A 497,272-nucleotide genomic window follows, 5' to 3' on the forward strand; every position below is an offset into this window, starting at 1 on the left:
TGTGCTATTGTTGAAATACTTAAATATGCCTAAATATGCTTCACATGTTTAAATATGCTTCATTAGGCAGGATTCTTACCTTTTTTATAAACAAATCCACATGTTTTATACAACAAATCCACATGTGTTTTCAGATGCAGTAGTTAATTCTACAAGAGAATAAGGTACATGCAAGGAAGATTAGGACTCACTCCGTGGTTTTATTTAGCCATGCATTGTTTTACAAATACTTCATTGTCAAAAATATATTAATGTGTCTCAGCAAGGTACAGTACATGAAACAAATAATAGTCTGACATTTAAAACTGAGTTTGGGTTTGCTTTATATTCATACTTTATACCGTTTCATAGATAGAATTTTGGTTTCTTTATGTGCAAACCATTCCTAATTCAAAATGGAGATTGAGCCAATAGGGTTAGCAGTATGTTTTCTCTCACATTAGTTTTATTTATTTCTCATGCATTTCTAATATTACCTTTGCTTTTTTCAAATTAAACCAAATAACAACCTGATTACGTATATTGTATGTAGGCTTATGGGTAAAGCCCAGCAACTTCAGTTATTTGTTTAATTTTGTAACTTCCCATAACCCAATTATTTCTTGATCTTGACTTCTAAAGCCAGAGCTTTCCAAATTGTGTGTTGCAAAACGTTAGTGTGTTGGCTGCAGTGTGTAGGTGTGTCCGCACAAATGCTCCCAGTGCTTCTGCTGGGGCTGGAAAGGGGTTAGTTTAACCTTAGGTTTGCTAGGAAAACTGGATCACTGTTTCTCGAAATGATGCATGTCTAAGAAGTGTATCACCAACATGAAAAATTTGGGAAGTTCTGTATAAAGCAATGATCAAAATCAGGTGGTTTTGTATTGATTCCAAGAGAATGCTTAAGGCTGCAATTATAACTTATTTACTTGGGAGTAATCCCCATTTAACTCAGTAGGACTTCCTTCTAGGTATATACATTTATGCTTGCATTTTAGCTCTAATAGTGGGGTGGGGGAGGATACTATGTGCACTGAGGGAAGTTAATTGTGTGGCTTGTACATTTTAAGTCATGCACAGATTATACATTTGATCACCATAGTCAACATCACAGGATATAAATTGTGGGTGACCTTTCAAGTAGGTATGGATCATTTTTTAGTACCATGCATTTTGTTACAAGGCTGCAATCTTTAGTCCATTCCCTTCAGAGTAATACTGCTGTTTTAAATTTAGAACTAATGAGGAATGAAATGAGGATACATATAATCTATCGTGTGTGTGTGTGTGTGTGTGAGAGAGAGAGAGAGAGAGAGAGAGAGAGAGAGAGAGGACTCCAGTATTAAACCACAAGAATTATTTTATCCCTAAAATATTATGTTCTGTATAAGTTAATGGCTCCTCAACCAAAAGATAGAGGCCTTTTCCCAAACTTCTTATTAAATCAAGTAGAGCAGGAGTACCGCAGGATTGGCACAATCTCCTCGTTTAGTCCTGTCGTGCAAAACTTTGGGATTTGTCTTTGTGGCGTGGGGGTGGGGACGTACAACGTGACTGCTGCAATGACAGATTCCCTTCAGTTTCGCCAGCAACAGGGGATCACTAGAGGCCTCTAAGCTAATGAGCTCCATGCAGAGAACGCCAACCACATGGGTCTCTACTCTCTAATCCACCTTCTTCGCCTTTATGATCTATGTTTACATGTGCGGAGGGATCCTTCACAGCTGACAGCCACCTCAGTGCCGGTACTTCTTTTTTTAAAGAGCCTCTCTATTCTCTGGGATAGGCTAGGGCTTGGGGGGACGTCAGAGGGGGAGGGAGGCCGAGCTGTTTCATTGTCTGCGCCTGGCTCTGTGCAGTGGGGAAGCCTTCCCTTTCCAGTGCAAAGCAGTGCGTGGGGCAAGGGGGGGGGACCGCACTGTAACGCTGCTATCCCCGTCGCTTCCTAGCTCTCATACAAGACGTGGAGGCCCCTTGGTTCAGAGGGGACTGTAGGCAGATCACTGGAGTCCCCAGGACAATGGGAATTGATGGTTGGATGGGAGGAAGGGGGCGGGGGGGCATTGCTCGGCGCAACTATCGTACAATCCTACCACGGGTTTACTTAGAAGTAGGCCCCACTGAGCTCAATAGCATTTATTCTCCAGCGTAAGGCTGCAGCCTTAACGTCTAGGCTATTTTGATAAACGGTGCCACGCTTCAGGGGGAGGGGCAGTGATCCACCGGGGAGCTGGCAGTTGTTAACAGTGCTCCGCCCACTGATCTGTTCTCCCTGCTGGGGCTCCCCCCCCCAAAAAAATGTAGCTTTGTCGCTGCTCCTCTCCCCACACCGGGCCACAACCTTTCCCCTCCCAGCCCCATACCTTCTCCATGAAATGAACAGACACCATCACCCCCGCCCCCCGTTTTATAATCCTTCCTTCCCCAGCAGAACCCCTTCGCTTCCAGCAAAGACCGGGCTCCCTTCCAAGGGGGTGGGGTGGGGGAGATATTGGAACTGTTCCAAAAGTTGTGCACAAAAGAGGTTCCTCCTCTTCTCGCCCCCCCATCCCCAAATGGAGCCACTGACAAAGGTTGCTGAAGGGGTCCGCTCCAGTGTGTCCTCAGAGGTGGGGGGCGGCGGCGGTGGATGTACTTAAGAGAAAACAGATCAAGCCATCTTCTCAATAGTACCCCAACACACACACCCCAAATCTGGAGACGCCCATTGTAATCTCTTCCCAGCCTGAACTCCTTAGTAGTTCTGCCTCCCTCCTTTAGTATTGCACAAAGCTCGCTACCTACTCCACACCTACCCCTGTATCACTTCCAGCAGTCCTGCAGCAGCTGTCCCAACCCTCCGGATGAGTATCGCCCCCCCCCCTTGTGTAGTCTTCCATGCTACTCAAATCCTGCCTCCGCACCCCCAATTTCATTACTGGGAGAGGGTGAGGAAGTTGGGGTTCGGGCCGGGTGATCCTGGGTGTGAGCAGCTCTAAAGGCGTGCAGGTTAGCAAACACACACCTCCTCGGGACCCTACTCCGGGCCACTGCCCCCGTCGAGGCCGCTGAACAGGACAAAGGGAAGGGGCAAGCCCCCTCTGGTATCAGCTTCTCCAAGGGAGGCGCAACCCACCCCGGACGCAGCCAGGCCCCCTCCCCACCCCCTCCGCATCTGGCAGGGGTCTGCCTTATGGAGGCCGGCGAGGGGAGTCGAAGGAAGCGCCTCCATTGGTGAAGAAACACATAGAGCATTATTACCAAAGGGAGGGAGGGCGTGTTGGGCTGGCGGGGGGGGGGGGGGACATGAGGCTCCCCTCGGGGGTCGATCCAGCAAAGAGGGATGGTGGAGCCAAAGAGCCGATCGACAAGGCAGCCACCCCACCGCACCCCACGGAGGTGGCTCCCCATTGAGGAACTCTCTAGGACCCAGGGGAGCAGCGGGAGCTGCACGTAGCACACGTGTATTCGCTCCCGCATTTCTGGGCCAGCCTGCTCCTCCTCCTCCCCACCCCCCCGCCGTCCAACCTTGCAGCCATCACTCCTCTTTCTCCGCGGTCCTGACACCGCCCCCTCTATTATCCCGACTTCTCCATTGCCCCGCGCCCTTCTCTAAGTATGCGCTAGGCAACTTCTCCAGCATAGCAACAGCTTAAGGGGAGTCTTCGCCGTCGAGCCACATGGGATCAGGTCTTTTAACTTACAGCGCCACCCTGAATTTCGAGGGGACGTCGTTTCCACACTGCGGGGGCGGGTTTGCCAGCTCTTAAGCGTGGCCTTTTAGCCACGCGGGTCATCTTCACGAGGAAGTTACTGAGTTACGGAAAGCAAGGCGTTGCCCCACCTCCCAGTACACTCTGTGGGTGAAGTTCAGCACAGCTGTAATCTAAGTTGCTGTGTCTACAGAATCAGGGAGTGTTTTTTTTTATGATGGATAAATAAAAAAATTAGCAAAAAGGGCATGTGTGTATTAAAAGCTACAGTGGAGCACAATCCTTTGTATGTTCACTCAAAAGTAAGGGCCATTATGCCCGAAAATAAGGCCCAGGTAACAGCATAATCCTAACCACAGAAGCTCAGAAGCGAATGCTAATGATTTCAGTGTGGCTTATTTCCAAGTGAGAATGCACAAAATTAAACAGATGTAAAGAAAGCTTTCAACAAATGCATTATGCTAAGAAGGCTTTTGTATGAACATGATAAAGGTCAAATATATGTGCCTGCATTAAAAACAAATAAACCCACAGCCTTAAAATCCTATTCCTCCTCTGTAGACCTTATACTGATATCCAATGCTCAGCACTTCTGTATACAATATTTAATGCTACTTGATATTTGGCATTCAATATTTATTAGTTAAGATATTTTAGGCCGTCTTTTAGGACTAGGATCCTGACAAAGTAACTTCCATTAGACAAATACAGAATCATATTTAATAAAAATACAAAACCACCATAGAACATCTAAAAACAATAGGAAAGCCGCAGAAAAAGCAGCAGAAATAATCCATAACTGTAAAAGAGCAACAGCAAAATAGTGACAAATAGCAAGGTCAATTCAGCACATGCTAGTCACACTTCCTGAAAGACCCTCTTTTACTCAATTGTTTGTAGCCCTGTCTTCTTTGGCAATTGGCCACTCTTGAAAGGGGTAAGGTGGGATTCAGGAACCAATCAAGAAACATTGTCTGCATTGCCAGTAAAAAAAAAGCATGCACCCCACAGTCTATTTTTTTTTATATAAAATATTTATTAAAGTTTTTAAATACAAATGCAAAAATAATAAACAATATAACATATATCATAACATAGTTTCATAGCTTCTTTGGACTCCCTCACGTCTCCCGCTCCCACTTACATCAGTATAGATTTTTACCAGCAATTTATCATCTTGTTTGCGTTCTTATGTCCCGCTCTTTTAAATATAATATAATAAATCTCCAAAAGGTTTATATTTTCCTCAATCTCACTTATCATCCTAATTCCATCTAATTTAGTGGTGCTCAATTATTTATGATCTAGCATCCTTCTTAACATTCAACCAAATTACAATATTTTTGTAAATAAATCTTAAATTTCTTACAGTCTTCTTCAACCTTCTCCTCTCCCAGGTCTCGGATTCTGCCGGTCATCTCAGCCAGTTCCATATAGTCTATCAGTTGCATCTGCCATTCTTCCAGTGTGGGTAGATCTTGAGTTTTCCAATGCTTAGCGATGAGTATCCTTGCTGCCGTTGTTGCATAGAGCATGCACCCCACAGTCTAAAGCACTCACATTTTGAAATAAAATTTCAAAATCAAAGTGGATTTTAAAAATTTCAACAGCCATTGACATCTTGAGAAATTCTGTTTTAGCTCTCTTGCAAACATCTTCCCAGCTGACTCCAAGGCGTGAATTATTCCAAGGCAATCTCCTCCTGCAATAAAAAACAGCAAACAGAAATGGCCAACATATTATCGATAATCCAATTTCCCCACTGACTGGTTCCCTGCAACTCATATATAGTGGACCAGACATGGCCTTCAAATTCTAGCCAGACTTCTTCACTCTGTTCTGTATGCTTAGACCAGGATGGGGAACATAAGTAAAAGGGGCAGAGCGATGGATGCAACTCTTAGCTTTACACAAAAGGCTAAATGCCAACCACTAAAAAAATCAATGGTTTCTCTACATACATCTCTCCACCTGCCGCATTTTGCTGCCTGAGGCAACACAGAAAAATGCCACCTCCTGTCAAGGTCACGCTTACTGAGGTTAAGTGGCAGTGTCTTCTGGTGAGATCTTGTGAGGTGGTAGGCAAGGAGTTTGCAGTGATGCCACCCACAGGATTCCGTCGCCCGAGGCGGCTGCTTCAGTCTACCTCATGCGCAGGCCAGTCTTGCCATCTACGCATGCAAGAGGCATTATCACAGCTCAAGGACACATTCCATCCAAGTTAAAGCACGCAAAAAGGGCCAAAAGGAAGGCCAGTGAATGTCTGGCATTATTTTATTTCATTTCTGTCCCACCTTTCTTCCATTACAGAAATTGCAGCAACGTAATGGGATTCGCAGGCAGTCTCCTATCCAGGCCAGAGTTAGATCTCACCAGACTGAGATATGCAAAAGATTCCCAAAGAGGCTGTGCCATATGCCTTCAGACCAAATCCTGGAAGGATGCTGGGTATTCAGAGTAAAATGGTGTAATTATTTTATATAGATATAGATATTGGTTCCCCCAAGCCTACATGCCTACTCATAATCTCACACTCATGTGTGAATGGTGCTATTTTGTCTACTACATAAGATCCATCCTAGGAGGATGAATTTATGCTTAGAAGTAGGGTGCATGGAATCTGAAACCAAAACGAAAATAATCCAATCTTGATTTCTTTGCAGATTTCGGATTAGCAACGGCCAAGCAACAAGAATCCACAGGAAACCATTTGTAGTGTTTATAGTAAAATGACGATTTCTGGCAAACTAACCAACTCATCGTATAAACTCCTCATATACCAGATCTGTTCTTATTCACATGTTCCACTAGATGGCAACATATAAAACAGGATGCATTTGCCTCTAATTGTCAAACGTTAGGACACAAAAAGTTTGCTTCGTAATACAGGCCAGCGCAAAGCAAGCTGAGTGAGAAATGGGATGGGATGTTAGGCAGTGAGAGTTTGCTCTCTCTCTCACACGCACACAAACACAGCAGCCTCAGATTGGGGAAAAAAGAATATTAAATGGCAATAAGAAACAAACATCTATGAATCAAACAAGCCACACATACAGAGGACATCCTCTTTCACATGCTTTTATCAGCACTTGGATTTGTGGAGGGAGTTTTTATCTGCAGCCAGATATGTATCTACCCTGGCAGGACACAAGATTCACTTTAAAGCTCCTGCCATCTGCAACAAGCTATGCAAACACATCTATATTTCTGTTCTGATATTGCTCTTGTAACAGCTCAAATAATCTTCCCCTTAAAGTGGCCTCTGCTTAAGAGAGGGATAGGTTATCTCTTAGGAAAGTTTTTGAATGTCTGGAACTTGTTTTCTGGCTATGTGATTCAAGGAATTTATTTCCCTTTCTCATTCTATGATTCCCATAATGCTTGTTCTGCTTTGGCAGAAAGGTGTATGTGTGGCAAATTAATAACCTTAACATCTTAAATGCTGCACTATAAATATTAGTTTTTTAATAAGTATTGCATTTCTATTTATTTATATTTTTGGCAAGGGGGTTGCTAGTTATTGTATAGAAAACAGACATGACATACACAATGTAGGTTTGCCAATTAACCAGAAAAGAGCAGCCAGGGTTGCATGTGTACTTTCAACAGCAGCCTGATCTGTTAAAACCAGCAGGTGAAAGTTTTACATGGGCCCAGCCAGCACAGTTGATGGGAGCTGTGGTTCAAAATATCTGGAATACACCAACTTGGAGAAGGCTCTGAGATAGCAATTAATTCCAGTAACCGGGTATCTCCCTTCTGCAAACCCCTATGCTGCGTACATAGAAAAAGAGGCCAGATCTCACATAGTATTCCACAAACATTCTTCAATACAGAAAGATTGAGATGTACCTTTTCACAACTAAGAAAACACGCGTTTTGTGGCTACTTAAAATTGTGACTGCATGTATGGTGCTTTACATGGGAGAAGTCTTTTGTTTGTAGCCAGTTAAATTACCAAGTAACTGCACCATGTCTCTACACATCATAAGAGACTGTTTGCATTGACTTTGTCATGGCAAGTAGCTGATTTATCCAGCAACCATCAGAAAATAAAATACTTGTTAAGCATAGCAGCCTTCATGCAGGAATTTCAACCAACTACAAAGTAGCTGATTGTTTGTATGAATGGAACCCAGTTATCTGAGACCAAACATCAAAAGTATTCTCTCTGTCCACTTGGGGGCTTAAATAAATTTGCAAGTAAGGGCATTTAATTGCCACAATGCACATGGAATTTTAGAAAACTCATTCTGCCAAATAGCCTCCTGGGAACAAATGAATTTAGAAATGAAAAGCATCTGTTTCTGATCAGGCCAGACCAGTTTTGCTAGGCACACAACCTACCTACACATGCCTTTTCCCACATAGCACTGAGTCATCAGCTGTGGCATAAGTTTCCCTTGCGCTTTCACCATCTATCATACGGAATGGCAATTAAGAGCTTTCATTTCAGACTTTGCACCTCAACAGGACCTCAGCTTTTAACTTCTAAAAGGATTGGATGAGTTTTATCTAGAAGCATAATCTGTAATTGTTGCACAGTGCACTGATACCTCCCTGGCACCTTCAAAGTCTGCAAACCCCAAACATAGATAGCATCCAAAGACTTCACAACCAACCAAGGAGCCATGAGCCATGGCAAGACATACTATTGAGACTGGTGTTAACCACTGGTGGAGGAACAGGGGTGGGGGGGAGCACACCGCCCCCGGTGGCACGATCCCAGTGGGGTACCATCATAGCTGCCCCCCACCCATGCTGGATGCCCTGCAGGCAGCACGCCACACCACCAGGACGCATGACACGCCCCTGCAGGTAGTGTTCTATGCCCCCGGGGATGCACACCAGCCATGCCCCTGCCTGCTCTCCTCCCCCTTCTCTGGAGCTTGAAGCTCCACCACTGGTGTTAACACCCATATTAACCTCTGGCAGAAACCATTGCTCTGGCACAATCACAGCTGAGCTGGCAGTTGGTCCCCTAATAGCTGATTGTGGATCACAAGGCGGCTTGTGGTCAGAGTTTGTCTGTTTGCATTGCTTTCTGAGGAGGTTGATCGCACTGCGCCAATTCAACAGTTTCTACAGGCAGCACTTTAGGCATGCTGTCTTCAGTTTAAGGCAGCTGAAATTATTTTTTGGCCACTCATTTCTCTCCTCCTCTTTTTTCTTTAAGGCTGCTGCAGCTTCAGATGTGCATTAATGAAATATGTATGCTGCATAATTCAATGCATACACGCACATGAAGATGAGAGGATTTCTCATTCCCCTCTGTAAACTGATGTAGTCCCACTGAATGAGGATCAAGAGCCAAAACTGGCTTCTGGCCTTGTACTAGAGCAGCCTTTCTCAACCTGTGGGTCCCCAGATGTTGTTGAACTACAACTCCCATCACCCCTAGCTAGCAAGGCCAGAGCCCAGGTATCATGGGAGTTGTAGTCCAACAACATATGAGGTCCCACAGGTTGAGAACCACTGTACTAGAGCTTAACTGGGTGCTGGATCCCCTCCCAATGTATTAAAAGGTCTGGATGCATTAGGAGGTAGACAGCAAGTGCAGAGATGCAAAAAGAGAGCCAGTGTGAAGTAATGGCTAAAGTGTTTTACTTAGGCAAGGGTGACCCAGCTTCACATTTCTTCTCAGTCACAGAGCTCACGTGGTGCCCTTGGGCCAGTCACACTGGCTAATGGACTCCAGAGGGTTATTGTTGTGGGGAGCAATGTGGAAATATCATCTTCTTCTTGTTTGGCGATCACTCATAGCCAAGTAAGATTGTCTTCCATAAACACGGTTTTAACTGTGAGTCCATCAGTGACTGTGGAGGCCAGTTCTGGATCCCTGCACTCCTTGGAGTAAGAGGATAAAAAAAAGGAGGCTCACAGGTTTAACAACCCTGCTTTAGTCATTTGTATGGCAAGAAGGATTAAGTTTGCAGTTTACTTTCCTTCCCCCTTCTAGTTCAAATTCAGTTTCTTTGTTAAGCTCTGACGACCGATGTTTAATATGCTGGTCTGGGATTCCAGACCTTCAAAGGAACCTAGTTGCAGCCATCTATCACCACGGCACGAAACTCTATTGAATTAATGTGGGTGACAAAAAACCAGACCACATGGGTCATGGAACAAGAAGCAACAGCGGCAAAAAAAGACTTGTCGGGAAATGATCAACACAGGAAGGAAGTCCTATCATGCTTTTGGCAGCACTCTGTAAACAGTTATAAAAACCAACACAAAACAGTGTCCAAAAGGGCCTCCAGTGTGAGTATTTGTGTGTTTTTAAAAGTATCAATGTTTCTAAAACAACAGTCATTACTTTTTGGAAGTAATAATTGGGCTTCAGGTTTGCTTCAGCTTTAGCCAGATTTTGAAGCTGTAAGGATCACCACTATACACCTTTCCCTGGGAGGAACCCCACACGGTGGCACATACTTCTGTGTAGACATGCCGAAATCTACACTGTTACTACATACTACTATTAGTATGTGGATGATACCCAGCACTATGCCTCTTTCAAATTGGAACCAGTGAAGGCAGTGAAGGTCCTGTGTGAGTGTCTGGAGTGGTTGGAGGATGGATGGCGGCTAACAGATTGAGGTTGAATCCTGACAAGACAGAAGTACTATTTTGGGGGGACAGGAGGCAGGCGGGTGTGGAGGACTCCCTGTTCCTGAATGGGGCAACTGTGCCCCTGAAGGACCAGGTGCGCAGCCTGGGAGTCATTTTGGACTCACAGCTCTCCATGGAGGCACAGGTCAATTATGTGTCCAGGGCAGCTGTCTACCAGCTCCATCTGGTATGCAGGTAGAGACCCTACCTGCCCGCAGACTGTCTCACCAGAGTGGTGCATGCTCTAGTTATCTCCCGCTTGGACTACTGCAACACGCTCTACGTGGGGCTACCTTTGAAGGTGACCCGGAATCTACAGCTAATCCAGAATGCAGCAGCCAGACTGGTGACTATGAGCGGCCACTGAGACCACATGACTCCGGTCTTGAAGGACCTATATTGGCTCCCAGTTCATTTCCGAGCACAATTCATAGTGTTGGTGTTGACCTTTAAAGCCCTAAATGGCCTCGGCCCAGTATACCTGAAGGAGCATCTCCACCCCCATCGTTCTGCCCGGACACTGATATCCAGTGCTGAGGGCCTTTTGGTAGTTCCCTCACTGTGAGAAGCCAAGTTACAGGGAACCAGGCAGAGGGCTTTCTTGGTAGTGGTGCCTGCACTGTGGAATGCCCTCTCATCAGGTGTCAAAGAGATAAACAACTATCTGGCGTTTAGAAGACATCTGAAGGCAGCCCTGTTTAGGGAGGTTTTTAATGACTGGTGTTTTAGTGTGTTTTTAATCTTTGTTGGAAGCCGCCCAGAGTGGCTGGGGAAGCTCAATCAGATGGGCGGGGTACAATTATTATTATTACAAACATAGGCCCTAGGACAGGGTGAGCAGCTTGCAACATGTGGCCTAGTTTCAAAGAGTTTGGATTTGATATCCCGCTTTATCACTACCCTATGGAGTCTCAAAGCGGCTAACAATCTCCTTTCCCTTCCTCCCCCGCAACAAACACTCTGTGAGGTGAGTGAGGCTGAGAGACTTCAGAGAAGTGTGACTGGCCCAAGGTCACCCAGCAGCTGCATGTGGAGGAGCGGAGACGCGAACCCGGTTCACCAGATTACGAGTCCACCACTCTTAACCACTATACCACACTGGCCTCAAATAGGGCTGGAGTGGTGGTGGTGAGCAGGGGCCAAGGCAAGGGTGTCAGAGTATGCCAATGGGCAGCAGTCTGGAGAATATAAAAAGCCAGGAACAAGAGTCCAGTGTCAGATGACTTACTAGGATCCAAAAGTGATCAAGTGGCTGAGCTGGAAAACAAAGTAAGGAATGCTGAAGAAAAATCAGGATCAGAGATCAAACCACAAGACAGCAGGACTCTGCTAGAGCAGCATGGTGAGAAATGCAGGACATGCTAGAGCTCTGGTAGGCCTTGTTCAAGAAGGAACATAAAAGCGGCCTTACTGTGGCCAACTTGATGCCTATAGGTCACAAGCAGGGCTTCCCATGAGCTAATCCAACTGGAAAAAGAAGTCATTTGGCTCCTCTTAGGTTGGAAAGAGTCTAATGGGAAGCCTGGGCTGAGAGAACCAGGTCAGAACTAGAAGATTCTTCTCAAAGAGGCTCATGCAGCTCACCACATAGGGCAGTGGCCAGCAGTTATTGAGAGAAGGGGTTGGCTGGCTTCCCTTTCGCTCTGACCCCACCTTTTTTTTTTGCTTAGGACCCACCTACTCAGTGTTGGATTTCTATTCCTTTCACCGTGCAAATAGTGTGTAGCATTGGCTCATCACATGTCTGTGTTATGCATTCCAGCACCAATTGTTGGAATCAGCGGAACGGATGTTTACTGTACTCTGTTTCCGTTTGTTTTTGCTTTCACTTCTGACTTCTCTCTGAGGAAGACGAGCGAGAGAGAGGAGACATGTTTTTCTTTTGTTCTGCATAATGCTTAATACAGTAGCTTTTAGTGCTCACAACTCCAGCCTAGCTGTCTGCGTTTATCTCTGCTGGACTCTGAATATGTGCTCAGTGTCTCCAGGACTTGAGTTGTTATAAATCGTCAGGGAAGGCTGTAGAAACTTCCTAGAGCTGAATGCTGAACGCTGAAGGGAGAGTCAGGCTGGAAACGTTCCTGTCGTATGCCTGGGGGCCATCCTAGCCCCCAGCTGACCCAACACTGAGTCCCAGCATGCTTTACTTTACAGTGGTACCTTGGGTTAAGAATTTAATTCGTTCTGGAGGTCTGTACTTAACCTGAAACTGTTCTTAACCTGAGGTACCACTTTAGCTAATGGGGCTGCACGATTTCTTCTCTTATCCTGAAGCAAAGTTCTTAACCCGAGGTACTATTTCTGGGTTAGCAGAGTCTGTAACCTGAAGCGTCTGTAACCTGAGGTACCACTGTATTGACAAGTGTATTGCCATATAAAGTAATTGAGGGATATCATGCCTCTTTGATCTGCAAGATTTAAGAACAAGATCCTGCAGTATATGCCAATTTAATCTAGGCAGACTGTTTTCCCAAAGTATTTCCTATGAAGGCATCAATGCTCCCTGTGACAGAGAAGTATCTCTCCCCATAAAATAAGCTAAAGGAAAAATAAAGATGCCTACAAAATTACTACAATCATGAACTCCCCATAGCTTTCTGCAAAACGTCTGTTACTGGTGGTCAAGGCCAAACATACAAGGCTAAACATACATCAAACCCATTCTGTTCCATGCCTCCACTGAAGCTTGGGCAAATAAGAGCATGACCTATTTTCGGGAGTCTTAAGCTTTTTTCTTTTTGTGCCAGGAACAGCATGTGACTGGAAAGTGACATATTAAAAAAGGCCTTGCCTGCTTTAGGCAATGACAGAAAATGATAAACAGGGAACTCAGACTGTACCCACACCATCACATCATAGCTCTGTGAAATGTGGAAATATAAATACACACCAATAGCGTGATGTGTTTACAAAAGTAGATCTGATCAGAAATTTAGTTTTCTCCTCCCACAACCCCCATTAACAAATAGTTTTTAAAATATTCCATATTTTTTAACATCAGGAATTGGTTAGCAATAGTAACAAATACCAAATTTATTAGATTTCTGGCACATTGCCAAACAGTAACCAGTGGCAGAACTCCACAATTTAAGTGATCTAGTAACTATATATGATTTTAAGGCCTACCTCCTGCCTCCTCAGACATTTTATATAACTAAGTAGAATTTGAGCAGCTGTGTGCCACAAACAGACAGACCTTCAATACTATCAGATTACTTTAGATTGCCACCTGTAGCTAAGCAAAACTCTTTACAAATAGGTAGGCTGCTAAAATATGCCATCTTCATACAATATGAACAGGCATCAACTGGTTCACATAATTAGGGGAGCAGCTCTGCAGTTGATACAGTATATCCAAATTTTCATTTCAACCAGCAATTCCATCTTACCTGGGTTCCTCTGCAGCTTCTCTTCCACTTTTCTCATCTTCTACACCTTCTTTCATCCTATTGCATGTGGTATCTTGTTCTAGAGGTGTCTTTTCCCTCCAGTGGGTGGGCAGGTTGTGAGGGGCTAGCCATTTACTATTTTGTTTCTACTTTTAATTAGACGAATTGCAATATTTAAAAGTTTTGGTTATTGAGCATTTGGAAATTCCGAATAAGCATGTCTAGTACTGGAGTATTTCATTAGCTACAAGTAGAATTTATACACACTACTCACAACAATGATTAACATTTTCAAGCACGTTTGAAAACAGCTTGGCTTTTTGTTTGTTAACAACTACTTGCTAGTGCAGGAGCAAGCAAATTGACCACTGAAGTTTGTTAGTGGCTAAGCCACCAACGTAACCCAACTTCTTCCCAAAGATCTATCTCCTCTCCCTAAAATCTGCCTGCTTCAAGTGTTTAGGGCATGCAGCAATGAGACAAGTACTCCATGTTAGTAAATAGCAAGATGGTTTTATTTCTTTGCATCCAGCTGGATGCTTTAATGCTTACATCATCATCATCAACTGGCAAGATACCTCAGTTATAAAAGTGTTTATTCCAAGCGCTCTGGCATGGAATGCCAGGTGTTCTGTTTACATTTGAGATTTGCTCCCCATTTACTTTATTACAAAGTAGCAAATGGTAACAGCCATACAACAGACATGCGTGCAAGTCTAATACTCCTCGCCTTCATCGTCACCATCCAAAGAGTCTGTGCCCACTTCTTCATAATCCTTCTCAAGTGCAGCCAGGTCTTCTCGGGCCTCCGAAAACTCCCCTTCCTCCATTCCTTCTCCAACATACCAATGGACAAAAGCACGCTTGGCATACATCAAGTCGAATTTGTGGTCCAGGCGGGCCCAGGCCTCCGCAATGGCTGTGGTGTTGCTGAGCATACAGACTGCACGCTGGACTTTGGCCAAGTCACCACCAGGAACAACCGTTGGAGGCTGGTAATTAATACCCACCTAGAAAACAACCAATAGAAATGCAGACAATGTAAAGTTTCCTATATCACAATACTATCTAATTTGTGTGTATTTGCAAGTCAGAAAGGAGCTGCATCTGTACACAAGCCAGCAAGCTCAAGGTCAAGATCACCCTGCATTAAGAACACTGGGAGTGTAGAACTTCACATTTAAATGTAAGAAATGTCTAGCTATATCCATTTCCCGGGGGTATCCTGATACGTTCCCCACAAAGTAGAATTTGTGTTATGGGGAACCTTTTACCCATTTGCAAAGTGCAGTATGTTGCGCTGTTATTCTTTTTCACAGCTAGCATAGTGGGCAGCTCTTATAACTGACACATGGTTGGGACTTTCAGATACCTATTAGAGCAAAGTGGGGGGGGGGTCCTCTTTTTCCAAAGGCTGCATGTTCTTTCTTGCACCCTTTTCTCCTGACCCAGTGGGAAGGACTGACAAATAGCTCTCGGCAGAAGTCAGAACAGAGAGATTTTCTACCACCTTCCATTTTAGCTTTCCTTTGTTTCCTGCCCACTTCTCTCATGTGGCATCTCTCACGAGGGATGCAGGTTTCCAACTCCTACTTTAGAAGCTGAAACATCATTAGTCATCAACATAATTCTCTTTTCTCTACAGGCCCACGTCATTTTATAATTTTGTTAGGAGCTAGTGCTCCCATTTTAAACTGCCTTCACAAACAGTACATTAATCTACCATGACTAACGTTAGATGGCATTTTTATATTGAAAAGTCCTGATTGTAAATGTTCGAATCAGCTTTAGTTAGTTCATATAAATGGCAAGCTGAGTATTGACTGAGTATTTCCAACCTCCTTCATGTAGGTTCTGCAAAAGCATGAAATGGTAGATGCCCTTCCACCAAGGTTGTGATCAACCATCCAGTTCAGGGGGTGGCTGCATGCCTTTAGGTCATCTTACAACTGAAATACAGTTAATTAAGCCTGCCTACACCATGTGTAAAATTATATACTTGAGATGTGCTTATTCAACCACCTATAAATCTTGACATGAAACAAGACCATTTTGAATGCAATCGTCAGTGCTTACCTTAAAACCAGTAGGACACCAGTCAACAAATTGAATGGTACGCTTCGTTTTGATAGCGGCAATAGCAACATTGACATCCTTGGGGACAACATCTCCACGATACAGCATGCAACAAGCCATGTACTTGCCATGACGGGGATCACATTTCACCATCTGGTTGGATGGCTCAAAGCAGGCATTGGTGATCTCAGAGACAGAGAGCTGCTCATGGTAGGCCTTCTCTGCTGAGATAATGGGGGAATAGGTTACCAGAGGGAAGTGGATCCTGGGGTAAGGCACCAGGTTTGTCTGGAACTCTGTCAGATCCACATTTAAGGCACCATCAAATCTGAGAGAGGCGGTGATTGAGGAAACAATCTGACCAATGAGGCGGTTGAGGTTAGTGTAGGTTGGGCGTTCGATGTCCAGATTCCTACGACAAATGTCATAGATTGCTTCGTTATCAACCATGAAGGCACAGTCAGAATGTTCGAGGGTGGTGTGGGTTGTCAGGATGGAGTTATACGGCTCGACAACAGCAGTTGAAACTTGGGGAGCTGGGTATATGGCAAATTCCAATTTTGATTTCTTTCCATAGTCGACTGAGAGGCGTTCCATCAGCAGAGAAGTGAATCCCGACCCAGTGCCACCTCCAAAGCTGTGGAAGATCAGGAATCCTTGCAAGCCAGTACACTGGTCAGCCTGGGGAGGGGGGAAAGGACATTATAGCAGGCTAGTAATCCTAACATTTGAGAATGGGTTTTGCCCATTCACTTTTATACCTTCTTGTGTACTATTCTGCCCAGCAACAAAAAGTTTATTTATCGTTCAACTCAACCACTAAGCAAGTAAGAAAAAAGCAGAGACCAAATGTAGAACTCATCAGCAGGAACTGTGAGCAGTTCCCACACCAACCAAACAGATCTGCCAGTCGGAGGTAGATATTTCTTATTACATAGAGGTCACAAGAAAATTCTGCAAGTTCATTGACTGAGCAGGCCATATGTAGTTTTATTTATTTAGTGTATTTCAGTCACCCAATAACTTACATTCTTTGGGCAATCACAGCCGAAAAATATTTTTTAAACTCACAAAATACACACCCACACACACACCCACACACCCGCTTCAGTTCTCTAACCCAATACCATTTTATACATAAAAATTGAGAAAGCGAAAATCTATACCAGACCAACAAAGATTGCAATCTAAATATTTTAGAGTAAGAAATCCATAGCCCCCAGAATTCTCTTGCTGTATTTAGCTATAGCCTCATTCCTCTGACTCAATTCTAAAACCATGAGAGATGAGACCAAATCCATAACAAATGGCAGAAACCAATGTAAAACATTGCATTAGTCCTTACATGGACCTCCTAGACAAAGAGGTTGTACAGTGGCTAGGGAAGGAAGAGGGTATGTTTGCTCAAAACATAGGCAAACTAAGGCCCAGGGACCGGATATGGCCCAATCGCCTTCTATATCTGGCCTGCTGATTTAGTGTGTTTTTACATGAATAGAATGTGTCCTTTTATTTAAAATATATCTCTGGGTTATTTCTGGGGCCTGCCTGGTGTTTTTACATGAGTAGAATGTGTACTTTTGTTTAAAATGCACCTCTGGGTTATTGGTGGGGCATAGGAATTTGTTCATGTCCCCCCCCCCAAATATAGTCCGCCCCCCATAAGGTCTGAGGGAAAGTGGACCGGCCACCTGCTGAAAAAGTTTGCTGACCCCTGGTAACCACACCAGACATGTCACTTCAGGACTGCCACATGGTTCTAACCAGAGTAAAAAATACATGAAGCAACAGTCCGTGTTCTAGTAACATCAAAAGTTAAATACCCCCCCCAAGAAATTAAATGGAGGTACAAAAGAGGTCGAGGATATTTACATTTTGACAGGCACAGATTGACAAGTGAACACTGAACATTCAGAATTAATTTTTAAACAGGGCAAAATGTTTCAATGCAAGTTTGACTGTGCAAAAGCAACAGAACTTACCAGTTTCCTGACGCGCTCCAGTACGAGATCAATTATTTCTTTGCCTACAGTGTAGTGACCTCTTGCATAATTATTAGCAGCATCTTCCTTGCCAGAAATCAGCTGTTCTGGGTGAAAGAGCTGTTTATATGTCCCAGTCCGCACTTCGTCTGAAAACAAAACCACAAGTTATTGCACAATATAAGTGAAACAAATAAAATTTACAATTTTGCTTGTGCTTGAAGCACCCTAAGTAGTTTTGCAGGTTTATAGAACTTGAAGAGAACTTTTTTTTCTACTGACAGGCACTGCTAGTGATTGCCTAGAACAGGTTTTGTTAGTACAAGAACAACTGATTTTTAAACAGTATAGTATAAAAGTATAAACAGCTGGCAACAGTATCCAGTATGTGGGTTAAAATGTTTTTCCAGCTACAATTTCCACAGGGTAGCCATGCTAGTCTGTTGCAGCAGAGTGCAACAAAGAGTCTTGAAACACCTTAAAGCAGGCATGGCCAAAATTGGCCCTCCAGATGTTTTGGGAATACAATTCCCATCATCCCTGACCACTGGTCCTGTTAGCTAAGGATGATGGGAGTTGTAGTCCTAAAACATCTGGGGAGCCAAGATTGGCTATGTCTGCCTTAAAGATTAGTAAGTATGTTAAGTGTTTTACCCGTTAGTTACACTCAGAGTAAATCCACTGAAATAAATGGGCATGACATAGTCCAGTAATGTAAATTGGTCTACTCTGAGTAATAATTACTTGGATATAACCTTTCACCACAAGAATTATCCTGTCCCCCCATCTGTAAACACTTTCTTGTAAAAACTGAGGCAAAAGTCCTGCAATCCAGTATTTCACATACCAAGCATTACAGATATTCATAAGTGACATCTTAACCCAGGCTTCACTTCCATCCAAGTCACAGCAAAGTACTACCTAATTTCTCAAGGATTACTGTATCTAAACTTAAATAATGATAAATATGTTAACCACATGTTTAGAAATACTATGCCTTGCTCTGGCTATGTCTACAGTTAAGGTCATGCAATGTGTTTTATACAGAATCTAAATTACAACAGGGAAAAACTGAATCCTCACGTTCCAGACTTTTCATTATACAACTGTCCCACATTCCATCTCACATCCATTCCAACCACACAGGCTGTATTTACTTTACCTATCACTGCTGGCTCCAAATCCACAAACACAGCACGAGGGACATGTTTTCCTGCACCAGTTTCACTGAAGAAGGTGTTGAATGAGTCATCTCCACCACCAATTGTTTTGTCACTTGGCATGGTGCCATTAGGCTGGATCCCATGCTCCAAGCAGTAGAGCTCCCAGCATCCATTGCCGATTTGCACACCAGCTTGGCCAACGTGAATTGAGATGCACTCACGCTGTGGAGGGAGACAGACAGAAAAGGTTAATGCCCAGTTTCCTCCTCCTCTGTTCTTTACTGAAACGCAAACTGCCACCAAACCCATTAAAAGGGGAATATACACTGAAAGAGAAGCTGCCAAGCACAATTCAATTTACAGTTACCAATGTCCTGTGGGATAAAAAAGGAGGATTCAATAGTCTCTGTGTCCCATAATTGCCAACCCTAGCCACTACTGAAATAGTACTGATAGCAGATGGCCCACCATTGATTGCATATACAATATATGAATTACTCAGTTGAAAACAAATAAGCCCATCTAATTTAGGTTGAAAACTCAGCTTGCCAATAACCACCTCTCTAGCTGACGCGGGTGGCGCTGTGGGTTAAACCACAGAGCCTAGGACTTGCCGATCAGAAGGTTGGCGGTTTGAATCCCCACAACGGGGTGAGCTCCCGTTGCTCGGTCCCTGCTCCTGCCAACCTAGCAGTTCAAAAGCACGTCAAAGTGCAAGTAGATAAATAGGTACCGCTCTGGCGGGAAGGTAAACGGCGTTTCCGTGCACTGCTCTGGTTTGCCAGAAGCGGCTTAGTCATGCTGGCCACATGACCCAGAAGCTGTACACCGGCTCCCTCGGCCAATAAAGTGAGATGAGCACCGCAACCCCAGAGTTGGTCACGACTGGACCTAATGGACTGGACCCTTTACCTTTAGCTGCTGTACAACTCAGTCGGTAAATCATGAGATTCTTAATCTCAGGGTTGTGGGTTCAAACAATGGCGTAGCGTGGGTTGTCAGCACCCGGGGCAAGGCAAGTAATTTGCGCCCCCTAACCCCCAGATGTTGCGCCCGGCCCCCCACTGCACTCCCCACGCAATGCCACTGGGTTCAAGCCCCACGTTGGGCAAAAGATTCCTACATTGCAGGGGGTTGGACTAGGTGAGCCTCATGTTTTCTTCCAACTGTACAATTAATTTTGAATTTATATACCGTTCTATACCCAGAGGTCTCAGGGTGGTTCACAGAAAAGATCACAATGTATATAAAATAAAAATAATAACCCAGTAACACTCCCCACCCCAAAGAGCCACATTTTAAAAGGGTATAGGATGTCTACTGCTCAAATTATTTCCCAGTTACTATCTTGCCCAAGGAGGAAGTAGAAAAGGTCCTTGGCCATCTAGAATCCCTGGCAGCTCTGCTTTTCTAGAACCAATCAAGAGAAAAATATTAGAAACACAAGATGCTTGAGCTTTGTAATTAGATTCTCATATACATTTCTATAATGCACTGTGTACAGCATTAAAAATTATTTATTATGAGTCACCCAGGGAGTCTTGACTAAAGAACAGTATACAAATATGCCAAGTAAAGCACAGATTAGTCCATTTAAAGAAAAAATTAGTCTTTTCCCAAGGGAGTTGTCATCAGTTTGGATTGTGATGTTCATGTGCAAATATCAAGCCAGATGGTGATATGTTGCCATACAGAAATTATGTTTCAATTGGGCTAACACAAGTCCTAAATCTACCCTAGTTAAGGTTTTCCCCATTCCAGTTACTGTTTTTTTCAAGGTCCTCCCCCCAATGTAATTTAAATATTCATCTCTCATACTACTTGTTGACTGATGCTTTTTCTTGGTTTATTGATTTTTAATGCAAAAAAGAAGTTAAGCTTGTCCCCAAAGTATTCTTTATCTAGAAATAATGATGAAGCTAACTCAATCAGCAAGCAAGCTATTAATTAGCTGTCCTAATTTGTTAACTTTACTCTCTTGTGTCTCAAAGCTCAGGTGATGCTCTCTTGTAAGACCTATTTTGAGATATCCCTCCAGTTCTTACATTTAGATATTTCTCTCATCAATTATCCATACTAGGTAATTTTCTTCTACCACAGGATAATGATCTAAATTATACAGCTCACAACGGTATTTCAGTTTTAGCTTAAGCAGCAGTTAATAACTTAATTGTATATATATTTAATGTTAGTAAGTGCCTTAAATCTCATTCTGCTCTTTCCCCATAAAAACTTGTCTCCCCTTTCAGAAGGTCTCTTTCTTTCCACCTTCCACATTGCTGACACCTTATTAGTGGTTTCTGGATAAATAGCCAAGGATATAGTGCATGAGGTTTAATGCCCCCACCATCTTTCAAGCTGAGTATTTGCTTAGTGTGAAAAGTGCCACAGGATTCTCACTTCATTTCTGCAGCAAGCTGGGAGGCACAGAACAGGAACATCCAGTCCTTGGCTTGCCAACACTGAGAATACAGCCTCATAGCTGATTCATGTTCCTGCTATCTGCCTTTCATCTCTTAAGCAGTGCACTTCATAGGACACCCATCGAGAGTGGTGGCGGCTTACTGGGCAATCCAGCAATATTGTCAGGATTTGCAGCTACAACAAAAAATCTGGAGATTTAGTTCTTAGACATCTGTGCACATTCAAGGGTTGTACCCAACTTAAGTTTTTATGTGAGTGGAACTAACATTGGTTTACAACCCCAAGTTTTTACTGCACACCCCCAAAGCCAGGGACAACTGTCGATGGAACGCAGGCACACCTCAGCTAAGGCAGAATGAAAAATATGAAGCACAGACAGAAAGATGCTCTAATCAAAGTAAGGGAAATAGGTCCACAGCTAGCTGGCAGTGGCTGTAGCTATAGTGGAAACCTGCAAACATTAGTTCAGTCGAAATATCATACACGGGAGTTAAATCCTATCAAAACTGCAACCCTGAGTGTGTGTGCTCGTGTATGAAGCTTACTGGCTTCATAATGGAATAAACTCTGCAGATAAAATCTTCAGTTGTTGATTAGAGTTTCCTTTGCCTAAGGAATCATGAGGAGGAATGATCAATAATTTCTGCTACCTGTTACAGTGCTCCCTGCTATTTCATGTCTGCAGGGGGGGGGAAATCACATCCCTTCTTGCAGTTATTTAACTGGCATAATCGGAATTGTTTGCAAGTCACTCTTGAGGCAAGACATTTGTAATATAAAATTCAACTAAGGCCATAATTTTGATGGACAGAGTACAGCACTTTAGCCAGATGTTAAGAAATGCCCTCTAAGACAGAATTCAGGTCTCTGTAGTCATTTCAAGATTTCGTGTCTATCACCATCACAGCAATGTTTATCTTGCCTTTTGGGGTTTTTTGGTGTGTGTTCACAAAGTTGTACTTTGAGAACTCACTAGAAAAAAAGGATGGAATGTAACAGGAAACCCCTGGGGCCAATTTTGAAAGAATGAAGTGTATATTTGTGCATGTGTGTACGTGTACACACACACACACACACACACACACACACAGCACAGTCAGTTTGACAGGACAGAGCAATTCACATTAAGGGATAACACAAAATAGCAATGTGAACTTTGGGCTAAAAATCGAAGAGACAGGCTTAAAAACAACCCTAAAACCCCAGGATGTTGAAATACCAGGGAAGGGAAGGACTGAGAGAGGCAGCCATCTTCTTTAAAAACTTCCCACCATTTTGCAGCAATGCTGCTTTATAAACTTGTAAAAAGGGGAGTGCAGTGAGTGGCCAACACAGCATCAAACTAGTTCTGATACCCAATAAAGCTTCCAGCATTCTTTAAAAAACCACAAAAAAACCACTACCTGGTCAAAAATAACCAATTAAGTCTTGAAGGACTTAAAACGGAGGCAAGCAGGACAGAGGGTGGTGGATCAAAAACTCTCGCCCCTGCTGCCCCTCCTTCCCATTCCAGACAAAGGAAGGGGGCTCGGAGATGTCAGCTCGAAGTCTCCCAGACAAATGAGTCATGCCCAAGCCATTTTAAGTCTCAGCTTCCTTTTTTTGTGTCCTTTGATTTGATTTGAGGGCATGTAGGCATCTCTTGCATATCCCCAAATGCATGTCTAGGCCCAGAGACGATTAAGACTGAGAATCTCAGCAGCAGAGGTTTCAAGAGGAGCTGGCAGAAAGGACAAGCGGGGCAACTCGAGGTTGAGGCAAAACGAGACAGTGAATCGGGGAAAGAGTCCAAGTGCAGCAGCAGCAGCAGCTGTTGGCTGGTCTCCCACGCGAGGACTTTGGACACTGACCTTTTGCAAAAACCCGAAGCTCACCCCCCCCCCCGCAACTCTGCCTACACCAGCTGGGCGCGCGACTCGGGCGGGGAACCAGGAAACGAAGAAGGGCCCGATCCTGCTTTACTAGCTTCACAGAGGCCACCCTGAGGGAAACCTGTGGGCCTTCGGCGATCGAGGGGACCCCCACCCGCTCTGAACAGTCCTGCATCTCTGTTGTAGCTGCTTTCTATAGACGGCATGGGCTGCGGTCTACTCAGAAGTAAGTCCCGCTGCATTAAACAGGGCTTGCTCCTATGTAAGCGGGGATAGGATCGTTGTCTTAGCAAAGACTTTCCGCTGTTAAATGCGCATTACGCACACATCTACAACCCTCTTTCCCGCCCCGAAGGACACGGAGAAGCCCTTCGACGTCCCCACTCGCCCCAACGTCGCTAGCGCGGCACAGAAAACGGAAAGGAAGATGTTGGAAAGCCCGACGGCATGGCATTACGTAAGGCAAAAAACCACATAACGCGCGCCTTTATTAATAGGCAGATAGGGGGAGAGGCAGGAACCGGAGGGAAGAAAAAACCAAGCAACCCTCACCATGTCTCCGACAGGCTACGAGGAGTCTGTGAGGTTGTCGGTGCTCTGGCTTCAGCAGACGCGCTACGGGTCTGATCAGCACCACGAAACAGCTGCTCTGAGGACCGGGCATCCCTTATATAAGGGGCTCCAAAGGAGCGCTTCTCTACTCGCAGCCGATTGGACAGCGCCAGAGTCCCCCTTGCCCCGCCCCACGCGCCCCATTGAATAGGGAGCCAAAGGGAGACGCCCCCGGCCCGCCGCCATTGGGCAGCGGATATGAATTTGCCCATTCGCGGACAGCCATAGGATAATTCGTAAGGAGGCAAAACTGGGAGACGAGTTCCCGCCAAACCAGAAATGATCGGGATAGGAGCGAATCCCCCAAGCTCTCTCTCTCTCTCGTGCTATTTCCACCACAGGCAGAACCTGCTTCTGTGTCAGGTTCATATACCTGGGCTTGACTGCGGCCTTGCGGGGTCCAGCACAAGGCGTTGCTTCCCTGATTTTGGAAAATTTCCATGTGCGTCGTCCCCCGGAGGCTGGGGGTTGGTCAGTTGTTTCTGGACGTGTCCCTTGAGCAGGCAAACCTTCCGCCCACCTTGTGCCGAACCGCTTGCCGGAGAACCTGTGCTCCTCTTTTGGCTGCGCTTTTCTGCACAACTTGGCGAAGAATGAAAGCCGGCGGGAGGTGGGTTGGACGTGAATCCGACGGGTGCCAAGAGATGCACTGATCGATTCATTCCCGACACACTTCGAACCATCGATGCTATTGGGAAACAAATCCACTTTAAATTAGGTTGAACCCAGCGCTCTATATGGTTGTGATGAACTTCTCCAAGAGTTGCCAGGTTTGGGTCCCTTTTGGGAGGAGGTTACTAGAGGCTCACTGGCACTTTGTAACATTTGCATTTGGGGACAAATTTGCCGGCTGCCCAGTTTAAACACTCCAGCAGGCACACAAAGGCCGCTGCTCTCGTGTGAGGTCTCCAAGAATGAGAGCAGGGTGGGTGGCTTAACTCTATATCAGCGATCATTAGGAAAGAGATAAAAAACTGCCCTTGATGGAAATCTATGGTAGAGCCATACTGCATATAGTTCCCATTGCTGTATTTCAAAAAGAAGTTTGCAGAGTTGAAGGAAGGGATAACCAATATGATCAGGGAACTGGAGTAAATACCCTAACACAATTTTGAGCTTTTTTTTAGGTTGGGAGAAAAGAAGAGTAAGGTGTGTGTGTGTTGGGGGTGTATATGATAAAAGTGTATAAATGGATGCACAGTGTAGAGAAAGTGGATAGAGGGAAATCTCTCCCCACCCCTGCCAGCCCCATACTAGAAGCTTGAATTGTGGAAGATTCGGGACAGAGAAGAGGGGCTACTTTTTCCGCACAATACTAAACCATGGAATTTAGCTACCACAACTATGGTGATGGCAACCAGCTTAGAGAACTTTAAAAAAGAATTGGACAACTCAACAAGAGAATAAAGCTGCCATTGGCTACTAGTCATGGTGGCTGTGTAGCATTTCTCCCTCTAGAATCTGAGGCTTCCTGCTTTTCAGTGTCATTCACTGGGGAGCCCAAGCAGAAGATAAAGATTGTGCTTTTGCCCTGCTTGTGGGTTTCCTCTGGGCATCTGTGGGAAACAAGATGCTGAACTAGAAGATATTTACTCTGATTTAGCTGGGCTCTTGCATGAAATATCAGGCAGAGCTCCCACTCTGTTAATAATTGTGTAGGGAATTCAGCAGGTTGGGCTTGTCATGCAAGTTACACATGCCAAAATTCTCTCTCCTACATAACTATTAAAGGTGTTGGAGTCTTGTCCACTCTTTCATCTAGTAAGACAGGTGTGGGGAACCTTCAGCCTCCCAGATGTTCCTAAGCTACGATTTCCATGAGCCCCAGCTAGCACAGCAAAAGCCCAGGGATGATGGAAATTGTAGTTCAGTGGCATCTCGAGGGTCAAAGGTTCCCTACACTTGTAGCAGGGAGGCAGGTGTAGCATCCTAAAATATTGCTAAAGCCAAAGCTGAGTTCTCTGTATATTTCTCTGTTTTTCTCAAACTGCAGTGTATGTTTACACATGGATTAACACATCCTTAGCTAGCACCTTCTCTGATAGTTGTCCAAATCAACAATCAGTTGGCTAATTATTTATTAGTTCCCATGCCAACACATTACCAGCACTCTTGTCAAGTCTACTTATTGCCTCAGGGCAACACAGACAGCTGACAGAAATCTGATAGAAAACAGATACAATATAACTGATGTTGTGCCAATATGTTACATACTGTGAATTGTCATTCCAAACACACTTACTAACTAGTAAGTCCCATTGAGTTTGGGGGTACATACCTGTCAAAGTAAACATGTATAGGATTATGCTGATAGTTCACTAATCATAGATAAACTATTATTTCCAGGAATGATAATAAGAGAATGGATTTTTTGGTAGTAGCTCCCTGTTACCATTTAGTAAAATCCTGTGATATGTAAATATTAGTTAGGGTAGTTATGTTTTATTATTTACTTTGGATAAATTGAGGTTCATTGGCAGCAGCAGGAGAGGTCTGGGTAGATCAAGGGCTCTTGGGAATTGAGTGTCTCATGAAATAGCTGCCAGCTTCTGGAGATTTACAGCCCCTTATCTCGAGGCTGGTACCCAAGTTTCTAGGACACCCACCTATTCCTAACTAGTAACATATTGCAGCTGGGCCTGTTCTAGGTTTTTACCTCCTGACTAATTCTGGAATGGGCATGTCTGTATTAGCACAGGGCCACCCATCCCATCCACCCAGGTCTCAGTTAAATATACCAAATCTGCCCCTTCATCCACAATCAAATCATGGATACTTGATGTTTTTTTCTGGACAGACCTGGCATTTAGCAACAATACCACCAGTTTCTGCACCATGGTTATGGAGGAGCCATAATCACTGTAAATGATAACAGCAGTATTTAAATATCATTTTTCAATTATATTTAGCACTCCACATACATGATCTCAAAAATCCTCCTTACAATAACCATCTTTAGGGAGATCAGAATTATTATCCCTTATACTGCAGAAGGGATTTGTACAAGAGGCTAAGATAATAATAGATTGTTCTAGATAGCCTAATGAGGTCGCAGCAGAATTTGAATGCAAGACTTCCGAAGACTCTGTTCTTGATTGTTTTTGTGTGTGTGTGAGCAAGCCTCTTTCTCGTTTAAAGCAGCACAGCAAATGTAACCTGGTTTGTCCTTGGCCTTTTCCCAGTAGGAGACTCTTACTATAGAGAATTTAATTATTGCTTCATGGTTTCTGGAAGGAAGGAACCTGACCAGGAATTAACATGGTATGTGTGTGTGCAAGGGGAACGTGGGTTGGTATTGGCAAGAGAAACACAGGAGGAGTATTTACAGCTCTGGGAGTTGCCTGCCTGCTGTAATTGCTGTATGTGACTTACTTATTAACCAGTCAGACAGGCCAGGCAAGAGAGACCAGGGATTATTTTGCATTCTTGAGTGTGTTAGGTAAGGCTGAGGGATTTTTAAACACCCACATAATACATTTCAGTGGTTTTTCCCCTTTGGTTTCAGAGCCATTGGGTGAACAAATAAATCTAATTTTTTGATGGCATCTGGCTACTTTTTTGGCTGTAGATTTTATTTATGAGTCTGCTTGAATCTGTGCATGGTGTTTTAGAAAAATTGGGGTTGGCTTTTGCAACCCAAATTCCAAATGGACTTAGAGCTCTCTAAGTCTATGATTGGTCAGAGAAGAACGGATGGCGGCAAAATCCAGTGAAAGAAGGAATATATTTATTTTTCTGTTGCAACAGAGTCCTCCCCTCAACCCTTTGCAAGGAGATCAGCAACCAAGAACAAAGGTGTGCAAGACCCTTTAAAGACTTTTGAAATTGCCCAACCCCTTAACCAAAGACCACCCCAAAAGCACCATACATACATCACAGAAGGAGGCTGTCCCTAGCAGAAATTTGAGTACATGACTTCTCTCCTGTCTGTCAATACACCCTATAATGTTTTACTGATTGCATTACCTGGACAGCCTGACCATGCTTTTGAGATGGCAAATACTTTAGTTCTTGAATCTAGGTAACAAGCATACCCTATTCATACACAAAATATGCCCTCAAGAGAGGATTTCAAGGATTTGTAAGTGAAAGAACTGTTGGGAAAGATTTCCCCAATACATTTCCTTCTACAGAGGAAATATTTGGTATCATTAGGAAAGCCAAGATGGCTTTTTGGGATTGTTCTGTCTGCTAAAATAAAGTGTAATTTTTCTCAGGGAATATTTTGTGTGTCTGCTATCTATGTGCACCCTAAACGTTAATAGCAATGGTAACTGGTTTTACGCGCAAGTTTGCCACCACATGTGTGAATAACTGATGTGCCTGTTTTGAACTACATGAGCTCCCAATACATGGGTTTGTGTAGTTTGTGTAGAAGATGCAACTGGGAGTAAATATTGGCCAATGAAATACATTTGAATATGTCTTGCTGCAGAATTTCCCAGTCTGGTGCCCTCTGTGTGTTTTAGACGATAACTCCCATCAGCTTCAGCTAGCATAACTGTTTAATTTCTCTTTAGACTTTTGCTATTGCAGACTGGGAGGTTTGAGTTATCTTGATGCTAGACCTGGCTCTCTTCTCACATTCTTGATCAGCCTCTGGTACAGTGGAACCTCGGTTTTCGAATGTAATCTGTTCCAGAAGTCCATTCAACTTCTGAAATGTTTGAAAACTGAGGATCAAAGGGCTGGCAGCAAAAACCATTGAAAAAAATGGAGAAATGTGCCTCAGAAGACATTTGACGACATTTGACTTCTGAGGTGTGTTTGAAAATGGAAGCATTCACTTCTGGGTTTTCGGCATTCAGCAGCCAAGACGTTCGAAAACTGAGGTTTGACTATACTCTGCAATGTGAACTTTACACTTACATTGGGCTATATCCAGCTCAAACTTGAGAAATATCCCATGACAAAAACAGGGCCCCAGGGCACTCTTGGCTGTTTGCAGGACAGTCTTCCTCAATTTAATCATTGCAAGAGTTGATATAATAAACGTGTGATTTATGAGGTGTAAAACAGCAATGCTGGATTGTTATGGGTTTTCTATTAGATCACTATGAGTGGGTTTTCTGCGCATGTGAGTTGCCTTGAAGAAATACCTGACTAGCCTCTTAGATTTGACAAGACAATTGATAGCTATATTAAGATGGTGTGTATCTGTGTTAACTAAGATAGCCCAAGAAAACTAAGTGAGCCTTGGGAAATTTTCTTCCTTTTAGTCAAGGGAAGCATGACAAGGTGTCTCTCTGTGAGAAGAACAGTTGACTGCAGTTTTGAGTGAGACCAGAGTTTTCAGAAAAGCCCAGAGACACAGAACTGCTTAGCTTTTGGACTTTGTGAGCTGGCAGTGTTTTGGAGTGCTAGTTTTCCCCCCCTGGCTGGAGTCCTGAAGTAAGAGCATTGAACTTTGGCTCTCATGTGGAGTGTTTAAGCTATGATTCCATGTGGACATTTCCTCTCTGCATATAAAATATTTATATATCACTATCAAACACCTAATTTTATCTTGTCAGCTGAAAATCAAAGAGTATAGACAGCTTCTCTTTAATTTAAATTTTAATGCATGATTTTATGAGATTTCCACTATATTTAAAAATGAGACTTGCAACCGTACCATATTATTTTGCATACCAAAGACTGCAGAACTTTATTTCTTGTTTAACCTGTTAGGAAGGAATCGGGCCTACGTAATTGCATCATAATATTTCTTAATCCATTCCTTACCAAATGTCTTTTTAGTCTTTCATCCAGTACAAAAACTCCATCAAATGTATTTCAGAAAACCTGCTCTTTTAAATATGTCTTAATCCCTACAACAATGTTAACCATAATTAGGAATGAATTGCAACATTTAGGGTTCAACATACATCACATGACTGCTTTGTTGCAGAAGGAAAGCACAGTTGTTACGTGGATCCACACATTTCAAGCACATTCAATGCAAATTTAAAACACGTTTGCACCTGAAGTTTGCACATTCCCTAATTAATTGGCAATATAATACACTTGAGTGAATATGTGACAAAAATTTTTTTAATAGATTTTTATTAAAATTTTAAAGGTTACATGAGTAATAAAAAAAATAATAACAGCAAAAAACACCCACTTAAACCAAAATAGAAAGCAAAACAATACATAAAAACAAATCCCATCAAAGAAAAAAGGTAAAAAAAGGAAAACAGACAAAAGACAAAAAAGAAAAAAAGGAAAGAATGCATACAATTGAATACGTGATAAAATAGCTTAGCTGTCTGCATGGGCTCTCTGAGTGAAATTGCTGCTCTTTCAGAAGAACATGAGAAAAGCCTGCTGGTTCTGGCTAATGGCACATCCAGGCCAGTGTCTCTGTTCGCACAGTGGCCATCAGGTAGCAAACCTGAACGCAATATCTAAGCCCTGGTTAGGTAAACTAAGGCCTGGGGGTTGGATCTGGCCCAATCGCTTTCTAAATCCGGCCCACGGACGGTCTGGGAATCAGCCTGTTTTTACATTAGTAGAACTTATGCTTTTATTTAAAATGCATCTCTGGTTATTTGTGGAGCATAGGAATTTGTTCATTTCCCCCCTCCAAAATATAGTCCAGCCCCCCACAAGGTCTGAGGGACAGTGGACCGGCCCACAGCTGAAAAAGTTTGCTCACCCCTGGTAACCACACTAAACCTGTCACTTCAGGACTGCCACATGGTTCAGTAACTGGAATTCAGAGGCATACTGCTTCCAACAGTGAAGGTGGCAAGTAGATGTTGTTTGCCTTATCCCGCACGAATTTGCCTAATCCATTTTTTAAGCCATCCAAGCTGGCGGCCATCACTACTTCTTGTGGGAGCGAATTCTATAGTTTAACTATTATCCACACTTAGTTTTTGCCCTTCTCTTTCCAGGCACAGGCCCATGCTTAAAAGCTCAGTGTCCAAGTTGGATTGTCCCCCTACCCCGGAGCTTTCCCCACAGAAATCTGCCCTTTAGTGCTTAATCAGAGCAGACGTCAATTTAGGTTTTCTGTGGATTTTCGCTTGCTCCGATTGAGCTTTAAAGAGTGGGTTTTCACGGGGAAAGATCTAGAGTGGGAAAAGGGTGCTTAGGCACAGAGCTTTAAGGCGCAGTCTGTGCCTCGAAAGCATGGAGGAAAGTTAAGTGTGGATAAATGCTATGTGTGTGTGAAGAAGTACTTTCGTTTGGCTATCCCGAATCTTCCAACATTATGGGATGTCTCCAGGTTCTAATATTACAAGAGGAGGGAGTAAAGCTTTTCTCTCTCCATTCTCTCCAGGCAATGCATAATTATATACTTCCTTCTGCAAGATAGTGATATCTTGCAAAGGGCCTCTTTCTGTTCAACCAGATGTTCTGAGTTTGCAAGAAGAATGATGAGGTGAAATTCTCTGGCGTATATCATAGTGGAGATATGCCTGGGTCTAATTTTTACATATGATTTGCATTTATTGTGCCAAAATGGTGTCTAGTTTCATCAGTGGGTTTTAGGAATCTATGACAGATACAGATATCACTGGTCTGGGAAAATTAATGAGCAGACGCCTAGAATTGATTTCATTGGGACTGAGAGAAGATGGCAGCTGCCAGCAGCGAAAAGACTTTTGGATTGATTTGGCAGAAACACCAGTGTGTGAGGAGATGCTGCAACGGACAGAGGGGAATCACACACATAAAATTCACACAGAAACACATCATTTTACTTCAACTCGCTTGTGGAAACAACTCAGAGGCCATGAAAGAAGGAAAACAACAGGAAGATTTAAAGGAACTATTAGAAATTACTATTAAAAGCAGTAGAGATATGAGATGATCAGAGCCCTGCCAAACTTGAAGCATGGGAAGTCCCAATAAAAAAATTATAATTTGGCAGAATATTTGGATTATTTGATATGTATACGTATAATTTGGAATATTTAATGTGATTTGATTGGATTGTTAAAATGGAAAACTTAATAAAAATGATTTTTAAAAAAAGATAACTGGGGAACACAGGCCTGCAAGCATTCCAATTGGAGAATATACTTTACCAAAGGTGCCATGGATTTTGAAGAAGCATGAGCTCAGGGCAAAAAGGAGAAAGGAGCCAAGAATAAGGCACTTTTGGCAAACCCTCAGCGGAAACCTATGTCCCCACTGTGGAAGGACATGTGGATCCAGAATTGGCCTCCACAGTCACTTACACACTCACTGTTAAGACTGTTTTATTGGAAAACAATCTTATTCGGCTACAAGTGATTGCCAAAGAAAAATGGGCTTTTAAATGTGCTTGTAGGAGGGTTTTTTTATGTTGTCTTTAATTTTTATGTTATAATGTTATGTATTTTGCATTTTCATTTTGTATTTTTATGTTGTGCAGTGGACAGTGTACTTTTTTCTTATCTGATAGCATGATTTAAGTATCCCTTCTAAATTTAATCGTACCAGAAGTTCCCCACATATACCTATTGCTTAACAACTCTTTCTTCTTCTTCTTCTTCTTCTTCTTCTTCTTCTTCTTCTTCTTCTTCTTCTTCTTCTTCTTCTTCTTCAAATTCAGTATTGTAATAGGTGGCTGTCAAAGGAGACAGCCCAGGAGTTAACATGTTCTTGGATTTCTGCCAGTTCACAAATAGAGCGCTAGTACACAAATAGATCTCTGTCTCTAGGGGTAGAATTTAATAGTTAATAAAAGTTTTTGATTGCAATACCATAATGCATGCTTTAAATTTGCTCTTATGCCTTGCTGCTCCAAGGTCAATAAGGAACTTTCTCATGGTATTTGGCGTTAACATGCAACTTGGAAGCTTAACTGAAACACTGTTGAAGAAGCACACTTTACACTGAGACTCTTGAGTTTTGAATATAAGAAAGCTAGGCTTTTTAAAGGAAACACATTCTTGATAGGAAAGATCCTAGTTCTCACTCAGTTGGAGATACATAGAGCTATGTTTGCTCACCGATGTCTGCTGGAGAGACTCATGAAGATGTCTCATCTCCCAGGATGAGCACAAAGAAAAGGAAGTAGGAAATGAGGCCAGGGGCTCTGAGAGTATCAGTATAATACTGAATAAATAGATCAGCAAAAGGAAGACTGGAGGTTCCTCCCTATTTACCCTTCCCATGCCAGTCTACAAAGCAAGATGAGTTGCATCCCAATGCCTCTCTCAGACAAAACTTTTAAATGGGCTAGCATGGCTACTTTATAATTCCACTTTAAGCCGGGGTCAGTGGGGCTTCGTTTTAGGCACTTAGGACTGTAGCCTGTCATAAATGGATGTATATGCAATGGTTCATGAGCATATAAAAAGTATTGATTAAAAATATGATAAACATTGTTTTAAAGGAAAGCTGCTTGATATTTGATATTCCTTTTTGTTGTTGTTGTTAAAGAAGAAGTCCCCAGTCTAGCAAATGTTAGTCATGAGTTAAGTTCCACTGAAAACAAGGGAAGCTTGGTTGATTGGGAGTAAAACTCCAATTCTAAACATGCTTCCCACTGAACTCAAAGTACCATTGTGCTAGTAGGAGTCCTGGCACTGGCTCCAGCCAGCAGACCTACTTAGTTGAATCTGGCCCACTGCAATGTTCTTCAAATCTAGTTCCCTTATAATAACTCTCCGCCTGCCAAATTTTCCTTTTGTACTCACTGCCTAAAGAGCCAGTACTTCATCCTCTTCTTCAGCCTGTCCTGGCAGAATGAGCCAAGTCATGATCTGAAAGGAGAAACAGGAATCATTCCATAATGAAGGAAAGAAAAAATTTCCTGGCGCTCCACACATCGTATCTCGTGAAGGAATGTTCTCCTGCTAGCACTAAACAGTAGCTAGGGGCCTTTTGTTCCATCGCAGGATGGTGCTGCCTGAAGCAGCCTCCCCTGACAGGTGCCTGCACTGAAAACTGTTGATGTGGCCCCCCTTTCCTCACTGTTCTTAGAGGCAGCTCTCTTGGCTGGGGGACAAACACACTATGGTACACCAGTCCAGTTCAGTTCAAACAGGAGCGGCCAAACAGCTTCCTCTCAAAGGCCACATTCCTTTGAGGGTAGTCTGTCTGGGGCCACATGTTGACTATGGGTAGGGCTGAACAAGCAGCTGGTGGGAGGCCACCCTGTTCTCTCTATCCCACTGTTGCATGTCCAGCAGGCTGCTGTAAGAGGGGCACATCACTCTTGTCAGAGGCCTGAACCAATTTGCTTGCAGAAATTAAGCCAGATGGGTGGGGTATAAATAATAAATAAATAATAATGATGATAATAATAATAATTATTATTATATTGCCAATACTGTGGTACCTCGAGTTACAAACGCCTCAGGTTACATACGCTTCAGGTTACAGACTCTGCTAACCCAGAAATAGTACCTCGGGTTAAGAACTTTGCTTCAGGATGAGAACAGAAATCAGGCGGCGCAGCGGGAGGCCCCATTAGCTAAAGTAGTGCTTCAGGTTAAGAACAAACCTCTGGAACGAATTAAGTACTTAACCTGAGGTAGCACTGTAATCCATTTATCCTCCAAATGCCTACTGAAAGAGGTGCATCTTAACCAGGTGCCTAAAACTATAAAGAGGTGGGGCCAGGTGTACCTTTTTAGGAAAAGTGATCCACTTGCAAGGCACCACCGTAGAAAAGGCCCTTCCCTGGCCACTCTACGTGGGGCTACCTTTGAAAGTGACCCAGAAACTACAACTAATCCAGAACGCGGCAGCTAGACTGGTGACTGGGAGCGGCCGCCGAGACCATATAACACCGGTCTTGAAAGACCTACATTGGCTCCCAGTACGTTTCCGAGCACAATTCAAAGTGTTGGTGCTGACCTTTAAAGCCCTAAACGGCCTCGGTCCAGTATATCTGAAGGAGCGTCTCCTCCCCCATCATTCTGCCCGGACACTGAGGTCCAGCTCCGAGGGCCTTCTGGCGGTTCCCTCACTGCGAGAGGCCAAGTTACAGGGAACCAGGCAGAGGGCCTTCTCGGTAGTGGCGCCCGCCCTGTGGAACGCCCTCCCATCAGATGTCAAAGCGATAAACACCTACCTGACATTCAGAAGACATCTGAAGGCAGCCCTGTTCAGGGAAGTTTTTAATATGTGACATTTTAGAGTATCTTTCATCTTTGTTGGAAGCTGCCCAGAGTGGCTGGGGAAACCCAGCCAGATGGGCGGGGTACAAATAATAAATTATCACAGTCTTGCTTAGGGACCACCAAGAGGGTGTCACCTGCTGATCTTAAAACACAGGTAGGTTGAGTTGAAAGGAGGCATTCCTGCAGCTATTTGGGTCCCATGCCATTTCGGCCTTCAAACATCAAAGTAAGCACCTTGATTCTGGCCCAGAAAACAACTGGCAACCAGTGTAGTTTTTTCAAGATAGGAGTAATGTGCTTACGGCCTGCTGTTCCAATTAATATTATTACTGCAACATTTTTCATTAGTTGTGATTTCGAGACAGTTTTCAAAGACAGCCCCATGCACAGCAAATCAGGTTGTAGCTTATCAGATCGTGAATAACTACGGCCAAGGTATTCCTATCCAGAAATGGCTATGTTGGTACATAAGCTGAAGCTGGACATAGGCTTTCTTAGCCACGGCCACATTGGCCCTGAGTGACAAAAGACGATTCCAGGAGTCCCCAAAATACACACACTTCAAAAGAAGTGCACCCTATCAAGAACAGCTAATTCTGCCACCTCCTGGACACCCATAGCACTTTTGCCTTGTTTGGAGTCAGCTTCAATTTATTTATACAGTGGTACCTCGGGTTACATACGCTTCAGGTTACACACTCCGCTAACCCAGAAATAGTGCTTCAGGTTAAGAACTTTGCTTCAGGATAAGTACAGAAATCGGGCTCTGGCGGCACAGCAGCAGCAGGAGGCCCCATTAGCTAAAGTGGTGCTTCAGGTTAAGAACAGTTTCAGGTTAAGACCGGACCTCCGGAACAAATTAAGTACTTAACCCGAGGTACCAATGTATTACATTTCTATCCCATCTTTCCTCCAAGGAAATCAAGGCAGCAGATATATTGGGTCTCCATTTTATCCTCACAACCACCCTGTGAGGTAGGTTAGGCTGAGAGACAGTGAACTGGTCCAAGGCTACCCAGTGAACTTCATGGCTGATTGGGGATTTGAGCCCATCTCCCAGGTCCCAATCCAACACTGTAGCTACTACACTACACTGAGGATGAATTATTGGGCCAGATCTAGCTCACTACCACCACCAGGCCCTGACTGAGCAATTGCAGTGCCTTGCATGGTACAAGTGGAAAAGATAACACTGTGTGTGATATCAGCATACTGATGACTTGGTGTTCCAATCCTGATGGCTCCTTTCAGTGGCTTCGTACAAACAGCATGGACAATTAAGAGTAAACCGTGCGTGACTCCACAAGAAAGCTAGCTCTGGCCCAAGCAGAAGTCACCCAGGGCTATTGTCTGAAGCTGCCACAGAATATGAATGGAAGCCCTGCAAAGGAGTGCTTCCTACCTCCCACAGATGGCCCAGAAGGATAACATGGCCAATGGTATCAAAAGCCTTGAGAGGTCAAGGAGAATCAGCCACTTAAGGAAATGTAGTAAAGAGGTATGAAGGAAGCTGCTGCACTGGAAATAACCACTGCTTTAACAATGACACATTCACTTATTTGCAAGACAAGTGCTGGATCCCAGAAGCAAAAAAATGCACACTACAGCCCTGGAGCAGTGGTGCCACCATGAGGTGTACATTTGAAATGGAAATGTCATCATGCCCTCTCCGTTTTACTTTCCAGGTCATTTCAGATGCTTGCCAAGAAGGGCAATGGCTTCTTCTCTGGTGTCCCAGAGGACAGGACAAGATCTAATGGGTTTAAACGATAGGAGGACAGACTTTAACTAAATTAGGAGAAATGTTTTGATGGTTAAGAGCATGTCAACAATAGAACTAATTCCTTAGAGGGCTAGAGGTCTTCAGGAGAGGTTGGGGATGCTCTAAAGCTGGGTTTTCTCAACTAAGCAGGGTGTTGGCACTAGAAATCTACTCACTAGACAGGGGTAGCCCAAAATCCAGATGTTGCTCCCAACTGCCACCAGCCCCTGCCAATATGGTCAGCAGTCAGGGATTATGGGAGTTGTAGTCCAGAAATAGCTAGAAAACAGCACATTGGCTATTGCTGGTCTAGGATATTTTTGCCTAACAAAAGCATTGGACATTTCTCTTCATGAAGTCCTTTAGCAATGTTTTGTAGTTCTAATTTACAAACAGTTCCTTTGATCTATCACAGAATCATAGCATTGGAAGGGATCACAAGGGTCATCTAGTCCTACTCCTACCCCATGCAATGCAGGAATCCCAACTAAAGCATCCATGACAGGTGGCCACCCAATCTCTGCTTAAAAACCTCCAAGGAGGGAGAGTCCATACCCTCTTGAGGGACCTTGCACTGTCAAACAGCTCTTACTCTCAGAAAGTTCCTCCTGATGTTTAGTTGGAAACTCATTTCTTGTAACTTGAATCCATTGGTTCAGGTCCTAGCTTTGGGAGAAGGAAACAAGCGTGCTCCGTCCTCCATGTGACAGCCCTTTAGATATTTAAAGATGGAAATCATCTCTCCTCTCAGTCTCCTCTTCTCCAGGTTAAACAGTCTCAACTCCCTCAACCCTTCCTATGAAGGGTGTTTCTACATGTGCTACTTTGTTTTTATCCTTCACTGTTATGGAACATAATTCTCATTTCCACAAAAGTAGTGAGATTTACATTTAATATATATTATCAGATAATTGTTTTGTTTTAACATCAGAATTCTGTTTCTATAGAACTAGTGGGTCATTTTTGGCAAGGAAAATGGATAAAAATCGAAAAGGACTATGCGGAGAAGTGGAAGCATTCTTTCTTTGTCAAGATTTGCTGTGTTTTTAATTAACTAAGATTCATTAGGTTCATTATCTCTGCAAACATTTTATAGAAAGATCACAACATACAAATTAAAAAGCTTGGTTTACATTTAATTAAATACAAATATTTGTAAAGGATTAGAAGGTTAGCTCATCCAAGAACATTCTTTTCTTGTACTTTTCTTCTGCACTCTCAAAAGCTTCGTCTTATTTTCCCACATTTAAAAAGTCCCGCAACCAAGACTTGGCTTTCAATAACAGTTATAAGATAGAAATTATAAAATGTCAATTATAAAATGTTAATTGACAGAGATATAGCAGTCAAGTCTGTAAACATTAAAGTCAAAAGTATGCACCCTTTGGTCCAAAATACAGCAGAAAACCATAAATCTGGATATGATACTGCCCAAAAGCAAAAAAAAGGCTAGAAGAATTCTTCCAGTTGCATTAATATGCTCACTATACAGGGGATAGATGGTTCAGTGTATCTCAATATTTTTCTTTCACTCAATAATTAAATAAAGCGAGGTCTTTGCTTCAAATTACACCAATGTAATCTGCGAGATTTTAGACAAGAACAGGACTCAGGGCAAGAATTAAACGGGGAAGAAGGGGTTCAAGGGAGTTGTAAGTCACTTGACAAGCAATATAAGCAGACACTTCTTTCAATGCAACATGTTAGGGCACCATTCTTGAGCCGTTTTCAAGGCTGCATGTTGGCATTACAAAGTAGACATTAGTCTGCTAGAGAGAAGAGTAGCTATAACATGTCTGAACCAGCCGACAGGAAGATCATTGATCTTTTGGTCACCAGCCAGCACATCATTCATGGGACACACGGTCCAAGGCCACGTAAAAACTCTTTTTGTCATCCAAGCAGTGCCAGCCAATAGGACCGATTTCACAGTCTGCACAGATCAGGAACTTTATATTTCCAACATCCTTGGTGAAGCCAACATTTTCAAAAGAGAACATGTCATCAACCAGCCAGTGGTCCTGTAGGACATCCCCATCCAAGTCACTGTTACCCACCAGGGCGGTCTTCTTCTTCATAGCAGGGAGGAAAAGCTGTCAAGCAACAAAACAAGCAAGTCAGCTGCTTTTATCGTGAAAGTAGTGACATGGCTGGCATGATATGCTGGTACTTACTATGGGATAGTTAGAGCTCTCTACAGTTTCCCAAGCACACAACTCCCTGTCTCTTCACTGTTACTTTGAATATGCATCAAGAGTGGCTAACTTGTGGCCCTCCAGATGTTGTTGGACTACAGCTCCCATCACCCCTGACTATTGACCATGCTGGCTGGGGCTGATGGGAATCGGAGTCCAGTAACACTAGTTAGCCTCCCCTAGCATACACAAGGTGACTAGCTGCAAACAGGGGCGTACCTAGGGGCTGGGCAGATTGGCCCCTGCCAAGGGTGCAGGCCCGGGAGGGTGCAAAAATTGTGCCTCTCCACACCAATAGATCTCTTTGCCAAGGGTGCAAGGGAAAACAGGGGCGAGACAGCTCACTGCGAAGGGTGCAAGGGAGCCTGGGTACGCCTCTGGCTGCAAAGTTGGCTCTCCATCTAGATTTTGGATTCAGGGCTTCATTTTAGGCAAGACTTATCTCCATAACTGTAAAGCATGTGTTAATAATAAGTATGCCTCTTAGGATCTGCATGTGTTAATAATAAGTATGCCTCTTAGGATCTGCAGGGTGTCTTCCCAGTCTTCCCATTCTGCAGCCAGACAAGTCGCCAAGCGTCTTTCCTTTCATAGCCATTATTTTCACTTATACCTCGGACTTTAACAAGCTCAACATTGCAGATATCAACCCCCCCCCTCACCGCAATATATCCCATTTTTAACTCGCAACCTCCCTGCAATGTAGCATTAGGTGAGTCTGAGAGAATGACTGGCCCCAAATAACGGAGGGATCTTCAGGGCGAGGCAGAGATTTCTACCTCTGGCTCTTCTTAAGCAAAGCACCACCGGAGGAACGGGAGATTTCCGGGGAAGCTTCTCCGAAAACCCCGCCCTGGCCTTGGCAAGCCGGTCTCGCGGCGCCCCAGCAAGCCCTTCTCCCGCCCGCCCGCCCGCTGCCTACCTCTCGGCGGGTGAAGGTGGCGGTGCCAGGCAGAAGCACGCGGGAGCTGCAGCGCTGGCACAGGACGGCCTTGCGGTTCCGGCCCCGCGCGCACACCAGCTCCTCCGGCCCCGCCGCACCCGCCGACTCCATCTCCGAACCGGGCGCCGCCATAGCCACGCAGGCGCACGAGGCCGAGGGCGGGGCGACACCAGCGGGGACGAGAGAGGCGCCCCGCTTTGTTCCCCTCGGCCGGCTCCGCAAGGCGCGCGCGCGCAAATTACGCGGCGGCTCTGGAACGGGAAAGCGGAGAGGAGACCGAGCGAGTGGCGCAGTCCAGCGCTCCTCAATTGCTAAAGCTCTTTGCTTCTTTTTGCAATCCTGCAGTTGCACCAGTTCGGTTGTTTTTTTTAGTACTAATATAATATCGAACGGAAATAGTAAAAGCAGACGCCGGTTGAATTCATCAGCTACGAACCCAGTGGGGGAAAAAAGATGAGCAAGTGGCTCTGCGCCCTTGTTCACAGTACCGGCAGTTTGCAAGATGTCACGAACACGTCTGCGTGGATGGAAGGCAGCTTCCCGTTATTCTAGGAAAGGTGGTAGCGCGCACATCCCACTTTCGTTTTGGGAAGAACGCCCTGCTAGTGCTGATTCTTATTTGTTCGTTTGCCAACTGGGGAATTATTAGAGGCTGGCATAGATGCCGTACTGTGTGTGTGTGTGTGTGTGTTTAGGTGGGTGGGATTAGAGGGGTAGATGGAAGTAACCGAAAGGAAAGAGTCGTCCCAAAATAAAACGTGACTCCATTCACACATGCGGCCATTGCGCCTTCCAAACAACTCATTGTGCTCATGGGTTCTCTGTTCAGAATACTACTCAGTTTTCTCTCCTGTAATGTATTTCACTGAGTTCGATTAAAATACAGTACTAAAGAGGAAGAAGAATATGATGGCTTCTTGTGTAAGGAGATTGATACCTGGCTAAAGCTCCCTCCCTCTGTTTTATGGTAAGATATTACAGAGAAAAGTGGAAGGGCTGAAAAGAGTAGGAAAAGACACAGAATTATTTCTTGGCAACTTCTTTACCAAATGATGAGATGCATTATTCATTTCATTCAGAGACTGCCTCAATAGATGACAGCTCCCTCCCTGAAAGGAGCAATGGGGTCATACTATAATGTAAGCAAGAGTGGAAAGGGAGATCTGAAGCTATGCAAGATTAAGAAAGCAGCAAATGCAGTTTGCGCATCCAAGTAAAAATAATCTTCAGTTAGTTAAGAGTGTGGTGCTGATAACGCCAAGGCTGCAGGTTCAATCCCCATATGGGACAGCTGCATATTCCTGCATTGCAGGGGGTTGGACTAGATGATCCTCAAGGTCCCTTCCAACTCTACAATTCTATTACTCTATAAACATTTTCTTAATTCCCATCACTTTACTTTCTCTTTAAGAAATAAGCTGTAAAAAAAGATGGACTTAAGAGAAAAGTGGGCAAATGCAGACTCCACCAATGCCCAGTTGACACCTCTTCAAAAGAAGCCTACATAAAAGGCACACTTCAACAAATACTTTAGATTTTTTTAAATGGTTTAAATAATAAATGTTACTGCAATAATAAAGTCAACCTACTTGGAGAAACCAAATGTTCACATGTACCAGAGATACTTTTATTAAAAAATACGTAAGAAATGAATCACAAACACTGATGTGATAGGACAGGACTTATAAACTCAGTGTTATTCGAAAGTGCATCATTCTCCCATGCTACCATATCCCCAAAGCAAGGAGTCAATATCACCCAGCAAATAAATACATTCACCCCTTGGCTCCCAATAGAGCTGTGTGACACAGGAAGAGGCTCAGTGGGTCATGAGAGAGAGAGAGAGAGAGAGAGCTCCAGGATCATGCTGAAAGTTTAGGGCACATCCATGAGGGGTTGGAGGCGCATTATCCACAGGCTCAGGTGTCCATTTCAGCAATGTGGTGTGAATTCACATATCTAGTACAAGCTGCATAACACACCAGAGGGGTATTAAAATAGGCAAGGTGAATCATAAATATGCCCTTGAAAGGGATGCCTTGAGCAAATGTTCCAGTTCATGTGAAATGCCTTGTTGTAACTGGGTCTGGAGAGAAATGACACCAGGTAAACCTACAATGCACTGTAAACATTAGTGTGCTCTTAACGAAATATAACATATCATGCTCCTACTTTGATGCTAAAGCAGAAGCACAATAAAAGCTGAGTGTAAGACAACCTGTGCTGACAATGCTCATGCAGAAGGCCTGCACAGGGTATCAGGCTTAAGACCAGTCTGGGGTTGAGAAGAGATGTTCAGTGATTTGTGGAGATCGAAGGGACATTCGCAATGCAGCCTAAGTGGCCTGGGCAGATGCACCCTTTCCAGAGCACATTAAACGCTTTCCCGCCAATATGTCAAGATTTGCTACTTCACTGCTCCACTAACACTAAAAAAAACTTGGCTTAGATAGCAGATGTAAACAGGTTTTTGTTCACAAGTACTAGAACACACACCCTCCCTTCAGGTAAAATTGGTAAAAACACGAAATTCAGTATTTTCTTCCTGTCCGCTTGCCTTTCTTCCCAGCAGATAAGACTGAATATTCCAGCAGGGTATAGTCTCCGCTGCCCCCTTTCCCGTTATGGTGGAAGGCCAGATTGCTTATACCAACACACAGAGTCTTTATCAGTTGCATGCATCAGCCCCTGGCTCTTCTCCCCAGCACCATGGGCAAGTCTGTGCAGAACTTAAAAAGCGTCCAAAAACAAACACAGTATGCCCACACAATGCTCACTAACAGTATGTCTGCACTGCAGCATATTTGGTACATGGAAACATTCAGGCACAAATCGTTGGTGCCATGCTCAAACTTCCTTGTATGTGCCAATGTTCTAGAGATGCAGAAGGCCAGAAAGCACAGACATCTTTACTGCTTTAGGCAACTCACTTTCACAGGGTTATCATTACATGAGGATGTGATTTCTCTGTTTTCAGTTCAAAGTGCCTTGTGTGTGGATTGTTTTTTAAATGGAATCAGTAGCTTTGAAGATGAGCCTGGAGGTCTGCAGCGCAGGCCAGGTAGCAATGGTCACTGCATCCACAGCTACAAGAGCATTAGCTGCAAGTGAGCCAGTACTTTCTCCCATAGTCTCTTTGTTCCACAGAAGTGCTCTCGCAAGGCCTTCCCCCTAAGGTCACTTCTCACGCAGCACACAAACGCCAGCATCACACCGTTGGGTTCCCAGTGATGTCACCACTTCCCAGCTGTCAATGATAGGGTCATAGCACTCAATACTGCTCAGAAGCGAGTTCCCATCGTACCTACACGTGAGAGAAGATTACTGATGAGAACATGTTGAAGTCTGGAACTCTTAAAAAGGAGATGATGACTTGATAATAGTTTGGAGCGGTGGCCCACCCATCCCTATTAAGTTATACAATGACAGAACTCTTGTATTTTGTGAGAGGTCAGGTCAGTGCAAGGAAACACCATCTTTGATCATGTTACAGATAGGTAGCCGTGTTTGTCTGCCATAGTCAAAACAAAAAAAAAATTCCTTCCAGTAGCACCTTAAAGACCAACTAAGTTAGTTCTTGGTATGAGCTTTCGTGTGCATGCAAACCGTTACCACAAACCCACCCTATGGACCAATCCACAGCTTACAATTTCACAGAAGGAAGACTCACGACTGGTATGCCAGTAGCTCATCTATTTCGGCATCCTGTTCTCACAGATACCTATAGGGAGGCTGCAAGCAAGGCCTTAGCCAACAGCATTCACCCCGCCTGCATTTTTTATCTTGATCATGTGCCTCAGTGCGCAAAAACAAACGCTGTATCAGTTGGGCCTTTTGCCTTGATACTGGGCATCTAATACACTTATATAAAAGTATAGATAGACTGCCCCAGCTATGCTAGGGCTTAAAGGTATTTCTGAGTGAAGCTTGGCCCCCTTACCCTGCTATGGCATAAAGTCGTCCCCTCAGGACTGTTGCTCCCACATAACAGCGGGGGGTTGTCATGCTGGTCACTGTGGTCCATGAGTCTGTGCGAATGTTATACGCCTCCACAGAGGAGAGATGTGCTGTTCCATCAAACCCTCCAACCACATAGATATGATCATTCAGCAAGGCTACTCCGGCTCCTGGGAAAGAAAAACCATGGAATGTAGCACCAAATCCCACAATAAGGCATATCTGGATGGATATAAGGCATATCTGGATGCCTTCTGAAAATGAAGAAGCCCCTTGGTGGGTGAAGTTATCATAATGCCTGCCTCTTTTAATAGTCACAGTCTCCCACTGCAAAGGTGACAGGGGGAAAGTAATCTTCCCAGAACTGTAATGTTTGCACAGGATGTCAAAGTTCCTTAAAGATATCCAAGAAAAGTATACATTTATATACATTTAAAGACAGCATGCAAACTGTCTTCACTGTATAAAGAAGTGAGAGCAAACAGATGTTTTATATTGTGAAGGCTATTCAGATAGTATGAATTGTATCTAACAGTCCTCACAAAACAGGCTTGTGCAGTGTAATAGGACATCTTCTCTAACCCTAATCCTAACCACCACTACCCCCCCAAAAAAAAATTTGCTCCAGGAAGCTGGGCGACTGTCTGGAGCAGATGTTGGGAGCATGCAGGGAGAGGAGAAGTGGAAGCCACACTGCATGAGCAGAACTCCATGCACTGTTTGATACAACCCTGTGGTAGTTGGAGAGCTGCTGGGAAGAGAGGGCTGGTTCCTGGTGTCCTTGGCAAATTCCAGATTCATTATTTGGAAGCTTCAGGAGCTCTACTCTGTAGGAGTGCAGTTGCAGGGAGAAGCAAGAACAAAATTCTCACTCTAATCAGATGGTCCCTATTAAACCAGACAGCTGGTATACTGCCAACAGCTCCCCACCTTGATCAGGACTCTCACCTGAGCGCTTTGTGGCCATTGGAGTGACATTTGTCCAGTGCCCAGTGTGGGGATCATATCGCTCCACAGAATTTAAGATGTTCAGACCATCATAGCCACCTGAAAACAGAGGAACCCATTAAATTACTTGTATTACTTTTACGAGGGGCTATTGCCCCTGCTCGCTTCACTTCACTCACCAAGCCAACCTCTGCACAAAAAACACCCACATCTCCTTAAGAGCTCACCAAAAGCCTTGGTTGCCACCACTTCTCCTTTGCCTCTTCTGATGTCAAGAGGTGCAAAGGAAGAGTGCAGGGAGGATCATGAAAGGCTTAGACTTTCTTGTGCTGTTGCCAAACGTTTTAGAATGAAGAGTCAGACTGGCAGGAGGAGGACTGCAGGAAGAGGAAGGCAGCAGCAAGCCAGCCTAGGGATTGGCGGTGGCAACTGCAGCAGTGGATTATCAGGCCAGCTGTCCACTGCTTCTACCAACTTTCCTTGTTCCCACATTCCTCCTGTCAGACTGACTCCTAACTGGCCAGCTGGCAGCAGTAGAAGCAGCAGCAGATCCCCAAGCTGTCTGGTGAAGTAAGGTGGCCAGTAGTGGCAGTGGCTGGCTTGGGCATCTGGATCCTGGAGGCAGAGGCTTCAGGGTTGGTAGACTGAGAAGCCTGTGGAGCTGAGGGCTGCTGCATCTACTGTGCTGAACAACTCAAGCACCTACTAAGGATTTCTTTGGGATGGTTTCTTAAATATTAAGTCACCTCTTAAAAACCGAAAGATACAGGACCGATGCAATGCAACAATTTCTGAGCTCTGTCCTGCAAAATTCATTGCCTTTGCTCTGTTTCTACGTTTATATATGGAGCCTACTGCTTTCAGATATTGGAATTCTGAATTTAAAGGCTTTCCACGGAAGAAACCTTTCATACTTGATGGGCATTCCAGGGCAAAACAGAACTTACAAATGCTGTGAAATTTGCAAGATCACTTCCTAATTACAGCTTCTTGCATAGTCTTTTCACCAGACTGCAGCTGAGGCACTACCATATAAAAATTTGTAAATACACGGAGGTTACCTACCAAGACAATAGATAACATTATTAGCAACCACCAGTCCTGCTCCTTCTCGAGCTGTCTGCATATCTCCCAACATACTCCACTGATCAATGTTGGGATCATATCTTTCCATACTGGTGTGGCGCCGACTTCCATCAAAACCTCCAGAAACATAGATCATGTCTGTAACACAACAGTTAATTGAATTAAAGAAATCACAGTATTTGAAATCAGTATTTTACAAATATGCACTTACGTTGGTTGAATAAATGAATTAATTTCCCCGCAAAATGAATGTTCTTAAGATTGTTTCCAGCAATGATTATCAGTAGTGGAATTAGAATACATTTACCAATACATACCTCCTAGGGTTGTAGCCCCTGCTAGGCCCCGACGAACGTTCATGGGAGCCACAGAGTACCAGATACTGTCTTCATCAGATGTATAATCCAAGCATTCCACAGAACTGAGGCGAGAACGGCCATCATAACCACCTATTACATATATCCGATCATGCAAGGAAACTGTGGCAACATAGCGTCTTTTACGGCTGATACTCTATGCGTAAAGAAAAAAATGGAAGCAATTTTTTTGGGTATCTTTAGGTATGATGGGCACCTGCAATTTCCTAGTGATGCCATACAGAGATAGTGCGATCAATACAGACAATGCTGCACTAATGTGTCAGGGCTTATCATTTCTATATATTCTGTTTATCTACAACAATATGTTCAATATATTCAATTTCACACGCTCACATCTTCAGTACGCAGCACACTTTTGAGGTTCTCTGCATGAGACGAGAAGAGCCTCAATGGAATGCAGTATCAAAAGGTTTTGACATACAGAAAGCAAATAGCTCACCAGGGGATTCAGAAAACATTAATTTAAATTTCAGGTGGCTCTGTGAGTCATCATCCAGAACCTCCCCAATTCTTCATCTCAAACTACTTTACACAAGAGGCCTTTTTAACATTTATGTACATACAATGCTCTCGTAGGTTCAAATAGTTTCACATGCCTTTTCTGGACAATCCTTATAATAGCCCTATGAAGGCAAAAAAGGGCAGTATTTTATTAAAAGCCTATGTCACTCTTCCTCCCAAAAGAGTTGATGGTGGAAATTATTAGGGGAGTGTTGGTGGGAATGGAAGAGTGTGGCTTGCGCAAGATTACCCAGTAAATTCAAGGAAGAGATGAGATTTGAACTGGGGACTTCTGACTCGCAGTTCGTTCTTGGTAATTATTATCCTAGCATGTGTGCAAGACTATGTTGCCACCCACCTGCTTGTTGTGAAGTCACCATCCAGCTCCTGGTCAGAGACACATGTATTATTGCCCACAGATGATGCTGTACAGCAGAGCTGGCTAGCCCTTTTTTCAGCCAGATGTTAGCCAGCTCCATGCTACTGAGACACACATGTGAGATACACACATTGCAGAGAGTTAAACACCTCTCAGCCCAGTGCTGCAAGGGATGGTTAGATTTTGCCAATGTGTGGTGAACTACCTGCATTGGTTTGGCAGGCCGAATCCAGCCCACAATTTCACAACAGCGGGACTACAGGGTTTATCCATTTTCCTACGTGAAGAAGATGCCTGCATTATAAACATCTTTGTGAAGCCCTCCCTGCAGCAACTCTTCCAACCACAAGGTTTTAAAGAAGCATTTTCAATTGCAAACGTATGTCCACCCCACAGAGGAAAAGCAATCTGAGAGGAAAAACAGAGGGCAGGGAGATGGTAAAGCACTCCCAGCCGCTGCTTCCCTGTTTTAAATTCCCTCATCTCTTTTTTTAAAAAAGGTGTTGAGGCACTGTTACATGCATCAGCTAGTAAGTGCAGTTAGCCCCTTAGTAAGCTTAATCAGACTGGTCAAACATGTGTTATTAAAGTATATACCTGGTATTTTACTGTTGCAAAAAAAATGTGATAAAGCAAACAATTACATACTGGTAGGAAACTCCACTCCTGTGTCTTCGGATCATATTTCTCCACCACATCAATAGGTGACTGCTGACTTCCAAAGCCCCCAATTACTAAGAGAACCTCATTGGCACCTGAATAAAAACGGACCACTTTAAGGTTAATATCCTAGAGTATATACTTTTTATTTCCATTATTGGTGTACTGATCCTCACTTTAACTCTAAGTAGTGGGTCAAGAATAGTAGAACTGAGTGACACACTAGTTCAGCCTTGAAAATAAAAGCACAAGTGCTACTAGCCTTTGTTTTATTTTTTGATAACTTGCTAAGTGGCCTGCATTTTCATGCCAGCTGTGGAGAACAGAAGTCCATCACCCGTGGTCAGCATGGAAATGCACGCTACTAAAAACACTGCAGACTGGTGAAAGGATAGGGTGTTTCATTCTCCCACTGCATTTCTGTGATGGTTGTGGAGGAAGAGACTTTCCTTCCTCTGTTGCTAGACTGGAAACCAAGTGGGCTGGCTGAGGAGGATGGAGAAATCAGTCTCTCAGTCAGGCCTTTAACGCATCTACATAGAATTCCTATGGCTGCTAGGTAAGTTGTTAAATATAAGGCTACATACTCTTAAGCCACTCTTGACAGATTGCCTAACCTTTTTAAACTTTCCAGCAAGAGACACCTGACTATTTTATTAAGCAACTGATTTCATTGCACTTTGTAGTCTTAGTAGTCCCCCCCTCCACTTGCCACCCTTGAATTATGCCTAAATCTATACTGCTTCCATTTTAAACACAGGACATAATTTGCAAATCATGAAGCTTAAGCATTTTTTTTAAAAAAATATTTCAATAGCATCTAAGCAAACCTATCTACGAGTTGCTGTATTTCACTGCATTTTGCTTTTTCTTACATAATTGTGAGGAATAGTTAATCCTGTTTTAACAACAGCCTTAAGATTTCTATTTTGCCCATCAATCTACTAAAGGCTAGATAAATGTGACAATAAGAATCTAGTTTTGGTTTAACGCCAAACTGAACTGTATTAATATCCTATGTCTGTGAATCCAAGCCAATAACCCTTGCTCTTTTCTTTTCAACACCACCACTGCAGATGACTCATGCTTAGCTTGTGCCATATAATCTTCATCTCTCTCTCTTGACAACCTTACAGCCCATTTTGCAGCTGTGCACTTGGGCTTTGTTTCCCAACCATATTTGCCCTTGGCAAGTCCATTCTATTAATTTCCAGTTAATTGCTCCAATCCAGAAGATAATAGTGAAGCTTCAAGGATGTTTGTCATACCACATGAGAAGCCTTTTTGCTCACTTTCCAGAACATCCTGAACATTTTGTCAAATATGCTTTGACTTTCTCTCAGCATCATCAGTTTGTCATTAACAAATTTATGTTGAATTTTCAGCTTTATACAGAATCTAAGAATAGTAAGTATCTGTATGCCTGTCATAGGCAAAGGCTTGAGTATCTGAAAATTACCACTGAGCTGTAATATCATCTAATAACTTACTTCCATTTTCTTCTAACAAGCCTTCATTACACAATGCTTCAGTTGAGAGTAATATTAAATACCACACTGCAGCAGAAGTATTTTTATATGCTTGCTTATCATATAGAGAGATTCTCTTTTGCTTGGAACACATGTTAAGAATTATATTTATCATTTATACCAGGTTTGAAAGATGCAATTTATATGGCTGTCTAGGCATGCAATAGCTTCTAGGCATGCATGCAAGCAAGCTAGTATTAACCAATTTCATTCTCTTTTAAGTCACATATGCTATGTGGGCAAGTATGGACAGACAGGCTAGCAAAATTTTATGAGGCTAGACAGTTTGTAGAAGTATTTGCAAGGCAGTTAACATCCATCTATACCACACACAGAGACACACTAATCCAAGTAATTAAAAGACCTAGCTGACAATTATTTGCTTTCTGAGCATTGTTTATGTTTGTGCAGGACCTGAGGTATGTAAATGAATATGTTGGCTAACTACAGGTAGCTTTCAGCAATTTTACTTCCCCAAAGGTGTGTTTGGGGCAACAGCTGCTATTCCAGTGCTTTTTTCTGGGGATACGCAAGGATAAACATACCCCTAAACATTTTGTGAATCTTTGTACTTGTGTCCATTTACTGTGTTTATTTTCCCCAATTTGAACTATAAAATGGTGATTTTCTTAAGTCAAAATGAGAGTACCCCTAAACATTTTTTTTTAGAAAAAAAGCACTGGTTATTCTTATAAAGCAGTTATTTAGACAAAGCTGTGAAGATGCTTCTTTTGTATCATACAGCTGCTATCTGGGTCCTTGTACCCACATGTTTATTAGGTCTGTGCAAACGAGCAGCATCCCCCACATCCTTCCCTATATCTCCGGGGGATGGTCTGAAGGCACAGCTTTATTTACTTTTAAAAATCATATCCTGCCCTTCCTCCCAAAAGGTCCTGGGCGGCAAACATTTCCATAATAAAAACATTATTAAACATAAAATAACACATATTTAAAATATTTCAAGAATGGTTAAAACATCTAAAAGCAATAAAAGCATAACAAATTAAGAACAGATTACATATCAAAATTATATGTCTGGGTAGGCTCACTGAAACAAAAGTTTTCAACAGGCATCTAAAGGATTACAGTGACAGTACCTGTGTAATGTCAACAGGCAGGGAGTTCCAAAGTTCAGGTACACTAGAGAACAGACTCCTTATAAACTTGAAGCATTGCTTCATTCTGAGCCTGCCAATTGGCAGAAGACATTAAACCATACTCTTTCCCAGCTATTTTGATATGCACTTATCTGATGCTTACCCAAACGTGCTCTGGTTCTGGGACCTTGCATCTGACTCCGAAGTTCAGGTCTTAGATGAAACTTCTTCGCTTCATCTACAAGGTCTCTGCATTGCAAACTACATCGAATAAAAGGCTGCAGAAGACATACAGGCATTATTTTCACTTTATCCAATTCTTTATACACTTTTACAACTCTTCAAAATACCCTATAGCTAGTAGAAGAATGGAAATACTTGCACATTATGACCCACTGCAAAAAAACCCTAATATTTAATGAAATGAATCTAAAATTAGTCCAGTTACATTAATTCAAGTACTGTAATATAAAAGATATGGAAAAATCAAGCTGGTGGAGCATGCAACAGAAATCTTTATTCAAATACAGTTTCCAGAATTAAAACTTAAAGCACTGGTTCCAGAAGACCTTTGCATTAACTTAATTGTTTTGAATGTAAAATTATATACTAAGGATACTGATTTGTGAATTTGATTTTGGCCCATTCTCTCATCCTTTAGCAAAGCCCTGTGCCTTATCCCACACCACTCAGGAAGGTCCCCTTTTTGAGGCAATGCAAAGGACTGCCTGGGGTAGGGTAGCAGGTAGCCTTCTGTGAGCTTCCTTCTATTGTCCTAATTTTCAAGGATACAGCACAGAAATTCCTTCCTCAGTTATTGGAGGGAAGAACCCATTGGCCAAAATTGCAAAAATATTGTTTACCTACTTGCTAATACTAAAAAGAAGGCCACTCTGAAAGCAGCCTAACTTTTCTATGGCAGCTGCAAATATTTGTCAAAGGAACCTTGACTTGTGTAGTAGATTGCAAATTAGCTGTATTACATTTATTAAAACTGATGTTATTTTGTTATATTAAGTCATCTGAATAGCTAAGGCATGTGGCTAAATAACTGAAAATTATGGGGTTTTTTTTCTTACATGGATGGGGAAATTAAAAATACACAACTAATGCAGAGTTTTCCCCTTTTTCTGCACAAAGGCTACACCAGAATTGGATTGTCTTTCTCATTTCTATATTTAGGCATCACAAAACTCATGGCTACCTCCAGTATTAATACATGTTACTGAAGGAAGGCGGGGAAATGGGGAGCAGTTAGGCTGGGTCATTCATTTCACTGCTGAGAGGAATGTTCAGCTGACTTGCTTTAGATAATTTTTCAAGTTCTTACACAGTAAAGTAGATGGGTTTGGGGTTAGGGTTTCTCTTAAGGAGGAATTGTAGGGGTACTAATCTTTGTTTTCATATTCTAACATGTATATATGCAAAGGATCAGCAAGAACACATTACAAAGGTACTATTATAAGTGAGGTTTTCCTAAATACAGCAGTTGTTCTGCAGGACTTATTCCATGAGCTGCTTAATAGGGCAACTGGCCCTACCTCAGTGTCTATGACATCGGTAATGTAGCGTGGGGTGAGTAGTGGCATGCGCACATACTGCAGAAGCTCTGGCAGGGATGCTTCCCGTTCCTTCTTTGAATGCTTTACCCAATTGATAACAGCCTCAAAGACAGGCTCTTCAGAATCCACCTATAAGAAAAGGCATGGAATTAATCAGTCTTTTGAAAAATAGATGGCTACGACACGGGAGGAGGAATTGCTTTAAGGGCGGTGCAGCATAGATTGTACTTCTGGTGTGGGGAAGCTGCATTTGCACAGAAAATTATGGTGGTTGGAAAGGAAGATCCACCTTGCAAAGCAAGCACAGGCAGCTCTCTAGAGGGGGAAATGTGTAACTTTGTCGTGTAACTGTGACAAGCATATAATGTGCAATGTCAATGATGTGATATGCATCCTTTTATTTGTATGCCGCCTTTCCATAGCTAAAACCATGCTCAAGGTGGCTTACAGCATGAAACAAATTACATAGTTACAAATATAACCATAGCAGTCAAAAACAATAAACACATCAAAAAGTACACAACCAAATTGAACAATTTCCACATAAATCACAGCAAGATTTAAAAATAAGGGTAAAAATAATAATCAGTTAACAGCAACAAACACCCCTGCAACCCTCCCTAAACAGTACCCTAACCCAAGACCAGCACACATTCCTCACCATGACCATGCAATTTTTTTTCTTTTAAAAAGCATTTTCTCTGAAGAAAGTGCAGTCACTTTTATTTTTATTCTTTATTAAATTTCTATACTAAACCTCTGTCTGAGGATCTCATGGCAGTTTACAACATAAAAACACAAAAATCCATATCAAAGTAAAAAAACAATAACACACAAACACCCAACTCAACTTTGGGTTTGCTCTTTTAAGGGTTTTGTTCATAAAGCAAATATCTCCCATAATGTTAACCTAGACAAACATATATTTAACAAGATAGGGTTAGCATGAGTGTAGTGCAAAGAGAGCTCTTTCCCACTGATAAAAGGGTGATCATATTTACAAGCACAAATGTGCTTAAGATCTGGTTGGTGCCTTACAAAATGCTTCAAAATCTTTCAAAGTAACTAACAAGACTGCACTTCTCACTTTAACATTCTTCAACAGCTTCCACAAATTTTAAATCATTCATTTACTGCCAATGATTTTGTAGCACAAAATTAAGTATTGATTTATAACTCTTTAAGAGGATGGACCAACTGTTTAAAAAAACCCCACACCCTGTGCCTCAAAAGCCCTGTTTGAACATTCATAATCTTGTTTTAACACACACACATGGTGGGAAAAGGGGCACAAGGGCATGAGCTCTGGTCACTCCCATGTTCCTCTGAGAGTTCAAGGGCTACTGTTTGCAACAGGAAACCTCCGGTACTTGTGGAAACACCCCCCACATTGTGTCACAGGGAGCATTCCTGGAGAAGCAAGTAAGGGCTCCTCTTGAGTGCAGAGCTCTTCTCTAGGTCTTCCAGGGACTTTCCTTGTAAATCTGTATTGATTATTCCAGACTTCCATCTTGTACATCCTCCTACACCCTGCCCCCTTTCTGCCATGAATTCTGAATTTTAGCCTTCCATCCATTCTAACCCCTTTTTGTTCACATTCTCTTTTGCCATTGCTTCTTTAAACAGATCTTGGTAACTGTAAAGGCTACCAACTTGCTTTTATATTGAAATGAAAACTAGGATTCTCAGAATTCTAGTAAGATCTTACAAGTGCTCATGGATTGTAAATTGCTAACCTCCAAAGTATGAATTCCATCGGTCAGCTCCACAGTTTTTTACTAGTTAATTCCTAGGTTGTGTTTGGTTCCTGTATCAAATACTAGAACTTAATAGCATTGCTTTGGACAACAAGAAGGAATATTTTACCTGAATCTCATCACATTTTATTAGCTTTTCCACTTCTTCTTGATTTAGGAGAATAAATTCTTCATGTTGAACTACATCTGGGAAGTGCTTCTGGCTAAAAACTTCAGCTGCCTGCATTAAGTCAACACAATTGTGTGTTTCAGCAAAATCTCGAATCCCCAAACAGTTGGAAGGATCCAGCTGGCTTTCCAGGAACTCACAGCAAGCCTGCTTCACTCCTGTGAGAAATGACATGATTTGCACTTCAGAGGGCTAAGTCACTGTTCTGAAAAGTGTTTAAGAGGGGGGAAAACTGTGCTTAACAAATCCATCCATTTTCCTAACAAACACCAAATCTGGTAAATAAAAAGCCATCTTTTTATCTTAACCAGCCTGTCATTTTCCTTGGTAGTTAATATTGAGGCTCTTTTTGGTGGTAATAAATTCTAAAAATGGTGTGACATCAGTAAAATACATTCTTAATTAACTATTGTATTTTATTCGTATTACAAAAACAGTATCTACCCTTTCACAAAGACATAAATATCTTACTACCCAGAAAACGCTCCCAAACTACAGTGGTACCTTGGGTTAAGTATTTAATTCGTTCCAGAGGTCCGTTCTTAACCTGAAGCACCACTTTAGCTAATGGGGCCTTCTGCTGCCACCATGCCGCCGTCGTGCAATTTCTGTTCTCATCCTGAGGAAACATTCTAAACCCGAGGTACTATTTCTGGGTTAGCGGAGTCTGTAAGCTGAAGCGTATGTAACCCGAGGTACCACTGTACTAATCAACAGCAGTTTTACAATTTTATATTTTCATTTGTTCTCACGATTGCATTTCCGCCAGAACTCAGATAACTGAATGTTCAGTATCTTAGTATATAATAAAATTGTAAGGATGTCATCAAGCTAAAGTCTGTGTGGCCAATGCGCAGCCATGCAAAATGTGACATAAAAGGGAGGGGGGTTTGGCCAGGCTTAAAAGGAGGGTGGTTGGTAAGGAGCAGTGGGGCTGGTGAGAAGTGCTAGCAGGGATGCAGTTCCTAGTATGCATATACTTTCAAGTTTAACAATCTTAAAATGGGGAGACTCTCTCACTAAAGAGTCCCTGTATGAAAATTTGCAAAAGTATATACCTTTTACTATGGTGTATTCTGGGTTTTAATGATTTTATATGTAGTGCTGGTAGTATAATTTTCTGTACATTGCCTCTGAATGCATTATGATTGTCAGTTTATAAATTTCAGTTTCTATATAAAAAGTGTGGCACTAGAGAACAGTTCCTATTTGCTGTCCAATTACAAAATCAATGCATGAGGCATGAAACCACAGAAATACCACATCCCCACCAACATCACCTGATGAAGAATGTTTTACTGTGCTTGAATAAGAACAAGCAGAGAAGTTTGTGATCATTTTATTCATTATGGCAAAATTTCTACTTTTAAAAAGGAACCCTCCTTGACTTTTATATTGTTCTTGGCTTTCCTTATTAATCAAGCTACACTTCTGGTGAATCCTTGGAAAACCTTCTGCCCACTGAGAGCATGGTTCAAAATATTTCTTCAGACCCCAGCCCACTAAAGTATCACCCACTGGTATCTGCAATGTGGCATTTTCAATCATATTACCCGAGTGGTTGACACACTCAATTGAATAGGTTCACTCAAGCTACAATGCTTTTGTTTATGTGGGCTTTTAGACAAGGTTAGGCTCACGTTGTATTAGAAGCTGCTGGTTTTATATTTGTTTATTAGTCTAAATATATTTGTTTTCTTATTGTGTTCACCACTTTGTAAATCTCTTAAAAAATGGGCAATACAGATCAAGGATTCTCAGAAGCTCTTTGCTCCTGATCTACACTGTATGTTTTTGTCATTACCTTTCAGCTGAAGCAAACAGGCTGCTGGAAGCAACTCCTGAACATTCTCCACTGTCACATGAACGGTCTCTGTGTACACGAAGTCCAGCAATATTTCCATAGTTGATGCTGTTAGCCCTTGAATATCCACATAGGGTTTATCCTTCTCTGAAAGCTGCGAATTATAAACAAGGGAAGTACTTTTTTATTCTCTGGGTTTTATAGGGTTCCAAAACATAACCTGGAAAACTACAGTGTGGGCAATGGGGAAGAGATATAAAGCATTAATAATCTCACATGAATATTTCAGCAAATGGAACATATAACAAATACCCTACAAACATTTTGGTGCAAGGATAATACTTTGAAAAGTTCTAGTTACAGGTAGGTAGCTGTGTTGGTCTGCTGTAGTCGAAACAAAATAAATAAATAAAAATTCCTTCCAGTAGCACCTTGGAGACCAACTAAGCTTGTTATTGGTACAAGCTTTCGTGTGCATGTATCTGAAGAAGTGTGCATGGACACGAAAGCTCGTACCAATAACAAACTTAGCTGGTCTCCAAAGTGCTACTGGAAGGAATTTTTATTTATTTATTTTGTTTCGACTTTGAAAAGTGTTATTTTAAATATCAGAGAAACAAAAACTTTAATAACATGCCTTAAATATATTCTGTCAAGGGGCAGGCAAATTAATTCACCAAAAGTAATTAACATGCACCTCTATATATAAATTACAGCAATGTCCTCATTACACTGAGTTCAGGGTTGAGAGGAGAACATAGTAATGCCTTTCTATCCTACAAAAATTCTGCATGGCTTGTTTACCCATTATGTACTTACATGGGTCACTTGCAACCAAATTAAAAAAGAACCACCAACATTTGTAAAGCTTCCTTCTTGGTAGACCAGAAGACAAAACACATTTGCCAGCCAGCTTAGTAACAATTTAATAGTGTGGATTTGCAACAGAGATAACATTTTTTTAAGCCTAGATATCCAAGAAAGCTAAATTGTATATAAAGTTGAAACATTAGGAAGCCTACAATTTAACTTTTCTTAACAACACTGTCACCATATGATTCTTGTGGCAGTGCTGGAGAGGGCCAATTCTGTGGTGGCCCCCAGGCTGTGGAATGCCCCCATCCAAGGGGCAAATGGCCTTGTCTTAGTATGATTTTTGATGGCAGGTGTCTAGATCTTTAGGGGTACAGGATAAGACCTGATGTTCCCTACTGCAGTGCTGTTGTTGACCTTGATTCCAATTTAAGATGGATTTAATTGCTAAGTAAGTGAAAAGCATTACATAGCTTTGTGCATAATGTGCATTAGGGCTGCTTGGTGAAGAGCAAGCTATAAATGCATACAGAATTGCAACCTTAATGACATTTTTGCACTTCTAAGTTGTATTACAAGCTACTTTCTTATTTGCATGAATAAAAACAAAAATGTGTGTACTCTGCATCTTGCCTACCTCACTGGTGAACATAGCACAGAAGTAGTCACTGCAAGCAGCTAACACAATACGATGGGCTGGAAAGTCTTTCTGCTCCACACGAAGGGTCACATCACAAAGTGTGTTACTTTTTCGTAGAGAGTTCATTGCATTGAGAATGGACTTGGCATGAGAATTAGTCATTATATCTTTAGGAGCCATAGTGAATTACTCCAGTCAACAATAGCGTTGAGAAGGTAGGTTCAGAGTTTGAGTAACCTGTTAAAAGAAGAGTCTGCTTCACTAATGGCATCAAGCTTGAAAGAGGTGGAGAATGAGGATCTTGGTTTCTGCCGGATCTTCTATCCCATGAGCCTGTCATCTACCTTGATTCACTTCTAATTGTGCTACTCAACTACATTCAGATGACCACCATCCCTACTTAACAGAAGCATAGGCATATCATAAAACATAGAAATTCTATGTTTTAATACAGTAAATTCTCAGTACACATTTATTTACACTGAGATGTGTGCTAGGCAAACTGTAGAACAACAAAGCATTTCAGAACTACAGACTAATAAAGACAAAGACAAGATTAAGTGCAAGGACAATGGTGGAGCACCACCTGTCCAGGAAAGCACAACAGTGTGGCCAAAGTTAAACCATATATTGCCACCTATTTAACTTTCCCCCATGTCAATTACTTCAATTTTATTTGGAAATTAAAAAAGAGCCAAATATATGAATATTTCCTAATGTAGATCAATAGAACAAGGCTTCTACAATGAAAGCATCTGCCTTTGTTTTATAAAGTGTATAGATGTATGTTAATAAACCTTCAAGAACTTACTATAGCAGATACTCAAAAATCATTATCTGCTGTAGTAATTACTTAGAAGCAAGTACCACTGAATCTGATGGAACTCACTCCAAAACAAGGGTGCACAACTCAGAATATAGTAGCCTAATCTTTCTTGTTTCAAAGGATGTTAAGGCTATACCTCCTAGCCACCCCTAGCTTATCAGTATAATGACAGGTAACTTACTGTGCACACAAGTTTTACTTGGTGTTTAGTTGCAGCAACTGAAGTAATGGTTCAAAGACATATGCATTTGCAAATAATGTGAGCAGAGAACATCCATTTCAGAGCTAATTCTGCTCCCTACCACAAACAGTTGTTAACTGAAGAGATTTATTGACCATTCCAGTGGCATTCCAGTGTGGGAATAATATTCTCTTGGAGTTGAATTCTCCAACGAACCTACAGAACTTCCCTCATAACATTGCAATTCTTGGGCATTCCTAAATGAGATACATAGACCTCAGCTCAAGCAATGGGTCCCATTACCTAGCACTAAATTGGGGAATCTCAGCCCAGAGGCCAAATGCAGTTCCCCAGGGCTCTCTCAGTTGGACCTTCAGGTGCCTCCCCATGCCACACCTGCCAATTCCCCTGCTTCACATCCAAGTATTTATCCTAGTCGGAACTCACCCCTGACCTCTGATCATGCCTCACGCTTTTCCGGGTGGCGGTTAGAGAGCCGTGTGAGTGTGTGTATAAACCATAGCTGTCAAATTTTCCCTCTTCTTGCAAGGAATCCTATTTGGAATAAGGGAATTTCCCTTTAAAAAAGGTAAAAGTTGAGAGCTACAGTATAAACTAGCCTACAAAGTACAAAGGCAAAATTTAAATTTGCTACTTTGCCCACTTTGGCCCCACCCACCACAGGCATGCGGCTCCCAGAAGGTTGCCCAGAAGGCAATAAATATGGCCCTCCGACTGAAAGGGGCTCCCACTCCTGACCTACCACAACCACCAGTGCTTAGGATAAGGTTTAGGTACCCAATTTGGTACTATTCCCGGTGCGGTCGCCAAAACCCACAGCAGGGCAAGACCTCTATTTTGAAATACTGGTACCTATAGATTTGGCTATTCAGCAGCAGCGGCTGGGAAGGGAGCTGTGGCTCAGCGAAAAGGGAAGCTTCCCCAGGGCTTCATGGACCTCTTCCCCTGGAAGCCCTCGGAGGAAGCGGGGGCTCAGGAGCTCCGCTCAGCAGCACATGGAAGGGGGCGGGCCGCGCAGCATTTCTGCCCTCGGGGCCTCCTCCCCCGTCCAAACTCACCGCCGCACCCTCCCCGTGAGGGGAGAGATTCCCGGCTCGGCTCCTCAGGCCCACACGTCTCCTTCCTCCTTCGCATCTGGCGCGCCTCGATGACGTCACTATGGTGGACGCCAAGCCGCAGGCTTCGGGAACCATCTTTTAAATAGGAAGAAGCGCGGCGGCGGATGGATTCGGCTCCGCCTCGGTTGCTAGGCAACAGAGATTCACAACGAAGCTGCGCGATGTCAGCTCCCGCCCGCTGGATAACTCCGCCCGAACGCTGCAAAAGAAAAAGAAAGAAAAAAGGCTGTTCTTTTCTTGCCGTCGTTGGTCTGCCATACGTCCTGAATTTCCCGGACATAACCAGTAATCGTCGAGCGGAGTTTTGGAAAAGCGGTTAACATGTCCGGTAAATCCACGGGCATATGGCAGCCCAAATAAGAAGTGTTTTGGGGTTTTTTTTGCGATTTTCCTAAAAATAGGTAAAAAACTTCATTTTGGGGGAGAATTTGCAAAAAAAAGCAGCCTCAATTTCCGGGCTGGTCAGATTGCATGCAGAGGCATGGAAAAAGCCACGACTTTTGTTGTTGTTTAGTCGTGTCCGACTCTTCGTGACCCCATGGACCAGAGCACGCCAGGCACTTCTGTCTTCCACTGCCTCCCGCAGTTTGGTCAAACAATATTACTGTTATTGTTGTTGTTTTAAATAAATGAATCTTTCAGGTGTTGCAGGGGAAACTATTAATCTAGCCCAGTATGATACACTCTCACCGTGGAGAGAAGGTAATGGGGAGTGCAGTTACCATGTTGGTGAACCACTAAGGGCCTAACCTGCATACTAAGTGTGCATTTAAAAACAATATTCTCAGACCACTTTAAAAACAACAAACCGTGTGGATCCCACTTAGGATTCGGATAATGGAGATTTCACCCTTTCCTCCAAATGCTGTTTTCCTGCTGCCCCATGCCTTTCCCCAGTGACTGCTTTTTTTTGGTGTTTTGGTTTTCTTTTCTTTTTTCTTTTTGGCAAAGCACCTTTGGGTGTTAGCAACAACTGGGGGACCTTTTAGTGGGAGAACAGTAAGTGAAGGGAAGTGGAGGCTCACTCCTTGGCTGTGCGGCATGGTTCTGATCTGGATCAGGGCTTCACGTGACTCATTTTTCTAGACATGTACTTTGATCCTACACCACATATTGCTGGATGGACGTTCATGACTGATTTTTCCTTGCAGGATCAGATACATGACATCCGAAACTAGAGACAAAGTTCCTGAGTGGAGATGTGCTTATTACCACCCCCATTGTACTTATTTTGCTCTCTATACATTGGAGGGGCAACTTATGTAATGGGGAGCCTGCTGTATTCATTGGGTTATTGGGGTTCTAAATCATACAGCAGTATAATAGCCTCCCCAATGCAGAAGTTACCCGTCAAACACATGGAGGGTAACATGGGGAGTTGTCTTATACTGAGTCAGACCATTGGTCCATTTAGCTCAGCACTACACTGACTGACAACAGCTGACAGGGGCTTCAGACAGTACTACCTGGACCTGTGACCTTATGCATGCAAATGAGATGCTAATTTGATGGAGGGAGGGAGCTAATCAGCATGTTCTGTTCTGTCACATCTTCCTAATTGGGAAGCCAAATGATTTTTGTTTGTCTTTAGTCACTCTGTTATATATTAAAATTCAAAAGCAAACACAGAACAAAATTATCACAGAAAACAGGTATGAAATTTGAAAAAGAGACAAAAAGCAGGCCAGAGACATCAGTAACACATTCCAGACTTTTTATATAATAGAAATGATAACAAGTCACACAGTCCTAATTGTACTGTTTTACTACTTTGGTGTGGGCTCCTCTGGAAGAAAAAGCAGGATAGAAATTAATTAATTAAACAAACAAACACCCACCCCCCCACACCCACTCTCCCACCCCCATGGACCCACACTGATAGTGCCACAATATTGTTGTTTTTGCGGCAACATGCTACTATTCTGGAAATTACCAACTTGGGAATCCCTTTTTCTTCCAGAAGATGGCAGACGTTCCTAATTGTTTCACATTTAGCTGTACAAATTTAGCAAAACACTTTCTTGGTTGATTGGGAGAGGGAGAGACATTGTAGACAAGAAAGAGAGAGAGAGAGAGAGAGAGAGAGAGAGAAAGAAAGAAAGAAAGAAAGAAAGAAAGAAAAGAAAGAAAGTTTAATAACATTTGTGCTATTCCAGCCATTCAGTAAGATTAGTAACTCCTTAATGGATCACTGCCTTGTCGTGGCGAAGGGGTTTGAATAACTCAGAGAAGCTATGAGCTATGCTGTGCAGGGCCAACCAAGATGGACAGGTCATAGTGGAGAGTTTTGACTAAACGTGATCCACCTGGAGTGGGAACTGGTAAGTATCCCTGCCAAGAAAATTCCATGGACAAAGACAACAGGCATATAAAAGTTGTGATGCTAGAAGATGAGCCCCTTAGGTTGAAAGGCACCCAACATGCTAGTGAGGAGGAGCGGAGGACAAGTACAAGTGGATTCAGAGCTGATGATATGGCTGGCTACCAACATGAGTTTGACCAAACTGCGGGAGGCAGTGGAAGACAGGAGGGCCTGCGGCACTTATTTCCTTCTCTTGTGTGGGTCTAAGAAAACTTTTACGAGCTCTTACAGAGTATTGCGAAGCTGAACACCTAAAAATAAATTACACTAAATAAAAAATTATGGTGTTCTCCAAGAGAAAACTCCGACATAAATGGAAAATTAATAACCAACCTATTGAGCAAGTAACATCCTTTAGATATCTTGGAATAATCTTTGATGAGAAGGGATCCTGGTGCCATCAGATTAAGAATTCCATTGCAAATGCGCAAAGATCTTCCAGAGCTATCATAAGATTCTTCTATAGAAAAGGAGGTCAATATGTTCCTGCTGCCTCCCAGGTCTTTGTCGCAAAAATACTTCCACAACTGATGTATGGCACCCAGATATTTAATTGTCAAAAACTCAAGTCCCTGGAATCTGTACAAACTAAATTTTACCGCTCCCTACTAGGGTTACCTACCTGTGTTTCCAACACAGCCATTAGGCTGGAGGTAGGTCAACTCCCTATCAATGCCAGGATATGGATCCTGAAGATTCACTTCTGGCTAAAACTCATATTTTTCCCAGTGGGAGTGGCTCCATTGACTCTATTAGACCCGTTCCAGTCTAAATGGAGATTGCTGCTCTATGAAAAATTGAAGGGCCTGGGGCTTTCCCCACAAGAACTTATAGCCTCAGGTTTTGAAAAGGCTAAAAGGATGGTGAGCCAGCGAATAGGAGATGTAGAGCTTCAGGACCATATGAGCAAGATAGATAAATACCCAGCCATCCAAGATTATGGAAAAGGGTTCAATCTAACACCATATTTGCTGGATTTACAAATCGCAAAATACAGGCGGGCGTTTACCCTTACCAGATTTGATGTACTGCCATCTGCCTTACTAAAGGGCAGATACGTGGGCAAACCCTATGCTGAACGAGTCTGCCCATGTGGTCTGAAAGAGGTGGAAACGGCTTCACATGTGTTGCTACACTGCGACCTCTATGGGGATATCAGGTCACTGTTTATTTCCCCTATCGTTCAGAAATTTCCAGGTCGATCTGAATCTCAGCGGCTGAAAATCCTACTAGGAGATAAAAACCCAGAAGTAACACTAAAAGTGGCCAAATTTTCTGTGGCTGCGATCAAGCGGAGGGCATTAGCTGTAAAAAAGTAAAAGACTTGACCCCTGGACAAGCCCCCTCATTTTTTAAGTCTATACATACATTGTAGTGCGTGTGTGTGTGTGTGTGTGTGTGTGTGCGCATATGTGTATTGCTTTTATGTATAATTTTACAATTTTTAATTGACACCATTACTCCCCTTGTAAACTATCGTTGTTGTTTTTTCTGGTCTATGACCGTAATAAATTAATTCATTCATTCATTCAGGAGGGCCTGGTGTGCTCTGGTCCATGGCATTACAAAGAGTCGGAAATGACTAAACAACAACAAGATTAGTAATATAAATACACTATAACTAATTCTAGACTGTACCTGGAAGAAAAGCTTTGGTCCTATTCAGAGCGTTACCTTTTCTAAGACAGGATCAGTAGTGGGACATCTGTTTTTTAACTTGTTCACAAACCATCTAGGATTGGGGGTGTCTCACACATTTTGCTTGCCTAGGAAATGCCATCAGCTTTCGATGAAGAGCCAGAAAATCTGGGCATAAGAGGCTGTTAGTTACTGCAGCAGTCGCTGCTCACAAATTGATAGTTGATACTGCCTATGAAACTGAATAAACAAGTAAACTGAAAGAGAACATAATTTTGTGGCATACAATCATGGCAATGCTTACTTTCTGGAAATAAAAAAACCCCCTCACAGGTGCTAGGTTCAAGCCTAGTTGGGAATGCACATATGCACAAGTCTGTAATGTCAGATTACACTAGCTAACAGTGCTTATTCATTGAAGAAGGGGGGAGAACACATTTTGCATGTGTGCTAAGTCCCCTTCTTCTTGTCTGACTGTTGGCTTGCTCTGCATGCCCTGTTGTTCAGTTTCCAGGACGGAGAACTAGTTCCGTTTAAGCTCCCGAATTCTGGCTCATGACACCTCAGGCATGATCCATCCTTGGGTGGCCAAGGATTTCTGTTAAAAATAAAAACAAAAACTTTTATGATGCTCTCCTATTGTCTCATGTGGCACTTCACTGCATTTCCCAGAGAAGTGCTTTGGGGTGCATGCATGAAATAAAAAGCTGCTATAACCGACGTGAGATATGCGAGGCGATTTGCAGGAGGGACCGGGTCCTCCACGTGACCTCGCCCCCCAGCAGGCCTCGAGGAGAGGCGAGCACTTCTGCGCATTGGACCGGTTCCTTCCCTCGTTGCCGGCATTCTGGAGAGGGCGGAGCCAATCAGGGAGCGTCGAGGCGGGGGGCGGAGCAGAAAGGCGCGGAGGGCGCAAGGGACCACGTGGATGGCGGTGCAGCCTTGGGGGAAGTGGGACTGGCGGGCCGGGAGGGGAGAGGGAGCAGCTCGCGGGTGCGAGGATCAGGAGGAGCCTGGGCAATACCTTTCTGCATCCCTACGCTTAACTCCTCGACAGCTGGCTGGATGTCATGGCCTTCCCGCCCCCCAATCCCGCGCTGCTATCACGGCAACATCGTGGCGGGAAGGAGCAAGGAGAGATTCGCATCCGTGTCAAACCCATAGGAGCCTACTCCTAGGGGCCGAGGTCCCTCCAAATAAAACTTTGGGACGCCTCCCCCCCCCCCAAGTTGATGGGCATCAGTGGCGTAGCGTGGGTTGTCAGCACCCGGGGCAAGGCAAGTAATTTGCACCCCCTAACCCGTGGATTTGCGCCCCCTAACCCTAACCCCCAGCTGTTACGCCCGGTGCGGCCGGCCCCCCCTGCACCCCCCACGCTACGCCACTGATGGGCATTGCCATTCAAATAGTGTGCACGTGCCGTATCATGTGATCGATTCTGTGGGGCGGGGCTTACCTGTCCTCCCCCTATATTATTATATTTTATATTATATTATATTATATTATATTATTTATATATATTATACATTATACACGCACACACATTTTTTCTTTATTTTCCATGTAATAATATACGTTCACATCATTACACCCCACCCCACTTTAGCTCCCTGGCTCTATAGAGGCTGTCAACTTCCTTCCTTCCCGCCTCATGGCTTTCAAAATTAACCTTTATATCATTGCATTTTGTACCTTTTCCAATTCTAATTGCACACATTACAAAATAACTCAAAATTCATCTGCCACTCTTCTTTCGTTGCTACTTCTTGTTGTCTCCATTTTTGGGCTAAGAAGAATTCTTGCTGCAGTTGTTGGATACATAAACAGTCTTTTATCTTCTCTTGATATCTCTTCACCCACTAAACCCAATAAAAAGGCTTCTGGTTTTTAAACAAAACTATTTTTAAACATTTTCTTTAACTCATTATATATAATTTCCCAGAAAGCATTTACCTCCTTACAAGTCCACCACATGTGGAAAAAGATACCTTCCTTTTCTTTACATTTCCAGCACTCATTAGTTCTTGTCCTATACATTTTGGCAAGTTGAGCTGGTGTTAAATACCATCTATACATCATTTTCATAACATTTTCTCTAAGTGCGCTGCATGCAGTAAAATTAATACCTTCCTTCCATAACCTTTCCCATGATTCTAATTGCATATTATATCCAAAATCTTTAGCCCAGGCATAAGCAACCTTCGGCCCTCTAGATGTTTTGAACTACAATTCCCATCATCCCTGACCACTGGTCCTGTTACCTGGGGATCATGGGAGTTGCAGGCCAAAACATCTGGAGGGCCGAAGGTTGCCTATGCCTGCTTTAGCCCAATGTATCATCACAACTTCTCCCCAATATTTTATTCAAGTTGGCACCCCTGGGCCCAAACCGCTTTCAGCTCCATCATGTGGCGCAGCAGGACGTAACCAGCAGAAAGGGTGGTGTAAATCAAATGCCTCCAGAATGGAATAGGGGCTAAATTGTGCCAGTGCAATTTATGCTGGTATAATTGGCGCAGAATTCCTACAGTTAGGATTGCTCTCTTGCAAGATGACTCCTGTAGGAGTCTGCTGTGAAATACTGGGTGCCACAGCTGGGAAGGTGAGCCCTTGTTTATGGGCTCACCTTCAAGTTTTGCACTAGTTCCACATCAGTGTGTGTTCCTGCCTCTTGCACATTTTATGGGCCAGGAAAGCTTCTGGTCTTACTATGAGGTTAAGAAACAAAGGAGCTTCCTAGCTTCTCAACCTTCCTATGGTTTACATTGCCACTCCGTTTCTCAACATGTACAAACCAAGCCTGGGGGCGGGTGCATGAGAAGATGCTTGGCTCAAAGTATATCCATCTCAACAATGTTTTTGCACTGTTTTTACTTGCTTTTTGAATCGGGTTACAATGTGGATTATTTTAATAGCAATTAGAGATATACATGGTGTTACTTTGGTTGAAACAATTTTGTATATAATTCTGGAGTGGGGTGTGGGTGGTGTTTCTGGTGATTTGCCTGAACATCAATGCTTTTTTAATTCCCTACAGCTCTAACGGGACGTGGGTGGCGCTGTGGGTTAAACCACAGAGCCTAGGACTTGCCGATCAGAAGGTCAGCAGTTCAAATCCCCGCGACGGGGTGAGCTCCCATTACTTGGTCCCTGCTCCTGCCAACCTAGCAGTTCGAAAGCACATCAATGTACAAGTAGATAAATAGGCACCGCTCCGGTGGGAAGGTATCGTAAATGGCATTTCTGTGCGCTGCTCTGGTTTCCCAGAAGCGGCTTAGTCATGCTGGCCACATGACCTGGAAGCTGTCTGCGGACAAACGCCGGCTCCCTCGGCCAATAAAGTGAGATGAGTGCCGCAACCCCAGAGTCGGCCACGACTGGACCTAATGGTCAGGGGTCCTTTACTGCTCTAACAGTACCTTGCTAGCAAAATCCCACCCCGCTAAAATCATTGGAGTACAACCAAAACTCACCAATTCATTCTGTCTAAACCTCCAAAAGGACACCAATTTATGCTCCACCCTTAACCCAAATTCATTCCATTAACTTTCCAGGTCAAGAATTACCGTAAATTCTTGACTTCTATTCTCCCCCTCCCCAATCAATTTAATACATTTAACTTCCTCTTCCCTCTAAAAGTTATTTAATAAATCGCTTCTTCCAAAATTCATTTCCTTGCCTTCAAGCTTATTTGACAGCAGTCCAACTGCCCCTCCCTACCCAACACCATTTGTTCTGCATTACAAAGACTACAAATCACAACACACAATTTGCTCACCAGTGCTTATTGTTAAGTGCTAAAGTGGTGCTGCTGGCTGCAACTGCTTGTCCCCACTCTGATGTATTCAGCAGAACTCTGGACAGATTGCTGAAGGTCCACACTTTGGCTGCTGACAGCATCGCAGGCAGCTACTGAGTAGTGCTGTGTTTATTTTTATCTTATCTTGTGTGTGCGCATGCAAAAGAATAGAAACAGTACCAAAAAGCAGCAACAACAGATGTAGATGGTGCAAAGAAAATATTTGGACTGTTTCATTTATTGAACGCAGTAAGTATCACTGTTAATAGTGCTGCCAGAAATTAAGGCAAAGCATTCTTTACAACATGGAACTATAAAGAGCTAAAAGGGAGCCATTTTGGGGGTGTATTTAGAAAATTACAGAGATGAAAATTAGCCATATTTGTTCTTGGGAAAACCTGGGAAAATCCCCCCCAACCAGCACCACTGAATTTGCCACCAATAAATGTTGGGGGTCCTATGGGCCAGCAAAATTATCTTGGCAGGCCACATACTGCCCATGAACTAGCCATTTCTGCTTTAAGGGCTAGCTATATATTTTCAAATAAAAGTTGAAATTCTCATTTTACCCAGAATAAGTATCTGGGCTTTTGTAATATGATCAAGGAACTGTAGAATTCATTGTTTTGGATGATTTTGCCCACAGGCTTAGTATGTGAATGAGAATAGGTTTGGTGGAAGCTTGGTAAGGTTGTTTCACCTGGATGACTTCAGAAGCTCCTTCTGCAACAAAGGACCTTGCCCTCTGATAACTGAGCTGAATACATTTCTTTCAGGCCATGGAAAGGAACCATAGAGGGGAGGGTTTTGGTTGTTCTCAAGTCTGATGCTCCAAGTATGTACCTGGGGACCTAGGTGTATGTGTGCCACACAGGTGACTCTTAAGCATGGAGAGATGCTATTGAGTGGCAGAGGAGAAAGTGGAACTGCTCAAAACCTACTTTGCCTCTGCCTTTGCTTTGCCCAAAAAGAAAACAGTGCCCAACAAGCTGGTGATGATAGAATAAATTATTCATAAAGGGAGCTGCAGCCCAAGAGGTGATAAGAGAACACCTAGCTACTTTAAATGAATACATATCTCCAGGGCCTGATGAACTGCTCCCAGGGATACTAAAGGAACTTGCAGATGCAATTTTATAGGCTCCCTATATTCTTTGAGAATTCTTTGGGGTTCCTGTGGGCTGAAGGCAGGCAAACGTCTCCATCTTCCAAAAGAAGAAGAAGAAGAAGAAGAAGAAGAAGAAGAAGAAGAAGAAGAAGAAGGGGGGAGATGCCCAAGCAACTACCAACTGGTTAACTTGACGTTCATACCAGGAAAGGTCCTAGAACAGTGAATTAAACAGTCTGCAAGCACTTAGAAAATGATGCGTGGATACAATTTCGGCGCACGTTAAAACTCTCCCTTGTTCAACACAGCCTTTGCCCGCCGTTGATGCTGGCAGCTGTGGAAATGTTCAGCATGTTGACTGGACTCGACCGTAATTGTGTTAGTTTTCTATGGTGTTTGATGGTGCTATTGCACGTCGCCAACTAACGCACGACGCGCAAAAATCGCAGTAGGTATACTATAAATTCTGCAGTGGGGGGGGGGGCATCCTTCCCGCCCTCCACAGCTCTCTTCTCTCGCATACCTAGCAAAACGTGGAGCTCTAAGAGCCCTCCAGTTTCCAACCTCTCGCCATCGATTTCCAGCCTTTCGCTGCCGTGTAAACTAGTCCTTCTTTCCCTCCCCGATCTCGCCCCGCGCCACCAGCGGCGCCAAGGAGACGCACCGAGGGGAAGCACCGCGGAGCAGCCTCCGCGTCTGGCTCCCCGAGGCCCATCGTCGTGCTCGCCAGTGGGGTGGGGTAAGGATCTCCGCCCTTCCCGGGAGAAGAGGAGGAGGAGGAGGCGTCGCCTCCCGCCCTCCCCCCGGATCCGGTTTCTCGGCTCCCGCCCTCTCCCGCAGCGTCGCCCTGGGGCGCGCCGAGCTGGTCTGAGCCGTCGGGAGCTGCCGCGATGGGAGCCTGGGGCCTGGCGGCGATGGTGCTCTGCAGTCTGGCTGCTGCAAGCTTCGGTGAGGCGGTGGAGGCGAGAGAAGCGAGGGGAAGGGAAGGCAAGGCAAGGCAAGGCAAGGCAAGGGGGGCCTGGGCGAGGTGGGGAGGGGGGCAGGAGGATGGGCCGCCCCAGGGCTACACGCTGCCCCGCCCGAGGTGCCTTTCTCCTCCTCCCGCCCCAGGAGAACAACAGGGGCGCTGGGGGGCGCGCCTGCTTCGGGCCCGACCTGTGGAGCCGAAGCCTTGCCTTGTCCTGGCGCCCGCTGGAAATATGGGTCACGGGTCTGGGCGCGCCTCTGCTGGGAGGAGGAAAAGCTTGCGGGGGGGGGGACCTGTTTCTTCCCCGGAATTCGAACCCGGGGCAAGTTGTTCCCCAGATTGTTTTTTTCAACCTGAGAAGCCACGCCTCTGAGCATGTGCAAAATGCCTATATCGCGACTGGGTTAAAGAAGTCCGCCAGCGCCTACAGTGGCCAGCCATATGTTTATAGCAGGACATGAGTGCATTGTGATAACCTTTTCCCCAGGGCTTTGAGTCTCCAGCAAGTGAGTTTCAGAGGCTTATTGCCTCTGACAATGGAGGCACTAGATAGTCATCATTAGTAGCCATTGACAGCCCTATCCACTACTATCTATTGTTCCTCTGTTCCCCCAGCTCTCAGCCCCCAGCTCTCATTAGTTGGGAGGAAGCCTAGAGGCCAGTGGATCCCCACATGGTGGCTCTGTCTGTGCGCCCTTTGCTGCTGCTTGCTTGTGAATTGGGGGCTGCCCCCACCCCATATATTTCTCAAGGTTTTCTGCCTTGGGAGTTACGTCTTAGACTGAAGCTAACCAGAGGTGTGTATGGATTATTCATGGTGTGGCGAGAAAGTGGATCTAGAGAATTTCCTAACCCCTCTCTGAGTATAGGAAGCTGGGTGGTGGGAGATTCAGGACAGAGAGGAAGCGCTTTTTGAAAGCGCAGGTAGTTAAAACTGGAATTGGTTACACACAACCTTTCTCAACCTGTGGGTCGCCAGATGTTGTTGAACTACAACTCCCATCACCCCTAGCTAGCAAGGCCAGAGCTCAGGGATGATGGGAGTTGTAGTCCAATAATATCTGGGGACCCACAGGTTGAGAACCACTGGTACAGGTAGCTGTGGTGATGGCCACCAATCTGGACAGCTTTAAAAGGGGTACTAGAGGAACAATAGATAGTAGTGGATAGATGGCTACTAATGATGACTATCTATTGCCTTCATTGTCAGAGGCAATAAGCCTCTGAAACTCACTTGCTGGAGAATTAGAGCTCTGGGGAAAGGGCTATCACAATGCACTCATGTCCTGCTTGTGGACTTCCTATAAGCATATGGTTGGCCCCTGTAGGGGCAAAATTCTGGATTTGATGGGCCTTTGGTCTGATCCAGCACTGCTCTTCTTATGTTCCTATATGTGATGTGATGTTTGCCTCTGTAGAATTTCTCTGGATTTATTCCTATGGAGGCAGACACCCTACGGAGCGTATCACGCCCAAACTGGTCCTTGACCATATGGATTGCCTAGAAACAAACCCAACAGGAATCTACTAAGTCTTCTTAGAGTTTTGGCTTAAAACGATGTATTCCCTCAATTAGTAATTTTCATTATTATTATTTTTAAACTGAGGATCTTAAACCACTTTTAGATATATTAAGAAGCTACGTTATACCAAGCTAGAACATTGGTCCATCTTGCCCAGTATCATCCACAATGTGGATTTCCAGGACTTCAGACATTCCCAGCCCTACCTGGAGATGTCTGGGATTGAACCACACTGTCAGCATGCACAGCAAATGCTCTACCACTGAATTGCAATCCTTATTTTTTTGTATTAAGTGGTATATAATCTTCCCAAGTAAATAAGTAGAATTCATGGACTGGTTTTAGGAGCCAGAAAAGAGTCAAATAAAAACTTGCCGTACTAAACATTGAAAATTTCTGAGTGTGCTCCATTGAAGTGAATGGGAGCCATGCAAGAACGTGAGTATTCATCTCAGTGGACTTTGTGCAGGGAAAAACTTTCAATCTAATTTGCACTTTGTAGGTATTGTATTCTGTTGCTGCATCTTGGGCACCTCTTGGAAGCCACTGAAAATGCACATACTGTACCAATGTCTACCTGCTGAACCCTTTTTCCATTTCCTGCCACGTCCCCATTGAGTTCTTTGTGGGTAATTTTTGTCTGTGGCTAAGGAAGGATGTTGAACCTGTAATTAGAGGGGACCAAGAGAATTAAATGTCTTATTCAGTGTGAGTTTCAAAAATAACTATGTCTTTCTTTTTTTAGAAATGTGGATTTGTGCATTGACTTGAGTGCATGCTGTAACTTATCCCTGGCAGCTGAACATGCTGCTGTCTGACTCTCTCAATAATTCCTTTCTATTTCCCCCAAAAGCAGGGTTATCTGACTATACTATAGAAAGGGCCAGAGTGTAATTGCTAGTGCTCTTTTAATTGACTATTCAGATTGTTGCTTTGCAGTTTGAGGTTTGCAGAGCTGATTCAAATACTCAGGGGAAAATTTCTGACACAGGAAACAGCCGTATACTGAGTCAGACCACTGGTTCATCTGGCTCAGTATTGTCTACACTGACTGGCAGCAACTCTCCTAGTTTCAGACTTGGGGGGGGGGGGTGTCTCTCAGCTCTACTTGGAGATGCCAGGGATTGAACTTGGAGCCTTCTGCTTGAAAATCAGACTCTGAACTGCTGAGTTATGGCCCTTCCCAGTGCTACTTACTTACCTTCTACTTCAGAAGGTAGAATTGGGGGACCACATATTTTAATACACTCCTACACTGAAAGCTTATGAAAAGCCAACATGTTAGATGTTATGGAAGAACTGGGAGTGAAACATACGAAGCGTACTTTTGTACGCTTGAAACGCTGAGCATTTTCACATTAGGCACCTCTGTGACAATATGAAGCTGCCTTATTCAGAGCATTGAGCTATCTACCCCAACCACGGGTGCCAGCTTTAATAAAATATTGTGGGGGCCCAGGTAAGGTAAAGGTAAAAGGACCCCTGATCGTTAGGTCCAGTCGCGGACGACTCTGGGGTTGCGGTGCTCATCTCGCTTTATTGGCCGCGGGAGCCGGCGTACAGCTTCCGGGTCATGTGGCCAGCAGGACTAAGCCGCTTCTGGCGAACCAGAGCAGCGCACGGAAACGCCGTTTACCTTCCCGCCGGAGCGGTATCTATTTATCTACTTGCACTTTGACGTGCTTTCGAATTGTTAGGTTGGTAGGAGCAGGGACTGAGTAATGGGAGCTCACCCCGTCGCAGGGATTCGAACCGCCGACCTTCTGATCGGCAAGTCCTAGGCTCTTGATCACATGATGCCATGCAGACACACCATTTGAATGGGATTGCCCATCAACTTTGCAGAGACCTGGCCCCCTAAAATATTTTATTGTGGGAGCCGAAGCCCCCACAACCCCTAGGAATTTGCTCCTATGACCCCAATACTGTCTATTCTGACTGGCTGCAGCTCTCCGCTGTATTAAGGCAGAAGTATTTCTGCTTAACTGGAGGTGCCGGGGGTTGATGAGGCTTTCTATGTACCAGTTGTGTGCTCTGTCACTGAACTAAGGCCCCTCCAATAATTTGCTTGTAGTTGCTTTTCCTTAAATCTAAAGCAAATGGAAAGCCTGTATCGGCAGGAATACACTTGTTTCTTTTACACATTTTATCCTATGGTAACAACTATTGCTATATGGAACAAGTAGTACTGAGAGCCTCAAATATATTTCTGCATGTTTTATGAAAACAGTATCTGTATGGAATCTATAAACTCTGTCTCTCTTGTAGGGTGCCATATTCAAAATTGTGCTGATAACTACGATGGGCCTGTGATTAACAAAGTAAATGCCAGCAATGATATTTACAAGAGAGAGATACAGAATTGATTTCTCAATCCTGAAAAATGGTCTCTCCTCAGAGTGTTGTCCCAGACTGCTGTCTCAGATTAATTTAATATAGATTACTTATCCCTTAACATACCCATTAGAGTTATTACTGGTACTTGTTTGTTACATTTATATCCCAACTCTCCTCTAGGGAATTGAGGGTGCCATACATGGTTCTTCCCCTCCTCATTCCGACTTCACAACAACTCTGGCCCAAGGTCCCCCAGTGAGTCTCATGAATGGAGATTTGAACCCTGATCTCCCGGGTCCCAGTCCAAACCACTGAGTCTCTTGGGCTTGCCAATCGGATGATCAGCGGTTTGAATCCGTGCGACGGGGTGAGCTCCTGTTGCTCTGTCCCAGCTTCGACCAACCTAGCATTTGGAAGGCACACCAGTGCAAGTAGATAAATAGGTACCTCTGTGGCAGAAAGGTAAACGATTTTTCTGTGTGCTCTGGTTTCCGTCACTATGTTCCATTGCGCCAGTAGCGGTTTAGTCACCCTGGCCACATGACCTGGAAAGCTGTCTGTGGACAAACGCTGGCTCCCTTGGTCTGAAGCGAGATGAGCACTGCACCCCACAGTTGCCTTTGACTGGACTCAACCATCCAGGGGTCCTTTACCTTTTTTTTTTTTACCGTCCAACCACCAAACTGACTTACTAGTAAGTCACAATTTTATTGCTGATTTCAGATACTGATTTCTACCCAGCTTCTTTATGTAAATAAACAGTTCCATAACAGTTCCTAGAGACAGAAGAAAGCTTATTTTTCTTGCATCCCAATGTTTATTAGTCCTATTTTCCTACTGAGGAGCAGAAAAACCCTTTATTCTTGAAGCTACAGTGCTTACTGGGCAGAAAAACCTCTCCAGTGTTTTGGCAGATGGAGTGTTAGGGGCTCTCTCTGTAACAGTCTGTTGTGTTTGGTCTGTGGCAGTAGTTTTGTTCAGTAGAGGAGTAATCTAAGATCTATGGCAAGTCAGATGACTCTGCCTTAGATCTAGATATAGGGTGGAATTCAATGGAGGCATTGCATGCATGGAATGAGCTCTGCTCATGCAGTGGGATTTCCCTCCTTTCCTATCCCCTCTGCCCCTTATATCTTCACTGGAAGGTGGGGGGGGGGAATCCCAGAACAGATTTTGGGTGGGGGGTGTAGGGGGAAATGTCCCACTGTGTAAGTAAACCTTGTTTCCTTTATTAGTGCTACATTGAAATGAGTTCCATCCAGTCTCTGCCCCACACTGGAGATTTAAAAGGTTTTCAAAGCAGTTTTCAATTTGCGACAATTAAAAACACATACAGAAGTTATGCTGCTATTCCCAACACAAAATACAGCTGCAAAGAGATGGGCTTTTTAATAAAAAAAAATAAAGGAAAGGTTCTGGCAAGAGCAAGTCAGGGTGGTAGGAGAAAATGTGAGCCACAAATCTAAGTTACTGAGGCTCAAACTACGCATAATGGTGGCAGACCAATCAGTTTAAAACCAGGGGCTCTCCTCATTGCACAAAAAGGAGGGGGTGAAAATCTAATTTATAGAGCAAAAAGAGTGTGCAGGTGGGGGTGTAGGCCAGACAGGAAGGAGAGCCTATGATCCTCCAGTTCTTGTTGGACTCCAACTCCCATCAACTCCAACCATATCTGGCTGTCAGGAATGATGGGAATTGTAGTCCAGCAACATCTGGAGGGTTGGTCGCTGGATCAGTGATAGCCTCTTCCTTTAAAAATCAAATCAGCCATGGAAGGCTGTGATCAAGAGTAGAAGAGTCTCTTTAACTATGGCCATTTTACTGTTCAAAATTACTCTCTTGACTGCTTTTTCATCTGTGATACCTATATTTCTTTCCTTTCTTGGGTAGAAAAGCAGCTTGGGCAGCAGGGGCTTAAAGGTAAAGGGACCCCTGACCATTAGGTCCACTCGTGACCGACTCTGGGGTTGCGGTGCTCATCTCGCTTTATTGGCTGAGGGAGCCGGTGTACAGCTTCCGGGTCATGTGGCCAGCATGACTAAGCCGCTTCGGGAGAACCAGAGCAGTGCACGGAAATGCCATTTACCTTCCCGCCAGAGCGGTACCTATTTATCTACTTGCACTTTGACGTGCTTTCGAACTGCTAGGTTGGCAGGAGCAGGGACCGAGAAACAGGAGCTCACCCCGTCGTGGGGATTTGAACCGCCGACCTTCTGATCGGCAAGTCCTAGCCTCTGCGGTTTAACCCACAGTGCCACCCGCGTCCCTTACAGTGGTTTACTTACTGATAAAAAGGCCAGAGGAGGAAGCAGCCCCCCCAGAGGAGAAACACATCACTCCTATCACCAGCACACAAAAGCAGGAGCCTTAAGTGTGCTCAGTGTAATCTTTCATTAGAACTGTATTTTTTCTAAAGCAAACATTCTTCTTCTGTTCACTATCCCACAGATTTCAAAAGTAGCTGTTCCATCTTTTGCTTGCTAAATAACTATTTGAAATACTGCATAGAAGTTATAGATTTGAGATTCCCCTCTGTCAGATACATTTAAAAGCTGGTTAAAGAACTCAGCCTCTAGAATTATATGTACAATGCAGTGCCACTTGTGTGGGTTTCCTGTTTAATAACAAAAATTACTTTTATTAAAATATTTTCTTGGATAACAAAAGTACATACTGTACAGCATATCTGTTTGCAATTCATAGAGTCCTTTCTACAGATTGGTTGTCTGGGTTTTCTGTTTTGTTTTGTTTTGATAACGGTTTATTTCCCCCCTCATTATCTGTAGCAACACCCAAAAAATAATAGAATTGAAAGAGAAGGAAGAATCAGGACAAAAACTTGGAATTCTTGAAAAACAGATGCTTTGTGTTGTCCAAAACTATCTGGAAGATAAGAGACTGCTAGTCATTAAATGATGCCTATGTTCTTGCAGCTGAGCTGCTCCTTCTCACCTTCTTAGAGGATCAAGGATGTATTCACTTGCTGTTGGAGTAGGCTATCTCAAGGAGCAACTGCTTCAACTCAGCTGCCTCTGCAAATGGAACAGACCGGTGGAAGAAATTCATGCTGAGAAAGTTATTCGCTGGGCAAGAGAAAGTCACTTGCTGTTGGTGTGTGCTTGGGGAGGGAGAGAGAGAGTTGGTGGCTTCAGAGCTAAATGCTTTAATTGAGGATAATCAGATGAAGATGTATATCAGACAAATATTAATCAAAGGAAGACAAGATGGTGGAGACAGCAGGGGAAATGGATCTACTTACAGTAACAAGAGTGGATTCTTTTGTAGCTAGTAAATGTGAAAGGCTGAATGAATAATTGCTGTTGGGGGGGGGGAAGCTGGGAGAATGAAGTCTGGGAACCCTTAAAGGGAGGGAAATCAGCAAGGGAGGAAAAATAAAGCATGGGGAGGCATGGAAGAAGGCAGATATCTGTTGGCAGAGCACGAAACTTTTAATCTCAGTGTTGTGGTTCAAGTCCCACATCTGGCAAGAGATCCCTGCATTGCAGGGAGTTGGACTAGATGACCCTTGGGATTCCTCCCAATACTACCAGTTTATGCTTCTAAGGGGGAGCCTGAGCAGAAATATGACATTTGAGATCATGGCTCATGACAGAAGCCTTGTAAGAGGTCAAGTGCTGAATTGCCTTAAGAAGGTTGCCACTGTCATGCGTTTGGTTGAATTTATCCATCCATCCATCTGCCAGTCATATAATGATTGCCAGGGTCTCTTGCTCTTTACCTCAGTACAGTGGTATCTCAGGTTACAAACACTTGGGGTTACAAACTCCACTAACCCGGAAGTAGTACCTTGGGTTGCGAACTTTGCCCCAAGATGAGAACAGAATCGCGGTGCAGCGGCAACGGGAGGCCCCATTAGCAAAAGCGCACCTCAGGTTAAGAATGGTTTCGGGTTAAGAACAGACCTCCGGAATGAATAAAGTTCGTAACCCAAGGTACCATTGTATTAGGTTTAATGTGAGCTTCTTGCATCCAATTGTGCATCTTGGTGGTGCTGTCCATGGTACCATCTGTGGTACCATTTTAATGACCAGGTACAGTATTGTGAGGTATTGCTTCAGAGCCAACATGGGGCAACTTCCATACTGAGATTCCTACTCCCACCCCCACATTCTGTGCACTTGTGATCTGCAAGCTGTAGAAGCAGAATTTTTTAATCAAGTTGATTGGATCTGTCTTATAGTCTTTGGGTGGTTGGTGAAGACCTTTTTATTCTGAAAAACTTCTGAGTGGGTCTGGCTAGATGCTTCTGTTAAATATGTCCATACCTAGACTTATCTTTCTATAGACATTTGTTTCTGTCTTGGATCTGTGTTGCTTATGACCCCAATAATACTAGGAGGGTGGTTTTTCCTTTTTTCCAGTTTTGTATAAGGAAGAGATGTTTTTACTGCACTAAAGGAGTTGATGCCAGAAACGTTAATTATTCAAGCTCTGTTGCAAGAGTGCTTTTTCCATGCTTGGCAATATCTCTGCACAAAATACTAAAGAGTGATTAAACTCAGTAAATCGACTATCTAGCCAAAAACAAGTCTGTTGTACGAGCGTCTCTAAGATCATATTGAAATAGACAGGGAGGTATATGATTCAGATTTCTGGTTGGAAGACACTGAAGAAATTCCTTTCCGATGTCCAAATCTTCCTACAGATGAATATCTTACATGTTAGAAGGCTACGCTTGTATTAGCTTGCTTTTCTACCTTTCCATCCTGTCACCGCAGAGCTATTCCTACTGCATGCCTCAAACCCTATAGAAAAAGTAATATGAGAGTGTTAATGGTGGCTATGCACACCCTTTTCTCTTTTCTGGGCTTCCAGTGCCAGGGGAAAGAGTGATGCTGTGGTCTGCAGAGAGAGAGAAAGGGAGGTGCAGCTGTTCCTCCTACAAAAAAATAAAAAATAAAATAAACTTATATATTGCCTTTCCTGGCTGCTAGTCCTGGCTCAGTAAGTGAGCACAGCAAATATGGACCCTTGATGAGATTTTCTTTCCTGAGACCCAGTATATTTCCATTTCTGTTTTTTGAACCAGGTGGCTATGACCTTTAGGTGTCTGTCAGCCCTGTAGTTCTGTGGTCACATTGCTGTTTTTCAAGTTTCTTAACCCACAAAGCCATGCAACTTCTAGCTAATGTTTCTCAGTCAGTCTGTATTGTGGGTGGGACAGTGGGTCAGAGGAAGGGCCTTTTCAGCAATGGCACCCCAATTGTGAAACACCCTCGAATCTTGCGTGGCATCTAGATCATGATTGCCTATTTTGTTTTATTTCCCCCCAGACATTTTGAGATTATTTAAAGATTTTTGGTATTTTTAATTCTGTTGTTTTCATATATATTTTGCTGCACCTGGTTTTATGTAATTGTTTAATTTTGTAGTGCAGGTTTATTTCTGTTTAATATTTAGGGTTCTGGTTTTTTTAAAATGATTTTAACATTTATTGTTGACTGAGAGGGTAGTGCTAATTGGGTGCCTTAGGGTGAAGGGCGGGTAATAAAATAACAACAATGACAACAACAACAACAGTAATAATAGAAATGCAAAATATGTTCATAAATAATAAACGCAGTTTCCATGGACTGGGGGACACTGAGCACACCCAAGATAAAGGGAAGTCACTGTATTTATTAAAATGTATATATATTTTATTGATTCATTACAAAGAGAAAAGTGCAAACATAACAAAAAGGAAGAAAACAAAGAATAAAAAATGCAAACCATAAAGCATCACAGCCTGGAAAGACAAAAGTACAAAGACAGAAGTCACTGTATGGGAATTGTATTTATTGAGTAATCATCAGATCATTACTTTTGAGATTTGCCTTAATCTTGTATTTACTGCCAGAGATTACAAACACATTTCTAGATTCTGTGGCATGGTGAGAATACACCTTCTCTGCAAGGGAATTGCTTGCACGGTGGGGAGGGGCTGCTTTTAGAATTGCAGGTGTTGAAGGGACTAACATTTGTCAAAAAATAGAGTGCTGTCTTAGTAGTTGGTGTTTTGGACTAGGGCTGGTTCAGATCTCCACATCAATGTGTGATGTTGTAACTTAACCTGTCTCACAAGATTGTTGTGAGAATATAGTGGTGGTGGTAAGAATCATGCCCATCATTTGGAGCTACTTGGCGAAAGGACAAAATATAAGTAAATAAAATAGCTTGTGTACGACAGATGGTTATGACAGTTCCTTCAGAAGTTCAGCATAGTTAGAAAACAAAATGTATTAAAATAACTTATTGTTTAAGTTCAGGTCATTATGATGGCATTGAAATAAGCTTGAACTGAATGGATTTGCCAATTTGCCCCATCATTGCCCCAAAGTACTAGATAGTTTCCTCACTGCTAAAATACAAGCAGACCCTGTATGCTCTATGCACCTAGTGCATCGATACAGCTTCCTAAAAGATTTGAGAGCTTATGACAGTTGCTATGGCCCAAAGGTCACAGGCAGAATGACAGGCGGGTGGGATTCCTGAGTAAGGAGCTGGACCTGGCTGGATAAGGCAGGTTTCATGAATCAAAGCCACGCTGTGTGTATAGAGCAGGGCATGCACCATTTCCATCCATTCCAAGGCGGCTGATCATGTTCCATATGTGGAGATTACATTTGGAAGAGAAGGGGGCTTGGAGCGTGAGTATGAACTTCCAAAACATGATACTCTAGGTGGCAATATAAAACCACGGCAGCTGCCCAGTCTACATGTCTCAAAGAGCGGAGGAGTTTCAGTTTCCTGTTCCCCTGCTGCCCTGACTCACGGCCAGGTCTGATGTAATATGATCTATGTGTGCCTGATTTTTCTCGCCTGCGACAGGCTTTATATATGCATGCTCATCTACATTTCCAAGAAGGAAGGACATCCATGTGACTTCAGCACCTGCCCCCTCGTCTATTTATTTTAAAAGCAGAATGGCTACATGTGCACCATGTTGTCTGGACAACAGGAAAAGTAGTTTTGTCCTACATTTTGTTCAACTGCAGATAAGGAGTGACAATGAGTTAATACAGCCCATGAAAAGAATAAAAGAAGAGCCTGCTGGATCAGGCCAAAGCCCCATCTGGTCTACAGCACTCTTCCCCCCCCACACACTTGCAATGTTCAGCAACTGGTATGCCAAAGCACACTCCTTCTGATATCCATAATGGCTAGCGAGCATTGCCATAGGCTTGTCTGCATGAATTTGTCTTATCTCCTTTTAAAACCATCCAAACTGGTGGCCATCACAACACCTTTCAACAGTGTGCCGTTTAACTATGTGCTGTGTCTGTCCTTCCAACATTTGGCTTTACTGGATAGTCCCAGTAATCTGTTACTTCTCTTGCTCAGGACATAGGGAATTGGAGGCTGTCTGGTTAATTGTTTCTGCTTCCGAGGGAAAAGGAGAAGGGAATTGAAGTAGGACTTGAAAAAGTGAAGAGGGCGAAAGTGTGCCAAAAGCTTCTTACATATCCCCATTGGGAGATGTTTACTCTAGAACAGACATGTCCAACTCCCAAGAGACTGATCCTACTCCCAGTATAAAAAAACTGGCAGTGATCTATCAAAGGTGGCAACTAAATGGGGGGAGATTTGCCAAGGGTTGTTTAGCTTTTTTGGGGGGGGGGGAGGTCAGAGTTGTTTCTCAGTGATCACTTTCTATTGTCCCGCAATCTACCTGGAGCACCCCGGTGATCTACAGTGTGGAATAAAGACTATCCCTGCTCTAGAACAACAAACATGTTACCTGGAGGCCAGGAGCTCATTGCATTGAGCACCCACAACATCTGTCCAGCAGGCAGACAGTCATACTTCTGACATTCTCAATAGGCCTAACATCCTTGCTTCATCTCTGATATTATGGTTTGTTATGCTAATTTGTTTTGGAGAATAGCAGGTTGGAGAGAATAGCCTGCCCTGGTATCCTTGCCCAGCTTCCCACCTCACCTGTCACTTTGAAGCTTTGCCACTTGGCCCAAGTTTCTTCATCAGATGGGGCTCCCCTCCAGTGTGGAATAAAGACTATTACCTTTACCTGGTTTACAAAGGAGAGGAGTTCATGTGAGGTTTAGTGCATTTATTGCAAAGGACACTACTAGCATTAGGACTCTTGATCACTTGTTAGGTGATACAGTGTTGCTTTGATTGGATTGGAAACTGGATGAAGATTAAGCATTAGCTATTTTAGGAGTCCCAGCCAATGTATAGAGGGTGTCAATACTGCCTTGTCTATTTAAATAGAGGGCTTCAGTGGAAACTTTCAAGTGCATTTTATCTTGGCCTGCTATATCTTTACTAGCTCCCTTCAGTGGAAATGGAAGTTTTTGGTTAAAGTACCCTTGATGGTAGCTATTATGTTGCACACCATTTCTATTTATGGGAATTCTTTAGCCACAGAGAATTTGAAAGTGTTGCTGTCTCACTTAGTGTGACCCGGCTGTTCTTACTTTGGTAGGGAATTTACTGTGAAATCGTCACTTTTTTTTAAATGAAGGCATCTGCACAGTGAACAAAACACCCTTATCTCATGTTTTGTCTGTTTAGCTTCTGGTTTGTTTGTTTTCCTCCCAGCAGTCCTAAAATCCAACTTTTAAAAGCTCTATAGAATAGGTGCATAATTTCCCCATGTGTAGATGACCTGCTGGGTGACTATTTTGGCCAGTTATGGCCTGCATAGATTGTCCTAGTCATTTTCTTCTCTGTCAGGAATAAACACTATCACATTAACCCCTCCATTTCTATGGTGGAGAGGCAATCATGATTGGCAGTGCAGTGAAAGGGGAGTATTTAACCCTTCCCTCACACATAATGGCCCCAAGGAAAATGGCCCCACTCCAACATTTGGGCTGTGGAAAAGCGGAGTGTCCCCTTGGCTGAAGAGTGTTAGAAGTTTGGAAACAGATTTGCTGTTCTACTTCGAGCATCAGCGTTTTGGTTGCTGCTAAATTGTCCACCTCTGAAAGCAATCACAGAGAAAGAACAGAGAATTGTGATATGGAATTGTGATACGAATTTTCCATTTGTATGCATTCATGCAGGAAATTTATACTGCATTTAGAGGAAGATGTGCAGTATATCCTGATATCCTGATCCTTGTAAAAGTGGATCTTGAGAAGGGAATAGCTAGATTACAAAGACTTCATCTTGTATTATTGGATTGCATTCTAGTGCGTTCCTTAGGCTGTATTCCAGTGGTGAAAGAAAATTGGTTTTATTTTTGGTATGAATGCTAGCAGTGATAAAGTTGTGCTGTTATATGGCATCACTGCCATTTATTTTAAGCATGTGGGTAGGGAAGCAGACAGGTTGCAGTTGACAAGTGGTGAGGGAAATGTACTCTGCACATGCTCAGAGGCAGGTAAAGACTAACAAATGACTTATTCAACCTCCCCACAGTCTCAGCTGATGAGGACTGCAAGTGGTACATGGACCGAAATGGCTCATGGCATCCTGGCTTCGACTGCCACTTTCCCTCCTTCTGCTGTGGTGACTGCTATCAGCGTTACTGCTGCATTGACCTCAGGAAACTCCTCACTGAACGGCAACAAAAGCACTGCATAGCATTTGGGTAAGAACAGACAAGATGTGTGCCAAGAAAGGGAGGGGCTGGGAGAAAAAGAGAGAGAGGAAGAAAGGATCAAGGTTGTGCTTCAATACTTGAAAAGGCTAAACCAGATGGAGCTGAGGAGGAAAGAAGTGAGCAGACTTCTTATTATCCCCCACTCATGCAGCCATGGAGGGGTTGCAAATTTGTTCAGATCATAATAGTGGCTGTGGGGGGGGGGCAAGGGAATAATTTCCTCTGAGTGGTTTTGATAATCAAAATTCCAGCTGTGCAGCTAGCTGGGAATGGCTTTCACCATGGAGATGGCCCCTGAGGGATGTTGGAAAATTCTGACAAAACAGAAATGGGAGTGGGATTTGCCAATGTTCATTTATTTGCCCCATGTCCAAAATAGACATCCATCCAGTGAACATGATTGTTATTTGCTGCTGCTGCTTCCCATCCTCAAATGATAAGCAATTAATTACATCCCTCCCCCTATTTGCATTGTATCTCTTTGCATTGAAATGATAGGGGTGGAGTAATGCAGTGGCAAGGTAATGGCATAATTTACTTAATTAATTACATAAATGATGTAAGTTACGTAAATTTGCTACAATGGACAGCGAGATGTATAACATTGTTTTTGGCAGAAGGTGAGATGCAGCAGAATGGAAACAGTGCTGCATGCTGGGAATACAGGGCAGAACGAAAAACACTGCCTTTTCACATCCCTACTGCAGACACGTGCATGTATACATACACACACCTCACTGATTTGAGCATAAAGTACAGAGCTCATACCTCAGTTAGAAATCATGGATATTATAGGTAAGATCAATCCCTAGTGAAGGTGAACCTCATGGGATCTCCTACACCAGGGTTGGAAAACCTCAAGCCCAAGGGCTGAATGTGGCCCTCCAGGCCTCTCTGTCTGGCCCTCCGGTCTGCTCCATGTCCTCCTTAAGTACTTCTGCCTGGCTGGAACATATCCTTGAATTCTGACATTACCTCTGGATTGCCTGGCTAGAAGATGAGCTGTGTGAGCAACTTCTGACATTTGTGCGGCTGGAGTGCAGCCTACTATACAAAAGTTGCTCCACCCATTTTTAGCCTCTGACCCCATCTACTTTTTGTCTCTGCCCCTGTCCATCAATGGCATGTGCCCTGCTCCCTCCAAAGGGTGCCCAGGAAGGATTGCAACCGTTTGACTATAAAATGTTCTCCACTCCTGCCATAGTTTCTATAGTCTCTCTACACACATATATTAAAATTTTCTGCCCCAAAGGTTGTTGGATCCAGTAGGGTTCTACTCTGCCCTCATCAGCTTCCAGTTAGCTTATCAAGGCTTCCTGTTGATGCCCTGGTGAGTTAACTATTTATTCCATTTAACCCACAATCAGGGTAGCTAAAAACTAGAAGAAGCATTTGACTACACATTTAATGCAGGCTAATACATGAAACTGTTATTCTTAATCATGTAATTATAGGTATGGGGTAGAGAGAGAGCGCTTTTTTTTTTTTTACGTACAGCTAAAAGTAATCTGTCACTTAGCTCATCTATATTGGCAACACAATTTCCTCCTGTTATTATTAAGAAAAACTCCATTTATTTCTACCTCAATCAAGTCTACTTCTGGAATCTCCGGTGTCTGGTTTGGTATCAGATGCTATTGAATGCACAGCTCATTTATCACCTCTGTCTGTATCCTATAGCCCCAAAACCATTGCTGGCATCGCTTCAGCTGTGATTCTCTTTGTGGCTATTGTTGCCACAATTGTCTGCTGCTTCCTGTGCTCCTGCTGCTACTTGTACCAGCGACGGCATCACCTTCAGACACCCTATCAAGGTAGGAGAAGTCCTGGTGATGTGGGCCATGACCTTCTTTCTCACAAGTAGCTCAGGATTAGAGATGATATGAATCTCCACAATCTGCAAATTCTTATGCAGATACTGTTTATATGCTTTTGTGGAAGTGTTCTGGTAAGCTGCAGGTCTGATAATATCAATGTTTTATGCTTTTTTCTTCTTCTTAAGGATGTTCAAGGTCATGCAAAGCAAAAACAAATCAAATTTTCTTTGGTTTTAAACCTGTTCTGGATAACAAGATGGAGCATATAACACGCAGAGAGGGCTTCAGCTGGGGATCAGCCCATTTTCTATAAAATGCATTCATATTTTCAGTGGGACTTCTACAGTTCAGATGTGCTTTCCAATGGGGAATTTTTCCTGTGGCATTTGACTAGCTACTGTGGAAGACAGAGAGTGTTAGAGTAAATGGAACTTTGGTCAGATCCAGCAAGGCAGGCCTTACAGAACATTTGGCTTAGGCCTTCATGTTCTCTGTCTTGGAGATGTTATAATCTATCTATAGCATACTGTGTTTGTTGTCCAGTTAAATATTCTATGTAGCCTCTTCTGCAAGGATATTCATCAAGACAACTGACCTGCAAGAGTAGACCTACACATTAGTAGATTGGGGTACTTAGCTGTGCTTTTATTTGCATGTGTGGACTGTGAAAGCATGTTTGTTGTTTAGTCATTTATTTGTGTCTGACTCTTCGTGCCCCATGGACCAGAGCACGCCAGGCACTCCTGTCTTCCACTGCCTCCCGCAGTTTGGTCAAACTCATGTTGGTAGCTTCGAGAACACTGTCCAACCATCTTGTCCTCTGTCGTCCCCTTCTCCTTGTGCCCTCAATCTTTCCCAACATCAGGGTCTTTCCCTGAAAAGCTTATGTGAAAGCATAAACAACAGCAAATGAAGCTATGGGGATTAAATGGAAAGCTTTGGTCCCCCAAAATAAATAATTCCAAAATGTGTGTAAAATGATGAGCATCCTACATTCATGTTTACACCGATATGGTCTGAGCCAGCAAGTGACTGACCAGAAAACTCAATGAAAACGTTGGCTCAGTATGCCACTTTAATAGTAGTAATAGTAGTAGTAGTAAATTTCATGTTAGGAAGGCTTAGGAAAGGGTTAGAAAACAAGCCTGCTGATATTGTAATGCCTTAATACAAATCCATGGTGAGACCACACTAAGAATATTGTGCACAGTTCTGATCTGTGCACTTAAGAAACAATACAGTACTGCTCAAAAAGTTGCAGAACCTGACTCCCAAAAGACCAGAGGCTAGAACATCTCCCCTAAGAGGTACAATGTCGGGGGCTGTTTAGTTTAGGGGGGCGGAAAGCAAGTTAGGGGAGGCATGGAGGTGAATCTGTGGCTCTTCACATGTTGGATTCCAAACTCCTATTGACACCAATCAGCATGCCAAATGTGAAGGGTTGAAGGGAACTGCAGTCCAGCCACATCTAGAGCATCACAGGTTTTCCTTGCCTGACTTGTAGACTCATCAGCCCAGCATATGCTCACAGAATCTGTTTCCTTTGTCCCAGGTCAAGAGATCCCACTTTCTGGCTACCCTGCCCAGCCTCCAGGGCCTTACCCTATGGATCCCAAAGCTGGGCCAGCACCATATCATCCTGGCTATACACCAGTTGTTTCCTATCCTCCCACAGCACCAGCTGCACAGTATCCTCTTTACCCACCTGGGCCACCATACTACAACCCTGCAGGTAAGAAAGTAGGGGGGGGGGGGAATTAGACTTGAAGACAAGTGAGCCTTAGTTAAAGCTTTGTCTTATCCTCTCCTTCTGTATAGAGAACCTTCCTTAGGAATTGAAGTGTTGCATTTCATTCAGCCACCAAATGGGGAAAGAAGGGGGCTGGTGTTGGGAACCTTCAGGTTTTGTTAGACATAAACTCCCATCTCCCCCAGCTACCATGGACAATACTCAGGGATCACGGGAATTGTGGTCCAGAAACTTCTGCAGATTTCTGAGATTAGCCGCCCTGTTCTAGACCAACATCTCCAGAACAGAGGTTACTACCGGGAAGTGGAAGATGGTCCAACAGGGCAAATGGTGAACTCTTCTACCAACATTGGCCAGCCTCTGCCTGCCTTCTTAATTTACATTCATTCCAGGGGGTGGCACTGTCTCCTCCCAGGTATCAGGGTTGCTATTGACTCCTACATCTGTAGGGTAGGCTGCATTTCAGCCATTGCTAACTCAGCAGGGAGGAGGATGGAGAGGTGGGAAACTCAAATTAGTTGGCTCTGCAGTCATACCTTGGTTTTCAAACAGCTTAGTTCTCGAAAGTTTTGGCTCCCAAATGCCGTAAACCCGCAAGTGAATCCAAATGTCCGATGGGGCTTCCGCAGCTTCTGATTGGCTGCAAGAGCTTTCTGCAGCCAATCAGAGGCCACGCTTTGGATTCCGAACGTTTTGGAAGTCAAACGGACTTCTGAAACGGATTCCGTTCAACTTCCAAGGTACGGCTGTCCTTGGCTCTGGCTCCATGTGTTGTTGGCCTCTCTGCCTTCTGTCTTACCAGTCCCAATGGGCGCACTAGCCATCACTGCTACCTGGGTGGTTTAACGATAAATTCCTCTTCAGAGAGAGCTCTGGGAATTGTAGCTCTGGAGGCAGAATCTGGGTCTTCTCATAACTCTCAGCACACTTCAGCTCCCAGTATTCTTTAGGGGAAGCCATGACTTTTTAAAATGGTATCATAGTGCTTTAAATCTGTGGTGTGAATGTGGCCCGAGAGCTTCTTCTGGTTATTCATGAGATGTGGGGGATAACACCTCCCTTATCCTTGTGCACTGTGCAGTATGCAACTGCTGAGGGATGACTTTCACATCCACCCCTCCCTATGAGGCTAGTCTCACTATAACCTTCAGTGCTTCTGGCCACATCCTGATTGCCCCTCTCTTTCTGCTGCAGCTCCCCCACCCTACATCCCACCACAGCCGTCACAGCCCAGCACCTGAGGAGGACCTTGCAGAGACTATCCAAAGGAGCCCTTTCTCTCTGGGTCTGCCATTTCTACAGAACCTGTATTGGGTTTCCCGCTGCACTGAAACTCCAGCCCAAGCTTCAGCAATTGCCAGTGTCCCTACTAGTTACCTTTTGCTCTGCATGGTAGGAGGCATCATGACTCTCTACATCTTTGCCTGCGCACCCGCCACCCCCAATTCTTGCAATTCCTGCCTGTGTCACTGTGGGGAAGCTGATAGTCCCCCTTGCTTTCCACCTGGGCTCAGGAAAGAGCATGTGTTAAGACCGCCACAAATGCCATATGTGTCACTTGACTGTTCCATCGACTGTGCAGCTGAGCCTCTTCGATGGGAAAGGAAGAGGTGTCTCAAGGTGGCAACGAAGAGCAAAGTGCAATGGTCTGTATCTCACAGAAGGACTTCGGTCCACCCTGTTCCCTGACAAAGCACAAGAATCCATTGCGCCTGCTGTTCATGGCCCCAGGTTGAAGTTTTGTCGCTTAAGGAAGTCCTGAAACTTAGGAAAAGTGGGGTGGGAGGATACGCAAATACCCCAGGAGCCTGATATCACATGTGGCTGTTATGCGCCATTAAATTTACTCACCCAGTATCCCTTCTTTTTTTACAAAAACAGCTAAGCTGGGTACTTATCCAGCATCCCTTACCCAAACCCTTTCCACTTCAGCTTTGTCTGTGGCCTTTGAGGGGTGGGTGGAGCTTAGAGCATCTACTTTAAATGAGGTTCTTTGCAGCGTTGCCATTATTTCACATTTCCCCCAGGAAGTTATTGTTGCTCCCTGCAGCTTTGCCCGTATTCTGGCTGCATGGCTCTTTGTCTTGGCTGAGCAGCTCACCAATCTGCTCCTGCAGGCTTAAACCAGCCCTTCCTCTCAAACGATAGCAACCTTCGGTCTGTGGAGATGAGGATGCAGGGTGATGTCCCTCTCTGGATGCATTGACGCCAACCTTTGGAGCAGATAGCGTTGGAAACTGACTCTTACATTTTAATTCTCTGGAGTAGAATCATGGCACAGGGAGCAAGGCAAGAGTGTGGAACAAAGGCACAATATACCAGTCGGGGTACAAAAGCGGTCATTGTGTGCAAAAAGGGAAATGTTGATGTCACAGCAGTGAAGCAGTTCCCCTTGAGCTCATGGCTCTTAGGAACGGATGAGGCCAATGGGCCCATTGTCAAGAGGGAAAATGCACCATGCATGTGACCTTTACTGCAAGACCAGAGCACAACTTTACATGGTTTGTTGCTGTCTTATGGAGCTGGGCTGCCGAGAACGTTGTCTGGGAGTACATCTCAGCTCAGACCTCTGTCTCTAGGGTGGAGAATCTCGCACATATTTATTTGAAGTATGGGGCAGTATAGAAATAGCTTAAATAAATAACCTGTGCTCCCCCCACTGCTGGACTCCCATCAACACCAGCTAACATGGCTAATAGGCAGGGATGATGGAAGCAGTAGTCTAGCAACATCTAGAACAGCCTGCCCCCACCTTGGGTCCCCAAACGTTGCTGGACTACAACTCCCATCAGCCAAAGCCAATGGTCAGGGATGATGGGAATTGTAGTCCAACCAGCTGGGAATCCAAAGTTGGAAAAGGATGATCTGGAGGACCCCAGGTTCCCCACCCCTATCCTAGGTCAAGCCTTGTTCCCACTGTGTGGGGGGCATGGCCCTGCTATTTTCCGGGAGCTCATGTTATAGTCAGAATGACAAGTGTTGGCATCACAAAATGTTGGCTAAAATGTGGATTAAACTTGTAAATACTGATAAAGCAACTGTTTTACGTGTGTGTTCTTCCTCTCTGTGAGGCATACAGGATGGTACATAAACCTGAAGCTGGTTCTGGGAGAATAACAACACTTAAGAGCGCTTTTCTCACTTTTGGAAGGATTAAGAGCTTGATATGGGGAAAATACGAGTATGTTGGAGAAAGGGAGGAAAGTGAGTCGGTGTGGTTCTGTACTGAGGTGTGCACCCACAGGCCACTCAGAGTATTAATGTTTACAAACAGCTGCAAAGGTAAGCTTCTCCCACTTCTAAAGTGTAAATTCTCAAGCAAGCTGGGGGGGGGAAATATAGGCCAAAGTAGCCCAGCCAGTATAAAATAGCTAACTAAAGCCTGGTTGCCATTGGTAACACAGGCTTGAATTTGGAACAGTGCTCTTGGTGTACAAAAATATCCCTACAGTGTTTCCCTGAACTGCAGCCCCATGTTTTAATTACAGCGCAGTTTGAGAAACCTGTAGACCTTTGGATGTTACTGGACTGCCACTCATCCGTCTCCCCAGTTGGGCTGATGGGCGTTGACAGCCCAACAATAGGTGAAGGCACTCATGTTCCCCATCACAGAGGTACAGATTTGCTCTCCTCCTTGACCCTCAGAGCTTTCTCTTTCTCTCCCCCTGAAGCATTCCTTCCCAAATGGGCACACATTTCCCCCATGTAACTGACTTCATTTGCAAGGACAACCACTTAACGGACGTTTTAATTTTGGATCAAATTTTGTCATGAGAAATCTTTCTTCTGCCTCTGAATCTAACTGGATCTCTGTATTCCTGCCACTGCCACTTCAACCTGAGGCTGTAAGCTTAAAAGTACTGTATGTATGCTAGAGCATTGCCATCTAGATCACCAATCAATACTTCTGTTGTAGTGGGCACTGTTCTTGTCCCCCAGGGCAACCATAAGTGGACTCCACAAGTTTTAGCTCTTGATGATTTTCAGCAGGGCAAACCAAGCCCCTTCTGCTGATAACTGTGATCGGCAGAGGGAAAAAAAGAGCAGTGTGGAGGGGCAGTTGGAGCAATAAGACCAAGTAAGTAAAATGGAGGTAGAAAAATCAGGGTTGTTCACCCCTTAGAAAAAGGACTCTGGATTTTCAGTGGAGACAGAAGCAGGGTGACGCAGTGCACAAACTACTGTTTAGCTAGATGGTCCACCATTAGCACAGACATGCCCTGCTTGGTACCATATTTTTTGCTCTATAAGACTCACTTTTTTCCCTCCTAAAAAGTAAGGGGAAATGTGTGTGCGTCTTATGGAGCAAATGCAGGCTGCGCAGCTATCACAGAAGCCAGAACAGCAAGAGTGATTGCTGCTTTCACTGCGCAGTTCTGGCTGTTACTGTTCTGGCTTCTGAGATTCAGAATATTTTTTTTCTTGTTTTCCTCCTCCAAAAACTAGGTGTGTCTTGTGGTCTGGTGCGTCTTATAGAGCGAAAAATACGGTAACTGATTCTTAAGCAGAGATATCAATTTCACTGTTTTATTGAGCTGGGAATGGAAGGAGAACCCAAAGGAAAACCTGTCCTGAAAACAAACAAACCTGTAACTCCACAATAGCTGAATAAATTCTTCCCCATATTAGTCACTTCTGGAGTAGCTGGCACCTTTCCGCGAAAGGGCATTTGCATCCAGATTGCTCAGGATCTTCTGCCGGTGGACCCCTCATTGCTTGGGTACCACCTGCTGGCGGAGGTAGAGGTCCCGGATCTCAGACAGACTGCTGCAGACGCCACTCAGGGCTTCAGCAATGCTGTGCAAGATGGAGGCAGTCTCCCTGTGGCTCTCAGTATATTCCTGCCGGAAGGCACGCACCTCCTGTGCCAGCTGCTCATTTGACTGGACAATCTGCCTCTCTGCTAGGCTCAGGCGGCTGCTTTCTGACAGCCCTTCCTCAATCGGCACAGTCTCAGGAGCAACCACATCTCCTATGTTGCAGTCGCTTAGGTGCCCAGGTGGTGGTGACTCATGGTCAAATGTGATGCTTGCATAATCCGAACCCAGGGCCTCTGAGAGCTCAGTCTGTGAGGAATTTGAGGGGCTTCTCCTCCAGCCCTCACAAGGATCATTGGGGGCATGGGCAGAGCTCCTGAGCAGCTGCGTCTCAGCCCCCTGGCTCCCACGCTGGTGGATGGCCTTAGTGGGAAGGAAGTGGGATGGCTCTGACTTCACATCTACTGGTTCTTCTTTCACTGGCTCCTCCTTCACACCTGCCCAGAGCAGAGAGGACAGATCAGGTTAACTCAAAGTAGCAGCCAGCTAGAACCACGAGCCCTTTCAGGGCTTTCCTGACATCCGAACATGCAGTTAAAAAGAGAGTGAAGAAGAGGAGTTTGGATTTGATATCCCGCTTTATCACTACCCGAAGAAGTCTCAAAGCGGCTAACATTCTCCTTTCCCTTCCTCCCCCACAACAAACACTCTGTGAGGTGAGTGGGGCTGAGAGACTTCAGAGAAGTGTGACTGGCCCAAGGTCACCCAGCAGCTGCATGTGGAGGAGCGGAGGCGGGAACCCGGTTCCCCAGATTACGAGACTACCGCTCTTAACCACTACACCACACTGGTGTAGAGAGAGAAAGCCAACTTCAAGTTGTCCCAAGAATCTATATCAAAGGCTCTATCATCATACAGAAATGTTTTGGTACAGGGAGACAAGAAAGTGGAAAAGAAAAATATGCACTGCAAGATGGAGTATAAGAAGCTGCCTTGTACCACGTTAGACCACTGGTCCTTGTAATAGGGTTTTTTTTCCAGGCAGTCAAAGGTAGCTTGAAAGAGGGATTTCTAATTGTATGCATGCCCTTGGGCCATTTTTACCTCTGGGAAAAAACCACGAGCTTTCCACTATGTCAACAACCTGTAAAAACAGTTTGACAAAAATATGTGTACATAGCCATAGGAAGAAATGCTTTCCCTCTCAATCTAAAAGGCTCTTGTCTTGCTGTATCTGACTTCCCTCATCTGTTGTTGCTGTGAAGAAATACCTCTCCGCATTATCAGGATACCACTCTCTACTACATTGTATCATCAATGCAACTTCTTCCTATCTTGTCATGTGATATGCATGGCAATGCCAGCACTTCAAAGACCAATCCATGCTGTTAAAAATAGTGATTTTGATAAAAATGAACCTAGCCTGAAGGCCAAGAGGGCAAAAGAACAGGAAATACATCAAGGCAGAGGCAGTGGCGGCACAAATGAACAGAAAGCTGAGAGAGCAGGCTATGAAAGCAAATGCTGGCCATATTCGCACCATACATTTAAAGTGCTACGGTGCCACTTTAGTCACACCAAAGAATTCTGAGAAGTGTAGTTTGTTAAGGGTGCTGCAATTGGCAGGGTGGCTAAACAATCAAGTCCTCTTCCCAGAGTATTATTGGAATTATAATTTTGTGAGGGGAATAGACATCTCTTAACAAATCTCAACATCCCTTAACAAATGACGTTTCCCAGGATTCTCTGGGGGAAGCCATGACTGCTTATAGTGGGATGATACCGCTTTAAATCAGGGTGCGGATGTGGCCTCTGTTTGGAAAAATAATTGCCTTCACCCAACATCACAATAATATAAAGTGCAATGAGACTTCCAGAGTTCACACTCCAGCAGTAAGAGAACTTTATATATTTTTATACCGGTATATATAAACTATGGGACGCAGGTGGCGCTGTGGGTTAAAGCCTCAGCTCCTAGGACTTGCCGATCGAAAGGTCGGCGGTTCGAATCCCTGCGGCAGGGTGCGCTCCCGCTGCTCGGTCCCAGCGCCTGCCAACCTAGCAGTTCAAAAGCACCTCCGGGTGCAAGTAGATAAATAGGGACCGCTTACCAGCGGGAAGGTAAACGGCGTTTCCGTGTGCGGCTCTGGCTCGCCAGAGCAGTGATGTCACGCTGGCCACGTGACCCGGAAGTGTCTCCGGACAGCGCTGGCCCCTGGCCTCTTAAGTGAGATGGGCGCACAACCCCAGAGTCTGTCAAGACTGGCCCGTACGGGCAGGGGTACCTTTACCTTTACCTTATATATAAACTAGTGGCAAATGTGATAACAATTGGCTAGTTAATTACAGTTCTGTTTCCCCCCATGCCTCCAGTTTGGTAGGCTTTGTGTAAGCAGAGGTATTTAAATGTGTTATTCCCAGTGCAGCTTAGCCCTTTGATAGGGCTTTGATTTCACACGCCTCCCCACAGTGTCTGCAAGCAGCAATAACAAATTTATGTTGGGTGTGCAATAATGGAACTACTAAAGAGATTTTGGATTGATTTTTATTGGACAAATGGATACATGGGAGAATATATTTGCTTTTCTAATTTCAGCAACTGTAAACCTATTATCAAAATACTTCTCACCGCTAAGTGGATGCTCGTGTTTCTTAGCTATACCAAAATCTTGTTTTGCTGGTCCAACAAATACACCCCAGGTGACTTTTTACATCAGTGGTCAGGTGCCTGTATGCCCAATTCCTACCAGCCTCAGCCAGCAATGTCATTGGTGAGGGATGATGGGAACTGTAATTCAATGTGTGGAGGCCTGCAAGCTCCCCATCCCTGTTTTAAACCTGTCCAGGGACAATTCCACACCATACAGAGGTACCTCGGGTTACATACGCTTCAGGTTACATACGCTTCAGGTTACAGACTCTGCTAACCCAGAAATAGTACCTCGGGTTAAGAACTTTGCTACAGGATGAGAACAGAAATCGTGCTCCAGCGGCACGTCAGCAGCAGGAAGCCCCATTAGCTAAAGTGGTGCTTCAGGTTAAGAACAGTTTCAGGTTAAGAACGGACCTCCAGAATGAATTAAGTACTTAACCCGAGGTACCACTGTACATTTAAAGCACATGGCTCCTGCCCCCCAAAACTCCTGGGAATTGTAGTTTTTCCCCTCCCAGAGTTAAAATTCACAGTGCCCTTAAACTACAGCTCCTAGCATTCTTTGAGGGAAGTCATGTGCTTTAAATGTGCATTGGATACATGTGCCTTATGGGCATGCCGTGAGTATGCTAGCCCAAACGGAGTTAAGTGCTGCTAGAGCGATGACTTAACTTCCATGAGGCTCCTACATGGGTGGCGCCAGAGAGGGGCAGGGGGGGCAATCACCCTCCAAACAAGCCCCACTCCCATTGCTGGACTCCTGTCATCAATATATGCTGTTGATTTTCTTTCAGTGATGTGGGTTACAACTTGCCCATCTAGAAATATACTTTGCCCCTTCTGTGCCTCCTACCCAGAAACGTTTTTTTCTGGTGCCACCGCTGGGTGGATGAAAAGGGTCACTGGTCAGTTCAGAGGTGGGGAAGCTTTGTGGGCCAACCTTCCAGGAGCCACATGCCAGTGATGGGTGGGCCAATGGCTGTGATTTCTAGTTTGAGAGGAAAGCTACATTCTAGAGATGAAACCCAGAGGTTTCTACACACAGACACAGAATCCTCAGAACTCTGTTGAGCGTACTGGGAATGTGAGGTTTGTGGGTGGGAAACTATCATTCCCAGGATTCTTTTGGGGGGAAACCATGTGCTTTAAAAGCACACCGCATGCACTATTAAGTGCACAGGTCATATCACACACTCATACATCTATTCACGCAAGCAAAAGGTATTCGTCACTCCCAAAGGACACACATTCCAAAAAGCCATATGAGAAGGCGTGACAGGGTCTGCGAGGGGCGTGGCCTACGGAGGGGGCGGTGCTAAACCAGAGCATCCCGAGGGCCAAATGGCATCCAGCGGGCCAAATGGAGAGGCCTCATTGGGTCCCTGCGCCTGAGGGTTCCCCCACCTTTGGCTGTGGGCGGAGAACACTCACCCTGAAGAGCCACAACCTCCATAGCGGCAGGTGACGGCGGCGCATCCGAGGGGCGCACGCTGGGCGAGGCCCACTCGGGGCCGAGCTCCGGTGAGCTGTGGGGCTCGCTGCTGCTGCTGCCGTCGCTGCCGGGGAGGTGGGCGAGGCGGGGTCGCCCCCCGGCCAGGGCCTGGCGCTGCAGGAGGCGGTGCCGGGCGATCTTGTCGTTGGCGCGGCGCCGCAGTCCCCGCCAGCGGTTCTTGACCTCGCCGATGTCGCGCTGGTTGCGCCCGGTCGCGTTGATCTTGTGGGTGATGCGCCACCAGATCTTCTGCTTCTCGTAGGCGTTGACGGCGGCGGCGCCGAAGAGCAGCTGCTCGTAGCAGAGCACCTCGCTCATCAGCACGTCGATCTCCTGCAGCGTGAAGTTGGGCTTGCGCTTCAGCAGCCCGCGGCGCCCGGCCATCGCGCGGCCTCCGCCCGGCGGCGCGCACGCCCCAGGCACATCGCTCTCCGCCGCCGGCGGGACAAACGCGCGGGCGGCGGTGGCGCGGAAAGAGAGCGAGAGCACAAGGGCCTTTTGTCTGCTGCTGGCTGCGCCGGGCCAGCTCGCCTCTCGCCCCCTGGCGGAGGCACTTGGCGCAGAGAAAGGAGATGGGCGGCGTGGGAATCGGTGTGCGCGTGTTTGTGCGCGCGTGTGCCTTTAAAGGAGCTGGACCCCGACTCTGTCCCCCTTCACGGCTAAATCTGATCCATGTGGAATCCCCGCTCTCCCACCCGGCAGAAGTTCTCCCGCATGGCGTGCAGAAGTTCAACAGGTGATGCTTTTCACGGAGAGGCAGTGATGTGGAAGGCGCTACCTGTTGTAATTCCTCCTGCACGTCATATTTGTAGCAAAAGGCCCAGAATCCCATCATAAAGACTAATCAATATATTGTGACATAAACTTTTGTTGACTAGGGAACTCCGATTGTCTGGTGCGTGGAGATGAACTTCCTTCCGCTTTAGCTTACCTGGTGTCCTGCAGTCGCCACTGTTTTGGGCTTCAGTTTCCATCAGCTCTAGCCAGGAGCAGGTTGGTTAAGGATTTCCTTCGTCGTACATTACGTGCATTAGGGCTATCACTTGGTTCAATAAATTCCCATCATTTGCACAGTTAAACATGTGCTTAATAGGACTTTAAAGTCCTTAATTGTGTCTTAATTGAATCCCAAAATATTAAAAACAAAATACCTCAGCCCAAAATATTAAAAAACCCAAAACCACAGCCCTTCAACCAATAGCAATGTGCCTTTCCTTGAGCATGTGAGGCAAGAATCCCACCACTTGAGGGCAGGGCTGCATCACCCAAGCGGAAAGCGAAGTCCCAGACTATTTCTCCATCCTTCCAGTGCATGCTGATTGGTGAAATCAAAGTGTAGGGGTTGATGATAGTTATTCAAGATTAACTAACACTGGAGTAAGACAGTGTCCAGCCTTGATTAAAATCCATTGCTCTGCCCCTGCCACTTGTGTTTTCCCCCTAAGTGTTGTGTTATCACAACTTGTGATAATGGTTACTGCTACTGGTGCTCTAATGAAAGTGGGATCTAAGGACCCTGATCTTTCTACTGATCCTTTCACCAGGAGGGGAATGTTTTCTTGATCAATCGTCCCACTTCCAAGCTATATTTTGCATCCCAGGGAGCTTGCAGATATCCACCCAGAAAAGGGGCAGAAGAGATTGTCACTGATCAAACCAAAGAACAGGATCTCTTTTCCAAATTAAATTATCAAAACATTCAGTTCTGTTCTGGGTCTGAATAGAGATCGTGGTTTTCTGCCTCACTTAAAGTATTAAATTACCCAGCAATGGTAAGATGATAGTCCATCCCCAATCATTTCTGCTGGGGTCATTTGCATACATTTGTGATCTAACTGAATTGTCAGTACTTTTAAAATTCAGTTGCCATTTAACTCCTACCTAACCCTTGTCCTTGTGTATATATACCCAACAACTGAGGACCACTTGCCCTGCATCTGATGATGTGGGCTGCAGTTCACGAAAGCTTATGCTGTTATAACATTTTTTGTTTTTAAGGTACCTTTGTTGTTTCTGCTGCAACAAACCAACATGGCGAATCCTCTGGAAATCCCTCTAGTAATCCCTGGGACAGCATAATTCAGTGCCATAAATAACAAAGGGTGCTAAAGTCCCCTTGTATACTTTCCAGCATTAGGTGGAGAAATCCATAGTGTTTACTGAGGAAAGGCAGGCCATCCATTTTTCATTTTCAGTGGAAAGCAGAAGTTCCACAGCTCTGAGTGGCCAAGGGGAAGTGATGGTGCTATGACCCCAAACAGCCTCATTTTATGCATTGCAGTGCAGAGAGAGACCACCAAGAGTAGGGAATTGTCCTCATCTCAAGGTATCTTAAAGTATGATGATGATGATGCCATTTTTAATATTAGAGGGAAGGGAAGAGCACAGAAATTCCTCTTTAAGTGACAATAGTTGCTCTGTTCAGGGACCGCGCCACTCAAGCAATTAGCATTTATGGTTTCCCATAGCCCCGAGACATTGTTATCTGGCTCTGAGTCACTGCTGGAATGGCTCCCTTGTAGATGCTCATGTAAAACTGTTTTAAGCGTAAACATCTTCATTTATTAAGTTCCCAAGTTCTGTGCAGATTGCAGACACAAATGCTATGGCACAAGTTACCGTATTTGGTTTGCACAGACCGAAAAGTCCGCCCCACAAATAATCAGTTAGCCAGCCCTCTTTTCCTCCACTACCTTTCTCAACATTAGCCACAATTTTTCATGGTTGTTTTGTATGCAAAACAGTGTAAACTCACTGATATCATAGAAATATAAGCAATTCCATTTACGAAACTGTATGAAAAAATGAAGTCTGGGTCTGCAAATAGGAACACCCCATATAAGTGTTTAAGCCTGGCTTACTTGCAAATTCCTCATGCCACTGAGCGCTCAGTCTTCCAATTTTATGTTTATTGAAATACCTCAGAATATGGCTAGTGGTGTGCACTGAATCTGTTTCTAATATTGTGGCATTTTCTCCAACTTCACCTCATTGGCTGGGACAATACCAGACAACATTTTGGTCTTGGATATCACTGTAGCAGTGTGGGAGAAACAGGGGAGAATTTGTGTGACACAATGAAATTCAGACCCATACTGAGGATTTGCGGGGGGGGGGGGGAGGGAATTGCTTTCTAGGTGGGTGGGAAATGAAGTCTTTGTGACTTCATCAGCCGGTCGTTTTAGGCAGGTCATGCAACCCAATAGCATGAAAGTAAATCTCCTCCTTTGCTTTCACATCCCTTGCCCTTCTTTTCTATTTTCATCTGCCACCTGTGGGACTGTTTGCAATGTGGCACTGACTTACAGAAGTCAAGGGGCATCTGTGATAGGATAGCAGAGCCTGCCGGGTGCTCTTATGACCGAGGACAGCTGTGTGCTGATGGCAAAGAACTTGGTGGCAATGACAGGAGAACCACAGGTGGAAGAAGCACCAGATGAGGGAGGACCGCAGTGCTGCTGTGAGTGTAGCTTGGTAATGAAGGAAGAGGTCCTTGTGAACTAAGCCTTGTTTTCTCTCCTCTTCTTGGCCGCTCTGGGCAGTTGGAAGGCTTCCCACTATTAGGAAGAGCAAAGGAATGAAGTTTTGCTTGGGCTAGTCTATGCAAAATGCCCAAATATAGACATTTCTCTGGACTCTTGAGGAGCAGTTCAGCTGCCTTTGGAGTCAGCCAGACCCTCGTCAGCCATGACTGACTTCTGCACAGAGCTGGCAGGCAACCCTCTGAATTGGCAGCAACAGGAGGGAGAAGCTCCTCTCTGGCCCCGTGCCCAACACACTCAGGCTGCAGGGTGGGCTTCTTGTGTTTGTACACAAAGAGAAACGTCCCATCCCAGCTGTGGATTTCTGCAAGTTCCTGACATGCTCGGGTGAGTTTTCAAAAAGAACAGAGAAAAGGAATTCGCCACTTATTTTATCACCTGTTTTGAGCCTGACCCGAAATGAAAATTCTGGACTCTGTGATCAGACCAACTACAACTGCAAGAAAACCATTGCTTCTTAACCTCAGTTGCCCACGTGTCAAGTGGGTATCAGTAACAAATGAGTTCATGGGGTATTTGAAACATGATTCTTATGCCAGATGCCAGTTGACACACCTACAAGGCTGTCCAAATCTGCACGAACTTGCATAAGTCTAAAGGTATTCACTGCCCACAGCCTCAGAATTTTCCACTACTTGCCATCAGCAGCATTTTGTGAGCTTTATTAATGAAAGTGTGGGTGATTTTGTACATATTTCAAATAAGATTTACATTCATGAGTTGGAACTGAAAACTGCAGCAGCTTCTGCACCCGAGATCACCTGCTCAAGCGATTTGTCTCTTGTTATTTCTCTCTCCTTCTCCAACATTTGTCCAAAATGTGCTACAGATCTAAATCCAATACTACTTTCTTTTTCAGTAAGCAAGCAGAGATTCCCTCTCCAAAGACTGATTTAAAAAAACTAAAACCCACAAAGAACAGTTCTCTTTCAAGTGCTACATAAACCCCCTTCTGTATTTTACCCTCACTTATTAGGACCCCTCTAACTGCAGAGTTTGCATGCTCAGCTGGATAAGAGAAGAGGCAGGGAAAGCCTTTTTGAGTTGCGAGGATCTCCATAGACACATTAACAGGAGTTCCACTTGTCCTTCATGGAAGGATGAACACATGTGCAGCTTGGGGGAGAGAGCGTTCTATACTACCTGTCCCTGGGTGAGAAATCTTGCTGGTTTCTCTCCTACCGCAGAGGAACCATGAATGAGTTTCCTGATCTGGAAACTGATTTAAACAGACCGGTAAGCGAATCACTTCCCAGTCACTTGCACCTGCATCACTTGGCACCATCTCAGTGCAGACAAGCTCTGGCAGTTTGTGTGAGAAATAAAACTCTGCTCCTTAGAGAGTACATCTATTAAGATATATATCCATCTGTCTATATATTAAACTCTTACAGCCACACAAATGCATAGATAATCTTTCTTTATGTACAGGCTGAGCCACAAACTAGTTAAGCTGCAGGGAACTGAACTGGGCAACATCCTTGTAGCTGAACATACAATACAGCTACAGCTGCTCTATTATCCATCACTCACTCCATGCAGGAGTAAGGAAGAAAGATGATGGCATTGGTTACTCTTCTTCTTGCAGGCCCCCTCTATACATTCTCTTTGTGGCACATTTGCTACTTCAAAAGTGCTTCCATGTGGTTGACCCAAATGCCTATCAGCAGCATATGGATGTTCCTGCACACTACACAGGGAGTCTGAATTATGTACATGGGCACCTCCCTTGGCAGTGCCCCTCCACTGGAACTGCTGTTGCTGGCATGGGAAATACTCCTGCAATCCAGGCTATCTGTGGAGATGCAGAACACCAACATGTTACCAGTGCATAATGGGAAGCAACCTCAGGAGAGCATTGGGCAGCCACCATGCTGCAAAGGTAACGTATGAGCTGGGCTCCGCTTGCCTGCAAAGAGAAGAGACACGGAAGCTGAATCTGACACATAGGTTGGTTGGAAGACATAGTATCTTCACAGCCCACATGCCATGGCTTGTTGACCATAGTTCAGGAGACACTGGTCAACAGGCCACAAATGCTACTCCCTTGGGAGTGCCTCTTTCACTTCAAATGAGCAGAGATGTTGAACTATTTTGAAAAGTTCTGAATTGGCACAGAAACCTTCTGGTCCCAAAAACAAGCCTTATGCTGTTTCTGTAGCAAACGAGTGAAGCAGGAGTTCTGTACTCTCCTGCTAGGTTACTGTCATCTTGACCAGGCTTCCTCAACCCCGGCCCTCCAGATGTTTTGAGACTACAATTCCCATCATCCCTGACCACTGGTCCTGCTAGCTAGGGATAATGGGAGTTGTAGGCCAAAAACATATGGAGGGCCGAGACTGAGGAAGCCTGATCTTGACTATCAAGTCCGAAGTGCCAGAAATATATGAATGAGTGTGCCCTGAGCACTGGAGATTCTGAATGAAGGTTTCCCAGTGCAAGCTTTCAAGCTCCCCCCGCCCCATTCTGTTGTACACATAACAGCCACTGCTTGCGTTTGCCATCACCTCCATTACATGGCCAACCATAATGTGCACCTTCCCTCCCACCAGGCCTCTTAAGATTAGGCATCACAATAGTAGTTTGGAAGATGCTGCTTATGTCAGAGGTTCAAGCACCATGTAGCTCCCCCCTTCCCCCACCACGGCAGCACAATCCGTAATCCTTTCAGAGCCATTGTCCACGCGTGTGCTTAAAGGTTTGATTGCAGTAGGGTGAGAAGCCATTTACATACACACACATTCAAAACACAGAACATGCAATGCTTTTCATGCTTCTTCAGGGAACAAAGCCAGCCTTTGCACGATCATCTATCAGAGAAATGGAATCCTTGAGATCACAGAGACATTAGGAAATTAGATTTGGCCCAGTGATTTCTCCTCCAACCTTCTGCTTCATAATATTCCAGGTAGAGTACCATTGGTGCTACCAGTTAGATTTAGCAGCAAATGGCAAGAACATGCTGCTGCTTTTTGTGTGTGTGTGCAAACACACACAATTTTGGAGTCATTTTGTGCTGAAGACTTCTTCTGTGCTGCTACCCCAGTGTGGCTTTACTCTTGTATATATTTCTAGTGGCAAGTGATTGCCGTGCTGTCTTAAGATAAGCAGGGATGCTGCAAATATAGGCTTCTTCAATACTTCCCACTTTTCTTTCAAAACTCGGAAAAGGGGGGAGGGAATTGGACAATTAACCCAGCTACATAACACTCTGAGCATCTGCAGACCTCTCCTCTCACGGGGAAAAAAAGTTTCGTGGTTGAAAAGCTCTAAAAATAAATATTGCTTCTTCCTGCCACAACGTCTCCTTGGCAGCTCATTCAGTCCTTCCATCCAATTCAGTTCAACCCCGTAGAGAACACTGCTCATTTGGGACTAGAGCAAGGCAGCTTCCTGCTCCTGCTGAGTCCTTCTTGTGTAAACAGTCACCTGAGAGACAAACATAGTGATTCAGCCTTGGCAATCTCGTCCTTCCAGGGAAATCTGGATTCTGCTCCCTATTGCAGTATCTTGGGAACCTCCACCTGCCAAGATAAAAGGTGTGCTTGTTAATGCAAGATCTAAGACCAAAGAAAGCTATTGGTGATGCAAATAGCAGCTTGCAGGAAGGGGGAGCAATTTTCATCCAGACCTGCAATCCTAGTAGTGCTCCCCATGTGCACAACATCTGCTGTTTACATTATAAAAATGTGCCTGTTAATTGCATCTATGTGAACCTTGCTTCAAATATGAAGGGCCGTTCATTTTATTTTTCTGTATGTGTTTTTTCCTGCATGGATCTACAAGCATCTACAACATATATTTAAGAACACAGTCTCTGAGGTATATGCCATGGATATGCTCCCAGTATGTTTCTGAGCACAACTGAAAGTGTTGGTGCTGACCTTTAAAGCCCTAAACAGCCTCGGTCCAGTATACCTGAAGGAGAGTCTCCACCCCCATCATTCAGCCTGGACACTGAGGCCCAGCTCCAATGGCCTTCTGGTGGTTCCCTCACTGTGAGAAGCCAGGTTACGGGGAACCAGGCAGAGGGCCTTCTCAGTAGTGGTGCCTACCCTGTGGAACGCCCTCCCATCAGATGTCAAAGAAATAAACAACTATATGACATTTAGAAGACATCTGAAGGCAGCCCTGTTTAGGAAAGTTTTCAATGACTAATGTTTTAATGTATTTTAAACCTTCTGTTGGAAGCCGCCCAGCGTGTCAGATGGGCAGGGTAGATAAATAAATTTGTTGTTGTTGTTGTTGTTGTTGTTGTTGTTGTTGTTGTTATGATTATTATGGATTTGGTTGGTTAGTGGTCTGAGATATTATAAGCTGCTCTTCAGTTAAAACTCCCAGAGCATAACTAAACCAATGCAGTATTTTTTGAAAGTATATACAGTATAACACCAAAGCAGAAAAAAATAGTGTTAACAGGGCATGATATAATAAAACCTTCACAAGGCCTAGGTAAATAATTGATTTACCCATACAAAGAACATGAAACTTGGTTCAAGGTAATATTCACTAGGAAAGCATTCAAAACAAAGGGAGCCACCACCTGATAGTTCATATCCCTGTTTGGTGGGGCACTGTGGGGGGGCACCTCTTATTTTCGGGGATTATCTTAATAACCAGGAAGTCCATGTGAGTGCAGGTGGTCATTTAGGAACCCAGGTTCATGATTAGTTAGGGTTTTAAAGATTAAATATGTCCTGGAAATGTTTTAAGAAGCCTATTGGTGCATGAGCATCACAACATGCATAATACTGGCAAAGTAGATAATGTGGTTCCTCATATTTTAGTTTACATATTTTGTACAATGACTCAGTTCAGGCATCATACCAGATTTGATTTGAACATCCCAAACCATGGTCTGAGCTTCCAAATGTACAGCAAACCATGGTGAAGAAGTATTTGTCTGCTTTCATTTTCCATTCTTTAAGCACCTAAGATCCACAATGACACTCTTATCTCAACTGCACAGCAGTTTCTGAAGACAGAACTACCACGGTAACTATAGCTTATCAATTGAACCTTGTTTGCACAAAGTCTAGTTTGTCAATTCAGTAATTTATGATTCTGTTTCTTTTGTCAATTGCAAACAATGGTGTTCAAACATGGCAAAGCTTCCTTTACCATGGTTTGGCATGTTGTCTGAACTAGGAAGCAATGTATGAAGTGTGTAGTGCATCAATGGTGAAGTATGAAAGTATCTATTTAGCCCTGAGTTCACATACTGGAAAGCTGAGCAGATGCATAGATGTCACAAAACTGTCATATGTGTGTACATATTTTGTGGATTTTACATCAATGCAAGAAACGTTTCATGTATCAAAAAGGGATCATGTTTGTTTCCAGTTCTCACCTCTTCCCCTCTTCCTTCCTTTAAATTACCGGTATTCTATGAAATCAGCTCCCAGTGTGAGTCTGATAATCCAGCTATCATCCTTGCAAGGACCCCAGAGAGGCTCATTTCCTTTTATTTTGTTGCCATTTTGGTACTTTTTAATTTTCCCAGGCCTTTTAAGCTGTCTCATCTTTAAGGTGTGTTTTTTTGTCTCTGTTAGAAGCATTTTTACATAGCCCAACACTTGTGCTTGTTCAATTGTTATTGAGCTTTCAGTGGCTTTATCTTTAATAATAATTATTATTGTTTATACCCCACCCATCTGGCTAGGTTTTGCCAGCTACTCTGGGCAGCTTCCAGAAGAATATCATAAGTTGTGAGCTGCTTTTAGAGCAAGGTGGCCTAGAAATACTATTAATAAATAAATGCACATGTTATTTAACAGTAATGAGCCATTCTGGGCTTGGTACTCATTGGGCAGTTCTCAACAACACTCCATACTTCTTTAGAACGCAAGTGATGGAAAATATGCCTTTTATCAGACACAGGAGATTGGGATGGGCTAGGGGGAGTGTGTGTATGTAGCACTAATCCTAGATAGCTGGCATTATTAAGAGTGTAGCTTCAATGAACCCAGCAAGGACTTCACCCCAGGATGCTTCCCACATTTGCCCTTGACTTACCTTCTTCAGCTGTTTGACATTGGTGGAGCGAATGGCTGCCAGAAGCTGGTCTCTGGAGTTCTTCTCTTGCGGTGGGAGAGCTTTCTCTACCATCTTCCTCTGAGATGCCGGAGAGAGCGACAACCGTAAGTTTTCATTGATCAGGGGAGGAGCCAGGAGAGGAGCCAGAGGAGGAGCCAGAGGAGGTGGAGGTGGTATTTCTGGGGCTCCAGCTTTCTTAGGGGAAACTTTAGGGGACGTTTTGGGGGATGGCTTTGGTGAGGCCTTAGGTGAAGAAGCAGCTGGCAGGCCTCCTGCCTTTGGCACCTCCAATAAGTCCTTCTTCTCCCCTTTTCCCTGAGCCTGCTTCTGCTCCTGCAGGCGCTTCTGCCGCTGCTTGTCCATGTTGCGGCTCAGCAGGTTGGTCACGGTCATCCGGGGCCCTGCCAGCTCAAAGTGGTAGCCCAGCTTCAGGAGGGTGGTGTTTTCCTTCAGCAGAGTGGCTATCTCCATCTCCGTCTTCCCTCCGCAGATATGCCTCTGGTTGTGAAAGCGGAGCTCGGTCAGAGTGTTGTTCTGCAGCAGAGCACGGAAGATGGCCAGGATCCCTTTGCCCGTGATGTGATTGGAATCCAGGTTGATGCTGGTCAGCGTCTTGTTGGCCTTCAGCATGATGGCAATGGCAAAAGCAACATGGTCATCTGCGCGTGTGTTGGCCAGGGCAAAGACCTTGGCGACTGTGTTGAATTCCAAGGCCTCGGCGAAACGCACCAGGATCTCATTGTTGATGCAGTCGGAGTTATTGACATTGATCTCTATCATCTCTGGGTCGTTATTCTTCACTTTCTCCAAGGGCTCATCAAAGATGCTGGTGGCTTCCTCTTCCGTGTCCTGGCTGGAAGAGCCGTCTGCCAGTTTAGAGGGGCTGCTTTCAGGATCCTCTGTTGTCCCTTTCTCTTGCCCTGACATTGAGGTTTTCCCCTCAGAGGTTCCTTTGCTATCTGTTGGGGATTTTGCCTCACTGCCAACCTTTGATCCTTGCTTTAAAGCTGGACTTTTCTCTCCATTTCTCTCCGATTCCTTTTTGTCATCTCTCCGCCTGTCTAAGCCAGACTTTAAAGCGGAACCTTTTTCTCCTGTTTTTTCAGATTCCTTTTTATCGTCTCCCTTTCTGTCTAAGCCTGACTTTAAAGCGGAACCTTTTTCTCCTGTTTTTTCAGATGCCTTTTTATCATCTCCCTTTCTGTCTAAGCCTGACTTTAAAGCGGAACCTTTTTCTCCAGTTTTTTCAGGTTCCTTTTTGTCTTCTCCCTTTCTGTCTAAGCCTGACTTTAAAGCTGAGACCTTTGCTCCTGTTTTTTCAGGTTCTTTTTTCTCCCCCATCTTTTTGTCCTTTTCAGTCCCCCTCTTCAGCTCTGTAGCCTTTTCTTCTTTCCTTTTTTCCTCAACTTCTTTGATCTTGGCTGCCAGGCCCTTTTCTTCCCATCTTCCTTTAATTTCATTGTTGTCCACTGAGATGGCTTTGTATTTGTCTTTGGGCAACTTCTTTGCCTCCTTCTTCTCTTCATTGACTGACCCAGTGTTCTTAGTAGTGTCCAGTTCATCCTTCCCTTTCTGATTAGCTTTCTGGACATTTTCTTCTTTTCCCCCTTCTTTTCCGAGATCAGAAGATTTGTTTCTTTTCAGATCTCTACCATGGGTTTCCTTTCGTTTTTCTTCAACAATTTTCACATCTTTCTTCCTCTCTGCTGCTTTCTCTTCCTAGAGCAGGGGGAGAAATGCAGAAAGAAATGTTTGTTGAGACAATAGAATGCTGACGAAGCAGCAAAAATGCAGTTTGCTCCTGGAGGCTATGTTTGTCATATTTAATAGGAGAAAATGACAGTGGTTAAGGAGAGCCTATCCATTTCCTCCCCAAATCAGCTTTAACTAGAATTGAGAAGAAGAATAACCTTGATGCATTTTAAGATAGGAATGTGTACAATGAAAACTAGAGAGAGATCTTATTAACACTCATTTGACTCTGACGTGGATCCATGATCAGCTCATGCCAAACCCTCCACATAATGAACTTGCCCTTTGGATCTCAATGAGCATTTCTATAAACATCAGGTCTTGCTGTCCCTTATGAGCCAAAATCCTACATCTGAATCTCTTTGGCTTACACGGATTTCATTTCTGGCATGGTCAGGACCCAAACTTTCTAGAATCTGCATATCCAGCTTCAACATGCCCTCTAGCTAAAGGACACCCATAGAAAAGGCAATCTTTTATATGACTTTGGTCTAAGAAATCTGGAAAAACAACAACCCAGCACATAGTTAAAACAAATTTGCCTTAAGACATTATTTACATTATGGCCATAAACAGACTCCCTTTTGAAAAAGCAAGGATCCCTGTATTTAGTTAAGAGATTACGAGACTCATTTGAGTCCAGTATGTAGAGCTGCCCTTCCAGGACTGGAATGCAAACAAGTGGACCAAACCCTCAGACATGGTTTGCTGCTGGGTCAGAAAGGCAACCTATAGCCCCATGCCACCTATAAATGCAACAACAGCCCTTTCTCTTGCTAGCCTTTACAATTATTTTTAAATTTAAAAACAAGAAAGGAAATAGGATAATTCCTTTTTTTAAAAAAATGCCAAAGTGAAAAAGCAGAGAGGGACAAGAGGCAAGAACCTATATTGGTAGCTTTGACAGTAGATTAAACAGTAATTTATTATGTTTTTATATAAGTTGGAAGCCACCCAGAGTGGCTGGGGCAACCCAGTCAGATGGGTGGGGTATAAATTAATACAATTGTTGTTGTCGTCGCTGAAAAGGACGCCCCTATTTTCATCGGAGAAATGCTGGAGGCTATGCAATTCACTTGCAGCCCTACCTCTGACCTACCCTCTTATACCATCCCATGAGTGGACAAAATGTCTCCCTAGTCACCATGCCTTGCAGCGATTGGCACAAACTTACTATGCTCTGACCCTGGCCTTTCTTTAAAAAGAACCAGCCTGTTGCTTGCGCCGATTAATCACAAATGTTTTGACATACTAAAGCGCTTCAAGTTCCTCCTAAACATACTAAAATGAGCATTGCTGCTGCTTGCTGCAATTACTGTTCCGCAGCCCCACTCATATGTTTCCTTAAAAGGAAAAGGAGACTTGGGAACTTCTTGTTTGGAATCTGGGCATTGAGGCACTAATGATCCCCTCCTTGGTCCTCTCCCTGGTGCAGCTAGCCTGCTGGACTGGTGCCCAGGGGTGGCTGTGTGCAAGTGGTATTATTCAGCAGGTACCAACAGAGTAACTTAACTGAGCTGCAGAGCTTGGCAGGTGTTTGGCAAGGGATGTGAAAGGCACACTTGGGTTCGAGGGTTGTTAACAGCCAATACTTACTAAGCGACATCTCTGCTCTTCAGCCTTGCAGAGAGTCAGTAACAACGACTATGTAACTATGAATGCAACCCCTAGCAGCAAATCTAGATTGGTCACAGAGAAGAAAAGATTATTTGCATTAAACATCCAGTGGAAGACAGTACTACGCTAAAACAGTCCTCAATAACCCTCAAGCAATTATCCTTAAATCAAGGCTGTGGACACAGGGCCAGCTTAAAACACAGCTAGGTAGTTCTTTCTCTCAATTCGGATTGATGCTGGTTTGAGGAAGAACATATAAAAATGCAGTATTTTGTAAGGAGTGACAGGATAGATGCAGGATAGTATAGATGCAGGATTGTGGCTAACACCGTGTGTACATTGCTTCCCAAACTAGCAGCTGGAGCATAATAGATGCAGAGTAAAAAAGAAAAGAAAAGAGGTGTGTGTGTGTATGTGTGTGTGTGTGTGTGTGTGTGTGTGTGTGTGTGTACACAGTGCAAGAAAGGGTGTATATCTTTCAAGTTGCAATTGCACTTGCTGTACACACCAGAGAGGGAGGATCTTCACTCAGTGTACATTACCCTATTTGTTTCCGTGTGCCCAAACACCCCCTGCACTCCTATTCATCGTCTGCACAAGTGTCTGAACACAGCTTAAGCCTTTCTTGCATTTTCAAATCAGATTGAAGCTGCAACCCATTAGGAGTATTCCTCGAGAAACTACAACTATATGGATTGTGGCCAAGGTCATGGGTACTTGACTTTAAACACCAGTGGTGGAGCACGCGAGAGCCAGAGTAAATGGTAATGTATACACAGCCTAAGCTGTAGCCTGAAAAGACATGACCTTGGCAAAATTCTGAAGGTCAGGAAACCCAGAATCCCAGGAGCCACCGGCTCGGCCTACATGGGACAGGAAATAACTCCTAGGGGTAACTATGGCAGGCATCAAATCTTGCCAATGATTCCTTTACTCTAAGAAGTGCCTGCGCAGGGATGGTTGGGCAGAGATTTCCTCCCCCCCCAAAAGCATTACTATTTCTGGAATGGGCGTGTGCACATTAAGCATATGTCTGGAAAGCATGAATCTGGTCTCCTTCCTGGTCTTCATTCCTGTCTTAAATTGGGCTTTCCACATTGTTGCTTGGCTTACAGCTGGGATCTGAAGTAGGCACAGGGCAAACATTTGAAACTGAGGAGCTCAAAATGGTTTCCTCAGATACAGGCCACATTTGTGTTGGGTTGCGTGGAACCCTTTGAGCAAGAGGCATGCACCCTCTACCACATCACCTGCCACTTACTACCCAGTGCCACCATAGGTCAGTGCATCTGGCTATTAAGCAGAATGCTGGTGGTTCGAGTCCACCCAGGGATGGCTGTGGGCGGGATTCCTGCATGGCAGGGGGTTGGACTAGATGGCCCTCACAGTCACTTCCACCTCTATGATTCTTCCACTTCTCCAAGCCAAAACACCATTGCAGATGGAACTACGGGATCAATATCGATCGTCATGTGAAAGTTGCTGCAAAAAGTAGCAGCAGGAAACCGCTGATGTGGAGTAAATGGTAATGGGAACATACCTTGACTGACCCGATCCAACCTAGTCATTTATCAGAGGACTATAATCAGAGGATTTATAAGAGCACCCAAGGAAAAAATGTATGCTGTCACATATAAACACACCCCAACAAGCATCTCTGTATTCCACATTAACCCTCTAATTATGTATTTAATAATAATAATATCCATCCCACCCATCTCTGCAATGCAGATGCAAGGCAGGCACCAATTCTAAACAAAGAAGAAAGGCCCCTCTAGACATCTTTTTTTTAAAAAAATCTTTTTTATTAATTTTCCAATAAAAAATCCAGTTAACATATCCAAACATAATCCAATTTAAATAAAAAGACCAAATTATAATCCAAATTATAATTGTTGATTTTTTTGGGGGGGGGCTCCCCATAGTCTGGACCTCTGAAGCATATTTCCAAATCTCAGTCCTGTCTCTCCTCGTTGTTCCCTCTGGACATCTTTTTACTTACAAGGATTTGTGCTCATGATGGGATGGAGGTGGTTATACAGGATCCTGATTTCAATACTGTTTGCATCTGCAAGTTTTGGGGCAGACATACTGCTTCGCTTCCAGTCAGTGCATGTGTACCATAGCTTCTTGCTGAATCCCTGAAACTTTTCATACCACAAATGTTCCAGAGTGAGTTTGTTGTCCCTCTTTGTTGCATTATGGTGCAAGAGTGTCCCTCTCAACTGCAACAATATGGTGACATTGGCAAAGCATCACAGAACAACTAATAAAGCAGAATGATGTGTGGACAGTCCAGAATAAATCTGACACTAATGCACTATGCTTAGGACTGCTCCCAGTTTGAGGTTCTATTCTATTTCCTTTGTTAAATATTTTGTGGTAGTCTCCAGTTGCTATTAAAAATGTGAGGTTCGCCCCCCCCCAAAAAGGACGAGCAAATAAGAATAAGTCTTTTACAAAGGAAAAGATTTGCTTTTAACAGATGTAAGACCAAAACTCAACAGGCATTTTCTCAGCATAGAGATGGAAAACTTCATTTTTTTCTAAAGAAAAGGATTTGTGAGGAATAATTCAGTAAAACAATCTAAATAATCCAAGGAAGTAAGCCAGTCACACACCACATGGCACAGCAGAAAATGAAACACCACTTCACATTGGGAAAAGGGGCATGATACACAGTATCTGAGGATGTTCATTACAGGAGGACTCAAAGGAGGCAAAGTGTATCTAAGTCATGAAAACTAATTCCATAACTCATCTTGGTCTATGTAAAGTGGTACCTCAGGTTAAGTACTTAATTCATTTCGGAGGTCTGTACTTAACCTGAAACTGTTCTTAACCTGAAGCACCACTTTAGCTAATGGGGCCTCCTGCTGCCGCCACACCGCCGGAGCACGATTTCTGTTCTCACCCTGAAGCAAAGTTCTTAACCTGAAGCACTATTTCTGGGTTAGCGGAATCTGTAATCTGAAGTGTATGTAACCTGAAGCGTATGTAACCTGAGGTACCACTATATTTTATATGACTACTCACAATCACAACAGATCTCTCTAATGCTATTTATGAACATTGCTAACAAGAAAGTGAAGCTTATTCTTCTTGTCTGAGAAGAGATGCATTCAGAAACATGACTGCGGATAATGTTGACCACAGAACTAGCTCCGTAACATCCAAAAGCCTATTTCCATGAAGAAACATTTCAATTGTGCAGCATCCAGCTAAACTACCGCATTCAGATCAATGCACTCCCATCATAGATGAGTTGGTGGTGCCAAGCTGCAGAAAGATTATGCAGTTAGCAACAGCTTATGCAGTGCCAACTGCATCTCTCAACTTGAAGGTGTCAACAGTTCCTCAAATGTCAACTGATATTCAATTACCTTTCAATGTGAACCGTTCAGACGGTGTGAAAAAAAAAGAATATGGCTAAATAACATTGTTGCCCCAAAACAAACTTGAGGATGATCAACTTGATGTCTTCATGATTTTGTCAGGTGCAAAATTCGCTTGCTGGTTTTTGTGCTCTCTCTGAATCCAGCTGTTTACCCCTATTCAAATACTGTAACTTGCTCATTCTCTGCCTGAACGACTTTGCAGACAATGGATATTGTGAAAGAGCTAACAGAGCAACTAAACCTGGGGCAGACACCTGTCACTAGGAACATAAGAAGACCCAAGCCAATGGCCCCTCCAGTCCAGCATGCTGCTCTCATAGGGAAACCCTCAGGCAGGAGCCAAGCACAGGGACAATTTCTCCTCTTGTGGTTTCCACCAACTGATATCCTCCAAGCATACTGCCTCCAGCAGTGAAGGCACAACAATGCCACTGCGGCTGGTAGCCATTGATTCAGAAGCATGACTTCTGAAGCCTTACCAGGTTGGCATCTTTATTGGGGTGGCCACTATGACCCCTAGGTCTCATTCCCAGTCAGTCACCACCATGAGTATATATGAGAAATCAAGATTTTTGGCCTCGGCAAGCATTACTTACACTTTCTTCTCCTTCTGCATGACCACGTTTGCAGGCTCTATAAGCAACAACCTATTGGACAAGTAACTGATAAACCCCTTCCAGATTCCTATACGCTACCACTAACCTCAATTGTCCTTTTTCGTTGAGAAGTTTCCTTTTATGGTCCTTCTATCCCCCCCCCCCCAACAAAGCAATTCACAGGCTCCAGCTGACTCATGTGTTTGGACTTTCTGGCTGGACATAGTGTGATTCTGGGAATGGTGAATTGACATTGGCTGCCACACCAGCATCAGCCGCAGATGTCACAGAGGTTAACTCTGTTCCTCATTCTGACCCTGGTCACACACAACAGAATATGCTTTTGGGTACCTCTCTTGGCTTCTTTTCCTGGATTGTAACAAGTATTAGAGAATTACTTAAGTACTTTCGTAAATTCTTATGTTCACTGGTCTCACAGAGAAAGGCTGTTTAGGTCCTGCTTCTAATCAAATATCTTCCTTTTGTTTCTCCATTTTGGGCTATATGCCTGAATAGGAACTCACTGCCTGAGTCTGCTATTAGAGGAAATAATTAGAACAGTGCTTTCCGAACTTTTCATGTCGGTGATGCACATGCATAATTTTGCGACACAGTAATTCAGTTTTACTAGCAAACCGGAGATTAAACTAATCCCTTTCCAGCCTTGGGAGGAGCACGGGGAGCGTTTGTGCGGCACACCTACACACTGCAGCCAACACACTAACATGTCATGTCACACAGTTTGGAAACCTCTGGTGTAGATGCTACACAACCTGTTCACCTCTTAGGTTTCCCTTGGGCCTGATTTTCTTTGCAGATCTGAGAGCTGTTATGGTCCTTTCCTACAGAGACGCTTTGCTAAAATTGGGGAGTGAGAGGGTCATCTCTAGAGAGATGTCCCTAGCACCATCATCATCAGCTTTTAGACACCAGGCAAATACATTCTTGTTTACTGTAGCATTCAGTTCTTAACCGGGATCATATGGTATGTTACTCTAGTCTGGACCAGTCTTTTAATAGGGTATGGCACAATTCACCCTTTATTACAGGATAAGCTCTTTTACTAAATAATTTTATCATGTTCCTCCTTTAGTGGGTTGGCGTAGATTTGTCTTTTTATAACGTTGCTGGGTGAGTTTTATCTTTTTGATGTTTTAAGTTTTGTATTCTGCAGATGTTATGAAATGAAGTAGTAGACCCACTAGAAGTAACAGACCTAATGTGCTTTAATTTTAATGGGTCTGTTCTGAGTTAAACTTCATTGATAACTAGGTAAGGTAAAAGGTAAAGGTAAAGGTAAATGACCCCTGGACGATTAAGTCCAGTCATAGTCAACTGTGGAGTGCGGTGCTCATCTTGCTTCAGGCAGAGGGAGCCGGTGTTTGTCCACAGCAGAAAGGCTTTGAAACATTTTATGTAGTTAGTGATGAATAAACACAATTATAATAGCAATCCTTTCACTACCAATAAGGTTAATTGACGCCTCCTGAGCTGTGTGCATTTGGCTCTTTGAGTATGAAGAAGTCATAGAGATGCTCATTTCTATTTTAGGTTGTTTATAAACAGCTTCTTGGTTACCTATGGTTGTCCTAACCATCAGAGAAAAAGAAGACCTGTTATTATGTAGTCAAAGTAGTTCCAAATATAACTTGCTCTTCTGAGATTCAGTAGAGAACCAAGATCATAAATGCCTGCTACTTTCCCATCCCTGATAAATTCCAAATGAACCTCATGGACCTGGCTTCTGTCTTTTTCTCTCATTCCAGGAAAATGATTGGTATTTCCCATACAAGGTTAAGCAGATGCAAGACCACCCCCGTTCCTCCACTAGCTCAAAGGAGAAGAGTAGGTAAAGCTGTTTGGGAGGAATGGACATTGGGTTAGCAATCTCCAGCACAGCTGGCAGGTTTGTGGGTGTCTGGTCTGATCAAAGGTGCATATTTTAGATAGCAGCAAAGTCGTAAACTCCAGATTAGTCAGCTTACTGTGAAGTATCTCTCAGCCCTTCAATATTTTGCCTTGTTAACCAAACACCATCTGAAAACATCAATATAATATATGGGGTCCCTTCAACTCATATACCTACACAGAAGAAAAGGCTGCAGACTGACATCCAGCGTGGAGGTGGAAACATGAGGCAAACAGAGGAACACAGGAAGCTGGTTTCTACTATGTTAGACCATTGGTCCATCAGCTCTGGACTGTCAACACCGACTGGCAGTGTCTCTTCAGGTTTCAGACAAGGAGTGTCTCTCAGCAGTACATGGAGATGCCAGTGATGGGATGTGGGATCTTCTGTATGAAAAGCAGTTGTTCCACCACTAAACTATGGCCCTTGTGCATGCGTGCACAGAGTTGGGAAAGGGAGCAAGGATGCTGTGATGGGGCAGTTCAAGCAAATGATGGGATTGTGGAGTCCATGCAAGTTGCATGGTCCACCCAGAAGAATAGTGTGTATAAAGCACCACTCAACATGGTACCTTTTTGTGAGGTATTGCTTCCGGCATGTCTGGTTTGATTTTGATTTGCCAACTACGGACTTTAAGAAGCTCCTGTGTGCATTTATCACACAGACTTCGGTGACTTGAAGGTAGAGGCAAAGCATGTGGCTATCCTGAGTTGCAGCAGTGGCTTTATTCTCCACCTAGGGCATCTCTGCTTGCAATGAACTCATCTGCAACAAGCAGAAGGTGCTGCTTCTCCCGGGTGGTATGGTGCTTAGCATGTTGGACTAGGTTGGGGGAGCTGTCAGCTCAAATCCCTTTCCAGCCATGAAACTTGCTGTTGGTTCATCATTATATCTCGGCTTAACCTACCTTCCAGATTTGTTGTGCGCATACAAGCAGGGACAAGAAGGAACAGTATATGCTGCCCTGGGCTCCTTGTAGGTGCACTGCCTTGCAGGGTGTGATAAAAATGTAATAAGCACATTATAAATACCACCCAAAGGCCTGTCAATTGTTGGCATGCAAAACTGAATATGAAAGAACTGCCTTGATGGATCAGATCAAACCTCCACTTAATCTCACACTCTGTCACCAAGAGCACTAGTAAGATGCCTTTGGGGAACTTCTAAGCAGAGCATTTAGACAGAGATTATTGCAGCATAACTGGAGGGTCGCTCCTGGCAAATCAATGAGGAAATATTTGCTTCAGGCAAATGCATTGCCACAAGCGGTGATTTGCATGGGCTAAGAGAAAAGGAAGTAGCCGTGAACTGGGCAGCTCTATGGACCATCCCTCAGCTCTAAGGATGCTTTGAGTCTCAGCCTGAGCACTGTCACCTGCTAAGCAGGCCTTCAACCAAGCCTTCACTCTGGTCTTCTACATCTGTTTCATTATTGTATTAACTCACTTAATCAGCCGTGGAGAACAAACCACTGACACAGGACTAAAAGCTCTATGGTTTGACATATTGCACTTCCATGAGGTAAGAAAAACTGATGGGGAATCTGTGGGTCTCCAGTCAAGAGAAATGGGATGATGATCTCAATGTGTGAGAGATCTTCATGTTATTACAAACTATAGAACAACTATAATGTTACATGTGTTTCAATATATTTCAACTACAGTGGTATCTTGGCACTCGAATGGCTTAGTTCCTGAACAAATCAGCTCCCGAACACCGCAAACCCGGAAGTAAGTGTTCTGGTTTGCGAACGTTTTTCAGAAGCTGACTGTCCGACACGGCTTCCAATTGAGTACAGGAAGCTCCTGGAGCCAATCGGAAGCTGTGCCTTGGTTTTCGAACAGTTTCAGGAGTCGAACAGACTCCTGGAATGGATTAAGTTTGAGAACCAAGGTATTGTATTGTTTTTAACTAGTTTGTTTATACTATAGTACTATGTATTTTATAATGGTGTTTTAAAATGCTGTGAGCCACCTTAAACTCCAATTTGGGAGAAAGGCAAGGTATGAATACAATAAATATATAAACAAACAAACAAACAAACAGCTGGAGGGCCACAGGTTGCCCATCCCTGCTCAAAATACAGTCCAGTGTCTCAGATGATCATGACAGAAGTCACAGCATTAACAAAGACTGATTCACATGTTATTCTTGTATAACCCAGGGGAGATGGGAGGTTCTGCATACCTGGGGTGGAGCGAAGGGTGGGGGGAGATGATAGCAACATGCCAAATAGTGACACAAGAATCTCAGCTGTGACTAGATTGAAGTAGCCCAGAATTAATTTCAGCTTTGAGAAAATTCCAAACTAACAGAACTTAAAAAGTTCCAACCATTCAAAAGGGTTTGGCTGAAACAAAAGAATGCTAAAGTCCCTCCTCTACTTATGGAAGAACCAGAGGAGCACAAGGAAGACTGCATTCGGATGATGATCTTCTCAGCCTGTGAGAGATCTTCATGTCATAAGAAATTTGGTCCCGGTTTCAGCCCCGCTGCTGCTGGGATCTGGGGTTTCAGGAGTGTTAATCCCCCTATTACTAACAAGCCCAAGGAGGAGGAGGAAGGGATTGGACAGGGTATTTTTTCTTTCTCTCCGGGGATGGAAAGAGAAGAGAGTCAGCTAGGCAAGATCTTATTACTGCAACATGATCTGAAGGGGCAGATTTACCAGGCAACTTGACCACCAGCATAAGTTCTTTGTCTTCTACAGTTTAGCTCTGTAGTACATACATCAAATTAAGCACGTTGGTAACTCTTTGAAGATGCCGTTCAATATTTAAAAAATGTGTATTTGCAGCCTTTCTTTAGCTTGGTCCATGAAATCACTATTCCATGGAATCTACTCTTTGCAGAGCTTTGCACTACAATGGAAGTAAATCCAGTGAAACTGGGTATGCTATTTGGAAATGTGCTTTCTTTCAGATACTGTTATTAAATGGATTTTAGAAAGCAAAAACTTGGAAATCCGATTGTGCCATATGCATTCTTTTCTTAATAGGCTGCAGATGTCCTCTGGCAAAGGATATCTTAAGGTGAGGTTCCCAGGCTTTTAAGAGCAATAAAACAAATCCAAATGACCAGTTTATTTAACCTTACCCTTGGACTCACCAATCAAAGAAAAAAGGAACAAAACCATATGATCCAAAGGCACACCATATCATTTCTTAGGAACAAACTTTCTTGGGGGGGGGGCGAGGAGGGAACATTGTTAAAAATAACAACTAATGCTTCACTGACCTCTAGCATTGATAATCTATATGAGGATACTGGGGTCGGGCATCAGGTGTGATCCTGTCCCCATCCTCCATGTGATGATTCAGTACACATTTATATGGGTTTATATTATTGAAGGTACCATTAAGGCACACGTGTGCTGTCCACATGGGGACCTTAGTAGGAGCTGTATCCAACTAAGGCTATGTATGCATTAGTGGCCTAAAATATAATGAAGTTGTTTCCTTTCACTGCGTTTCAAGTTGCATTTGCCCATTGCTGTACACACTGGAGAGGGGGTTTGGACACTTTCTCCCAGTGCACATTATCTGTTTGGTTTCGCTGTACACAAAACACTGAACTCCTATTCACAAAGCTGTCATCTGTGCACACACAATGGCAACCTCAAATGTGCACACCTCAGCTGAACCGAGAAGTGAATGTGGCTTACATTTTCAAATTGGATGGAAGTTTGAGAGAAAATGCACAAACCAGCAGTATTTCTCAAGAAGCTACAGGATACATATGGATGGCAGCTTACATTGTATGCACCTGATGACTCCAAACACCAGAGGTGGGAGTGCCCTTGAGCCAGATTTTTTTTAATGTGTACAGATTGTCCCACTCAGAGTAGATCCAGTGAATTTAATGGAACAAAGTTAGTTGTGTGATGGGTCTGCTTTGAGTAGGGTTGACACTGGATGCAACCCCAGATTTCTCTCTTACTTCAAAAGCTTTACATTTTACACTTACCTGGTTCAGCTTCAGCAAAATTTAGCTGTCATACCTTAAATAACTTGCTGAACAGTTGAAGTTTTGAAAGGAGCCCTTCTTATACTGTATTACCTAACCCCTTGAGCAGCTTATTTTAATCAATATTATTACTATGAACAAAACCTCAATGAAATAATAAGTACAGTGGTACCTCGGGTTAAGTACTTCATTCATTCCGGAGGTCCGTTCTTAACCTGAAACTGTTCTTAACCTGAAGCACCACTTTAGCTAATGGGGCCTCCTGCTGCTGCCTCGCCGCCAGAGCACCATTTCTGTTCTCATCCTGAAGCAAAGTTCTTAACCTGAAGCACAATTTCTGGGTTAGTGGAGTCTGTAACCTGAAGCATATGTAACCTGAAGCGTATGTAACCCGAGGTACCACTGTACTTTTTGTAGGACTACACATGAAACTGATTTCATCAAAGACAAACGATGGAGCAATAAACAGGCAGGGAGGTTGATCACCTGAAGTAACAAAAATCTACTAAACAAAGAGTAGCTACAATTGGCACTTTTTAAATGACTTCCCATGGTGCACAAATATAAAAGCAACACTGGGGTAGCACCAACCATTGACACTACAGCATTGATCCTAGGGGGACATCTCTGTGGTTCAGGAGCTTTGAAAAGGCATGGAGGCAAATTCATGGTAGTCTTGTCAATAGCTATTAGCAACAATAGTTAAATGGAACCTCAGTATTCAGATAGGAAAACACGAGGGGAAGGCTATTGCATTTATGTTCCTAGAAGAATCTAACCTGACCAAGTATGGGAAACCTGTGGCCCTCCAGATGTTGTTGAGACTTCCATAAGGTTCAGCCAGCATGGCCAATGGTCAGGGATGATGGAAGTTAGTTCAGCAACATCTGGAGGGCCACAGGTTTTCCATCCCTGGACTGGTCACTGTGAGAAACAGGATGTTGGATCAGATGGACATTTGATCTGATCTAAAAAGGCTCTTCTTCTGTCCTATGTATGTTTGATTTTTGACCACATCGTGGGCGGGTAGAATAAGAAACCTTTTGAACCCAATCATGAGGGCTGATAGCAACCTCACAATCTTGGCACCAACATAAGTTGATGCTACTAAGGAAGTTCCCTGCACACAAGTGTGTGTGTTTGTGTGTGTGTGTGCATGTACACACACACACACACACACACACACACACACTGACACTGACCAACGGGAAACCAGCTGGCTGTATGTGTGCGATTGTGATCACAAAAATGGCCTGTAGGAAAATTATAGAATTGTAGAGTTGGAAAGGACCTTGAGGATCATCTACTCCAATCCGCTACAATGCAGGGATCTCAACTAAAGCTATCTGATCTCTGCTTTAAAATCTCCAAGGAAGGGGAGTCCACCACCTTCCGAGGGAGTCCCTTCCAGAGTTCTTTCAGGACATCACTAATGCTGTGGCTGTGGTCAAATGTCCACATACATACCCCAATCTGAATGATGAATTTCCCTACAAACAAAGAAACATGAGATTGATAATTTCCATGGAGCTGAACTCTGGAGAATTCAGGGCAGATAAAAGAAAGTACTTCATTACTCAGTGCATAAACTGTGGAACTCACTCCCCACAGGAGGCACTGATGGCCACCAACTTGGATGACTTTAAAAGTACAGTGGTACCTCAGGTTACATACGCTTCAGGTTACATACGCTTCAGGTTACAGACTCTGCTAACCCAGAAATAGTACCTCGGGTTAAGAACTTTGCTACGGGATGAGAACAGAAATCGTGCTCCAGCGGCACGTCAGCAGCAGCAGGAAGCCCCATTAGCTAAAGTGGTGCTTCAGGTTAAGAACAGTTTCAGGTTAAGAATGGACCTCCAGAATGAATTAAGTACTTTACCCAAGGTACCACTGTACATTTAAAACACATGGCTCCTGCCCCCAAGACTCCTGGGAATTGTAGTTTTTCCCCTCCCAGAGTTAAAATTAACAGTGCCCTTAAACTACAGCTCCTAGCATTCTTTGAGGGAACCCAGAAATAGTGCTTCAGGTTAAGAACTTTGTTTCAGGATGAGAACAGAAATTGTGCTCCAGCTGTGCGGCGGCAGCAGGAGGCCCCATTAGCTAAAGTGGTGCTTCAGGTTAAGAACAGTTTCAGGTTAAGAACGGACCTCCGGAATGAATTAAGTACTTAACCCGAGGTAGCACTATAGACTGGACAAGTCGTGGAGGTTAAGGCTATCAGTGATTACTGTGCTCTGCCTTCATGGTCCGAGGCAGTAATGCTTCTGAATACCAGATACTGGAACCCATGGAGGAGTGGGGGAGACTGCTCTTGTGTATGGTTCTGCTCATGGGTTTCCCACAGGTGTCTGGGTGGCCACTGTGGGAATAGTGATGCTGGACTAAATGGGTGATTTGCCTCCTCCAACAGGCTCCTCTTAGTTTCTTACCATCACAAATCTCCTAATGTCATGTGTAGTTTTAAGGAGAGGCAAATGGGACAGAGCTGTCCACCTGCCCTGTTTGCCTGGCAAAGGATGGCACAGCTGCTTTAGCAACTGGGTGGAAGGAAATGTTTGGCTACAATGATGGAAGCTTTAAATAGGATTGAACTGCTTGTGCACTCTTCGCAGCACACAACTTGGCAGTACAGTGTTCATGAAGCTCCTCTGCTAAAGAAACACTCTCTAGGAGAGATGTATTTTCTCCATAGCATTCAAGTCAACCCTGAGCCATAAATAATAATAATAAGGGTTAACAGTGTCTTCAACTGTCTACTTCCTATTATGGAGGGGTTTTTTTTAATCATCCTGCATGCTCTAGTTAAACTCATTTTTTAAGACGATGCCCTTAAACTGGATGCTTACAAAGAATTGTGCTGCATACACAGTGTGCTTAACTTTATCTAGTGGGAAACCAAAGAAATAAAGAGAAATACTGCATAATTATTTGCAGGACTGGAGCTATAAAGGAGGCATGAACTGTGCGTGCATGAAAGAGCCTGTGACTCACCAAAAGACAGCCAATCAGCCCACAGTCCCAGGGGCTCAATGAACTTGTTGCTGCTTCCTGGGACTGAAAACACACAGGGGCTTTATCACACACCTGGCTGACAAGGATGGCTGATGGGCTAGATTGAGTCCGGTGGGTCGCAAGCCATGCAAGGCCCCATCCACAAGCTGGGATGTTTTCCACTTGTCTCATTGGTTTTCATCAGCTTTGCAGTTCAGAATACTTCCTGTTGATCTAGGGCGAGACTGAAAAATGAACTGTCAAGAATGACAGTTCATTGAAATACCACAGTTGTGTTGTTGTTGTTGTTCTGGCTTTCGTTCAGCTCATCCTGGAGCAGAAAAACAGGCATGCATTCCCAGTTACATGCTCCAAGCCCCTAGGCTGGACCAAATAGCCTTGCAGTCTAAATACAAACAAATACAGAGCCTGCACTTTAAAAGCCACATTTTTCTTGGTGCTAGTTTCATACACATTCCATGTTTTAGTTTCCAAACAGAACAGCCAGTGCAAACAAAAACACATTTTATATATTTTGATACTCGAAATCAATTAACTACTGCCAACTTTATTCGCATGCAAGAACACAGGGTCCAAGCTCAGTGGAAGAGGACATCCATTCTTTGCATGCAAAAGCCCAGTCTAGGAGGAATGACTGCTGGATGGAGCGCAGAGAGAAGAAACGCCGTGGTGCATCTGCAGCAGCACAACCGAATGCCTTCTTCTGCCCCAGCTGCAACAAAGCATGTCTTTCCCCCATCAGTCTCTACAGCCACAGCAGGTGCCGCAACCTTCAAACAGTTTGACTTCACCTCCAAAGGCACACTCCTCTATTGTCTTCCGAGACAGATAGATGCCAACCAATGCCTGGGTTCTCCAGGTAGGGCTAGGAAAGACTCCTGCCTGTACAGTCACTGCCAGTCAGTGTTGATGATTTCAAGCTATAATGCCTATCCATCATGGGCACTGAAGAGCTGCGGGGAGGATTGCTCCCTGTTGTCTCAAAACAAATTCAACAGAGACCAAGTGACTGAAAATGTTTTTTTTTTTATATTTAACCCCTCTAAGTTGACTGTTACATTTCATAAGTTTTTCTGTTGTTGCTTTTAAACAGAAAAAAGCACAATGTTTCAACACGGCATTGTGTTCCAAATTACAGACTTTCACAGGACTGCTGATGTTAATGTTCAATTCCCCCCCCCCCATTTCCTCACAAGTAACTGAATTCTTTAGAGCCCCCACAACCACGTGCCTGTGTAGTGAACACTTAGTTCTGCAAAAGTGATCCGTGTGTGTGCAGTGGGGAGAGATCAAGCCACTTTTTTCCAGCTTCATGGCAGACAGAAATAGAACAGGTCCCGCTTCTCTAAGCCTGGAGGGTTCAATTATGGGAATTACTTAACCTGTTGAATTTCTGCCTTGCAATTATTTTTAAAAAACACGGACAAGCCCTGCACAGACTGGTAGCAACCCCTCCAAGACAAAATACTGCAACTTTTAGTTGTGTGAAGTCAACACTACTGTGACTCTGATTTTGTGAAGCAAATCACCACTGATAATAAACACATCTCCTTTCTCCAGCTTTTCTTGCTCAGTGGCCTATGCTCCCCCAAGTCAAATTCCAGCATCAAAGCAGCAGCAGGAGGACGCATCCTATCAGAATATAGAATTGGGCAGCTTGCAAAGGCTATGCACACAATATTATCTAATTTTATAAAATGCATCAACAATAATGAAGGTAGATCATTTATTTTACCCCAGTTTTTATTCCTGCCCTGGCTTCCTGTCTGTTCTCAGATTTCTTCCTCTTGCTGTCAGACTCCTCCATGGCCTTGCTTTCCTTTCTCATTTTGCTGTTTTATCCCATTTATTTACCATTTTAGTGTGTATGAAATTGAGTGTCACTGCAACTGCACTGCGTCCCCCCCCAGCTGTGTTGATGCTGCCATTTGCCAGGACCAGGATGAGGCACAGCAGTGGTAGGGATGGAGGGGTATCAGGCTGGCAGTGGTGAGCACAGATGCATGAGAACCTGCCACCTCCGCCAACTTGGGGCTTGTGTCATCCTCACCACAACATGCTCCACCCCATCAGAGTACCAGAAAGTACCCGTGTGCCATTGCCTCAGTTTCTGCTCTCAGGCACAGCTGGTACAAACATTGAGGCTAGATTGCCAAGGTCAGTATCACAGCCTTTAGTAAGGAAGGTGGCAGGAAGCAAACAGACCTGGAACCCCAGTCAGGCCTGAGACAGAATGGCCTCCTGACCCTTATATGTTCCTGCCGCCTGCTGGGCTGGAGGACACAGAGCAGCAGAGTCCAAATGGCAGAAACAAAGATACTGTATTGTGACAGTGACTTATATTTCATAACTCTTGGGGACATATTTGCGAGAGTGGAAGGCAACAAGATTCCCCTGACACAATCATAAGCATCCTTTTGGCACCAAGTTAAAACGTACCCCTTCTCCCAGCCATTTGATGGATTATTGCTATCTACTGACGGCATGTGTATGTTGCTGAATGTTTTGCTGCTGTTCTATTGGATTTGTTTTGCAGCTTATTGTATGCCTTTCATTGTGACGCATTGTTCTTTCCTCGCTGAGTTTGTTATGCTTTAAAAATTCTGAAGCCACTTGGAGATTCTTTATGTGTGAAGCACTAACTAATACAATGAAATAATATTAATAATAGAGGTAGGTAGCAGTTAGCAGTAAAACACTGACACCTTGATGTTCCCTGCTGGGTTTCTTTGATTATCCCCTTTTGGAAGAGCTAACGCTTAAGAGACGGTTGTATTAATTTTGCTGCATCTTACCATGCTCATTACTACTCTCTAGGAGGGACAGTGCTCAGCTATGGACTCATTGATTTGCTAGTGTCCCTTAAGTGGTTTTCATAACACACAAGTTCTGTTCCTGCCTCTCTCCCCCCCCCCCCCAATTGCACAAATACTCCCTTTCCCAACACTCAGTAAGAGCAACAACTTACATCCATTGATTGTTCCCTCTGAAGAATTTTCTTGCTCTCCTTCTCACAATAATTGAGCATTGCCTCTCGATTGTATTTGCCACTTGGTTGCTTGTCAGTTTGGTCTCTCTGCCGCAACCCCACAGGAATGTTTGCATCTGTATCAGAGGCATCCAGTTCTTTTTCTAGCTCTTCCATCTCCTCAGCAGAGAGCGTAGACAATAAGTTGTCAATATCTGGATCCTCACTGACTTGACTTCGGAATCTTGCTACCCTAGACATTTTGGTAGCTTGCAGATGAAGCACAGTATGTCTATATATTGAAAAGGAAAAGTGCCAAATGAATAGGCCTTCAGGGGAAACAGTCCAGTGAAACCAGGTTCTTCTTTCTCTTACTTTGGAGGTGTTGAGATGTTACATGAAAGCAGCTGTGACTTCCCCACAGCCTTGAGTATAATGGATATGCAGCTGAAGAACAGTTGGCCAATGAGAGTCAAAGCGGTGCGGCCTGGTTCAGATAGGCCAATCAGACATGGCAGGAGGCGGAGCTGGTTGTCTATCAGAGGAGTTTGAAACCTGAGGACATTCCAGGGAATCTTCAAGTGCTGCATGACCAAATTTAGACCTGCACATTTAGCTTTTTAAATGGGAAAGAAAACATATAAAAAAGAAAAAGAAGAAGAAAAAAACCCCACCCCCAAACAAGAGATTAAACAAACGCTGCATGAAAAGTATCAGAACTGTTTGCAGGTCATCCTCTACTTCAACATCACATTTATTCACAAAGTATTGTTGGCACTTAGCATCCTTTTAATTAACAGTCAATTTGGAAGAGAATGTAGGAGATCCAGGACATGCTTGTGGCTTTCATTTTCACTAAATGTTTCCATTTTAAAAAGAATAACACATGCTCTGCTCTTTATAGTATATGAGCATCTGGGTCTTCCTTTGGAATGTTATGCAACACAATGTGCTTCTATGAACCAAACAAACAATTGGGGGAGGGCCATAGTTCAGTAGAAGAGCCTCTGCTTTGCATACAAGCATTTCCTCCTTCAATCTGGCATCTCTAGGTAGGGCTGGGTGGGACCTACCGGTAGGACTAAAATCCTGGAGAGCTGCTGCCTGTCCATGGATGCTAAGCTAGGAGGAATGATGGATTCAGTATAGGGCAGTTTCCTCTGTAGAAAATGACAGCCATTTCTCTGCTATGTATGGTATGGCACACTTTCAAAGCACTGCAAAGCACACACATGCTCCAACCAAGCACACAGATTAGGGCTGTAATATTAGATTACACATTTCTAGCACATTGTCACTATGTGCATGTGAAAATACAAATTAGATCATTCAGTCTTCCTGGTTTAATTCACATTGTCAAACGTATTTTGATATGGTTTTCTGATCTGGTGAGATGAAGAGCAAATTAAATGGTGCATCTCTTCTACCCTGCAGGTTGCCAGGCCTTAAGCTAACCTAAGGTGCCTATGCCTTTAAATCAGGGATAGGGAACTTGTGACCCTCCTGATCTTGTTAAGACTGCAGGTCCCACCCTCTCTGACCTTTGGCCATGCTGGGTAGGGTTGATAGAATTTGGAGTCCAACAACATCTGGATGGCCACAGGTTCCTCATACGCCATTTAAAAGCAAAAGGTCCCCTTCCTGTCCCATTTCCCCAGAGTTTCCTTTGCCTGTCTTCCTGTTTTGCCTGCTGCTGTGGGACAAAACTGGAGTCCTACTTTGCTACTACAGCAAGCAAGAGGAGAGTGTGTACAATGAAGAAGGTGTGACAGTTGCATCTTCTCCTACTGCCTCAGAACACAGAAATGGTTTGGATGATCTGCAGTAGTGGTAAAGGGAGTGGAGCAGTGGCACTTACGGTACCTGACCTCCTGTCACAAGCATCGGTGCAGGATACCAGTAGGAAGAGGGGCAAGACAGCGGCAAGACTGGTGTGGTGCTGACACACCAGTAGAATCAGTCTGGAACCACTGGTGTGTTTCCACTGTACTGACCTTGCACTGCTTGGCCCCTTTCGCTACCAGTAAGCTTCCGTGATGCAGGAGATGGGAGGTTAGGTTAATGCCACTGTCCTCCCCCACCAATCACAACTGCAGATCATCCATCCAATCTGTTTCTGCATTCTGAGGCTCTTGGGACCTGGTAGTTGAATCTGGCTCATTACATTTGTTATTTAGATTTACAAAGGAATTATAAAATCATAGAACTATAGAGCGGGAAGAGACCCCAGGGGTCATCTAGTTCAAGACCCTGCAGTGCAAGAATCACAGATAAATATGGTTATTTTACTCATATTTACACCTGAAGCCTTCAATGGAGCAGGCACACAAAATTACACCGCAAGATTGTCTCTCCTTGCTCCTCTCATAGTTTCAGCAAGCTTGGGTCCAAAGCAGCAGCCAGCTATGGCTCCTGACCTCTTGGTTCAGCCTCTCCCATCCAGTGCTCATGGAGTTCTGCTTACTTCTCCCTTCTGCTTACTTCTCCCTTTTGCTTTTGCAGTTTTCCAGTTTTCTGCAATCTTAGGCATCAAAAGGCTAAGCTCCTGACCAGTGAAAAAGAAATTAACTGTAAATTCTCAGCACTCGCTTTCAGATTGCTGCTCAATATTTTTGGTGTAGGACTTTGTGGTTTGCTTGTGCAGTTTTCTGGTTTTGTGCAAATCGGAGGAATAAAAAAATAAAAATCCTCCAATCAGGAACATACTGGAGATAGTTATGAGCAAAGTCAGAAAAGAAATGAAAGCATTGAGTGGGCACAGAAAGGGGAGTAGCAGAAAGTGACAACTAAACCACCAACTCAAAACACCAAAACAAATAGCCTGCAATCCATAGTAGAACAGTTTAGAGCCTGATTTCCCCCTCCTTATCAGATTATCCCTGTTTTGAGCAATCCTGATTTTTTAGGAGCAAAGCGTCAACACTGGTGCTGGTGTTGTTTGAGGTAATGTCATGTAGGCTACACAAATTAAACGGAAAAGCAAACAGCTGCAAACACTCATTAAATTCCAGTGTGGACGAGCCCTGAAGCAATACAAACTATGAGCCCCATCTGCTGGCGGCTTTTGTTATTTTTTTGTTTTTATTATTGTTATTTTATTTTTTATTCTGAAAAAAGAAGCAAACAGAAACCCACTGGACCCCATCCACAGCTTTTTATGATCATTTGAGGATACCTGGTTTGGATCTAAAAGTATTTTTTTTTTGTTTTGCTTTGTTTTAACATTGCTTTTTCACTCAACTGTTTCGTGAATTGCCACGTAATTACGGTACTCCTGTTTGTGCTTTTCTTCCTTTCCTCCCTCCTCCCTCACCACCTCACTTTCTACACTAACCCGCCCCCATGTATTTGGGCGCCAGATACTCAGGATAACTCTTCCTGCATCTGATGAAATAGGCTGTAATCCAGGAAGGTTTATGTCATAATAAATGCGTTAGTAAAACATCATTTGTTGCTTTTTGAATATTTAAAGCGGCGCACGAAATGAACTCCCCATAAAAAACTGCCGACATTGACTCAGAGTTGTTCTGCCGCAGCATCTCCACCGTCGGAGACTTCTCTGTCTTTTGCTTTGGAAGAGCAAGTGGAAAACTATTTCTAGTTCTGTGGCGGAATTTCAAAAGAGACTCCGTGTTAGCCTCTCGCCCCCACTTTGCCGTCTCTTCAGGAGGCGCTCCTCGTTTGTAAACATAGAGATATAAATGTAGAGTCACGCTCTTTCGCAGACATAATCGGCACTCTTGCTCTCAAATCGAACTAGTGTCCCACTCTGCAAAGTACAGAAAGTTCCTCTCTTGGTGTACCACATACGTGAGCGACACCACACTTGCCAGAATTATGACCGTTCCCGCCCCCCAGCCCGCGTCCTTCACCAAATGTTAATTTGTTGTTGTTTAGCCGTGTCCGACTCTTCGTGACCCCATGGACCAGAGCACGCCAGGCACTCCTGTCTTCCACTGCCTCCTGCAGTTTAGTCAGACTCATGTTGGTAGCTTCAAGAACACTGTCCAACCATCTCATCCTCTGTCGTCCCCTTCTCCTTGTGCCCTCCATCTTTCCCAACATCAGGGTCTTTAACAGGGAGTCTTCTCTTCTCATGAGGTGGCCCAAGTATTGGAGCCTCAGCTTCAGGATCTGTCCTTCCAGTGAGCACTCAGGGCTGATTTCCTTCAGAATGGATAGGTTTGATCTTCTTGCAGTCCATGGGACTCTCAAGAGTCTCCTCCAGCACCATAATTCAAAAACATCAATTCTCCGATGATCAGCCTTCTTTATGGTCCAGCTCTCACTTCCATACATCACTACTGGGAAAACCATAGCTTTTAACTATAGGGACCTTTGATGGCAAAGTGATGTCTCTGCTTTTTAAGATGCTGTCTAGGTACGTATCATTCTACAGTGTGTCGCTCTCTTTCCCCCCTTCTCCTCATTCCTATTGGCTCGGGTCCTGGAAGCCAGCCGACCAATGGCCTTGCTCAGAGGAGTCTCGCGGGGAAGCGGAGGTGCGGGGCCCACGTGACTCGCATGCCGGCAGCCGGCTGAGCGAGCGCGTTAGGTACGGAAGCCGGCAGCCAAGATGGAGGAGTACGCGCGCGAGCCTTGGTGAGGAGCCGCATTTCCGCCTCCCGCTTCTCCCGGGAGGGACGAAGAGCGGGACGGAGGGGCGGCGGGTGTGGTTCTTAGCAGGCAGGGCTGGCAGACCCGCTTAGCCTCCCTTTCTTCGGGACCGGTGGCGGGCAAGTGACCTTGGGGAGCCGCGAGTGGGTCAGCCGCCGCCTGACCGGTTGCAGGGGCCGGGGAAGCCTCTCTTGGCCGGGGCGGCGGGGAGCGCCTTGCTTCTGCCTTGGCCAGCTCCCTGGCGGGTGGATGAAGTACCCGATCCCAAGGGATCCCAGAGACGCGGGATGGGCTGAAGCTCCCTGTGCCCGGGCAAAATGGGCAAGTCTATTTTGTCCTTTGGCGGAACGCAATTGCAGAAAGGAGGGCGTCTTTTTGCTAAACTGGAAGCTCCTCGGAGTGCCCTTTTAATCTCCCATGTGGCAACTCGGGTTTATAACTGGCTATAAGAGAAGGTGCTCTGCAGGTCCATGGGGGCAATACTGGCCAGTTTCTCGTGCGTCCTTCACCCATGTTGCTTCTAATTTGCTGAGGCTTTGTAGGAAATTGCTGGACTGATACCACCAGTGCATTATGTGTATTCTTCAGCAACATGGTGCATGCTCAGGTTACACTTAAAAGCGGGTTGGTTTAAGAGATGCTGAGTGTACACTTTTGCTTTATAAGATATTGTAGGATTATGCAAACAAAAAATATAATACTGCAGAACAGCGCACACCTTGCCAGCACTTTATGGATGAGGTTACTAGATCCACTGTACATGGGTTGGGGTGGGGAGATGGCTTGCATTTGTAAATCATTCATGAGGAGCATGCAGCCTTTGGCCTAGTATTGGAGGGGAGAGTAGGAGAATGGAAGGGGGACAGTTGAAGCGCTTGGAGCAGTGTAAGAAGGGAAACCTCTGCAAGTCATCAGTTCTGACCTGTGTTAATGAATGGGGGACGGGACGGACCATAGTGGACGGAGAATTGGAGAGACACAGGGTGCGCAGACAGACATCACCTTCAAAGACCTTCCCTGGCACCCACAGGTTTCCCCCCTCTTGAAAAAAAAATAGTCCTGAAATTATAGCCAATATAATACATGTGTCTGCTTCGTGGTGTGTTGTGCCCACAGCAGCTTCTCTAGTTTACAGATGAGTCCAAACTGGTTGTTGAGCTCTGAAGTATAGTTTAAAGCTTAAGTGTTCCAGACCCAATAATTTTCTGCAATGGCAAAAAACGGAGGAGAGATTTTGATTATATAGTTAATGGGAAATTGCTGTTATACTTTTACAATGTCATATGTCCTTCCTTCATTTATTTCCATTTATGAATAGCTTCCTATGAAACATAACAAAGCAATTAGCAATAATAACATCAACGTTTAAAACCAGACCTGGCGGGGGGGGGGGGGGCGGCGGGATCTCCACTTAAAAGGATTGTGGAAAAAGAAGAGTCTTCAGTAGGTGCCAAAAAGACAATAGAGACAGCGCCTGCCTGATATGTAATGGGAAAGCATTGTAAATGGTGGGCACTGCCACACGAAATGGCCAATTATGACATTATACAGAACAGATGCCTTGATGAGATGTAATCTGCAGTAGGCCCTTTCCTGCAGAGCGCAGTGATCTCTTGAATATGTAAGAGGTGAGACAGTCTTTTAGGTAGATAATCTTTTTAGGTTTAGTGAATAAGGTTATAAAATAATAAAGTGATTCATTTGTTTGTTTTACTATGATGTGATGTTTGTGAGACTGAGCTCATTAATGTATGTGTTCTTTCATTTAGCCCTTGGAGAATAGTGGACGACTGCGGTGGCGCTTTCACAATGGGAGCCATTGGGGGTGGCATCTTTCAAGCTGTCAAAGGATTCAGAAATTCCCCAGTGGTGAGTTAAAATGATTTATTGTGGGTAAGGCTTATGATGATATTTTTTTAGTGATAGTGAAAATTAATGCACTTATTTTTTTTAAACGGAGACAACTCTATCAAGGTCTATTTCAGGATGTGGCAGAATCAGGCATAGAAGGACCTTCCATGAGAGAGAAAATTAGTTGCTTAGAACCTCTTGAGCTTAGCTCAGAAGATGACACCAATATGCAAATAAAAACAGGGTTGTTTTTTTAAAAAACAACAACAACCAACAACCCTATTTGCTGACAAAACATGCAACTTGCAGCAAACAAAATATGAAGTGTATTGTTTTCAGGCTAAATGCATCCTAAATTCAGTATGTGAAGAGCTTCAACTATTGAAATTGTTCCAATTTCGTTCTTTTATTTGTTGCAGGGTGTAAATTATCGGTTGCGGGGTAGTTTGACGGCTATTAAAACCAGAGCACCACAGTTGGGAGGTAATTGCACTATTTACACAATCTTTTTCTGTTCTGTTTTTAAAGGGATATTAGTAACAGTTCTCACTTCCCTTAGTTTACCTTCAGTACATAATCATTCTGAAATGAATGTGATGATGAAACATTTCTGTTCTAAGAGCACATGCGTATTGATTCATACAACTGGTTTCTTATGGACTATGTTGTTTTCTGCTTTCTATGTTTCCCCTCACTGCTACCTCTTAACATTTCCCTTTTTTAAAACACAACCCATATCCAATACCAGTTTTTAGCTCGGTAAGCCTATCTTGGGCTTTACATAGCTTTCTCTCCAACTTTATGAGGTACTTAATAATATGTACTGTTGCACGGTCTGGAAAAAGTGCAGATGAGACTTGTTCAGGGTTATGCTTCCATTTTTTTTAAATGAAAGAATCTAATGTGCACAGGTAATTGTACATAGAATCTATGGAAATCAGTGGCCCTGACCAAAATATCTACTTGGTGCTTTTCTGAAAATGAGCAGGGTGCCTTTTCTCATGTTTGTTTGCTTTTAAAAATCAACGTCTCGTAACTCATGCATGTCATGCCAAACTGTGGTTTAGTGCAATGTGCAAGCACAGCCAACATCAGGCATTTGCTCCTGTTCTCCTGCCACTGGGCAGGTAGCCAAATAAAACAATGGTCTTGTTTCAACTGATTTTGTTTTGAAGTGCCTGGTTTTTCACATACTAATTGCATTTTATTAATATTTCTAAGCGGATTGAGGACTTGCACAGAATATAGTACTCCAGAGCTTTGAACTGTTGATGAGAAACGACTGGTGGCGGCCAGTAGATTCAGTTGCATAGTGCAGTGAATAGAGTCTGTTAGGAAAGGAGAATCTGGATAGTGAGAGGCTTTATTGTTATTTCGGGATTTTTAGTTAACGTGATAGGAATTATGGGATGCAGGTGGCGCTGTGGTGTAAACCACCGAGCCTTGGGCTTGCCGGTTGGAAGGTTGGCAGTTCAAATCCCCACGACAGGGTGAGCTCCTGTTCGGTCCCAGCTCCTGCCAACCTAGCAGTTCGAAAGCACATCAAAGTGCAAGTAGATAAATAGCTACCACTCCAACGGGAAGGTAAACGGTGTTTCTGTATTCTGCTCTGCTTTCGCCAGAAGCAGCTTAGTCATGCTGGCTATATGTCTATGGACAAACGTCAGCTCCCTCAGCCAGTAAAGCGAGACGAGCACCACAACCCCAGTCAGGGGTCCTTTAACTTTTTAGGAATTATACTTATGAAGACATTTGTGTATTGTCAGCTTCCTGAATAATTATTGACAGATTTTGTCATGAATTTGCCTTTGCTTCTGTTGTGGGCTAGAAGCGGAATATCTACAGTAACCATTGCCTTTGCTGGGAACATGTGAACTAATATCCAGAAACCCAAATAAGGAAACTGCTGTTAAGTACTGTTTTCGCCAGTTCTGAACCCAGGTATCTTTCCCCTTCAAATAGGTAGCTTTGCTGTGTGGGGTGGTCTCTTCTCCATGATTGACTGCAGTATGGTGAAAGCAAGAGGAAAAGAAGATCCTTGGAATTCCATCACTAGTGGTGCCTTAACCGGAGCTATATTAGCTGCAAGAAGTAAGAACACCAGTTTGGAGTCAATGTTTATTGGAAATATTTCATTGAAAATATTTTAATGTCACTTTAAAAAAATGTTAGACAGTCTTATGTGCACATATGCGCTTGACCATTCTTTCCACGGTAAGGGTTGTATTGTTTATAAAAGTAAGAATTTATAATGAACACATGATTGCATCAATATTGCTAAGATAGGAACTTCGACAATTTTAGCATTGAGAGGGGAAAAAACTGAGTTGTAAATTCACTCAAGAATGGAATCATTGAATGCCTTTTATTTGGTAAACAATCCATACTGCTATTTCTTTCCTGTATTAGCTCAATTATTCTCCTAGCAAAGATGCGCACATAACACATAGCTGACATTTCCAATAGTGTTTGTGAAATAATCTGCTGTACCATTATAAAATATTTTTGAAAGCAACCTTTTTCATATTCTACCTCTTTTCAGATGGGCCAGTTGCCATGGTTGGGTCTGCAGCTATGGGAGGAATTCTTCTGGCTTTAATTGAAGGAGCTGGTATTCTATTAACGAGGTTTGCGTCTACACAGTTTCCAAATGGTAAGATGCCTACCACAGCTTGGGATGCAACACAAGATGTTAGTCATGATTCCTTGAGACTTTCCGCTGTTTAGCCATTTGAATTCTGTTTATCTGAGGGAAGGCTATTCTAAACTATATAAAGATCTTTAAACCAAATGGTTTGTTACGGAAATTAAGATGGTATAATATTGAGGAATCTGGGAGACCAGGAGTGTGACAAGATGAGCTTTCTTATGAATTATGGATTAATCCATAAGATTAATATCTTGAGATTTTCACAGAATTGGGAAATGCAAACTGATATAAACCAACTATTAAGAACCATGGTTCTTGAACCATATATGGATTAATTCTCAGTGAGGTGGTTGCCTTTATGTACACCGTTAAACTTTTAATGATTTACACTAAAGCTTGGGTTATCAACAGAAATGGTTCGAAAGAAAAACTTTTCAGGTTTTATCCTAGGCTTTCATGAGGATACAGTGGGATAAGTGGTTGTGCTTACAGTTGATGGGAAGATGCCCACAATGCCATGTGTAGTGCCTATGAAAATCAGTAATGGGATCTGTTTAGCCAAAGCAGCAAAGATGCTTTGGAAAGATATGTATGAATAGCCTAAATTGTCCAAGTATGCAGATTTACCCAGGAGTAGTCCAGTTGATTTCATTGAGTCTTACCTGCTTCATCAGTGAAGCGTTCTCAAAGTAAAGGAAGGATTGAACTCTGATTAATAAGAATACATACAGAGGCTTGAACCAGCAAGACTCTGGAAAGGGTGTGTATAATAATCTCCGGCCCAGGTCATTTTATTCACGAAAGAGCTTTTTACAGAGTGTTCGTAAGAACCAATCAGATTTCTTCTGAGCATTTCAACAAACCCCACGTAGTGACAAAGTTAAACTACAAACACTAATTAAGCATGCACTTTTGGGGTAAATAAAGAACAGAAATACAAAGGAGTGCCATCTGGCAACCCCTGAGGTCAGAAACAAGCAATACACATGATAAGAAGGATGGCCAGGAAGACAGCGATCATTATCACCTTCAGGTGAGATCTGTTTCCTGACCCTAAGATTAACATCATAAGATTAACATATCAGAAAAGCTACATCAAAAGAAGCTGCCCACTATCTTTCACAGCCCAGGAAATGGCCAGAGATGCAGAGGGTTGTGGGATTTGATCAGAAATTCTTGTCAATGAATTAAACCCAGTCAACACAACGCATTCATCGTGGACACAATGGCTTGATGCATATTTTATAATTCCTCATAGTAATCCCACCTGACCCCACACTCTGGATATTTGCACTCCTACAATCAGGACTGTGAATGTTTCCTTGGCAACTTGCAAATGTCCATGTGCATTTAACTTCCCACTGAAATATACAGCTTGTAGCTGAAAGTCCACTATTTCTCCACTAACCACCTGCACTATATCCTCCTGACCGTAATTCCCACCTTCAAGATCCTTACTATAAGCTGATAGGGCATACGTGAGCAACCAGTAAGCTGCATGTACCCCTCCTGCTGTGTGGCCTGCCAGTTCCCCATTGCCACCATTACTGCCATACTTGCTGCTGCTGCAGCCAAGTTCAACATAAAAGGACTTCTGCTTGCTTGCCCTCCCACTCAGAAGTTTTAGGGGTGGTTTTTCTCTGCTTCATTGCTGCACTAAACTCATATTTGATCCTGCTGACCTTGTCTGATCTTCCTTCTTCCTGTTTCCAGCCATAGAGCCTGTGCCGTAGATCCTCTAGATACCTTGTGGGCTCTATGGCCTGGCTTCCTTTCCATCAGCTCCAGTGTTATTTTACAGTGCTGAGGAGCTAATCCATGCCCCTTTTCATACTCAAAATCTCCTATTGCTCAGCACTGGGTATGAAACAGATTAATCTCAGTCTGTGTTTGCAGTTTATGTTTGGTCTACTAGTAGGTACTTAAAGCAATTGTAGAGTAAATTATAAATGCTTGATCTGAAGACATACCCACTGTTAACATGCTGCAGAGCATTGAATACTTAATGTTTGTTTTGTGTTTCAAATGCAGGCCCTCAGTTTACAGAAGACCCATCTCAGTTGCAGCCCTCTCCATTTGGGGACTATAGGCAGTATCAATGATTTTGTGTGTCCTCCTGTTTTGTGCGGTACAACAAATTGTCATCCTTTATGAACGAGCAAAATGCAGCGTTATTTGAAGACTTTTCGTTGGATGTGTGCACCTTGGTTTTCTGTACTTTTCACAATATTTAAAAGATAATTATGAATAGTAGGATTCTATTATTGCAAAGTGGATATGAGGTGCTTGAAAAACTCTCTAATTAAGCCTTGTGGTAAGAGGATCAAGCAATGTATTACAGAAAGAAAGGAATCTGTGGCCTTTACAGTGTAGCATTTATCACACTGGTGCCAATTTTAAGGAAAAGAACAGTCATACTGCAACAGAGCTGCCTAGCCCAAGATCTGATGTCTTCTACAAGAGTGGACTAGTATCAGGGCAAATGAGGCTGCCTGCTTTCAGTTTTATACTAGACAATTGGAATTGGGGACAGAAATGAATGGGGAGTATTTATTGTCTTTCTCTTCCTTACAATCTTTATTGCACAGACAGGTGTGAGAGGTGGTAATTATTTTTCTTAATACAGTGGTCCAACATAAGCACTCAAAGGGATATATTCATAGCAGAACTACTGGAGATAGTTCATAAAAACTCTACCATTTCTTTGCAGAGTACCTAAGGACTTCAGTTTGCTTTCTCCAGAGTTGTCCTGGGCTACAAGACACTCACATTTGAATGGCCATTTTGCATCCTTTACAATTAGATCTTGTATGTAATTCACAGATTAATGTAAGAGTGGAATGTTGATCATTTTATGGTGTAATTTGCACGTTGTAGGGTCTACTTCTCAAACAAGAGAAGTATTCAGAGTAAATCTATTACCCCCAAAACGTATTCAACACTTGCACAGCCTGAATATCTCTTTAACACTTTGAATGGACTTTCCGCATCCAAATATGAATTGACAATATATTACATCCACAGTCTTCTTAACTGGATCAATGATGATTACTTTTGCCTAAATTAAAATCTGTTTGCAGGTGTCTATAAATGTGGAAAATTGAAAAAGCTGAAATACTCCTGCTATTCCAGTCATTCAGCATTGTTCAGTGTTCCTCATTACTGACCATGCTTTTCCATTAAATGTGGTTATTTATAAATGTCATTTGTCTTTGACCTAATTATGTGAATTAAGAACTTGAACGTACAAGGTGAAATGCTTCAGAAGCCAAGTCAATTAGAGGTTTGTTTTGGCTCTCAGCAAGTGCAGAGATACAAATTTGGGGGCTGGGGAGGGAATTGGCATCACCCCCCCCCTTTGTGGCTCCAGCATTGGGAGGAAACCTTGTGTGGGTCTCACTCACCAGCCTGCCCTTTGGCATGGCAAGAGGGGCAAGCAATATTGTCAGACTCTAGTCCCAGATAAGTCTACATGCCTTTCAGCTAAACTAGTCTTTGGAAAGGGAATGGTAAAAACGATAAGAGCGGATTTCTAAAGAGACGACACAGATCAGGCAAGAGCAATCCATATAGGCCGATAAGTAGCCCCAAACCTACAGAATAGCTATGCAATGGATTGCCTGCACCTGAGAAAATCGTGCAGTTGTTCCGTAGTGTTGAAAATGTTGGCTTTTATAAGCTCTGGAGAAAACTGAACAGGGAAAACAAGGGAGAGGGATGTCTTTGAGCACAATGTCATGCTAACGCCTCATAGAAGTGAGTGAACAAAGTGTGGCTAATCCACAGAAAATGGCTGACATGGAAGCAGGTGGCACGAGTTTGGCCTAGAGCACTAAGGGCCAATATGATGTCCTCAATACATTATTGGACTATACCTCCCAATTACAACTTCCCTAAGTGAGAGTAAGTTCCTGAAGGAACACTGGATACTTACAGCATGTTGGAATATTTGGTTTATTCACAAAAACATAGACGTAGTAGAACATAGATGGATACAAGCACCACTGCATTCATAGTCCACTGTCCCACATCAGATCCTCAGAGAGAGGCACACTGCACCCCAAAATACTCCTAGGTTCCTGCATTCAAGGGTTGAATCAGATGACCCTTATGGTCCCTTCCAACTCTACAATTTTATGATTCTGTGAAACTGAGTTGTTACTTCACACAGAGAGACCTTCCATTAGCCCAGGGATGGGGCTTTTGCATTCCAGAGTTGATATCTGCTCAACCATCATAGATACAAATAGCAAAGATCACTGGGTGTGGTTCCATCCGTACACAAGAGAGGTAGCAGCAGGTTTTGGGTGTGCAGAAGTACAAACAACTTTGTGTACAGGGAGTTCCAAAATGGTGCCCAAAGACCACAAATGCTGAGTGATGTTTGAGGGGAATGGAAATCTGGAAGGGGGGGATGGCATGGAGCACCCTAGAATAGGGCAGGATTGGCTGGCTGGCATTGAGCAGGAACACTCCATACTTTAACTTTTTGTTTCAGGTCCCATGCATTCTAAAAATCTAGCAGTCATTCTGTGCCATCAACATATATTCTGCCAAAGGAAAGTCTCCTGGTCACCAAGAGTTTTTTTAGATATACGAGACTGAAGTGCCATATGTCCTTTGTGGGAAGGGGTTTCTCAGATTTACAGTACAATGACATAGATTTAAGGTACATTGGCATACTATTCCATGTTGATCAAAACTGGTAGTGGCTTAGTTCAGGACTGCATTTTGAGCACTAGTCGAGCAGATGAATTAAAAGGCAGACAATATAATAAAAGTAAAAAAGTTAAATCTAGTTACCCCACTGAACAATAGAGCCTATCTGGCTAAATAATGGGAAATCTCAAATACAGCAAGGATAACACAGGTGAACAAACATGGCTGTTTAGGGGAAACATCTTTAGAGACAGAATTTTTGCAAAAATGTGCATCAAGTCATTTTGATGAGAAGTAGATACCACTCACTGCTACTGTCTCGTTTCCCTGTCATTTGTAGGGGCGCTGTGCTACATTTTTGACCCTAGTACATTGTATCAGGTGCCAGAATTAGAATCAGAATAATCTTTATTTGCATCAGCCGGTAGCCGTAGCAATAAAGTAAAAGACAATGTACTGAAGATAGAGGTAAAAACTTAACTATACAAAATACATTCTGGAAGTTTACGTTATTAATAAAATAATAGATCTTCTTCTGATTGCCCCTGGTAAAAACTTGGCAGTTTTGCTGTCACCTGATTATCTTGATCTGCTAGGACACAGTAGCAATGGTTGAGCGATGTGGTATGGATAGTAGTAACCTCACTCCTAAAATCTTTATGAAGAGTGCAAGCTAGAAGCACATGAGCTACTGACTCAATACTGCCATCTCCATAAGCGTTTTCCCACTCACTGAGACAAGTGAGGTTACAGGGAACCAGGCAGAGGGCCTTCTTGGTAGTGACATCCACCCTGTGGAACACCCTCCCATCAGATGTCAAAGAGATAAACAAAGATGTCAAAGAGATAAACAACTACATGACTTTCAGAAGACATCTGAAGTTAACATCTGTTTCAGGAAGTTTTTGATGCTTGATGTTTCATTATGTTTTTTAGATTCTATTGGAAGCCACCCAGTGTGGCTGCAGCAACCCAGTCAGATGGGTGGGCTATAAGTAATAAATTATTATTATTATCTTCATAATCATCAGAGTTTGCATTCTTGGTCATAATAAGCTGCTATGGTAATTATAAATCTTTGCCTTCACCAATAATGTAGTATTTTCAACTGCACCCAAAGAGTGATATTCTTTCCTTAAGTTCTCTGTGTCACCAGATTGGCCTAGCTTGTGCCCATCTTCATATTTATGATCCCATTGACATTCCCCTTTTTTAAAAAAAGTGTGTAGCCGCACATAGAAATGTCAACATAACTGGAGGATGAAACAGAGAAACCACCTCACAGGACTTTTCTTGGCTTACTGCCACCCATAGCTACTCACCCTGGGAAGAAAGTGTGCTGTGATTTTGCAATCACATCTGTGCATCAGGGAGGCAAAAGAGTGGAGGAAGGACACTGTCCACCAGTTCTCTAGCTCTAGTACTGCCCATCATGTTGACTGCCACCTGAACATCTAAGTTCCTAAGGCAAAAAAATCTCTGTTCCCTCCTGTGTTCCAAATGCTTCTTTGCGCTTGGAGGCTAATCTCCCCTCTGTTGAATTACAGATTTGGTGTAGGACGTTTAATTACTGGCTTTGGCTAAATTAAAACCCCATCGGTCTATCACCCTTAGTATCACAAGATTGTCATGAGAGCGCTTGAACTAAAATTGTCCTCCAATTCAGGGACCAGCCTTTGTCCAGATGCTTATGCTGCTTATGATCAGCCACTCACTCTGAGTCGTAGTTACTGTAATGCGCACACACTCGGGGGAAGAGGCAGTCCTGCCTTCCAGGCCTTGCTTGTCAAAGCTTCCATGCTCAAAGTGTCCAACTGGGGTGTAGCTAGTACAGCGCAAGCCACCCCGGCCCTTCTGGGTGCCCAACTCCACAGTCCCCGCCCGGAGATAGTCTCCTGGGCGCTGTTTGGAGCCTGTGAGGATCTGGATGCGGAAGATTTGGGTAGCTTGCTTAAAAACAATTGTGAATGAATTCCCAGCAGAGGGGTCCTTGCCCCAGAAGTAGTCTTCCATGTTGCTGTAAGCCTTGCTGGGAAGGTAATTCTCAAACGTCTTAATATCTGTAATCATATCTGCAGGAGGGTTGTCGGGGTGTGTGGAGAGGTCCTCTTCAAAGTCTTCATCTTTCAGCTTGTTTACTGTGCCCTGGAAGGAAGAGTAGTGGCCAATGTGCTGAAAGAGGGACGGCTTGAAACGGATCGCGTCCTTCTGGGTAAGAAGGAGGCGGAAATGCACGAAAAGCCAGTCGCAGGGCATCTCTTGGTAAAAGAGCAGAAGGAACTGAGCGAGACGGGGCAGGTCGCTGGAGTGGTAAAGCTTGCCAATGTAGCCAAGCTTGGAGAACTCCAGGGTAACCCAGGGGGAGCCTTCCCGAGATGCCACAGACTTTCTGATGGCCGTGGAGAAGGACTTGGAACAACGGACGTCATCCTCAATCATGAGAAAGTAGGTGGAGAGGTTGGCTGCAAAGTTCATGAGGTAGGCGTAATCCACATTCTGCTTCGATCTGAATCGCACACGGTCTTCGGCATCGTTGAAATTCCGTTTCAGGCCTTTCAAGGGAGGGTAGTATTCAGAAGGCGCATGGATGACCAGCAGGCGGCCCAGCAAGACTTGCGGAGCAAACCTCTTGGCAATTTTCTCCAGTGCTTGAGAATTCCACTCCTGGTCTGGATCAGCTAAGTGGACCACCACCACCATCTCTCTCAGCTCTTCACGCCTTGATTGTTGAAAGATGGACTGCAGGGTTTCCAGAAGGTAGTTCTCTTGCTTCCGCTTGACAGAACACAGCCCCACAGTCAGAAACTCTGAAATCAGGAGCCAAAGGGGAGACACCTCATGAATGCAAGACAGCAGATTATAACAGGCATATTGTTTCCAATCAATGGGAAAAGCAGTTCCTTGCATCTACACAAATCCGCAAGAACATCGCTAAATCAAAGTGGCTGGCAGTAAATTCAAGACAGACAAATGAAAGTGCTTTTTCACTGAAGTAGGCTTCTTTCAAAGCATGCATTTGTGAATCCAGGATTTTATTCTGGAAAAATCTCTAGCTAATGTCAGACCAACATTTAGCAAAACTGTTGTTTAGAGTTGCAGAATAGAAAAGGCTAAGTACAGTGTTGTTACTGTTTGATGCAGAGTTATTCAAATTCTGCTAAAATGTCATCTCAGGACATTTCTGACCATAATTTTTTGCTGAAGTTGACAAAACGGACTTGGAATATATGAAGAATTCAAGGTCAGCTTAGTATATTAAAAATAAACTTGACCATTAAAGGGTTGCATGTCTGTGGGGATGATTTTTCCCACCCTGTTAGCTTTATGAGTTTGGATTTCAAACTCTGCTCACTCAACATGTGCCTGGATGAGGCCAACAAATGACCATCTTTGTGTATGAAATGATCAGCCCAGATCAAAACCTTTGTGCTCTACATCTTCAACTGGCTTTTATGTAACTCGCCTGGAGATAAATTCTTCTGTTAATTTCAGAATGTTCTGAAATCCTAAATTTCAAATTTAGATAGGTCCTGGCTAACATAGACATGTTTGTTGCACAAGTCCTATTCACTAGTAGCAAGAAAGTTATAGTGTGCACTTTTGACCCATAAGATGGTTGTGTTGTACCAAAGGTGAACGGCTCTGGAAGCTATGCTTACATAATCTTGGCACTCACGATACGCCTACAATTAATTGGTAGTTGCTATGGCTATGAGCTCATATATGTTTACACATGCCTGATTTGATATCCTAATTGGTTTGCTTTGATGGTACCCTTATCAGTGGGAACTGGGATGTTGGGCACAGAGCCCAGAAGAAGAACTACCTATCATGTTTTGAGTATTGGCTATCTGCAACGTGGTCAGGTGGCTGACACAGACTGCCCTGCTGTATAAATACTGTATATATCTTTGCTTGGGTGCGGACAAGCTGTCTCCTTGCTGTAGAGTCCGTCCCACAGAAGGCTTTGAGCCAGGGCAAGGGGAACAGGCAGGCTGCTTTGCTGTAAGCCCATACCTATCTTCAATAAAGCCTCAGAACTCTTGTGGTTAAGACTCTTCTTGGAACTCCTGCTTCTCACGAACCCCCATAGGCTTTTATCCAGCTCGGAGCCTGCGGCTTGGGTTCACAACAACATTGTTGAGTGCCAATGGGATTTTAAAAATCAGAATGTTTTAGGAAACTTACTGTCAGGACTGCCGCTAGGTCCCAGCTCACAGAGGACCAACGCCCAGTGGATATTATATACAAAAGTCTTTATTGAAGTTTAGTTTCCATTTCCAAGCTCTGGGCGCGCAGGCCCACGTCTTAACGCTAGACCGGCTAAGTCCCCTCTGACTCACTGCTCCACCCACACCAGTTTAAGATTCTAGCCCGGCTCCACCTCTTGCGCTGCTCTTTCCTGCGTTGGGTCCTTCTGCCCTCTGGGGTTCCCTCCTTCCTGGACTCCTCTGACGCGGAGCCTCCTGAGTCTTGCCCCTCCCTCCGGCGGGCTTTAGGACCTGGCTCCCTTCCCGGGCTCCCCGCTGTGCCGCGCTCCTGTACATTTGAACTTGGCGCGCGCGCCCAGCCGGTGACTTTCCTTCTGACCGTTTCCCCGCTTCCTGATGTGGGTGTTGCCAAACCTGACTCCTCTCCTCCCTCTGGTGGTGAGGACACTGGTCCCGACTCCTGGGACTCCCCCTCCCCACTGCGCTCTGGTGGAGACGCTGGCCCTGATCTCCAGCTGCTGTTCAGAGACTCCCCGCTGGCCCCTCCCTCTTGAGGTTTCTCCCTTGGAATCTCCCTTGCTCTGGCCACCGGCGCTCCCTTCTGTGAGTCCTCCGATTCGCTAGAGAGGCTTGTGGAATAACTCTGGCCACTGTCACTGCCTGCGCCCCCCTCGTACTCCTCCTCCTCACTCTCCATTTGCTCCCCCTCCTGTGTCTCTCCTTCTGAACCCCTGACATCCATCCCCCCCTCGAAGCCCCCCCTTCCCCCCTCCCCCTCTTCCGGTGCGGGTTCCGGGTGCTCCATTGTTGTAGGGGTGAGTCCAGGATACAGCTCGTCCCCTGAGGCTTGCAACCATCGAGATAAGTCCGGGAAGTCCCCCATGGGCTCGTCGACGACGACCTCCTCCGCTTCCATCTCCTGCGCGGTGTGCTCGAAATCTGCGCTCGACCCCAAATCACCCAAGAGCCCTCCTCCCCCTGTTGTTTGATGCGGGTCCACCTCCCAGGGCCCCTTCGGCATGTCTCTGGGCCAGCCCACTTCGGGTTGGTCCTCCCACCAATAAGATCCCCCCGTGCCAAAACCTGAAAGTGATCCCTCCGGAGAGCTGCCTCCCGGAGCCGAGTCCTCAGCTGACGAGAAACCCCGGAAAGTGCTGGCCGAGAGTGTGGGTGTGAACAAACAATCCTCGAAAAAGCCCGCCGGCATAGGCTTGTGCGGGAAAAGTGTGTGGAATTCTTCCTTGAGCAACTGCTCTTCCACTGCGTAATCCGGCACCCACCTGTTGGCGCTGGCCGGGGTGTCCTCCGTGGCGAGAAGATATTCAATCCCGTCCTCCCCCCACCTTGAGTCTAAAATCTCAGTGGCTTCATTAAGTGGCTCCCCTTTCGGCGACCCCCCTTTCTTGGGCGCTTCTCTGAGCGGGTCTGGCGCCTTCCCCGGTGCTTGAAACCTGTGGGGCTCTCTGTAGGGCGTGAGCACTGATCTATGAAAGACCGGGTGCATTCTGGAACCCTCCGGGAGTGTCAACCGGAAGGCCACTGGGTTGATCTGCGCCTCTACTTGGTAAGGCCCTAGCTGCTTGTGCCCTAGTTTCTTCTTGGCTAACGATCTGGCTGGAACTGCTTGTGCTGCCAACCAGACCCAGTCTCCCACCTGGATGTCCTCCCCAACCCTCCTGTGTCGATCTGCCTGCACTTTGTAAGCCTGTTTTGCCAACTCTAACTGCCTCCTGAGCTGCTCGTGGATCTCCTGCAACTCCGCTGCCACTTCCTCTGCTCCCTGTGGCTCCCCCTCCCGCACTGTGTCCAGACCCGGGAAGGTTCTGGGATGCCTCCCGTAGTTGGCAAAAAATGGGGTCACCCCCGTGGACCCGTGCTTCGTGTTGTTGTAGGCAAACTCGGCCAACGGTAGATAGTCCACCCAGGTCGATGGCTGCTGGTTCGCGTAGCATCTCAGGTACTGCTGCATGATGGCGTTGACCCTTTCCGCCTGCCCGTTAGTTTGCGGGTGTCTCGCCGACGCCAGGCTGACCTTGACGTTCAGGAATCCCATCAGCTTTTGCCAGAAGTTGGAGATGAACTGGCGCCCCCGGTCGGACAAAATAGACCGTGGTAGGCCGTGCACCTTGAACACGTGGTCTATGAACATCTTAGCGGTCTGCTCGGCCGTGGCCACCTTAGCGCACGGAATGAAGTGGGCCATCTTGGTGAACAGGTCCACTACCACGAGCACTGCCGTCTTGCCCCTTGAGCTGGGTAGATCTGTGACAAAGTCCAGGGCTACCCTCTCCCACGGTACGAACGGTGTCTGTAGCGGTTCCAACAGGCCCGCCGGCGGCTGGTGCACAGGCTTAGCCCTTTGGCAGGTGTCGCACCTATTGACATAGTCCGCGACATCCCCCCGCATCTTAGGCCACCAAAAGTCTCTGGCTACTAAGTCCACCGTCTTCTCCTTGCCGAAGTGCCCCGCGCTGGGCGCGTCGTGCAGCTGTTGCAGGACCTTCGCGCGGAGGCTGTCTCCTGGTACGTAGAGGACTCCCTTGCGTAGGAGCAGGCCGTCTCGCACTTGGAATTCGTCGCCCCTCGCCTTGCCACTGCACACCTCCTCCATCTTGGCTCGGGCGAACGAGTCCGTTTGCAGCGCGCGGCGCACCGCGTCCAGGTCCACCGTGGCTGACGCGCATGCCCACGCCTGTGGTGTGAAAATGTGCTTGGCCGCCGCCGGTGCCTCTGCCTCCAGATACTGCGGTTTTCTGGACAGCGCGTCCGCCAAGACGTTGCTGTTTCCTGGGATGTACTCAATTCTGAAGTCGAAATCTGCAAAGAACTCCGCCCAGCGGATGTGTCGCTGGTTCAGGAACCTCGCCGTGCGCCAGTACTCCAAGTTCTTATGGTCTGTGCGGACCTGCACCGTGTGCTTGGCTCCGACGAGGAAGTGCCGCCACGCCTTGAAGGCTGCATGTATGGCCAGCAACTCCCTGTCCCAAATGGTGTAGTTCTGCTCCGCTTTGCTGAGTTTTCTGGAGTAGAAAGCGCACGGCCTCCAGTCCCCCTGGTGGTCTTGCTGCAACAGAACGGCTCCCACGGCCCTGTCTGAGGCGTCCGTCTCCACTCTCATGGGCCTGCTGGGATTTACGTGCAGTAGGTTCTCTTCGGAAGCGAAGAGCTGCTTGAGCTTCTGAAAGGACTGCTCTGCCTGCTCCGTCCAGATGAACCTCTTCTTCTTGGAACTGAGGGTGTCGGTGATGGCCGCTGTCTGCATGGCGAAACCCTTGATGAACTTGCGATAAAAGTTGGCAAAACCGACAAACCTCTGTACTTCCTTCCTATTGCGTGGGCTCTTCCAATCCAGTACTGCACGTACCTTGGCACCGTCCATAGCCAGTCCCTTGTCGGACAGTTTGTAGCCCAAGAAATCCACCTCCGTCTTGTCGAACTGGCACTTCTCCAGCTTGGCGTACAGCCTGTGCTCCCGCAGCCTCTGCAGAACTTCCCTAACATCTCTCTCGTGAGCCTCCGGCAATTCCGAGAAGATTAGGATGTCATCCAGGAAGCAGACGCACTTCTTGTAGAGGAGACCCGCCAAGACATGATGCATGAAGGCTTGAAAGCAGTGGGAACCATTTTTTAATCCAAAAGGCATAACTCTGTATTCATAAGTGCCCAGCGGCGTAAACATGGTTGTTTTCCACTCGTCGCCTTCCCGTACGCGAATGAGATTGTACGCTCCGCGCAGATCCAACTTGGTAAAGATGCGACCCTTCCTCACCGTCGCCAGCAGGTCATCGATCTTGGGCATAGGGAATGCTGAGGGCTTGGTCTTGAGGTTCAAGAAGCGGAAATCAACGACCAGCCTCTTTTGGGGCGTGTCCCGCTTCTTTACAAAGAACACGGGACTGCCTCCTGCCGCCTTGGACTCCCGGATGAATCCCCGCTTCAGGTTGTGATCTATGAACTCCCTGAGCTCTTGCAATTCATCCTCAGACATGGAGTACAGTTTCCCCGTCGGGAGCGTCGCCCCGGGCAGGAGGTCGATCTTGCAGTCGTAGGGTCTGTGGGGTGGCAGCTTATCCGCCTCTTTCTCGCAGAAGACCTCCAAAAACTCCTTGTATTTGTTAGGCACCGCTTGCAACATGCCCAAGTTCAGCTGTGGTCCATCCTCGTGCCCCTCATCTTCCAAGTCCGCCAGGATGCAGTGTTCTGCGCAGTAAGAGGAGCCGAAGGTCAGTTGCCGCTGGTACCAAGCTAATGCCGGGCTGTGCCTATCCAGCCAACTCATTCCCAACACTATGGGCGTGTCTGACAGGCGGGTGACGTTGAAGCTGATGACCTCACGGTGGTTTCCAATGCGCATCACCATTGGCGGCGTCTGCTGTAGCACTTGCCCTCCCAGTAGCTCCCTGCCGTCCACTGTGACGACTTTCAGAGGTACCGCCGCTGGCAGAAGGGCTATGCCATGTTGCTGGAGGAACTGCATGTCTATAAAATCTGCATTGCTCCCCGAGTCGACGGTGATGGGAATTTCCACAAGTAGCCCATTGGGGAGCTGAAGGGATGCGGTGAGCTGCACTACTGGTTTGGGTGGGAGGGGGTCGGTGGGCTGTAAGATCCCTGGGGATTGCTTCACTGACTTGTCTGGCTGGTCCCCAGAGACGCCATCTCCAGCCAGACAGTGGAGTTTTCCTGCTGCGACTCCCTCTGCTGAATTGCGTCTGTTACTGTCGCTGCGGCTGCAGTATGCTTGTGAAACCGCTGGGGACACTCTTTTGCCATATGCTGAGCACTGTCGCAGATGTAGCACTTCCTGGTTCCTCTAGGAGGCTTCATCTTGACTGCTCCCGGAGTCAGGGCTCCGACTGTGGAGTGAGCCTTAGCACCACCTATCTCCATCGGCTCCTCTCCCCCTCCCAGCGGAGGCATGGATCGAGCGCACGCCGCCTCCTTGGGGAAGGGAGGCAGTCCTCTCGCTGGCGTGCGTCCCAAATGCCCTTCCTCCCTGCCCCAAGGGCGTCCTTCCAACCGAACCCCAATGGAGAGTGCCCGTTCCACCACTTCCTTGGTGGTTTGGGGTCTTCCCCCCCTTGCGATCTCATCTTTCACAGCTCCGCTCAACCCCTCCCAGAACAGGTCTCTGACGGCAGGCGATTCTTTCTCCCAGGCTAGTACATTCACCAATCCGAAAAAACGTGAATGATATTGCCTCACAGTGGCTTTACCTTGTCTTAGTCCGTGAATCTCCCTCCTAGCGATATCCACATCAATCTCAGATAAAAAACACGCATCCATCACTTTAATGAAGGCAGCCGCATTTTGGAGGGCTGGATCCTTGTCTCTCCATAGATTGCGCAGCCACGATTTTGCCTCCCCCCGCAAATGCGAAATAATAAATCCCACTTTCTCTCCCTCATTTTTAAAGTCTTTGTCAAGCAGCTGCAATGCATAAATCACATCTGCTCTGAAGTTAGGATACTCCTGCAGGTCCCCATTGAAGTGAGATACCAGGCTCCCTCCTCTGTTTCCCAGCCCAATCCCTTCTGGTCTGGTGGCTGGTAGCCTCTGTGTACTTAGCACTTCTAACCTGGTTCGCAGATCCTGGCAGGCAGCAGCTGCTTCCTGTTCTTTCTTTCTGGAAGCCGCAATTTCTGCAGTCAACTGCGTCACTGCGTTTTGCAAACTCGCTATCCTCTCTTCGGTAGTCATTTCCCTGTTTTTCGTGAGCTCGCGAAGCACCAATCTTCACCCCTCGCTGCTTTCCCGCACTCCACGAGGTTGCAAAATTGGTGAAAATGGTGAGGGGACTTACTGTCAGGACTGCCGCTAGGTCCCAGCTCACAGAGGACCAACGCCCAGTGGATATTATATACAAAAGTCTTTATTGAAGTTTAGTTTCCATTTCCAAGCTCTGGGCGCGCAGGCCCACGTCTTAACGCTAGACCGGCTAAGTCCCCTCTGACTCACTGCTCCACCCACACCAGTTTAAGATTCTAGCCCGGCTCCACCTCTTGCGCTGCTCTTTCCTGCGTTGGGTCCTTCTGCCCTCTGGGGTTCCCTCCTTCCTGGACTCCTCTGACGCGGAGCCTCCTGAGTCTTGCCCCTCCCTCCGGCGGGCTTTAGGACCTGGCTCCCTTCCCGGGCTCCCCGCTGTGCCGCGCTCCTGTACATTTGAACTTGGCGCGCGCGCCCAGCCGGTGACTTTCCTTCTGACCGTTTCCCCGCTTCCTGATGTGGGTGTTGCCAAACCTGACTCCTCTCCTCCCTCTGGTGGTGAGGACACTGGTCCCGACTCCTGGGACTCCCCCTCCCCACTGCGCTCTGGTGGAGACGCTGGCCCTGATCTCCAGCTGCTGTTCAGAGACTCCCCGCTGGCCCCTCCCTCTTGAGGTTTCTCCCTTGGAATCTCCCTTGCTCTGGCCACCGGCGCTCCCTTCTGTGAGTCCTCCGATTCGCTAGAGAGGCTTGTGGAATAACTCTGGCCACTGTCACTGCCTGCGCCCCCCTCGTACTCCTCCTCCTCACTCTCCATTTGCTCCCCCTCCTGTGTCTCTCCTTCTGAACCCCTGACAATGACAATTACAAGTTTTGAAACCAGGTTGCCTGGAAGATCTGGGCAATCTGAGCAAAAGTGAAAAGAATGTGATATATATGCTCCTTCGCTCTCATAAAAAAAAACCCCTGTGAATTTTACCTGTGGTACAGCAGCACGAATGTTTCTGTACCTGTCCCAGCATCAAATCAGAAAACATAGGAAAAATCACCCACAAATGAAGTGACAGCAAAGCACAGGTGAACATAAGGCTGAGAAGATGGCCCAGGCTTGTTCCGCTATCATTTCCATTTTCTGAGAAGGGAGGTGAGGGACCATCATGCGTCTATGCAGGGCATAGGTTGCCTTGAATGTGCGTGCACACAAAGTGGACATGGATAGCTCAGTTGGTTAGACCATGGTGCTGATAACGCCAAGGTTGCAGGTTCGATCCCTGTATGGACCAGCTGCATATTCCTGATTCTGTGCTGTGCTATGCTATGATTCTGCTATGAAGGTGTTGTTGTTTGTGCCCATGCACACCTAACTACTTTTGGTGCATTGCAAGCCCGAGATCCTCCCACACCGAGGCAGTGAGAGAGGATATAGCTGCAGTGCCTCATACCCCTTTCCACTGCCTCTCCCTCCATTTCCTTCCCCACATCTGTGGTACTATAGGAACCCAGTGGCCTCCTGAGTACAGTGGACAAGGAAGGCAAGTGAGCAAAAATATGTTTTTTTGATGGGAAGGAAGAATTTCCATTGTCTGAGCCACTATGCCTCTGAATACCAATTGCTGTGAATTGCAGGTGGGCAAAGTGCTGATACACCCATGTTCAATTTACAGGTTTCCCACAGGTCAGCCACTGTGAGAACAGGATGATGTTCTAGATGGGAACAGGCCTGATCCTGCAGGCTTGCCTTCCGTTCTTATGAGATGCATCAACCACATCCTCACCTGTTGCCTTGGACGTGCAGAAAATGAGCAAATGGACAGAAGGGGCAGTTGCCCCTTTCCTTCTTTCCCTGATAGCAAGCACAATAATTGAGGAAAACTATGCATTTCTGTACAGCTCTATTTCCCCACTGGGTGGCAGTGTAAGGCCAGAAATGGACAGAAAACCCAACTTTTACCCATTCAGATAAAGAAGGAAGCAGCCACAAGGGGCTCTCTTCTGTCTCAGATTTACAACCTTGATGGCAGAAAGTGAGGAGGAATTAAAGAACCTTTTACTGAGGGTGAAAGAGGAGAGCGCAAAATATGATCTGAAGCTCAACATCAAAAAAACGAAGATCATGGCCACTGGTCCCATCACCTCCCGGCAAATAGAAGGAGAAGAAATGGAGGCAGTGAGAGATTTTACTTTCTTGGGTTCCATGATCACTGCAGATGGTGACAGCAGTCACGAAATTAAAAGACGCCCGTGACAAACCTAGACAGCATCTTAAAAAGCAGACACAACACCTTGCTGACAAAGGTCCGTATAGTTAAAGCCATGGTTTTCCCAGTATTGATGTATGGAAGTGAGAGCTGGACCATAAAGAAGGCTGATCATCGGAGAATTGATGTTTTTGAATTATGGTGCTGGAGGAGACTCTTGAGAGTCCCATGGACTGCAAGAAGATCAAACCTCTCCATTCTGAAGGAAATCAGCCCTGTGTGCTCACTGGAGGGACAGATCCTGAAGCTGAGGCTCCAATACTTTGGCCACCTCATGAGAAGAGAAGACTCCCTGGAAAAGACCCGGATGTTGGGAAAGATGGAGGGCACAAGGAGAAGGGGATGACAGAGGACGAGATGGTTGGACAGTGTTCTCAAAGCTACCAACATGAGTCTGACCAAACTGCAGGAGGCAGTGGAAGACAGGAGTGCCTGGCGTGCTCTGGTCCATGGGGTCATGAAGAGTTGGACACGACTAAACAACTAAACAGCAACAAAGGCAAACTAAGGCCCAATCCCTTTCTAAATCTGGCCTGCAGAAGGTCCGGGAATCAGCGTGTTTTTACATGAGTAGAATGTCTACTTTTATTTAAAATGCTTCTCTGGGTTATTTGTGGGGCATAGGAATTGGTTGCATCTTTGGGTTATTTGTGGCGCATAGGAATTCCAAAATATAGTCCGGCCCCCCACAAGGTCTGAGGGACAGTGGACCAGCCCCCTGCTTAAAAAGTTTGCTGACCCCTGCCCTAGAATTAAAGGCAGAAACATGGTTCCACTGCTGAAGTCTGCGCTTAGCAAAAGATGAGACCCTAGTAGTGAGCCCACAAAGGCATCCCACATTCCCAGTTCTCTCTGATCACATCCGCACCATAAATTTAAAGCACTCTCATAGCACTTTAGCTGTCTTGACTTCCTCCAAAGACTCCTGGGAGCTGTAGTCTGTTAAGGGCACTGACCACAAAGGCCTGCAGTTCCCAGGATTCTTTGGGTGAGAGCCATTACTGTTAAAGTGGTACAAGAGTACATAAAATGCATGGTGCCGATGTGACAGATCTGTGCGTGCACAGTCCCACATTCTCTTGCGACAGCCTGAAATGCAAATTTATTCTATGCAAACATGGACTTCTAAAATGGACCCATTGCCTGCTGTGCACCTCTGAAGTTTTGATCTGCCTTTTGGGGGGTGTGCCATACTCACTTTTCTGGGGTGGGGGGATGCCAGCAAGATAGCGATAAGAGATGTTCAGGAAGTTGGTGGCATTCCCTAGCTTTTGGAGGCTACGTTGGTTCCAGTCAGTGTGCAATTGCTGTAGCCCCACATCCTGGGCCCACTGTCGTACTTCCCTCTGTGAAAAAACAGGACAACAACACTTAGAAGAAATTATATGTTCCAGAGCACATCTGTGGGCCAACACAATGGGCTCCACATCTCTAGATACGGGGACAACAAGCAAGGTAGGTTCTTGGCAACTCCCAACGTTACCACCATCACTGCTCAAAATAGGGGGTAGCTGAGTGCCTATCAGTTTGGAAGCAGAAAGGGGATGGACAACAACAACAACAACAACAACAACAACAACAACAACAACAACAACAACTATTTATACCCTGCCCTTCTGGCTGGGCTTCTCCAACCACTCCTGGCGGCTTCCAACAAAATATTAAGCTTCCCTAAACAGGGCTGCCTACGGATATCTTCTAAAAGTCTGATTGTTGTTCTCTTTGACATCTGGTGGGAGGGCGTTCCACAGGACAGGTACCACTACCGAGAAGGCCCTTTGTATGGTTCCCTGTCACTTGGCTTCTCACAGTGAGGGAACCGGCAGAAGGCCCTCGGCACTGGACTTCAGTGTCCAGGTAGAACGATGGGGGTGGAGACGCTCCTTCAGGTATACTGGACTGAGGCCATTTAGGACTTTAAAGGTCAGCACCAACACTTTGATTTGTGCTTGGAAATGTACTGGGAGCCAATGTAGGTGTTTCAAGACTCGAGTTATATGGTCTCAGCAGCCGCACCCAGTCACCAGCCTAGCTGCTGCATTCTGGATTAGTTGTAATTTCCAGGTCACCTTCAAAGGTAGCCCCACATAGAGCACATTGCAGTAGTCCAAGCGAGAGATAACCAGAGCATGCACCACTCTGGTGAGACAGTCCGCGGGCAGATAGGGTCTCAGCCTGCATACCAGATGGAGCTGGTAAACAGCTGCCCTGGACACAGAATTGACCTGCGCCTCCATGGACAGCTGTGAGTCTAAAATGACTCCCAGGCTGCGCACCTGGTCCTTCAGGGGCACAGTTACCCCATTTAGGACCAGGGAGTCCTCCACACCTGCCCGCCTCCTGTCCCCCCAAAACAGTATTTCTATCTTGTCAGGATTCAACCTCAATCTGCTAGCTGCCATGCATCCTCCAACCGCCTCCAGACACTCACACAGGACCTTCACCGCCTTCACTGGTTCTGATTTGAAAGAGAGGTAGAGCTGGGTATCCGCAGATGAAATAAGGTCTTCTTTGCCGTCGTTATCGCCACTTGGTAGGCTCGACACTGAGCTCTAACCCGTGTCCGGTCAGATTCAGAATGAGTTATCAGCCACTGGTGCTCAAGCCGTCTCAGTGATTGTTTCATTGCCCTCAGATTCGTGCAAACCATGGGGCTCTCCAGGCTCCATGCAATCAGAGAGGGCGCTTCGGAGCCAAACAGTCAATAGCCCTGGTTAACTCCACATTCCAGCGGGCCACCAGGGAATCAGCTGAAAGGCCATCAGCATGGGATAAAACATCCCCTACCACTCTTGGGAAACCATTTGGATCCATTAAGTGGCGGGGGCAGACCATCCAAATCGGTCCCACCTCCCTGCAGAGAGGAAGGGTTGCACCAGGAAGTTGCACCAGGAAGTGATCTGACCATGGCACTTCTTTAGTTTCGCTTTTACTTCATGTCAGATCACCAACATCCATAGAGGTGAACACCAGATCTAAGGCATGTCCGTGGCTATGAGTTGGGCCAGACTTATTCAGGGACAGCCCCATGGAGGCCATGCTTTCCACGAAGTCCCTAGCAGCCTCTTGTAAGGTCATGTCAGCGTGGATGTTAAAATCTCCTAGGACAACCAAACTAGGTATCTCCAGGAGAACATGACCTGAAGCAGCTTGGGCAGGGATCCTTGGTGCAGCAGGGAGGTCGGTATACCAAAAGAACTCCTGTACTGCCCCTATTGCCCAGCCTCCAGAACATGCACTCAGAGAACTGGATCTTCCCAATAGGGCACCTGGTGCAAACTAATGACTTCCTAAAATGCACTGCAAACCCCCCCCCCCAAGGCCTGGGTTGCTGTGTGTAAGAGAAACCTGATGGACAAGCAGCAGCTAGGACAGGCCCATCTGCTTCATCCAAGCCTCTGTTACACATGCCAGGTCAAGTCCTCCATCCACGATCAAGTCATGGATCACAATGGTTTTATGGATCATTGACCTGGCATTGCACAGCAGCACCTTCAGATTGTGTGGGTATCCCTTGCTGATTCCAGTAACCGTCCGGTCAAGACCAGACCTGGAGGCAGGGATAGTCCTCAAACAACGACTAAGCCTGCCTCCTCGATAATGACGTGGTCTGATCTTAGCGTAACTCCTCCTCCTACCCGTGATCACTGAGATCGGTTGTCCCAGTGCTCCCTCCCCCCCAGCCCCATGGAACCTGCCCCAGCCATTTTGTTGGCTGGGACCCACTCCCAGGCAGCCCTGACCCCTCCCCTTAAAATCAAATTAAAACCTATACAACAACAACAACAACAACAATAAAAACCAAAAACAGTAAAAGATACAAACACACCAAAATTAAACAAATTCCCACACCCGACTAAACATCCATCCCACCCCCACCCCGAAGCCTCCTTGCGGCCTTATAAACTGTGGTGGTGAGTATGGGGCTTGCCCCCAGGTCCAATGTGGAAAATGGGCTTCATACTCAAGGGACTCCCAAGGTATGCAGAAAAAGTTTGTAGAATCATAGAATTGCAGAGAGAGCCTTAAATGTATGGTGTGTATGAAGCCAGCATAAACTCCTGTTGTTGTTGTCGTTTGTGTGTAAGCATACCTGCTTCCTAGCCACAGCTACAGGAAAACCCCGGGTTTCTTCATTATCTGTAATGAACAGCTGATTATGTGTGTCTATCAATGACATAAATCACCAAGGGAAGTCAACACACATAATAAGATTGGGTTTAATTTTCAGAGGGGTAGGGAAGAAAATGGGTAGCAGAGGGAATGGTTTGTTTGAGCTGCTTGCAGCTGAGAAAGAATGCTGAAGGAGAGGTTGTTGGGTACAAGCCTTCCCTGCAATATGTTGTGGCATGTTTCAGGAGGGAGAAAAGAAGGAAATGACACCTTTTGCCTTTCCTAGTCTTTAGAGCCAGTCACACTCCACCCGCTGCTATTTAGCAATACAATGTGAAGTTTAGGGTTGGCAGCCTCCCCCTCCCCCACTGCCCATCCGCTGCAACCTGAGTCCTCTAGAGCAGTGTTTCCCAACCTTGTGCCTCCAGCTGTTTTTGAACTACAACTCCCATCATCACTGACTAGCAAGACCAGTGGCAAGGGATGATGGGAATTGTAGTCCAAAAACAGCTGGAGGCACAAGGTTGGGAAACACTGCTCTAGAGGACTCTACATAACACAGGTGGATGTAGGAGTTTCTTCTACCTTTCAAAACCTCCCCCTCAAGAGGTCTGAGCAGCCCTGAACAAGAGTACTTTTCTTAGGGAGTGGGGATTTACCACAGTGTATTTTTGTAGGAATCACTTGGAAGGATTAGAATAAGGAATCAGAATCCAAGATATATATGGTGATTTGATGCCTGTCACGTTCAATCCATGTTCCTGCTATCGAGTGAGAGAGTGGCTGCAAGACCAGTTTCTGAGGAAAAGAGGAAGAAGATCCTACATCTGATTTCAGGGTACCATTACAAAGGCTTAACATTTTCAATCCCATCAGTTATTATTAATTGTTTATCCCCAATGAAGCACCTTTTCGCTTTTCTGCCTTAGTAGCTGTGTCCACAGCTATCTTTGACCCCCTCTCCCCAATGAAGGACGTGTCACCAGTTAAATGTAAGAATCTGGATCCCCACCCCCCTGCCAAAAAAGACGGGGGTGGGGGTGGGGAGTCAGGTCCCTATATTCCCTGAAGAAATTTTGCAGAAATGTCTCGACAGAATCCCTGGCTTCTAGCCAAACAGCAGAACAACAGGATGGGAGTAGCAAGGCCTGTTGGGTATCAGTTTCCTTTTTTTCTGCCCAGAACATGTGGTTTATGCTATACTCACCGTCTCGGAATCCTCTTGGGTCCAAGGAGACAGACTTACGAGGAGCAGGAACACAAGCAGGGAAATAGCTGCTGCAAGTGAACGCCTTAAGAAGAACCGCATGGCAACTGGAACCCTGGATATGAGGGCTCCTTCCTAGAGGCTGGCAACTCCACAGGCCCTGGGTCCTCACGCTGTTACCTGGGGGGCGGTAATGAAGATCTGAGTAGAAAGGCTGAGATCTGTATTCTTTTATTTTCTTCTAATAAATAATAATAATAATAATAATAATAATGATGATGATAATAATAATAATAATAATAATAATAAACCTTGTCACACCACCTGTGTGCAGTGAAATTAAACAAGCCCCCCCATACACTCAGTGTTGTTCACGCTCTGTGTGCTTGTCGGAAGTCAATTACACCTCTCCATTCAGCAGCGCAACAGCCCAAACTGTTCTTTAACCTGTTGGTGTGGCTGATTATACTTCTGTATCTCCTGCCCGAAGGTAGGAGATTAAAGACGTGCTGGCCTAAGAATTTTCCTCGCTCTCCTGAGGCAGCGGTCCCCCATGATGTCATCTAGCGAACTCTGAGGACAGCCCATGATGTCATGTGCTGTATTCACCACCCTCCACAGGGAGTTCAAACCAGCATACCACACTGTTATACAGTATGAAAGGACACTTTCTATTGTGGCCCGGTAGAAGGAGATCATCATTTTTTGTTTGACATTGTTCTTTTGCAAGACCCTGAGGAAATGGAGTCTCTGTTGGGCCTTCCTAACCACCTGGGTTGTATTGATTTTCCAAGTGAGGTCTTCACTAAAGTAAACTCCCAGGAATTTAAAGGAAGAGACTCTCTCCACACAGACACCCCTGATATACAACGGGCTAGTTCCTCTCTCTTCCTCCAAAAGTCCAGCACCATCTCCTTTGTCTTGCTGATATTTAGGTGCAAGTTCTTCTCTAGCCACCATGTGGAGACTTTTTGAACCTGCTCCCTATACGCTGATTCATCTCCACCTGTAATTAGACCCATTATGGTGATATCATCTGCAAACTTAATAAATGCAGTGGATGGATCAGATAAAATGCAGAATTTCACATTGCCATATATAGTAACCCTGAAACAACGTAAGTTTAAGGTTCCTTTACCCAACTCTCTTTATAAATATCTACCTGAACTAGTATGTGGCTGACACTGGGAAACCCCCTGTAAAGAAAATAAACAGAAGGGAATGAAAGCAAAATAGGTTAGACCACAAACGAAGTATATGGTAGAATATTTTCATTTATTTTATTTTTTCTATAAATTGATAATCTGCACATTTATAAATATGAAACAAGGCAGAGTACAAAATATCAGGATAATGTCAACAAAATACTAATAAAACAGCCATAAAACATCCAAAAATATCAATTAATTCTGATTGGCCTAATAATCTGCACCTCACCTTTTAAAGTGATGCTAGAGAGGTTTAAGATTGTAACTCTACACCCCCTTTCAAGTCGGGAGGAAGTCCCACTGAATTCAACGACTCTGCTTCAAAGTAAAAAAAGCACAGGACAGGGCTGCACATCTGCCCACAATACTATTCCCTGTGCAGCCAACACTCACACAAGGCAAGCTCTCCTTTCTTTAATAAGATCTCCCAGCCCGAAAGCAAAATCAGTGCTGCTCTTACCCAGCCACTTCCTGCTCAGTGCATTTGGCAATCAGACGTTAGTGTTTCCATTTAGCACCAAAATGAGATGCAAACTAGCATAGCCTAAGCACTACTCAGCCTACCTTTTCACAGACCTTTGTCCCGTCCCAGCAGGGCAGAGTGCACCTCTCTATTTCTTCATCCAGTTGGTTCCTGTCATGGGTGTGGCTGAGCAGGTGGCTGGAAGTGACAGCAGCAAAAGAAGGAACCTGAAAGTCATGCTCCATTGAGAAGTGATGTATTGTGAAGGACCCCAGTCTTCAAAGTCTCCCAGATAGGTTGGCTATAGAGAAAGGCATCATCCTAGCCAAGGGAGGGACAAGTGCTTTCCAGCAAAGCACAGGATTCAGAATGCTCTTCCAAGAGGCGAGTGATGCAACCAGACTTCCACAACCATCCTTTCCACTGGCAGCTGGCAAGGACCCAGGTATTTTCAAGATTCTCTCATCATTTGCTCTCTTCTCCACATCAGGTGGCTCTTTGCCCCAGTCTTAGGCAGATAATACGAGGGGAAATGCCTGCGGAGAAAGCAAATGTTTGTCTCAGAAACATTATACACCTATAGAGCTCTCTCCATATATTATTTATACTACGGAGTCAGCACAGCTAATGCTCTTTCCACTTAGCTTTTATTGCTTAACCACTTCCCGGCAGTTTCAGCAGAGACTATCCATGACAAATCAGTGAACAGATGTGTGGTCAGAAGCCTCCCCATTGGCCCAAGGCAGAGCCAGTCAATAAGGCCTTTGTTGTACACTGAAGAAAGGAAAGCAAATACAGAAAGAATTGGAGGAAGCAACTCTCAAGACACTGAAACCCAGAGCAGGATAAACATCTGCAGCCTGCACTTGTGTATTTAGAAGAACACGATCTTACGCGTACCTACTCAGAAGAAGTAAGCCCCACTGAATTGTGTGAGATTCTGGCCAATCCAGTTTATTGAGCACTCATTCTGATTCATTTGCAGGGATATTAAACAAGCAAGTTGTGGCAAGCAAGTGCTGTCCTACACTTCCTTGTGCATTGCTTCCCTGTTTGCAAAAAGTCTGATTCTGGGTGGGTGGGGAAAGCAGGCTTGTTGTGCAAGAACACCAAATCAACATCAATTGTGCAACGTGAATTTGCAGTTGAATCCCAACAGAAAATAGCAACTGTCTGAAAGTGTCCTTACTCCCAGGTGAGTGGGCATAAAATTCCATCCTCCATAAATATGGATAAAACCAACATTTGGAAGACATAACTGTAGGATAGGAATGGTTTGCCTTGTGGGTGAGTTATTGCAACAGGAATGGAGAGATGGTCCCTTCTGCAACATGCAGCTTGCATGTCACTTAAAGAGCTATCAAAACTCCAAAGGCAATGAGGTAGTGAGATCTGAGCTGAGCGATCAGATCTCTGGGAATTTTGTTAGGTGCGTTGTCCATACCTATTCAGCAGGTATTGAGGAACATGGGTTACAAACTAGGTCTGTGTAAGCATACATTTAAATACATTTTAAATACATTTAAACATACATTTAAAGTGTGCACACACCCAATAATTCTGGGACATGTAGCTTGTTAAGGATGCTGGGACTTGTAACTTTGTGAGGGGTAAGCTACATTTCCTAGGACTCCCAGGGAGGGAGGGTGTGCTTTAAATGTACACAGATAGCTCTCAAGCCATATTTTTGAACCACTGACAGATTCTTTCAGGGAAAAGATGAGAAGACACTGATCACCTGTGCCCCCAATTTCCAGTAGAAAAAAATCCCAAAGTGGAGCAAAGGTTGCAGGATTTGGGACCTTTATATAAAGGGTGAGAAAGAGATGACAGGATATAATATTATAAAGTTATGCGTGACATGAAGAAAGTGGATAAAGAAAAATTCATACGGGCAGAGGCAATCCTTGAGATATGGCAGTCCTGAGCCATTTAAAGCTTCATAGGTCAGTCATGCTGGGCACATGCTACAAATGCCGGCTCCCTCGGCCTGTAAAGCGAGATGAGTGCCGCAACCCCAGAGTCATTCGCGACTGGACTTAACTGTCAGGGGTACCTTTACCTTTACCTTTACTAGGCCAAAATCAGCACTTTGAATTGGGCTGGGAGACTGATTAGCAGCCAGTGCAGTCAGACCAGGATTGTCTTGCCCTAGTGAGCAAGCTGGCCACTGAATTCTGCACCAGGTGAAGTTTTTGAACCATGGGCGTAGGTGGGGGGGGGGAGGAAGCTTCCTTCTAAAATCAAATCAATAAATAAATACTTTACTAACTGACCAGTAGAGTTGCAGATAGCTTGGTTCTGCCCACTCCCCATAAATCCTGGCTACGCCCATGTTCTGAACCAACTTCAGAGGTAGCCCCAAGTAAAACACATTGCAATAATCTAACACAGAGGTTACAAGAGTGTAGACAACAGGCTATCCCTATCCAGATAGGAGCACAGCTGGACCACTAGCTGAAGTTGATGGAAGGCACTCCATGCCAGCAAAGCTACTTGAACCTCAAGTGACAGCAATGGATCCAGTGGCACCTCCATGCTACTCCTTCAGAGGGAAACTTCAAAGTTAGATAACTGTGATGCGTTATATGTAGGGCTGCCTCTAAAGATGGTTCGAAAACTTCAGCTGGTGCAGAATTCAGCAGCCAGGTTGCTCTTTGGAGCAAGACGGTTTGAGCATATTACACTGATCCTGGCCCAACTGTACTGGCTTAGTTTCCAGGCCCAATTCAAATTGCTGGTTTTGACCTATAAAGCCTTAAATGGCTCAGGACCACAATACCTCAAGGACCACCTCTTTCCATATGAACCTACCTGGATCCTGATAATCATCTTCTGAGGCACTCCTTCATGTGCCGTCTCCTCAAGAGGTCCAGAAAGTGGCAACACAAGAACGGGCCTTCTCTTCAGTGACTCCCTGTCTGTGGAATGCTCTCCCCAGAGAAGTTCACCTGGTGCCTTCACTAGACACCTTTTGTCCCCAGGCAATAACGTTCCTTTTTAACCAGGCCTTTGGTTGACCTGATCAACATCCCATACCCTTTTAGATGTGGCTCTTTTTTGGGGGGGAGTATTACAGTGGTACCTCGGGTTAAGTACTTAATTCGTTCCGGAGGTCCGTTCTTAACCTGAAACTGTTCTTAACCTGAAGCACCACTTTAGCCAATGGGGCCTCCTCCTGCTGCCGTGCCGCCGGAGCACGATTTCTGTTCTCATCCTGATGCAAAGTTCTTAACCTGAAGCACTATTTCTGGGTTAGCGGAGTCTGTAACCTGAAGCGTATGTAACCTGAGGTACCACTGTATTGGTTCATTGCTTTTATTTTAATTTTATGTACTGTGATCCTTTTAGGTGAACCTCCCTGAGACCTCTGGGTATAGGGCAGTATATAAATCATGATCATCATCATCATCTGAGCTTCAGTTTGTTGGCTCTCATCCAGTCCATTACTGAGGTAAGACAACAGTCCAGCACATCCAGTAGTCACACTTGCAGATGTAAAGGAGAAGTAGAGCTGTGTGTCACCAGCATATTGCTGACCAGATACTCCAAAACTCTGGATAAGCTCACTCTGTGGTTTCATATTGATGTTAAACAGCATGAGGGATAAAATCAAACCCTGAGGAACCCCACACTGAATGCTCCACAGGGCTGAAAAGCATCCCTCTCTGGAAACCGCTATCTAAGCAGGACCAGAACCACCACAAAGGGAGCTGGCCACTTTTGTAATATTTATATAGCGGCAGATGCGTGGGTGAATAGGACTCAATTCACCTGTCCAGCACTTGTTTACACTTTCTCTTATTTATCCATCTCCCTCTCTCGCCATTTTTGTTCAATCAAGCATCTGTTTCTGCTTCTCCCAGACTCCACTCCTTCCTGAGTGATTAGCCCAGGCTGAGCCACCCACTGACTGACTGCCTGTACTGTCCCCAGGACTCCTGCTACTATCCTCCTCTGTGGAGGCAGCCATGCTCTGCGGGTGCTGGGAGGAAGCCCTTTTGCTCACAGCAGGGTTGAAAAGGTGGGGGAGCACATCCGAAAGCAACGATTTAAAGAGATTGCAGTTGCTACTTTCCTGGCCTGCCCTCAAAACCACAAAAAATATGGGGAAGGAGATCCTTCACCGAGAGACAAATGATAAGCTGGTCTAAAGCAAGAAGAAACTGCCTCTCCCCACACTTGCATTTCCAAAATTAATACTGCGTATATTGTTTTAAAAAACAGCATATATGTGTATATGAAATTTAGCATAGAAATACTAACATTGTGCAAGGAATAAATCATTTTAAAACTCCAAATCACTCCTAGATCCCCTCCTATAAAATTACTTCAATTGGTTGCCTAATTCTCTTCCATGTGGGCAGCTGCCACTCTGATTTATGCAAGCTGGGGGGTTCAGGCTAGGCTAATGGGGGCCAGGGACAGGGTCTGCTGTAAATGAACTTTAGATATATGGTGTGTATTTAAAGCCCCATCCCAGAGAATCCTGGGAACTATAGTACATCACTCACAGAGCTACAATTCCCAGCATCCTTATCTACAATTCCCCTGGATTCTTTGGGGGTACTTTAAATCAATGGTGTGTGTAGACTCTGGACATAATAGGAGGAGACTCTTTAGATGCTAATGTGTTTTGTTTTTCTTAAACGGTCTTCACCCACCCTCCATGGTAATTTGTATTACATCACTTTCTTCAAAGTGTGATGAGCCAGTTTGCTGTGTACAGAACCTTGTTTTGAGGTCCCTCCTACTCATTCTGCGGAGTGAGGCCCCTGGGCCTCTGCCACAAAGCCATGGCACTCCTACTGCCTCTTGCATTATGATCTGACACCTCTCCTGAGCGCCAAAGGCAGCTCTTTTCTCATATACCCTGTGCAATTTCATGGTTATCTGAGGTGCATTTCCAGGGAAGGATCCCTCCCTACCTGCCTCCAGAGATTCCTTTACAAAATGTTTGGGAACAAATACAGTTCTTGTTATCTCACCGGAAAGAAGAAGCGGCAGCATGGAAAGCAAATGTGGGCTGGTTGAGAATGTGAGTCACAACTTCCATTCTTGAAATGAATGAGTGAAAGCGAGGGAATCAGAAATGTCATGAGCGGGTAGTAGGGCCCTGTAGCATAATGAGTAAACTCTATTTATTCTTTCAATCTGCTTACGCCAGGAATCTGTTCTAAAGCAGATTCTGGTTCTGGGTTGAGATTTCTATTCCAGCTGACAAGCATTCTTTGTAACTCCAAGGGCTGCACAATTTCCCACCAGAATTTGTTTTGTTCCCCATTCTCGTGGACTAGTTTTATAGCTCACTAGTGACTTGCAAGTGACTTGCCTATGGCTTCTCAGTCTGCTCATTAGGTGTTAACTATTGATGAACAGCTCCAAGACTCCTGCTCTTATCTTTGTTTAGCCTTAGAGTCACTAGGCAGTCCTTCCAGTAGATGACTGTCGTCTAACAGCCCTACAGAACTGAAGGTTGTCCTCTGTAAAGCAGCACACAAGGCTACCCTAGGGCAAAAAGATTTTGCTTGTTCACAATGGTCTGTGGTACTCTGTGGTCTAAACCACAGAGCCTAGGGCTTGCTGATCAGAAGGTTGGCAGTTTGAATCCCCGTGACAGGGTGAGCTCTCGTTGCTCGCTCCCTGCTCCTGCCAACCTAGCAGTTCGAAAGCACGTCAAAGTGCAAGTAGATAAATAGGAACCGCTCCAGCGGGAAGGTAAACGGTGTTTCCGTGCACTGCTCTGGTTCACCTGAAGCGGCTTAGTCATGCTGGCCACATGACCTGGAAACTGTACGCCGGCTCCCTCGGCCAATAAAGCGAGATGAGCGCAGCAACCCCAGAGTCAGCCACGACTGGACCTAATGGTCAGGGGTCCCTTTACCTTTAATGATGTAACCTTAGAGGTGTGACTATGTAAAACTTGAACTAATAAAAGTTGGGGGCTCCTTTCGTTCAGGGTCTTGCTCATCTCTCTGTTGAATGAGGTCGGACCCTGCTATAGCAGTTTTGCTTGGGTTTTTTTTGCGAATAAAGGTCAGGTGTCTCCACCACTTTGCTTTAAACTTTGCCCTGGTCGTGTCTGTCTTTACTCTCTGACCGCAGGAAATCCTCACATACCTAGCGGGCTCAAAGTGTCCCCTAAGGACCTAGGGCAGTTTATTTTTTGTCTTCTTCACCTTGTAACAGACAACATTCAATTGGGAACCAGAGGTTTGGGTCTGGGTAGTCATTCTAACCTTTTCTATTTATGTATTTACATGTATTTACAAAAATTCTTATATAGTGCCAACTCATAAAATACCAAGGTGGTACACAATAATATATACATTTGCAATAAATCATAATGTTCCATGGAAACAGTACAAAATAATTATTAAAATGACTGGCTCATCAAGAAAGATTAACCAGCTCTAGAGGCCCATTGGCATAAAAAGGCATTCAAGGGGTACCTGAAGGATTCTTGACAAGTCTTTGCAATGTCCAGTTTCTAGCTAAAGCCAGTCAGGCATCTATATGTATTGTTATGAGTTCAGAGATGCCAGACCACTCTTGAACCCCTGGGCCCTGCAAGTGTTAAAATAGGCTAGCTTCCTGAGTTGATGTAATTGCCTGGGTGACGAGCCATTAAGACAACAAAGGAGGGTGGGTTCTGTGCTAGACTGCAAATGGGTGGGACCTCCCTTCCAGCTCTTAGATAGTTAGAAGGACAAAGTCTGGGCTGGAGCAGAGTTTCCCTGTGATGTGACCTAGAAGCAGTGGCTTAGCGTGGGTTGTCAGCACCCGGGGCAAGGCAAGTAATTTGTGCCCCCTAACCCATGGATTTGCGCACCCTAACCCTAACCCCCAGATGTTGCGCCCGGTGCGGCTGGCTCCCCCTGCACCCCCCACGCTACGCCACTGCCTAGAAGAAAAAGCTGCGGGCTGGAAAGGCAGAGAGCAAGCCACAGCTGATTTCTGCTGGAGTCCAAGGCTGTGGCTATGGGAGAAACTACACCCTTTGGGGCTATTGATGCTGTGAACCCCTCCTTCGTAGGTTCAGGTTATATATATGTGTAAATAAACCATATTTCACAAAGACACCCCAGTTTCTGCTGTGCATCCCAAAGGGCAACAACACAGACCTTGAGTCTGGAACCCCTGAAATCTTGCACTACTCAGAGACGGAGGAGGTGTGCAACAGTATGAAGCTTAGGTGGTGGTGAGGAAATCCAAGAAAGTGGTTTTAAAAATTCTATTTCTCTCTTCCTGCAGAGCTTCTGGCACTGTCTGTTTGACATTGCTACAGGATTAGGGTAGGTCTGAGTAACCTCCCAGGTACCTGTTCCAGCTTGGTGGCTCTTGGTTCTACATGGGGTAACCTTGTAGTTCAAAGTTTCCTCAACGCTGCCTATTCATAAATTGACTTTCCTGTGAGTCATGTCAGCAACACCAGCAAGGTCAAGTTATAAATGAGGAGCATGTGGTGGTGAAGAGATCCAATTACCTACGTACATAATCCAAAAGGTGAGCAATATAACAGAAAAACAAACGTCTGAATTAGTTGCCAAGCAACCACAAAAAACTGGCACAGTAAGTATTTTGTGCTCTCCCCCCCTTCGCCCCCCCCAGCTCCTGTCAACCAGCTTGAGGCCATTTGTCAGGAAAGGAAGGGACAAGTTGTCCCCCTCCCCACCCCGCTTTATAGCAGTGTTTAAAAACAGATGTACATTTATGGTAAATATGCACCTTTTGTGCTGGATTCTTCAAAGTGCTGCCCAAATATGCTAGAGACGCGGGTGCTCCTCCTAGGCTCACTAAAACTCATTGGGCTGTGCCCTCAGACCCACCAAAAGTAGCTGTAAAATCTACAAATAGGCAAGGACCTTTATTAGGACCAACCAAAATGCCCCAAATGGTGGCATGTCTTCAAGTTCTCCAGAACACCAAGCAACATCATGCACAAAGCAGGAAATTTGAGGTGGGTTTTTTTTTTGGAAAAGCATTCCTTCCTTACTTCCTATGTCCTCATCTCCACATACCACTATTTCATGACAGTTTGCTTGGTTTTAATAAAGGTACTGCTCAGCTGTGGGTTTTGAAGGGTTCCCCTCATACACGTAGCCAAGTTTCTTTTGAGGGGGGCAGGGCTTTTGTTGAGGGGGGCAGAACTGAAGTGATTGGTCAGTTACTTAAGTATTTCTATTGTTTTACTTGATCGGGGGGGGGGGGGCATCTGCCCTCCTGCCCCCCTTGGCTACATGCCTGGTTCCGCTCCCCCCCACATGGACCAAGACTGCTGCCTTCACTTTTTATGTGCCTTCAGAAACAACTCTGCTCACTAGCTCCACCCCCAAGCCTTCACCAAACTCTGCCTAGGGGAGCTGAGAGGGGTGGCAACCCCCCCTCCCACATTGTGTTCATCCAGCCATCTGATGCAGTTGAAGAAGCCATTATTATGTCCTGTGCTCAGTTATTCAGCCGAATATATCCAACCAGATCAAGTCTATAGCATAGAGTAATGTAACATTTGTTAAAATTGAAAGAAGGCTCAGGATTGTTTGACAAGCCACGGCAAAAATTGCACACGGGTTGCTGTGAATTTGCGTCAGAGACCTGGAAAATCTATTTCTGCAAATATGCATTTGCACCCTCTTATCGGTTATATCACTGAGTGCACCTTCAGTAAACTGAATTAGGTACAAAGCATGGGTGGGGAAGTTTGTTTCAAAGGAGGCAGCTGTCAAGTCAAGCACAGCGGAGGTAAGAAGTGAGGCGATTTTCATCACAAAATCATGAACATAATGTAGAGATTGGCAAGAACAACAGTCAGAACGAGGGACAGCATAAGAGCAAATGATATCAAATGTGCTTGTTTTTTTTAAAAGGCTTGACAATTAAGGAAGTGCAGCACAGTGACAAATCAACACCACATCATGCAAAATCCTGCTTGAGTCCCATGTGCACACTGCGTGCTCATCACCAGCAACATTGACCCAGTTGGGCTTAAACTCTTCTTTTTCACACTGGAGTTTGGAGGTATCAGGATGAATAAAGAATCTACTTCATCATCTTCCTGACAGAATCAGGCATCCTTCATAATTCAGAGCCACAGAATAAATCAGCTTTTTGCAAACCAGCAATGCCTGCCACACCTTTTAAATTATTGTATATATTGTTTAAGAGCTCTGTGCCACCCTTCTGGTGTCTATACACCACTTGGGGCAGTTAACAACTACTTAAAAGCACAACACAATTATATATTTTATATATACTTGTTGGGTTTCTGGACCGTAATAAAGATTGATGATGATGATTTTACACACACACACACACACACACACACACACACACACACACACACACACACACAGCAACAATAAAAATACAGGAAATATGCCTTGAAAAAGTTTAAATGACTGAGAATACACTTAGCAGGAAACAAACAACCCTACGGACATAAAAAATGTATTTCCTAGCCAGAGATCCGGAGACAGGGTCTAAAATTTTTTTGTTCTCTTTGTGTGTGTGTGGCATTTGATCTATGTTGCAAAAAATCAGACTTCTTGTGACAGCTGGTGCTGCTTTGTAACCTGGCAAATACCTTAACTGTTTTAAAAAAACCCCCCAAAAGTGATGTAGTTCCATGTTGAGTCTTATTTCTGTGTTGCATCCCCTTTTGCTGAATCGTTTCCCCGGGGGAAGCTGTGTTAGTCTCCTGGAACCTAGCAGAACACTTCATGACTCTGAGGAATTGGGCTGCAGTTCACAAAATTTATGCCATAGTAGATTTGTTGGTCTTTAATGTGCCACATCAGTCCTTGTTGCTTCTCTTGAATGAAATTGTAACTTACCTGGAAAAGGCTTGTCAGCGTCTTGTTTTGGAATGCCTGCAGGGCTAATCTCTTGCTGTGTACTGTATTAAACTTCCTGACATGAATTATTTTAGACTCACCTCCGCCCCTTCCTTTCGTGATATTACAGGCCTGAGAAGTAGAACTTCCTTTCTTTTACAGTACAGGAGCAAGTGGCTCTGTTCAATGACTGTGGTGTTAGTGTGTTAGTGCCGCAGATCTTTCCGGTCATGCAGCTTTGGTTGAAATAAACTTCCCTTAAACTAGGTGGGTGTTTAAAGTCAAATGTCACTGAGATGACAGTTGTTTGTATTTCCAGTCTTTCTAACTGTACTCAACAAAACAATAGAAAGAAGGGGAATCTTTGCTTTAATTTCTGAAACAGTGCGTATTTAATCTTCACAAACATTCCGGAAATCAAATGTGATCACTATCCCCCACTTGTGTGGTTTTAAAAACCAAAATATAAATCTATTAAAATGCACGCACACACAAAGCCATTATTAGAAAGGCAATTCATACATATCAAGGAGGCTGGCTTACCCTTAAACATTTCCAGCTGGCCATCTGCTGTTGCCTAATGAAACTGCCTTGTCTGCTTCACATGACCCAGTTGCCTGGACAATTGAGAGGAAGCACTTACTTTTATGTGAACAGAGTCACTGTAAAACCAAATTGCAAGGATCAGTTTACAGCACTAGCTCCTGGAAAAACACCACAATGCTTACGCCCTATGATCGTCAGACAAGAATGAAAGGCCAAAGATATTCAGAGACAATTAAGCAGGCTAGGTTGGCAGCCTTGAACTGTCCCAGTCTCAAGTGCTTCTGAAAGCCTGTATGACTCTAAAGGACTTTTTAACAGGGTTTTCTTCCTGCTGGTTGCAAAGAGAAGCTTGCAAATGTCACCTCAGATTATAGACTAAACTCGCCTGGAGCCAGACATACAAATGGATAGATTGGTGAATGTATGAAAAGTCACTTAAGCTGCACAGTCACTTAACATATGCACTCTATATATTACCTGCCTCATTTTTAAAACATGTTCAAATGACCCTGAATACTTAGGAGTATTCCTTCCAGCCCCAGCCACAAAGCAAGATTGAGTAATGGGTTGTGGTTCTATATTGCACAGCTAGCAGAGTGGCTGCTACATACTTAGCTGAAGCAGTCGGAGAACAAAGTCAACCCTAAGTGATTGATTATTGCCCCATTCTTCCATGCAAGCACCATCTCAGATAAGGAATATATTTTAAATGACTGTACTCGAGTGGGAGAGAAGCAGTAATGCAGAGACCCAACTCCACACAGACCTCGTTGCTTTATGGCTACTTGTATTCTCTGAAAAGTGGAGCGATATCTTTAAGAGATCCCAGGAGTAACCAACAGTATACCACAACTTGCATTTGTCGGGACCGCTGTTTCTCAAAATCACCCTGGCATGAATGTGGGTGAATCCCAGGGAAGATCCAGTCCCTTGTGGAGCTGTGGGTGCAGGAGACACGGATTCAAATCTCCACTCAGCCATAAAGCTCACTGGGCAACCTTGGGACAGTCACTGTATCTCAGTCTAACCTACCTCACAGGGTTGTTGTGAGGGGAAAGGGGTGTGAAAACACCTTGCATGCCACATTAGCTCCTTGGAGGAAAGGTGAGAAAGAATAAAGGTAAATAAATAGGTTTTGGGACAGCAGTGCCCTTTGGAGACTCTTCTTCTTCCTTTGGCCCTTAATTAGATTACCAGAGGGGATGGAGTGGGCTAACAATTTTGGGGTCCTTGAGTCCCACAGTTCCCAGGCTCCTCCTCCTCCTCCATGCTTGCCCAACAATATACGGTAAAGTAAAAGACATAGAAAGCCATGTGAGGGAGCGTCTCCATTCAGAGTTGTCACTGAGAAAGGGAATTCCCTCAGTGAGATGAAATTCTATTTTTCATAGTAGGAGCAATGGCGCCATCCTCTGGAGCAGTATTTTGCCAGCGATGCTTGTAAGATTGGAATACAGGACAAGCTGTTGCTGCTGGAGGAAAATGTGCCCCCTCACAGCCGCCACCTCCTCCTCCTCTGCTGTGCACCACCTGCCAACTGCAACAGATACTCAAGGGAGGAAGCAGTGGTGGGTGTGCAGATAAGGGAGCGTGTGCAGAGGAGGAGGGGGCTGACATGTGCAGGAGATGGATATGCCACCTCTCCCAATTATCTGGAGCCTGCAGTCCTGAGGCAACGGCTTCACCCCGCCTCATGGACGGGGCTGGCACTGCTCAAATGCTTCATCACCAGTGCAATGCAGCAGAACCGCATTATTATAATCTTCTGGTTTGCATAGATAACATTTGCTTCCAACTTCTCCAGGTCTCCTCCAAACTGCCAAACTGAACTCACGGAGGCTGTGCAGGCATGCTTCATGCAGGGTCTATCAAAAACTGCAGAAACAAGCAGCGCCTGGTCTGGAGGAGCTCTGCCATGCACCTGGTCTCCCTGCAGCAGTTTCTGCTGCTTACCAGGAGGGGCAAGGTGGAGGGAATGGTGACCAGATACACTGGTGGAGTTCATTTAGTGCTCTAGTCCATGTGCTTGCACAGCACCCCTTCATGCTGGATACTGCTAGTAAAAAATTATTCAGCCTTGGTGAAGGTGCAGACCCATTTCTTAGAATCATAGAGTTGGAAGGAACCCTCGTCCAATCCCATGCAATGCCACACAACTGTCCCTTATGGGGATCGAGTCTGCAACCTTGGCATTACCACCACCACCACATTCTAACCAACTTGATTCTAACACCATGGAGTGATGGATTTCAGCATGGCTGTCTCAAGTCTCTAAAAACCTACATTGGCTCCCAGTACATTTCCGAGCACAATTCAAAGTGTTGGTGCTGACCTTTAAAGCCCTACACAGCCTCGGCCCAGTATACCTGAAGGAGCGTCTCCACCCCAACATTCAGCCCGGACACAGAGGTCCAGCACTGAGGGCCTTTTGGTGGTTCCCTTGCTGTGAGGGAACTAGGCAGAGGGCCTTCTTGGTAGTGGCGCCCGCCCTGTGGAACGCCCTTCCATCAGACGTCAAGGAAATAAACTACTGCATCAGACTTTTAGAAGGCATCTGAAGGCAGCCCTGTTTAGGGAGGTTTTTAATGTTTGATGCTTTAACATGTTTTCATATTCTGTTGGGAGCCACCAGAGTGGCTGGGGAAACCCAGCCAGATGGGTGGGATATAAATTATAAATTATTATGATTAATAATAAAATGTTTATTTGTGATTTATATGCATGCATGCATGAGTGGATCATGCCTGCATTTTGGGACTTACCTTTGAAGCGCTGCTATGAAGGCTGCCACGATGAGCTCCTGAACTTCAATTTTTCCCACTGGGCTACTGGGTGTTGCTGCCAGGAATGTTAAGAAATGCAGTTCCGCAGCCTCCAGGAATTCTCCAGCCTCCAGGGCTGTTTTGGTATGCATCACAGGAGCAGTTTGAGTGAGTGACGGTTTAGAGGCAGCATCATGTTGCAGCCCCAAGCACTCAGTCTGCTCCTTCTCTAGAACTCACAAAGACAATAGACTAACCTGATCCCACAAAAGTAGGGATAAGAGCAGATAAGATGAAAGCTGGAAAGAGACTCTGGAGGAATGCAGCACCCTTGAATCAGGTTACAGCTGACCTTACCCCTATCCATTATTCAAGCTCCCCAGCCTGTCTAGGAGTGCAGTCAGGAGAATAAAATGAATGAGCACAAGGTAAAGAGGAAGAAGACTAGGGAATCCTAGGCATCACATTCTCCACTAATCCAGAGAAAGTCATGACCAGGGGGCACATTCCAGGCTCCTCCATTTACAGGCTTGACCTTCAGGAGTAAGTTATGTTAGGGAATGCAAGATAATTTGGTGCATTTTCTAGATGGCTAAGCAAGTGGTTGTTGGTTATTGTCCACCCCCCACCCCCCGCAACAGGTTGTTTTGGAAAACTCTCTCTCTCTTTTAAATTAAGTTCCTTCCCAACTATATTGCTATATGCCATGAAGCTCCCTAGATGACCTTGGGCCAGTCACTGTCTCTCAGCCTAACCTACCTCACAGGGTTGTTGTGAGGATTAAAGGGGGAGGGGAGAACCATATAGGCCACCTTGGGCTCCTTGCAGGAAGACGTGGTGTATAAATTTAAGTAATAAACAAAATAAAACAAAACAGGTAGTGCTAGGGTTGCCACATTCGGTGCAAATCCAGGCACAAAAGTGTAAAATTGCAAAAAAAGAGAGAGATGTTTTTGAGCTATTTTTAAGGGAAATCGCCAAAAATGACACTGTCAACGTGAGTTGCCATATGTCCGGATTTTCCTGGACATTTTTAGCGATTTCCGCCTGTACACTGCTTCCAACTGCAGTATTCCAGCAATGTCAAGGAAATTCCGGATGTATGCCAACCCTAGGTTGTACCAAATGAAGAGAGAGAGACCTTTCAGGTTTTTGTATACTTGTTAACAACAATGGCCCATCAGAGTAAGCTTTATGCCTAGTCACTGGTCCATCTAGGTAAGTGTTGTTTAAACTGACTGGCAACAGTGCTCTTAATTCAGATTTCCATTTACTACAGAAAAACTGTTAAGCAAAAATAATCTGTGATACATCTGCAGTAGCTTTAGCACATTTGGGGGGGCGGGTTTATGGTTTGTCATGTGTCTGGTGATGTTTCAGTGGGTGGTCCCTCTCACCGCACTCCTGCTGTATTTTTGATACAGCTGTTTTGTGCAAAGCAAAGCAGCTGTTTCAAGCATAAGATATACATACAATGAACATGTCTTCAGGGATGTTGTTGCCAACCCCCCCCCCACCTCTAGATCTCTTGCACCAGGCCCCAGAACTTTTGCTGCCTTTTAAAAACATGTTGTTTATTGATATATATTTTTTAAAATACTTACAGAGCTGCTGGGCATGCTGCAAAGCTCAGTGCCAGTGAGAACTGAGCCACTCACCACTTTAATTTGCAGAGGTCCCAATCCACATACGTACTTGGAGCAGAAAATCCTGTTCATGTCCCATAGTTCAGGATGAGAACCAGCATCTGTCATCCCCTGCCCTCCCTGAAAGCCTAAGTTCGCATCCCTGTTTACAAATTGTGCCAGGTTCTTTGAAGTATCTAGCAACACCCCTTCTTCCTTCCTTTCGCAATGCCAATAACCATCTTTTCCTTCGTGTTTCCCAGCAAGCATATTCTTGGCAACAGAGGAAAGAACGGCAGTCTTACAGGAAATTAAATGAATGGGGAACTGATAATACAAATATATTTCCCTCCCCGCTTCCCTGTATGTTTGTTCAGCATTAATAAAGAATGTGGGTGTTAAATCTCACAGGATCAAGTACAAGGGCAGGGAGGCGGCCATTTAATCCATGATTTCTGCTTCCAGTGTCAGGGCTGTGCTGTTTAGATCTGTATTGTGGCTCTGAAATGATACAGATGTCCAACCCACCACAAGATTGGACAAGCGTTTTACCGTACACAATTTGACACCAAAGCAAAGCAGAACTAAGCAGCAGAATTCTGCTATATTCAGAAAGGTACACATTACTGAGCAAATGTAAGGGTTATTAGTAGTGTGTGGGAGGAAGAAACCGATTTCTCTACAAGAAGCAAAGTCAGCGCTATCGGCTTCCGCTACTTCAGGCAGTGGGCTGTTGCTATTTTAGGCTGGGCTTCAGCTACACAGAATGCACAATTATAGTTGTTATTATTATTCAGCGCTTCTTTTCTGGGGGTACGCAAGGGTATGCAGTACCAGCACTCCCCGCCCCCCTGCAAATGTTAAAAGTGCACTTACTGTAACAATGGTACTGTTGTTGTTATTATTTATTCCATTTACCGTATATGCCGCCATTCATCAAAAGATCTCAGGGCGGTTCACAACTCAAGACCCTTCTCTCTGCCTGAAAGAGAAGGAGGTTGGTGATCAAATGAAGCAGACGGTCTGGTACATGTGGTGTTTGTGTGTGTATGTGCAGAGTCTCTTTAAATAATGGGAGGCAGTGTGAAAATATATGTATCAGTGGATTGGTAATGGCCCAGCAAATTCTTTCAAAATCATGGGAGAAACTCATCCATTTGGGTGCCTTTGGTGCTGTCACTGAAAAGCAGGCATCCAGGTAGGCTGAAGCTGTGAGCCATTGGGACATGGAACCAGTTGCATCTTCCCACTTGCAAGAGCACTGAAGGCAGAGCTCAGGTGGTCGGGACTCAGCTGCAAAATAGATGTATCCGAACATCTCTGTTGGATGGTATGTTGTTCTATGCCTGGAAAACAACAGGTAGGGTTTTTCTTTTTGCTTGCCAGGGATGCACGATGATCTTCAGATACCGGATAAGCTCCCTTCGGAAGGCAGATTGGGTGCAGGTATAGAGATACATATTGGCAGCAGTGTTGGTCATTTCCAGCATGGTCCCTATATCTGCCACAATGTTTATGGTCTTGGAGTAATCTTTCCTTTCTATGTCATAGTAGCAGGTCTTGATGATGATTTGGGTAACAAACCTTATGGTACAGAGATAGGCAAATGTCATTGAAACTGTCACCAGGAGGATAACGGACTTCTTTTTTGGTTTCCCTAAGTGGGTTTTAGGTGGGGTTCTATGCAACACCTCTCGAGAGAGACAGTGCACTTTGTTATGGCGCATTATCTGTCTTAGAATGAGGCTGTTCAAGGTGAAGATGATGGTGTATGGGATAATATAGAGCAGAGAAGTCTGAAACCACACAAGCGCTTCAACGTATGTTCTGGAGAGCTTAGGGTTATACTTGCAGATAGAAAGTCCAGTAGCATTCTCCACCGCCGAATAGTTTGACCAGTAATGGGGGATGGCCACAATGTAGCTGCAGACATGGATCACACCAATAGCATACAGTGTGTTCCTGGCAGAACAGATCCTCATCTTTAGCCTGAAGGTGTTGATAGTGATAAAGCGCTCAATGGTGAAGGAGACCACCAGCCAGACAGAAGTGTTGACTGCACCATAACAGAAAACATCCCGCAGGGTACACCAGGGGTCACTGTACCAGAATGGTCTTTCACTGAAATGTTCTGTGACCATCTCAAGGAGGACGAAAAGAACAAGGACCACTGTGTCTGAGAAGGACATGGCCATGAGGTGGTACCGACTGGAAGGGGCAATACGACAGTTCTTTCGCCACAAGATGAACAATGTCATAATATTTGCTGCAATGAAAAACAAGACCATGTAACCCAAGAACCAGGACCAAATTCCGTACCTGGAAGCCTGTAATCAATAAACCGTATGCCTAATACACGTCAGTGTAGCCCTGACCCCACCCGCTTTGTGCCTTGGCCCTGTATTTTCACAACACTTTTGTCTTCTTGTGTCCCCTCCACTCTGCCGTTCCCTAGACCTGTTTCCTCCGCTAACCCTTATACCTGCTTGTTCTGTTTATTCCTTCAGCTACCCTTCACATCAACTGAGGGACCTCGTCTGTTTAGCAGCCCGTTTACTCTCCACATACCTCCCCAACATCTGTATCCCAAATATACGACATTCTCCTCTCTCATAGATGTTGAGCTACAAACATTCCGTTGCTGTTTCCTTCTCCCTGAGCAATTCAAATATTTGGAAACACTGTCCCATCAGCTCACTCAATTGGCTTCCCCATTGCAATTATTACTGCAGATAAGTCCATCGTACATGTTGGGTAAACTATTGCTCAGCTGGCAACCAAGGATCAGGTTCCAAGAGAAAATAAAGCCAATAGAGCTTCCTCTTTCATGGCACTATGCTAAGGGGTTGTATCCAGCATTTGGCATCCAACCGAGTAAGCTTTTCAACAAGTTCTCCAGTTGTAGAGTCAGAATATAAAAGTGCATTTCTGCCAATGTACTCACACAAGGTATCTAAAATAAAGATACCAAACCACCTTGTGTGAATACATTGACAGAAAGGCACTTTTTATGTTCTGACACTACAACTGTGGAGTAAGTCAACAGAATTTTCTCAGGCCACTGGTGGTCCTTCAGGAGCTAAATTTTACCCTGTTCTATCCCCTGCAAATTGGGAAGAAGAGTTATTTAGATTATCATGCAGCATCCTAAAACATCTATGACTGTTTCTCTCATATTATTTTTAAATGGTTCCAATGCTATCAGTGTAAACACATTTGAAGTAAATTTCAAGACAGTTGCAAGTCATGATATGTCGGCTGAAGATCACCGAGAAATAAGCTCAAAGCAGGCTCAGCTGGAATTCTGATTTGTAAACATCTCTAATGGGTGTCAGAAGATGGAAGAACCGCATGAGAATCACTTACAAACATTATACAGGCTGTCAGAAATCCCAAGGACACAAGAGGGAGAGCAGTTTCTAAAGCACGACCCAGCTTTAAGGACTGTTTTTCTCTTCTCATTCAAAACTGTATTTTTCTTCTCCCCTTTCAGTGAGAAGCCCCCCCCCCCCGCCCGCATCGCTGACTGTTGCTGTACCAGACATTAAATCTTTGTTGCTTCTGTCGTTGCATCCCTTGCTCAGGAAGACAGCCCAATTTTGGAAGACATTTCTAATTGTTGCTTACGTCCAGCATACTTACATGGGATCCCGATTATTGCTAGAAGTGGATAGAACACTTTATTTAGAGTTACCATCCAGTGTTCTGATGGCATTCTGAAATCCAGTTCTCTGACAAATGTCTTGTCTGCTAGTGTTAAAAGACAGTCCAGTATTTCCTTATGACAGGACTGTCCTGTGTTTATCTTCCTAATTGCTATCTGTTTAAATAATCAGTAACTTAATTTAATTTAGCACCTACAAATCTCAGGTTAATTATTGTCAGGTTAGTTATGAAAGGAGAGGATATGCACAGAGACAAGATTATGAGCACAAAATTAAACATGATCAACTAAAGTAGTAGAATAAGGTAATGGATATATCTGTAAATTCTCTAGTGCAGGCAAAAAAAAAGGATGGATGCTGCTCTAGGTTCATGATTGAATTTTAGCCTTATTTTGTTTTAAATTTGTCCCACTTGTCTCTGATTTTACTCTTTAACATGTTTCTTGCTATTGCAACTTTGATTGCCTTTCATATGACAAGAATTTGCTTTTTGTATTTCAGTTTTATGGCTCACGGGGAAGGAAAAATTTAACTCAGAAAATGCCAAATGCCACTTGACACCAACACCTGAAATGTTCTTCTGTTTGGAAAGCCAAACACACTGATCTTTGCAATATAGAAGAACTACGCACCAAGCAGAAAGCCTCCCACTATTAAGGTGATAATCAGATAAAAGGTCCCAGGAGAACTGAAATAGGGGTATCAAATAGAAGAAAAGGAAATGTGAGGAAACCGTGCCGTTGCAAAAACTCATACAAGATCTAATAAATGCAAGAGTTGTAGAAGTCAAAACCACAGTAAAGAGAAGCAGCAAGTGCAAGAATCTCTTGAGCTAGTCACCAGTTTCACCTCAAACCATGTTATGTGTAGTTTGAATTTGATCTTTATAATAATAGAGTTTTAACAGTATTCAAAGTAGGATTATATATAGATGTTATTTCTGTTTACTTGTAAGCCACTCTGGCAGTTTTTCTGGCTGAAGAGTGGGCTATAAATGCTTTGAATGAATAAATAAAATGCCCACCAAGTGTGCTCTGTGTGTGTGTATATAAGGAGAAAAGAGCTGCACCCGAGTGGGAGGGATAGTGCAAATTCAGGTTCCCTTTAAAGCTAGCTCCCACACCACTTTCTTTTCCTTAGCCTGTGATTTTCCCATTGGTTCCTTCACTTGCATACATCTGCTGCTCTTAGCTGTTTCCTATTCAAATAGAACCCACCTTCAATTTGTTAGCAAAGTAACTACTGCATTGTCCAAGCCTGAGATAGTACTTCCAGACAATAGCTATCTCATTTGAATGCCCAGCTTCAATTCTTTATCCTTTACTTTGTGGCTTGTTAATGCAAGTCACAGACCCCTTTCCTTCCTATGCATCACCTGTTTGATACCTAAATGGGTAGGAAGTGAGGGTCAGGTGTAGTGTAATGACCATGAATATGAAAAGGCAGAGTCTCGCTCAAGTAGCATTTAGCAAAGGTGCTAAATAGACAGGGGGGAGACACTATTTGCCAGATGAAAGGTTGCAGATTTCCTACATATTTATTGTCTTATCTTACTTCCTCACATGTTGACAATGGGCTCTTCATCGGCCTGCGCTATTGAATAGCTCAAGAGGAAGAGGCAAGACTTGCAGAGGTTTAATAATTTCTACAATTAATGGGTGGTATTAAATTAAGTAACTGTGCAAGCCCAAGTTCCACCTGGGCAACAGGACTTTCCCTCCCCCTCCCTAACCAAAATATACTTCAAAGTATTAGGGAAAGCCACAGAACATATTTAATTGGTGCACGGGGGGGAGGAGAAGGGGAAAATGTTCTGTGAATACAACCCAATGACATTATGTTAAAACTTGTTTTGCCCAACTGTCTACCCTAACACTACACTTTGGTCACCATGTATCTTCTTTCTATAGCTAAGAAAAATGGAGCCTTATGAGCAAGTTGCTTATAGAATTTTCCAGTATTTTGGCTAGTATATTATCCAAGTCAGAAGTGACTTTGTTATAGACCAATTACTCCAAGAAATCCTAATAAGCTAGCAAGGTAGTAAGCATTCCTCCAATTACTGCAAAATGGAAACTAAACAGTTCCCTGAAGTACAGTACACAGGGAAGTAGTTAAATAGCATGTGCAAGCAGACCGAGCTAAAGAGAACTTTCTACTACAGCCAGTATCTTCTGAAGACACACATTTAAGCAATTCAGCTCTCAGTTCTATTTCACATTTGTTCTACAAAGATAGTCTGTGAACCGTTATGTCCAAGGCATAGAGTGAGTAAGTCCTGCTAAGAGTAATCAAGACTGGTGAGGATATATAACCCTGCAGTCCTTGTAGTTTCCTTACTGAGTACACCAGTCTAAGTATCCTGTAAAGAGATCACCAGAAACTATCACTTTAACTTGGATATACCACTAGTACCTGAACTGTCGTTCTATATAGAAACAATAGGCTTTTCTCATGTAGGTGGTGATAATTTTCACTGGCACCAGACAAGTTTTAGCTGAAGCTTCCCCCACACCACCCACCCCAAGATCATAAAATGCCTTCCGTAAGTGCTCCTGCAACCTTATAATAAAATATTCCTCCCATTGCTGACCAAATACAGAGACTTGGCGTATCAAGTTTAGTCATTTATGGAGATGGTATATAGTATATAGTCTACAAATATAACCAGGATTCTTGAATTTTTTTTCCAGTTCATATGACAAACTACTTGAGAGTTTTCAGGTGTATGAAGAAGGGAACTGTGGGTGCCACCAATCAAAAAGGCGCACACTGTGCACGGGGTCCATTACAACTTGCACTCCATGGTCAAATCTGTGTTTCTTGCCACTCCAAACTGGAGAATCGTGGAACACCATTTTCACTCTGTGATGCCTCATGTCGGTGCTCACATTTATCGTGAACTGCAAATAAGATAAATCAGAAACATCAAGATCTGGACCTGTCAAATATGAACGCTATTTACTATAGGATTTGAATGTGCAAATTTTAAGAATAAGCTTTATCATTTGAGGAAATACTTCTTCACAATATAATAATTTTTCTAGCAAAACTGGTAGAATGATTGCACAGGACATAGTTTTGAAGCTATGGTTGAAAAGTACAGAAGTTCTAACACTTACCAAAGTAACTGTCATGCCCATGACTATAGGAATATATATGAAATCAAGAGTAGTGATCTGCAGCAGACAGCAGTCTTGGTCAGGGTTCATGTGGACATCTTTGTACCGGATGGGTGGTTGAAGATGTTTCAAACACTTATTCTTGAAAGACTTATTCTTGAAAGAAATATGCCCATTAGTTTGCTAGAAATTGATTCCATATCTATAAACTTTCATAACTGCAGACTATTCCTGAAATATTTGATTGCTGCTTTTTATGTCTGCTTTTAAATTGTGGTTTAATATTATAAGTTTATTATTTTACAATATTGTGGGATATAAATAACATCCATGAAATTGCTAAGTTCTTTAGCTTTCATACCTGCCTTTGTAATTTGAAGCTGAATTCCCACAGTGAAGGCTGTCGACCAACTTTTTTAGACCAGAAAAGCAGACACTGATGCAGAAAAGAGAAAGGTTTATTTTTAAAACAACAACAACACTATAGCTTTAAAGCAGTTTGTAAAAACATAGTCAAATTAATACACTTTGCATTGCCCATGAATCAAATTATTTTTTTACTTGCTAAAAGCTTAAAACATGCTTCTGCCCCAAACATTACATGTGAAATCTGTGTCAAACATGACACAAACCAGTCATGCAATATAGCTATTTGCACATAGCACTCACATTGAAACACCTGAAAGTAAAGAAACCAAGAGCAGAAAAGTGACAATAAGATGAACTAGTGGTTTATTATTAGTTGAAGCTTCAGGGCACATAGTTGTGCAGTCAGGTTAGGGGCATATATTCTGTAGAGAAGTTTATAATCACATGGGGTATAATTACACCTACACTTACAGTTATCAAGGTGCAGTTGGTGCAGAATGATTGCTGACAGGGCTAAAGGCTTGTCAGCATCTTAACGCTTAGAGATCTACAGATTGCAGATTTGCTAGCGGGCCAGGTTCAAGGTGTTATTATTGGTATATAAAGCCCTTAGCAACTTTGGACCAGTTTACCTACTAGATCACCTAACCCTACATGCATCCACTTGACTGCTTTGATTGGCAGATCCTTCTGCAGGTGTGACATATTACCTGTTCTGCATTTGTTAGAACTTGATTGTTCAATGTGGCAGAGCCTGCACTTTGGAATTCCCTGCCAATTGAGATCAAGCATATACCTTCACTGTACTCTTCTGGTGCCTGCTAAAAACATTCCTGATTATACATTGGTACCTTGGTTGTCGAAAGTAATCCATTCCGGAAGACTGTTTGACAACCAAGGCGTGAAGAGCAGCCGGCAAAGTCAATGGAGAAATTTGAAAAAAACAACGCAGTGGAAGCCGTTAGACTTACAAAGCATGTTTGAAAATTGAAGCAATTACTTCCGGGTTTTCGGTGTTCAAAACCCGAAATGTTTGGTTTCCGAGACCCTCGAAAACCGGGGTACCACTGTACAAGCCTATCCAGATGCTTAGAAAGTTGAGGTAATTTTAATATGTTATGTATTTTAACTTGTTGAGTTGTATTTTTCTTGACTTTACTGTTTTATCTTTTGTAAACCGCTGAGCTTTTATTATTATTAAACAATCCCCTCCAAAAGAGAGAGGAAAAAGACCCAAGTCCAAAGGCAACAATTGCTGATTCATTCTTCTTATAGACAATAAGAGGGAGACACTCTTCTATTCAAGGGTGATTCTTCCTTTTAGACCTAGGTATTGTATAGATAAGAGCCTACACTAGTAACAGTCTATCTATTGTAAGCAACAAACCTTCATTCTTTATAAAGGAGACATGCACAAGCCAAATTTTAGTTAAGTTCAGTAGCATGCAGCAAGGAGCTTTCATGCAAACTTGCCTCTCCTCATAGCTTGTCAGAAGCATGCTCCCCTATTAATTATCCCACTCCTCTGAGCAGCCTTGGGTATGAGTTACAAGGAGGAAAGTAGTTTAACACATGAATACCTCCTAAGGGGCTGAGGACGTCATCCACATGTCAGCTGCCCTACCCTTCAGATGTGTACCATGTGGCCTGCTGCTCCAAACAGTGGGGATGTCCTTAAGGGCAAACTTCTGCTGACACCACAACGGCTCCAGTGTCCCACAGAAGCTACACTGGGAAAGAGAAAGGGAAATTAAATACAAGATCTGGATTCAGTAACCAAAGGATCCAAGTTCCTCTGCCTTGCATGCTCAATGCGGTCATCTCCCGTAAGAGAGACTCTAAATGAGGAATACCCAAATCAAAGTGTAGAGGCTCTGTGGCTGCACAGTGCGCAAACACACTGCTATATACACAAATGCATAACTTGCATTTCAATAATGCAAAGGTGCAATGAAGTAAGATTGATGGCAAATGCCTACGCTTACAGAATTTAAGCAAAACCATAACAGTTACTGCAACACAGATTTTTGACATTTAATTTCCTTTTATAAAGTTAATTTACAAATACACGGGATGTAGATTGTTAGTATGACTGCACTATTAGCTGTGGACACCAAAGCCGTTGTGATGTGAACATGAAGAATCAAAGATGTCAATCCTTCTTTTCCATTAGATTGGGAACTGGCTAGCTCACAACCTCCTAGGAAAGAAAAAATTGACAAGGGAGTACAAGCTGCTTTGAAACAGATATTAGTTGTGCATACAACTGCCAATGGACAAGGAAAATGTTAATCTTGTATTTTAAGAGTAAACATCTTAATTTCTGCTTTGGCAGGTCAAAGATCAGGCACTCATAGAATAAGATGCCCTTAGAAATCCAGAGCCAAGGCTTTAATAAACAGTAAGTAAACATGCACAAATGTGCTGTTGGCAAAAACAAATCCTGTCCAAAATGTGAGTTGAGAAGTAGGCTCAAACACATGCATTTCATTGCTTCAACAGAAATACAACACCACACCACTTGGATAAGAGCACATTTCTTCAAACTTACTTTTGAATTTTTGAGAGTGCTTGGTGTAGTTTCTGGGATAGCTGGATTCCTGGCTACCTGAGAAACAAAAGGTCTGTACATGTGGTACAAAGACCGAATTACACACGCACGAAGGCAATACAACTTTTCCACTGACTCTGGCTGTAAACGGACCGGAAGGCATGCATTTCTGTTGTAGTGCCTAAAATGCAAACAAAAATTCATGTAAGACAAATACTAAATTTCATGCAAAGACTACTTAAACCAGTGTTTCTCAGACAGAGTAAGATTAATATAGAAAAAAATTGAGAAGGAATACTAGCTGAATGTACCAGGTCATTATGCATTTCCCCATTCTCATTCATCCATTTATCATGTACCATATACTTCTGATAACCAGATTGTTGGAAAATGCCCTGGGGGTGCCCCTGCAACCCCAAACTCCAAGCGTCCTCTGGTATGCGCAGCTCTGGAAAAGGCATTTCTCTTCTTCTCCAGTATACTTCAGCGACATATATCAAATGATATATGCACGCTAATCTTCTAGCTTAACACAGCAAGAAGTGTGAGACACTGTAGAGCTAATCTACGTATTTATTTACACACCACGTACAGACAATGGATTCAGGCGTCCTCTCTCTCCAGTTCCGAGAGAACAGGCAGAAGTAAAAGCAAAAGAACAGTACAATAGCTAACACAGCGGAAGATATAAGACTGTCTAAGCGTTGCTCACCCATATTTTAATACCCTCCCTCACACAGTTAAATACAAGTGCAGTCACATTAACAGCAATTAGTATATTTACAGTTACAGTTACTTTAGCAGAAGCTGAAAAAAATGAGTACTACACAAAACACTGAGCTGGTCAGCATAGTGATATAGCCAATGATGCCTCTTTGCTGTGATGCAGACACTGGTGTGTTTTCCTTGTCCATCGTTCATAAAGCCAATGCAAAGCTTTGTGTCAAAATCCAGTGAGCCATATAATATCTCCCTACTGCTGCACAAGAAAAGAATTCCATTAATTTGACCTCCATGCAGTGTGCCAGTTATATGTAATGCACACGGGAGGACTGCAGACCACATCCTGCACCAAAACTAGCCTACGGTTCCATTCTCCATTCTTCCTGTATGATGAATTACTACTGACAAAAAAACAGTTATAAATTGTCATACCTTCTATAAAGTCTGGTCCAAAAGGCAGCAGTACAAGTGACAATCCAGGCTTTTCTACAGATAAGAGAAAAATTCACAGTATCTTCTGGACGTATGTAGGAAGCCAGTACCAACCAAATATCAATGGGATAGTCTTTGCCTATCACCTCATCAGAATCATCTGAAGGAAAGGGGGGGAAACCGTTACTGACACTCATCCTATCAAGTCTTCAAGGCTAGCAAGACATGGACATTGCTTTGCTAGAACTAGGCTCCAAAGTGAAATTTACAACACCTTGCATCATGGTGTAAAGTTGGCCCTCTCCATTGCCCCTTTTCTTGGTTGATTATTAATGGCTACTTTATTCTGGCAGGCTTTTGTCATATGTGGTTAATAAATGTTTTTAGGCTTGATTTTAATTGTTGATCCAACCTCCTTGGTTGACTGTTTAATATCTCCACACATGCCTCAAGGCAATGTACAGTGTCAAGTATGTTACAATCAAGAACCTGGCAGTTAGTCTTTGCTCCCCAGCTAGTGCTAGGAAGTTATCAGCATAGTTAGCTGCGATATAAAGAGTTGCCCATTCAAACAACTTCATCTTCTAAGATCGTATTTCAGGTAGCCAATAAACTGACTCAAGTTCAACCAGTAAGTTTCATGGCTGGAACTTGTCTACAATGGCTTTTGGCTAAGGTTTTTACCAGCCTCAGAGGTAGTAAAAAGGAAGCTTGCATGCCAAATAAGGATAAGAGAAACTATATAGCTCTCTCTCACACAAAGTAATTAATTTGACAATTGGGAATGACTGATTAAATCAACTCAGCTCTTACCTTTATGCCTCTTGCTTTTCTTTTTTCCAGACAATATTGTATCATTGGTGATATCCTTAGAATCCATTTCATCACAACTATCACAAGATTCTGCCACTGATAACACTTCATCAGTAGGCACATAAGAGGCTTCCAAACCACAAAGTGATTTTGCTAAAACCACAAAGAAAGAACATATTAAGATACAAGAGCTGGCAAATATATGTTGAATGTTATCCTAGTAATCCAACTGTTAGAGGAAAAATAAATAGCCAACTGGTAGTTTCAAAAACAACATGGAGCCTATTTTACCAAGTGTGATTTGCTATCTGGTGGTGAAATTTCCAATTGCTGGAAGTAGTGTGGTAGCACAACATGTTCAGCTTCAAAGTAAATTAGTTTACGGTCCAGATTCCCTAAGGAATGGAAGTTACCGGTTTGGCTCTGATTAAAACTTTACACAGGAGAAGGTCAAGAGCAGGGAAGCTATGATGGGAATTAGGCAAGCCAAAACAGGGAGTCCAGAGGCAGCGGGTCTGAAGGAAGGGTGAACAGCAAGCAACAGACTAAGTAAGAGAAATCTGAACATATGGTAAGAGAGAATGGGGCTTGAGAAAATGTTCAGAGGTGACAGGGAAACTGATACAAGAAGAATCAAAGAAAAGTTTGCTTAGTATACAGAGGACTTTTAGGTAGGCTAGCTCATAACACATTCTGGTTACAGAAAGCAAGCAAGAGAGTAGTGGTCTGAAAAGCAGGAAACTTGAGTCAATGGATGATTGAAAAATGGAGTTGGGGAGGAAGAAATAAGAAGAGCCAAAAAGAAAATGGGACTGGTGCAATGCTATATGTTTGTCCTACACCTAGAGGAGAAGCTGTGTACACACATACATGTTTTTATTTGTACTCCGCCTTCCCATAGTTAAAACCATGCTCAAGGCAGAATACAACAAGAAAATACACAATTACAAACATAATTAAGGTAGTCATAAACAATAACTGAACAGCAGAAAGTACACAACCAAATGAAGCATTTTCCAGATAAATCATAAGATGTAAAATGGGGAAGGGAGATTTGGATTTGGAGCATTGTGGACTCGGGACATGAGCACTACTCAATCTAAACTGCACATAGAAATTCTGTCATTTGCATCTTCAGCTGTTTGTGCATTTAGAGCAGTAACGGGGCCAAAAAGCAGATATGATAAAAGCAAGTAGCTGAATTTTATTTATTGATTTATACTAACCATCTGGTTATTTGACTACAGGGTTCTAATAGTTTGTTAGCCTATAACAGTGTTTTCTACGGTTCTGATAGCGAGCATACCATTTCTTCAGAATGAAAAGATTACAGGGATATGCTCATTCTTCTGTTCTAAAGGCCTACATATACATGCATCAAGGACACATGGAGCCTCCTACACTGCTAAGTCTACAGTGATGAAAACAATTAATATAGTTGCTTAGTGTCTTGTCCTGGTGGGCAATGTGGTGGTCCCAGGTGCCACGATTAGACCATACAATGGGACCTAATTCAATCCTGCAGTGTTTACGATATTTTTTTTTTGGGGGGGGGGGAGGGTAGAGGAAGGCAAGAGGGCACCCGAAAGCGTTGGACACCAAAATACAGACTGCTAATTTTTTAATGCCAACATGCTGTAAGTGGCCTCTGTAACGACTCTCCAGGTCGGGGGAAAAACTCTCCGCGGGCCATTCAAGCCCGAACTCACCTTCCTGCTGCAGCGCGTTGGCCACAGCCTTTTTCACGCGGCCGGATTTCACCACGGAGGGGTCCGAATTCGCATAATCGGCTACGGTCACTACGGGCAAAAAACGAGAGTTTAAGGATCCGGAACAATAATGGCCGACTCCCCCCCCCCCCCCGTCACTAGCACAGGGCCTCAGCGACTCACCGCGCTCCAAGCAGACGTCGCCGGCCCGAGCCTTGAGACGTTTCCGGGCCCCGCGTTTACGCATGGCAAAGTGGACGCGGTTACTGGCCGGTCTCGGGGCGCCATTTCCTCGGCGACAGCCAGGCCGTGGAGCCTCGCTCGTCGGCTCCAGGCAGCTCCTCAGCCATCCCCGCTGCGGTCGGCCCCGTAAACCGACGTTACCGGCAACTCTCGCGACATCCAGAAGCGCCCCGGCGCGCGAGATGGACGCAATCGGCCGACGACGCCGACCCGCCACGTCATCAGCCTGCGAAAGTCGCGGCGGCTAGTTGAGGCGCGCAGGGCAGTGTGGCTTCTCCCCGCTGCACTCGCCTCATTTCTCTCCGACGGGAAAGTGGTTGTGCGCCGCCGATGCGTTTTCATGCGATATCTCATCTTGAAAACAACACCACGGGTTCTTCCTCTTTTTAAGGCTTTCCCACGATCCTGCGCCCCAAGTGCGCCCCTTTCAAAGAGACAGGGTGGCACCGTATAAAGAACTGCGATCAGATTTCCGTTCAGCTTAAGCTTTAAATCACTCTCAGGCGACCCCATTTAACAAAGTTGTTGAGAGGTCTTTTTCAGGATGAAACGCCAATATATTGTGAATTGCCTTCTGGGCGCTTTCCCCATCCAATAACTCCATACCACTCACTGATGAAAGAAATGTTGCAAACTTCGTCGATACCTCTAAGTAGCGACTTTTAAAAGTGATCTGCAGCATGATAGGCGAGATAATGAAATGTACATTTTTTTTTATTCTCCTCTACAGAAAGTTAAACAGAGTTCCTCCAAGGCAGGCATAGGCAAACTTGGCCCTCCAGATGTTTTGGGACTACAACTCCCATCATTCCCAGCTAACAGGACCAGTGGTCAGGGATGATGGGAAGTGTAGTCTCAAAACATCTGGAGGGCTGAGTTTACCTATGCCTGCTCCAAGGTCACCCCCACAGATCAGCAGAGTAGCTTTTACATACAACACCCCTTAAAAACATGGGGCAAACATCCGCCCCCAGCTATGCCCATGCTAGGTAGTAAAATGGGTGATATCCAGACTAACCTACGGGAGGCCGCAACTTAAGTGAGGGTTACACTTTGGGGTTTGTACCAAAGCCCAAACTGCATATAATCAAAGCATATTGGGTGCAATGGTGGGTGGGATTGCTAAAGTTCCTTCCCCCTGAGACACCTGTCCGCCTTATTTTTTGCCATCTGCGTAAAGCTGAATGTGCACAAGTTAAATGCATGTAAGTTGCCAGTGTACTGTACTTCAGTTTATTTCAACCTTCCCCACTCAGGTTCTAATAACTTTTACATTTTTTCTCTCAAACAGTCGCCTCATCTTTTCTCCCAAGTTTCCCCAACTGAATTTGTATTATAATATCAAAGGATCTTACTCTAGCATGAACCTGAAAGCGTTAAATTCTGATATATTGGCCTAGTTCACTTATCAGCTTTTTCTAGATGAGAGGAATCAATACTCATTTCTTCTTTCACACAACACTTACAGTTCCCCCTCTCATCTTCTAAACAGCTATAGCTGCTCCTGCTGATAAAATCATTACTTCCAGCAACTTAGCCAAGAATTACATATTTAGAGAGCAATAGGCTGTGATTTTTTTTTTGTTATGCAGTAACGAAGTAACTTTATTTATATAGACTAAGAAAGCCTATAAAAACGAAACCAACAGAGCAGAATTCTTTATGCAATTTACCACATGGGGGTGTGTGTGACCATAAATATGCTGCAAACAGATAAGGGAGGGGGGAAAGCTTAGTTTTCTCATAAGTGCAGAATGTTGATCTGCAAATATTAGCAAGTGAATTTTTTTAAACATTTTTTTAACATTTAATTGTAGATCAAGCTGCTGTTAAAGGCACAGCTGCAGGAACTAATTAAAATATAGATGTGTTGCCAATCTCAGAAGATCTAACAAAAAGCCCATTTTGGTTCAATCATTGTCTGCAAAATGTGTACACAGTGATATATTCAATGTTAGAGGACTAAAGCCATTCATGTTTAAAATTAATTTCAGATAAATTAAGACTACAATCCTAAACATGCACTTTCTGAGTAAACATGCATAGGATTGTGACAAAGTTTAGCAGTTATCTCACATGGGAAATTTAATTATTCAAATTTAGCTGATGATTTGCTATGTAGAATGCAGCAAGCTAAGTGGTCCAATGTCTTAATGTAATCTACACCAGACGCTAGGAAGCTGCTTTATTTTGTGCTGGTGTACATCCTAAGGCTTAATTAGATTTAGGCTGCCTGTAAGAAACTCCTTTTTAAATTTAAAAATACTGTAATGGTTTTTAGCTCAAAAGGTAGTAAAGGTATTTAGCAACAGTTTAAACAGCTACAGAGAGTATGAGAACTATACCATTAAGGAGGCACTTTGTAGTGAATATAAATACTGTGTTCATCCTCCTAGACTACCTTTATGGTCTGCTACAGTGGATTGCAACCCTAAAGCCGCAGGTATTCATCCCTACTGCTGTTCTTGTGCCACTGAAAAAAGTACAGAAGGCTGGAAAAAAATTGAAGTACTGTACTGAATTCAGTGGGACTTAATCCTCAGCACCTTATGTGTCTGTATTATACACTGCTTTGATGCGCTCAGACCATGATGTCAGATTTTTAAAAACAGGTGTTGGCACTTTCTGTGAGCTTGGACATTATTTTTTTTGCCTAACATTAACTGGTTTCCTCTCCTATTTCACCTTTCTCTGCTCCAGCTTAGCCTTGATGCCAAAGGATATCTCAATATTTCATACTGCATCATGAATTAAATGTTTATTTATGGAAGTTGGCACTGGCTAATAATTCAGAACCTTCCTTCCTCTCCCAAGTACAGCTAGAAGTCATGTCTCCAGCAGAATAGAGAAAACTTGGAAAGAGGCCCATTTCCTAGCAGTAGTACATACTCCAGCCTAATAAGCTCCTTAGCTAGACTCTCCTTTAGATTAGCACACGGAAAATGAGTTTTTCAATCTTTTTACTTGGATCATATATATATATATATATATATATGCAGGACCTTCTCCAAGAAATGAATAGCAATACTGTAGTGTGCAACTTGCACCCCAGTGCTATTTATTGGACTCTCAGCATAGCTGTCCAGTTTCAGATTTGAAAATAAGGGGATCAATAGCCTCACCTGTCCCGGGGACAGTCTACGGGATATCTAACAATCCGGGATAGCAGCGGGAAATGGTGCTGGAATAAGGGAATTTCCCACAAAAAAAGGGAAGGTTGACAGCTATGACTCTCAGATAAGCGTCCATATAATCCCATTACTGTGTGCTTTTAGGTAGCTCCCACAGTTTCCAATGGACAGTATTACTCATTTTAGTACATCCCCGCATAGGACTAAACTGGGACGGCATGATCTTATGCGCATTTACTCAATAACCAAGCCCCTTAAACCTGTGTTCCCTCACTTAGCTTGTGGTGAAGCCCCACTGAGCTCAACAGAACATCAAACACGAACAGAATCGGGCTGTTAAATGCAAGCAGGTGGGTGTGCACTGCTATGTCCCGCTGAGCATGAGCATCAGCACCCACTTCCAAGGAGCAAGGACCATTCTGACTCCAAGCCAGCCAGCCACCCACTCAAATGCTCTGATCCTCAGTATGCTTGGAGGAAATCCATCCCTCTGACATCAACGCGACTCCTTTTGCCAGGCAGCCTCGTTTAAGATTGTCGTTTAGCAAATGACAAGGGACGTAAGAAAAACTCCGTACCGCCAGCGCCGCTTTCTCCTTTTCCGCATGCGGAGAGGCGGGGCCAGAAGGAGCGGTCCTGAGAGCGGGGGGGGGGGTAAGCGAGGGGGCGGGGCCTCGTCCTATTGAAACGGCGCTGGGAAATAATAGTGGAATAAAAGGGGGCGTGGCCTCTCCGGCAAGAGGCCGGCACGGGGGCGTGGCCTCCGGCGAGCAGAGAAGGGTGAGGCGGCATGGGGGGCGGGGCCTTCCGCGAGCAGGGACGCTGCCGTGGTAGCGGCTGCGGTGCGCGAAAGCCTCCTTTCCGAAGCCGGTGAGTGGCGGTTGCTCCTGAGGGGAACGAGATGATGAGGGGGGAGGGGGGGGAGAAAGAGAGCGCGGGGTGCTGCCTTCAGCTTGGTTACCTCAGCGCGCCTGAGGGCGACTTGCCCGGATGGAAGCTGGAGCAGGCGAAGCGAGGGAGCCGTTGTCTGGCTGAGGGGGCTTTTGCCGTGGTCGGGAATGCAAGGCGGCGGGGCGGTGGAGAAACGTGGCTGCCCAGTACCATCTTCGCCTCGCCGTTCTGAGGCGCTGCGGCTCGGCCGGGGTGGAGGCGGCTCGGGCGGGCGAAGCAAGCGTGACCACCCGCTCTTTCTCTCCAGGCCTCTGCCTGCCCGTCCTTGCCGCAGCATGTCAGTCAGAGAGCCCCCCTCGCCTGTTTCGCTCCGCCGCCGCCGCTGCTGCGGGGGGCGAATGAGGCCGCGAGCAGGTGCCCAGCGTGGCGGGCGGAGGCGCATCCATCGACGCCACCGTCCCTTTGGCTTCTCGGGCTCGCGTCATACCAGGGATGCTGGGAGTCGGGCAGGGTGGGAATGCGAAGCGAGGGTCTTTCTCAGCCCCTCCAAACCTTGGGGGGGGGGGGAGTCTTCTGAGCTTAGCAGATATCGCCTGCCTCTCTTCTTCTGAAGCTACTTCGCTTCCACAGCATTGGAGGTAAAGGTGATGGGCGTAGACGGCGGTCACTCAGGGACCGCGACGCTTCAAGTGCTGGGAAAGAATACCGTGCTCGTGTAGCCAAGCCTGGCCTTGCCAGTTCGCCACAGTCCAGTGTATTGATACTGATGATGCCCACAGGGTGAGAAGGGGGACGTGTGGGCCTAGTGCCATGTTTGCTGTGGCTTGTGGCTCTCATTGTGGAAAAGTAAAAAAGAATAAAAAGCTCCTGCTGGTTTATTTTCATTTTAAAACTTGGCACCTGCTTCTAATAGGAGTATGAATTTTTTTCCCTGTGTCTCTTAGAAGGTGTTCAGTTTCAGCTGCTTTTGTGTGGATCAGGGAGGGGTTATATTCAACACTTGGAAGATTATTATTAGAATCCAATGTATTTAGCTTAGAGATTGATTCGGTTTTGTAATTTGAGGCACAGATAGAGATCTGCAGTTGATATTCACTGTTTTACAAAACTGCGACTTTGCTTTCAGTTGGCGATTAGGATGTCATGTTATTGCATAAATATTATTTGCTTGTTGGGTGGTGTATAATAGGCTATTGTGAAATCCAGCCCATGTCACAGGGCTGTATTCCTTCCTAAAATATGAATGATATGTTTTTTTAAAATATATATGATTCCTATGAAATAGGAGCACTACACCATGGAACATTTGCATACTCTAATTACTTGGATCCCTCTCTTCTCAGCATTGCCATAATTTCCAAAGGTGATATGCGAAATGGCCCCTCCCTCTCCAGTACTTGTCCTGAAAATCTTAAAATGAAGCCTGAAATAAGGAGGAACAGATGGATGTGACAAATGGTTGAAAGAAACACAAGAGGAGAGCATGATAGTACAGAACAAGAGAAACAGCTGTCATAACACACCAGCTGCTGAACCATTCTTGAGCATTCTGTAAGCATCATGGCTGCTTTTTAAACTGTGTGTATGTATACACACACACACACAGAATTAGACAAAATAAGTGATTTCATCTACGCTCAGATGTCACAAATGAATGCCTAAATGAAACTATGCCCCTTGCTTTTTAGTATCAAGTAATAAAGTTCAGTCCTACATAAAATAAAAATGACAAGGTTGCAGCCTCCTACTCTAGCTCTTTAATCTGAAGCTTTTTTTAAGTGCTAGGAGTGTTCTTTCTATCCATGCACCTCATACTTGCAAGCTATGTGGGGTCTATTGGTGATGCCCCTGTTAATCACTGTAGCCTGGTGTGAATGGATGAATAGGGTTGGCATAGGTAGCAGAGACAAATTGATTGTAGCACTACCCAGCAATGCTAACTGCAGTAGCTCTCAAACTTCTGTTTCTGGGCCACGCTTTCAGAATAAAAAATTGTTCATGCCACATTTTATAAGAAATACATGGGAAAATAAAAAGAAACAACTTCTAGCAGTGATTTATCACATAGAACATGACTACTCTATCATATGATCACGGGGCATCCAGAAAGTATAAAACAATGCAGATACTTAAGAATCTTAGAGTTGGAAAGGACCCTGAGGATCCCCTTCAGTAAAGGAACCTTACTCAACATGTGGTCCCCCATTAAGTTTGAAACCATATCAGACTGCTTAGCTTTGCAAATCTGCTAGCAGTTTCATTGCTGCACCACTAAGAACATGAATCATTCCCAAAAAATATTGATTGTCCTTGAATCTTCTCACCACACTTGCCATCCTCTCCTGACATACCAGCATGATGCTTCACACCCTTTGAGAATCAATGGCTTAGTGTCTCACCTATGCTTCTAGCTTTCTGCTGCAGCCAAAGGAGAATACGCTTTCTAGACAAGCTCTTGATCTCCTGAAGTCAAGAAACAAATGGGTTGAGCTGCTTGTAAAACAACTCATCTGTAATATCTACAATAAAGAAAGACTGTCTTTTCTGGCAGCGCATACAGTACTTTTATTCTAAACATGGACTTGGTAAAACCAATGAGGGGAGTGGGCAGTCTAGCAATTGTCACTACACAGAAGGGATATTGTACCTTTCGTCTTCCATAAAGAGCACACAACAAGGAGAAGAACATCCTAGGCTCAGTTTTCAGGGAATGAGCAGCTGCAAGGACCTTATTTCCCACCTCAGTTCCAAAAGACCACCTCAGAAGTCTTATGCTCATAGGGATGGAGGGACGGATAAAACGATTAAAGAACCAAGGACCTCTGAGTAGTTGCATCACCTTAATCTTAGCAAGAACATCAACAGATTAATCTAACTCCCAACTGCCTGTTAAAAGTGTACTCATTGCTTTCCCACTACAGTATCAAACTGATAGCTGTCATAATTCACTCTTCAGCCTTGTGGGTCTGTTGTTTTAGATTGCAAGTCTGTATTCAGTTTGATTTATGGATAGCAACTATTTAATGGAGGCTCTTTAGAAATAATAATTGGAGAAAGAATGAAGTAGAGGTCTTTCTTTGGGCAGAGTTTTGTATATTCTGGGCTCCAAAAATCCAAATATTATATACTTACACTCAGTTATCTAATGTATACTAAGAAAAACAGAATTTAGTTTTGAGTTTTTGTTAAACATGACTTAAAACATGATCCTAAGCATGTTTCTCCATTAGTAAATGCAGGGGAATGTACCTTGCAATATTGCCCTCACAGTGTGTTACACAAGTATTCAGGTTTCTACAGGGTTGCCAAACTTTTTTTGGAAACCCAGCCACCTGAGTTGTGCCATATGGGTCTCCCTTTCTATTCTGGGTGTTAATTTCCTTGCCTTATTCACATTTATAAATAAAAAAATGGATGGTTGTACTCTTTAAGATATTGGGGACTACTAGAACTTGGTTTCTGAAAAATGAGATGGGCATAGTTCGGTGGAAGAGTACATACTGTGTGACATTTCAAGGTGGGATTAGGAAAGGCCTGTGTTTGAAATCCTGAAGGGTTGCTATCTGTGTAGAACATGGGTAGGCAAACTAAGGCCCGGGGGCTGGATCTGACCCAATTGCCTTCTAAATCCAGCCCTCGGACGGTCCGGGAATCAGCATGTTTTTACATGAGTAGAATGTGTCCTTTTATTTAAAATGCATCTCTGGGTTATTTGTGGGACATAGGAATTTGTTCACCCCCCCCCAAAAAAAATAGTTTGGCCCCCCACAAGGTCTGAGGGACAGTGGACCGGCCCCCTGCTGAAAAGGTTTGCTGACCTCTGCTGTAGACAATATTGTACTAAGTGAACCCATGGTTTGATTCACTATAAGGCAGTATCACATGTGTAAAGCTTAGAAAGGCACCATGTTGGCTACCTCTAGCTTAGGCAGAGCAGTATCTAAGCCAGAGGTAGCCAACATAATGCCCTCCAGATGTTACTGGACTCCTGTTCTTTTCTTGCCTGCCGACCACGAGTAAAATAAACAAGTTCATAGTGATTATACAGTGGTACCTCAGTATATGAACAGTTCTGTTAATGAACTATTCGGGCAACAAACTCCGCAAAACCAGAAGTAGGTGTTCTGGTTAATGAACTTTACCCCAGAAGACAAACGGAAACCGAACAGTGGAAGGGCACCGGTGGCAGGAGGGAAAGCACGCCTCGGTTTAAGAACGCTTTGGTTTAAGAACGGACTTCCGGAACGAATTAAGTTTGTTGACTGAGGTACCACTGTACTTTGGATTCTCATATTTATTTTTGTTAAGGTGATTTCAGTTAAAAGATTTAAAGTGATACAGAAAAATAAGGAAAAGTGAGAGGGATTCTAGCCTTATGTCTGCATCCTTGAAATTTAAATTCATTGGGCTGGATCCAGACTAAGTTAGATGAACTATGACAAATATGTCAGGAGTGATTTGTTCCATTGATTTGAATAGCAGATTTTCAGTTCAGTTAGTCTGGGTTCCCCTCATAGTTTTCTTGTCTCAAGACAATTCTCATCTCTTTCTTGAGAAGGTAAGCACTGGAGTATATTGAAATCAAGGCTGAAGATTGTATCTAAAGCAGTTCCAGCAGAGTTCTACTGGTGTAATGATATTTCCAATTCATTTTTTCCCTTTGTGTTCCACCCAAAATATTCTCCAGAGGGTTCCCTTTGGAGCTGATTTTGAGGACACATGTAGTACAAGTTCTGTTCTGTTACTGCAAGTCTCTTATGCTTGCAGAATGAAAGCATTGGATACCACTCTATACAGTGGCGTAGCGTGGGTTGTCAGCACCCGGGGCAAGGCAAGTAATTTGCGCCCCCTAACCCGTGGATTTGCGCCCCCTAACCCTAACCCCCAGATGTTGCGCCCGGTGCGGCCGGCCCCCCCTGCACCCCCCACGCTACGCCACTGACTCTATATTGGCAGATTTCATGGAGGAATTAATCTGGACTGTAATCTGTGTAGCTATCAGCTTGTTGGGCTTCCAAGACTTTAGGATAATTATTTCAAACTAGTTTTTAAAGCAACATATTTACATCAGATTATGAAATAATCACTAAGTCAATCAAAATAGTAACTGGGGTACTAAATCTGAATGTGTAATCAATAGAAGATTGTAGTGAGAGAGCTGCACATAAATCCTTACTTCATGCCTAAGAAATTAAGTCATATTTGTTAAATAATGTTAAATAAATCTAATTCTTGCTGCAGTTCTCCTTTCATAGCAATTCTAAGGTTGGAGAAATATTCAGGGTTTTTCATGTACTGACTTTCTATAATGGCATGTTTAGTCTATTTCTATCTGTTGCATAGGCACAGAAAATGAATGTAGTTTAATTTGCTGCACCATGAAATAGTTCTTTGCAGTATTCAAGAACCTTCTCTGCCTGTTTCCAATGTTAAGCATTCTTATGTTTCTAGGAATGAGACATTGCTTTCACTGAGACATTATGCTAGTGTTGAAATTGCCTGTACTGCAGATTCAGGCCAGTGAATACATGTACACATTTCTAGAGTTGCCTAGCATATTAGGAACCCAAACTTCAGACTAGACTTCATCTTTGTCTTCAGTCTTTACTGTATTAGTGTTTCCCTTTGTACCACATCAGCATTCAAAAATACCAGAGATGGGGAAATTGTGGCCCTCTTTATGTTGTTAGATTCTAACTCTCCATAGCCCAGGAATCAGGACCAATGGTCAGGAATGATGAAAGTCTTAGTCTAACAGGATCTGGATAGTCAGAGGCTTCCCACACCTGATACAGATATTTTAAAATGGGTAATAAAGGAAACTTTCTCCCCCTTTCCACACAGCATTTCAACAAACTTTTCTTTGAATACATGCTCCACTTCTCAACACCATGGAACGTGTTTCCTGGCAGGTTTGCAAGTAGCAGGAGGGTGAGCAAAGATTGTTTTCTGTAGCAAGGCTGCTGCCCTGCAGCAAAACCTCTCCTCTGCATCATACGTGCACACTCCTGCTTGTTTCATGAGTATGGAAATCATTATTTTAGTAGTCTTTTCCACTAAGTCAGTTAAGATGTATGGCCTGTTTGTTTGTATATTGCTATTTTCTCTTAGATATTAGATAATTGTTATTTTGTATATTTACTTCTATAAGTAACTTTAAGCATTGCATGTTGTTGTTGTTATTATTAAATTTATTATCCACCCTTCACCAGCAGGTCTCAGGGTGGGCTACAACAATTTAAAATTCAGTATTAAAAGCAGTTAAAATTAATTACAGTCACAGAAATAGGGTGGGTTTTGAAAACACCATCTCATGTTTCAAAGGCCAGTGTAAAGATTTGCTAAAAGCTGTATAGTGAAGGGACCAGATACATCTCAATTTAGGGACTGCCGCAGAGAATGCATTCTTCTGGGCCACCTTGTTTCCAAATATCTGGGGTTTGGTAACTACCAAGTGGGCCCTCTCTTCTGATCTTGAATTGGGCTTTGAAATGAACTGCCAGCCAGTGCAGCTGTTTTTGAACAAGGGTTATACGAGTTCTAAAGGTAACCCCAGCCAGTAATCTGGTCGCTGCAATTTGAATCAGTTGAAGTTTCAAAGCTGTTTTCAAGGGCAGCCCCATGTAGCCCCATTGCAATAATCCAGTCTGGAAATGACCTGAGCATGGAGTACCATGACCCAAGGGCTCGTCTGGACTGCCTTTTATGCTACCTTTCTAGGTACAGGGACAAGCTTTAAAGCCCATGTCCAGGCAGTTTTTGGTTTTAGTTTTTTGTCTCAGTGCTTTCCCCAGGAAAACCATGTTTTACCATTGAATCAGAACAAACAACATTTTTTTAAATCTCATAGTTGCAGTGTAGACTAGTGGAATTTAATACAAATTAAACAAAAAAATTAAAAGATAAATTAGAGTCTCTTGAAATCACCAGTTATTTAGCAAGCATATGAAGCAAAGAGAATTCTTTGTTGATGAATTAGTAGATAAGGGAACTGATAGATATTTCTAAATTTTATACATTGAAAAAAGTTGCTGATGTTACCACCTGCTGATAGTAGTTAAGAGAACTATGTAGTTATGAGATCATTTTTTGAGACAAGGGAACTTCAGAGTAAGTGTGATTTGTATGTTCCATTGAAAACAGTGGGAATTCTAAGAAATGTGTGTAGGATTGACATGTATCAGTTGGTGTTAAAAAATTACTACAAGTTATGCTGTTAGGCAAGACCTGGGGGAAAAGTCTAGGACCCCACTCAGCAAAATGAGAGATGTAGTAGGTCAGTAACACCAGTATGGGCCTGGCATATTCTGAAGTATTTGAAATTATAGAAACTCATCTAAAGAGCAGGCTCTTGTGAGTCTATTTAGTCAAGAGACTAAAATTACCTAACTAAACCATGAATATATGCAATTAATTGTATTATGGCACTCATTGCCACAGAATGTGGTTGAAATGAGGCTCTGGTAAATTGGCAAGAGGGTTGTTCTCTGGCACATAATTGAGTTCTGAATATTTCCTCTTGATAATAAAGTGTGTGCGTTCTCTACTTCGAAAAAAGATCATAATTCTATATCAAGCATAATTCTGTGGCCAGAATTAATTATAGAATTTAATGTCTTTCTGCTTATTTTCAATAACGTATTCTGTTTCCAACATTTATGAGATGAGGAAGGAGCTTGTAGGACACTGAAGCCATCTTGCTGCCCACTGTCTACAGTTTATGGTATTTAACCTTGCAACAACTCTACTTCTAAAGGTAAAGGTAAAGGTACCCCTGCCCGTACGGGCCAGTCTTGCCAGACTCTGGGGTTGTGCGCCCATCTCACTCAAGAGGCCAGGGGCCAGCGCTGTCCGAAGACACTTCCGGGTCACATGGCCAGCGTGACATCGCTGCTCTGGTGAGCCAGAGCCGCACACGGAAACGCCGTTTACCTTCCCGCTAGTAAGCGGTCCCTATTTATCTACTTGCACCCGGAGGTGCTTTCGAACTGCTAGGTTGGCAGGCGCTGGGACCGAGCAGCGGGAGCGCACCCCGCCGCGGGGATTCGAACCGCCGACCTTTCGATCGGCAAGCCCTAGGCGCTGAGGCTTTTACCCACAGCGCCACCCGATGAGGAAGGAGCTTGTAGGACACTGAAGCCATCTTGCTGCCCACTGTCTACAGTTTATGGTATTTAACCTTGCAACAACTCTACTTCTAGCCTACCATTAATATTTTGTAAGGGCTAGGAATGGGCTTTTCTAAAATTTGAACTTGAGAGTCTCAGTATGCTAGATTCTCTGTTTAAATATAATCTTCAAGAGCATATGTGTTATACATCCTGCTCAGGTAAAATTATTTTTCTGTGCTCCTCTATAATGAAATACCAGCATTCAAGTGAGAATTTGGCACCTAGCACAAAGTTAGATGTTTCATAAATAACAGCTGGGGCTGAGGACTCTCATAGTTGGTCATGGTGCTCATCATATATGGCATTACTTATATTCTATATAAAATGCATTGTCTCAAAGCACTCATTTCTGTGTTTCAGTTCCTGTGTCAATCACAATTCTCCATCCAACTGCTTTAATTAGTTCTTCCCCAACTGATTGTATTTGAACTGTCTTGCAGTATTGGGAAGATCTTACTTGTTACCACTGGTTTTGATCCTGGCCTCATTTAAGTGGTTTAAGCAGGAGATTGGCATTGCATTGCAACCCTTATGGTATGATATAGTTATGCTGATTATTTTGTCACCATTTGATTTCCCCAGTGCGTTGTGTTTTCTTTAGTACTGTCTTTTGTGAACACTTCCCACCTTTCAATTTTAATTCTTTCTGGTAAGGGAGTGTTAATGAAGCATTGAGTCACACATGTGCTGCTCTGCAGCTGTATTTATGCTTGATCCCCCCCCCCATTTGAAACTTTTCACTGGTTCTATTTCAGTTTGGAGAGCATAAGTACTGCATCTGCTGATCATTATAGTGACTCTGGCCTGGCTTTGATGAAACAATGCTGTTTGCCATGACACTGAAACACTATTTTCCATACCTGCCTGCCTGGGTCTTAAAATATTCAGCTGAGACTCTTTTCCTATGTATTCACAAACAAGAGAGTATTTCCTGTTGCAATATCCCAGCTTTGGAATACCTTCCCCTAAGAGGTATAACTGGCACCAGTCAAGAATGTTTATACATTCTTTTTGTATACACAGAAAGCCAAGCAGAAATCTGTCTCACCTCTGAATGGATATTAATGTGCAGGGCAAAAGGTTTGTGGGTTGTATGATGAAATATATTGAATTGCACTGCTAGGTGGTATAAAAGGTATAGTTGCAAATTAATTAGAATAAGCATACTTATTCTGGAAACACTTGACTTTTAGAATTGGACATTTGATTTAAATGGATTCACCCATTCATTTACAGTTTGATTTGCCCTAATCCACCAAGCTGTGGGAGGGGGGCATTCTCTAAATTATAATGATAATTCTTTTGATAAGAATTAGTTTTGTATTTCCCAATCCATGGAAATAATATGCTTTTGAGGTGGCTAAAACTGGATTGGTGGAATCGTTTATATAGTTAGATAATCTTTGCACAAAGGTTGAATTGTTGCAGTATCCCCACATGTTTGTAATCTAATACAGTTTGAGGTCTCACACTATGCTTTTGTGAATTGTAGAGCAATGGTATTATGGTAGTGGGAAATACTGTAAGACGAGGATAGTGGGTGGTGACATTACAGTCTTAGTAGGGGCTACGGTTATGTAAGTCCAGGTCCTCAAAGAATGTATGGCAGTAGAGCTGAACAAATAACATTGTACCTAAACGTTGCTGGTTCAGCCATGAAATACTACATTGCAGAAGTATTGCTTTGAAGTCCTAGATATTATCTTTGCTTAATAACAGTTGCTGCCCTCAGTATCACTGAACTTTGAATTAGTTGTTGCTAAAGTGCAAATCTTCATGATCTAATTATGTTTATGAGCAGACAGATAGTCCTGCTCATATTCTTCTTTCCACACTTCCTTTTACCAGTGTTTTGTAGCAGTGGTTTTGAAACTTAAAACACATTATTTATTTAATTTAAAATAATTTATATTTTGCTGTTCCTATCTGGGGAGGTCAGAGCAGCATACTTTAAAAACAGTAAAACAATGTTATAGCCAGTGCCAAAACTCATGGCCATTGTACCTTTTCATTGTAGTTATTTTCCTGAATGTTAGCTCCCTTACCTTGACAGATAACAGTTTCTTCTCTAGCACAATTCATAAATAGCATTGCATTCCTTCTGTTTATTTAAAAACAACAACACCTCACCCCTACTTTGCACTGCCCAAGCTGTTCAACTCTAGGGATTTTTCAGGCAGTTACTTAAAGAAATTACAGCAAAATATTCCATACCCTCAATAGGATTATTTATAAAGTAAAGTGGGGAACAATGCTTGCTTTCTTATGCCATTCATTAATATAAAAAGCAATATCTTTAGAATATATTTCTCTGTAATTATCCACATAAGATCTGCAGCTAAAGTAGTCACTTGCTTATAAAGGCATGTTTTGTAATGGTTTATTATTAGTATCTGGAATTAGCAGTGAGAGCTTTTTCAGCCATGCTTTCCATCCAGTACTCAATTAAAAAATAAAACACATGACTGTGACAATGAGTAGATTCTTTGGCACCAAGACTGACTGGGAGACTAAGTTGTTCTTAAAACCAAGTATTCTGATTTAGCTGGCTGGAATATGAGGGGATAGGGTGTTGTTCAAACTGCTGAAGAGTAAATGTTGGCTGCATCCTTACTTAGCATGCATCTGCAACCATGGACGAAGGAATGTTTAAGTTCTGAAGTGTCTCAGACTTCAGCTAGTGTCAAAAACGTCAGCACTGAAAACTGACAAGCATAAAATCTGTTAGCCAGTAGAGATTGCCTAGAAGGCTAGATCATTTGGACATTGTTCAGCAACCCCAAAGCAGCTTTGGTAGGTAGAGCAAGCATGCATGACGAGGGAGCAAGACTGATGGTAGTAGAGTGCAGTTTCTTTTCTTAACAAGTATCTGACTCTCTTTGGAGTTTTGAAGAATTCATAATAAATTATTTCCATCTGAAAATTAACTTGCTATTTTATTTGAGGGTATGGATGTAAACTCCTAGCAACTCATTTTAGTTTCTCTTACTATTTTACTTATTGTCTGAGGTCTTTCCCCCCCAAAGCCTTGGCTTTTATTTCTATATTGCTGAACTGATCAACAGAGAGCTCCAGTTGTGTAGAGCCCATGCAGTGCGGAGTGGGACTGTACCTGCTATCTCTGACCACTAGGGATATCTGATAGCCACACATTGAAGATAATGTTGGAAAAGGGCCTATGCACATACTCCAAGTATGCACAGGGCTGGTATATATTATGGCTGAATACACACTTTGATTCTGAGGGGTAGTATGTGGATTGGGCCTGTGAGTACTGGATTCTGTACTTTCAGCATTATTACTATTTTGAGTCAGATGGCTGTACATATGAGCTGAGAGGCCAGTGGACATTGTTCTACACTGAGTGGGTTTGACACACTTTTATGACTCTTTTTATTTTTTGTTTTCTGATAGAAACAATTAAAGTCAGTTTTGAATCTAACAGCCACCAGATTTTTGAAATTCATTGTATATATTCAGTAGGGAGAAATATTTTCTCTCTCTGAGTTCCAGCATCATGTTAAGCATTTTGGTGGGCAGATGCCTAGAATTTAGAATATTTCAAGCCCTGCACATGTTCATGTCTTTGCATGCAGTCAAGAGTGTGTGCCGTTAATTGGTGTCTTGGCTAGAAGAGCCAGTTGAGCACTCTTCTTGGTTTTTTGCTTGCTGATTCCAAGACTTGTCTGCATTGAGATAACATGTTCTGTTCTTGCTATGTACATTAGAGAGAAATCTACAGTTCACAAATGCTTAATGCCACATTTGCACTGCTAAGTCTTGGTCTGTCAAATTGCTTGTAGGGTATGGGTATGTTAATTTTTCAAAATTGTGACAGATTCTTCAGTGGCAATTTTGAGATAGAGGGTTCCAAAACAAGTGGTGTTGTATGCCAGTGAGCATCTTATTATTAAATAATAATCAGCTGAACATTGGGGATGTGAAGCTGCATTTTCCCCTTGTGCTTTGACTTAAATTTGCTAAACATTTTACTGATGTCATTATTTGTTTCAGAAACCATAGGGAAAACAAATTTTGAGTTTTTTTGTACAGCAAGAGGTATTCTTTTCATCCAACCATTTACTGGTTTCAGCTAGAGGACCTGGGACACAATGTTAAATGTCTAGGTACCCAACAAGTGACATACTTTATCAGTACTTTTTCTTATCAGCCAACCCTCAAGTCTGCTGCTGCTGTTGTTGAATGCCAAGTTGGCTCTTAATAAGATATCCCTCATCCATGATCCTACTGTGGATGAAGAGCCGATCTGCTCTGTATCACTGAGTCCTGGGTGGGTGAGCAGGGTGGTCTTATCCAGCTTTCCCACCTGTGTACATGGTGCAGCATCAGGGCAGACTTGAGGGTTGAGGAAGGGGAAGTTACTGTGGTCTATAGAAATTCAGTCTCTGCTGGTTTACTGCCAGCATCACTGCCCAGCAGTCGAGCTTACAGAGCTGTTCTCCAAGGTGGTGTTGAGGACTCAGACTGATGGTTTTGGGGGACTTCCATGCAAGGTGGTTGCAGTGACAGCAGAAACCACAACTGAATTTCCTTGTCAGAATCTAAACTTTAGATCTATCACCTGTCATCTTGGTCTGTAAGTTAATGAAAACAAAACAAAATACTGTTCCAAATTATCTTTGTTGAGTCTCATCTAGTGAATAAGAGAGGCAGTTCTGATCTATGATGCTTGCCTTGGAGACTACAACTTCATTTTTTTCTTGGCAAAGGATTCTAAGATTCTAGACTCATGATAAACTGATGTTGATGAGACAGAAGATAATGACACTGACCAAAGCATCTTTGGGGCACAGGTAGATTTTTATGCTGCTAGGCACAATGGTCTTCTGACATGGGATCAAATTCTATATCGCTCTTTCTGCTTTTGATTCTGCTCTGTGATCACAGAGCAAATGTGCCTGTTGTTTTCAGGGAGAGTCATGGAGTATTTCTAAAGTTTATTCAGAATCTCCTCCTTTATTAGTTTGTGTCACAGATTCCTTGCCACCTCTGTTCTTCATCCTCAAATCTTCTCCAACTATCTATCCTTCATATTTGCCCTTCAAGCCATTGCTTACTCCATACTTTTCTCCTTGTCCTTTAGCCTCACTATGTCCCACACAATAAAAAAATTCCTTCCGGTAGCACCTTAGAGACCAACTAAGTTTGTTATTGGTTTGAGCTTTCGTGTGCATGCACACTTCTTCAGATACTGCTCATACCAATAACAAACTTAGTTGGTCTCTAAGGTGCTACTGGAAGGAGATTTTTTTTTTTTTACTACGGCAGACCAACATGGCTACCTACCTGTAACTATGACCCACACAGTACCTCTTTTCCAAATGCAACTTACCCTGTATGTGGCTTTGAAAACTAATCAGTTTGACAACTTTGCGTTCTCTCTGAAAAGCCAGGCTGCAGTTTTCTTCGTTTCCCTTTTTAATTTCCCAAATATTTCACACCATTAGCCAAACTGTTCCAAAGGCTTTAATGCCACAAGTGTAATACAATATACAGTGGTACCTCGGGTTAAGTACTTAATTCATTCTGGAGGTCTGTTCTTAACCTGAAACTGTTCTTAACCTGAAGCACCACTTTAGCTAATGGGGCCTCCTGCTGCTGCCACGCCGCCGCCACGAGATTTCTGTTCTCATCCTGAAGCAAAGTTCTTAACCCGAGGTAGTATATCTGGGTTAGAGGAGTCTGTAACCTGAAGCGTATGTAACCTGAGGTACCACCAGCATGTCTTAATAGAACAGTTCAAGTGTCATGTTCCTGGCTTCATAAACCATAAACTATGGTTTTGAAGCCAGGAACAAGCATTGTTCATGTGGTCTCTTCCCCTTGTTCACTAGTGTTGACTTGGAGATCTTCCTTTGTTTTGGATTACATGCAGAGTGGGGAACTTTGTTTTAAAGAAACAGGATATCTGCTTTAAAACTGGTGCACAGTGGCAGGACTCTCAGTCTTGTTGAAGTTAGAAACTTCATAAACTGCCTTCCATGGATTATGAAGTTAGGAATATTATGTCTGAACCAGCCCATTAGTATGTGTCTTGTTGAGGCATTAAAAGCATGTCAATACATTGTTTGTTCTGTTAAAACTTTAAGTGAGCTGTAACACCCTATTGTTACCAGTCCTCAAGGAAAATTTGTGTGAACAAATATGTTTTGACAGAGAATGCTAATCTGTGTTAGTAACACAGTGTACTTTCCTAATATAGACAGTCCCCCACTGCTGCTGCTTCCCAGCAGCTCTTTTCAGAGTTCTCATTTGCAACCTGTATGGCACCATAGAGAATTCTCCACAGTATTTCTGGTGTGGAGCATCACGGTGCTCCTTTGTATTTGCTTTTTACTCATTAAACATATTTTAACCAGGGTGGCCTTCCACAAATACTGTGGAGCAAGAATTGACTACAGTTTCCCCACCTAGGCTTAGAAGCCACGTTATCTTGCATGAACAACATATGTGTCTCTTTTTCCTCTGCTGGTGAGGAAATATGCATGCCTGAATCCACCATAGTGGCTCTGGAGACCTGCAGATAGTACAGGATTTTTTCCTGCAATACTCTGGGCACAGTTCCATGTGAACAGACCACTGTTGTACATCATCTGTTCCCTCAGTGTGGGTAACAGAAGATCACAATCTGGTCTGTGACTACTGCATCCAGATAATTTTGAATCCAAATTCATTGCCTGCCACAAGAATTCAAACTAAAAATACTGTTAGCAGTGCTATTAAATAATTAAGAGTAATCATGCTGCATTCATACAATGAAATGGTTTCATAGCCCCACATCACAGCCTGATGGCACCTGGTGTAGCTCTGTTTCTAAAGCTAAGTAAATTGAAGCCAAGCTAGTCCTTGGTTGGAGACAAACTTGGAACCCCATGTACCCTGCTCAACTCATGTTGGACATACGCTAATTGCATATGAATAAAAATAAATGTGAAGTACTTGAAGAACTTTCTGTGGAGTCAGCAGCACCTTGTAGCATCTGACTCTTCATACAACTTCCTGTGTGCATGATCACTTGCAAGCAGCTTAAGTGTAGATCTTTTACTTCTCTGTTATGCACACCATTTTAGCAGAACACTAGCAGCTATGTGTTCTGAAATTCAATATAGGACTTCAAATTTTCTGAAGTACCGTAATATTTATTTCTGTGATCTGTAAATGATTTAGAAATGCATAAGGACATTTTTTTTGCCACTCTGAACGTGCTTAATGCACTCAGACTTCTATGGATATTTTCCCTTTTTTATCTTAAATAAGTCTATTTGCTCATTTTATAAAGAAGATACTGGTTGGGCCAGTTACTGGAAAATATATGCCTTGAATTCTGGGGAAATATACTTGTTGCCCTCCAGTGGTTAGTTGAATATTAACACATGTTTGGACATGGGTATGCATACCTGTACCTTCTAAAACTAATATGCTAATCCTGAAGCAAGCATATTTGCCTTTTTTTTTTTAGCTCACTTGCATTTAGCATGGTGTGGCTGCCTTATATGAAGGATTGTGAACTAAATAATTCGTAAAGTTTAAAACAGGTCCAGTCATTCTATTTAGTACTCTCTTGGCACAGCAACCTTTCAGGACATTGCTGAAGATGGCCTTAGAAGCTGAATGCATGTTACTCATTAACTACTCCAATAATTGCTTGATATTGAGAGTGTGAGGTGGAAATTGGCTAATTGGCAGGTTCAGCACTTCTGCTGATTTCTGGAAATCTAATAGTTAACTACATCAGCAGAATCTGACTGGAAACAGAACTGCTACCTGGTGTGTAATTGGAGCTTTTTGAATATAAAAGTGCATGCTACAGTGCTGGGAGTTGACCTTCTATTTTTATTTGTTACAGAAGCACAATCTGTAAGCATGTAGCCAACACTAATATCTTAGAGCATCTCTCTTTCCATGAGTTCTAGAAAAGATAAGCATTATAGTTCCTTGTGTGAGTTATTTCCCAACGAGGGGGTGGCTTGACATGCAAATCTGCTCCACTTCCCAGTGGGGAGGAATTGCGGTGGATTGCGTGACCACCCACTCCCCACCGGGGGCGGGGGACTTTGTCCCCCGTTGCCCGGGGGATCCCGGCCATGTCAGGAATTTTTCCACATGGCAAATTGGCACTGGCCATTTGGTTTTCGCCTACCTCATAGCAATCGTTACAACTTGGTTAGGGTTGCGGTTAGGCATTGTATGACCTTGTGGGGGGGGAGGGGAGGTATGGCCATCACCTGCCCCTCCAAGCTTAAGGGTATTTCGTTAAAGGAATCTGGGGGTGTTGATCTTGTCCGAAGCCCGGGTCAGGGGCTAGAGCCATGACACGACCCCGATGGGAACACCAGGGGGAGCTCGAGTTGGTATGCATCGACAGGGCTCCCTCTTCTGGTGGTTTACCCTTGCCAGACTTCCTGCGCATCGGGCAGGAGTCAGATATAGTCGGGTCCATTCAATGCCTAAGCCAATACCGCTCACAATCTGTAATCAATAAAGTTGCGGGCATGGCTACGGGGTCTTGACACGCAAGGCCTATTGTCCCTTCCATCTTGTTGTTTTATGATAATGGTATATATACTTCAACCTATGATCGTCATCAAGCTTTTGAGTTATTCTTTGGCAAACATTACAATGGGGAATCCTGAGAATGTCACCGCACAGTGGTACCTCGGGTTACATACACTTCAGGTCACATATGCTTCAGGTTACAGACTCCGCTAACCCAGAAATAATACCTCAGGTTAAGAACTTTGCTTCAGGATGAGAACAGAAATCGTGCAGCGGCGGTGCAGCGGCAGCAGCAGGAGGCTCCATTAGCTAAAGTGGTGCTTCAGGTTAAGAACAGTTTCAGGTTAAGAACAGACCTCCAGAACGAATTAACCCAAGGTACCACTGTACTGTTATTTCTCATTGCCCCAGATCCCAAAGTTGATCAGCATGTAAAGCTCAATTTGCCTCTCTTAGTGCTTTTAGCCTTCCCAGCCTTTTCCAAACAATGGAAGGTATCCATTCAAAATTACCGTATGTTGGCTAGGCCAGAGTTCAGCTATGCTAGATTAGTTTTACTTCTTTAGGCATCTCAGTGTAAGCTTTGCTTTTTGGGTGGAAGTCTAAAGATGTGGGAATAATGACTATTTTACACAAACTATTTCCAGGGGTGGGCAACAGTTATCGTTATGAGTAGTTTTCACACCTGTGATGAGAACAAATGTCAGAGGATATTCAACCTCTAGATGCTGTTCCTGAGATGGCAGTATCTAAGAACAGCCTTTTGATTTACAGTTAAGCCCATCTGTGTGAGAAATGCTCTCACAAATGGATTTAAAATAACACAGGACTTAAAAAACTTAAGATGGGAAAAACTCTGTAAGATAATGTCATCTAATGAGCCTTGCAGACATAACATAATGGAGCCTTATAAGTCCAGTAATTTACTTCTTCAAATATTAACAGTAAGGAAGTTTTAAACCCAACATTCAAAAAGTTTATTTATGTTCCTTGGAGTGAAATTTGCATTGTCATTTTAGCAAATAACAGAAAGAGCAGAGAAATGATTCTTATGTCAGTTCTGAAGGATTTCTTTTGAGATAAGTCCACCTGTTCATTTGATAACTGTAACTGTACAAAACCAAATTCTTGAATATAATATTATCTATCTTATTTTAACTAGTTTTAAGCTTTCTTTGCCATTTGTCACCACTGCATTGCTTGCTGACTACTAGGGTTGTTTTGTTCAAATTAATTGAACACGCTACGGAAGCGTGTGGACTCCATCCAACAGCCACAGTCTTCTATTCTTTTTAATTTCCCAAAAATAAATTTTACAGACGTGGTAACTTTTTATTTTCTTATTCACCAGTCATAATTGTATCTCACAACAACCCTGAATGGTAGGTTAGGTTGAGAAATGGTTACTGGCCCAAGGTTGCCCAGTTAGCTTCATGCCTGAGTGGGGATTTGAACCCTGGTCTCCCAGGTCCTAGTCCAGTACCTTGACCACTATACTACATTGGCTTTCAAAATTAGGAAAAGGTTTGCAGCTGATGGTAGAAGACTAGTTAAGGAGGTATATGGGGAGGTGCAGAGGGGGTTCAGAAGGAATGGTTTGGGGGTTGCTGCTCCCCCCAGTATCTACCTCTGATGCAGCTAACTGGTTTACACTACTTACATAGCAACACATGAAGCGGACTTATACTGAGTCACCATTGGTTTGTTTAGCTCAGTATTGGCTATGTTGACTGGTAGAGGCTCTCCGGGATTTCAGACAGGATTCTCTCCTAGCCCTAACAAGAGATGTAGGGGATTGAATCTGGGACCTTCTGCATGCAAAGCATTTGCTCTATTACTGATCCAAAAGGCTTGACACTGCTTTTTGGTGTTAAGACATTGACAGTTGGAACATTTCTGCATTTTTTGTGAATTGTATGTATTACACCTTGAGGAAAACAAATGTTGTTTATGTGCGTATTTATAGAAAACTAGTTTAAACTCAAATATGCAGCTGTGACATTTGTGATCTTCTTTAGTGCAGAATGTTTCTCAATCCAGACCACTGCATATGTTGGTTTTCATCTGTTACAGATGATGCACTTATTAAATAGCCAAACCATGTCTAGATCTGCTTCTGCTCGTGTTTGAGAAAAAATGTTCCTTGAAAGAAAGCACTTTTGTTACAGCAGAAATAAATCTTCTTGTACCTTTAAAAACAGATTTATTGTTACTTCTTAATTGTAGACCAGAGCCCACTTACTCAGAGAAAAAGTGTTACTCTTGGCAGGCAGAGATGAGATAAGGGCTATAGAAAAATAGGACAAAAAAGGCCAGGACACATAACAGATACAGTACATAAGATCCTATGTCTCTTTTGACTTTTAATGTATCTGCTGCACTTACGTAATGTTAAAAATATTAACTCCATTTAGGAATGTAGCAGCTAAATTAGTTTGCGTTGCTAGGAAGCAAACAGTAAAATCTGTTATGTAGGTCTCTGAAGAGAATTAACAATACACAACACAAAAATCAAATAAAAAGGTGGTTCTTTTCATAGTCATAGAATTCGTTTTCCAGATAGGGAAGAAATCCTTTTGCTGCTACAGTTGTTGCTGTTACTAACCTATCCATGTGCTTGGATTTATTTATTAAATTTATATGCTGCCCTTCCTCCCATAGGATCCCAGGGTAGTTGCATGATGCTCAGGACACTGGCAAAGGAAGAGGCTTGCGGGAGGAGTGCACCGCCCCCGGCAGCGCGATCCTGGCGGGGTGCCATAGCCGCTGCTCCCCTGCCCGCACTGGGCGCCACACTCATATGAGCGGTGCGCCACGCCCCTGTGACGTGCACCACGCCCCTACGGGCGGCGCGCCATGCCCCCGGGATGCGCACCAGCTCCGTCCCCGCCTGCTCTCCATCCCCTGGTGCCAGAGCATGAAGCTCTGCTAGCTCAGGAGTGTAAATTCTGGTTTTGAAGTGGACCTTTGATGGCCTAATGCATTAAGAATAAACACTCAAAGCCTCATTTGGCTTTGTTTCACCTTTATGCTTAAGAGCATATTGTGCTACCAAGAACAGAATTAATTGAACAGAGTACTGTACTTCTGTGCTACTCAGGGAGCCAAACATCTGCTAAACCTTAAGGGCCAGAGGTAGGAGAATCTTATGACTCATTCATTCCTCCTTTAGCAGACAAGAATGTGGCAGGTTGTCGGTCTGTGTTAAAGACAACTCAGAAAAACTCAGACTGGAGAGACTTGGGTCCCAAGGAGTTAATGTTCTATAGATTATTCCTGTATTTCCAAACTAGTTTTGGGTTCTGTAGTGGCAGCTCCTGCCTTATCCATGTAAAACTTTCTCTCCATAGTGGCTTTTTGTCAGATCTTGGAACAAACTCTCTATGCCAGGGAGATCAATTACCACGACCTCTAGGAAAGTAGGAATATTATAATCTAATAGATAAGAGTGAGGGTTATCTAAGTGTGTATTGAACCTCTTGGGTAGTTAGGTGCTTATAATATGTTCTATACAGATAAATGTAGAATGAGCCTTCTGGTGCAGGAATTCTTTGGATGTCAAGGGGTAGGCACATGTCTCCTGCTGCCTGTAATACAAAAAAAATATATTCATATGGTGCAGTTTCCTCATGTGAATCTTCTAGTACCTACTGTCCTTCGCCTGGTTGAAAGTTATGATATTGGCAAACGAGGCTTGTGTGTTTTTGTCCTCCGCCCCCAAAAGTAATAATTGTCTATTGATGTTTCCCAAACTTAATTCTTTGTTGATTAAACAAAAATTTCACACGTGTAAATGAAAATAGTCACTGTGCTGAAGGGTCTTCATAACTTACAGGCAGCCAAGTTTAACAGAATAGCAAAAGTAATACCATTGATTTGATATTGTAGTTTAAGCCTTGCTGTCTGTCTTTTGAAAAAATAAAAACATGTTCAGCAGTGATGTGGATTGTAGTACTCATTCCCACAGGGTTTTAGAAGTCAAGACTTTGTGGCTCTGTATTGGTTCCAGGAAATTTCATTATGTGGACTGAGGCGCACATGAATTCCCAAAGCGCATTGTAGCCTCTGGGCAATTTGGTATAAGAGGAGCACCATTCAATCTTTCTCTGTGTTCATAATATTGTGATAACCATAGACATCTTGTTCAGCTGCAGTGTTAATGTCTAAAGGCTTCAGTTTTGCAGTCCTTGAGCAAAATTCTGCATTGATGTCATGCCTCTGCAGTCCTTCTCTTCTAGACATTTGTAGTGCTGCTACCTGGATTATAATAAATTCAAGTTTATGTAACACTGCATGATTAACTTGGTTCATAGATTTGATATAAGCTCCTGAAATTTATATTTATTTTTTAAAATGCAGAATCACATGAACACTGGCAAGGGATGAGAAATCATGTTTCATTATACCTCCAATGCCTCTTAGGTTTTTTTTTTAACCTTTTATTACAAGTACAGTGGTACCTCCAGTTATGAACTTAATTCGTTCTAGAGGTCTGTTCTTAACCCGAAACCGTTCTTAACCTGAGGTGTGCTTTTGCTATTGGGGACTCCCGCTGCCGCCGCGCTGCCAACATGCGACTTCTGCTTGCATCCCGGGGCAAAATTCTCTACCAGGAGACCTACTTCCGGGTTAGCGGAGCTCGTTATTTAAAGCGTTCGTGAGGAGGACGGTATGTAACCCGAGGTTCCACTGTATGGAGAATGTTTCATCCTCCAGATATTGCTGAACTACAACAGTCACCATCCCTGACCATTGGCCATGATTAGTGGGATGGGATGGGATTGCTGATGGGAGATGTAGTCCAGCAACATCTGGAGGGCCAAAGGTTCCTCACACTTGTTTAATTAAGATGATTTGGGGTTCTTTGCAAACATGAGGACACAAAAACATCTTGAAGCAAAAACTTGTTATCATATAGAACAAGGACCCAGAATTTAAAGAAATAGATTTATCCTTGTATTGCAGAACCAGTGCTGCTAATGCTGCTGTTCTTCTACAACTGTACACTGGATTGGCCATTTTTCTAACTGGTTGTTGAATGTTTGGAAAGTACTGTAAAAAGTGCTGCATGAGGGACTTTGACACATGTCAATTATTGTGATGCCAGATGATTGACGTGGGGTTTCCCAGCTATCTGTTGAAGGTGGCCTGCAGGGGTAGGGAGGAGATAAGCATCTGGTCTGCTGGGTCAAAAAAGATCCCCACCCCACCTTTGCACAGTGTCCTAAGACAGCAGGTTCCATCAGGCTCTTCTATTCTTCCCTCTGATGGGTCAGGAAAAGTAATTTGGACTTCATTCCAACTTTCTTCTGTTTGTTTGGCCTAGAGCACCTGTGTGTACCCTATTGCACCTAGCAAGTGGAAGAAATGTTTAGATTCCTGTTGAAATATAATGCAATATACAAGTTAAATAAATAGAGAGAACTTGCCTGATGTATGGGTCATGAAAATCAAATGGAATATGCAGACATGTATCATGGGCCCTCTTTAACAATCAGAAGAAGGGAGGTGTTGGTGTTGTCACACAATGATTGTACCTTGGCCAAGTCTCCAATACCCCAGAGGATAATTTATAAATAATAAATGCTTCCTGACTGAAATATTTTACTCTATTAACTTTCTGGCAATTGGTTATGATTCCTGGATCAAGAATATCTAAAGAAAAAAAATCCTTATGCATGGTCTGATTTGAAAAATCTGGAGCTATCAGTTGATGAAACTGATGATGACGGCAGCCCGACTGTTGTCTCTGAAAATCCCCAAAAGTGAACCTTGAACTCGTGACTGATACTTTAGAATAATATAGGGCAGACATGGCAGCAGACTGGTCAAATACTGTAAAAGCATTTCAGCAAAAAATTAAAGAATTAGCTGTATGGGTTAAGGATACCTCCAAAATTGCCACAGAGGCTAGGGATCTTTGAAGCATAAAAGGCCATTAGAAACCTTATAGAGAAACAGCTAGTTATATAGAGACAAATGGGGTTTTTGGAAGGAATGCTGCTGCAGACAACCTTAGGGTAAGTTTGATGATTAAAATAATGCTATAAATTGCTATACTGATCTGCTTGTATGGCTGAATGGTCTGTTTCCTGAAATGGAGCTGACAGAAAGTGATATTGACAGAGCTCACCAACCCCTTTACCCTAAGCCCAGGGCAGTAGACAGACTGGGAGATGACATTATAAAATTTCAGAGATCCTGTAAAAGACTTGTTTTATTACATATGCTGCAAAAAAGGACAATGCTTTCAATCTCCCAACTTTAGTTGAGTACTGTACTTTTGGTTGACAGAGAATAAAGAGGGGGGTGGCAGAGAGAAAAGGTGACCCTACCTACTTTGGGCTTAAGCCCCACCCACTGACTGTGTTATGTACTGAAGTTCTCACCCTGGGCCAGCAGGGGGATAGTGTAGATAGTTCAGGTCCACATATGCAAATAAGGGATCGAAAGTGACGTTCAGTGATTGGATAGTTACAGAAAATGGTTACTGTTGTGTTCTAGTGGAGCTCTATATAAGCAGGCTGGCTGAACCCTTCAGTTCAGTTCTGTTCTGGCCTGTGAATAAACAAGAGCTGTTTGAAGAATCGCTGTGTCGTCTGATATGTTCACCCACAACTTAACAGTCTGTATGCAACCCCAACAGATTATCCCCCAGGGAATGCAGATCTCAACAGAAAAAAAGGTTGCCTACCCCTGAGCTAGGGGGAGCCAAGGTTCTGGATTTTGAAATATTTAGGATTCCTGCATTCTTCTTAATCACACAAATGGGATCTGTATGTATGTGCCTGTGCAAACTTTCTCCAGAATGTTCCAGTGCTCTAGATAGGGAGCTGTCATTGCTGCTCAGGAGGACAGTTTCAACTCTTTGTGCATTCCTTGTGGCTGGTGCCCATTTCCATGTGTATCGCAACAGGCTGACAGAGGGCAGGGTGTTTGACCCACACAGCTCTGTCTTCCCAACATCTTCCTACCACTCCCCATCCTCCAGCATCCACAGCTTGAAGCGGTAGTCTCACTCTGTCTAATGATAGACCCTGACTGATGGTCCATTCCGCTCACATCCGTAAAGCACTACTGTCCTTGGATATGTGTGCCAGATGAAAGACTGCCTTGACAGTGTTCTTTTATACACTTTTCTCATAGGTACATTCCTTCTTGTGTTTTAGCCCCCAGGCACTCTTACATGAGACTGCAAAGATCCAAGAAGAAAATACATTGCTTACCTGAAATTGGCTCCCTTTGCTTGGCCATAAGTCTAGTCCCACAATCCATTGTCATTTCCTGCTGTACGTGTGTCTTGCTCTTAGAAGGTACTCCTCTTTTTGTGGCAGTTGTGATGAAAGTCAACATGCTGAGAGTCAAAATGCTTTTCCTAAGAGGGTGGGTGGGCAGGAGACCATCTCCTTAGTTAAAGTGCTAGAAGGTTCCATGGATGGCTCTGCACATGTTCTGATCCTGTATGTGTGGTCGCACTAATGACCTTTAACCCCAGTTAAAGGTAAGCAACTTGTTTTTCTTCCTCCAGGGTCTCTGGGTTTTCAGACCTGTGGTGAGACAGATGTTCAGCCCATTTTCCTATTTCCCAACTTCTTTGGTGGCCAAAATTAAGCTCTATAATTGAGGACGTCTCAGTTGAGTAAGCCAGCAGGGAAGCTGTTAACTTGAATATGACTTAATTAGTGTTGGTTTAAGAGACCCCAAGTGGGATTTCTTTTAAATGCATGCCCAGGAGGACTAAAGCTCAGTCAGAGCCAGTCAGAACTCGCTTTGGAGGCAATTTCATAATTGCCTGCCAGTGTATGAGCTTAGCCATGAAATACTAATTGGTTCTCTGACATTGCATCTAAACGGCCTTGCTATTGTGCTGACTACTTTTCTTGTCTGAAATAAGTGGATAGTGAAAGTAACCATTAACAAGCTTTTTAAACTGGTGGGAAAGCAGAAGCTTGTCTCATTAATTAATTCCTGGAGCTTTGAATCTTGAATGATTGGACTGAGCACACACCTTATCTTCTAGTGGAAATAAAAAAGTAAAATCTAGGAAAACGTGTGAACAGAATCTATGTAATGTTCATCCAGGAAGCTCAACACTAACAAATTGTGCATATGTGTAAATGATGCCAACTTGGTTCCTTTTATGAGAGTATTCTTAAATTCTTTTTTGTGGCAAGAAAAAACACTGCTATGGGCAGGTGACTTTGAAACTGGTTTTGAAAGTGGTGGGTAGAGATGAAGATAAATGCATAAGGGACTTTTCACTGGAAGCTACTGAAGGACGACAAAATGCATATAGTATTGCTGGGCATGTACTGAACATGACCTCTGAATGCTAGTTGCTGGGAATCACAAGTGGGTAGAGTGCTGGTGTGCTTAGGCTCTTCTTTGGGGGCCTCACTTGGGCATCTGGTGGCCATGGTAAGAACAGGACATCATTGTAGAAGCCACAGTTTAGCCAGAGTATCCTCCCCTCCTTTAAAGATTGGACCTCTTTAATTGAAGAGGGACATTTTTGTAAAGCTACGTTTGTGGTTGTGACAGAACTGCTACCCATAAGCAGCATTAGAGCTTTGCTCTCCTATAGCATTTTAGCCATGCCACTTTAGCCTTGCCTGGTCAGTGTTCACACCAGGACAGAGGGGTGAGGATGATCAGACAGATGGAATTCCCCTCAGAGAGGTCAGAAATACAGCAATTCTTGACAATTTGCCTGTACACACAAATGCTGAAAGGGTTTACGAGGACAACAGCGCACTTGCAAGCTCCACCCTCAGTGTCCCCATGTGCTTAATCTTCCTTGTGTTCCATGCCTTAAATATCTTGGGACCCAGGATACTTGAAGGAGTGTTTCTCTCCCTTTTGGTCTGCAGAATTGTAACAATCCACTGATGAGGCGCTCCTGGTTGTGTGGCTGCCTATGGAAGCATGGTTTGTAGCCACTAGAAAGAAGGCTTTTTCTGTGACAGTGCCTGTACTATGGAACCGCCTTCTCCCTGAGTTTAGGTGAGCACCTGCATTAATGATGATTGGGCACTTTTAAAAACACATTTCTGCTTGCAGATCTTCACTGGTGCTTGTTTTCTGTATATTATAATTTTAATTCTGCCTTAGTTTTTCAACTGCATTTTCTTCCTGTATTTTAAAGTACTGGCATGTATTTAAATACTGTTGAACACACCACCTTCGAACTTGACATGGGAGGTGGTATAGAACTGTAATGGGAGCAAATTGTGCAAATGGATTGATTTTCATGAATTTCCTTAATTCCTATGCTTTGCTTTGGTTGCAATATTAGGTTTTCAAATTTTTAGTTTACAGTCATATTGTACTAGTGGAGAGAGAAGCAGTATGGACTGGCAAGCACTGTTGAAGCATCTAGTGGAAGGAGGTGTCTCTAAGACAGCTGGGGATATCTCAACTTCTTGCATTGCTTGCCTACATTTTAAAGCAGATTATGAGGGGTTGTATAGGGACTTTCACACATTCCCCCTTTTCCAAACCCTTCCCCAGTTACAGTGGTGCCTCGCAAGACGAAATTAATTCGTTCCGCAAGTTTTTTCTTCTTGCGAGTTTTTCGTCTTGCGAAGCACGGTTTCCCCTAGGAATGCATTGAAAATCAATCAATGGGTTCCTATGGAAACCGCCTTCAGACCAGGTCCGGGGACAGTCTGTCCCCGACCTCTTCTGAAGGCTGGGGGGGGGGGGACACAAGGGCTTTTCTTCCCACCCCCAGCATTTTAAAAAACCCCGGGACAGCGGAGGACTTCTCCGCTGTCCGGGGCGATCTTAAAATGCTGGCGGGCGGCAGCGAAGCCTTCGCTGCCGCCCGCCAGCATTTTAAAAAACCCCGGGACCTCTTCTGAAGGCCGGCGGGGGGCGAAAGTCTTTGCTCCCCCCTGCCTGCCTTCCCGGGAGAGTGGAGAAACGCAGCGTGTTTCTCCGCTATCCCGGACGGCTTTTGAAGGCAGGCGGGGGGGGAGCAAAGACTTTCGCCCCCCGCCGGCCTTCAGAAGAGGTCCAGGACCTCTTCTGAAGGCTGGCGGGGGGCAAAAGTCTTTGTCCCCCCTGCCTGCCTTCCCGGGGGCTTTTAAATTGCCCCGGGACAGCGGAGAAGTCCTCCGCTGTCCCGGGGTTTTTTAAAATGCTGGCGGGCGGGTTTTCCGTCTTGCGTTTTGCGGGTTTTCTGTCTTGCGAGGCATTCGTCTTGCGGGGCACCACTGCATATGCATATGTTCCCATTTGTAGCCACAGGAAAATGTAGTTGGGGTGGATCTGCTGTTTTGCCAAAGAGTTGTCTTTAAAATCTACAATAGAGTGGGATGCCTGCTACAATGAAAAAATCCTGTATATAGGCATGCAGATTGTCTTCTGGAATGCCCATGTAATCCCTTCCTGAAGGTCTCCATCTCTAAAATTTCAATGTGCCTGCTTATTTTTGCCTCTTCATGTTTTGTCACATGCTAACTGCTAGTATCTAGCTGGCAGGGCTTTTCCTTCTAGTCTGAGAAGCCTGCTGGCACACTTAGATAGACATTTATGTTAATTGACAGCATAGAGACACATTTGCCTGTCTTTCAATGCAGCTGGAACATGTCCCTTCTTTACTTCTTTTAGTTCTGGGGCAGGCCTGTAGAGACAGATTCTGTGTCTTTCACTTTCTATGACACCTTTACTATACCTGAAGGTTACACGTGAACCATTTCTGGTGCAATTTCATGTCAGTCTTGGTGGTTGATAAAACAGGCTATGTTTGGCCTTTTCAGCCTATCTGAAAATCAGTGTCCTGGTCTGTCTCGCTAAAATATGGCAGTACTTGTTTAAAAAGTCATGTAATTGGCACGGCATGGTTGATGGGTTAAGTTAGAAATAAAAGATGGAATTCAGTGCTGTGTTATGACAAATGTTCTGTCTGTGTGTGAGAGTATTGTGGAAGATGATCCCTCTCTCCCTAATGTGCTGGTCTCAGGGTTCTCCTTTGCCCCCCTGCCAATTCGGAGGGGGGTGTAGGAGGAGGAGAGTAAGGTAAAACCCCATTGCACAAGCAGAAGTTCTTGTGCAGAATTACCACTGATAGTGCATTAGATGAATGCCACCCAATACATATAGCCTACCTTAGAACAGGAATTTGAGTGAGATATTATCTGCATGTTTTTATAATGACGCTTTTTGAATTTTGAGCTCTTTGTTTGGTTTCTCTGGCTTGCTTTGGCATTTTGTGAGTTCCATGGAAAATAGGTTCATATTTTGAGGCTGAGTAGCTGCTAAATTGTTGCAGTCATTGCAAACCAATGTGTTCTATTGATACAGAAAGAGGCAGCTGGTGGCAAATGCTCTTACTGATGCTGGCTTTTTCATTTTCCAAATAGAATGGGCGGCCGGACTCCTCCTTCTCAAGAACAGTTTTCTTGTCTGTGATCTAGAGGCGAAATCACTCCCCACTGTGACTTGGGTGCTAAGGCAGGGGGCGTGAAATGTTAAAGCTTGCAACTGATGAAGAGCAAGGCATAATTATTTGTCTCATCAAAGCTTTAGTGCGTTATAGCATAGACTTCGGCAGTGCTGCTCAGTGCTGGTGACTCTGAATAAATTAGCACTTGTTGTCATGATCTCAGTAATGCAGAGGAAGAATTGTGTGTTGAGAAAGCAGTGACTGCTTTAGCTGCAGAGCTGCTCCATTTCCACAGTGATACTGATAATTACTCACTGATATATTGGCACTTGCATGACACTGGGAGCTCCTTCTGCTTTGATGTCTGAAAGGTGAATGGTAAATAAGTGCTGGCACCACTTCTCATTTCTGAAATAAGGAAGGCTTGCCCCCATTTAAAGCTGTGCATTTGCTTTGTAGTTTCTGAGCTGCTGCTTGTGGATTCCTATGGTAGAATGTTGAGTTTTGATTAGAACATTGATCTTTCCTTTGGCTGGAGTAGCCAGAAAAGCAGCAGCTTGGACTCTGCAGCATCCTATCATTTATCAGTGGTCCTTGGTAGTTCTGACATTATTTAATCAATAATTCTTTGAAACTGTGTAGTCTTCAGCTTGGAAGCTTGCTTGTAAATGATTTTTTATATTTAACCCTCACTCATTACCAAGTGAGTACTTCCACATTTCATTGGTTCACCCCAATACGGAATACTTTCTCAGGCTTGCAAGTCAAAAGAGACAAAATGTTTAGCTTGACTGCTGAAGCATTGTTTAGACCAGAGACACACACAATGTAAATATTTATTGTAACCCTATAAGAGCCATATTGCCAGTGGTGGATTTTTAGGTATGTGTATAATTAGACCTCCCTATAGCTGATGGCCACCCAAAGTTACAGGTATTTGTAGACTGTACATTGTTAACTGAGACTGTTAACATTTGAAACATAAACCTATGAACCATGAATTGCCATTGTTGAATTCTGCTATTTCAGTTTATTTCATTGCTTCCACTCTTTATTTGTACTACTTCCTGATTAAAGTGCATTGCAGGGGGTTGGACTAGATGACCCTGGGGTACCTTCCAACTCTACAACTTTATGATTCTAAAATTTGTGGAGGCTTGTCAATTAGGACAGGGGTTGCCAACCCAATTCCTTCATTGGCCTTAATTGGTGCCCCAGAACGGGGCACCAGGCTCTGAGCTTTCTTTTTTCTAAATTTAAGTTTCTAGAAAGAAATAATGAAGTATAACGTGCTGTTTTTGTTAAATGAGCCAGACTGGCAGCTCCTGCCTGTCAGTGTTTTTAGCCAATGAGTGAAGTCAGAGTTGGGACTGGGAAGTGCTTTGTTTACCTGTTGTTGAAATATTGCCAGAGAATGCTGTATCTTAATGACTCTACCTTAAATTAGACAACAGTATATGCTGTGCTGTCTGGTGAAACTGTTTCTCCTATTCCTATTTCTATAGCTTGGGAAGTAAGTGGTGGTTGTTTTTATCACTGGAGAGATTTTTTACTTGAGCTGCAATTCAAATCCCCAATCTTTTGCACTTGTGGTGGAGGATGGGGCAGAGGGCTCATTTCACCCAGCCCAAAACACAGCTGGCATAAGTTTCCCTGCCTTCCACCCTGGCTGGCATGAGCAGCAGAACTGTGGATGTGGTGGTGGCTGCACCACACTGCCATGTCCATCAGCCATCTGGCAGGGGCTAGGATTGGTCTTTTTTTAGTCCCTTTTTATCATTTGCAGAAAGCTGATCTTAAAAAACAACACGTGTATCACATTTTACTCTAGTCAGTTGTTTTAAGTGCATATATAAATAAACATTTATAACACCAGTGGTATATACAGTGCTGTATTTTTGGAATTACTTGGCTATGGAACAACTGTTATGATTATTCTCTTTGTTTTCTTTAGGAAATTGTATTTCTACAAGATTGCTTGAAGCATATGGCTTTCTGAAAAAGCAACTGAAAGATATAGTTTCCTTTTTCTTATGTTCTCTGTGTGTGTCACTGAATTATGTTTTAATTGAGCATATGAATGTGAGCTTTGCTGAAGTATTCAAAGTGTGCTGGATATAAAATATGTTTGTTCTGGGTATAAGCTTTCATGTGCATGTTCGAAAGCACGTCAAGTGCAAGTAGATAAATAGGGAAGGTAAACGGCATTTCCGTGCACTGCTCTGGTTCACCAGAAACGGTGTAATCATGCTTGCCACCTGACCTGGAAGCTGTCTGCGGACAAATGCCGGTTCCCTCGGCCTATAGAGTGAGATAATAATAATATTTTATTATTTGTACCCCGCCCATCTGGCTGGGATGAGCATGCAGCCCCAGAGTTGTTCACGACTGGACCTAACGGTCAGGGGTACCTTTACCTAAGGTGCTACTGGACAATTTTTTAATTTGACTGTGTCAGACCAACACAGCTACCTACCTGAATCTGAATGTAAAATAGTTTGAGCTCTTCTTTGCTTCCTCCTTTGGCACAGTACAACTGAGCCCCTCAGCTCTTTCCATTGCTGCTTATGTCATCCTGAGCTGTTACTCATACTTTCAGGAAAAGTGACAGCTCAACTGAGAAGAACCCTCCAGTGTAGAATTATCTTCACATGTGAGCACACACTTTACCATGGGGTTTAGGTAAAAATTGGATCCAGTAACCTGTTTCCTTGTGACTCCTCTATATCAGAGAGATGGGACATAATATGCTAGCTGATTACTTGTTGATTTACACATTTAAAAAACTCAGCTGGCCTTTCTCCCATATAGAAAATTATGGTGCAGGATTATTGGCCAGAGAAGGATCTTCTTCCACTAACTGTCATTTCATTATCTTATACAGAAGAAATTATTTCTAGAGTCTCTCCTGTTTTGCAGGTTAGGGTGGAGAGAATATTCACATTGAAGGTTCTGAAGGTGCTAGCACTTTACACAGTTTCTCCCTCCCTCTGGAACACCCTCTAATTGGATGTCAAGGAGATAAAGAACTATCTGACTTTTAGAAGACATCTGAAGGCAGCCCTGTACAGGGAAGTTTTTAATGTTTGACATTTTATGTTTTTATATGTATTGGAAGCCACCTAGAGTATCTGAAGAAGTGTGCATGCACACGAAAACTGATACCAATAACTAACTTAGTTGGTCTCTAAGTTGCAACTGGAAGGAATTATTTTATTTTATCTTATTTATTTTATTTTGTTTTGACTATGGCAGACCAACACGGCTACCTACCTGTAACCAGCCAGATGGGCAGGGTATAAATAAAGTATTTCTTTCTTTCTTTTATTTATTTATTTATTTATTTATTTATTTATTTATTTATTTATTTATTTCACAAACCCACTAAAATCAATGGTATAATAAAGATCTTACTGAAAACCAGACAATTGTGTAAATGGCTTTAAAAAAGTAAATGGTATGTGTTGGAATTCACCATTATTATTTTTCTAGGCATTTCTCATTTCTGCTGTGGGGAGTGTGGAAAGTCTAAAGGGATCAAAAGTGTGGATCTAAAATGATGTGGATCTATAATTTTAGTCTATGGGTGAGGGCAGTAGAGATGCAGAATGTTAGGAGGTCTGGTGAAAACAAGTAAACAAAAAGGGGAAAAAGAGAAGAAAATTGCCTGCTTTACTTCCTAACCAGGTATCCTGGAGTTAGAGGTTAGAGGTCTGCTCGGTCCTAAACATTCAAGAGTGCAAGCTAGCTCTAGTTTCTATTCCAGGACAAGATGAGAAGTCTTGAGGTTTGCATTCTTGGTCTGCTGCTGTCATAATTATTTATTCTGAATGTGTGATGCAAAGATAGCAAAATGAAATCAGTTTCTGTATTTCAGCCTCTTTCTGGTTATAAATTGTACAGCTCATAGCTGAAATGCATTTCATGTCATTGGCGAAATGGCTTGAATCTGAACCATTATATCCAAGGAAGAGTTAAAACTGAAAATATTCTTGACCAATACTTATAACCCCATTCTTTTTTTGTCACAAACAATGTGCACTGTCTTAATAAGTGAAACAGCCCATCTTCATTATGTCAAATTTCAAACATTTGAATTGTTAAGGTGCCTTGATATTATTTGATTGAAAGGCAACAAATAATACTGTATTTACAGCATCCTTCTTGGTGGAATGGCATATACATGGAGGTCCCAAGAATATTGGGGGTAGTATCCTGACTTGGGAACACCCTCTCCCAAGAGGTATGCCTGGCAGCAGTTTTACTGGCATTTTGGTGCCCGGATAAAGCTCACCTGTTCATCTGGGTATTCATTAGTGGACTGGTGATGACTGCATATTATTTGGGGGGGGGGGTGTTATTGCTATTTTGTAGGCTATTTATGTGTGGCTTTCTGTGAACGGGGAAAGTTATCAAAGTTGCCATTGCGGCCATGTTGGCTACCCTAGCTTTAGTAGTTAAGGCATGGCTCACTCATTCAAGAATGAAACATGGTCAAGGTTTAAGAGGGAGGCAGCATGGTTCATGAAAATGTTCCTGTTATAACTAATGATCAGGAAAGCATACTCTGTGAAATTAAGGGTTGTATCCTTCACAATAACAGTGTTTGTAGAATAACTTCTGCTCACATGGTGGAATTTCCCCTCAATCTCCCCACCCCCACTCTCACCCCCCACAAAAACCTCCCAAACCTACTCTGGTGGTAGTGGAACAGATTCAGGTCCCCTCTTGCCATTGTTTGCCAGGCAGTGGAAACTTTTATTCCAGAAGACTTTTGTTTTGCCAGGCACTAGTTTATTTGCCGAGCCTGTCCCTGGTTTCCTTTATGTGTATTCCTCTTATGTGTATTGTGTGTGTTTGTTAGATTATTGTTTTAAGGATAGTAAATCATCCTGAGTAAAGATTTTGCATTATAATAGTGAGATACAAATCTCTTTGTAAATAAATATTGCTTCCTTTCCTCGTCAATACTTTCTCTCCATCAGCAGAAAAGTATGTCATTGAAGCATACTGACTTCAGTCCCTGGAAGAAATGACACAAAAATGCTGTGTTAGTGATGGTGCTATCTCCAACATTCTGCTATGTCAAATATGAAGACCACAAGAACTTGAGCTGATCAGGGTCTTCATGCAGCTCTAGCATTCAGTAGCATCCTCTTCAGTAAAGCTTGGCATTTGAATCTATATTTACATACTAATAAATTGCAGACTGTTTTTTTCTTTCTGAGAATGCATATTGTCTTCTACTGGTGGCATCTAGTACCCTCTTTCCTGGCAAAGTGGTGCTGAAAAACCTCTTCCCAGAAATGCTTGACATTTATCTTCTTGTAACAGAAGCAGAACTGTTTCAGCTTGAATGACTCTAACAGTGTGATAAATTTTCCCCTTGAGTGTATTTTTCATCAAATTTATGGCTAGATTCTCCTTGCAACTCCTTCCTTTTTGTGTGGATAATAATTCCTTAAAAGATAATTGATTTCTTAGCTTGTTACTGATTTTAGTTTGATGCTAAAACAATTCATTGCACTCGTGTAACAGTGCCTGACGTTGCTAGCGCAGGAATTACTAAATCATAGAATTGGAAAGGACAAAAGTCTGCTTAGTCCACAGGCATGTGTGTGTCTACATATGTGGGTACATGAGCACCTACACACAGCAGAAGCACCACATACCTGAGTCTGTGATTGGGGCATATGGTTGAGTTGTGTTATCTGCACTGGTTACTGATGTGTTTCTGTGCTGGTTATTCTCTTTAAAGCCCCATACAGGTTAGGAAGAAGATATCTAAAAGTCTCCTAACATGAATCTGCCCACTCTCTTATAATCTGGAGGGTCCCTATTGCTAATAGTTATGGCTCATCCAGCAGGAATGTGAAATAATGCTTTCTCAGTTCCTTCCTTTGTAGAGCTGGCTGATAGAGTTTCTATTAAGCCATAAATATGGCATAGAAATGCTTTAAGCAAATTATTATACCTTTATTCCTTCATTTCCCCAGAATGGCAGGGTAAAAATTGTTGTTGTTGTTGTTGTTACTATTATTGTTATTATCTTTGTCCTCCCTGTTTTTGCATATTTCTGGTTCTTTCTCCTTTTAAAAAAAGCTTTACATTTTCTTTTGTTTAAATCAGTTTCATGTCCATTCATTAGCTAGTCCTTGTACCTGCGGTATATTATATATCAAAGCATGATCATCTGCATCTCATTGATTCTTACAAGAACATTTTAATTGATATAGTGTATCTTGACTTTATTATTTTTACCCCTCCACTTTTTTTCTTTTCTGTTTATTTGAATTAAGCTTTGTGGCAGGTCCTTGTATTTTTATTCAGCTTGTATCATACCTACTTACTATAAGTGCTCAATAAATAATAAACATTACTGCTTTTTTATTGTACCTGTTATCTGGTCATGCAGAAAGGCCAATAACTAAGATAGCAAATAGAAATAATGTATACAATATTCTTCTGTGGAAATGTGGTGGAATGATGCTAGTGAACGTGATACTTAACTCCAAGACACAACCTTATAAAAATGGGCTGAGGAAATGAAACCTCAAACAAGATAAAAACAATTGAAATGAGGGGAAGTGGTTCATGGCATCTAGAATCTATACATAGAAATATCATGTCTAAATTAAGGGTGGTAACAAGAAACAGATGGTAAACAAGTTAATTGAAACCTGTGGTGCAGAGCTTGCTGTAAAAACACCCTCTTTTGGATTATCTCATGGAAATAAAAAAGGCAATATACTAATCTAAGTTCTTGAGAGGAAAAAAACTGCAAAGCAGTAGATGGACACTTTTCTAATGCATAAAATGTTCTTTTTCCACAGATTCTAGATCAAGAGCGAAGTACGACAGGTATTTGGCAAAGGCGTAACCTTGCTTGGAGAGTGATCAGTCTGCTCTGATGCCACTCAAGACTTCACAAGCCATTGGCTGACCTGTCCAAGCTGACTTCCTGCTAACGATATCAAGGAAAATGAAATATTTCATGGACTTCCTAATACTTCTGAATCTTTCAAGGCAGCAAATGTGTGTGTATATGTGTGTTGAAAGGGGACATCCTATTTTCTGAATGACAAAGAGCTCTGCCATGGCTGGTGACCATCACTGGAGGGGTCTCAGGAATATATTCCAGAGTTATCTGGAACAACCCTCACAGGATTACCCTTCAGTCCTGGGGTCTTGCTGGTCTTAATTACTTTATGTATTTGATGTTAAAAATGCTCTGATGACCTTTTCAGACGTTGATAGATGTAATGTAAACTTCAGCTGTTTGCAAAGAGAAATGGAGGGTTTACGGACCTTACCATGCAGCCTGCATTTGACAGTTGCCACAACCTGCAGTTGGCTACAGTAACCATGTGACCTTAGCTTACTGTTTATAGAGCCTTAAGAGGCATCCTGAGGAGGAATTCCCTGCCAGTCTTTGATCTTACTGTAACGCGGGGCATTTGCCAAGTATTGCCATGATGTGTGAGGTAATGCCTACCATCAGCGAGAGTGACCCCTTGGGGTCACAGCCGGGCTCTGATTCTGATGCCAACTTTGAACAGCTGATGGTGAATATGCTTGATGAGAGAGACAAGCTGCTAGAGACTCTTCGGGAAACACGTGAGACTCTGTCTGTGACTCAGGGCCGGCTACAGGAGACCGTGCATGAGAGAGACCAGCTGCAGAGGCAACTGAACTCTGCTTTACCTCAGGTAAGATAAATACACGGATTTTGTGGAAACTAAAAGATGGCAACAGCAGGAAAAGTCATGGGCAAAGATACTCGCATGCCAGGACAGCGGGCATGGCTTTCTTAGTCTAATTTGAGAGGATATGGCTAAAGTTGGACATGAATGTAATGCATAGTGCATTGGTTTCTCATCACTGTAGGCACTTGCCAGGGATGGAGTTTTGAAACCTTTTCTAATTTCCTTCTAAATTAACTGCAAAGCTGCTTATAGCAGGTACTATATAATACGGCATTTTCTGCTTTAGCAAGGTGTTGGACTAGGTGATCTTTGAGGCCCCTTCCAGCTCTAATTGCAGCAATCACTTTATCTGTGTTAATACTTTCTTGCTCCCAATATTTCAGTAGCATTGACAACAGTGTCTTTCTGGACTGACTGGCACAACTCTGCAGTGGTTTTGCTCTGACTAGGAGATAGTGTTAGAAGACCACCAGTTAGCTCCTCTGAAATTCATCTTGTTGGATGTAATAAGAGTCCAATCTTGCCTTCTAAGAGATTTAACATCCATATGAAACTTGTGGGTAAGAACATAAGGGAACCAGAGGTGACATATCAGTGATGCCTAACTCTTTTTATCCTTGTCCTCGGATCCAGGTGGGTCTGGATTCACTGAGCTGATGCTTGAAGTTGGTGGTGGGCTAGATGAGATAGAAAAAGCTTAAGTGTAATTAAGATATGATGGGAGCTGATAATGGATGAGCCAGTCAGCCTAGGAGCAGGTGGGTTGCCTCTTCTGGAGGGGGTTGCAGTTCCCTGTGAATGAGTAGGTTTACAATTTGGAAGTGCTCAATACAGCTACTTTTCCAGCTGATCGTTTGCTGGAGAAAAACTAGACATTGTTATACATGCTGTAGTAACTTTATATATACAGTCATAACTTCATATGTCTATCTATCATGATTGCAGGCAGTTCCAAGCAGGATTTGTGGGGCTCAGGAATTATAGGCCTAGGTCACAAATAGCCATAACTGCACCCATGTCTGATTACGATGGAGCTTAATCTCTCCACATGTCCAGGGAGGCTGTTCTGAAAGCTTGTGTAAGGAACATAAAATCTGGTTCTTGGGGAATTGGCCAGCTGCCACATGTAAAATACTACATTTAGCAACTGAATGTTGGTCTTTTTTGTAGCTATTTATTTAAAACTAGAGACTGCCTCAGTGCCCCAGGCTAAATTCCAAGGAAAAGAACTGTTCAGTCATAATTGTTTGCAGTTTCATTTCCAGAGTTCTAATTAATTCTAACACCTTAACTAGTAGTGTGCCAATAACAGATTTCCTCTGATCTTCATAGTCCTTTTAATTCTGGTTCTCATTTCTTCCTAAGTCAGCTTGTATAGCTCAGTTGTTTAGAGCGTTATGCTGATAATGCCAAGGTTGCATGTTCAATCCCTGTTTGGGACAGCTGCATAGTCCTGCATTGCAGGGGGTTCGACTAAATGATCCAACTCTACAATTCTGTGATTCCCTCCTGACTCAGCTTTCATGGAATTTGATGCAGCAGTGTGTTGGATGGGGCATGATATGTATGTACATGTAGTGAAGGTTACTCTGTAACTAATTAAATGAAGTACAGGTAACTTGCATCTTATGCTTATTATACTGTACTTGAGTACAGCTTTATGCTGAACACCATTAAATAATTAAATAAATTTTGTGCATGGGGGTGGGAGGAGGCAGCAATCCGTCAGTCTTTGGGAGAGTGGTTGAGAGAGTAATTGGAGTGTGGAGAGAGAGTGGAGGAGATAGCACAGAGTTTGGGAGGTGGTTGAAGAGAGATTGGTGGAGGCCAGAGAGACTTGTGGAGGAGTTTGGAAAGACATTGGGGGAGGTTGGAGTGTGGAGGAGGTACTTGGAGAGAGTTGCAGACTGCAGAACAGCCCCCAAACACAAGGTATCATTGTCATCAGCTACTGAGCTCCCGTTGCTCGGTCCCTGCTCCTGCCAACCTAGCATTTTGAAAGCACGTCAAAGTGCAAGTAGATAAATAGGTACCGCTCCGGTAGGAAGGTAAATGGCGTTTCCGTGTGCTGCTCTGGTTTGCCAGAAGCGGCTTAGTCATGCTGGCCACATTACCCGGAAGCTGTACGCCAGCTCCCTCGGCCAATAAAGCGAGATGAGCGCCACAACCCCAGAGTCGGCCATGACTGGACCTAATGGTCAGGGGTCCCTTTACCTTTACTGAGAAACTAAAGAAGCAGAGGGTGGCTCCCATGCTGGAAGAGAAAATGGTTGTGCTGGACTGTTTGAAGGATGGCATGCCTGTGTGTGCTGCGGCATGCAAATATGGACAGAACAAGTCCAGCCCCTGTGCCATCAAGGTGCATGAGAAGGAGATTTGTGGCAGCAAGCACATCACTAACTGCAAAGGTGATCAGCCAGGTGTGGGACAAGGCCTTGGTGGAGACAGAAAAGGCACTGAACTTGTGGCTGGAAGACATGAACTGTAAATGTGTTCCTGTGGAGGGCAGCATCTTACTCCAAAAGGCTCTCAGCCTCTATGACCGCTTCAAACCTTCCACCACAGTTGTGGAAAGCCAGCCCAGTTTGGCATAACAGCTTTAAGGTCCACTTCAACCTCATGAATGTCCAAATGACTGGGGAAACTGCAGGTGCAGACAAGAGGCTGCAAAAACATACCACGTGAAACTAAAGATGCTGATGTATGACAAGGTATATCTTCAATGCAAGTCTTCAGTGCAGACAAGATGGGGCTGTTCTGGAAGAAAATGCCTGAGGTGACTCAGATTGCCAAAGCTGAAAAACAAGTCCTTGGCTTGCAAAAGATCCAGTGACTGTGCTGCTCTCTGGCAAAGTGGCTGGACACCTAATAAAGCCATGCTTGCTGTACAGGTCTCCTTCCTGTGGTTTGGCAATCCAACAAAAAGGCCTGGATGACTTTTCCATCATTTCTGGACTGGAAGGAACTGAGAGAGTCTCACCTGGAGTTTAAAGTGATGCTTGTGGATACTGCTTCTGGGTAGCCCAAGGCACTCTGCTTTGCACATAGTTCCCAATACGACTTCCCTCATTGAGCCTCTGGATCATGGTGTGATTCACTGCTTCAAGGTTGCTTACATGAAGCTCACCTTCTCTTGGATGATCAATGTGATGGATGTTGGAAGTCCTTCAATATTGCCCATTGCATCACCTACATCAAACAGACAGTGAATGCAACCAGGGCTGAAACAGTGAAGGCATGCTGACAGAACATGTATTTGCATGATTTTGCAGGATTTCCAAGCATTGCCACTGAGCTTGAGGACATTGTGCCAGGCAAGTGGGTGGTGATAGCTTTGTTGACCATATTTAGGGGAAAAGCTAATTGGAGGCCAACAGGTATTGACTGTTGAAGAGCTTGAGGAACTGGTCAGATCAAGTTCAGAATGTGAGGATGGTGAGTGTGAGACAGCAAGCTGGAACCTGCATAACTTTAATAAACTCATATCTGAAGAAGTATGCATGCACACGAAAGCTCATACCAAGAACAATCTTAGTTGGTCTCTAAGTGCTACTAGACAATTTTCTTATTATTTTTAATATATATTTCTACTGTGTGTGTCAGACCAACACGGCTACCCACCTGAATTTTATAAACTCTTTCAAGTAACAAAGCACACAAATGATCTGATTCCAGAGTTTCATGCATCTATGGAATGCAGCCTCAAGATCATCTATGGCATTACAGACACTATGAGACCATAAAAGGAAATGCTTGACAAACCCAAGAAACAACAGTGGCAGTTGCCAATCACAATGTCCCTGATGAAGAAACCACCAGTAACAACATTAGATGAGCCCACGCAACCCACCTGTGGTTCCAAACCACAGCCAAGCACTTTTTCTCGTCCGCACATAATCCCCCAAAGCATCAATTAGCAAAGAAGAGGAGGAGGGAGACTAAGAGCTGCATTTGTTCCTCATTGGTAAGTGAAGCAATTTTTTTTGAGGTTTCAAGAGGTTGCTCTGGTTTTACACAATTTTGCTTATACACTAAATGACCAGGAGCATAACCCTTGTGCAAGATGCGAGTTACCTGTATTACTACCTTTTACGTGAGGGAGAGCCAAATGTGAAGTTCTAAGCTAGCACATAGCACTGTAGGATATGAAGAACTTACCATCTTTTTGCAGTATGTTTATAAACAGATTGTCAAAAGCAGTGCTACAAACTTCCCAGCATGGACTTTGTGTGTGCCCTTAGCACAAGTACCTAAACTCATGAAAGTTTTAATAAACTTTTTCGACACAATAATTGTATTCTGTGCAAATTCATAATTAGCATTTTTTTCTACAGGTACTCTAACATTAATACTGTGATGCTATAGAGTGTTTATTCTCATGAAAATCCATCCCTGATAACTGAGGGGAAGCTGAACAGGTTTGGTACAGTGTTGTGGCGTGGTAGTACCAGCAGGTGGTGCTGAAATCTAGGGAAGACCCATAGCTGGTGCCCAGGGTAATGTTTTATTTATGCTAGCTTCCACCCCCCACCCCGATTCAGGTGGAATCGGAGGTGTTCATTTACAATGCTGCAGGAACTGCTTAATCATGCCTTTGCCTGTTTCTTTTCTCCCAAACTGTTCCATTCTGTTACGCGTTTTAATAAGTTAGGTACACGCATAATAACATACTATGTGTGTTCTTCGTTTATAAGAGAACTTGGATGCCTCCAGTCACAATTCCAAGTATGAGCATTGTATCTTATCAACATCATTTGTTGCTTCTTTTGTGCATTCTTTTCAAACCCAAACATTTATTCCTTGCTCACACCATTTACAGTTGATTCATATTATATCAAGGGCATTAAATACAGATTTACACTTGGAAGACAGTTTATATAGGGAAAAGATACAGTGTTTATACTTGGAAACTTGACAGAAGGCATTCAAGTTCTCTTGCAAAGGAACAACATACATACATATGACAATATTTGTCATAGGGAAAAATATGTGTAATACAGTTCCAGGGTATGGTTAATGCCTCTGTCTTAAAGATGGCCTCCCTGGATCAAGAGGTCTTAGAAAATTACTGTCCCCTCTCTAGTATTCCTTTCCTGAGCAAGGTGATTGAGATGCTGGTGGCAAGCCAGCTGCAGGTACACCTAAAGGAGGCAGATTATCTAAACCAGGGGTTGGCAACCTAAGGCCCATGGGCCACAAGCGGCCCACGGGGGTTGTTTTACCAGTTCACGAGCTGCCCCCGAACCAAGCCACCTGCTCAACAAGTCCCCGCGCATTGCACTAAACCGGCACAGTGCAGTGCCACAAATCGCGTTGACTCAGACGCTGGAAAATATGTCTGCGCAGATGCTGGAAATTGCGGGCGCGGGCGCTCATGTGCACCCACGATCCGGACCATGGAGGGATGAGCCCAGAGAAAATAGTTTGCTCAATCCAGCTTCACACGGTACTTAAAAGGTAAGAGAAGACAGAAAGCCCTGTCCTTAATACCTTGTTTTATCATAAATCTTGCAGACTTCTAGGCTGCAGAAATACACCAATAATGGAGTATTGTGGTATTGTGCTATTACATCATCTAGCACAGTAATTTTCGATGTTTACTGTAACAGCCTAGGAAAAGGCATACCTTACCCAAGCAAAGATGCTGTGGGTGGAACACATTTTTTATGCTGACAAAGTCCCACTCAGTTTATACTCGATTGAGGGTCCCTGTTGGCAGCTGTTGGTGGCTGTCAGTGGAGGAGGAACAAGCAGCCTGAAAGCAGCCCTTTTGGGCTGCTCCTTCCTCCTCCTCCTCCTCCACCTTTGCCACTGTCGGCAGTGGAGGAGGACTGTATACTGTCAAACAGGTGGAGGTTGTGAAATTCACCTCAGAGAGGCAAATCTTGCACAGAGCAGGTCTCTGGGGCCATGGCCTTTTCATTGCCTACCCCATTAGCTGGTAGTTGAAATCCGGGCACCATAATGGGTGTTTCCCATATATTTATTATTTAAACTTCAGTGCTTAGAAAATTTCAAAGGGGATATATTTGGTCTACTTCCCACGTTACTCCTCCTGGAGCTGAATCTAGAAGTCATTCATACAAAATCAGAAAGTGGAATTTTTTTTGCAAGTATTTGAGTCATACAAAGGTGTACTAAGCTGCTCCTGATTTCTGGGCACACCACTATCTGTCTCTCAATGAGATGTGAGTAAGTATTCTACCCTTCCCACACACATTATAATTTTACTCAAAGGATGCATAAAATCCAAGCCAAAGTTTGACATTGGATTGAATCAAAAGTAATCCATACACCTAGGTTTATTTATGTTTGTTTATTTCACAGCTAGATTGCAATAAAACCTCCAAGTGGTTTACAGTAAGAATTATCAGTAAAGAAAATAGTTAAAAACAACTATTTAAAACATTAAAAAAAAATTAAATTCAATTACGATATATGCTTAAGAGCCAGGTTAAAGTGCATGTCAACATTTTACATATTGGATAGGTTTGCCTAAACAAAATATTTTTAGCAGGCACCAAAAAGAGTGCAGTGAAGGTTCCTTGCCACTAGGAACAGCTGCAGTTTTAAAGCATTACAAAGATTTTGCACAAAGTTAAACATTAAGTGACATGGACTTTTATTGTCTAAAACAAGTGCAGACAATGTGATACCCTCCTGAAGTTGTTCAACTATAATTCCCATCAGTCCCAGTCAGCATGGCCAGTGGTGAGGGTTGATGAGTGTTGTAGTCTATCAACATCTGGAGAGCATTGTGTTTGGCTACTTGTGGTCTTAGCATTCTTACTGAAGAAAATTGGTAGGCATGACACTGTAGCACTTGGCAGCTCCCAGGCAGGAGGATAATAAGCCAATCCTAAATGTAGTTGTCACTGTCTCCTTGTTTCATGCAGATGATTGAATGTGTATGTGTGTGGAGTGGGGATGGTTGAGTTTACCTTCAGTAAAATGCAGACAAGATTATTTGAAAACAGTGCGAGTGGCTGTTATTAATATTGTGTGTCCAAGGCTCTGGGTCTCATGTGCATATCTTTCAGAACAGAAGAGAGCCCAGGGTTGGGATTAACCTTGGCAGCCATGTTCTGAGGTGATTATTTAGCAGGTCAACCATGAACCCCAAACTGAGATGCTAGGCCCTGCAGCATGCTGCAGAGCCTAGCTAAGGGTATGACAGCTCACTTTCTGGCTTGTAGTGAGAAGGGGGAGGACCTGTATTTTTAGAAGGGGGAAAGAAACTCAAATATTTCTTGCATTATAGTACTACCAACCCCAGGGTACTTCACATTCAGCTGAGCAGCGACAGCAGTCTGCAAGAGCTTGGCAAGGGAGGGAGAGCTAAGCACTCAGCCAGACAGGCTGCTTACAAGCCCAGTATGAGCACCTTCTGGCCTTGACACATTTTGGTCTTTCTGCTTCCTCACTGAGCTGAATGACCTTCTGCCCTTGGCAAATTCCCAGTTGGGTCAGCCAGATCCAATAAATTCCAAGCTGGTCAAAAGGTACCCTGGCCCTAAATGGGCTCTGCCGTAGCTGATTTTCAGGCACACGCCCCTTTGTGGCCTCACATGCTCAATGCCCACGTCTTGGATTGAGAGCCACAGCTCTGGTGTCTGCACTCATCCATGTTGAGCAGCTGGGCAGAGAGCATGCCAGGTCAGCCAAGGGAGGGTTACGCCTCTCGGGCTCTGCAGCCGCTTGGATTAAGGGGCTATGCGGATTTACTCTCTGCTCTTGCTTCAATTCCTCTCCCTCCGACGTTCTGTATAGGGAACATGCAAGCAATGCAGAGCAAACTAGGTCATTGCAAAGGGACTTTGTGCATCTGTGAGATCCTCTGGGGGAGGCTGCTGGCTCTCCCAGCTCCCAGCTTCTGCTTGTAGCATTTTTGCCTCCGTTACCAAGTCACACTGCTGCCTCCCCTGGATCTTGAAAAGGGATGTGATTAGCACAGGCAGCAGATGGGGAATTTCCGTGAGCTCCAAATGCCTCCTCTTGACAAGGGCTTCGCTGACACTATTCCAGTACCCAGTTCTCCTCCTCCTCCCAGACAGACAGATTCTGCAAGAAGCAACTTCCTGCTGGTTTGAACCTCAGGCACCAGGGTCTGCAGCAGGACATGGAACTTAGGCTGCTTCTACCCTTCATCTCTGGATTTAGTTGCTATTCTCCCCTCGGCCTGGCAGAGCCATGGATTTACAGATCAAGCTGGCTATGATTCCCCAGCATGAATACAGGGAACAAATCCATAACCATCCATCTGTCCAATGGCATTAATTTCAGCATGTACATGTATCAGGTAAGCAGGATACCCCTTGCAGTGTCTGCCCACTATAGCTTTTCACCTTTTCTTGGTAGATGGAAATACTCCAGGCTCTTAAAGCAAGTGTTGAGGCCTGTCTGAACCTCCACAAGCAGCTGCTTTTCTTCTAGTTCTACTTCTTTCAGGAGTTGTGTTGCCTATAGGCATGAACTTCTGTTCGTATTTGTTTCTGTTAAGAAATGGAGTATCAGTGCCATAGGCTACTCCAAATGTCTTGAGGGGGAGAGGGGAAAAGAGCAGTGTTTTTTCCCTTAAAAATGTTTAGGGGTACTCTCACTTTCCTATTCATATTGAAATACTGCTCCTCAATAAGGTCAAACTTAGATTCACAAAATGTTTAGGGGTATGCGTCCCCCCGTGTCCCCCCAGAAAAGAACCACTGGGAAAGAGTGTTGGGCACAGTTAGCGCTATCAGGTGCTTCCCCTGACAGATAAGACAAAGAATATTTCCTAGAGAGTTGCACGGAGCAGAGATTTTCTACCACGCTGAACCCTCAATGAAAAGTTCATTGAGTACAAACAAAAGAGCAGTTGACCTTTGGGAGCTTCTGATTTATAGTGATCTGTAACATATAGTAACATGCCTGAACAAACAGACCTGCAGGTTTGGAATTTAGAAGTGGGAAATGCCTAAGTATGAACATATAGCCTGTTGCTTTCCCCCTGCTGTTTGAAACTACTTTGTGAGCTGCCCACTGTACATCATGATAAAATGGCTAGACCTTTGCTTTATTTTGAAGGGTCCATGTGAACTAGAGTCATACTTTCAAAGGGCTGAAGTTTTTCCTTCCTGGTGGAAGATAGGTGATTTACCTTTTTGGGAACTAATTGCCATAGCCCCAAAGGCACTTCCCCAAGCCCTCTATGAGGGCTGAAAAAATTCCAGGGAGTCTGTAGTCACCAGACTCCTAGAATTTTGATTGGTAGCACCATGGAACTGGACAAAACACATGGCATGCATGTGGGACTGATACATAAAAATTCACACCTATCAAAAAATGTGTGAAATTTTGTTTTCCACCCTCAAACCTGCCTACTCCTTCCTTTCATTTCTGTCTTTATGTATACATACCTCTCAGGCAGCCTGTGAACAGACAATACATTTTCCTTCAGGAGCACGACCAGTGTTGCTGCTGCAACGTATTTGTATTTATTTTCCTGTGACCATCCTGGGCATCTATTGGATATGCCCAAGAGGAATAATAAAGTTTCTTTACCTGCTCTATATGCTTGACTAGTTTTGGAATTGGGCTGTGATTAGCATCATAGATTGCACCTGACAGTCTCATTTTTATTCTCCCCTGATATCTCTCAGAAAGGTGACTGTTTGCATAATGGTCTACCTTACATCTCGTCATTTTCTAGCCCGACCTAGTGGCTTTCCCCTGACAGTGGGATTGTAGGAAAAACCAATCTTTTAAAAGGGAATTAGACCAATTCATTTACAATAAAGCTACTAGTCATAGCGGCTACAAGCAGCCTGCACAGAGCCAGCAGACGTCTGAATACCAGTTGCTGGGGACTAACCATAGAAAAGAACTATTGCCCTTATGTCCTGCTTGTGGTCTTCCCCTGAGTATCTGGCTGCATAATGTGGGAAGCACAATGCTGGACTAGATAGGCCTTTGGTCTGATCCATCAGGAGATGGGTTCCTTAAGTCCAATACTGATTCATTTGGACATTCTTTTTTCTTCTTTAAAATTCTCTTATGTGCACATTGGACTAATTATTATCTGTGATGCAGTTAATAACACTGATTGTGTCTGTATCTCTTTTGATCCACTATGCCTGGCACAAACAGTTATTCCAGTTAGATGCCAAAAAATGTGACTTACATCCTAAGTAGACTCAATTCATTCCTTGAACTCTGAGGCAAATCAGTAGGGAAAAGAAGAATTGTCCTTGTATCTGAAAAAAATGTTCCGCATGCTCAGTCATTGCTGTGTTTGGCTCTTCCGATATTAAGAAAATCATTTTACATAATTGATATGCTCTTAACATTTAAAATCACAAGTTCTTTTGCTTTTGCTCAAACAGTTGAGGTGTGACAGATATCCCTTAAGGTAGCCTGTGCCATATCCACCTAAGGCTTTAAAATTAAACTTGATACCTTCAGCTACACCGGGAAGCAAACGAGAAGCAAGTATAAGTTTTAAATCTCTGATATAAAATGCGTCCAATAATTCATTGCTTTCGAATACTTGAACAATCGCATTTGGTGTCTTCTGATGTTTCTCAGTAGTCTTAAGTTTTTAAGAGTTCTTAATTGAGCCAAGATTAGGCATCCGTGTTTCACTTTCTAATCCATTTATAGGTGTCCCTGCCTAATCTGGAAAGCTTATGGCTATGCAATTTACCATCCAAGGGTTGAGAGAAAAGGTCTTGTAAGGTCTAATCTAAAATGTCTGTTGGAAAAAGTATAAGCTTATAAGGGATTTCAGTAACTTGAGGATGAAGGACTTGTTAAACTTGTCCACAAGACAACCATCTTCTAACATGGTTCCAGCATAGGACTGAAAGGTAGTATTTAGCTTAACATTAGAATAAATCTCCCAAATCTTCATCTAATTGAATGAAAGCTCATGCCATAATAAACCAGTTAATCTCTGAAAGCTGCAGCCTTTTTGTTTTCTTGCTTCTATGTTAGGCGATTAGAACATCCTGCCTGAGGATATTGTAAATATATTCTTCCTCAATGGGATCATTCCATATCAAGTGATCCAACTTTTAAATCTCATGTCATCTAATTTTCTTAATATTTTGTACACTTGTTGAATGATCAAATCTAAGTTTAAATCTAAAATTTTAATTTTTTATCTCATCCCATTTTTGAGTTATGAGGGTTTGAAATTTCAAAAATTTGACAATTTTGGCCTTCCCAGACTTACACAAAAACCTTAAACGCTCAGCCCAAGATTGAGATATGTCAAGACCTAAAACACCAATCTCTTCAGAACTTCATGGGCCTTAATATATGTCACATGATGAACTTACTCTAAATTTTAAATTTAAGTTACAAAATTTTAAAGTGATTAAAAAAATAATATGATTTTAAAATTCCAAAAAATTGTACAGTATTGATCATTTAATATTTCTAAGAGCTACCTGCAGAATTTCATCTTGGGATCTCAATGGGATTACCTTACAAAAAAATTTTTTTGTATATACATGTCTGCCTTATTGGGTTCTATTTAGGATAAATGGGTCTTCTCAAAGAAAAATATAACAGAATAAACAAGGCCACAACCATAATATTAGTTGCTTCAGGCATTTCATTATAAAGTTATATATAGTCAGGCTTTTCTTTTAAAAATGTGTTCCAAAGCTGAGTGATAGCTTGCTATTGTATGATAGAATTAACACTTTGAAAGAATTATTGTTAGTACTTTATTTCATGAAGCACAACAAAATACATATCAAACAAAATTATGACACGGCTGGAACTGTTTAACTGGTTCTGAGATAACATCCCTTCTATCCAGTTCTTATTTTCAACAAATGAGTACAGAAAAGAAGAAATGTTCCTGAAAGATGCTTTGAAAGAGTGAAAGTAGTCAGGGGAACACAAGGATTTCATTGCTACATCCAGTCCAACAGAAATTGTGACCAATGTGTACTCCTTTAACAATGAGAGTGAGAAGTTTGACAGTGAAGGAGGTACAAAATCTCTGGATATGACTGAGATAACTGGGTATGTGACCTGTGGATACAATAAAACATGTTGCTTAACTTATATGCTGTTGGTGGACTATGAAAGTGAAGAAGCAACTGTGACCTCCTTACACCCGCCAGGGCCAGCATCATCATTTGTTTACCCATCTAGTCAGGATGTACTTAAGTTAGGGTGAGCACAAGTTCCAACAAGCATTGAACCAAGGACTGCAACACTTTGACAAAAAATGAAACAACCAACCAGTGCTCTTGAAAAGCGTTTGGTGTAAAGTATAATGTTTTCAGCCCCATTTAATGTGTAAGAATCCCCCTCTCTAATTTTGTTTGATATGCATTTTGTTGTAGCTCTTATAAATATTAAATAATACATTTACCGGTAACAAAAATTATATTAATTTTTTAATTGCCTTTTAACTTTTTAAATTTTGTAACTTACATTTTATATTTTGAGTACACCATGTGACATATCATATTAAGGTCCTAGTCCAACACTTTTACCATTTCTAGCACATAGCTCATTTTCAGGCATGAAGGCAATCAGTAGCAAGCAACATTCCTATAGGTGGCGGTGCAGTCTCTTGAACCTAAAGATAAATTTAACTGAATTTAAGGAAATGCTTATTTAGCTTAAAAAAACAAAGTTATTAGCCAAAAAGTAAAGTACAAGTCAGATGCTCTACATGCACTAGTGTCTGATCACAGGGTTGATGATTAGGGCAATTTTCGTTTTGGCTACAGGAAATTTGTCATGAACAATTCTTTGACGGTTTAAACATACAAGTTGCACAGGCTCTCTGTTGCCATGCAAGGCCCAGAGAAAGAGTTTGAAGTAAAATTTGTCACTTGCCTTAATCCCTTTGTGTATACATCCTTACCAAATTTGGACTTAAGAAAAAAGGTGTGAAAACATTTTTCTTTCTTTCCCTCTTCTCCCTCCCAGTTCACAAGGAGACTTCACATTCCCAGAAATTAAGATGATACAAGATGGGCTATTGATCAGTTAGGGGACATATTTGTCTATCTGTTAGACTAAATCTTAAAAGCAATCATGCAACATTCCATCACACTTTACTTCTTTACTTAGGGTAAAGAAACAGAAACCAGGATATGGTTATGCAGGAAGGAGTATGGTTTATATACAGTATGTGTGGTGTCACCAGGGAAGAAATGTAAAGCACTGCATTTGAGTAGGGAGGGAAGATTAGAGCACCAACATGTTGCTGGAGAAGAGAAGGGATTCAAGGGAATAGTTGGGGCAGTGTTCAGGGGAGAAAGCCAAGGGTGGTGGTGGGAGTGCCAGAGAGATGCAACAAAAGGGCAGGGGATAAAAAGAATGAGAACCAGGGCGTATTGGATGGGCATAAAGAAGAGAGTCCTGGTAAGAGTTTTAGGTTGTGTTGAGGGCAGGATAGAGCTGAGTTGAAGGGATGGGGAGAATGATGGAGGATGGAGCTAAAATCTCTCCCTTCCCCCCATGACATTTCACAGTCATTTGCTAGCTGGCAAAACACAGGGCATTTTTAATTTAGATCCATAACATCAGAGATCTAGCTGTATCAACAACTATTCTTGGGATGTTTCTGCAGTTGCCGTTATATGCAATCAAGAAAAGAGACTTATCATTTCAAAAAGGATTCTAAAATGTCTCAAAATACCTGCTACTCCTAGATTTGTCAAGACTTGGATTCAAGCTTTTCCTGTGCCATGGATTCCTCAAGATGGTATTGGGAAAACAGTTACAAGAACATGAGATGAGCCTTACAGGATCGGAACAAAAGCCTGCTAGTCCTTTAATGCAGTGTTTCCCAACCTTGTGCCTCCAGATGTTTTTGGCCTACAACTCCCATCATCCCTGACCACTGGTCTTGCTAGCTAGGGATGATGGGAGTTGTAGGCCAAAAACATCTGGAGGCACAAGGTTGGGAAACACTGCTTTAATGCTCTATATGGATTAGGATGCAGGTATTTGAAGTATTACAAGGTGAAGTTTACTAAATGGCATTGAACAGAAGTGTTAGTGGTAAAGAATGTATAGTTCATTGCCATCACCATTGCAAGGTGCCTTCACATAGGTTTGTGGTTGGTCAGATTTGTCATGGGTTTTTCTCCGTTTGTGTTCATGTTGCCTTCCCAACTGACTCATCACTACCAGCTAGTGAGATGACGTGTGTGAGTAACCATGTCTTCAGCATGAGATACTCTAGATTTTAAAGATCCACTACAGGAGCCTTCTTCCCAATGTTCTAGATCAGGCATGTACAACAGGTCGATTGCAACTCTGGGCAATGACAATGGGTAGATCACTGTCAGTTTTTTTATACCGGGAGTAGATCACAGTCTCTTGGGAGTTGGATATGCTTGTTCTAGATAACAATTCATATCATTCCTGACCATTGGCTGCTCTGACTAGAGTTGGAGTCCAACAACACCTGGAGGGCACCAGGTTGGGAAAGGCTGCTTTCACAGAACTTCCAGCCATGTTAGCTAGTAATTCCTCCAGAGTTATTAGAAAATGATCAAAATCCATCAAAACCCAGTGTTTTATTTATCAATGCCTTGATGGGAAACCACTGGAAATGTAATGAAAACTGCTTGGGTCTTTCCAAGAAAGATGATAAAATTATGTATTAAGTTTTAGTGACAGGCCATTCATGGGATGGCTCATGAATTTTGGAAACTGATTGCAGTGCATATAGTCCAGTTCTAGCAGACTATTATATCTTCCTGTTTCTGTTAATGGAGCTTGCTACTATAATTTTTCTCTAAAAGCACTATTATTAATAACTAGCATAACGCCTGTCATGATGATTGGTGTGTGCCTGCAAAGGAATTGTATACTGCATACTTTCTACATGTGTGCCTTGTGGGCAGCAATTCACTTGTATAAGAAATGCACATGAATACCATTGGAGAAGGGGCTGAAAATGTACCCTGCTTCTCAGTGTCGTGCGGTGAATTCTTTTCATAGGGGACAGTTAGGGCCAGAGGCACCAGTATGTGAGGCTGATTCAGGGGGTCAATGTCCTGATGCCCCATGTGTGGGCATCACACCTCCCTCCTTAATCTGGGCAGAAGCTTCCTGGGCTTTGGAAAGGAAGCGCCAGGCCTCTGACAGGATGCTGGAGCCCTGCTGCCTCATTCCCAAAGCTGGGCAGGCTTTGAGAAGGTGGCTGGAGGGCCCTGCACCTCATCCAAGCATCACAACCCACCCCCCAAGCCGGGCAGAAGCTTCCTGGACTTTGGGAAGGAGGCACTAGGCTTTAATAGTCTAATATACCAAGAACATTTAGCCTAGTCCCCCTAGTCCATTGACCACACACCACTGCTGCTTCTACTGACCCAACATTGAGAAGCAAGCCTGCTCCTGTATCTAGCCCAGCACCTTCGTTTATATAGTTTCTTTCTGGATTCTGTTTCTTGGTCACTTTAAAAATATGCTGGAATGTTGTGAATTGGGTTTTCTGCATTTGCAGATGATGAAATCTTAGACTAATTTCTACTCTTGAAAGTCAGGAATATTAAAATTAACATGAAGCTTATTGGATCCTTTCCCATTAACTTGTCTGAATCCTCTTACAGACTGCCATATCTAATATGCATGTATTCAAGCTAGGCCTCTAGTGTCTCAGTGAAAAATCAACATGCACACAGGAATTTTTCTCCTCCTACAACAGTATCTTAATTTGTATGCCGAACTACAAAGCAGTGATAATTCAGGATGACTGCATAAATGCTGTTCCCTTGTTTGCATTCTGAAGCTCAGGAAACATAGCGACAGGCCCAATCGGTTCCCTTCAAGCTATTTCAAATGCTTCATCAAGTGGGTGGGTGGGTGGGCTCCCGGCACAGTTCTTATTTTGGTTGCCTGTTTTGAACTCTGTTTGGTTCAGCCTTGCCCTTTCAGAAGTAATCCCTGCAGCTGTTAGAATTTACCAATTGGAATTTACTTTTGTAAGGCCTCCAGTTTAGAGAAGGGACAATGAGGAAGGGCTGGCTGGCTGGGAAGTGTCTGCTGTTATTTTAATTTCCCTAGCCGCCTTCCTTAACTACCTGCTTTGTTGTGCATATCTTTGTGTTGCCAGGGAGGTTCTACACCCCTAGCACAGACATAATCATAGCAGCTTCTGTAACAAATGAGTCCATATATGTCCCTGTTGTTATAAAAAGCAAAACAGTAGTTATTGAATACTTTTGTGGGAAACATACTTCATGCTCATTTTGAAGATTGCATTGACGGGCACCTTTGACATTGTTCCCTGGCTGGGACAACAATACTTTGACTTACTTCCGTTTTTTTAGATGTGTAGCCTGCCTCATACCAAATGCTCAGGGCAAATCACAGGATTTATTTTTTAAATAGTTCAGATATTGTTACTTGCTAGAATCATTTTTACAAGGCATTGGGTATAGCAGAAAAGGTGAAGAAAATCTATTGAACATTGAACAAGTGATAACCTGTCTCACTGCCCTACTTCATCCTGTCTTAGGGTATTTTGAGGCGGGTTTAGCTTTTCATTGGTTCTAATTAATGCAAGGCTCATTGGTGTGTGACCCACACCAGTTCCTTAGGGATGCTGCGTGGAGTATGTGTGTATCAGAAGTATCAATAATCTATAAAGAAACATTGACTAAGAAGTTATCTGATGCTCAATACATAGATCTTTAGAGGGCCAAGATAAACAAGGAATTCTCCTCTACACAATCACCTTCATGACTGAGATAGTTTGTATTAAAACTATTTTACCCTACCTAAAGATCCCCAAGCTTAGGACTCTTGGAAGCTAAAATTATTTCAGGAATAGTCCATAATGGAAGCAAAAGCTAATCTGAAAGGAAACAGTAAGAAGTGCCTGCAAATTTCTTTGTTGTGTTTAGTTTTATGATGTCTGAGTTCTACTGCTAAAAAAGTAGATGCCCACATTGCATATTTTTAAAGAGGGTATTCTGAATTTTGCTGGATGTGGGAGGAAAAAACAACAAAAAACTGTATATCTGCACTACTGTGATTCACATACGGCAGCAGCTGGCATGTAAGTCTCAAGCTGTTTTCTGTCCAGAAGATACACTTGATTGCTGGCATGTTGCACTGCTTTAACTGATTGTAATGAAATGCTTTACCTGCTGTTTCTGCTTTCCTTAATTGGTACAAAGGGGAGCAGGTGAGAAGTTCTGGTGGAACCAGTACTGCCTTATTAGAATGCATTGGGATGGCAGTTTTGATATTGGCTTTGCAGATACATAAGCTGGCTGGGTGACAGATTAGTCTGAATATCATTTATTATACTGTGGTACCTTGGGTTACAAAGGCTTCGGGTTACAAACACTTCGGGTTACAAAATTCACTAATCTGGAAGTAGTACCTCGGGTTGCAAACTTTGCCCCAGGTTGAGAACCGAAATTGTGCGGCATCAGGAGGCCCCATTAGCGAAAGCGCACCTTGGGTTAAGAACAGTTTTGGGTTAAGAACGGACCTCCGGAACGAATTAAGTTCATAACCCGAGGTACCACTGTATGTCAAAGTACTGTAATTCACTAAACAGAGCCTTTGCTTACCTTTGAAGTGTCACAAAAACCCACCAAAGATCCCAGAATGAAAGGTTGTAACACTTTTCTGTTGTTCCTAATTCTGATTGTTGTTTTGATGACTTTCATTCTCTTTTGTGTGACAGCCCATTTTTGGTAATACAAGGGGATCCTCTTGGGTGCATGTGATGCAGCCATGTTTTTTCATGCAGATACTTCTTTTCTTCATAAAAAAGCTAACTTAAAGCTGCGGAATCTGAGGAAACCTGGCTCCGCATGATTGTAAATGTGATTGCTTTGCAGGAATTTGCAACACTGACTAGGGAACTCAATGCATGCCGAGAGCAGCTGTTGGAAAGGGAAGAGGAAATATCTGAACTGAAAGCAGAGCGTAATAATACAAGGGTGAGTAGAGAAGCCCATTTGGCTGCCTGGTTTGAAAGAAACACCCCCTGCACCTTCAAAGGGAGTGTTTTTTAAAACAATCAAGCTGTATATAAATTTTATGAAACAAACACAAATAGATAAAAAAATCTTGGTTTGACCTAGGCTCAAGGTATGCCAGCATAGTTCAAGTTCTCTTGGCTGTGCCAGAGGTATCCAGTTTGCCCTCTCGATAAGGTTTAATAGGATAGAAGGCTTTTTTATGGAATTTCCCACCCAGTGAATAGAGTTTGATAGGAGACTTATATTCTTGATTGAATGGGGAGGGTTTAGCATAATCTCTGTAAAATCCAATTTAATTTCTATAGAATGTTGCTGTTTTTTTATTCTTATTCCAGTACAGCTTATGTTTATGCCTGCAGAGACCATTCAGTCCTCTGTCACCAACTATCTTTGCCCTACATCTCAACAATCCTGAGCCTCCAGGTGTGCTAAGAAACCTCAGCCTGCAGCATCCCCATTACTAGTGTGCAGATTTAAACTTGCCCCTTCTAGGGAAATAGCTTTGTGCACACTTCCAGAATTTGCCTGTTACTGGACCATTTCTGCATAGCGCCCACCCTTTACTGTTCAGATCCTTTTTCTGGCATGCTCTTTAAGTGCTGCAGAAATCAAGTTTTGTGATAGCCCTAGGTCTGGGATTATAAGGGAAAGGCAAATCCTTGACTGGCAAAAAGCCCTTGCTGATTGCTATACTCGACTATTTTTGCCTGCTGAACCCACATCCATCACCAACATTGCCTGCATCACCAACATTTGGGAACAAATGTGAACATCGCTGATTAGATTCTTGAAGTAGGTAGGTAGCCATGTTGGTCTGACACAGTCGAAATATATTTAAAAATTCTCCAGTAGCACCTTAGAGACCAACTAAGTTTGTTCTTGGAGAAGTGTGCATGCACTCGAAAGCTTATACCAAGAACAAACTTAGTTGGTCTCTAAGGTGCTGCTGGACATATATATATATATTCTTTAATGACATACATCACACTTGTTCCGAATGTACATCATTAGTTAATTTAAAGCAGCTTGCTGCTGATGTTAGCAGGAGATAGCTGTTTTTAAGAGAAATGAAAATGTCTTGAGAATGCATTGCTTCCTATGATGTGTACATACATTTTTTGGTCCAACTTTTGCTTGTGGTACAACAGGCTGTTTTTTTATTGTTATTACAAAAACCTGATTATCTGAGGCAAAAGTGACAAGGGAGTCTCTTTCAAAATGCTTTCAGCTCTGAAAAAAAAAGTCATTTGTGTCATCATAGTTTTGTTTGAGCAATGTGTTTATGAGTGCTTTTTGTTAGAGATTCTGGCAAAGTTATTTCAAGTCATGCTCATGGCAGAAATTGCCTGCTAGTAAAACTTGGCTACTTTTTTTTTTTGGTTACACTCTAATATTAGTTTTTGCTATACTCTGAAGTCAACAAGAGGACAGAAAAAGCCTTTTCTTACCTCACATTGACTTTGAATGAGAAATGTCTAGAGCTGTTCCTTGCCTTGCAGCTTTTGTTAGAGCACCTGGAGTGCCTGGTCTCAAGACACGAACGCTCCCTGAGGATGACTGTGGTGAAGCGGCAAGCTCAGTCTCCATCTGGTGTCTCCAGTGAAGTTGAAGTTCTGAAAGCATTGAAATCTTTGTTTGAACATCATAAAGCATTGGATGAGAAGGTAAGGCTGTTTTGGGAAGTGACAGCATAGCTTCAGCAAAACCAGCTATTTATAACCCACAACCTTTAAGTTCCTGGTCTCTAACGGCCCAAAGTATTGCTTTTGGTCAGTGCTAGCTTGCAGATCTCCCATCAACTTTCTGGTTATGAGTAATTTCCAGCCTGAGCCAATCATTTGCCCTTTGAAGAATGGTCTCAAAAATTACTGCTTTGCATCCTAGAAATATGTTAGCAGGATTGAATCTGTGCCAATGCTCCTTTGAAGGAGTATTCTAGCCTTCCACTCTCCCAACCCCAGTTCAGCAATACACCCAGTGATATTGTTATATGGTGTTAGTGTAGTAGCTCTTCCAAGTCAGGCAGATCTCTGCTGAGATCCTTTTACGCTTATTCTAATTAGCAGGTTAACTCAAGATTCCAGGCTTTAGCCCACTTCATCATACCTAGTGTTTCTTGTTGCTTGCAAATCTAGCTGAGATGCTGTTCTTCTGGAGCCACGTACTGTTCTTTTGTGCCCTTTCACGTGATGAGGGGAGTGTGGTTTAATTGAATTATCTGTGTTCTGAACTAGATGTCCTGATGATTGGGAGCAGGGGTGGTGGTGGTAGGCCACAAACTGCTTGAAGGGCTGTGTATCAACTCGGCCTTTGAAAATATTTTTTTTTCTTTTCAGGTGAGAGAGCGCTTACGGGCAGCACTGGAACGAGTAGCTACACTAGAGGAACAGCTTTCTAGTGCTCACCAACAGGTAAATATTGGGTTTCAGATTGTACTGTGGATTTCACAGAGGTGAAATCAAAGAAACTAAGACTGATTGCAGAAAAAAATGTATCTGCAGCACTATGTGACATGCGATCTTTATAATTTTGTTTCAGTTGTTGGACTTGTGACACAAACTCCTGTATATTTCTCTCATATTTTCTTTAGACAAGAATCCCTTTTTAAATATTCCTCTAAAGCTATTTTATACTGATATAAGGAATTTTGGTAACAACCAAGGTAAACTTGAAGCGATTGTTATGAGAGATTATTAAAATAATTGTGGAAAGCTACCCAGGCTACATGGGGTTTTGTAAATGGAAAAAAACAAAAAATGTACAGGAAGGGGGAGGAAGGACCAGTTGCTAAGAAGCACACATTGCAGCAGCAAACATATGTCGAGAGAATATTGCAAGGGGGGGGGGGGTCAAAAAAATTGCTGTAAGTAATGTGACCAGGTAGCAGAAAGAAAAAAAAATATGTTACAAGATTAAAGGTGAAAGGAAGATACAGGATACACCCCTGCATGTCACAGACCGGATGAGCTCATACCTCATGGCTTCTACTTAAAAAACATAATTGGACACATTAAATGTATTCATGCTTTTACAATATTGTGTGGTTGGGCCCTTACTTTCCAGGCTGGTCTTACACAAAAAGAAGTCAAATTACCTGTTACAGTGGCAGTTACCTCTGCTCCCACACTAAGTTATTGAATCACTTTGCATAGTAAAAATCCTGGCTTTTACAGAACTCTCCTTCATAAACATGTGCAACGACAGCTTCTTAACAGTGACAGCAACAATAGAAGGTGGACAAGAAGCTCTCTGCATGTTCTGCATTCTTATTTTTCACACTTAAGGAAACCTTAAGTACAAGTGTATATTTAAAATGTATTTTGCAGGTAAGTGCTCTTCAGCAAGGCCCCTCCCAGAGGGAAGCACCTGTAGGAGAAGATGATAAAAGGACTGAGGGAAAAGAATCTGGGCAGAAGCTACTTTGGAAGGTGAGAGCCATCCTTCTTGGAAGTGGAGAGTATCTAATGTAATATTGAAGTACTATGGTCATTCAATCAAAGGTACAAAATGGGAACCCTTTGCTTACTGATAAATTTTATCTTCCCTTACCATTTTTAAACTCTGCAATAATAGGCCTGTTGAATAAATGTCCAGTGGCAAGTTACAGCTACCTCAAAATGCCCCCTTTTCAGAAAAGACCAGTGTTACAGTAGCAGTCTAGCATCTCTTGCATACTATTAGAAAGAAGAAAAACTGATAGTTCATTTGGTGAGCTAACGTATTGAAATGTTGCTCAGTGGCCTTTGTTTGGTACTGTGTTTGACTGGGTAGTGCATATTCCTTGGAAACATAGTTCTTTGTTATATGACTTTCACAGAGACTTCCTAATGGCTCTATACATCCGGATGATGAGGCAAGCCGGACTGTGGAACTGCAGGAACTTCTAGAGAAGCAAAACTTTGAGGTAGCGCAAGCTAAAGAACGAATAGCTGCTTTGGCTGCCAGTGTTGCTGAGCTAGAAGAAGATCTAAGTACAGCCAGGAGGGACCTAATCAAATCAGAAGAAATGAGCGGCAAGTACCAGAGGGACCTAAGAGAGGTGAGAGAGTTCTGTTCCAGCAGCATAAACTATGTTATCAAGAGAATCTCTGAAGCAACTTTAAAAGCCATCTTATTTTTTCCAGGTGTAGCAAAAATAAAATAGTCTGAGCATCTGCTTGCAGAAAGTTATTGCTGTTTCTAGCAGTGAGCTTAGTTATTCAGTGTCAAAGTAAAAAAAAAAAATACCTATCATAACTGGAGATTTGTGACCCTGCCTTCTCTCAGTTTGCCCAGATAATTAATTGGGCTTTCAGTGTTCTAGTAGAATACTTTGGGGTGGGGGGAACAGTTTTTCAGGTGAGTACAGTGGTACCTTGGGTTACATACGCTTCAGGTTACATACGCTTCAGGTTACATACGCTTCAGGTTACAGACTCCACTAACCCAGAAATAATACCTCGGGTTAAGAACTTTGCTTCAGGATGAGAACAGAAATTGTGCGGGGGTGGCACGGCAGCAGCAAGAGGCCCCATTAGCTAATGTGGTGCTTCAGGTTAAGAACAGTTTCAGGTTAAGAACGGACCTCTGGAACGAATTAAGTACGTAACCAGAGATACCACTGTACTCTAAAAGTACAATTACCATTTTCCTGCCACTTTCCCTTCCTTGCCAGCTCTCTACTTCATCAAGCCAAAAACCCTGGGGAAGAGAAAGACATGACAGATAGTGGGAGGTTTCTCAACAACACAGGAAAGGCCTTGTGGTTGCAAATGATGCATAGAGCATTATTTCTTGCAATCATGAGGTTTGACTGTGGTGGGAGCCTTTACCACCATTGGCCTTGTCCCTCAAGTTATGGTTGTTTTGAGGGGCAAAGATAGATGAGGCTGTTGGGCAGGACTAGAGAGTGGTGGAGGCAACTGTGAGCCCAACTTTCATTTGGAATCAGCTTAAATGGTTCCAATACAACCTTTCAAAATGGGGCAGCTTATTACTGCAGAGAGAGTTTGCATTTTGAGCTTCAGTGTAGTACCTCAATAGTCATAACAAGCCCTTCTCATGCTGTGGTTCAGGCAGATTTTTCTATCACCATGAGGGCCATACAACCACAAAGTTCGTGACTTTCTTCATGGCTCATCCTACCAGGCTTTGGCACAGAAAGAAGACATGGAGGAGAGGATCACCACCTTGGAGAAGCGCTATTTGGCAGCCCAAAGAGAAGCCACCTCCATTCATGACCTCAATGATAAACTAGAGAATGAGCTGGCCAATAAAGAGTCTCTCCATCGCCAGGTAACAGGCTTTAATGGCATACTGTCTGAAAAGCCAGCTTCCTTCCTCTGAGTCAAGGGCATGTGTGGCTACAGTCATAGGTCCTTTGACACATTCTCTTGAATATATATATATTCTTTAATTTTTAATTTTTAGATGATTTTAACACTAATCAACCTCAAGTAGGTATCAGCATGGTGTACAGTATAAGGCCAAAAAGATCATACAACCAAAAGTGCAACCATGAAATGAAAAACAATAAAATATAGTCAAATACACAAATAAAATGCCTGGGAAACAGAAATGTTTTCACTTGACACCAATAAGTTTGCACCAGTTGTATCTCTGTGTTGAGGGTGCCACACTTGGGGTGCCATGACAGAAAAGGCTTAGCTTGGTTGATACACTTGTGTGTAGAAAGTACTTTAAGAAGATCTTAAGATACAGGCAAGCTATATAGGAAGAAATATTCAAGATACCCAGGTTCCAATCCTTTTAAAGTTTTAAAGATTAAAACCAACACATTTATTTGAGGCAAGAAGCAAATAAGCAGCCCAAGTTGTTCTCTTGGAATTGGTGCAATAGCATCCCCTTAGTCAATGCCCATTAACATTCTGGCAGCCACATTCTGCACTAGTTGAAGCTTTGGTCATCTTTAAGGACAGTCCCCATGTACAACTTGTTACAGTAAGCCTGTGAGTAACTTACTAGAGTATGGACTACTGTAACCAGACTATTCCTGTCCAGGAACGGATGCAGGCTGAAGCTGTGTTTGGTCACCCCCTTTTTCATGACTGCCATTCTGCATTGTTCTACAGTGTGAGGAGAAAGCACGGCATCTCCAGGAGCTTCTCGAACTGGCAGAGCAGAAACTGCAACAGACAATGAGGAAAGCTGAGACGCTGCCTGAGGTGGAAGCTGAGCTGGCCCAAAGGATAGCAGCACTCACCAAGGTAAGTACACAACCAGAAGCTGGCTTCAAAGCCCAGGGTACAGAAAGGGTTTAGTGTTGCTCCAGAACTTAGAACTTTCCTGGGATGGAGGAGAAAGGTGGAAGAAAGAGGAGCTTTTAAATTCATGCTACAAGTATTACTTTTTCCTTTCTGCTCTGTATTGTCTCTTCTGCAGTAGCTGGGTATCATGAGCCACCTCTTCGGATGGTAGCCTCTCCTAAGGAGGGTTTTGTTTGTTTTTAAATGATGCTCTAGCAGGTCATGCTGCATTTTTAATAGGTATGTTTTAGGCACCCAGAATCTGAAGGCAGGGCTTGCTTCTCAAGAATGACCTAAAGTGCATTCTTTTCAACCAAAAAGCCAAGGACTGCAAGCTTAGAACAAGGGCTTGAGGTCCATTTACCATTCCTGAGTCTTTTACCTCAGAGATTGCTACCTATATACAGGCATAAAAAAAATGGGACAGGAATAAATCTCTGTTAAACCAATTGTTCAGCTTTTAAATGAAATAGGCATTGCGAGGAGTGAGGTGGACCAGGAAGTTGCTGTGAAGTTTGTACAGCAAGATTCAGAAGGTCCATATGACACTTCCTCAAGCCTAGCTTCATGCAAGGTTATTTTAGAGTAAGAATCTCCAGTGTATTAATGCGCTAGTGCTTGTGAGAGACTTTCCCAGCATCCCTCAGCTTATGTTTAACACCCTCCCAAAAATCTCATGAGAACAAATCCACTATGGTCACATTCCTATATTTTTGGGTAGTACTGCCTGATTGCTGTGTCGGTATGTTCTTATGTAAGAACAGGTATCTCTTATCCCTGCTCCCTATCCTAATTCCCAGAGCTTGTAAGAATTGCTCATTCCTTTGGGACTGTCTTGTTCTGTGTAGGCAGAAGAAAGGCATGGCAGTATTGAAGAGCGACTGCGGCAGCTGGAGACTCAGTTGGAGGAGAAGAACCAAGAACTAGCAAGGGTAGGTTGACTTCTGTAGAGTATATAGGACTGCTTTTTATAATTTTTAACACCTTATTTACAGCACCACAGTTTAGGTCAGGATCCTGTTGTGGGAGGGAGAAAGATGATTTGGAGTTAGATTCTACATTTGCTTCTAGGATTTCAGTGTCTTATTCACAAGTGTTGCATCACATGGTTGCTGCAAGTCTTTGACCATGCTATTACAGCCTGCTTCTTTAAGGCTGAGTTTTGATGGCATGGTTAAAGTTGTGACACCCAGGCACACAGGAAACTCCTTTATAATTCAGCTCTGCATAGTGGAACAATTGTATCACAGATGGTGGTCAGCACTTCTGAATTCAATCCAAGTTCTGAAATAAAATGGGACTTCTTATAATTTCACTCCTACCAAAATCTATTCATCTTCCTTCCTGATAGCCCTATAATGTATACTAACAAAACATTTATTTTGTTTTGGGTTGCCATTTCACAGACTTTTAATACTAATTTCAGTAGGCAGTTTCACAATAGTAAAATAGTTACAAGGAAAGGTTTTTTTTTTGTCATTATTGTACACAAGAATAAATCTGTACCACTGAATCATATAAAATCACTTCTTAATTTGCAGTGTAAATAATATTCATAGGAATTGGGCTCCCCACTGGTATAAGCTGATGTAGTGGAACCAATAACAGTTTGTAAAGTGGATTCTCAAATCTTCCAATCAATGTGGTGGACATAGTTTGCTTGTGAAAACTTTACTACATTAGGTTGTTAGAAAGAAGGTTATTTTGGAGGAGATTCTTCAATGATTAGGGCTAATTTCAAGGCAAATCTGCTTTGAATTACTTGGTTGATCATGATTCCCCCTCAACTCCCAAACAGGCCCGTCAGAGGGAGAAAATGAATGAGGAACACAACAAGCGGCTGTCTGATACTGTGGATAGACTGCTGAGTGAGTCCAATGAGCGGCTTCAGCTTCATTTGAAAGAACGGATGGCAGCCCTTGAAGAGAAGGTATGTATGTATTAGACACCTCATAAAATTAGCTCTATGGGTGTCATACACAACTGGCTTTTTTGCCATAGTATGTTTAAGATCGAAAAGATAATTTTGCTGACAGTCAGGATTTGACTGGAATGTTGGGGCCATCCTAAAAAGAAACTGAGATCATAGCTATTCTTGATCAATTAATTCCAACTATTGAGTCGGGCCCAAGATTCTTTTTAAAATGAATGTTAGCAAAATACTATTGCTATGGAGTAGAGCAGTGGTTCCCAATAGGTGGTTGCTGTCCCCAAGGGGTCTGCATAACCCATCCAGGTGGTCTGTGACACTACTTATGTGTAACAAAAACTACCATAGAGATAACAAAAATTTCAAAAGTAGGGGGTCCATGGCTTGGCTTAGCTAACTGGACGCCACAAGTAGAGGATCTTAAGAGACTGGTTTTTCAGAGAAGGCCTCCTTCTTTGTTGCCTTGGGCTCTGCTGGTCCCTTTGCATCTTCCTTTGGGCTTAGTGTATTCTAACTAATTCTAAGGGATCGAGGATTGCACTGATGGCTTCTTGAATGCTGCTGCGATAAATGTGGAACAAAATTTTGGCGAGATCAATTCTCAGCTACCTACATCTTCATGTATTGGCACCTAAGTATTTGTAGTGGTATCAAAAAGCCATTGTTCATTGAGGATGGATGGGTGGGAAGATTTTAAAAATGTTTTTGTTACTTTACTGTGCCAAATTATTAGCTCATGTGCATGGTTTTGAAGGGGCAGTCTAGCCTGTACTTTTGAGATAAATACTGCTGTAATGGCAAAGAGTCTATAAATATTTGTTAGTAATTTGGATGGCACAGATATCAATTCACTTCCTACCTCATACCTCAGCTGAACCATCTTAAGTTTCCCTACCACTTTCTTTTTCTTCTGCTAGTGTGTAGCAATTGTAATATCTATACTGTGTGAAGTTGGATCTTCACTGGGCCAACTTCAATGAGAATAAGCTCCATAAGAATCAATCACTCCTTTCTTTCCTAATTATTATCATGTACTTAGAGTGCAATGATGATCAGCTGCATTGCACATGTCAAAAATGTGATAAAAAGAATGTCATAAAGAAAATAATCTTCATTTGGTCTAGTTGTCTGTTGAGCTCTGATTGTGTTAGGCCAGGGGCTGCAAACTTTTTTGTACCCACAGGCACATTTAGAATTTTGAGAGTGTTCTAGGGGCACCAGTCAAAACTTGCCTTCTGTGTGTGCATAATGCAAAATGGATGCCATGAGGAGGGGCACAACAGAGACAGCCACTTTGGACAACCTTATGCTTATCATAGAAAGTCAGCTCTGTAGTATTGGTTTTGATTGTGGAGTTCACACAATATTTATTTTATATACGCACATGCTGATGCTGTTGCTGTCTAATAGTAACAAGGAGCAATTCTCAGTACTAGGAAAATACAGAAGTTAGGAACACCACTCACATTTCACCTTGTTCACTTCGTAGGTACCTGCACATTTTGCCCCATAACTCTTCTGTCCAGGAGGGGTTGATACTTACCTAAAAATGAATAAATAAATAAAAGCTCAGAATGTGGGGCACCTGTCCAGGAGCACCAGCAAAATCATTTCCAGATGCTACGGTGCCTGCAGATGCTGGGTTGATGACCCCTGTGTTAGTCATTCCATCTCAAAGGGTGGTTTGTTCTTTTTAAATGGCTGTTGTGCTGGATATTCAGACATTAGTGACTTTGACAAGCTCTGCTCAAGGTCTATCGAAAGTATTCCTCTCTGCATTTACAATTCATGGACCTGATTAGAACACCCATGCTTTTTGAATGCTAACTTCAATTGTCTCAGTTCTCCTGTAACTAGAGTTGTTTAGCTCTTGGGGTGTGACAGGTTCCAAATTGCACAAAAGGGAGTCAGTGAGGCACAATTGCCTGGCTGAAATCTGCTAGGGAAAGACAGGGACTTCTTCAGTACAGTACATTTTCAGGCTTGGAATGCATTTTTGAAGCCTACCCATTTTTCAGCCCTAGCTTTGCTATGTTGCTAGTATGATAGAGACCTAACCAGGGCTGTCTTTAGCAGATGCGGTTCCGGGGTGCATATATCCGCTTAGTGCCCCCAAATTAACCATGGATAGTGGGGGGGGGGGCGAAGCTGCACATTGCCAGCCATGGGAAGGGTGCGCAACTCTCCTCCATGCTGCTGCGGGAGAGCAATCCCCACAGAGGCTTGGGAGGGAAGCTGCGCGGCTGCCAGCCATATGGTTAGCGGGGCGCAGCTTCCATCCTAAGCCTCTGCAGGGATCGCTCTCCTCCCGTGGAGGCTTGGGAGGCAAGCTGCACGCCCACCAGCCATATGGTTGACAGGGTGCAGCTGGCGGGCGTGCAGGGAAAGGGGAGGCTGCCGGCAAAGCTGCACAGCTCCCCCACTGACTGGGGTGCCCCTGAGAGGCTGGCGCCCTGGTACAACGCACCACTAAGCTGTATGGGAAAGATGGCTCTGGACCTGACTCACACCTCTTCATATTTTTTTAAGGATACACTTATTCTCCCCCCCCCCCCCCCCGCATGGAAAAGGGAACAGAGGAAACTTCCATACAAGCAGTTAGGTGTATGGTCAGGTAACACACAAAGCAACCATTAGGCTGAGCTCATCTCCTCTCTGAATTGCAAAAAGGTCCACCATGTAGGGATCTGCTCTATGGGAGCCAGCTTTTCTTCCTATCAACAAGGATAGCACTCAGTGCCATTTATAGCACATTCTTCCTCTGTAGCTAATGAGCCCAGAATTTAGGGCACCAATGGGTCATTACCTCTTCCATATCTCATCTATACTGGTGCTGAAGAATAATAATAATAGCATTTTGCATGCTCTGCATCCAGGTGTAAGTGATTTTATGTGAGTTTAGGGAGTAATGCTGTGGGCTGAAATCCTAATTGTTTGACCATCTGGGAACCCCTCCTGTTCTACTGGTCTCAAGTTTAGAAACTTGGCATAAAGAACTTTCATTGGCTCAGATTTGTCACTGTCAAATCTAGGTAGCCTTGTAGGTTCCCCAATACCATTTGCCTTTATTAATGCTAATAAAAATATTAAGTGCTTAATTTGTTTGTAAATTGGCACATTGCTGCCTTTGGAAGTGCACAACAATTTTTAGGTTAGACCGGTATTATGTGCAGTATTCCTGTACTGGAGTGTGTGTATTTTTTAAAAGACAGATTTCTGATCTATTATCACATCAGAGGGAATTCAGAATTAAGGTCAAACTGGCCATCAAATTTGGTACATAGATTTGGCATGCAATACTTTGGCATGCAAATTGTTCATGCCATACTCCAGATCTGGCTCATCCCACCCCCAATTTTATTTTTTAAAAAACCTTGCATGCTTTGCCTAGCCACTTGATAAATATTGCATCTAGTTTAGCCTTCAGAGGCAATTTTACTCCAAGGTAGCTCCTATCCATGTCTAAGATTCTTTTTAGCGATTAGCAGTTAATTTTTGGCATCCTCACTAGAGCCTCATGTGAGCTCTTGTGGAGGGATCACTTCTACAATTATCTTTTGGACAATGCAGATGTCTGTTCTGATATATAGCTTGCAATCCCAATACTCAGAGTTATTCAGAAAGCCACTTGAACAACTTTACTTAGAGACCTATATAGTCTCTTTGGTCCCTTGCTAAATGAGCATTCAGCCTGATTGGTTTGTGGTGAGATGAGACAATATTGGTTTCTTAATGAGTGTTCAGTCTGATTTGTTTGTGGGGAGATTAGATGAATTGCATCAAGAAAGTGTTAACCCACACTTTCTGGTGCATTTTTCTGTTATATTCCTTACCTCAAAAAGTTTGATCATTTGGGGAAGTGGATTTGTTTTCCAAGAGCTCCAATTTTAAATCAAATTTGAAGCACCCTTTCTCTCTCTTGTAATTACTCACCTTTGCTTTTTAAGAACACATTATTACAAGAACTGGAAAATACCCAAAAACAAATAGAGGAGCAGCAGCATGACAAGGTAAATGCCACTCTGGGCAACTGTGGAAGGAGTGGCAAATATATTTGTTAAGTGCATTTTTGTTGCCTTGAAATTGCATGATCAGAAACTGTCAAATGGTTGTATCATGATAACTATAAATAGTTTTATAGATAACCATAAATAGTTTTTTGCTTCCCTGCTGGATCCTCTTTTAGAAGAGAAGCTGATCAAACACAATTCATTTCCAGTGAGCAGGATGTCCTCATAGAGGACTGAAGTGGTTCTGTTCTGCCCACAAAAACTGCATTTTGGGCAGAATATTAGTAGGGATAGGATCTTAGCTAAAAGGTAGTAAAGTAAACAGCAAATAACTCACTTTGGAGTCCTGTCTAGTGTCATCTCAACATTTTAACTGGACACCTTTCCAATCCCATTGCCCTCGCCAAAGTTCTTATGTAGGCTTTGCTGGCAGGGCGCATTAATTGACTCCCACCCTTTGTATGGATGTAGCAGGACTACTTCACTCCCCTACCTTTAATATGTGGACAAAAATTGCACTATATTGCATGATATTCTTGTTTATGGTATTGAGGCTTTCATCCAATGATTTTTAGGATAAGCCTTGGCTTTTTGGTCACTTCTGTTTACAGCTATAGATTTCTCACTCTTTTCTAGCATGACCAAATACATTCTCTGAGCAACAACAGGAATACAATTAGTGTCCAAGTAGCATTCACTTGCTGCATGTAACAGCCAACAACCAATAAGTGCCTGCTTTTCCCACACCCTTTTGCCTGCCTCTTTGTCCCCTTATTCTCCCTTGCTTTCCCTTCAGCATGATAATCTACAATTGCTGCATGACTTTTGACTTCACAGATGGTATGAAATGTGTGTGTTACCATAGTTGTACTGGCTATAGAGAAACTATTTCTTATTTTGTTGTGAACAGAGAAGGCTGTCAGATGAAATTGACAAATTGAGATTAGAAATTGACCAGTTAAAGACAAGAAGTGGATCTTTTCTTGACAGTGTACATACAAGGTGAGAATATTATTTATTTTTCATGGCAAATACCTCTGTGACAATTTGTTGTTGTTGTTGTTGTTATCATCATCATCATCCTAATCATTTATTAAATTTGTATACCTCCCTTCATCTGAAGATCCCAGTCCAGTTCATAACAGAAAAAGACAAAGTACAAAATAAAACAAACACAAACCAATGACCCCACATACTGATGGGAGGGGGGTTGTCTCTCTGAACCAATGCCTCAGCTTGTGTTGCTGTATCTGCAGACTTTTCATTGATGTTTCTCACATCCCAGAGTTCTTCACATTGAGGCAGAATGTGCAATCAGGTGGGCTGCATTTATTGAAACTTGTAAAAATGTTTTGGCAAAATTTTAGTTTTGGCCTCTGTAACTTTGATAGATGCTGCTGAAATTGAAGGGCTACCAGAGCCCAAGTGGCTGTGTCACAAATTGTTTTCATCTTAATGACAATTAAAACATAGGTCTTCTGCATACCTGACAGTTGTATCATAGCCTGCTTTCTGGTGGTCCAGCTGGGTTTTAGCTGCACAATTCATAGAATAGAATTGTAGAATTGGATGGGACCCTGCGGGTATCTAGTACAACTGCCTGCAATGCAGGAATCTTTTGCCTGACATCTGGCTCGAACCTGCAACCTGAGATTAAAAGTCTCATGCAGTTGGGCATCCTGGAGATCTGAACAGGAACACTGCAGACTGCTATGTTTTGTTGCAATTCCTTCTTGCAAATAACACAAAAGAAGCTTTCCCACTCTCTCCTGCCTCTTCAAATGCTAAACTGGCCTAATAAAATTTATCTGAAAGCAAAATCTGACTCTTTGCTATCACTGTGTGATCCAGTAGAGGGTGCAATTACACAACATGCCAGTAAAATAGATAAGACAGCAAGCACCTGCAGTGCTCTAGCTACCAGTGTTTTGCTTTTGTTTTGGAGCCTCACTGGTAAATAGGAAGGATGACCTCTCCAATGGGCATCTGTTCTCTTCACACATTACATGTTTCATATATTGATAGTATTTCAGTTTATAAAACAGGGTGAAATTCAAACCTGTATTTTTAACAGGGAACTTTGGTGTGTTTCATTTTGTACCTGATTATCTTGCTAAAGTTTATTTAGTCAGTACATTGTGGTCTTAAATGTTACCTGTCTTAAGCCTCTGTGATTTAGTCTAAAATAAATATTGATCCTCAGGTATTGTCTTTTGATTGCAACCTTTAATAGGTTTAGTGGACACAGTAACCTTTAGTAGGTTGTCTACGCCATTGTGCTTATCCTGCTCTTAGTAGACAATATAATCGCCCACTCTGCACCTTTTGTGGTGGCCCATGGCTCCTTCAATCCTTGGCATGTCCCATTAAAGATTCTCCAATAAGCAAGCTGTTGAGAGAACTCTTCCTGAGATGCTGAAGATAAAGTAGTATTGGGCTAGATAGATGGACTATTGGTATGATTTGTAATAATGCAGCTCTGAATGGAATTTGTCCTGTCTTTGACAGTCATGTGATTGCTACAGTGAACACATTGTTGCAGTTCAGCCCACATTTACCCTGCTAGTATGTAACCCATTTTTAAAGTAGCTTCACTGTGGAATTATCAAATCAGCATTACTGCTGCGAGTGCTGTGTTTAACCATGACTATTCATGCAAATTGACTTACAAGCCAGGAAAAAAGGGATGATGGTGAGAAAAGAAAGTTAAAGCTGCATTGTAAAGGGAAGCCATTGGAACTGTCGTGCCAAGTCTTGCTAACCCTTGTAATCCGTAATCTGTGAAACTGTAATCTTCAGAGAAAAACCACAAGCCCTGTAATGTGCTGTGTTGTCTGATCACAGTTTCTGGTAATAAGAGGCATACAGACATAGTTGAATATGTGGCTGCTATGTTCATATATAATGACATGTTCTGCTTTTTTATGAGATAAGGAAGAAAAGTAAGATGAAATATGAAATATGAAATCATGTCACTTCACTCCTAATCCATCACTTGTGGCAGTCTCTTCACTGGAAGAAAAGAGATGATATCCCTTCTATGTACACTTATCATTGCTTGTTCAAACAGCCTACTGACAGATCCCTGACAGCATAATCCTTTGCATATCTATTCAGAAGTAAGCCCCACTGAGGTAATTGGGGCTTGCTTCCAGGTAAATATTATGTAGGATTGCAGCCTGAATTCTCCACACTGTTCAGCCATTATGGATTGAATTCAGCCTCTTTTGTCTGAATCATGCCTAGTTTAAGGAACACCTGACAGGTTTTTCTTTCCCCTGCTTTGCAGAGGTGGATACTATGTCCCCCTACTGCTGTCTCCAAGCAGAACAAGAAGGTGCATGTACTATAGATACTTGAGTTTGAAGTGGGAAAGTGAAACACTATTGTCTTTCGCCTTCTTACATCAATTACTCTTGAATATGTTTCTACTAATGGTCCATTTTTGTGTTCAGGTTCCATACACTCTGCAAATTATTCATTTAGCCACAGGGGTCTGCAGTCTTACATTACATGTATTGTACTATGAGGGGATTTTACAATAATTTTTCTCCCCCCCCCCCGGTTTCTCACAGTCCCCTAACTTCTTCAAACACCATTGTTTGAATACCTGGGGTTTCAATGATGATTTTCATATTCTGCTATTAACCTTAGCAATCTAGAATAACTTATTGTTTAGGGATATGCTGCAAAATAAACCATAACAGTCTTTTTGAGCCAAAGGGTGAATGGAAGGGTACATGGGACTGAAACTGGCTCTGTAGCTTCTGCTACAGGATGTGTACTTGTATTTCAGAGGCAGATAATTGTGTTGGATTCTCCCTCACCCCCAAATATCCTGGAACACTGGAGTGCTCAAATGATAGGGCTGGAAAGTGCTGCACCCACTGGGGATCCCAGCTGTCACTTTCACTTTGATCTCCTTCTCTCCAGACTGAAATGAGGCTCTTAGGCTCAGCCAGTGTGATGAGAGATGGCTTGGTAGCCTGTATGTGAGCCTGGTGTGGCATGTGATAAGCTTGGCATATAAACATTTAAAATATTACTTGAGTATGATTTTAAATTTCAAAAGTGTGTGTGTGTGCACTGTCACACACACATGTACTTTAATAAGAGACCCTGCATTTCAAGCTTGCTTCTAAAGAACTGAAACTTAATACCCTTTCAATTGACCTGGTGGGCTTGCATTAAACTTTAAGTAGAAAATTATGAGCTGCTTATTACTTGCTAATGAACGGAATGCTTCTTTAATATTCAGGGTCAAGTTCTTCAAAGTTTGGATTGTCACATCCTGCACTCTTAAGTGCTTGTTTAGCTATATATATTGGCCTCTGTCCAACAAGAAGGGACATGGAAATGGGTGTTGCACATGTGTTTCCCAGCAATGAAGAGATTCTGGAGCAAGATCTTGAATACCACTGATCATCTATTTAGAGGAAATGGAGGCTTCCTTCCTTGACTGATGATTGGCAGCACTCTAACTCCAACTTAGTGATTGCTATTTAAAGTCTGTTGTGGCATTTGTTTTAAGCTTCTTGTGACTACTTTAAATTATTTTGTTATAGAGTAAAAAGCATTGTAAAAAAATAATAATGAACTGCTGGAATGTTCTTTTCACTCTTGGGAATCAGGGCACTACTGAATAGCTTGCTTTCCTGATTTTACTGACAGAAGGTCACTGGTTTTCTTTCTTTAAATTCAAGGTGTTTTATTTACCAAGGGATGGACCTGTGTTGACCAGAACTGTACCCTGTTCCCCACCCAGTTTGGATTTCCCTGGTGCTGACTATGGACCCACATTGCTGTCTGAATCTCAGTTATCCAAAACTACATTCACTGTTCATCCTTGTATGGACTTCCTGTTTTTCCAGACTTACAATTAGTTGAATATTTTGGCTGTGAGACAATGATAGCATACTGTGTTTCTCATTGTGTGTTGTGTTATACTGTCAGTATCTGAAATTGCTATCTATTTTTAGACTGGTGGTTAAAAAGATAAGTAAAAAATATTAAAACTATTTATCATAGATTAAACAAAACTAAATTGTGCTATTTTTATTTACTTAGGACTTTTTTTTTTTTTGTAGGTCGCTTGTTGGAAGCACTCCAGACCTCAGGTACCCCCTGAGTACTATTGTCCATGCACCAGCCGAGCCCTTTGGAACACCCTCCAGTCTTCACCGGGCACCAAAGAGCCGATTTACAACTCTGCGGGAAGACCCCTCCAAGGTAAAGCTCCTGATGTTTGCCTTGCTCCAGCTAATCTTTAGCGGGCAGCTCCAGTTACGCCTGTATCTTGGAGCATATCACAAAATCTTTGTGATGGCAGCAGCTGCAGCAGCTGTCCTGCGCCTTTAAACGAGGGGCTTTGGCCTTTCACTTGGCAGTAACAGCTGCAGACCTAAACCCCTTCTGAAGGAAAGAGACTCCCTGTTGTGCAGAAAGGCCACTGGATGGTGGCCAGGATAGTACTTATTTGATGGGCTTCTGCAGAGGATGGTGAGATGAAGTTTCAAAGGTCTTTGCTATGCTGTGAAATCTGGGCAAGAAAGAAGCCTTATGCCTTACTGCTTAGTTTGAGCGTATACTTGTATTGTTATATAGTAATTACTCTTAGAAGCCACAGGACTTGCTTGAATAGATGTAGCTACATGTTGAGAAGAAAGAGAATGTGTTGCATATCATCCCTTTAAGGCCCACTTTCAAGCTTGAATGCAACTTGAATTCACTTAAGTTTTGTTTTAGTGGACGTGGCTCAATTCAGTCCATTTAAAACAGGCAAAAGTCAAAGTGTGAACAGCTTGGTGAATTTTGTTTGTTTGTTTCAAGGGTGGATAGATGTAGTATCTGCCTTTTTTTCCATCAGGAAACTCAAGGTAGTGAGTGTATTATTGGAAGAGTTCAAAGGACCAATTACTGTAGTTGCAGAGTACAGGGAACAAGGATTTTCTTGTTAAGCTCTAGTGCATCTTTCCTCAAATTTGGATCTCTAGATGTTCAATTTCAACCCCAGCCCGGTATGTCCAATGGTCAGAGATGATGGGAGTTGTAGTCCTACATCATATAGTAAACCAAATATGGGAAGACTACTCTAGTGTAATGAATTTACAGCTCTGTATGGAGCTCACAAATACAGTTAGAGAATGGGCAACAATGAAATTAATAGCAAAGACATGGATACTGTAGAAAAATTAGTTGCTTATTCTTTTGGGAGCAAACTGTCATATTTATGCTGAGATTTAAATAGTAGACTGTTATGTGTACTGTATATCAAAATGTTTTATTGACACTTAAAACCATGTTTTGCATGATCTGGCAGACTATAAATTGTGTTTTTGTGCTTCAACAATATGTGGTCCAGACAAAGCAACATACCAGTACTGCTTGCTTACTTTGAGATGGTTTAGTAAGCCTATGGAACGTCTTTCTACACAGTTATTTAAAGGCATGCTGCTGACCTGTATCAAATATGGCAACTCCAACGCTATAGCAAGCCATTCCCAGGCTGCATTAAACAAAAGAAACTATGTTTCTCTTAGCCATTTCTCTGGCCTTCCATTTACGCTTTGCTCTATTGTAGCCAAGTGAATGCCAATGAAGGCTGCTTAATCCACAAAATAATTTCCTTAAGTCCTCCTGATGCTGCTATACCTTTCAAAAGTTGGAGCTTTTCAGAGGAACAAATCCAAACTCCCATAAGTTCTAGTCTCAGCATAGTTCTGTCAAGGTTGGCTAGGTGAAATCACCCATAGCCCAAGATAAATGAAGGTACTTCATTTCAGAGTACAGTATGGGAAATGGCATTCTTCCCTTTGGCTCCTTCTTATTGGAGTTTTAACATGGTGGTAGTTGCATGAGTTATTTTGTGGTTTTATGTGTTCAGGACTGGGACCTTGCTCAGCCAGGTGGGGTCCTTGCCGCTACATCTCACACCTTTGATAGTGACCCAGAGATCTCTGATGTTGATGAGGATGATCGGGAGACTGTGTTTAGTTCCATGGACATGCTGTCTCCAAGCGGTCACTCTGATGCCCAGACCCTTGCTATGATGCTGCAGGAACAGCTTGATGCCATCAATGAGGAGATCAGGTATGGAATGGAGCAGTCTGTCTCATGATATTGACTTAAATCTATATTTTCACAGTGACTCTGAAAAAAATCTAAATAATTTTGTTTGGACTACCTCTCAGAAAAAGTGAACTGCTTTCAGTCATCTCTAATCTCAACCTTCTGAAGATCTCAAAGCATAGTATAGATGAAATAAAAAAAAAGATACAGTAGTCTGCATAATCCATAAAGCCTGAAGACATACCTTGTAGCATTCTCTCTGGAAACCTTAACAAAAGAAGATGGGAGGAAGAGCTGAACCTGGGAGGGAGATGAAGACCTGAAACAACCAATTTTGGTTGCTGCAGAGTAACCTAGCCACATAAAGGCACATGATTAGTTGCTAATGTTGTCTCAGCGCTGGCTTGAATGTAGTACTGAATAGAAGCATATTCTCATCAAGTGCTCTAAGAAAACTCAACGTTGCTATATTAATTAAAGAAAAATGAGTAATCTTCCATCTGTCCCCAACTCAACATCATAGTTGCAAGTCCACAGAAAACATTTTGTTGTGATTCTAATGCCTTCAAGTGCAACTGTGAAGTTTTTTGTTTATTTTTTAAGGTTGAGGAAACTAATGTGCAGGAAGCTTGGTGATTTCCATCAAATATCTTCCTAGATTTTGCAAAGTGATAAAATAGGAACAGGGTGGCTTCTAGTTCCTGCTTTAATTTTCTAATTTAAGGGAAGAATTCAACCTGTTTGCCAGACAGAACACTCCCTCCCTCCACTCTTCCCACATGCACCGTTCTGGGGGTTCTCACCACTCCACTCCAAAAGCCAGGGTGTGTGCTAAGGGAGAAGAGGAGGGGACAGCTCTCTTGCCCAAACAGAAGTCTTCATGCAGGACTTCTACTGATGGAACTTGTTAGGTGAATCCTACCCCAAGTTACCTTGCATTTATCATTTGTCAATAAATATGCCAAAGGAGCTTATGGAGCATAGGGAGGCCAAGCTTAACTTTTAATAAAAATATTAGTTTGTTAGCCCTATGGATTTTGAAAGTATTACAAATGTGATGCATATGTAAGTTTATAGAGTATGAGCTTGAGAGCCTGGCAAAACAGTTCTTAGGAAATAGAGTCCTTTAGTGAAATATCAGAAGCTGTGTTCTAGCTCAGAGTTCTTCAGCCTTGGGTGCCCAAGGTTATACTGCAGCTCAGTACTTTTCTGCTAGATAAAAGGTGACAGTACTCAGCATGAAGTTGTTACAGTAAGTGCCACACCCTTAACCAGTGTTTTTCTTCCAGAAAAAGGTGTAGGTGCTGTGTATCTTTGAGTACCCTCAGAAAAAAGCATTGCTGCAACTCCCATAATCCCTGCCTATTGGCTAAGATGGTGGGAGATGACTGGAGTTGTAGTTCAGCAACATCTGGGGATCCCAGGTTGAATAACTCTGCTATAGCTTGTTGAGTCATGTAGATGCATAAACCATGGAGGTCTTGAGGAGGCCCTTGGGGAGATGGAGGTAACTAACACATCAAGGAGAAGTGGGGTAGATTGCTGCCCTCTGGGTGACATGGTTCTGAGTTGGAGCCATTGAATACCTTTATATTTTTCTGCATAATACGAGTAAGCGGATAAGAATTCCAAGTGGTGTTTGTCTAAATAAATGTTTTAAAATGCATTGCAAGCGGAGCTGAAATGCCTGTTTTCCTTTAGAATGATTCAGGAGGAGAAAGAATCAACGGAGCTGCGGGCTGAGCAGTTGGAGAGCCGTGTCACCAGTGGTAGCATGGAGGCCCTGAATCTAACACAGCTACGCAAAAGAGCATCTATCCCCACCTCCCTTACTGCCTTATCCTTGGCCAGCTCATCTCCTCCTATCAGTGGGCGCTCTACTCCCAAGCTCACCTCTCGCAGCGCAGCTCAGGATCTTGATCGGATATGCAGCATGACCCTGGTAAGCAGGGCAAGAGGAGGGGTGATAATGCAGAAAGACAGGTCGGCTGTTTGATTATATATGCTCTCCTTGGAATTGTCTTGTTGCTTCCGAATATCGTTTGTGCAGACTGCAGGACTTCTAGTCTTTAGCATTTCCACTTGGGTTCTATTTATCATGCATAGGCATTTACTTCAATGACAAAAATATATGCTGATTTGTTTGTCTTCAGGAGGGCTCATCTATCCTGGTTGATGCCCATAATCTCATGATGTTCTCTTCAGTCCAAGTTGTAGCAGGCATCAACAGTTTGCTTTCTCCTTGATACTGTTATTTTAAACTAATTTCTCTACTCTTGTGTCTTGTTTTTCACAGCCCAGTGACTTGAGGAAACACAGGAGGAAGCTACTTGTGAGTCTATTGGTTTATTTTCTCTTTTATGTGCATTCTTGTTCCACTTCTGTAACCTCGTTGCCCTTCTACTCCCTCGCTAACCCTGTCATAACTATTGTCAAGCAAGTCTAGTGCACTAGCATAGTGGAGCTGGCTTTAATCTGGAAAACCTCTGTATGCTGAAAAGAGAAGTGGTGGAGGTTGCAAAATATTGAGTTGTTTTAGGTAGGGACTCTTAACTTGCTTATACTACCTTCATTGCTTCCACAAAATGTTGTTGGCATCTGTCTCAGGAGACAGTGAAGGAGTGCGCATTTGGGGGTGAAGTCAAACCATTGGAGAGTTACAGCGCCTGCTATGGCTGTAGAGACCAATATGGGAGAGACCTTTTTTGTTGCAGCTGGGGCAGATGAAGGCATCCAGTTTTGCTGCTGTGCTGCAGATGCACCATGGTGTTTCTTCTCTCTGCACTCCTCCTGCCATCATTCTGCTTCTGGTCACTGCTGTCGCTACATGACATAATAACCTGTCTCCAGGCACTGTGGTCTTCTGCAAGGGATTCCCACACAGCAGGGTTGATGTTGACAGCCTTCATGTTACATTTGCACACAAAAAGCAGAGAATTGGCTAAATTCTTCCTTAGGGCTGCCAAGTTGCAACCTGGAGAATCTGATTTCACCTTTGTCTTCTGTGTACCTTCTTCCTTTGCGTCCTGTAATGGAATATTACAATCTTCTGCAACAGTAAGATCAGAGGAGCAATCGTCAGAAGCAGGGCTGCAGGACAGTTTCCCTCTGCTAATGCTGTTAATGATAAATGTAAAATCAAATTTTTTAGATTGCAACCTAGCAACTGTATTCATCTGGAAAAGATAGTTACACTGAAAATGCTTTAAACAAGAATCTTTGCATAGGAAATTTCAATTATTTGTTGTTATAGTTGGCTTAAGGTGAGACATTCAAGATGCTGATGAAAGTTTATCCTGCAGCTGTAGTTACAGGTACTATTTGGTTCTCCATGTAAATGCTATATAGATAATTGTATGTCAAGCAGTAAATACACTGCTATTACTGAGTTGGTTGCTAAGGATCCAGTGGTCTTTAACCAAGATACCCTGCATTCAAACCAAGATCTATTGAGTGTGCTTTTCTGCTGGAACATATATTGCAGTTTATAGAGTGGTGTAGCTATGCAAATATTATTGTAGATTCATATTGGTCAGTGTCTGTAACATCACTGACAAACATAACTCTACCCACCATGACTGCCATTATTTATTTTAAAAATAAAGTGCATAAGAGGACCTTAATCTACGATAAGTCACTATGCTGTGCTACGCATACATTGCTAATGTAGTTTTCTCAAGTCTGTGCATCTCCTCAAAGTACATAATGGTTAACATATGATAGATTAAAAATGTGATCTCTGGGCTGTGCACAGGCAACATCTTCAGTGAGAAAGGAAGAAAACCTTGCCATCTTTTAATTACAGTGGATACAAACATTTTCATTCAAGCTTTGTTGCCATTTCCCCAATACCTAAACTGGGCACTTCAGACAGTTTCCTGAAACTGCTGTGCTGGTTGTATGGCTGTCAGAAGCACTAGATTAGAGATTGTCAGGTTGAGGCTAGAACTGGTTTGTGGCCATAACTAAACCTGGAGAATGTATTCTCTGGCTCAGGGGTCCCCGACATCAGTAGTCTGAGAAGAAGAAGAGAATTGAAGCCTGAGGTGCAGTAAATGGAATATACTATTTTGTTCAAGCAAAGGCAGAAGTCCTCCCATCATCCCTAGCTAACAAGACCAGTGGTCAGGGATGATGCGAATTGTAGTCTCAAAACATCAGGAGGGCCAAGTTTGCCTATGCCTGATCTATGCCATGCCTGGGCAGAGACTGAAGCACACCCCTGTTTCCCTCTGTAGCCTTAGCACAACCCATGGAACTTCACTGGACCAGTCTCCAGCCTTGTACCCTGAAGTTCCCAATTCTAAGCCTCATAATCCTTAGTATACAGTAGCTATGGCATTATTGATGACAAGGAACTTGTGGGTGAATGTGTGTTGAATTTAGTTCTTTAAAAATAATTCTTCTCAGGAAGCACTTCTTCACTGCAGTGTTGCAGTCCTTGTGTAGAGCTTAAAACATGGAGAACCAAGAAAAAAGAACCAATTCTCCATCAAGTAAAAAATGTTTTGGTGGGAGAAATCTACAAACCCATTTTATTTTGGCAGGATGTGCTTGCCCTGTTTAACCTTTTTAAATGGTGGCAAAGTGGCTCTTCCTCATAGTGACCCCTCCACACCCATCTAGTTTGGCCAATTATCTTCCACTATTGGTGCAGGATTGGGACTCTATCTATGAGTGCCCTTAACACAAGGAAGTATTCCTTTTGCTTCTGAAAAATTACCTCCATACAGTTTTAGGATTCTAAAACAACAACAACAACAAAAAAACACCCTACCAATTTTGCATTCAAAACCCACTCTACATGATAAATAGCATAATTGCAGCCTGGCTGGCTATGGTAGTGTGCAGCAGCATACCCCTACCATTCCCTGCATGCTTCTGCCCGCTTCTTCATTTTTATCTGTCTTTGTGTTCAGCTTCAGTGCCTGCCTGTGATTTGTTCAGTGCAAATGAGTTTGGAGATGACTCCTGTTTAAACAGTAGCGTGTATTCTCTCCACCTACCTCCTGTCCCAGTGGCTATGCCTTATGTCTCTAGAAGCATGTTTACTTCCTCTGTTTGGGTGCTTAGATCTTGCTTGTAGTGTCAGATTCTATTTACTTTAAGGAGAATGCTTTGGGGAAGCCAAAGCAGTTTCGCTTGACTTCCTGTTTATAGTTCAGCATGACAGAAATGGAAGTCCTAAGATAACCATAACACTAAGAATTGTGTCATATTTATAAGAGACCGTAAGAGGCTCTTGTCTGTGAGAACAATACATTATTTTGGCACATGCTTAGCTTATGTTTACCACTTTTCTCTCACCTTGACTTAGTGCATGCAGTGCTCTTTAAGCCTGCCCCTTCAATTGCTGTTGCAAAGGAGGCATAAGCAGGGTACATGTTCACCCTCCTGTCAATCTTTGGATAGTGCTGATTGAGGATTGTTCCTTGGCTTAGGCAGTAAATTGCCTGCTCCCAGTTGTGGACAACATACTATGGAAGGATACTTCAAGGATGACCCTTATAACAGTGGGAAGCTACTTTGGACCTGATGGTACCAGATGGAAATATGCTCATCTAAATGATGACAACACTTACCTTCTTCAGAGATCTGTGCAGTTTGAATGGTCAGACTCAAAAGCAGCTCTGTATATGTGTTGCTTCTAAGTTAGAGCATAGGCCTTGGGAAGGCAGAGGCTGCTTTCCTTGTTGCTACGATGGTGATGGGTCGCAACCTGTCTCCTCCTTCCTGCTGTTATTGGGCTCCATTCCCTCCCATTAGGGCTACATCACTCCAAGTGACACTGATAATTGTCACTCAGTCATCCAGGCCTTTGGAGTAGGGCATGCAGTGAGCAGCAGCCCCCGAAAATGCATGTGACCCTGTTCCACCTTCTCCTTTAATTGAACTGGCAGGTGAGCTATGCTGATGGTGAGTGAGATAGAGATGGGAGGGAGGTGCTTGGACAGGGATCTGCACTCTGACCTCCCCTTATTTGTTCAGTCACCAGCTGGTCGAGATGAGAGTCGAGAAGATAAAACCACCATAAAATGTGAGACTTCTCCTCCTTCCTCACCCAGGACACTGCGACTGGAGAAGCTTGGACATCCTGCTCTGAGCCAGGAGGAAGGCAAGAGGTATAGGGGGCTGACAAGAGAGGGGAGGAGGGGCTCCACCTACTGTAGGTAGCCAGTAGCATACTGTATGTTCAGTTACATTGACAGGTGGATCAGAGGTTATGGAAAAGTAATCTGAAATATTTTCCAATTCAGTTAGGAGAGTGTCACATTGGTGTTGCAGAATAAAGTACATACTTGATCAACATCTACAAAGGTTTCCTGCAGAATAAAGTACTTGATCAAAATCTACAAAAGTTTCCTGTGTCTAAAGCTGATTTTGTGTCCCAATTCTGATGAGAAAGGTATCAGAATTAAATGTGTACTGCAATCTGCAACTAGCTGTTAGAAACCCAAGCATGAACTTTTCATTCCTTTGAGCTCCTTCAAAGATAGGTGGCAATAACTCTTCAGAATGTCCTGTAGATGATCTGACCTTTCCTTTGTGGAGAAAACTCCTAGTAAGGGATTGATGAGGCATCATTGGAACATTGAAGGCACAAAGAGAAGGGGACGACAGAGGACGAGATGGTTGGACAGTCTTCTTGAAGCTACAAACATGAATTTGATGAAACTCCGGGAGGCAGTGGAAGACAGGAGTGCCTGGCGTGCTCTGGTCCATGGGGTCACAAAGAGTCAGACACGACTAAACGACTAAACAACAACAAATTGGAACATTACATCTAATCACTGAACTGTCCATTAAATGACAGGAATGGTCATGAAAGTGTGGCTATAACATCAGCTCCTAGTTGAGTGGTTGGGTCAGTGATGTATCTCACCCATATATGCCCACAATTTTGTTCTTGGCCTTTTGCTTTCTGGCCTGTTAGTATGGCATTCTTTGCTCCTTGATTGCATGGCATGCAAATAGGTGTGAATTTGAGATGTGTGTGGTGATTGTTTTAATGACTGCGGATGTCACAAAGGCGTGAGTTCCTAAAGCAGTAAGAATCTCTGTTTAATTCCTAAGAAGGGTGGGGATCTCTGCCAGGTGATAGATTGGCTCTTCTCCAGACTGTTGGCTGTTATCTTATTGTTCCTCTTAACTTTCTAACAGTACCTCTCCTTCCCATGAAGGCAAAGTTGTTCGGAAATGGAAGACTGATGTTTTCTAAGACTTGTCCATAGGGAATTTCTAGGGTCTTTCTGATAACTATCATTCCCTGTATTTGAAAGAATAACACATCCCTTTACACTAGGGATGGGGGACTGGATCCAACTAGTGAGCCAGATTCCTAATTCCCATACCCATGCAGGCCAACTTTGACAGTTGGACATAATGATGTTTGGTGGTTGACAGCTGTCAGTGTTCAGAGGAGGATGCTGTAGCCGGCAGATTCTGGAAGCCCCGTTTGGAGGAAGCAGAGGAAAAAATGTTATATTTGGAGGAAGCAATTTGAATGAAAACTGTTTCCTCCCTTGGTTATGCTAGGGAATTTCCAATAGGGAACTCTCTAGTGTAGCCAACCTAACAGGGATCCCTGTCAGAGCCGTTCAGCCCTGATTGCAGAGGAACAGTTGGGAGCTCACTTTAAATTTCTGATACTTGTTTTGTAGGCATGTCTACATCCGACCCACACCTGATGTCACATACAATATCAGGTGTGGGGTCAGTGGCCATGGGGAATGGCTTCATGGCCAAATAGGGACATGTGTCAGGCTTAATTAGGTCCATGGAGGCTCACCACCCTTCCATAGACAGAAGTCCACTTTCTGTCTTTCTCCCGTTTTCTTATCCCCAGTCATTTGGCACATGTGGATGCTGACTGCTGTCCTCCTAAACAGGGAGTGATTGAGCAGTTCACTGTGAAATGTATTAGGGATGTTTTTTGTAAAAAGAAGAAATGAGACTGACTCCAAGAGGGCAATGGCATTTACTTCATTGTAGATGCTGACAGACTGAATATCTTGCTGTTTATTTCACACCCTTTAGCTTTTTAGAGGACCAAGCAAGTAATCCCAGCAGCAGTAACAGCAGCCAGGATTCTCTGCACAAAGGTTCCAAAAGGAAAGGCATCAAATCTTCTATTGGGCGCTTGTTTGGAAAGAAAGAGAAAGGACGCTTGATCCAGCTCAGCAGAGAAGGCGCTACTGGGCAAGGTCTTTGACTCTCTTCACTCCTTCTAAAGAAAGGTTTCTGGGGCAGCTGACCATTTTGGATAGGGTCCTTTTTTCACTCACCCACCCTTAGTAAAAAGGAAAAATAAATGTCAGCCTGGATAGCTCAGTAGGTTAGAGTGCAGTGCTGATAACACCAAGGTTGCAGGTTTGATCCCCGTATGGGATAGCTACATATTCCTGCATTGCATAGACTAGATGATTCTCAGCATCCCTTCCAACTCTACAATTCTATGATTCCATGATTTTAAGTGATAAGATCAGGACGCTATGCCAGTTATACCTTTTCCCTGAATTATTGTAAGACTCAGATTTAATTTCCCTTTAGTACTGGTGTGGATCATCTTTATATGGTGCCCATGTAAGTAAGTAGCACAGTGCAAATAAGGGAGGAAATAAGGACAGGGGAATCAGTGGGGATGAGGAGCAGGTAGCACAAAAACTGTGGAGATCCATACAAGGCACTAAAAGCAAACACTGCAGCCTATCTGAATTTGGGCTGCTTAAAGCATATGGAAATCAGCATGATTTTAGCAGTCCAACTGTGTTTAGGTTTGTAGCCAAAGTGGATTCTGGAGATGCAGAGCAGATAATAAAGTTGATGGCTTGATGATCAGTTGAAACTGCCTGTATTCACATGTAACACTAAGTCATAGTTAAGTTCTTGGTAGCAAAGGAAATGCAACGACTGGGGAAATGATGCAAAATATTTGTTGGGTAGATAAATTAGCTTATTTTTAGTTTTTTTGGGTCCTAGCACTTGTGAGTCACAATCTAATCTAATTCTTTATCTATTGTGTTTCTCAGTTATGTTGACAGATTCAGAGATAAACATACAGGACTCTCTTGGTCTTGGCAAACTAGGAGCTCAAGCAGAAAAAGACCGACGGCTCAAAAAAAAGTGAGAATGCCTGCTTTAGTATTCCCTTCAGATATGTTGTTTAAACATACTACCTTCAGAGAACATTTATTTGGCTGCCAAATAAAATGTACCTTTTGTACATTGAACACAGAATCTTTGTGTGGTGCAGAGGATTCTGGGAGGTATGCCAGGGTAAATTCTTATGTGGGGCACCAGCCAGCCCTATTAGAACTATCACACTGGGTCTGTAAGCGACTAGTTACTTTCTTGCAGCTACACTCTGCAAGAGAGTATTGTTTATCTTTTTAAATCTATGGTTTATTAGGGTAGCTCATGGAATTCTCTCCCAAGGGAGGTGAAACTAATCCCATTCCAGGTGGCATTTAAATGGGCAGTGAACACACACTATGTGGTTTCTAATGGTGTCTAATATATGACTGGAGGTTTTCCTTCTCGTTTTTATTTCAAGGTTTTAGCTTTATTGTTTGCTACTTGATTTTTTAAAAAAACATAAACCACTTGTTAGGACTGGAAACAGTATAATTTTTTTATATTAGTTTATAAATTACTGGCTGTGAACTGTTGAGTGCACAGCTAGCTAGTAAGGAAATGGTTGTATTACTGCTTACTGCTTCTCCTTCTAGACATGAACTTTTGGAAGATGCTCGGAGAAGGGGCATTCCCTTTGCTCAGTGGGATGGCCCAACTGTAGTCTCCTGGTTGGAGGTAAGCTTGCCTCTAGCTTCAGATGATTAATGGTATCTAGTAGATGACTTTGGCTCTTTGTAGACAGGTTATTTACCATTTATTTCAATTATTTGACTTAGTGTTTTTTCAAACAACCAGACTCTCTACCACACATTGAAATTAATTCTCGCATCTTCTTTAAAATTGTGTCCCTAAATTAGAATATATTTTTAGCTAACCTATTTGAAGTTGCATATCAATGGTACAGTATTGTGTTGTTAATTTAAAGCAGCTGCCTTTTAATTTCCCACCAGGAGATAAATTGCAGCCTGGTTCCTATCTTCAATAATGGCTTCAGCCTCCCAATTATTCATCTATTTATTTGTTGTATTTGCCTCTGCCAGTTTCAGCAGGTGTGTTGCTGAGAAAATTTTAATTAGATTTGCAATGCATTCTTAAACATGTCTATGCAGAATTCCCAATGAGAGCTTGCTCCTAAGTAAGTTGGTATAGGATTGCAGCCTTATTGTATTTGTTCTTCAAAGCAAGTGAACAATTTAATGCTACCATGTGTCACAGGTCAGGGCTGTAGATCTTTTCTGAGACATAGAAAGTCCATTTGTTTCATGAAAGCATAGATGTATAGTCTTTTAAAACAGAAAAAAGCACCTGAGGTTCACTCTAGAGTGGTGAAATTGACTAGACCAGAAACCGCTTGAGTCAATTTTATCACTTTGTTTGTATTGAACTAGGAAAAGCAGCCACAATTAGAAAGATGGAATGGAAAACTTTTTTTTCTCTTGCAGAAAATCTGCCCTTCCCTCTTTCTCGGTTTTGTTTATTAAGCTGCCAATACTGGACCAAAGCTACTGTCACAATAGTGAGAAATCACTCCTATTGCTCCCTATCAGTACTCTCAGACTAACAAAGTGGTTTAAGAAACTTGAACCAATTTCCGTCTCTCATCTATGTAACAATAATTCTGCTGTGGGGAAAGATGAGTATCTGAGTAGAGATGTAAACATAAGCTCACCTGTGACCTTCTGTGTTGTAGCTTTGGGTAGGCATGCCTGCCTGGTATGTTGCAGCCTGCAGAGCTAATGTAAAGAGTGGTGCTATCATGTCTGCCTTGTCGGATACAGAGATCCAGAGGGAGATTGGCATTAGTAATGCTCTTCACCGATTAAAACTGCGTTTGGCCATTCAGGAAATGGTATCACTAACAAGCCCTTCAGCTCCACCTACTTCAAGGACAGTAAGTGCTTCATATTGCATTCTTGAGATTTACAAACTGGCCTAGAAAATTGCAGTTGCTCATTCTGTAGCCAACGTAAAGGGATAAAACCCAAGCCTAAAGCCTTTTTGTGAGAGGCAGTGTAGTGCAGGCTGTTGCTAGCATATTGTATTCTGGTAACATTTGTAGTCAGAGTTTGGTAAATCTTGTGCCTCGGGTGTAACTGGTAAAATTGATCCAAGAAGGCTTGGCCGTTACTTCACCTTGTGAGAGCCAGTGGCTTTCCCTAGGGGTTCATTTAACTTAGCATACTTATTTGTTGGCTGTAGTGGGAGCCTGTAGCCTTTCTGTCAAGATTGCAGGTAAAATTGCTCAAAGGTATTGTACCTTGCCCACCTGTTTTGCCATTGCCAGTAGACAGTTCAAAACAACCTTATCTCTGGCTTGTAGCTGTTCTAGTGCTAGGTGTGCTAGACTTGTCCCTGTAATTAGTGACAGTAACTTGTTCCTGTTCACCCACGTTTTGGAGGGCTAAAGAATACTAAAACTTATTGTTTTTGGCAACCTTTGATATATTAGTTGTGATTATTTTAGGTTCTGTTTAAAAATATTAAAATTGACTTTTTATTTTCTTGTTTGCTGCCCTGAGCTCCTTTTGGAAGGAAGGGCCAGATAAAAAAAATCTAATAAACAAACAAACATTATTTCCAGGGCACTAGCAGGATTGGTTGTATTTGAAGAGTGCTTGGCTCTCTCAGAAACTTAATCATATTCTTGCTTTGAGTTCCCTGCTTACTGGGTGAGAAGTAGCAATAGGTAGAAATATGAGGACTAACCAACAATATGCTGAGAGATCTCGCCTTCCCCTTTCTTTTTTTCTGAAGAAGCAAAGGGCATGGTGACTTAATGTTTGGCATAAGGTGGAAGGAAATGGGGCAGAGCAGACAGAAAGTGGGGCAGTGAGGCACAGGAAATACAGGGCTGCAATTACAGGTCTTCTAATATGGGGTCACGAAGAGTCGGACACAACTAAACAACAACAATATGGTTGAAAACTCTAAAGAGAACTGCATATTCATTCAGATGGCTTGGTACAATGTCTACCATTTGGGAAGAAAGGAGGTCTTGTTCTTTAAAAGCCTCAAATATTTTTCTGAATGAACTTAATGTACAAAAAAATCAGGATTTTTTTCTTTAATGTAAATTGAGCATGATTTTTCATAGCATTATTTTCATTTCCACAGCCACTGAAAACTATTTTCACCCATACATTAGCCATGGTTTAATTTAAGATGACTTCAGATTAAAATGCTTTACTGACAAGATCACAGTTGTTCTTCCCCTCTCATTAATTTATTTCATCTTTCCCCCTAGTCATCTGGAAATGTTTGGGTGACACACGAAGAGATGGAAACTATGGCAACTTCAACCAAAACGGTAAGTTTCTTCTGTGTGATAGTTTCCTTTGTATAATTTGTCCTTCAGTGTCTGAGATCCCTGCCATCTCATCCTCATAAAAACAGGCAGGGAAATAAGTTGGCATCTAATCAAAATGTAAGGCTTTTTCAGGACTAATACTACAGTATACCTATTTCAGCATACAGTCATACCTCTTCTTGCAAACACTTCATGTTGTGTTTTTCGGGTTAAGAACGCGGCAAACCCGGAAGTGTTTACTTCGGGTTTCACCGCAAACGCAGAAGCGTTCTACATGGTTCGCGCATGTGCAGAAGCATTCTGCGCAGTTCGTGCATGCACAGAAGCGCTCTATTATGCTTTGCACATGCGCAGAAGCGCTGCTCTGATTACAGACTTTTTGGGGTGTGGAACATATCGTATCCGCAACCAGAGGTGCCGCTGTACTTTACTCATGATAAGAGGTTGGTTCAATTTTGGCCAGGTGATTCACTTCTTTGATAAAAATACAAAATGTATTGTTGTTCAGGACACTTCGTATTGTTGAGGGTTCAACAATCTTTGAGCCACCTTTGGTGTTTACTCCATTGGAAATGTGAGCTATAACTAAATATATTATTCTTTTCTATCGGGTAAACATGACCCACATTATTTAGGAACCCCCTCAGTATGCATGGTAACTGACTTATTCTAGTTAACTGTAACTTTTAAGAACATATGCTTAAGCTTGATTATTTTTCTTCCCTCCCATTCCCTTTCTCTTGTGTGTCATGTCTTTTTAGATAGTGAGCCTGAGGGCAGGGCCCATCTTAGAACTGATTTTTGAAAGTTGCTTTGAGAGCCTTTTTGGTTTGGCAGGTTATGAATCCTGTAGATTATTAATAATAAATAACAGTAAAGGGTCTCTTTTGAGATGTATCCCTAAAGGGTGGCTGGCAGCTGTGCCTTTGCCCAGCCAATATTTATGTAAGGTGACTGGCAGGTTTCTTGCTCTTAATTAAGCAGATACAAGTGTAATGTATGTGGGTTATGCCTAACAAGAAGCACATTTATCTGTCTCATGTAGTTGGCAACTTGCTGTTCACCTCTTTGTGTGGTGACCGCAGCCATAGGTAGCTAGCAGTTGTTCACCGGCACATGTCAGCATCATTTCCTTTTTTTGTATTTACTACTTGCGAGCACTAGCAGTTGAAGATGAAAGGTATACATTTATCAGGAAAACAAATTAATTTGTGGCTATTGACATATTGTGGCTACTGTTCACCCACGTCAGCCTGGAAGAAGAGGAGAGTTTTTGTCTGGCACCTAAAGATATATAACGAATGTGCGAGGCAAGTCTCCCTGTGGAGAGCATTCCAGAAATGGGGAGCCATCCCAGAAAAGGCCCATTTTTGTGCTGCCACCCTCCAGACTTCTCGTGGAAGGGAGCACATGAAGGAGGGACTCAGATGATGATTGCAGGGATGGTGTCGGTTAATATGGAGAGAGGTGGTCCTAAGGTATTTTGGTCCCAAGCCTTTTAAAGGTCAAAACTAGCACTTTGAATTGGACCAGGAAACTAATTGGCAGTCAGTGCAGTCATACCAGGATTGGTATTACATGCTCAAACCCTCTTGCCCCGGTGAGCGACCTGCCGCAGAAATTTGTACCAGATGAAGTTTCCGAGCTGTCTTCAAAGGCAGGCTCACATAACATGCATTGCAGTAATTTAACCTAGAGGTTACCAGAGCATAGACAACAGAAGTTAGGTTATCCCTGTCCAGATAGGGGTGCAGCTGGGCCACCAGCCAAAGCTGATGGAAGGCACTCCATGCCACTGAGGCCACCTGAGCATCAAGTTACAATGGATCCAGAAGTACCCTCAACCTGCGTACCCTCAACCTGCGTACCCACTACTTTAGAGGGAGTGTAGCTTCATCAAGAACAGGCCACCACCCCTCCATCCGGTTTAGGGAACCATCTACTAACAATGCTTATGTTCACACTGCCCATTTTAATAAGTCTTTTAAGAATGGATGTTAATGTTTTTGTTACTATGCAGTGCATTTTTGTGTTTTTATTTTGTAAACTGCCCTATGTGAATGGTGATATAGAAATTTAATAAACAATCAATCAATCTCCAGGAAGTTTCACCTGCTCCTTCCTTTAGTGCAGCATCTGTTATTTATCTCTTAAGTTTTGAATATGCTTCTCTGTTTGAGTCATGTAACATTATGGTGGCATGTGCAGTATAATATGACTCTTTTGCTCATTACTGAGAGATTCAAAATATTGCCTACAGTGAGATCCCTCATGTTATGTGTGCTGAAGAATGAGAGCCTGAAAGTGAAATCATATTTGTGCTTGTGCCACGTGTGTGGTCTGTGTGTGAAAGTATCCTGATTATTTTGTTTTACACTCATTGGAGAACCACTGTGGTGTAATGGTTGGAGTGTCGAATTATGACCTGGGAGACCAGAGTTCAAATCCCCACCCACTGGGGTAACCTTGGATCAGTCACTTTCTCTTAGCGTACCGTACCTCACAAAGTTGTGAGGATAAAATGGAAAGGGAACAACCATGTACTGAACCTTGCGCTTTTTGGAGGAAAAGGTGGTATCTAAATGTAGTAAATGAAAATAAAATAAAGGACTCTCTGCTTGTATCCTAAATATTGTCAGCCCCCATATGGTGATAACTTACTTTGCCTGTTGTTTTGTTGACATGCTGCATTGTTACATTTAGGACACTGAGGAGGGCAGTTGGGCACAGGTGAGACTTGTATATTATCTTGCCTTTTTCCACTGTGCTTAGACACACAGAATTATGTGAATGGCCAGAACACATCAAAATTGATTCCACAATGACACTTACAATCTGATTATATCACCTTGCTTTGGTTTTGTTTTGTTTCAATAAGCTGGGAAGACTTTTCTCAATGAAGACAGATGCAGAATGCTCTTAACCCTTCTTACACTTTCTGATTACTAATGCTATACAGTTTTCTCCAAACAGAAAAAGTTTCCATAATATAAGAGAGCTCTCATTTCTTACCCCCTCACCTAGTTCCATTACAGCTATAGTTTTTCAAACCATACAGATCTTCTCTATTGATTTACTGCTGTTTCCCACATTAATTTTAGTATTCCTTGTTCTCAGCCAGATTTGGAACACCTCTAAATTCCTATGCAAAGGGAGCAAATACCTGTGGCCTTTTGCTTCCTTACCAGATGTTTCCTCATTTTGCCAATAGAAGGCAGACATAATAAAATTCTGGCATGCATGACTAGACCATCACTGCTTCCTTTCTTTTCAAATGTTTCTTCCCAATCACTGGAAAGTCTGAAAGTAGATACAGGGTAGAGATAGATTCAGACCCTTCAGTTTATCCAAGCCCTTCAGTGAGAATGGCTGATCTTAACTGGCTTCAGTGGGAAGTATGTATAATAGAGCCCACTGCCCTAGGTCTTTAGACTTAATAGCAGGACCCAGAAGCCACTGCATCCAAATGAGCTTGTAAGGAAGGATCCCTGCACAGTACTTTGCAGCTTTGTTCCTTATATTTTGTGGTATATTTCTGCCCAAGGGGCTGAAAATGGAGCACAGATTATGTATGTTTTATTCATGATTAAGATTTTCAAGATATGCAATATTTAGGACACTGGTTGATCCAGACAACTTGCCAATGTGGTATCACCAACAATATGAGAATCTTTCATCTTTGTGATAATCATTATCACGCACAATAGTGTATATATATTATCAAGGCATCAATAAACAAGATAAATCCAAGACATGAGAATACTGTACCTTTATTAAATTATTCTAAATTACATTTCTGAGACTTCCCAATAGGATTCTGTTAATGCTTCTGAGGGACCTGCTCTTACATTCTTCTTCTTTACTTTCAAAGACATTGGCTTATGGGGACATGAATCATGAGTGGATAGGGAATGAATGGCTTCCTAGTCTGGGTCTCCCACAATATCGCAGCTATTTCATGGAATGTCTTGTGGATGCACGAATGCTGGATCATCTGACTAAGAAAGATCTTCGAGTGCACCTCAAGATGGTGGACAGTTTCCACCGGTAAGCAAATTCTTAGAGGGTTATTGTTTCATCCCAGGAAACTAGAATTTCTTGCAACCAATTTAAGAGATGTTTAATGTGCTCATTTCCCGCCCTGCCCCCATCTGAACTTATCTCACCTAAAGTCTTTCAGTCAGTTTATTCTTTTGGAGTGAAGCACACTGATGAAGTTGAGGTTGGTTTGTGTGTTTACTATATGTATTAGAAATTGCATGTTACAATATACTTAAAGCAAAAGAGGAGATGAGTTCAGTGGTTATCATTTGCAATGAAACTACAATATATTGCTATGCATATTTGCCACAGACTTAAAAAACAGCAACAAAACCTTAGGAAATAGATGTGAAGAGTTTCACCTGTTAGCATAAGTAATTGGGGGGGGGGGCAGAAACACATTTTGGCTTGTGTGGTTTATACAGCGATCTGAGATGGTTACAGTTCATTCTCAAGCCTTATTTGTGTGGAATTAGATGGCACAGTTAGGATTAGCCCTGCTGAATAGTCCAGAGCACAGTCTTAGGCTTCCTTTTAGTTCTTAGGATTTGTGGTTGCCACCCTCCTTAAACCTTTCAGGCTTTTGGAAATCTGCAACACTCACACAGAAGGAGCTACTCTCTTCTTTGCCTGTCTATGCCTGTCTATGCTCTTAATAGGGCCAGATGCTTTGGGGCTTTCCCTGCAGCTGCTTCTTTACCCTCTCATTCCTTCCTTCCTTCCTTCCTTCCTTCCTTCCTTCCTTCCTTCCTTCCTTCCTTCCTTCCCCCCCTTCCTTCCTTCCCTCAATTACACACCTCTCCCTCAACAGTTGTGCTTTATCTCTGTCCACTGGGAGAGGAGACAGACCTTGTTTACCACTGGTTGAGCCTTCAAGGACTCACAGAAGCATGGCACAAGTGCTGCAACCTCCTCACAGTGTGTTATAATTGCTGCAATTAAATATAATAAACGATGTTTCACATAGTAAGATTTTGGTTTGAAATGCATTGAAGTAAGTGCTGTATTGTATCATTGCAGCACAAGCCTGCAGTATGGTATCATGTGCCTGAAAAGACTAAACTATGATAGAAAAGAGCTGGAGAGGAGGCGGGAGGAAAGTCAGCATGAAATCAAAGGTAGGTAACAATGAAGAGAACTGCTTGTGGCAGGCTTCAAAGGAACAAGACAATGAGACTGAGCTCTTGATACCATTTTGCTTTCCCCTTCTTGAGGCATCATCAGTGCTGTTTTACAAACTCAACATTTGTCAGTTGCAGGGGAAGCTGGCATCTCTTCTACTTCTATTACTTCTAGAGGCTTTTCAGCCACTGAAAAACTATGTCAGATGGTATGATGAACAAATGCACCTGCATTTGTTCATTATAGTTTTCTGTGGATTTATCTTCATTGGTTGACTCTTGTTTACTACGTGGTTGGGGCACCAGCCTTCTATGTTCTGCATTTTAATTTTGTCCTCCTGGGATTTCTTCCTTCAATGATAGAGCTCTGACCGTTCTGTTTTTGGTGTATGATAATGTGAACAAATGAGACTGCTACACTTTGGGCAATGTGACTGATAGGTGCAAGCTTAGGAAAATGCTCTCACCTGTCTGTTTTTAATCTTGTGGCTTCCATTGCAAATTTTAAACAATATATCAGCCATTGTGCTTTTTTCTATTTTTTCTTAACCAGCTTATGTGGACTTAAATATTGTTGTGTTTTGTCCTGAATGTATGGCTTCACTTCCTTCTAGATGTGTTGGTTTGGACCAATGATCAAGTAATTCACTGGATTCAGTCTATTGGACTTAGAGAGTATGCAAACAATATTGTTGAGAGTGGAGTCCATGGAGCCCTCATAGCATTGGATGAAAATTTTGATTATAATAGTCTGGCACTTGTGTTACAAATACCCACTCAGAATACTCAGGTAGGAAACTGATGTTTTTAGGATGACCATTATATGTTTCTTTTTAAAGAGATCTTAGTTGGATGTGTTTTTATTAGTGGCAGCTGGCATCTCCCAAAAATAAGGAGTCTACAAGTTTCCCTGCTAAGTTACTTCCCCTACGTGCCTCATTTGGTTGATTCTATGACTGGAAATTTGGCAGCACTTGTTAGTGTTGTTTTTGTTTTGATAGACAACTATTGTTGGCTTAACTAATGTTTTTTGCAGGCACGACAAGTGATGGAGAGAGAATTCAACAATCTGCTTGCCTTGGGCACTGATAGGAGGCTTGACGATGTGAGTACAAAGTACTATCCTCTGACTAAAACATGCTGGGAATTTGAGAAATTTTGGGCCCATACTGTTGGCTAAGAAACTGATGAAGCAAGAGAAGTGTTGCAAGTAGAACTGGCAGTGCAGTTATCTTCTGTGAAGGAACATTGTAAGTGCTGAAATTCTGTTCATGAAGAGAGCAAGTGGATTTGGTAAGCCAGAGAGATTTCAACTTGCAGACAGGTATAGGATCCCCTGTTATGAAATTGTCTGCTGTGAGAAGAGCTGGAACCCAGGCTGCCTTCTCACTTATGTGAGAAAGGATTGGTGTTAGTAGAGCCTATGCTGTTTACTTTTTTTTTTTGTAAATCTGCAAGGAAATTTTGCTTGTGCATTGGCTCCAACAAACCTGCTCTTCTTTCCTTTAGGAAATGTAATACCATCCCCGCATGAATGTTCCTATTTTAGTTTACCATAAACCATTTTCAATTGAATAGGACTATAAACTAAAATCTGAGCAGTAAAATGGTTGCATACATTTTAAATTTATTCCACTAGTCAAAATTGTGTAAGTATGTTGATAGACAAAAGCTCAGCCTGTGGACTATCTGAAATCTACTCCCCTAAGTAGTAGGAATCATATGTTTATACTGCTCTGGACAAAGCTCTGAAGACCAGTGATGTTGAAAACACTCCTAACTTCAGCTGGGACCTCCTAGCCCTCCTTTGTCATAACTTCTTGTGAACCAAACCCCATGAGGCGAGGAGCTGCTCTCCCTGTCAACAGCATGATCTCGTACTATTGTAACAGAAGTGAGTTTACACAGACACACTGCTCTGTGGAGTACAACCTTTTTGTATGCTTTGTGAATCACTGTCACACTGCTTGGTGTACCAAAGTTATCTGTATTGGTCAGTCAATAAATTATAAACACTGGACTGGAAATATATTGAAGGGTTTCTTTAAACTTGGGGATCTGGGAACATCTTGATGTAGTTGCCATTTCTGGCTGAGCCTTTTAAATAATCATTATGAGATCATATCAACACACATCTTGCAGACATAGTTGAGGGAAGGATATGGGAGGGAGGATGGAGTATCTTCTGGAATGCTTAGTGCAACAATAGAAGACACTAATTGTTCCCTCAGTGATCCTAGCGCAAAGCTATAGGTGACAGTAGCGCATCCTAACACAGGTCATGCAAAATTCTTCTAAAGCAAAGGGCAGTAGGGGGAGTTTTAAAGTGCAGCATGGGGAGGCAGGAGGGAGAGCCCAAACACTTACTTGCCCTCCCCTCACATCTTCTCCCCAGCAGTTTTTCTACCAAGAGGAGTTACTTTTAGCTATTTCATGGGGAAAGCGTGAGTAGTGCACAGGTATACTTCTTACGGAACTTGGGTTGATTGCAGCTGCTTGTTGAGTATAAGCCTGAGGCTTTTCCTCAGTGTAATGCATGAAATGATCCATTCATGAGAAGAAACTCTGAAGTGAAGCATTATTCAAGGACAAGGGTAAGGTATGGATATCACCAGCAATCTGTTGCATTTTCAGGAAGGGAATGTATCAAGTGAAAAGAACTGGCACACACCTGAGCATTGCATGTGCATTTACCTCACTGAAATGTTGGCTGTATAGGAAAACTATTATAGATAAAGAAACAAACATACAAACATCTGGGGACCCAAGGTTGAAGACCACCGGTTTAGATGATGAATATTACCACCTAAAATTTCAAAGTGGAATAGAAATTATTCAAATGGTCCCCAAAGCTGAAAACTCTATTTTCTGTTCAAGAAGAAAAATCTGGTATATATACGTACTGGTTACCTAGTATTATGTCAGCCTGGTTTCTCTTGATGGTGCATCCTTATTATCCATAACTGCATTCGGCTGCTTTAGGATAAAATCTGAGGTACGCTCAGTTATTTGTATGTGAGTTAGGCAATATATCCTTTTGTGACTTAGTCCTCATAAAAAGCAGTAGCACTAGTTGCAGTGTACCACTTTCTGCATGGGCTGAATATTCTGGAGTACTTTGGAGTTATTTTTCAAGTGGTTCTGTTATTCCACTTCAACATTTACACTCATAAGATTTTGCAACCTATTCTACTTTCTTATGTAGAGTCATCTTGACACTAAGATTATCACATAGACTATCCATAAAACATGCCCTGAGGAATATATATGTGTTGCTGATACTTCTAAAGCACTCATAATGTGCAAATTGTGGGTCAAAAATAAAAACCCTTGTGAGGATCTACTCATTCTAAAGGGGTGATCCACTGTTTACAGAGTGAAGAAATATCAGTGGCTTAATCTTTAAAGCAACATTTTTCTACAGAGAGATAATCTCTGTGCAGGTAATATTTACACCATGTACACCACAATTTTGGAAGGCAATAGCTTTATTTTGTCACAGTTACTCATGATGGAAACTGGTGTACAGATCAGATTCAATGTTCATGTAACTGAAGCAAAATTGAGTACTGTGCCACTTACAGACATCATTACTATGCACACTTTTATTTTCACCAAAGTGTCAGTTTTGAAGGCTGAAAATCCAAACTTCCAAACTGATATAGATGTATAATAAACTATATCATCAAGAATTTACAACCATTTAATGAAATTGCACAATCTACTACCTGAGGTTGGGTACAGCCTAATGGTAAGGCAGGTGATGTTAAGCAGATCATAAAGTAAGAAGCAACATTCTCTAGGAGAAGAGAGGACACATAGGATGGTATGTTCAGCTTTCCACAATATAGGGAAGGTTCTGTCAAACAGATGCAATGGATTCTGTACCTTCAAATCTTTGGAGATGGAGGAAGTTTCTAAGTGATATACAGGTAAGCACACAGATCTCTGTGAGCTTCAGTACTGGTAAGTATGTTGCAAATAACTGTATAGAGACCCATAATCTCCACTTCAGAAATGAAATCAAATAATCTGGCTATCACAGCATAACTAATACACTTTAGCCCAGAATAGGAGCATGTGCTTTGTATGCAATATTTGTAGCCCAGCACGAATTTTGCAATTGGGAGGAATTCAATATCACAGTATTTTTTTTTTTGAACTTTCTGTCTATGCAAGCGTTTCAGTTTGCCAGATGGAACAATAGCCTCTCCCCTCCCATGCTGTTTCAGAGGTTCTCTTGACTGCCCTCCAGAACCAATTTTGGGGGGAATATGGAGGAAAAGCCCCTTGCACATGGTTAGGTGAACTCCACCCATTACCTTTTTGGCCCCAGAAGGAAGTTTTAAAAAAATCAATAAAATAAAATCCCAGGCTTTTAAATGTATTGTTAGTTTAGTATGCTGTCACTTTGATCTTGCATTTTATCTCATTTTTGTCATTGAGCATCGTTGCTGAAGGGTGGTGTATAAACCAACAAGCCTTCCCCCAGTGTCTCAGGCAGCATATATGGGAATTATCCCACTTTATCTCTTTGATGGGGCGCGGGTGGCGCTGTGGGTAAAACCTCAGCGCCTAGGACTTGCTGATTGCATGGTCGGCGGTTCAAATCCCCGTGGCGGAGTGAGCTCCCATCGTTCGGTCCCAGCTCCTGCCCACCTAGCAGTTCGAAAGCACCCTTAAGTGCAAGTAGATAAATAGGTACCACTTTATAGCGGGAAGGTAAACGGCATTTCCGTGTGCTGCTCTGGTGCCGGTTTACCGGAGCAGCGTTGTCACGCTGGCCACGTGACCCGGAAGTGTCTGCGGACAGCGCTGGCCCTTGGCCTCTAGAGTGAGATGAGTGCACAACCCTAGAGTCTGTCAAGACTGGCCCGTATGGGCAGGGGTACCTTTACCTTTTTATCTCTTTGCAGTGGATTAGACAGAGGATGTGTGACTGGTTCAAAGTTACTCTGTGGTTTTCATGGCTGAGCTGGAATTTGAACCCAGGTCTGACCACATCACATCCAACATTCAGTCCTCTGTGCTACAGTGGGAATGGGCTAGAGGGGAGAGATCCCCCAGATCCTCTTATCTCCATGTACCCAATTTCTACTATCTGAGGTGGAGTGATAGTTACAGGCCAAAGGCCAGGTTATAGAGGAAAGGTTTTGCCTGGCACTTAAAGATAGATAATGATGGTGCCAGTGAGCCTCCATGAGGAAAGCATTCCACAAATGAAGAACCACAGAAAAACCCCATTTTTGTGTTGCCACCCTCTGGACCTCTGGTGGAGGTGGCACATGAAGATCATGGTCACAGGATCCCCGTCAGTTCATATTCAACAAGGTTTATAGACCATTCAATTAAACATTAAATAAATCTCTCAGAGGTTTGCATCAAATAGTATAAAATACTCATAAGAAACTGCTGAAAATATCAGCAGACTTTAAAAACAAGTAGACATAATAAAATGATCACACTATATAAATAAGATCTGAGTTCACATAATGAAAATACATTTTTTGGTAGGCTTTCCTAAAGACAAAAGTTTTTAGCTTGTCTTGAAAACAGTACCACTGAGTTGCTTGCCTGATATTAATAAGCAGTCAGTTCCAGAGGTTAGGTACTGCCTCATTAAAAGACTAATTCATTGCAAGTGTGGAACGGACATTATATAGCACATATAAAAGTTGGGTGGTCAAATGGGCACAAATGGGGTAAGGTGATCCTTCAAGCAAACTGGTCAGAAGCTGTGGTCAGCTTGATATATTGCCAGTAATATCTTTAATTTGGTCTGCTAACAAATTGGCAGTCAGTGCAGATCTTTGACCAGGGTTATAATATACTGATAAAGTCTCCTGTCAGTAATCATGCTGCAACATTCTTTGCTAACTGTGGCTTCCAAATTCAAGGACAAAGGAAGCCCCATGTAGAGTGCATTGCAGTCACCCAGTCTTGAAATTACCAGTGCCTGGACAACTGTGGTCAAGCTATCCCAGTCCAGCAATGGCAACAGCTGTTGTACCAGCTGGAGTTGATAAAAGGTGCACCGAGGCTGCCTATGCCTCTAGTGACAAAGCTTAGATCCCCATTAGACTACGTAGTTTCAGAGTGCAGCCCTCTCTACAGCAGGCAGCTGATTAGTTCTCAGAAACCGGGACCATGTCCCCAGAGCGCCTTCATCTTTCTGGGACTCAAATTCAGTTTATTTTCCACAGCTAGCCCACAGCAGCATTCAGGCACAGAATCCCCTAATTGTGAAATGAAGAAACTATGCTGAGTATCATCAGCATACTGATAGCATCATGCTCCACATTGCCTCATCCTCTAGTATTAGAGCTAAAATAGTACCCTGCAGCAATCCTTAGCATAACTGCCTGGTGTCTAAAAAGAACTCTTCCAATTCTGGTCTTGTAGATAGCGCTGGAGCCATTGTAACACTGTGCCCCAATTCCCATCCCATAGAGCTGATCCTGTAGCATGTATATGTGCTACTTTGGAGGAATAAAACCCCTGCTCTAGCCCACTTAGCACACTGCTGTATTGTGTTTCCTTCTCAAGGGCATTCCTAGGAGACTCTGCTGGCACAGAATAGTTCTCTCTCTTGCAGCACTGGAGCTGCAGACTACTCTGCTCATCCATAAAGGACTCTGCCTAGGCAGTAAATGTCCCTCATCTGTCTTCAAAATCTAGTTACCAACCTTGTGGCTTCCTAAGGCACTAATACCTCTCTCCCCAACTCTTGACTGAACTGTCTGTCTGGGGAGAAGAAATGTATTCTGTACCTTGAGGGGCATTTATTAATCTACTTAAGGGATGGGCAAACTTTTTTCTGTCAGAAGCTGCATTCACGTGGGGATAATTTGGGGGGACTGCATGCTGACTCTCTGGGCAGGGATAAAGCCAGTGATGAGTGAGACCAGAGCCAAAAGTGGACAAGGCCACCCTTTTTCTCTTTTTCTGACACACACTCCTCTCTCCCCTTTCTACTCAGTAGGCTGCTGGGGAGAGACAGATCACACTTTCCAGAGGCTTGAACAAGTCACTTGCACAGGGCTTCTGAAACTAGGCCTATGATTGCCCACTTCTGATCTACTTCAAGGTTTTTAAGGTGTAGAACATGAGTTCTGCCATATTCAAAGCTGAGCACCCATTAATTTAAAGGAACAATTTAGTGAAGGAGTGGGCATTGCATTTTGTTCAGTCAAGCCACGCAGAAAGCTGTTCTGCTGTTGCCATTTTGAATACAGCTGAAAAAAATGAGCATGGGAGTTTTGAAGGGAGTATGGCAATGCCATATACAGAGTTTGGTTTAAAGTTTTTAAGTGTTTTTAAATGTTTAAGTAGCTAGAGAGAGTACATTACGGGGACTTCCTCCCTTTTGGAAGAGAGAGTGAATGTATCTCGCGTAATATTGCATCTCATAGTACTAGTCCATCCCATAATAACAACGAATTTTGTGGTATTTTCAACTGGAGATGCATTTAAATTTTAAAACATTTATTCTAAGGCAGCTAACTAAAAAGAGAATACACACGCAGTAAAAAAAGTTACAAATACAATGAAAACATGGAATGCATTGTTATTAAAAAGGAAAGCAGCCCATGATGAGCTGGTAAAACCATAAGAAATTAGTAAAGCAGGTTTCATTTAAGCCACTAAAGATATAAGAAAGAAGGCTTTCACACTGCGGTGGAAGGCCATCAAAGAAGCAACGAGGCAGACTTATCTGGGCAGGGAGTGTCAGAGCCCGGACTCAGCCACCAAAAAAGTCCGCTCCCTCCTCACAGAGAGCAGAAGGGCCTCTGTTGATGATCGTAATACTTGAGGACGCTTATATTGGGAAAGGCAGGTCTTTGATTTTCAGCAAATAAAGAACGATAAGGAAATGGTAAATTTGCTCTGAACTTGTGAAGACCCTGGCCTGTATTTATTTATTTAAGCTATTATATACTTGGCTTTTCTGGCCAAGTTTCCCAAAGCTACTTACAGCAATAGAATAGAATATTAAAAATCAAATAAAACACTAAGAATACCCAGTAGCTTTAAGAACCAACAGAAGGCAATAAAAATAGAGTTAATCGTTGAATGCCTTCTAGAATAAACATGTTCTTGTGCCTTAAAAAATGGGAACACCTCTGATCTCTCTAGAGGGAGAATTCCACAGATGTGGCATCACCATTGGTATTCACCAGTCAGAAATTGGCTAGTGACAGGCCAGAGAGAATAGCTCTGGATGCTGAACTGTGAAACCTGTACAATTTATGTGAGTGAATATTGGTCATAATTGCTAAGATTTCACCAGCTTAACATTATTGGCTCCTTTTGTAAAAATGCATTTTGGGAGCCATCAATGCAAACACGGAACTAGTGTCATGTGCTTGGAGTCTAGAGAGGCTAGCAGTCTGTTTCCTAGACTCTAAATGATTTTAGAAAAGGACTAATTCAAAGCCCAGTTATTGGCCCCATCCCATTAGGATGAAGAGATTTTTAGATTTTTTTTCCATTTTGTGTACTGCGTTCCAATTGCTTTGATTGCCTTAAAAACGAATATATCTCTTTTAATGAGGTGTTTCAATTTTACCTCTGAATTTGAATCTTCAGCAGCTATCTATGTGCTTAAACAACCTATTTACCATTAGCAATATGCAATATTTTTGTTTTAGAGGTCACAATGAGGAAACTTCAAAAGGAAGAAAATAAGGGGCTATGAGCAATGATGACACTGGGCAATCTTCTTTGGGTTATCACACTCTGAAATCATCTTTTGTGATGAATTTTTAAAATTTTAAGAGGGAAACATCTGAGGGTTCAAGGCAAGGAGGCTTGCTTTAGAAAACTCAAGGCAAACATTTTTTAAAAACTGATACTGAATCAGAAATTTTGACACTGGATTAGAAAGTACTTAAGAAAGGGATTTGGTCATTTCAAGTAAACAGCATGTACTGTTGTTATTCTGGCAAGTCAACTCTTATTTCTACTTGAAGCAAATTGAAGTAAATTTGATTTCTTTCACATTTCTGTTAATCACCATCAGCATCTCAGTATTTGTCAGTGAGTGAAGGAAAGAATAAAGCCCCCAAGGGCTTCTCATTAATTTTCCATAACTGTGTTCTGCTTAAGTTACCTTGTATCTGAGATAGAATTATCACTTGATCAAGACAAATGCTGGTTTAAAACACTATTGGTATATTGTTATCTTCATTATCCCACTTTGTAGGATGGCCAAATTTCTAGATGGTTTCCATAGGGAAATAGAGCCAATTGCTGAAAAGTATGCGACTCAGTTAGAAAATTAGAATATAATCACTGAGCGATTTCTTACTGAATGCTGAGGTTTTTGTACTATTTGACCCCATAAAAAGGAGATTGAAGGCCTATTCACACAATTTCATTGAGCTGATTTGTGCTGTGTTCAGCATGAAATATAGAAGTGAGTGATTATTTCACCCAAAACCTAGCCTGCAACTGAATCCAAATTTATTACAATACCACATTTTAACCTACTTTCAAAATCTTTGCATCAGTGTAGTCTATGTGAGTTGAGGTGGATATATAATGAAGCAATCACACAACCTACTTTATCAACATGCCTATTTGGTAATGAAGATTCAGCCAGTGGACAAAATGTAGAAGAAACATGGGTTCGGCATGGCAAACTGAGGAAATTAAGAACAGATATACACAAGTATGTGGAAGACTAATTGCAGGAAACAAAATGTGCACTGTGGAGTCTTGTCTTAAAGTTTCAGGGGAGGCCAGTTTGATGCCAGGGTGCTCACTGATAGCACAGAAGTTGTGTGCCAAAGAGCAGGATCATGGCAAAATGGGTAATCCGGTCAGAGTCAACTCTGCTTGATCCCAGCCAGGAAAGCAGGCCAGAGCAAAAAGCAGCTTGTCAGTACCTTGGACAGCTCACAGTGGCCAGTGCTGCTAGCTAAGATTCAGAGAGATGTTGCCTCAGAGGCATGCCCCAAACCCAGGAAAACTAGCTGGTCTGAACCAGCCCAACGCCCTTCAATGAGTTCTCTGTCAATGTTTTTCAGACTTTGCCGATCTTCCTGTAGCATTAGAGACCTGCACGAGTCTTTTCCTTTCCGCAAATGCCAGTACTTACTACTTCTCCCTGAGGAAGGCCTACCTGATTGCTTGGCTTGGTACGTGGTATAATCTTCTCTTTCTTTACAGGGTGATGACAAGACTTTTCGGCGAACTCCCTCCTGGCGAAAGCGCTTCCGCCCCCGAGACTTTCACAGCATCAGCATGCTCAGCGGATCAGCAGAGACGCTCCCAGCAGGGTTCCGAGTGACCTCCTTGGTGCCCCTTCCACCTCCTTCAGCACCACCGAAAAAAATGCCACCAGAAGGTAAGGTCCAGCTTTGCTCTTGTTCATGAGAGACAGTTTCAAACCGCCAAGTGTTTGGATGCTGCATGGTGTGTGATCTTTGATGATAAGAAGCCCAACACTCTGCTTTCCTGAATAAGATTGTAACTACTAATTGGACTTCTAACATGGTTTGCCTGCCCAGACCACATATGGACCTTACTTTTGCTTCGTGTACTCCCTGCATCTGATGCTGTTATCAGAGAGTTTAGATAGGCACAGAAAGTTCTGAGAACAGTTGATGTCCCATTTGATCTTGCCAAGATTATCCCTTTCTGAATCCCTTGCAGGGGATTTGCTGAGTTGCTTTAGCCCAGGGATGAAGGTATGAAAAGATAAATGAGAAAGCTATTTTGTATATTTTGATGAGTTTCTAATCAGTCTGGAAGAAAGGACCTTTCAAGGATCTGACCTTGCAAATCGGGTATGTTGTTCTGTGGTGTCCAGCTGATGTGAATTTACACCCTCACATAATAGAACAACTCCTCTCCCTCCAGTTCTGCTCCATGAATAACATCCTTGGCTGCTTTAGACTCCTGTCTATTTAGTCATTCAGTGGTCTGACATTTTATTTCTTATTGAGCTCTGAAGCCATATACCTCTGGTGCTAGGCAGCTACACTTTCATGCCTTTTAAAAAGCATTAGTTAGTACTTTTTAACTGACTAAACTTGCTTAATTGACTTTAATTGCTCCTGACCTTTGTAATAAGCCAAGCTAGGCAGTCAGGCAACAGGGAACCAAGGGTTTAATGGTGTGCTTTGCATGAGAGCTCTGATCTCACTAATTGCATGCTTTTTATGTGTTGTTGCTAAATGGTTTGCAGTTGGTGCATCTGGGTCCCAAAGGCTGGAGACATCCACAGTTCGCACATATTCCTGCTGAGATTCAGTTTCCAATGGGACCATTGGCCCAGGGCCCAGGTAAGTGTAGAAATTAGGGTAGAGCAGCTATATTCTTAGTAGTCTAGAGAACTTCCAGAAACTAATGAAATAAACCAGAAATCAATTTCTCTGTCTTCAGGCTTCTAAACACAATTTTTGTTATCTGCCTTAAATCACTTGCAGGGAAGCTTCCTGTATCACCAGTTCAGCTTTTTGTGCTATATGTGTGAGAGTCAGTATCATGACAAAAGAAGTTGCACAGGAGATTGTGCTGTATTCCCATGTTTGAACTGCATCACCCCAGTGGCCTCACAATTTCCTCTAGTCCATGTCAGACCAGAGGACCCAGCACAGTTGTTATATATCTGATGGGTGCCAGATTTATTCATTCAACAATCCTAGTCTCAACAGCAACAAACATGGACTTCAACACTTTAGCTCTGTCTTGGTGTTTGCAGGAGCAGTTGTTAGCACAGCAATAACTAGTATGTGTTATAGGTGATTTCTCAATGCACACCAAACATCCAGTGCTGCCTCTTTGTAGGGCAATAAGACACAGGCACATTTTTCTTCAGAGATATTGCAATCCAACATTTACGGTAAATAATAGAAAGCAAAGACAAGTGGACAAAGCCATGGAGCCCATAAAATAAGCCATGAAGAATGAGAGGAAACACACCAACAAGCTTAAATCTAGCTTGATTTCAGATTAAACCTCTGAATCACCAAAACAACTTATAGCAATTTTATCTAACTCCTTTTTCCTACACACACACACACACACACACACACACACACACACATTTATACATATATATATATATAGAGAGAGAGAGAGCAGCCAGTGCATAGAGGGCCACTCTGTGTGTTATGAAGCTATTATTGTCTCTCAAAAGAAACCAAACATTTTCTGCCAGAAGAGCCAATCCCTTAGTTGATACTTATTTCAGGTCAATGCAGAGCTCAATTCTGGAAGAGAATAATCATCTAAAACATATTGATAAGCTGTTTTCTAGAGTTGGTTATCACCCAGTTCTATATAGCACAGTGCAGGAAAGAACTTAATTGCCATAGTAGCTGTTCTTTTATTATACCTGATTGAGTGCAGTTCACTCTTGGCTTAATTGTTGGCCACCCGGGTTCTCTACGAAGAAGAACTGCTGATATTCCTGATGGTAGAGGGTTTAGTTTCTGAAAAAATATTGTGCACAGTTTCTTAAACTTTAATGGAGTTCACACATTACTTTTAGATGTGTTTGATTCAGCAGAGAACCATATATTGTTGGGCTATGATCTGGAAAACCTGTCTGTAATTCTGTGCTCAGCTCTGAAGCTCTCTGAATGATTTTGGGGAAGTCACTCTCCCTCAAGCTAATCTGCCTTACAGGTTTACTGTGAAGTTAAAATGTCGTTCTGAGTTTCTTGGAAGAAAGGAAGAATAGGATTATAACATGAATATATAATAGAACTGATAGTACATGACAAAACACCTTGGATCTTGCCTAGCAGATGCACCTACCTACCTACCAGGGACGAGCAACCTGTGGCTCTGTCAGTATTATTAAACCCAAATTGCCATCAGCCCCAGCCAACATGGCAAGTGGTCAGGGATAATGAGAGTTGTAATCCAACACTATTTGCAGAGCCACAAGTTGCCTACATATGAATTTTAGGTCAATATATTCAGCCCGACTATCAAGCTGTTATTCCAACAGAAGCTTCATTTTGATGAAACTGCTTCCCTTTTATAAAGCTGTCCTCCAAGACTGGTTTAATAGTTATGGTGTTTGTAGGCAGGGCCCATTTACTGGCAGAGAAATTGCTACAGTTGAACCATTTGGATACTTTCTCCTTCAGATTATTATAGAAGCTGTTTCCTGCCTAGTAGGAAACTTTCTAGTCTAGTTGCATGCTGTAAGCTCAATAACCAAGAAATTCCGGTGACTGAAGTGTCGGCAAAATCTTCATGGATCATACTAACAAAGAGGAGGAGGAAGGAGGAATGTGCTGAATATGGGCTGGAGAGGCATCTATAGAAATGAAGGGGACAGCTGTTGGATAAAGATAGCAAAGTTTATCCCTTTCTCCCCAAGGCAACATCAGCACTGACGCTTCCAGTGACAAGAACAGACTTGGCCATGTTCATTGTGGGTCTCACAGTCAAAATCCATGGATCAGCCATGACTGTGCTTGTGTCTAGCTTCTGCTATTTCTATGCTGATCCGTGTGGACTCTAAATCTGTGCTAAAGGCTGGTGGACAGCAGTTTGCCAGCATCAGGATTCTGAGGATTCTTGAGCAAGGCAGCTTCAGTGGCAGAGGTGGGGTGTGCAAACCTTTCTCTCAACCTTTCTCTGACCCTCTTAGGTACTCCATGCAAACAGGTGCTTGGAGCCTTGGGCCTTGTTGTATCTGTTGGGGCTTTGTTGAATGCCTAATCTTTCACTCGGTCCCTAGTGAATAGTCGTAGGAGGAGCACAGGCACAGAGCAGATTTTCCACAGCATCACATCCTTCGTGTTTAATGTAGACATTGTACCCTTTTGTTTTGCAGCACATTCCCACTACTTGTATGGTTATACACTGGCTGCTTTCCGAGATTAGGCCAGAGACCAGACTGTGCCTGCTCCTTGGCTCCAAAGAACAGAAGCTACAGGCCAACCATTTCAGGCCACATGGCCAAAAGAAGATTCTTCCTCCTGCTTGTACACAACCCCTGATCTCCTGTTTGGTGTCCTTAAACCCCAATTATATCTGTGGCTTCCCATTTATCTCCCCCGTTCCCTTGGCTTTAGACATGCTCTCACTGAGAAAGAGAACAGACATCTCTCTCCCCACTGTGTGTGATGCAGTGATCTTGATGTAGGTCTGGTAAGACATGGAAGCACCTTAATACTGGTCTGCAGCAGTCCCTGCACCATTATCTGCCTGTGTTTCATTTTGCCAATATGCCTGAGAGCAGCAGTAGCTGCTTGTTCCCACCGTACAGCTCGGACCCCATAAGACAATCGCTAAGGAGACAAAGGCAATGATGAGACTATGGGAGACTCCAGCTCTGAACTCTCCCACAAGCGCAGCAGCAGGCATTTCTGCTGGGACTGCCCATCATGCCACAGGCAACAAGGAACGTCTGCCAATGGGCAGTATTGTTCCTCTGATGTGAAAGGGCCAGGGCTGAAAGCAGGGCATGGAGGTGCTTGGTGGGAAGGAGAGAGTAGCTACCAAACAAGTTTGTATGTCTTCCAGGTCCCTTTGTCATGTATGAAATGAAATCTGACGCTGGGAGTTCAAGTGATGTCCTCAGATCTCTGTTGGGTAAACAGTAAATGCTCTTATCTTTCCCTGTAGACAAACAGAAAATCTCCCCTTTCTTCTCTTTGCATTTACAGATAGCCTGTGATCCAAAAAGGTTCCTAGCTGTTTCTTCCTTCTAGGGTAGGATCCGTTTGTCTCCTCATGCTGCCTTTTGCCTAGTGTGGCCCTCTTATTACTGACGTGGTATTTCTTGGTGGCTGGAATGCCCTATACTCATACCGTGCTGTTTGGAAGTGCAATATCCAAGAGACTGTACAGTTGCAATGTCTTTTTGGTGTACGACTTGCCTAATACAGTATTAAATATTTTTTTAATTTAAAGAGTAAGTGATCCCTTTATATCAACAACCTCTTTCTTTTGTCATATTATTGGTACTGCATGGATTCCAAACCCTGCAAAAAAAGTCAGGAATGGGTGTATGTGTGTTCCAATAAATCTGATTTTAAAGCAAGGCTCGGTGGATTCATAATTCTCTTCTGCATTAATACGGATTCTCTGGGCATGATGTTTGTGGTAACTGGTGGCATGTGAGCCATATCTGGCCTGATAATGATGATGCTTAATTGGCCCACTAGTTGACTGAACACTTCCTATGGCTTGATGGAGCATTTTAGCACCATCTTACATCCTTATGGCTGGGTAGGATGAGAAGTAAGGAAAAGCCCAAAGCCACCCACCTTTTCATTGTAGTCTCCTTACTTCAACAAGGCATGTCATTCAGAAGCTTTTAGACCAGTCATCTAGGAGTCCCTTGGCAGGCCCAGGGAGTGAAGATGTAATGATGCTATTCTTTTGGCATCTGCATCAGGGGTGTTTCAAGGGCCTGTGTGCACAAAACATTTTGGGGCCTTGGATGCACCGATTCCTTTTTGGGGATTTCACAAGGCGCACATCCTTTGTGCTGATCTTACATATTCAGATGCCGTAGCAGTACACATAACAAACATGGGCAGTTGATCCCTAGACATCCAATAGCTGAAGCACATTTAAATACAGGGATACTCTCAAAAAAAAAGATTTACTTGAGGAATGTGTATGAGTTACAGGGCTCCCATGCACATCAGATTGGCTACTGTGGAAAAGAGACTGCTGTCCTAGGTGGGCCTTTGATCTGATGCAGTATAGCTCTTTAATTTATAATTCATGCAGAGAAACAAATGACAGGCTTATTTGAGGGTGGGCAATTTTGCTGTTGTGTTTTTTTTACACTGGGTTTTGATGGATCTAATCGTATCCAGTACAGAGATATGAGATAATTATCAGTTACAACACAGGTTGAATGGCAAAGTATCAAATGAAATAGGATCAAAGAGGGTGATTTTTTTGGTAGACGAATGCACAGAGCCACCCCAAAATCCAATCACTACCTTCTCTCATTGAACCAGGGTATGCTTGAGCATTTATGCTCTTGCAAGAGGTAGCACTGGAAATTGTGGCTGGACTTCCCTCCTTTTGCAGGGATCAGCTTTTATGTCCCTGGAAGTTCTTGAGAGTTCCATTTTATGAATGCAGAGGAACAACAAAATTCAGAATGGTTGCTGGAAAAAGGGAAATTTCCATGGCTATGTTCTCCTCCTGCTGTCTGTTCAGGTAAAATAAACCTTGAGCAGTTTGTCACAGGGTCCATGACAGTAGCGAATACTTGGTGTTAGCTGGGTGTCTGACACTTGGGATATATGTGGACTGCCCCTTTGGTACGACACAGCATATTTTGCTTTGTTCTGATGGAATGAATGAGGGCAGGCATCAATTATAGTAAGAAGGGGGCAAAGACCACAAAGTTATATTGCCCAATACATTTCAGTTAGTTTGATTCAAGACTTCCATAGGAAACCCAAACTCTTCCACACAATCTCAAAAGAAATTCAAACAAAAAAATCCTTTATTTTTTTTAAAAAAAGAAATCCCACAATAAGTTAGCAAAAATACAAAAAAATGGCAACTTCACACAGTAGAAAAGACTTCAGAGGCAGCATTTTATATGGCTTCTGGGCCTGGAAATTGCAGACTGCCAAAAGAAGTTGGTCAGACAGTATTTTTAAAGTAAAATAAAAAAAATACACACTTGCACACACCCACATTTCTTTAGAAAAAAGACCATTGGCCCCCAAAAGAAACAAAACTTCTACAAAAATGGAAGAAAGAATAAAGGCCACACTGGAATCCTTCCTTTACACAGGAGTGTAATTTCTCACACACTTAGTGTTCCCAGTAATATATCAGAATGCTTTGATCAGTCAACTCCAGCCCAATTTCCAGAGGAAATGAGATCCATAAGCTTATCAGTAAAGCCACGATACCCTTCCTTTCTGGAAAGCAAGCAGATTTATGAAAATTACTAGGCCCCTCTCTCATTAGCTTGCTTCTGACTGGGGGAAAGCAGAAGAAAAAAGAACCACTTTTCAAGTGTATGGAATTGGATAAGTGGCTTCAGTGGTTAAAGTCTATGACTTTGGCACGGGAAGTAAAAAAAAAAAAATCCAGTGTTAGTTGGGAAGGAGACCTTTCCCCCCTTTGGAACATCATCCAGTGTTAGTGAGGAGAGCAGAGAAACCTCTCTTAATTGTAAAGTCCTAGTATCATGTTTCTTCTACCCTACAATCTGCGGGTAATGACTTCGGGGTTTTTTTGAATAAAGAAAGACTGAGATGGACATTGCTTTCTGGATCCTCAGTTCTGAGCCCTCTCCTCTTGAAACGCAACGGCCACATCCTCCACAGCAATACTGTCCACAATTGAAGACAGCGAGTGAAGATTGTGGTCTTCGGAAGAATCATCACTCAGCAAATGATCTGCGGAGAACAAGAGATTGACCTTAAGCAGGTGGCTTTCTCTGAGAACTTGGTTGCTGCTGAACAAGGGTAGAGGGAATCTTAGGTGGGGGGAAATAAAGGCTCAGACTATTTGTGGAATGTAGCTTAGTGCTGTGTATGCCTCTCTCTGTCTGAAGGATGTGTTCTCTCCCCCCTCCTCCACCCCACAACCTTCATACTAAATTTAATGATACTCGATTGCAGGCTAAAGCACACCAACCCCATTTTTTGTACAACAATGCATCCATTGCACCTGCAAGAAAGGATTCTGTTCCAGTTCATTTGAATTTCCTCTGGTTTCTAATTACAGAGGAAACTCTATTTATTTGTACAATGACAGGAATTTAAGAAGCATGTTATTAAACATGGTTATTAAAAAATTGCATTTTAAGTTAAAATGTTTTTAATTTGAATATAAGGTGCGGAAGATCCTTTGCCCTTGATGACATTCCACTGCATGGTTACAAAAATGAATCCTGGGACTTCTGGTTTGGGCTATTGCTTTAGTTATTTAATTTCCTGTTGCACTTTAGCAATGCCGTACAACTGTATTGATACTTTTGCAGAGCTTTTTATCCCATCAAACTGTTGGTAGACACCTTTGAAAGTTTGTCAGAATGATATGGCATATTTTAATATGGAACAGACAGGTTCCCAAAAAATATGTGCTCTATCGGGGACAAATGGAGTCAAGCCCATCAGCTTGTCTCTTCCTAATCAAATGGTCTCTCAATTCTGATTTTTTAAAATCAAAGCTGATTCAGATCAGAGGGAGAAAGAGACATCTTGATAGACCAATGGATTTTTATATTGGATGTCAACTGCTTATGGAAAAACAATGGTTTAATGATCAACCAACATTTTGGGATGCCTGTGCTTAGAAACCCAGAAGCTTCATGACTGCCTGCCTCTAGGACCTTGGAAGCAGGCAGCAGGAACATGCCTAGAGAGGTGGAGGGGAGAGAGCAGAAAAGCCTGGAAGGAGCTCTTGAGAGTGATGGTGCTGGCTGATGACAGGGCGGAACCTCCAAAGAGGAATTGGTCATTGGACAAGGCTTCCTGCTTACCTCCAGGATGAGTGCTAAAGTCTAGCTGGGTGCTCCATTCAGGGCTGCATGAGGTGCTGCTGGATCCATGGTCACTAGTCACCTGAAATTGGAAGGTGGAGGCTGTTAGGATTGGTTACATTTAAGGATCTCCATTAGGAATGTGCCCTTGCATTTGTTCCTTCACTAACTCTCAAAAGTTATTTTTGTCCTTTTAGCATCCTGTATGGAATTTATTTGTTATTTTGCCAGGAATGGTCTCTCAGCTGTCTGATTGAAAATACTGACAAAGTCCTAAAGGCAGTGAAATGGCATCGTATGCAGGATCCCCCTGGAATTTAGATTGGGGTGTGTGCATGTGCTTATTGTTTTGTGTGTGTGTGAGAGAGAGAGAGAGAGAGAGATGATGATGATTTAGTTTATAGCATGTGGCACTGATGTTCCCACTGTTCTTTTTGCTTTATGTCTGCATAATTAAAGAAGTGCCATAAATGTGTGTTGGGAGAAAAAAATTCCTGTAAGCTGAATTCCGAGCCAGTAGTACAGTAACCTATCCTCACTCAATGGCAATGTGTGTACAGCCATGCTGTGTGCATGTGAGTTGGGGGGGGGGCAGGTGGGTAGCATGCAGCTGTTCATTACTCTCTCTTTAAAAAAAAGTCAGTCTGGATGAGCATTCCAGAGCCGGCTTTGTGCTATATGGGAGTATGCAGCCTACAAAAAGTAAAGACTCCTGAAATGATAAGGTAGCTGGAAAGAAGATGGGGTAACCATGCTGCTCTTTGACCTTAAAAATAAAGGAAACGACTGCTCGTGGATGAGTGTTTAATTTAGTCCAGCAGAGCCAGAGGGCAAGTTTTGCAAAGTGAGGCAGATATGAAAGGGGGAGTTCTGTTGATTTTCACAAAATATCCCCCACAACAATCAAGTTATGCCTGGCCACCACATTCTTTGTGTTGCAGTAAGGAGGATACATTTGCATGTGTGGAAAATTTTCCAGGTATGAAACATAAGGAATCCTTCAGGGCTAGTAAACAGAAGTGCAGCTTTCCTCTGTTTGCAACTAATTAGCAGCTGGGAATTTCCTGAGCTAAAAAGTGACCATGCAAAACACTAGTTTTCTTATTCTTAAAGACAATGTAGAGGAAATGGGAGTTTCCTATTTAAAAAGGAAGACTTCATCCTGCTTTTTAAATAGAACTGTTAGATGTTGCAAAATACCTCAAAAATTCTCTAGTGCTGTTCCTCCTAACCCCTTTTTGAAATTGATCAACAGACATCAAAACACTTGTTGCTGCTCAACACAATGGAAGGGGAAGATCAGTATAAGCTGCAAGCAGCCCTGAAGTTTACAGTTTTGGTTTCAGACAGCAGCTAGTGTGAAACAGCTTTCAGAAGACAGGGAGAACAATTGCTTTCACACATTTCTTTCTTTTATCAACAGCTGTCTTCCTGATTTCTGTATTATTATTTTTTAAGTGCAGACATAGCAAAAATAAAAAATGTAAACCATAAAGTGTCACAGCCTGGAAAGTACAGTGCAGCTCCAAATGAATACTAGTGTTAACTCATGCAAAGATCACATTTACAAATAATAAAGCTATAAAAATATTCTCCACCTGTGCATTCCATGATTATTGATGTTTACATGTCAATGTCATGAAAACCATGAAACAAAATGTGTAACAAGATCTAGATCCTGAAAAGGATGCCCTGAAAGGTGGAGCTAAGCAAGTCCCTCGGTTACAGGGAAGCTTCAGAAGAGAAACTCAGTAATGTTTCTAAAGCATTTGTTCACCTTTTAAGCACCTCTTCTTCCCCTTTGGACTGTAGGTCCAGGTTTGTACCCAAATGCCCTTGTGCATCTTTAAACGGAGACCCAGTAACCCATCTGAACTCGACAGGTGTCCAGCTATCAAAGTTCCCCCCCCCCCCGCCATACTTTCTCATTGGCACATATACTAGAACTCGCTTCTGAATTGTCATCTGTTGAATAAAGTCCTGTATGCTGGTCACTTAGGTTACAAGGGGTGTGCCAGTCATGGTTCTGCTGTTTATTCCCATCTTCTATGTAGACAATAAAGGGAACATCCTGTTGGTATGAAAAGCATCTAATGCACTTTAAGTGTATTTCAAAATTGATTTTTTTTTATTCAACCCTGCTTTGACTACCACAGTTCTATTGCAGCCTTTTAAATAGCTGAATAGTACTTAATTGTAAGTGGGAGGTAGCAAAGTAGCCACAACTGCACTTTGGAGAAACGCAACGAAGAAATATAATATATTTCTGCAGGTTATCCACTAGCACTGCATGCTGAGAACATGAAGGCTGTAACTCAACCAATGGTATATGGCAACTTAATACTAAAATAACTTTCCCCCACTGTGATAAATTCACTTGGGGGGGGGGGAATCCTCCAGTCCATGCTGACTTTTCTGCATCAATTCTCAGGCTGGCTTTACAGTTGCCTTAGGCTGCATAAATGGTGAGAACCAGTGTGATTTTTTTAGGAAAAAAGGTTCCAGAACTCACCATGGACACCTACTTTGTTCTCTTTATAATGGCAATAGTGCCCACCTGAGAGGTGCTGGAACTGAATTCCCGTGGAAAAACCCCTTGTGAGAACACGCAAGGAAACATGATGCATGCTATTCCCTGCGAAGATACAGCTAACTCAAAATATATGTATTCTATGCAAGATAGGTATGGTGTAGGAGCCAATGACTGAAACTAGAAAAGCTGGCATTCACTGCCAACTTAGAAATTAGGAACATCTTGCTGGGTGCTGTTGTGGAAGGGCCATAGTTCAATTCTGCTTTGCATGCAGAAGGTCCCCAGGTTTTCTTGGTAGGGATGGAGATGCCCCCTGCATGAAATGCTGACTGTCAGTGTAAACAATACTGAGCTAAATGGATAATTTATCTGCCTTGGTATAACTCCTATATTCCTATGTCCAGTAAGAGCGACCAGTAGAGTAGTCATTTGGCTCCTAGAGTCGGACGGTGGTGTGGGTGCTCTTACGCTTGATGGCAACAGCTCGCTCATACCCTTCCCCTGGCACTTACCACCGCTTGGGTGCTGGAGTTGCAGTAGCGCAGTTCTCGCTGGTCCCTCTCCTGCTGATTGAGAGTGCTGAGCAGAGCTTGCAAGCGCTCAATGTACTGAATGGCGCTGCGCAAGATCTCCACCTTGGGAAGCCGCTGGTTGGGGTTCAATAAAGTGCTCCGCTTCAGAGCTTCAAAGGCCTCGTTGACTTTCTTCAGCCGGCGCTTCTCCCTCAGGGTGGCAGCCCGGCGCCTGTCGATGGAGACGCTTTTCCTCTTGCACACTTTGCACGCCCAGGGCAGACACTGGCCGGGACTGTGGTCTGGCAGGGATGAGGCCTTCTCCTCTAAGCCAGCCCTGACTTCGGGGCACAGGGTCATGGCTGCTCGGTCTTGGTAGGCCGTCTGCTCGTAGCCGTGCAAGCGAGGGCTCAGGTAGTTTTCCCCGTCGTAAAACCTCTGGTCTGCAAAAAAGTAAGGGTTGGTCTCAAGGAGTTCCATGGTGAGCGTCTGGCAAGGCAGAGCCTGCGTCAGGGAGTGAAACTCTGGCTCCTCGCACCATCTGCTTGGTGGCATTTAAACCCCGTGCGGGCATTAAATCATGGAGATAAATATAGCAAACCTCCAGGAAACCTGAGCTTGCCCTAAGCTGCTGCTTCGCATCAAAACTTGTCCATCTGATTTCATGTACTCTCCCTGTGGGGATTAGTCTGTTGGTTGGGGTAGTGCTGTGTGGCTGAAGGGGGTGGGTGGGTGGGGGAGAGAGCTGGCATGTGCTCCAGAGAAGCCCAGCCGCCTCTCAAACAACGGCCCCATTGGATTTATTTTCACTTGCTCTCCTACAATGATCTTGATGATCAGTCGGCTCCCTGAGCTGGCAGCTCTGCACAGCATTCCTGCCTCATCTGCTGCTTTCAATTACTGCTCCCTGCCAGTCCCAAGGCCTCTTGGCCCTCCTGAACAGCAGCAACGCAGGGACAGGCACAAAGGCAGCTCCAAAGCTGTTCCTGAGCTGAAGAGCCATTTGCCTGCCAAACACTTCTGCTTCTGCCTTGGCTCAGGTGGCATCATTAGCATTGCACCACCTGTTTATGAATAGAAACCGTGTGTCCTTAACACAGCGGTGTGAGAGGCTGAAAGTCAACAGGTGAAGTCCCTTTCTTAACGCTTCTGGAGAAGTTGGTTTTCTGTCTCAAAGGCATGGAATTTCTGCCTCTAGAGATGGTCACCCTAATCATGACACCTGGGTCAAAGCTTGAGGTGCCTGTGTCCACTGAAAAAAGGTGATGAACAGCAACCCAAGGCAAGAAGTTATTAACGCCCTTGTCACTACCAGGGTTGGGATCCTGTCATGTGTTCTCTGTGGGGCTGCCCATGGATGTGGCCCAGAAACTTCAGCTTCACTGAACAGATATATGGAAGAGGACTCTCCTCAGTAGTGGCAGCTAGATGACAGAATAGGCTCTGTGGGGAAGTATGCCTGAGTCAGTATCACCTCATGGTAGGCAGTGAAGATGTTTGCAGGAAAAGCACTAATACTTCATTCTGGTGGTTTATATTGGTGCCAGCTTGTATTTCATATTGGCATTTGTTTGACTACATTGCGATTGGTTTCTGTTGTTTTTATGAGATGCCTTAAGTGGTTGCCTCATGTGGCTGGGAACAGGGTTATGTGTTTCAGCATCATTTGACCCTTCCCTTGCCTCCACGACTCTAGACATTTATATGAAATGATCTTAGGGAGAGTTACAATCCATAAAATGACAACATACAACCTTACCATCACAAACATTCATACTGCATATTTGTGATGGTGATTAGATTATAAATTGAAATCCCAGCCCTCAGCAGTAAGAATCAAAATAAGCAGAACAAATACAATGGAAGTCAATGCCACCCAAATGCTTAAGTCAATAGCATGGTATTACCTTGGTGCTGGAATAATGTCAATGGCGGTGCCAGCTGGGCTTCAGAAAGAATGTGTGTGGTTCTCTCATTTTACCCTGTGAGAGGTAGATTAGGGATCTTCGTGCACTAGTGCAAGGGTTAGTGAACAGGTGAGTTTTTATGTGGCACAACAAAGGGATCCACCACAACACTAGCACTAGCAGAAACTCATTGTGCAATGATAGTGCAATCCATTGCACTATTAAGCTGCCAGCAAACTGCTTATGCATTCTCTTGCACAAGAATGTTCCGCTGGTGCAAATAAGTATACTAGTCAATGACTTTAACCTTTGGATATAACCCTTAGCCTACAAGGCAACAAGTTGCACAAAAACCACTCAGTGACCTTCACAGCCATGCAGGAATTTGAACCCAAGTCTCCGCCCTCTTTCAAAAGCCCAGAATTCTAGCTGCTATACTACAATACCAAGCAAGCTTTTATTTTTCAGTTGTTCCCCACATAATTCCATTGGCCACTTTCAAGGTCTGTGGCTGCAAGCCTAGGCATGCCTACTAGGAAGTCTGTCCCATTGAACTCTGTGGGACTTAACGTCTGAGTCAACATGCATAGGAGTGAACTGTCAGAGTCTCTCCTGTCTGCTCATACATCTGGGTACAGCCTTCCCTTAGGCCAAATACCAGCCAAGGGACTGGTCAATGGAAAGAATGTCAGCCAAAAATGTGATAATATTTTCCCTTTCAACATCCCCCTACCAGTAGGGAGGGACTTTCTATTTTATTCACATTTCTCAGCCCACAAGCTCAATGGGGAGGGACTTGGGGCAGATGGCTCGCATGTTTCAAGTTTGCCTCTTCACAGTTAGACATCAAACCAGCCTATGATTCATCTGATAAGTCTGGGCCCCTTTTGGAAGTTCATAGCTGAGCTGCCGAACAAGACCAGAATCTTAGGTTTAATTTTAAACAAAGCACAAATATCCTTGGTTTGAGAATGCGTTCCTCTCCCTCGCTTGAAATTTTGGCTGTATTCAACCAAGGAATTTCAACAAGTGCAACCTATTCATGTCATCGCGCTGCAGGGTGACAATAGTGGCAACCTGTCAAAATTCTCTCTTCTATACAGATATGGGAGCTTTGGCCTTCCCTACAAATCATCATCATCTTGTGTGTGCAATTCACTGGACTTTGCTGTCGTCTCAGGGCCAGCCTGGATAGTAAGGGAGAGTGAGGCAGATGTCTGGGGTTGGAGGAAGAGTGGCAGCAGTCCCCCCTTCATATTGTTCATAGGAAGAAAGTAACATACCTTTTAACCAGGCTTCCTCAACTCGGTCCTCCAGATGTTTTTGGCCTACAACTCCCATGATCCCTAGCTAGCTGGACCAGTGGTCAGGGATGATGGGAATTGTAGTCCCAAAACATCTGGAGGGCAGAGTTTGAAGACACTGACCACATTGGCTGGCAGCAACCCTCCAGGATTTGAGGCTGAGATATTTTCTGGCCCTACCTGGAGATGCTGGGGATTGAACCTGGGACCTTCTGTACGCAAAGCAGATGCCTCGCCACTGAGCTATGGTTCTTCCACTGAACACACACAGCCGCTCACCTCTACTGGAGGGCAGAGTTGCATATATCACCCAGACAGAGCTTTGAACACTCTCTAAACTAGCCTGCTGCCCTGAGGTAGGGTGGGGGAAGCGGTCCCAGTAGCTATGAGAGATGAGAGAAGTAGCTATTGAAGTAGCTATGAGAGATGCATCTTGGCCAGTGCCGGATTTACGTATAAAGGGATGCGGGTGGCGCTGTGGTCTAAACCACAGAGCCTTGGGTTTGCCGATCAGAAGGTTAGAGGTTCGAATCCCTGCGACGGGGTGAGTTCCCGTTGTTCAGTCCCAGCTCCTGCCAACCTAGCAGTTTGAAAGCCCGTCAAAGTGCAAGTAGATAAATGGGCACCGCTCCGGCGGGAAGGTAAATGGCATTTCCGTGCGCTGCTCTGGTTTGCCAAAAGCAGCTCAGTCATGCTGGCCACGTAACCCGGAAGCTGTACGCCGGCTCCCTCCGCCAATAAAGCGAGGTGAGCACTGCAACCCCAGAGTCATCCACGACTGGACCTAACGGTCAGGGGTCCCTTTACCTTTAAACATGCTATAGCTTAGGGCCCCACTCTCTTGCCCCCCAAATTTCACTATTAATATACTTCTTCTTAATTGTACTTCAGTTCAACAATTACTTTGATAAAATACATATTTTGTTATGTGCAAATGGCTTTAGATACCTATTAGGTCCATAAATTACCATGTAGCATATATTCAACACAAAAAAGCGACAATTTGTTGTTGACAAAGGACAGCTGGACATATAAATGGCCCCATTACCTTCAGTAGCTTAAGGCCTCATCAAACCTAAATCCAGCCCTGATCTTGTCCTTTGCCTTTGGCAGCAAAATATCTTGGCTAGTCATCTCTTCTTCTGCCACAATTCACAGGCTGGGTTTGGACAGTCATCTGAACCAGTGGGGAGGCACCTCAGATCTGTAGGTCAAATATAGTCCTCCAGGCCTCTCAGGAGTCTTCCCAGGCTACATCTTTCACTAGTTCTGTCCCACATCCTCCTAGAATACTTTTGCCTGGCTGAAATGTGTCCTTGAACTGCCTGGAATGAGGATGGAGATGTAAACCATGCTATGCTACCACTCTGACATTCAAGGTGCCAGCTTTACAGTGGTGCAGGTGGTTCCCCTACAGTGGGCATCAAACCAAGGGGGTGCAAGATGCTACTGTCTTATACAGGTACCTACTAAGAAGATCTATAAAAAGCAACTTTACCCAAAGGAATTATGAAATTAAGAAATATTTAGCCCCCTCCCCAATTTTGTGCTCGCTCAGGGCGCCAAGTTACCAAACTCTGCCCCTGCTATCTCTCATCCTTTTAGTGGATTGTGGATCCCAGTGGGCTGAAGAATCACTAGGGTTTAGCCATGGAATGGGAACAAACCTTTTGTCCAGGGCCTTTGTAACCCAATCCTCAAACTGAAATCCTCTGTCTGCTGAAAAAGCAGCACTGTCTGATATCTCAAGACAGACTGTTTTACAAGGTATGCAAAAACCACTGGAAGGACAATATAAAATTTTAAAAGCCAGCTCAAACACCACAGTCTGATCAGGAAGAACACTCAACTCAACGTTCTTAAACAGTTCTGCTATACTCAGTGGGACTACTTCACAGATGTGAAATTTGTACCTTTGGTGCATTGTGATAAATCTGCTTAGAAAATTTAGTAACAAAGGTAAAACTCTGTGGTTCAGAATTGAATATGAAAATACTGGGTTGTATGACAGTATATGTTAAATTGTGCATAAGGTCCAATGGAAGGTTATCTATAGGTTCCCTATTAAGACCCTGTTCTTTCTTTTTATTTAGGATCAGTATCTGCTCTCTATAAAACCATATAAAATTGAGACTGACTGCAGCTCCAGTGTTTCAAGGGAGGAGCTTTTCCTGCATGGCAGCCCCTTTAACTACTGTTTTTAAAAGTAAAAAAAAAAAAAATCCTTCAAGTAGCACCTTAGAGACCAAGTTTGTTATTTGTATGAGCTTTCACGTGCATGCACACTTCTTTTTAAAACCTTTTTAAAAGGTTACAGTGCGGCTTGGTCTGGCTAAACCAGCAAGGGATCAGGGATCAGGAGGTGAGGTATGTGAATTTCCTTAAGGACCTCTTCCCCAACCATTTACTCCATAATCTCAGCACCGTTAGCTTTTGTCTAGAACCATGCACAGCATCTATAAATAAAGGACCCCCAAGAAGGGGTGCAAGAGGGCCTTGAAGTTGCCCATCCACAGTGAGCACTTGGGCAGCAGATGGAGCAAGCACACAGGTCCCCTAGCCCCACTCTTCCCTACTGTGGCGAGATTTATTGTGTTTCTATTTAAATTAGGATATTTCTAAATTCGCCTCTATACATATGCAAATCTGACCTCTTTTGGCAACGTGTCACCCCAGTAATGTTTTTGCACCTGTGCCTATTTTATTGTTTTAGCTCATTTTAAAAACATTGCTCCTGTTATTTAGTCATAAACCACTTTTTTTAGTGCTTTGGCGTGAGATGGCAGGGTATAAATATAGTTCGTATAAATAAATATGTAAAAGCGCAGAAGCCAGGGCTAGTTTGTAGCTCAGTCCTACACATGTTTCTTTGAAAACAAGCCCCATTGCATTGAATGGGTCTTACTGGCTTGTAGCCAGCTAAGTTTTGCTCAGAGTAGACCCATTGGTGGAGCTAAATTAATCATGTTCATTAATTTCAGTGAGGTGACTGTTTACACAGAGTAAGCCTCCAGTGGAGTTTAATCCTGGTAACTGTGCCCAATGGGATTTAATTCCCAATAATCCCTGGTAGGTCCTTAATTCAGTGACAGGATCTGCTTTGCCTGTAAAAGGTCCCAGATCAACTCCCAGCATCTCAAGATAGGACTGGGAGAAAAACAGGTAATAGAATCATAGGTTTGTAGTGTTAGAAGGCATAGTGAGAGTCATCTAGTGCAACACCCTGCGATGCAGGAACCTTTTTGTCCAAGGTGGGGCTGGAACCCACAACCCTGAGACTGAGCTGTTCTGAAACCCGGGAAAACTGCTGCCAGTCAGGGTAAGGCAATGCAGCTTCTGTTGCCAGTTTGTGTAAACAGTATGGAGCTAGATGGACCACAGCTCTGATTCCATATAAGGCAGCTTCCTGTGTTTCTATTAATTGCATCCCCATCCTGTCTCATTGCTTGATTGTTTTACAGTGGCACCTCGGGTTACATACGCATTAGGTTACATATGCTTCAGGTTACAGATTCTGCTAACCCAGAAATAGTGCTTCAGGTTAAGAACTTTGCTTCAGGATAAGAACAGAAATTGGGCTCCGGTGGCGTGGCAGCAGCAGGAGGCCCCATTAGCCAAAGTGGTGCTTCAGGTTAAGAACAGTTTCAGGTTAAGTATGGACCTCCCGAACGAATTAAGTACTTAACCCAAGGTACCACTGTATATAACTTTTGTGAAATCTAAGTTTGCACATTTTGAGCTGGCCTGAAGTGTGGGGTGATAGACAAAAATCTTATGCATTCAGAAGGAAGTTCAACTGAGTTCAATGGGACTTAATCCTAAATAAGTGTGTATAGGATGGCAGTCTCAGCGTGGCATCTTGCCATCAGCCTTTCTGAATTTTCCAGGCAGAGCTTTCCTTTCTTGCTCATTGCCCCTTCCATTCATGGCTCTCGACTGCATTACCCTACGCCACAAATCAGTCTTACCTATACTATCTTGAGTCAGTCATGTAACATCACACCTCCCTGGGGATACGGCTAATTGCAAATTATTTGTACTTGAGAAAATCTAAGTAGCTCATGCTGTTTACGCCTCGTTGCCAGTCCTGATCAGCACGGGCCTCCTGAGTTTCTTATCATTAAAGTTAGAACTTCTTAAAATGGATGCTAATCTTCCTGCAATGTTTCCTGCACTTGGGGTGACTAAAACCTCACATTTTGTTTCTTATTCCACCATTGCTCTGTCATACTGACCTTGTCCTGCACTCCGCAATGACAGCATTCCTCTCTTTATAAATAAACAAACCAGGTTTTGTACATATCCACCATTCTCTCATTTCAACAAATACTCTTTCTGAACTTGCACAACTCCTGGCAACTTTGCAGTCCACCAATGGTGCCCTGCCTACCTACCTCTCTCAATGAGAAGCAGGGATAGCTTTCAAATTTTACAGAACATTATTCTTTCTTTCTCACCACACTTTGGAACTCCCTGCCTATTGATACGTGGCAGGTGGTACTCTTTTTGGCACCTGATAAAAACAATTTTGTTTATTGACATTTTAACATTTCAAAGGTTTTTAATTATTGTTAATTTTACTTTGTGATAACCATATTTTATAAACCACGTAATTTTTTTTAAACAATCAGTGTACAAATTTCCTGAAATTATTTATTATTATTATTATTATTATTATTATTATTATTATTATTATTATTGATGATGATAATGACAAGTAAAAAGGTAAAAGTAAAGGGCCCCTGGATGGTTAATTCCAGTCAAAGGTGACTGAGGTGTGGCGCTCATCTCACTTTAGGCTGAGGGGGGCGGTGTTTGTCCATAGACGGCTTTCCAGGTCATGTGGCCAGCATGCCACATGACCTGGAAAGCCGTCTAAACCGCTTCTGGCACAACAGGACACCGTGATGGAAGCCAGGGCACATGGAAATGCCATTTACCCTCCTGCCACAGTGGTACCTATTTATCTACTTGCACTGGTGTGCTTTTGAACTGCTAGGTTGGCAGGAGGTGGGACAGAGCAACAGGAGTTCACCTTGTTGCAGGGATTCGAACTGCTGACCTTCCGATCAGCAAGCCCAAGAGGTTCAGTGGTTTAGACCACAGCGCCACCAATAATCTCTTGTTCTTTGAGGACAATGTGACCAAGACAATTTAAGCCCAGCAGTCACATGATCCCATACTTCAGCACTCATAACTGCCTTCCTATGTGCACATGGCAACACACAACCTGCCAACGCTTGTGCAGACCTGTGCAAGTGAACTGCCTTATGTGTAGCAGTCTCCTTCATTTGTCCACTTGGCAGGGCTGTCCAGCCCTCAACTTGTCTGAAAGCAATTGCACTGAGTGCAGCCCAGGGACTAGAAAGGTTCCTGACTGAGGGGCTGGTGCTCTTTCAGCTCTCCCTCAAAATTGGGAGGAGGCTGCAGTGTGGAGGTGGCTTCTGTGGCTGCGTAATTCCAAACTGGCCTGAGGGATTAGGGTTCTGCTGCCGGCTGTCAGGTTAGACCATGATGGATGGTCACTGATGGTAACAGCACAAAGGCAACACTGTGTGTGCAAGAGGCGAACGTGTTCCAATCCGTCATGGGCTGACATTTTTGTGTTAAAAGGAGGAGGGCGGGGGGAAGGCCCTTAGCGGGGGCAGCTCACAATCAAGGAGGAAAAGGAGCTGCAGGGCAGAGATGAGCCCTGACTTTAAAAAAAACACAACAAAAACCCACCGGAAAACTTTTTGAGGATGCCACAGGAAGAAAAGTTCTGTCCTGAACCCCTGGCCTACCTGGCAGCAAGTCAGTATGTCAAATCCCCAGTCTAGAATGAACCCACACGGTCAAAGTCCAAAGCACAGTCCTGCAGAGATTCTGGAGCATCCAAGCTGAGGTCCATCAACAGAGGTAGTTGACCTTTTATATTTTGCCTGCTGGTTGCAGCATTTGGGCTTGATGAGGCATGTGACCTCCCCTGTTCTAAGCCTACTCCAGGTGAGGAATCACACACCTTCTCCCAGAGAACCCCACCTGGCCAGCTAATGAGCTGGGCTGTGGGCGTTTGCCTGCTTCAGCCTCCTGGAGAAGCCTGTCCACTGCTCTCTATGCCTCAGAGCAGGCCTAGGCAAACTCCTGCCCTCCAGATGGACCAGTGGTCAGGGATGATGGGAACTGTAGTCCCAAACATCTGGAGGGCCAGAGTTTGCCTATGCCTGCCTCAGAGCCTGCTGTGTTCATGGAGACAGGAGCCACTTTGGCTCTGGTCCTGCAGCTCTGGTTCCTGTGCACTGACCCCCATCCCCTCATTGCCCTCCATCACCCCATGAGTACTTCTTACCCCAACCTCTCCTTCCCCATCTCCAGTTTGCCCCAGTCTCAGCTACACCCCTGGGGTCCTCTTCCTCTCCCCCCACCACTGTCCTGCCAGTTCATGACAAGTTCTGCATTTCCACTATGGTGGAACTAGGAGGGAAATGTTTTTGGAGTTGCTAAAACTTTAAACACACACTTTAACCCCCCCCCCCCTTTTGCAAAATGTCGCAGTAGTGCAATATTGCTATGGGCAACTCATATATATATATGGAGATTTTGCAAGGTGATAGAGAAACAATATTCCACCACTGTGACCCCCGCCCCCGGTTCTAGGGTTTGCAGTTGCTGGTGTTGTTTGTTCCTAACTGAGTTTTTTGTGTGTGGGGGGGAGAGACTGGGTTTCCTACTATCAATCTACGCCTGTTGCATCATATTTCATAGATGTGCAGTTGCTTCATTGCTGTTTAAATTTCTAACCTTCAAAAATGGGCAATGCATCTGTTCCATCCTCCTGAAATTAGGAAAGCTGGATTTCTGCATGGATTTCAATTAAATTGGGATCCACCAGGCGCTGAAAGCTTAGGACGATTCCAGAGCAGAACCATTCCGTTCCACTCATTCCCTACTGTAAATCAAAAGCCTTAGCGTCATTCGCAACACTGTCTTTCTATGCCAGGTTATCACCTTACCAGGAGACAGTGGGAGATTTAACAAGCTTCACACTAAATTTCCTTCGCTGCCGCAGCACACAACATTCCATCATAGTTACAAGCAGCATTAGGGTTGTCAGGTCTGGAGTACCCCAGACACTGAGATTTCAGGTACCAAACCTGAGATCTAAGGTTGACCCAAGTGATGTTGCAGGGTGGACCCCTGTGATGTCATCAATAATGACTCATTAATCATTGACGACAGTCACTGGGAGCATGTCTTTCAAATAAAAAACACAAAGTCTAATAAACCGGCAACCTGAGCCCTGGAGATGGAAGTTAATTGGGAAAGGGGAGGAAGGCAGATTCCCCAGAGAGGCAATGCAGCCATTTGCAGCCAGCCCACTCAGGGCATAGCTCTCAACGTTTTCCCCTTTTTTTAAGGGAAATTCCCTCATTCTGAATAGGATTCCTCACAAGAAAAGGGAAAAATTGACAGCTATGACTCAGCATAGTTTAAGATGTCGTAAAATCTAACAAAGCAAGCAAAGGTTCAGTCAGACAATAAAATAAAGCAACACTAAAAACAGCAGAAGAGCAAAAATAAAACAAACAATTAGAAGAAAATTAACTTTGAAAATGCATCCTGGACAAATATAGTCTTCAGTGTCCAGAGGCCAACCATCTCTCTGTAGATTTTCTCAAAATCTGAGCACCATATCTTTATCAGCTGAACTTTGGTCAGAGGAGGGCATAGCAAGACGGCCTCAGAAACTGAGTAATCCCCACCCCCCTTAATAAATAAACAAATAATAATCTTGGCACTTTGAGCCCAGAAACTTATTGAAGTTGACATAAAACAAAACCTAGCATAATGTGATTCAATCTGCTACTTAAAAGTATATACAATGGGCCCACAAGCCTTTCATCAATCTCTTCCTTTGTGTCCCTGCTAATTAAATACAGTACAATCCAAATGATTTACATGTGAATTTCATCTGTGGCCAGAGTCATGTCTTAAATAACCTCTGGAGCCAGGATTGACAGAAGTCTTTATAATGAGACCAGATACAAACGAAGACTGGGATCTCAAACCTTTAACCCTGGCCTGGACTGAGATTTCCTGCAACACACAGTGTGGAACTCTCTCACACAGGAGGCAGTGATGGCCACTGGCTTGGATGGCTTTTTAAAAGGGGTTTGACCAATTCATGGAGGATAAATCTAACTACGGCTGCAAGTCATGATGGAGGCAATGCATTCCCTCCGTGGTCAGAGGCAGCCATGCTTCTGAATACCAGAGGCTGAAAACCGCAGGAGCAGAGAGGGTTCTTGCGCTCAGGCCCTGCTTTCAGGTTTCCCACATCCTATTGTTGTACTGTGCATTTTGGGTCTATGGACCGCAATAAAGCTGTGTTTGTGTGGTTTCCCACAGGCCTCTGGTTGGCCACTGTGAGAAGAGGGTGCTGAATTAGATGGGCTGTTGGCCTGATCCAACAGGCTGTTCTTGGCAAGGACTCCAGTCTCAGAGGTAATATGAGGTGAAAACGGCTCAGGACTGCAGTACCTCAAGGACCACCTCTTTCCATATGAACCTACCCGGACATGGCAGGGGACAATTCACATCATCTTCACGTGCCTCCTCCTCAAGAGGTCCGGAGGATGGCAACATGAGAACGGGCCTTCTCTGCAGTGGCTCCCCATCTGTGGAATGCTCTCCTCAGGAAAGTTTGCCTGGTGCCTTCATTATACACCTTTAAGCGCCAGGCAAAAACTTTCCTTTTTAACCAGGCCTTTGGTTGATCCGATTTACATCCTATGCCCTTTTAAAATGTGTTTTGTTGTGTGTGTGTGGGGGGGCTATTGAGTTGTTATTTTTATTAGGTATTTTGTGGTTTTATATCTTGATTTTATTCTGTGAACAACCCTGAGACCCCTTGGTATAGGGCGGTTTATAAAATCTAATAATAATAATAATAAATAAATAAATAAATAAATAAAAATACATCCTGCAGCAGCAGCATAAACCCAACCTCTTCTTGTGTTAAAAAAACCCCTGAAAGATATATTTACCACTCAAATCCCTTCAAAATTGCCCCCACTGCTCTGGAATAATTGCATCTGTCTTCCTGACTGAAAGGCCTATTGCTTTTAGTCTATCAAATGGATCACCGACTGTACCCTTCCTACTTCTCCCTGTCTTCAAAGAATCACTCAGCCTCTCCCCACCTGGGCTTTCATTAACCAGCCTTCTCTTCTTCTGAAGAGCCAGGTCCCGTCATCGTTCCACCCACTTAGCATATATTGTTGCTCCTTTGACAATGACAAGTTGTAACATATTTTGGAGCAGCTGCTCTTAGCCTTCCCCAAGATGCTAGGCTGACTCCACCCACCCTCAGCCCCCCTCTTGCGGAATGTGGAACAGGCCCCTTCCCCTGTGCTGACATACAATATTTCTAACTGTGCTGGTTCAAGGGGAAGCCTCAATGGAGCCTGAAGTGAAGGGAACAGATGCTCTGCCAAAATACGGTTGGAGCAACTACCTCTTCCTGGGTGCCATTGGTCCCAGATGACAACGTTTAAAATCTACATGGAGTTACACAGCAGGGGACAGGGTAAAAACCTGTAGTCACCTCCCAGAATGCACACAAGAACAGCCTCTGCAACTTATCACATGTGATCAGCCTTTTGTGGATAGCCTAGGTGTACAAGGAAACTTTCACTTCTGCTGGTTTTTAATTATGAAAATTATATTTTATAGTATTGTTGTGTTTTGATGGTTGAGGAGAACAGTTCTGTAATGTGCCCTGAAAGACACACCTGAAATGTATTGAAACCAATAAATGTCGATCAGATGTGCATTCCCTGTGAAGAGAAATTTATTGGTCAGTCACTCTGTGAATTGTAGCTCTGGGAGCCTCCTTAACATCTCCCAGCATGCTTAACAAACTGCAGATGCCAGAATTTTTGAGGGGAAGCCATGACTGTTTAAAGTGGTATCATAGCGCTTTAAATGTATGGTGTGGATGTACTCCAGATAGGTCCACATTTTATGTTCTTAAAATGACTTGCTTTGCTTGCTGTTACTGGAACTGGCCAAAGGCTAAACAGTTTCACAGAACTGTTGTCTACATGATTATATAAGATGGGTTCCATATTCTTTTGCACTTTCTGTGCCGGTGCACAGAGTTTGGCTCTTTCTGTATATGTGGAAAAATAGTGATGACACAGATTTCTTTTTCATCTGGAGAAGGCAGTGGGTGATGAGACAGGTGGCTGTTCTGGGGCAGAGCTCTGAAGGAGACGGATTCTGAGCGATAGGCAGCAGCAACCAGAAACCAAAGGAATGACAGCTGTCTGAGCATTGAAATGATCTAAGGAATGGGGATGATCTAAGGAAAGAAGGAGGGCTTGAAAATGGCCTGTAAGGATCAAACAAGCCAAGTTTAGAAGCCACTTCAAAATTTATGTTTTTAGCACTTACTTTACTGCACATACGAAAGAGGTGGTGCTTAGCCCACAAACCTGTGCCTGTGTTTTTAATTTGGCCGCATCACTTCACAGTTGCTCCCCACTTGCCACAGCACCCTACGACGCCATGCAGCCCTACTGTGAGGCCTGTGTTTTAGGCCAGGTCTTTTGAAGTGGCCCTAGCGCAGACTTTGTCTAATCCTCTGCCACTACATTTTGTGATAGCAAGTTCCATAGTTTTACTGTGAATGGATGAAGAAGTGTTTCCTTTTGTCTCTGCTGAATCTTGCAACATTCGGCTTCATTGAATTCTAGTATTATGAGAGAGGAAGAGTAACTTCTCTCTGTTCATTTTCTCCATACTGTGTATAATCTTATATATTTCTATTATATCCACCACTTAATTGCCTTTTTTCCTTACCTAGAAAGTCCCAAATGCTGGAACCCAAATGTTGGAACCTCGCTTTTCGAGAGTCTCAAAAGCCGAACGATTTGGAACCTAAATGCCGAAAACCCACAAGTAATTGCTTCCATTTCTGAAAGTGTCTCGGAAGTCTAACGGCTTCCACTGTATGTTTTTCCATTTTTTCAATGGTTTTTGCCGACCGCCCATTGATCCTCTGTTTTCAAATGTTTCGGAAGTCGAATGGTCTTCTGGAATGGATTACGTTCGAAAACTGAGGTTCCGCTGTAGTTGCCTCAGCCCCTTGATCATTTTGGTCTCTTGCGTGCTCCTCAGAGATGAGAACTAAAACCCAGCTGATTCCAAAAGGAGAAAGGAGGAGCCTTGTCTTTCTCTTTTCTCCACAACCTTTCCTTATCCATTCAGCCAATTTCTTCTCATGGGGCAGCTGCATCCCTAACCCTCCCCTCATACAGACCCAGCTCTTTGGAATGATAACTAAGCTGCCGAATGTGAGACATGCGTTGGGTTCTGTCCCACACAACACGGTGCATTGTAAACACACTGAGTCATGCCAGGATTCTCAGCTGTTGGGTTGCTGAATGTGGTGCCAGTGCCAAGGAAAAGGCTACCAACCTGGATTCTAACATATGTTATGGCCCTGGTCACACTCATGTAATCCCACAGGGTCAGGGCACTATCCGCTTGGCAAGATTTCTTTCAAATAATTGGCCTGCCAGCTTGAAGGGTTGTGCCATTTTCAACCTGTGTGGGTCACTCTTCAGTATTCTCTTTGTCCCTGATTTCTTTCCCTTTGATCTCTCTTTGGGGCCATGACAGGTGCCCAGCTTAACGTCTCAAACACAGAGGTTTTGCAAATTCTCTTGCACATTTTTTAAGTGTGTTTGCAATGAAAAAATGGCAAAGCCCCCTCAGGACTTTAAGGGAACTGCAGTCTTTACAAAAGGCTGGAACTCTTCTAGCGTGGTCAGTGAAACAACAACAACATTAATTTTGCCTCTTGACTGTTTTTCTACAACTTAAAATCCCCTTCAGCTTTCTTGCCACCTGAAGTGGAAAAGATATATACTTTCTGCTAAGTGGAGAAAAACAGCTTGTGTGTAGGAGAGGTTTTCATTAATTAAAATGTCAGGTGTCACAGAACCCTCTTTAAAACAGTAAGAGAATGGAAGGAAATGAATTCCCCCGATCTAATCTAAAGCTTATAATCACAAACCTTTAAAAAGTTCCCTAAAATCATGACACAGCCACAATCAGCTATAGGCCTCTGAGAACACACGGCAATTTGCAGAACGGTACATTAGTTTAAAACTGAAATTATTTAAAAGTTAAATGTAATTTAATAGACATCTGGTGCTTGTGTGGGGGGTGTGTGTGTGGAAACAAAACAAAAAACCAGGTGTGTATGAATCACTGTTTATGACTAATATATGTTGCAAATGAAGGGAGACACAAATAATAAAAAAGAAACAGCTACAGTCACAAGGATGCTCTTAGAAATTTTGGACAGTCAGCCTGGGAGCCAATAGTAATTGTCATTTGCCAGTAGTGTCTGAGCCCTGTCTGCTAAAAACTATTCTTTGCTCTGAATCTAGTGGAGTCTTTCTTTAGCTCAGCCTATGATGCAGAGCAATTATCAATTTTCAGGCATTCGAATGAATTAACACATGCCTTTTTTAGCATAGCTATAGCGCAAAGTAACCTTAAATTAGCATACATTTATTCAGAGGAGTTGTGATAGTACAAGTAGGCAGTATAAGTTGATGCGCATTCCTTTCTGCCTTTCTCAGAAGCCCCTTGGAACTAATTCTACACCCGAGTACCAACAGACACAGTAATGGAAGTAGAGAAAATAAGCAGTCAATTTATAATCCATAGCACCCTCTAGTGTGAACAACATGTAGGAGTCATCCCAGTTATATACGTTCTGGTGCTTTGTTTTCATGTGTCATCATTTTTGCTTTTAAAAAATATGGCTAGGGACCTCAAAAGCTGCTGGAAGTAGACTTGGTATCTCTGGAGCTCTGAGAGGGCCTAATTCAAACAATAATAACTACAGATACAAGTTACATCACACTTCCTGCAAACCAAACTCTTCTGTTTCCCTTCCTCATTTCTTCTCAACCTGGTGTCCTCCAGGTGTAATTGGACTACAATTAGCCAGTGATCAGGGATGATGGGAGCAGCAGTCCAATAATTTCTGGAAGGCGCTAGGTTGGAGAAGATTGATATACTTAAGCTAATTTTGACTGATTGATAAATCTATAGCTCCAGAACGAAAAAAAGAAAACCTGAAGTAATATCTTTGAATGCAACACTCCTGAATAAACACATATTCAGAATTTATTGGGTCTGAAATGTATGAATAGACAGTTATGATTATTAATTATTACAGTTATTCATTGCTTACAGCAGGTATTTGGGATTTCCAGAGATATTTGGGAGCAAAATTGTCCACCTACCTTCCATAATGATTGAATTTAAACTATAGTACACTTTTAAATGATATTTAAATAAAGATTGGCCCACCTAAAACTGCCTTAGTTTCCTAAAGTAATATCCCAAAAGAAAAGAGAACATGTCTCAAGTTGCTGGGGGGGAAACGGATTTTATTTTCTGAGCAGCCTGCAGTAACCCAGAGCAGTAGCCATTAAGACAGCAGTAGCCTCCAGAATTCTGCTTCTGTGATTTGATTATTTTGTGCCCTGTGCATAGAATGAACTAATAAACAAAAACTGTCACTAACCCTTAGGAGGAAAGACCACATTTAATATTTTCTTTTCTACCAAATTTGGGAATATTAAATACATTAATATGATTTACATTAGCATACCAGTGACTTCCAAAATAAACAAGTTCCAGACTTATCAGTCACCCAGATTTGAAAGACACAGCAAGGTTGATTTCTGCTGATCATGGCCAGCTGTAGTTGCCTGTAGTTCTTATCAGAACGAGCAAAGCCGTAATAGTAGAGCCCTGAAAAGTCAACTATTGACTCTGAATATTAAGTAGAAGTAAAAGCTATATTCAGCATAGAAAGAAGGGCGCTGATGTATTTTTAATCTTTGTTGGAAGCCACCCAGAGTGGCTGGGGAAACCCAGCCAGATGTGTGGGGTACAAATAATAAATTATTATTATTATTATTATTATTATTATTATTATTATTATTATTTCTGTGACTTGTCCTTCAGGATTTCTGCCTATAGTCTATTACCCACGCTACAAAAGGGGCCAATTTTAATTGGCAATAAAAGTTGGCCAATTACACCTGATACATTGATGATCATGGAATTTGCATTTTGTCCCACTGGACCAACATCTTCACTGAGGCATCCACTGCAATTTTAAGGTCTCATCTTGCAGTAAAATAGCTTTCACGAGGGTGTCTAGTTCAGCGAAGCTATGCAGCACCACTAACTTCCCAGAGTAGCTTGGATCCAGCTTATTCAAGTCAGAACTATGCCTTAATTAAATCTAATTTGAATTTGTTGCTTCACATCTGGGAGACTGTGTTCTTGTTAGGCCAGAGGTGTAAATGCATTCTTATAATAATCCTGCCGCTTTGGAAGTGAGAAGAACTATGACTGCTTCACAGTGAAAACGCTGATCGAGCGCCTTCCCAGTGTAGCAAAAGATGCTTATCTGGTAGCAAAGAAATTGTAGGTTCCCTGAGTTTAATTTCAGGACCTCGGCCTTGAGCCTGTGCATACCCTTCCCTTAATGTCAAAGAGCAGTATCCTGTGTATGGCGTTCTTATGCTCTTGAAGCAAAGCTACAATGCTTGCATTAAGCACCCTTAATTTTCCCTGCAGCCACCATTAACCGATGCTATTCTGTGAAAAAGGCTGATCGCCGAAGAATCGATGCTTTTGAATTATGGTGCTGGAGGAGACTCTTGAGAGTCCCATGGACTGCAAGAAGATCAAACTTCTCCATTCTTATGGAAATCAGCCCTGAGTGCTCACTGGAAGGACAGATCGTGAAGCTGAGGCTCCAATACTTTGGCCACCTCATGAGAAGAGAAGACTCCCTGGAAAAGACCCTGATGTTGGGAAAGATGGAGGGCACAAGGAGAAGGGGACGACAGAGGACGAGATGGTTGGATAGTGTTCTTGAAGCTACCAGCATGAGTCTGACCAAACTGCGGGAGGCAGTGGAAGACAGGAGTGCCTGGCGTGCTCTGCTCCATGGGGCCACAAAAAGTCGGACATGACTAAACGACTAAACAACAACAACAATTCTGTGTGTCCTCACAAGAGGGCAGCAGTGGCCTATTGAAATTAACTGAGGGCAATCATCGGTCTCTGTCCACATTCACTTCTCGTGAAAAATTCAGAGCCTAATCACACCAGCACTTTGTCACATCGTGGCAATAGCTACATCGTGTTCAGACAGAACCTGAGAATTCAGTATTTGTATACTTAAGGGAAAGGATCATCACTTGGGGAAGGGAGCTCCGTTCAGGGGAAGATGACAGGATTTCCATCTCAAAAGTCCTAGGTTAAATCACTGTCGTCCCCTATTAAAGAAAAGCAAGTGATGCAAAAGATGGCAGAGCCGGCCCGCCCTTGAGATGAGTGAGGCAGCTGCCTTGGGGGGCAGAAACGCAAGAGGCAGTGCTCCTGGGGGTCTCCCAGCCAGACTGCTGCCACCAGAGAAGCAGCTGTCAGTGCTGCAGCTGACCAGCGGCACATTTTCATTTCACCTCAGGTGGTGAAAATGGAGTACACCACTCCTGAAAGAGGAATTGGACAAATGATCAAGATTTCCCCGATGCTGATGATGATGATATATTATTTATACCCCACCCATCCAGCTGGGTTACTGCATTCAGAGCATTTTAATTTAGAAAAAAAGGTATGGTAAATAAGAGGGGACATGGTAGAGAGGTATATAAGTTTATGTGGATATGGAACAGTTTTTATCTCTCTTTTTTATCCCTCTTTTTATCCCTCAGTTTTTATCCCTTTTTATGGAACAGACTCCCTTGAGAAATGTGGACTCTCCTTCATTTAGGGTTGTCATATTTCAAAAAGTGAAAATCCAGACACAAATGTTGTTGAGGTGTTTTTTTCTTCTCCCCCCCTTTTTGTAAAGTGAGGTTTTAGAGCTATTTTTAAGGAAATTTGCCAAAATCCATATGTCCAGATTTTCCTGGATAATTTCCACCTGGACACTGCTTCCAACTGTGCTATTCCAGCTATGTCTGGGAAATTCTGGACATATGGCAACCTCAATGGAAGTTTTTAAGCAGAGGTTGGATAGCCAACTGTCATAAATGCTTGAGTTTAGATTCTTGGTTATACACACAGTTCATAGTTAAACTGTGGAGGTTGCCCCTACAAGATGTACTGACGGTCCACCGATTTCTGTGGCTTTAAAAGAGGATTAGACAAATTCCTGTGGGAGATGGCAATCAATGACTATGTTCTACCTCCCCTGTTGGAGGTAGTATGCCTTTTAATATACCTTTGCACGTGGGAAAAGTGCACTCAGGTCCAGCTTGCAGGCCTCCCATAGGCTTTGCTAGGCCAGGATGAGAAGATAAAAGGTAAAGGACCCCTGGATAGTTAAGTCCAGTCAAAGGTGACTATGGGGTTGTGGCGCTCATCTTGCTTTCCGACCGAAGGAGCCAGTGTTTGTCCACCGACAGTTTTCTGGGTCATGTGGCCAGCATAACTAAACCACTTCTGATGCAACAGAACACTATGACGGAAACCAGTAGGCATAGAAACACTGTTTACCTTCCCACTGCAGCGGTACCTATTTATCTACTTGCACTGGCATGCTTTCCAACTTCTAGGTAGGCAGGAGCTGGGACAGAGCAAGGGTAGCTCACTCCGTCATGGGGATTCGAATCGCCAACTTTCTGATTGGGAAGCCCAAGAGGCTCAGTGGTTTTTTAGACCACAGCAACACCCACATCCCTCCAGGATGAGAACGTGATGCTGGACTAGATGATCCTTTGGCCTGATCTATCAGGCTGTTCTTATGATACTAAGCATTCTTCAGGTAGTCAGGATCAGGACAAAAAAGCATGTCAGGATCAGCTGGAGGTGACCAAATATACCTGTTTTGGACTTTCAAAAGTTGAAGAAGAGTTTGGATTTGATATCCTGCTTTATCACTACCCGAAGGAGTCTCAAAGCGGCTAACATTCTCGTTTCCCTTCTTCCCCTCACTCTGTGAGGTGAGTGAGGCAGAGAGACTTCAGAGAAGTGTGACTGGCCCAAGGTCACCCAGCAGCTGCATGTGGAGGAGCGGGGAATCGAACCCGGTTCACCAGATTACGAGTCCACTGCTCTTAACCACTACAAGTCAACCCAGGAACCCATGTTGGTGTACCACATACAGTGTGTTTAAAATATTGTTACCCTGTTCTTTAGCTGGAGAAAGGCTCCCAAGAGTGTCTTACAATTCCTGTCCTCAGGTTTACAATCTAACTGACATGACATTAAAGGATTGGGAGGGAGCGCGGGGGGGGGGGGACTCATGCACTAGTTCTTAAATGACAGAGTTCTTGCAATGACCAGCTGGAATGGAAAAGGTTCAGGCAGAGGAGGAGCCACAAGCTACAGGAGAGTCAGGGTTCTGTAGTCCCATCTCTCCCTCTCCTAACATATTACTTGCTTTTGTAGATGGACAAGTCTTCCAATGAAACATGTTGATATTCTGTCCTGATTGTTGACTCCTAGGTTTGCTCCCACACAAGTGGAGTTCTAAAAACAGCACCTCTCATGGCCCTGTTTACTGGCTGCATGATCCACAGGGTCCTTTTGCCCAGGGCCCAAGACACAGCTGGTCACTTCTGATCCATTTGGTTAATTGTTTCATTGAAGAAACTGCTGATGGAGACAGACATTTTTGGCAAGCGAAACAACTCTCAAGGTGGTATTTTAGGGCTGCATTTGGAAATTTGTGCTCAGCTTGTTTCAGGGAATTTGACTTGACCTCCCACTTCTACGGAAGGTAAGGATTTAGACAAAAATAGGCAAGTTTCCATTCCCTTCTGCCCTCTACCCCCTTAATCTTTCTAGGAGGGCAAAACCTCCCAGCTGCATTGCTTATTTTCCAATATATCTAATCGGAATGATTGACTCAGATGACAAGAGCTAAGGCTGCGTTCCTAAGGTCTTGTACTATTTTGAGCAAGTGTACTTGGGGCCAGGTTGTCACGAGGAACGATAGCCTTGCAAAAGGTCAGACGGCCCTCCTGCTAATCTCTCCTTTTGAATGAGGGGTTGATGAGGGCAGGGGGTGCATCAGAAATGGGTTACTCTCAAGACAAAACCTGAAGAAAAAATGCTTGCCAGTTTTGTTAGTGGCAACAAATCAAGGCAGAATCTCAAGATGCTCTGCATTCTGCCTTAAGACAAGTGCATTTTGCTTCCTGGGTGAGATCCTGCTTTTCAGGGTCCAGCTAGTGTGTTATGGGATTGACTGGCCCTATGAATGCTTACTCCAAAGTTAGTTCCACTCTGTTCAGTGGGGCTTATCAAAGTGTGCACAGGATTGTAGCCTGAGTTCAGACTTCACTGAATTTCAGAAAGTTTGGGGGGCATTTTTTACAGGTGAATTATGGACCATAGTCTGAATATTCAAACCAGCTTGCTGATTTGATTAAGTGGATACACTGAAGTTTTATATTGCAATATGAATGACTCTTGTTGTACCAGTTTGTAAAGGTAAACATGAAGGGACCCCTGACCGTTAAGTCCAGTTGTGGATGGCTCTGGGGTTGCGGTGCTCATCTTGCTTTACTGGCCAAGGGAGCCGGCATACAGCTTCTGGGTCATGTGGCCAGCATGACTAAGCTGCTTCTGGTGAAACCAGAGCAGCGCACTGAAACACTGTTTACCTTCCCGCCGGAGCAGTACCTATTTATCTACTTGCACGTTGATGTGCTTTCGAACTGCTAGGTTGGCAGGAGCGGGGACCAAGCAATGGGAGGTCACCCTGTCACGGGGATTCAAACTGCCGACCTTCTGATCGGCAAGCCCTAGGCTCTGTGGTTTAACCCACAGCGCCACCCACGTCCCTATTTACCTTGGGACTGAAAAAGAAAAGGTTTGCAATAGGGGTGGGGGGTGAGGAGAACAAGCAGTATCAGTGGCCAGCTGAGGCCAAGACCTGATTTTTTGACAGAACAGACACCTAACAAGCAACTGGAGAGAGAGAAGCTAACATGGCTGCATCTTTTTCTCTACCCATCCTGGGAAGCCTCCAGAAATAGAATCCTTTGTCAGAAAAGCAGTTGTTCTGGAGGGCATTGGTGTCCTCCTTTTGCAGCTCATCTCCCCTCCATCTGCAGCGGATGAAACCATCTCTTTCTTCTCTCAACCTGGGAGACCTTGCCAACTTCATTCAAGCACAGATTTGGTTTGGAACAAAACTGCCTTTCAAGAGTCCCTGGGGGGGAAACAGGTCAGCATCCACTACGTATCTGCTCCTGCTCACGTCTCACCAAAGGGTCCCACATCAGCTACCATAATTCCTTTTGGAGGATTATAATAGGGGGGAAACCACCCTCTTTGCTATGCACACACACACAAATCTCTCCATTTTCTAGAGGATGCCCACAGGATGCTGCTGCTGTGTGTTCTTGCAGCCAGAAATGCAACATCTGAACTGGGACATGCAGATCAGAGTACATTGGAAGAATTTCAGTGAATGTCTCAGTAAATCTAGCTTAGGGATGAGCAGATCTGTCAATTCCAGTTTCTCATTTTCTCAGCCTTAAGTTCTGTTCTCCACATTCCTGCATCAGTTTGGGACCCGCCCCCTAAAGTCATAAAATTAGCATTTTAAAGTGATTTCCCCCTAATATACACATTTTTCTATCCAATTTTGCTTAATAGGCACATTTTTACAAGCCAGCTTCTCCTAATATGATGCATTTTATGCTATATTCACCAATATATGCCTTTAAAAACACACTTTACCTAAGTATATGCAATTTTTAGTATATGATTTGGCTGAGGAACTGAATTTCAAAATTGGGAGGATGTGAATTTTGAAGGACGCCTTTGTTTCAGTTTGGGTTTTGTTTTGGAAAGTTTGAATTAGGTAAGTTCCCCTTTAAATGAGACCTTTTAAATGAAATATTTCGTTGACTTTGCAAGCACCAGTAAGATAAAGCCAACATTTATAAAACAAGCAAATGTAGATTTCATGTGAGTTATTATTGCAGGTTTGGCTTGGAAAGGAATAGCAGGTGTGAGAATCAGGTATCCATACGTGCAGGACAATAATCTGATATAATCTCCCGGAACCAAGCCTGGGTACCTGAAGGTCATAAACCCTCAGGAGAAAGACAGATAAAGGTTAAGAATGGGAAGCACACTGTATCAAACTGGCCAAACTGGGCTTGACCTTTGTGCGCCATAAATTAACCTCTCCATAAGGGCAAGATGCCAAATATGTCTGTACCAGTTACTGAGTGAAAAATCAGAGGACGTTTTCTTGCCTCCCACAGTCATCGATCTGACTGCCACTAAGAGGAATATAATAAGGTCTTTATGAAGCAGTTTTGGCAAGTGAAAACTGAAAGACGTGCTGAAGGGGCTGGTTTGGGGGCCACCTGATTAGTTAATTGAGAAATGCAGCTAAAGACTAAATAGTGCTAGAAGCATAAGGATAAAACCACCACATGTGGAGGGATGAACCTGACCCAGCACATCCACAGCACTCAGACAATGAAGAAAAATGGATAAAACTCAGTTTTACTGAAGTAAAGTACCATCAGTGAATCATTTTCAAGAAGCTTCTCTCACCATGGCTGATATTACCTTATGGGGGGGGGCATATGTTCAAAGGGATCCCCCCCAGGTCTGATTTTCAAACATTTTGCAGTCCTGGGAAACTACCAAATTTTGCATTGCGTCTGATATCGTTCTGACACCGGTCCTATTCTAAGTCTGGTGTACTGTCCACCTTCATTTTCAAATGCTGTCAGAGGCCTGGGGAAATTTGCAGTCAGTTAGATCCATGCATTTAGCAAAACTATGAGCTTGCAGTGCAGCTAGCCAGTGTTTTTTTTCCTTTCTGAATCAAGTACCGGTATAATGCTTAGCAGTCATTCCAGGAGTTTTGAAACTCCTGCCTGAAAAAAGTCTCCAGATCTCTCCACTCCAGCCTTCTCCTGTGTGCCAAATTGATTATCACATTCCAGGAGATACAACCCAGGACGGTCTAGAAAAGAGTGCAACAGAGAGGAAAAAGGAGCCAAGCTCCCCCGCCACCTTCACCGCATCTGTAGTGGAATAGAAAGAAAGGGCTTATTTAGGCTCCAGAAGCACCTGAAGTGAAAGGGAACCAAGAGAAGAATCCTCCAGTGAAGGCCAGGATACCTCTGCACTGCGTTTAATAATTGGGAGAAGTTATTTACCTAAGTTGGCAAGCCTTCTGGTACCGTCTAAGTTGAGGGTTCCCAAGCTCCCTTCTTTAGATTTCATATACAGGACCATCCTGGTCACCCTCCCTATCTTCCCACTGTTAGAAAAACCATCAGTGTACTGTAGCCAATTTTGCAATTGGGAGGAGGGGGGGCAAGGGAGGTCCTGAGTCCCAGTGGCACAATCCTAAACACATTTCCTCAGAAGGAAAGAGTTCCAAGTAAGTATGCTCAGAATCAAAGCTTCAACAGACCCTGACACTGGCTATCCAGTTCCTTTGTGTCTGTGTGAGGATTTGAGCCCAGATCTACTCACAAGCCTGCGTTTTAACTGCACCACTAACTGGCTCTCCAGGGTCTCATGGCTTGTGGGCATCAGAGGACTCTAAGCCACAGCACTGCAGAGCTGAAGGGCAGCACACTCTGGCCTCTGCCGCCAGCTAGGGGACGAAGAACCTGTGAGGCTTACTGCTTCCTCTGCCACCCAGGAAGAACATTGTGGCAAGTGGAAGACCAACCTGCCATCATCTATTGGCAAGAGCTGCAGGGAGCTTGCTGGGGGCAGGGGGAACTACTCTGCTCCAACTGCTGGTTGTCCTGGGGCTTCACAAGCAAGATTGGTGGAATGAGGACATTCTGGCCCCATCTATTAGCCAAAGGCAAAGGAGCCACCAGCTGCTCTTCAGATGAGAACACCAGCAAGGGAAGATCAGCTTGGTTAAAATTGGATTGAAATACTTTAACTCAGCACTTTGCTCCGGTCCTGAAGATCTTTTATCTTTTCCCTCTGCTCTCCTTTCCATGAGGCCGTGAAGTAAATTACAGAAAAATATAAAATATAGTCAGCAATTAAATAATAATAATCGGAGTACTTTGCATGAAAGAGAGCTTTCATTTCCCTATACATATTCTTCCCTTGTAATTATCAACAAATCACAGAGATTGACTTAACCTTTCGTGATATTTTTCTTTCCAAGGGATTGCGTCACCCCTACCTCTCTTTCCCAGGGAAAACTGTTCCATTTCAGGCTGAAATTCAGAGAGCCCAGGACCCCTATTGCATCTAAGCCTTGAGGTCACCAGATCACTGGTTTGCTGTTTTACACTCTTCCACATCTAAGAGTGCACAGGGGAGAGAAAAGGCTGAGGGAATTGATCTTATTTATTCTATCAGCTGTGACATACTAATGTTTTTGATGGAAACGTTTGGCCCGCTCCTGCCCTGCGCCAAACATTAGATTTGTTATAAATGGTATTAGGAATTACTCTTGGAATGTTTCCCAGGTTGATAAAATTAATAATGTGAACTCTTTCCAGTGATGGCTGAGATAAAATGAAATAAAATAAAGACTCTGTGAGTGGATGCAATACAGTGAATTGAAATCAGGAGGATTCTATATAAATTCATCTCAGGCAGAAAATGCTGACTTCTGCAGGAGTTTCTTTCCCAGTAAATACACTAATCTGATTCAGGGCTTCAGAGTTCACTGCTCAAGGATTGTGGGGATGGGAAGGAAATACCATAATGAGTGGGGGAAGGAAATAATGTTTTGCTGTAGGCAAATCAAACAACAAACTCGCCCCTAGCCGATTCTGGAAAGGGAATACCAAGGGTACTGCAATTTCTGGCACTTTGGAACCTCACCTGTTTTGCATTAATTTGGCAGATGTTTCAGTGCCTGCTTACAAAGTCTCTTTAATATTGCGTTTTTCTTCCAGTTGCAGTTACGTGACTAGCACCAGTATTTATGCAAGCCTTCCCAACAGAGTTGCCTCCTTTTTTCTGGTGGGCAGAAATAAAATAAGTGGCGTCACATCATCTGCTTGCTGTGCACCTGGTTTAATTATTTTCCAGGCAGGTATTAAATGCAATAGCATCCTCTGTCTGCTCATGCCCTGCTTTGACTCCCAGGGTGCAGACTCAGAGGTGTGAAGGCACCTTCCCCTGACATGAACTACAAGAGGTCTCAGGCCCAGACCCAGATCCCCAAAAGAAAACAACAGAGAACAAGTGGAGATCAGCCACTGCTCTAGTGAGAAGTAGGTCAGAACCCATGAAAATCCTCTAACCTTTCCTTATGGAATAGAAACATCCATAATCAGTATGCAAGGTGATGAGCTATCTCTGCATTCATAATAGCTCTGCTGCAGTGTGACATCCTTGCCTCACAAAGGCCTATTATGCACCTTCCTTATTGCATCTTGTTTGTGTTCGGCGCCGTGTCAAGTTCATGTCAATCATTTATTTTGCAAAACATTATCGCATCACCGAACCAAATGTTTATTCAACTGCTGTAGTTCCCATCCTAATTTAGTATTTCAGTCACAGAGAAAAGAAGCTTCCAAACAGGAGCATTGGGAAAGATTTTGCATGTGCAGAAGTGAGAGATCTGGTCTCTTTCCCTCCTAGTATCAGCTGCCTTCTTACCAGTAATTTCTTTTGGCGCATGGAGCTCAAAATTCTCTCCATCAAGGTCCGCTTGCCATTTGCAGAGGCAAGCGTGTATCCCCAGGAACAACCTTTTGGCTGCTACATAACATCTTCTGTTAATCTAACTTGGAGCAGACCCATGTTTTATCACACAATTTACCATGAATTGCAAAGCAATTAATTTGCTTTACTTCCATTCTTAAGAACTTCCCAAGATTATTATTTTTTAAAAAAGAACTTGTTACTGCTCCAAATCCCAGAGTGGGGATTGCCCACTCCATTAGACTGGAGTACCACCTTTTTTGTATTGTGTAACCACCTCCACTTGCAAGAGGTGGCAAGAGCAGGCATTTGAGAGCCTATTGCAGCAGTCTGAGCTGTTGGGAAAACAGCTAGAGCTCTAGAGAAGACTAGTCTGCTTTGAATGCACAGGACAACAATAACTTTGAAGAGGGACAATACAAAATGGAGACAGGGTCATGCAGGGGCATAGTGTGTGGGGTGGTGCCAGGGGGGCCGTGGCTCAGGGTGCACAATTTTTGAGGGGGCATGAACCAGACATGCCCCACCTGCAGGCAGCCCCAGCCTGGCCTGGCCCTGTGCTCCCTTCCACCTCCAAAGGGCCGCGTTGACTGGCCGGGCTCCCCCCTGCGTGGGCAGACAAGTGGCTCAGTGTAGCCCTGCTTTGCTCCAGTGGGGGGTGGGGTTGCTCTGGCAGCATCGGTGATGAGGGCTGGGCTGCCCCCCCAGTATGTATGTGCCCCCTCCTCAGGCGCCGGCTACTGATGCTACACCGCTGGGGTCTTGTGCAAGGTGAGGCAACTGGAGGCTCAGGGTTTCAGGTACACTTACTAGAGTCTGTGTTTCCTTTGGGGGTAATGAGGCACAGCAGAGTCTGGTGTCCTTATGATATATGTGGGGGGAAATGGTCTGAGGCTGAGGATTGGGGAATGCATTGTATGGCAGATCAGCTTCTCTCCGAAGAAGAGCAGGAGGGGGAAGTCACCCCCCCCCATCCACAGCATGTTCAGAAGCAGAGAGAGAGAGAGAGAGAGAGAGAGAGAGAGAGAGAGAGAGAGAAGCTGAACAATGTAGACAGGAGTTATCCAGCTACAAGATAGGAACAAGGGAAACAGAAGGGAGGGAACAGATAGCTGAGATGTCATTTGTGAGTGTGGGGGACCCCCCTCCCCATGGACTAGAAGGTCTGAATCTATCAGAGAGCAAAGGAGGCAGAGAGAAGGAACTTCCCATTGGCGTCTTGGATGTGGTGGAAGGTGGAAGATTTATAGCAGCCAACTGCCCTCATTCTGGAGACCTGTATATTTGTGCTTGCAACATGATGCCGTAATAAAAGGACTATAAATTATAAACTGCTCGTAAATTCTTATTTGTGAAATTACTGAAGAGAGAGGAGGACTCTCCATGCCTGACAATATGGCTTATTTGCACATATATACAACCTGATATTATAACAACAACAACAATTATTTATTATTTATACCCCGCCCATCTGGCTGAGTTTCCCCAGCCACTCTACAGAGTATTCACATCCCAAAAAGGTTCTGTTCCTCCCATTGCTGCAGCCTCCGATCCTAGAGACTCCACATGTCATGTCTGACCCTCTCTGCAGCATAAAACAGACTGCCCACCTCCGTCTTCTGCCCCCTCCTCCAGCTTGCATAAGTGACACTTTTTTCCTGTTCGCTTATTTTGTTGTCCACTGTAATCTTGGAAACTTTCTCCTCCCGACTCTGGGATTGTCTTTTGCTAATTACCCAGAGCTCAGGGTAGGGTCTCTCCCACCACCCCTGTGTTAAAGAATGTATGTTGCCTTGTTGATGGATTTCACTGATGGGTTAATGGCGGGCCATCATTTATTCTCTTAACCACTCTGCCATTAGGGCTGCTTAGGACATGGAAAGCTGAGTCCAGCTATTAAAGGTCTGACATTCCATTTTGACTCTCCAAGCATTGAATAATTCAAACTTTTATTGGACCCAGGAGTTTAGGGGGCATCTGGCTCCCCACAAACCCATAACAATACTTTGGCTCTTCTGCCCTCTGGCCGCATGGCCATGAACCCTCTGCCCCATTCACACTGGTCATTTCTCTCACAGGAGATTGTTGTGAGGCTCGGAAAAGAGTAAGTGCCACATATGCTTTCCTTGGAGGAAAGGTGAGATAAAAGTGCAGTAAAATACACCAATAAGGTGAATGTCCTCCTCTTGGAGCATTAGCATCAACCTTGGAAGAAGTCAAACTTCAAGTGGATCCACTCCAGAGTCCCCTGCTCTAGACAGACCTATCAATTGCCCTTCAGATCTCCTCTGTGTCATAGTAGTAATAATAACAAACAAACAAACAAACAAACAAAAACCTACGAACAGCCCAACAGCTGGTGTCCAGAGAGTACCCGGCTGTTCAAAATAACCTCTCATTGTTGTGCTGTGTGTTTCTCACTTACGTGTTGTATCCACCAGCTGGATTTCACCTAATGCACCGAATTTCCTGAAGCTGCCTTTACAAAGTAGCTGCCTTTCATATGATGGATAGGGTACCGAATTCTAATTGAGGTCCTGAAGGATTTCTGTAATGTATATAATACATGATGACTAGCGCAGTAATGGACTGTGTCTACATCTCTGTCGTTATTGTAGTAATGCAATGCCAAAGTTACATTCAATCAGAAGGATATGACAGACCTTCCCATTTTGTTTCAGGAAATCACAATGCAGCCATTGCTTTTTAAATTTAATTTATTCATTGCCCTTCATATACATTGCAAGGTGATTTACAGCCATACAACCATACAACTAAAACTAAGTTTAAAAAACACATGCACGGACACAAACCAAAGCAGACATCTTCTTCTTTTTTTTACTCCAGCTGGGGAAGCTTGTCGAAACAAGAATGTATTCAATTGTTTCCAGAAACTACAAATAGGGGGCACCTGTCGTATCTTAACAGGAATGCTGTTCTACAAAATAGAACTTTGGCAGACGTATGTTATCATAGTATACCATCAGTTTATATGAAGCTTTACTGTAAGCAAACCTAAGTCCTCAAAGGCACCAGAAATTCAGGGGGTGGGTGGGGGGTGGCAAAGGACACACAGAAGTGGAAGAAACTGGGAAGTCAATGATACCAAGGGGTGAACCAGCTTTTGTGCACATTCACCTTTGTTACCTTTAACTCTCCCTTCCCTTCCTCCCCTCACTAAAAATTTAGACTGAAAAATCTTTGGAGCACGGAACTGCCCTTTGCTGAACTTTGTGGCTACCAGTCACAATGGCTCTCTTCTACCTCCGTTGTGAGAGGCATACAACCCAAGACAGGCAGAGGCAGTATGTCTCTGAATGCCAGGTACTGGAACCACAAGTGAGGGGAGTTCTGTTGTGCTCAGATCCTTCTTGCAGTCTTCCCACAGACATCTGGTTGGCCACGGTAACAACAGGATGCTGGAGTAGATGGACCAGTGGCTTGATCCAGCAGAATGTTCTTCTTACATTCTGCCAAACACCACGTACTTTTACATATAAATGTAAAACCACGGATGGAGAGCCTGCAACCCTCCAAGTGTTACTGAACTACGATTCCAGCAGAGGTGCATTCCAGCAACAACCGGGGGGCCACAGGTTCCCCATCCCTCCTGTTCATAGCCATGAATATTGAATGTGTTTGCTTCCATCTGTTTTGGATTCTTTTTAGCTGGAGGTGAGATTTCTGTTTGCACCTGTAAAATGAAAATGGCAGTGGTTGTGTGGATGAATGTAGGAAAGTACTTTGAACTTTCAACCTCTTTAATGACAGACATCTTGCATGAACATTAGCTGTTTGCAGACTTCCCATAGGCATCTGACTGACCACAGGGAGAACAGGGTGCTGAACTGCAAGAGTCTTTGGTTAGATCCAGGAGAGCTGGAGAAAATTTTAGACGTTAGTGAAGTATCCTTAGAAGCTCTACAGCAGCCTTTCTCAACCTGTGGGTCCTCAGATGTTGTTGTCCAACAATGTCTGGGGACCCACAGGTTGAGAACCGCTGCTCTACAGAGTAGGTGCCCCACTCTCCCTTTCATGTGCTTTTGGATACTTGGTGGTAAGTGTGCTGGTCCCGGGGGCTAAGCGAGAGGCGAGGTCCAAGTCCAGTCTGAGGTCAATGGTGCGGTATGGAGGCTGTCTGTCAAAGCTGTAGCTGAGTCCAAGGCAGGGAGTTGGGTGGGGCCAGGAACTCTGGCAGAAGAGCAGGACAGGGTGCAGGCAAGAACAGGCTAGCAACAACGTTGCTCCCACAACCTGGGACTGGGGCTGACTGGCTTTTATCTGCCCTGAGGCATAGGACGGCCCCGGTCCACAGGTGACTCGCCTCTCCTGGCCTGGAGGCGAGCACCCGTCCTGCAGGAACTTAGTTCCCTCCGCCTCTCTGCCCTGAGCCTCTGCAGCTCAGGAGAGGCTGGAGGGTTACCAGACCCAGAGGCAACCTCCTCTTCCCCTGATGGGGCTGAGAGTGGAGCACCTGCAGGCAATGGGTCTTCCATCCCCACAGGGGCCAGAGCAGACTCAGCTGGTGCCTGCATCTGAGGATCCAGCACAGGTGAGGACCCTTCAGGCTCAGGCCCCAGCCCCGGCTCAGCTGGTTCTGGAGGCGGGGACTCCTGTGCAGGCTGGGATTCCTCAGGTTCAGCCTCTGAGTCCGCATCCCAGGCCATCACAGTAAGAATCTGTCAATTTCAATTTCTAGCTTGGTCGCCATCAGCAATTAGAAATTCCACACAAGCATGGTGGAAGAGAGAAAACAAGTGGATGCTAAAAGAGGGGAAGCCTCTCTGTTCTCCCAAAAGAGAAAAGCAGCTCCCTATCGATCTTCTGCCAACCTCCAAGAAGCTAGTAAAAAACAAACACACACACACACACACACACACCCCAGACAGGTAACTTTTGAGGGCCGATTTACAAGGCTGCCTTATCTGTTCGGCCACATACCTTGCTGGTACAGTGATAAGGACTAAGAAGGGACAAGGATTCTATGCCATTCACAGCTTTTCCTAATGGCCATAACATAGCCATCGCTTTCCACAACAGACCACGTGAAGAGGTGTGGATTGCACCACCTTCTTACATGCGTGTCAGAAGAAGACAATTTTCAGGGTGCCCCTAAAATAGATGCAGTAAATAAAGTGGCACTTGGCAGAACATCCCCATCATAACTAACACCTCATTTCACATTACCATCCTGTCACTTATGAATAATCATATAGTATATTTTTAAAAAATCTAATTTGTGTGAAGAATGATGATACAGGGAACCAAGATGTTAGCTGAAGAGTGATGACAGGTGCATTTTCTTGCAAGCAAAGTAGCCAAGCTTGATTGCAGCAGACTGATGGTGCAAACTCAGCAAGGGAAGAGCAGAAATTAGTCCAGACTCCCTTACGTGCCAGAGATGTGGCAAGGATCAAAGAAACTTAGTTGAGGAGCCTCAGGGATAAGGCCAGGGCGGTTTGAGAATGAATGGAAGTACAAGGTTGCTCCAACAATTGGCTTTGCCTGCCCGGCAGGCTTTGGAACAGAGGTGAGGGAGGTCTCTCTGGGTCATGTGACTTGTGCAGGAACATGGCCCTGAAAGACGCACCTCCTGGTTTTCTCTCAAAACATGTTGGAGGGTATGCCTGTTCTATCAAGCCATGTGCTCTTACTGCGGGGTCTGGGTCTGCTCCTGCTCCTGCCTCTTGATGTGCTGCCATTGCTTCAGAGACAATGCCTGGCTTTCTGCTTTGCCTGGTGGAAAAGGAGTCTCCTTGGCATTGCCCTGATCTCCTCACCCTGAGCCAAGGCAGGAGGACCGGAAAAACCTCTCAATGAAGTCTCAATTCCAAATTGGGGGCTTGAGTGGGAAGGTTCTGGTCTGTGGTCTTTTCCACTTCCTTTATATCCTCATCAAAGTCATGGGAGGACACTGATCTGTCAGTGATTTCCCTTAGTTCTCTGCCTTCTGATGTTAACTAGATTCAGCTTGTATCAAGCTTTACTGTATCTTCATAACTCACATTTTTATGCTGTGAACTGCCCTGAGATCTTTGGATGAAGGGAGATATATAAATATAATACATAAAGTAAATAAATAAAAATAATAAATATTTTGACATTTTCCATCGGGATGTTCTACATCGGGGTCAGCAACCTTTTTCAGCCATGGGCCAGTCCCTCAGACCATGTGGTGGGCCGGACTATATTTTGAGGGGGGAAATTAACAAATTCCTATGCCCCACAAATAACCCAGAGATGCATTTTCAATAAAAGTACACATTCTACTCATGTAAAAACACACTGATTCCCAGACCGTCTGCGGGCTAGATTGAGAAGGCGATTGCGCCGCATCCGGCCCCTGGGCTTTAGGTTGCCTACCCCTGTTCTACATCTTTTGAAATCAGTTTAAATTATGATTATTTTATTATTTTGAAATGTTTTAAAATGTGATTTTATTTTATTTTAAATCCTATTGTTTCAGCTTTTTGATGTTTGCCTCCCTGGGCTCCTTTTGGGTGGAAGGGCAGGATAAAGATTTAATTTATGAATAAATATGGGGACCTGTTTCTTAATTGTTGCCATTTAGTTGGTAATGCTGCTGTTAATGATCCACCCTAGATCAGACGTCAACTTGCCAGTAGGTCTACCAGCTTCATTCCAATGGAGTAGAGCATCACAGAAGTCCTCAGCACAGTCACAAGTGGATGTCAAGGTAGTCTTGTCTTCAGATACCTCTGAGTCCACTTTTTGCTAGCAGAAGCAAGAGGTGTCTTCTCATTGGCATGGAGATAAATCGTCCCAGGGAACTCAGCTCTGAAATGTTTTTTTTAGCAGAGTCTTGGAATGGGTGAAACATTAATAGGTAAAAGTGTCTCTGAACATGTGCAGAGATCCTTTTCTCTGGCACTGAGCAGATGGAACCTGTTCTGCCATAGCAAGGGCTAAAGAGAAGAGCCCTCTCAATTTTTGAATTAAGCATTTTGCAGCGACAGTGGCTGACTTCTTAGCAAAGGATTTCAGTTCTCTGGGATATGGAAGCAAGAGAAGCTCTCCGATGTGGCTCTGTCTGGTGCAACATTCTGTTGCAGTTCAGCAAGCCAGACCCCACCCTCCACCCTGATACACAAACACACATGCACAAAACAGGCCACTACCTCTTTAAAATATTGCAGGCACAGCCGGTGCAGTGTGCTGGACCATGTGATAGCTTGAAAGGCGGCTAGAAGCTGCAGGAGAGGAGACTTGGGGATGAGAGCTGCCTGCCTGCCTGCATCAGAGTTAAGAATACACTGCAGTGAATCAAGTGCTCCTTCCAACCGGGGGAGTAAGAGTTCATGCCGTAGGGAGAGCAGGGCAGGTTTCATTCATCTGCAGGATGCCAGGAGCCACGGGGATCTAACAGAGCCATCCGAGAGCAGAATGGTACCTACGCTCCCACAGCCTGCCTGCCCTGGGTGTGAAGTCTTCACTTGGAGGAGGAAACAGTAACACACACTGGAATCTGTGTAGGAGAAAGTGAGTCTGAATCTTGTACTTCCTTGCTGGTTTGGGTCTCTCTCTCTCTTTGACCACAGTGTGCTGGGTTATTTCTGCTATGTGTTTATTGAAGCGGTGGGGTTTAATCTAGAGGCAGGGAAGTGTTCAAGAGCAGCAGAGGGAGGTGTATCATTTGAAGGGGAAATCACGGTGAGGAAGGGCTGCCTTTGTTACAGAAATCAGGTCTAAGCATGACAAATATTTGCCTGGAATCTGCTGTACATTTTGGATTCGGGGGTGGGTAGTTCGGAGAGAGTAAGAAATTCCAGGAGGAGAGAAAAGTGAGATTAAAGGGGAGGGAAGGGGCTGGAGATAGTCAGAGGTCAGAGGGGTGAGTGTCAGGAAAATGTATGGATATAGAGAGCAGGACGTTATTTCTCAAATAAGCTTCTCATCTCTGCTCCACAGAGATTTCACATGCCACTGTCCCTTGAAATGCTACCAATTTGTTCTTTCCAAATGAAATCTATTTTCTCTCGAAAAAAATCAAATCAAAACAGAAAGGTGTAAACAAAAGAGAGAGAGAGAGAGAGTATTGTGGCATTTTAGAGACAAACTGCTATTATTATTATTATTATTATTATTATTATTATTATTACTGCTGCTGCTTGAGCTTTTGCTAGGCTTTCTATACAAGTAATTGTTTCTGTGGAACAATGGGAATGACTTGCTGCATTCGTAGCACTATAGTCCTGATCCAGGACTGATAGCATTGTAACTGTAAAAGCATAATGAGAGAAGGAGCAGTGGAAGCAAGGATTGTCTCCCTGCAGGAAGAAAAAGCACAGTTCAAAAAGTACTCTGGATATATACGTGTGTGGTGGGAAGGGTGTTGTTTTTCATGCTGCTATCCAACAGGAACCCTTGACTGTCGCACCAAAGCATGCAAACACCTATCACAAGATTGCTTGTCACACCTCTTTGTGTGAAGGCTTTTCTGGGGACAGGTTGAAGTACCATAGGAACATGCTAACTCAGTTTAATCAGAGACCATGATGGGGCTCCAAAACTGAACTTGTCTACTTTCACCAGTACCCATTTATCCACACAATAAATCTGCAGTTGCTTCCCATCTGTAGCGTGCAATTTGCATGTCTTCCCTCAAGATAGCACTCATATTGCAGAGTTGTCACCTTTTCCAAACATTCACACCTTATGAGTGAAACATTGTTTAGCCAGGGACAGGTGGTAAATCCCTTGGATTGTGCTTTTGTTGCTGCTGTGGTTGATGTGTGGAATGTGGTTGCACAAGTCCACCTATTGAATATTTGTCTGTGAAGTGATTACTGCAAGTACACCTCCACCCTATTGCTGACTCTTTTGTGAAACTCTGATTCTGTTATCCAGATAGGATAGGCTGTCCCATTTCTCCAACTTCTGTCTGGAAGTGCACATCTTACTATTTTTTTAAGTTTTAAGGGGTATTATTATTATTATCTTTCTATACTGTATTTGCATAAGGATGCCATGACGCTGTAGTTCACATGGCTGCCAACAGATGGTGCTGTGAGTTCCAGAGTTATAAGAGAACAGCACCGCTACTGGAAGCCTTTCTCTTTCCCAGTGGCCACCATCACCAGGGGCAAAACAAAGCAGAGAAACCTTTCTCCTCTTTGTCCCACTGCTGCCACTTCCACTACTGTTGAGGAGAAAAGCTTCTTTCTCGGCTGCCATCGAGCACAAGAAAGAAGACTTTTTTCAAAATTCAAGCTTCTTTCTCAGGCAATGAAGTCTAAGGAGAAGGGGCGATTGGTAGGGTGGAGTGGGGCTGGCTAGTGAAGTGAAATAAAGCAAGCAGCCCCTAGTTAAATAAATTTATAGGTTGCTTTGCAGCATATAGTCATCAAAAGGTGTACAAGATAAAATCAGAATAAAACACAGCAACAGAAGCTCTAAAAACAACAAAATCAATGCAACAAACTTGCAAAATAATAAAACCACCACTACAAACTCCAAAAACAGCAAAAGCATTTTTCAGTGAGCCCCTAAGTATCATGATACAAGGTGTCTATCTGAATTCAGCTAGCAGTTGACTCCAGAGAGCTGGAACTGCAACACTAAAAGCCCACTTTCTGGTACAAGGCATATGGTATTCTCAGCAACACACTGTCTGAGAAACACAATTGCCAGGTTTTGCCAGATATATTTGGTGAGGAAAACCTCAATCGGTGCCCGGTAGTATATTGGCAGCCAGTGGAGCTCCTTTAGCAGATAAGTTATATGGTGTGAATGGTGTGCCTCAGTCAACAACCTAGCTGCATGGCCAGGATACTGCAGTATAGTTCTGCAGAGGTTACTTGCAGAAGTCTCCCCTGTTGTCTACAGCACATCTCTTGCAAGTTTGCTGGGGTGATATGGAAAGATATTCCCACAAAGAAAAGGGAAGTGGACACAGCTAAGTGGCAGAGCACATGCTTTGCATGCACAGGTTTCTGGGTTCAATCCTTGGTATCTGCAGTCGAAAAAAGGAACTAGGTAGCTGGTGATGTAATTGGCTTCTCTCTTCCCAAGACTCTGGAAAGCTCTAATCCAGCAGAACAGGTATTATTATGCTAGATCAGGTGTGAGGAACCTTAGGCCCTCCAGATGTTGCTGAACTGCAACTCCCATCATCCCTGGTAATTGGCCATGGTTGCTGGGTTTGATGGGAATTGTAGTTCAACAGTACCCAGAGGCCCAAAAATTCCCCACCCCGTGCTAGCTGAACAATATTCTGACCTGCATTTCAAAAAAGAGGTGTTTATTGGCTCCGCCTGATGCTTCCTAGAGAGAGAGAAAAAATGAATGCATTAGGAGGAAGTTTGGGAAGTGCTGTTTAAAGTATACCTCATACAAATGTAATGGGTCAAGCCTGTATTACTAGAGGGAGAAGCAGGCAGACAGGCAGGCAGGCAGGCAGACACATTATAAACTTGCTGTGCTGAAGAAAAGGAAGGCTCGTTCAACAATATAGCTCTCCTGCATTAGTGGCAAATGCAAAATGATGCTTTACATTGTTATTGAATGGTAATTGATTGGCTTGTTGTTCCTGCTGAGTCCCAAGCACTCGGAACGAAGTCCCATTGATTTTGGTGAGACTGACTTACTTCCCAATGTAACTGAGATATAACAGCTCAGGGGCTGAATCACGCTAAATATCTTTTCTGGGGCAGGGGAGCTTGTGAAGCCCAGCAGCCCCACACTTAAGAGCGGAACATCTGGAGCCATGGGAGCACTTCTCATAGCTTCCCACAGCAAGTAGGTTAGCATCAAAAAGAATGCAGAGAAACAACAGGGCGTTCCAAATTCATTAATCCACCACCACCTTAATAATATCGGCCTAAATAATATCGGCCTAAAATAAATAGAGCAATGAATAAAATAGGAAGAAAACAGGGATTTCAGGGATGTAAGGAAGACACTGCAGGATCAGAACAAAGGCCTGTCCCAGGGAAGGTGAACCAGCAGTCTTCCAGATGTTGTTGTACTACAACTCCCATCCAACTCCCATCCAACATCTGGTGGGCTACAGGTTCTCCATCTTTGTCCAGTCTAGTCCAGCATCCTCTTTTCTTCCTTGACCAACTAGGTGCATATGGGATGTCCGCAGGCAGACATTAAGGCGGTCCTGCTGTTTCCCAGCAACTGGTATTCAGAGGAATGCTGTCCCTGATTCTGGAGTTAATAATCAGCCATCTTTACTAATAGCTATGGAATGTGATTTACCAGGAAGAGAGGTTTCTAGAAAATGTGGGACAAACAGGGATTGTCCCTGTTAAATAGGGACACTTGGAGCATTTGCAAATTATCAGTATAGCTTTAGTTACATGAAAACGAAATCCTCCTCTCTGGTATTTTCTTGTAAACCACAAAGCCAGCATATAAAAGACATCCCCAGTGACTGCAATCCTGGGGTGTTTTTTTTTTTGGGGGGGGGGGGAGGTACTTTGGAAGTTTGCCAAAGCCTGATAATCTTGTAGACACAATGGAATCTATTTTTATTTAAACAAGAATCTTGCAACTAGGCATGTGTGGACAAGGGTGGCCACTTCTCTTAGGAACTTTCGTAAGGCTATTCTTCTGCAACCATGTGACCAATCAGCAGCATTCAGAGATGCTCTCTTAATGCTGCTTAAAAACTACCTGGCAGCTGAACTGGAGAGATAGGGACCAGAGGTGGCAACAGTGAAATCCTAAATCTCTCATTGCAGCAGCCAATATGGACAGAAGGGCAGATTCTCTGCACAGCAGACGCACTGAGATTGCACAGCCCTTTAGTGTGAAGTTCCTGGTGGTGACCAGGCTAGGGATGGCAAATTTGAGCTGCAAATAGTCGGAGCACAGTCAATGGTATGGAAAGAACAAGGGACCATCGCCTGCCAGCACTGGGAAATCATTTGAGGAGTTTTGCAGTGTTCGCGAAGGAAATTGTGGCATGCAAGGAAATCTGTAAACTTACTGAAGTATAGAGTCAGGCTATATAACTATTTTAAAAGTTGGTAATGCTTGATTGTGAGGTTATTTTGGATGCCTCTAATATGGATATCGGGATGCGGGTGGTGCTGTGGGTTAAACCACAGAGCCTAGGGCTTGCTGATCAGAAGGTCAGCGGTTTGAATCTCCGCAACGGGGTGAGTGCCCCTTGCTCAGTCCCAGCTCCTGCCAACCTAGCAGTTCGAAAGCACGTCAAAGTGCAAGTAGATAAATAGGTACCGCTCCAGCGGGAAGGTAAATGGCGTTTCTGCGTGCTGCTCTGGTTCGCCAGAAGCTGCTTAGTTATGCTGGCCACATGACCCGGAAGCTGTACACCGGCTCCCTTGGCCAATAAAGCGAGATGAGCGCCGCAACCCCAGAGTCGTCCACGACTGGACCTAATGGTCAGGAGTCCCTTTACCTTTAATGTGGATATATTTGTGTATGGTTTTAATTGCTGTTAGCTGCCCTGGGTTCCAGGAGGATGAAAGGCAGGGTATGAAAGCAATACCTAAGCGAAGAAATGCAAAAATGAAAGATGTTTGGGTTTTGAATACTTTGGTGGTCTCTTCTGTCTTTAAAACACATGACTCCTTTGATCCTTTCAGGCAACACAAGGCTTCTCAGAGCACCATGCCGCATCACATCTCGGGCTTCCAGGCTGCCTACATCACCATCGAGGTGCTGATCGCCCTTGTCTCCATACCTGGAAATATCCTGGTGATCTGGGCTGTCAAGGTGAACCAGGCCCTGCGGGATGCCACCTTCTACTTCATCGTCTCCCTGGCAGTTGCAGATGTAGCTGTGGGAGCCCTTGTCATTCCGCTTGCCATCATCATCAACATTGGACCACAGATACATTTTTACAGCTGCCTGATGGTGGCATGTCCTGTCCTCATCCTCACTGAGAGCTCCATCCTGGCACTGCTGGCCATTGCTGTGGATCGCTACCTCAGAGTAAAGATTCCAATGCGGTAAGAGACACCCATGCCGGAGGGAGAAGATATTGCCAGAGGCGGAGTTAGATTTCTTTTGGGAGGGGGTGTCATGTTGCACAGGGAGAAATCTGTGCTTCTTCTGTGGAGTCTGGTGGCTTTGTCAGGATTCTCAAAATCTCAAGGGCTTTCCCCCCTTCTTCTTATTTTTCTTGAACCTGGTCCACTGAGGCATTTGCCAGTGAAGCTGATGCCTTGCCTGCCATCATTTGGGACCCTCGGTGGACGTGCTGCTGCAAGCTGTCAGCTTCTGCCTTGCTCTGACAAGCGAGAATGTGTACACGGCAGCAATGATGTTGTTGTAATGGTTTGTGGACTGAGTAAGTGCAAGGAGGCCCTGCTTAGTTGTTCCTTAGCCTGTGCTAAGAGATAAAAGGGATCTAAGCAGCATAACAGGTTGTATTCCTTTAAATTATATAGCATACTGTACCTGCTTCGGGGTGGGGGGGAGATGATGAAGGATGCAGGAGAAAATTGACTCAGTTCACTTTTAAAGGTGAACCGACCTATTTCACAGCTTCTGAAACAATATGCAAACTCAAACAGCTGTCCTTGGAAATTCACGCTTCTCAAAAATTTGCAATTCCAACCAAACAATGTTCGCAAAAATGCATTTACTAAAGTGTGCATTGAAATGCATATCTTCGTGAAAATAACATACAAAATGCATTATATTTGGGGAAAATGTTTTGCAAAAATGGATACAGAAATGTGTACATACATTAGGATGAATTTGGAAAAAAAAATTGCCGGTGAATTTTCATGAGGAATTTAAAAGAAAAATCACAAACTGAGGTGGAAATGTGGACAACCGAGCTTAAGACTGGAAAAATGAAAAACAGAAACTGATGAATTCACTCATCCCTAAAATGGGCTGAAGTTACTCATGTCTCTTAATTTGATGGGTCTGTTCTGAATAGAACTGACATAGAACACAACCCTAAGTAAGTACCCCATGGGTGAGAAGTTGTCAACCCCATATTGCGGTCATTAATCTCAACTTGACACAATGTCTCATGTATAGGACTGAGCTGAGGGCTGGCCCCAGGATCTTTCCGGAGGCTGGTCCATGAGGGCAAATGGTAAATGACCCCATCAACCTCAGACTGCCCTCAGCTGCCTGCCTTCCTACTTACAATCAGTTCATGCGATGCCACTACCTGTCAGCTTCCTTCCCCTTAGTCTCCGTGTTGCCCTTGTGGATTCAGCAGAGATGGGGGTGGGACTTTAATTAGTTGGCTCTGCCTGTCATTGATTCTGACTCCACCTATGGGTGGTCTCCCTGCCTGCTGCCTGGCCATTCCTGGTGGGCACCACCAGCCCTATTGCATTCTACATCGCATGTCTTTAAAGATACATTTCCTCTATTTCAGATCTTCAGGCTGTGAGTGCTGTTGTTTATGTAGCCAGAACAGCTATTGGGGAGGACAGGGAGATAATAGCCCCCATGAGAAGCCCCCTCTGCGCTTCTCACAGAGAACCCAGGTTTGAGGGTGAATATTTCAAACAACTCTTTGCTGATTGTGCAGCGTACTGCGTATTTAAGAGTAAATAATATAATTATCCTCACTTATGTACACGTTAATAACTATTTGCGCTGACTGTGTACTTAACTTATTACTAGCTTAGCCACTTTCCTTGGGGCTGGCAGAGGGCCCACCCCACATATACTTAAAGGTCACATCATCCCAATATGCCTGAGCAGGCTGGGATTTGGGGCATCGTTTTCCGTGGCAGCAGAATTGCTGACTGCCACGTCTCAGCCAGGTGACAGCACAGAACAGCATGTGGAGCTGTTGGCTGTGCTGTGTTTCCACCCACACAGTTAGCGCAATATGCTCTAGCACCAGATCTCAAAATAGGATTGGTTGTTTTTTTTAAAGCATTTGGCTTGCAACTCAGCCACATAAGGCTGAGAGCCCTTCATGAGGCTGAGAGTAAGGAAACCTTCCTCCTTGTGAAAGAGTAAGTCTAGCTGAGGCCATTTGGCTAGCAGAAATGTAAAAGCAACCTTTAAATACCTTTAAAGTGCTGTGGCACCAATTTTAACCAGTCATGGCTTCCCCCAAAGAGTACCGGAAGCTGAAGTTTGTTAAGCTGAAAGTTGCTAGGGATTGTTTGTTAAACCAAAAGGAGCATCTCCACCCCGTCGTTCTGCCCGGATACTGGCGTCCAGCTCTAAGGGCTTTCTGGAAGTTCCCTCACTGCGAGAAGCAAAGTTACAGGGAACCAGGCAGAGGGCCTTCTCAGTAGTGGCTCCTGCCCTGTGGAATGCCCTTCCATCAGATGTCAAGCGAATAAACAACTATCTGACGTTTAGAAAACATCTGAAGGCAGCCCTGTTTAGGGAAGTTTTTTAATGACTGATGTTTTAATGTATTTTTAATCTCCTGTTGGAAGCTGCCCAGAGTGGCTGGGGAAAGCCAGCCAAATGGGTGGGGTATGTAATAAAATAATAATAATAATAATAATAATAATAATAATAACAACAACAACAACAACAACAACAACAACAATAATAATAATAAACCATCTTGTGAGATGAATAGGGGCCTCCCAATAACTGCAAACCACAGCTCCCATAATTCTTTGGAGAGAAGCCATGACTGGTTAAAGTGGTATTATAGCATTTTCAAGGTATGTGGCTTGAAGTTGCCTATCAGTAGACAAAGCAGGCATATGGGCATAGCTGTCAACTGTCCCTTTTTGCGGGAAATTCCCTTATTCCAGACCATTTCCCGCTGCTTCCTGCTGCTATCCCGGATTGTTAGATATCTCGTAGACTGTCCCCGGGACAGGTGAGGCTGCTAATCCCTTATTTTCAAGGCTGCTGATCCCTTATTTTCAAATCTGAAAGTTGACAGCTATGCATATGGGTCACCTGTCCACAGCCTTCCCCACTATGATGAAATGTGCTGCATTTCTTTTTAAATTATAGTAATAATTCCTAAATGGCTATCTACACATATAAATTAGCACAGGCAGGTTCATGCAAAACTGTGTCCTCGTTTAGTCCTCTTTTTTAGACAATGTATTTCCTATTTGTGGTATTGTGTTTGTGGCCCCCACCTTAAGAATGGTGTACATTTGTATGAACCAGTGATAAAGTGCATTCAGGAGAGCTATTTGTCTTCTGGTCCCTCTGCTGTGCTTTGGCATTAGTAGCAACAGAATAATTAACAGTTCAGCTGGTAGCCGTATGAGGAATATTCTCCACGGCCAGGAGGAAGGCAGCCAGTGGTGTAGAAGCATTGCACAGGGACACTCATTCCCTTTCTCTCCTTGTTCTAAGCAAATAACTCTCTCCAACATCTCTGTTGGCTTCAGGCTGATTCAACACTTTTGCATTGCTCTTGGATGGTAAATTGAATTGTTAGCTCAAGTGCAAAGCTGAGTTGCACTGTATAGTACATGTAGAAGTGCTTGTAGCTCATTGGTAGAGCATGTACCTTGCGTATAGAAAGCCCCAGATCCAACCCCAGAATCTTCAGGTAGAGCTGGGAGAGAACTCACTCTGAAACTTTGGAGGTAACTTTGAAGATAATACTGAGCTAGATAGACTAATGGTCATCTGACTTGGGATAAGTAAGCTTTCTATGTGTTGAACACATTTATAAGCTGTCTATGTTTTCGACACATTTAGAACTCTCTCTGTGTCTCTGTCTCTGTCTCTCTCTGTGCAACTTCTCAATCTTTTTGCAGTAAAAAATATCCTCTTGATTAGGACCCCTACTCTGTACTGATGGGTTAAACCACAGAGCCTAGGACTTGCCGATTAGAAGGTCAGCAGTTCGAATCCCCACAATGGGGTGAGCTCCCGTTGCTGGGTCCCTGCTCCTGCCAACCTAGCAGTTCGAAAGCACGTCAAAGTGCAAGTTGATAAATAGGGGCCGCTCCAGCGGGAAGGTAAACGGTGTTTCCGTGTGCTGCTCTGGTTTGCCAGAAGCGGCTTAGTCATGCTGGCCACATGACCCGGAAGCTGTACACCAGCTCCCTCGGCCAATGAAGTGAGATGAGCGCCGCAACCCCAGAGTTGGTCACGACTGGACCTAATGGTCAGGGGTCTCTTTACCTTTACCTTTACTCTGTACTGACCTTTTTGTAGCTGGGATGTTGGCTCCCAAAAGTACAGCTGCTCCCTAAATGATAGAGTCTGGCATGGGGCAAAGCTGGTTCAAGGAGGAAGAATAGCTGTATTATAGGAATCTAGTTGTAAAACAGTAAATTCTGGGTTGGGGATTCCTGTTGGAAATAAAAGGTTCTGAGATTAACAGATCAGGATGAGTGGCCCGGTCTGCTTTCCCCCACAACATGATCCCCAACTGCAGGCAAGGATGCAGTCATACAGATGCATGCAGAGTTTTAAAAACTGTATCGTTAGTATGTCTCTGCAGTAGACTGGCGGAGAGCGTTTGGAGGGAATGGGCAGAGGTGGGCTCCCTGAACGGGGACCCCACAGAAATGGCTGCAAGCTGGGAGAGGGCAGGTAGAGAATACTGCAAACACACTGTCTCCTTGCCCATAGGCTGATGGCAGGGTCCAAACAGATAAATGCCAGGAAGAGCTTCCCTGCAGGCTCTTGCGATCCAGGCAGCGGGATGGCTGCAGCTGCGGCACACTGGGAGCCCAGCTGCGATCGGATTCTGGAATGCGTGAGCAGCAGCATTGTGGAAATTTATGCTGAGGCATTCTCTGCTCGGAGACACAGCACAACCCTTCAGCGCGTGCCGAGCCGAAACCTGTCTGTCTGCTATAGTCCTGTGGGAGTCTTGACTGACAGCATAAAGACAGAAGCAAGCCCTGGGCGGTAGCAGGCAGTGCAGAAGGGGCACGCCCGTTGTCTGCCCACATGGATGCAGTTTAATATCTTATCAGTAGGCTGTGCAGAATTCAGAACCAGAGAAGAGAGGGCAGGTGGTGGCCTTTGCTATAGCCATGGAACCTGTAAAACAAGATTGCTTCTCTGATTGGATGTAGAAGCATGAAGGGCATTTTCCAGTGCTTCTAGGTCAGGGAAAGGACAAGCGCCGCTAAACCTCCTTGTTTTGTCTCAGTTGTAAGCAGAGTCTCCTCTTTAATTCTTTGGTCTGGTTATCAGCTGCAAACACACTGGGTCCTGCTTGCAGCCTGCCTTCTTGTTTGCAAAGTGCAGCCGTCACGGGTGGTGTTCTGGCACGGGAAGCTAGGGCTGATTTTCTGGTGTGACTGGTTGCTGGAGCCACCGGGTCCCCGGAGCAGAGCAGGCAGTGTGAGTGGCAGTGACTCATCTCCAGACAGGTTTGCTGCCTGAGGCAATAGAGCCTGCCCAGCTTCTGGAACTTGGCTGACTGAGCCTTGCTCTGAATTTCATGACTCACAAAGGAAGATGGTCTCCTTGTACTCAGGTTTTTACTGGAATATTTATTTTTTCTGTACATGATGACCTTTAAGCACAGGCTGGAGATTAACCCCCATTGTTGGCAGAGACAGATACAGGGCTTGTCCACACTTAACTTTCCCCCACTCTTTCTAGGCACAGCCTGCGCTTCAAAGCTCTGTGTCCAGAGCTTTCCCTGCAAAAAAACCAGCACTATTTATTTATTTAGTATACTTCCCTATACCCATAAGTCTCAGGGCAGTTCACAGACAATGGCGGAGGAACAGGGGTGCGGGGGGAGTGCACTGCACCCAGCGGCACAATCCCAGTGGGGTGCCATCGTGGCTGCCCCTCCCCCCCATGCTGGGTGCCAGGCCCCCAGGATGCACGCTATGCCCCTGGGACACGCGCCAGCCACAGCCCCGCCTGCTTCTGCCCCCCCCCCGCCGGAACTTGAAGTTCCGCCACTGTTCACACAATAAAATCGCAATATATATATTTTTTTCAATTTTTTTATTGATTTCCAAAAATTCAAAACAAACATACATACATACATACATACATACATACATACATACATACATCCTGTTTAAATCTTGGTAACATTAGTAAGTGACTTCCTCAAATCCCCTTGGTTGAATTTCATTATATATCGTTTCGACAGTTTTCCAAAATCGATTTTCTCAAAAAATTAACTTGATCACTTAACATATTTCATTCTTTCTAATTTAACTTTAAACATCTTATTCTTACATATTTGAATCCTAAGCCTATCTATTATTTGCAAGCTTTTCCAATTAAGTTATCTTAACATTTTTATCTAAATAGTCTTTAAATTTCATTCATTCCTTCTGATACTCTTCCTCCTTCTGGTCGCGGACTCTTCCAGTCAGGTCGGCCAGCTCCGAAAAATCCACCATCTTCATCTGCCAATAAAATCGCAATATAAAAACATAGCACTATGGGTGGTTTTCCACAGCAATGGTGGTGCCAAACGTAAGGTGGGAAGAAGAATAACGTCAGAAGGAAGTGCTATCAAATGGATTGGCCCTGCTCTTGTTATGCTAGTGCCCATAGTCCTGCTAGTTTTTTTGCACTAGCAGCAATCATGGGAAGTGACAGTCACTGTAGGATTGTATACCAAAGCCTTCTAACTTCCTGTGCTCACCACTTGAAAAAAGAAACTCATTGTGCCCACTGCAATGGGAGTTTTGAAGGTGTATTCTGCAACATGCCATTGATGCAATATTAGTGCATTGGTGGTGGATTCACATTGGACCATCCACACATCATTCTGCTTTATTAGTTGTTCTGTGATGCTTCCCCTGTCTTACTGCATCATTGCAGTCAGAAGGGGCACTCTTGCACTATGGCACTACAAGAGCAGGACACACACAACTCCTAGCCTTTGTGGTGTGGAAAACTACAGGAGTTCAGCAGGAATTTGTGGGATGTGCACATACTGGAAACAAAGCAGTATGTCCACCCTGAAACTTTTGCAGAAGCAGTCAGTTTAGATAAAACTGAGGTAAATTGACCAAGTATGAGGCAGACTCCAATGTTTTCTCATAGCGAAATGCTGCTTGATCAAATTATGTAAATGAACAGTTGAACGAGTGAAACCAACCACCTGTCTCCTTGATCCTTGCCCATGCTGGCTAATAAAAACGAACCGGGAAGGTCTGGACGATGGGCTCTGCAGGGTGGTGAATGCTTCCCTCTGTGGGGAGTCTTCCCAGCCCTGCTGAAAGAGGCGGTCATTAAACTGCTTCTTAAAAAAATATCTTTGGACCCGGCAGATATGGCCAGCTATCGCCCAGTCTCAAATCTTCCATTCTTGGGCAAGGTGATTGAGTGGGTGGTTGCTGAACAACTACAAGCATGCCTGGATGTTGCAGACCATTTGGATCCCTTCCAGTCGGGATTCAGGCCTCAACATGGGACTGAAACTGCCTTGGTCGCGCTGGTCAATGATCTCCGGCAGGCTAGGGACAAAGTTGAAAGCTGTTTCCTAGTTCTGCTGGATCTCTCAGCGGTCTTTGACACCATTGATCATGACATCCTTCTGGACCGTCTAGAGGAGCTGGGAGCTGGGGGCACTGTTATACAGTCTACCACAGGCATAGGCAAACTCTGTCCCTCCAGATGTTTGGGACTACAATTCCCATCACCCCTGACCACTGGTCCTGTTAGCTAGGGATGATGGGAATTGTAGTCCCAAACATCTGGAGGGCCGGAGCTTGCCTATGCCTGGTTTACCAGCTCCATCTGGTACGCAGGCTGAGACCTGCAGACTGTCTTGCCAGAGTGGTGCATGCTCTAGTTATCTCCCACTTGGATTACTGTAATGTGCTCTACATGGGGCTATCTTTGAAGGTGACCTGGAAATGTGGCAGCTAGACTGGTGACTGGGAGTGGCCACCAAGACCATATAACACCAGCCCTGAAAGACCTACATTGGCTCCCAGTACATTTCCGAGCACAATTCAAAGTGCTGGTGCTTACCTTTAAAGCCCTCAACAGCCTCAGCCCAGTATACCTGAAGGAGTGTCTCCACCCCCATCATTCACTGTGGTCCAGCTCTGAAAGCCTTCTGGCAGTTCCCTCACTGTGAGAAGTGAGGTTACAGGGAACCAGGCAGAGGGCCTTCTTGGTAGTGGCATCAGCCCTGTGGAATTCCTTCCCATCAGATGTCAAGGAAAAACTATCCTACTTTTAGAAGCCTTTTGAAGGCAGCCCTGTTTAGGGAAGTTTCTAATGTTTGAAGTTTAATTCTGTTTTTAATGTTCTGTTGAAAGCTGCCCAGAGTGGTTGGGGAAACCCAGCCAGATGGGCATGGTAGAAATAATTTGTTGTTGTTGTTGCTGCTGCTGCTGCTGCTGTTGTGTGACCTCCCTGCAACTTCTTTGGGTGCATTTGTTGCTTTGATTCAAGTTCCACCTCTCCCCCCCCCAGCCCCCCACCTTGCAGACCTAAATGAAGTGATCCCAGTGTTGGAATGTCTGTGTGAGAGAGCAGGCTATTTGCAGTACAAACCTTATCTGCAGCTCTCAGACAAGGAGGCTGATAGCCAGGGGTTTGCTTATTTCTGCCCTTGCTTTATTTGCCACGCTAGGAGATTATATGTACAAAGCAAAAACAGAGAAGATTCATCCACTCAGGAAAGGAGAATGTGATTCAAACTGGAGATTACATGCTCTTTCTGCCACGGAACCACACATCAAACGTGAAGGGGCTCTTGGACTTCCACGGTTATTATTTTTTGCAAACTTAATTTTTGTAGCATGTGAAATGTTGAATGCTAGCAATGACAAGGTTTTTCATACTCATAGAATTGTAGAACTGTGGAGTTGAAACATTAGTGATGAATGCAGTTGGATCTAGTGATCTCCTAAACCTATTCCTACCCAGCTGATTTTAGCTACTCTCCACCCTCTTCCTCTTCCACCTATCAAATAGCTAACTTTCCACTCACATCATTGCACATTTGGTGGGGGGAAAGCAAAGAAAAACTTTCAGAAAGTTTCTGCTTTAATTCAGACTGCAAGCAATTGGCTGCACTAGCACTGCAAACAACAACAACAACAATTTGCTTTTCTGTCTGCCTGATGTTCCCTTTCAAATCATTTTTGTTTTGTTTCTTATTCTTTGGGATTGCTTCTGATTCTTCTCTCAAGCCAGGATGTCATGTCCATTTGGACTCGTCTGCTTGAAATGAAAGGTAGAGATCAAGGTGGGAACGACGGCCTTTAAAATCTAGCCCATAGCAAATAAACACTCAAGTTTGCACAGAATAGCTGTCTTCCTGTGAAGACAAATAATACTGGCTCCAGCTGGCTTTTGTTTGATGTAAATGAAGAGAGAAGCGGAGTGAAGCCACCACCAGCGGCATGGCCTTTGCTTGGTATTTGGCAGATTGCAACACACAGCTGGGGAGCAGCTGCCGGCCCAGGCAGATGTGCTGCTTCTCCTAGGAAATAGCAAAAGAGGGTTCACATTTGCAGCCGCAAGGGCCAGTCCATGGCCTTCCTCTCTGAGTGGTCATGGATGAGTTGTAAATTGCAGACACCTCCAAGACAGTCAGGATTTTGCGGGAGGTTCAAACACATCCCTGGAAATTTTGGTTCGTGCAATTAAAATGAATAAAGACACTCTGTCGCCCTAGCATGGGGTGGGAAATCGGGCCCAGCTGGCAGGCTGCAACCTGGGTTCACCCACCCTTGGTGGGGCCATTTTGACAGGTGGCTATGGCCTTGAGACCCACTTCAAGACCAACTTTCTGCAGGACCTGGTGTGGTGTGGTGAACTCCCTGGAGGACTCTGTAATGTAGTCAGTGCAGTGGGCTTGAAGCCTCTGGCTATCAGCTCCTAGGTAGTGACTTCAAGACCTGCTTTCTGCTGAGATAGGCTGCAGTGTCCAGTAGCAAAGATGCCCCAGCAGGCTTGCTCTTGCTGCCAATCATCTGGCTGGCAGTAGCATCAAACTTCCCTTGCCAATGAACAATCGAGAGCACACTTCAAAGTACCTGATTGTGCACTGGCAACCACCTCTCTACCTGCCCCAGACCTGGCATCATATATGGGCAGGTGGCTGTGGTTTTGGGGAAAAGCCTTGAAGGCCAATTTGGGACCCTAATTCGGCCCATGGGCAGGAGGTGTCTTCCCCTTGCCCATGCATGACAAATCCAAATTTTTATTTTTGGGTAGGTTTTGCAGTGATGGGGGAAAGGATCAAAAAGCAGCATGAACAATGCCCAGCCAGAAGATATACAAACACTCCACAAGCAAATCAGGATGAATGTAGGTTGTGTGTTCATAAGCTGCATGTATAACCTCCCCTGAAAGAAACCAGAATGAAGGCTCAATAAAGACCAGATATAAGTTTCATGCATTCAAACCAGGATGAAGGCTTTATGCTCAGCCCTGCTGGACTTCAGTTCAGAAGCAGCAAACAATCACATCAAGTAGGACCCCAGTTAGAGTAAGGACTCCTGTCTTTGATGCCAACTGTTAATTTTTTTCAGCTCCCCCAGCTCAGGTAATGCACTCTTGCCAGGGATGCACTGCAACATTTTGTTAAGGGAACCCCTGTAGTATACTAAGAGCAAACTCAGTTCTGTGACTGCTACTCTTCATAGGCTGTGATAGCAGCATGGGGATATTACCAGGTTGAGGGAAACTCCACATTTTATACAAGTACATGCAAACATTAGAAGATAAGCTAAAGAACAGGGAAACAGTCAGTGGGGGCTGAGAATGTTTCAGTGGGCATGGGATGCTGATTGACTGTTGGGGGACAAAAAGAGAAAACTAGGAAGGGGTGTGTGAATGGAAGAGCATATGGCTGGAACTCTGAACAGGATCATTCCACATAGCAACAGTTTGTGGAATTCGTTCTCTCTTAGTTCTGAGCATGGAAGCTTATGAATGAAGGGTTATGAATGGAGATTTCCTACCATTGTATAAAAGCACCTATTTAACGCAATGATGAATGAGCTCTCTCTTTCTCTCTCTCTCTCTCTCTCTCTCTCTCTCTCTCTCTCTCTCTCTTTCTCTAATCTATAGCTGTACTCTTCCAGAACAGATGCAGTGCTGCTGACTGAGTGCGTGAGCCACGAGAAATATACAAAAGTGTTTGGAGATGAAGGATTGGCAAGGATAAGGAACCCCCTCCCCAAACTGCCTGCCCATTAGTCTTCCTGTAGCTCTAGAGTGAAAACAGGAGGAAACGTTGTCTCCTTGCCTGCCTCTGTGTTAAGGCTAAACATTGTCATGCCTGCAGGGAAGCTGCAGGGGATCTCATTGTCTGAAAGGAAACCAAGGAGCAGATTTTAAAAATGTATTTCTTGTTTGAGATAGTGAACAATAAAGTATGCTGTGAGACTCTGTCCTGGAAATAAAATGGAGGCTTGGAATATCACTCCCAGTCCCAGCATCAGGAAACATGTGGATTAATGCAGGTCAGAGATATGACTAATAGTGTTTTGAAGTCTGCAAAATGTGTGTGTGTTTTTCTATATATCTATATGACGGACAGCTATAGCTAGATAGATAGATCTGATGAGAACTGCATGTCTGGGCAGTTCAGTCCAAAAGAGAGCCGTGATTTCTCCCTGAGTATTGATGACCACATGAAAGAGGCACTGCTGTTGGGCACACCCAGTCTACTATTGCCTTTGGTAAGCATATATTGGGTTTTGTTCTGTTTCCAAGCCCCACAAAAGCTTTTTGACCTAAGGACAATCTCCCTCTTGTTTCAAGTTGTCATGTATCTCATTATACATGACAAAGCCATTTTTCACCTTCTCACCCCTTGCTTTTTCCTGTAAGACCTATTGCAGTCGTTAAGAGTCATCAACAGGCTCATCACAGCTATCTGCTAATCACCCATTCCCACCACCCTTCTGAATAATACCCCTCCCCACCTTCTCACTATATAGAAGGGTCTGGTAACTTCTGTTTCAGTGTATCTGAAGAAGTGTGCATGCACACGAAAGCTCATACCAAGAACTAACTTAGTTGGTCTTTAAGGTGCTACTGGAAGGATTTTTTTTGTTTCAAGAAAATATTCATCCCCTGCTAAAATTGAAACACCTGTGAATTTTGGGGGATGAGGGTTGCTTCTTGCTGTACTAAAATCTTACAAGGTTGCTGAGGGGTTTACCTCAGTGATCACTTCCAAGGCATTCCAGGAACTGCAGTCAGCAGGAAGCCATTTAGAGACACAAGAGCAGGCCTAAGTCTTATCTAGACCTGCACCATATTCTCAAGGAGGCCAACCAAATGCCTATGGGAAGCCTGCAAGTGCAACAGGACCCTACCATCCAGTGATTACTAGCAACTGATATGCAGAGGTATACCAATCTCTGATACACAGCCATCATGGTTAAAAAAATAAAATTTCAGTTCAGCTCTACTTTGTCCAGTGACAACAGGGCAGACAAATGTGCGTGCAGTAAGACTTTCAACTTTCTTAAAAGCTATTGTCTGTCTTCAGCCCCAGTGGGCTTTAGGAGCTGCCAACCCATCAAGGCAGTTTCCATAAAATGCAAATCTGGGTGCTAATCATGCAAATAAAGTAACTTAAATTAGGGAGCTTAATTTGTGTAATCTCATGCAGGTGCTTCATCCCTGTTTCCACCAATTATCTGAGTGCCAGGTTTGGAGCCCCAAAATTAGTTCTGAGTCCCTAAACTCGGCTGAGCTCATTGTCCTTCCACAACCAAATTCATTCCTAATTAACCTAAGCTTTCTTCATTTTAGGATTATAATGGGGGTTCGAGGCAATGGAGTTGTTGTTGCTAGTAAGAAATCCTTGTTGAACTGCTTCAAAGATCCTGAGATCTATGGATACATCCTGATTTTTGCTTCTCCCCTTCCCTTTTTGCAAACCCCTTAGAAAAGTCTATTGGAATAAAAGCAGATTTTAGATAGAGATGAGTGAATCTGCCGATTTTGGTCTCCACATTTCCACCGCAATTTCCTCATGAAAATGTGCGAGCATTTTAGTGCAAATTTCTCTTAATACTTTTCAGATTTTCAGAACATGCCCATTTTTGCAAATGTATTTATAATGTTATTTTAACACTGGGCACGTCTTTAATTCAAAAGCAGGAATTTGCCAGGTTGGTTTCGCAATGGGATATCTAAGCGTGGTTTTCATGGAAGAGGCTTAAAGCAGTTTTTGCATAATCCAGTTTGTAATATGAATGTAAAAGCGTCCTTTTACATTTGAGAGTACATTTGAATGGCAAAATGCCTCCTTGTTTGCTTTTTATGTCAGATTAACAACATCTAGGTACGTCAACCAGCATTCCCCAACCTGGTGCTCTCCAGGTCTTCTTGGGCTCCCTCAACCAGACAGCATGGTCAGGATTAGAGAAAGTTGGGAATTGTAGTCCCTAAGTTTTGGAGAGTAATGTCAGGGCTGGCACAAGACATTGTACCACCCAAGGCACATCCCACGGCTGCTCCTCTGCCCCTCTCTAGCCTCCTCTGGCTTGCTTGTGCATTGCTTTATCACTGCAAATGTGGCTGCACAACAGGCTCTGTCCCTTTGCCTCCAGAACTTTTGCACTCACTGATTTCATCAGTGTTATCTGGAGCAAACCTTGGGAGAAAGTTGTGATTTCAGCCCAGTGGAAAACAGCAAACATAGAGCTTATCTTCAGACCAGAGATGCAGAAGGACATGTTGTTCTTTGCCGTGTGCCCTGATATCAAAAGGAGATATAGATGTTTAGAAATAAATAAGGAAGGAAGTCATAATAAACTTCATATTCAGTTCTATTCCCGATAAGTTGCTAAACCAGGGCACAAAACAAATCATCCTTCAATGTTTTGTTTCTCATGTTCTTTTGTTAATGGCTTCAATGGATCAGTGACTTAGTGGGGTCTTCCTCACTAGGTATTTATTGTCAAGCAGAAGCTGTGCAGCCATCTGTTGGAGATGCACTAGGTTTTCTGCATCAAGTGGGGGTTTGATTAGATCTGGGCTAACCAATGGGCAGCCCTCCAGATGTTTTGGACTACCAGTCGACACCTAGAATACTGTGTCGAGTTCTGGGCGCCACAATTTAAGAAGGGCGTTAAGAAGCTGGAACTTGTGTGGAGGAGGGCAACCAAGATGATCAAGGGTCTGGAAACCAAGCCTTATGAGGAATGGTTGAGGGAGTTGGGTCTGTTTAGCTTGGAAAAGAGGAGATGGAGAGGAGATATCTAAAGGACTGTCACATGGAAAATGGAGCAAGCTTGTTTTCTCCTGCTCTGGAGGGTGGGATTCAAACCAATGGATTCAAGACACAAGAAAGGAGATTCCAACTAGAAAACCAGGAAGAACTTTCTGACAGTAAGAGCTGTTCAGCAGTGGAATGGACTCCCTTGGGAGGTTGGAGGTTTTTAAGCAGGTGTTGGCTGACCATCTGTCATGGATGCTTTAATTGAGATTCCTTTATTGCATAGGTTGGACAAGATGACCCTTGGGATCCCTTCCAACTCTGCGATTTTATGATTCTATGAAAGCATTTAGCTCTGGTCATCCATTATTAATTAATTAAAAGATCCTTTATGACTGATCTGTCTAGGTAGCTCATAATCAGAGGGAAGGATTTTATTTGAAAAGCAAATCCCTCCCACCCCAAAATCAATTTTAAAGGTGCCCATTACAAAAGCTGCTGGACCTATTTGTATGCGGTTTGGCAGGTTTCTTACCTGGGAGCACCTCTTTCATGTATGTGATTTTCAGACCAATTGCCAACAAAACACTGTGGGAAATAAAACGGATTTCTACCCTTGAAACTGTGATGGCTGCCCTTGTAGGAAAACCACTGCAGCTCTCTATCTGAAAACTGGCAGTATTCATTCCCTCAGAAGAGACAATCTTGCTTGTAAATCCTATCAAATTCTATCATCTCCAAAACCAAATAAAAATAAAACTTTATAGGTGTCCAGAACAAAAATACCTGGAGCTATCTACCTGCAATATGCCAGGCCTAATCCATTCTGGAGGGCCTACTATTTCATCCAGTTCTGCCAAAAGGGGGAAAAGGTTATAGCCACTTTTTGATTTCCCAATAGGGAAGTGCAGGGGACAGAAAGCAGACTCCAACTACTGGGGCAAATTGGGCAGCCTCCATATTGGCCTGAGCCTAACTGGGTTGTTTAATGAAGTGTCCATTGGAGTCTGAACTGAATCTTGTGGTCAAGGCATACCCTGCTACTGTGTAACATGCCCAGGGCTACCATTGGCTGCTCTGCCTCAGGCAACAAAATATCTTGAGACGTTCCTGTGAACCGGCCCCAAAGGCAGTAGATAAGAATTTCATCTGCTCTATGGGATTCTGCTTCTGCTGCTATGTTCTCTTGCAGGTGGTTGTTTTTAATCCATACAGGACACCATTTCTCATGTTTAAAACATGGCACCTATTAATAGTGACCAAATAGCATTTCAAAACAGGTACAAAAAGCTGATTCACCACCAACAACAACCAGCCACTGCCATATGAATGCAACACTAGGGGGGAAAACAGAGGGTGGGGGGTGTGCGACTAAAACTCTAAATTAATTAAGTTGTAGCTTAATTATATAGCACAGCAGCATGTGAGGGCAGGGTGTGGAGCAGCAGGAGTAGCACTGCTGCTGTGTTCCAGGATGAAGATGGGGCGAGATGAAGGGCTTGTTCACATTTGTCTCATGCCTTCCAGGGCTGGATTTAGGTTTGGTGAGGCCCTAAGCTACGGAAGGTAACGAGGCCTTTTATATGTCCAGCTGACATTTGTCAACAAATTGTAGGGTTTTTTTTGTGTTGAATATAAGCTATATGGTAATTTATGGACCTAATAGATATCTAAAGCCATTTGCACATAACAAAATATGTATTTTATCAAAGCAATTGTTGAACTGAAATACAATTAAGAAGAAGTATATTAATAGTGAAATACAATTAAGAAGTATATTGGGGGGCAAGAGAGTGGGGCCCTAAGCTATAGCTTGTTTGTAAAGATAAAGGTACCCCTGGGGTTGCGCGCTCATCTCGCTCTATAGGCTGAGAGAGCCGGTGTTTGTCTGCAGACAGCTTCCAGGTCATGTGGCCAGCATGACTAAGCCACTTCTGGAGAACCAGAGCACCGCACAGAAACGCCGTTTACCTTCCCGCCGGAGTGGTACCTATTTATCTAGTTGCACTTGACGTGCTTTCGAACTGCTAGGTGGGCAGGAGCTGGGAGCTCACCCCGTCACGAGGATTCAAACTGCCAACCTTCTGATCGGCAAGCCCTAGGCTCTGTGGTTTAGACCACAGCGCCACCCTTAGACATAACTCTGGCACTGCATTGATCTGAGAGGTTTTCTGCTCGCCCTGTGCTTTCTAGGCATGGGAAAGAGGGGGTTCTCTTTGCCCTGCCGGTTTCCCCAGGAGAACTTGCTCTTTGAATCGGAGCAAATGTCAATCTGCAAAAAAAACTTGATTGCTGTTTGCTCCAAAGGCAGTAAAGTGTGGGTTTTCCTGGGGGAAAGCAGCAGGAAAAGTGGATGAGCCTGAAGAAGTTGCAAGTTCAGGGGAGTTCCGAGTTACTGTGCTCCCGTGGGATACTACTGCCACAAACCTGAGCTCTCCCAACCAGTGGTGTAGCGTGGGTTGTCAGCACCCGGGGCAAGGCAAGTAATTTGCGCCCCTAACCCATGGATCTGCGCCCCCTAACCCTACCCCCCAGATGTTGCGCCTGGTGTGGCCGGCCCCCCCTGCACTCCCCACGCTACGCCACTGATCCCAACTTCACCATTGTTTCACTTAGCTCCATCTCTGCAAGTGGGAATGCCGCTCTGCCCACTTCTGCTCATGCACCACTGCTGGAACACATAGCCAACAGCTACAAGTTCAACCCTGGGCATCCCTACATAGGGCTAGGAAGGACTCCTGGAGTGCCACTGCCATTCACTGCGAATAATACAGAGCAAGATGAATCAATGGCCTGGCTCCATACAGGGCAACTTCCTATGTGCCAATAAGCACCATTTCAGAAAGAACGCCTATGTTTGCAGTCCATGGATATACATACACCTCTGGAAAGTTTTAAAAAAACAAACCTTCTTTCCTGGTTATCTGTTCAAGAGGCACACATGGAACCAGCTTGGAAAGTGACGTGGTAGTTTAAAAAGCAAAATCACAACTGGGATGTCTCATGGATAAATTTCTTATAATTGGGTCAGACATGGCTGTAAATTTACTAGGAAATGGACACTGGAAATGCAATAACGAAAGAGAGCTTGGTGCAAATCTCTGCAGTTTGTGATTGATTGGCACAGGATTATTCTTGCCGCAACGCATGTTCTCCAGAGCCACCAATCAGCCTGAAGCAGGACCCTAAAAAGTGCCTTCAGGGATATATGTGTGGTTGGAAAAGTTAAGCTAGGCCGGTGGTATAACTCTTCCTAAAGTCTCCTCTAGTCTGCAGCAAGGCACTGTTTTTCCTGCAGGGAGCTGCAGAGAAGAAGAAAAATTCCAGACAGCTTTGCAGCTAACTTGTGACATGGGAAGGAATCTCGCCACACAACATGCCTTCCCTGCAGCCCACAGCAGTACCAGAAATGTAGAGAAAAATCCTGCTTCCAAGGCTTTGGGATAATTGAGTGATTGACCTATAGGAGAAAAGACCAATGGATTTCAGCCACAGGCAGACACTGGTTAACATGAGAGCAAACCCTAATTAAGATCTTACTTTCCCACTCTAGGAAAGGAAGGGTGTTTATACACTGAGTGAAAAGGTAACATGGCTTCAAATGAAGTTAATAGCTTGTTTGAAGTGTATGTGTGTGAATATACTGGTTATGTAACACAACTTGCCATCATTAAATTTGACAACACTTTAATTGTCACTCTCTGAAAATTCCAGCCAAGCATCAAAGACAGGCAGAGTTCTAAAGAAGAGGCTCTTTTAAGCATTGTGTTTTGTTCTTGCTCTGCTCTTTTGCCTATTCTCCTTGCTCTGAAGTTATCTTTTAAAGGGAAATCTCCAAAATCTCCCTTATAACAATAACTGAATACAGAAGATCCAAAAGCCGGTTCTCAACTTTCTTTCACATTCTTGTGTGACCAAGAGACTGAAGCAAAGATGAGGCCACATAGGTGAAGAGGCAGGGCTAGGTGACTAGGGTGGAGTTACCAGGAGTGGGCAGAAGGTTTCATCCCTACCCTAAAGGTGTTTCCAAATGCACTCCTTCACTTTCTCCCCATCTGAGTTGATTGCCCCATGGGAGTAAATGAAAGCAAAGTAAAGTGTTACATTAGAGGACACTTAAAGTGAGGGGGAAAGCTGCCCTCTGTGCCTGGCCCTGTATAGTCCAGCCCAATAAAGAGATATACAAAGTTTACCGTGCATATTCTCAGGAACTGTCCACAAATATAAAACTCCTCATCCAGACTCACTCATCCTTTCTGTCACAATGATGGGTGTTTTTCTACTGCAAAAAGAAAAACAAGAACAGAGTCTCAGGTACCAGACAACCAGGCGACAGCTTGTACTTAGAATTCTTCTGGTCCAAAGACTTGGTGTCATTCCCAAAAAGGGGTGTAGTTTCTAAAGGAATTTTGATCTCTTGTGGATGCGGGTCTGTGCCTTGGATCTTTCACAGTGTGTTGTCAAGAAGGCCAGCCATCTTGTCCATGCAGTGAGCCTGCTCAACTTGGACAATGGACATTAAGTGGAGCAGCACATGAAGAAACCTGAAAAAACCACCTGTGCAATGGCCTAGTGAAAATCAGCTTCTCAGATGTGCCAGACCAGGGGTCATGCTAAGACTTGTGGGGTGGGAACAGAGACCATGACACAAATGTGTCTCTGGCAAAATGAAGGTGGATGGTGGATTTGCAGTGTGACAAAGTTTTTTTTTAAAAAAATGGTTTAAAGGGGGGGGGAGGAGACAGTGATCTGGGGGTCCAGTCCCAAAGAAGCTTAGATCCCTCAGGACATCCACTAACAATGCCCTTGGTAAGGACCCCTAGACTGACATTCAGCTGTGTTTCCAGACTTAGCAGTTTAAAACACTTACCATGTGGTAGCTGTTCATGTCAAGCCACCCAAAGCTCTGTGAAGAAAGACATATTTCCCCTCCACTGATTCCAAAACAGCTCCATTGCATTGTGAATAAATGCTATGGCAAGCCAATATTCTTACTGCCAAATGTTTGTTGAACAGGTTGAATTGTTGCTGGACCGGTTTGCTGGGCCAAGATTGGTTTCCCTATAGATAGACCTGGTGTTCTGTGGGAAGCAACTGAAGACAACAGACATCGGAGCAGGCCTGATGTGATCATACTAGTAGACTATTTTTGACCTTCAACTAGTTTTCGTTTCTCTGTATTATCATTGTTGCTCTGAGATGCAAGAGACTAAGAGGACTAAGTGACCAAGAGACTAAGAGGACTATGTGATTGTCTTTGAGAAGGTGGTTGGAGTTGAGGGTGTTTTTTATAAAGCACTCTTGTGCCTTGAGTCTGTGATCACAGATGTTTCCATAGAAGTTGGCTGTTATCTTGCATGCACTTCGTAGCTGGGGCTGGAGAATTTCCATTTGATCTGAGCCTCTTCAGACTTAAGCAATTTATATGGCTGACAAACAACTGGATGCGGAGCAGACATTCATTAATCTCTTCCCCTTCTTTTACAAATGCCCTGCCTAACAACCTCCCCCGTTGTGCCTCTTCAAATTCCATCTTACAATCCTCCTCTAGCATTTCCCATCACTATGCTAGTCTTTGCCAAAAACAATCTTCATAATGTCATCTGCGACAACGGACTGCAACATTTGCATTATGCAAGGAAAAGATGCATGTTCACATGTAAATATTTTGGGGTTTTTCCATGCATAATTTGTGGTAGGTGACAAAACAAATAAGATGTCTACGGGTACTGGATAGAAATCTTCCCCAAATGCACAAACAGCCATAAGCAAGACCCAATAGATCTGGGGTAGGAAACCTCAGGTATCAGGGTGGGGGTGGGGCAAATGCAGCTCCTTTTTATCTGGCCCTTGAGATTCTACCCAGGCTCTGCCCTTCCCTAGACCTCACTCTTACCTGGCCCTGCTCCATACTATTGTTATGGGTTTGCCGGGGACAAGGATCCTCTGAAATTCCTGCATGCCAGTTTCTCCCCATAATTTCTGACATTGGTAAATGTGGGGTTTGAAGTCAAGCCCGCTTCCTTAGGCTATTGGCTTAGAGAGGTGCCATTAAAGAACATTACTCTGATGAAAGGTGAAACATTCAGTGTCAGACATGCAGTTGGGGTGGAGTTCCTCCCCACTCCCCAGTTTGTGTTAGTTAGCAGAAGATAATAGTAAAGTTGAGAGGGGAGAGGTTGTGACGTTAACATATGAGAGTGCTGGAGGTGAAATAGTTAAACAAGTTACCCAATCAGAACCCAGGGGGTGGAGTCAGAGGGACTAGAATACCAGCTCTGGAAGGGAGGAGTTCGTTGGGAGTTGGGTGGTTGGTTGGAGTGGGAGTGAAGTGGGATAGAGTCTGGGGGTAGGATGAGTTAGTGTAGCGAAATAAGATGAGTCAGGAACAGTTAAGAGCTAGGAAGACAAATAAATATCTGAGAGGTGGTTTAGTGAGTGAGAGCAGGTAGTGGAAGTTATAGGTCTGGATAGGCACTCCATGATTGTAATTGACCAATACTGTTTATGAAATCACACGCTTGTTAAACTGCAATAAATAAACAGAAGTTTATGTTCCAATTTAACCCCGACTGGACTCAGTATTGTACCAGGTAGGGCCTGGGTGGTGGCAGTGAGAAATAAAGTGGTGGCACAGGGATCAATAGACGGTGAAACGTCCAGGGACCCTGTGTGATCACCACAGAGGTTGCCAGGGGAACAGGATGTATGATGTCACCACAGGAAAAAATGTGTCCTTTTAAACAGAAAATGTTTTCTGCAAAGGCTGCTGGGAAACAGGAACACAAAGTGGGCAGAACTCCATGCTGCCCTGGCTGGGAGGGGCTGCACTGAGAGGCCAGCGACCATGACTGCTTGCTGAGGCTATGAAAGGTCCCCCTCCATTGAAGGCTTCAGGGGTAGATGTGTGTAAAATAAATTATATTTTTTAAAAGCACTAGTCTCTGCTGTGCCTGATTTCAAAGGGGCACAAACCCTGGTTAAGTGCCAAGACTCCTAGAATCTTGCACCTCTTGGTAGAGATTGGGGTGGCCTATAACACTATCCTGCAGTTGTTTTGCCTGGTTGGAATGTGGGCTTGAACTGAAAAAATGCTTCTTGCTTGCCTGGATGAAGAGATGTACGTGTAGAAACTGCTGGCTTTTGTATGGCAGAACTGTAGCCTACAGTACAAAGATGCAGGTTGCTGCCATTGTCCCAGCCACCTCTGGCATGCAAATCCCAGAAAGTTGCTATCAAGAGGATATGGCCCTTGGGTTGGAGAGTATTCCCCATCCCTGGCACAGATTAACCTGTACAATCCAGAAGACACAAGTAGTGGCGTCAGCAGGAGCAAGTTGCTCTTACATTTGTTCCCCAAAGAACACATGTTTATTTACAGTATATTGTTACAATTTCTGGCCATGTATTCCTTTGCTCTTTGCTGATTCATAATCCAGGGTCATTTGTTGATGGTTCATCAATGGGAACTAATTGTTCAGGGATAGTATTGTGGTGAAAACACCCCTTGTTTTTGGATGAGATACCCATCAAAGCGTGAAGAAAGTGACAATCCAATATTTGGTAGAAAGAAGTCGTATGTGAGAGTGTGTGTTTGTGTCAGAATCAGCAGCAGCTGACAGTTTGGGGACACACAGAGGCAGGGAGAGAAAGAACTGGTGGTGGAATTCAATGTTGTGCTGTTACAAACATTCCCTCTGCGTAAGCAAACCAGCTTGGCTAGATGGAATAACCCCCCTCCTCACCCCTGCTCAGTGTGCTGTTCTGGGGGGTCCTCCAGATCCCCTGAGCCAATTTTAGGGGGCCCTATTGCACAAGGAAACAGACTGAAGAGGTTTACTAGTTGAATCCCACCTTGAGTTTCTAGCTAGAATCTGCTGAATCTGGGGTTGCAGCCTAGTTTTATGCTGTGAACTGCCCTGAGTTCTACAGATGAATGGCGGTATACAAATTTCATTAAGTAAGTAAGTAAGTAAGTAAGTAAGTAAGTAAGTAAGTTGCTGTCTTAAGGTCCATCTTTCTTGTTGAAGTGCCTGTTTGTCTCCACTTATCCTCTGCTTGTATATGTGCTGGTCCCGGGGGGAAGGTACCGTGATCGTAGTCAGAGTTCACAAGATGAGAGGCGAGGTCCGAAACTGGGAGCCGGGCGGGAACAGGAACGCTGGAAGGTCAGAAGCAGGAGGCCGGGCAGGGAACAGGAACGCTGGAAGGTCAGGAGCAGGAGGCCGGGCAGGGAACAGGAACACTGGAAGATCTGAAGCCAACAACGACGTTGCTCCCACAACCTGGGACCGGGCTGACTGACCTTTATCTTCTTCTAAGGCCAGGGCGGTCCCGGCCCCCAGGAGCCCCGCCTCCTCTGGCCTTAAGGCGAGCACTCCTCCTGGGAGCAACCAGTTCCCTTCGCCAGGTTCCTCAGAATCTAGGCCTTGCCCCAGTTCAGCCAGCCCTGGAGGCGGGGACTCCTGTGCTGGCCGGGATTCCTCTGGTTCAGCCTCTGAATCGGAATCCCAGGCCATCACAGTATATTTGTAAACACAGCATGTACTACAATGATGCTGTAAGACTCCATCCAGAGGAAACTGCATCTGGCAGTATCACATTATATTAATTTTAATATGGGCACGCCATCAGGAAAAAGTTTTTTAAAAACAACAGATTGTCATGTGCATGTTTAACATTCATGTTTAGTTCCTCAGCACTCCCCTTTCCCTTCTCAACAACATCATTCCTATAAGGTCAGTCTTTTAGAAAAATGTCTACCCTGTTAAAAACATTGGATCTTGCTGTGAACCTTCTATATATTCAGCCACACACTCACATCATTCCTATCTCCATATGCACCACCAAAAATATATATTAAAAAATCAAATGAGCAGAAAGCCAGAGAAGAAAATGATGGGATGGGATGACAGGAGGAGGAATGAGAAGGGGAAATAGTGAACAAACTGGTGCTCTTGGAACAAGACAAATACTGGGCTAGTAGTGCTGGACATCCATTGAATGTCAGCGATCATACTGCCTTTAGGGCAAGAAGTTGAGATTGTGCTACAGATCCATCTCTTGCAGTCTACACGCAGCTACGGCTACGCTGCCTGGAGATGTGGGTTGACGATCCCATTAAGAATTAGATCAATTCTATAAACCACGAAGACAGCAGTCAAGACAGAGAGAGAGATTAATCTCAGCTTTAATCATGTTGTGTTCACAGTGCAAATGCCTGAGATATTTTTCCCCTTTTTTGTATCAGCAAACCTCTCTGTTCAAGAAGCAGAACAGAAAGGCCCTTCAGATTGTGCTCCACCCAAGTGGGAACTTTTGGCAGCGCAGGTGCAACTAAGATGAGCAGGGAGGGTGAGCAAAGGTTGGTGGCTTGGTGCTGTATTTTCCTTACATGTATATAGCATTACACATTTGTTTTCCGTACTCCATCCCCAAGGAGCGGGATATAGCCAGGGAGATGTCTTGCTACGGGTCTTTGCCATGTTCACCAAATGGAAGATGAAATGGATGAGACTCCATTATTTCTGGGTGTTCTGTAGCAGCCTTGCAGAGGGGAAGTGCACAACCTTGCTGTGTTGGCTTGGCCCAGATACTAAAGGTTCTGATAAAGATAAAAATAAAAGTTCTCATGGTGAAAGGGGCAGGAATTGCATCACATGTTACATGAATGATCCAGTGTGGTCTAGTGGTAATAGCGTTGGACATGAAGTTCGAGGGACCTGGGCCAGCCCCTGTTGGCAGTTGTGCACTCATCAGGGTGAGGGGAGGCATAGGTGTGTGTGGGGGGGCTTCAGGGCATACGTGCATGAACTGATGGGGTCATTTCTGCCAACCTGGAGTTTCCTCAGCCTTGCCACCACTGCATCCTGCCCTAAGGAGAAAAGCATCATCACAAGCCAGATCTTGAGTACCACTCAAGATTAAGTCAAAGATTAACCACTTCTGCCTAACTGGCTCCAATGCACAGTTATTTAGCATATTAAAAAATTTCCAGAGCAAGCTCATTTGGTTAGGTTGGTATAGTGCCCTTCTGCCAGCTGAAGAGAATGGTTGTCAGGGGCAGAACTGAGGAGGAATGGTGGGGGCAGTCTCCCCTTCTCCTGAACCTTTCCGAGAACAGGAGGGCAGTATAGATTTAGAAGACTGGTTTGCACAAGGACATAGTTCAGAGATTGCAAAGGGGGAAAGATGGGAAATATTGGAAGAGGAACAGCAGGAAGAATAAGCACCAGGGGAGAGACAGCTGACAGATTCAGTGTCTTTGGAGAGCTTTCCTGAGCCCCCCTCTACCAGAACTAGGTGTGCATTAAGAGTAGTAGAACAGAAAGCTCAGAGGCAGAAAGCTCAGTTCAGCTGGAGCAGGGATGACGTAGGAAAAGAGAGACAGAGGGTGTTGGGCTTTACTCAGAGCAACGCCATTATTGAATAAGGACTACATTCCTTTCTCTTTGTGAATACTGAATAAATTACGTGGTAAGGACTCTTTGTGTTATCTGCTTCTTTGGATACCACTGGGGGAGGGATAGGATTCCCTCAACCTTGACAATGGTGGAGTCAGCGGTCACTGGAAAACAGGCAGGGGTGAGCTGGCTCAGGATCCACTGGATCCAGTCCTGCTGCTGTCACATGACAGCATAGGACACTTGACTGGTGCACCAGCTCCCAGATAATCCCATCACTCCATAAAGCCCTGCTGGGGGGCCTGGGCTTGCTTTCGCATTACCTGAATGTACATTTTCACCAGTTGTACTCTGAAACATTTGGAGGGCACCAGGTTGGGAAAAGCTGATTTATGCAATTAATGTGTGGGTACTGAAGGGCCCCATTATGGCATCCCTCCCTTCAGTTTTCTAATTGCACTTCTGAAGGCTTCAAATTTTTTAAAAAAATTTGAAGGTTTTAAGCTCTGTTTATGCTGCTGTCTGTCCTACTATTGAATTGATATTGCCTCTGCTGTTGTTTGTTTTTATGCTGCATATTTCATTGTTATGATTGCATTTTAATTGACTGCATTTTTATTTTTGATGTAAACCACTCAGAGAACTCTGGTTATGGAGCAGAGTTGCCATCAATAAATAATTTGTTGGACTCCATGTATTAGATTTTTAGTGCCACCCCTCCTCCAATCCACCCTGTCCTTTCTGTGGATTTCAATAGGGTTGCCATTTTTCAAACAGTGAAAATCTGAAAAGTTGTTGGGCTTTCTTTGGCAAAGTTGATGAGCTTTTGGGGCAAAATTGCAAAAAAATAAAAAATGCAGACACGGGCTGCCATACGTCCAGATTTCCCCAGACATTTCCCCCAATTTCCACCCAGACACTGCTCCTGACTGCAGTATTCTGGTTGTGTCCAGGAAAATCCAGACACATGGCAACCCTAGATTTGATATACAGAGAACACCTATGCTATGAAAATCGCAATAGCAGAGCTACATAAGTTGCATAGGGAATCTTAAGTTACAGATAGGTAGGGAATCTTAAGGTTTAGGGAAGAGAAAGTTGGAATGGCACACGGACAAGGAAGCACAAGGGGTTCACAACCCCCATTTAGTTGAGCTTTGGGTGGCCCTAAGTCTCCCACCGTGTAATCCTGTACATGTTTATGCCAAAATAACTCCTACTGTGTCCAGGTTCCAGGAAAGTTTGGAGGCAGCCATGGATGTTATTTTCTCTCAGCAGAGAAACCTTGCTATTTCACAGTCCTTGAACCTGGCTCCTTCCCATCTCAAGACTGTGCCCACATTATCTCATCTTTTAGTTCCAAAGATTTCTCAAGGCAGCTTAGAAGGTCATAATAAGCAATTTAAAGCAGGCATTAAGAATTCAAAGAAACCCATAAAAACAAGAATAGAACCATGAGCAATAAAAGAAAACCTTTTCACTCATTAGATGGAGATCTTCTAAAATGGAAGCATATTTTACACACATTTCTTAAATTCCAATAGAAAGGGATCACACCTGTCAGATGGTTGTGAGTACAATTGTGCAAATGCGACATTTTGTAAAAGAAAAAGAAAGAAAGAAAAATCCAAGCACGCAATTCCAGGAAGAATTAGCACGTTTACTGGAAACACACAGAGATTTATTTTCAGACATGCAAAGCTAAAATGAAATGTGACGTGAATGTTGGTCTGGAGATACTCCTTAAACCTTCTGTCCATGAGGAATTATGGCCTGGTTCAATTCTCTTTGAATTGGGTCAATCCCTTAAAGGGGATTGAAGTGGGAAAATTCCCTTCATTTATGTCTAATGAGGATTTGATACCAGATTTGGCAAAGAGCATGAGCTCATAAATACTCATTTTTCTACTCTTGTTTGAAAAGATACAGGCCTATCAGAGCATCATCTTGGCTTGAAATTACGGTTGCATATACACCATACATTTAAATGACATGACTTCCCCCAAAGAATCCAGAGCTTCGGTGCCCAGGACTCTTTAAAAAATGAAGTTCACAGGATTCTCTGGGTGAAATGCTTCAAATGTGCTTTAAAAATCTATGATATGTATGTACACAGCATCTCTGATGATGTCACAGCATGGAGGATACAGCAGATGATTGTAACCATAAGGTGATCTGCTTCAGCACTAAAGATGAGGGGGAGAAACTTGATTTAGTTCATATTTAAAGGCAGACTTACCTAATTTGTACTTTCCAAAACAATACATGAACTGAAAAACAGCCATCCTTCAAAAATTGCACTTGTTCACATTTTGCAGTGCAGTTCTCCAGCTAAGTAATGTGTACAAAATGCATATATTAGGGTCAAGTGTGCATTAATATGCATATATTGCTGAAAATAATATACCGAAATGCATTCTAGTAAAGGAAATTGGTTTACAAAAATGTGTATATTAGGAGAAATTTGTGCAAAAATGCTGGTGTTTTTCATGAGGACTTTTTAAAAGTTACAAACTGATGTGGAAATGTGGAGAGCTGAACTTAACATTGGGAAAATTATAAACTGAGGAAAACCTAGCACTAGTATCAAATATATTGTTCTGCTCAATGCTCAGTGGAGAAAAGGAAAACTTATGAGTGGAATGCAGTTGCCTATTCTACTTTAAAGCTCTAATTCAACAATCAAAGTAATTTCTGTCAATTTTAATCAAAGCACAATCAATTGTTAATATTAACCACCCCAGTCACCACTGACTAGAATCTCAGGCTCCCTGGGTGCCCTAGGAAGAAAGGACAGGACATAAATTTAATGATAGATAGATAAACAAATCTCCTCCTTACTACATCAAGTTTGGCTAAATTGCATTTGGCTAAAATTTATCTCTTTTAGAAGGCAGTGTAATTTCAATTTGAAGACTTCATTATTGGTAAACTTTCCATCTTGCTTCCCAGCTGGTTCCGATGGATATAAATCCAATTTGAAGAATAAATTGTGCTTTTTTTTCTATGCTAAAAATGTGTAGCCTTACCTCCTAGGCACTGGATTAGTATATGCCTTATTATGATAGATTTATACAGTTGCAGGTTTTATGAGCTTCTATCAGCTCATCACTGTATAGTTTTTCAACATTCTTCCAGTAGCATATTTTCACCTACATACAGTAGCATCTTGCCCCCTGTCACCCCGAGCCAGAGATAAGGTTGATGAGAGTTGGAACCTGGGAATCAAAGCCAAGGAGCAAACCCAACCCCCTGGTTTTCCTCCTCCTCCTGCAAGCTAAGTCATGGTTTGGTTTAGCATTCTGTTCAAACAAAGGCCCATAGTTTGTCTTGCTGTTTGCCAGTCCATGAGATGTGCAACCACTTATAAATGCCATCTCCAACTCCTCGAAAGATTCCATCACTGGTGTCTCTGAAGAATTTTGCACCTCACTTGGGAAGACAGGCAAACTAATACCAGTGTACTAGAAGAAGAAAAGATCACCAGTGTTGAAGCAATGATTCTTAAACATCAACTTCGTTGGACTGGTCATGTTGTGCGGATGCCTGATTATCATCTTCCAAAGCAACTACTCTATTCCTAACTTAAAAATGGAAAGAGTAATGCTGGTGGTCAACAAAAGAGGTTTAAAGACTGTCTCAAGGCAAATCTTAAAAAATGTAGTATAAACAGCAACAATTGGGAAACACTTGCCTGTGACTGCTCCAATTGGAGAACAGCCTTTACCAAAGTTGTCATGGGCTTTGAAGACACTTGAACTCAGGACGCAAGGGAGAAATGTGCTAAGAAGAAGGCACACTTGGAAAATCAACACTGTGATCAACTCCCGCCTGGAAACCAATGTCCCCACTGTGGAAGGACATGTGGATCCAGAATTGGCCTCCACAGTCACTTACGGACTCATTGTTAAAACCGTGTTTATGGAAGACAATCTTACTCAGCTATGAGTGATCGCCAAAGAAGAAGAAGACAGCTTGTGGTTGTCTGGTGGGGACAAACCACATTCCCAAGTTCAGAAAACATGCTAAACCAAACCATGGCTTATTCACAGCAGGACTAAGGAGAAAATTGGCTGCAATCTCTTCTCTGGGGACCTGTGCATTTGTGCTAAGCCATTATTTGGCTTGGTGTTCCTTGTGGGCTAGCTAATTGACTCAGTCAAAAGGGAAATACTGTGGTTTTGCATTCTGTATAAATCTAGGATTGAACCAAGAAGCTAAAGAGCAGTCCTTGATCCCTTGCCAGCTCATCAGGTGCAGCCACTACTGTAGTGGTAGAAGCATCTTGCAGCTGGGTGGGCAAAACAGCTTTGTCGGCTGAGCCAAGCAGGTTGGCAACGCCTCCATGTCAATGAGTTGGAGCATTAAGACATATCTTGGACGCAGAGCAGGAAGGAGGGTTGTGGGACAAGACAAATTCTGACACTGGCCATGGGACAGCATCCTCCACCATACCTAAATGCAAGGCAGGCCAAGCAGCACACACAACACCTTACGGACTCTGCCTGCCCCCCAGCATTTGCCACCTGAGACAGCTGTCTCATTTTGCCTAATGGTAGGGCCAACTACGATGGTTAAGTTTGCTCAAGGAGAATTTGAGAATTCACCAGAGATTTAGGAATTATGCTGGAAGTAAATGGACTGTTGAAAAGGTGTTTTAAAGATAAAACCATCACCATAATAATAGAAAACAGTAGCCACAGTGGTTCTTTCCATTCAGTATGTTACACTCACTCTTGTGTGACTAAGTGACATAGCAGCAAAGAAAGAGACCTCCAGGGCTTAGTGAAACATTTCCCAACCCTGCCATATCACCCCTTGGGAGGTAGTGGAACAAAATTAATCTTGTAAATACCATTGGCACGATGGAGTTTTCATGGGAGCAGAGGAATGGATCTACGACAGCATGCTTGGTAGCAAATTGGCAATTACACCTAAGAACCTTTAGAAGGCAAGAAATATCCTTAGAGGCTAGAGACAGACTAATGGCATTGGTGCTAGATGCTGTGAATCAAGATGTTAAGACTCATGTTGTGTGAAATGGAAGAAAGCCTTTACTTGGGAGAGCTGTAATGCATAGATGCACATTTTTTGTGCCTAGTGCCTCTTCTGTTACCTCACAGCTTCTTCAGGGATTCATTCATAATGCTATAAATCTTAATGTTATGGTGCTAATAGGATCCCTGGCCCAAAGAAATCATTAACCAGGATATGTGTCAGAGTAGAAATGATCACCTCATGTTTGGGCTTATGTCTCCTGTTTCGATTGCTCATCGCACCATTCTTCATCCAGGGACAGCGCATGATGACCCAGAGATTATTTGTGCGTATTGAGGTAGCTTTGGTTTGTGGCGAATGAGTCACATGACCTGCTCCCCAAGAACACAAAGCTGACACAAGTTGAAGAAAGAAACAGCAACCAGCAGAAATCTTCTGGTTGAATGAATCAGCTAAAAGTATGATGATACTTAATTTCTCCAGAGGCAGACGAAATTCTCTAACACTTTATCATTATCAGTGGCAATAGCACCACTTCCCCTCCCACTAAGGTTTTGTCTGAACAGCAGCAACTGTGTTCAGAGCCTGGCCACCATTTTGCATCCTCCACAATGCTCCAGTTCTACAGCCATTAAATGTTTATGTCACTATGAAGGGAGGGGCTGTGATTCTGTTCATTGTGGAACTGGGGTGGGTGCATCTGAACCAATGTGCTGTTACTTTCTTTTTCTTTCTATACACATAAATTGAGATATTGCATATTCATTAACTGCCCTGGGAAAAACAGGACATCCAGGTTTTTTTCCCCATGAGAGCACAGCAGCCATTTTGGCTCTCTCATGATTTCAGGCTGAGATCTTGCACACACACCCCCAAAAAGTCTTAGCCTGCATAAGTCTAATTTTGTTTGCAATATTCATTATTATGCCTTTAGGTTTTTTTAAGAACATATTTCCCTTTTTGTTCAGTTTGTTCCCAAGCAGTTTGTTCTCAAGGCATTCAATCCATTAGGAACAGACTGGGTAAGCCACACCCAATTTGAAGATTATGGACCATGATTTTTTTTAAAAAAAAAAAAGCCACAAGAACTGCATCCAACTTTTTGCTACTCCGTCTCTTAGTATCAGCAAACCTTTTTGAAAGTAACAGTGCAAGCCCACAATTTATTCAGAAGTAAAGTGCCCAGGTAAGTGGGTATAAGATTGTAATATATGGCAGGAGGATTGGATGGAGCTATACCACATTCTTCAGGAATGTAGTCCCATGCTTCCCTTACTCTGCAGCAATATCTGTCAAATTTCTGTCTGAATATCTGGCAGAAAATATTGGCCATAGATACCTGATATGTAAATGGCTAAATGGTAGCAATAAAAAGTGGGCTTGTTATCTGTGGGCTCCTCTTAGCCATTAATGGAGCGGCTTGGATGTAACTGAATGTCTATGAACATTCTAATTTCTGAGGGTGAAGCTATAAGCCACAGAATGCTGATAAACTGTGCAGCTGCAGAGGGGAAAAGTAAAGGTCACTTGATATAAGAACGGAATGGCATAGCAATAGACTTTTGTGGGTCAAGGAGCAAAGAGAACAGAAACACTGAGAGCACAGAGGTTCTAAATGGCATGCTGATTTTGAACTAGTAAGCTAATTCTCTGAAGGAGAATGTTTTAATATATATAACAATGATGAAGAATCCAGTAGATAGACTATTGGATGTTGTGACACAGTGATCTTTCTTTTGCAGTTAGTTTCATAATGGTTCAGCTTCCATTTCATGTGTGATGACTTTGGTTTAGTGCTGAGGGACCTGTGCTAAAAAAGAATATAAGACATTTTTCATTTAACAAAAAAGTGGCAGGGGCGGGGGAAGCTGTGTAAAAACATCTTAAACCAAACTCGTGGTCTTATGGGAATCATTGTTAATTACTGATAATCTGAGGCTGCTTCTGTTATCCAGATAATCTAAAGTTGGACTTCCTGTAACACTACAATCTCAAAGCCTCTTCCTAGTGCAATACTCGTGATGTAGGCATCGGATAGAAAGACAGTTGTTAACATTTTGAGATGCGTCTTTGTTGTTTTTTTACATATGCCCCCCCCCCACTGTTTAGTGATTTCAGAGAATGAGCAAAAACTTATTTAAGCTGAAAAGAGCCAAACCACCAAATCTGAGGTACTGAGTGAGACATTTAGAGCACTCCATAACAGTGAAGTTAGAAAACTTTTATCTCTGACATTCACTGGAGGTTATGAGGCCATTCTGCCCCACTCTGCTCCACTGATTGGGATCATTGAAGAGAATTTTCTAATAACCAGGAGGAGCAGAAGGGGACAGCAGGAAGTAGCCAAACTGAGGGTCCTCTGTATTTCCCTTTTCAACTTCCCACACTTTTCCCCCATGGTGTTCCCATTGCTGAAGAAGTTGCTGCCTAGAAGCACAGTTACGGTACATAGGAAGGGCACTAAGGGATAGATAACATCACTCCATTACATCACCATGTTTTGAATCATGGCACACTGTGGCCACCACCTCCAGCAGAACCTGTGGTAAAACAACACAGCCCATTGTTTTTCAGGGATCAGTCAAAAGCTAGCAGTGCTCAAGTAGCACGACCACTAAACTTACTCAAGAATTTCCAACACAACAAAAACATTATACAATGGTACCTTGGGTTACAAACTTAATTCGTTCCAGAGGTCCGTTCCTAACCCGAAACCGTTCTTAACCTGAGGCGTGCTTTTGCTAATGTGCCATGCCGCCGGCAGGCAACTTCCGCTCACATCCTGGGGCAAAGTTCTCAACCCGAGGTACTATACCAGGTTAGCGGAGTTTGTAACCTGAAGTGTTTATAACCCAAAGCGTTTGTAACCCGAGGCACCACGTAATCTGTGTTTACCTAGTATGGTTCCAGCCTCTGCTTGATTATTTTCTTCATTCCCCGACTTCATCAGGGGGAGAGAAGGAGACTGGCAGAGCTGCACATTTGACAGGTGTGTGGCCAATGCTCACCTGTCCAAACATGTGGCATCACAATGACGTCATGTGGTTGATGTGTCATCCCTGCCCACCTGTCAAATTTGACCCATGAGACTAATCCTGATAAGGATCTGGCTGATGGAGCCAAAGAAGTTTCCACACCCTGTTCTGTGATATAGCATAGGAAAGAGTCTCTGTCAAGTGTGGAGAACCCGAGGCCAAATGCTTCACTCTAAGCTTCTTTACCTGAACCTCACCCTAAACCCACTCTCCCCAGACCATGCCCCCCACTGGCCCTGCTTTTCACCATCCTTGAGTGTTTTTGCCTGGCAGGAATGTGATAATGTTTGCCATGATGGAGGATAGAGGGGCGTGTGTGTACCGTTCTGCACAATGATAACATCTGCATCAGTTGTCTCAGCCATGTTTGCCTCTGGTCCTGTCCCTTGTTGCCATGTGTGTCCCCCACTCCACGAAAATTTCCCAGAAAGAAATGCCTCCTTCAGGCTAGAAAAAGGTTCCACACTCCTGGACTATGCTAATCTGTCACAAACAATAGTGAAACTCGGAAGCCTTGTTTTCATCGCATTCACTTGCCAGAGCATGGAAAATCCATCAGTTACTCTGGTGACTATTGCTCCTTTTCTAAGAAAAGTCCCAGAGCTGTTCTCTGTAGGTGTGCCATATGTCAGGAAAATTCCTGATATGTCTTGGTTTGGGGGTGAAAAAATGGCGTCGGGGGAATTTTGCCGAATCGGCATAGTCAGGGAAAACCTGGATGTATGGCAATGAAATGAAAAAAGCAGCTTAAAATCACTATGTTTGGATTAGGTTTACCCAAAAAAGCTCAACAATTTGGGTTTGTTCCCAAATATTGAAATATGGCAACCCTAGCCTTTCCCTCTCCCCTAATTTGTGCTGCAGGTCCAAGTACCACCTCCGACAGAATCAGGGCACTCAGAACATCACCATTGCTGTGAGAAATGCTTTTCATAGCAGCAGGCACTCTTTTTTTATTTTAATGAAATCTTTATGCAAAAAAGATACCCTGAGAAGAATATCAATACTCCTGTGGATCAGAGGAACCAGCTCTCATTAGTACTTGTTGTATTCAAGAGTGCATTAAGAAAGAGCTGGGAGACAGCTAAGTTTCCAGCCTAAAGCAAATTAAAGCCACCTTCTCATCTCCATACTTGGAAGGAAAAAGTCTTCCACCAATTCCTTCAGTTAGCTGGTCCTTTGCCCATAGAGTTCCAGCTCATTCACCTCTGCTTGTCCCATGAACCTGTCTCCTTGTACTCCCTCCCTCCCTGTCTTCCAGAGCTGCTGTGAAGGACTGATAAAGTATGCCTTGTGACTTCTTTCTCATTATAAGTGAGCCATAAGGTGGGGAGGCAATATTTTTTAATTGCTGGATGTCTGCTGGCTTAAACATGGAAATTTCATGTGATGTTTACAGTTTACTTCTCTCCTTACTGTTCTCATCAGGGCTTAATTTGAATTAGGGCTTAACTTGCCAGGATTTAGCCTTCGTGCCTATAATCATAGCTGTCAACTTTTCCCTTTTCCTGCGAGGAATCCTATTCGGAATAAGGGAATTTCCCTTAAAAAAAGGAAAACGTTGACAGCTATGTATAATGGATCTATTCATTGTTCTGGATCTATTAATGCTATTTGTCTGATTTGTGAGATTTACCCTTCCCTCCATCTGAGCTCAGAAGAGTGCTCTTTATCCACGAAGGCCATTAATCTTTCCTTGTTGCTTGATTAATCTTAACTCTATGGCCTTTCCCACTCTTAATGACTCACATTTTAAGGCACTACAGTAGGCAATAAATAAAGTATTTTATTACATGCAATGATTTATTGAAGGCCATGGGTGCAGAAAGAGATATTAAAGTGCTGTAGTGGAATGTTATCAGAGTTTGAGATACATCACAAGATTTGAATCTGCACAGGAATGAAAGTTGAAACATATTAAGCATCTCCAGGTGCCTTAGCTACCTTCTCTTTCTGGGTGCTCCATATTGGTTTGTGCAGCTATGTTCTGACAGGCTGAGGCTGGCATGTGTTAATAGGTGATGGTGAGAATGCTTTGATCCAGTCTTCCCTTACAAAGAAAATTGCAATTAACTTGGAGAAAGCAGAACAAATAATAGTAAAGGGTTACTAAACCAAAGGGTTACTTAACCAAAATGGCTGCCATGCTCTCCTGGGGGGGGGGGGGGGGAATGTGATGTCCTGTTTTTCAGGGTGCTGAAGGAGGTTGTGGGCATTATTTCAGAGCTGCTGGCTATAATTCTTTAGGGAACTGGTAAGGTTGTGGAAGCTTGATGATAGGCAAATATTGTCCCTGTCTTCAGGAAGAGCGGGGTATGGGAGAACAGGGAAACTACAGACTGGTTGGCCTGACATTAATGCTGGGCAAAATTATAGAACAGATTATTAAGTGGCTGACCTGTGAGCATCAAGAAAATAATGCTTTGATTAATAGGAGCCAGCATAGGGTTTTTGTTTTTAAGAATAAGTCATGCCAGACCAAGCTGAACTTCTTTTTTGATATAGTGACTAGTGTGGTAGATCATGGGAATGCTTTGAACATAGTATATCTTGGTTTTAGCAAACATTTGGCAGTGTCTTTCATGATATCCTAGTACTGTATGTATTGACAAGAATCGGACAATGTGCTATTAAGTGGATTCACAAGTGTGTGTGCAATCCAACAAGTGCTCATTAATGGCTCTCTATCAAACTGGAGGGTGGTCTTGACTGTAGTGCCACATAGCTTCATCCTACACCCTGACTAGTTCAACAATTTTATAAATGACCCGGATGAGGGTGCAGAGGGGATTCTTATCAAATTTGCACATGACACATATCTGCGAAGGATAGTTAACACCATGTAGAAGATAGAATCAAGGGTCAAAATAATCTTGACAGGATAAAACCAGCAAGTCAAATAGGATGGGAAAGATCTGTCTAGGCAGCAGAATATATGAAATGGGTCTAGGTGCAGTAGAGTCTATGAAATGGGTCTAGGTGCATATAAAATACATCTTCGATGCCTATCACAAAAATGAATCTTGTAAAACTCTGAAGACAAATAGATTTTATTGTGGCATCAGCTGTTGCAGACTAGAACCACTTCTTCATATGAGCTCTAATCCATGTAATTCCCCACACACTTGGCATTCCCTTCATGCGGCTAAAACAGGATCAGGGAGCCATAGTGACTGTCATAATGTGTAGTTTCAACTTTAGCAGCTATGCACGTTTCATAGTGAGCCACGGCTTATGTTCCGGAAGGATGCATTTGGATTCATTGTGGAGGAATGATGAAAGTATATCATATCCAATCAAATTGGCACCTGGAGCAACTTTGGATATGAACTTGACACACCAAAAGTGCTTAGTATATATGGGACTACTGCCAACAAAATATTATGGAAACAGGGGATTAATTTATCATTAGTGTGGGAAGGATTGCATTTATATAGGCAATATCTTGCTCATGTTAACTAAACGTGTTCTTTCATGTGCCCCTGTGCATACTGGTATTATAGCCACACACACACATGGTTGCAAGACTTCACAGCTAAACAGTCATTTTTGGATGATGTTAGATTCTATGGTTATCACAAAACCTCTGTGTGGATAGGAACATGCACCTCTGGAGCCCTGGGAGCAGACAGGTCCTTAGTGAAGGGTCCTAAAGCAGTGGGGATGGTCCATAAGGGTAGATGATACACTGCCCCAGCAACCTCAAACAAGCTTAATTGGTTTTAAACACTTGCTGGATTAGAAGAATCTGGCACATAGTTTAGCACCCCAAGCCTTGATTAAATTCTAACACTTGCTGGATCTAGGGCTTATAGGAATCTGTCACCCACTAACTCATAACACCATCATCAGTGCAGCTAAATGTAATGTGTAAAAGGTAAATGAAGCTGATAAATTGTCACCATTTTGCAATGTGCAACTTTTATATATATTGAGTAAGGTCAGGAACAGAACATCTACATGAACTGAATCAGGGAGGGGGAGTTGTGTGTGTGTGAATTAACCCCAAGCCTCTTTAACTCTACATGGTCAAGGCACAGATCTGAGCTGATGTTTCCACACTGGGTCCCCTCTCTGTGAAGCCTCCAATCTCACAGGAGATTCCAAGGCAGAGACAGAAATAGCAGCCAACAGCAGAGCGGATACTTTGCCTTGAGCTTTCACAACCAGGCTCCTTCCTCTCTCCCTGCCCCTTACAACTCTCAAAGGAATTTGCAGGCTTCCACCCAACACAGCTCCAAGGACTTCCCCATTTATTAAATGTCTCCATGCTTATGTTTATGGCTCAGCAGCTGGAGTTGCAGAGATGAGAACTCAAAGGTGCTGTGAGAGCCAGACAGTTAGGAGACAGCATGGGGATTACCAAATGATCCCATGGGATGAAGAGAAGCTCTTGCACAAAAGGGTATGCAGCTTCTGCAAAAGCTCTGCCCGTTTGGCTCCCTCCTTCCGCACATTGGGAGACCATGAGACATAAGAGCTCAAGGGTTGGCCTTGTATGAGGGAGATCTGTGTTTGAAACATCCCTCAGCCATGCAGCTCACTGGATCAGACCCAGAGTAAGCTACTCCACAGGGTAGCTGTGGGGTGGAGCACACACTTTGCATGACATCTTAAGCTCCTTGGAGGAAGGGCAGGATGGAATGAGATGAGTAAATGGATGGGATATTGCATATCAATTATGGATCTGAAAGCTTCGCCAAGGTAATATAATCCCTCAATGTGTGAAAATTTATCGTTTCAAACAATGTGGACCATGTGCCAGACATATATTTCCAATGTCTCCCATTGACATTGATCCTTAATTTCCAGTGCAGACATTCCAAGTTCAGATGCAAGCTGGCTTGATTGTCCGTTCCCTACCCTGGGAATTGTCAGGGGCTGTTTCAAGACTGTGGGATTACAGCATCAAACAAACTCTGCATTCTAAACCATCTTTAAGTTTTATTTAGGACTCTCTCCCTCTGTGACTGCTGTCTCCCCTGGTCAGAGGAAGTCATTAGCATTCTTAAGTAATTCCTGGTTCCTCCCAGGATGTGCAGTGCACTCTGGCTGCATCTAGTGTCTCTTTCAAATTGTTTCAGGGGCAGGGCATTTAACAGAATTCTCAGAACTTCACTAAAGCTCACCTGTTAAACCATACCTATTGAATTCGGACTCCACACAGATGTTGGCAGCTTGAACTAATTTATTTACAGCTCTCCTTTGGCAGGGCTCTTAACATAAGCCTGCAGCAGGGTTCCTCTTTAGGGTGAGGGGAGTGGCAAGTATGGTGGCTAGGTTATCCTTTAAAGAAACCAGGGCAGTTACATCACTATGCCTCAATACAATTATTAAGCTATACCTCCCACTATCTTTTTCCTTTCTTTTCTTAATGACATCACCTGTTCGATGTTTAAACAGCATGAAACAGATACCGAGTGCTGTGCAGCTATCGTTTCACTGAAGAGGATTGAAATATACTCGGAGTGGAGAGTGCATTTCATGCTCTTTATTCAGCTCATAGTGGTGAGGAGGAATGAAAGTTCCCCCCAAATATATGCTTTATATACATTATTTACACAATGGGCTGCACGTGATTGGTTAATTCCAGGGTTCTCCTGTAGGCCAGCCAGGTTGTGGATTCACTTCCACCTGCAGCTGGATTGGGTGGCTCCTGCGGACCAATCATACTGCTGCATTGTTCTAGGACCAATCAGACTGCTGCATTTTGGATCCTGTTGTTCTAGGACCAATCAGACTGCTGCATTTTGGATCCTATTCAACTCAGTACATAACAAGGATGCATAAAATAAACTAGCAAATTCACTTTTATTAAACTGGGACTGGGAACAAACACCCAGGTCTAACTTAAACTGCTCAATGTTCTATACAAAGCGCCATAGTTTCAAGAACTTTGTGGATAATTGCCTGAGCTTCCGCGTCTGCTGGGCATCCAGGAGACTTTTCAGATCACAAGCAAGGACAGGAAGAGAGTAAGAAGCAGAAGCCGAAATGGAGCAAGATCAAAGAGCTTTTGTTGAGGGATTTTCAAAGTCTTTGATTCTGCCTCTGGAATAATAAATTCAAGGAGCTGCATTTTAGATTCGCCCTTAAGCTCCCACTTATTTTGCTTCATTTTGTTGATAAGCTTGGCATTTTTCACAGATGTTGGGAAGCTGAAGTATGAATTTCTATGCTGGGCCAGCATCCTGTTTGCCTCTTTTAGGCTTGCAAGTGCTTCAGGAAGATGCAGGGCAAGAAAGTGAAAACCACCCACTTTTGTGACAGCCAAGCAAATGGTATTCAGAAATATACTATCTTTGAACCCAGAGTCTTTATGCTTTTAATCATTGTAGCTAGTAGCCACAATAAGTCAACCTTCCATGCAGGAGGGCCATGCTCCCCACTCCTCTCACCATTTTGGCATACAGTACTCGGTTTACTTATATACATCATTTCCTACAGAAACAATTGTGCTCAAAGCGGTTCAACATAAAAAAGTCTAAATACAGTAGCCACAATAACAGTATGTTAGAAAAAGTATAATAGCACTACAGAAAACCTACAAAATAAACCATTAACAGTTCATTTAACATATACCAAAATTTAAGTGGGCCTAAAGATCACCAGTTTTCAATTACCTCATATCCAAAAGTATCTCCAAAAGCTGATAACCACACACACATACACACAATCTTTTATGACTTAACCTCAAAAGCTGGAAAGTTCCCTACGAATTCTTCTGCAAGCAGCTTCCTCGGGGCTGGAGGGTAAGGCACAGACAGAAACAGTCATCCCCTGATAGCAAAAAGAGTCTCTCTTCTCCCACAATTTAATAAACTTCTTTATTTTAGCTCCAAGCTGTTCGAGCATTTATTTGTTTCCGCTTTTAGAAGTGGGTTTTATTTGTATCATTTTTTAAATGAAGGGTTTTACTGCTTCTATGCTGCAAGTCACTTTGAAATTCAAAGAAAGAGGGTCATAAATATTTGAGGAAAAGAAAGAATAACATTATTCATAGCGAAGAGAAGAGGATCTGCCCCTGAGTTATTTTTGTGCTGGTCTTATCTTGAAACTCCTGACAAGCAGTTTTACTAGTTAACTCCATTGATAAATTGCAAGAGACAAGTCACTGAATGTAGCCAGGGCCCCTGCACAGTACATGAAGGATTTGTATTACTGTAAGTGCATTTACTCTTTCTGCTCATAACACTGGTAGGTGTCAAGAAAGTGACTGTAGTGCAATAAAGCTTGCTTGTTAAATTCTTCAGATCATTGCTGGAGGCCTCCTCCTGGTGTCTCTGCTGTCTAAAGTTATGCAGATGACAACCATGGAGGGGATTTCTAATCCCCTGAGCAGGTAGATACCTGCCTTTTCATCTGTCATCTTCAAAAGATAGCTACACTACTGGTTGGGTTGTATCTAGAAATCATGGCCTTAGATGTGGAAGCTGCTCTAGCTTTCCTATATGACAAGGATGAAGGACCTGTGGTTCCCTAGATGTTGTTGGACCCCAACTTCATCTGCCCCAGTCAGCATCTCCAGTGGTCAGGGATGATGGGAACTGAAGTGCAGAACACCGGGAGGCTTACATGTCCCGCTCCCACCTGCTCTATGAGTACCATGCATTGACTTGTTGTGGTGAGGGGGAAGCATTTTGCACATGCTCAGAAACACCATCTTCTTTCCTATTGCTTCACGTCTTCTAGACCAGAGTTCTTGCATAGCAATGAAGTTCTGTGTGTGATCCAACGTGGATGAAAACCCTCATGTCACTGGCAGTCACCTCTCCTGGTCCTTTGTCCCACATGCAGACAAAAATAACAAGTTCTGTTTTGGAAAATTTCAAACGCATTAAAAGGATTGACAGCGGGATTGCGTTATCCCTAGCTGTGAATCTCCAAGCTTGAAGCACAATGGAATTTATGCTTACTAACAGCTTGGCTTCAGGAGGGAATAAATCTGTTGCGTGAATTCAGTCAGGTGACTCGGCTTGCTGAAACTTCAAAGACACTTAGGGATGTGATTGTTGTGAAGAGGCAGGCTGCTCATTTAGCAAAAGTGCACCTCATGCGAGTGTCTGATCTTCAGAAGCTCCATGGCAACGGCTCCGCTGAGATTTGTTGAAATAAATTCTCTTTCTCACTTCCATGGGTGAAATTACTTCTGTACGTGAGGCAGTGACAAATGTCCAACCTCAATTATTATTATTTCCCCAAAATCTTAACACAATTTTCAGGTAATCTCTTAAACTGGAAAACCAGCTCTTGTTTTGTGTGTGTGTGTGTTCAGGTAATTTTGTTCAGGTAATTTTGTTTTGAAGCACTTTGCTTGGCTATCCTGAGGATTCAAATAGTTATTTCCATTAGAAATATTTTGTGTCCCATTCCATTTTGTGAAGTGGGCTTTAGCTCGTGAAAGCTCAGGCCACGTTAGTCTGAATTGCCACAAGATGTGACTGGTAACTAGTGGGACTGGTAGGACAAAAAGCAGGAAGGCCACCAGTAGGTGGAGCCACCGCTGCCTTGGCTCTTTGCCTTCCTCTTCTGAGGTTTCTGCATGGGGTTCTCCAGCTGGAGCCTCCTACCACTCCCCATTATCCAGCCAGTCCCTGACACTGAGGGCAGACTGGGATTGATGGGGCAATGCCTTGTTCTCCTTAATAGAACAACCTCCGCTGGGGAAATTGCTCCTTACTGCATCTCCTTTTCCGCCATATCGGAAATAATGTTTCTTATTACTCTTTTATGAGGCACCTACTCTGTTTCCTAATCATTTAAGAAATGGTCTTCTTCATTTATGAAGATGTTGTGATGGTACTCCTCTGCGGTGTGCCTTTGTGGTCTGGATGCATAGTGTATGAAAGGATCGATGGGTATCTCAGCTGACAGAAACCTATGAGGCATGGAAGTTCCCTGGCCACAATCCAGCACATGAATAAGTGGTTTAAGTGCCGCTGCTTACTTTGAGCTGAACTATAGATGTGTACGTTATCCACTCTAGAGCTGAAAAATGCACCAGCTGAAAAATGTTTCCACATAATATTTCTTCTCATTCTCTACATTCATCACTGTAAAACCACTCATTGCCTTACTACCATAATTTTTGGTCATTTTATGCAGTCTCCCTTGAGTGCCCAGTATGAACCCTCCACCATCATTCTGTCCATTTGCCTGTAAACCTTTGACCCCAAACAACTACAATACAAGTGGGACACAAACTAAGCAGCAGAGAGAAGAGGTTTAGTTCCACTCCATTTAAGACAGAAAGAGACCACAAGGGCAAATATAATGTTCTGGCTTTACAGAAGCAGCTGCGGTCTAACAAGCAGAACCTACAGGCAGAATTTATACTACTACTTTGCCATGTTATGAAAATGTGGACTCTACTTTTTTTCAGGACATGAAAGCACTGCTTGCACAAAATCAAGCTTACGCTTTTTAAACAGAGTAAATATATAGGGTTTTTCAAAGTACAGATATATTTCTGAAAATCTGTGGGGTTGTATCCAACTAAGTTGTGCTCCAAGTAGATTCACTGAAATTAAAATGCCTGTTACTCATGCTCATTCATTTCAATGGGTCTACTCTGAGTGTCTGACCTTCTCCCCTTGCAAAAGCCTAAGTATATCCTTACTGAGAGCAAATTTTCACATGTAAGGTTCTGAGCAAGGGAGGACATGGGTCCCAAATCCTAACAGATGCCAGTCTTGTCAGATGCAAGCAATCATTGCGCATGAGACAAATGTTATGTCCTCTCACTGCTGTTTTCTCTAATTGGAATGGGATATTGTTTGTTACCCTGTGTGCTGGGCTGACACTCCATGTTGCAGATTTATTTTCTGTAGCCTCATGATCAAAGGTTAAACATCTCAATTCCTGGGGATTTTGGCACTGCCTGCATCTCTCCTCATTAGCCCTGATGCGTTCCTACTGGAGCATTGCCACTCGCTTCTTCTGCCTCCCAAATGATGCTTGCAAAGGATGTTAATAACCTTCCTTGGGCACAGTGTTGCTGTCATAACAAAACTGATTGGCCTTATGTTCATAAGAGAAAGCAGTACTTAAAAAAGAAGAAGTCCAGGAGAGATCAGTACCTTTAGAGTACTGGTCACTCATCATCTCAACGTTCCAGCCATTAAATGTAGGAGTGTAGTGCATCTATGGTAGACCTCTATTTCAGGGTTTTATGGGTTTGGGATGGACAAAAGTCATTTCAGAGTCCAGTTAAAACGATTGGTATTAACCTATAAAGACACATAGGGCTTTACATTCTTTCCTCTTCTGACATGAGCCTACCTGAACCCTGAGGTCATCACTGGAGGCTTTGAGAGTTATTCAATGGGTGTGTGGGATGATAAAAGATCATTTTCAGCTGTTGCCCTCTGTTTTTGGAATTCTCCCACAAGTGAGGCTCATCTGGTACCAACACTAACAAATTTTCTGTGTCAGGTAAAGATGTCTTTATTCTTCCAGATATTTGTTGCTTGGTATTATTTGGCTTTGCTGAGGTGGAACAATAGTTCCAGTAATGATTATCTGAACCTTTGGAAGGAAGTCATCATCACCCATAATGTGCATACTCATCTCTTTGGTCTCACTGTCACCTCCAGACATTTCAGATTAAGCTGGTATCCTTTGCTTTCATACTCTAGTTAATCATGCAAATTAAAATACCCACTCTGCAGATAACCAAGCATTGGAAGAAAAGAGGGAATCTAAAAATTACATTACCCTTTTGTTAATGGGATCGTTGCGATTAAAGTATTGTGTAGCAGAAACAAGCTGCACTTACTATCTTGAATGTGAACCTCCCAGGTTGCATCTAATTTGTGTTCCATTTTTGAGTCACTTAAGGTGATTAGAGTCCTCTGAATAGCGGCTGTCAAAGCAGAACAGATCTTCAGCTTTCTGTACACTTGGACATTTTCACTGCTTTGAGCCTGACACTTTTACAAAATGAGGGTTCCTTTGGTCTACCCTTCACTTGCCAGCACATTAGAGATGATTAGTCTTCCACTGGCCTTGGGCTGAACGAAGGTTGTTGTTGCTGTTGTTGTTGTTGCGTTACTCTGCCCCCTGAGCACCCCCTGACTGTTTCCCCTATGAGATCATCCTCCGACTCAGCAGGATAAACTAGCACTCCCTTTATATAAGCAACGTCAATGAAAATGACAAAGTAATTGCTCTGTGTCACCCTATTATTGCTGCATTCGATTTGCCAGCACATTGCATTGTGGGAATTTAATTTTCTCAGAAAATGATATGGCATCATCACACAAACTTAATTGTCAGCCTATCTCTAAACAGGAATGGGCAAATGGAAGGATGATATTCTTTGGTTGACCTTTGGTGGCACTCAGAAGTGGTTGAGTGAGGCAGCCGCCTCATGCTATCTAATGGTGGGGCCATTCCTGATATGGGTAGTATTTTTTTTAGTGCACACAATTCAAGCAGTGCTCTGGCAATGCACAAAATTTGAAGTATTCTAATTATCAAGTACAAGTGCAGAGAATATTCTGTCTGTGTGCTTTCTTCTCTTGTATAGGTATGAATGATGCTTGTTTATAATAAATTACTTTTTAAAAAGAACAACTGTTTAGCCACTTCTTTACTATCTGCTTGCTTTAGGGAAAACCCAGATTTACTGCGTTTTGACTGCAAATTGATTTTTAATCAAGGATTCCATTTGTTCTGAATTTCTTCAGGACTTCTGTAGGCCACTCATATTATTCCCATGATACAGGTTGCAACTAGCCTTACGCCACTCACTTCATGGCTCAGATGAGATTCAAAGTGCGGGCCTCCAATTCAAAACCTGTGCTGTTTTCACTTCTTGGTTCACTACAAAACCAATTCACCTATGGACTTTAGGTTCAAATACAGGGAAACACATATAGTAAAACGTGGCTTTGATGCTAGGACACTCTTCAAACAATTTATGATAGATGCAGTTTGGGAGCCAATGTGGTGTAGTGGTTACAGTTGTGGACCAGGACCAGGGAGACACGGGTTCAACTCCCCCCACCCCTTAGCCATGAAGTTCACTGGGTAACCTTGGGCCAGTCACTGTCTATCAGACTAACCTACTTGTGAGGATAAAATCAGGAAAGGGGAGAATTGTATGCTACCTTGAGTTCCTTGAATGAAAGGCGAGGTATAATTCATCTCACTAAGGAAGATTCAGCCTGTTTGTGACAACAGATTCATTTTGCTCTGAAAGGAGAGCTGAATTATTCCCTGCATACTTTTCCTATTGCTGCTTGTCTTGTAAGAACACAGGCAGCTGCTGGTGTTGACCTATAAAGCCTTACACGGCTCAGGACCTCAATACCTTAAGGACCACCTCTCCCTATACAAAGCAACACAGATCCTGCCCTTGTCATCTGAGGCTCTTCTCTACATCCCCCTCTCCCTGAAAAGTTTGTACGGTGACAACACAAGAACGGGACTTTTCTCAGTTTTAGGTAGAAGTCACAAACTATACCTACAAAGGAGGAATGGATTTGTAAACTAAATGAATATTTAATTTTGGCAAAATTAACTGCTATAGTAAGAAATCAGTCGAATCAAAAATTAAAAAAGGAGTGGAAATGTTTTGATGAATATATGGCAAAATATCGCTCAAAAAAAGATATGCTAATATGCCTAGATTAAAATGTGAAGTACTGGAAGGAAGAAAAATTACGGTAGTACGGAAAGATAATAAGAATATATAGATGATTTGAGAAGATTGTAGAATGCAAAGATTATTGTAAATTGTATAATGTGGAGGAAATCGAGTGGGGGCGGAGGGAAGTGGGAGGAAGGAGAAAAGAATAATATGATGGATTGAGGATATATAAATGTAAATGTATGGTGGGATGGGGAGGAAATGGTGTTGGCTTTGGTACACCTGTATTGTAATGTAATATGTGAAAACCAATAAATAAATAAATAAATAAATAAATAAATTTATTATTTTTAAAAAGAACGGGACTTTTCTGTGGTGGCCTGTGGAATGCTCTCCCCAGAGAGGCTCGCCTGGCACCATCAAAACATGTCTTTAGATGCCAGGCAAAAACTTTACCTAGGCCTATGGTTATTAAATAACATACGGCCTGTAAAAGTGTTGGGGAGAGAACTGTTAGGGAGAGGAATGTCAGTATGCTTTTTACTATGTTTTTATGATGTTCTGCAATGTGTTTCTAATGTTGTACACCACCCTGAGATCCTTTGATAAATACAAATTGGTATACAAATTGAATAAATAATAGTAATGAATAATAATAAATGCCAGGTAAGACTTAATTACCCCAGTATTGTCCATCTTATTACCCCAGTATTGTCTGCTCAAAGTGGCAGTGACTCTCCAGGGTCTCAAGCAGACTAAGGTCTTTGCATTTGCTTGCAGCTTATGTTTACTTCTGCATGCAAACCATCTACACACCAACACTTAACTATGTCCCCTGTCCAAACATTGTGAGAGCTGAACTGTGTTGCCACTTGACTGGCTGAAGAAGTGTTCATGCACACGAAAGCTCATACTAATAACAAACTTAGTTGGTCTCTAAGGTGCTACTGGAAGGTGGTTTTTGTTTTTGTTTTTGCCTGTTAAAGACCTTAATACATATTTTGTTTCTTATTTCTGCAGCTACAAGAGTGTGGTGACTCCTAAGCGTGCTGGCATTGCCATTGCTTGCTGCTGGCTAGTTTCCTTGCTCGTCGGGCTGACCCCTATGTTTGGCTGGAACAACTTGAACGAAATGCAGAAGAGGGCGAACGCCAGTCAGCTGATGAACACCAGTCAGTCAGAGTTCACCGTCAGTTGCCAGTTTGAGAACGTTATCAGCATGGAGTACATGGTCTACTTCAACTTCTTCGTGTGGGTATTGCCTCCCTTGCTCATCATGCTCATCATCTACCTGGAAGTGTTCAAGATCATCCGCAAGCAGCTTAATAAAAAGGTTGCCTCCTGCTCGACGGATCCAGAGAAGTATTATGGGAAGGAGCTGCAAATCGCCAAATCTCTTGCCCTCGTCCTCTTCCTGTTTGCTGTGAGCTGGCTGCCTCTGCACACTCTTAACTGTATCAGCTTTTTCTACCCGTCGTGCAAGACCCACAGCAGCCTCACCTACATTGCAATATTTCTTACGCATGGGAACTCTGCCATGAACCCCATCGTCTATGCCTTCAGGATTAGAAAATTCAGGACCACGTTCCTGCAGATCTGGAACCATTATTTTTACTGCAAAGGGGACAAGCACATGAACAATATTGATAATACTGACATTGCCATCTAGGAATCGACTGGTGCCAGGCTGGCCTGCAGCCTTCAAGCCACATGGGGTGCTCTATAAACATCCCTTTCATTGTCCAAATGGCCAAGTTGGCTTCATCTCCATTATACACAAGGCCTGCTCCTGGGCAGAGCAGACAAAGCCCAGAGCCAATCAAGGGCATTATTTATTACTACTAGTAATATTCATTTTACCATCTGGTATTCTAGGAGCTGTTCTTTCCCCTCCCATTTTTTGGAAGCAAGGTGACACTTATAATTATGCATTTAAAGGGGGACTATGCCAACAGAATGTATATTTCATTCCAATAAAGAGGAAACGAATCTCTGTGGTTTAATTAATGGGGAGTTGTACTCACTATGGAATTTAATATTCTCATTGGTAGCAGTAATCTTAATTGCATTTATGAGTTGCCTCTGCAAAAAAACAAAAAACAGCTCTGGACAACTTACAGGTTTAAAACAAATACACAACATACAATTTAACATATACAGGGTTGTATCTAACAGTATCACACAGCTCAGCCAATGATAAAGTGAAAAGGGACAGAAGCAATTTTCAGTGATTCTACCTCCTTGCTGCAGCCCCCATATCCTTAAATCTGGGGACTGGCATAAATAGTTCTCTAACCAAGCACTGCCAGGAATTAACCGGAAAAAAGAAGCCGCTTCCATGATCATAATGCTGAATCTGTGTTCAAACCCTACTGCAATTAATGAACATTTATTAGAATTATGGTGAGGCAGCAGGTTAACTTCTACATTTGTCACAAGGGATTATTTTGTATGTCCTGACAACAATTTCATTTAACGGTTTCAGCAGTACAGCTGCCTCATGTGGTCTTGTTCTGCTGACCCATAGGCCAATGTAGCTTATTTCTACAAAATGAAAGAACAACACCTCGCAGAGCGTGATATCAGTGCAAGCTGGCTTGTGTGTATTGAATTGCTTCTTGCTGGAAATAAATGTTCCTGGCTTCAGAGCGCAGATTCAATCTTGTTGTTTGAGGTAGAGCCTGAGTTCAGATGCAAGTTGGAAGGGCCTCCTTTTCCTCTCTCTGCAAGTGCATGCCCTGCTGTGCCCCAGAGGCACGAAATGAATACAAGAAAGAAATCAAATAAATAGGTTACTTGGTAAATAATCAAACACACGTACGCCACCAGTCCCCTGAACCTGCTATGTAAGTTGCTGATTTGGAGAGACATCAGCACACTTTTCATGTGTGGGGGTACCCTGAAAAACAAGCAAGGGCTCCAAAGCTAAAATTAACCAGGTACCACAGGATGCTTAATAAACTTGCATACATTGTGGACCCAATTAGCTCAAATTTCTGTGTTGGTCAAAAGTAAACTAACACTTGCAAGTGTTATAGCACTACATTCCCAAACATCCCTTTTATTAAATCGTTCCCATGTTATTCCAGGTTATATGGCTGCATTTTTTTCCATAAAGCAGCATGTCTGTCAGATGTGCCAACTTGAATAAAATATTGGGGGGGTGCAGGTAAGCCCCACCCCCCATAATCAATCACATGACTCAGCACACACAAACACAAACACCATTTGAATGGCAATGCCCATCAACTTTGGAAGAGTCTGGTCTCCTCAAACATTTTAGGCCTTAGGGTGTGTGTGTAAAGGGATCACAGTCCCTAAGAGTTGGGTCCTACCATGTCTGTTGAGGTGACTAAAATGAAATTGCCAAAGAAAGCAAAACGGATAAAGCCTACATCAAATGAATTAGGCGGATACTGATAAGCGTGAAAATATTATAGAAACCTAACAGAAGACTACTGTTTCTTATGTCTTATTAACCCACAGTAAACCAACCTAAAAGTAGGTATCAACTTGTAAAAATGGAAATGAATATGCAGTCATACCTTGGGTTGAATATGCTTCAGGTTGAGCGCTTTCAGGTTGCACTCTGCGGCGACCCTGAAGTAACGGAACGCGTTACTTCTGTGTTTCGCCGCTCGCGCATGCGCAGACGGTCAAAATGACGTCACGCGCATGCATGGAAGCGGTGAATTGCAACCCGCGCACACGCAGACGCACAGTCGCAGGTTGCGTTCGCTTCAGGATGCGAATGGGGCTCTGGAACGGATCCTGTTCACGTCCTGAGGTACCACTGTATCTGCTTTGAAAAGCTAAGTCAGGCTTGAATTTCTGAGCTGGCTAGAAGAAGCCTCCTGGCTCTTGTTTTGCACAGGACGTTGGGGTGGGGAAAGTACACTGGATTACCCGGTCACCTTTTGCCCTGCTGAGGAGTGGGGTTACAAAGGAGGGAACGGGATGGCCTATGACTAGGGATGGATGAATCTGACAATTTTGGCTTCTCTCAAGAGGCAGCCTAGGCAAATGAAGGACCGGTTGCTTCCCTACCCTTCCCTGCAACACTCTCTCCCAGAAGAATGCGAGAAATGAAGTTGATAGAGAAGCAGCAGCAGCTTTCATGCAGGTGTAGTTTCCAGCTAGGTGCGTGCAACCCGTCAGGTTTTACATGAACTGGTGGATGGGGAGTGGTCCCCAGTTGTTGCAACTACTCCACAGAGCATGAATCTGGGAATAAATTCCTAGGTGCCAGATTGGTGCACTCCAGAGCTGTCAAAGTGACTGTGTTATCTTTGACAATAGCTAAGTTTCTGCTGTGTGCATTCCTTTGACTGGGAAGCACCCTCGACAGGACATAGCAAATACAGCAGGATGCAAATAGCTCCCTTATATACTTTAGTGTCTCCTGTCCTGACAAATGAATGTCAGCCAAGCAACAACATGGCTAGGGTGAAGTTGTGGCTTAGTGTAGTGGAGGGGGAGCCATAAGGGTGGTTGTCCTGGGTACAAAATTGTTAGGGGTGCAAAATTTCAACACCTGATGCTCCCTCAGTACAGCTGTGTGCTTCCATCACTGAGCTCTATTGAAAACGGCTTCTCCATGTGAACCAGGAAGTCACCTCTCCAGACAATGGACTGACACTTCTTTTCTTATTGAGGCATCTAATCATAAGCCTGCATTTTTTATCAAAGCTTATATATTTCAATCAGGGCCTGTATCTTAAAGATTTTCAAATGTTTCATGCCAGGCAAAAGACCAGCTGCCTAAAAGGCCTTGGCAATGTTTTTTCCTCCTAGACAAGGGGCCCCCTGATTTATAGCAGAAAACAATTCTCAAAGTCGTAAAAAAGGAAATTACAGGCTGAGAGCGAGGACACTGATCCTACATGTTACAGAAGATAAAAAAAGCAGAGATAAACATAATTAGGAATGAGTAAATAATAAAATGATACCATGTGCCTCCCAGTAAAATGAGCCATATCTTCTTCCTAAGGTTAAAAAAAGGCCAAGAGCAATGGAGAGGCATCTAGCTGGCAGAAAAAGAGAGCATTTTTAGGAAATCTTTTAAAGCTGTTTCTTTTTTAAACTGAGAGAGTTAAAGGGCAATAAATGTTGGGAAGAGCTAATGGGAAAGGAGGGGTGAAAGGAGGGGTGTAAACTGAAGAGGCTTCTTTTTTGAAGCTGTTTTTTTACTGAGTTCCTTTTTACTTTACAAAGGCCTTATTCCTTTTAAAAGGCTACCTATGATAATGTATTAAATATATTGGCTTAAATGTAATTATGCAAAGGATTTAAGAAATGCTAGATTCTTATTTCATATAGTTGTAAGAGTTTTAACTGTCCTGAAATTAAGTCAGCCACCAGCCTAGCCCCCCTGCCAGACAGGAGACGCCATAGAGCACTCCTGATATATAGTTGTCAGGCTTTTTGTTTAGAAACCTTCAAATGAAGGAGATCTTTCAATGTTGATGTGAACTCAAGATCCTTGACATCTGTTGAAGATAAAAATTCAAGATTAACTATCTGTTTTGGAAGGCAATAGGGCAAGGAGGGCAAGAGGTGAGCTGGTAATTAAGATTCCTTGTTGAGACACATGTAAGATATATTACTACTTATTTGTCATTTATATATAGCTCTTTGTGTTCCATAAAAGGACAGAAGGAAGTGGGTGTATCTTTTGTGATTGGTTCTAGCAAACAGCCAATAGGAATTTCAACCAGGCTGATTGGACAGAGGCAGCCACAGGAGGAGCAAGGGGGCTGGATTAAGGAAATATAAGTGCTGGCCAGAATGGCAGGAGAGCAGGCCAGAGCTTGGTAACCATATACCACTGTGCCTCTCATTTATTTGTCTGACAAATAAATTACTATTTTAATTTCTCTATTGCTGCGTTGAATATTTCATTCCAGCTAAGCGTTAACCACAAGCAGAGGTGCTACATTATCTCTTCAGTCACGATCTCTTGGGTGACGCAGACACCGGTAGTTGAATGCCCATGCATACTTCGTCCATTTCCCTTCCTGCCAGAGGAAACCCAACCAGATGGGTGGGGTATGAATAATAAAATAATAAAATAATCTCCCCCACTTACCCCCTTTGTGCTGCCCCGGGCGCTGGCAACCTACACTATGCCACCAGTGCCAGATCATTTTTGTACTGTAAAATACGGTGGCAAAATGGGGTATCACTCTCATTAGCACACAACTTCTTTCCCTAGTATAAGATAAAACAAATTGAGTTCCAATCACTGGCAGGAACAGTCTTCTATGCAATGTTTATTAAGAGACTACAAGGAATGAAAGGAGGGAAAGGAATAAAGACAAGGTGTGTAAGCTATTTCCATTTTTTCCTTTTCTCTCCCTACAAGATAAGAATGGCTGTGCTGCCACTTTGTCATATGCAGCTGTCTCAGGCAGATGTAGACTATTTACACTCTGTGTGGGTGAACAGAGAATGCCATATCTCCCAACAACTGCAAGGCAGGAGAGCTGCTACTGAGGCAGGGGCCTTCATTTCTTTGTCTCACATGATCAGTTACCAGTTTAAAAATCAAGCACAAAACTCTTCCACTGGGCCAAGTTGCTCTTAGGTAGCAGATGAGGGTGGGAGCTCAGTCTTCAGCAGGAATGATTTACTGGTACTCTTAACAAAACATGGCCACATTAAGGAGGAGGAATATGCTCCAGCCAAAATTAAGCATTTATGGGTCGCTGCTTTCAGCAAAAATGCCCACTTAACTCAAAGGACTTTAATAAACAGTGCTTCACTTGGCTACCTTTTCCATGCTTTTCTATTAAAACATAAATAATTAGTGCCAGTGAGGTGGGATGGTGAAATGTGTGAAAGAGTGAAAGAAATTGAAAAAAGCATCAATCACACGCTACATATTTCTGATACAAATTTAATGTTCAATGAGCTAAAGGCAGGGGAAGGAGCTTCCTGACACCTCCAAATCTGATGTATTTATGGTGGCATATGTGTTCGTGGACTAATAGAAATCACATTATCAAATGCATGAAGTTTGTATACACACACACACACACACACACACACACACACAGTACATTGAGAAAATGATGTTTCTTTTCCCCACAGCTACAAGAGCGTAGTTTAACATTACTATGCAAAACTCAATTTTCTATGCAAAGTTCTATGTTGACCCAATTTTCCGCGGCTGAGAAAAAGGCACAGCCTATGCTAGGGATCTTTAGGAAGGGAAAAGAAAATAAAGCTGCCCATATCATAGTGCCATCATACAAATCTATGGTGCAGCCGCATTTGGGCAATTCTAGGTGAGGTAGAGTTGAAAAAAAGTTCAGAGAAGCATGAGCAAAATGATCAAGGGGGTAGAGCAACTCCCCTGTGAGGAAGGGTTGAGGACTTTTTAGTTTTGAGTCAGTGGTGACATGACAGAAATTTATAAAATTATGCATGGCATGGAGAAAGTCGATATGGAAAGGTTTTCTCCCTCTCTCATAGAATCATAGATTTGGAAGGGATCCAAGGGTAATCTAGTCCAACCCCCCTACAATGCAGGAATCCATGATAGATGGCCATTCAACCTCTGCTTAAAAACTTCCAGGGAAGGAGAGTCCACCACCTCTTGTGGTAGTCCGTTCCACTGCCAAACAGCTCTGACTGTTGTCATAATGACCGCTCCCCACATCAAATGGGGGGCGCCTTTTGCGTGGTCGCACGCAGCCCCCCAGATCCCAGTGCAGCTCCCGGTAGTAAGGGCTAGCTTCGCCCTCCCCAGGCTGGATACCTGGAGGTCTCCGCCTACCTCAGCCAATCGCCCAATCCTGTCTGGGGAGGTGTTGCCAGGGGATCGGCCAGGTAGGGGGAGGGACCGCCCTGCCCACACAATGGAAGGTGAATCCTACCTGTGAAGCATCAGTTGGCTCCAGAGCTTCTCCCACCCTGCTCTCCCTCATTTAAGCCTTCTTTTGCAGGTTAATCTCTTCTCCACAGGTATGCGGGCGCTGCTACGTCAGGGTTGCTGTCGAAGGGCCAGAAAGGAATTTCCCTGCATTGGCAGGTTTTGCCTTTCCCGTAGCAAAATGTCACAGCTTTGGCGGTTTCAGGCCTTGGGCGGAATCCCTTAGTCTATCTTCCTAAATGGAGGGGGGGCGTGAAGCGGTGACCCATGCCCCCCTTGCAGTGGGAATCCCAGGGCTCCCCGTTAAAGGGGTCTTGAGGGGAGGCATTGTCCATACGCCAAGAGGTTGTCATTGCTCTCCCCTGCGACGGCGGTGAAACGGGGGGGGGGGGAGCTCTCTGCTTGAACATATGTTCTCCAGAGCCAGCCCAATCCCCACACATTCTGGATAACCCTGATGTCTCCCAGATCCCTGGCTGGGGACTGGGAAGGATAAACACCCAATGCCTGAGCCAAGGTCTCTCTACATCTGAAACTTAATAAAGTTGTGGCCAATTTTAACCCCATAGCACGTTGTCTTGAGTCATTATTCCGCTTGGGGGTTGCCTGGGGTTGGGGGGAACCTGTCCATACAACATAAGAACTCATGGCTATCCAATGAAGTGGAACATTGGAATGTTGGAAGATTCGGGACAGATGAAAGAGAGGGTTTTTTTTCACACAACACAATGGAATTTGCTCTCCTAGGAAACAGTGATTGCCACCCACTTGGATGGCTTTAAAAGAGGATTAGAGAGGAGAGGCAGGACTGAGATTTGGAGATATGCTTGAGGTCCAGACTATGGGGAGCCCCCAAAAATCAATAATTAATTTGGATTATAATTTGGTCTTTTTTATTTTGGTTTCTTATTTTAATTGGATTATGATTGGATATGTTAATTGGATGTTTTTTATTGGAAAATTAATAAAAATGATTAAAATAAAATAAAATAAAATAAAATAAGAGGATTAGAGATATTTATGCTCTGCCTCCACAGTGGGAGGCAGTTTCCTTTTGAGTCCCACTTGCTGGAAACCACAGGAGGGGAGAAGGCTCTTGTGCTCAGGTCCTGCTTTCAGATTTCCCACAGGCATCTGGTTGGTCACTGTGGGAAGAAGGCCACTGGGCTGATCCAGCAGGTTTTTGTTGTGTTCTCATGTTTTTATTAAGTTATACACCTGAGCTTTGGGTAGAAATGTCACAGGTTGTACTTCTTACAGTTCATAACATATAGACAGACACTCCCCCCCCCCCGCCAACCTATGTTTTCACAATGCTAACCAACCAGCAAAATCTGTCTGCTGCATGACCTTATAGAACCATGATTCTCCCATGATGAATTCACCATGAGGTGACGAGTGAAGTGAGGGAGGCACTATAAGTGCCAGGAAGTTACAAACTGAGAACCAGCAGTGGATGGCATGGTGGAGCAGAGGCACTTAGCTAACCTCCTACTGCTGTTCGCTGGGAAGGGAAAGATTATGTTGAGGTCAGCGTAGTGCAAATGCACCAGCAGAACCAATCTGGTTCTCCTGTCTATGTGTTTGCACTGCACTGCCTTGTTCCTTCCCCTTCCCAGGAAATAATGGCTGGCCTGCTGGAAGACTAGCTAAGTGCCTCTATCCCACCACACCATCCATTATGGCTGAGAACACATACACTGTTATTTTTGTGTAAGAAATCCTGTGCTTCATTGTTCTTCCACTGTAAAATGTAGCAACCAGTGCCTGCTAAAAGTTACGTATACGATATTGCACATATTGTGTGTTCTGTTATTTGTTTGCCATGTGTATGGTTTGCCTCAATGATTTTGTCATCTGCAGCTGTTGGTTTGCATGCACGTCCAATTCCTGCTTTATGCTTGCGACATGTTTGAATCCGAATGGTCTTGACTGTGCCACTGTCCTTCGCGCAATTCCAGACTACATTCCTAGCCACATTCTGCTCATGCAACTGTTCATGTCCTTATTTTGGCTAATGCTGGAGGATATGAATCAAGTCACTTTTATGTACTCTGTTGACCTGGGATAAGTGGCAGTCCCACTGTCATGAGAAAGAAACCTATGTTGCTAGGTATTTGCAATTGTTTTCAATGGAGATACTTTGCAGCTGTGTAAACCTGTATATTGTGAGAGTTATTTACTCAAGATTCCATATTTAGTGACTTGTTTGCATGTCTGCGATAATATTCATAAATGCTGCTTGTTTCTAGTTATTCGGAGTGCAAAGAATGTGGAGTGAGTTCAGCTGATGCACAGATGTCTGACTGCGTATGCAGAAAATCCACAGCAAGTTTTGACCTGTGAGGTACCTGATAAATGTATAATTCTCAGCAGGTTCTCTCCTGTATGTCACTATTAATAATGTCAATGCCAGTATTGTTAAGCATCTCTCTGCTCATCAAAGCAGATAGTTTGCAGCAGACCCATTTGTTATTTTTGGCAAGGTTGAGGTTGCAAGTCCATGTGGTTGAAAGCCATGTTGTTTCTCCTCTACACAATGAAATCAAACATTTGGGGAAAGCGGGAATGTGCTGTTGTAATTCAGCTGCAGAGGCTGACACTGAACCAAATTATGTGTTATCGCGCTGGAAAGGGAGATTAATCAAACAGAAATGTGTTCAGTTCCAGGAAAATACATTTTAACATATTTTCCAATCTTATGCAATGTTTTTCCCGCTCTTTGAAAAGAGTGACAAAGCACAGGATCAAGATGATTCCTTCTTCCTTCAAGCCAATGTTGACTGGAATGAGGGATTTCTAAGACTTTTCTATCTGGAAACTGATTCTGCAACCCCTTTCTACACTTCTAAAATTGAACCTGTGGCTGTATTTGCAGTCATACATACAGAGTCAATTGCACAAATGTAGATGCATGTGCATTCATTATATCACAGCAGAGGCGCCAACTCCTGGGGGGGGGGGGTGAGGCACTTTGGTCCTTCCAATGTTTCCTTGAGGAGGGGCGGGCAGCCTCAATGTTCAGAGGGCATTCGGCTCCTCCCCTCAAACATCTTGAGAAGTTGGTGCCTCTGCATCACAGTCAATACTTCCACTTTTCACTGGTTCAGATGATATATGCAGGAAATCAGCATAAGGAAGAATTATGGCTACTGGCCCAGCTTCCCACATCCATGCATTCACCCCAAATTATAAATGTGCAGACTCTGTGTGAACAATCTGAGACCCTAGAACAATTTGTACTCTTGGAAGCTGTTTACTGCTTTGGATGAATGATGAGAGCCGAGACCAGCAGGCTAAATCTTGTTCCCACCCCTGTATATGCACCAATATGACTTATCTGTCATGGACTCTGTGTGTGTTTGGTAGCTGCAGTAATTTAACAATGCCATTTCAGAAGAGCAAATATAACTACAACAGTTATACTGTATATAACCCACTGTTTTCTTGAGAACCATCCGGAGAAGCCAAGGGGCAGCCCCTCTCTACCAAGAAGCCACCCTGGGGAATTTGCTCCCCTCCTGAGAAGTCACAGTGCGCTTGGATTTCATTATGAGCAATGTTTGTGGAATGCAAAGGACCTGGCCCCCTTGGTTATGTAAATAACATGCCAGTCGGGGTATGCAAAGGTGTTCAGAGGTCTTAGGGCTGGGTTGCTTATAAATTAAAGGTTGTTTTATTAATACTCTGAGCAAAGCTCTTGCCAGATTTCATTGGACTTTGCCCATAGGGAATTCTACTCTGTTTGGAAACAGGAGATCAGGGCCTTCATCCATCTCATTAGCCTGTGAGTTATTTATGTAACATTTTGGGGGAACATTTTTGACTCCAGGAGACAGAACATTATCAGGATCAGACTTGTGGGTCAAATTTGACAGGTGAGTGGGACAACTCACCTGTCAATTATGTGATGCTCACCAGCTGAAGGTGGCCTGCCAAGCTAATAAGTATCCGCACCATACAACCAAAAAGATTCCTGACCCCTGCCTTATGGAATAGATAATGGATAGGATTCACCTAACCGGTCCTATCAGCAGAAGCCCTCCATAACAATTTCTGCTTCCACAACAGGGCTTTCCCCCTTTCCCAAGCATCCTGTCCCCCTGAAATTTGTTCAGAGTGGGAGATCAGGAACATCTTTAAAACAGTATGTAGGGTGAGGATAAGGGATATCATTCAATCTGGCAAGCTGGAAGGCTTATGCAGCCAAAATGATTGGAAGAGAATAAAACTGAGCAGACTTAGCTATGAAGCATGGTGGCACAGAAAAAAAGGAATTGTATCAGAGAGGCAGAGTTGAGGGGAAATTGGTGCTGGGAATTAAATGAAAGTACCAGTGGAAGGACATGGGGTCATGAAATGGTACAGAATTTAGCTGAGGGCCATTTTCTTATGTTCATGTAATTCTTAGCATGATTTTCATATAAAAAAAGGTGTCAGACAAATTGGCTCCTAATGGGAAATAGAGTGCTTTAGCAGTGTTAAAGTCACTTTTAGGACTTTGCCACCTTGGAGAGGCGTTTATTAACCCAAACTAAGAACTGAATCGGAAATGCCAGATGGTTGTACCATTTCAGAAAGCAAATGGGAAATCATATATATGAAGACACATTATAAACTATTTGCATTTGGAAAGCTAACACACCAGAGTGAAAAGAACTAGCCTTTTTTCCAGATGTGCTAGCTTTCCACATTCAGTGAGGGAGTTTTTGCCATGATGCGGTAATCAAACACATAATTCAACCTAATTGTTTTGATTTTGTATATAGTACCAGGTGGACTACTCCGTACATTTTTCTGTAATATTTAAATTGCCTCTAAATGGATGAAGAAAGGCATAGGGTGAAAGCAGGAACTTGAGAATGGAAGAGTTATTTGAGAATTAAAGGTAAAGGTAAAGGGACCCCTGACCGTTAGGTCCAGTTGTGACCGACTCTGGAGCTGCAGCGCTCATCTCACTTTATTGGCCGGGTCATGTAAATTTTGAGAATTAGGGTGCATCATATGGCATCTTAAAAGTCAAAACAAATTGATGTCCTCACAATTTTGGCCCATAATAATCTGCTTTCTATATTATATTTGCACTAGTCTGTCACCATGCTATTTTCACACATTTGCTAGAAATTTCTTCTAATATAATGTCTTTTTGTGTGTTATTCTCAGTAAATGTTGTTTGCAGATTATAGTGCTTTCCTTGACAGTGCATTCCGAGGAAGCTCTACAGAGACTCATCAACCATTTTGCCCAAGCCTGCAGGGAGCTCGGCTGTACCACCAGCCTGACAAAGCCTAACACTCTGGGTCAGGACGTCACTTCTCCAAAAGGGTATGGGAGAATGTGATGCTAGTGTTCAATACGAGGCTTGCATGTTGAGCACTCCAGGAGCAACACCTCAACGTCTTCTACAAGCACTGCATCAGGAAGATTTGGGGCATCACATGGCAGGACAGAATCCCAAAGAAAGATGTGCTCCCCTAAGCCCTCATTCCCAGCATGTTTGCATTCCTATCTCAACAGCATCTATGCCTGGTCATGTCCACAGAATGGAAAGTGGCAGGATCCCCAAGGGTCCTGGCTTTAGGTACCAGGCCTGTTGGCAGACCAACTCTTGTGCTACAAAGCTGTTTGCAAACGTGACCTGACCCCAGAAGCATTGTTTCCACTACCTGCTACTTGGCCAATCCTGCCAATGTACATACTCACAACAGTAGATGAGTGCACTAATTTATATGTCAGATGCCCCAAGTGATTTGTTTTTTAAAGGGCATTTATGAAATGCAATGAACTAAGCATTGCAAGGCTCAGTGATGGAAGTGGGGAAGTGAGTTGTGTACAGATGTCATCAGCTATATTTTCTTTTAAAGCTCAGCCCCAAATCCTGGGATTTTTTTTTTAAAAAGCACATACAAAATGCATGACTTTTGGAATACCATTCTGGCAAAAAACTGAAGTGTTACTAGGTTACAAACGGAAACATAACACTAATTCATTGCTTCCAAATAAATGCTTGAAATTGGCTCCAGTATTTTTGCATCTAATAATTTCTGACATTTGGTAGATTGCAGTATACAGATTGTGTAGGGTGGTAGCAGCCCCAGAAAAAAAGCTGATGCTATGGTGCCATCTGGTGACCAGAACTGAAAGGAAGCAGCTTGGAGGAAATGGTTGTTTTGTGATGGGTCACAGAAATGTAGATAAGGGTAATGGGCAATGATCTCTGAGAAGGGAAGAAATCATCTTAAAACAGCTCAACGGAACCATTCTTCCATGTAAAGCCTGATTCAGTGTGATGTCCTGGAGGAGAACGTTGTTGAATCCTCCGAGGGCAAAGCTCATATACAGTTCAATTGCAATTCCCCGTGTCTTCTTTCACGAGTGTGGATTCATCATCCTCAGGGACTGATAATGTTTACTTTCGCCTTCTCACTGCTGCCCTTCAATATTCAGGACTGTTATGGGATATCAGTAGAAACAAGTCGCTGTGCCAAGAGAGTCAAAATACGACATAGCTCACACAGAGAGGTAACAAATGAACTTGCCTGTTCAGTGTGTGGCAAACTCATGTCTTTACTTTGATTCTGATCCTACACAAAGTATTTGGCAATTTTTCTTTTGTCCTGGTGCTTTACGGATGAATGGCCTATGTGGCCCTCAGCCTAATTTCATGTGAGCTGTGCCCTGATTTCATTCAGGTCACAAAAGGGGGAGAACGCTGGTAACAGAAAGGACTGGCAAAGACGGGGAGAAAAGCAGGCTCTGGCCCCACAAGCATGTTGGTCTAACAGATTATGCTGTGTGGAATATGGCCCTCATAGAAGCCTCATTTGGGCCTATCAGGGCAGAGAAGCTACTCCTTTAGGCTCCTCAGATACAAGCAGGAGTAGCTAGGGTGGCAGTACCTCACTTTTGTTCTCTCAAAGAGTGAGACAGTGTGAGGTGAGGCAGGGGTGTGGTTAAGGCTGTGCAGGCTCACTGCTGTTGTGAGGCCTCTGAATTGTTCCTGGGTGGCAACGAACAGGCACTCAGTTTGCCCCAAATTTGTACATTACGACATTTGGCAGTTCAGGCCAAGAAGCAAACTCTGGTAACATAAAAAATTCTTTCCAGTAGCACCTTAAAGACCAACTAAGTTAGTTCTTGGTATGAGCTTTCGTGTACATGCACACTTCTTCAGATACCCTGATTCTTCAGGTATCTGAAGAAGTGTGCATGCACACGAAAGCTCATACCAAGAACTAACTTAGTTGGTCTTTAAGGTGCTACTGGAAAGAATTTTTTTTGCTTTGACTATGGCAGACCAACACGGCTACCTATCTGTATCTGGTAACATATTTATGATACAGGAGACAGGCGGCATTTTCACTTCTGTCTCTTAAGCAGTCTCTGGCTGCTGCTGCATCGTGAGCGTTTGGAGTGTAAGGCCTCTCCCTCCTCAGGCTAATTCCATCTGGCCTAGGGGGCGGGGCCCAGGCTCACCTCCGTGATAGTTTTAAGGACACCGGTGCTGCTGCAGCAAATGCTAAAGATGTTTTATATATTTTAATGTGTTTTAAACGTGTTTTTATTGCTTATTTTGTTGTACCACCGTGAATGGTGGTTTTTATCTATGTATTCTTGTTTTGTTCTATTTTGTTGTTTTGGGGTGGGATATTGAGTGGGGTGGGGATTGGTTTTTGTTTGGGCACAATTGTTTTTTGGTTGTTTTGTTTTTCTATTTTGTAAATGGAGGTTATTATGAGGCTTGGGATTGCTACCGTGGTGGGGCGAGGGAGGTATGGCGGTGGGGGCAGATGTTATAAGCGAAGGGGATCGAGATACGGATATGCTCGTACCCCTTCCAATCTGCGCCCCATCCCAAGAGACGAGGGTAGGGTGAGCAAGGATTACTTACCTCCTTCACTGGTGTTGTGCAATGCCAGGTCTATAGGCAACAAAACCGCCACCCTGCGAGATTTCTTTACCTCGCAGGGGGTCGACCTGGCTTGTGTGACGGAGACCTGGGTGCGCGAAGGGGTAACTGTTACCTTACGAGAGATGGCGCCCCCGGGTTTCCCCGTCCTCCACCAGTCACGGACTGTGGGCCGGGGGGGAGGGGTGGCATTATTAATCCGGGAAGATTGTTCTTTCAGGGCTCTACCATCGCCATCGATCCCCGGCATTGAATGTGTTGGCCTAGTGTGGGGCTCCGAGGAGAGCTTGGCTGTCTGGCTGGTGTACCGGCCACCTAGCGCACCAGCAGCCACCCTGTCAAGCCTGCTGGAGGCGGTGGCCGGCTGGGCCTTGGAGTTCCCTAACCTATTGGTATTGGGAGACTTCAACTTCCATGCTGATGCCACTCCCTCCTCACAGGCTCTGGACCTGGTGTCTTCCATGGCGACACTAGGGCTCTCCCAGTTTGTTTCGGGCCCCACACATCAAGCAGGCCACACGCTGGATTTGATCTTTGGCGCCGGTATAGATGTGATCATGTCTCCTCCGATGAAGGTGCCATGGTCTGATCACTACGCCCTGAAAGCCAGGATTGACTTTCCACCCCCACCCTGCTTAGGTGGTGAGCCGATTTGGGCTCGCCCGCAGAGGCTGATGGACCCTGATAGATTCCGTCAAGCCTTGCGGGACCTTGCTCCCCCTGGCGACTCATTGACTGAGCTTGTTGAGGGCTGGAATACCCAGCTCCTGGCAGCCATTGATGAGATCGCACCTAAGCGCCCTCTGCGACCCCTGGTTTACCGAGGAGCTTCGGAAAATGAAGCGGGACCTCAGACGGCTAGAGCGAGTATGGCGGGGTGCCCGTGACGGAGCCTCAAGAACATCTTATAGGGCTTTTATGAAAACCTATGAGATGGCAGTGAAGGCCGCTAAGAAGTCCTACTTCTCGGCCTCCATTGCATCCGCTAGCTCTCGCCCGGCGCAATTATTTAGTATAATTCGGTCTTTAACGTCCCTTGAAGGACAGCCAAATTTAAATAATAATTTGACACACAGCTGTGAGGCATTTGCAAGCTTTTTTGCGGAGAAGGTCCTGTTGCTCCGCCATGACCTCCCTGCCAGTTTGGATACAATAAAGGAACTGGAGGTCCCTCGACTATCCTCGGGTCCAGTATTGGACCACTTTGACCGGATATCTCCAGCCGATGTGGACAGACTCCTCCGAGCTGGAAAGCCCACCACCTGTCCTCTTGACCCGTGCCCGTCATGGCTGATTAGAGCGTGTCCAGACGAGGTGCGGGCCCCCCTGGGGGATATCATCAATTTGTCCCTTGGCACTGGGATATTCCCAGGGGAAATGAAGGAGGCAGTGGTGCGTCCGCTCTTAAAGAAAACATCATTAGATCCCTTAGATCTATCCAATTACCGCCCGGTCTCGAATCTTCCATTCCTGGGTAAGGTGATTGAGAGAGCGGTTGCTGAACAGCTTGGTAGGTTTCTGGATGAAACATCTGCTCTGGATCCATTCCAGTCCGGCTTCCGCGCTGGCCATGGGACCGAGACGGCTCTGGTCGCCCTAACAGATGATCTCCGCAGGCAGCTGGATCGAGGTGGGTCGGGGCTGCTGATTCTTCTAGATCTGTCAGCAGCCTTCGACATGGTCGATCACGAATTCCTGGACCACCGCCTTGCCGACGTGGGGATCCAGGGCACAGTCCTTCAATGGCTGCGCTCGTTTCTCTCTGGTCGGGGACAGAGGGTGGCGCTTGGGGGGGAATTGTCATCGCGCCACTCCTTGGTGTGTGGAGTGCCTCAGGGTGCGATTCTCTCCCCGATGCTTTTTAACATCTTTATGCGCCCCCTCGCCCAGCTTGCCCGGAGTTTTGGGCTGGGCTGCCATCAGTATGCTGATGACACCCAACTCTATCTGTTGATGGATGGCCATCCTGACTCGGCCCCAGACACACTGGCGAGATGTCTGGAAGCTGTGGCTGGATGGTTACGTGGGAGACGGTTGAAGTTAAATCCTTCGAAGACAGAGGTCCTCTGGCTGGGCCGGGACGATATGGGATTGAGGGGGCAACTCCCATCTCTTGCGGGGGTGCAATTGGTGCCAGCACCGTCCGTTAAGAGTTTGGGTGTAATCTTCGATACCTCCCTCTCTATGGAGGCGCAGATTACAGCTATAACAAAGGCGGCATTTTTTCATCTCCGCCAAGCTAAGCAGTTGGCCCCTTATCTCTCTCACCCTGACCTAGCCACTGTGATCCATGCAATGGTGACCTCCAGACTGGATTATTGTAACTCGCTCTACGTGGGGCTGCCCTTGAGACTGACCCAGAAACTCCAGCGGGTGCAGAATGCCGCGGCGAGACTCCTTATGGGGTCTTCACTGCGAGATCACATTCACCCAGTACTATACCAGCTGCACTGGCTCCCGGTGGAGTACAGGATCAGGTTTAAGGTGCTGGTTTTAACCTTTAAAGCCCTATACGGCCTAGGACCCTCGTACCTACGGGACCGCCTCTCCTGGTATGCCCCACAGAGAAACCTACGGTCTGCAAATAATAACATCCTCAAGGTCCCAGGCCTCAGAGAGGTTAGGCTGGCCTCAACTAGAGCCAGGGCCTTCTCGGCTGCGGCTCCAATCTGGTGGAACGCTCTGTCACAAGAGACTAGGGCCCTGCGGGACCTGACATCTTTCCGCAGGGCCTGCAAGACAGAGTTGTTCCACCAGGCCTTTGATCAGGGCGCAGCCTGACTCCCTCCTCTGGCAACCTGCACAGAATATTGCTTAATTGGTTGCCATTAATTTGATTTTAATTAATTTTTATAATGAATATTTTGAATGTGTGATTATTTGATTGTTTGATTATTTGATTATTGTTAGCCGCCCTGAGCCCGGCTTCGGCTGGGGAGGGCGGGATATAAATAAAATTTATTATTATTATTATTATTATTAAACTATTTTCTTCATTTTCCTTATTTTCGTAAACGGCAATGAATTTTTAAAAATCACACTGAGCAGCAGGCGCTTTGAATGGGTTGCATTCAATGTCATAAGGCTAACGCTCCATCAGTGCAATGATTTTTCCTTGTGCAATGAAACATTCTCCCCTTATGAAACCCCTAATCTGTTCTGGAGTTTCCCCCATCCATCCAGAGCAGATTTGGGGACAGCATGGGGGTGATCCCATTGCGCCAGCACTAATCCTTGCATTAGTGCAAAAGGTTAGTCAAATACCACCCGGCGTCTGCTGTTTTCTCTCTTACATTGACAATATTCACAAGAGGAACATTCTGGACTGAAATAGCATTCAGTGTGCCAGTTTGTAAAAATGCCCAGGATCCTGCTGAGTAGAAAAAGGAACTGATGGGATTTCTGATTTCTGAATACTGCTTAATATCAAAGCCTGTGGAGGTGAAAAGGAATGCTTGCTGTGAGGAATCACAGAGGAGGCTTTTGGCTCTGCCACCTGCCACATGTGGCCTTCAGTCTAATATCACGTGGCCCTCAGGACTAGGGGACTAGGGGAAAGAGAAACCTATGCAACCCTCCAAATTCCACCCATGTTTGGCTCTGACCCAATCCACTTTTGGCTCTGCCCACCACAAAATACAGGCCCCCCCCCCATAGATTACATGCAAGAGAACGCAGCCCTTGAGAGAGGGGGGGGAAGGTTCCCCTGTCCTGCTTTAGAACTTTCACTAGCCTTTTACTCCACTAGCTGTCAAATCTTTCAGGGACAGTTTGTAAGTTGAAAACACCCCTTGTGATGGTTCAGTCCAACCTGACTGGGTAGCTTCCAAGGGCAGTAGCGAGCTTCATTTTGGAATGCAGTGTCACCCATACATAGGTGATGGGATGCTGGAGGGAGTCAACTGCAGAATGTATCACTGAGTAAAAATGATTTTGTAGGATATTTTTAAATTATTAATTTATTGCTATCACGATCGTCGTCGTCATCCTAAATGAACATTTCCCCCCAAGACTGATAACAACTGTATTGTAGGGTGAAAGACCATAAAAGGAGTAAAAGACATTTAACAGGAGACATGGTCAGTGTTCCCTATGGAGCCATCCTAGTTGCAGGTTCTGTCCTCTATAAAGCTTCTGTTTTTGAAAAGACGCAGCAGCAGCAGCTTCACCTCCAAGCGGGAGATTCCTTCAAGGAACCATGGAGCTGAGTGTGTGAATAAGGAATTGCTCCAGAGCAGGGATACCAAGAGGGAGTTTTGTAGCTTGAACAGGAAACACTGAAACAAGAGATATGTGCAGACTCAATGTCTGGAGTGGATACTAGGCACCCAGAACAGAAAGCATCTAATTTAGTTCAGCGCTCATTCACTCCTAATACCTATGAAGCAGTCAGCTTCTCCTTCTCCTTGCCACCATGCACCCCTTAAGCTTGTTCTGCTCTTCAGTGCCATGGAGGACGATGTTCTGTTGCCAGCATTGAAGTAAGATTGAACCGCAAGTCTTTTGTAGAAGACAGAAGTGAGAGAGACCTTGCCCTTCACTCCAGGCCACAAAATGTTTTGGGCCAGCCCTAGCCCAAGCTCTCATATGCCTCCTGAACCAAATGCATTCTGGATGATCATCTTTAATTCGTCCAGTGACATCTTACCTCAAACTCACTTTGTTCTTCATCTGGACTCACCATGTCATCCTCATTCTGGGACTGTAGAAACATAAGAAACTTGCAAGATTACTTTCTAGGCATCTCTTCACGCAATGTGTCTTTTTTTGCTTGTTTGTTCGTTTTGTCCTGCTGATGACATTAATGGTAGCACAAGCTTTTGCCATAGAAATGGACCAGAGAAACACAGTGATTGGTTGCAGTACAGTAAGCAAGAGCTACTTCTTTGCAAACACACAAAAAACCCCAACAGCTCCAGGCTTATAAAAACGCTTCTTTATATACTCTGCGATGTTAAAATGCAAAGCACAGATAGTTGCTTAGCTGACTCAAGTCTGCTGGGAGATGTTTAGAGGCAGTGCACTATATTTGAAACACTATATGCTTAAAGGGCTCTTTTTTCTTAGTATCTCTCTCATCTCCATCCCAAATTGGTTATGTTCTGTTTCACTCCTGCAGTGGGAATGTCAATTGCTTTTTGCGCTGGCTATTTCCTCTCCTAGTAAATACAGCTCTAGAATCTCCTTCTGGCTTTGTTTCTGGTGTTCATTCATAAAAGATTTGCTGCATGGCTGTTCTGGGGAAGGGAAGTGATTTTTGTTTTGCTTGCTTAGCCTTGATAACAGAATCTAGACAAGTAAGAATTTTATTGTACAGCCTTCATAAAATATTTTAAAATATGCATGACAGGACACAATGCAAGCTGAAATATCAAATGCTTCCCAAGCCCTTGGGACTTTGCCATACAAAACGTGAGCCAGGTATCTTGCAGGCTTGGGCCTGCACTGAATGTGCTGCTTAGGTTAGATCTCTGCAAGTGAGAGCACCAAATCTTTCTGGGTGGTTAAGTGTTGCATTTGTTTTCTTGTCTTCTCAGATTTGGGGGTTGAAGTGGAGGGGGATGGAAGAGAGCTGGGGAGCTGTTTGCTGAAGCAAGGAAATGTGATCAGGAAGCCTTGTGTGGGCAATAAATTACAGCCACTCAGCTGGGCTGCAGCCACTGCAGATGGAGAGCACCAGTTACCCACTTACAGGAGGTTCTCTGCCATTAATAGAGTGGAGAGGAATTAATATCTCAGTTACATAGTTAAGGCTAAATGGATCCTATTAGAGAAATATTACAAGGCTGCAGGATTCCAGAGCCAGGAAACATGATCAGGTGCAACATATGGTATTTCATCATCTTGACTGCCAGGTTTGCCAATGGGGAGACTTGCACACTCTCTCTTAGCTAGTTTTTGTTTTGTTTCTTTCTCTTTTAACAGAATTGCAGATTTGGGATTCTATGGTGGAAAGGCCACCCTCTTCTTGAAAACTTACAAATAATTTATTCCACCTTCTTACAACCAGCCCACTTGACTGCTCTTACTTCATATAGACAGTATTTCCCAATATTCAATCAAAATCTACTTTATTGTAGTTTTAAAAACCACAGGCCAGGCTGACTAAGTGTGCCTCTGGTTTAGTTGTACCTCTGCCAAGTTGTTCTTAAACAATTCACAATCCCTGAGCCATCTACCTGCAAAAGATTATAATACTGACCCATCTTAAAGGGCTGGTGTAAGGGACGACATGTAAAGGAAGCAATTTGAAAGAATATTCTGAAGAATGACATAAATGCTAAATATTGTAATTAAGCTAGCTTGTGGTCACCTCTTCTGCTCTTCCTTCTGCTCTTCACAAGTGTTGATATAACTGCACCATCCAATCACCTCTGGACTGAAGCACTTTCTTAATGAATTGTAATAAGCTGAAGTAGAATGTGCAGCATTTGGCAAACCTTCTAAGTCACTACCTGCTGCTGCACAGTGTTTCCTTGGGAAATCAATAACGAAGGGCCATCAATCCTGGGAACCAGCATTAACAATGTATGAAAGTGATTCTGGGAATGTCCCAGATGGAAAGGGTTGCCAGCAATCCAAGCAAAGGGATGGCAGTGCACCAGCCTTCAGCTGCATCTAGCAAACACACCCTGCCTGTCAATCACATCTCTCCAGGAGGCTGAAATAATTCGTTACATGACTATGATTGGAATTCCCATAAGGGACAAAGGATACCAAGCCACAGTAGAATTCACCAAGAATGGTTGCAATTCCCTTTGGAAATCTTAGCAATTGCATCAAAATAGGCAGTCCTAAAGCAAACAACTCAGATATTAAATGCATACCTGTTACATTCAGCTTGCAGTTTACAGAGGCTTCGCCCAAAGGGTTCACGGCCTTGCAGGTATAAACACCACCATCGAAGGGACTGGGCTTGCGGATTTCTAGAGAGCAAATACCTTGGTTCATGAGGGCTAAATACCTGGGGTCTTCTCCAATTTCCATCTGGTTTTTCATCCAGATCACTTTGGGCTGAAATACAGATAAGGCACCAAAATGGCAGAAATTAACACCTCTCTCCATAAAAGGGGGAAGGGGCTGATCACTGGTCCCAGGTAAGCAGCAGCTTCCCATTACTTAGTGATAAGTTTCTAGAGTCTCTAGACAATGTCTCATTACTTTTTCACCCTCAACCCTCCTGCCTACTCGTTGGGACTGTTTTATGGTGGATGTCACTGACAATCTCCCAGTGCTGTCATAGACTGCAGCACCCATCGCATGTTTTCTGAAACAGGAAGGCACTACAAAGCCACTTCCCCATAAGACTGGACATTTATCTGGAAAGTGATGGGGAAATGCACTGGAAAGTGTGGCATAACACTTGCTTCGATGCAATGCCATCCAATCTCCCCCCCATATCAGAATGACTACTCATTAAACAGCCCAAGTCATCTAATCTCCCTGCAAACAAATCAGGGTGAATGCTCAATAAACAGGTCTCCTGGAAACCCCATAAACTCTAGAGATGCTTGAAGAATTTGATGCAAATTGGCCTGATCTGCATCTCCTGGACTAAAGTACAGATCAGAATGTAGCTCTTATCTGTTAGACTTCATGGTTCTCTGAATGTTGCGATGTGGACCTCAGCTCAAAAAAGGTATGCATCTAAATGCGTGTTGTGAAATAAATTACAATTAGAAATTCATATTTTGAAAGAAAAACATTCAAATGCAGCTTTTAAAAAAAAGGTTGCAGATTACTGTGGAAGCAGGACAGAACAGCCTGAGGAGTAAACACAGGCAGAAGGGACACTTAACCTGAAATAAATGGATCCACCTGTCTGCAACTTATCCCCATTAACAAAAGAAGTCAACCCATGTTCCTCTACCAAAGGAAACACCTCAAGCCTCTCATCCTATACCCAATGTCAGATTCAGTCTTGCTAAAGATGGTCACTGATCACTTAGCTTCCAAGAATGACCAGCACTCACCTTTGGGAAGCCCCGGACACAACAGACAAGCTGGGTACTGTAGCCCCGGGTGGTAGTTCTGTCGGTGAGAGGTTGGGTGAATTTTGGAGGTTCAGAAAGATCCTTGCTATTGTACTTCTCTGCTTTGTATGTGATTGCTGGGGGCGTAGGGGAGAAGGCAGATCAATATAACTCTACATAAGAGGGGGAGCAGATTGTAACACTTTCTGAAACAATACAAAACGACAGCTCTGTATATCAAAATAAGTGTATAAACCGCAAGCGGAAAAGGTAAAGGACCCCTGGGTGGTTAAGTCAAAGACGACTGTGGGGTGTGGCGCTCATCTCCACAGACAGCTTTCCGGGCCATGTGGCCAGCATGACTAAACTGCTTCTGGCGCATGGAAATGCCTTTTACCTTCCCACCGCAATGGTACCTATTTATCTACTTGCACTGATGTGCTTTCAAACTGCTAGGTTGGCAGAAGCTGGGTCAGAGCAAGGGGAGCTCACCAGCATTGAGCAGATTCGAACCGCCGACCTTCTGATCTTTAGCTCCCTGAGAAAACTATCAGCAGCCTCCAGCCATGTATTCATTTGTAACTGATATCTTTATGAAAGGCAGAAAGAAAACGTTCCTTTTTCCCACGCCAAGTACACCATTAAAACTCACTCTGTCATCCCTCCCAGCATCTGCCATGGCTTATCTGGCTTTACATCAGAGTGAGGGACGTCCAGCCTCTGGGTTAAAAACTGCCCCCTCCAGGTTTCCCAATCGTGCGTTCAGGTCTTTCCTCAAGTTGTAATCTCTCTTCCAACCCATGCGTCCCTCTCTCCAGACCATCCCCTTCACTAGCCCTGCTTCACACCCTCCCCTCCAGCTCTTTTGTGTGGCTGGAACGTGGCCTACTGAACAAGAGTCACATGTGTGGTTCTGCCTACTTTTCTTGCTGCCCCACCCACTTTTCCTCTGATACTCCCCTCCCCTGCCACCTCAACATACAGCTGCTGGAACGCTGCCCATCAAAGAAGATGCTTTAGACAATCTGGCTGGAATGGTTTGAGCTGTCATGGCTGCCTTCTGTTCTCGATGTTCCATGCACGTAACCCACCAGCCCTACAAGGAAAGGGGTGGGTCTCCACAACCTTGTCTTTCCTACTGTGCTTCTACAGCCCCTACCTGATTTTTTGATGTGAGCCACGTCCTTGGAGACAGCAGGCTTCTCACTGAGGCCGCAGGGGTTCTCCGAGAAGACTCGGAAGGAGTAGCTGTTGCCAATTATGAGATCGGAGACGGTGCAGTTGGTGCGGTTGTAGTGCTCCATAACTGTGAACCATTGCTGGAAAGCAGTAAAGGTCAGCCTCTTAAACACGAAAAAGGTTCAGGTTCAGGGCACAGGGCTGCCCTCCCAGCAGAAGGACCAAGAGCTTCCCAAGCCAAAAAAAAACCTATGGAAGCCACCCTGGGGTGCTATTTTGTTTTGGTGTTAGGGCAAATGAAAGTGGGTGACGGTGGCAGCATAAGGGCCTCCTATTCATACCGAATAGCAATGCCCAGGGCAGGGGGTTGTTGGAACTGTAGGACAGGAGGAAGCATTTAACTCGATCTGTAGTGTTTTTTGTTTTTTAAAGAACTGTACAATTGTTGATAGCTACGTCTTTCAATGAAACAGGCTCTCTGGTCCCATGGTTTTCACTCTACCACTTCTCCAGCAGCATTGCAAGAGGTGGGAAACAGCCCACAATACGATTTGGCAAATTGAGAAGGAAGAGAGTCCCCACTTGACAAACATTCCATTGCTGTCATGGGGAGGGGAATAATGGCAGGAATTCTCCTTTCCACAGGAAACTGCCCCCACCAGTAAAGCAGAGAAAACTCACCCTCTATCCAGCCACGTGGCACATTCTCCCACCAAGCCCTTTCTTAATTGCCAGCATATATAAATATAGCATACAATGAAATGCTAACTCGCTGCACTGAACAAGCCAAGACTCTCTTATACGTTTGCATAAAAGGGTGCTCTTGCACCTTATAGAAAAGGCATTTGATACTATTTGATAAGAAGAAGAATTGCACATTTATTAATATTATAATATTACCCCAAGATCCCAGAGAAGGCTACAACATCAAAAGGCAATATTAAAAACAGTTCAAAACAGCTGGTACTCACAGAAACAAGGTGGGTCCCAAAAATATTTGGCAGCAATGTTGTTTTATGACAATCTGCATGTTTTTAATTTTTTAATTGATTTTAATGACCCTTATGTATATTTTGAACCAAAATTTTAAATGAAAGTTTGTGTATTTGTTTGTTTTAAAACCTTAGACAGTATCAATGCTTCCCCAGAGCAACTGAAGCAAGGCATAGGTCACAGCACCAGGTATATAAAAATAGCTGAGTGAATCAACTCTTCCAGGGGGCTTGTGATTGGACCCCAGGAATAAAGCTCTATTACAAAGGCAAATTGTGTTGACCTACTGCCATTTCTGAAATAAATGCTGCCGATGGAGGATTAGAGAGGGAAAGGTTCTCAAGGGAAAGATTTGTTGGACTAAATATGGATACATTTACATTTGCTAGTTAAAAAGAAAAAAGTTCATACATGAGCTTTTTTTTAACCTTGATTTACATTCTTATTCAAGATGTTATTGATTCCGTTTATTGTACTATAAAAAACATAAAAGAATAAAAAGCATAAGGGTTCTAAGTAATGTTCTTTTCCCATTCTCATTTTCACTGTTTAAACCACCTGTGACCAAATTCTGTATTGTCACGGAATTTGTGGGCTGCGTTTTTGTGGAATATGCATTGCATTTCTTATATTGACTCCATTTTGTTGGGATTTGTAAACAGCTGTGAAGTGATGGTGGCTTCAGGACCCACCACTAATCCTTGCACAAAGTACAATGCCCCCCCCCCCCCCGGCTGTATCTTTCCCAGCCCCAAGTCCTTACCCCAGTCTTCTTGTCTGCTTTTTGGACTGTGTACCCTTTGAGATCAGCATTGCCATTATCTTTGGGTGGGCTCCACTCCAACGCCACGTTAAAGCCCCATACATCCACCAGCTTCAGGTTCTCAGGAGGGCCTGGTCTCTCTGAAAAGATGAGCCACACATTACTTCTGAAATATCAAGAAGTGCTACCTGCCATGGCACATCACAGAGAAGTTCAGCAGCAGGCACCAGATAAAACAGAGAGCAGCCATTAAGCTATCCGGAAGAAGAGGGAAATATATAACCATACTAGAATATATTATTATTATTATTATTATTCATTCATAACTCTCATGCAGGTGTAGCTTCAGTATCAGAAACAATGGCTCCTAATCTTCAATGTCTTTCTATCATACCCGGTTACATGAGGGATTCAAGACTGAAACAGAACAGTCATCTCACTACACATTCCCCATGGCATAAGCAGACCACATGCTCTGATGCTTAATAATGCCAGGCCCAGCAAGCTGCCATATGCCACAGTACACAGTGACTCTTGAATTAGAGAATTTTGTTTCAAGGGAAGAGGTATCTGAGCTAGCCACCCTTTAGATACTAAATCAAACCATATGGTTTCATCGCCCTTACCAATCACCTGGAGATTAATGGTGGCCTTGTCTTCTAGTTCATCTAAGATCTTAACACTTATTTCATATTTTCCAGAATCACTGCGCTGTAGTTGGCGGATGAATAGGACGGAGTCCCTCTCACTGTTGCGCAAATGCATTCGCTTGGGATCCAGAGGCTGGCCATCTTTAGTCCAGGTCACCTGTGGCTTTGGCTTTCCCTAAGGAAAGGCATATGTAGAACAGTTGGTATATCACGGTTTTCTTCTATTTGTCTGGCTACTAACTCTTATAAACATACAGTGAATCTTCGGCAATGGATAGGTGGTCTTTCATGATTTTGATGGTTCCTGGTATTGCTCTTATAACTAGGTTGTCGTTTTATTAATTTAATTTCGCTGATTAGAGTTTGCTTTATATTAGTATTGTGGTTCTATTATGTGAACTGTGTTGATTGTTCTTCATGGAAGTGAAAAGTGGGAATAAAGTTTCAAAGAAAGAAAGTACTCATTTGCTTCCACTTTCTAGCCATATGTGATTAAACTGTGATGCAAAAAGCCAACACAATTTTTGGATTCTTATTCAAAGGCAGGCCAGTTGCCAACACACATGTATGAGAGTGCCCATGCACAGGAGAGGCAAACATTTTCATATTGATGTTTCTACCCAAAACCTGAGCTCTGAAGTCCCCTCCCCAACAAAAAACTTAGGGGCAGTTGAAGCTAGTATGAATGTGTGTCAAATGCAGTTGCTTCTGACAGCTGGCCCTTTAAGGGAGTAGCCTAGATCCACAGCATGTCTACAGATACCCAAGAACCAAGGAAATGCATGGAGTGCTATACCCTATTATAAGTCTCTCTATGCCACTCCATATGGCTTGTACTTGCTATTTTTAGTAGAGAGCTATTTTAGGCTCTGGGCTACAACCCCCCCACCCAGTGCCTGACTGGAACATACTGCCTCTGCTTTCCAAACGAACATAACAAACTTGATCACAATGTCAAAGTATTCTCTTGATAAGAGCTCTTTAAATCAGAATAACATAAAAAGAGATCCAGCGTCAGAATCAAGTATGACATAAGACACTTTTTCCATCTGTGTTTAGAGATTAGGAGGCTGCCAAGAGCTGGTGAGTTTTATATGACTTGCAATATACAGATGTAATGCATATGTCAGCCAAACAAAGCTTAAGCTTGTTTACACATTACAGTTTAGGATTCAATGGTTTGTGCAGAGTACCTTGTTTCTAGTCCTGCCTTGTCCTGAGACAGCTCTCTTCTCAAGCTCCAATGTTTCCTTTTGCCCAAGCCTGCCAGTCCTTTATTTTTCTCAGTGACCAGGCCACATTCAAGTGAAGCTGGAATTCTTTCCAAAACATCAATAGTTTCTGCTTTGGAGGCTGCCCACTGTAGCCAACCTGAGAACTAGTTCACCTTTGCAAGCTTTCTGCAACTATTCCTAGCTTCTTGACCAATTATGCAAAGGCTTTTATCCCCGCCCAAAACCAAAATGTCAATATAAGAATAAGGATCCACATACCCGAAAAGGAATCATCAAGTTCAACACATCGCCCACAGTCTTCATGTACAAGTCCCTCAAATAGCGTGGCAGTCGGATCTTGGGCTGCTCTGGAGAAAACAAAATTATAGCAGTTTGTCACTGGTACTGCAGAACTTTGCTGTGGAATCACTGATGAATCTCGTTTGCTTGGATCATTCTGCTTGCCTGGAAAGTTTAGAAGCACTAATAATTAGGCAGTACAGTGGTACCTCAGGTTAAGTACTTAATTCGTTCTGGAGGTCCGTTCTTAACCCGAAACTGTTCTTAACTTGAAGCACCACTTTAGCTAATGGGGCGTCCTGCTGCCGCCGTGCTGCCGGAGCACAATTTCTGTTCTCATCCTGAAGCAAAGTTCTTAACCCGAGGTACTATTTCTGGGTTAGCGGAGTCTGTAACCTGAAGCGTATGTAACCCGAGGTACCACTGTATATGTCTTAAATAAATAAGAATGTTGGGGGGGGGCAGCACTGAGAAACCCGTATGACCAGAGAGATTCCATAGCAGTTTGGAGGCAGAGTAAGCCAAATATTTCATATTTCATTGTGGTTAAACCTTGTAGGGTACTTTCTGTTAGAATTCCTGCTCCATGATTACAGTCATGGGATTTTTGTCTATTACATGACGGTGTATGTTTTGATTCCACAGTGAGAAGTGACAGAGACAGGATGTTACTGTGTTCCATGAAGTGGGACTATTGTCCTTTGTTCTTTTTCTCTTTGCTGTCTGATGGTAGAGAGAGAGAGGGGGAGCCATGCTGCAGTGCTCTGTGTGTGTTTATATGTAAATAAAGTAGATTAGCCAAAATGCCGAGTCGCTGAGGTCTGTTACGCAAGCTGCGAAGACTCTGCAGATCCCTAAGTGTGCCGGTGTCTGTTGGCATCGGTCGCTGTGATGTTCGGGCTGAAGAAAGCTCTCGAACGATCGACCAGGAGGGAGAGAACATGCAAGTCAGGCATGTGTCTCTGCCAGGATCCTACTCGAGTGTAGGGCGAAGCTCTTGACACTTTCCCCTCTGTGCAACAATGCATCTTCCTTGGACCATAGGCTAAGGAGAAGATGCCACCAGCTCTTGAAGCGACCAGCAGTGGCGTGAGAGAACTGTTGGCTCAGTCCTTCCCACATTCCCTGACTCTTCTTAAGAAATACCTGTGTGTCCTGAGGGGAAGCAGGAGAGAAGCCCAAGCCAGGGAGCCCAAACCATCAGCTCCTGAAGTGACTATCCATGGCCTGAGAAGATGTTGAGTCAGCAGTGCCCACACCTGTTCTAGTCTTCTTAAGAAAAAGTTGTGTATCCCTGAGAAATCCAGGCTAGGAAGTTTGTATCATCAGCTCCGAAATTCCGATTGAGAAAGCTCTGTTCTGTATTCTGTAACGCAGAGCTTTCCAAACTGTGTGTCATGACATATTGTGTCAGCTGCAGTGCGTAGGTGTGTCGCGCAAACATTCCCCGTGCTCCTCCCAGGGCTGGAAAGGGGTTAGTTTAAGCTCCAGTTTGCTAGTAAAACTGGATTACTGTGTCACGAAATGAGGCATGTCTTAAAAAGTGTGTCACTAACATGAAAAGTTTAGAAAGCTCTGTGTAACATTTGTTTTAATATTTAAAATGGTAAACTACAATGAGTGCCTTGGCAGAAAGGTGCCATATAAACACAGTAAATCAGTAAACCCAGGGAGGTAAGGCAAACGATTAGCTCTTTCATCACAGTCCAGAGAATCAAAATGGAAATGAATTCTGGCCAAGGCTGCACTGGCAAGAACCCTGCGGTTTGTTTGTTATTAAATGACACATTCGTAACCTGACCCAACCATGGAGCCCCAGATCAGGTAACTGTGCTTTATAAATTATCAGAGGTGAGAGTTTCTATTAGCTCTGGCAATTCTTTGAGCTGAGTTGGTTAGTTCCATGAATGGAGAGTTGGGATCAGGATTCATAAATAGTACGAAGCATGCATTTCATAATTTAATTTAATCCACTCAGCAAGAAGAATCAATATCAAGTGCCTTGTAGCAACAGCATACCTTCTTGCTGTAACCTCACTGAACTGTTTTTTTTAAAATATGTATTTTATTAAAGACTTTCTTGGTTTACAAAAGTACATGCACTGTCTCTTTTTTCAGGTTGTAGAGTCTTTCTTACAAATCAGTTACATTTGTTGTGAGACATTAGTGTTGAGTATCGTATAAGGTAGGGGGAGAGGAGGGGTGGGGTGGTGAGGCTTATATTCTTTTATATAGTGTATGTGTGGGGTTTTGTGTCAGCGTCAACTGGGTAAGTTCTCTTTCTATTCATTTATTACATTTCCTTGGTGGTGAGAGGTATTGGGGGGCAGGATGTGGTTGGTTGTCTGTGGTTGACTGCAGTGGGGTTTGTTTGCATTTGTGAGCGGGGGAGGTCTTGTTAGGTCAGGTAAGCCAGATTGATTCATATGTTGTTGGGGGTTCTTCTTGGGCTGTGTATGTGATAAAGAGGAGCCATACCAGGGTGAAGGAGTCCTCTTCTATTTGTCCCTGTGTCAGTTTCAGTTTACTGGTTAGCTTTTCTAGTAAGGCCGTTTCCCATACAATTTGATACCATTTGTCCGTGTTTACTCCTGACAGGTCTCTCCAGTGTCTGGCTATGAGGCTTCTGGCTACTGAGAGTATTTGGGTTATAAGCCCTGTATAATATGAGTGGTCATTATGATCTTGGAAGATGCTTGGTAGGGTCAGATATGGGGTGGGTTCTAATACCTGTTAAGTTATTTTGCACATCTCTTGTAGGACTGCTGTCCAGAAGGCTTGGATTTTAGAGCATTCCCACCACATGTGGAGATATGTCCCTGTGGAAGTGCAGCCTCTCCAGCATCTTGGTGTGGTTCCTGGGCGTATCGGCACCAGTTTCCGTGGTGTTAAGTACCACCCATAGGTGAGCTTCAGCGTGAGTTCCCTTCCTTTGGCTGATACGGACTTAGGGAGGTTTAGATCACATTCTAGTCCATTGGGTGGGGTTAATTTCATAGCCTATGTCGTGTTCCCATTCTTCTTTCATTGAGTCAAGGCGGGTTGTGGGATTTTGGAGTATTTTGTATACTGTGAATATCATCCCTTTGCCGTGTCCCTCTGCTGCCAGGAAGTGGTTTTCGAAGGTGGTCAAGGGCTAGTGGCTGCTGATTTTACTGCTGGATTGTTTAAAAAGGCAAGTAGTTGATGGTGTGTTAGCCAAGGTATTTGCGTGTCCCTTAGTTTGTCTTGTATATCTTGTGTTGACCTCACCGAACTGTTGACAGATATCCTTCCTCCTTCTGGTATTAAAGGTAAATACACTGCCACGTTTGGTACAATTCTGCTGGCTATAATGGCTCAGTGGCGCAATGGAAAATTAATGCATTGACACAACTCAATCCTGGAAAATGAAGGCTGTTGCCATTCCAGAATTAAGATGGTGCCTGATGAATGCCAAAGATATGCAAAGTAAGCAAGGGAAGTCTGCTGGGTTAATTTCCAAATTCTACAATGAATATTATTTGGCAAATTTTAGGTCCAGCTGCAGCATAAATTATTTGTTTGTTTGTTGGTATGCCGCCCAACAGAATATTAAAAACACGATAAAACATCAAACATAAAAAAACCTTCCCTAAACAGGGCTGCCTTCAGGTGTCTTCTAAAAGTTAAAGTTTTTTTCCTTGCACATTTTTGCAGGCACTGTAACTTCAAATTCCAATTTTCACCCACCTCCAGAAGTGATCAGTCACAGAATCATAACACTGTAGAGTTGGAAGGGATCCCGAGGGTCATTCTAGCCCAACCACCTGCAATGCAGGAATCTCAAATTGGTGGGGTTAGTGTCCTTTTTGGGGGTCCTAATAAAGGTAGATTTGTAATTCATCATCCCAAGATAGTAGTTTCCAATATACAGCTACAAAATTGTTTTTGTACCAAATCAATGTCAGATTTTCTTTCAGCTCTAAAACTATGTTCCTACAATGTCTGGATTTTACTTCAAGTCCCTCTGTTGTATACGAAGCCAAAAAGATGTGTGTGTATGTGCTATGCAATGAACAGCACATACTTGAAGCAGAGCTTTATACTTCCCTTGGGAAAACAACCTGGTGAGAGTCAAAAGAAGCCTGTATGCATTTAATCACTTGCCGCTGTCTTCACTAGCATCAAAATAGCAATGGTGTAACTCTAGCATGCTATATTTGTCAATGGTAGCCTGGGTGGTAAAATAATTATGTTGGGGTTTAATAAAAGAGCTATGCATGCCTGTGAGGCTTAAACGTGCAGTAGCCTACGTTCCAGAAGTGATCGTGTAAAGGAGGGCCCAGGATTAAAAAGCTGAAAGATACTTTAGCAACGCTGTTCATAGAACACCAGCAATGCAGTAGGATATACCAGAGGAGAGCCCTGCCAAGAACTGTAACAGCATCTTCACTCACCCATCTCTTTCCCCCTGGAATCCCTTGCTGGCATTTATTCTTATCAACAGGGCCAGCGCAGCCATTAGGCAGGATGAGGCCACTCTCTCAGGCAGCGGAAGCCCCCAAGGTGGCACTCCCACAGGCCCTGACACCCCTGCTTATCAGTCAAGTGAAATCCAGCACTCCAAGGAACTAAGTTAATTTCTATATCCCTACATATTAAGGAAAGCATAGCTTGTTTGTTATCTTGCTAATTGCCTATAATTGCGTAAAGGTGGTTTTTTTTTATTCAACTGTTATAATCAAACAGCAACAGGGGCAAACAGCAGGCTGACATTTTCAAACACAGAAACCTATGTAGAGGATACTGATGCTAATCTTTCAAAATAAAAGTGACAGCATTAAGCACACTTTTAAAAAAAAGAGCCAGTCCTTTCAACACCCAATAAAGTAGGCTAGTAATATTATATCAATATTGTGCAATGAGAGAGATTGTGAGTTTGCTGAGCTGAGAACTGGTGCTGCTACGCTGTACCAATTGGCTAGAAAACTAATTGAAGATTAAGTGTGTAAATAGACCATCAGTCTCAAAATGCCATAGCATATTTTTTTTGTCTACCTGCGGCTACACAGGCACTCAACTGGAATTTGCTCCCAGCAATGTACATAGACTCGTTAACTAAACAGTTGGAATTGCAAGAACAATTTAAACATAACATGCTGGTCAAGATTTTATATTTGCATAATCTGAGACACTCAGACTATAGAACCTACCCCAGCACAAAGAAAACATTCATCTGCCAGTACAGTACTGCCGATATCTGAAAATACAACCCGTTTTTGACTCATTCAGTCAGGTTAAAAAGCACTGTGTACAAATTTCATAAGACAGTAGCAGATGCCTTTATGTCCCTACTCCTTCCACACCTTATGCTAGTGGTGCACAAGTAGTGAAAGATAGTTATGTAAGTCTAGCAGGCAGCACAATTACAGGCTGCATTAGAGAACTCACTTACCAGCTAGCTGGCAGAGAAATATGTTCATCACCGGCATTCATCGTTTTCCATCAAAACATTTGTCTAAAAATAATTTCTCTTCGTAGTAGAAACAGAATTTAGGTTATTCTGAAGTGTGACCCTTCTATACAAGGTCTTAATATTTCACACTCCACACAAGATCCCTACTAAACACACTATGGGGCCAGCAATACCTAGAGGAGGCTGAAGAAGCTTTCAAACTCCTAAGAAGCACTGAAGGTCACACACCCTTGCTGTAATCTGAAGTGAAAGAGCCAGGGGTAAAGTGACCAGATGCAAAGAAGGACAAGATCTCTGAATCTTTAATAGTTGGGGGGGTGCACTCTAGCAGTGTTTTATGCAGTAGTTTAAAAAGCAGTACAGTAGTACCTCGGGTTAAGTACCAAATTCATTCCGGAGGTCCATTCTTAACCAGAAACTGTTCTTAACCTGAAGCACCACTTTAGCTAATGGGGCCTCCCTCTGCTGCTGCGCCGCCAGAGCACAATTTCTGTTCTCATCCTGAAGCAAAGTTCTTAACCCGAGGTACTATTTCTGGGTTAGCAGAGTCTGTAACCTGAAGCGTATGTAACCTGAAGCGTATGTAACCCAAGGTACCACTGTACTTGGCAGATTCTCCTCAGCCGGTTTCCAGCTGCAGAAAAATGTATACATGGGTTCCAAATTACAGCACTCCGATCCATGACCACTGCCGCTAAGTGAGATGCAATTAATAGTGCAATGTATGTATCATTACATTGTGGTGCCACATTAATGTTATCAGCAGCTGACACCCATGGAAGTCAGAGCTGTGTCATACCCAGGACTCGCAGATCAGACGGTTCTTGCAATTTGTAGACATATCTGCACATGATTTATTTTGAGAACTAAATGTGGTTGGGAGGTAATACTTCTTCATCACTGACTTCAGCTTCTTCTGGTCTCCTGTTACCCAGAGTTCTGTTGATGACTGAAGGATGAGGGCAAGGTAATGTCATAGCCACAAGGGCATCCCAGGTTAAAAGGAACCTGCCTTGCCATGGATGTGATCTAGTGCTTCCAGTTGAGTGCTAAAATGCTGAGGAAAGAACATGGGGAGCTATCATGCCCTCAACAGAACTACTGAAGTAAGCCAATTGAAAACAAGGAAATTTAGTTCTGAATAAACATGTATAGGATTGCACTATTACTCCTGTATTCGGAAGAACAGTTTTATACTAATATTGAATGAAACATAATTGTACTTCCCAATGGTGCACCAAGAAGGCCTATCAGATGCATGTTTAAAGTCCATGTGCAATGCCTGCCGCTCACTGCAATGCACACTGTCATAGGAGATATCCACTTGCCCTACATATTCATGGGACTGTCCAAAAATAGGTGCAGTGGGAGCATCAATGACACCTTTTTTATTTATTAAAGCGGATTTCACATAACATCAACTGCATCTTGTTCTCACCTTTAAGCAGGTAAAGTATGCTCCATTTTTACACAAGCAGGTCTGATTGCTCTATGCTGGGATGTCTGCTTCATTTTCATTTCAAGAAATTGCAAAAATGAGTCAAAGCTGTTCATAATTTTTAAAGCAACGAAGAAAGGACAACAGAAGGAAAAGTAAAGCAATCTTTGCCAGGGCAAAATGGAAATAGCCAAAACCAGAAAGTCATCTGAAATTAATTCTCCATTGCATACCACAGGGCAACCAGCTACAACAAATCATGACACCAAATGCTAGCAGGCTTTAGTTGTGGTGAAGAAAAAACTCCAAGGGTATACTAATGTGAGCCAAAGTCTCTCTTATGGAGATTACAGGAGTTAATGAAAGCCATTAAGCAAATTTGATCTGCTTGTGTATAAGGGAAGGAGTGTTGTTTAACCTTTGCATACCACATCACTTTGCTGATAGTAATCATGGTCCCACAAAGCTCCTGGGGGGGGGTAGGGGAATAACTCCCAACAAGGCAAACAGCAGCTAGAGGGGGTATTTTGAACAGGAAGATGATATGAAGGACGTCTTTGAATAATCCATGTTAATGAACATGTTCTGTTACGCTAAATGCATTCAAGATACATACCAAGAACCTCTCTGATGAGGAGTGGCTGGTCCAGGACGGCTGGCTCACTAACTCCATCACCTTTCACAGCCTTCACACGAATGAGAAGTTTATCTCCAGATGTTAGATCGCGAATTACATAACGGGTGGAAAGGAAGGGCTTCGTGTTGGCGGCCACCCAGTCTGTAGCTAAAACAAAAATATGCAACAGGTGAGTTATGCGATTAGAAGCAAGGATGGCACAGTTAGGTTATGGCACTCGTTTGACCTTACAGCAGGGTCACTGCTACTTACCAGGAAGGAGGGGTCAACACAATGTAAACAAACCGGTTGGAATGCCAGATTGGCTCTGCCAGTATATTTGCACCATGTCAACCACCCTGCCCCCACTTCCAGGTAAACAGCAGCAGGTAAGCTGCCAGGAGGTCTATGTTTATTGCTGCCCCACTACGTCATCTGCAACAGAATTATTGTAAAAAGTCGATTCAGTGGACAATGCGGCCTCTACTCTGATACATTTAAAATGTATCTGTCAACAGAGTCCACTCAGTTCTTTCTTGAGAATGAGATGAAAGCTCCAATGCTTAGAACACTAACTTCAGAACACAGTAGCACTTACTTAGAATTCAACACTCTTAAGGCTATGTTGTTCAAAAGCAAACCTATGCTTTGATAACCTATGTCTACTGGTTTGTCTGTCTGTTTTTTAAAAAACCAACACCAAATTTAAGGTTGCAATATATCAATTCTAGCCTCCCAACTCTAGAAAGACCACATATAAGGTCATTCTTACATTCAAATTATCTAAGGGTGCCAAACGTCCTGGACATAGCCGGGATTTGTCCGTCGAAAATGGCGTCTGGGCCGAAAAGTGGCTAAAATGTCTGGGAAAGAAAGGTCAACAACTTTGCCTCCACCCCCCAAAAAAGCCTTTCACTTTTTGAAATATGGCAACCCTAAATTATCCCTACCGGGTTATAACATTTGGATACATTTGTGCTACAATTGTGCTCAAGCCATCTTTTGTGAACAGTTATGCCATGTTTCAAGGACATCCTCTTCTAATCACAACAAAAGCATGCTTTTATTGGATTCAATTAACAAAAGAGGTTACAAAGGTTGAGGCAATCTAATCAGTGAGTGGAAATGCTACCCTATGGCAATAGCTCTCCAAATACACCATGCAGATATGGAGTGAAAAATATGTGATAATGCACTCATGCAGGTTGAAAAACTGATTTGAATAAAATATTCAGCAAACAATTTGGAATGCAGGAAGTAATTTGTGAGCAAGGAAAAGAGCTAAACTCAAAATAATTTATTTATGAGAAATGATTCACCCAGCTATCGCTCACAAGAAACCCCAGCTAGACAACCCATGAAAATGGGCAACATAAATTGTTTGTAGCAATCAATAGGGATGTCATCAATTTCTGAAGACTTTAGTAGACGTCACCCACTATTTATTACCATTAGAGCATACTCAGTGTGTATGATAAACCTTGTTTAATACACAACATCTTTCACTCAGGCTGTGACATGATTAATCCATCACTGGTGGTTTACAAACCAAATTGCTCACAAATGTAATCTTGTTTCCTAATATTATTCAATTTTTTTAAAAGCAGACATCATAGACTGCAACCCTTTTTCATAATATAAAGTGCTACTATACCGTACCTTTCTATGCTATAGAGAAGCCTTGCCCAGGAGGTATGTATTTGGCAGCTTCTATGGTATGGCATCTATACTTGCTACATAATGGATTCAATTTGCAAAAGTGGTTGAAAGAGGGGAGAAACAACTACTTTCTCCATTTCCATGTTTGGAAAGCCACTTCCACCATTGCTATATATGGTATAAGAGGCTGAAGGGCAAGGTCGTCCTTTCTCGACTTTAAGTAGATTTCCTTCTTTTAGTAGTTCCACAGCAAGCAGACTTTCTACATGTGCAACATTTCCTCCTCCAGCATGCAAGTTCTGTTTCTCAGCAGTTGGACAGAACCAATGCAGTGCTTGAATAGAAGAAGCTACATCTGTAGAATCTCTTCCTGCCTGAGAGCTCCTAGAAGAGATGGACCAACCTCAAGGTTCTAGAATTTGCAATCCCATGACTTGCTGCTTCTAGTATTCCCAGCCTTTCTCAACTTGAGCTCACAGATCATGTCCATTGCACGTCAACATGGCATGTGAGCAACTGATCGGGTGTGTGGAGAAGATGTCAGGCTAAGAAGAGAACACATATCATTTTCTTTACACACCTGTTCAGCGGTTTAAGGGTTTGACGAATATTTCATGAGAACGATATGGTTCTCTCCTCACCTCCAACTGTGGCTGTAGATACGTCAAGAGAGGGACAAGCAATTTATCCTGACCATGTTATCCTATTTTCCACATTAATGCATGCAGCTCTTCATGCTCACGAGAGATAAAGCTCAAGCCTACTTCCGTATTTGCAGTGCTCCACCACATATCCATCCAGGCCAGAATGGCCCACAACCTCTGGGGCATCCCACGTCAGAGTCACAGAATTGTCGTTCACATCGTCCACTGTTAGATTTAACGGTGAGCTGGGAGTGCCTGGTATCACAAATATAAAAGCGTTAGTAAGGCATTTCCCATCCCCAACAGTTCAGTACTTAATGCTGTGTAAATTCATTAATGCTCTTTTCTTGGACTAAGGGCTTGGTCAGAGAATGCATATCCCAACCTTATTTTAGCCTTTGCATGATAGCTATGCAAATTCCCATTTCTCACACACTCAGTGAGTGCGAGAGAAGGAAGCGGGGTTGTGTCCCGCTCCCCAACACTGGTGCATCCCTCTGGCGATATGCCCCAACATCCAGCATTAACCTGAGCACATCTCCATACATACAGTTATATGGGCATAGGGATTTTCATCAGGAACCTTAATTACACTAGATTCATGACTGCATGGAAGCTCCGACACATGTACAGTTGTATGCATGTAGGGCTCCCTCTCACTTGTTCAGCTGAACAAGAGAATGTATTGGGGGGTTGTGACCAGAGGGGTACACCAACATACATATTGCTGTTGCAGTAAATTCCCTGGGGAACCAGGTCTCCTTCCTAAGACCTTCAAATTTCTGGGGCTGGGGTAAGAGAATACTATCCTTCTCCAGCTCCAGCTGCTTCTATGATGCTCTCAATAGTAGTTAGTGGGAGCAAATAGCTGAAGGTGATTTCATGGTGGGTTGTTCCTGGTGGTTTTCTCATTCATTCCATTTCTGACACTGATAGAGGTTTTGTTGTAAAAAGCTATAAGACCTCTTTTGGTGCTTTCAGACCGTATACAGCTCATCCAGGTAATTGCAAATGAGACATTGGTGGCAATGGGGCTTTTAAGGCTGCAATCCCAACCCTATTTAGTTCCCATTTAATTCAATAGGACTTGCTTCTAGGTAGCCATGGTTAGGATTGCACTGCAATTTATCAGAGAAGTGAAATCCGTCTTAAATGGAGGAGGCAGAACACGGCCTGCAGTTAGGATACCAATGGCGTAGCGTGAGCACCGCAATTATTATTATTATTATTATTATTATTATTATTATTATTATTATTATTATTATTATTATTTAAAAAATGGAGCGAGCGCTATACCACAATAAACACCCCTCTGGAAAAATCACCGGAAACCAGCGTGTCGCAGGCCGTGGCGCTTCACTCGCGACCACTTTTTTTGCCGTCTTTTAAATATGAGAGAAGCCCCACAGGTCCTTTTTGGTGCCCAGGCTCAAAGCGCCTCGCTTCCGCACGTGGCCTTGGAAATGGCCTCCCGCGTCCCGCCACGGGTTTGCGCCGGGAGCAAAGAGGCGCTCGCGCTGCTGCCGCCCTCCCGCCTCCGCTGCTCCAGACCCTTTTCGGCCACCTCGTCGGCCGCCGCCCTCACCTTCTTTGGGCTTCTTTTTAGCTGGAGCTGCCGGCGGGGCGCTTTGGGCCGCCGGGGGAGCCGGAGTCTCGACGGCTGCTGCTGTTACGTCCGGTCCGGGAGCTGCTGGAGCCGGTTCTGCTGGAGCCGAGGCCGGCTCTTCGGAGGGAGCGGCCTCTGGTGGGGCCGCCGGGGCCGCCTCTTGCTCGGACATCTGCGGTAGGCTTCGAGGACTCCGCTCTGTGCCCCGGGGTGGCGGTCGGTGGAGCTGCCCCGTGCGGTTAGAGGGTCAACGGTGGCCAAAGTCCCGCCCGGCTCGCCCTTTTCTGTCTGTCTCTCCTTTCTTCTTCGGCAGCGATTTCCCCCCTGTGCTCTCCGCCGGGTCTGGGGGGTTTTATAGGTTCCTCCAGGCCGCCCACTCCTCTCTCTCCGCTGGGCCCACCTGCTTGGGCGGGCGGGGGAGCCAGGAATAGCCGCTCAGCAGCTGCGAGGTGCAAATTCAGCATCTCCTCGGGAGTAGCTGCCATCCGCGGGACTCGGCGGGACTGGCCCGCAGAATGATCTGTCCCTTGAAGCAAGGTTTCCCCTGAGACCGGGTTTCGCAAGGCTCTGTTTCGCTGCGTTCCGTTAGCAGGGACGGAACTGGGCCCTCAAGCCGGCACTCAATGCAGGGCATTGCCCCTGAGCATGTGCAAAGTGACATTCCTTCAGCCTTGCCATCTCCCTCCTCCGTACCTCCTTTTTAAAGTAAACCAAGCCCTGTAGAGAAAGGGTGCCAAACCTTCACAAGCTGCCAGTTCAGCATGAAACTGGAAATTAAGGAATCAATGCCGACCTCAAATCCTGTGGGGAGCAGGAATTTGGGTGTCCTTTCTCCAGCCTTGCATTCCAAGATTCAGCCTTCTAATTCCTCCGTTTTCCAAATAAACCCTCATCTGTCATTGCTGCTTGCAGGGTCTGGACTGCACTAACAAAACTGCTTGATTATGGATCAAGCTTCTATAGGAAACAGCTGATGAAGACAAAACTGTGCCAAAAGGCAAAGGTCCCTAGACAAACTATAAATTCCGGAGGAATAGTTGTCTTAGTCTGCTGCAAGAAAAATAGTAATCTTGTGACTTGCTGCAGCATAATATCTTGTGGAATAAAAGAATCCTGACAGTTATGCTTAATTGTAAACAATAAATACAGCATGTAAGTAGCAAATATAACATGTAATGACATTTCACTTTAATAAAATACCTATTAATCTTTTTTTGCTAATTTGAGGGGGTTTGGGAGAAACGTGAGTGTACAAAAGCTGGAAACAGGAGTGGTTTTAAGATATGTTTCCTAAATTGTATGATACATCTGGAAGTTTGCATAGGGAAGTAGATGATCTTAATTTATTTATTTTGGAAGTGCTACAGAATTATAGGAGGCTAGTGGGGCGCGGGTGGCGCTGTGGGTAAAACCTCAGCGCCTAGGACTTGCCGATCGCATGGTCGGCGGTTCGAATCCCCGCGGCAGGGTGAGCTCCCGTCGTTCGGTCCCAGCGCCTGCCAACCTAGCAGTTCGAAAGCACCTCCGGGTGCAAGTAGATAAATAGGGATCACTTACCAGCGGGAAGGTAAACGGCGTTCTGTGTGCTGCTCTGGCTCGCCAGATGCAGCTTGTCATGCTGGCCACGTGACCCGGAAGTGTCTGCGGACAGCGCTGGCTCCCGGCCTATAGAGTGAGATGAGCGCACAACCCTAGAGTCTGGCAAGACTGGCCCGTACGGGCAAGGGTACTTTTACCTTTACCTTTTAGTGGTATTCATAAATGAGCATTCAGTACTGAGCTGCTCATGGTGGTAGCAGCATACTGGTATAGTCCCAGAACAGTCAGTTCTTTTAGGATGCTGCTTCCCTGCTTGCCTTGTCAGATCTGAGTGTGGGAAAAGATTTAGCAAATAGCTCACTGTTGGGGAATGGCTGCACTACTGATTTTGCACAATTGGCTTTGGTATGTTCCTGATTTCTAACCCTATTGCCAAGCATTGTTCCTAAAAAAAACCCGTTCCTGAATTGATTGTCAGAGTAAGGAAAAAGGAACCATTTTTGTTAACCTGAATGCTTATTGTCCAAAGAAGCCATCAGGCAACAGAGTTTATGGGCACTTAACTTCCTAGGCTTATGTCTTAATTCTGTTCTAACACCCTAACAGGTGTTTGGTTTGATATACGTTCATCTCCAGTGACTGAGTTAAGAAGCAGCCAGCAACTTTCTGTAGCTTGAGAAAGCAGTTGATAGAGATTTTAAAGGTCAAAGGGTTCAAGGCTGGATTTTCTGAAAGAATAAATCTTCATGTTGCTAAGTTTTTTCTTAAATGCATTTCAGATCTGCCTCAGTGCTTGGCAATTGTCTGTGGTTAAATTTAACATGAATTTATTTGCTTAATGTATGCAGATAGTAGTTTAGATGGTCAAGGTGGTAATTTTGGTATGTCCTGGGGAGGCAGATATTAAATATCTCCAGGCGTCGGCGCAAATAGCTCACCATGGATAAACATGAGAGCCCTGTGAGACATGTAGCACATCTCTTTGCCCTGAGCAGAACAAAAATAAGGCAAAAGAATTGTGATAACGGTGTCAGAACATGGCAGCCAGGCATCATCGTATCATAGGTCAAACTATGAAATCCCAAATATTAAGATATTTCATTTCAGAAGATGTGAGAACGTGCTACTGTGCTTCACTTCAGAGAAAATACAGGAAGCACAGCTCAGCTTTCAAGAAATTTTGGATGGAGCTAGATAGCTCAGTTGGTTAGAGCATGGTGCTGATAATGCCAAGGTTGCAGGTTCAATTCCCGTGGGATAACTGCATATTCCTGTATTGCAGGGGGTTGAAATAGAACTAGATGATACTCAGGATCCCTTCCAACTGTACAATTCTTTGACTTCATGATTCTATGAATTCACCTAAGTCATACCCAAGATAGACATACTTAACTCAATGGACTCATAACCAACTTTAGCAGTGCCTTTTTTTCTAGAAAAATGGTCTAGTGCTCATAATGAAGTACCCTTCTTTGCCAACTGGCTGCAGCTGATGCTGGGTGGGCCGCGCTTCCAGCTGGGCTCAGTGTGGAGTGAGCGCCTTCTGAGTGCCCAAAACTGGGCTGGCCACTGCTGGAAAACATGACCTCCCACCTCTGTTCCATCCATGATGACTTCAAGGAAGCCAGAGTCCTCTTGTTGCTGCCCGGCTGCCAGGGACCTGGCCCACCTGCTGCCCGCTGATCTCTTTCACCTGGCTGAGTGGTGTCGGCAGGCACAGTGGCAGCCTGGCAGCTTCCTGAAGCTATGCCACCATGCCACCACAGGATGAGGAAGAGGAGGAAGTTCCACTGTCAGGAAATGCCACTGTCAGGGCCAAGGGGCCAGCTGCCATGGGTGCAGTAGAAAAGGCACGCCCTCTTCACACACTTTAGTAGCCAAGATTTGGTGAGTACCACCAGGAAAAAAAGGACAGAACATAAGTAAAAAAAATTTCAATGGGTCTGCTCTTGAGTATGACCGGACACAAACCTTAATATTCAGTCTGCAAATGTGAAAACTCACCCATACTCTTATCAGACCTCACGCTTTTTAGTTATCCGATTTCCACAAGCCGTGTCACCTGCAAAGAATCAAAGGGCATTTTTTGCTTCAGGCCTCCCCCTTGACCATTAAATCCTTGCCATCTCGTTCTCCCATTAATGACAAAAAGAACTATACACAATCTGAAAAGATCAGGAGGAAAGTTCACAAATGCTGCCTGCAAATGCTACCGAGGGGAAGGCCACCTTAAAGGCAAAAGCCAATGCTGTTTCATATGTCTCTAGGCTTGGAGAATTAGCATTTCCAGACTTGCTGTCATCATGACATTCAGAGCAGGCTTAGTCACATTCTCTCGGATACCCAGCAGGTGGACCAATAAACAGAGAAGCTTCTCATTATATGTATGGCACACAATTGCATACTTACCTCACTCGTGAACAATGATGGCAGGTGTGCGGCTGGGCAGTGTGACAGAGCCCATCATTCAGAAAATTGTCATTGCAGTAAGACAGCACATTCTGGCCTGTTCTTAGCATTAGTGTGTTTGGGGGGTGGTTGTTTATTATTATTCATTTTATTAAGAACATAATTCATACTGTAGTTCAGCTGAGAGGGTAACATCTTAAGCCAATTTATTTTCATTGAGTTCAATGGGATTATATTTATAAATCTTACTGGATTGTGGAAATGAGGGTATTCCTTGAGACAAAAATAATTACATTGACCAATGTTCATGTAACTGGCTCTCCCAATAACAGTTTAGCTTATTATTATTTTAAAAAATAATTGTATTGAGTTTTTTAGAATAATAGACCAAGGTGAGTTTATGCACTGTTGCACACAACATGTACCTATTACAAAAGACAAAATGTAACATAAAATGAAATGCCAGCAATTCATAATAATAAAGTTTATTACATTTTTATATTACTTCAGGGTCCTGAATTATAAAAACTAAAATACACAGTAAATTCAATATAACAAAGCAAATGTCAAATACTAAAAGAGTTCATCCGAAGTAAAAGTAATCTAAAAGTGCAAAATATCCATACCCCCACCCACACAGAATGCACACCAGTAGCAACCAAAAGTCCAACTAAGAGTGCTGTTCAAATGCCCAGGGGAATAAAAAGTATTTGCCTGGGGATGAGAGCATTCCGCAGTCAGGGACATTAATTTTTCACCTGTGCCAACACCTGCCTCAAAATACAGGGACAGTTTAACTAGAAAGTATTCCCACGGAAGTAAGTTTACAAAACTGAGAAACCAGTTCCGTTATATAGTGATAAACATAACTGAGCAGTCATTAAAGACTTCTTCATTTTATCTGTATGCCACTTTTCCATAGTTAAAAAGAACCATGCTCAAGGTGGCTTGCAACATGAAAAACTTACATAATTACAAACATAACAAAAGTAGTCTTAAAGAATGAATAAAACGTCAAAAAGTACACAACCAAGTTGAACAACTTCCATATAAATCATAATATCTAAAATAAAGATACAAAATATCAGAAACAGCAAAAACCCCACCCAACAAAAACCCCTAAACAATCCCTCAGCTTGGATTTCCTCCCTTAGTTATAGCAGAGCATTCCCAAAGTCCACCAACTGCAGCCAGGATCACAATCGTGGTTTGGGTAATGCCCATGGAATTAAAGAAGCAGGATGCCTCTGAGCATATGTTCAGTCCAGGAATTTGTGTTCAATACCAGAATAGAGCACACAGTAATTCCATACATAAAACTACTCTGGCTTTTTTCTCACACTTTCTTCATTAGAAAGGCCTAATTTAGAAAGAAAATGCCTTTTGCTGTGGCTTTTAAAAAAAAAAAACACAATCGGTATGTGTGTCCCCAAAGTTTTTGATGATCTACTACAAGTCGTCTAGAAATTAGCAAACCCTGATCTATCTTCTGCCTGCCCCTGTCCTGTCTGGTCTTTTCCTTGACCACTTCAGTTGCTTTGAGTGGGTTTGAAATTTCACATGTCTGTGTATTGAAAATTCAAAATGTGCCTACTGAAATAGAAAAATATGCTGAACTCTTATGAGCCACGCCTAAGAATTAGGGCCGATTCCTTTCCCTGTACATGCAAGTATATTCTGAGTAAGGTAATGCATAGAATCATGTTCTAGGGAAGAGTTGGATGTGCTACATTCAAATATGTTTTTCTTCTTAGGGAATGGGTAAGTGAAATGTCTCTTGGGATCCTGTTTCTACTATACATGCTTTGAAAATGGCACCTAAGTGTTTTCTTAGCATGGAAGTCATCTTTGGAGATTTCCATGTATTGGGTGTTGATAGCAACCATCCATCCTTGCTTCTCTGTTGCAGAGGCTGCCTCACTCCTATGAACCGCACAATCCGAGACAGCAGCTGGGAACTGTAATAAGGGTCTGACGCATGGAAGTGCTGCCAAGCAACCAAATTTTGTTTTTTTGGATTCACATCCAGACATACAACCTGAGTAACAGGTCAAATTTGTATTCCTGTGCCCTGTGTCAGATGTACTATTAAGTTGATTGACGGACTGAAGGCATCACTTTCTGTTTATATAAAGAAGTAAATGCAAATCCTTGGCTTGTTTCTGATCTCTGTTTCAGGGTGTAGGTGAATGAAAATAATACTTGCTGACATCTGAGGACACTCAACAAGACACCCAGGTATCAGTACTAACATGTGAGAGGCAGTGTATTCAAAAATAGTCTTTTTATAAGGTAGAGAGAGAGACCGCAGCTCTGGTCACTTGCCGAACTCATTGGTGAAACGCAACTCTAATGGGTATTGAAAGAGCATATTCTTGCTCTGCTGAGACCAGACACTCCTTTTAAAGCATGTGGGAGAGGAAGGCTCTGCGGTTGTTAAAGTAGGGAGTTGCTTTAGCAGTACCCATCAGAGCAGGGCAGGCAAATCTGTGACCCTCCAACTGTTGTTGGACTACAGTTCCCATCATCCCTGGCCATCAGTCATGCTGACTGGGACTGATGGGAGTTGAACAACTTCTGGAGGTCCGCATTAGGTAAAAGGTAAAGGGACCCCTGAACATTAGGTCCAGTTGCGGACAACTCTGGGGTTGCGGAGCTCATCTCGCTTTATTGGCCGAGGGAGCTGATGTACAGCTTCCGGGTCATGTGGCCAGCATGACTAAGCCGCTTCTGGTGAAACCAGAGCAGCGCATGGAAATGCCATTTACCTTCCTGCCAGAGCGGTACCTATTTATCTACTTGCACTTTGACGTGCTTTTGAACTCCTAGGTTGGCAGGAGCAGGGACCAAGCAACGGGAGCTCACCCTGTCATAGGGATTCGAACCGCTGACCTTCTGATCAGCAAGCCCTAGGCTCTGTGGTTTAACCCACAGCGCCACCCACGTCCCTCCACTTCTGCATTACTCTTGTCTTTTTGCTGAAGAGGAAGGCTGGGACAGGTAGTGTGTGCATGTATGGAGTGTGGGTGAGAGAGACAGAATGGCTTGGGAACTGTTTCTGTGACTACAGTGCCTGAGGCCTTTGTATGTTCACTTTAGGAGGAAGTTGCTCCATTCTGGGATTTCAGATAATTCCTTGTAGATTAACTAATCCTGAATTTCATCTTTCCATCTTCAGATATCTCCATGTTGTTAATGAGAAAGTGTCCCACTTTCAGTAGTGACAGTGGAAGTGAACAATGACTGCTTCAGCAGAGCATTCATTTGTAAGGGAAACAGCTGCCTTTGTATGGACCCATCATATCAATATATTGTGGGATAACCAGCTTCATATAACCAGTATGCTTGAGTTAATTAATGCATGAAGGGGTTAATGCTATAGAGTAAGCTGCCCTACCAGGCTTAGCTAGGTCACATAAGGAGTACTTAACATGACAAAGGGAAAACTAAATAGGGGTGTGCATTCTTGAACTATGATGCCATCTGGGCTGCATTCTGAAAACATCCAAGCATGCTTCTGTGTGAATCACTAAGCCCTAAAACATTAAAATACTCTCAAACATGAAGCTGACATTGCTGGATCAGAATTGATAGTATGACTAAGGCTTGCATATACCGTATTTTTCGCCCTATAGGATGCACTTTCCCCCCTCCAAAAATGAAGGGGAAATGTGTGTGCGTCCTATGGGGCGAATGCAGGCTTTCGCTGAAGCCTGGAGAACGAGAGGGGTCAGTGCGCACCAACCCCTCTCGCTCTCCAGGCTTCGCGGACCTCTCGGCAAGCAGCGGGAGCGCTCCCGCTGCTTGCGGAGAGTTGTCTGCATGCCGAAGCCTGCGTGCGCTGAGCTCAGCGCGTCCAGGCTTCGCGGACCTCTCAGCAAGCAGCGGGAGCCAGCGCTGGGCTCCCACGGCTTGCAGAGAGTTGCCTGTTTGGGGACTGGGGTCGGGGGAAGCTGGGGCCTCACCCATCCCAGCCCCGCGCCTGGGGGGGAAATAATTTTTTCCCCTTTATTTCCCCCCCAAAAAACTAGTTGCGCCTTATGGGACAGTGCGTCCTATAGGGCGAAAAATACGGTATATAAAAAGGCACAGACCGATGTTCTTCCTATTTCTTGGCATGACATCTAAGACAGAATTGATCTTATGTGTACAACCTTTAGTTCATGTAATGTGAAAAACAGAAGAAAAGTCAAGCACTAAAATACATTTTAAAAGAAAAAACCTATTCACTTATACATGACCTTCAAAAAGCCAGCACAAAGAAATACATCTTACAATGTTTCCAAAATACATAATTTCTTCAAGCGTGCATCCTCTCCATTTTGTCCTTCATTTAGGCAACTCTCAGTGTGTGCATATTGGAGTTATCTAGAAGAATCACTTGCTGACAGACCTAAAGGGAAGGGGAGCATTTCTAAATTGAGATCTCTATCCCTGTCATGTACGCAAAACAATGCTGAACCAAAAACAAAATCAGTGACTTTTTCTTGGATGGGAATTTTCAAGATAACGGATTAGGCAGGGAATTTCAAGAAACTTCGAGAACTTGACACATTTGCTGAGGAGAATAGGAGAGGTACACATAGATTTCAGAACAGGTCTAAGTTGTAGAGAAATCTTCTGAATGGAACTATTTATTTATTTTGTATAACACAACTGTTCTCTGACAACTTCACAATTTAAAGAAAATAAAAACAGAATCAACAGTGCTAAAATAGAATCAAACACTGTATATAAAAGCAACATTAGGACAAAATTAATTTTACAAGCAGAATAAAACCACACAACAGCATAAAACCAAGGTGCGGAAGTTAGGAACCAACTAGGGAAAAATAAAATGGTCCCCTAAGAAAAGCTCGAGAGAAGAGAGGAATCTTCACTTGCTGTAGGAGATTCTAGGCAAGGGTCTCCGAGGGGAGCATTTCATCACCATAGTACCGCCACCAGAAAGGCCCTCTCTACTTCTTCTATATTATAAACCACTGGAATGATGTGGGGTTCACAAGACATGTCAACCAGATGTGAAGGATCACCCATGTTTCAAAAAACCAAGTTCTGTAATGATCTGTGCATTTTTCCTCCTTGCAGATCCAGAACTCTTCTCTGTCCAGGTCTAATATTAAAGTAATATATCCACTGTGGCAGCTTTCTTTGCATTGAAAAGCAAGGTGTTTTCCCCCTCCATTTGGGGAGATACACCTTGAGCGACCTTGAACAACTGACCCTCCAAGTGAAACCCAACCTACCGCAGGTCACAGTGCTCTCATGCAAGAGCACTATATGCTCCCCATGTTTATTGGTGACGGTGATGGGTGCCATTGGAATTTCCACCTTGGGCTCCCAAAATCCTTGCACCAGCATTAGAGTGGAAACCTCCAGCTTAACCCCTAACAGATGGGCAGGAGATATTGAAGGATGCAGTTCCTTTTACTCATCGACAGCCCAGCTAAGGAGGAAGAAAGGTCGCTAGGGGGTGCAGATCTCACAGAGTCTATAAATGCTCTTGGACTCTGCCAAGGAGAATCTTGGCAGGAATGTGAGGGATGAGTTTCACTTCATGGCCTATAAAGCCCTTTGGGATCCTCTGGGGTGAGAACTGCTGGAATGCACAGGATTCAAGTTATCACCCAGCCTGTAAATCTTTGGGATCCCAAGGGAAATGGGGTGCTATATAGCTTGGGAGGTTAGTCCATAAACCCTTTTAAGTATCTGGCTGGGAGTGGAAGTGCCTTGCTGTGTGAGGTTTACTTTAAATTTTCACAGCTTGTGAGGCCCCGAAGGATCTTGCAAAAGGGAACTTGACTTCCCAGACAGACAGTGTGTGTTTCATGGGGAAATTTAAGGCTAAGCTTTCCAGTTAATATTTTCATGCTGTTCATTATTTGCCTGCATATTAGCAGCTCAGTTTGTTATTCCTCCTTGGTATAGGCAGTGAATCTCTACCTGTCCTAGACTTTCCAGTTGCTGATATATGTGGAATACCTCACAGACTCATAAAACATGAAAGCACAAAACTGAGTTTATTGGAAACTGTCATTAGTATTTATTTTGTTATTATTGATTATAATAATTTATTAACTCATTAGAAAGATGTATAAATGCTGAAATCACAAACAAAAATGAGTAACATAGTTCTAATAAAAAGAAGGAAACATTCAATATTGCTCACAAGTGAACTTGTTTTGAGAAAGCCTTTTATGTTATGTACTGAAGTTCTTACCCTGGGCCAGCAGGGGAATACTGTAGATAGTTATGCAAATGAAGGATCGAAAGTGACGTTCAGTGAGTGGATAGTTTGTATGCAAATGAAGGATTGAAAGTGACGTTCAGTGATTGGATAGTTTTAGAAAGTTGTTACAGTAACAAGGTACTGGAGCTCTATATAAGCAGGCTGACTGAGCCCTTCAGCTCAGTTCAATTCTGGCCTCAGAATAAAGAAGAGCTGTTTGAAGAATCACTGTGTCGTCTGATATGTTCACCCACAACTTAACATTTTAACAACAAAAGGTTTTAGCATTTCACCAAATGTATACGATGCTGTCATCTAAAAACATATAAAGCAGTTATAACCGGACGTCAAGTAACCATTGTGGAAGGATGTATTCTTAATTGCCTGCATAGGCCTGGTGGAATAAAAAAGTTTCCAGCAGCTATTTAAATTTGGCACAGAGCGTGTCCGCTGAATCTCTCATTGACAAAGCACTCCACAGGACTGAGCTGATGTTTCTTGTTGTCAAATGAGCCTCACCAACTCGTAGAATAACCGACACTCCTGTAGATGACCTTAATGATCGAGCGGGGATATAAGGGTACTTAGCATCCTATGTTTGGAGACCAGGGCTGGCCCACCCATGAGGCAAGCTGAGGCAGCCACCTCAGGTGGCAGGATCCGCAGGGCTGCAGATCCAGCCTCCACAGAATGCATCATGCCCTACCATTGTGTTCCTACGGTGGCCGACCAGATTCTTATGGGAAGCTACAAGCAATAGTACTCAAAAGCTTCTGATACTGGAGATGGCATATAGCCAATCTGAATAGCCACAGATAGTCTTGTCCTCCCTGAATTTGTCTAATACTGGTTTAAAGCCGTATAAATTGGTGGCTATTACCCTTATGACTTGGTAGTTTTAATAATAATCATCTCTGGTGTTACCGCTACCCCATCCTCATCTGCTCTGTGGGTAGGGAGCTCAAGGAACTTGCAATGTACACATGTGTCTTATCCCCGCACTGAAGGGTCTCTCTCACAGTATCCTCTCCAGTAGGGCTAATTTTGTCTGACATGTGTGAGTTTGTAGGATGCTGTGTGGTTTTTGAACCTACCAGTGAAATGCACAAATCCGTCAAGGTCTGCAAAGTGAGAGCACGAAAGGAGAGAGTACACTCCCACCAAGATACCCGATACTGCAAACTCCAGAGTAAACTTAGCCTGGCCTTTTGGAAAGTACTCCATGTGGTGAGGCACATAGTAAATTACTGCTTCAAATGCCAACAAATACTTAGGGATTATCAGAACTTATTAAACAAGACTTCCAAACTGATTGGGCAAGAAAGCTTCCAGCCTTAATTATCTCCTGGCAAACCTACGCAATGGCCGACACAGCCCCCTTATATTCCACTGGGAACAGAGATGATTTATTGTAATCATTCTTCCAACGTGGAAATAGCTACACGTGAATGAGAATTTCACAAAGCCATTGAGAACGCTGCAACGTATTGAGGGATACTAGGATTTGTCATCACTGGGACAGACACAGCAGTCATTCTTAACAAGCTCTCCAACAATGCCTAATGAGAAAGTACAGCTTCTGTTTTAGTTGCTTCTGTGTAATTGTGTATGTGTGTCAAGCTTATCTGTCAACTGAAGGCATTCTAGGGCCACCGTAGCCATGAAGTTAACACACACATTTCTTGTTTCGTAAATTGCAGCTTAAGGGAAGCCTAAACAGTCTCAGGACAGGGGTGGTGTGTAAACAGAGGCTTTGCTGAAGTGGTTTTTGTTGGGATCATACCAGGGAGAGAAGCTGCAAACACAAGGCATTAAAATTTAGTTTTTCTCAATATGGAATAGTTTGTTCTCATCCCTAGCATGCTGATTTCAATCTGTATTGATTCTGGATCCTGCTATCCAAAAGGATGTATACGGCTACTTGATATGTATTTCAAAATCCTTCCCAATTAGGATATCCATGTCTTTTCCTCCTGCAAATGCCCCAGGTGAGTGAAGAAGGAAGTGGCGATTGTTATCTTGGTGCATGTGAACTTCTATTTTGTAAACTGCTTTTGAGGTTTATTTCTACAATCAAGCAGTATGTAAATTTTATGAAATTAAATAAATAAACATGTCCCTTCACATGTGGAGTAATGCTGAATCAATTTGCAATCAGCTCTTATTTTCAGAATGGAACCAGCTTCTCAAGAAGTGTTTTTCAGGGGCAGAAAATATGCAATAGATCAGGACTGCACTACATAGGAAAAACAAGTACTCAGTCTCTAATATTTTGGAATAAAATGTCACACGTAAAAAAATCAGACAAACTCCTCATTCTCCGTGAACCTCAGGCTGCTCAGGTTTCCTTTTGCCTAAAATTTACATAACAAAAAACAAGGAAGCCATTAGTATCATGCCTAGTTTGGCCTTGAGAGACTGAATAGCTACTACAGTGGTGCCCCGCAAGACGAACGCCTCGCAAGACGAAAAACCCGCTAGACGAAAGGGTTTTCCGTTTTGGAGGCGCTTCGCAAAACGAATTTCCCTATGGGGTTGCTTCGCAAGAAGAAAGCCCATAGGGAAATCTCCGGGGACCTCTTTTAAATGCTAGCGGTGGGGAGCAAAGCCTTCCCCCCCCCCTCTGGCCTTCAGAAGAGGTCCAGGAAGGCCGGCGGGGGCCGAAAGACTTTGCTCCCCACCGCCAGCATTTTAAAAGCAGTCCGGGATAGCAGGGAAGCGCTTCCCGCTATCCCGGATGGCTTTTGAAGGCAGGCGGGGGGGGGGAGCAAAGACTTTTGCCCCCCGCCCACCTTCAGAAGAGGTCCTGGACCTCTTCTGAAGGCCGGCGGGGGGCAAAAGTCTTTGCTCCCCCCTGCCTGCCTTCCCGGGAGAGCAGAGAAACGCGCTGCGTTTCTCCGCTGTCCCGGACGGCTTTTGAAGGCAGGCAGGGGGGAGCAAAGACTTTTGAAGTCTCCGCTGTCCCGGGGGCTTTTAAAATGCTGGGGGATGACAGCGAAGCCTTCGAAAAGACTTGCGGAACGAATTAATTTCGTCTTGCGAGGCACCACTGTAGTATATTTCAGCTGGAAAAATCTGCATTTTTGGGAGGGGTGAGATACTGTGCAATAATAATACAAGCAAACAACTGTTATAACATCTCAAGAGGAAAATGGTCTAATAATAATAGTCTACTAACGCCTTGTTTCCATTACATAAGCACACCAGTTTCCCTTTGGAAAATGTCAGAGTGATGTTGCCGTTGCTACAGAAATCTTCTTTTGAATTGTATTCCATGTGGGGTAGAGAAATGCTACTCATGGTGGCTTTAGGTAGAAGAAGAGTTTGGATTTGATATCCCGCTTTATCACTACCCGAAGGAGTCTCAAAGCGGCTAACATTCTCCTTTCCCTTCCTGCCCCACAACAAACACTATTTGAGGTGAGTGGGGCTGAGAGACTTCAGAGAAGTGTGACTAGCCCAAGGTCACCCAGCAGCTGCATGTGGAGGAGCAGAGACGCGAACCCGGTTCTCCAGATCACGAATCTCTCTTAACCACTACACCACACTGGCTCTCTGGTAGGAGGAAGAAGGGCAGCTAACAGATTCCTTATCAAGGTGATTGTACAACCTGATTGTACAGATTCCTCACCTGTGTTGTACAACCTCTGGCAAGAGAGCCTCCACAACCTGTTCCATCAGCACTGCTTTCCTTACATCGTCAGATAATAAAAGTATACAGTATTCAGGTATGAAGCTCTTCCAAAGGCAGTGTTTTGCTTCAGGATGGTCTGACAGGAAGGAATCGCTTTGTGCTGTTCCTGCCAGGAGGGCCGAGGGTGCCTGTTGAGGTATATGGATATTGGCTGATATGAAGTTTCCTTGTTGTTATCCCGACACCTAGTGGTAGGGAAAAAATCTGCAACAAATCAATTCACTAAGTTAACTTTCAGATCATGCCTGCTTACTGGATGTTCATCCTTATCTGTTTGCACAAAGGCTGCAGGGAGACAGGTTAGATGACATTGAGGTTAGCTGAATGAAGCATTCATTCTGGTTTCTTTGTGGGAAGTTTATAGAATGTCATGATACCCCATACTTTCTAGTGCATTTCCATATCTTTTGCAGGGAGTGGGGAGGATGCTGGTTTGTTGCACAAGAGCACCAAACCTACTTTAATCAGTTCTGGCCGGGGGGAAAAAGCCCTGACTAAGAATAAATAGGTGCTGGCGTTTGAGCACCTCTTGAGTTTGCGAGGCTAAATCCAAGAGTATAAACCTTCCTATGAAAATAATTGACCAGCAACAAGCAAGTGGCAGCTGAGCCACTACTAAATGCAAAATAACGTTGAACTGCTAATATAACCGCAGTTATAATCACACAATTTACTTAGGAGTTGCTGTGAATATCCCCAGAAATACTGACGCGACATATTGGAGCCAATAAAAAAAGCTGGGGATTATTAGGAAAAGTACAGACTGCTGTAGAGTGTATAATTAACAGTGAACAATGAGACATTAATTTATTTTGGCATTTATACTCCACTCCAGAGAGTTCAAGGTGGCATACACAGTTTTCCCTCTCCCCATTTTATCTTGATAAAAGATTCCTGCACTGCAGAGTGTTGGGCTGGATAACCCTTCCAACTCTATGATTCTAGGATTAACCTTGTGAGGTAGGTTAGGCTGAAAGATAGTGACTGGCCCAAGGTCATCCAGTAAGCTTTATAACCGAGGGGAAATTGGTACCGTCTTCTTCCAGATCTTGCGGCAGCATTGTAACCATTACACTACAGTGGTACCTCGGGTTACATACACTTCAGGTTACAAACTCGGCTAACCCAGAAATATTACCTTGGGTTAAGAACTTTGCTTCAGGAGGAGAACAGAAATTGTGTGGCGGCAGCGCAGCAGCAGCAGGAGGCCCATTAGCTAAAGTGGTGCTTCAGGTTAAGAACAGTTTCAGGTTAAGAACGGACCTCCGGAACGAATTAAGTTCTTAGCCCGAGGTATCACTGTACACTGGCTCTCAAATACAGTATAGCAGTACCCAGTATAATACAATAAAATGTATAGTGCAGAATGTATAGGAACAACCCAGGCAAAGCTAAGCACTTCTGCTGATTCACTGGGAGACAGAGTGAAGCACATCAACCATTGTTTCACTTTGGCTTTACTGTCTACAGTTTTAGCATTGAATAATAAGCACCTTAAATAATTATTGCGAGGTAAGTATAAGTGCATAGCTGGGTCCGTTCTTTAGCAGGGACCACTTTCCCTACTTTCTCTTTGGGCATCGTAGAATAACTATGACTGAGTATAATCGCTTTACATCACATACAACATTCCTTACATGTTCCATAGAGTGGGTGCCAGGGTGAGACCATGCATGCACTTTATGGGTGTGAACTTAATGGATGTCAGTTGCTAAATTATAGTTTCAAGGACTTTTGAGTGACCCCAAAGCATTCCCAACCTGCCACCTGTTATCTATTTACATAGTCTGAGAGCAAGTCATTTCGTCAGGGAGAGTACATTGTTGACAGAAAATAATTACCCAGCTTCTGCTGATGGACTCTAGAGAAAATGTCTCCCTTCTGATTGTTTCTTCTGAGAATCAACAGGGAAAGTGACCTTGCTGTATGTTCCGTTGCTTCTTTGGCTACCAGCCCAGTCAGCAGAAGAAGCGTCCTATGAGGGGACCATTCTTCCTTTCACACTGTGGGTGGCTGTTATTGTCTCCCCAGAAAGGGAATTCAGGCCAATTCTTCAAACTGAAAACTTCAGCTGTACTGCCCATACAAAGGGTGTCCTTTTCCTAGGGTAGCAGAGCATAAGAAACGTTAACTCTGTTCATGAGACCAGTCCTATCATTAGGCTAAGTGAGTCAGTTGAATCAGGCAGCAGATTCTGGGGAGCAGCTAGCAGTAGTGAGGTAGGGAGAACGGAACTGTGTATTGGTTGCCTGGGATGATGCACTAAACTAGCTTGCTGCCCTCAGGTGTGGTGGAAGATGCTCACCTATCACCAGGGCTGAAGTAAGATTCAACTACCAGTTCGGTTGGCTTAGGTACATGCAATGGAGAGGGGCTGCCATCTTTTCTCTCAATTCGGGCAGCAAAATTACTCTGATTGGTGTCCTTGGACCAAACAGAGTTAATTCAGATGCCTTCAACCAATCACATTGCAGCCGCCACAGTTCTGTTCTAAGAAAGGAGCTTGGCCAGCACATTGAGGTAAGAAGGTAAAGGACCCCTGGACGGTTAAGTCCCGTCAAAGGCGACTATGGGGTTGTGGCGCTCATCTCACTTTCAGGCTGAGGGAGCCAGCGTTTGTCCACAGACAGCTTTCTGGGTCATGTGGCTAAACCACTGACTAAACCACTTCTGGCCCACAGAAACGCCGTTTACCTTTCCGCTGCAGCGGTACCTATTTATCTACTTGCACTGGTGTGCTTTTGAACAGCTAGGTTGGCAGGAGCTGTGACAGAGCAATGGGAGCTCGCCCCATTGCGCGGATATGAACCGCCAACTTTCTGATTGGCAGTCCAAGAGGCTCAGTGGTTTAGACCACAGCGCCACCCACTGGGAAGCACCAGTTAGATTGTGTTAATTTGGTTAAAAAGCATGGGAGGCAACTATGACAACAAGATTGTTTGGTTGATTTGCTGTGCTGAGAGAAATAGATTTCCTTCCTTGCTGCAGAAATAAACCCACTTTTTCTCTCATATGCTTAGCAAAAGCCTTTTTCTTTCTCCACACCACCCCTTAACCTACTCTTTCCCTTTTTCAGCCCACAGCCTTGTCTCTTTCCCATATACCCCTGTGTCAAGTCTTCTCTCCCTATTTTAACTTCTGCCTGTCTTGCCCTCTACCCCACAAGCCTCAGTGGACAGTCACCCCTGAACATTACTAATGCAAAGTCCACCCTGGCTGGAACAAACCATAAGAGCATTTATCCGCGTGGCAAATTCAGACTGTCTAAACCCAGCATTGTAACATTTCTTCATTCATTCAGATATATATGTTACATATGTGGCTCCCAGAGTGGAAGATCTCATCCAAGAAGCAAATAATTACAACCAGATTAAAGAGAGTTCATTATAAAACCACAGCACCAAAACAGACAGAATATGTGGATTAAATAATATTAGACACAGCCCTTCTTTAATGCACCAGAACGTAACAAAACATATTACTTTCATTATCAGTGTGTAATTGGCCATATGACATAAGGCCTTGGCTGGACAGATTTGCAGACTAATCCTATCCCAAATACATGTTTAAAAGACTATCTTCTTGTAAGAGACTGAAATTCTTTGGGAGTTTGCTGCTTTATTCTCCCTTAATTTACCAGTTTAACTCCTGAAAGCAGCGCTTTGTAAAATTAAGGGAGACACAATAAATTCTTTATGTCTATGAAAGCCATATAAAATTGTGCATTTAAGGGTGTATGTTTTCCCAGTGTGCACAATTGGGAATTGAGAAACTTACTATTGTGTGTGTTTTCAATAAGATTGATCTTTTCTTACCTTTTGTAGCTGTATTTTTACTGTATTACTGCATTTACTGTATTATGTGTTTGTGTAGTATTAAGTATTTGTTTTCTGCTCCGAAGACTGTATTTCATGCTTGTATTATTATTATTATTATTATTATTATTATTATTAAAAAAAGTTTTGCAAAACCACCTTTCTCATAGTTTCTTCGCAAGCCTGCGAGTTATTAAGAAACACTGAACACCGTTGGAAAAACGGTTTAGAAATAATGCCAAGACGAGACAAGCGCCCCGTCTCCGGGTAGCAGAAGACACCCACGTGCGCGCGCGTAGACGTCGCGTGGCTTTGGACTGCGCCCTTTGCCTGCAGGAAGGCCCTGGCCGTCCAATTAACCAATCCGGGCAGGGTCCACCCCACATCTGCTCAGGTGCTCTCCCTGCGGCCTCCAGGGGATGTTGCTCCCTTGGCAGCTCCGCTCTCGTCCGCTGGGGAGCGACGGGGCGCCGCCTCCCTCTCCGCGCGGCACCGGCTCCTTGCGCGCCTCTCAGGTGTGCGGCGGCTCCGCAGCGGCTGCGCCGAAAGCGAAAGCGCGCCAGGCGGCAGAGGAGGAGGAGGCGCTGGGCAGAAACTGAGCGCCCGCCGAAGAAGCAGAGGGCGGACCGGCCGCCCGGGGAGTGCGCGCGGCTGCGCGGCATGGCGGGGGAAAGCTTCGTGCGCTTCTTCCGAAACAGCCTGCGCCGGAGGTCGTCCAGGAGAGGTGAGCAGAGCCGCGGCGGCGCCCCTGCCCGAGCTTCCCCACCCGGCGACCCCTGTCCGGCCGCCCGTCAGCCTGGCGCCAGTTCCGGGTCTCCTCGGCGCCTACCTCCCGTGCGCGTCTTTCAGAGGCAACAGGTCTCCCCGGTAGCAGAAAGCAAAGCGCGCGCGCCCCCGCCTGTGAAATGCGGGGTGGGGGTCCATTGCCGCTGCCAGCGTTCACTTCGCCGCCAAAGCTTCCAGGAACAGGCCGAGCGAGGCCCGCCCCGGGGGGCAGCCCAGCCAGCGCTGTTCCCGGACGCCTGGAGAATCTCGGGCTGGCTCTCCAGGAGTCGGAAAGTCCCCACGCGTGCTTGGCTCTGGGGACGGAGAGAGAAAGCGCCGTTTAAGCATACGCTGTGTGGGGAAATGGGTGTAACTACCATGGGCATTTCGGGAATGACCCCGGGAAAGAGTGGGAATCCCAAGGAAGGGCGATCCCTCGTTGGAGTGCTTTTTTAAAAAAGACAACACGGAAACGCACAGCTCCCTTAACGACGCATTTGCAGTGTGTTTTCTTTAAAGTCGCTGCTGCTTTCAAGTGTGCGTAGGATTGCAGCCTCAGGCTGGTTTTCACCGTCAAGGGGTGTAGACAAAATTACGTAAAATGGGCTAGTTGCTTCTTATTCCCCTGATGCTCATAATGGCATATTAAAATAGGAGGCGGGTGGTTTTTTTTTAAGAGCACTACCATGCATGCTTGTGAGGACAGGAATCTAATTATATTTATAATTGGGAATACCAGAGCAGATGGCTTTTGTTCTGGATTAATTAAAGCAGAGAACAAAAGCACAGCCTGCCAAGTTATCATTGCAAATGATTTTTAAAAGTAGCCTTTTTAGAATATATACTTCTGGAGGAAGTATTAACTAATGCAGATTAGTGGTTGTAATACAGAATACGGATAGAGGATCTCTAAACTGTGTGGTAAGGAGGGATGAATGGATCTGTTAATTTTGGTTTCCCAATCTTAAATTCTCCACCAATTAGCATTTTTTTAAAAAAACAACCAAATAAAAAAATTTGCCAGCATTTTAATGTAAATTTCTCTTAATACACACATTTTTGCAAAGCGCTTTCCTCTAATATAATGCTTTTGGGGTTTGCTATTTTCACAAATACATGCATTTTTATGCACACTTTACCCTAGACTGATGAGATAAACATTTGAGTACAGAATAAAGAAGAAAGTAAAAAACCACAAGGCCACAACTTTTGCTAAAGTTTATTGTGTGGCTGCAAGTTGGCAACTGTCGTTGATTTTTCCAGTTGTTGCATCCATTTTACAATTACAGTGTCAGTACTCCAGTTTCATACTTGTAGTGGTTCTCAGAGGCCTGTTATTGACAATTACTTGGCTGGCAAACGTTTTTGTGTGACAAGAGGAACAGAAACATACCTTCCCCGCCACCACACGAAAGATGTTTCATATGAAAATGTGCTTCATGAGAACCTCAAATCACACAGACTTCCAGTAAGGGAAGGGGGGGGGATTGCATCTTGCCCCCCTATGTTCAGTGCAGCTGCCAGGTTTATGCAAAGAGGACAGAACATAAGAGTCCTGCTGGATCTGGCCAGTGGCTCATCTGAGAGCCACTGTTAAGAGCGATAGACTTGTAATCTGGGGAACCAGGTTCGCTTCCCCGCTCCTCCACATGCAGCTGCTGGGTGACCTTGGGCCAGTCACACTTCTTTGAAGTCTCTCAGCCCCACTCACCTCACAGAGTGTTTGTTGTGGGGGAGGAAGGGAAAGCAGAATGTTAGCCGCTTTGAGACTCTTTCAGGTAGTGATAAAGCGAGATATCAAATCCAAACTCTTCTTCTTCTAGCCCAGCATCCTGTTCTCACAGTGGCCAGCCAGATGCCTATGGAAAGCCTGCAAAAGCATTCTCCCCACCCGCACCTGGCATTACCACCTCCAACCATGGAAGCAGTGCATAGCCACCATGGCTCATAGCTATTGGTCGCCTTACCCTCCATGAATTTGCCTAAGCCTCTTTTAAAGCCAGTCACGTTAGTGGCCATTACTTCCTCCTGCAGGAGCAAGTGCCATAGTTTAAAAACAGGCAAGTCCCAATTTACGTTCCAAGGCACCACACATTTAAGTGTAATCACATACATTGGAAACACTATTGAAAAAAGCCTGAAAACCTTTGGCTGTACCGATAGTCTTGGATTCTGGGCCCCCTTCAGGTCAGCCAGCACATAGCCAATGGCCAGGGATGATGGGTGCTGTAATAAAACAATACCTGGAACAACACAGATTCCCCATGACTTGTTTGGGGTTTATATTGACATATTTGGCTGGAGAATAATATCTTCTGGATTGGAGCCAACTGAGTTCTACTTTTACTATTAAAAGTAATGGAAATAAGTTAAATTCAGTGAATCTACTCAGAGTAGACAAGCACCGGCTACAACCCTCTGTCTCCTTGAAGGAAAAAGATGATCACAGCCACATAAAAGATCACAGCTACAAACATTTTGCATCTCTTCAAAGAGGAATAAAATGTCTGTCTTCCAAATTCAGCCACATGCTATGTGCAGAGCTCCATAAAAGCCTTAATGCATGTTTGCAAGCACTTGCAATCATACAGGTACACTCACTGAGAAGTCCATATTGACGGACAACTTGCCACCATGTCATGTATGAAACTATCTCATGCCTGTCCAGACACACCAACCTAGGGTAGCTGGGGGCAAGGGGGCTTAACTGCCACTCAATTTTATGTTCTCTTGTGGTCACGAAGACTTCTTCCCAATCTGCCCCAAGATTTCAAATGCTGTGTGTTAGGCTTTTTTCTATAGGGATAAGGTACCGACTTGTCTAAATATCAGCTTAGAAACCAGCTTGGTAAACTCTCCCTGGCAGTTATGCTGGAAGAACAGTAACTCTATTCAGCAGCTGTTCCTTCTGCATACCCACATACATCCCATGCTCTATAATAGGCACTCATCACCTCATTATCTGCAGAGTCACCTGCCTAAGGCAAACACGGAAAGGGTTCTCCCTACATACCTTCTGCTTAGAGATCTTCACCTTTGCTCCCTGGACTGCCGAATACACCAATTGGAGCAAGCTGCTTTGCATCTCATGCCATCATAAATGGAGACTAATCCCTAATCCAGCCCTAACCAGATGGGCACTATGAAAATTGGGTGTGTTTTTACCTGCAAATCGGTTCCGTTTATTTTGGCCTCGTGGTGCAGATCCTTGCCATTCCAGGAAAGAGAACCATTCCATTATTAGGAAACTGTGTATAAATAAAGCATTTCTGAGCTTGTTTTGCAAAGGTGTGGTGAGCCCCAGTTGGTGGCTGCTAAATTCATGTAACACTCAAGTGAAGTGTTTTAGCACAGTGTGTAACTTGGCTCTAAACCAGCCGGGATGTTGATGGGGCTGGTGTAGCAAGAAGCACCAGAAGCCCTCTGTTTGTATCAACCCCCCCCCCCCAAAAAAAAACTTACTGTGGAAAAGCCCAGTGAATCTATATTGGAAAGCAGCCAAACGTTTCCCACATTTTTGGTGGTTCAGGAACTGCAGAGACCAGAAAGCCTTGCAAGCTTACCAAGGGAGGGTGGAGAGAGAACATTTCCTTTGTTGCAGTCTATTTCTCACAGTTACCTTATTACTGAAGCTAATGTTGGGGAGATGGCACAGTGGTGAAGCAGGATGATTGAGTTGCACCTAGTGGCGCTGTTAGCGTAGGCACCCAGGGCACCTCAGCAGAACAGGAAGGAGGGCCTCCACATGCATCAGGGCAGGCTTATTACAAATGGAAGCAAGCAAAGCAATACACATTACCACCATAAAATGGCTAAGTCTAGAACTGTGCTAGTGATGACTCCCTACATAGACGCAAAATAATTTGGATTTTTAAAATTTTTATTTTGATCAGAGAAGGTCCCCCAAAGGGGAATGTGTGTGACATTCATGTGCAATAAATGCACAGTAAACGTACAGTTCAGGCAGGTCTTAAGAAGCAGGAATAAAACTTTTAAGGGTATAATATACATCAAGGGAAGGGGGGGCACCACAGAAATTTGTCATTGATGAATTTACCCTGGACTAAATGGCGCAGCTGAACCAGGTTGCACAAAATGGCTCCCACAATAAATGAAATAGATTTAAACAATAAAAACAATAATGAAATAGTAATAATAGAGATTAATGATATACATTAATCCTGGGAATACAACAGAATCAGAATCTGGTAACTGAGGACACCAACATCTTTTAAGTGCTTAAGGCCTCTGAAGGTCTTAATTCAGCCTGTCTTTGAGCCAGTTACTTGTTCTCATAGGAGAACAATCCTGTCTCCACAGTCTAATACTAGCATTTAGTGGTCTCAGCGGGTGATTGCAACAAGCACAATTCCCCAGTGTGGAACAAAGGCCCGATTTGTTTTCCTCCTGTGCAAACAGCCGCCTATAAGTTTCTTGAACTTGCTGCTGTTTAGGCAGGTGGGGGAAAACCTGCTGTAACAGCAGCCAAAATCAGATTCTGAAGTTAACCAAAACCGATCCCTAGCTGCAGAATTGCTGCCAAACCTGTTGTAACAAATGACGCAGGCTTTCTGTTTGCCCCGTTTCCTTTCTGGGTGCATTCAAGTGAATTTACTTCCTGGGTGGCGTTAATTCTTTATTCCTCCACCCAATCTTTCTGATGCAATTGTGATTTTTCTCTTTTTGGGGCTTGGACTCAAGCCATCTAAACTTTCCTGCTGCAATCAATCAGTCAAAGAAAGAAAGACTCACTCCTCTGTGCAGCAACCAAACACCTGTGCAGAGAAAGCTGTAAAACCTCAAGATCCGGTAGCATTGAAAACAATTGCGCAAGTCACCTGACAAGTGCTTTGTGGCAATCCTGGGACGTTCCACGTCCTGTAACCATTTCTGAGGAAAGAAGCAGGTCCTGTTGTAAGACTGAATTTGAGATTTCTTTGGTTCAAGCTACAGCTTGCATGAATTTACCAAGCGATGGGAAGTTATGGGCTCTTCTCTAAAGTACGGAAAGAGTCTTCTAGTGTGGGCTCCCCCCCCCCCCATTTCAGAAAACATAAGGTTATTTACAAGGCAGGTAAGTGTGCATTTGATGGGTCAATGATCATTGCTTAATAAGCTAGCTAAGGGAAGGATCCAGACATAGCAAAGCTTGTGGGGGATTTACAGCTTGAGCATAAAGTCTAAGGAAGTACCTTGGGGCTTAATCAGTAACTAGTTTTAGAACTGTAGCCTTACTCTCATATTTATGCTGGATCATGCCCCATTCTGTTTGTTCAAAGGTTAGCATTTTTGTGGCTGTTTGCATAATCTTATTCCGCTGAATTTGGCTCCTGATCCTAGTAGCATTCTGAGATGTGTTGATCATACTTTTTGCCCCATAGGCATTTCTGGCATGCTGAACATTCCCCCCCCCCCCCATTATTCCACATTTCTTCCAAGAAGCTCAATGCTTCTCCTCCTCCTCATTTTACCCTGACTCGGCCATGTAACTCACTGGGTGACCTTGGGCTAGTCACTGTATTTTAACCTATTTTACCTCACGGGTTGTTGTGAAGGAAGATGCATACACAAATACAGTTGTATATGCATAGAGCCCCTTTTCTCATTGGTGCCAAAGATGTGGATCATGGGGGGCGTTGACCAGTGGCATTGTGGGTATAGTCAGTAGCCTCAGAGGGGTCTGGTCCATTAGGGCGAGTGGAGCCAAGTAGCTCCTGCCTTTTTGCAGAGCTGGCCCAAGACATTTTGGCACCTGAGGCGAACCACAAAATGGCACACGCAGACACACACACACACACACCAGCCAGGAAAAAAGGGGTGTGTGAAGATCTACATCCAGAACAAGGGGAAAACAAAATTATACATTAGGAGCAAGGATGGGAGGAGACCAGCAGCACCCCCTATTTGCCATGAGGCTGCTGAGAAGAAGAAGAGGAGTAGTAGTTTGGATTTGATATCCCGCTTTATCACTACCCGAAGGAGTCTCAAAGCGGCTAACTTTCTCCTTTCCCTTCCTGCCCCACAACAAACACTAGGTGAGGTGAGTGGGGCTGAGAGACTTCAGAGAAGTGTGACTAGCCCAAAGTCACCCAGCAGCTGCATGTGGAGGAGCGGGGAAGCGAACCTGGTTCACCAGATTATGAGTCCACCGCTCTTAACCACTACACCACACTGGCTGAGGAGGTGGCAGTTCCCACTTCCAAGAATTGCACTGCTGCTGTGGCAGCAGCAGTGGATGATACATTCCTTGGAGGCCGGATCTGCTGCACCTGTGCATCCTGCTGCCCAAGGTGGTTGCCTCACCTTCCTTCATGGGTGAGCTGGCCCTACTTCTTACACCAGTCAGGAGGTAGCTCTGCCTGTCCTTGGCTGTGGTTCCAGCTAGTGCAGGTCTCCCCAGCTTCCTCCCCACCAGTTCCAATGAGCACTAGCCACCACTGATAGCCAAGGCCCAGCTTCCACCAATGAACACCCTGGAAGATACATTCTAAAGTAGTTGAACACAAATTCACTGTCTCCTGAGGCATTTGTTTTCCTTTCCAGACCACTTTCCTTGTGCACAGGCCATCATCTGTTTGTTTTTTTCAGAAATGGTTATGTATCCCTCAAATCCTTCTGTAAGGCCTAATTCTTGTTTTTGTGTCACTGTCATCTTGTGCAGCGGATGAATCCCGGGATGCACACCCTACTGAAAGCAAACCTGATATTGGCGAGAGGCCGGGAGAAAGAAGCAGCTTCCCCAGCTCTGCAGGACACTTGTTCTTTGAATATTTGGTTGTGGTCTCGCTCAAAAAGAATGCTAAAGGAGATTATGAGCCCAAGATTACCTATCAGTTTCCAAAGGTGAGATACCCAGCGTGATTCTTTTGCCAGATGACAAAACTGGAGTGCATTAGTGAGGAACGCTCCTCAGATTCTAGACCTTGGAGGGATGAATGCTGGAAGCAAAGCAGTGCCATGATGGCAGGTTCTGCTTCAGCCTTCCCTAACCTGGTGCTCTCTGTATGTTTTGGATTACAGCTCCCATCAGTCTCAGTGACCAGGGCCAAAGGTCAAGTATGAAGGGAGCTATAAATCTTAACAAACATCTGCAGGGCACCAGGTTGGAGAAGGCTGCTGTACTCCAACCTCTGTGTTGTTTTGAGATGAGCCTATGCCCATGCAAGTGTATGTGTGTATCATTTCAGAAGCTGAAATGAAAACACAAGTTGGAGTGCAGGATGATTTTTTAAAAAAACAAAACAGAGATTTCTTCAAAACAGAGGGAAACTGGAATGTTGGGCCACTTTTGCTGTTGCAATTCATGATGGCAGGCCCAAGCATTCCCTGAAAATGAAGGCAGGGGAGGGGGTGCTGGAAAAAAATGCTGATTTGGATCCTGCATCTTTTAGATTCTCTTTGCCTGCCTTCCTCTCCAGTTCCACAGAATTTTGCCTGCCTGTAAAACTCCAGTAGAATTGATTTATCTTAAGAAATGCAGAAAATCCTGCTAACAAAAACCAGTGCCTGCAGCAATCTTTCTCTTTTGAAGTGTTCCTCAGTGTTTTGCTTCATGGTGTATCTTCTCTCTATCCATTGGAGTTGTGCCAAGGAAAGTGCTCCCTTGGTAATTGTGAAAGTAGGAGGGATACTGCTGATGGAGTGAGGAAGGAACATCAGGCCCAGCGTGTCAAGAAGGCATGAGAAAAAATATCAACATAATTGATCTCTGTGGCTGTAGAATATAATCCTAGGCCATCTGTAGGGCAAGCCATCTTTGTTGCAGCCTACATATATCTTACATATCTTTTAGACCTAGTGCTGACTGGGGCCTCTGACTGGGCTGTGCCACTTCAGACCACAGGGGTTGGTGAATGCTCCTCCGTACCAAAATAAATAAATCTCTCCATGGAGCAAAGCTGAATGTCGGGAAGAAGAGTTCTGGATTAGTATCTGAAGAAATTTACTTATTATTATTGTGGAGGCATATTCTGTCTTGTAAACCCTTACCTGCAGCCTGCAATGGCATCGATCTGACGTGGACTTACTCCCTAAGTCACTAAGCTAGGACAGAAATGATGTCGCCTAGGCCCACCTTCCTAGCTGGTGCCTCCAGATGTTTTGGTTTACAATGCACATCAGCCTCAACCAGCAAGGACATTGGGGAAGGCTGGTCTAGGCAGGTGTGGGAGCAGTGAAAAGAGCACACAGCAAATGTCCCAAGTGTGTTGGCACTTCCGCACTCATCTCTGGGTTAAACTCATATCCTAGAAGATGAGGGGGTGGGGGTGGGGGGGAAACGTCTTCAGCTCAGGGACTACATTCCCTTGAGGCAAAAGCAGGCAGAGCAATAGATGTGACTCTTAATTTTGTGCTGTATGTTACATTCCATCCATGTACGTGTCAGAGGTTTCTGCTCACACACCTCATGCATCTGTCCATGCTCCTTCCAGGCATGCAAGAGGCATGTCACAGTTCAAGGGACACATTGCAGCCAGGCAACAGCACCCAGGGAGTATATGGCCTGTGGGAGGAGAGCTCTGAGGGCCAAGCAGAGGTCTACTGGCCTCTGGCCTGAGGTTACCCCTGCTGTAAGCTTAAGCATCTCAATGAGATAATTTCCAGTTCATATGTGTGGAGTTGGTTTTTTATGTATTTAAGGAGATGGTTTGTGTATTCTTTACCTGACTTTATCTAGCACTGCTGGACCAGCATTCAGTGCCACATTATATCGAAATGAAGCACCCTGACCGCTAGAGAAATTCAGGGGTCTTCCACAGAATCCCATGCTGTCTTGATCTAGTGTCGCGTTTTACTAAAGTAGTTCTGCCTGATTGAAAAAATTCATGTGAGGCTGAAATCCTTGTCACTGAGTGGGGTGGCCGGTCTTTGCAAAGTGATCACAGAAAGAGGCTTGTTACTCTTATTGTTGTACAAGATGCAACAGCCGTTCCGAAAGTCTGTGCCTCAGCGTTTCTTTTAAAAGCAGAATAAAACCATGTTCCTTTGTGGCTTCGCTTCATGCAGCATGATTTCACACTGCAGCACTTTCGTTTTATCTGGGCATACCTTCTCACCCCTCGGTCTGCATGGAGAGGAAAAGTACAGAATTGCTTCAGACTCAGATTTTCTTTTTAAAGTTATTTCATGCATGTGTCTTGCAGGCTGTGTAGTGACACAATCCACTGCTCAGTGTAGTATGTGAATTTAATATGTGACCTTCTGCTTTAGGCCCAGGTTGAACTTTATGCAGAAATCTGTGCAGGTGCCATGAGCGCAAGTACTGCGTTGCTTAAGAGAACTTTCACCAAACATCACTTGCAAACTAGACCCCTCTTCATTTCGCTAGCCAGCAACTGTTTTCCTCTCCAAAGTACTATCTGCTGCTAGGTTCCTGTCATCTCAGTCATAGAAACATCTTCAGTATGTATTTTCCATGTGTCTTCTTTTTCCAGGACACATCCTCTCTTTCAGGGGTAACATTTCTGTCTGGGTGGATTTTTTTAAGTTTGCCAAAATGTCTCTGGCTATGCTTTCTGGATGAGACCTAGATATAACTGGTGGCTGAAGACTTGCTTTCCTCTTCTCTTCTCCTGCCCCCCTCAGCAATATATTACAGCTTCTGTAGCCTACATATAGTAGGGGTATTTTGCTCTTCAAAATATGGCAGCCCTAGTATGGCTATGTAAAGCTGTCTTATGCTGAGTCAGATCATTGAGCCGCTATTGTCTTCTTTGACTGACAGTGGCTTTCCTGGAACTCCAGCAGAGGTCTTTCCCTTCATTTGCAATCTGACCACTTGGCAGGAGGAAGCCTGTTTCCTGAGGGTACAATAGGATATTTGGTTAAGGACCTCCACCTCAGTCAACCTCTAGATAGCCAATCCTTGCCAGTTTTTGCCTTATTCCCCCCCTCCGAGTCAGGTGGTCTGATCTTTAAACGCTTGTCACAAAATGAGAGTAAGGGGTGTGGGGGGGTGATCCCATCATGCCACACCGGCCTTGCCAGCTTCTCAGTCCGGTGTGTGAACCAAAGAACAGGCTGCCATGAGCTGCCATGTTAACGGTGCAGTGTGCTTCGTATATAAAGGTACCCCCTGTACGGGCAGGGGTAAAGGTACCCCTGCCTGTACGGGCCAGTCGTGTCCGACTCTAGGGTTGTGCGCCCATCTCACTTAAGAGGGCGGGGGCCAGCGATGTCCGGAGACACTTCCGGGTCACGTGGCCAGCGTGACGAAGCTGCTCTAGCGAGCCGGCACCAGCACAGCACACGGAAACGCCGTTTACCTTCCCGCTAGAAAGCGGTACCTATTTATCTACTTGCACTTTTTAGGGTGCTTTTGAACTGCTAGGTGGGCAGGAGCTGGGACCGAACGACGGGAGCTCACCCCGCCGTGGGGATTCGAACCGCCGACCATGCGATCGGCAAGGCCTAGGCGCTGAGGATTTACCCACAGCGCCACCTGCGTCCCATGCTTCGTATATATTCTCTTATAAATCCTTACCGTGGTAATCCTATTTTTGGCAGTGTAATACTGTACTTACAAATACAAAAATGATGGTCCACACATAAAGACTGAGGACTTTCTTTCAAAGTCCTTTCTTACAGTTACATATGATCTTCAGTCTTATAGAATGCAGACAAATGTAACTTGAGAATGGTGGTATGTCACCTTATAAGACTGGCGGTCATATGCATCTGTCAGAATTGACCTCGAAGCAACTCAGATCTTCTGTGTGGACTCTTATACCCCATAGCAAGTGAGCCAGTGTGGCGCAGTTGTTTGAGTGTCAGACTAAGGCCTGGATGACCAAGGCTCACTCTCCCATGAAGCTTACTGGGTGACCTTGAGCCAGTCACTGCCTCTCAGCCTAACCTACCACACAGGGCTGTTTGGGGAATTATATGAGGAAGGGTGACCTGTGGGTGCCACCTTGAGCTTCTTGGAGAAAAAAGTGGAATGAAAATGCAATGAATGAATCAGTGAATCAAGTAAGTAAGCAAGCTAGGCACTTCATATTTCAACAGAAATCTCCTAAGTATCATGGAAATGTAACTTCTTTCATCTCCTTTTTTTTTTTTTTGCTTTTTTTCTCATTTCAGCGTGAGAACTTGATGAGGGGACAGCGTGAAGAGGAGGAAAGGTTGCTGCAGGCCATTCCCCTTTTCTGCTTTCCTGATGGCAATGAATGGGCACCGCTCACAGAGTTTAACAGGTAAGCGCCGTGAGACTTGTGAGTCAGCAAGGGACTAGCGCTGTATTGTCCCACAAGAGATTAGGAAAGCAAAATAGACACCAAGGGGCAAAGACGTAGTGCTACATACACATGATATACGTTTAAACCACATTTAAAACATTTGGCCTATCCCTCATGGAACTACAGTTCTCAGCCACCCTTAAGAAGCTAGTTTCCACGATACAGCTTTAACTATATGGTGTGTACTTCAGATTGTATGTTTGTGAGCAGAACCTTCTTTTCGAAATTCTGTAAAACCACCTGCTCATAATTGGTGGACCTTTATAATGATGCTTTATAATCCTGTTTCTAGTTTAGCCAGCATCTGTTGAGTGCAGAGAGTGTTTTGTTTTTGCAAAGGGCTGATGTTAAACTGTCATTGTAATCTCTCTCTGCAGATTGTGATAATTGATTATTTTTGCACAATCTCTTACCATTCTCTCTGATGACTTAAAATCATGATAGTCCTCCCTTAAGACAAAAACAGATGCTACATTTTTCAGTGTGATAAAAATCTTAGGGTTTCCCCTGCCTCTGAAATGCACTGGCCACACATAACAAATGTAAAAGTTTAGTTGTGAATACCTGCTCATTTTTCCCCCTTCTACACAACTTCTGCATCTGACTGCCCTAGGTTTGAGTAAGCCTTTGTTATCTTTCACTTCCCTTCACAGGAAGAGGTAGTAATGCTAGCCTCTTGCAGCGCAGTTTGCTAAGGGAAGCTGGTAACACCCGTAATGTGCCTCGAAAACGTGACCTTTGTATGTTACCCAGTTTGCGTTTATAACTTAAAGATCTTCAGGGGAATACTGCTTTGCTGGTTTCATTCTTGTAGTTAACAGGTTCATTGGAATCACTTGTCATAAAAAAAAAAACCAAACTCCTGCTTTCCATGCCACTGCTCAGCTTATTTTCGGAAGAGTGAGGCTGCAGTGCAAAATCGTAGTTTATGCTTGCAAGAAACGGTTCAGATGATCTGTTTGCTCCCAGAAATGTTGCCGACCAAGCAGGAAAAAGAATACACTCTTATCTTCTGCTGAGGGGTGTGAAGGCACTTCTGGGGGAGCGGGGCATGTTTTCCACATGTTTGGGCCAGTCATAGAATCTCTCTGACACATGGATCATAAGGTTCCTGAGTTACTACCTGAAGACTGTATTTGCTGAGCCCTGAAACATTCAGAGACTAATTCATCTTGTCTGCTCATAAGTAAGCCCTCTTGAATTCAGTAGGTTTTACTCACGGCTAAGTTGGGTGAGGATAGCAACCTGCTTCCCAAATCTTCATTTAAGTAGCCGATTTGTTCTGCTTTCCCCCCATACAATAGTTAAGTCTTTTATTCTTTTTTTACAGTGAAACCTTTTCTTTTGTTCTCACCAATGTTGATGGAAGTAGGAAGATTGGCTACTGCAGGCGACTGTTGGTGAATATTTCTTTTACTACTATTTTTTAAATGTTCCTTTTGGTTTGTTGTTTAGGCCCTGGGGGGGGGGGAGTGGGGCTGGCTAATCCAAGGCGCTCATGCAGTTTTTGCAGTCAGGCCCAACCCCGCACTGAGTTTGTAGTATGCCAGAATAGGCATAGTTTTTCATATTGACCAATAGTTGTAAGACTTACAAAAGAAGGAAGTCGCTACTACATGTATGAATCCAGTGCCTTAGCCCCAGTCCTTACTGAAGTGCCAAATCTGTGCTTGGGTGTTACCGCTTTAAACTGCACTCCCCTCTCTAAGCACAAAATACACTCATCACGCTAATCTTGGTCAGTACAGGAAACATGATCCAGTGTTGCCCTGTTGCATATTTTGGATCCAAGGTGGCCATGAATCGTGATCTGCGCTTCTTAAGGAGGTCTCAATGTTGAAATTGCAGTACCCTGGTATTGTTCTTTAAGGAGTCCCCAATGCCATGCCCAAGACAATCTCACTGCTCACTCAGGGAGGGAGGTGGTTATGACAACAGCAGGATCCTTGTTCTGTGCCAGATGCTCAATACCAAGTGTTCATAGTCAAATGGACTGTATCTTGGTCTGGGCATCCGGCAAGGAGAAGAGGATCCCTAGGCACTACTACAGCAATCCCATCTTCCCACCCAATGACCATAAGTTGCTCTTGTACAAAATAACTGGCTTGAATTGACTGGGACCAAAAAGGTTTTGCAAGGTCTGGATAATACATACCAGCCGGTCAGCTTATTCATCCTTGATCGTATCTATAGTGATGCACTACTTTGTACTTCTTTCTAAAGATGTGATTTAGGCCTGCAGATTTCATTTGGTCCTAAATTCACTATCAGAAAACAAGGTTGATAAATTCAGCAAGTGGAGCTCCTAGAGAGAATACGATGGACAAATGCATTAGTTTAGCTGTAATGGGTTTTTTGTTTCTGAAGCCTAGCAGTGCAGGCAAGGGCAGAGAGTGTGATGGAAGTTCTTGACTCTGCAGCAGGGTGTTGGATGAAGGAACTGGGGCCTCTCCAGGGCATGAGAACTTGTCAAGTCCTTGTCAGCACTGGGCTATTGCTGGATTTGGCAGGGATTCTATGAAAACCACCAGATTCTTCTCCAAAATGTACGGAGCTTTAATGAAAGAGCATTGTCAGGTATAAAAAAGAACTTACACATTAGAGGAGAAAGGCAGAATGAAAGTCAAGTGTGAGGAATGAAAACAGTACTTATTTCAAATGATAAAAACAACCCAAATTAGTAGTAATAGTAGTGATGGCAGTAGGAGAGTGGGCTAGACTGCCAAAGATCTGGGTTGCTTCTCCATCACAGACATAATAATAATAATAATTAATAATAATAATAATTTGTATACTGCCCTTCATCCAAAGATCCCAGGGCAATTCACAACCTTCTTTTTGTATGAACAGACCTTTGCAAAATACGTGCCCTTATCCAAGCATAGTGTTATGACTTTTATAAAATGCATCATGGGGCAATTGTCTGCTGCTGCAAAGTGCCTAGTTTGCTCCTTGCCCTTACCACAGTCCCTTATCAACTTAAAAGTTGATAAGGCTGTTCTTTTGCGGAGGTGGAAAAGAAGGTTCCCCTCCCCCTCGTGTGCAAGCAGCTCTTTCCGCATGAGTAAAAACACCCACTGTTTTTTAAAATTACATTTACAAATAAATAATAATTGTAAAGGGTCTCGTGGGGTCCCAGCCCTGGTGAACACTTACGTAGAATCCATGCTTAGAATGGGAGCATTTGTTATGTCCCTACCATTATGTAGGGCAGCCTTCCCCCACCTATTTGGCTGGGGCTGATGGGAGTTGTAGTACAAAACACCTTGACGGCACCTGACTGGCAAAGGCTGCTGTGAGCTATGTCACTGGTGCCTTTAGCTTTAAAAATCTGTGACTGTGTAAGCATCTATGGCGTGTGTTCCTAATGTTGGACCTCTAAAAAGGTAGAACTCTTGTGTTGGAGAGTGGCTGGGGCAACCCAGCCAGACGGGTGGGGTATAACAACCACAACTACCACCACCACAACAACACTCAGATCACCTCTTCCAAATAAAATAGGAAAAACGAAAAGCAAGAATCCACAGTCACATTTAGGTCCTAGTTTTTGTGGCTAAGAGTTTTGAGAGGGGAGGAAAACAGCCTTCTTTTTGAGTGACTTGGATCCACTCCATTTCTGCAGAAATCAAAAATGACCAGCCAGAGCTCTGCACTGTATGTTACAAAGGACACTTGGATCATAGTCAAGGCCCTTTGCCTCTGGAGACATCTAGGCTTACATTCCAAGGCAATCTGATGCAAATTCTGGGGCAATTTCTCAGATAAATGAAACAACAACTGATTTTTATTTTTTTTAAGTGTGTTTGTATCAATCACAGCACAGTTGCCCTTGAGTTGCTTGCGGCTTTATGTTTATTATGTTTGTTCCTTCAAGGGAACAGCGGGAGGGGAGGGGGGGCTTTGTTGTGCAAAGAGTTGGACAAACACACACTGGGATCAAAATATAAATAATTAGCTTGAAGGATATACAGCCTGAATAGACAAGACAGACATAGAGGGGGAAGCAGAGAGGACCAGCAGAGACCAGGGGTGAACAAGGCGAGGTGACTAAAGTATTAGTTTGTTTTTTTAAATACATACACAAGATGGGATTTTTCCCTAGCAGCAGATAAGGTAAGGTAAGAGCAGAGAAAGAGAGAGACAATGGGAGGAGACACCTTCCTGATACCAGAATCACTGTCGTTTGCCTGGACATTGTAGGGGGTGGTGAGATTGGGGTTGTGTTAGCATGATGACCTCCATCAGGTCATCATACATGCCCATTCTAGGTTGGCAGTTGAATCTTCCTCCATCAGGGCTCCTGTTACTGCTGCCTGGCCTCCCCCACCATAAGTGGTGCCAGTTCAAGAGTGCACCTCCGCAGCACTGGCTGCTCTTGGTTGCAACAGTGACCATTTCTGGAGCACTCCCTACGTACATTGAAGGGAAACCTTGGCGGTGTGGTGGTGATTTTGGCATTGGCCCAATCTGGATCATGCCAGTGATGGGGGGAGGCCTGAGGCAAATGTAGATGGAGCATGGGCACAAGTGCGCTCCCACTCCCCCCCCCCATCCTCCCCTCCTGTTTCCCCACTTGCTGCCCACATGAAATCAGAACGAAGGCTGCACATAACCTCCAGTGCCACAACAAAAAAAATTCCTTCCAGTAGCACCTTGAAGACCAACTAAGTCAGTTCTTGGTATGAGCTTTCGTGTGCATGCACACTTCTTCAGATACCTGTATCTGAAGAAGTGTGCATGCACACGAAAGCTCATACCAAGAACTGACTTAGTTGGTCTTCAAGGTGCTACTGGAAGGAATTTTTTTTGTTTTGACTATGGCAGACCAACACGGCTACCTATCTGTAACTGGAACTCCAGTGCCACAGTTTCTCTATTCCTGCTGAAGATACAGAGCAACCAGAAAGTAGGACAGGAAATCAGAGCTTTCATTGCTGGTTCTTTAACAAAGGGACAGGCTTTTGAAAGATGTGAGACTCCAAGTCCTGGAGGGCGGGGGTGGGAAGCAATGAGCCCTCAAGTAAGGGCTGCTGTGAATAAGGCCAGAAAAGGCCTCTTGACCACTCTTTGTACAGATGAAATGGGGGTCTTCACAGCTACCTCCACCCACTGTTCAGCCTTAGACTGAACAACCATCATTCATTGTGATGTGTTCCTTTTTCAACACAAGGGAGTGTCTGTTGTCTCTTTCTATTCTGCAGGGACAGTTGTTTTTTGTCCTCATTTCACTTTCATGTAAACTTTGTGACCTCCCTTTGAGGAAGCCTATTTTGTGCACTTCCTTAAATTTGAGGCGGTGAACTGGAATATTCATATCTTAAATTAACTTGTTAGACATTCTGCGCTGCCTTTCTTCCTTTGCCTTTCAGTTTATTTTGAATATTCTTAATATCCACCTGTAAATGGGAGATGCAGATGATAGGATCTTTCTCTTGGCTTGTTTCCAGTTAGCCAAAAACAACAGTCTACTAGTTTAATTCCCCTACAAACTGATTCATAGCAGTCTGATTCAGAAGTGAGTTTGTATGTTCTCAGAAGTTTACATGTTGGGATTCTGTTTGCTAGTGTAGCCAACACCTTTGTGTTGTTTGCTCTTTTCACAAGATATGCAACATTCAAAGCTTACAGTCAGATTGCATTGCGCTTAGAAGTACAATGAAAACTGGCTGCAAACTGTGCATGTCGTAGATCAGGGCTGAACCAAGACATTTTGCTGCCTGAGGCAAACTACAAGTCAGCATGGCATATATGCCCATTCCAGGTTGGCAGTTGAATCTTCCTTCAACTCCTTCCCTGCACCTGAAGACTCCAAATTAGCTTAGGGGATGCAGGCCAGGCCACATGGCACACACAGCTCTTTAATCACCTTGCCACTGCTCTAAGCCCTGAGGCAGTTTCCTTCCTCTGTCTAATGACAAGGCCAGCCTTGTATTCTATACTGTTCTGAAGATGTTCTGGTTAACATATGAGGCACGCTATGTACTTTCATTTCTGCATGTCAAACAGTTCCAGTTATTTGTTAATAATAGCATTTTTGTGCACGTGGAATCTGGACTCGCTTTAAAGCAAATTGATTTCTTATGTGTGATTGGAAGCTGAAATGGAAAATTATCACCGATTGGGAATCTGTATTTGTCGTGATAATGTCCGACATTCAGATTATCTGGTACATTCTTAAGAAGTAATTTACTAAATGAACGAATGTGTTTGTGCCCTACCTCTTAGGATACAGACCCGCACCAAGGAGATTGCAACACACACTCACACACAGCCAATCAATACAATATCTCATATAAACAATAAATTTCAAAATCACGGAACAGCCTGCAACCCCTCTCTTAATGAACCAAATGTGGCTGTTTCATTTGCTGTGGCTGAAGAACCCATTGTTGCCTAGCTGAAGGTTGGTGATCTGGTTCAGATCCTTCCCCCAGAGGATCTCAGTTGGAAAGATGAACTGTAGTCCTGGGTAGCTCAGTTGGTTAGAGCGTGGTGCTGATAATGCCAAGGTTGCAGGTTCGATCCCCATATGGGATAGCTGCATATTCCTGCATCGCAGGGGGTTGGACTAGATGATCCTCAGGGTCCCTTCCAACTCTACAATTCTATGATTCTTGGGCAAGGTGCTAGCTGTGTCTCCATTCCTGCATCCGTACAGTGAGGTTGAAGCTTGGGGCAGAAGTACCTCCTTTCACTTCCTGTGACACAGATACTTGGCTCCTCAGAAACCTGGTTTTCTCGCTTGGCCTGCACCCACACCATAACACTTCGTGAGGACAAATGAGAAAGTGTTGTGTGCATAAGAATTTCTGCATAATAATTACAGGGCACAACTTTCCAGCTGATAAAGCTTTGATGTTAGGCAGGGGAGGGGGGAGGAGTGAGAAACACACATCTTTCAGGGCAAATATTTCAATTGCTGCTTAGTTGAAAAGTCAACAGGAAGACTGAAGGCCTTGAAAGGTGAAAAGAACGAAAAGCTGACTTTGATGGGTTTTTGCTTTATTTCATATGTTAACAGAATTAGTCATCCCATAATTCCTCCATCAACCCATGGAGACCTGTGGAGAGACTCTTTAAGTTAATCTACAGGACTTTACAGTGAACACTATTGCAGCAGATATTCTGTGGTTCTGTTTGATGTTCGTTTTTGCTATTTGTATGTTCAGAAAACCACTCAATAGACATATTTACAAAGAAAAATCCCAAACAGCTCAAGGGACAGTTGGGGTTGGAAATACTTCAAATGTAGTGATTCAGAAGAAGGGGGAGGCAGTTGGATGTGTGATCATAAAGAAGGAATTGTCTTGAGGCTAAACAGGGCATGACATCGGGGGGGGGGGGGGTCACCAGCAAACCCCCACAACTGGGTGTGTGGTTCTTTAAAACATACCATAGAAGGGGGCTGAGCTTCTGCCTCCTTACTGCTTTTTTAAAAAGCCATTTCCCCCCCTCCCAGTGGTATTCTGTGTCCACATATAACCCACTCCACACACATAGGGAGAAAAGTGGCTGAAGGGGGGCTTTAGGAGAGGTTTGTAGTTGAGGGAAATGCTTCACTCTGACCACCAGCCCATGCTACCCTTTAAATCTGTATATTCACATTCTGTAAGGCTCTTGTATGACTCACTTTGAGTTATGCCATCATTGCTCCTACCTGTGTTCTGAGGAAACTCCAGACTCAGAACAAGGGCGTGTGCCCAGGGAAGCTTTCCTTGTGCCCGTTTCAGTGCTTTAGTGTGAAACCGGAAGTTCAGGAAGCGGTGTCGCCCCTGCCTCTCCAGCCCTCAAAAGTAGGTATCTCATTGCAGTGCCTTGGACTTGCATGCTGATTGATTTGTCATGTGGACTACCAGGAAACCTGCCATGGTTGTGTCCAGGTGCTGTGTCCTACACGCAGTGACAGTTTGCTCTCACTTGGCAGCGCAAGTCCTATGCACGTTTTACTCAGGAGTTAATTAACTTAATGCAGCTTGCTCCGCAATAGGTGGGTTTGGGGCTTCAGCCTCAGCATGTCAGAGCTCCAAAGGAAACCCCACGCAGATGCCTTCTGCCCAGTCAATATTCATCCATGCAGAGCTGTTTATACTTGGTCCCTCCACAGCTTAGGTTGTTTTCTATGGTGATAAAGAGCTTAACCATCTGTTCACCATCCGGTTTATTTGACATCTACTAAATTCTCATGTCTCAGGCTGTGGGTAAGGGGGGGAGGAAATCACTTGAGGCTCGTTTTGTGTCATGAGGATGCTTCATGGAAATGCGCACTGCAACTTAATCAGGACTCAGCTAAATTTAGAAATAAACTGTTTAGTTAGCTTATAAAAAAACCCAGGAGATTCTCCCCTCCCCCTCTGTTGGCATAGTGAAACTGCATTGCTTCCTGTTGCCAAACCCAATTTTCAAGTTCCGTGGGTGATTTTCACAAAACTGGGTCATCCAGAATTCACCTTTCTTCTGTGTTCAGTGAGTTAAGCTGATGTCTTGTTGATCTTGAGAGAGAGCAGGAGGGCGTTCAACCTGGTCTAGTGCTCGGGGCTTTCTTTCTGTCCTTATCATTCTAGAGGACAAAATGTGTTCCATCTGCTGCAGAAAAGAAGAAATACACCCCACCCCAAAGACGCTTGTTGCAAATAGCCCTGTATTTTTGCTTTCACCACTCCATAACCAACAATCCAGTTTAGGGGCCTTGAAAGTTGTGTTTAGTGACTTAAGCCACCTCTTCTTGTTGCTATAGGAATGTTTTTGTGTATTTGCATACTATAAACATGCAGTTTGAACATGACGTTTAGTGGTGGTTAACTTTTGTGCAAAATGATTTTTTCAGCCATCTGGACGAGGTGCACGTCTTCCAGAGGTTTACTGCATTGTAAGCTGCCTGGGTTGTTTTGGCCTGTTTTCAAAGGTAGGAGTTCTGGACTATCTCTCCCCGCACCCCAGTCATCCCTTTTACTCTTCAGCACATACAGAAAAATAGATTTGGCTCAGAATTGCTTGTGTTGTTATTCCATGTTTAAATCTACCAACTTCTGGTATTCCCCTTATGAGGAACCAGTACAAAGAAAGAGGCTCCATCTCACCTAAATGTCATGCCTTGTAATCCCAGGTGTCCTTACCTACTGATCAGTGGAAATGTGCTCTGCACATCATTATTAAAATTAAGAGCCAGTGTGGTACAGTAACCTAGTCATAGGAAGTGCTGCCACTCAAGCTTCCCAGTCCTGCAGAGTGGTTGGGAGGATGAGATGCCCTTAGAGGAAAGGCAGTTTACAAAAGGAGTTGACACCAAGATGTCGAAGATGAAAGAAGCAAAATTAAGTCTTGTGCATCATAATGTGGCTTCCTTGCTGAGAATTCTCTTTCTTTGGTAAGTCCCTGGAGAGGTGCAAGCAGATTCGGAGTGGCTGTCAAGCGACTGATACCCTTCTTTTTTCCCATTAGATTTTGGATGAGGTGGAGAAAAGGCGGCAGATCTCTACAGCTGTCATCTACCCCTTTATGCAGGGTCTCCGGGAATCCCCTTTTCCAGCACCAGGGAAAACGGTCACCATTAAAAGCTTCATCCCCGACTCAGGGACAGAGGTTTGTAGCTGCTGATAATAACCTCAGCTGGTTCTATCATGACTAATAAATACCGTATTTTTCGCCCATCCCATAAGGCGCACCTAGTTTTTTGGGGGGGAAATAAAGGGGAAATTTATTTTTCCCCCCCAGGTGTGGGGTTGGGGCGGGGGAAGCCCGAGCTTCCCCCACCCCAGCCCCCAGAACAGGCAGCTCTCTGCAGCCTTCGGCATGCAGGCACGGGCTCCCAAGGCTTACGGAGATCTGCACAAAGCCTGCATTCACCCCATAGGACGCACACACATTTCCCCTTCATTTTTGGAGGGGAAAAAGTGTGTCCTATGGGGCGAAAAATACAGTAAGTCAGTAATGGTGGTAGTTCAGCAGGGAGTGCAATAAGGCAGGAGCTGGTGATCACAAAACACTCTGTGGCTGGGTTCAGATGTTAACTTGAAACCATGGTCTGAATGTCATGGTTTCATGTTAACATCTGAACCCAAACTTGCCCTAAAAACGTAGTTCTTGGGGATAAACCAGGTGCTGAAGCCATGGTTTGAAGCTGGTCTGCAAGTTGCAGTTTGAGCTAACTATGGTTTCGCATTACATCCCAATTCACAGAGCATTGACAAACCACTCTAAGGGCCATGCTTCCTCCTACTACAGTGGAGATGGAAGGGACTGGTCAAGAAGCTCTAAACCATGGTTTGCCCGTTGTACTCCTGGAAACTAAAATGGTTTGCTCACTTAACTATGGTTATCATCACAAAACATACACCTGCACTACATTTGAAGTGAGCCTTTATGTGGCTAACTTTTGTTTATATGTGTCTGCCTGGATTTTATCATCTTGAAACCCATGGACCACATGGGTTGTTAGTCATGGACACAAACCACAATTTTTCACTTCAGAAAGTGGTATGACTAACAAAACTGATGACTTCTCCACTGCAAGCACACTGCAGTTGAGACAGGAGGCAGGGGAAGAAAACTCAATTGGCATGGGAAGATTAGACATATGAATTGTCCAGTGTATGCCTTGAGAGGCTTAAGTGCCCACAGTCAGGAACTTTGGAAAGTACCCTATACCAGGTCAGGCTTTTTGTCTGTTGTTTGTTTTGACGGAAAGTGGTTCTCTGGGACTGGGGTGGGGAACTTGTGCTCCTCCTGGTGTTGTTGGGCTCCAACTCCCATCAGCTGCCTCCATTATGGGCAATAATTTTGGGATGATTGGAAGGGCCACAGGTTTCCCACTGCTGCTCTAGGATCTCAGAAATAGGCCTTTCATGTCACATACTACCTGACCTTCATTCCACCAGGTGATGGATTGAATCTGTATGCAAAGAGTGTGCTCCACTACTGTCATTCAGGAGGACAAGAAAAGACTCCTAGGCTATTAACAGTTGCATAGGAGAGGGAATTTATGTAGGTGTAGTTTTTATTACAGTCGTACCTGCCAAAAACACCCTGTCCTTTATAACTACAGTGGTACCTCAGGTTACATACGCCTCAGGTTACATACGCTTCAGGTTACAGACTCCACTAACCCAGAAATAGTGCTTCAGGTTAAGAACTTTGCTTCAGGATGAGAACAGAAATTGTGCTCCGGCGGCGCGGCGGCAGCAAGAGGCCCCTTTAGCTAAAGTGGTGCTTCAGGTTAAGAACAGTTTCAGGTTAAGTATGGACCTTCAGAACGAATTAAGTACTTAACCTGAGGTACCACTGTATTAGAAATCCAAAATCTGTGACTGCTTCTGCATCTACCTGCCTCATTAGTATTGCTTGTCTGATCATAACAGCATGAGTGGTTTGGATCGATATTGGCATGCTGAATCATAGTGCAAGAAATTCCCTACAATGGGATGGGAATGTGGTTTTCTACTTTGTAAAAAGTTGCCAGATACAGTGGAGGACAGGACTTGTGTACATTTTAATATTTGCACAGATTTGGGCAGATGTAGATTCCCTCCTGCCGTACTAGGACATGACAACAGCACCTACCCAAATTTCCTCTTTGATGCAACCATGAAAGGTGTAAGAGACCTGTCCTCTAATTTATCTGGCATCTCTTCTAGCCCATAGCAAGTTTCCTCCCTAGGGAGAGGTCCTCTTACTTAGAAATATTAGTTAGGTCCTCGGCCACAAAGCGTGACTTGCCTTTCTGTGCTCTGTGCTAGTGAGTTTTGACTTCCTGTTATGATGTCAAAAGTTTGTTTCTTTCAGCTGCCAGAAAATGAAATTCTGGTATGATTTCCTGGCTTGCTCAATGTTTAAGGCAGCTGGAAGAGTTAGATAGTGAGTGCAGCCTGCATTTTCCTCAAAAGCACCAGCGTCTGTTCATTATCCTTAAATGGGCATAGCAGTATGTTTCCACCAGACACTTTTTGACTTGACTTTTATAGAGAAGGAGAAACTGCGCACAGAAAACAGATTATTTCAGCAGTCACACCCTTGTGGAAGTGCCCTTGCTGGCTTTTGTGCACATGTATAAACCTCCTCTGCAGGATTTTGCTCAGGAAACCAGTTCCTTTTGTTTGCATTGCAGACTTTGCTCAGGGAAGAGCCAGTTTCTCATCTTTGTATTGGAAGCTGACCCTAGGGCAAGACAAGAGTGGCTGGAATTACCTTATTGTCACTAAACTACATTTTCTCACCCCATTACGGGAATAGTTGTGAAATGCTTTAAAGAATGATTCTGCTTTTTAAAAACGAGAAGGGGGAACAAATGGAATAAACGTCATTGTGCTTTGAAAATAAATTTTAAAACCAGATAATTTAAAGCATGAGAAGTGGGAAAAGGCCCACCTACTCCAGCCTCCTGGTCTCATAATGCCTAAACAGACCCCTGTGGAAAAGCAGGGGCTGAGCACAGCAACACTCTCCATACCTGGAGCTCCTAGCAACTGGTATTCAGAGGTCTACTGATTCTGACAGGACAGGCAGAGCATCTGCCTGCTGCACACTGCAATGTCAGGAGGAAACAGAATGGCGATGGAAGGGCAGGCAAGTCCTGTATAGTGTATATAGTATGTACTTTTGGACCTAACACACAGATTGGTCTTCTCTGTGCAAATTGTCAAAAAGCTTTTTCTGAGTCTATGTGGCTTTTTTCTGGCCACTTTGGCTGGGATTACTATGGTCTATTTTGTATTTTATTTTAACAAAATAATCATTTATTTGTTAGCCCAAAAAAGGAGCAAAAGAAATAAAAAGAATATAACATTATAACCCATAAAGCATCACAGCCTGAAACGACAAAAGTACAAAGATACAGCACGGCCTTAGAGTGGTAATAAAGTATTAACTCCTGCAAAACTACCCTTTGCCCATAATAAAGATATGGAAAAATAAAGTATTCTCCACCTGTGAATTCTATCATTATTGAGAATAAAGCTTCTATAACATCTTAGATGCGCCATATGTTTGCCCATGCTGATGGCAGCGAGTGACCAATCATTTAAGAAATAAAACCATGCCATGTAACAAAAAATAGCTCATTCCAGCTCTGCCCTTTAGATGCTTGTAGTTTATGATATATCTTTTCAAGGAGGGCAATTTGCCAAACCTTAAAGTACCAGCAATCCAAATTATTAAGACTGAAGGACTTCCAGGATTTAGTAATAGAGCCCCGGGCTGCTATTAAGAGATGAGAAATAAATTATTTGCTTTTCAGACTCGGTTCTGTTTCCATATACAGGTTCAAAAGTGTCAGGTGGAATGATGGCTTAATAGTTTAGTTATCAAAGAGAGAGAACACCCCATTCCACATTTCTGCCACTTTTGAGCAGCCATAGTCTCTCTTTTGGTGGGCAGCTGAAATTAAGATCTGGGTTTTAACTACCCAGTCCTGCTAGCAGAAGCCAGCACAAGGACTGTCAGTATCACGGCAGAATTTCGCCCTTGCCTCCCTTTGCACTCCCACCCTCCCATCTCCCCTAGGTCTGCTCTGGAGGGACAGGGGAACCCCCAGAACAGTGCAGGAGAGGAGAGAGGGGAACGTTGCAGGAATGCCTGCGCCCATGAAATGATCTTGTTAGGACTACACTGCATTCCACCCTAAGCTTGCAAAATAAACAAGAATAGTTAGTTCTGCCTGGAATCAAGCATTTGCTTCTCTGCCTTGGCTGTAGTGAGTCACTTGCAGTATGGAAAGTCCAAAGGTTACCGAAGCTGTTGCACCACTGTTTCCTTTTGAAATAAAGGATTATGGGCAAATGACAGGCTTAAGAGAAGGAAATAGATGTGCATTCCACTGGTTTTAATGGGACATACTCAAAAGTAAGTGTGTGCATGTGATTGCAGCCAAAGTTGGCACAGTCCTCCTTGCTTCCTGGCTGTCTCTCTGCTCTCCAGTCACTGATAATGGCAGATGGGCTGCCTCTAGACTGATGTTGCTGAATGGCAAGTAGCCTGTGGAAGGATGTGTCAGTTTGGGTTCTCAGGTTCTCCTTTTTCCGATCTGAAATTCAGTTCTCCACATTTCTGCAGCAAATTGTAATTATTATTTAAATACTTGTGAAAATTAGTCAGCATTTTTTGTTTAATTTCTCCCAGTAAACACACACACACACACACACACACACACACACGGTTTTGAATAATGTGCACATGGTTGCAAGCAATATCCCCAAATATAATGGACTATTGTATGGTATTTTCACAAAGATGTTCATTTTTATGCACATTTCCCCAACAATATGTGCATTCTTGGGATCACTGCACTCCAAATTCAGGCAAGTTCAAATTTTGAATGACAGCTGTGCTTCTGTTCGCATTTTGCTTCAGAAAGCGCAAATTTGGCAAATTCAGTTTGAAATGCAAATTGGATCAAATTTCTCCACCATCCCTCATGGCAAGCAAAGGGAGTGGAAGAGGTGTTAGCCCAGACTACCCCATTCATTCCAGTTCTATTCCACTCGGGAGATGCTCTTTTAAGCCTGTGCTCTGCCTCAGGAATCTTCAAGTGGTTGAGGCCCCCCTTTGTGCACAGCTTGCTCTTGTTTAACCTATTAAATGTATCCTGTCAGGTGTGTGCATATGGCTTGGCTTGTGGATTTTCAGACACTTGAGTCTTGTGGTGCCACTGGTATAGCAGTAATGTTTGCACACTGCCCTCTGCAGGCGAAAATTAGCATTATAGTATGGAAGTAAATAAAATATATGAAACTGTTGTCTAAAACAGGAGGCTACAAGCAGCAGCAAGCCTGGAGCTCAAGTGCCGTTCCTTCTCTCTCTTCCCTGGTGTAGCTACAATGAGATAAGAAACATTTAAGCTAATTGGATTCTCTCACTGTGTCCAAACTCATGGGGACTCTGGTTTGTTTAAACTAACTGAGAACGAATCTGGATAATAATTCACTGTTTGATGATCTTTGTCTATTTGAACAAGCCTTAGTTCTCCCGAGTTCATATGTAACGTGGAACTCAAGCCCAAGACTTGCTGCTCCTTGTGCACATAATGTAAAATCATAGTTTAGTGTTACATTCAAAAAGGGCATTTAGGTTGAATTCTAGGGCAGTAATTTTAGTTGCTCATAATGATTCCTCTTCATTGAGTAGCTGGAGATAGTGTGCGGGGAAACTTGGGAGTGTTTTTTGCTAAGCCTATGATACAAAATGCAGCCACTCCTGTCTCCATAGATGAACATAGTCATCCTGCCATGTCTTGCTTTCTTCCTCACAGCATATTGAGCTAACACGGCCTCTGGACTCTCACTTGGAACACGTGGAATTTCAGGCCCTCTTTCAGTGCCTCAGTCCCGAGAAGATCCTCCAGATATTTGCCTCTGCAGTGTTGGAACGGCGGATAGTATTCCTGGCTGAGGAACTCAGGTGAATTTCTTGGCTTCACTCTAGGCCGAAAACTAATTGCGCTTCAGCCCCACTGAAATCAGTGGGATGACTTTGTTGCTTGTACTGTCAGGAAGTGTAGTGATTATTCAGAATTTATTTCCCTGTTGGCGTAGATTGGAGTGGAGGATGACTGAATGTGGCCCATCAAGCCACTTTGCTTGGCGCTCTCTACTGGTGTGAAATGAAAGTAATGAAATAAGGGTATTTGTGCGCCATGTTCAATAGATTCCTGCCTGGTGCGCACCTAACCTTTCTGAGTGTTTCTCAGTACAATGGTACCTCGGGTTACACACGCTTCAGGTTACAGACGCTTCAGGTTACGGACTCCGCTAACCCAGAAATAGTACCTCAGGTTAAGAACTTTGCTTCAGGATGAGAACAGAAATCACACAGCGGCGCAACAGCAGGAGGCCCCATTAGCTAAAGTGGTGCTTCAGGTTAAGAACGGACCTCCAGAACGAATTAAGTACGTAACCAGAGGTACCACTGTAATAATCTCATCAGCATTATGACTCCCTTTTCAGCTCCCTTTCCAAGTGCATCCATGCAGCTGCAGCTCTTCTTTACCCCTTCACCTGGGCCCATACATACATCCCGGTGGTTCCAGAGCAGCTTCTCAGCACCGTCTGCTGCCCCACCCCCTTCATGGTTGGGATCCAGAAGCGCTACCTAGATGAGGTTCAGGAGCAACCCATGGAAGAGGTACTGTCCTTCATGTCTCTGAGTAAGGGGAAAGTGGCACTGAATGGCAGGAGAGCCAAACCTGACTCTGTATTTGGGGCTATCACAGCACCCAAGATGGGCATTCGTGGTGTCCACCTATGTCCTCCTGCTGGGAAGGCAGCTATTCTTCATCACTTTCACCTTCATATCCAGTTCCATGTCATCTTAAAGGCTTGGCATGGTCATTTGGCTCTCATAAAATCAATGTTGGTTGTTCCATCCAACTACAATATGCCTAGATTTTTTCCCCCGTGCAAATATTTCACTTTGGCTCCTGGTTTAATTTAATGATGGTGTTAGTTTACACCTTTTGGCCTGACTCAAACCCCTCAAAGGAACTTTCATCAAAACCTTGAAATAAACCAAAGAAACCCAAAACAACAAAATCCTCAAGGACTCCTCTCCAAATGAACTAGTCCATATCCTCTGGTCTTCATCAGATGCCTTTCCCCATGTGCCTTGCCAGTAGTAGGTACAGTGTGGCCACAGAAGAATGGCCTTTTCAGTGGTGCCCCCTAGTGCAGTCTGTAGGATACTCTACTTGGGGAGATGTGCCTGACACCGTCTTCATCAGTCTTTAGGTGCCAGGCTGAGACTTTTTTGTGTGCTCAAGCTTTTGATAATTAATTTGCCTTTTACAGTGCTGTTCATATTTTAGCGGGTTGGGTAGGACTTATAATATTCTACTGAATGTCTGTTTCATATATTTTCTATTGTTCATTGTTCCACACTTTTCTGGTTTTGAACTGCTTTGATTTCTTGTATTTATATCTTGTCAAGTTGCTTTGGGACTTTTTATTTTGTGTAAGTGACTAATCAATGCAGATAATAAAAATTAAAACTCCCATGATTACTGGGCATCAGAACCCACAATGTCAGTGAGTGTTTTGGCACAACTTGGTTGAAGCCACTGCCTTCTGAATCCCCTGCATTCTTCCAACCCTCCAATTTTGAACATTTTCTGGATAGTTTGCTCATTCTTAAAGTAGTTCTGGATAAATAAAGCTGGATCTTATTTTATTTTTACCTTTTTAGGTGCTCCTTGTTGATCTGTGCAAAGGAAATTTCTTAAAATTGGTAAGTTCAATCCAAATCCAACATTATCCTTGGGTCTCCTCTGTCTTTTATGTCAATAAGAGTTTTATGTTTTACCCATGGTTTCTTCTCCCTCCAAATAAACTTAGACAGATCTTTTTGCCAATCTTTCAGACTTCGTGTATCCTTAAGTATTGGAATTGTTTGGAATAGAAAAAGCATTTTAACCGAACTCAGACCTGCCTAGCCTCCAAAACATTACTAGACCATGCGCTTTCAGACAATACCCTGGCATCATTTAGACAGTCTTCACTCTGCCAGGCTAGGCCAGTATAATTTGATGGCAAATCAGCTCTCAGGTTGTCATGCTACCTGTTTCTTGGTTTCTTCGTGAGATAATCTTTCTGTTCTCCTCTCTGATACCATGGGATGGCTCCTGTTGATAGCTAATGAGAGACTGCATATCCATGCTGTCAGATGCTGTTGCAGTTGCTCGAGAGTAACCAGGCAGGACTCCGAACTGTCTTTTACAGGCTTTATTTCCTCCTCGCCAGAAGAGGAACTGCTTCACAAGATTTTCGGAGGCTTTCTGTAACACAATTCCCCTCTATCTCTCACCTCTGTGCCGATGGCAGTTCCCTGACACATATAAATTACATCTGTCTGTACGTTGTGCAGAATGTGTCTTGGAGGAGCTAGTGGCAAGACGTGTTTATAGCCCTGCAGACCTGAAAGTGCCATCAGAAAGGGGTTATTTTTGAGTGGCAGCCCCTTGTCCTCACATCTGCTGCTTTTCAGTGGCCGGCTGTTGTCTAAACCTCCCTGTTAATAATTCTGCAGGTTGGTGACGAAGAAGAGATTTTACCTGCCAAGCTACAAAGCGAGATGCTGTCTTCTCTGCCCACGATGAACAACAACGTACAAAGTAAGCCTGCTTGTCTCCGTCTCCCTTTATATACATAAAACAGAGCTATTTGAGAAATGTTATGAGGGAAGGGCTCCAAAATGGCTGTCCTTGGGCAGATGAGCTCAGATAGGAGATCCTTCTTTCCAAAGATGGAGGAGACAATTTTGCATCTCTAGCTCTTTCTGCCATTACAGATTATATGCAAGCTAGTGATGCAGGTAGATCTTCCCTTTGGAGCCCTATGTTTCCATGACAACAGCTCCTTAGCAGTTTAATGCTAGAGGATTGGCTTTTATGACTTAAGGACGCCACAGTTAATTGATGAGTTAATACGCCATTACTGCCTCCACTGTGTGTAAGTGGTAGACATTTCCTCATTAAGAAAATGAGTATGCAGAGCTTTAAAGCTCTTTGATTAAAGGGGCTGTGAGAGTGAAGAGTACCTATGTTCACATGAATTCTCCATAATCCCTATTAGAGATTAATGTCTGAGAACTCTGAAGAACTCAGCAAGGATGAGTAATGTCTGTTCCCTGGGGTCTGTGTATTTGTATATGTCACCAAGCTTCTTCTATTAATCTGCAAGGCCCTTAACAGCTTGAGTCCAGGATATCTTAAGGACCGCCTGATCCCTTATATCCCTGCCCGATCGCTGAGATCTTCGGGGAGTATGTGTTGTTTGTTCCCCATGGCTCAGATATATAGCTTGTAACCACCAGAAATGGGGCACTCTGTGTTGTGGGTCCAAACCTGTGGAACTCCCACCTAGCTGAGATTAGGCAGGTGCCATTCATGCTGATCTTCAGGTACACAACAAAGACTTCCTTATTCTAGCAGGCATTTTAAGGCGGCCTTCAGCTTTATGGTGTCTCTTTACTGTTTTATTCTCTGCATGGTTTATTTTTATGTACACCTCTTAGAAATGCTAAGGATTAAGGGGGTATATAAACACAATCAATAATAAATGGGCACATATTGAACCATTTGTGTGCATCCATGTTAAGTATTGGCTGACTCTCTCCATGCAAGAAAACACACAAGAGAGACAGAGAGGCAGGCGGACAAAAAGGCCGTCTGGTCCTGTATCCTGAGGCTTGGGAAAGGAGCAACATTTGTTCTAGACCTGAACTGTACATTATCTCATTTTCTCTCCCTGCTCCCAAGCATCTGAGGAACTCAACACGCGTGTTTCAGACGCCTTTGTGCAGTTTTTCGTCAAAACAATTGGCCACTATCCGGCACACATCAAATGGGGCAAGAATGGCCAGGGCAGCTTCCAGGAGAGGTCGTTCTGCAAGGCCCTCACCTCCAAGACCAGTCGCAAGTTTCTGAAAAAGTTTGTGAAGACGCAGATGTTCTCCTTATTTATTCAAGAAGCAGAAAGGAACAAGAAGAGTGTTGAAGGTAAAACTGGCATAAGTGAAACCATTCTTCCTTTAAACAGTTCTTATAAATATAGTTTGCATCTGAGGACTTGCATTTCAGGCTGAATAAATTGGGAGTTTCTTTCTCACAACCACAATCCATGCATAATTACTTATCGCAGTTGAGAGCTAGGTGCAGCGGGTGTGTGTGTGTGTGTGAATTTCCCCCTGAGAAATCATCAAAGTTTGAATGCGGCAAAAATGAATATTATGCCCGACAGTGTTCTTCTGACAGCTGGATCCCCTGCAACAACAAAAAATTGATGCACACCTGTTGTGGAACTCATCTACCCAGATTTCACTGAACATTTAGGTTTCTGGGTCCTAGTACCCCAACCACCTTGTTCTTGAGGTTTACTGCCCCACTGATTCACTGCTCCTCACCCCCATTTTACTGCAATGTGGAAGCGGATGACAAGATCCTTTAGGTGGGGAAATCCATATGTACTGATTGGTGCATTTTGTTTCTTATTCACAGGATATTTTCAGAAGAGATTAAATGAATATGAAGAACAAAAGAAGCAAAGGAGACTCTCCTGAATTTGGGCTCTCAGGATTGCTCACCAGCAGATGGACAGGCCTGTGCCTAAAGTAACTGCCTGTTTGGACCAAGATAACTTCCTAGGAGGAAGAACATCATTGGATATGCTGGTTCTCATGAGAGGCCAGCTTGGCTTCAAGCTCTACTTTTTAATTTTCCCTTCCTTTTCAAGACTGGCACTACAGAGCTTTTCTATTATATAGTTGAAATTTGGCTGCATTTAACAGCCCAGCTTGGAAGTAGGACTGAAGTTCTTTAAGAAAACGGCAGCATAAAACTGAAATGAACCAAGTGATCATCTTGGTCAAAACAGGACTCTAGAAATTCAGTCAAATGAAGGAGATGTAGGATGTTTAATAATGACAAAGATTGTATAGCAAGTGATGAGAAAAATTATATTAATTGGAAACGTTTCTGTTCTCATTAAATGGTTTCCAAATCAATGGTTTCATGCAGTGTTTGCTTCTAATGGCATCCTTTTGTTGGAATCAAATTTCTGTTTTTCATTGCTCTTATATCCATTTTTGTAAAGTTGTGTTTCTGCACTCAGTCAGGTAGTAATGGCTTTACTTGTTCCATATATTTTTTTCTTAAGGGGAAAAAAGTATTGAATTTTTCCTTCTTACCTAGGGCTTTTGGCCCTTAGTTTAAAGGATTTCTTAAGTATTTGGTGGGGCAGGATCTGCAGGACTTGTCTTTTATTTGTATAGATGGATTTGTTTTGTTTAGACTTTCATGACTGTGTTAATTGTCATTGGTTTTAGTGTTTGCATTTGTTTGTAAATTGCTTTGTCATTTTTATGAGTAAAGCACCTAAATAATAATAATACTCAAGGGGTGTGGTGGCAAGTAGTAGCATGCAAAGGAATGAAAGGAAGGTTCTCAAACTGATTTGAAAGGAATTAAAAAATAGAAAATGTGGAAGTGAGACAGTGATTTAAAAAGCAACCTTCATGCTATCTCATATTGACACCATGAAGGGGAATAAGCAGCCTAATCCTGTTGAACCACACAATAGAGAGGTGCCAGTTCAAAGCATCCTTTTCTTTTTTAAAGGGACCCTTTCACCTGGCACATAAAATATGAATTATAAATTGGGGTTGGCATGTGATTTAGCTGGAGATTGTTCCAGTGGGAACAATAAAGCCGCTGAATGCTATTTGAAGGACTTTTAGTTGAATGCTATTTGAAGGGCTATGGCAGCTTAACCATACAATGAGGTCAACGGATAGCAAAGGCTGCTGTGATGTGACACCATAAGTGAACGAATACTGAAACGTTTTAAATCAAAAAAGTTACATTTTCCCAGCTGGCCTGGTATTTTAAGGTTTCAATGAATTCCAGTTAACTCTTGTTTTAGACCATCTGCAGATTCCTACACTGTTTATTCTAAGACTTACCTTTGTATTTTAAATATCTGTTTTATTTTTAGAGACAAATATATTGAGAATCCACTTCTAAAACTTCAGTCCTTAATCACTAACTTGTAGAGCCTGAGTATAACAGTTAAATCTTCTTTGAGGAAGTGCTACTCATGTACAAAGGTAAGGATTAAACCACTTTGAAAGGCAGCATACCAACCTATTTAACTACAGGTGGAACAACTGGAAGTTCTATTGCAGTTTGTCTTACCTGCTATGGACTCAATTGTTGCTGTGAAATGCAATGCACTATATTCACAATGCCATTGGGAACCTACATAATCTCAGCTGTGAAGTGTGTGCCTCACTCTTAAGGTTCCACAAAGCCCTTCATCTAAATTCTTGTTCATATAGGAGAAAAGAAGGGCAATGGGGAAAGGGTGGCAATCTGCCACATGTACCAAAGGGAAAGGCTGCTGGTGCCTGCTTCATTTGAACTCGGGGACTGGTCAACTAGCAGATGCACCCTTAGAAGCATTGGTGACAACAGCTGACAGCTCTGCCAAAAGCCCTCTTTGTTCCTACTTGAGCTATATATTCAGTCCAGCATTCACCTTCTAGTACTGATGCTCAGTCACAAGAATATATTCTTTTGAACTATCTACTTACTTCAGAGGATATCTCTTCCTGAAGTTTCCCTCATAGTCTGCTTCATTAGTTCCCCCCTGGTTAAACCAGCAAGTGCCTTTGCTGCTACCAATGGAGTGGGAATCAGAATTGCTGAGATTTACCTGTATTTATATGACTAAAGAGTAAATACTACCTGTATTTACCAGTGTGCTGGGAGGAGCTGCCAGCCCCTAAATCCTTTGCCCTATCAGTTCACTGGGACTTAGGATATGGTATCCCTGTGCCCTTCATCCCTGATATGTGCTGTGCACATCCTCTTGCACCTATTCTGTCTGCGGAACCTCAACCTGATGGAGCTTTCCACAGGCAGGCCAGAGGACTTCCAGCAATATTGCCCCACTGGCATTACCTCCATTTTTGCCCTTGGAGCCACCATTCCTTGTTCCTGATGCCCCTCAGCCGCCTTCAGCCTTCAGAATGGTCAGTGCCCTTCCTTGTGCCGACCACACAAGGCTTGTCCCAGTTGCTTCGCAAGAAGCCTTTGCTAGGAGAAACTAAATATTTATGTGCAAAACATGGAGTCGCTTTGACAGCAGGCATGCACTTTTATCAGTTCAAATAAATATTCCGCAGAATGGCTCAAAATAAACACAAGGATGGTCACAGTTATGAGAATTTTCTTATTTATTAAAGAGCAGAAATAATTTTTTGCATAAATTTTATACAAAAAAAGTAACTGTAAATTTTGTATAGACTTTCCACTGAAGAAAACAGAAATAGATTCTTTAAATGTTTATTTTTTAAAAAATAAAATAAACTGAGATAACCACACTACCGCATGCGGACGCTCACCCCCACATCACAGGGTACCGGGGGTAGAATTTTAAAGATAAAAGGTGCAGTTCAACAAGCACAGCAGCTGAGCAACTTGAATTCAGCAGACACACATCACCCAACTGAAATGAACAGAGACTGCCCAGCAACAGTGGATTGCTTGCAAAGATGGCACTTTAGATGCCTGGTTTCCAGTGACAGTGCTGTGCCTAAGTGTCGTTTTGGATTCTTAAAAATCTACCTCTGGTATCAGTAACAGGTGAATAATGAGATCACAGTCCAGACTCAAAAGTCAAAGACATTCCAGCCACAAAAGCTAGTGGGGGATCTGTGTTTCACAAACTCAACTCTTATTTTTTGAGTGGGTACTAAGTGAGGTTTTTTTTTACTAATAGATGATTTCTTAAAATTAGAAAGCAAATTGTCTTACAGCTTGTAATCACACTGTATTAGAGTACTCTGTTATTGGGAATCCATTTCCCCAAGAGTTTATGCCGTGTAGTCAAGGTAATTACAAAGACAAAGCTTTACTCTCTGCATGCTTTCCTGGGCACACAACCAGCAGAGCAGGCAATATGCATGTTTGACTGGAGAGTGCTTGGGATTCCCCTTTTGTTGGAGGAGGCTAGCTAAGGAGTAACAAAGAGTAGAAGTTATACAACATTATTATAAATTAGATTTGTTCCTATCTGCTCCAGTTCTCATAGTCTCCTCAGTATGTTTGTAACCTCTCCTGTAGAAAACAGTTGTGAGTTATTTCTTATTGTGTCAGTGACCAAGTTAACTAATGATGATTAGAATATGTGGAGGAGGTCTTGATCCTGAAGACATGGATGTGAAGGTGGGAAGCGATCTGATTGCAAACACTGACACAGTATCGGAGCAAATCAAAAAGGGAAAAGATCTGGAAGAAGAACATAAGTTACATGTGACATCCAAACATAAAGGCTCAGAAATAATTTGTTCTGCAAATTTTGTATCAATTCTCTATGCAATGGGTTCCTCTCTTCAGTTAAGTGTAGAATTATCCTTGTCTTTCTGAAACAAAAGGCTTTTTCTAAACTCTAAATCAGCCTTCCCCAACCTCCAGCTGCAGGTATATATTCCCTATTCATTGATATTCGACTCCTCATAATGAATTCTCTAGGTTATGTACAATAAACTAAATATAAAAGAAGATTAAAAATCAAATCCAAAACAAAAACCCCAAATGTACGCTGCAAGAATAAAACTGCTTGGAAACTTATCTATGCTGCCCAGATTTTTTCTGTACCATTCCCTCTTTTTCATTAGACTGCTGCAAAACTAAAGTTGCTTACATTAACGTGAAAGAACACACAAGGATATTTTTCATGCCCAGAAAAATAAGGAAATACTTACCAGGGCAATCCAAAGTACAATATACTCATCAATAAAGCTATTAAAATATTGGTCCAGGAACAAGAGTGCTGGGCCTATGAATGCTGTGTCATGCAGATGCATCTCACTCTTGGTCATATGTGCAACCTGTTGGGAAAAATTAAAACTCATAAATATTCTATTTCAGCATCTATACTGAATAATTTAATATTGGAGAGGAGGGGTAAACAACTGAATTCTGATTTCTCTTTATAGCTTGGGCTATCACCAATTTCCCAGGGCATACTCTGTCGGAAGCAAATGAGGCGTATCATTACATATACCACTATACAGCTTTCATAAATGCAGTATTTGAAAGAAGTTTGGAAAATCATTGTTTGCAGCTGGAGAAAGAAAGTAAAACTTTCACAACAAAGTATACCATATGAGACCAGCAAATAATAAGAGTTAAGTACTTTCTTTGTATTTATGGGACACCTCATAAAATAAATTCTCTAACTTACCACCAGTTTGTTAGTTATTTTAGCAGAAACAAAACCAAAAGTCAGTATGTAGAGGCAAGGATGCTTTTCAAAGAGTTGCACAGCAGATTTCTTGTAGATCATAGCGGCTAATGCAATGACGGATCCAATGTGAAGAAAGGGTGAAAGGACACTTGTTCCCTACACAGAGAAAGAGCTTTGTATTTATCAAGGGCATATTACAGAAACAAATATCTCAACATGCTATCTCCAGAACAACTGGAGCCTGGCTGACTGTCCTTTTGTAACATTCTAACGCTACCTTCTTTAATCCACTCAGCTGGCAGTAAGGAAGTGCAGAGAAGGATGTCACCTGGCTGTGTGGTTGGAGTCTCTAACAGAAAAGCAGGCACAGTGAACTTTGTGCTGCATGCCCGGCCTAGGTGCAATTTCAGTCACAAAACAGCTTGATGAAATGCAATTCTTACCCAGTTCTAGCCTAACAGATGTGGACAGATGAATTTTTAAAGCACAAGTGGCCCAGATATTTTCATCTGGATGACAAAACAAAAACAATGTCTATCACTACATACTAAAAAGTCAACCATCTTAGTTTAAAATGCAAAATCCACAAACACATGTATTGAAGATCAACATTTGTACTAAAATCTGAAAATAAGTGTGGTAGATCAGAGACATGGTTATTTCATCGTCAGTGAAAAATGGAGAACCATTTACCATGTGAAATCTATGAATCTGCCCTAAAACAACCAGCAGGCAAACAAAAATAAAAATGATTTCAGAAAACCATAGGCCTTCTGGGTCAGATTTTTTTTTTTAAAAAAAATTCCTCATTTCCAAAGCCCCTGAAGCATTTGTTTGTTTCATTTAGATTGGGATAGGGAATATTTTTTAACTTCTCTCAAGGGTAACTTGGGGTCTGCATGTCAGTGGTCAGCAGGGCTGATGCCACAAACATCCTGCCCACACTCCATACACGCACACTTCTCAATTTTCACACATTCATACATGATGATCTTTGCCAGCCACTGAGAAAGGGGGCTCCCTTTCTCAGCAAGTTGCCAATGGGAAAAGTTGCCAATATATTCCATCAGCAGCTTGCTTGGCTTCTGTACTGAGCACAGAGAAAGAGGTTTTGATAGGCAACAGGACTATACAGCCAAAGTCCTTCCCAACTATGTTCCTTATGCCAGTATGCAAAGTAGAAGACCGTACCAATAAAACGAGTCCACTCAAAGACATAGAGAATTCTAAAGACTGGCAGGAGAAAAGGGAGACTGAACTGAGTTACCCAAAAGGTAGAGAAAAACTCACTGCTATAGTTGATCCATTTTTGCCAACACCACCTGTGAAGATCACACCAAAGTAGTTTGTACAGGAGAATATGGTTCCTGCTACAGTACAAAGAGCTGGAAGTATTTTCACTGGGATGTTTAGCACTGGAATCTTAACAGGAGAGGAAGAAAAATATGGACACAGTTTAAAGAATTCTAGATTTCAAGTAAACTCAAACATTCCACTTTTCCAAATCTAGTATGTGGGAACTACCTAGAAACAGCAGGGGGTACAATATTCTTTCACACATTACCTTTCAGAAAGCTGAAGACCTGTATCCATGATGACACACAGGAGAAATATCAGTATTTGAGAACCTATTCCTGGGGAGAGCAGACAGTACTGAATGGAGTCAGTATTTAGGTTTCCATTCTGAGGTGGTCAGAAACCAGGATCCATGAAGTATGGTATGGTAGTTAATGTTGACCTGCCACTGGCAGGAGCAGGGTTCAAATCCCCACTCTACTCTCACCCTACTCTACCTTACAAAGTTGTTCTGAAGGGGAAAAAAGGGGACGAACCTGCACATCCCCTTGAGTTCCTATAGGGGAGGTGAGATATACATTAAATAATATGAATAAAGAAATTGGAAGTCACATAGAAGCCAGACTAGATAGGATATGTCTAAAGAATTAGGAAAGGACATTTCAATATATTTCAAATTTTCATGTTAAGAGCTTAGAAATGAAGAAAAGCAAATAGAAAAATAAGTACACGGGGCTGCAGTGCTGGGTGAAAACATGGTCAATTTCTGTACCCTGGACAGTGGCCAGAGAGATGTTCTTGGGATGTTCGTAAAGCTAAACAATAGGGTGACGACATTCCTTGTTGTTTGTCTCCGGCATCTGACAAAGGTATACTGTCCCTGAAAAATGATGGTTCCATTATCATGCATAATAGTCATTGTTGATCAACCCTCGATGAATTTATCAAATTCTGTTTTTAAGCCGCTTATGCCTGTGGTCATCACTGGATCTTGTGGCATTTAATTCCCTAGGCAAAATAGCATTATGTGGAAAAAGAACTTCCTTTTATCAATTCTGAACAGCCACCGTCAATGTGTTTTATATAATTAATTTGCAAAATCCTGACCACCACCAAACTACAGCTGGTAGGGATGTTGCACTTACTCTACGGTATTATTCTGAAACTCTTCCCCTAAAATTTGAACTAAGAACAGTATTCAAAAAACAGTGATATGAACTTAACAAAACCAAGAGAACTGTAAAGAAACAAAAGGGGCTTGTTATTTAATTTGAAGATTATACCTCACCTTTCAATCAAATGATTCTCAAGACAGTTTACAAGTAAGGGCTAAAAAAGCAAATTCACCCAAGCTCACACATACACAGCCTAGTAAGCTGATGGATGCTCTCGCAAGTCCCAGGGCAACTGACAGTTGTAGCAGTGTTCTCTTTAAGCGTAAGGTGGGGAACAAATTTCCTGGAACAGCTGTTTCCTTGGCTAATGGATGGAACCAGGCTGATCTTTCCCTTGCCATGTCTTCTTCCTGGCAGGCAGGGGGTGCAACATCCCAATGGCCATTACTTCCATGTCAGTGGCAGACACTAGAGGGTGGTCTTGGCACACTCGCACACACAGATGCAAAAGCCATTTGACAAATCAGTGGTGAGCAGGACATCCCCCGCCCTTTGGCATTAAATCAAAGTCCTGCAGTTTGAGTGTAACAGCATCTTCACACCAGTGCTGGCACACAACGAAATTAGGGGAAGGAGTGGGACACTCAACCCTAATACAGACTTTTGGCTAATGAAACCATCTATGGCCTTTTAAAATGTGGTGCGGGGGATTATTGTTGGTTGTTTGTTTGGTATGTATTTTTGTGTTTTGATATTGTCAGCTGCCCTGTGATCTTTGGGTGAAGTGTAGTATAGAAATTTTAACAATAAATTAAGTAAATACTGCTTCACAGCTTCATAAACCATGTTTTATGATGACTTGAACAATCATCCAAACTAAGCCAAGACTTGGGATAGCGCAGTTGGTACAGCATGAAACTCTTAATCTCAGGGCCATGGGTTCAAGCCACACAGATTCCTGCATTGCAGGGGGCTAGACTAGATGATCCTCGTGGTCCCTTCAACCTCTACAATTCTATGAGTCAATTAATGACAATCAACCAAATTTTACTATTATCAAACAACTTTGTAAACAAACCATTTTTTAATTCTATAATGGCTGCACACACCACCACTGCAGCTTTAAAAAGTGCTTTTAAATTTCTTTTTAAAAGAGTGGTGAGGAACAGCATACTATCTCTCTCCCAGCATGTCGTAAACATTTATGCAGGCATTAATTTACTCTTTGGGAGGCTGTGCACTTTCCATCTCCCTTGCTGAGCTGCATACCTAGTAGCAAGGTTAACAAAAGGCATAGAAGGTAACAGCAGTATAGTACCAGCTCTCCCCCACCCAGGCCTTCTGCCTCTCTTCCATCAGCTGTGAACAGAATATTGCTCTATTGTCTTGTGAAACTATTGGGCAAATGCTGAAGTGCCACAGAAAGGCCCTAGAGAGAAAAGTGGAATGATTGAGTACATGTGCAATTGAAATAATAAGCAAACATTTTAATGATACATTTTCCTCTATACAAGTGGAGTTGTGTTTTTCCCCCCCAGTATAAGCAAAATAAGCAGCAGTTGTCAAGAAAATCTAAAAAAACCCACTGTATATATAAATAGCACATATTAAATTTTCAGAGCAGACTTCAAAATACTTTTATGTGTTTTATACTTCAAAGAAAGCTAGGCTTACTTTTAACCAGCCTTTTCTTGACACACCACTTCCTTTTGAGTGTAACTCACATTAACATTAACTCACATTTTGCAAGTTCCACATTATTTATTTATTTATTGTATAATTAAATTGTAGCAGAAATTTGATTTGCAGCAAATTAGCTTTTGATTTTAAGATAGCTTACAAAACAAGACACACACAGCTATGTTATGGACCAAATTTTTATATTTTAGTAGACATACATATAGCATTGCTCAAGCAACTATGGCAGCCAAATCATCTTAAAAAATTATTTAGTTGAACATAATTACCAAAGATTTACCACTGCCATCGCATTTACGCTCAGGATCTGCATCCAGTTGCAATAGTCCTCCCTTTCCAAATTTAGCAGATTTGTGAACTGTCCATCAAGATGTGAATGCTTTGTTCAACCAACAGACCAAGTTTCTCCTTAATGAATATGTGTTGGGCTCCCTCTGCCTAAATGGCAGCACATAATACAAAAGAATGATGGCTTTAAATATCTTGTGGGATGAACCAGTGCAATATAGCCAAAATGGGAAGGTCTCTCCAACAAAAAGGAAAGAGATACTGTTCTAAATGTATTAACAAAATGGGTTGGGGAAAATAAACAATGTAAGTTACATGTGATATACAAGATGAACAGAATTACCATCGCTTGCCAAAATGTTGGTCCTCCAATCACTGCCAGTAAATGCATGGTTATTATGAAGACTTGAACTTCAGTCACATCAATTCTGATTAGGTACAAAAAAGCCAAAAAAGCACAATTACTCAAAGCCAATTATAATCAATCTGCAAGCACGGCAGCGCTCCTCTATCATGCACAAGGTAAAACAAAACAATGGAGAAAATGTTTTCTTGATATACTCTTGCTGTACCGCTGTTTGTTAGCATCACAGCACAGAAAATGGAAATCTAGTTAGGGGTCGCAATTCTAGACAGTTCTAGAGCAGGCATGTGTCAAACATACATAGCCAGAGGTGTTTTAAAGGTTTCTAGTGAAGTCAATCAACTGGCTGTATAGGCAAACTGGTTTTAAGTGCAAGATAGATTTCCCACTCCACCGATGACTGGCTGCTGGACAAGTTTTCAAAACTCCTCTGGCTGCACTTCTGCTTCTCTCCTACCTACACCATGACTGTCTAGGAGTGTGGCCAAAAGGAAAAGTTGGAACTTGTTTACTTCTTTCAGCTAACCATAAGCAGTTGCAGAAATGTAAGCATTAAACCTTGCCCACCAAAAAAAAGAATTCAGAGTCTTACTTTCTTTGAAAAAATGTTTGCCCTCATCACAATCTTTCTCTTTTCATTCTGTCCTGCTATTCACATAGGCATGGAACTGATATACTGCTACCAGTCTCCTAACCATGGATAAGACTTTAGGACCCTCACCTCTCAATAATAAATCTTCCCTCTTTATTTTTTCCCATGGTTAAATGTGATACCTTCAGGCAGTGACCAAGGTTAACGCTAACCTGGGTTTGAAGCAGGTTTGCAAACTCTGGTTAAGAAGCATCCCTGAGTAGCACCAAATTGGTTAAGGCAAATAAGGTAAGGGGGATTTGCACTGGAGAAGGGAGGAAGGGTGCAAGCCTGCAGCTTGCTACCAATATCTTAACCATGGTGAAGAGCTTGGCAGTGTTACACCTTCAGTGAACCACTGTTTTCTACTAGTCTTAGCTAGTGCTGTTCTTTTGAAGGGTACTTGGTTGCAACTCTGAAGTTTGTGGGGTTTGGGTCTTCCTTAATAGGCCAACTGACACTTATGGGTAGTATGAATAAGCCATACTCAGAGTAGCCCCAATGTAACGATGTAATGACTGCATGCAACATACTTGTGTTCACCATTTATTGTTAATTATGCAGATTCATTAGCTAAGAGGCCATGGTTGGCTACAGGGTACAGTGCTCCTCTTAAGCAGGTGACCATGTTAGAAAGTGAGGGCACATTCCTTGGCACCCTTCCCTCTTCTCCTGTCTCAAAGGTGAGCAATGCCAACAAAGCTGACAGTGCTGACTTTCTGTTTGATGGATTAAGATTCTTCCATGAGTCACAATAAAAGTTTTATTTCAGATAATCCTGCCTTGTCTTTCATGTATGAGAAGGAATGCTGCTGAATTCAGAGAGTAATAAAAAAGTTGCATATGTGTACATACTCCATTTGTATAATGATAAAGTATATAATTGTATGTACATAATATAAAGAAAAATAAATAAATCATGGTTTCTTAATTTGCCACATGCTTTCTACTCTCTTTTCCACAGGCATTACTAATGGACACCAACGCACTCCCTTATTTTCATGCTTCACAAGAGAAACATAGTGTAGACCTTAGCACTAGAAATGAAATGCTTGTTTATATGTACTTTATACCTATAATCTACATAGGTTCAAGTTCCAAAGCCAAATGGGGATGTGCCCACATCCAAGGGCCAATTAAAAAGGAAAGTGTCTTCACACCCAGCATGAGTTACATAATTTCTGAAGGCACTTGCTTAAGTGTATGGCTAATAACTTCTAATAAACGTTTGGCTTCAAATCACTGCTAACATAACATTTAATACTCTGTTGTGGCATATGCAATTACTGGTTCAGAAACTTTAATTAGCTTCATCTATGATGGCAGGAGGGGAAATATACACCAAGAACAGAGAAGAACTGGATTAAGCAAACTTGTGTAAATCACACTGTTAGTCAAAGAGAAATCTGAGGCAGCAGAGAGAGTACAGAAGAGGACGAAATATCTGAAAGTGGGAACAGGATGGGTTTGTGAGAAAATATAATAGATCAACATATGAAGTCTTACAATGAAAGACTATAACATTTTCAAAACACTCCCTTCAAATACTTACAAACTGTGTTAAACCCATTTTATGTCCCACATATGATCAGCATTTCAGGACCACACTTGCACTATCAATTATGTTTGTGTCAGGGAGAATCCCTATTATAAATTGATCTTGTGAAAGAAATAATGTCTGCATTTCAATTTACTATTTTTGCTTTAATTCAGATTTTATTAACTATTATTTTATGTTTGAAGGTATTAAATGCATCATTTACATCTTTAAAATCTAAGATGTGAGATCTCAACTTTTTTACATTAAATGTACAAAGCTGAGTTTCCAGTTAAACTCACCAGGCACAGGTTCAGATATGAACTTGCAGGCCATATTATTGGCCTGAAAGAGGCACATACTGCAAATCACCAACTTATTCTTTGGTTCTGATAAAACCTGAATTTCTAGCTTACTCCCAACACACACACACACCACCTACTAAACAACAACTTTGTACAACCAGAAGAAGTCCCACTGGGATATATTTCCTGGCTGCACAAAGGTGCCAAGGGTAACCAGGGTCAGGGAGAGTTGCAGGCCTTTCTAATGCCTGTGTCTTTGATGGCAGTATCCGTAAAAATCAATGGGGGCAGGTAGCCCCCACAAAGAATACTGCCAACCCAAGGGTCTTCAGGTGGGCTTTGGGTTTCCCTCCAAAACTATTTTCATGGGTGCAAGCCTTTAAATCTTTCTATTTAGTGGAACGCAGCTCTATTAGACTGAGATGGGGAATTTTAAAAGATTGCACCTGTGAAAGACCACTTGTGGTGGTGCATACTATGAAACAAAGTGGGACACCTTCTGTCTAATAGTTTTCACGGGTGCAGCTTATTTACCACAAAATGCTCAGTCAGTTATGTGCAACTCCAGGAGCCATTCTACCTCAGTCCTCATTTCGCCATGTATTCATTTTGTCTTGCTTTTTTAAAAAAAAATCTGATCAGATGCATATATGAAAATAGAAATAAAAATGACAGCCGCTCCACAGAGTTGGGGCAAGTTAGCTGTAAAACTCGTGAAAAAAATATTCAGGGTCCTGTTGACTTGTCACAGTTTTATTACGGTATGAGCATCCCTCAAACCAGGAGGCCTTCAGTTCAAATGCCACCTCAACCACTACAAGGTTTCAGCGAAGCTACTATGCCCCAGCATCTGTCCTCCTCAGGACCTTACATTGTTGCTATAAGGATTACAGACCCCATGTATGCATTTGAACAGCTGAAAGCATGATATAAATGCTATCCCCCCCCCCCGCCTTACTGTTACTACATGCTGGCACATATGACTCTCTTTTTCAAACTTACCAGCAGTCTGCTCTGCAGCTTGTTTTGTGCCCCACACCAAGTCATCCAAACTTTATGCTGCTTCATACAATATGCCAGTTATGCTTGACCAAGGTAATCAGTATTTCCTTTCGGTATGAGCAGAGTACAGCTAGCTCCCGTGCCCATGTGCCTGAGAGTTTTCTTTGGAATGGGACTCCCCAACCCAACCCCGCTTGACGGTATCAGGAGTGAAACAGACTTCAATCCCTAAGTTTAGCAAGTACTGAAAAAAACAACACCCATATGCTACTTGGCAACAGGTACAAATTAGACTGAGAAAGGTTGTTCCAGCAATCTTTCTGTGTGAAATGACTTTTGCTTTCACAAATAATATTAATAGAAAGAGGTGCAAGAAAAGGACAGCAAAGTTAAGCAAGATATTGAGAGATTCAGAAGACCCAAGTTTAGTTGCTTTCTTAGAATTATGTCATCTTGAAGAAATAACATATTCATATGGGATTCTACCAAGCAACAGAAAGCTCAAAACCCCTTCTAAGAGCTTGAATTTACTTTCCTAATATCTAGGTAAAGGGAAGCTGGCAATGGAACTTAAGTTTATGAGGAAATTACATCACTATTACAAAGATGGTTAGGAAAGATCCTATAGCGCTCTTTCCTAAGCGTGAGGGCAAGGAACTCTAAAACATGACTAAAACTGCAATCCTAACCCCACTTACCTGAGAATAAGTCCCACTGAATTCAGTAAGACTTACTTCTGAGTAGAAATGGTTAGGATTGCCCTGTAAAAATACTTTTCTAACATCAATATATTTCACGATAGCTAACTATGTTAACAATTCTTTTTCCTGGTGGAAAGGTTTCTAGCAAAAAAGGGAGGAAATATTCCAAAGGTGTTCCAACAAAATTAATCCAGACCTTATATATAGAGATGCTTCCACCACTCTGGCATTCTGCTCTTCAAAGAGGTGAAGTCAGTTCTGTGTATTTTACAGTAGCCAATAGGGGAGAAAACACCAGAGTTTCAAAACAAAGCTTTTTTTGTTTTGTTTTAAAGTAAACAGGGGCGGAAAAGTTCGATAATCTGAGTGAGTTTTTATTTTTCATTCAGTCATTATGAGTTGCCTTTAAAACAAATGTCCATGAAATATCACCAGGAAAACAATTGGCATTTTTGCAGTTACTCTGTGCATGACAAAAAGGCGCTGCTTCTAGAGATTTCATGCCATTGTTCATTGGGTAACACTGATTTGTATCTGTTACCGTGTTATTCCAGAACCCAGGTCCCAGAGTTCCTGTGAGAAGCTGAATTATTGCAAGACAGAGTTCAGACTCTGTAACATCAAATCTATGTGTGAGGGAAAGAAACATTTAAAAACAGCTTGCTTAGAAATCTTCAGCTTAATAGTTCCATTAGAACAAATTTTCACACACATTTAAGGATACAGACTTGAAATCAGCGTAATCTCCTTCAGAATGATATGACAGTTGCAATTACAATTATAGAGAGAAATGAAAAGCAGTAGTAAATCCACATCGCATACAATTCAATACAATCCCACTGACGTCAATGGTAAAGTGCCCATTGAGTTTAATGGCTTTGGACTGTACTCATAAGGAGTCTGAAAATATTATAAAAGCAGTACATAATTCAAATACAAATTACTAGGCAAACACCACAGAAATTGAAATTAAAGATTTACATTTTCAATAACAATACTGAATTAATACAATGAAACCTGAAACTAAATATTATGTCAGTTGTAACAGTAATATTTTAACCCAATGAATGCAAATAAAGATAATATGTTTACAATCATGTTACTTAAACTTGTGTGTAAACTTTACTTTTACAGTGGTACCTCAGTTTACGAACCGTCTTGTTTACGAACTATTCGGTTTATGAATTCCGCAAAACCAGAAGTAGTGTTCTGGCTTGCAAACTTTACCTTGGTCTACGAATGGAAGCCAAACAGTGGAAGGGCATCGGTGGCAGGAGGCCTCATTAGGAAAAGCACACCTTGGTTTAAGAACAGATTTGGTTTAAGAACGGACTTCAGGAACCCATTAAGTTCATAAACCGAGGTACCACTGTACTCAGGAAAAGCAGCTATAAGAAGAAAGCTTTACTCACACTAGATTCTTTAAGCACTTACACTGGTCTCTTTGTAAATAAAGCAGTAAGAAGAATGTAAGGGGGCTGTGCATCTATTTTATATTTATTCCACGCTAAGGCTGCAATGGTATGCAGAACATTGAACTCACGTGCAACTTCTTTTTGTTGTTGTTCACAGAACACTATTTGTTCTTCAGACAGTCTACTTTCAAATTTAGCTAACGTTTCGGTCACCATGTATTGTTAAGGCTTGTTTCCCCCAACTATCATTCCTGCTTTAACATTACCTATGAAGCTTTGAATCTAGTAAAAATGTACTCTTCAAATTGTATGAATGGTAACTGGTGACACTAGCATTATACCTTGTGGCACCACAAGGAAGATAGGAGACAGAAAAGCCGAATGCGAGAAGATGTCAGGTCACTTATTGCTAAGCAAGCTTCCTACCCTTAAGATGGGTGTGGACAATAATTTGCATGTTCCGATTTGATTAGTCAGTGATTTTATAACTTAGGAAGAAACGATACTTCTTCTTTTTTTGCCTTTTAAACCTGCTAAATCCTTAACTAGTGATCTGTAATCACTATATTAAAAATAGGCACTAAAACGTGAATTGTATTTAGGAAAGGAGAAACATTCCATGATAGGTAAAGCTAAAGAAAGGAACATTTTAAAAAATAATGACAGCATTCAACATGCAAAGTAAACAATTATTGCAATCTAAGCAATGCATCTGATTTTTTGAATGCTGTGTTTAAACATTTGGGTAATATTCAGCATTAGTTATACTCAGCGCAGCTACTCAAGTCCATTTTTAGGCCATTATAATCAAACATTTGCATTTAAATAAAAGAGAAGACCTAATGAAACAAAGCTAGCTGAACTAGCACAGTCTACCAGATTGAAATGAACTAATCATATTTTTTAAAATGTATAACACATTTTCTTAAAGGTTACAGAACAGAATGCTTGTTCTTTCTTGCTTTGTCAAATAAAACAAAATTGGTTAATCAGTTTACATTTCAAACTGTAAAAATGTAAATGTATAGCATATATTTAAAGATGTGTTATTTAATATTATGTAGTTCTTTTTGCCAGCAAAGCTGCTAAGCTTATGTCTCACCTCGTGTTACACTCAAGCTTGGGTTTCATTTCATGATATGCACTAACTAACCTAGTGACAGCCTAGTGACTCCCTAAGCTGGAGTTCAGTGAGCTCACCAAAATCCAGAATTGTGGGTCAAAGACAATTGCATGAAATCACTGCATAAAACAGCTACATAACATTTATCTTGAGTTGGAGAAGGGTGGGCAATAGAAAAAATAGACATATACACAGATTCCAGTAAGCATATCTTAGAATTTGCAGAAAGAAAGTTAGGCTGCAACACTTCAGCCTGAGAGAAACTCTCACTTCAGCCTGAGAGAAACTTTAGCTTCCATACTAGCAATTGAATGGCCTACATTTGTCTATTTTCTACTGGATGTATGATATTATTAATGCTCCAAGAAAGCAATGCCCTTCTGAGGCACTAATTTTAATATTAAATAATTAACACACCACTGTAATTTTGAGGGACAGAAGGGATTAATCCTGGCAACTGTCCTTCCTTTCCCCATTTTTTTTTAAAGTTTACCCAACACTCTGGTTTGCTTGAATTCCTTTTGCCCTTCAAAGCTAGTGTTGCAATGTTTTTATGCAACACTGAACTCCATTAAACTCCACTGCACTCCATTAAACTTTCCCACTCATTTCTTCCCTCTCCTCTGGCCTGTATCTGCATACCAAAGCAGGTAAAGCGGGAGGCATCTAAAGAAACCAGTATGGCTGTATAAGGAGCTTACAGATGAACTGAGTTTTAAGAAGGCCATGTATAAGAAATGGAAGAAAAGGGAAATCACAAAGGAAAAGTATACCCGAGTAGCCAACAGTTGCAGGGAACGTCTGGTGGGCCAAAGCTCAGAATGAACTTAGGCTTGCAAGAGAGGTTAAAAATAAATTTTAAAGTGTCTTCTTTCTTTTCCCCCTCCCCGCCCCCACCTTCCACTGTGGCCACCATGAGCAGCAGGTGCAAAAGTTGCTCCACGGCTTGACAAAGCCCTGCTAACCAGAGGAGGGAGTTTGGACTGTGGTTTAAAATGGAAAAAACAGAACTGCATGGCACCTAACTATGTCTCTAATTCCTACACTATTCCTAATCAATCTGTGCTGTTAATAAACTCTATGATCAGGGACACCATGGAGGCCGAGCTATTTTGGGGGGCCCAATTTTGAGAGGGTGGAGACCAAGCGTGGAACCGAGCATGGCACAGCTTCAGTGGCCAGCTCCTCCTCCTACCACGGAAAGAGGCCACATGAGAGAGAGGAGCCACTGGCCACTGAAGCTGCACTGCACTCAGCACCATGCTGAGCCGCCTCCTGACATCATGTGTGTGACACTGCCCCAATCTCTGGTGCAAGTTGGTGCCTCTTATTTTCAACCTGATTATTCACTATGATGAAAAGGTGCCGAACTGAAATAACAATTTAATTAGCACTACTTTTGTTTAGGCCAAAACATTGCTTCAATATACTCTTCCATAGATTATAGATTTGCATATACCTTCTGACTGACTTAATCACTTAGCAGTGTAATGTTTGGCAATATTAGGTTTCTCTCTTAGGTGGTTTACTTACATTCCAAAGCGCAATGTTCCAGAGACATATGTCTGCCAGTGTGCGCAGTAAAACATGAACGTTCCAGCAAAACAGCAAAAGAACATCCAGTCAGGATTTGTCCCCAGCTGCACAGCAATACACGTTCCCAAAACCACAAACACTGCAGAAAAAAATCAGTTAACATGAGCATAGATTACAGATTTCAAAAGCAAAGAATGTGTTCAATAGTCTGTAGTATGCAGTTGGCACTCTCTTTTATTTACTGCTCTGTATTTTTGATGCATGGTCATAAGAATTTTAAGATTCAAGATCAAATATATGCATAAAGTATAGTCAGAAACAAATTTCAACAGTCAAAGTAACTAAACTAGAGAAAACTGGTGGGTTCTCAGTTCCGTCAGAATTTATACTGTTACACATTTTAAATATGAAAATAAAATTACCATTGAGTTTTAATACTGCATGATTTAGATTGCAAATTTTAAACACACTTGTCTGGGAGTAAGTCTCATTGAATGGAGTGAGATTTACTTCCAAGCGGACACACATAAGACAACTGCATGGTAAGTAACATTTCATAACCGCTGGGCAGCCCAATTCTGTTATGGTTAAGTTAATGTGGCACTACAGCAGATCCAGAATTGTTAGATTGATACTGTAATTCTACAAACATAATAGAAAAGAGGAGAAATCTATTAGGATTAAGCACATTTGTTTCCTTTTCTTGTGTTATAACTCCTCCTGCTTCCCCTAATCAAGGTAAAGGAGCATGAAATTGATGAAGCAGTATTTGAAATAGCTTTGCTCACTTTGCTGCCCTTTTGTAGCAAAGTACTTAGTACACAGGTTGTTAGACAGGAACTCAACTACCGGTACTTAACGTATCATAGCCTTAAGCATCACTTTAAGCAGCACAGCTAATTTTGGTTGCAACTGGATGAGACTGTTTAGTGTTTTTATCAGAGGTTCTTCATGTTTTATTCTGTTTAGTAGGTTTAGGGGTGCTTAATAATGTTTTACTAAACATTATTTCTTAACTAAAAGTTTTGTTCTATTTTATATTTAACATCCAACTTACAGCAAAACTGTGCTAAAATATCACAATTTCAATTTTCATGTCAAAATTTGGATGTTCAGTGAGTTCAACAAAATGGTCCAACAGCTAAGAAAATTACACATACAGTTTCAGAGTGTGTGTACTTTGCACCCAAATTTTGCACACTAGTCACATCTTAGATGTTTTTTAAAAACCTGTTAAAGCTACTTTGGGAGCTTCAAGGAACTGGGCAGTCCCTGAGCTAGCCTACAGGACAGTTTGTAAAGCTTCTGAGTCTTAAGCACTTGCAATCACTGACCATGTGTGGATAGGACTGGACCAAGTTAAAGCAAAGCAGGGTTTCGCCATATAATCTCTGTAAATCCTTTCCACCTACAGGAACAGGGCTGAGACTAAGGGAGGTCCATCACATGGACACAGGTAAGAGCTCACAGAGACTCTGCCTAAGGTGCAGTTGGCTTCAAGTTTGGTTGGACAAGTTGAGGGATTGCACAAAGCCTTTGTTCCTGAGGCTCAGGAGCTTCCCTGAGTTGTAGCATGTAGGCTAACTCAATTTCTGGCATCTTATTAAACAACCTTATAATCTTTCATAAACTCCTGATGTCTAGGATTTGTTTGGAAAATGGATGAAATTCCAGGGGAACTGGAAAACCATGGTGCTTTTCAACAATAATGAAGTGAGAATGAAACTAAAAGACTCAGATCAGTTTGCACATCACATTGAACCATAATTCAAATAAGCTATTGTTTAATGTGAATGTGTAGCATCCTAAGTGCTCCAGCCAGGAAACAAACCACGGAGTGGCATAGCATTACCCCAGAACCTGGGCTTATGGTTTGTTTCTCTCCAAACACATGGAAAAACCAAGGTATGCTAACCACTTATGGTTTGTGGAGTTTTTTTGTGGGATGGGAGGGATTCATGAGTCCAGGTTTGGATGCAAAACTAAACCAGACTATGTATGGTCTGCTTCTCAGCAACAAGGCAGGTGCAGGGGTGAAGTGCCTGTGATTTCAGTGGCATGTGCAAGCATACTGCACGCTCACATTAAACCATCACTTCTTTTAACTACAGTTTAAAGTACTCAGCTTTACTTTTATTGCTTCTTTGTTCAAAGAATCTGGATAGGGGGTAGATTAAAAATCTAAATGCCCAATCATATTTCAAATATTTCAATATTTTAGATTTACTGTCATTTTAAAATAAGAATTTAAACTATTTACTATGAAATTAAAATTACCTAGTGAAATTTTGATTCTGTATTAAACGTACTAGCTAAACCTTGAAAGATGGCACAGGATTATACAATCAGAGTACATTATTTTCATTCTGCCAGAGCGCCAACAGTTTTTCTTTCTGTTTGCAGTTCAGTATCCCCAGTATCCTTCAAAGTATAAACCACTTAACAGACCCTTATATTTCAGTAATATATGACATAATACCTGTGGACAGTGAATCACAGCCATGGTCAAAAAGTTCTCCCAAAGGGCTACTACTATTGGTTCTTCTCGCTTGCTTCCCATCTATAGCATCCAAAGACTGGTATATGAAAAGGCCACAAGCACATGCAATATATGCCCAAGCAGGTGCCTAAGAGAGAAAGTATGTGACTGCAGTTAATGTCAATAAAAAGTTTACAGGGTCTTAAATCAGATGTGGTTCTCCCATGCTGCAAATTTATTCCCAGTTTTAACTACAGTGGTACCTCGGGTTACATACGCTTCAGGTTACAGACGCTTCAGGTTACAGACGCTTCAGGTTACAGACTATGCTAACCCAGAAATAGTACCTCGGGTTAAGAACTTTGCTTCAGGATGAGAACAGAAATTGTGCTCCAGCAGCGCGGCAGCAGCGGGAGGCCCCATTAGCTAAAGTGGTGCTTCAGGTTAAGAACAGTTTCAGGTTAAGAATGGACCTCCGGAACAAATTAAGTACTTAACCCGAGGTACCACTGTATCTGTAAAAGGTTATAAATATTCCCACTTTTCTGGAGTGTGGAAAACCTAGCTGTGATGACATGGTTTGTCTCAAGTACTCTTACAGTTTAATCTGACACATGAAGCTAGTCTCACTCTGCTCAATAGGTCCCACTCCCAAATACCCATGTATTGTGCAGGATACCTGAGAATAAGTCTCAAAGTCCAACAAGTCCTAATTCTGTAATGGATCTCTGGTACATTCATCCCAGAAAAGCGTACCTGGCTCCAAGCATAACACAAGAACATAAGAAGCTGCCTTATGCCAAGTCAGACCATTGGTCCATCTAGCACAGCACTATCTACACTGACTGGCAGTAGGTCTGCATTATTTTTAGACAGGGGTCTCTGCCAGCCCTACCTGGCTATGCCACATATTGAGCCTGTAACTTTTTGCATGCAAAATGAAAG

At 43.5% G+C, this 497,272-nt stretch overlaps 16 protein-coding genes and 1 long non-coding RNA gene across 62 annotated transcripts in view; 5 read left to right on the plus strand and 12 right to left on the minus strand.

Moving 5' to 3' along the window:
* Positions 1-14,159: 14,159 nt before the first annotated feature.
* LOC310847791 (tubulin alpha-1C chain-like) lies at positions 14,160-23,895 on the minus strand. The gene is made up of 5 exons (XM_083745885.1): positions 23,735-23,895; positions 18,887-19,109; positions 17,725-17,873; positions 15,743-16,423; positions 14,160-14,676 (listed from the first exon to the last, which is right to left on the minus strand). The coding sequence occupies exons 1-5, from the start codon at positions 23,735-23,737 to the stop codon at positions 14,383-14,385; spliced, it is 1,350 nt and encodes a 449-aa protein (XP_083602011.1). The 5' UTR covers positions 23,738-23,895; the 3' UTR covers positions 14,160-14,382.
* A 13,827-nt stretch (positions 23,896-37,722) lies between these two features.
* On the minus strand, positions 37,723-39,892 carry RABIF (RAB interacting factor). Its single transcript, XM_083746690.1, has 2 exons — positions 39,725-39,892; positions 37,723-38,700 (listed from the first exon to the last, which is right to left on the minus strand). The coding sequence occupies exons 1-2, from the start codon at positions 39,875-39,877 to the stop codon at positions 38,455-38,457; spliced, it is 399 nt and encodes a 132-aa protein (XP_083602816.1). The 5' UTR covers positions 39,878-39,892; the 3' UTR covers positions 37,723-38,454.
* Positions 39,893-41,350: 1,458 nt separating this feature from the next.
* On the minus strand, positions 41,351-59,434 carry KLHL12 (kelch like family member 12). 12 transcript variants are annotated; one of them, XM_083746558.1, is made up of 13 exons: positions 59,117-59,434; positions 58,159-58,294; positions 57,028-57,267; positions 55,578-55,731; positions 53,714-53,931; positions 51,827-51,976; positions 50,449-50,563; positions 47,645-47,751; positions 46,054-46,249; positions 45,716-45,874; positions 44,651-44,749; positions 43,686-43,872; positions 41,351-43,049 (listed from the first exon to the last, which is right to left on the minus strand). In XM_083746558.1, exons 3-13 carry the CDS (start codon positions 57,208-57,210, stop codon positions 42,923-42,925), a joined length of 1,695 nt encoding a protein of 564 aa, XP_083602684.1. In that variant the 5' UTR covers positions 57,211-57,267; positions 58,159-58,294; positions 59,117-59,434; the 3' UTR covers positions 41,351-42,922. The 12 variants fall into 12 exon arrangements, with proteins under 12 accessions (XP_083602684.1, XP_083602685.1, XP_083602687.1 ...); XM_083746559.1 differs by having other exon boundaries at positions 58,038-58,294; positions 58,911-59,242; XM_083746561.1 differs by having other exon boundaries at positions 58,193-58,294; positions 59,117-59,216.
* A 7,748-nt stretch (positions 59,435-67,182) lies between these two features.
* Positions 67,183-89,085, plus strand: SHISA4 (shisa family member 4). The gene is made up of 5 exons (XM_083746685.1): positions 67,183-69,031; positions 82,301-82,472; positions 84,165-84,298; positions 85,854-86,033; positions 87,246-89,085. Exons 1-5 carry the CDS (start codon positions 68,974-68,976, stop codon positions 87,290-87,292), a joined length of 591 nt encoding a protein of 196 aa, XP_083602811.1. The 5' UTR covers positions 67,183-68,973; the 3' UTR covers positions 87,293-89,085.
* A 1,479-nt stretch (positions 89,086-90,564) lies between these two features.
* On the minus strand, positions 90,565-96,104 carry LOC310848067 (uncharacterized protein). The gene is made up of 2 exons (XM_083746655.1): positions 94,893-96,104; positions 90,565-91,305 (listed from the first exon to the last, which is right to left on the minus strand). Exons 1-2 carry the CDS (start codon positions 95,335-95,337, stop codon positions 90,761-90,763), a joined length of 990 nt encoding a protein of 329 aa, XP_083602781.1. The 5' UTR covers positions 95,338-96,104; the 3' UTR covers positions 90,565-90,760.
* A 3,032-nt stretch (positions 96,105-99,136) lies between these two features.
* On the minus strand, positions 99,137-124,217 carry LMOD1 (leiomodin 1). Of its 2 annotated transcripts, XM_083746542.1 has the most exons (4): positions 123,756-124,217; positions 105,743-106,250; positions 104,511-105,670; positions 99,137-102,019 (listed from the first exon to the last, which is right to left on the minus strand). In XM_083746542.1, exons 1-4 carry the CDS (start codon positions 124,014-124,016, stop codon positions 101,993-101,995), a joined length of 1,956 nt encoding a protein of 651 aa, XP_083602668.1. In that variant the 5' UTR covers positions 124,017-124,217; the 3' UTR covers positions 99,137-101,992. The 2 variants fall into 2 exon arrangements, with proteins under 2 accessions (XP_083602668.1, XP_083602667.1); XM_083746541.1 differs by having other exon boundaries at positions 104,511-106,250; positions 123,756-124,201.
* Positions 124,218-128,210: 3,993 nt separating this feature from the next.
* TIMM17A (translocase of inner mitochondrial membrane 17A) lies at positions 128,211-136,078 on the plus strand. The gene is made up of 6 exons (XM_083746689.1): positions 128,211-128,357; positions 130,142-130,241; positions 130,643-130,706; positions 132,186-132,314; positions 132,766-132,876; positions 134,905-136,078. The coding sequence occupies exons 1-6, from the start codon at positions 128,332-128,334 to the stop codon at positions 134,973-134,975; spliced, it is 501 nt and encodes a 166-aa protein (XP_083602815.1). The 5' UTR covers positions 128,211-128,331; the 3' UTR covers positions 134,976-136,078.
* A 731-nt stretch (positions 136,079-136,809) lies between these two features.
* On the minus strand, positions 136,810-167,110 carry LOC310848054 (alpha-1,6-mannosyl-glycoprotein 4-beta-N-acetylglucosaminyltransferase-like). Of its 4 annotated transcripts, XM_083746604.1 has the most exons (6): positions 167,075-167,110; positions 156,800-157,234; positions 156,190-156,223; positions 155,028-155,207; positions 150,906-151,053; positions 136,810-140,339 (listed from the first exon to the last, which is right to left on the minus strand). In XM_083746604.1, exons 4-6 carry the CDS (start codon positions 155,127-155,129, stop codon positions 139,195-139,197), a joined length of 1,395 nt encoding a protein of 464 aa, XP_083602730.1. In that variant the 5' UTR covers positions 155,130-155,207; positions 156,190-156,223; positions 156,800-157,234; positions 167,075-167,110; the 3' UTR covers positions 136,810-139,194. The 4 variants fall into 4 exon arrangements, with proteins under 4 accessions (XP_083602730.1, XP_083602729.1, XP_083602732.1 ...); XM_083746603.1 differs by lacking the exons at positions 156,190-156,223; positions 167,075-167,110 and having other exon boundaries at positions 156,800-157,033; XM_083746606.1 differs by lacking the exons at positions 156,190-156,223; positions 156,800-157,234; positions 167,075-167,110 and adding an exon at positions 156,696-156,772.
* Positions 167,111-172,435: 5,325 nt separating this feature from the next.
* Positions 172,436-175,237, minus strand: LOC310848065 (putative G-protein coupled receptor 139). Its single transcript, XM_083746653.1, has 2 exons — positions 175,107-175,237; positions 172,436-173,730 (listed from the first exon to the last, which is right to left on the minus strand). The coding sequence occupies exons 1-2, from the start codon at positions 175,177-175,179 to the stop codon at positions 172,805-172,807; spliced, it is 999 nt and encodes a 332-aa protein (XP_083602779.1). The 5' UTR covers positions 175,180-175,237; the 3' UTR covers positions 172,436-172,804.
* Positions 175,238-177,743: 2,506 nt separating this feature from the next.
* TMEM183A (transmembrane protein 183A) lies at positions 177,744-185,253 on the minus strand. Its single transcript, XM_083746648.1, is given in 9 exon segments — positions 177,744-178,032; positions 178,252-178,407; positions 178,613-178,687; positions 181,172-181,352; positions 182,327-182,486; positions 183,140-183,292; positions 184,849-184,938; positions 185,032-185,098; positions 185,101-185,253. Coding segments are annotated over 9 exon segments (1,101 nt in total). The 5' UTR covers positions 185,137-185,253; the 3' UTR covers positions 177,744-177,849.
* A 3,720-nt stretch (positions 185,254-188,973) lies between these two features.
* Positions 188,974-294,735, plus strand: PPFIA4 (PTPRF interacting protein alpha 4). 13 transcript variants are annotated; one of them, XM_083746459.1, is made up of 32 exons: positions 189,013-189,092; positions 194,958-195,044; positions 224,024-224,899; positions 242,719-242,820; positions 244,362-244,526; positions 245,199-245,273; positions 246,189-246,290; positions 246,680-246,901; positions 247,990-248,136; positions 248,934-249,068; positions 249,956-250,039; positions 250,906-251,037; positions 254,985-255,047; positions 255,958-256,049; positions 260,135-260,276; positions 261,931-262,136; positions 263,817-264,057; positions 264,412-264,447; positions 268,104-268,237; positions 270,153-270,319; positions 271,145-271,238; positions 271,844-271,925; positions 272,941-273,141; positions 274,495-274,557; positions 277,261-277,287; positions 278,429-278,604; positions 279,619-279,716; positions 280,334-280,509; positions 280,756-280,824; positions 289,893-290,070; positions 290,914-291,010; positions 293,524-294,735. In XM_083746459.1, exons 3-31 carry the CDS (start codon positions 224,663-224,665, stop codon positions 290,970-290,972), a joined length of 3,705 nt encoding a protein of 1,234 aa, XP_083602585.1. In that variant the 5' UTR covers positions 189,013-189,092; positions 194,958-195,044; positions 224,024-224,662; the 3' UTR covers positions 290,973-291,010; positions 293,524-294,735. The 13 variants fall into 13 exon arrangements, with proteins under 13 accessions (XP_083602580.1, XP_083602586.1, XP_083602587.1 ...); XM_083746454.1 differs by lacking the exon at positions 194,958-195,044 and having other exon boundaries at positions 188,974-189,092; XM_083746465.1 differs by lacking the exon at positions 254,985-255,047.
* Positions 294,736-296,141: 1,406 nt separating this feature from the next.
* Positions 296,142-301,764, minus strand: MYOG (myogenin; the record flags this gene model as incomplete). 2 transcript variants are annotated; one of them, XM_083746078.1, is made up of 4 exons in its annotated part: positions 296,142-297,076; positions 298,165-298,246; positions 300,116-300,235; positions 301,210-301,764. In XM_083746078.1, 4 exons carry the CDS (start codon positions 301,762-301,764, stop codon positions 296,955-296,957), a joined length of 879 nt encoding a protein of 292 aa, XP_083602204.1. In that variant the 3' UTR covers positions 296,142-296,954. The 2 variants fall into 2 exon arrangements, with proteins under 2 accessions (XP_083602204.1, XP_083602205.1); XM_083746079.1 differs by lacking the exon at positions 300,116-300,235.
* A 33,432-nt stretch (positions 301,765-335,196) lies between these two features.
* On the plus strand, positions 335,197-388,153 carry ADORA1 (adenosine A1 receptor). Its single transcript, XM_083746654.1, has 3 exons — positions 335,197-335,635; positions 340,717-341,082; positions 387,185-388,153. Exons 2-3 carry the CDS (start codon positions 340,742-340,744, stop codon positions 387,831-387,833), a joined length of 990 nt encoding a protein of 329 aa, XP_083602780.1. The 5' UTR covers positions 335,197-335,635; positions 340,717-340,741; the 3' UTR covers positions 387,834-388,153.
* Positions 388,154-405,892: 17,739 nt separating this feature from the next.
* MYBPH (myosin binding protein H) lies at positions 405,893-427,405 on the minus strand. Its single transcript, XM_083746598.1, has 11 exons — positions 426,401-427,405; positions 424,936-425,070; positions 422,513-422,680; positions 415,001-415,089; positions 413,484-413,682; positions 412,858-412,997; positions 411,082-411,241; positions 409,923-410,059; positions 408,777-408,963; positions 406,598-406,651; positions 405,893-406,226 (listed from the first exon to the last, which is right to left on the minus strand). The coding sequence occupies exons 1-10, from the start codon at positions 426,591-426,593 to the stop codon at positions 406,641-406,643; spliced, it is 1,419 nt and encodes a 472-aa protein (XP_083602724.1). The 5' UTR covers positions 426,594-427,405; the 3' UTR covers positions 405,893-406,226; positions 406,598-406,640.
* A 5,147-nt stretch (positions 427,406-432,552) lies between these two features.
* Positions 432,553-476,590, plus strand: DENND2D (DENN domain containing 2D). Of its 4 annotated transcripts, none has more exons than XM_083746601.1 (13): positions 432,553-432,607; positions 440,019-440,195; positions 451,534-451,715; positions 455,955-456,067; positions 457,440-457,509; positions 464,934-465,011; positions 465,548-465,688; positions 471,348-471,496; positions 472,042-472,219; positions 473,276-473,317; positions 474,116-474,200; positions 475,347-475,586; positions 476,085-476,590. In XM_083746601.1, exons 4-13 carry the CDS (start codon positions 455,967-455,969, stop codon positions 476,144-476,146), a joined length of 1,146 nt encoding a protein of 381 aa, XP_083602727.1. In that variant the 5' UTR covers positions 432,553-432,607; positions 440,019-440,195; positions 451,534-451,715; positions 455,955-455,966; the 3' UTR covers positions 476,147-476,590. The 4 variants fall into 4 exon arrangements, with proteins under 4 accessions (XP_083602727.1, XP_083602728.1, XP_083602725.1 ...); XM_083746602.1 differs by lacking the exon at positions 432,553-432,607 and adding an exon at positions 437,260-439,035 and having other exon boundaries at positions 439,654-440,195; XM_083746599.1 differs by lacking the exons at positions 432,553-432,607; positions 440,019-440,195 and adding an exon at positions 444,197-444,831.
* On the minus strand, positions 434,511-444,586 carry LOC310848090. 2 transcript variants are annotated; one of them, XR_014566152.1, is made up of 5 exons: positions 444,108-444,586; positions 442,134-442,394; positions 440,230-440,420; positions 436,861-438,952; positions 434,511-436,561 (listed from the first exon to the last, which is right to left on the minus strand). It is a non-coding gene; the product is annotated as an uncharacterized lncRNA (long non-coding RNA). The 2 variants fall into 2 exon arrangements; XR_014566153.1 differs by lacking the exons at positions 442,134-442,394; positions 444,108-444,586 and having other exon boundaries at positions 440,230-440,848.
* A 2,214-nt stretch (positions 476,591-478,804) lies between the features above and the next one.
* CEPT1 (choline/ethanolamine phosphotransferase 1) overlaps positions 478,805-497,272 on the minus strand; it is a 28,936-nt gene continuing 10,468 nt past the window's right edge. For 8 of the 14 annotated variants that reach the window (XM_083746617.1, XM_083746618.1, XM_083746621.1 and 5 more), the window contains exons 3-9: positions 496,328-496,475; positions 493,846-493,987; positions 485,578-485,662; positions 482,128-482,259; positions 480,835-480,993; positions 480,353-480,478; positions 478,805-479,876 (exon numbers count right to left, since the gene is read on the minus strand). In XM_083746617.1, coding sequence (XP_083602743.1) covers positions 479,757-479,876; positions 480,353-480,478; positions 480,835-480,993; positions 482,128-482,259; positions 485,578-485,662; positions 493,846-493,987; positions 496,328-496,475 — 912 coding nt within the window. In that variant the 3' untranslated portion in view covers positions 478,805-479,756. Of the gene's footprint in view, positions 479,877-480,352; positions 480,479-480,834; positions 480,994-482,127; positions 482,260-485,577; positions 485,663-490,315; positions 490,401-493,845; positions 493,988-496,327; positions 496,476-497,272 lie in introns of all 14 variants that reach the window. The other 6 variants (XM_083746612.1, XM_083746613.1, XM_083746614.1 and 3 more) reach the window with 1 other exon arrangement.

The sequence above is a fragment of the Podarcis gaigeae genome (assembly GCF_964106915.1).
Source record: "Podarcis gaigeae genome assembly, chromosome: 6".
NCBI lineage: Eukaryota > Metazoa > Chordata > Lepidosauria > Squamata > Lacertidae > Podarcis > Podarcis gaigeae.

Excerpts from the sequence above, each read along its gene's own strand:
- LOC310847791 (XM_083745885.1), bottom strand. Across the intron at positions 17,874-18,886 it reads TTTGGAGCCAGCAGTGATAG|ACGAAGTGCGGACTGGGACA; the intron begins GTAAAGTAAATA and ends TTTTGTTTTCAG. Across the intron at positions 16,424-17,724 it reads TGGAGCGCGTCAGGAAACTG|GCTGACCAGTGTACTGGCTT; the intron begins GTAAGTTCTGTT and ends CCCCCTCCCCAG.
- RABIF (XM_083746690.1), bottom strand. The coding sequence starts at position 39,877 with ATGGCGGCGCCCGGTTCGGAGATGGAGTCGGCGGGTGCGGCGGGGCCG. Across the intron at positions 38,701-39,724 it reads CCACCTTCACCCGCCGAGAG|CTTTTCCTCCCTGCTATGAA; the intron begins GTAGGCAGCGGG and ends GTTGCTTGACAG.
- KLHL12 (XM_083746558.1), bottom strand. The coding sequence starts at position 57,210 with ATGGCTCCTAAAGATATAATGACTAATTCTCATGCCAAGTCCATTCTC. Across the intron at positions 47,752-50,448 it reads CAGAACCAGAGCACGTTTGG|GTGCCAATGAGGTTCTCTTA; the intron begins GTAAGCATCAGA and ends GTTTTTATTCAG. Across the intron at positions 43,050-43,685 it reads CGACTTTATGCCATAGCAGG|GTACGATGGGAACTCGCTTC; the intron begins GTAAGGGGGCCA and ends TCTCACGTGTAG.
- SHISA4 (XM_083746685.1), top strand. The coding sequence starts at position 68,974 with ATGGGAGCCTGGGGCCTGGCGGCGATGGTGCTCTGCAGTCTGGCTGCT. Across the intron at positions 82,473-84,164 it reads AAGCACTGCATAGCATTTGG|CCCCAAAACCATTGCTGGCA; the intron begins GTAAGAACAGAC and ends TGTATCCTATAG. Across the intron at positions 84,299-85,853 it reads CCTTCAGACACCCTATCAAG|GTCAAGAGATCCCACTTTCT; the intron begins GTAGGAGAAGTC and ends CCTTTGTCCCAG.
- LOC310848067 (XM_083746655.1), bottom strand. The coding sequence starts at position 95,337 with ATGGCCGGGCGCCGCGGGCTGCTGAAGCGCAAGCCCAACTTCACGCTG. Across the intron at positions 91,306-94,892 it reads GGAGGTTGTGGCTCTTCAGG|GTGTGAAGGAGGAGCCAGTG; the intron begins GTGAGTGTTCTC and ends TGCTCTGGGCAG.
- LMOD1 (XM_083746541.1), bottom strand. The coding sequence starts at position 124,016 with ATGTCTAGGGTAGCAAGATTCCGAAGTCAAGTCAGTGAGGATCCAGAT. Across the intron at positions 106,251-123,755 it reads AGAGGGAACAATCAATGGAT|GAAGAGAAAGCAGCAGAGAG; the intron begins GTAAGTTGTTGC and ends CCCCTGCTCTAG. Across the intron at positions 102,020-104,510 it reads ATGTCAAACAGCTGAAGAAG|GTGGAGGTTCCCAAGATACT; the intron begins GTAAGTCAAGGG and ends TTATCTTGGCAG.
- TIMM17A (XM_083746689.1), top strand. The coding sequence starts at position 128,332 with ATGGAGGAGTACGCGCGCGAGCCTTG. Across the intron at positions 130,242-130,642 it reads GATTCAGAAATTCCCCAGTG|GGTGTAAATTATCGGTTGCG; the intron begins GTGAGTTAAAAT and ends TATTTGTTGCAG. Across the intron at positions 132,877-134,904 it reads GTCTACACAGTTTCCAAATG|GCCCTCAGTTTACAGAAGAC; the intron begins GTAAGATGCCTA and ends TTTCAAATGCAG.
- LOC310848054 (XM_083746604.1), bottom strand. The coding sequence starts at position 155,129 with ATGCGGTTCTTCTTAAGGCGTTCACTTGCAGCAGCTATTTCCCTGCTT. Across the intron at positions 151,054-155,027 it reads CCCAAGAGGATTCCGAGACG|AGGGAAGTACGACAGTGGGC; the intron begins GTGAGTATAGCA and ends GTTTTTTCACAG. Across the intron at positions 140,340-150,905 it reads CATCCCCCCACCCCAGAAAA|AGTTTCTGACTGTGGGGCTG; the intron begins GTGAGTATGGCA and ends TCCTGATTTCAG.
- LOC310848065 (XM_083746653.1), bottom strand. The coding sequence starts at position 175,179 with ATGCCATCAGAACACTGGATGGTAACTCTAAATAAAGTGTTCTATCCA. Across the intron at positions 173,731-175,106 it reads AGCAATAATCGGGATCCCAT|CAAATATTATGACATTGTTC; the intron begins GTAAGTATGCTG and ends TTTTCATTGCAG.
- PPFIA4 (XM_083746454.1), top strand. The coding sequence starts at position 224,663 with ATGATGTGTGAGGTAATGCCTACCATCAGCGAGAGTGACCCCTTGGGG. Across the intron at positions 246,291-246,679 it reads GGCAGAAGCTACTTTGGAAG|AGACTTCCTAATGGCTCTAT; the intron begins GTGAGAGCCATC and ends TGACTTTCACAG. Across the intron at positions 278,605-279,618 it reads ATGGTGGACAGTTTCCACCG|CACAAGCCTGCAGTATGGTA; the intron begins GTAAGCAAATTC and ends GTATCATTGCAG.
- ADORA1 (XM_083746654.1), top strand. The coding sequence starts at position 340,742 with ATGCCGCATCACATCTCGGGCTTCCAGGCTGCCTACATCACCATCGAG. Across the intron at positions 341,083-387,184 it reads AGAGTAAAGATTCCAATGCG|CTACAAGAGTGTGGTGACTC; the intron begins GTAAGAGACACC and ends TTATTTCTGCAG.
- MYBPH (XM_083746598.1), bottom strand. The coding sequence starts at position 426,593 with ATGTCCGAGCAAGAGGCGGCCCCGGCGGCCCCACCAGAGGCCGCTCCC. Across the intron at positions 422,681-424,935 it reads GGAGCACTGCAAATACGGAA|CTACAGACTGGGTGGCCGCC; the intron begins GTAGGCTTGAGC and ends TTTTTGTTTTAG. Across the intron at positions 415,090-422,512 it reads CCTCATCAGAGAGGTTCTTG|AGCAGCCCAAGATCCGACTG; the intron begins GTATGTATCTTG and ends TGTTTTCTCCAG.
- DENND2D (XM_083746599.1), top strand. The coding sequence starts at position 444,768 with ATGGCGGGGGAAAGCTTCGTGCGCTTCTTCCGAAACAGCCTGCGCCGG. Across the intron at positions 472,220-473,275 it reads AGGAGCAACCCATGGAAGAG|GTGCTCCTTGTTGATCTGTG; the intron begins GTACTGTCCTTC and ends TTACCTTTTTAG. Across the intron at positions 473,318-474,115 it reads AAGGAAATTTCTTAAAATTG|GTTGGTGACGAAGAAGAGAT; the intron begins GTAAGTTCAATC and ends ATAATTCTGCAG.